The 514,473-nt window shown below is 43.4% G+C and overlaps 14 protein-coding genes, 3 long non-coding RNA genes, 3 other non-coding genes and 1 pseudogene across 98 annotated transcripts; 12 read left to right on the top strand and 9 right to left on the bottom strand.

The window, feature by feature from the left end:
• Positions 1-22,487: 22,487 nt before the first annotated feature.
• Positions 22,488-79,783, bottom strand: CNBD2 (cyclic nucleotide binding domain containing 2). 3 transcript variants are annotated; one of them, XM_072800820.1, is made up of 13 exons: positions 79,766-79,783; positions 73,033-73,112; positions 65,355-65,492; positions 62,711-62,764; positions 58,916-59,079; positions 55,616-55,772; positions 54,954-55,105; positions 52,668-52,806; positions 44,245-44,359; positions 39,923-40,097; positions 37,816-37,936; positions 30,477-30,640; positions 22,488-22,837 (listed from the first exon to the last, which is right to left on the bottom strand). In XM_072800820.1, exons 3-13 carry the CDS (start codon positions 65,472-65,474, stop codon positions 22,519-22,521), a joined length of 1,680 nt encoding a protein of 559 aa, XP_072656921.1. In that variant the 5' UTR covers positions 65,475-65,492; positions 73,033-73,112; positions 79,766-79,783; the 3' UTR covers positions 22,488-22,518. The 3 variants fall into 3 exon arrangements, with proteins under 3 accessions (XP_072656921.1, XP_072656919.1, XP_072656920.1); XM_072800818.1 differs by lacking the exons at positions 73,033-73,112; positions 79,766-79,783 and adding an exon at positions 69,197-69,414; XM_072800819.1 differs by lacking the exons at positions 73,033-73,112; positions 79,766-79,783 and adding an exon at positions 69,145-69,413.
• Positions 54,930-56,233, top strand: LOC140618401 (uncharacterized). The gene is made up of 3 exons (XR_012018535.1): positions 54,930-55,128; positions 55,404-55,480; positions 55,871-56,233. It is a non-coding gene; the product is annotated as an uncharacterized lncRNA (long non-coding RNA).
• A 3,068-nt stretch (positions 79,784-82,851) lies between the features above and the next one.
• On the top strand, positions 82,852-83,643 carry SCAND1 (SCAN domain containing 1). Its single transcript, XM_072800830.1, has one exon. The coding sequence runs from the start codon at positions 82,852-82,854 to the stop codon at positions 83,389-83,391; it is 540 nt and encodes a 179-aa protein (XP_072656931.1). The 3' UTR covers positions 83,392-83,643.
• A 993-nt stretch (positions 83,644-84,636) lies between these two features.
• Positions 84,637-231,772, bottom strand: PHF20 (PHD finger protein 20). 7 transcript variants are annotated; one of them, XM_072800811.1, is made up of 20 exons: positions 231,625-231,772; positions 209,683-209,797; positions 208,328-208,374; positions 172,390-172,459; positions 169,121-169,292; positions 167,436-167,520; positions 160,757-160,836; positions 156,718-157,105; positions 151,337-151,450; positions 150,516-150,704; positions 149,826-150,005; positions 125,056-125,334; positions 114,076-114,174; positions 112,826-112,990; positions 111,686-111,864; positions 104,218-104,317; positions 100,632-100,827; positions 94,728-95,133; positions 92,582-92,765; positions 84,637-87,183 (listed from the first exon to the last, which is right to left on the bottom strand). In XM_072800811.1, exons 2-20 carry the CDS (start codon positions 209,763-209,765, stop codon positions 87,041-87,043), a joined length of 3,159 nt encoding a protein of 1,052 aa, XP_072656912.1. In that variant the 5' UTR covers positions 209,766-209,797; positions 231,625-231,772; the 3' UTR covers positions 84,637-87,040. The 7 variants fall into 7 exon arrangements, with proteins under 7 accessions (XP_072656912.1, XP_072656913.1, XP_072656916.1 ...); XM_072800812.1 differs by lacking the exon at positions 231,625-231,772 and adding an exon at positions 217,289-217,409; XM_072800815.1 differs by lacking the exon at positions 149,826-150,005.
• Positions 96,109-96,215, bottom strand: LOC140618892 (U6 spliceosomal RNA). Its single transcript, XR_012018890.1, has one exon. It is a non-coding gene; the product is annotated as a U6 spliceosomal RNA (small nuclear RNA).
• Positions 121,759-122,255, top strand: LOC140618852 (U1 small nuclear ribonucleoprotein C-like; annotated as a pseudogene).
• On the top strand, positions 200,350-200,483 carry LOC140618924 (small Cajal body-specific RNA 20). Its single transcript, XR_012018916.1, has one exon.
• Positions 231,773-234,036: 2,264 nt separating the features above from the next.
• On the top strand, positions 234,037-234,139 carry LOC140618902 (U6 spliceosomal RNA). The gene has a single exon (XR_012018897.1). It is a non-coding gene; the product is annotated as a U6 spliceosomal RNA (small nuclear RNA).
• A 15,594-nt stretch (positions 234,140-249,733) lies between these two features.
• LOC140618400 (uncharacterized) lies at positions 249,734-259,199 on the bottom strand. Its single transcript, XR_012018534.1, has 2 exons — positions 256,830-259,199; positions 249,734-250,221 (listed from the first exon to the last, which is right to left on the bottom strand). It is a non-coding gene; the product is annotated as an uncharacterized lncRNA (long non-coding RNA).
• On the top strand, positions 258,098-287,336 carry RBM39 (RNA binding motif protein 39). 8 transcript variants are annotated; one of them, XM_072800823.1, is made up of 18 exons: positions 258,098-258,439; positions 259,051-259,114; positions 260,909-260,958; positions 264,206-264,281; positions 265,383-265,574; positions 268,156-268,221; positions 268,318-268,371; positions 270,131-270,248; positions 270,692-270,844; positions 273,300-273,437; positions 274,370-274,435; positions 277,092-277,296; positions 277,697-277,774; positions 281,494-281,544; positions 283,748-283,829; positions 285,587-285,692; positions 286,186-286,264; positions 286,354-287,336. In XM_072800823.1, exons 3-18 carry the CDS (start codon positions 260,940-260,942, stop codon positions 286,452-286,454), a joined length of 1,584 nt encoding a protein of 527 aa, XP_072656924.1. In that variant the 5' UTR covers positions 258,098-258,439; positions 259,051-259,114; positions 260,909-260,939; the 3' UTR covers positions 286,455-287,336. The 8 variants fall into 8 exon arrangements, with proteins under 8 accessions (XP_072656924.1, XP_072656927.1, XP_072656923.1 ...); XM_072800824.1 differs by lacking the exon at positions 258,098-258,439 and adding an exon at positions 259,340-259,412; XM_072800826.1 differs by lacking the exon at positions 264,206-264,281 and having other exon boundaries at positions 265,380-265,574; positions 281,512-281,544.
• Positions 287,337-289,702: 2,366 nt separating this feature from the next.
• ROMO1 (reactive oxygen species modulator 1) lies at positions 289,703-291,366 on the bottom strand. The gene is made up of 3 exons (XM_072800809.1): positions 291,224-291,366; positions 290,910-291,040; positions 289,703-289,892 (listed from the first exon to the last, which is right to left on the bottom strand). Exons 2-3 carry the CDS (start codon positions 291,038-291,040, stop codon positions 289,784-289,786), a joined length of 240 nt encoding a protein of 79 aa, XP_072656910.1. The 5' UTR covers positions 291,224-291,366; the 3' UTR covers positions 289,703-289,783.
• Positions 291,314-312,299, top strand: NFS1 (NFS1 cysteine desulfurase). Of its 2 annotated transcripts, XM_072800807.1 has the most exons (13): positions 291,314-291,483; positions 292,093-292,202; positions 292,913-293,029; positions 295,437-295,520; positions 299,061-299,213; positions 302,103-302,196; positions 302,897-303,031; positions 306,289-306,446; positions 307,308-307,413; positions 307,493-307,574; positions 308,242-308,325; positions 308,715-308,804; positions 311,617-312,299. In XM_072800807.1, exons 1-13 carry the CDS (start codon positions 291,387-291,389, stop codon positions 311,678-311,680), a joined length of 1,374 nt encoding a protein of 457 aa, XP_072656908.1. In that variant the 5' UTR covers positions 291,314-291,386; the 3' UTR covers positions 311,681-312,299. The 2 variants fall into 2 exon arrangements, with proteins under 2 accessions (XP_072656908.1, XP_072656909.1); XM_072800808.1 differs by lacking the exon at positions 299,061-299,213.
• Positions 312,300-315,855: 3,556 nt separating this feature from the next.
• Positions 315,856-351,576, top strand: LOC140618390 (RNA-binding protein 12). Of its 19 annotated transcripts, XM_072800784.1 has the most exons (18): positions 316,428-316,585; positions 322,309-322,393; positions 325,104-327,885; positions 346,140-346,268; positions 346,360-346,539; positions 346,688-346,762; positions 346,846-346,917; positions 347,047-347,127; positions 347,294-347,383; positions 347,519-347,605; positions 347,741-347,827; positions 347,921-347,980; positions 348,060-348,193; positions 348,291-348,345; positions 348,589-348,640; positions 350,517-350,650; positions 350,798-351,034; positions 351,238-351,576. In XM_072800784.1, the coding sequence occupies exons 3-18, from the start codon at positions 325,126-325,128 to the stop codon at positions 351,376-351,378; spliced, it is 4,374 nt and encodes a 1,457-aa protein (XP_072656885.1). In that variant the 5' UTR covers positions 316,428-316,585; positions 322,309-322,393; positions 325,104-325,125; the 3' UTR covers positions 351,379-351,576. The 19 variants fall into 19 exon arrangements, with proteins under 19 accessions (XP_072656878.1, XP_072656875.1, XP_072656867.1 ...); XM_072800773.1 differs by lacking the exon at positions 325,104-327,885 and having other exon boundaries at positions 316,430-316,585; XM_072800776.1 differs by lacking the exon at positions 325,104-327,885 and having other exon boundaries at positions 316,434-316,585; positions 322,341-322,393.
• On the bottom strand, positions 340,356-358,874 carry SPAG4 (sperm associated antigen 4). 22 transcript variants are annotated; one of them, XR_012018532.1, is made up of 13 exons: positions 358,399-358,857; positions 357,686-357,892; positions 357,482-357,548; positions 357,257-357,318; positions 356,975-357,018; positions 356,670-356,695; positions 356,438-356,546; positions 356,101-356,176; positions 355,840-355,955; positions 355,348-355,515; positions 354,758-354,847; positions 345,936-346,078; positions 342,180-344,312 (listed from the first exon to the last, which is right to left on the bottom strand). XR_012018532.1 is itself a non-coding variant. In XM_072800791.1 (12 exons), the coding sequence occupies exons 1-12, from the start codon at positions 358,706-358,708 to the stop codon at positions 340,792-340,794; spliced, it is 1,287 nt and encodes a 428-aa protein (XP_072656892.1). In that variant the 5' UTR covers positions 358,709-358,856; the 3' UTR covers positions 340,356-340,791. The 22 variants fall into 22 exon arrangements, 20 of the variants coding, with proteins under 20 accessions (XP_072656892.1, XP_072656890.1, XP_072656894.1 ...); XM_072800791.1 differs by lacking the exons at positions 342,180-344,312; positions 345,936-346,078 and adding an exon at positions 340,356-340,803 and having other exon boundaries at positions 358,399-358,856; XR_012018533.1 differs by lacking the exon at positions 355,348-355,515 and having other exon boundaries at positions 358,399-358,864.
• Positions 358,875-362,615: 3,741 nt separating this feature from the next.
• LOC140618386 (fer-1-like protein 4) lies at positions 362,616-396,439 on the top strand. Of its 2 annotated transcripts, XM_072800753.1 has the most exons (44): positions 362,616-362,730; positions 363,234-363,289; positions 363,661-363,749; positions 363,845-363,944; positions 365,260-365,351; positions 366,068-366,229; positions 366,752-366,812; positions 366,932-367,063; positions 367,296-367,358; positions 367,444-367,528; positions 367,739-367,898; positions 368,013-368,196; positions 368,290-368,476; positions 369,077-369,435; positions 369,749-369,857; positions 370,040-370,214; positions 370,310-370,430; positions 370,842-370,942; positions 375,740-375,827; positions 375,902-376,018; positions 376,367-376,519; positions 377,362-377,515; positions 377,650-377,774; positions 378,189-378,323; positions 378,445-378,618; positions 379,230-379,346; positions 379,447-379,608; positions 384,087-384,285; positions 384,429-384,487; positions 384,575-384,706; positions 385,694-385,736; positions 385,826-385,941; positions 386,017-386,154; positions 386,258-386,374; positions 391,001-391,128; positions 391,329-391,499; positions 391,884-392,038; positions 392,616-392,776; positions 393,273-393,358; positions 394,511-394,609; positions 394,838-395,079; positions 395,545-395,825; positions 395,915-396,015; positions 396,111-396,439. In XM_072800753.1, exons 1-44 carry the CDS (start codon positions 362,652-362,654, stop codon positions 396,301-396,303), a joined length of 5,961 nt encoding a protein of 1,986 aa, XP_072656854.1. In that variant the 5' UTR covers positions 362,616-362,651; the 3' UTR covers positions 396,304-396,439. The 2 variants fall into 2 exon arrangements, with proteins under 2 accessions (XP_072656854.1, XP_072656855.1); XM_072800754.1 differs by lacking the exons at positions 362,616-362,730; positions 363,234-363,289; positions 363,661-363,749; positions 363,845-363,944; positions 365,260-365,351 and having other exon boundaries at positions 366,103-366,229; positions 366,789-366,812.
• A 1,619-nt stretch (positions 396,440-398,058) lies between these two features.
• On the bottom strand, positions 398,059-411,680 carry ERGIC3 (ERGIC and golgi 3). 2 transcript variants are annotated; one of them, XM_072800755.1, is made up of 14 exons: positions 411,508-411,680; positions 411,300-411,370; positions 411,109-411,196; positions 410,776-410,895; positions 405,314-405,407; positions 404,317-404,482; positions 404,116-404,173; positions 401,154-401,168; positions 400,479-400,510; positions 399,567-399,663; positions 399,425-399,489; positions 398,626-398,762; positions 398,475-398,530; positions 398,059-398,272 (listed from the first exon to the last, which is right to left on the bottom strand). In XM_072800755.1, exons 1-14 carry the CDS (start codon positions 411,593-411,595, stop codon positions 398,193-398,195), a joined length of 1,167 nt encoding a protein of 388 aa, XP_072656856.1. In that variant the 5' UTR covers positions 411,596-411,680; the 3' UTR covers positions 398,059-398,192. The 2 variants fall into 2 exon arrangements, with proteins under 2 accessions (XP_072656856.1, XP_072656858.1); XM_072800757.1 differs by lacking the exon at positions 401,154-401,168 and having other exon boundaries at positions 411,508-411,679.
• Positions 411,681-411,709: 29 nt separating this feature from the next.
• Positions 411,710-425,390, top strand: C26H20orf173 (chromosome 26 C20orf173 homolog). 7 transcript variants are annotated; one of them, XM_072800762.1, is made up of 7 exons: positions 411,710-412,110; positions 412,719-412,881; positions 419,830-419,985; positions 421,548-421,892; positions 422,074-422,300; positions 422,380-422,545; positions 423,359-424,438. In XM_072800762.1, the coding sequence occupies exons 3-7, from the start codon at positions 419,974-419,976 to the stop codon at positions 423,545-423,547; spliced, it is 939 nt and encodes a 312-aa protein (XP_072656863.1). In that variant the 5' UTR covers positions 411,710-412,110; positions 412,719-412,881; positions 419,830-419,973; the 3' UTR covers positions 423,548-424,438. The 7 variants fall into 7 exon arrangements, 6 of the variants coding, with proteins under 6 accessions (XP_072656863.1, XP_072656864.1, XP_072656862.1 ...); XM_072800763.1 differs by lacking the exon at positions 412,719-412,881 and having other exon boundaries at positions 411,710-412,073; XM_072800761.1 differs by lacking the exon at positions 412,719-412,881.
• LOC140618389 (uncharacterized) lies at positions 419,398-431,517 on the bottom strand. The gene is made up of 4 exons (XR_012018530.1): positions 430,649-431,517; positions 422,835-422,992; positions 422,268-422,596; positions 419,398-420,338 (listed from the first exon to the last, which is right to left on the bottom strand). It is a non-coding gene; the product is annotated as an uncharacterized lncRNA (long non-coding RNA).
• A 2,729-nt stretch (positions 431,518-434,246) lies between these two features.
• On the top strand, positions 434,247-437,506 carry LOC140618385 (CMP-N-acetylneuraminate-beta-galactosamide-alpha-2,3-sialyltransferase 2-like). 2 transcript variants are annotated; one of them, XM_072800751.1, is made up of 7 exons: positions 434,292-434,400; positions 435,101-435,459; positions 435,849-436,021; positions 436,105-436,299; positions 436,443-436,491; positions 436,582-436,701; positions 437,199-437,506. In XM_072800751.1, the coding sequence occupies exons 2-7, from the start codon at positions 435,151-435,153 to the stop codon at positions 437,352-437,354; spliced, it is 1,002 nt and encodes a 333-aa protein (XP_072656852.1). In that variant the 5' UTR covers positions 434,292-434,400; positions 435,101-435,150; the 3' UTR covers positions 437,355-437,506. The 2 variants fall into 2 exon arrangements, with proteins under 2 accessions (XP_072656853.1, XP_072656852.1); XM_072800752.1 differs by lacking the exon at positions 435,101-435,459 and having other exon boundaries at positions 434,247-434,400.
• Positions 437,507-444,163: 6,657 nt separating this feature from the next.
• Positions 444,164-494,049, bottom strand: CEP250 (centrosomal protein 250). 14 transcript variants are annotated; one of them, XM_072800738.1, is made up of 33 exons: positions 493,378-494,049; positions 483,184-483,473; positions 482,689-482,745; positions 481,672-481,754; positions 481,278-481,443; positions 480,483-480,589; positions 479,987-480,238; positions 477,479-477,575; positions 475,566-475,673; positions 474,687-474,848; positions 473,948-474,126; positions 473,454-473,636; positions 471,426-471,570; positions 470,437-470,583; positions 469,510-469,740; positions 468,255-468,463; positions 467,905-468,032; positions 467,447-467,616; positions 462,971-463,138; positions 462,441-462,575; positions 460,835-460,978; positions 460,101-460,234; positions 458,569-458,707; positions 457,327-457,666; positions 456,502-456,623; positions 455,476-455,596; positions 454,353-454,474; positions 451,291-453,897; positions 448,495-448,587; positions 448,136-448,291; positions 447,565-447,666; positions 446,495-446,557; positions 444,164-444,703 (listed from the first exon to the last, which is right to left on the bottom strand). In XM_072800738.1, the coding sequence occupies exons 2-33, from the start codon at positions 483,367-483,369 to the stop codon at positions 444,440-444,442; spliced, it is 7,320 nt and encodes a 2,439-aa protein (XP_072656839.1). In that variant the 5' UTR covers positions 483,370-483,473; positions 493,378-494,049; the 3' UTR covers positions 444,164-444,439. The 14 variants fall into 14 exon arrangements, with proteins under 14 accessions (XP_072656839.1, XP_072656837.1, XP_072656841.1 ...); XM_072800736.1 differs by lacking the exon at positions 493,378-494,049 and adding an exon at positions 493,126-493,225; XM_072800740.1 differs by lacking the exon at positions 493,378-494,049 and adding an exon at positions 493,126-493,225 and having other exon boundaries at positions 468,255-468,448.
• A 6,135-nt stretch (positions 494,050-500,184) lies between these two features.
• Positions 500,185-509,556, top strand: GDF5 (growth differentiation factor 5). Of its 2 annotated transcripts, none has more exons than XR_012018528.1 (2): positions 500,185-500,305; positions 508,233-508,364. XR_012018528.1 is itself a non-coding variant. In XM_072800734.1 (2 exons), the coding sequence occupies exons 1-2, from the start codon at positions 505,442-505,444 to the stop codon at positions 509,105-509,107; spliced, it is 1,500 nt and encodes a 499-aa protein (XP_072656835.1). In that variant the 5' UTR covers positions 505,071-505,441; the 3' UTR covers positions 509,108-509,556. The 2 variants fall into 2 exon arrangements, 1 of the variants encoding a protein (XP_072656835.1); XM_072800734.1 differs by lacking the exon at positions 500,185-500,305 and adding an exon at positions 505,071-506,066 and having other exon boundaries at positions 508,233-509,556.
• The last annotated feature ends 4,917 nt before the right edge of the window (positions 509,557-514,473 follow it).

Raw genomic sequence — 514,473 nt, 5'->3', positions numbered from 1 at the left:
ATAACAGGAAGGAAAATTTGGCTTTATTTCACAGGATAAAATTTTATGGAGAAAACACATTTTTGTATGTAGGAAATATTTTGTAAGCTGTGACATTACTGTATATAGTGGAGGGAGAACAAACAGGAGGTTGACTAAACACTGATTCAGACTTTGTTAGACTGCTCCACAATCTACAAGTTCTGACTGCATTCCTCTAATGCAGGGCTTAGCATCCCTATTGTACAAAATATGAGAATGCAGGGCACCTGGGTAGCTCAGTCGGTTAAGCATCTGCCTTCAGCTCAGGATCCTTCAGGGTCCTTTATGATCTCAGGGTCCTGGGATCCAGCTCCTTGCTCAGTGGGGTATCTGCTTCTCCCTCTCCCTCTGCCCCTCCTGTTCATGCTCACTTGCACACACACTTTCTCTCTCTCGAATAAATAATCTAAAAAGAAAATGTAAATGCCCTTCAAGGAGTATGTTGACTTACCTAAGGCCACAAGTTTGTGCATGATGGAGCCAGATTTAGAATTTAGATCTGTCTGACTCCTAAGACCAGTCTCTTGCACCCATTATTTTGCAAGGTGTGGCTTGGGTCCCACTAGTCACACCAAGATGGTTTCAGGTGGGCCCCAGATTAACATTTTTTAAATAGTTATATAGCTTTTGTTATTTTTCACATTAGAGGAGGCTTATTGATACTACAGAAGTTCTAAAATTCACACAGGTGGCCTGTAGTAGGCTGAATAATGGCCATCAAAGAAATAAAGACCTAATCCCTGGAATCTACAGATGTTACCTTATTTGGGAAAAGGATCTTTGCAGATGTGATTAAGGATGTTGAGATGAGGTCATCCAGGATTATCCTAGTGGGCACTAGATGCCATCACAAATAACCTTATAAGAGAGAGGCAGAGGGAGATTAGACAGACACATGGAGAAGAGGACAGCCAATACAACTGTGGAGACAGAGACTGGAGTGATGCAGCCACCAGAAGGTGGAAGAGCCTACAGAGGGAGCACGGCCCTCTTAACATCTTGATGTTAGCCCAATAAGACTAATAAGGTTGAACTTCTGGCTTCCAGAACTATGAGAGAATGCATTTCTATTGTTTTAAGCTACCAGCTTAGTGATAATTTGTTATAGCAGCCACAGGAAACAAATACACAGCTCTAAAAATTAGCTAAATTGGCTTAAAATTCATGTCCCAGGGGTACCCGAGTGGCTCAGTTGGTTAAGTGCCCGACTCTTGATTTCTGCTCCGGTCATGATCTCAGGGTTATGAGATCAAGCCCCATGTCAGGCACTGCTGGGCACAGAACCTGCCTAAGATTCTCTTTCTCTCCCGCTGCCCTTCCCCTCACCTCTCTTTCTCCCTTTATAAAAAAATAAAAAATAAAATTCATGCTCCAAACTAGTATATATAACCCCCCTATCTTTTGTTATACTTATTTTAAAATAACTATACAGAAAATAAATGTAAATCTTTTATTTACAGAGTACAGAGATTTCCCAGAGCACAGAGTTCCCATAATACTCCTCCCTCAGTATCCCATATTGCTAACATCTTATATGACTATGTACATTTGTCACAACTAAGAAGCCAATCTTGGTACCTTCCTATTAACTAAACTCTACACTTTCCTTGGATTTCACTAGCTTTCCCGCTAATGTCCATTTTTTGTTCCAGGTCCCATCCAAGATATTAAATTATACTTAGTCAACATGTCTTCTTAGTCTTCTTTCTGGCCTAGGACAGTTTCTCAGACTTTCCTTCTTTTTCATGATCTTGTCAGTTTTGAGGAGTATTTGTTAGGTATTTTCTAGAGTGCCCCTCAATTTGGGCTCCTCTGGTCCAACTGGGGTTATGGGTTTCAGTGAAGAATGCCACAGAGGTAAGATACTTTTCATGACATCACGTTGGGGGCCATGCTATCAACATGAATTGATCACTTTTAGTACCTGGCTAAGGTAGTGCTTGCCAGGTTTCTCCCCTGTGAAGTTACTTGGGTTTCCTTTCTTTCTACTCTTTGGAAGCCAGTCATTAAGTATAGCCCATATTCCAGGGAGGGAATTAAGCTCCACAGCCTGGAAGGGATAAATTATTGGAATTCTTCTGTAAGGAAGGTTTGTCTAGTCTCCTCCATTTATTTATTTATCCAATCATTTCTTTAGGGGCACCTGGGTAGCTCAGTGGTTGAGCATCTGGCTTTGGCTCAGGGCATGATCCCAGGGTCCTGAAATTGAGTCCCACGTCGGGCTCCCTGAGGGGAGCCTGCTTCTCCCTCTGCCTGTGTCTCTGCCTTTCTGTGTCTGTCATGAATAAATAAAATCTTTTAAAATAATTTCTTTTTTTAAAATTTTATTTATTTATTCATGAGAGACACAGAGAGTGAGGCAGAGACACAGGCAGAGGGAGAAGCAGGCTCCATGCAGGGAGCCCAATGCGGGACTCGATCCCAGGTCTCGAGGTTCACGCCCTGGGCTGAAGGCGGCGCTAAACTGCTGAGCCACCGGGGATGCCCTAAAAAATCATTTCTTTACATCACTATGGATTTATGGATATTTAGTTTAGACTTGGGGCTATAATCCAGTACTACGTTATTTTTCTTCTGTTGCTCAAACTGTTCCAGCTTTGGCATTGGGGGCTCTATGAGTTTGTCTATTGAGTCTCTTTGAAATTAATTGTTTTGCATCTTGGCTGTACCAAGATGATTTCAAGTGGAACCCAGATGAACTTTTTTTTTAAGAGTTGTATATTTACATTATCAGACTTAGGAAAACATATAACCAACATATCAAACTGATGATTTCACAAATACCTTTGAGGACAAGACTAACGTAGTGGTGGTTGTGCTAAGTGAGTCAATTTGCAGAGAGGTATTAAGTCAAAACTGCTATTGATGGTGGATAGGTATGGAGGGAAGTTATCAAGCTGATTATGAAATGACTCAAGTTTGAGACACTCTGTACTGTGGCAGATGCAAGCCCCAAATACAAGTAAATGAAAATAACTATGAGGATTATGAGCGGCCTCTCTGGGACACACCCACACACAATCCATTTCCCGGGCCTTGCTGCCAACCCGACATCTCAGTGCAGATGTGTGCTGATGTTGATAATGATGGAACTGTGCATGCCCAGGCCCAGGCGGGATGGATGCTGCACTGTGTGTTTCCCAAGCGAGCTGTGTGGGTGGCTTGCAGTTCAGCATCATTCCTGCTAATGAGCTTGGAGCCTTTGGCCTAACAAACATGTTCTGTGTCACAGGCCTGATATGTGATGTTTCCTAAGGAGAAGTGCCAGAAAGTCTCATTATTTTTACTGTTTTCCTTGTCTTGTCCTTGATTTGAGATGGGCAGGAAGACATCGTGGAGTCAGTAGTCAGCCTGGGGTCTGGCTCAGAGTCTCGTCTAGGGTCTTTGGGCCAGTTCCCCAGCCCCACTAAGGATGCTCAGAATTGAACTGGAGCATTTAGCTTGCCCCACTCTGCACAATCCTGAGGCCTGACCCAGGCCCTGCATCTGCCACCTGGTTGAACAGTGAAAACCCAGGAACTTGGGCCTGATCTGAAATAGGAAGCCCTTCAAAAAAGAAGTCTTTTCATTTCCCAGCTTCCAGTCTAAACCTGGGTGGCTGTAGGCTAGTGTGTGCTTAGGCCTCTAAACCTTGTTAACTGCTTACGCAGGGAGCTCTAGAGTCAGAGGAACTGGGTTAGAATCCCAGTTCTTCCCAAGAACAGACAAAATGCATAGCCTCTCATCTATAAAAGGAAGATAGTAATAGTACCTACTTCACAGGATTGCTGTGCAAATTAAAATGTAAAATGCTTTAGCACAGTGCCTGGCCCATGGTAAGTACTCAATTAACTCATTCATCTGTTTAATAATTAGTAATGTCTCTGTATGCCACGCACTATACTGGGTTCCGGGGACATCAGAGAAAGCAAGAAGAAACTAGAAAATAAATAAGGTAAAGTATATAAAGTCAAGTCTTTTGTACAGTACTTGCACATAGGTAGTACACGGAAATATTCATTATTACTAAAATAATGATATATTGTGATCAGTGAATAAAGGGAGTACGTAGAGTAATGCAATGCTAATTGGAAGAAAGCCCTTGAGACTGGGAGATCAGGAAAGGCCCTCTAAAGAAATAATGTCAGAACTGAGACCTATGAGGTGGGAAGATGCTTAGCCTCTCCAAGAGCCAGGCAAAGACCCTTTCAGGTAGCAGTAACAGCTTGTGTGAAGACCCTGAGCTTCAGAAGAGCTTGGAGAGTAGAAGTAACAGCAAGGAGGCTAGTGTGGCTGGGGTGTAATGACAGGGCTGTAGGCAATGGGAAGAAGTTTGGATTTTGTTTAAAGTATGATGAAAAGCCACTGAAACCTTAAACAAAACAGTAGCAAGATCTGATCTCTGATGAAGAGTTACATTAACTCCATAGAGAGAATAGATGAAAGGGAAAAGGAGGAGAAACAGAACAACATTAAGAGGCTGTTAAGTCATCCAGACCAGAGATGCTTCTGTTTTGGACTAGGTTATAGATCAGCAGTGTCCTGTGACTTCCTGGGATAGTGGAAATGTTCCACATCTATACTTATATGGTATCCACTAGCCACATATGGCTCTTGAGCACTTGGAATGTGGCAGGTACAACTGAGGAATTAAACTTTTAATTTCATGTTATTTTTATTTTTTTAAAGATTTTATTCATTTATTCATGAGAGAGAGAGAGAGAGAGAGAGAGGCAGAGACACAGGCAGAGGGAGAAGCAGGCTCCATGCAAGGAGCCTGACATGGGGCTCGATTCCGGGACTCCAGGATCTCACCCTGAGCGGAAGGCAGGCGCCAAACTGCTGAGCCACCCAGAGATCCCCAATTTCACGTTATTTTAATTAAAGTTTACATAGCCTCATATAACTGGTGGCTACTAGATTGCATAGCACAGGAAATGGGCTGTATGTTAAATATATTTAGGAGGAAGATGGGCCTTGAGATGGTTGGGGGATGGGGAGTAAGAGAAAGAGTAGAATTAAGGAAGATACCTACGTTATCTTTTGGGAATTGGGTGGAAAAGCAGGCTCTGGGGAGACATCAAGAGTTTTGTTTTGCACAAGAGGAGTTTAAGCTACTGTTGGAACATTCAAAGTAGAGATATCAAGTAGAAGGCAGGATGTATACATGTTTGCCATCATCATCATCTTTTAGGTTCCAGGTACACTAGCCTGTGGGCTTCCCAGGAGGTAGGAAGCTAAAGCAATCCTGAAAGAGAAAAGGGAGGCATCATGATTCTGGACTTCAAGCTCTTTTATAAAGCTGTAGTCATCAAGACAGCATGGTACTGGCACAAAATTAGACACAATGCAGCAGACTAGAAAACTCAGAAATGGGCCTACAACTAACTGGTCAACTAATCTTCAACAAAGCAGGAAAGAATATCTAATGGAAAAAAGTCTCTTCAACAAATGGTGTTGGGGAAACTGGACAGCAACATGCAAAAGAATAAAACTGGACCACTTTCTTACACCATACACAAAAATATATTCAAAATGGATAAAAGACCGAAGTGTGAGATGGGAAACCATCAAAATCGTAGAGAACACAGATAGCAACCTCTGTGCCCTTGGCCATAGCAACTTCTTACTAGACACATTGCTACAGGCAAGGGAAACAAAAGCAAAAATGAACTATTGGGACTTCATCAAGATAAAAAGCTTCTGCACAGCAAAAGAAACAATCAACAAAACTAAAAAACAGCCTATGGAATGGAAGAAGATATTTGTAAATGACATATCTGATCAAGGGTTAATATGCAAAATCTGTAAGTTTGATAAGTATCAAACTCAACACCCAAAAAACAAATAATACAGTTTAAGAAATGGGCAGAAGACACGAATAGACATTTTTCCAAAGAAGACATCCAGATGGCTAGCAGACACACGATGAGATGCTCGACATTACTCACCATCAGGGAAATACAAATTAAAACCAGGATGAGATACCACCTCACACCTGTCAGAATGGCTAAAATTAACAAGATGGGAAGCAACAGATGTTGGCAAGGATGCAGAGAAAGGGGAACCCTCTTGCACTGTTGACGGGAATGCAAACTGGGAATTTGTTGGTATGAGTGCAGCCATTCTGGACAACAGTATGGAGGTTCCTTAAAAAATTAAAAATAGAATTACCCTATGATCCAGCAATTGCACTATAATTGCAATTGTATTTACTCAAATGATACAAAAATACAGATCTGCACCCTGATGGTTTATAGCATCATTAACAACAATAGCCAAACTATGGAAAGAGTCCAAGTGTCTATCAACTGATGAATGGATAGAAGACGTTTTATATATATAGTGGAATATTACTTGGCCATCAAAAAGAATGAAGTCTTCCCATTTGCAATGATGTGGATGGAGCTAGAGTGTATTATGCTAAGTGAAATAAGTCAGAGAAAGACAAATGCCATATGATTTCACTCATATGTGGAATTTAGCAAACAAAACAATGACCATTTGGGAAAGGAGAGAGGGGAAGGCAAACCATAAGAGACTCTCAGTGACAAAAAACAAACTGAGGGATAAATAGAGGAGGTGGGTGGGGGGTGAGGTAAATAGGTAATGAATGTTAAGGCAGGCACTTGTGATGAGCACTGGCTGTTATATGTAAGTGATAAATCACCAAGTTCTACTCCTGAAACCAATATTATACTATGTTAATTAATTGGAATTTAAATAAAAATTTGGAAGAAAAAAAAAAGGAGGTAGGGAGTTCAGAGAGAGGACCAGGAATTCCACACTGAGACTTTCTTTTACCTTGTCTTGGTCAGTATACCAACCACCCACCTAGCCAACCAGCCCTAGTGTTTAAAACCCTCATATGATCTGTGGCTCCTCCTTCTCCTCTTTCCTCTTCTCTCCAGGTATTGAGTCCAGTGGCTTTTTTCTTTGCAAAGGCAGAAGCCCACACCTCACCACTCCTGTGGCTTAAGACTTGTCATCTCATTGTAGACCAGAGCCCCAGAGCCCCTGGCCTTCTTACCATACCTCTTTGCTGCCTTCCAGCAGAGTCTTTCTGATTGTCAGACTTCCTCCTAGGAGTCTTAAGCCTGGACCAACACTTCAATCTTTCTTTATATTTCTAGAATTGTAACCAAAGGAAATCAGAAGCCACCATGAAACTTGAAAATTCACAAGAATGTTCATCACAGCATTGATTATAAAAGCCAGAAGTATAATTCAAACCTTATCTGATCTATCAGCAATGTTTGATACCGTTCAGCACTCTTCCTTGAAGCATTTTCTCTTTCACTTCCAGGATGTCACACTCTTACGGTTGTTCTCCTACCACTCTGGTCACTCCTCAGTGTCCTTTGCTGGTTCCTTCTCAGAATCCTGACCTCTACATGGTACGGTGCCCCAGGGCTCAGGGCTCAGTTCTCTCTACAGCCCCATAGCTTTAAAGATAGCTGTATATGAATGACTCTCAGATACATATGTCCAGCTCAGACTCTCCCCTAAATGCCAGGCTCATAAATCCACCTGCCTACTTGACATGGCCACTTGAGTATCAAACAGGCATCTCAAACCTACCATGTCTAAAGTGAATTCCTGATATTCTCCCCAAAACTTGCTCCTCCTATGGTCTCTCCCATCACGGTTATAACAATTCCCTCCATTTGCTCAGGCCAAAAGTTTTGGAGTCTTGATTCCTCTCTTGAACATTTCACATCTTGTCTATTAGCAAACCGTGCAGGTTCAATTTTATATTTATCTTGAATTCAACCTTTTTTCCCCCTTTGGCACCTCTACTGCTATCATCCTGGACAGAGCAACTACCCTATAACAACCTGGTTGATGGCAATAGTCTTCTGTCTCCCTGCTTCTACCTCTGGCTCCTCTTCAACTCTTCCCCATGTTGCAGTTCAAAGCTCTCCAAAGGCTCCCATTTTATTCAAAAAGAAAGCACCAAATTGCTTTTACCCTCCTTCACACCACATGATTTGGCCTAACCTCTATATTCCTGCCTGCTCACAACACTCCAACCTCTTTGCTGTTCCTGGGACAGAACAGGCCTTATGCTTCAGCTTTAGGGCCTGTATACCCCCACCCCGACTGCCACGAAGGATCTTCCATCCAACATCCCCTTGTATGGCTCATTCCTTCACCTCCTTCAGATTCCTGCTCCAAAGTCATCTGACCACCACTTAAAACATTCCACACTCACACTTCACTTTCCCCTTCTCGACTTTTTTCCACAGCACTTTCGCTATCTGTTTTTTTTTTTTTAATTTATTTATGATAGAGAGAGAGAGAGATAGGCAGAGACACAGGCAGAGGGAGAAGCAGGCTCCATGCACGGGGAGCCCAACGTGGGATTCGATCCCGAGTCTCCAGGATCGCGCCCTGGGCCAAAGGCAGGCGCCAAACCGCTGCGCCACCCAGGGATCCCCCGCTATCTGCTTTTTAAATGCATTTTAAGGAGAGTCCGTTTTCCCTACTAGAATATAAATTTCAAGAGGTCAGAAATTTTCGTGCGGGTTTTTTTTCCTTCACGGCTGCATTCCCAGTGTTTACGTGGCACATAGTAGGAGCTCGATAAATGGTGAATGCATGAAAAATGTAGAAGCTCCTTACCCAACAACGGGGGGAAAAGAGGGAACGGAGAAATGCGCCCATTCGCCTGTTCAGAGAATTCTGAGGCGGGTAGCAATTACAGTTGCAAAAGGTAAGCGGGGGAGGGTGGCCTGACCCCACGTGACGCCTTCCTTGCCCCCCCCCCCCCCCCCCGGCTGCCGGAACGTTTCAGTCTCGGAACCTCGGTTCGCGGTCCCGGCGCGAGGGCACTTCCGGTGCCGCACTCCTCTCGCCAGCAAAGAGAACTGCCAAGTCAGTTCCGGCAGAAAGCGAGGTGAGAAGCGTAGGGCGGCGGTCTGTCCCGGGCCCTCCAGGCCCTCCGGCCTGAGGCCGGGGGTGAACTGGGGGGCCCAAGGAGAGGTCAGGAGCTCGGACCTGCAGACACCCGGCGCCCTCGCCGCAGCTGCCCACCGGCCAGGCCCACACTTTGCAGCAGTTGTGAGCCTCTCCCCACCCCCACCCCCACGCCGGCGCCCATGGCTGCGGCCTCTCGGAGCCGGGCCTCGCCGGCTGCCCACTCTCCTGGCCCAGCTCTGCGGAGCCTACGCGAAGCCCCCGCCCAGCCAGCCGGGCCGCGGAGCCTTTGGATGTCGGGTGTGGCGGGGTGAGAAGAATGGCGGCCGCTCAAACGCCGGCCCGCCCTTGGGGCCTCCGAGGGCCTGAGAAGGCGGGTCTCCGCGGACGTAAGCTCGGCCGCCCTCGGGCTTTGGCGCCCCACAGACCCGGGCCCCGGGATGACCACTCCGCCCCAGGTGGACGAAACCTCACCTACGGCGAACAGTGGACAGAGGCCCTAACGGCCGGAAGGTGAGCGAAGCTCCCCCCCGCCCCGGTCGGCGACGGGTGGAACAGTTAATGGGCCAAAGGCGGTTGGTCTTCGTTCTACAGACATTGCTGTCGGAAGATCGAAATGGGAGAATTACGAACCGCGTTTGGCCAATAGGAAGACCACCCTTTGGGAAGATTTACTGGCCGTTTATAGAAGGCCTGTGTATATAATATGAAAAAGCTGCTCTCAACTTACCCCCCAACCTTTTCAAAAGAAAACTTTTGCCACATCTAGGCCTTCTAGATGTAAAGAGGTTGCCGACATATGATAAAGTAGAGTTAGAAAATCATACGTCTTGTAAATGCCTGTTTGGTTTTTTGTGGGTTTTTTTTGTTTGTTTTTGTTTTTAAATCATAGAAATGTCTTTTGGAAATGACTTTTTGAAATGGAATTGTTAGATCACTTCTAGAAGCGACATCAGGAGCGACACGTTCACGTTTGTGCAGTGGGTAAGAGGACATGAAGTAGACGACCTTGAGGAGGAAGAAAAGAAGGTTCTGTGCCAGACTGGTCATACTTAGAAGACATTTTCACATTATAACCATTGTTTTGTGTGTGCATTTTATTCCTCAACTACTGTGTATATAGTTGACAATGCTAAGTACCTTTGTCAAATATCTAGTCTTTCTAGATGTTCTGAAGTGCCTGATACATGTTAAAAATAGAGGTAGTAAAAATACATTTTGTAAATATCTTCGTTGACATTCATAGGAAATGCTGTTTAATTTGCGGGGAATGGCCAAACCACCACTTTGAATAGTATGCATTGTGTTTGTGCACTGGTTCAAAGGAAGAGGGAGGAGAAGGAAGTGCAAAGAGCTTTGCCGGTGTGTTTATGGAGAGGGAAGATTAACCATTGTCCTTTATGTTCCTGCATTTTGTTTTACTTAGCTGTGTATATAGTGTATATACTGGACAAATGAGTCCTAATTTTCAACATCTAATCTTTTCTAGATGTTAAAGAGGTTGCCAGTGTATGACAAAAATAGTAAACTAATATGTTTTGTACATTTTGTGTTAAAATTCTTAGGAAGATTGTCTTCTGAAAATTGGAGCATTATAGCCCACTGGGCTGGTGGAGAAAGAAGCGAAGAGTTAGTCTTAGGCTAGAATGTTCTTATTTTGAAGACACTTTCAGATTATAACTGTTACACGTGTGCAGTTTATTCAAGACTGCTATGTATATAGTGGACACATTAAGTCCTTATTTAAAACATCTAGTCTGTCTAGATGTTTAGAAGTGCCCAACGTATGTTAAATGTAGAGGTAGTAAAATATCACTCTGTAAATATCTTTTTGCTAAAATTCATAGGAAATAACTCTTGGGAGTGGAATTGTTAAACCACCTCTGAGCAATATAGGCTATCATGTATATTCAGTGGTTTGGAGGAGGTGGAAGGGAAAGAATTGGAAAAGGTAATATGCTTGTGTGTTCATACTTGGACATTTTCAGATAAAACCATTTTTTTGTATGGTCTGTGCATTTTATTTTGCTGTGTATATAGTGTATATAATGGACAAATGAGTCCTAGTTTTGCAACATCTAGTCTCTAGATGTTAAAGAGGTTGCCAATGTATGACAAAGTAGTTAAATTAGCACATTCTGTACACATTGTGTTGAAATTCAAAGGAAAGCTTTTTTTCTGTAAATAACTTTTGGATATGAATTTGTTCAACCACCTTTAAGCATTACACATGTCTGTACCTGTCTACTGGATTAGTGGGGGAGAGAAGGAAGTGAGGGAGGGAATAGTTTAGGCCAAAATGGTGGTCATATTTAGAAAATACCTCAGATTATACCTGTTGTTAGGTGTGTGCAATTCTATTTAACAGTGCTATGTACATAGTGGACAAGTTAGTTCTTATGTGAAATATCTAGTCTTTCTAGATACTTAGAAATGCTTGATGTATTTAGAAGTAGAGTAACGCTTCTTGTAAATAGCTTTTAAAGACTGATGGGAAATATTATCTATGGAAATAGAATTGCTAAAACCACCTCTCTGAACAGTATACTTGTTCAGTGGTTTGAGGGAGGTGGGAGGGAAGAAATTGCAAAAGATTTTTTGCTAGTGTGTGCTAGGAAATTTCAGCTTATCCATTGCGATATATGTTATGTGCATTCAACTCGACTGTATATATTGTATATATACTGGACAAATAGGTCCTAATTTTATAATATCTAGTCTCTAGATATTAAAGAGGTTGCCAATGTATGACAAAAGTAGAGTTAGTAAACTAACACATTTTGTACACTTTGTGTTAAAATTCATTGAAAGGCTGTCTTCTGAAAAGGACTTTGAGAGAGAACATTGTAGTCACATCTCAGTGACATGTGCCTGTCTACTCACCCTCTGGGTTGGCAGTGGAGAGAAGGGAGAAATGAAGGGTTCTAGACTAGAATGTTCCTATGCAGAAGACACTTTCAGATATAACCCATTGTTACATGTGTGTAGTTTATTCAACACTACTGTGTATATAGTGGACAAACTTAAGTCCTTATTTGAAACATCTAGCCTTTCTAGATGTTTAGAAGTGCACAAAGTATGTTAAAAGTAGAGGTAGTAAAATAACACATCTTGTAGATAATCCTTTTGTTAAAATTCATATGAAATACTATCTTTTGAAAATGGTATGATCAAAGTGATCAAACCACCTCTCAGAGCAGCACACATTATATATCTGTGCTGGTTCAGGGAGAAAGGAGAAGAAAGTGCAAAGGGCTTTACACCAGTATGTTTATAGTTAGGTGGGATTAACCATTGTCCTGTAGGTCTGCATTTTGTTGTACTTAGCTATGTATATAGTGTATATAAAGGACAAATGAGTCCTAATTTACAACATCTAGTCTTTCTAGATGTTAAAGAGGTTGCCAGTGTATGACAAAAGTAGTAAACAAATACATAGTGTACACTTTGTGTTTAAATTCATAGGAAAGACTATTCTGAAAACTAGAAGTGAAATTGTTAAATCCCCTCTAAGTATTACAGATGCTTATACTTTTCACTAGGTTGATATAGATAAGAAGAGGAAGGGTTAGGCCAGAATGTTCTTTCAGTGCTACTATGTATGTAGTGGGCAAATTTTAAATACTTAACTTGAAACATCTAGTATTCTGGATGTTTGAAAGTGAACAACATGTTAGGAGTAGAGAGTTAAAGTAACAACACCCTTTAAGTATTAATTTACAGGAATGGTTGTTACTTTGGGAATGGAATTGTTAAACCTGATGTCTTGGAGAATATGCTGACTGTTCACTGGGGGACAGGGGCAGGGAAGAAGTGAGAAGAGAAGGGTTCTGTGCCCTTGAGTCTTTAGACTAAAATTCTGTTTAAAAGTAGAGGTAGTAAAATAATCCCTTTATAAATGTCCTTTTGTTAGTTTTTAGGAAGGACTGTTCTGGGAGTGTCTGTTAATCCACTTCTTAGAGCTAGATGTAGTCCTATACTTAGTCGTTAATATGGTGGAGGGAGCAGAGGAGGGGTGAAGGGAAGGGCTTTTTGCTAGTATCTCCACATCTAGAAGACAGTTTTAGGTTATAACCATAGGTTTATATGTATGTTTTTATGAAGTACCTGTGTTTGTTGTGGAGAAGTTTCGTTATTTTGCAACATCTAAGCTTTTTGGATGTCCTGAGGTGACAATGTATGATAAAATGTACAGCTAGTGAATTAACCAATTTATAAGTTTCTCTTTGTTATCATTGATAGGAAAGAAGCATCTTGGACATGAGATTGTTAAGCTGTCTCTGAGAAATGTCAGAACTTACTAGGTTGGCAGCAGAGGGGCAGAAGGAAGTATAGAGGGAGAATTGTATGCGGATGTTTTCATATTTACATTTTAATGATAACGTGTATTAGTCTCTTTGGCTGTACTATAGGAATACATTAAGTGATTCAATGGAAACATACCTCTTTGCTAATTGAATATTATAGATTGGATGATGAATTCTTTTAGAAGCATTATATGTTGTGTACTCTGTTACTTTATGTCTCAGTTTTAATTGAACATTAAGGGAATGCAGTATTTTAATTGTAACTCTGTCAATATCTTTATCCAGAGTTCCTGTTGCCATTTTTGTCGCCAAGAAAGGCAGGATTACATTTTTTTTTTTTTTTTTCAGATGGAGTTGGTGTATTCTTGGTTATCAAAATACTCATAGTTTGGGGACTTTGACATGATAAATATTCATGGTGTGTAAAAGCATGATACATAACTGTACAATCTTACTTAAAATGCTTACTTGTGTAGATAGATACACACACGGGACCTAGAAGTCAAACTGCAAACTGCTTGTGATTATGGATGACTTTGTTCTTTGCTTCTTGTGTTTTTCAGTTTCCTTTTATGCACATATTAACTTTTAAAAAATAAATTTTTAAAAAACCTATATGGAGTCCCTCCACTGCTTGCAAAGCCAGCACTCTCCTGGCAGTACAGTGTCCGCACCCTTCAGGTTGAGGCTCTGAGGTATCTGCCACCTTCCATTGCTTAGACATTAGCCCACACCATGCCCAGTTGTCCTTCCAGGTAACCTCACACTTTGGTGATTCCGACTTAGCTCAAGCTATTCCTTCTGCCAACAGTGCCCTTTTCCATATTTTTCTCTTAGCAAAATCCTTCATTGCCCAATTCCACTTTTAACTTACATACAGTCTTGCTATGAGAACCTGACACCCTAGAATTAAGATACCAGAACCAGAAGTTAACTTCTGGTTAGCCCTTAACCTTGCAGCCCCCACTTGTGCCTCATATATGAAATTGTTAAATCCCCTCTAAGTATTACAGATGCTTATACTTTACCATCATCATTACCCAAAAGTACACTGGATTTAATTCATGATGTCTGACACATGGTGGGGGCTTAGGAAATGACTGTTGAATACAAAGGGGACAAAACCTCAGCTTTTCAGATTAGCATGCCATCACTGCTAATAAGCACTCGTTGAGTAGTAGGGGCTCTTCAGGCCATAGCTGACCAAACCAGAGGGTACAGGTCAGATGTAGCACCACCCAACCCAATCCCAAATCAGGCACAGGAAACATTCTCTACATGGAATACCTGAAGGATTCTTACAACTTTGAGGTGAGGTCTAAGAGGCCAGCCTCCTAATGTGGAAAGGAGCATTTCTAATGTTTCCCTGGGTGCTACTGGTATAAACCAAGTGGGCTTGGAACCAGGGAGGGCAGATAGAGGAGACCCTTCCCCTTGATTTCCCAACTCAGGATCAGGCCTGGATGCCACCTTCTGTTGATGTCCCTGCAAGATAGGTGTTAGATGCCTGAGATGGGCTTCTGGAAGACACCTGTGCACGTGGACTACTGTCCAAGTCTGCAGGCCCCAAATCACCAGAGCTGGAGCTGAAAATGGAAGCTCTCCTCTATGATTTAACGTGGATTCGCCTATAAAGGTTTCCAGAGGAGAAAGGTCCTAAAAACCAGTCTTTAGCCTCCAAGGCAAAGCTATCCCTCAGTGGACAGAAGAGGAAATTGGAATCCAGAGGGGACAGGCCCTACTGGGACCACAGCCCATTGCTGGCAATATGTATTGCCAGGGAAAGAGAACTGGATCGGAGTCAAAGGCCTTCATTCTTATCTAAACTCTCTTAACTGGGGAACACTGGCCAGCTGATCCCATTTGGGCTTCCACTTCTTCATCGGTAAATGAGGGGTTTGCTCTGGCTGGCTGATGAGGTCTGCTGCTCCAGATCACATGCTGGGCCTTTCAAAGCCATAGACTTAATCAGCACCAGAGTCAGGGCCATTCTCCATTAAAAGGAACCAGGGGTCTTGGAGAAATGGCTAATTCCAGGATTACATTAGAGGTAGTACAAGACCATTCTAGAATATCCTGTTACGGCAGAAAATAAGGAAGTGCTCTGAGAATGAGAAGAGCATGGCAAAAGGATTGCATCAAAATATAGAATGATAGTAACAGGTTCTAACACACTGAATAAAACAGGAAACCACAAGTCTAATACTAATATAAATAATTAATGAAAAGTATGATAAAGGGATATTTACATAGTTTCATATCTCTTCACAAAATCCCTCAATACAGAATATGACATAATCAACAGTGCAAAGGCAGTCTGTGGAATGGAGAACATATTTACAAATCATATATCCGAAAAGGAGTTAATATCTACAATATACCAAGAACACTGACAACAAAGAAAATCAGCCCAATTAAAAAATGAACAAAGAACTTGAATAGGCATTTTTCCAAAAATGATATACAGGGCAGCCCAGGTGGCTCAGTGGTTTAGTGCCGCCTTCGGCCCAGGGCCTGATCCTGGGGACCTGGAATCAAATCCCACGTCGGGCTCCCTGCATAGAGCCTGCTTCTCCCTCTGCCTGTGTCTCTGCCTCTCTCTCTGTGTTTCTGTGAATAAATGAATGAAATCTTAAAAAAAAGAAAAAAGTTCTAGTGAGTGGAATTTAAAAAAAGATATACAAATGTCCAAAAAGCACATGAAAACTGTTCAACCTCATTAATCATTAGGGAGATGCAAATCAAAACCGCAGTGAAATACCACCTCACGCCCATGAGGATGGCTAGTAAGAAAAACCAGGATAACAAATGTTGACAATGATGGCAGAAATCGGCACTCTCGTGCACTGTTGGTGGGACTGTGCAATGGTGGCACTGCTGGGTAATACAGGATGACAGTTTCTAAGAAAATCAAAATGAACTACCACGTGATTCCAGCAATCCCATTCTGGATATATGTCCAAGAAAAAACAGAGCAAGTTCTCAAAGAGCTATCTGCGTACCCGTGTTCATAGCAGGACTATTCACAAAAGCCAAGAGATGAAAGCAACCAAAATCTCCATCAACAGATGAATAAGCAGCAAAATGTGGTATATAGATGCATGCAATGAATAGTATTCAGCCTTAAAATGGAAGGAAATCTTATCACAACATGGATGAATCTTGACATGGTGCTAAGGGAAATAAGGCAGTCACAAAAAGACAAATACTGTAAGATTCCACTTATATGAAGTTATCTAAAGTAGTCAAATTCAGAGACAGAAAGTAGAATGGTGGTTACGGCGGGGTGGGGTGGCTGGTGGGAAGGAGAGTAGTTTAATGGGTACTCAAGGGGAAAGAAGCGTAGTTTAATGGGTACAGAGTTTCAAATTTGCAAGATGAAATAGCTCTAGGAGGAGCCTGGGTGGCTCAGTTGGTTAAGCATTTACCTTTGGCTTAGGTCATGATCTCAGGGTCCTGGGATTGAGCTCCACATCGGGCACGCCACTCAGCAGGGAGTCTGCTTCTCCCTCTTCCTCTGCCCCTCCCCCTACTTCTTCTCTCTCTCTCAAACAAAATCTTTAAAAAAATAGTTCTGAAGGTCTCTTTCACAACAATGTAAATATACTTAAGGTGGCTCAGTGGTTGAGCATCTACCCTTGACTCAGGTTGTAATCCTGGGGTCCTGGGATTGAGTCCCATGTTAGGTTCCCCACGGGGAGCCTGCTTCTCCCTGTACCTGTGTCTCTGCCTCTCTCTCTCTCTCTCTCTCTCTCTCTCTCACATGAATAAATAAAATCTGAAAATTAAAAAATAAAAATGGGTTAAGATGGTAAATCTTATTTTTTACCACGATATATATAATTTTTATTTATTTTTAATTTTTATTTATTTTTAAAGATTTTATTTATTTATTCATAGAGATACACAGAGAGAGAGAAAGAGAGAGGCAGAGACACAGGCAGAGGGAGAAGCAGGCTCCACGCAGGGAGCCTGATGTGGGACTCGATCCCAGGTCTCCAGGATCACACCCCGGGCTGCAGGCAGCGCCAAACCGCTGCGCCACCAGGGCTGCTCCATATATAATTTTTAAAATAAAAAGGCAGCAATATCAAGAATGACTTTAAGTGGAGACACCATTTCAATCCAATAATCAAAGTTATCACCAGTAATGGGACAAATCTTGCGCCACCTGATAACACACAATGAGAAGAACACAACATCAATTCTGTGATTCCTGCCACCAAAGATGCATAACTTAAATCTAATCATGAGAAAACATCAAACCAACCCAAAATGAAAGACATAGAGTAAAGTAACATCTATACAATCTTCAAAAGTGTCAAGCAACCCATTTTCCTCTTCTGATTTTTTCTTAGGGGTGGGGAGGCTTTAGAAGTTGATGAACAGGGACGCCTGGGTGGCTCAGTGGTTGAGCATCTGCCTTTGGCTCAGGGTGTGATCCGGGGGTCCTGGGATGGAGTCCTGCATCAGCCTCCCCCATGGGGAATCTGCTTCTGCCTGTATCTCTGATGAATAAATAAAACTTAAAAAAAAAAAGTTGATGAACAGGTTTGGGGGGGTAGGGCACAAAACCAAATACATGGAGGGTCAGGGCCTTCCCCCTACCTCCCATACACACAACCCTGGGTTAGGAGGAGGCTTGAAGAACACACACCAGACCCCTCAAATTTTACAAATGATAGCAGTGAAGCTCCAGAAAAGGAAGGGGCCTGGCTGGAAGCCACACAGCACATGTCTAGATGTGCCACTCTTCCACAGCTATGCCCATAGGGCTAAAGCCCACAGTCTCCAGCAGTCATGAAAAAACTGTTCTAGCATTGGTGCTGCTTCTCAGCCACCTAGAAACTACTCATCCCCATTGTCAATTCTGAACCAGAGGTTACAAATTCTGCAACTCAGCACCCTTGTGGTTAAGCCTCTAAAATCCCCAAATAGGGGATCCCTGGGTGGCTCAGCGGTTTCGCGCCTGCCTTTGGCCCAGGGCGCGATCCTGGAGTCCCGGGATCGAGTTCCACGTTGGGCTCCCGGCATGGAGCCTGCTTCTCCCTGTGTCTCTGCCTCTCTCTCTCTCTCTCTCTCTCTCTCTCTCTGTCTATCATAAATAAATAAAAATAAATTTAAAGAAATAAAATAAAATCCCCAAATAGCAGAAAGTCCTCATGGTAAACTGGCCTCTGGTGCTACTATGGGAGTTGTCAAGTGACCCATGTTATCCTTGAGACTGTCCATAACTGAAGGTAAGATTTTTTTCCCCATGAGTTATATAAAAGGAATGGAGGATTTAAAGAATGCTTTTGCTTCCAACCTCAAGATGTGATCTTACACACTTCCTATAACAAACTCTGGCAATATCTCCTGTGTTTATTTTTCAAATGGGTTTTTTCATTTTCCCCAAACAGTGGAAGCTGTTAGTGCTGGGGCTATATTTTTGGCTCAAGTGGCCTGGGTGTGCCTCTCCCAAGTATGACTATGCTTTATTTACATATGGAGAATCATTCCAGAGGGCGATTATATTCTCTCAAACACAGTTCCAGGGTTGTGTGTACTGAATTTTGAAAACAGGTGGCTCATTTGGAATAGATGAGTAACGGTGGTGTAACAGCACACACGCTGTGATGCTGCCTGCCTAGGAGGGCACCGGGTGTGAGGAAAGCACATGCATTTCCCAGCACAACCACCTGGTAGCCGAGTGAGTTTGGACAAGGCCTTTGCTACTCAGGCTCCTCATCTGTCAAATGAGGATAATGCCAGGAAATGTTTTCAGGACAGGGATAGCCTCTCTAGAGTGCCTCACACAATGCCTGGCACACACTGGCTGCTCCATACCTGAACCTGGGCCCTTCCCTGGGGTGGTGGATCACTACAGGCTTTCTGAGCCTTGGACCTGTGCCTAGATAGGCAATAAGGAGCACCAAAAGCAGTTTACTGCTAACACTATGCCAAGGGGTGTCATATTTGCTCCCTCTAAACGAGCATCTGCCCCAAGTCACTCATGGTGGCCTTTAGCACTGATTATGAAGACTCAGCCTTCCAAAGCCTCGGTTTCCTATTCCATTGAGGCGGAAAGAGGGTCTCTGGTTGGCCAAATTGATATCAAAAAGGTGTTAATAACATTGAACATGTACTGAGCACGTACTATATACCAGGGACTTCACAAGCATGACCCACGTAGAACTGGGGGCCCATTCTCTGCTTGGTTACTGAACTCAAAGAAACAGCAGTGCCGCATAAAACCATAATTAAGAGCTATTCAAATGTTTACTTGGTTTCTTCAAGAAAATACCAAAGGAAAACATATGTATAGAAAAGCTTTTTGAAAACCTCTTTATGTTTCTTGTTCTTAAATTCTTCTATCTGCTAAATGGTGGCTTCAGCAAAAGCTCTGTTCTTCCTCTGCAACCTTCAAGACTCCCAAAGCCCAGCCCCCACCATCTTCCCTCCCCACACGGTGCCCTTACTTCAGAGTTGTCCCGGTTTACTTCCTCACCTGCCAATCGCCTAGCAAACAAGTTCTACCTCCTGTTCTGGAAGTTTTTTCTCTCACTTCCCAGCAAGTGGGACCTAGAGGTCAGCATGAATAAACTCCTACATCTTGCCGTACATGTACCACCTCTTTTTTCTATCTTTCTTTCTTCTTTAACCTTTTTTCCAGTTCGTGTACTATCTCTTTTAATCCTCAACAGCCATTGGGTGGCAGAGCTGGGATCTTAACCCAAAGGTCATCAGACTCTGTCAGATGCTTAGCAAGATGTCTGTCATAGAATAAGCACTCAATAATTTTCTCACCTGTCCTCTGGTCATGTCATGTCTGCTCAAGAATCTTCAAGGGCTCCTCATTGCCCAGAGTAGGGGTCAGAAAACAATGGCCAACAGGCCAAATCTGGCCTGCCACCTGTTTCTCTAAATAAAGTTTTATTAGAACAGTAAAGCTGCTTTCACCCAACAGAGTTGAATACTTGCAACAGAAACTATATGGCCTGAAAACACCTAAAATAGGGGGATTCCTGGGTGGCTCAGCAGTTCAGCGCTTGCCTTTGGCCCAGGGCATGATCCTGGAGTCCCAGGATCAAGTCCTGCTTTGGGCTCCCTGCATGGAGCCTGCTTCTCCCTCTGCCTGTGTCTCTGTCTCTCTCTGTGGGTCTCTCATGAATAAATAAATAAAATCTTAAAAATATATATTTATTTATAAAATCTTTATTTTATTTTATTAAAAAAAATAAAGATTTTATTTATTTATTCATGAGAGAGAGAGAGAGAGAGGCAGAGACAGAGACAGAGGCAGAGGGAGAAGCAGGCTCCATGCAGGGAGCCCAATGTGGGACTCGATCCCTGGTCTCCAGGATCACGCCCTGGGCTGAAAGCGGTGCCAAACTGCTAAGCCACCAGGGCTGCCCAAATAAAATCTTAAAAAAAAAACCTAAAATATGTATTATTTGATCCTTTATAGAGTTTGCTGACCCCTGGCCTAGAGAATAAGAGGAAACAGAGGCTGCCTCTCGTCCTCTTTTGTATCTGCTATGAAGCAATTATAAACAAAAGTAAATAAATTTCAAATGAGTGAACAAGATGTCCATACCATCATCTTGGAGCCACAGCCCTACATGCAGAGATCCCTAAATATAGTCAGACGCCCCGATTTACCTGGTCCCCAAACAGTGCCACCTCATCCGTGTAGGTCACAGACATCCCGTTCAGATCTGCTGCAGACATCTCAGACTCCTTGGCCATCTGGAGCCATGAGAGAAGTCAGAGATGATTAAGCCCACTACTTTGCTACTCGTTTACGTTCACATCCTCTTTCTTTGCTGCACAACATAAAAAGTTTTCTTTTAAATTCAACAGACTTGGTGACTCAGTCAGTTAAGCGGCTGATCCTTGGTTTCAGCTCAGGTCATGGTCTCAGGGTCCCGGGATCGAGCCCTGAGTCGGACTCCAGGCTCAGCCAGGGAGTCTGCTTGTGTATTCTCCTTCTCCCACTGCTCCTCCCCCTGCTTGCACTCACTCTCTCAAATAAATATTAAAAAAAAATAAACTCAACAAACAAAATTATAATACTGAATATGCTTTCCACTATACTCACCTCTCCTGAAGACCATCGATCTTGTCCAATTTGCTCACTTTGCCACTGGGGAAACAGGTGCAGGAACAGGACTCCAGGGGCTCAAGGGGGTCCAACAGCATAGAAACAGAGCCAGACTCTCCAGAGCTCCTGATGCCCAGCTCAGGGCTCCAGTGTTCCTCCTAACCTGCTCCTTGTAGGGCAGGTGAATGTGTGGGTCAGGAGTGATGGGTAGAGGATGGCTCCTGTCTTTCCTGGCAGCCCCAGGCCAGGCTCATGTGGTGCTGTGGCCTCTACCAGGCCCCCCTGGTGCTCCCAAACCTAAACTATGAAATTTCCTAAAGGAGAGAGGTGATTTGGCCCAGTGCTACCAGAGTCGGCCCAGGACACTAACAGGCAGCCATAGATTTGGGAGAGCCCTCGGTAAGTCCAACCCACCATCTCCTTATCCCTGGCCTGCCTCCTCTCTCTCAGGATGCTGGCTCCCCATCCTTGCCACCAGGATACCTGCTGCTGTCACACTGCCCATCAGTCTCTCTAGTTCCTTATGCTTCCCCCAACCCCCTCCCACCCATCAGGCCTTCTCCAGTCTCTGGCAACGTCCTGCCAGAGGGGCTTGATGAGCCCTGGCAAACCAGCAGCCTGTAGGCCCAACACAGCCCACGTAGATGTTTTGTTTGCCTAACACAGTATTTCAAAAACAATTTGAATTAGTTGCTTACATTTAAAAATCAGTAGGAATCATCTAAAATATTGGGTTTCTTAGTTCCCTTGAAAAATCTAAGACTGGCAGTACCAGGCCTGCATTATTTCCTGGCATGGCATCAATTGAGGATACAGAGCAGCTGTTCCATCTGGATGGCGAATGTGTGTACCAGTCCTCACCGTTGCCTGTTGCCTGCCCAGTCCTCCTGATGCACTCTTTTAGATGACCAGCGTGGCCTCTGGGAGGCATTTGAGTTTGTAACCCCAGTCTTGCTCACTTTGATCAGAGCCCCTCCATATCTTCCACCCATCTCACCAGATAAGACCCTCCCACCCTGGGACACCCCCAGCCTCCTGACTGTCCACTCATTCAGCCCCACAAGTATCAAGGGAGAGAGTGTCCCAGCTGCTGCCCCCAAACATCTCTCCAAACTCACAGGCCCCAGGAGCCCTGACTCCAAGCCCCACAACTCCCATGGTGTTCACTCAGGAAATAGGTAACCAACCCAACATCTTTTATTGGGTCTAAACAAGGACCCCTGCATTCTTATACTGAGGCAGGAGTTCTTGAATTTTGTATCGGGGTGCTGTGATGGCTTGGACAATCCTTAATGGGGGGAGGTACTTCTGGGGTGCCATGAAAATGGGATAACAAGGTTTAGTCTCCTTGTTGAAGCTACACAAATCCAGCATCAGAGACTTGGAGCTGTAGATCTCTTTCTTCTTGGGCCTGACTGGGATGAATGGTGGACGCTGGCGAGGCTTCACCAGCAGCCGCACTAGGTCTTTCCGAAAGATATTCCAGGTATTCTCCTGAAGGAACTTCTGGCACATAGCTTCATCACTAAAGGTGAGGCACAGATGCTGAGTTTCCCACACCAGCTCCTCTTGTCCCCCTGCCCCTCCAGACTCTCCTCCTGCTACTCTTCTAATTCCTAAACACAGTGTGCTCCGTCCCAGCTGTGTGCCTCTTCCCAGACCCTTCTCTCTGCCTTTCCACACTTTCTTCCCCTAGAACTGTGCTGCTCCATGCAGTGGCCATGAACCACATGTGGCTACTGAGTCCCTGATGTGGGCCAGTCTGAATTAGAGATGTGCTGTGAGTCCAAAAATATGTACCTCAAAGACTTAGAGGTACAGAATATAGATCTCAAAGACTTAGAACAAAAACAAATGTAGAGATACTCATTAATAATGTAAAAACAAATGTAGAGATATTCATTAATAATGTTCATAAGTTGGTTACATGTTGAAATGACAGTATTTGAGATGCACCGAATTCAGTAAAATATATTTTAAAGATTAATTTCATCCATTTGTTTTTACTTCTTATAATGTAGCTACTAAAAAGTTAAATTATGTAGGTAACCATTTATCCATCAAGGAAACATAAGGCAAAGCCACAATGAGACACCACTTATGCCCACTAGAACGGCTATGATTAAAAAGACAGATAAAGATGTGTTATGAGGTGGATATTAAACAGGGGTTCTGGGGGATCCCTGGGTGGCTCAGTGGTTTAGCGCCTGCCTTTGGCCCAGGGCATGATCCTGGAGTCCTGGGATCAAATCCTACATTGGGCTCCCTGCATGGAGCCTGCTTCTCCCTCTGCCTGTGTCTCTGCCTCTCTCTCTGTGTGTCTCTCATGAATAAGTAAATAAAAATCTTTTAAAAATAAATAAATAAAAAATAAAACAGCAGTTCTGGTATATTGCTGATGGGAAAGTAAACTGGTGCAGTCACTTTGAATAAAAGTCTGGCAGTTCCTCAAAGGTTAAACAGAGTTAACCTGCAACCTAGCAATTTCACCCCTACAGTATATATATACCTGAAAGAAATGAAAACCTATGTCTATGCAAAGCCTTGCACAAGAATGTTCATAGCAGCACTATTTGTCATGGCCAAAAAGTGGAAACAACCCAAACATTCAACCACTGATGAATAGGTAAAGTGTGACATATACGTGCAATGGAATATTATTTGACAATAAAAGGGAGTGAAGTTGGGGGGCCTGGTGGCTCATTTGGTTAAGTGTCTGACTCTTGGTTTCAGCTCAGGTCATGATCTCAGGGTCGTGAGATCCAGTTCCGTGTTGGGATCTGTGCTCACCATGGAGTCTGCTTAAGATCCTCTCTCTCTCTCTCTCTCTCTCTCTCTCTCTCTCTCTCTCATAAACAAACAAACAAATAAACAAGATCTTAAAAAAAATACAAAACTTTTTACAATGGATAAAACTTGAAAGCATTATGCTAAGAAGCCAGTTGCAAAAACCACACGTAACATGATTCCATTTATATGAAATGTCCCGAACAGGCAAATCTATAGAGACAGAAAGTAGATTGGTGGCTGCCTTGGACTGGTCTTGATGCCCTGGCTCTACTGTGTTACCTTCTCTCATAGCATACATGAGGGTAGGGAGAGTGGGGGAGAGAGAGGAGGCTCAGCACTCATTGGCTTATTTCCTTCTAAGACCACAGCAAAGGAACAGCATGTTCCATTTCCACTCACTTGCCCATGTTCTCACCTAAGCAAGAAAGCCTAATAAGTCACTAACAAGTTAAAACATTCTTCCAGAAATACGATATTGACCAGGGCAGAGTCAACTTTGATCCATAGAAAACAACTTAATAAAAAACCCAGAGGTCAGCATAGGCCATTGGCCAGTCCTGTTGGTCTCAGTGGTGTGCCAAGGTGAGCTCCTCTCAACTCAGAGGGATGATTATATGCACCTCTCCTCAACCCCATGTTCAGCAACATCAGGTTGGTAGGTGGAAATTGGCCATGGTGGAAATATATACACCACAGAATCAGTAAACCCTTCAAATCAGACTTATCTCCTACTCACCTCCCAGAGACCTGATTGTTAAACCTTCACCAGCACACTACCAGATATTCTCCACTTCAAAAATTCAACCAACTCCCAATTTCATAAAAAACAGCAATTATCTATCTAACTTTGACTTAGCACTTCTTATGTGCCCAGCACTTTACCTGTTAACCCATTTAATCCTCACAATTCCCCATTTCACAAACTCAGAAACTCCAGTTCAAAGATGCTACAGGACTCACCAAAACCTATGAGGGGGAAGGCATGTGATTATAGATTCTTAGGAGGTCCTTTATTTTTTTAGGGGGTACTCAGAGTCCAAAACAGACAAGATTCCTCATGTCACCTCCTGATACTGATTGGTCATATTGATTTCTTGTTTTTCACAAAACAGGGTCACTCTTCTTCTAAAGGCCTCATCAGCTTGGGACAGGGCTTACAGTTCCAATCCCTGCCTTACTTGAACTGGAAGTTTCATCTGTCCCTGCAGGCTGTAAAAACTTCAGGCCATGATGGCCTTGGCCCCTAGCTCTGCCCACCCTCACTGCAATCCCATGCTAGATCACACTCTTTGCTTTGGCTCTTAGGCTGTACTTCCTTTTGGCCCTCAGAGATTTCCCTTCTCTTGGGAACTCAAATATTGGTTACATCCTACACAGTGTTCCCTGTGCTTTGTAGGGGGGGAGGGGTCAGGTTATCTAGCCTGTGGCATTCACAGGACAGGTGTCACGGCCACTGTGTGATCTTCAGGATGTCATGTCCTCTTTACCGAGCTTCACAGTCCTCAATTAAAACATGGAGGATTTGAGCTAGATAATGGATATGCTTTCTGCCTGCTTTAGCAGTCTAGAAATCATGAGTTCAACAGTGAATGAATAAGCCAGAAATCTCTCTGTCAGCATTGCAGATCATTGCAGTGAAGCGCTGACCGCGCGGCACAGATGCTGAGAGCTCAAGCATCTGCCACCCTCCCAAGTCTACAGAAATCTCTTCTGAATTTCAATTCAACAGGCATTAACTGATACCCATCACACGCCAGGCATCATTTGTGGATCTAATGCTCCTAAAATCCATTTTTTAAAAAGATTTTATTTATTTATTTGAGAGAGAGAAAGAGAGTGCATGAGCAGCAGGGAGGGGCAGAGGGAGAAGCAGGCACCTCACTGAGCCGGGAGCTCTGGCCAGGCCGTGGGACTCCATTCCAGAACCCTGAGATCATGATCTGAGCCCAAGGCAAACTCTTTAAAAAAAAAAAAAAAGATTTAATTTATTTATTCATGAAAGACACAGAGATAGAGAGAGAGAGAGGCAGAGACACAGGCAGAGGGAGAAGCAGGCTCCATGCAGGGAGCCCGACGTGGGACTCGATCTCAAGTCTTCAGGATCAGGCCCTGGGCTGAAGGCAGCGCTAAACCGCTGAGCCACCCGGGCTGCCCCCAAGGCAGACTTTTAACCAACTGAGTCACCCAGGCACCCCCTAAAATCCCTTTTTGAGTAGGTACCTCTAACTAGCAATTTTCTATATTGGTTATACACAGGAATCGGAGAATTGTGGCATCTTTGAACTGCAAGGAACTACTAGTGTTTCCCAACTTATTTTTCTCACAAAACAGCCGCAATTTGGGCCATATCTACACATGATCTATTCTTTAATTTAGCAATAATTTTTTTCTTAATTTTGCTTAGTTTCTTTTACGTAAATGTTTACAGTGGCTTTAATCTAAGCTACAAGATTTGTCAAATCATGAGTTTAGTGAGCTAGTCATTTGATTTTTCTAATTCACACTAGAACAAATACCTAGCTGTTAAAACTAAAAGTGTCAACCTGTAGACCACTTAAAATCATCTTATACATCTTCTGTGAATATGGTCCATACTTTGGGAGACACTGGTCTAATCTCATTTTCGTGTTTTGCAGAATGGAGTCTGAATTCTAGTAGAGGGGAAATGACTTATTCAAAATCATACAGACCCCACATCAAATTCTCTCACATACTTATTGGACATGGCTGCAGTAACTACAGATCTGCTTGCCTTCACAGCTCCTTTCCTTACCACTAGAATCACTTGCTTCCACACCTGTCAGCAAAACCATGTCTGATCACAATATCACCGTAAGAAAAGAAAGAAAGGGGGAAGGGATGCCAAATTGCATAATCGGTATGATCTCCACTATGCAACTTTGTGTGCCCGAATGGTAAATGCATGTTTGGCACATTTCCATTTGGCACATATCCACGTAGCAAAAACAAAATGCATGTGGTAAAAGGAAATACACAAAATGCTAACTTGGGATTGTTGCAAGAATGCAAATGGTTCTGGTTTTCCCCTTTTCAAATGTTCAGTATTTTCCAGTTTTCTGCAATGCAAATGCTCCATTCATTCATTTATTTATTCAACACCCATTGTGCACCGACTCTGTGCTGGGTACTACACAGGTAGGTGTCAGACATGAAAGGAAGATAAAGCCCAGTCCCTGCCTCTATGAAGCAATTAATCAAGTGATGGGCAAAAAAACAAAAAACAAAACAAAACAAAACAAAAAAAACTGTACGAACTACCAGCTCTAAAGAGCTATGATTCAGTACAATGGTCAATTACAGAGCTCTGTAGAGAGCATTATAAGTGTACAGAAAGAGGTAGTTAAAAAAAAAAAAGAAAAAAGAAAGAGGTAGTTATGCCAACCTAGGGTTAGCCAGGGAAGGTTTCCTGGAGGAGAGGAATCTTAAAGAATGAGCAGGAGTTTATCAGGGAAAAAAAGAGGAGAAAGACTGGGGGATGGCATTTCAGGCAGAAGAGCCAGCACTGGCAAAGTCAAGTATATGCAGTGTCAAGTACATGCAAAGCCCAGGAGGCAATTTGCTTGAGCTGTTAGAGCAGGTTACCGGTGACTGGAAGTGCTGCAGGGGAGTTGCGGGGTCATCCCATGAAAGGCCACACCTGGCAGTGAGTTTGCACTTTATCGTATAAACAATGAGATGCCCCTGAAAGGGTTGAAGCAGGAGTTTAACCTGGCCAGATATGGGTTCTAGCAAGAGCACAGTATGCAGAAAGGATCTAGCAGGGAGGAAATGGAGGCAGGGGGCCCAGTGGTAAGCCCAGAGGCCCCAAAGTGGGGGTGCAGGGTCATGTCACCTAGGGAGGTGAACAAGATCCACTGAGGTGTGTGAAAAAAATAGTGGGGCTTCATTTATATTTATCTTTGTGTTCTTAAAGATCTATTTTGGTATGTCCATAATGTATATATTAGTACAGTAATATATGTAAATAATAATAAATTAATACATGCTATTCATATTTACGTTTTCTAAGAGGTATACACTCAAACACTTTTTAGTAATAACTGTGTGAGATCAAATAGTTTTGCCACCGTTGGTCCAGTTAACTTTTACATAAAAAAAATTAAGAGGTTGTTTTTTTTTGTTTTTTTTTTTTTTTTGCATTACAGAAGTAGTCATTCTGGAAAATTTGAAAACTAGGGAAAAGTAAAAAAATCTTTTTATCAAATCTTTCAAGATAGATATTTATTTTTTAATTATCAAAGTAATATATCATCATTACAAAACATTTGGCAAATAAAGGAAAAAAAGCCCACTTGGAATGCCACTATCCTGATAAATTTTGGGGGGGGGGCAGAGAGAGAGAATTTTTTTAAAAAGGTTTTTATTTATTTATTCACAAGAGACAGAGAGAGGCAGAGACATAGGCAGAGAGAGGAGAAGCAGGCTCCATGCAGGGAGCCTGACACAGCACCCTGGGATCCTGCCTCAAGCCAAAGGCAGACTCTCAACCACTGAGCCACCCAGGCATCCCAGAGAGAGAGAGAGAATCTTAAGCAGGTTCCTCACCCAGAATGAAGCCCAATGAGGGGCTCGATCTCACAACCCTGAGATCATGACCTGAGTCAAAATCAAGAGTTGATGCTCAAGTGACTGAGCCATCTAGGTGCCCCCTGATAACTTTTAAAAAGTATTTCTTTTCACCAAACTATGGACAGAGCCCAAGTGTCCATAGACTGATGAATGGAAAGAAGATGTAGTATAAAAAAAAAAAAAAGAAGATGTAGTATGTGTATATGTATATATATATACACATACATATATATACATATATACACATACATATATATATATACACACACACATACATATATATATATACACATACATACACACACACAATGGAATATTCTCAGCCAGCAAAAAGAATGAAATCTTCCTGTTTGCAATGACATGGATGGAGGTAGCATGTATCATGCCAAGTGAAATAAGTTAGAGAAAGACAAATACCATATGATTTCACTCATATGTGGAATTTAAGAAAGGAAACAGATAAACAAGGGCACCTAGGTGGCTCAGTCAATTAGGTATCTGCCTTCAGTTTGGGTCATGATCCCAGGGTCCGGGGATTGAACTCTGTGTCAGGCTCCCTACTCAGCAGAGAGTCTGCTTCTGCCTCTCCCTCTGCTGTTTCCCCGGCTGTGCTCTCTCTCTCTCTCTCTCTCTGTGTCAAATAAATAAATAAAGTCTTAAAAAAAAAACAGATAAACACATGGGAAGAGGGGGAAAAGGAGAGAGGGAAGCAAACCATAAGAGACTCTCAAGAATAGAGAACAAACTAAAGGTTGATGGAGAGAGGTGGGCACGGGATGGGCTAGATGTGTGATGGGATTAAGGAGGGAACTTGTGAAGAATCACTCAATTCTACTCCAGAAACCAATATTGCACTGTATGTTAACTAAGTAAAATTTAAATTTTTTTGAAAAAGGGACACCTGGGTGGCTCAGTGGTTGAGTGTCTGCCTTCGGGTCAGGGAATGATCCTGGGGTCCTGGAATCAAGTCCTACCTTGGGCTCTCTGCGGGGAGCCTGCTTCTCACTCTGCCTGTGTCTCTGCCTCTCTCTCTCTCTCTGTCGCTTATAATAAACAAATAAATCTTTTAAAAAATAAATTAAAAATTTAAAAAGTATTTATCTTCCCTCATTATATAAGCAATGCATACACACTGCAAAAACAATTAAATATGAGAGGAATATATAACAACAACCAGGAAGTACTTTTTAGTCTCACCTTCCAGACAGAATGACTCTTACAAATTTGGTAACATCACAGATGTCATCATTTTTGCTTTTTCCTTCTAGGTTTTCCTCTTGTGTTTTATAAAGGCATAGTCAGAGTATATATGCAATTTTGCATCCTGGCCTTTTCATATATCATTATATCACCTATTTTACCCTCCTCCTACAGAGTCCTTAGACTTATAATTTTTTTTTTTAGTAAGACAGTTACAATCTATGAAAGAAATACGCCACAATTTCCAAATGATCCCCTTAGTGTGATACGTGTGGGTGGTGGTAGTGGTTTTTCTCCCTATCGTGAATATGGCTGCTATGAACATCTCAGCGCATGTAGCTTTTCCCATAAATTAATTATATAAATTCATAGTTAGACCTTTACTTCAAAAGATATAGCCCTTGCAACATAATAGTAAAATTATCATCAAAGGAACTGAGACAATTTAAGTACCAACAGCTACCAGTTTCATCCCCTCCCTTTTCAGCATTTCATATGAGCACCTTTTTCTTTCTTTTAATAAATAATAGGTGAACATTTATTTATTCAGTCTGGTGGAATGCATGCACATTTCCAGCACTGACCTGGGGTACTTGACCTTGAACCTGGACAACTTCTCCATTACTTCACTGTCAATCAGTTCACAAAATTTGTCTTTCCTCATCCGTATCACCTCAGCTCCCAGGCTCACGAGGATCAAGGGCCGCATGTCACACTGCTTCTCTGGGAGGAGGATCTGGTGAAGGCCCTGGGGGATGGAAAGTCTGACCTCAGAGACTGTCCACACCCACCAGCAGATCATCTAGATGGGGAAAATGAGGCCCCAAACAGAAGGGGATTCCATCTGGGGTCATTCTGCAAGTGATGAGGAGAATTCTGTCTAGGGCTCCTGCTGTTGCACGACACCAAAGGACTCCAGCTTCTGGGATTAGAAGAGCCTGTGAAGACGGCACTTTGTCCATGTTCCGTCTCCATGCAGGCTCCACAGGAACCACACTCGGGCAGTTCCTCTTCAGGGGACAGCAGTTCACAAGTTTTCCCTGATGTCCAATCTCAACTATTGTGCCAATTAAAGCCATTCCCTCTTCCTCAGGATGATAACGGAATTTGAACAGCGAGGCTTCCTCTTCTAAATCCCCCCTTACGGGCACCTGAGTGGCTCAGTGGTTGAACATCTGCCTTCAGCTCCGGGTGTGATCCCGGGGTCCTGGGATGGAGTCCCAAGTTGGCCTCCCCACAGGGAGTCTGCTTCTGCCTCTGCCTCTCTCTGTGTGTCTCTCATGAATAGATACATTTTAGAAAATCTTTAAAAAAATAAAACTAAATCTTGCCTTTCACAGGCACCACACCCTCCCCCATCCTTTTGGCAGCCCTTTGCTCATGTGTCCCCACTGAGCCTCCATTACCTTCTCTGTCTCTCATAGACTTTAGGGGGGTTACTGGCCTCCTCTCTGCCGCTCAGTTACTCCTCTGGCTTCCTGGCCATGATGATGACAATGATATGACAGCAGTATTTCCTGAGCATTCGCTATGTTCCAGGCCCTCTTGCTGCCACCTGCCATAGGTACTAACCCATTTGAAACTGTCACAAGCCCCAACGAGATGGGTCCAATTGTTATCCTCATTTTACAGAGGATGCTGCCAAGGTTGAAAACCTGTCCAACATCACACAGTAGGGAAGCAATAACACTAGGATCTGAGCCCAGGGGGTCCGTCTTCAGAACCCATGCTTCTAAGCACTATCCTCTGAGGCAACTGAGGCCCAAAGAGGTTAAGTAACTTTCTCAAGGATAGAAAGAGGTGGAGGCAGGATTTGAACCCAGTGAACTATTCAAAGCGCACTGAGGGCAGGTACTCTCATACACCTACAACCCATCCCTTCAAATACCTTCCCACGACATGCAGGATAGATGAAAACTCCTCCCTGTGACCCCAAGACCTGGGCTCTCTCACCCTTGCCGGACTCTCCAGCCTGGCCTCATGCGGCCCTGCCTTGTTTACTCTGTTGCAGCCATGCTGCCCTCCCTTCCAGCCCTCTTGACACACCAAGCTCCTTCTGGCCTTAGGCTTTGAGCTTACGGTTCCTCGGTCTTCTATACTCTTCCCACAGGTCATCCCCAGCTTGTTCTTTTCACCATTCAGATCTCAGCTTAAACATCATCTCCTCAGAGCCGGCTTTCTTGATTGCCCCTTTTAAGAAGCCTGTCCCCTGCCCCAACCCAGCTTTCTATTCCATTCCTAAAAGCAATTTGCAATACTTTATGTGTTTATTAATTTGTCTGTTTATTGTCTGTCCCCAGATTAGATCATAAACCCCATAAGGGCAGGAAGGATGTCAGTTTACTTGCCCACACTGGCATTTTGAGCCATGACTAGAGCATGGTAGATGACCTGCATGAGTGCTTAGACGGGGTCACAGAACATTCGGGTTAACACACCCAGGTGAATGTCTTCATCTTCTTTTTTTAAAGATTTATTTATTCATGATAGAGAGAGAGAGAGGCAGAGACACAGGAGGAGGGAGAAGCAGGTTCCATGCAGGGAGCTTGATGCAGGACTCGATCCTGGGACTCCAGAATTGCGCCTGGGCCAAAGGCAGGCGCTAAACCGCTGAGCCACTCAGGGATCCCCATGTCTTCATCTTCTAATAAGGACACAGACTCAGGTAAAGTATTTGCCCACACAGCTGACTAATTAGAAGCAACATGAAGGGGGCACCTGGGTGGCTCAGTGATTGAGAGTCTGCCTTTGGCTCAGGGCCTGATCCTGGGGTCCCGGGATCGAGTCCCACATCGGGTTCCCTGCATGGAGCCTGCTTCTCCCTCCTCCTGTGTCTCTGCCTCTCTCTCTGTGTCTCTCATGAATAATTAAATAAAATATTTAAAAATAGAAAGAAAGAAAGAAAGAGAGAGAGAGAGAGAGAGAGAGAGAGAAAGAAAGAAACAACATGAAGATAAGGACCCCTGCCCCCACCCCAATCTGCCATATCCCGTCTGCCCGGCCCACGGCTCTGGCCTGCCCAATCAGAGGCCTCAGCCTGCCTGTTCCCTGGATGAGTGGTTCCCCTACTCCTCCTCGCTCAGAACAGAGGCTCTCCTCCAGGTCCCAGCCTCTCCTGTTTCTAAGACCCACCCAGCTTCACATTCCCCAGTTAGCAAATGTGATCTCCTAGGTGAATACAGGCCCAGCTGTCCCATTCACTCTCCTACAAACGAAGCCACGGCCTTGAGAGCAGAGAGAACACATCCACAGGCATTTTCATCAAGAGTCATGTTAACACATATTTGTGGGGGGCCTTCTCTGTGCTGGGTCCTGTGTGACAAATGAGGCAGCCTGGTCTTTGCTCTGGCCCCCACCCAAAGCCTTCGAGGCCTTCCGAGAGAATCAGGGCCAAGGTCCCCACTCCAACACTGCAGGCCCTCCACGACACAGGCCTGGCTGTTCTAGTGGCACGTGACACAGCCTCTACTGCTGTCATCATCGACCCCACCAGGCAAGGCCTTTCTGCCCTCTGGTGCCCTCATTCGGCCCACCTGGCATCCCCAGCTACTGCCTGGCCCTGAGTGAGGCTGCATTCCTAGGCCAGGCCCTGGCCTCAGGAGCCCTGTGTTCGGCCTGAGCGCCTGCCTCGGAAGCGTTAACTGCCCTGAAGGAAATGGTGAGCGGCCTGGAAAGCACATCACCTGAGGACTGTCTGAAGGAACAGAGGATGTTTTAATTGAATGAGAAAATAACTACCTGGGCATTGACACCGTGCCTGGCTCCGAAACATTGCGTGAAAAACAAAACGGCATTCTTTAAATAATCTAAGGGGTCATCATTGGGCAAGGAAAGATTTCTTCTGTTTTGTTCTTGGGAGGGTGGGGTAGGGAAACGCTGTGGGAGGAGCTACTTAAAAGGTGCAGGAGGCAGAGTTTTGCTGAAGAAAAGGAAGAACTTCCTAAGAGCTTGGAAATATTCCATCAGCCTTGAGGGGGCACCGTGCCAGGGGCTGGGGCTCCCTTCTGGTCCTGTGCTGGCTTTCCTGCCTCTGAAGACACACAGTCCAGTGGGGCAGGAGCATGAAGAGACCACCACACTGGGGGGTGATAGGCATGTGAGGATGACCCTGGAGATACTGTAACTGAGGAAGAGCATTAAGGGCATATGGCGAGGGAGTAGCTCTCTGGACTATGATGACTGCACAGTGCATGATGACCGCACATGAGGCTTCAGAAGACAGCCCCTCCCCGGGGCTGGTGGAGGCCCACCCCCTGCCCGGCTTCCACAGTGATCAATTCATGGCCAAATGTTTCATCCATGCATTCCCCACCCTACCAACCTGCCAACCATTGGATAATTTTTTTTTTTAAGTAGGCTCCATGCCCAGCGTGGAGCCCAACATGGGGCTTGAACTCATGATCCTGAGATCATGACCTGAGCTGAGATCAAGAGTTGGACACTTAACCACCTGAACCACCAGATGCCCTGGATAATTATATTGTTAATAGACTTTATTTTTTAGAACAATTGTAGACTTAGAAAAATTGAGAAGATAGTACAGAGTTCCCATATACCCCATACAGTTTCCTCTGTTAATTAACATCTTACATTAATAGGATACCTTTGGTAAAATTAATGAACTGATATTGATTGATACACTATTATTATTATTAATTCAGATCAAGGAGTTATTTAGATTTCCCCTTTTTACCTAATGTCCTTTTCCTGTTCCACAATCCTATCCAAGACACATATTCCATTTATTCTCTTATCTCCTTAGGCTCCTCTTGGCTGGACAGTTTCTTAGACTGGCCCGGTTTATGATGCCCTTGATAGATATTAAGGAGTACTGGTCAGGAATTTTGTGTGACACCCAGCCATTAGAGTTTGTCTGATTTTGTCATGATTAGACGGGGGTTGTGGTTTATTCGGAAGAGGACTTCCGAATGGAGGCAAAGTATCATTCTCATTACATCACGTCCCATTTCATAATATTAAGGGACATACTATCAACACAATTTAGCTGTGTATGTTGGCCTTGATCACCTGTCTACACTGGTATTTCTCAGGTTCCTCTATTGCAAAGTTACTCTCTCCCCCCCACCACCCTCTTTCCATACTGTTCTTTTTAGAAGGAAATCACTATATGCAGCCCACACCTAAGGAGTGGGGAGTTATGCATCCTCTTCTTTAGGACCAAGTATCTATGTCAATTATTTGGAATTCTTCTGCATGGGAGATTTGTCTCTTCTCCCCTATTTATTAATTTGCTCATTATTTGTTCATTTTACATGTACGTACTCAGGAATGTTTACTGTTACTTTGAGGTATAATCTAATACTATTTTATTTTGTTGGTTAAATTGTTCAAATTGTTCTAGCTTTGGCTAATGGGAGCTCTTTCAGTTGGCACCTGTGTCCCTTTGATATGCCTGCCTCCGTATAGGGTTTTTCCCCCCAATACTTCCTAACTCCCGAGCACTACGAAATGCTCCAGGCTCATCTTGTCTATTTCCTGCCCTAGTCTTAGAATCAATCATTTTCCAAGGAGCCCTTGTTCCTCTTAGTGAAGAATAATATTAGAAACCAAAGTCTGGGTGTTAGGTTTGCTCATTGCTACTGGAGTGTCATTTCTTTCAGGCCCTGTCAACTGACAAAGCAAAAGATATATGTCGATATACATATCTATAAATATTTCCACGTGTAACCATCTGTATTTATATTAAGCTAAACAGGAGTTCATACTGATATCTTCAATGAATCTGTTACCACATGGATCATTCTAGCCTCCTCCTTGCTTCTCTGCAAATTTCTACTCCAATGATGAGAAACCTAGCTGGTGTCATCTGCTGAATTGATCCATTCCAGTACACATGTATTGCAGTATCAGAACTGTGAAGCATACGCCCATGGGAATGACATTATCAGCTAGAGTACAGTGCTCATGTGCAGTTCCTTTGGCTTTCAGTTGTGCAGACCACAGTCACTTCCAGTGTCACACCTCCAGCGATACATAGGTCAGCACCTTTTTCTCTCACCCTCTTCAGGGACTGTTTCATACATTTGTAATATCATTAGATGCTCTTGTGACAATCTGCATTTCCTTTTGCGATCCCCTGCCACCTAAATTACTTTTTTCTTTAACAAGTTGTATACATTAAGGTTCACTCTTTGTGCTGTGTAAAGTTCTATGGGTCTTATCAATGTTTAAGGTTTTGTATCTTCCATTATAATATCATACAGAATAATATTGCTGTCCTAAAAATCCTCTATGCTTTATCTATTTGTCTCTCCTCTTGAATTCCAAACCTCTGATGACCACTGATCACTATCTCTATAGTTTTTTTTTTTAATTTTTATTTATTTATGATAGTCACAGAGAGAGAGAGAGAGAGAGAGGCAGAGACACAGGCAGAGGGAGAAGCAGGCTCCATGCAGGGAGCCTGACGTGGGATTCCATCCCGGGTCTCCAGGATCACGCCCTGGGCCAAAGGCAGGTGCTAAACCGCTGCGCCACCCAGGGTTCCCTATCTCTATAGTTATACCTTTTCCAGAATGTCATATAATTGGAATATACAACACTTAATCTTTTCATATTGGCTTCTTTCACTTAAAATATTCATTTAAGTTTCCTCCATATCTTTTTCTTAGCTTGATAGTTCATTTCTTTTTATTTATGAATAATAGTTCATTGTACAGATTTACCAGTTGGTTTATATTCACTTTTCCATGTAAATTTTAGAATTGGTTGCCAATATCCACAAAATAATTTTCTGGGATTTTTATTGGGATTGTGTTGAATCTGTACATCAATTTAGGAAGAACTAACATGTTAACAATAGAATCTTTCAATCTGTGAACATAGTCTGTTTCTCCATTTATTTAAATCTTCTTTGAATTCTTTCATTATACTTTTTAAAAAAGATTTTATTTATTTGAGAGAGAGAGAGAGCACAGCAGGGGGGAGGAGCAGAGGGAGAGGGAGAAGCAGACTCCCCACTGAGCAGGGAGCCCAATGTGGAAATTGATCCTCGGACCCTGAGACCATGACCTGAGTGGAAGACAGATACTTAACCAACAGAACCATCCAGGCAACCCACAAATTCTTTCATTATAATTAATAGTTTTCTTCATGTGACTCCTGAACATTGTTAGATTTATACCTAACTATCTCATATTTGGTGCTATTATAAATGTAATTGTGTTTTTATTTTAAATTCCAATATTCATTGGCTTCTACCCTCTGATCTTACTGTAATAATTTATTCACATCAGGAGGGTTTTTTTATTTTTGTTTTTGATTCTTTGGATCTATCTAGATTTTTGATCTAGACAATCAAAAATCTGCAAACAATGACAGCTTTATGTCTTCCTTCCCAAATATTTTATTTCCTTTTCTTATCTTAATGCACTAGCTAGGTCTTTTAGTACAATGATGAACAAGAGTGGTAAGAGGGTGGGGCACCTGGGTGGCTCAGTAGGTCAAGCATTTGCCTTCAGCTCAGGTCATGGTCCCAGTGTCCTGGGATTGAGCCCCACATTGGGCTCCCTGCTTAGCAGGGAGTCTGCTTCTCCCTCTCTCACTCCTCCTGTTTGTGCTCACTCTGTCTCTCTCTCTCTCTGCCAAATAAATCAATAAAATCTTTAAAAAAGAAAAGAGTGATGCGAGGGTACATCCTTGCCTTTTTCCTAGATTATTTTAAAGCAAGTCCCAGATGTCATATCATTTTATCTGTGAGTCTTTTGATATGTAGCTCCTAAATATAAGGACTCTTTAAAAACAATAACCATGATACTGTTATCATATCTTTAAAAACCAACAATATTCCTTAATATCACCAAATATAGAGCGGAATGTTTTTAAACCTTTCCTGTTATTACTTAACACTCACAGCCCACCATGTTACACATATATCATGAGTGAGGCTATCTGCACACTTACCACAGGTTCTCCTTCCTCCACAGTGTGGATCTTGATGTAGGTGCCCACTGCAGCCTCTTCAGGGAGATCACCATACTTGGTTCTGATCATGGAACACTCAAGCGAACAAGGACGCCTGGATCTGAAATTTGACAGTTTGTTAAAGAAAACTCATTTGTCACACAGCCAGTTCATAAGGCCCTGGACAGTCAGCCCCTACTCTGCCTCACAGTGAAACTTCCCCTCCCTGGAGAACTCACACTGACCCCAGAAAGTGAGAAAATGCAAATCAGGCCCTGGAAGAGACTATGATGTCAGGAACTGGAGAAGTTTAATAGGGGGAAGACTAGGAGAGAAAGAGATACACCCCTTTTAAACACTTGAAGGCTGTTGTTATGTGGAAGAAGGGGCTGATGAGCTCATGCAGCTGAGCCAGACCAGATGGACGAGAAGTCTAGGCTGGCTGACGGATGCTCAACATGGGGAAGAAATCTCTAAATCAGAGCTGTCCAATAATTGAACAGACTGCTTTGACATTGAGTCAGCTCTGTGCCCCCTGGGGACACAGCAGAGGTTTGGGCTCTCCTTCTTGGCAGGAAAACAAAAAATAAATGGCTTTGTTTCTTTGTTTAAAAGACAGGTTTCCTTGGGCAGTCTGTAGATTCTGTACTTTGTTCATGTTGGAATTAATTTTATACAGCAATCCTGTTGTGTTTTCTTTGTCTAGGTGAGGTATAAGGAAGAGACAGGCTATGTTAGTTGGATTAGAGGCAGGAAAAAGTTGTCAGCTGAGAATATAGCTGATATATTCACCCAACTCATAAACTCACACAACACATAAACAAGGCAGCCTACAATTCTCACCCCCCCCGGGACATGCCCAGCATGGTTTTTATTCTTCTGGGTCCAATATGTCTCTTCTCCTATACTGATTTACAACAGAGAAATTGGGTCTGTTCCAACCCTACCTTCAGAAGAACTGGGACTGGGACTTGAAGCACTGGATCCCTTGGAAAGAATATCCACTAGAGGGAATAACAACTCAGAAGTCATGGGATGCTCCTTATGGAGGCCAGCAGGCTAGAAATGTTAATAGGCAAAGGACTTGAGTGTAATGGTACTTTGGGCAGCATGGAGATTGTGACACTGATGTTATTAGTATCATTGTGATATTTTAATTTTGCATTTAATGGTGGTGGTGGGGGAGGTGTTATGTTGCTCTGGGCCCAGCGTTGAGCTATATCTCTAGGCAGGTACCACTGAGTGTCCTTTCCTACTCCTCAGCCTCTCTGGGTTGAGGCAAAAGCTCAGCCCTCATTGTGTATTCTTATTTCAGCCATAACAGTCGTACCAAACAACAAAACTGAGCATTAATCAGCTGCTTAGGTTTGAATCCTGGTTCTGCCACTCCCTACCTGGATGACCTCAAACAAGTAAGTTAGTCTCTCTCTGTAGTTTGGTTCTCTCACCTGAAAAATGGGACTGATAACTATACTTACCCCATATAGTTACTGGGAAGATTAAATTAGATAATCCAGTACCAGGCACAGAATATTCCACAAGTGTTAGCTATAATTACTATTATCTTATTTAATTGCTGGCTTATGACGATACTAAGACTTAATACTATTATCTACAGAGAAGAGAACTATGGCTTAGAGATGTCAAGCCTCTTGTGCAAGGACACAGAGCTAAAATAAGTGGCCAAGCCAGGACTTGGACCTGGGTTGAAGTGACAACAAAGCCCAGGCTCTAATCTACTGCCTCCTTTAGATGGGTAGAATTTTCTGAAGAGGCTCAGAGTTAGAAAGGTCCACTGACACACAGACCAAGTATCAGAGCCAAAAGATCTGCCCTGCCTCTCCTTCTTCATATGGGTTCCCTAAGAAAGGAAGAAGCTAACCACCTAAAGTGATCCTGTGCATTACAGGCACAGAATGCAGCTCTTGGGTCTCAAATCTAGGATTCTCTAGGCTGCCTTTTATATATACTCCAACCTTTGGTGTTGAGCGGTGCCTGCTACCTCTGACCCCTCCCCAGTATCCCTGACATTCTGCCCTTTTAAGTCATATCTCCCTTTCAACCAGAATCTGGACCCTTCCTTCTGCAAGGAGCTAACTAAGCTTACTTGATCTTTGGGCCCAACATCTTTGGAAGAGTATTTCCGGTTTTAATCCTCCTACTGAAGCTGGTCCCCTGTTGCTCCCAGGAGTTCTGGAGATGCTTCAGTTTCAGAGAGCTAAAGTCCTGTACAGGATATGATTTGATCTGGAATTCCTTAAATCTCTCCACAGGAGAAGGTTCTGTTAGAGAAAGCACAGAAAAACACATTAATAGTTCTTTGCATATATGAGGCCTGTGCTGACAATGGTGAAAGGTATCCCCTACTCATCTGCCTGGCCAGGCTGGTGCATGAGCAAATAAGGAAAAGAAAAAAGGAAAACACTGTGGTTTCCATGTATTGTCTCTCTCTGCCAGGTCCTGAGCAGAGCCTTCACATACATTACATCCAGACAAATGTCACTGGCTCCATTTAAGAAATCAATGAGCATCCAAGAGTTTAAGTCACCCAGAAAAAGGCTGAAGCTTGGATTTAACTCAAGTCTACCTGATTTAAAGCTCATAACTTTCCACTAATAGATCATATTTATCTGGGACTGGGGACAGAGGCCGCAGTAAGAGCTAAAGGAATGATGAGCCATAAAACCTTGGATGAGGTAATTTTCTGGAGCCTTCATAGGATTATTATAAGAATTACAGATCAAGGGCTCCTGGGTGGCTCAGTCAGTTAAGCCTCTGACTCTTGATTTCAGCTCAAATCAGTCTCAAGGTCCTGGGATCAAGCCCCACATCAGGTTCTGTGCTCAGCATGGAGTCTGCTTAAGACTCTCTCTCCCTCTCCCTCTGCCCTCCATGCCCCCACCTCATGCACAGTCTCTCAAATAAATAGTCTTTTTAAAAAAATAGATCTTTAGTGTTAGAATAAACTATTAAAATCAATGTTAATAAAAACAAATCCAAAATGTACAAAAAATAGGCCTAAATTAACAGAACACATATAAAAAGCCCTGAATAAACATTTTTGGAAGGCTTTTTTGTCAATATCCATCAATATTTTAAGTGAGCATGGCCAGTATGCACTGGATTGATTACTTGATTCAATAATTCTAAGAATTTACCCAATATTTCCTTGTATAGGGATGCAAAGATAAACATACCATGAAAATCGCCCCAGCAAGGTAATAGTGAAAAATTGGAAATTACTCAAAATATCTATAAAAGGTCATTGTTTTAACTAATTGTGGTATATACATACAGTAGGATAAAACTCAGCTATTAAGATCTAAATACAGATCTAAAAAAAGAAAGAAAAAGAAACACAAATCTATACTTATGCTTCCAGCCAAATGGACTAACAGGGACTAGACTTACTCTCCCACCTAAAACTACTAAAAAAAACCTGGGATAAATGTATGAGAAAATGGCTTTCAAGACATTGGGCATAAGGTCATGAAGAAATCATCCCTGCAAGATAGAAACAAATGAGGTAAGCCCTACTATTGCCCAAGCTTACTGCCTGGAGGTTTTCCAAGCCATGTTGCAGGGAGGGGGAACCCAGGGGGAGCCCAGAAATTTTCCTGAATTGATGAGACAGAACTGAGAGTTTGGGGAGGACAAGGCAATGAGAATTCACAGAGCACAGTACCTGAGAGCAAAGAGCTGCGCAAAGAAAGAACTCTGAAGATCAAGGCATAATAAATGGAAACATATTCTATATTCATGGATTGGAAGACTCAGTATCATTAAGATATCAATTCCACTCAAAGTGAGCTATGGATTCAATGCAGTCCCTATCAAAATCTCAGTGACTTTTTGCAGAAATGGAAAAATCCATCCTAAAATTTTTATGAAATCTCAAGGGACCCCAGATAACCAAAACAATCTTGAAAAGGAACAAATGAAAGGACTCATACTTCCTGATTTCAAAACTTACTACAAAACTACAGTAATCAAAGTAATGTAGTATTGGCATAAAGATAGACATATAGACCAAAATAATAAAGAGCCCAGAGATAAACACTCAGATATATGGTCAAATTATTTTGGCCAAGGGTGCTAAAAATTCAATGGGCAAAAACAGTCTTTTCAACAAATGGTGCTGGGAAAACTGAATATCCATATGCACAAGAATGAAGTTAGATCCTTCCATCCCACCACATATAAAAATTAACTCAAGAGATCCCTGGGTGGCGCAGCGGTTTAGCGCCTGCCTTTGGCCCAGGGCGCGATCCTGGAGACCCGGGATCCAGTCCCACGTCGGGCTCCCGGTGCATGGAGCCTGCTTCTCCCTCTGCCTGTGTCTCTGCCTCTCTCTCTCTCTCTCTCTCTCTCTCTCTGTGTGTGACTATCATAAATAAATAAATAAAATAAAATAAAAATAAAAATAAAAATAAAAATTAACTCAAAATAGATAAAAGATCTAAATGTAAGGCCTAAAACTATTAAACCCTTAGAAGAAAACACAGTGCAAAAGCATCACAACATTGGATTTGGCAGTGATTTCCTGTACATATATCAAAGGCACAGGCAACAAAAGAAAAAATGGACAAATTGGACTTCATGAAAATATAAAAAGTTCATCTATCAAAAGACAGTAACAACAGAGTAAATAGGCATCCCACAGAATGAGATAAAATATTTGCAAATCATATATCTGGTAAGAGATTACCATCCAAAATATATAGAAAATTCCTAAAACTTAGAAAAACAAAAATAGATAACCAATTTTTAAAAGGCACAAAAGCTTGCATAGACATTTCTCCAAAGCAGATATGTGAATGGCCAATAAGCTCACAAAAAGATGCTCAACATCACCAATTATTGGAGAAATACAAATCAAAACTACAATAAGATACCACCTCATATCCATTAGGATGAATATCATTTTTAAAAACTGAACAAACAGAACATAACAAGCACTGGTGAGGATGTGGAAAGATTGGAACTCTTGTGCATTGTTGGTGGGAATGTGAAATGTTACAGACACTATGGAAAATAGCATGGCAATTCCCTAAAAATATTAAAAATAAAATTACAAATGACCCAGCAATTCCTCTTCTGAGTATATATTAAAAAGAAAACAGGGTCACAAAGAGATAACTATACACCCATGCTCATAGCAACATTATTCACTATAGCTAAAACATTTAAGTTCTCAAGTGTCCATCGATGGATGAATGGATAAGCAAAATGTGATATATACATACAGTGGAATATTATTCAGGCTTAGAAAGGAAGGAAACTCTGACATAGGCTACAATATGATGATCCTTGAGGGCAGCATGCAGAGCGAAATAAGCCAATCACACAAAGACAAATACTATATACTTCCACTTAATTGAGGAAATAGATGGTGTTGATGGCTGTCCAATATATTTAATATGAATGAATATATTTAATTACCACTGAACTGTATGTTTAAAAATAGTTGAGATAGGAAATTTTATGCTATGTGTATTTTGCCACAATGAAGAAAAAACTTGGGTAAAAACTTTTATGGGATGTAGCTTTCCTCTGGTGGATTGGCAGTGGAAAAGAAAGAAAAAGAACTGACATGAGAGGGCAGCCGGGGTGGCTCAGTGGTTTAGAGCTGCCTTCAGCCCAGGGCGTGATCCTGGGGACCCGGGATCGAGTCCCACGTCAGGCTCCCTGCATGGAGCCTGCTTCTCTCTCTGTGTCTCTCACGAATAAATAAATAAAATCTTAAAAAAAAAAAAAAAAAGAACTGACATGAGAAGTGACATTTCCTGTGCACCTGTGTATAGACCCTGTTCATACACAAGCTGATTCAGCCTCCCTTGTAACCTGTATGATAAAGACGACAGACTTCTACTATATATTAATACATCCAGGTAGCATTCTAAGAGCTTTATATATTTATTTGCTTAATTTCATTAACAAGTCTATGAGGTAGGGACTATCCGAGAGAACTGCTGGCACAGGGACACAGTATCACACAGCTAGGAAGAGAAGACCCTGGATTCAAACACAAGCAGTTAGGCTCCTGGGCCGGTGGGCCTAACCACAACACTACTGTGACGGATATGAAGAAACCAGGCCCAGAGGCTTGAGTACTCACCAGAGTCATCCAGCTAATCAGGGAGATTCAAACCCAGCTCTGTCAAGTTCCAGGCTCCTTCCACCCCTCTCCCCAGGAGCACCTGACACAAAGGGAAAGTCTAAAAAGGAGGAGCTGGGGGGGGGGTGGGGGGTGGGCAGGAGCCTCACCTGGAGGGGCCATGTGGGCCACGTCGCCACAGCTGGGAGTAGAGGGGATCAAACCAGACATCCTGCCGGGCCTTTCTAGCTCTAGAGGTCTAAGATTCTAGGGGCAGGGAACTGGGAGCAGCAGGGCCCGGGCGCCCCCTGCTGTGCGCAGCTGCCAGTTACCATTGAGGTGGGTCTTCAGAGATCCGCCATCTATGAGCTCCAGGTGCTGCCAAATCCACTTGTAGTAGAAAGGTGAGGTCCCAAGGTCTATCAGACGCAAGACTTCACAGCTGCCCTGGGAACATCAAGGGACATAAACAAAAGGGCTAGCCCCTGAGGCTCCAGGCAGGCCAGACTTTGAAGATGAGCTCTATTGCATCTTACCCCAGTTTACTTGGCTAAACGCAAGTGCTTTCAGGTTCCTTTAAAAAAATTTTTTTAATGAAAATGTTACTTATTTCTCATAAGTTCAAATAGTTAAATAGGCATGAGAACGGAAATAAATGTTGGCACTGGGGGGGGAAAAATCACCATAGAGAATGTTCTTGGGACACCAGGTGAAACTGACTATGGACTATAGATCATATGGTACATTAATGTTAAATTCCCTGATTTGGATAATTATTCTGCAGTTAATTTCTGGCTTTAGAAAATAATCACTGAAGTATTCAGGGGTGAGTATAATGAATAATATTTAACTCTCAATTCAGGCAGGGAATCATAAATATGTATATATTTACATGCAAATGTGGCAAAATGTCAACAGTTGGTGAATCTGGATCCAGGTTACTTAGGGGTTCTTTGTACTGTTCTCACAATTTTTCTATAAATTTAAAACCCTTCCAAAATTAAAAGTTTAAAAGACATTAAAATCAAACAGAAGAACATAAACTTAAAACTATTTTATCCTAACACCCAGAAATAACAAGTAGTAGCATTTTGGTGACAACTAGTTCAAACTTTTCTCTGTAAACGTATATACATATACAATTTTTCATAAGTGAGTCATTTCATATAAAACAGATTCTTATGACTTAAAAAAAAAAAAACTCAATAAATAGGGCAGCCCGGGTGGCTCAGCGGTTTAGTGCCTGCCTTCAGCCCAGAGTGTGATCCTGGAGATCTAGGATCGAGTCCCACATTGGGCTCCCTGCATGGAGCCTGCTTCTCCCTCTGCCTGTGTCTCTGCCCCCCTCTCTCTCTGTGTCTCCCATGAATAAATAAATAAAATATTAAAAAGAAAACTCAATCAATACATCAAGGACATAATTTCACACCAAGTAACATGGTTCTACATTATTGTTTTTAATGATTGCATATTATTCTATGTATGCCATAACTGACATATAATTTAAAATAAGATATAGTTTATCAAAAGAAGTCCGACATAAAGAACACACATTGTATGATTCTATTTATATTAATTGAAAGAACAGGCAAAAGTAATCTTCTGATAGAGTCAGAAGAGTGGTTATCTTTGGTGGGGGGATTCTGCCTGGGGAAGGGTACAAGGGAGCCTTCCAGGGTGCTAGAAATTATCTCTATCTTGGTTTGAGTAATGCTTACACAGGTATATACATAAGTCACAATTCACTAAGCTGTAAAGTTTAGATATGAGCTCTTTATTGCATGCATGTTATACCTCAAGAAAATATTTTTGAGGATTAATATTCAGTTGTTTCTAATTTGTCAGTATTATATATAATTCTGATTTTGCTCAGGGCAACAAAACCCCTTTTATAAAACTCACTATCTTAAACTCTCCTGCAGTGGGGGAATGGCAGTGACGCAGTTCTGGCTAATGACCTGTAAGTGGAAGACTGATGAATAAAACTCCCAGGAAACTTACGGTTGTCCTTCCCCTCTACCTCCGACTGAATCTCAGATGTGACAGCCAGAGGTAGAATAGTCATGTTGTGACCACTAGGATGAAAGTTATAAGTTGTGGATGATGAGGGGAGAAGCTAGAAGGGGACTGGGGTCTTGAGGACTTCCTCAAACAACTTTCTAGCCTTGGATTGCTTAATTCTAGACTCCTGCAAAACAAAATTACTATTCACTAAGCCATTGCAGTTGTGTTTCTAAGACAGCAACTTTAACTGATAATCTTGTACACACATCTTAATGCCCAGAATGGTCATTAAGGCAGTTCACAAATACTAAAGTTCTCCTCCCAAACACAAGGCAGGATTGTATTTTTTTCCTTTGAATCAGACATGGCCTTCTTACTTGCTTCGGCCACTTTCCTTAGCAAAGTGACTTCTGATAATCTGAATGGGAATTTTAAAAGCCAGTGCTTGATTCTTAACATTACCCCTCCCCTGTCCTATTGACTATGGAAGCATCCATGAAGATAGTTTCCAGTGGCCTGGGTCTCCAGGTGACTGTGAAAAGCAGGGCCTCCTGCTGATCTGCTGTGATCAAGTAGTGGGACGAAGGAATGTGTCTTTGTTAGTTAATCCACTGAGGTTTGAGGATTGCTTATAATTGCAATACAATCTAGTTCATCCTAATTTAATACTCGTGTTTGATTACCCCCATGGGATTGTTTCCTACAGGTTCATGTGTTTTAAAGTTCAATACGCATTGCCGAACTGCCTTTCAGAAATGTTAGTTTATACTCCTCCAGCAGTGCATAACTGTTATATCTTTGTGTTACATTGACAACTGAGTTTTCAGTCCTGAGTTTTCACAATCCTTTCAATCTTTCCTGATCAGATAGGAAAGAAAGGTATGCCATTTTTCTGATTTATTCCGTATCTTTATAAAATCTTACCTTTTTTTTAGTAGGAACTGTAAGAGACACATTATAGTTAAAGTTCAAGACAAATTACCATTGAAGAGAAAGGAGAAGGGATCAAACATTTAATAAGCCCTCATTATGTACCAGGTGTTGGGCTTGGAGGTTTAGTCAACATTCATACAACATTTATCAACAGGAAACTGCTGGTGCCAGAAAAACACAGGTGAACACTCCTCTCAGAAAGTCTCTTGTGGGTCTTTAATCCCATCTGTATCTGTGTAGGAAACAATTTCACCATGTTCCCCCAAGTGATAAATTGTCCAAAATGAGCTGATTGGGAGCACTAACTATGTTTTCTGTGGCACCAGAAAATTACCTTCCCTAACGTTCTGGGTTTGGCAGGACATCCAGGCCTCTCACTGCTGATATCGCCCTCTCGAGGCCATGTCCACAAATTACAGGAGCTGGGACGACCCAGCCTCCTTAGATGAATACTCCCAACAGCTGGCCTGGTGGGAAATTTAAAAAAATGGGAGAAAACAGCAGTCCCTTTAAATGGGGGCAGGTGCTCTTCAACTCCAGCCAGAGGGGGCTGCATCGCAGTACAGCTTGGTATTGCCTGATCTTCTGAATATTCAAAAGAAACCAGAAATCCGAAATTTTATCTACAATCTTCATAATGATTAAATCAGCTTTGAATAAAACACTGTAAAGGACAAGTCAAACTCACCTACTAGCCAGGATGTCCCATACACACCTGTTGTCACTTTGTGACATCTGTATAATTTTTCTCAGAATGAACTTCAAGAGTGCCTGCATTAGAATCACGGGCTATGCTTATTCAAATGCAGATTGCCAGAGTTAATGAATGAGACTCCCTGGGGTAAGGCAGAAATTTGCCTTTTTAAGAAACTCCTTAGGGACACCTGGGTGGTGCAATCTGTTAAGCGTCTGCCTTCTGCTCAGGTCATGATCCCAGGGTCCTGGGATTGAGCTCCACATTGGGCTCTCTGTTCAGTGGAGAGCCTGCTTCTCCCTCTCCCTCCTGCTCATGCTCTCTCTCACTCTCTCTCTTAAATAAATAAAATATTTTTTTAAAAAAAAAGAAGCTCCCTAAAGTGTTCTTTATGCTTAGTCAAATCTGAAAAACTCTTCCCTTAAATCCGAGTTCTCCAATTTTAGTGACATCAGAATCACCTGGAACGGTTGTCAAAACAGAGCTTTGGATTGAATGGCTCTTGGGTAGGCTTGAGAATCTGCATTTTTAGTGAGTTCCCAGGTGATAACTGATTAATGCCACTGATCTAGGGACAACAACTCAGAACCATTGAATTTGAGGATGAATGTGAACTAGTAAGTCTGTGCAAGACTCGCTCTTATCCTTAAAGACCTTATGAGGTAAGACAAAGAAATGGAGGCTAAAACAGAACTTTCTGCTGGTCAAGATGTAATCATCATGCTGAAAAGCAGGTCTTGAACTTTTATCCCTTACCACTCGTGCCCCCTATCTTTCCTGGCTATATATTATCAAAAGACCTCAGAGTTAAATTTGTGGACACATGGCAATCTTGGCTTTGGAGGTGATCACCCCCAAATTTTAGGAAAGAGGAAGCAGATGCCAGGGAGGAAAAGGAATTACAAAGAATTCAGATTGGCCTTCAGGGCTCCCTGCTACCATTCCCTCTTCTAGGCTCTCCCCACTCTCCTCACATGACCATCAGAATCCTCCAAACTTATCAAACTATTTCCTGTGGCTGGCAAGGGCCTCATCTCCACCATCCTCTCGGTCAGATCCTGTGCACCCAGTCCCTTAGCGTGTAGAGGCTGGAAACCAAATGCTCCCAAACATCTCCCAAGCCCCCTTGCAGCCAAGGAGGTGATTTGGGTCCCCCTGCGGGGATGCACTTGGGCACGTTTGGTTTTGGACTAGAGGACCTCCGTCATGTTCGTGGAGGCAGGGGCTATAGATGTGGATTCCTGAACTTGGCAGCCCCTGTGACTGTCCAGTCTGGACTCTGACTTGGAGTCATTTGGGGTCATCTTCAGTCTAAGGTCTGTTCCTTCAGGCCTCCCCATCACCAGTAAGTCTGTTAGCCCTTCACCATCCTGTGATAACTCCCTTTCGCGCTCATTTAGCCAGTCTCGACTCTCTTCTCTGGGACTAAACCCAGAATAAATAATAACGCAAACACTCCCCTGGTGATAAGTTTAATAATTGGCTCTCTGGGAAAATGTATGCATGTCTATAAATCTTATGCTTGTAAAGGGTGTGCTGCACACAATTTATAAATAATAATAAAACATACTACACTCTTACTGAAAGTTCCATATAGCCAAGCGATTCTCACTGAACGTTGTTGCAGACTCTGGCTGAGTTCTTGTAACAACCATGACCAATCTATAGTTACAATTCAACCGTGATTTGACGAATGAAATTGCATCTAATCCATTCTTTTCCCAATAAATTTAATATTATTAAGTCTGGTTTGTAATATACTGGCAAACTCCTTCTCACTCTTGTATAAATTACATTCATTAACTAAGACCGCCTCTAGCTTTAGCACTACGTATATTGGAACTTCGCTTATCATTGATTAACTCCCATGATGAATCTATGATAAATAATGTTTATTTTTTTTTAAAAATTTATTTATTTGAGAGAGAGTGAAAAAGAGCATGAGCAGTGGGGAGAGACAGAGGCAGACTCCCCATCAAGCAGGGAGCCCGATGCAGAACTCTATCCCAGGACCTTGGGACCATGACCTAAGCCAAAGACACTTCAGGCTTTGAAGTGAAGTGTCTGAACCACCCAGGAGCCATGAATAGTGTTTAAATAAGGAAAAACATTTTCATAATTTTCTTCTATTTACAATGTAATGGCTACAGACCCAGCCCACTCTTAAATGTAATCTGCATCATAAACATTTTCTCTATAGCTTTAAGACAAATCAGCAAAACCATAAATCAAAACCTGACTCAGGGTGTCTGCTGATTTCCATTGTATATATACTCCCGCTGGGGCCAATTTTCAGGTACCAACATGAAGTCACAGAATGTGGAGGTGGGAAGATACATGTATAATTGTGCAGTATTCCCACCAGATAGATAAAACAGACATAAACAAACTCTGGAGCACAGAGAGTAGTAAAATGCAGTAATGTCATTAGGAAATTATGAATTTTCAGTATCTATTACTCTTGTTTTCCATAAACTGTACTTAATTGTAGGTTTATATAATTTAATTTTTGATAATTATTGTGTTTGCCATCTTGCAAAACTCCTGAAAACTTAATCAGCCCTCACAGGCCAATGAGAGCCAGCGCTAGCACACAATCAATCTTGCCCCTCCTTTTGTCTAATGGTCCAAAACTTCAAGGCTCAACTCTTCCCTCACCTTGTCCAGGTAGCCTTCTTTAAGACCCCCAGCCTTTAGAGAGAGGCCTCTCTCCTAAATCCTTGTAACTCAAAGAATTTGCATTAATCACTTGGTAGTTAGCCTGGATAACTTTGTCTTGGATCAGTATCTAGTGGAAGGGAGGTATAAGGAAAGAGAAACAGTCTTTTCCATCTTCATATCCCTCCAGAGCATGAACCAACCTTGGCAAAAAAAAATCAACAAATGTTTGGTAGCTTAATGTGAGCAATAGCTATATGGGAAATACTGAAAGTTTGAGGGCATAGTTCTGGCTCTGCCATTTACTAAATGGGTGGCCTTTGTTAAGTGTCTTAACTTCAACTTCTTCATTGTAAATGTGGAATAATAATAACTTCCTGATAGAGCTATGGTGGAGATTTATGGTGAAATGGTACTACTTACACAGGTAGTCATCAAAGCACCGCTTAAAATAGCAAAAGACTGGGACAACCAGTCAGTCCATCAATCGAGAACTGGCTAGGGATGCCTGCATGACTTAGGGGTTGAGCATCTGCCTTCAGCTCAGAACGTGATCCTTGGATCCTGGGATTGAGTCCCACATCGGGCTCCCTTGCATGGAGCCTGCTTCTCCCTCTGCCTTTCTCTCTGCCTCTCTCTGTCTCTCATGAATAAATAAATACTCTTTAAATTAAAAAGAAACAGGGAACTGGATAGATAAATTCAAGTGCAATCATATAGTTAAACACTGCACAAATGGTAATATATATACGTTCTTTCTGGACTGATGTGGAACAATCTGCAGAAATACTCTTGAAACAGCCAACTGCAGAACAGCCTACATCATATGACACCATTTATGAAAACAAGGAAAGAACATACACATGCAGGGGTGCCTGGGTGGCTCACTTGGTCCTGGGATCAAGGCCTGCATTGGGCTCCTTACTCAGCACGGAGCCTACTTCTCCCTCTCCCTCTGCCTGCCACTCCCCTGCTTGTGCAGTCTCTCTGTCAAATAATAAAGTAATAAATAAAATCTTTAAAAAAAAAGAAAATACTGGGATCCCTGGGTGGCGCAGCGGTTTGGCGCCTGCCTTTGGCCCAGGGCGCGATCCTGGAGACCCGGGATCGAATCCCACGTCGGGCTCCCGGTGCATGGAGCCTGCTCCTCCCTCTGCCTGTGTCTCTGCCTCTCTCTCTCTCTCTCTGATGACTATCATGAATAAATAAATAAAATCTTTAAAAAAAAAAAAAAGAAAATACACATGCATTTGCCTTTATATTCAGGGAAGAGACTGTGGTACAGACACAGAGGAACATGGTGACAGTGACGATCCCCAGTGAGGAATACTGGGCAGCAGGGGAAAGAGGTGAGAGGGAGACATTACTCTTTTGAACTTTTTGAATTTCGAACCACGTGCGTGTATTATCTGTTCCAAAACAAACCAAAAAAATGAACAATGCTAGTAGAACCCCTGGCACAGAAGCAAAAGGTCTCAAAAACAGGGCAGTTCTCAAGATGATTGTGAAAAGTACATAGTAGTTGAGGAGAGTCAACAAGTGACAGAAAGGTCGACTCAGATCGCAAAGCTTTTGTTATCACCAACAGAGAAATTGGCACAGGACAGAAATCAATGCACAAAAGACAAAATGTAGATAGTAAACAAACACGATGAGTCTCACCAGTAATCAGGAAAAATGTAAATTAAATCCTCAATGAGGTAGCAATTGCCAACTATGAAATTAGGAAAGTTTTGAGAGGACAGGGAAGCCTGGCAGAGGTGTGTGACACCTGTAAAGATGCACACTGCTAGATAAAGTGGATTCTTTTGGACAGCAACTTGTTTCAAGGTCCATGAGCATGATGATACCAAGCAACTCCACTTCTGAAAATCTATTTTGAGGTGTTGAGGCTATGGGTGATTTCTTCTCTCTTTCCAGAACTATGTTTTATAATGTGGGTTGTACCATATCTGTAATTTAAATATTATAATTTTTATTTACTTTTAAAGATTTTATTTATTTATTCATGAGAGACACAGAGAGAGGCAGAGACATAGGCAGAGGGAGAGGGACTCGATCCCAGGACCCCAGGATCATGACCTGAGCCAAAGGCAGACGCTCACCCATTGAGCCACCCAGGCAACCCAAAGATTATAATTTTTAAAATGGTGATCTGGCATCATGAGGATTCAAGGGCCAAATGCATAATTTAAATATGTAACTGTATGTAAATAAGCATGTATATGGGCTCAAGGAGGGGGTACCCCCGAGGCCCTCTTTCTACTATAACATGGTATCTCAAAGTTCACAGCAGTCCTCTGAGGGAGGGAGGCCAAACTGTGTGGTATGCCTTTTACAGCTAGAACACGGACGCTCAGAAAAGGAGGTGCTGCAGAACAGGGCTCAGCCCTTGCCTGTGTGGCCACAGGACATTAGACCAGGTGCGCCTTCCCGGCTTCCATCCCTCCCTCCCAGGCCTCTCACCTTGCTGACAAACATGATAGACGATGATTCTACAAAGTCTTTTGAGATCAGCCGCCCATATGAGAACTTTTCCACCTTCCCCAGGTTTACGAGGTTCCAGAGCTTCTCATCAGACCACGACTCAAACAGATCCATTTTCCTGAGGGGAATATCCTGTTAGAATTCATTGCCCTCGGGGATCTCTGGGTGGCTCAGCGGTTTAGCGCCGCCTTCAGCCGGGGTGGGATCCTGTAGACCCGGGATCGAGTCCCGCATCGGGGTCCCTGCATGGGGCCTGCTTCTCCCTCTGCCTGTGTCTCTGCCTCTCTCTCTCTATGTCTATCATAAGTAAATGTAAAAATATTTTAAAAAAAGAATTCATCGCCCTCCATCACAGAAGGTGCCCAGCTCTCAGCAATTTCCAGAAAGGAAACATGTCATCCAGCCTCCTGCAGCCTGTTAACTTGAAATACTCGGGCCTGTGCCTGATGAATGGGGACATCTGGACTAATCACTTCTTGCCTTTCTTCCCTGTGACTGAAGGCCTACCCTGCAGTGCCCGCCACTCAGGGGCTCACCTTCCCTCACATGCAGCCCGCCCCACAGGGCTGCTGACAACCAGCTCATATTTTCTTAGTTCCAACAGATAACGAGCCCAGAACTCGGGTGACTCAGGGGATGGAGTTCCATGCAGGGCACCAAGGGGGAACAGGGTGGGTGCCATGTCCAGAGAACAGTCTGGAGACACAGGAAGGAAAGCAGGGTCACCACAGAAGGGACACCACCAGGCCACAGACTTCCCACCATCACCTCATTCAATCCTTACAATGATCTGGGAGAGATGACTTGTTATCCCCGTTGTACAGAGCCGGATCCCAAACTCAGAGAAGGGAGGTGACTCATCTATGGCCACATAGTTGATAAGCCAGAGAGCTGAGATGGCATCTCAGCCCTACTTTTCCACTGTGTGAAAACAGGCAGTGCTCCTCCCGGCAGGACTAAGTCCTCCCTTTGCAGCCAGCCCTCCCCTGACCCCCATCCCTCTCACACTCTCACAGCTCCTACTCTCTCCGCTCTCCTCCACCCTAAGGGCAGCCCTCTGCCACAGCACTGCCCTGGAGCCACATGGCCCTACAACCTGTATTTTCAGGGCCGGTGCAGATACTTTATCTGCTTTTCATTCTTTTCCAAAAGGCCAGTTACTAGAAATGAGAAGACGAGTACCTGCGTGTGCCTGGCATGATGACAACATGGGGGTGCCCATGGCAAAAGAGCCACTCTGCCCTCACTACCATAAGGGTTTCCTGACTGGGGGCAGCAAGTAAACTGTAAAGGAGGTATTGTGTGATCAAGAATTATAGTTTGGCTGGCTTTAAAGAAACACAGGATGTGGGGATCCTTGGGTGGCTCAGCGGTTTGGTGCCTGCCTTCGGCCCGGGATCGAGTCCCACGTCAGGCTCCCTGCATGGAGCCTGCTTTTCCCTCTGTCTGTGTCTCTGCCTCTTTGTCCCTCTCTCTGTGTTTCTCATGAATAAATAAATAAATAAATAAATAAATAAATAAATAAATAAATCTATCTATCTATCTTAAAAAAAAAAAAAGAAAAAAAGAAAAACACAGGGTGTGATAGAAGCATTGGGGGTTCTCTCCAACCTGGAGTGAGGGCAGATCAGGTTGCTTAGTGAGGTGGGGCAGTGAAGCCCAAAGACTTCTGAATTGAACATTTTAGGTACATCACCACCTGGAGGCTTGGTTCCCTTACCTATAAACTAGAGAGAACAGGGGCGCCTGGTGATTAAACGTCTGCTTCAGCTCAGGTCATGATCCCAGGATCCTGGAATGGAGCTCCACATCGGGCTCCCTGCTCAGCAGGGAACCGACTTCTCCCTCTCCCTCTGCCCCTTTCCCCTGCTCATGCTTGCTCATGGTCCCTCTCTCTCTAATAAATAAATAAAATCTTTTTAAAAATTAAAAATAAACTGGACAGAACAAGAGAAACAAGGTCATGGGATTAAATGAGATAAGGTAAAAGCCCTGGTACAAAGAGTTTAGCACCCCACCTGGCTCTGCCAGTACTCGGTACACATGAGCTCTTCTATTAGTACTATCCCACAAGAAAGGGATATTTGAGCTGAGACCTGAAGGTACAGTAGGAGTTTGCTAGACAGAGAAGCCAGGTGGGAGGTGTTTCCCATCTCCACAGCATTCTAGGCAGAGAGAAGAGCACCTACGGTTTCCCACGGGGCCTAGGACAGCCAGGCACCTAACAAACACACAGGGGAAGATGCTGGCTGATGGTGGAGGTACCTAAAAAATTCAAAGCGATGCTGAGCATCCTTTTGGAATTCCTGGTCCAGCTTATAAGCAAGGAAATCTTCTCTGTCGACAACGAGGAACTCTGTTTCTTCCATACAGACCATGGTGGCTCTCCATACCAAAGGATTCAGAAGGCCCAATTCCTGTTGGATGGACATGGAAATGGGTAAGTGAGAGGCTACCTCTGGTTTTCTGCTCACAGCCTTGCCCACCTCTTTCCTGCTTCCATATGCCCCCCAGAAATCTCCACTCCCCGGATTGCAGATTCCTTGGCTGGCCCTGAGCTTCTTCTCATTCACCACTTTGGGGGGCCTATCCCCTCCCTCTTAAATGTGCTGCTTGTGGAACAAGAGGTAACAAGCTCGACTAGATCAGAGAGAGGAAGCTGGAGCGGCCTCACTGAGGGATACCTCACTGAGGGATCTCTGTGGGGCTATACAGGGAACATGTTCCTTAAACATCCAGATGGAGGAGCCAGCCTCGGACATCACCTGGTCCAGTCAATTGGCCTGTGACAGGTAAGAGCGCTAAGTCCCACAACAGGGCAGTGACTTACACCTAGGAGAAGGCAGGACTGGGCCTGGTTGTTCTAGCCAGAGTCCTGTCGAGCCCCCAACCCTGCCCGAATAAGGCAGAGCCTTCCCTGTGCTTACCCCAAAACAATCGCCCCTGTGCAACAATTTGGGGTGGGGATCCAGGAAGGCGCTGCTGCCATCCTCATCCTCTGTCACTGCAACTGTGCCCATGTAGATGAAATAAAAGCTGTTGCCCCTCTTCCCCTTCTTGACGATCACTCGCCTGCGACCAAACCTGAGAAAAGACCATGGCCAGTAGAAAAGCCCAAGACCAAACCAAGACCACATGCAAACATGACTTCAAATACTGGGCTAACTTTGGATTTTACCCAGAAGGTAATGGGGAACACAAAAGTCTGGAAAGAGGAGACAGCCCAGATGACAATGCCTAGATGGAAGAAGACAGGCACAGTCAGCTGGGAAATGAGCCTGGTAGCAACAGGGAGCCTGGCCCCATGCTGGGAGGAGTCCTGCACTGCCTTGTGTGCTTCTGGAGCATGAAGGCACAGACTGGGACCAGAAGAGCCCGCACAGCAGCCCGGCTCCAGCTCAAGCTTGAGCTCTTCACTAACATCCACCCAGTTGCCTGCCTCCCTCAGACTGAAGCTTCCTGAGAGCAGAGCCTTTGTCAGTTGGCTAAGGCACAGTAAATGCTCCACACAGTAAATGCTCAGTGAATAGCCGCTGAATAAACGAATGACCAAATCCTGAAAGTAATGGATGAGTAGCTGAAGGATGGAGACCTAGGGTGCCCCAGGCTTGCTGAAGGCACACAGCGAGTCACACTTGAGTCACCACTGGACCCCAATCTCCTGTGGCAGACGTCCGTTGCTTTTGTGGCCAAGCAGCGGGTCACCTTTTCCACCAGCTGCACCCTGACTTTACTTTGGGGGAAATACCTTTTCTTGATTCACAGGCAATCAGTCATCTTGCTGCCACGAGAGAGAGTCTGATGCAGAAAGTGGCTCATGAGAATTGAGTGTGAGGAGGTGGAGAGAGACCTGGACACTGGGTCCTGGGGACACTGGGCCCCTGAGTCCGGCTGAGCCAGAAGCTGGAGGACTATCCCAGGACTTCTCAGATCCATGAGCCACCAATGCATTCCTTACAGCTAGGTTTTCTATCACTTGTGATTGAAAGAATCCTGTCTAATCTGCGCATTTCCAGTCCCAGAAATAATCAGCTAGCTGAAAAGGGCTTTAACAATCACCACCTCTTCATCTTCACACAAACCCATAAAATCTGTACCAGCGTCCTCATTCCTGAGGCTCAGCAAGGTTAACTGGCTTGTGTCTGAGGTCACACCTCAGATGTCTGGCTTGTCTGAGGTCACACATCTGCTGGCAGATGCAGCATTACATTCCAGAGCTCCTACCTCCATGATTCTTTTTCTTTGCTTGACACCATTCTGCCTGCAATGGAATCTCACTTTAAGACAACGGTGACTTGCTCTTCTTTACCAGGCTAGAACAAAGCAGATGGTCCCCCCTGCCTGGAATGTTCTTGTCTACACCTCTGCTTGTCAAAAATACCTACTCAACTGCCACCTCATCGGTAAATCTCCTTTGGCCAAGCTAACTAGAGTGTTCCCTCCTCTCCTGGGCTTATTGTCTGTAAAAAGATCCTGCACAGGTTATAACAGGCCTTTATCTAGAGCTAGTTTGTGATTATGTGACCTATGACCTCCATGAAGGAAAGTATCAGGGCCCAGACTACAGTGTCCTCACATCCTAGATCTTCAAGACAGGCCTAAGCTCAAATATTCTGCTAGGCTGCCCTTCTTAAGCCACTGAAATTTCCAAGAAATGGCAATATTTCCACACACACCTCTTAGACTTCTCTAGTACAAGGTATTTATATGGTGCATCTTGTGCCATGGACCCTTTGACAATCTGGTGAAGGCTTCACAGAATAATGTTTTAAATATATAAAATAGGAGTACCTGGGTGGCTCAGTTGGTTAAGCGTCTGTCTTCAGCTCAGGTCGTGATCCCAGGGTCCTGGGATCAAGCCCCAACTGCTTCTCCTTCTCCCTCTGCTCCTCCCCTCCACTTGTGTTCTCTTTTTCTCTCTCTCAGATAAATAAATACATAAATCTTTTAAAAATTCACTTTTTAAAAATATTTTATTTATTTATTCATGAGAGACACAGAAAGAAAGAGAGGCAGAGAGACAGGCAGAGGGAAAAGCAGGCTCCATGCAGGGAGCCCGATGTGGAACTCGATCCTGGGACTCCAGGATCATGCCCTAGGCTGAAGGCAGGCGCTAAACCGCTGAGTCACTCAGGGATCCCCTTAAAAATTCTTTTTAAATAAATATATAAAAAAAAATATAAAAAAAAAATATAAAAAAAAATATATAAAATAAATAAATAAATAAATAAATAAATAAATATATAAAATAAAATATAACGAACAGTTAATAATTGTCTTTCAAAACCCAAATTGTGGGGGTGCCTGGGTGGCTCAGTCAGTTAAACATCTGACTCTTGATATTGGCTGAGGTCACACTCTCAGGGTCATGAAATCAGGCCTGAGCTGGGCTCCGTGCTCAGCAGGGAGTCTGCTTCAGATTCTCTCCTTCTGTCCCTTCCCTCTCGTGCCCCCTCATGCTCACAGGAGTATACATTCATACTCTCTCACACTCTAAAATAAATAATTCTTTAAAAAAAAACCAGAATTGTGGTATAGCAATGTATGTGCATCTTTATTACGGCACTGAATAACACAATCTAGCAGCGTTCTAATTACTACTACAATTTCAAAGATGTGATGAATATAAATTCTTTTTTGAGAAACCTGCAACAACATGAATGTGTAATATTGGTGATTTCTTCTGTTGAAAAAGTCACAGGAATAGCTAATACTATAATGGTTCATTACCTACATCTGTGATTAAAGAAAATGATAAAGTTTAGTTACAGGTTAATGAAAACAGATATAAATTTTTTTCTTATCCAAGTTCACAGACCCTTGCCCCAGTTCCTATGTGGACCTCATACAATCACCTGTGACCCACTGTAGCTTTTAGGGCTTGGGTTTGAGTCTCAGCCCTACCCCTCATCACCTGGGTGACAGAGTATGAGTCACCCTCTGAACCTCTGCTTCCTCATCTGAAAAAGGAGGGACTGGACCAGATCCTTTCTGAGGTTCCTACCAGAGCCTCTCTAGATTCGATGGCTCCTTCATTCTGGGTAGACTGGTCAATAAATGAAGATCAACCATGCAACAAGCATAATAATGAACACTCGAGTAAGCAGACAGATAGATTTCCATGGCTGATGTACCATGGAGACACCAGCAGCCCTGCCATAGCCTTGCCAAGCAGGTGCTCCCTGCCCAGCCCAGCCCTGACACCAAGGGGTGTGTCCCTCACTGACCGTTCAAAGCGAATGACTTTGGCCAGGAGCAGCTGCAGGGGCTCTGAGTAGTTGCGGTAGCTGTCCAGAACCTGCAGGAGGTTACAGAGGGCCTGGATCTCCGACTCTGTCCTCCAGGAAGGCAGCTTCTGCGTGATCTGCATGGCTTTTGGAGGGAAGTGACCCTGGGGAGAGAGGACCAGAGTGACACACAAGACTCAGAAGTTTCCCCCAGGAGCTGGTGGGCAACTCCCCACACTCCTGCTTTTATACTTCACTCCCCAGACAATAGTGGTTTACACTCACTGAGTGCTCACTCTGTGTCTGGCATCAGGGTATGCATCTTACACACATCATCTCACGGCATCTTTGCTCAGCCCAAGAAGTGAGGCACAATTATTATTTCCATATAACAGACAAAGGCACTCGAACAGGCTGATAACCTAGACCAGCTACGTGCCAAGACACTTATCCCCACTTCCTAACCATACTGCCTTTGCCATTCACTGACCACCCACCGAGTCAATATAGGGCTCCCTGGGTTTCAGGGGCCCCTCAGCATATGTACATTGCAGCCAGGGGAGACTTCCCTTCCCTCAGCCTATACCTTAGCATACTACACGAGACTAAGAAATAAAGAGAACCTACAGAAACTAACCCTGGTGAACCAGAACTCATGGACTAGTGGATGGACAGATCCATCCATTCACCCACAGTCCCATGTCCCGGGAAAATGGTATTTGAGTTGTTAACACTCCTACTGGCTGCCCATCTCACTTAGGATAAAGTCTTAAGCCGGTACTCCAGCCTAATGGAGCCTTCCTCCCTACCCATCCCCCCAACTTTGCCTCCTGCCTCTCTCAGAGCTTCATTCTCCAGGCTTTAGCCTTCTCTTGAAGAGGCCAAGCTCACTTCTGTCCTACAGTCTTGCTTGGGCTGTTTCCTCTGTCTGGAATGTTCTTCCCTGGATTTTCACATGGATATGGCTGCTTCCTTCTCTTCATTCAGTTCTTAGCTCCTATGTTACCACATCCTCAGGAAGTCCTACTGGATCATTTGACCTAAAATAGTAGGCCCCCTTCTCAGCAAGTCTTGGAATCATTTTTCCCAAAGCAGTTCATACTTTCTGAAATTACCTTATTCTTTTTTTTCTTTTTTGTTAATGTGTATATTATCTGTCATTTCCCCATCCTATACACACACACACACACACACACTCACCTCACTCACTTTATTTATTTATTTATTTTTTTACCTCACTCACTTTAGAACCGCATTATCCAATATGGCAGCCATTAGCCACATGTGGCTATTTAAATTTAATTAGATAAAAAATAAGTTCCTGAGGGGCACCTGGGTGGCTCTGTGGTTAAGCATCTGTCTTAGGCTCAGGTCGTGATCCTGGGTTCCTGGGATCAAGTCCCACATCAGGCTACTCGCAGGGAGCCTGCTTCCCCCTCTGCCATGACTCTGCCCCTCTCTCCGTATCTCTCATGAATAAAGAAATAAAATCTTAAAAAAAAAAAAGTTCCTCAGTCACACTAGCCACAAGTTCTACATGTGTCTTGTCGGCTATTATACTGGACAACGCATACAATTGAACATTTCCATTATCTCAGAAAACTCTATTGGACAAAGATGTTCTAGAATATAAGCTCCATTAAAAACATGATAATGGCTTCATCTATCTTATTTACCCCATTTTAGAATAACATCTCACATGCAGTAGGCACTCAACAAAATAAAAATTTATGGAAAGAATGAATGAATGCCAGCTAATCTTACATAAAGTAATTGTCCTAGAAGCAAAAAAAAAAAAAGTGGAACATGATGAGGAGTTCTGGACAACAGATCTGAAGCCTTGCATGTTCACTCAGAAGGGCAGTGTTGCTCAATGATTAATAATGCACAGGCCTGGGGCACCTAGATGGCTCAGTTGGTTAAGCTTCTGTCTTCAGTTCATGTCATGATCCTGGGGTCCTGGGATTGAGTCCTACATTGGGCTCCCTGCACAGCAGGGAGTCTGCTTCTCCCTCTTCTCCTTCCCCTGCTGGTTCTCTCTTTCTAATAAGTAAATAAAAATTAAAAAAAATTTTTTTAAATGCACAGGCTCTGGTGCCAGGTGCCTGGGTTTGAACCTTGGCCTGCTCCTACCTGGTGGTGTGTCCTAGGACAAATCATTTCCCTTTGAGCCTCAGTTCCCTGAGAGCAGCAGAACCTGAATTTATTTTTTTTTTTAAAGATTTTATTTATTTATACTTGAGAGATAGAGAGAGGCAGAGACACAGGCAGAGGGAGAAGCAGGCTCCATGCAGGGAGCCCGACGTGGGACTTGATCCCGGGTCCCCAGGATTACACCCTGGGCCGAAGGCAGGCACCAAACCGCTGAGCCACTCGGGCTGCCCCAGAACCTGAATTTATAAATAGCAGAGCTAATATATGTAAGGGGCTTATAGTGGGCCTGGTTCCCAGTCAGGACTATAGAAGTGTTGGCCTTTTTTTTTTTTTTTTTAATTAAGTAGGCTCCATGCCTAGCATGGAGCCCAACATGGGGCTTGAACTCATGACCCTGAGATAAAGACTTGAGCTGAGATCAAGTCAGACATTAACTGACTGAGCCAAAGGTGCCCCATGTTGGCCATTTTTAAGGTCTGAATCCAATCTTCTTCCTTCCTAACCCTCTCTTGCTATCAATAACCCATTGGGATTTCTATCGCAGGGTTTTTATGACAAAACACAGATGCCTCTGGTTTCTATGAACAAAACTGATTCTCTGGGCCCACTTGGGGCTCCAATTCTTTTAGAAAATCTCTCTCAGGGCAGCCTGGGTGGCTCAGCAGTTTAGTGCCACCCTTGGCTCAGGGGCTGATCCTGGAGATCTGGGATCGAGTCCCATGTCAGGCTCCTGCATGGAGCCTGCTTCACCCTCCGCCTGTGTCTCTCTCTCTCTCTCTTTCTCTCTGTCTGTCTCTCATGAATAAATAAATAAAATCTTAAAAAAGAAAAAAAGAAATTCTCTCTCACCACCACTGATCCTTAGAGACTCCCTTCTCTGGATTCCTACGAAACTGATTCTGCTATTTAACTTCCCAGGTAAGTTTCCTCACCTTAACTCTTACTTAGCTCCTTAAGGGCAGGTGGGGATGTTATATTACCTAGAATCACCACAACCAGACACAGATCTAAGCCTAGAGCTGGTAAGAGCTCAAGTCTTTCCTATACAAGGTAGGCCCTTTTAAAAATATAAATTAAATTTTAATTTAGTATCCAAGATTTGGTGGAAAGAAGCCAGGAAGATAACAATTCTTAAAATTCAGAGAACAAGTCACACAGTCCAAAGCCTCACCCAGATATGAAGCATTTCTTTGCCAGAATGGCTGATACCCACAAAGGGGGTGCCTGCCCAGTGTCTGTCAGAGGGCTTGGGGCACAGCCAGAATTCACACACAGGCCAGGCCTTTCCCCCCCACCCTGATTGTTTCTTCTGTGTCTGGAACTCTCACCACCTCTACTTTGAGTTTTGCTGTTTTTCCACGGGTCCAAGTACAGGAGTTCTCCCTGCCGGTTCTGCTCAGCTATAAGGCGACAGTGGGTTCAACGGGGTTCACAGCCTTGGAATGTCAGGACTGGAATCTTGGGATCACTGAGGTCGGCTATTTCACACATGAGGAAATCAAGTGGCTAGCTCAGGGTGACACAGTGGGTTGGCACCAGAACCTGGACTGGACCCAGCTGTCCCGATACCCAGCCCCATGCCTCTTCCAGGCCATGGTGCAGAAAGAACATTCTCAGCAGCAAGGTCAGAGTTATGCATACCTCCTCTGCGACGAAGTCCATGGTATCAAATGTGATTCGGCCTCGCTTCCTTTTCTGGGGGAGAAAAAAAGAGAAATTGAGGAGAAGAAAGAGAATCAGCAAGACTGCTACTAGAATTTTGCACTGAAACCCTCCTGTGCCCCCAGTGCTCACCCGTGGTAGGCGGAAGCCATGGGAACCCTCCTACCCACTGGAACCTCTCATGTCCACCTCTGCTCGAAAGCCCCAGCTCAGCCCCAGACTCAGACCCAGTGTGGACAGCGTGTCATTGTGGAAACAGAAATGCGGTGGGGGGAGGGGAGTAATAAAGAGAGGAAGGATGGAGAGAGAAAAGGAAGAGGGGAAAGAGGCAAACAAATGAGGAAGTGGAGAGGGACAGAGAGGGAAAAAACAGAGACACCAACGAAGCCAGCCTTCCCTAAGCGCCTATCAGGAGCCAGGCACACGCCTCCTCTTCCTTTCTTACTCTATTTCACCCTGAGGACAAAGCAGGTATTGCTGAGCCCCCTTCTGGACTCCACAGGGGGTTAAGGAATCTGCCCGAGGATCACACACTGAGGAAACAGTCCTCTCCTAGAGCGTGTCCAGAAGAAAGCAGCGCAAAAGGTCTTAGGGATGAACTAATCCAACTCTATCTCCTAACGGTTGCAGGGGGGATGAAGAAATAGTCGAAGAGGCAGAGAAAAGGGGGAAGATCTGTAGGAGGAGGCAGGGGAAAGGAAAGAGACAAACAAGGCCCTGACCCCCATCTGGCCCAAACCTGGACCCACGCCCCATCTCTCTAGGTATACCTCAGGTCCTCCCCACCCCAGTGCCCCATTTATAGTTTATGTACCTGTGTCGTGCTTTTCAAGAAGGCCAGTGATAGAAAGCATGGTGCTCAGAAAGATGCGGATTCACAAGGTCTAATGAAAAGTGGCCCACGGTTCTCTCTACCTGACCCAACACTCCAGCCCCCTAGCTCTCTGCCCAGTAGCCACATGACTCCCCTTTGGCTGCTCTCAAGAGGCTTCTGCTCTGCTCAAGTCCACTCTGCCCAGGCACTGTCATTCAGTCTTAGCCTCACACATCCCTGATGACAAGTCTGATTTGGGTCTTCCAAGTACCCAGGCAGCCCAAGGCTTCTGGCAACCAAAGACTCCTGATAAATAGCACCCCTGGGCCCATGGCTTTACCACTGCATGACAACAACCTGAGTCAGAACATCCTTCCTGACAGCAAACCTCCATCTCTCAGGTTCCAATTCTTCCACTCCATCGCTTCCCAAGTCATGGTCCAACCATAGGGCAGAATCTGGCTGCAGAGTTCATTTGGTTTGGCCAGCATAGTGTCTTTAAATATATGAATTTGAGGGATGCCTGGGTGGCTCAGTGGTTGAGTGTCTGCCTTCAGCTCAGGTTGTGATCCTGGGGTCCTGGGATCGAGTCCCACATCAGGCTCCCTGCATGGAGCCTGCTTCTTCCTCTGCCTGTGTCTCTGCCTCTCTCATGAATAAATAAAATCTTTAAATATATATATATATATATATATATATATATATGAATATGAATGTCTTTGGATGGGCCATGCTCTTCTTTTCTGCTGACCCACAGGCCCCTACTCCCTGCTACATCTTTAACTCAGCCACATGCACACAGTTACACTTGCTGGCTCCTTAGTGACCCACCTAAGACAGCCTTTTTTTTCACCCATCAGCACCACCCATACTCTTTCCTCCTTCAGAAACCATTTGGGGCAATTTCTTGGAGTGAATTGCTAGGTGCAATTGGAAGGCAGGGCTGAATCTAGTCACTCCTGGCACAACAGAAAAATAAGCAGGGTTTGTCAGAGATTGGGAGAAACTTTGTGGGCCTGAATAGTAATGAAGATGCCTTTGGGAATCCAGAACAGGTTAACAGAATGGTGAGCAACTTTTCTGAGCTTAAAAAGGGTATATGATCTACTACTGAAATAAAATATTTGAAACAGAGACCTTCTAGAAAATCTAGAAAGCATGGTCTCCAGAGTAAGCAGGGCCTTGCACGTGTTCCTTTGTTTAAGCGGGGGGACAGGAAAGAAGGTTGAGAAGATGAACAGTGATGGGCATTCAGAAAACCCTGACTCTAAGGAGACTTCTGGATTTCTCTGGCTCTTTTGATCCCTGTTGGAATGACGATGGCTTCTTCTCTACTCCTGGTGTTTCTTTCTACTCAGAGGGAATTGTGCTGATAGAACACTACTAGCCCTTCTCCTTCCACATTGAGAAGGAGTGACATAAACTCCTTGGTGACTTTGGAAGGAAAAACTGGGTGAGATCATTCCTTCTCTGTCCCTGTGAGATCACATTCTGCTCTGTCCTCCTTTGCTGTGAATTTAGGGCAGGAGGGTCTGCTCCCACAGTGGAGGCCTGCCTTGGTCCAGCACTGTCCACGACACATGTAAGGCTATCTGATTCTGGGGTTTAGTCTTAGGTCATCCTTGCACTTGATGATACAAATAATCTTCTCCAATAAAAGTGTCATCATTAACAAAAGTGGCAGTTGGGTCTCCCATCTGCTTTACCCTTTGTCTTCTCTCTGTTGGTTCAGAATATGGATTGGGGAGTGAGGTGCTATTTATCAGACCCCCTTAAGCCCTCACAATCGTGCTAAGGCCAGCTGCTTACATCCCAGAAGGAAAAGATAGGGTGCTTTCTATGAGAGGTCTCGATGATCTGATATTCCCGGAATCCCCTGAGGCCCTGGCGGAACATTTTACACACTCGAATCATCACGATGATATCCATGGTGAGCTGGTACAGTCCCTGTGGAAACAAAACAAATAAGATCAGTAGAAACCATCTGTTTTCAGCAGCCACCAGCAGGCTAAATAGCACTGATAAAGTGAAATGGGATGGAATTAAATGCAGGGGTATGCTGGAGCCATGGTTCCACTTTTGAGGGAGTCTTCAAGCCTGCTGAAATTGTGTTGGTAGCCTGAAAATGGCCACAGCTGGGACTATTTATGCCACACAAACTGGCAACTGCTACAAACCTCCCTCCCCAGGAGCTGGTGGGTAAAACTTTGTCCAGCACCGCTCTAGTTAAATAGCAAGTCCTTTACTTTGGTCCAGAAAACAGCAAAAGTGACAGCAGGCAGCAAGGGGGAGATGCAAAAAGCCTGGATTTTGGAATCAGATGGATCTGAGGGAAGAACAGTCGAGCAGATGCAACATTGTGGCCTTGGAAGACAGAAGAAGGGGCCATAAGCCAAGGGATGTGAGTGGTCTCTAGAAGCTAGAGAAGTCCAGGAAATGAGATTCTTCCCTAGACCCTCAGGAAAGGATTGCAGCCCTGCTGACACCTGGATTTTAGCCCAGGGAGACCTGTTCCAGACTTTTAGCCTACATAAGATAATATGATTTGTCTTAAGCCACTAAATTATGTGATATGTTATAGCAGCAATAGGAAACTAATATAACCACTCACCCAAGCTAGGCCATCTGATCCCAGGCAACCTTTGAGCCTGGGAATTTGGAATTGAAACTGAGAACAAATCAGTCTCTATCCCAGTATGAATTTGGGAGCAAGGGTAGTCACCCTCTGCCTGCCAAGTAAATACAGGGGATAGGGAAACAAGCTCAACAACAAAGAGATAAATCCAGAATGCGAAACAATCTACAAGTCAACTAACCCAGTTTCTTAAAAGACAGGCAAATAAATGCAAAGCATGAACCTCTGGATCCTGATTCATAATTGCAAGCTGAAAAGGCCACTATTGGGCAGCCCCGGTGGCGCAGCGGTTTGGCGCCGCCTGTGGCCGGGCGTGTGATCCTGGAGACCTGGGATCGAGTCCTGCGTCGGGCTCCCTGCATGGAGCCTGCTTCTCCCTCTGCCTGTGTCTATGCATCTCTCTCTCTCTGTGTCTCTCATGAATAAATAAATAAAATCTTAAAAAAAAAAAAAAGAAAAAGGCCACTATTTAGGGACAAATAAGGAAATGAATATGCCTGGAGATTAGATGATATTAGGGATATTACGTTAATTTTCTCACTATTATAGTGATGTTGTAATTATGTCCTTATTTTTAAGAAACATCATAAGAGGGCAGCCCTGGTGGCTCAACGGTTTAGCGCTGCCTGCAGCCCAGGGCGTGATCCTGGAGACCCAGGATCGAGTCCCACGATGGGGCTCCCTGCATGGAGCCTGCTTCTCCCTCTGCCTGTGTCTCTGCCTCTCTCCCTCTCTGTGTCTCTCATGAATAAACAAATAAAATCTTAAAAAAAAAAAAAGAAGCATCATAAGAAACGTAACTTACTCTCAAATGATTCAACAAGCACACACACAAATATGTAAAGCCAACATGGCCAAATGCTAACTGTTAGACCTAAGGGGTGATCATTATATTTCAACTTCAATGTTTTAAAATTTCCATAACAAAACAAGCACAAAAGCTAAAAACATTTATTTTTTTTAACTTCTGTTAACAAGGACATCAAAGACAAAATGAAAAGGCAAACTGAAGACTGGAAGAATACATTTGCCATACACAAAATCAACAAAGGATTCCTATCCAAAATTACAAAACATAATTATTACGAAAAGCTACTATCGGGGCACCTGGGTGGCTCAGTTGGTTAAGTATCTCCCTTCGACTCAAGTCGTGATCCCAGGGTCCTGGGATTGAGCCCTGGGTCGGACTCCCTGCTCAGTGGGGAGCCTGCTTCTCCCTCTCCCTCTGACCCTCCTCCCTGCTTGTGCTCTCTCTCTGTCTCAAATAAATTTTTTTAAAAAACAAACCAAAAAAAACCCTACTTTCCAATTTTTTTATTTTAAAAATTCTGCAAATCAAAGCAAAAAATACAAATAACTCAAAAGAAAAAAATAAGCAAAGGATATAAACAGGTAACTCAAAGGGAAAATGCAAACCACCTATAAATAACAAAAAGATTCTGCACATCAGTAGAGATAATGGAAACGTAAATTCAAGTGGCAAGAGACCATTTTACATTTATTGGATTCAGGGGGGGGAAAAAAGAAGACATTTCCCAGAGGAAAAGCTAAAAATAATTGAAATGTCCATCAGTAGGGGAAAGTATCACCGCATTACAGTATAGTCCTGGACTGAACATAGCACTAGAGCCATGCATGTCAGTGTGGGTAAAGATCACACGATTTTGAGTGGAAAAAAGGTTGGAAAGGGATGCCACTTAGGACATCATTAAAAAAATGTGCTACATACTATGTTGCTTATAAATACTTATATATATAATAAACTTTTTAAATCTAGGGGGGTACCTCGGTGGCTCAGTGGTTGAGCATCCCCGCATCAGGCTCCCCGTGGGGAGCCTCTTCTCCCTCTGCCTATGTCTCTGCCTCTCTCTCTGTCTCTCATGAATAAATAAATAAAATCTCTAAAAAAATTTTTTTAATCTAAAGAGGTAGGGTACATATTAACCTCAGGAAAGTGGTTCCCAGTGAGGAGGAGGGGAATGGGATGATGAGGAGCTTCACCAGTAACTGTAATATTTTCTTTAAAAATATTTATATCTGGGGACACCTGGGTGGCTCAGTGGTTGAGTGTCTGCCTTTGGCTCAAGGTGTGATCCCAGAGTCCTGGGATTGAGTCCCACATCAGGCTCCCCTTGAGGAGCCTGCTTCTCCCTCTGCCTTTGTCTCTGCCTTTCTCTCTGTGTCTCTCATGAATAAATAAATAAAATCTTTAAAAAAAATTTGTATCTGAAGGAAGTACAGGGAAAGGCTTTTTAAAAAAAATTTTTTTTAAACTAAAAAAAAAAATTTTTTTTTATTTATTTATGATAGTCACACACAAGAGAGAGAGAGAGGCAGAGACACAGGCAGAGGGAGAAGCAGGATCCATGCACAGGGAGCCCAACGTGGGATTCGATCCCGGGTCTCCAGGATCGCGCCCTGGGCCAAAGGCAGGCGCCAAACCGCTGCGCCACCCAGGGATCCCCAGGGAAAGGCTTTATTAATAAAATTAATACTTACTAAATAACCACTTTTCCACCAGGAACTATTCTAAGCCCTTTATAGGTATTGACTCATTTAATCCTCAACAGTAAATCAGTGCAATAGATACTAATACTACAATCACTCTTTACAGAGGGGAAAATAGGCACAGCAAATCAAGTAAGTTGCCTAATACTAATATTAGCCATATGACTAATAGGTGATGGGGATTTGAATCCAGAGTCCATAAGTTCAGCCTGTCACTCTATCCTGCTGCCAGGCCTATTCTCTCTGGATCTCAAAACAGTAGGAAGGGTGAGTACAGAGCAGTTCTTAGGGGCTCAGAGTGTACCCTGTGACATGCCCAGTGTAAAGAGGATAGCAGTCTACACTGAAGTCTTTCTGAAGCCTAACCTGGAACTTTATCCTCTGCGTCATGCTGTGATTCCAAAAGAGACAGTGTAGGCCCCCCTATTACACCTGCCCGTCTTTTCCTCAAAATACCTGTCTGTGCAATCTTTCACTCTTTCCTCCCAGAACCCTTGACTCTCCTCACCAGTTCCTTCTTCAGGATCTGCCACGAATAAGACACCATATATCTCCTCATGGTTCTTGAGCTGGCAAATGGCACAATTAACCCCTTTGCCTTTCAAGTGTAGGATCACAAATCCTTCCCAAAGAATCCACTTGTATTAAGAAACAAATAACTTCCCTCAGTGGCAAGGTAGGAGTTCCTCTCCACTCCTCATACCCTACCAATAGCTTCTAGAAGCCTTGTTCTGAGAAAAATCTCATTCTCAGAATCTCCTTATATCACAATGGAAGATTCTGGAAGAGAAGGCAGCGGGAAGGAACTGGAATCCAGGAGTCTAACGTCTAAAATATATTGAGAACTCATAGAACTTATTATCTTAGTTAATCCTCACAACTACCACAAGGGGAGGGTCCTTACAACTACTCCATACAGACTGAGGCTTCAAGTAGCTAACTGAATGCCAGTCATAGGACCATTTAAGGAAAGTAAGAGGCTCTTGGGCTGGGGGCAGGAGCACCAAACACCTCAGCCGAGAGGGCTCTCTGAGGCTTAGAACTCGGAGGCTTAGAACCCTGTTGTATGACACAGTCCCGTAAATCTTGTTATATTAGTAGATCAGGAACTCTCAGAAAAATCAGAAGTCCTCAGCTAAATGGAGTGCCAAATGATGAAAGGAAATCTGGTGACTAGAACTCAATGACCCTGAGGCCCTTCCAAAGGAGAAAAGAAAATAGGATCTAAAGTATGGCTGTCTACTAGATTAAAGATGGCAGTTGATGGTCGCAGTTTGCTCTTGTATACGAGAATCCTCAATAAAAAACTACGACTTCAAGTATGCCTGATTTGCCATTCCTATCCAGCAAGGCCCATCTGCCAACGCTCTCCCAGCTGACAGCCAAATGGAAAGACGCTGAATGCAGTAAAGACAGCCTGACAGCGGGGAAGACCCAAGATCCAAATGACTAAATTCAAAGGCCAGCACTCATAGAGTGAGACACTAATCACTTACAGAGATGAGAAGAGATAGAATTGTTTTGTTTTGTTTTTTTTCCCTCCCCTGCCAAGAGAAAAGATACAAGGAACTCAGGGAGAAACAGAGTAAGAGAATGTTTCAGAGAAAAAGAGAGAGAAGCAGTGTGGAGTTTTTGCCTTCTCTACCACAACCCTGATCTTAAGGAAGGAAATACAAAAGTTTAGGGAGTTTCTGAAACAAACTCTTGGGGGTGAGGAAGACAAGATAGATGGTGGGAGGTGGTTACAGACAGGGAGGTATCCAACCAGTCCTCTGAGCTGCCTGAGATGCAAGTGACCTGGAGAGGATCCAGACTAATAAGGGGCATCGGAGGATGTCAGTAAGTAGGGCCAAGACCCTGACAAGACCCTGAAAGTAGACATTCCCAACTTTACCTCTTGCCAGCAGTAATTGTATAATTTCCTGGGGAATTGGATTGGTGTTGGGGAGAAAGGGGCAGGAGGTTTGGAAAACTCTGAACTGGCCTACGATGAGTCAATCAGCCTGAAATTATATCCTCTCAAAATTACTGGATTGGATCTCAAGTTACTTGAAGACACATCTAAATTAAGTTGTCTCTTAGGAGGCAGGGTGGAGACCCAGAGGCAGACAGATATTAAAGTCAGGTCTAGAAATTAAGAAAGAGTCATTTCTGGGGTGCCTGGGTGGCTCAGTCAGTTAAGTGTCTCTGCCTTTGGCTCAAGTCGTGATCCTGGAGTTCTGGGATCAAGTCCTGCGTCAGGCTTCCTACCCCACAGGGAGCCTGCTTCTCCCTCTGCCTCTGCCTCTTTATCTCTTATGAATAAATAAATAAAATCTTTAAAAAGAAAAAAAAAGAAAGTGTCATTTCTGTTGCAGTTTATAATCTTAAGATTGAACCGTTGTGGAGCAGAATGCCAGAAAGGGAATTTGTCCTATTCTTACGTGATAGTGGGTAAATCACTTAACCATACTGGGCCTCACTTTCCTCCTTTTAAAACTGAGTTAGACTCAATTCCACAAATAATTTATTTTCTTTTCCTTTTTTTAAGGATTTATTTATTTATTTAGAGAGAAACCATGAGCAGGGGGAGAGAAAGAAGGGGAGAGAGAGAGAATCTCAAGCAGACTCCCTGCTGAGCAACTGGGTGGGGGGGACTTGCTGAGATCATGACCTGAGCCAAATCAAGAGTCAGACACTTAACTGACTGAGCCACCCAGGTGCCCCAAACAATTTCTTTTCAAGATAAGATCCTTATTGTTTTGCTAATTATAATAGTTATGCAACTAATATTTATAGAACTCCAACTACATGCAAGGTATGAAAAGGTGAATAAGACATGGTTTCTGCTCACAAGGAGTTCATAATATGGTGGCGATGGAAACCACAGTCAACAGAAAAAGTTGCACTAAAATTAAGCTATAAACATAAATGAAGAAAAGGGAGAGACTGATTGGAGAGCACGAGATGTGGCTGGAATATGAGATACCCAGGAGGCAGGAAGTGAGGGTATGCAGGCAGAGGTCACAAACCAGCCACCCGTGGAGCAAATTGAGTTTTTAGACTGTTTTATTTGACCCACATGGTGTTCTGATTAAAATATTGTTAAAACTTAACTTGGTTATGTTTAGTTGGGGAGTGGGCTCACTAATTCACCAAAATCCTCACCTCACAGAACCATGTAACCTGCCAGGCATGCTATCTACTTGCAACTCTCAGTATAGGATCTATATGGCCTCTTTCAGACCTAAAATTCTTTGACTATATAATCAATGGTTGCAAAATTGTGGCCCACAGACCATATATAGCCTGTTGGCATGCTTCAACTTTTTTTTTTTAAAAGATTTTATTATTTATTCATGAGAGACACACAGAGAGAGAGGCAGAGAGAGAGAAGCAGGCCCCATGCAGGGAGCGCAACACGGGACTCAATCCCAGGTCTCCAGGATCACACCCTGGTCCCAAGGTGGCGCTAAACCACTGGGCCACCGGGGCTGCCCCATTCCAACAGTTTAAAAAAATATGTTTTTTAATTAGTTAGGGCAACTGGCTGGCTCAGTCAGTAGAGCATGCAACTCTTGATCTTGAGTCTGTGAGTTCACACTCCCTGTTGAGTGTAGAGATTAGTTAAAAATCAAAAAAATCTTTAAAACATTTTTTAATTAGCTGTCAACACTTAAATACTAGAATTTTATGGGCAGTTTTCTTTTTTTTTTTTTTAAGATTTTTATTTATTTATTTGTGAGAGAGATACACACACAGAGAGAGGCAGAGACACAGGTAGAGGGAGAAGCAGGCCTCCTGCAAGGAGCCGGATGCAGGACTTGATCCTGGATCTCGGGATCACGACCTGAGCTTAAGGCAGATGCTCAACTGCTGAGCCACCCAGGTGTCCCTATGGGCAGTTTTCTAGGAAAACATAATTCACCAAAGTGACCCTGATATAAGCCATCTAAATGGACTACTTTTTGTAGAAGAAATAAAGGAAATTGTAGAAGAGCTCTCTCACCACCTCTACCATCACTGAGAAAGAAAATAGTACCAGGTTCTGAAGAGAAAGCTAGAGATTCATGAGTATTGTCTTTAAAATCCTAAATATAAGCAGATAGAATTCAATAGTACATTTAAAAATAACATTACTGGAGAGCACCGGGGGAGGGGGGGGGCAGTCTGCTAAGTGGTTGACTCCTGGTTTTGGCTCAGGTTGTGATCTCTGGGTTGGGGATCGAACCCCACCTTGGCTCTGCACTCAATGTGGAGTCGGCTTGGGTTTCTCTCTCCCTCTCCCTCTGGTCCTCCTCCTTACCCCTGTTCTGTCTCTCAAATAAATAAATCCTAAAAAATATAATAACATCATTGTGGTACCTCTTTGGCTCAGTCAGTGGAGCATGTGACTCTTGATCTTGGGATTGCAGGTTTGAGCTCCACATTGGGTGTAGAGATTACTTTAAAATAAGAGAAAAAAATCTTTAAAAAAAGGAAAAAAAATAATCTTGAAGCTCCTGGCTGACTCAGTCAGAAAAGCATGCGACTACTGATCTTGGAGTGGTGAATTTGAGCCCCACACTGGGTGTACAGATTACTTAAACAAACAAACTTTTTTTTTTCTTAAATTAAAAACTTTTGAGACAGCCGGGTGGCTCAGTGGTTGAGCATCTGCCTTCGCTCCAGGCATGATCCCAGGATCCGGGGATCAAGTCCTGCACTGGGCTCCTTGCAGGAGGCCTGCTTCTCCCTCTGCCTGTGTCTCTGCATCTCTCTGTGTCTCTCATGAATAAATAAATAAATAAAATCTTTTTAAAAAAATTAAAAACTTTTTTTTGAGAGGGCACGTTAATGAACATGTCACTCTTGGAGACAACTGGGGCTCCAGACAACTGGGGGTCCAGTGCTGGGACCTTAGTAATACTGCGCTGAGCATGCCTCAAAGCTATCCCATTGGTTAAGGGCTACCCCTGGAGGCATTCACTTGCTTTTCTGGACTAAGCAACCCAGTGGCCAGAGAAAGCCCTCAGTGAAGGTACTTAGAGTAGGAAGCTGCCTGGTTAGCCTGTGCAGAAATGACAAGCCAGAGGATTAAAGCCCACAGTAAATGCCTGGGGCTGCATGTTGTGGGACAGCTGGCAGAGTTGCAAATTATCCCAAAAAGGTGGTACATTTGAAGGCAGAACCAATAGCACCTTCTGCGGAACATTGGGATTGTAAGGGCTGGGCTCGGAGAGCTTCCATGGTATCCTTGGCACCAAGGAGAAGCAGAGCACAAGAGCTGACCAGGGAAAACACACAGACTGCCATTCTTGCAGCCCTGCAGCTGCCAAGCTCCATCTGCCAGGACAGGAAAGAGCTAAACCAATTTGGTCACACAGAACCTTTGTCAGAAGGAGCTTTGCTGATGACCCTAAGAGGCTTCCTGTCAGTCTGGAATTCTACTCTAGTCCCTTCTCCATGCACACTTCCAACAAAGAGCTGGTCCAGAAAGAACTCACTTCATTTAAAGGGGATTCATAATAAAAAATAAACAGCACCAGACCCATATATTACAGAAAAGCGGGGGAAGGAGGCAGGGAACCAGAAAAACAAATGGCAGATGAAAGGCGTTCACCAGAAAAAAAAAAAAATTAACACGAAACAGATGATAATCATGAACCACAAAGAACTCAAAGGGCTTAATACATTTTAAAACTAGAGTTCAAAGCAAAGATGCAAAAGTTCAAAGAGATGATGAAGCAACTGTAGGAGATGGCATTGGCAAAGCTCAGGAAAGAAGTATTTTTGTTTTTGTTTAAAAAAAAAAACCTCAGAACTGAAGATTATTTCAGAAACATCAAAAAGGAAGTTATCCCTGCTGAATACAGAGGTCAGGACTGCAAAAAGCAAGTGAGGGAATTGTCAATGAGCACTTAAAAAGGAACCAAGAAATGAAACAACTAACAGGTATGGAAATACAGAGGGAGAGAGAGTGGGAGGGTTGAGTACATGGCTTTCTTCAACTCTTAAAGGTGTAAATCTTTTTTTAAAAAAAAGATTTTATAAAAAAAAAAAAGATTTTATTTTTAAGTAATCTCTACACCCAATGGGGGGCTTGAACCTACAACCTCAAGATCAAGAGTCACATGCTCTACCGACTGAACAAGCCAGGCACCCTTATAGCTGTAAGTCTTAAGACACATTTTAAATCTGGTAAACCAAAATGTATAAGCCTATTTAAAGATATAAAGGGAACTACAATAATAATTAAAACTAGATAGAAAAGAAGAAAAAAAGGAGAATTATAACAATTACTTTTCCGACTTTTGAATTTTGTACTAGGCATATTTACATATATAGCTTGCCTGTTAAAACGAATGCATCAATTTTTATTTATTTAATTTTTAAAGATTTTTATTTATTCATGAAAGACACAGAGAGAGAGAGGCAGAGATATAGGCAGAGGGAGAAGCAGGCTCCCTGCGGGGACCTCGATTTGGGACTTGATCCCAGGACCTGAGGATCACACCCTGAGCCAAAGGCAGAGGTTCAACCACTGAGCCACCCAGGTGCCTCTGAATGCATCAATTTTTAAGAAATTAAACAAAATCAATGCAGTGCAATAAGCGACACAGCTACTAGTAGAACACCACAATAAAAAGAGATTCATTGAAAACTAGAAGCTAGAAGGCTTGCAATTCAATAGAAATAAATGAAAGGAGAAAATGACAAAAGGATTTTAAAGTACCCAGGCTTCTGAACTTACATTGGTTTATCAAGAACAATAATTAGTAATAACTGAGTTAATAAACGTAATCCACTAAAGTACCCTAGACCAGTTATCTGCAGCTTATCAAGACATCAAAAGATAAAAGACCTTTACCCCATGATCAAACACACTTGATAAAATAGGTTAGCAAAAAGAAATTAAGAAAGTCAGTAGAGAGACCAGAGTAAGCTTCTTAGACTTTATAATAAAAGATTAGGGGTACCTGGGTGGCTTGGTAGTTGACCATCTGCCTTTGGCTCAGGTCATGATCCGGGGTCCTAGGATTGAGTCCCACATTAAGCTCCCTGTGGGGAGCCTGCTTCTCCTTCTGCCTATGTCTCTGCCTCTCTTTCTGTGTCTCTCATGAGTAAATAAATAAAATCTTTAAAAACCAGATTAAAATACACACACAACAGGAACATCCTGGGGCCCTTGTATCCAAACCACCTCATTAGGTGACACTGCTTTCTCTTCACCATGATCACAGCTGGCCTACTAGAATGATGCACATAGTGTCTGGTGAGTGTAATTGAAATTATAAGATTACTAAATCTGTTGAAAATATGAATGTCCTGTGTAAAATTTTCTATTTAACATCTCACATGGAGAAAATAATGCAAAATAACAACTGCTGGCAAGGATGGGGAGAAACTGGAACCCAAGTGCATTGCTGGTGGGAATATAAAATGGTGGAACCACTGTGGAAAACAGTATGGTAGTTGCTCAAAAAATTAAACATAGCATTACCATATGATCCAACAATTCTACTTCTGGGTATATACTCAGAGGAATTAACAGCAGAGACTCAATAACTGTATAACAATGTTCATAGCAGTATTATTTACAATAGTCAAAATGTAGGAAACCCAAATGTCCATTAACACATGAATAAGCAGAATGTGCTACATACATATAATGGAATACTAGCCTTAAGAAGGAAGGAAATTCTGATACATGCTATAATGTTGATGAAACTTGAAAACATTATGCTAAGAAGACAGACACAAAAGGACAAATATCGTAGGATTCCATTTATATGAGGTTCCTACAAGAGTCAAATTCACAGAGACAGAAAATACAACGGTGCTCACTAGGGGCTGGGAAGAGGGGTGAATAGGGAGTTTGGCTCAGGTCATGATCCTGGGGCCCTGAGATTGAGTCCCATTTCAGGCTCACCATAAGCAGCCTGCTTCTCCCTCTGCCTCTGCGTGTCTCTCGTGAATAAATAAAATCTTAAAAAAAAAAGTATTGGTGTGAATCATGCATTTCAATAGAGACAGATGTAGAAATAGATATATAAATAAATATACGATTAAAATAACAAAAATTCAACTGAGTAAACTTGAAGATCTAATTGGCTTTATCAAACAATTCATAAACCATGTAACACCTCATCTTGCAAACAGAGATACTCTGAAGTTATGCAAAATGGAAGGCTTTCATAGAGAGGAGTGTGGGACAAGGAGCTTCTAGCAAAGGAAACATGAAGGTTCATTCGAGGAAAGTAAGAGGATAATGGCTGGCTCACTGGCTGAACCACACCACTTTCCATTGGCTGGGCTTGCTGGGCCACAAGAATATCTTCCTTTGGTGGGGGTGGGGGTGGGGTGGGGAAGTAGTGATGTAATAACGCCTTCCTGTTGGAGATGCAAGGTATCTCTCCTCCTCTTTGGGGTAACTGGCTATGAGTGGTTGGGTGAGAGCTCCCCCTACAAGCCTTCCCAAGTCCCAACTTTAGTTGAGGTTTCCCTTGCTAACTTTCCCTCCCTCTGTTCAAGAGGGAGTCTAGGAGCTGGGATTATCCCAACAGCATGAACAAACCCAGTGCCCAAATCTTGGTTTCTAAACACCATTCTCCACTAAAAGAAATGATTTTTTTTTTTGTTTTTTGTTTTTCTGGAGAAATGGCCGATTCCAGAGCTGGGATAGGGAAGGTACAACATGTGCTGAAAAGTACAGAAAATTTCAAAAAATTATGGGGACATGTCAAAAGGACATAGAAGGCAGCCAAAAGGTGTTCCCATTGGTCCAATATAGGGTAATTTGGGCATTAGAATAAATAATGAATTCCAGTGGCAACCAAGAGGCAGTAACCCCGTTACAGCCTCTCTCTCCCATCTATTATAACTAAAAACTTTGGACAAAACACAATTTGAGACTCTTACAAATAAATAATGGCGGGAAATCCCTGGGTGGCTCAGCGGTTTAGCGCCTGCCTTCGGCGCTGGGCATGATCCTGGAGTCCCGGGATCAGGTCCCACATCGGGCTCCCTGCATGGAGCCTGCTTCTGCCTCTGCCTGTGTCTCTGCCTCTCTCCCTCTCTCTGTGTGTCTCTCATGAATAAATAAATAAAATCTTTAAAAAAACAAACAAACAAATAAATAAATAAGTAAAGGCAAGTGTACTGGGTTTTGGGGGTGGGTAGTAAAAACAAAAAAACCAGCCCAATGTGGGTGAATTTCCTGGTTTAATGAAGTCACAGGATACAAGTCATTAGACAAAAATCAATTTTATTTTTATATACTATTGAACAACTAGAAACTGAAAAATTTTAAATAATACCATTTATAGTAGCACTAAAAACATGAAATACTTAGGTATAAATATAATATGTGCAGATTCTGTATACTGAAAATGATAAAACATTGATGGAAGAAATTAAAGAACATCTAAATAATACCAGACCTGGTACCAGTTCCTTTACACATATTTCCTCTTTGACTCTTCAGAACCATTCTGTGTCATACTTACTACCCCCAGGCTCAGAGTCTGACTTATCCAAGGCCATATGATAAAAGAATTCATAGCAGCTTCATTTTGGAATAGCCCCAAATTGGAAATAACTCAAATGTCCTTCAACCAGTGACTGGATAAGCAAACCATGGTATAGCCACATCATGGATTATTACTCAGCAATAAAAATGAACGTTTTATTAGAATATGAAACAACCTAGATGAATCTCCAGGGCATTACTCTGCATGAAGAAAGCCAGTCCCAAATGGTTACACACTGTACAATTCCATTTATATAACATTTTTGAAATGACAACATTATAGAGATGGAGAACAGATTAGTGGTTGCCTGTGGCTAGAGATGGGGGGTAGGGGAGAGGGGTAGGTGTAATTATAAAACGGTAGCAGGAGAGACTGTGAGAACTAGACCCCAAGACCTGACCTTTACTGCCTACCTGCTTGTACTCACCAACTTTTGTCCCACATTTTTCCTTAAGCTCTTCTTTCCAGCTTATCTCTTTAATTCAGGCAAAAGACCCAATGGTCATAGCATCCTGTGATGGAAACTGCCTGGATAAAGAGCAGTAGCTGGCCTAGACCCCCCAGATCAGTTTCAATTCAACCCCTGACTCACATGTGTGCAGATGGGCCATGGAGTGACCAGCTGTTACCTTTCCCTCATTATAATACTAAAATCTCCACTCAAGGAGGAGCATGAACCTCATTTACATAATATACGATGCACATTATTGGCATGTTTCCTTAAGGTGCATGCACAACTTTATGCCCACCTCTACATATGATGACAAGGACCTCTTATCTAAATATTCATCCTAACCCTAAATAAAAGGAATTAATTCACCCTTGCTCAAAGAGTCACAGCTTTGGAAGTTATTACCCATGATCTCACTTGCTGCAAATGCAGTTTACCCGTGAGAGCATTCTATGTGGTGTAGTTTCTATCTGTGATTCACTAAGGATCAAAATCACTTTAGTTCAGTTACAGGATCATAGTGGTCATCAAACATTTCTAGATATTGATTGTGGTACAGTTGTATGAATCTACACATGTGATAAAATTGCATAGGCCTATACACATACATAAATAAGTGCTTATAAAACTGGTATAATGTGAACAAACTCTGTGGATTGTATCATTGTCAACTTCCCAGTGTTGACATTATACTGTGGTTGTATAAGATGTCACCACTGCAGAAAACTGGGTGAAGTATGCATGAGACCTCTCTGTATAATTTTTGTAACTTTCTATGAAGCCATAACTATTTCCAAATAAAAAGGCTTAAAAAAAATATCCAGGCTTCTATACCACAACCCCCAACAGTATGCCATCAAAAGACACCGAAGTCTCTCTGAAAGAGTATGGGAATCACATTAGAGCTCCCCTTCAGAGATGAAACCTCTACTTACCACTTTTTCTTGATTCAATATTTACTGAGAGTCCAACTGGGAATCAGGCCTTATATTGGAAGCTAAGTGATAGGAGATGCATGATTTATGACACCTTCTCAAGTGAGCTCCCAACCTAGTTGCTAATGAAAAGACCTAATATGATAAGAACATCGGACTACTACAAGTCCGAAGAATTCTGTCCTTGTGGAACCACTTACTAGGTTTTTTAGTTTGGACCAATCCATTTCCTCTTGGTGCGCTGACTTCTTAATCTGCAAAATTTGGGAGAATGAAATACATATAAATAAATGTATTTTAAACTAAACCTGGGTCCTGTGAGTAGGTTCAAGGATATCTGGAAATCACCTAAAATTATATGCATAAATATGTAGAATAATTCCAGATGAGGTATTGTTTTCAGATTCTGGGCATTTGCTCACCCATACAGTTTAGAATAACTGCATTTAACTTTTATATTTAATATATGGTCCCTTCCATTCTAACATTCCACAATTCTAATAGACCTCCAAGATCTATTTCTAATATTCCATGATTCTAATAGGGATGCAAGAAATGGGACTAGAGATCTAACATTCTGAGATTCCATGGACTGCAAGAGTTCATTCCCTTTCCCAAAAGAACAAGGGTTCAATTTTTCAACATGGGATTCTAGACAGTCTATGATTTAACTTCCAAATGACCTTCCAAACTCAGCTTTCATCCCTTTCCCATACCCTGGCCACGCCCCCAGGTGTAGACTGCAGTTTCCACAAAGTTTTGCTCCCATTCACTCTGTGCTTTGGCACAGGCAATGCCTTCTACCTGGAATGCCCTAAATCTCCCTTTTTCTTCTTGAGTCTCAGCTTAAAGTTCTCCTCCCCGCCCCCAGTAAAAATCTTCCATGACCCTTCATCCTTGCAGCAAGGTTTGATGTGCTCCCTTAAGCCCAGATTTCTGACTGCCTGTCACCATCCAGGGAATAGGACTGTTGGTTCACTCAGGGCAGTGAATCAAAATGCCAAGAGGCGAGGCAAAGGAAGTAAAGGTTTGAAGCTAGTAGGTATAACAAACTCTAGACTCCTGTTTTCCCATCTCTGGAAATAAAGAAAAATATCAGATCTAAGGAAAACAATCTGAGAGGAACAGTAAATGTAAACAGCATTCTGTTTAAGAGACAAAAGGGAGTGGTGGGGATTGAGGCCATTTGAAACAGAGCATCTTGTCCAAAAGAAGGAGACTCTACTCAGTTCCAGCTAATTGTTGATTGGCAGGAATGTGGGTGGGTCCATCCAATGTGGTCAGCTCATCTACTTTTTCAAGAGAAGCTGGAAATCCAGATTTGCACATGTGAAATCTCCCAATTTTAAGTGCCAATAACTAAAAAATATTCAAGACCCATTGCAATGACTTTCAGGGTTTTCAGGCTATGAAAAATGTTCTGTGAGAATCCATTTCTACCTATCCAAGAGAGCATATCCTATTAAGAAGGCAAGTTTTATATCAGGGCTGCTGGTGTATTGCAAGTTGTTAAACAGACCCACTCCTTCTGCACAAAGCTCAGACAAAACCTTTCATATGGGTCCCCTGTCTCTCTCTCTCTCTTTGGGTCTTAGCTTCCCTATCTACCAATGGCAGTATAAAGCATAATTGTGAGTCAGCTGTCAAGAGGTACGAGGTTTCATCTGTATCATCTCGCTGAACTCTCCTAACTTCTGAGGTAAATTGTATTATCTCCACATTTTACAGCTCTAAAAAAAAAACCTGCCACTCAGAGATAGCAGTTTATCGAATGAAGACAACAGCAAACATATTTTTAAAAAAAACCCTTTCCTTCAAAGGGCTTTACTGCTTTAATCCTCTCAACAAGTCTGGCCTAAGGCAAATAAACCCTGAAATGGGGAGTCCACCAAGGCAGCCTGACTCCAAAGCGGTAGCACCGTGTTGCTTAACAGGAACATAATGCAAACCATACATATAAATTTTTCTAGTAGCCACACTTGAAAAGTAAAATGACACAGGTTAGGGATCCCTGGATGGCTCAGCGGTTTAGCGCCTGCCTTTGGCCCAGGGCCCGATCCTGGAGTCTCAGGATCGAGTCCCACGTCAGGCTCCTGGCATGGAGCCTGCTTCTCCCTCCTCCTGTGTCTCTGCCCCTCTCTCTCTTTCTCTCTCTCTCTCTATCATAAATAAATAAATCTTTAAAAAAAAATGACACAGGTTAATTTTAATAATAGACTTTATTTGACCCGACACATGTAAAATATTACCAATCTAACATGTAATCAATATAAAAGACATTGAGATCTATTACCGGTTGTACCAAAGCTTGGGTATATTTTACATTACAGCACATCCCCATTCCGACTAGCCACATTTCAAAGGGCTCAGTAAGCCCACGGAGCTAGCGGCCGCCATACGGCACAGGGCATTTAGAGTCTAATTTTAATGTTAAAAGCAGAACCCAAAGAGGCACCTGTCCCTTGGTTTCAAAGGACGCGGCCCAAATAACAATGGCACACAGCTGTTGAGCATATACTTTGTGCCATGGGAGAGGCGAGTCTTACTGTGTCTGTTGAGGACCTTCACACGTTAGATTTTGTCATTCTCGAAACGAGGCGAGTGCCCCTGCTTATCTCCTTTGACAGAAAGAGGACTTCCCCGGAGCCCGACCTCGTCCCGCCGTCCCGCCCCAGCGAAGCCGTGGCTCGCCACCGTCCCAGTCAGGGGCCAGGAAGGAGGCGCGCACGCAGCGGGACGTGCAGATCACCTGCGGCCCGGAGCGGGCAAAGTGGGCGAAGACCCCTCGGCGCTCCTTCTCCTCCAGCTCTTCTTCCTGCTCCTCTTCCTCCTCTTCTTCTTCCTCACCCTCCTCGGACTCGGACTCGGACTCCGATTCCTCGAACCGGTCCTGGAAGGGAGCATACTGAAGAGGAGCCCAGGGCTCGCTTAGATAGGCCCGCCCCCGCCCCCGCCCCCGCCCCCGCGCCCCGGCCACAGCCGCCCCCTGACGCGGCTCGCTAACGCGAGGGGGCGCCGCTACCGGGAGCGGGCATTCGGCTTCCGGGCGCTCTGGCGCCGAGCTCATCATAGAAGCTAATGGAGACTTCCGCTTCCGGCGCGCTCAGGCCCTGTCCCGGTGCAGGTAAGCTTGGTCTGCTGTCGGCCCGCCCCCGTCCGCCGCCCGGGAGGCCCCGCGGGCTCTGCCCTAACGCGCTGAACGCCTCCCTCCTCAGCCGGCCCGTGCGCAGACGCAGTGCTGAGCCCACAGCTGCGGGACAAAGAGTGACGTCCAGAGCTTGGAGTCATGGCGGCGACGGAGCCGAGCTTGGCGGCTGCTGGGGGCCTCGCGCTACCGCCAGAGAAGGAGGAAGGAGCCGGCCTGGGTTCAGGCTCGGAGCGTAATTCTGCGGGCTCCTCGTCGACCGTTAAGGCCGCACCACCTGCCCCCGAATCCTCCAGTGCCAACGCCGCAGCCACCGAAGCAATTCGTACGCCCCCTGCGGCGGCCTCCGCGCCCTTGGAGCTGCCCGTGGGGCCCCCAGCCCTGAGCTCCCCGCCGCTTGCCGAAGCCGCTCCGCGCTCCCCCCCACACTCTGGCGGCTCCCGACCCGGCCCGGAGACATTCCGCCAGCGTTTCCGGCAGTTCCGCTACCAGGACGCCGCAGGTCCGCGGGAGGCGTTCCGGCAGCTGCGGGAGCTCTCCCGCCAGTGGCTGCGACCCGACATCCGCACGAAGGAGCAGATCGTGGAGATGCTGGTGCAGGAGCAGCTGCTGGCCATCCTGCCTGAGGCGGCGCGGGCCCGGCGGCTTCGCCGCCGCACCGATGTGCGCATCACGGGCTGAGCTGCGCAGCTGCGGGCGGCGGGGCCCCGGCGTTCTCTGAGCTGGGGCCACGATCGGGTCCAGGGGCCTGAGCCAGGCTCTCCGTTGTTGATGAAAAATGAGTTTTTGGCAGCTCCAGCGTCTGATGTGCCCCTTTTCGTTCGTCCCTTACTAGGTGTATTTTCCCGAGCCTTTTCCCTTCCAATCTCCTTTTTGGCTGGTGGCAAAACCCGCGTTGGGACCCATGAGAATAAAGCCTTTGTTTCCTGTTCACTTGGCATTTGTTGGCTTTTGTGGGATCATTTACGTGTTGGCTAGGCCTGGGCCTCCACGTCTGGAAAATTTTCTCCTGCTCCCTCCCACAGGACCCACTTGGGATTCCTTTGTTTAGTTGGGAGTCTACGTAAAGGACTTTAGCAGGCTGGGTTCCTACCTTTTTTTTTTGCCCCTACCTTTCACTAGAATGTGAATTTGTCCCCCCTCCGTAAAAGATAGTGGATATGGTTGTGGCAGGGAGAAAGCGGACTCCACTTAAAGTGCTTAACTGGCTACCTCTATACAGGTTGGGCCACCAACTTGTTACACGGGCCTGCCTTTGGGCACAGGCTTCCCAAAAGACCCATGCCATAGGGCTATTTTAGGAAGTCTTTTAGTGCAGGCCTTTACAGATAGCTCTTTCTGAGCTCTGGTTTAAACCCCAAACTCCCCTTTCTTGTCATATTTTAGGCCCCTAGGATTTAAGTAGAGCCAGTGTGAACTAACGGATTTTTACATTGCTAGAGCTACTCTTGTTTAGAAAGAGAAGGAATCTGGCAAGTAATAGGGTATCTCTGCTATTAAATTTTAAAGTCTACTTTTCCTTAATTCTTTTGCCTACCCAGGAAGGAACTAGTTGGGGTCCATAGGCAGTTTGGATTGGTCTCTAAAGGGTCCTAATTGCAAAGGGTGCCATCTCTTAATATGAAGGCCAGACCTATCTTCACCACACTGCTCTCAACAATTGAAATCTAATAAGCCTGCAGCTCACAGCACAAAGCATGAGCTAAACTGGTTTAGAGGACGGTGTGGGGCATTTTACTTTTGAATACTAATGAATTCAAAATTATTTTGCATACTTTCTTGGGATTTAGGATCTTGACCTTGCATCTGCTTCCCTGAAGAAGATAAATCTGTTGACAATGTAAAAATCTTCCTCTAAAAGAGAAGTTCATAGAAAATTATGTAATGCATGTTAAAAATAGGGCACAGAACTTTATAATAACATGGTTGAAACATTGCAACAAAAACCTGTTTTATTTTTTCCAAATACAGATACAGAAGTTTGCATGTTTTGCAAATATTGCTTCAAAGCAACATTTCTATACACAGCGCCTTCTGTTCTAATAGCGCGTAAACATAGATATGTATCCACAGTGCAATGTTGGCTCATCAAGGGTCCACCTTGCATAACACTAATTAAAGAAACAAAATGATTATAGTCACACCGGAACTGTTTTTGTCAAGGCAATTTTTTTTATAGGTGGATAGTTTTCCTCAAAAGAAAGGTTAGGTAGTGTACATATTTCTAAATGGTAACAAAAATCTTTGCAAATAACAGTTTCCAGTGCTCCAACTTCGGGTTAATTCGACTTGACCCAGGAATTGGGGATGGAGCCCCTCAACATGGCTTTAAATTAGAGAAGCACACTGAGGTTATCAGAACTTGGAGTCATCCCTGCTTCCTTAAGGACAAAAGTCACAATAGTGAAATGGGATTATTTCCTTTATAAACCATAAACCCAATACTTGGCAGAATTAGGGTAATTTAGTTTCTGCTTCCACCTCTGAGAAAGACATGACATTGACTCCCTTAAAGTTGTAGCTTCCCCAGATGTGATGCTCAAATGATTTGGGAAAAGAAAAATCAGTAATCTAATAATATAACAGTCATCATACCTCACAGTTGTGGCTACAGAAAATCATTCTGTTTCATCCCTTTTTGGACAAACACAATTCTTTTAATGTGGCTGTCTGATAAATGGCGCAACACATAGATGCCACGCACTCTCCTTAGACGTTTCTTCCCACACCAGAAATGCCAACGTTAGCAATGGGAAACAGCCTCTTGTAGAGGAATTGAGTCAGCTTTACTACAGATGCCACAGCCACGTTTTCCCTCTGATGGATAAGCTACAGCAGGTCAAAAGTCCTAAATTCGTTTTATATCAAATGGTGAAGAAATCACTGGACAGAGCATTCCCTGAAACAGATTTTGGAACAGAGGCCTTCAAGACCACAATGACCAGTGTGCCTTCAAGGCCTAATCATTCCAAAGGTTACTGGAGATACTGTCATTGCTATAGAGATATTGGCTACTTCACGTTTACATAGTAAATATTTGCAGCATATAACATTACAGATTCATAAACCCATAATTAACTTGTGAGTTAATGGACAACTGTGCTTTGATTTTTGCCTTTAGTGATAAGAAAACTAAATGGTGAAAGGGGTCACTCCTCCAAGTATGGAGCATTTTCTTTAACTTTGTCTAGTAAGGAAAAACAAAACAATATAGCAATTACACATGGAACCGTAACCTGCAAGAGTAACAAACGTTGTCTTAAAAGGTACAAATTGTACCTGGACCTTAAGCAGCATAATCACCTTGACCTCACAAAATAATACAAACAGGAAATCTAAAGCGTTAAAGTATATTAAAACAATTCTGAAAATGCCAACTACTGAACATATACCCTTCTGGGAAGGAGAAAAGCGGCACATGTAGAATCTTGTTTGTTTACAACAATATAAAATAAGGTAATTCTCCAAACCACATTCTTTGTAACAAATCTTTACAGTGAAAGAGTTCAAAATTTGGGGAAACATTTTCTGGACATTAAATAGAACCGGGAAGTTGTCAATATTAAGAAGTGGGTAGAAAACGCTGTCCTTTGGGTTCCAGACCCTGCCTGCTTCAGTTTGGAATTCCTAGATTCTTATTACAGTGAGATTCTAGTTCCTCCACAGGCTGTGTGGGCTCTGCTACAAAAGACATAACCCAGCCAACACTGGGGGTAAAAGCATACAAAACTTGTCCCCGGTACCATGAAGTCATGCAAGACAGGTGGTGAGAAAAGTGAAGAGTCCTAAGGAGAAGACAGGGCAGCCAAGGCCTCTGCTCCTTCCCAACCTCCACAGAATGTGAAGTCACGACATTCTCACGAAGCTGGAAAAATGAAAATGATGCCTGCTGCCTAAATCCATGCCAGGCAGAAACAAGAAGGCTTGGCATATGCCCCACCCTGACAAAAACGTCAATTAAATAAGCTGCAGGTTGAATTTACAACTGTTTCCGACTAAACTTTTTTGGCTCTCATTCCATTTATCGGTGGCACGATTTCAAGTGAAGTTTGTGCAAAAAGACTCACTCTCCATTCAGCGATGTGCACAGAAGAAGGGAATCCCAAGAGTCAATTTGCTACCTTCTTGGTAGGCTTCAAGATCAGAGTGCCCTGCCCACCAGCAGCCAAAATGGCCCCTCTGTCCAATGTCCATCATACCCCCTGCCCAGACCCCTGAAGTCAGTCGGTGTCACGTGCATTCGGCATGCTAGGTTTATGTATTTAAATATGCAAAGCTCCTCCTGTAGGTACCCCAGGATAGTGCCCCCACTAGTTCTGGGTGCCCAGTTTCATGTTGAGCAGCAGAGTGCAATCTGCTGCACCTTGCCCAGGTCCATCAGCAGCTGCTTGATGCAATGCTTGAGCTGCGGAAGCCTAGCCAGTGGCTCCGGGGGCTCCAATTCCCCAGTGTAGTCCAGCCAGCTCTCCAGCACTGTAGACAGAAGAGGGAGAACACCCAGTGAGCTCCTAACACTTCATCTGTGAGCACATCAGCAAGAATCTCAGCATCTTCTCATCTACCCCTAGACGGGGCGAGGAGGGAGGGCCCCTCAAGCAACACTGAAACATCATCATCTCTATAAAGTATTACCCCTAGGACAAAACTCAAATGCTTTATAGAGTAGCACAGTCCAACAGAACTTTCTGCAGTGGAAATGGTCTATGTCTGTGCTGTCTACAGAGTAGCCACTACTCACATGTAGCTAACTGAGCACTTAAAACATAGTTCGTGTGCCTGAGAAACTGAATTCAAATTTTATTCAATTTTGGGATCCCTGGGTGGCGCAGCGGTTTGGCGCCTGCCTTTGGCCCAGGGCGCGATCCTGGAGACCCGGGATCGAATCCCACATCAGGCTCCCGGTGCATGGAGCCTGCTTCTCCCTCTGCCTATGTCTCTGCCTCTCTCTCTCTCTCTCTCTCTGTGACTATCATAAATAAATAAAAATTAAAAAAAAAAAAAAACAAATTTTATTCAATTTTAATTCATTAAAGAGCCACATATAGCTAGTGATTACTGTATTAGTGCAGCTCTACAGTCTAGAAGGCTTTTTTTTTTTTTTGAAGTCTAGAAGGCTTTGAGGAACCCACCTTTCTCAACGTTACTCCCCAATTTTTATAAGGTTTTCCCTTGTTTGAAATCAGTGAGCCTGGTGTTTTAGACTCCTATTAAGAAAATCGAGGGATCCCTGGGTGGCGCAGCGGTTTGGCGCCTGCCTTTGGCCCAGGGCGCGATCCTGGAAACCCGGGATCGAATCCCACATCGGGCTCCCGGTGCATGGAGCCTGCTTCTCCCTCTGCCTATGTCTCTGCCTCTCTCTCTCTCTCTCTGTGACTATCATAAATAAATAAAAATTTAAAAAAAAAAAGAAAAAAAAAAAAGAAAATCGAGTATCTAAAGGAACTTGAAAAAGTCTGTGTTTATTACTATAAACTCAGATTTGCTTCATATTCCTACCATCAGTAGCACAGAATATTATGACTTTATTTTCTAAGTATTTAATGTAAGATGTCCAGGTACTAATATCCTTGATTATCTTGGTTCAGTATCTTAAAAAGCTGCCTTGCCTCTGAGAGCAGGGATTTCTCTACAGAAGATGTTTTTTCTTTCCCAAGCTACTCCCTAAAGCTCTGACATTTGGGGAGAGGCCATTTTGGAACCATACATCTTTGGTAAGAGCCGGCCCCTCCGGGGAGGCCTGTGCCCAACCTGGCCTGCCTGTAACCTTTCTAGTTCATAAACCAACCTGTACTGAGCACCTTCTGGACCCTTGAGCTGAAGGTACAGAAAGAGGACCCACCTACTGCCTGTTCCTCAGTTTACAGCCTCACACATAATCCTTTTCCCTTCTTAGATCTAGCCCTCCACCTTTTTTCTCACCTTTCAAAATCCTTTGTTCCCTTAAGTTACTTGTCAGAGAAGCCCTTCCCAACTCTACTAGTCACTGTGTTAAATCAAGGGTGCTATGTGATCACATGCTTTCCTCCTTTGGAGCACTTACCATAGTTTATAAGTACATATAATGGGATAAATTTATTTTATTTTATTTTATTTAAGATTTTATTTATTTATTCATGAGAGAGAGAGAGAAAGAGAGAGAGGGAGAGAGAGGCGCAGAGACACAGGCAGAGGCAGAAGCAGAGGGAGAGGGAGAGGCAGGCTCCATGCCTGGAGCCTGACGTGGGACTCCATCCCAGGACCTGAGGATCACGCCCTGGGCCAAAGGCAGGCACTAAACCACTGAGCCACCCAGGGATCCCCAGATAAATTTAATTAGTACCTATCTCTGCCACAAAATCAAGTTCCATGAGGGCAGAGGTTCACCTTGCTCCCCATTATATACCTAATTCTCAATTGCGCCCGAAACATAGCAGGCACTCAGCAAAGGCAGTGAGAAAGTGTAAGAATGGCCTAGCAAAGTGTCCCACTGACTGCTCAGGCTCCACAGAACTCACCTACCTCCCTCTGATTTCTTGCTGGTACTTAGGGGTTCCAAGGATGAGAAACAACCCCTACACCTCATCCCAACAACTACAAGGACCTGAAAATAAGAAAAATAAGACTGCCTCTCAGACCTGAACCTGAAAGTCATGAGTAAAGGATCAAAGTCATATGAGAGTGACTAGTGACCTGCTGAGCAAGAAAAACTCCACAGTGACCATTTTCAATACATCAGTTATTCTTTAAGGAAAAAAACCAGAAGGAGACAGGGGACTGCTCAGCAAAAGGGCACAAGAATAAATGGAGAAAAAGCCAAATCAATGCCAGAAGAGCCCATCTGGATGAGTGTAGAAAAGAGGCAGTCGGGGTGCCTGGGTGGCTCATTAGGTTAAGTGTCTGCCTTCAGCTCAGGTACTGATCTCAGGGTCCTGGGATCAAGCCCCGTGCATCAGGCTCCCTGCTCAGTGGGGAGTCTGCTTCTCTCTCTCCCTCTGCTACTCCCCATGCTGGTGCTCATTCTCTCTCTCAAATATATGAATGAATGAATGAATGAATGAATGAATGAATGAATGAATGAAAGAAAGAAAGAAAAAGAAAAAGAAAGAAAGAAAGAAAAGAAGGAAGGAAAGAAGGGAAGGGAAGAGAAGAGAAAAGGCAGCAGTGAGGACTGGCTGGGTGATTTTCAAAACACAGAATGTTAGTCTATCCTTGACAAGATGATCCTACAATTGCTGAGAGGCTGCATAGGCTCTACTTCATATCTGGTTTCAGGCTCACCAAAGACAGCCCCCAATACTGTGGTGATCCAGAAGGCATGCACAAGGAGAAAGCATCAGTGTGCAGACCAGAAGAGTCTAGGCCACTCGGTAGTCTCTGGGCTTGGTTAAAAGGAGTGTTATGAGCCCCTAAGGTGGAAGTGTTCTCTCTAGATCTACAGGACTGAAGATGACCTGGAACTGTGGAAACCAACAGCATCTCCTCTGGATTCCAGCATCCAGGAGGCCAGTCTTCTCTCTGTACCATGGGCTGAACCATCACCCCAAGTTTCTCTTTTAAGGAAGCTCACAGCTTCTCAGGAGTATAATGATTGTAAGCAAGGCAGAAGGTCACAAAGGTAAAGTTCTATTTCATATACACTCTCCCAGACCATCTAGATAGAGGCCAATGCTCACTAAAGTAACATTTTTTCTTAAGATAATGTTTCTAATGCTAAAAGATTCAATATTTTCATGGTCATTAAAAATCTTATCTTTTGCTTTTACAACTGTTTGTACAACTACATAAATTATTAAATTATGTTAATATAAAACAATAACTCTTTTAAAGTATAAATCAGTCAACAGAATAGTTTACTAGCTGTTTCTTAAAAGGAACACTATATCCAAATTCTTATAAAAGCTCAGTTTATCTTAATGGTATTTGGATGAACTAAAGAGTTCACACTTCCTATTATAGTTGGAATAAAATGGGATTCTGATAAATTTTAATTAAGTACAATGGAAAAGTCTGTTTATCTGAAGAAAATCTTTAAGATTTATAATTGATTTTCATATCTCAGAGCCTGGAGTATCAGAACACTAACAGAGTACATGACCTCAGATCAGTAGGACACCTAAAAGGCCCTCAGGAAAGCCAAAGAAGGGAGCTCAGATTTATCCTCCTCACCACACCAGCCATGAGACTGGATGGGAGTGGCAAGTCAGTGAGTAAGTAGGGAACTCTGATGTCTCCCCCAGAGGCATGGTCCTTTGGCAACAACAGAACACTCTCCCTGTTTCCACGGGGCTAAGCCTACTCTCAGGGACACAGAGCCACTCCTACTCCTACTGCCATTCTCTCAAAATCCATAATTTCCAGTCTGGGATTCAATCCTCTTTCAGCTAGAGAATAGCAGGGTTTTCAGATAGTGGCATCAGTTAGCATCCTAAGGAGCCCAAGGAAACCTTTTAGGAGTACAAGAGACAGAAACACCCCTCTTCCAGAAGTGCCCTCAGAATGGACTCTGAATTAGTCTCCCATTCCTTGTTCCTCAGATTTGCCTCAGCAGCAGGACAGAAGCATGGAGGTCCTTCTCTTACTTTCCTCCCACAGGACAACCCTTTCCCAGTCAGGCTAGTCCTCTTATCACCCACTGAGTCACCCCCTCTCCCACAGAAAACCTCAACTCTCCTCAAGGCTCGGCTTCAGACCCAGAAGTTTCAGGAAGCCTTCCTGTTACTGTTTCCCTTGCCATACTTCACCTTTGGCAGGGCCTTGGCCATGCATGTGCTATGGCCACACCTCATGACTCTAGCCTATATAACGTATGGCATCTTTCTGAGTTATTTCATGCAAGTAGTTTGTTGGTTTTTTAATTCATGAGACAGAGACATAGGCAGAGGGAGAAGTAGGCTCCCCGGGGAGCCCGATGTGAGACTCTATCCCTGGACTGGGATCATGCCCTGAGCTGAAGGCAGATGGTCAACCACTGAGTTACCCAGGCATCCTACAAGTAATTTTATATCCTCAATTAGAGTAGTGGTAGCCTGACTATACTCAGACTCCTCAAATGGAATATTTACTTTTCAATTTGGCTCCATTTTAAGAATGAAAACAACAAATAAGAAATAAGTGAACAATCAAGGAATTCTGTCTTCAAAAACCAAGCTGGAAAAAAAAAAAAAAAAAAAAAAAAAAAAAAACAAAAAAAAAACCAAGCTGGAGTCGGGATGCCTAGGTGGCTCAGTGGTTGAGCATCTGCCTTTTGCTCAGGGTGTGATCCTGGGGTCCTGGGATCAAGTCCCACATCGGGCTCTCCGCAGGGGGCCTGCTTCTCCCTCTGCCTATGTCTCTGCCTTTCTCTCATGAATAAATAAAATCTTTTAAAAACAAACAAACAAACAAACAAAAAAAACAAAGAAAAAAAAAAACAAGCTGGCAACTTCCTAGGGATCAAAAAAGACTAAACTTGAGCATGATCATCAGGCCCATCTACTACCTCTAACACCTGGGAGAAATACCCAGGGTTACCCAAATGATTCAGTCAAGTTCTTAAACCTCTACTGATAAAGAAGAGAAGGCTTCAGTTTAGATTTGATGAAAGGCCAAAATAAAAGGTTTCTTCAGATTAATCCTCAAAGACATCCAAAACAATATTAAGTCCAAGCTGAAATTCCCCATGGAACTCCACCGGCAAAGATTTGCTCAGGTTGCACACAGCCTGTAGGCAGAGTCTAGTTACACTTTTGCACTCTGTTTTGCAGAAGGCACTAGGTAAGTTAAGGACTCCTGACATTACACAGACCTTAGGTGCCTGAGGGGGCGGATGTGGGTGGAGGAGGCTGGAAAAAAAAAAAAAAAAAAAAGAGGCAAGAATGCAGCATCTGTGGGAGAGCCAGAGATGCAGCCCTACCATCCAGCTCCTTCTCAATGGAGTCCATCCGATGCGTGACTTCGTCCTGAAGGGATTCCACATGGGTCAGCAGGTTAAACTGCCACTGATGCTGGGAGCTCAGCAGCCCCTCTCCGCCTCTGTCCAGCAGCTTCCGAGTAGGGGCTTCCTCGGGTAGGACCTTTTTGGAGACATATTCTCTCACCTAGGAATGGAATGGTATTTAAATTACTGTGTGGAGACTGCTCCCAGCCCATTCTCCAACTAGCCAGTGTTTGCAATCATCTGAAAAACCAGCTGCAGTCTGAATATTCCAAACCTCTATCTATCTCCCTCTCCTGTCTTGGACACCAGGCAGAAGTATGCCTGGGGCAGCAATCACAAACACCTTAGGGCATCAAGAGGCCTCACAACTGCTTCCTAGTGACTGGCCCAATGCTCCAGACCCAAAATAGGCCTCACAGAATGGCTTCTAGAGCCCTGAGATCAGAGTAGAACAGGATGGGTGCAGACAGGAATTAGTATGTTACTTAGCAGGACTCAGACAAACTAGTTTTAAGTCCTAGCTTCTTGTCTTGCTGAATGTGTGAGCCTAGATTAGTTACTTTTCCTCTCTGAGCCTCTGTTCTCTTATGGGAAAGATGCAAGTAGTGAAACCCAATTTTTAGGTTCATGAGAATGAAATATATAAGGTTTATAAAACACCATGCTGGCCTATGGTCAGCTTGCCATGAATGAAAGATATTTTTAATCCTAGCTGCCTTGTTTAGGCCTCGTATTTTCTGACTTTTTATTACGTGGCAGATGTCTTTAGGAAATCTGCCTAGTTTTACGATCACAAATGGTTTCTACCGTTTGTGATCTCAACCTTTCATTCATTCATTCGAAATGAAAAAGTTGAGCTAATATTTATTAGAGCTGACTGTGCAAAGCTCTGTACTGACGGTTTTTCGCAGACACACTGCACAGTAACTAGAGGGATGGGCACTGGCCCCTCCCACAGATAGGTGAAGAGACACATCTAAGGATGCTGACCTGCTCAGCATCACACAGTAAATGGCTAAGCCCAGACATGACACTGGGTCTGTCTCCAAAGACCAACCTCACCAACCATGACCAGCACTGGCAAGGGGACAGGCTGAAAGAGGTACAGTGCCCACCCGTGAGTGGCTTATCATTTAGGATGTCCCACTTGGCAACATGCAGTAACATATCTAAATGCTGATGATGCCAGCCACAGGGTAAAATTTAAAAGAAAATTTAAAAGGAAGGATGATGATGGTGGAGAAGCTCTCCACTTACACAAAGCCTCACTGACCAACTGAGGACAGGACAGAAGGGCATAAGTGAACAGTTAAAGATGACAATATTGGCAGGAAAATGACACAAAGAGGCTCTAGAAGAGCATGGTTCGAGTAACAAAAAACTGAGTTTTTCTTGGGCAAGCTGATGAAACCATTAAATATTCTGACGAAATGGACTGTTTTTATGTCAGGGCTACAAAGTTAAAAGCCAAAGTAAAGCTATCATACAATTGTACTGAAAAACTTATGCCTAACAAAACATTTTACTCATTCTTTGCTCATGCTAAGACTTAGCAGCTAGGTGCAATTACAACATAAACGCCATTAAAGAAAAAAAACAATTTTCCTACCTAACTTCCATTTATCAAGTGTCAACACTATCCTTCTCAATTCTTCCCACCTCTCCACCTCCCACCCCTAGTGACTATGTCATTTTGTGGGCATTTCCTGGAACCTGTGATCTCTGGTTTAATTGGGCTCTCCTGACTTTACAACCATTTTAACTGACCAGAAAACACCTATGATAAGCAAATTTATTTTTTTTATTTTTTTTTTTTTGATAAGCAAATTTAAATACAATTTTACAAAAAGCATCTTTCAGGGCAGCCCGGATGGCTCAGCAGTTTAGCGCTGCCTTCGGCCCAGGGCATAATCCTGAAGACCTGGGATCGAGTCCTGCATCAGGCTCCCTGCATGGAGTCTGCTTCTCCCTCTGCCTATGTCTCTGCCTCTCTTTCTCTCTGTGTCTCTGATGAATAAATAAAATCTTAAAAAAAAAAAAAAAGCATCTTCCACAGAACCCTACAAGTGGAGCTCAAGCACTCAAATACTAAATTAAGAACAAGTACAAGTGAGCCACATACCTTTAGGGAGCTAGATTTGGAGTCACTGTCCCCCCTACTCCTGTCTTGGTCTAGAGGCCAGCCCAGACGTGGAGAGAGAGAATCATCACCATTCTCATGGAGGGGGTTGACTGCATCGTCGAGGGCAGAGCCCCGAGTCTCCACCACCAGCTTCTGCTCCACAGCAGGGTAATAGGCACGGGGCTTCTGATAACAATGCTCGCTAGTAATATAGGACTCCTCCATAGACCGGGGTATGGGGAGGGGCAAGGGCTTCTCCACTGCCCCATTCAAAGTTCTATAGCTCAGGACTTCCTCTTTGCTCTTGGCTTCAGTGACGTGGATGTGTTTCGAATGAGATCTCCCCTCCCCTGAGTGCTGTTTCCAAGGCTGACACCACAGCTGCAGATCAGGATGCTCCCTGCTTCTGTTGGGAGGACAAACACAGAAAGGGCTTTGGAGTAACTGCGACCACTGCAGTGGCTTCTCAATTCCCACTCTCCCAATAGGAAGAAGAACTCCCCACTTGGGCCATCTGGCCACAAGCCACCATTTGCTAAGCAAAAGGGAATATAAATTCATGGTCTCTGAGGAGATCACGGGCAGGCAAGCTCCTGCTGTGAACACTCATGGTAAGATTAGACTTGGGAGTCAGAAGACTTGACTGCATTTCAGTTCAGCCACTGATCAGCAGTGCAGCTGTATTAAGTCACTCAGCCAGACTCATTCCCATTCCCTCCTCTGCAAAACTAGGCTAAGTATTTGTCTGCCTTTAGCCAACGACTTTGGTAAAGATTAAGTGCATTAATCCAAATAAAAGTAGTTTGTTAGCAAAGTACTCTTCAAATGTGAGTTACTAAAACTAACCAAATAAGCAGGCATGATAATCCTGGCATGCAATAACTTTCAGTTACATTCAGTAACCTGGATGCCTCAGTTGGTTAAGTCTGACTTTGGCTCAGGTCATGATCTCAGGGTCCTGGGATCGAGTCCAGCACTGGCCTCCCTGCTCAGTGGGGAGTCTGCATATCCCTCTCTGTACCTGCCCCTCTCCCCTGCTCATTCTCATTCTCTCTCTCAAATGAATAAAATCTTTTTAAAAATGCAATGACAATGGGTCAAGGGGGCAGGAATCAAAGTCACCTACATATAAGCCATTAATAAAATATTTTTTAAATTGTTCTAAAATCTTTTACTCTCACCATTCCAAGGAGAAAACTTTGTTACTGAAGAACAAGGATTCTAATCCCTTTTTGAGCCATAGACTCCTTTGAGAATCTGTTGAAAGCTCTGCTTATAAATATGTGCACGTTAAACTGTGTTAACACCTTAGTTTCCCAGAATCGTTCACTGTTTGAGTTTTGACCCAATGGAGGATCATTACATTAATCTACTGGCTCGTGATCATTTGTAATGCTCCACGAATTTGTGCATCATCCTTGCACAGGGGCCATGCTGATCTTCTCTGTATTGTTCCAATTTTAGTATCTGTGCTGCTGAAGCGAACACCATAATCAATTGTAGAAAAAGGAAAAAGAGAATAGGAAATATCAGACTGTACCATTCTAAGTAACAGTGACTGAAATTTTAGTTTCAGTTTTATATATGTGAGGAATATAAAACATATTTCTCACTGTGGGATATACATTTTATTCAGTTTAAAAGCTACCCTAGATAAACTTCACCTTTTAACTCTTCTGTACTATCCAAAACTTCCACTATCACCTTTGATCATTAAATTTAAAGAAGGAAAAAAGGAAGGGAGGGAGGGAAGGAAAAAAAAGTGGGCTTCTGGAGTAAGGCCTATCGGTTACCAGAGTTCCTCGCTGGGAGCGCAGTGCCCTCTAGGGGGTGTTTGGAGAGAGACAGGTGCTACTCACATTGGGTTCAGAGACCCTCAGAAATGTGTAGGGACCTTTCTAATGGCCACAATGACTGACGGGTACTACTGGCATTTAGTTCACTGAATCCAAGGATGCCTAACATCCTATGACGCTTGGAACAATCCCATGTGATTGAGATAAAGAAGAATCATCCCATGATACAGTCGATAGCACCTTTCCAGCCTCCAGCTGAAATACACTGAAAGCACAAGCTTACTCACCAGTAACCCCAATATATGGGTACCCCTCCACATACACTTGATTGAAGCTGTCCTGCACAAATGGAATAGGCCATACGTGAAAGCATGGAGTGATCTTACAGAACCTAAAATTCTGCTCTCAAAGGGCTACAAGTGTCCTTTCTTAGCTCGCCCTCTCCACCGATCACCAACAACCCCTCCTATCCACTGGAGAAGGACAGGAAACAACAAAGTCAAGGCAGTAGGTCCCTGGACCACTGCTGGTAGGGTATCACAATCTGTACCAGGAATACAAGATGCCAGACATCCCTCTGAATCAGGGGAAGTGAGAGTCATTGTTAACTTTCAGGTTTACTATAGTCTGAAATCTGTTAACTGGAGCATATAGGCCCCAGTACGGACCTTCTCTTGCATGAAAATCACAAGTCTTTGCTTCCCCCTTCCTAGAATCTTTGCCCTCCTAGGTAATACCTGAAGCCCCAGCTACTTTTCCACACAAAGATAACTTCCTGGCCTTTATGAAGAAGGAATGTACAACCACATATGCTACTTTTTAAATGACAATAGATGCTCTGAGGTTACTACCAGTTATAGTTTGCCTTTGAAAATAAACCTGCCAAGCCACTTAGGAACAGCATTTCTGAGAATGAGGACCCAGAACTTGTGACAACAGAGACTACTCATGTGTACACAGACATAATGGGACCAACTCCCCCACCCCACCAGGATCTTTTCTCCACATATAATGATGAACAAGATCTCCCTATACCTTCATCTGAATTGCTAGGAAAAGTCAGATTTAATTCCACTACAAAGTCAATGCTATAAAGAGGAAGGACCTAAAGGAGAATTCAGAATAGAAAAGGTTCCAGAACATGGGATAGAGCCAGGAGCACTGGTATTTCAGTAAGAAAAAAGAAAACACCATCCGAATGCATCTTCAAATGAAAAGAAATAAAGCAGAGTTTACAATCATGAGCATCACCTGAGGTTTTTCCCGGCCCTTACACAGACCACCTTCTATCAGCTTCAATTTCTGGCATCTCATTAAGAAGAAATCAATTTGGGATAAAGTTTTCTGATTTTATAAAATGTGAGGAAAAGCTTGTCTCTGACATATTTTAAAGATTTATTTGACAGAGAGAGAGTGCTCACAAGTGAAGGGGGTAAGGGCAGAGGAAGAAAGAATCTCAAGGACACTCCCCACTGAGCACAGGGCCTGACATGGGGTTTAATCTCACGACCCCGAGATCATGACCTGAGCCAAAATCAAGAGTCAGACACTTAACGACTGAGCCACTCAGGTGCCCCAAGTTTACCTCTGATACCTTATCCAGGGCTGTCACTTGATTCAGTTCACTTCAACAGCTATTGTCACAGTGACAGCTAACTTCCCCAGCAATTATCTTCCCATTCTCTTATACCCACCTCCTTCCCTACTCCTGGGTTCAAACAGAGCACATGGACAGCCTTCTCTTCAGTTAGGTGTGTTCACGAAGGCTGCCTGCTTTCCCCTGTTTCTCTTTTTCCCCACCTGGGGGCTGGAACAGTTGAGGTACAGTGAGGCTGTTTCAACCACGCAGGTGAGAAGAACCCCAATGGAATGCCAGAGCCATAAGACAGAAGGAACCCAAGTCTCCAAGGCCACAGGTGGAATCCTGGAAAAAAGGCCATCTGCCTAGCCTGGATCCCTTACTACCCATGGACCATTCATTATGTGACAAAGAATATTTCTTTTTTTTTTTAGCCTCTATTTTTTGGGTCTTTGTTACAGTACCTTAGCTTATACCCAAACCAATATATATACCATGTCTGAATTGGTATATATATATACCAATATATATACCTTGCTCAAACACTCCTTGTCCTGCCAGTTCTTGAAGCCACCAGGCCTATATGCACAAGAATGCAAGAGAAAGCAAAACCCCCGTTCCACCATCCCAGGGCTCTGACACTGAGCCTGCTGCTGAGGGGCCTCCAGGACTAACTTACACAAAGGAAATCTTGCTGGAAAATGCATGGAACATTGAGAAGGAAGTTAGAAAGGTGAGGACAAATACTTGATAGGAGCCAAGCCTGGGGTTCTAGACCTGATTCTACCCCTGGTAATCATGGGAGAGCAACTGCCTCATATAAGGCTTCAGATCTCCTATTTGGTAAAATGGGAGTAGGTTACAAAAGCCAAGAGACCCCAGTAAGAGCTACATGTCTTTCTCAGAACTTACATGAACTTGGGTCATCTGACACATAGAATGCAACCATGGAAGGGGAATTTACACTCAATTTCACTCCTCAAACTTCTAGCCACTAAAAGTCAGAAGTCCAGTTCCAGAACACTTAAAATTCTTTGCATAAGCAAGCCATTAAGAGAAAGACTTTTGAGGAACTATTAGGCTGGAGAGCAGGCCTGCCAATATTATCTCTTCCAGCAGCTTTTAATCTTACTTTGTTTACTGTCAAGGGTGTTAAGGATGAACAGATAAACAAAATGCAGCATTACCTGTAACAGATGATTATTTAGCCTTTAAAAAGGGAAATTCAGACACAGGCCATACTACAGATGAATTTTTGAAGATACTATGCTAAGTGAGTTGAAATAATAACAAAGAAGACAGATGCTGTGGGATCCTATTTATATGAGGCATTTAGAGTAGTCAGTTTCATAGAAACACAAAGCAGAATGGTGGTCCCCAGAGGCAGGGAGGAGGCAAAATGGAAAGGAGTTGTTTAACCAATTCAGAGTTGCAGTTCTGCAAGATGAAGAGTTAAGGAGACTGGTTTCAACAAGATAAATGTATTTAACACTACTGAACTATATATTAAAAACATGTAAGACTCTTTATAAAATATAAATTTCATATTATGCATATTTTATTTACCACAATAAAAAAAATTCAGAACTGTACCCAGAACAATACATAAACTATAAATGCATACACCGTATTTTCATTATGGTGGTGGTTACTAGGGTGAATACATTTGTCCAAACTCAATGAACCCGTAAAATGAGTAAACTTAATTATATATAAATTCTACCTAAATAAGGTTCTTTTTTTTTTTTTTTTTTTAATGTTTATCATGTAACTGACATTTTCCCCCCAAGGGGGTGCAACGTTCCTGGAAATACTACAATTATCAGGTCAATGCATGGAGTGGCTGGAACAAGCTCCTATTACATCTAGTTCCAAAATCCATTTAATATATTGTCCTCAGGGCAGCCTGGGTGACTCAGAGGTTTAGCGCTTTGCTGTCAGCCCAGGGCATGATCCTGGAGACCAGGGATCGAGTCCCACGTTGGGCTCTCTGCATGGAGCCTGCTTCTCCCTCTGTCTGTGTCTCTGCTTCTCCCTCTCTCTGCGTCTCTCATGAATAAATGAATAAAATCTTTAAAAAAAAATAATAATAATATATTGTCCTCAGACAGAGGATGTATCAGATATAAAACTGCTAAGAACAGGGATGCCTGGGTGGCTCAGCGGTTAAGCACCTGCCTTCAGCTCAGGGCATGATCCTGGAGTCTCAGGATGGAGTCCCACATCAGGCTCCCTGCATGGAAACTGCTTCTCCCTCTGCCTATGTCTCTGCCTCTCTCTTTCTGTGTGTTTCTCATGAATAAATAAAATCTTTAAAAAATAAAAAAATAAACCGCTAAGAACAGACACTACACTTGATCTTCGCCAAAAGCGTGAGACATAGCTGAAAATTTTTTAGTAAAAGTCTCAAACTCATTGGTCTTATTACTGATTTTGTGGCTTTCCAATCTCAAATTTATCTTGCGCCCCCTCCCCCACCAGACCATGTCAAATCAGACTCATCCCCAAAGCTGGAGGTGCCACACTTACTGCAAGATGCTCATCTTGAGCTGGAGGCCATGCAGAACCTCGATCACTCTCTGCACATCTCCGAGAAGCTGGTGGGTGGCCACAATCTTCTTGGCATTCTGGTGGGAGTAATTCTCTTCCAAAAATGCCAGGCCATGCATATGTCCCCTGCTCAACCACTCCTTGTCATACCAGTACTTGAAGCCAGGTCTTTGACCTAAAGCAGTGACAATCAGAGAGTTAATACTTGGTCTGAAGGAAACACAGACCATTGCATCACTGCACAATTATCACATAAATTACTGGAAGGATGGACCAGTATGTTCATTTTATTTATTCATCCAATAAACATGTACTTGGCACCTACTATATTCTGGGCTCTCTACCAGGGGTTGGAATAAGGCAGTAAGACCTATATTTTCTGACATCTTAGAACGGGCCAGAGGTGAAGTGGGAACCTGGGTATCTCCTTAAATTTAAATCACATCGTCGTACCCTCCTATTTAAAACCTTCAATGACCTCCTACTGAATACAGAAAAAAAAAAAAAAAAAAAAGAAAGAAAAGAAAAGAAAAGAAAAAAAGCCAAGGCCCTAACACTAGCCTAATGAGGCTGACAAGACCCAGCTCCTTCCTGCCCTCCTTGCTTTATCCTTACAGTGGCCTCCTTTCAGTTTCTGGAAAACATCCAAGTTTTTGGTCTTATGATCTCTGCTCTAGATCCCCTCTGGAGCATTATTTTCGAAGGTCTCTGAAGGACTGGCATCTTTTCACTCCCCTCAGACAGGCCTTATGTTACCTTCCAAAGTAAGAAAGCCTCTTCAATGCTTTTAACTGGTTCCCAGATAAGTTCCCAGATACTGGTTGCTTACCGTATTTCCCCTTACCCCTACCCCCTGTCAAAGAGCAGTCATGCCCAGCTAACATCTTGCTTATTTGACTTATTTTGACATCTGTTTCTGGCCCAAACCCCACTTAGAGCAAAAATAATAGGAACCATCTTGTTCATGGTTGTATCCCCAGCATTTGGCAGAAGAATCTTGAATGGATTTATCAAGTGTAAAGAAGCTCCAAGTCCCCCTTCCAACTGTTACCTCCCACCTTACTAAATATAAAAAATAGGCGCCCTCCCTTCTCTGCACCTTCATTTCCCATCTATTGCAGTAACAGATGAATTGGATGGTTTCCGTGGTCTTGTTTATTACAAGGATCCTCAGGAAGAACTGTAACTACACAGGACTCAGCGATGTTACCTGCTCCAAAAGCCTAGGGAACAACTTTCAACCAGACAAGCGTTTACCTCTCCATATCTATAAAAACCCTGAAATAACCATACAATCCCTACTAAGGTCTTTGGGCTCTTTCTGGCTTTACTAAAACACATGGTAGGGATGTCATCAATTCTGTTAAAAACATCTTTAAGTAACCTTTTTTTTTTTTTTAAGATTTATTTATTTATTTATTTATGATTAGAGAGAAAGAGGCAGAGACACAGGAGGAGGGAGAAGCAGGCTCCATGCTGGGAGCCTGACGTGGGACTCGATCCTGGGACTCCAGGATTGTGCCCTGGGCCAAAGGCAGGTGCTAAACTGTTGAGCCACCCAGGGATCCCCTCTTTAAGTAACCTTTAAAGAATAATCTGGGGGTGCCTGGGTGGCTCAGATGGTTAAGCATCTGTCTTCAGCTCAGATCATGATCTTCAGGTCCTGAGATCAAGGCCTACATGGGGCTCCCTGCTCAGCAGGGAGTCTGCTTCTCCTCCCTCTCTCTCACCCCCTGCTTGGGCTCTGTCTCTCCCTCTCTCTCAAATGAGTAAATTTTAAAATCTTAAAAAAAAAAAAAAAAAAAGAAATCTGTTAGGTCAAAATTCTGGTCTAAGACACTGCAGAGTCAAACATAGACTATAAAATATAAACATAAATGTAAAAGACACAGAGTACTCAATTCAAGGAGGAGTCTATTTATAGCATTGGCAATTAGAGTTGTAAAAGTTCAGCAAGTGCAGAGGAGTTGATGAAGATGGTGTGTAGGGTTTGTAAAAAGGGAAAAGTAAAGGGAGGGAAGGAGTGAGAGATAATAAAGTAGGCAAAAGAGATTTTTAAACAGTGCTAAGGAGCCCTAGGGACTATGTGTGGCATTTCAGAGGCACCTGCTGCATGAGTGGCCTAAGCAACAGGATTTAGAACAGTACCACCTATTTGCTAAAACTAAAGTCAAAGACCATGGCTCTTGTCTCCTATCTGGCACTAAGTTGCTGACTGATCTTAGCCTCATGTCCCTTCTGGGCCTATACTTGCCCACCTATCAAATGTCAGGGCTGAACTAAGTGGTCTCTGAGATCCTGCCCATCAATAATATTCTATGATTCATAAACTAATCTTCTGGCCATATTCTTTCCTTAGAATAAAGGGACAAATGAGCAGATTCCTCTCCATCTGTGGACTAATCTAGCACAAGGAGATACAGTGTCACAACAGAAGTCATCAGGTCCCAAGGGGACACACTTGCTAGAACACAAACTACAGTGACTAGCCCCTCTCTTCACAACCAGCAAAATCAAGATTTGACACCACAAATCAGTTCTAATTCCAATTTGGTTAATGAGAATGGGAAAGTCATTCATGTCCTTGGGCATCAATTTTTTCCTCATAAGCAAAAAAGGGACTAGGAGTCCCTGCCAGGCCCACTTCATAAGACAAAAAGGATCAACAGAAGTAGAGGCACTTAAGCATTGTCTAGCCTTGCCTCACCTGAGATCACGGGACTGGAGCCAAAAGGAGAAATCTTACAGGTGGTGAAGGGAAAAGATGTCACCACCCCACTGACGGCAAGACAAGAACCACAGATATGTAAGACTTCTGGAAAGGGGAACCCAAAAGCCACAGGCCAGCCATGCAGCTATGGAACAATGAAACTAACTGATCTTGTTACAGAATTAATTAGCTGGTTTGGAGAGCAGTTAAGCCCTATCAACTACACCTTTCCCCTTCCCCTCAATGGTGTCTCTCCTCCATGTGGCAATGATGCAATGGAAGGCAGGTGCCACCAGAGGGAGCAGAGGCAGGTTCCTAACCCTCCAACAGCCCCAAAAAGCCAAAGACCACCCACATCTTCAAGAACCTTCAATAAAAGCAAAAGGTGCTTACTCCAGCAGTACATACTGTAAAACTAGCCCAATACAGAGAAGACTGGCATGGCCCCTAAACACGCAAACCTGTAAAGCATTCCACAGTTTATAGTTTCAGTCATGACATGCAAGATGAAAAAGTTCTAGAGATCTGCTGTATAACATTGTGCTAATAGTTTATAAACAATACTGTACTGTACACTTAAAAATTTGATAAGAGGGTAGATCATATATTATACAATTTTTACAATAAAAAAATAATTATAGCTCAAGGCTAGGCTTTCCACAAGCTTCACACATGCTCTCTCACTGCAAAGTTCAGGATAGCAGGCTACCAGGTAGGCTAGCAACAGGGGCAAGAAGGAGTCAGTCTAGCCATGTCAGAGAAGTAACTCTCAGACCAGAGACAGTGAGGCTGCTGGATGGTTGGCTGTGGAAAAGGTTACATATTGTTAAAATCCCTGACTCCAGAAATCTCTACCTGGAGGGTCTTGGCAAACATAACAGGTGTATTTCTCAGGCACATTTTCTTCCAGTAATCCCATGCAGACCCCATGCTGCCAGCACTGGCACTCTTCACACTGTTAGAATTAAAGAAGCAATAAAAATTAAACTCAAGAAGGTATCCTCCATCCAAAAACAACCCCCACTGTGGTGGGAGGGGCAGTGGGAGGGAGAAGGAAAGGGGAGGGAGAATGCTCCCAAATGACCTACTCAGGACCTGAGCTGCAACCCCTCATCTACAACTGTGCCAGCCTCAATGGCACCCACTAGCCACCTGTGGCTCTTTAAATTTAAATTAACTTAAAATTCAACTCCTTAGTCCTATTAGCCATGTCTTAAGTGCTTAAAAGCCACATGAGGCTACTGGCTACTGTACCGGACAGCACAGATGAAGACCATTTAGATCTATAAAACCATGCTAATCTAAGAAAAATGACTATTTTCACTCCTGTTTCTAGAGGCTTTCACTTTTCTAGTCACTTTATGAGAACAGAGGGAAAAAAATATTCAAGTCCTTAGAGGAAGACTAACTTGAAAAGACAAAAAACTGAGTCTGAATTCTAGCTCAGATATTCATTAGTTGTGTGACCTTTAACAGGTCACTTCCCCTCCCTGGGTTTCAGTTTTCCCACTTGCAAATGGGGTACTCTTCCTACTGACCGTGGGAACTGTTTGTGAGGAATCATGGGGTTATATAGAAAAACTGCCATCACAGAGCCCAGCACACAGTCTTCATGTATCAGGCACATATTACTACTACGACTGGGCAACCTAATTTACTTTGATACCTCCTGGAAAAAGCACATGCTAACACTTTGAGTTTATTCTCTCTAAATCTTACCAAAGGTCACACAGCTGAAGAGAGGCAACAGTGGATCAGAACACAGGCCTGGCTAGTGGCAAAGCTAGTTCTTTTACTCTGAGGCTCCACTGCCTTAAGTGAGTAAGGGGCTAGAGGGGAACAGGGGAGAAGGAGAAACAGGAGGGAAAGAGGGAAAGAAAGGAGCAGATAATGAAGGCAGCACTGGGAGTTGTGTGGATGGCCTGAGGATAGTAAACTTGAAGGGTAAGGAAGGGTCTGGAGGGAATGGAAAGGAAAAGCAATGCCAAATGAGATACCAGGACACTTCATGCAATCTTAAACCAGGACCCTAAGCCTTTAACTACCTAACCAAACAGAAAGCTCTGCAAGGTGGACAATGTGTATCCTTCCCAGCACAGCCTTGATGGTAGGCCACCACCCTGGCCACAGGGACTAAAGCTCAGATGGTCCTCAGCTATTGGAGTCAGGCCCCAGCATTAAGAGAGCTTTTGTAGGCAGCTGGGAATCTCTTAGGATGCTAACTGCATCAGAATCAACATAGGCAAAGCTGAAAGTCACACTTCAGCTAAGATTCGATCCAGATTCTTTAATTTACAGATGAAGAAACTAAGGCTCATGGGGAAAGTAAAGGGTGCACAACAATAAAGAGTAGCAAAAAGCAGAATTAAGAATGAAAGTCTGTTTCACTAATGACTTTTGAAATCTCTTGAGAACAGGCATTCACTAAAATTCAAATACATGGAAGTTGAAAACTTCAAATTAACTTTTTCATATGGGTTTGGCTGAAAAACGTTATTTGTTTTTAAAAGCTAAAATTTAGAAATGAACAAGAATAATAGCAGAAAATATAAAATATCCAAGAATAAACCTAAGACTATCTAAGAATAGAATAAGATATCCAAGAATATCTAAGAATAAAACATGCAAGATCTCTGCGAAGAAAATTTTAAAATACTATTTAAAGGACACAAAGACTAGTTGGTAAGGAATATCTTATTCCAGGATAGCAAGAGTCATTGTAAGGAAGTCATTCTAGGTAACAGGTAAATTTATAATAATAAGGTAGTACCAAATTAATAATAAATAAATAACTGCAGAACTGGATAGAAGCTGATCCTAAAATTAATAGCCAGGAAATTTATAAAAAAGAACAAAAGGGGTTATCGCCCTATCAGAGGTAAATAAAGATAAAATAATTAAAATAGAATTGTATAAGCAAATATATAGACAGATGGAGCAACAGAAAAGGAGAATCCAAAAAGTGATCCAAATACATATGGAAATAAAATAAACAAAGGCGACATTTCAGTAATGGGGCATGGTGTTGGGACAACTGGGGAGCCATGGCCCTCACACCTTATACCAGGATAAATTCCAGGTGGATCAAATATTTACATCGCTTTAAGAAGAAGTGAAACTTCAAAAGTACCAGAATCAACCATGGGAAAATTCTGTTACAAATTTTTCTGTAAACTTTTATGAACTTCCAATGAGGAAGCAATTTGTTATTCAAGTTGCAGAAGCCATTAAAGAAAAGTCTGATATAGGGACACCTGGGTGGCTCAGCGGTTGAGTGTCTGCCTTTGGCTCAGGGCATGACCCTAGGGTCCCAAGATCGAGTCCCATATGAGTCCCATCAGACTCCTTGCATGGAGCCTGCGTCTCCTGTCTCTGTCTCTCTCTGTGTCTCTGAGTAAGTAAATAAAATCTTAAAAAAAAAAAAAAGAAACATTTGATAGAGTTGACTCATAAAAACAAATTAAAAATCTGAAAGTCAAAAGACAGATGGCAAAGTGGGTACAAGTAGTTAGTTGTAACTATTCTCACAGCCAATACAAAGCAAGATCTACAAAAGCCTATACAAATGAGTAGGAAAACGACCAACCATCCAACGAAAAATGGATAAAGGACATGAACAGACAGGTCAAAGGAAAATATTTAATTCTTAAATAAAAAGATGCATTTTCAAATCAACCACTAAAAGAATAAATTAATGTAGTTACTTAAATTAATATAAATTAATGTGAAATCATTTAAACTAATAATATGCATACAGATTAATATTTCTAGGTTTGGGGATTAGATATAAACATCAAGTAATTCTTTATATGTTTATGTACTGCCTGAAATGTTTATAACACTTTTATCCTGAAAGTGTTATTCTCATGAAAAACTATTTATAGGGCATAATTTTCATTTATATAAACATGTGTATTCCAAAATATTAACGGTGCTTATCCCTGGGTAAAAATATTCTGGGTAACTGTTTCATTCTTTGTGATTTTCTGCATTTTCCAAATGCTACAAATATGAAATTTAAAAAATTTTTTATTTAAAAATAAATACAGGGATGCGTGGGTGGCTCAGTTAAGCATCTGCCTTCAGCTCAGGTCATGATACCTGGGCCCTGGAATCAAACCCCAAGTAGGGTTCCCTTCTCAGCGGGGCATCTGCTATTCCTTCTCCCTATGTCCTTCCCCTGGCTCATGTGCACTCACGCTCTCTCTCATAAATATCTTTTTAAAAAATTACAAAATGGCTATACCAATAGGCTATTTACTCACCTATTTTTTATTTTTTTAAAATTTATTTTAGAGAAAGAGCATGCACTAGCATGCCAGCAGGGGGAGGGGCAAAAGGAGAGGGAGAGGGAGAGAATCTCAAGCAGACTTCCTGCTGAGTGCAGAGCCTGATGAGGGCCTCGGTTTCAGGATCCTGAGACCATCACCTGAGCTAAAATCAAGAGTCAGACACTCAGGGGACTGAGCTACCCAGGCACTCCTTTTTATCACTTATCAGAAGAGCAAAAATAAAGTTTGATAATACCCTATACTGAAAAGGATGCTCATAAGACTGTTTGTTGGCACAGCCTCCAACAAGGATTTATGTAATAAATTATTACATAATAATAATTATGTCAAATAATACTTGTCAAAATTATACATGCACATAACCTGTGGCCCAGGAATTCTACTTTCAAAACTTGGTCCGACAGGTGTACATAAACAAAATTATTCATTACATTACTGTTAAGGTTAGAAACAATCTAAATGTCATCAACATAAATAAATGATGATCCTTCCATTATGCAACAGCCATAAAAAAGAATGAAGAAGCTTTTTTATGTTTCAAAATGGAATAGGCGGGATCCCTGGGTGGTGCAGCGGTTTGGCGCCTGCCTTTGGCCCAGGGCGCGATCCTGGAGACCCGGGATCGAATCCCATATCAGGCTCCCGGTGCATGGAGCCTGCTTCTCCCTCTGCCTGTGTCTCTGCCTCTCTCTCTCTCTCTGTGACTATCATAAGTAAATAAATAAATAAATAAATAAATAAATAAATAAATAAAACAAAATGGAATAGGCTTCAACTTCTATATTTTTAAATGAGAAAAGATACTAAAAATACTACATAAAAAGTAATATTTGTGTTTTTTTTTAAAAGATGGTTGCACAGCAATGTGAATGTACTCACATGAATGCCAATTCACCTAATGCTATATACACTTAAAAATGTAAATTTTGTTATCTTTCCACAAAAAAAAAAAGAAAGAAAGAAAGATAAAACAGAAGACAACATATTTGTTATTGCTTGCTTAGCCAGAGTGTTTCCAGAATGCTACACAAGAAGCTGATAAAGGCTGTTTCCAAGGAAGGGGAAGTGGGGGTCAAATTTTTCTCTGTATACCTATGTATAACTTTTAGACTTTAAACTATGTGAACGCATTAGCTAGCAACAAACAAATAATATGAATTTTAAAACAAACAAAGCTTTTAAAATGGACTTCTGGTTAAAACTGTCATACAAGGGACGCCTGGGTAGCTCAAAAGTTGAACATCTGCCTTCGGCTCAGTGCATGATCCCAGAGTACCGGGATCAAGCCTCACATCAGGCTCCCTGCTGGGAGCCTGCTACTCCCTCTGCCTATGTCTCTGCCTTGTCTCTGTCTCTCTCATGAATAAATAAATAAAATCTTTAAAAAAACAAAACAGAGCTGCTATACAACTTTTACTAGGTTTTACACCTAATATATTTTAGTCTAGAGCAAACTACAGCCCAAAGGCTAAATTCAGTTCAAGTCCTATTTTCATAAGCAAAGTATCATATGAGGACATCCATGTTCATTTATTATGCAATGCCTATGGGTGATTGAGGCAAAGCTGAGTAGCTGCAATAAATAACATATGGCCCTCAAAACCTACAATATTTATCACCTAGCCCTTTTAAGAAAAAGTTTGCCCAAACCTGCCCTAGAGCAGTTACGACAATTTAAATATCAAATGGATTTCCTGATGTTCATTTTTATGTAGTTACCCAGATTTTGCAAATATTCATAATTATTAAGTAGGATTTTAACCTCCCAACGATTTAAATTATTAGCACTGGTAAATAAAAATCAAATAATAATTTACTTGAGTATGTTAATACCAATCAGATAATGAAAATGATCAGAGAAAGTTACTCCTTAATGCATGCACCTTCTAGAAAACAAACTCTAAATGTATTCTAAGGTGGTACAAATTACCAACGTAAGTAAAAAATTTTATTTAAAAAATAATGATTGAATCTTCCTAGATGATGAATGCATTTAAAACTAGATAATGAATATATTTAGAAAGTTTAAATTATATATGTTCCAGTTAGCTCCCTCCAAATGTATGTCTTTTGATAAAGTTACTGAGTGGAAAAAGTACATTGCTCACAATGACAGGGAAAGTCAAAAACTGTCCCTCTATACCACAAAGCCAGCTGGACAGCAAGTGGACAGCAGAGAAAAGTCTTCTAAGGCAAAACTCGAGGCATTCTGAAGTGAGATCATCATCACCACATACAAGACAGGAAGCCACAAGCACTGATGTGAGGTGAACTAGGGGAAGCCACGGCCTGGGAAGCTGGAGATGATCCTGACTCTGCCCTACAACAGCTGGTATGGCCTCAACAGCTCCAACTTAAGTTTCTTCATAGAGCACATAATGACAACAAGTTCTACCTCCTTGAACATCCCATCATCTTTGCTACTTACAGAAAAGTCAAAGGAACAAGTACAGTAGATCAGAACTAGGTCTCTTACACTGATTAGCTGGAATAGCCCTGCGAGGAAGGGCTGTCATTACTCACCCACTAAACATTTCTATGGACAAATGAAGACCAAATCAGGCTTCCAAGGCCCAGAATTTATCAAATGTCCAGAGAGAGGATAAAAACCATCTGCAACATCCTTTTAAAAACCAAACTTAAAAAAAAAATTCTACTTAAACAATAGTTTCCATGTTGTGTAAGAGTTTATAAATTGTAATCTACTGAGCTTCAAGGGTTGTGTAAATGGGTATATTTTAAAAAATAAGATTTTTTAAAAACTAAAACAAAAAAATGTACATTTAGATGTGTCCCAAACTTAAAAGTTAAGACAACACATCCACCAGTACACATAACTCTGTACTACCAGGTTAGCTCAGTATTGTGCTATACTTGGAACAAAGCTTTCCCTCCCATCTCTGATTAAAAGTGATCACACAGCATGCACTTTAGGAAAAAGTCACCCATACAGCCCCATCTCACAAAAAGAGAAAAACTACAGTCACTGAAATGTTTCTTGGCAACTGTCATGCACAACCCTGAATGTATATCAGACTTCATGGGAAAAAGCATGCCATTCACATTTCAAGCTCAAAAGTGAAGACGATCTATTCTGAACCTTCAAAGCTACTGCTTTTAAACTTGTTATACATTTTGTGGTTCTATGAAAAATTTCATTAGGAAAAGGGTTCTGATGTTGAAAAGGTTTGAAAACCACTGACTTAAGGCTTACTAAAGGTCATAAATAATCAGGTACTATTTGAGACCATTTATGTACTCTGAATTCCCAGAGGTTAGCATGAAGGCTACTGAAAAACAAAGAAACGCCAAAGAATCCTATCCAACATAACCATGACTTACTTGAAAAACTCAGGTTCCCTGGATAGTCCAGGCAGCTGCCAAGACACGCAGGGTATTTATGACAGCCTTTGGAGTCAGCCAGCCAGCAACCACCTCCACCAGAACTGTCATTAAGAGCAAGAGAAGGGCCAGAGGCAAGCAGGTGCAGGCCAGTGATGCTGTCCCCAAGGAGACAGGGAGGCCTACACCACAGGCACATCCCAGAGATGAAGATGACAGATACAAATGTTAGGAAATTAAAGAACAAGAAACAAACAAGTTATAAAACTGGCCTCCATTTCTTAAGGCCATATAGAAATTTTACATCGGAGAGAATGTAAGGGACCATAAGAAGATTCAACTACTACTCCAGAGATTCAGATCCCTGCTGTTTAACTCCTCACTGTGTGACCACAGGCAAGGCCCTTCCCATTTGTGGGTCCCAGTTGCCCCAAGCAACTGGAGGTGCCTGGAGCAGGAGGTGTTCAGACTCAGTGATGTTTCAAGTCCTCTCTTAGGCTATTAATAGGCTATTTACGCCAGCCTGTGATTCAGTGGAAGCCAAACTAAAGAGTAAATCTCAATGTGCTGCTGATAATACTGTCTATCGGGCCGGGGATTCTAACATGACTCATTCAAACTGCAGTTCCTCAAAATTCCAAGGACCAGTTTGTGTTTTTCTATGCTTGTCTCCTAGAAGCTCTACCTACCTGAATCATGAAGTCATTTTCCTCCTGAACCTCACAGATGCAGCGGACCACTTCAAAATCATAGCGGTCATCCCCATCGAGCTCCTCGTCTGGGTTGGTGGTCACATCAACATCTTGACTATACTCTTCGTCGCTCCAAAGAAAGCTCTCAGAAGAAGACTCACTCAGATTATCCTCCTCTGAGAGGAAAGGAAAAACAACAGTCACAATTTTAAAGTATAGTTACAAAATTCTCAAAAACCTAGAATGTTAAGAGTGGAAGTGACCTTCTAGCCTCACTCCTCTATGAACTTTCACAGAGCTGGGAAACAGGACCTCCAATCTGTTCCTTGGGCCTGTCATCTAGCAATAACCCAAATGATATATGCTGCCTAGTGATGAACTGAACTTGATTTCCTCATTTTACGGAGAGTGAGGCCCATAGTAAATGGCAACTCAAGGTCACAGAGCTCATTGACAGAGAAGCTGCAACTTCTCATGGACTACACAGATCATCATCCTAATGACTTAAACATGTTCCTCAACCTCATCTCTTCCAGCCAGAATGGCTTACTGTCAAGTCTACATCCAGAGCCACCTTTAAAACTCTGTAGACAATGGGAAATGAAGAAGGGGCAGATTCCAGGGATAATCAGAACCAGAATCACTAGATCTCGGTGCCTGATTAGTTATAATGACAGCTAACCTTTACTGATCACTTATTTTGTACCAGACACTGTTCTAAGTACTTTCCATATATTTATTATATTAACTCATAAACTCACAATCACTCTCTAAATTGCTAGAGAAGATGATTCAAGGTTGACTCAGATTCCCCCAAGCAACCAGGTTAGATATAGAGTCCATCAATAAGAAATGCAGGAATGAAAGGGGCAGGTGTGAAAGAGAACGGGGTATGATGGCTTTGGTTATAGACATACTGGCTGGAGGTAAGAGACCAACTAAGACCAAAGTTGGAGAGAAGGGAAGTTCAGAAAAGGCACACCTAATAGCCTTTGCTTTAGTTGATGTACTTCTTTATTTTGAAAACAGACTGTACTTGCAGAGGGCCTGGGGAGTAAGTTACAGTATCAACATAATCCAGCCTTCTCTGCGTACAGTGCTATTACAAATGATCAAGTCAGCAGACAGCCTCCTTACCAGATACTTTCACTTTCCCTTTATGGTTTCCAGATTCTGAGCCATGGAGCTGTGGGCTCATATGGACCCCAGACTTATGTGAGGACCCACACCTGTTGACAGCAAATGCCTTGGGTGGAGAAGGTTCCTGGGAGGTATCACTGATCTCCTCACTGCAAGGGCATTCTGGAAGACAGGATCAAGAGGAATTAGCACCCCCACATATTATCAGGGCATTCCAGAATCAATCCTATCCAACCAATAGCTTCACTGTTCAAATAATTCCAAGACAAAGAGGCAATTAAACTATAAAGGGACAGATTTAGGGATTAATACTTCTAGCAACCCCCAAGAACCTCAAAACCAAAAGCTTCCTCCTCACCATCACCCTTCTCCCCTTTTTTCTGATAAGACTGTTTTTCTAAGCCAGAAGATACATTAAGAATAAAACATGGCATCCCTTTGGCTCCCAAAGTTGAAACACTGATTTTCTTAACCAACATCTTTGTAGGAGCTAGACACACTTTATAAGAAGTGAATCCTTTATTGAAAGGGTCCAGAGATATGTTTTTAAGAGTTGTGTGTAGAGGTCCGGGGAGGTTCAGCCAGTTTAGCATCTGCCTTCAGCTCAGGTTGGGATTTCAGGATCATGAGATCGAGCCCCACTTTGGGCTCTGTGCTCAGCACAGAGTCTGCTTAAGAATCTCTCTCCTTCTCACTCTGCCTCTGTCCCTCAACCTCAGCTCTATTCTCATAAATAAATAAATAAACAAATGAACAAACAAACCTTAAAAAAAAAAAAAGAACAAGAGTTGTGTGTACAAGGGGCACTTGGCTGGCTCAGCTTGTACAGCATGCAACTCTTGTGAGTTATGGCCCCACATTGTGAGTTATGGCCCCACGATGTGTGTAGAAATTACTTAAAAATAAAGTCTTAAAAAGAAAAGAAAGAGTTGTGTGTGCAAACAAATACAGTCATTCATCTATATATCTTCTACTATAATGCTTTCACACGCACTACCATATGACAGGTAATACTGGCCAGTGCAGCAAGAAAGAAGGCCTTCCTAAATGCCAATATGGCCTTGTAACACCTGGATGAATAGATTCCTCCCCTACCAAGGGGAGGCTGAGCCCACAAGCTCCTGTAAAGGCCTTCTGGACCCTCTTCTCCTCCATGCAAGCTCAGAGACCAGGACTGGGGACAAAGTAATCCCTCCACACCCATGGTAAGAAACCCAAGTGAAACACCCCAAAGGATAAAAAATTACCAGGTTTGGTTTTCTTTTTCTTTTTCTTTTTTTTCTTTGGCTTCACTCTCACAAATTCTTTGAATTTCTTCTCTTTATTCTTTTCCTTATCTTTTGCAGCTGGAATTAAAAATAAGTATTAGTCTTGGCTTTCTAACATTTTGTTTTCAACACTAAGATGTTTATTCTCAAGTAAGTATGTCCAATGTGAAGAACTAAAACAGGCAACAGAGATGCCTGGGTGGCTCAGTGGTTGAGTGCCTGCCTTTGGCCCAGGGCGTGATCCTGGAGTCCCAGGATCGAGTTCTGCATTGGGCTCTCTGCATGGAGCCTGCTTCTCTCTCTGCCTATGTCTCTGCCTCTCTCTCTCTGTGTCTCTCATGAATAAATAAATAAAATCCTTTTTAAAAAATTAAAAAAAAATAATGAAAAATAAAATGAGCAACAGAACAGAGCTCTAGATCTGGTTCTGCCTAGGAGGTTATTTTCTATCTCTCTCAAGGCTCTGGAACCGCCTTCTCCATCGTCTAGCCTTTAGATCAATGGTGAGCAAACTCTGGCCCACCACCTGTTATTTTAAGCTTTATTAAAATACAGTAGGCTTATTCATTACATATTGATGATGTGGCTGCTTTCATGCTTCAACAGCAGAGTTGAGGAGTGAAGATGAAGACTTTATAGCCCTCAAAGCTGAAAATATTTGTCTGGCCCTTTACAGGTTGAGTTTGCCAACCCTACATAGACCATGACTCCTCATTGGCTATATATTACAATCACTGGGTGAGATTTTTAAAAAGTGAATGCCCAGGTCCCACCCACAGAGATGCTGATTTACATGGCTTAAGGTGTGACCTGTATGTCAAACATTTTGTTTCTTTTTTTTATAATTGAGGTACAATTCACATAATGTAAAATTACTCCTTTAAAAATGACAGTTGACACCTTCGAAATACCACAACTTCCTTATCTGCTACTCTTCATAGCAAACTCAAGTCCATCAACACTCCCTGTCCAAACTTCTCACTTCATAGTTTTTCCTAATTCTATTCTAAAAAGTTTCTCACCTATCACTCTGAGACTATTATCAGTTTTCAAAGTTAACAATAGCTCTACCATTGCAAAAACCCAGTTGTTTTGCTTATAAAATATGTCCATAGCATTTCAAGTAATTGATCATACCTTACTCTGTGTAAAGAAGTGTTTAAGCACACATATCCTAGGACTTAACTACTCTACTCCTAGATATTTACTCAGGAGAAGAGATACTGTGTCTACACAAAGATGTGTACATGAATGCTCACTTAAGCTGTAGTTGGATCACACAAAGGAAAAACTGCCCAAATGTGAATCATTTGTGGTGTGTTCACACAAAGGAATATTTTTCAGCAATAAAAGCATGAATTATTAATATGTGCAGTAAAGTAAGTGAATCTCAAGGTAAGTATGTTAAGTGAAAGGAGCCAGATAAAATTCATGATCCCATTTGTATAAAATCCTAGAAATGAAAAGTAATCTATAAAAACAGAAGGCAGAGTAGTGGCTTCTTGATGAAAGGAAGGGATGGGTGGAAAGGAGGAATTAAAAAGGGGCATGGGGTAGGGGTGTGCCTGGGTGGCTCAGATCATGATCCTCAGGTCCTGGGACAGAACCCTGTGTCAGGCTCCCTGCTCAGTAGGGAGTCTGCTTCTCCCTTTCACTCTGCCCCTGAGTGTCTCTCTCTCTTTCTCTCTCTCGTATGTGCACATGCATGCTGTCTAATAAATTTAAAAAAAAAAAATCTTAAAAAAAGTTTTTTTAAATAGAAAAAAGGGGGCATGGGGAAAATCTGGAAGGCAATTAGATGTATTTACTATCTTGACTATGTTGCTCTTCAAATTATACAATTTAAATATGGGCAGGAAAAAATAAATAAATAAATAAATAAATAAATAAATAAATAAATAAAGGCAGTTCATTGCACAATTAAGCTTTGATAAGCTGTGGAAAACAAAAACAAAAACAAAAACAGTGATATGTAGTACATTCACAATGTTGTGCAATCAGCTCTTCCTAGCTCTAAAACATTCCCATCACTCCTAAGGAAAATTCTTTACCACTAAGCAGTTTCTACCCAGCCCCTCAACCCCTATCAGACCACCAATCCACACGTGTGGGTACAGATTTATTTATTCTGGACATTTCATAAAAATGCAATCACACAACGCGTGACCTTCTGTGTCTGGCTTCTTTTACTTAGTATAATGTTTCCAGGGGCATCAAAAACACTCTTCAAGTGATTCTGATATGGAATCAAGATGATCACAAAGCAATTATGGGGTAAGGTAAACAATCAGATTCAACTGATTTTAACTAAGTCAATACAAATAGGATTTCCTGTTACTTGTAACTAAAAGTATCCCAAGTCTTGCAGATGGTCTGAAATGTGGTCACCTTAAACTTTAAAGAGTCCCCTCCTGAGGCTTCAATTAGAGGAGTAAACAATGAGGATAAAAAGAAGAGCTATTCTAGAAAGTTGTTCTATCGAGGCCTATGTACTCTGAACACAGAGGGAAGAGAAAGTCTTCAGAGGCTCACCCTGGCTATCGGCTGAAAACTGTGAAGTCACTCATGGCCTGGGGGGGCAGAACTAACAAGAAGAACTGTCCATCATTGACTAAGCTAAAGTAGGTGATGCCCTGAGGTACAGAAGCAGACAAGGTGACAATAGGCAGAACTCATACACAAGAAATCTCCTGCAGGGACGCACTCCTACTCCCCACTCCAGGACCCAGGGGCAGGGCATCCTTCCCTGCAATCCTACAAGACCACACACACAGCCTAGAGTGAGGGTATAGCCTCTGCAATTAGATTCAAATCGTGGCTTTACCACCTGCTAGATGCACAGATATTGGTTCAAGCTAATCCATCTCATTTGCATTTCAGTTTCTAATTTATCAACTGGGCACAACTGTACCCACCTCACAGGGTCTATTTTGAGAATTATTTTTTTTAATTTATTTATTTATTCACGAGAGACACAGAGAGGGGCAGAGACGTGAGCAGAGGGAGAAGCAGACTCTTCACAGGAGCCTGATGTGGGATTTGATCTTGGATCCTGGGATCACGACCTGAGCCAAAGGCAGACACTCAACCACTGAGCCATCCAGGTGTCCCTGTTTTAAGAATTAAATAAAGACAGTACTAGTAAAGAGGTTGGAACAGTGCCTAGCACATGGTGAGTTCTCAAATGTTAGCTGTTGCTATCTTGTTTGTGATACTGTCTCCCAGGAAGATGATGCTCATCTGCTGTCAGCTCTCTACTTGGACAGCTTGACCAATTGTCCCGCGAGCCACACAATATGAGCCTGACTACAGGGCTTCTTCCAAATTGCCCAAGCTTGGCTGCACAAAGAGCAATTTCCTGCCAAAGCTCTGGATCAGAGAGTAACTTGACACCTGAGGCAGGTGAGGCTTTTCTAGGATGGCCACTTGTCATTTTCTCAGCCTATAGGTGCCCATTAGAAGTACTAGAGCCCTTCTTCCTCCCTCTGTACAGCCTGCTCCCTATTTCTCCACCAGACTATCACCAGCTTATGAGAGCAGGACATTTAGCTCCTCCTTCCAGGAGGAAAAGGCACAGAGTAACATCACCATCATCTATGCAGAAACTGCTATACACCACAGAGCACAGCCACGTATGTGGCTGAGACAAGCAGTAACCTGAACATGTTCTGACCTGTATGAAAGGACAGCAAGCAGCTCAAGGGCAGAGTGAAGTGGGCATGCTCTTGGAGGGATTTTCTCACTGTGTATCACAGGAGGTGGTACTTGTGGCTTCACACTACCATTTCATCACGCCTACCTTCAGTCTCATTTCCCAGCAGTCCTGCTGCCCCCACCATGGATCCCACCCAAACACTAGCCCCACAGGGCCCTCTAACAAATCCCTCTCTCAAACCCTGCATTTTTTCTGCCTTAGCTCACATGGCAGAGACTTCTATGTATTCTCCAATACTCATTTCTCCACTTCTTTCATAAGAAAAGAGTATGTCTTCCAGCTTCTCCTGAGCAAGGTGGGGCCAGAGACAGATGTTCTGGCCTATGCGCTAAAAACAGAAGTGATGTGTGTCACTTCTGGGTTGTACCCTTAAAAGAAAAGAGATATGCCCTACTCTTCCCTTCCCAGAAGCTAAAAGACAGGCAAGGTGGTAAGCAATTCTGGACCACCCAGAGAAAAGCAACACCTAAGAATAATGCAATGCTGAGCTGGCCTTGGACAACTTCAGAGATCTACAACAGAATCACCATGCGGAGTTTGTGATTTGACCTGAGAGGGGGATAAACCTCTTCCTCGTTCAAGCAGGCCACTTTGGTTCTCACTTTTAGGCACCATAATCTGTTAAGTTCATATTTGCTCTCTTTCCTTTAAGGGGAGAGAGAGCACATTCCTGTAAGAAAGCTAGTCTATTGCCACAAGGCATAGATGGTAACAAAGAATGATTGGGCCCACTCTAGTGCCCTAAAACTCATTTGGGCCTAAAGCTGAGGGTTACGCAGAGCAAGAATATGAACCAAGTGGATGTGACAATAGGTAATAAGCACAGGTGAGGTTTCCTCTGATTCTAGAATATTCTTTCTGGGACAAACCGCTACTCGGGACTGAACTCACCTATGCAGAAACAAATCCAAATGCCAAGGAAGCCTGAACTTGCCACTGGAAGATAGTTTATTAAACGGATTCTGGTATTCTGAGAAACCTCATTTGGAAAAGCAAATCTAAACTGACTTTCCAAATTCACTTATGTGACAAAAGGCTTGGCTGAGGGAGGGGGAAATATCTAAAGGCCAGAGTCAGAAGGGCACCTTAGGGATGGATAAACGATCATAGCCACTTATTTTCTTTGATGCCTCTGAACCTCCACTCTGCTGGGTCCCAACATGGCTATGACTTTCCTATTTTCTGGCCTTGGTTCAACTCCTTTACCCTTACATTTTAAGGTTTAACTCAAATGCCACCTATCCTCTCAACATCCCCAGCCCCTGCTCTACAGGCAAAATCTGAATCTTTTATCCACAGCCCTTTATATGTTCCTAATGTAGAACTTAGCCCTTTTTACTGTATCTGATTATGGGCTTTTTCTCCTCAAATGAAAGGGTCTGTCTTGTCTCATTCATACCTGATCCTACATTATCACTTTAAAAATAAGGAAATCAGATCCATGAAGAGCACAGATCACAAGTGAACAGCAGTAGGACTGCTATTAAGATTCAGTCTGTGGACTCTCAGACCAGAACTGCTTCTCTTGCTCAACCTAACCAGCAGGGAAATTGAAAGAATAAAAAAATAATCTCTGCAGAACATTTTCTGGTCCTCATGGAACAGAAGCACCAGGAATCTCCATCTAAGAACTCCATTAGATCTCAAGGTCCCATATGCTATAATCAGAGCACTCAGTATAAAGGGAGTACTTTTTTACATTAATTATCCCTAAGCACCGCAAGTCCTATAATAGCCTGTTTTACACTTAAGCATAATGTCAAGTTCACAATGTCTGTGAACGAGAACACAGTCTGCCTGGAGTCAGTCTCACCTTAGAACATCTCCCCATCTGAACCCACTCCCCATCTGAAATTTCAACCCGAAGGATAAAGGCTTTCTTAGAAATCTGAGCAAAACCTAGATATGTTGAGAACAGGTAAGCTATTAAGCTGGTTTTCTTTCAAATCTTGAGAAATTTAGTTATCAGATTAGTCAAGTATTCAGCAAAACCATGAGGAAACAGAGGGAAGCTTTGACAGAAGGAAGTGAGGGGAGATGCCTAGAACAGGGAGAGCTCTCTGGAGGCTTGGGGTCTGTGGAATCTTCTAAATACCCTGCTGTGTTTGCTCTCATTGACAGCATCATGATGAAGGCTGAACATATCTATTGACCCCAGCTCGGTGATGACGATGAGGACTGAGGCTCCTGCTGGTTAGCAGCACAAGCAGGACTAGTAGCCAGGGTTATCATTTCCCACCTAGAACACAGAAAGGTAAATGGTCTGGTTTCCTTTAGCCTGGTAACAACTGCTGGCCATCTCTGCACAGGAGAGTTGTGAAATCATCCATGAAATCTGTGTCCATTTGACATGAGGACAGGGGTGTGTTCCTTCCTGACTACACAAAACTACTCTCCATTTAAGAGCATATAGGAAAGGGATGACCAGGTTATACCCCAGACAGTGAGTGGCCAATGAGTGCCTCCAAATGAACCAGTTTTACAGAGGGCCAGCAGGGGAGTAACAAGTTAAAGAACAGGAATTTAAAAACTCCTTTTGTTCACCCTAAAACATCTTGTACTGTCCACCCCTGCCAGCCAGGTGAGTATACCCACAGCAGGTCTTATTATTAAAAAGGAAACCGACAGGCAAAAAATTCCCCAGTTCACCCAAGGGACTTCCAAATCACAGTGAAAGGGATCCCTCTGCATTAAGAGAGAGAATAAAATCTCAGATATATATGTTGGTATGAGACCCAAGGGGCAGTACACAAAAGTAGAAAATCAATCATTCAGGTTCTTAATTATGCCAAAATGACAACAACCTGTCTATTGATTTTATAGCTCATTAGTAGTTGGCTTAGAACTCATATCTCTGACTGCCTGAGTTAAATGACTTCACTGAGACAAAGAGCTACTATTTATTAAGAGTTACTATAAGCCAGATATTGTGCTAAGCATTTTACATTATATTGCATTTAATGTAACAAAGCTCTGAGGTAGGTAGTACTATTATCTCCATTTCACAGAGGGGAAAATTGAAGTTCAGCAAGTTCTTTGCTCAAAGTCACATAGCAAACGAGGTAAAAGCTGGATTCAAATTCAGGTGGGTTGACTCTGAGCCTGCACATATTACTAACACAAATCAAAACTCAAACATAGTTAATCGGGAATCCCTACACCAGACAAGCAGCCTGCATACGGCCAGACACCCACCCTGTACTCAGACGCATTGTACTGGGTAAGGTCCCTCCTAAGGCAATTACCATGATCAGGGTCAGGTAGAATCATGCCCCAGCACAGAGGGCACACATCATGGTGGTCAGGCAAGCATAACTTTTCCTCGGGCCCCTTATGGCTTACTGTTAAGCTTAGCCTTTGGAATAACCTGGTTCTAGCAACTCTGTCATCTGGGATAGACTCCACCCACTTCTAGAAGGTCCCTAGTCCTACCTGCTGAGATGTTACTCCATCACTATATCCAGTGCCTACTATTTTTACTGGATCCTGACAACCCAATATGGTCTCCACTTACAGGATTCTAATCTAATAATTCTGATTCTAATCTAAAAAATACAAAACATGTTTTTCTCAATAAGAAAAACAAGGAAATAACCATTTCAAATTCATAAGATTGGGGAAATTTATATAACACCAAAAGTTGGTGAGGATGTAGAGAAATCATAGAGCTAGCAGGAGTATAAATTAGAACCCCCATTCTAAATGGATTCTGGTACATTAACTAAAACCCTTCCATTTGGCATCCATTTAGCAACTCCTCTTTTAAAATACTATAAAGAATAGTTCATTCACAGTGACTATGTCCAAAGGCAATCCCTGAAGCATCATCTAGAACAGTAAAGAGTTGGAAACCTCAATGATCCTGAGTAAGAAAGGTTTAAAGAAACTAAAGTATATTTAACAATTGTTTAATATTAGTTACATCTATCATTTCCGGGCGGCGCAGGATGGAGTGGCCAACGGCCTGCAGAGCAACATGCCTGTTTTATTGGGACTACTGTGACACATAACTCACCCATGACTCTCCATCTGTGAGAAAGACACACTGCAGTGGCAGCAAACACAAAGAGACTACTATCAGAAATGGATGGAAGAGCAGGCTCAGAGCCTGATCGACAAAACAACCGCTGCATTTTAACAAGGAAAGATACCTCCGACTCTATTCTCTGCTCCTCCTCCTGCAGGGACAATGATCCCACCTCCTCCCAGGCTCCCGGGTCCTCCTCGTCCTGTTATGATACCAGGCCCCCATATGGGGGGCCCTCCCATGATGCCAATGATGGGCCCTCCTCCTCCTGGGATGATGTCAGTGGGACCTGCTCCTGGAATGAGGCCACCTATGGGAGGCCACATGCCAATGATGCCTGGGCCCCCAATAAAGAGACCTCCTGCCTGTCCCATGATGGTGCCCACTCAGCCAGGAATGACTCGACTAGACAGATAAGAAGAGATAGAAACCTCTTTATATTCATTTTATATTACTTTTTCTACTTCACCAGGAGATCATGGTGCTGTGACTCTGGGTGTTTACTTTTTTTTTTTTTTTTTTTAATATTTTATTTATTTATTCGAGAGAGAGAGAGAGAGGGAGGCAGAGACACAGGCAGAGGGAGAAGCAGGCTCCATGCACCGGGAGCCCGATGTGGGACTCGATCCCGGGTCTCCAGGATCGCACCCTGGGCCAAAGGCAGGTGCCAAACCGCTGCCTGCGCCACCCAGGGATCCCCCTCTGGGTGTTTTCTAACATCATGACAAGGAAGACTTGCTTCCCCTTCCTGTGAAAGAGAGAATAGTTTTTGCAGGGGAGTAGTGGGACAAAAAAAAAAAAAAAAAAAGGCAATTTTTATTTGTATTGTAAAATCTGAAAATAAAATTGTCAGCTATTTTATTTAAAAAAAAAAAATTAGTTACATCTGCAAGGGGCGATGGGCGTGCCTAAGAAAACACAATGCAATCCTACACACCAGCCAAAGAATCAATGAGATCTGCCAAAAGGTTTCAATCTGGATGAAGCTCGAACATAATGCTGAACACAAAAGCAGCAAGTTCCAAAAGAGTATTAGGATGTATTATTTATGCATATTTTAAAGCATAAAAACCATTATTTATCAATATAAATGATAAAGACGTGGTATTTAGGAAAAGTATAAAAGGAAAAAAAGAAAATGCAATTTAGAGGGTTTCTACTTCATCCTAACTTTTTGTTTCCCTTAAAAAAAATCCAGGGCAGCTGGATGTCAGTGGTTGAGCATTTGCCTTTGGCTCAGGCCGTGATCCCAGGATCTTGGGATCCAGTCTCACATCAGGCTCCCTACGGAGAGCCCATTTCTCCCTCTGCCTATGTCTCTGCCTCTATCTGTGTGTCCCTCACGAATAAATAAATAAAATCTTTTAAAAATAAAAGATAAATTTTAAAAAAATCTGAAGGAAATGCAGAAAAAAGTTGGGCAGGGGATTGGATACATACATGTTTGCTATAAAATCCTGTGTACTTTTCTGTATGTTTAAAATATTCTAGAATCTTGGGATCCCTGGGTGGCGCAGCGGTTTGGCGCCTGCCTTTGGCCCAGGGCGCGATCCTGGAGACCCGGGATCGAATCCCACGTCGGGCTCCCGGTGCATGGAGCCTGCTTCTCCCTCTGCCTGTGTCTCTGCCTCTCTCTCTCTGTGACTATCATAAATAAATAAAAATTAAAAAAAAAATATTCTAGAATCTTAAAAACAAAATACTAAAAAATCACTGAAATATTTTTACCTATCGGGTTCATAATAATATAATAATAATAATTTAAAATTTGATATTATGAATAAATGTAAAAAACTGATACATATAACTGGCAGGAGATTACAAACCAGGACTAGTTTTTCAAAAGGTGATTTGGGAAAAAAAAAAAAAAAAAAAGAATAAAAAAGAAAAAGGTGACTTGGCATCACTTATCAGAAGTTTATTTATTTTTTATTTTTTTAAAGATTTTATTTATTCATTCATGAGAGACACAGAGAGAGAGAGAGAGAGGCAGAGATACAGGCAGAGGGAGAAGCAGGCTCCATGCAGGGAGCCTGATGTGGGACTCGATCCCTACACTCCAGGATCACACCCTGGGCTGAAAGCAGGTACTAAACCACTAAGCCACCCAGGGATTCCTATCAGAAGTTTAAATGTGGGGGCAGCCCGGGTGGCTCAGCGGTTTAGCGCCGCCTTCAGCGCAGGGCGTGATCCTGGAGAGGCGGGATCAAGTCCCACATCAGGCTCCCTGCATGGAGTCTGCTTCTCCCTCTGCCTGTATATCTGCCTCTCTCTGTGTGTCTCTCATGAATAAATAAATAAAATATTTTTTAAAAATTTTTTTAAAATAAAAAATAAAAGAAATACCTATGTATTTTAATGGAGAAGCTATAAGCCAAAAATATATAATGAGGTTAGAATTTCAGGTAAAAAGAAACTGAAGAGCTTGTAGAATTTATTGAAAAGGCCTCTTCGGGTGCCTGACTGGCTTAGTCAATAGACCATGCAACTCCTGATTTGGGGTCATGAGTTGGAGCCTCACATTAGGCACAGAGATTACTTTAAAAAAAAAAAAAAAAAAAAAAAAGGCTTCTGAAATTCCCCGAGAAACATGTAATTTTTCAATCTTTAAGTTTTAGAAAAAAATCTCCAAAAGAGTTCCTTGTAATAACACATAAACATGAGATTTTTGTGGTAACCCTTACTACCATCCTTGTTTCTATGCAAAATAAACAGTGCTGTTAGAACATATCTTCAGTTGCAATTAAGAGGAAATTGAACTTATATTTGGAAACAGCAAGAGAATCCCACACAAGTTTTAGTTCTTTTGTTTTTTTTTTTGCCCTGCTAAGCAGGTATGGAGTAGATTTGGGGGACAGGATGACTGCACCCATGCTGTTCTGAGCTCAAGTTCACTGCTGGCTTCTGAATGAGCTCCCTTTCCTTGACTGTCCCCATTTATACTAGGATGACAAGGCCTTCAAAAGCTAAGTGACTTCACAAAATAACTTGAGCAGCAGGAGGTTGAGATAAGAATAACAGATAAGTATTTCTATTTCCTTTAGGAGGGCCACAGCCCCATGATGCAACTCCTAAGGATCACTTGTGATTTTCAGTCTTTGAGATTCAATTAGACCAGACCAACCTAATGCTGCGTTTGTGAGAGAAATGCAAGCACTGTGACCTGAGCAACAGAGTTCAATATAATATAGATACAACACAGAACCAAAATACTTACTTGGAGAACTGGCAGAGACCCGCTTCCTGGTCAAGCTCTCCTGGTTGGCCTTGTCTGAAGCTGAAGAGCCTCTCGTTTGGACATGCTTCTTTCCTGGACTCTCCTCTGGCTCTGGTGACTTCTCCATCCCATGGAAATACTTCATGTGATAGTGCAACAGTTTGGCCTTGCGGAAAAATTTTAAACAATCCACAACCTTGCACCTGAACTTGTGATCTAGGTCAACAGCTGGTGCTTTACATGTCACAAAATCATCTGTTTTCTTAAAAGTATTTGTTACTGAAAAACAAAACAGAAACAAAAACAAAAATCCCTTGTGTTTATCCTAGTTATTATAACATATGCATTAACACATGGCAATAGAAAGTGAAAGAGCAGAATGCTTATGTAGCTGGAGACATCAGACAGACATCCATTACCTCCCCATATTACTATTTGGAGAGAATGGTAAATAATACAGACTCAACCATGATTCATCTTCTGACAGAATAGATCAACATGTTTTTTCTTTGTTAAGCAGTCATACAAGTTCTCAAGGTTATAGACTGTAGGGAAAGAGTAGGGGAATATCCTTAAAAACAAACCAAAAATCAGGGACCCAACCCAGCACTTATAACTCATGAGTTGGATCAAATTCAAACTTACTACCATCCTGATACTTGTGAGTGTGGACAGAATTAGGGAATATTCTGGTGGGAATCTCTTTATGAGGGATCACACAATGGTTTTTGCACAGAAAGTGTTAACTGTTGCAAAGTTTTTTGAAATTTTGCTATGTGTACCTGAGCAAAGAGACTCAAAGACAGTCAGAAAAAAAAAGGCAACCAAATAAATGGATCTTGAAGACATGAGGACAACTCAAGTCAATGACCAAATTTAAAGAGGCAAAAAAAGTTTGAAATACTCCCCAAAAAAAAACAAATAAACAGAAGGCAATGGTCTGTTATGTATCAATGACAAAAAACAGAGCTGCATTCCATAACCAGAAGATATTTAAAAAAAAAATTTTTTTAAGATTTTATTTATTTATTCATAGAGACACAGAGAGAGAGAGAGAGAGGCAGAGACACAGGCAGAGGGAGAAGCGGGCTCCATGCAGAGAGCCCGACGTGGGACTCGATCCAGGGTCTCCAGGATCACGCCCCGGGCTGCAGGCGGCACTAAACCGCTGCGCCACCGGGGCTGCCCATATTTTAAAAATTTTAAACTCAATCTAAATCACTCTCTGTATTTCAAAATCAGCACTAGGGTATGATTACAAAGCTGCTATGCTTGGTGATCTGATGGATGCCATTTTATGGACAATTTAAACAAGTAAGAAATTATATATAAATACATATACATCCCAAAGCAGAAAAGCCTTAAAATCACTTTCTATCTATGACAAGAGATAAAAGAGGTTCGAATCAATAAGATGCAGTTAAGAGAAGAATAGTAACATGAAATGAATTGGAATACATAGACAAAAATGGTTGTGCTGGAAACCATGTCAGTGGAAAAATTCAAACCTCAAACCTCTAATATATCCTAAAATTATTTCTTAAAAGAAATTATAAGCAATTTTCCTGGAATTTACTCCTCTTGGACCTATTAAAAGTTGAACCATATGAATGTGCCATTTTTGTAATTAAGAAAGTTAAATATTGGCTATTTCATACGGTTCAACCTAATAATTCCTTTTCTATTACGACAGTCTTAAAAATCAATGCAGACAAGGGATGCTTGGGTGGCTCCATCGGTTGTGTGACTCTTGGTTTTGCCTCAGGTCATGATCTCAGGGTCATGAGACTGGGCCCCATGTGCAGTCTATTTGAGATTCTCTCTCTGGCTCCCTATCCTTTTGCCCCTCCCCCTGCTCATGCTCCCCCTTCTCCCTCTCTGAAATAAATAAATAAATCTTTAAAAAAACAAAAATCATTGCAGACAACTCCACCTACCATCATATGAACAAAGCTAAAGTCCAAGTAGGAGAGCATCAACACCTCCTGCCACCACCTGAGAACTACAGCAGTCAAGTTCAGCCACAGTAAATTCATGTATCCTTCGGCTTGTGTTCGTAGCCCTGGTTTATTGTGATATATTTATTTATAATGGCAAAGAAGACTGCCAAAATGCGAGCATCTTTGAATTAAAAAAAAATCTAAGAGCTGAAAATGAGAACTTTGAACCAATTCCATGAAGAATTACCATTCTCTCTATTCAAAAACTCTGCACCTTTGTGTATACACAACTGATCATCTGCATAAGGCAAAGACAGAACGATGGTTAAAAAGTGTGGGCTCTGCAGCTGGCTGGCCTGGTTCAAATCCTGACTCCTTTACTTACTCCTCCTGCCTCAGCTTCTTCATGTGCAGGGTGGAGAGATTAGTGGTAACTACTTCACAAAGTTGTGAGAATTAAATTAGTACATGCAAAGATCCTAGAAAAGTGTCTGGCACATACTAAGCACTCAATAAATACTGGTTCTTACTACTATATAGTATAATTTTGGACTTCTAAATAAATGGGACTTATGAACAGCTGTTAAGGAATTAACCTGCTCATAAGCAGAACAACAGAAGTCTCCACCACCTTCAGCCACTCTGTGCTCATGCTAGAGGCAATATGGTATAATGGAATCAGCTTGTTTTTAAATCCCAGCTTTACTTTTCATTAGCTGTATAAATAAGTTGTGCACATTTTCTAAACTATTCTCATTTGGTTTCTCATCTAAAAAAAAAAAAAAAAGAATAAATACCACCTATTTTAAAGAGTTGAGGGAAGGCTATAACATAGGTGCTTGGCATAAAGAAGGTCATTTAAAGTATTAAATACATCTTGATAAACAGGCTTACATCATTTATGGAATGTAGCTGGAGACAGCCATTATAATTATCAACCACAGTCAAATTCCTCCAACCAGCCCTCATAAGCTCTGGCTGGGAAACATATCACTCTGTAAGCATTCTGTTTTTCTACATCCTTCTAAAAATGTGAAATCCAAACCAACCAGAAGGTTCCTAATATGGCTACTCAATAGAATTATTACCCCCACCTTTCAGAACATGGTACTTTTACTAATGCAGCCAAAGAGTTTTATAGATTTGTTTTTATTTTTTTAATAATCACATTACATGGTGCTGGAAAGTACCAGCTTAGTGCACCAAAATCCGGAACTTTGTGTTGTTTGCCTTTTTAAAACATGAATTAAAGTGTGTTTCCATTATCCTCAAATAGTTTTGTAAAACTACATGTTGGAAGTTACACATTTATCCCTAACAAACTCCATCAGATTATTTTAGTCCAAGAAGTTTATAAACCTTGATTCTGTAATTCTATATATTTGAGTCTTTATCTAAGTTGTTGATAAAGATCTCGTGGGACAGACCTGAGGACAGCCTTTGGATAGCCTTCAGGCTGACACCAATTAATCTACACTCTCTGGATAGAACTGCCTGAGCCAATTCAATTCATCTATGCAGATTCCCAATATACTCATGCATCTATTTCCTTCTAGTTCAGACAGAGATTCCAAAAAAGATGTGCTCAAACTAACTGCTAAAATAAAGATTCACATGGTCTCATAGTGCTATAGATCCCAAAAATTATGATATTAAAACCTAACCCCCAATGTGACAGTATTTGGAGGTGGTGCCTTTGGGAGGTGAATAGGTCATGAAGGCAGAGCCCACATGAATGGGACTAGGGCCCTTATTAAAGAGACCCCAGAGAGTTCTCTTGCCCCTTCTGCTACACGACTACACAGTGAGAAGACTGCTTTTTACTAACTAGGAAGCAGGCTCTTCCTAGACAATGAATCTGCTGGTGCCTTGATCTTGGACTTCCCAGGCTCCAGAACTGTGAGAAACAAATGTCTTGTTCCTAAGCCATCCAGTCTATAGATACTGTTATAGTAGCCTGAACGGATGAAGACAGACAGTCTACCAATCCAGTAAGCTTCTCTAAAGGAAGTAAGTTTAGGGTGGCAGAACAGAAACTCTTCCCCTCAAAGGAAAACCCTTGGTTCCGCACAGCTAAGCAGAAGGTAGGAACAGCTGGACTTCCAAAGGTAAGCAAGCATGGCACTCAGGTGGGCCAAACTGCCTTTAAGAGGTAGTCCTAGAATCACAGCAGCTCAAGTAAAGAAACTCCCCAGGAGAGAACATACTGCCAGGTATCACTGTCACAAAGCCCCTGACCAAACCAAGAGCTCTTTTCAAAACGGCAACATCAATGAGACAAAATCAGTCGCTAGCTGTTGCCTAAAGGAGTAAATATTAAAAGAAAGATTTGAGAATTATATTCAACTACAGAAGTTTGATATGTAAAATTCCTTCATAAACTCAACTCAGTGAGTATAAATTATTGATATACAAACCATTCCAATTATAAGCCTGTCCATAATCTACCCTGCACTGTTGGGAAAAACAACACAAACATCGGGGTGAGACAAGCAGCAAATAGAGTATAAATCAGTTACAGATAATAGCCTTTGACAAAATCTGATAAATTACATAATTAACTCTAATTTTGGATCCACAAATCAAAAAATAGATAAAAATATTATATAGTAATTATATAATGTTTATGTTAACTTTTTAATGATAACAAAATATTTGGGACATGTTAAAATGAAACAACAGCAAAAAAGATAAACATCCCAAGATTTAAGTAATCATTTCCTTTTTCATGAAGACCTTGCAAACTGTACAATTTTTGAACCCAACTAATTTAAAGAGATATAAAAACGGTATTTTCCAGACTTGGTAATTTTAACTTAGTCTTTGCATATGACAGCCAAGACAAGCCTATCTGCACAATGAAAGCTGCCAGTTTGGCCAGTGTAGGTCACATTGTTCCCTCTGTTTAGCCTACCTTTTGCACTTGCAAACCAAGCCCTGCACATCCTTCAAATGCCACCTACTTGCATAACGTTTTTGCCTTGGCCTCTCAGCAGAAAATAATCTATCCTGCCTTCTCTGAATTCCCATTAAGTATTTCATGTAAAATAAATCTCATAGTATCTATCCCTTTCTATCTGTACTACAATTGGCTCTGCTCATTCTTTATTCTAAAATGTTGAAATGGGGAACATGCCCCATTCTTTATTTTTCCTATGATACTTATCTTGGTGAACAACATTAAACAAGAGAAGTGGGCTCTCCAAGATGGTTTCCTCACCAAATGGGAGGGAAAATACTTATTTCACAAGGCTCCTACATGTTTCCTTGAGGTAACAGAAGAGAAAAGCCATTATTAACTAGAGTTAGTTACTTGAACATTAGTTGTCATGATGGTTGTCACCAACCTCATAGTTGTTTGTTTAAAAAAATCAAAGGTATGCATAATCCCAGCCAGAGGTCAGTGTATCAGTGGCACAACCTGAAAAATTTTAACATCTAATTGCCCAACTTTATTAGTCACACACTCAAGTTTGGTAATAAAAGCACAACAGGAACAATAAAAAGATGCAACCAGCAAAATATTTTACATTTTCAAATAATTTTTAAAAAGAATATGCATAGGGCAGCCCTGGTGGCGCAGCGGTTTAGCGCCACCTGCAGCCCGGGGTGTGATCCTAGAGACCCAGGATCGAGTTCACATCGGGCTTCCTGCATGGAGCCTGCTTCTCCCTCTGCCTGTGTCTCTGCCTCTCTCTTTGCTCTCTCTGAATGAATAAATAAATAAATCTTTAAAAAGAAAAAAAAAGAATATGCATAGCATAACTATGCCAAAGAAAACCCACAAGAGAAATACTACGATCAAAACAAAATATTATAAGAAAAATATACACAATATAATAGTATAAATAACGGCAACCCTTTGGTTATGAGACTTCAAGTAAAAAGAAAAACAAGTGTTTTCTACTCTTTTGCGCTTTATTATCTAATTAGGTATAATAGTTATATTAACGTCACAACAGAAAGAACACAATGCTTTTATATTTCTGTATTATACTACTCCCCAGAACAGTGTTCCTGTGGTGAAAGAAACATGGTGCTAGAAGCACGGTAAAGGACTAGGAGAGCCATTGGCTGCCCATAAGGCCCACTGAGCCACACACAGTCTGTGTAGATCCCAGGTCTCACACAGGTGTGTATTTCCCAATGGGAGTTAACTGTATTATATGTCACTGATGGCACCACCCAGTTATATACATCTTCCACTATGGGACACTACCATCTTTTGTCAACGTAGGAGCAGTTACTAGGAGACAAAAGGACAAGTAACTGAAAGTGCCAGCAAGAACTGTGGCTCTGAGTCTGACAGCCTGCAAGAAACTGAATGTTGCCAATAACCATGTGAGCCTGGAAGCAAATCCTTCCCCAGCAGAGTTTTCAAATGAGAACACAACCCTGGTCAACTCTTTGACTACAGTCTTGCAGACTACTCTGCCTGGATTCCTTATCCACAGAAACTATAAAAAAATAAATGTGTTGTTTTAAGTCACCATGTTTGTGGTAAAATTGTTACATAGCAGTAGATAATATAGAGCAGGATCAGAACCCTCTCATTTTCTATTTGGATAATGTTTTATACTTTTCCTTTTATGATAAACATACATTAATTTTATACTAAAAGAAGTTTTTTAAAGGATGTTTTCCTGAAATGTGGCTTAGAAATAAAATCCTATTTAACCCTTTTTTAAAATACCCATTGCCAGAACCTCAAACCTCACAGAGGATTATGACGGTGATATTTATTCTCACTGACCATACCCTAGCATTCCAAGCTCATGTCAATTTAAGTACCACCTTGCTTTCCAAACTCACCTCCCATCAACCCACAATGAGGCCTCAGCAGCTGTCCAGCCAACTGCTTCACGGTCTCATAGTTCACACCTCCACTCAGGCTTTGCCCTCTCATTGCCATTCCACCATGGTTTGGCCAGTGTTCACTTCTATCCAGACTCAGCTTACTCAACATCTAGGAAGTTGTCAAAATGGCACTGGCTCTTAGGGACCATATGCCATCAACTCCTGGCATAAATGACTGATGCACCCCATCTTAAGCACTTCGGATCTGTTCCTGGAGCCTGTTATTTGCGACTTTTCCAGCCAGAAGATAAGGGCCACTTCTCACTGTCTTATGTATGTACCCTCAGCAGCACCACCTCCTAATACAGTTGGTATTCCCGTCAGCAAAGACATCATGTGATACCAGCAGTTTAATACTTTTTTGACATAATGGGTAGAACATTTTTCAGGTGTGTGAAGAAATAATTTTATCAGCTCTGAAGCAATAGAAGGCAATCAATCAAACATGAATAGATTTAAATATTCACAGCAAGTCCAGTCAAATGCATCAAATAAAAGCAAAATATCCTTAAATATGTCCTTAAGTAGAGGAACAGTTATATAAATTATGAGAAGTCTGCATTATATAATTCTAATCAGCTATTTAAAAGAATGAAGTAGCTCTATGCTTACTGATATGGATAATCTTAAGATATCCATACAGAAAGTTACCCAGTCCATACCATAGTATATGAACCCATGTATGGTAACAGGTGAGGAAAAAAAAGATATTATAAAAATGCATAGGAAAAGGGATGCCTGGCTGGCTTGGTCAGAGGAGCATGTAACTCTTGATCTGAGAGTAGTGAGTTCGAGCCCCACAATGGGTGCAGAGATTACTTAAATAAATATTTATCTTTTTAGATGCAAAGAGAAGAAACCAGGGGACAGAAATTAAGATGTTGGTAGTGGTTATTTCTGGAAATGGGCGTGGACTAGGAACGGAGGGAGTAAAGAGGAACTTCTACATTTTCTCTGTATACCTCAGAAGCAGCAGCATATCTCACATTCAGATTGTGGTTTCTAAATACAATTTTCCATTTAAAAGAAATGGGGGGGGCGGGGCGGGGGGAGACACACCTGGATGGCTCAGTGGTTGAGTGTCTGCCTTCCGATCAGGGCCAGATCCAGGCAAGATCAGGGCGAGATCCCAGGCTCCGGGAATCGAGTCCCGCATTGGGATCCCCAATGTCTCTGCCTCTCTGAGAAAAGAAAGAAGAAAAGAAAGAAAAAAAGAAAAGAAAAGAAAAGAGGAAAGAAGAAGAGAAGAGAAGAGAAAGAAAAGAGAAAAGAAAAGAAGGAAGGAAGGAAGAAAAGAAAGAAAAGAGAGAAAGAGAAAGAGAGAGAGAAAGAGAGAGAAAGTGAAAGAAAAGAAAGGAAGGAAGGAAGGAAGGAAGGAAGGAAGGAAGGAAGGAAGGAAGGAAGGAAGGAAGGAAAGAGAGAGAGAGAGAGAGAAATCAGGAGGCACCTGGGTGGCTAAGCCACTTAAGAATCTGCCTTCCCAGGATCCTGAGATCAAGCCCTAAATCCGGCTCCCTGCTCAGCTGAGAGCCTGCTTTTCTCTCTGCCCTTGCCCCTGCTCATGCTTTCTCTCTCTCAAAAAAAGAAATTAAAAAAATTTTAAATTAAAAAAAATGAAATTTAAAAAAGGACAATAAAATCCTTAGGGGCACCTGGGTGGCTCAGTTCATTAAGCATCTGCCTTCAGCTCAGGTCATGATCCCTATGTCCTTGGATACAGCCCTGAGTTGGGCTCTCTGCTCAATGGGGAGTCTGCTTCTCCTCTCCCTCTGCCCACCCCGAGTTCATGCATGTACTCCCTCTCTCAAATGAATAAGTAAAATCTTTTAAAAATAAATTTTAAAAATCTTTAAAAAAATAAGTAAATAAAATAAAATCTTTAAAAAATAATAAAGAAGTGCTTGCAGAATGAAAAAGATACAGGAACCAGTTTGAAAGGCTCCTGCTGACCAAATCTGGGACAATGTGGGTATTAAAATAAATAATGACAGACATATGGGGCACATGGGTAGCTCAGTCAATTAACATCCAACTCTTGATTTCGGCTGAGGTCATGATCTCAGGGTTGTGAGAGCCAGACCCAAAATGGGCTATATGCTCAACAGGGTATCTACTTGATATCCTCTCTCTCCCTCTGCCTCTCCAGCTGCTCATGCGCGCGCGCTCTCTCTCCCCCCCGCCCCAAATCTTTAAAAAAGAAAAAACATGACAGACACAGATTATAACCCATAGAACAAAGACAGAATCCATGAATCCATGTGGATACAAATAAAGAAAGAAGGGAGAGCTCTTCCTTATAACAGAATACAAACTAATAAAATGTTAAGAGAAATTATTAAAGTTAGAAAGCACTATTTGGCAGCCATCAGAGTAAAAACTGTTCTGTACAAGAAATACCAACGGATGCTGAAGTAGTAGGTAAATGTTTCATGGAAAAACAATATATCTACAGAGCCTCAAAGTATCCTCTCACAAGAAATTTATTAACTATAAAGGGAAAAATAATAGCTTTACAATAGAACAGATACTATCTTAGATAAGTAACCAAAGTTAACATCACCAATAAATGGGACAAACAGATATCACATGCCTCCTGATAGAATGCACTTAAAAAGAACATCCTGCTTACATGGTATTTCCACTAGAAGTTAATAACCTAAATCTAATCATGAGGATACATCAGAAGATACCAAACTGAGGGACACCATATCCTTCAGAAATGTCAAGGTCATAAAAAACAAAGACTAAAGAATTATTTCAGATGAAAGGAGACTAAAGAAACAAACAATGAAATCCAATATGTAATCCTGGATTGGATCCTGACCAGGAAAAAATGTTTTTCCAACTTTTGCTATAATGGATATTATTAGAACTACTGAGGAAATCTGAATAAGGTCCTGATTTTGATAATCATATTGTAGTAATGTAAGAGAATGTCCTTGTTTTTAGGAAATAAGCACTGAAATATCTCTGGGTAAAGTTCTACAACTGATACCAAACAATTCAGAAATAATACTTTTTTAAAAGGCTGGCTTAGTAGAGCATACGACTGAATCTCGGAGTTCTGAGTTCAAGTCCCACATTGGGTGTAGAGATTACCTAAAAAGCGGGGGGGGGGGGGGGGCACCTGGGTAGCTCAGCTGGTTAAACTACCATCTTTTAATCTCAGCTTAGGTCTTGATCTCATGGTTGTGAGTTCAAGCTTTGCCCAGTGTGGAGCCTACTTTAAAAAAAAAAATCTTTAAAAAAAAAAAAAAAAAAGAACAATGAACCAAACATGGCAGGGGCGCCTCGGTAGTTCAGAGGTTGGGCATCTACTTTTTGCTCATGTTGTGATCCCAGGGTCCTGGGATTGAGTTCCACATTAGGCTCCCCGTGGGGAGACTGCTTCTCCCTCTGCCTCTGCCTCTCTCTGTGTCTCTCAGATATAAACAGAAAATATTTTAAAAATATAATAAATAAAGCAAACATGGCAAAGTGCAAACTAGTGGAGGAATCTGGCTGAAGATATACAGGAATTCTTTGTACTACTTTTCCAACTTTTTAAAAGTCTGAAATTATTTCAGTCTTAAAACTTATTAAAAATACATGCAGAGGGATACCTTGGCTGCCTTAGAAAGTAGGGCATGCGACTCTTGATCTTGAGAATTGTGAGTTTGAGCCCTACCTTGGGGGTAGAGTTTATTTAATTAAAATAATTTTTTAATATATGCAGAAAAAATATGTGCAGGAAAATTACTCTGAGGTCACAAGACAGCTAAGAGGGAGGAAGATGCAAACCTCTGTACTGTCCTCACAAAAAAAATCACTGAGCATTTAACCCACAAGATGGCAGAGCTGCCCCAAATGTCAGAGCTGTGTTTGGATGGCTAACACTTCTCTTCTGCTCTAGACTAGGTATGTTCTGCCTTCCCTGGCTTCCCCTCCCCTGCCAATCAAAAGCTTCCTTCACACAGATTTCCTAGATTGTGACTCCATCCCAGGTTAGAAATTCCAAGACTGGCACCAGCTCAGCACAGCAATCACCAAATAATGACTAATGCAACAGCATCCTGGCCTCCAGGGATGTTTCTGATGATGATACCACCCTCCTTCCTGCTTACTTACATAATACATTCCTGGTGAATGAATCCTCAACAAAACAATCTCTCCCAGCCATCTTTCTAGATCATCCTGTACTCACCACTAAGCCCATGCTCCAACATCATTCTGTTTCTAGATCAACACATCTTCCTCCCTCAAATTAAATAATTCCAAAGGCACCACCCTGTCTGGAGTACTGACATCACTTGTACCACGCATTCCTCTTCAAACCTGGCCACTCTACTAAGCCTCTTACTCAGAGTATACACACTGCTTTAACAAGTACCCTTGAGGGTTGAGGGAATGTTGTATCACATGCTGTGCAATTTCTCTAAAGACAGGGACTGTGTTTATGCCTAAATTTATATAGCACCCGGCATCTCATCAGATGGCTTTAGGCACTAGGTTGGTAGACGGGAGTAACAGACCCAGTATCACCAGCCAGTAGGAAGTGTACAACTATGGCTAAGTCCTCCTTGCCAAATATTAGGCTCTTTGCCTATAAAACAGAATATTGAAAAATTAGAAATAAGTCTGAATTTCAGGATATAGTTAAAAAATTATAGAATACCCATACAATAAATTATATGTAATTGTGAAAGGAGATATGAACTAACACGGAAAAATACCATAAATGATCCCACTACTGTGTTTTTTAAAAGCTTTACCTGCATATGTATGTTTGTATATGCACCAGAACTATGCCTGGAAGGACGTAAGGCCATAAAACAAATTGTACCATGGCTCCCTTGAGAGTGAGAATATTATCTATATAAAGGAAGACGTTTCACTTTTTACTTACTTGGTTTTAATTTTTTTTTAAGATTTTATTTATTTATTCATGATAGACATACAGAGAGAGGCAGAAACACAGACAGAAAGAGAGAAGCAGGCTCCACGCAGGGAGTCTGACATGGGACTTGATCCCAGGACTCCAGGATCATGTACTGGGCCAAAGGCAGGTACTAAACTGCTGAGCCATCAAGGGATCCCCTGGTTTTAATTTTTCATGGCATGTAGTGGTTTTGAAATTTATGAGGGGGAAAAAGTCAGCAAAATGATTCTTTATAAAATAATTTTTTAAGACTTTTTAAGAAATCTCTATACCCAACATGGGGCTCAAACTTAGAACCCTGAGACCAAGAGTCACATGCTCTATCAACTGAGCCAGCCAGGTACCCCTATAAAATAATTCTTCAAATAAAGGTCCCAGGAATGCCTGGGACTCCTTGCTCAGCAGGGAGCCTGTTTCACCCTCTGCCACTCCCCCTCCTTGTGTGCCCTCTCTCTGACACACAAATAAGGAACTAAGTTGAGGTCCCAGGGCACCTGTGTAGTTCAGTCAGTTGAGCATGTCTTTGGCTCAGGTCATGATCCTGGGGTCATGGGACTGAGGCCCACAACAGGTTCCCTGCTCACCAGGGAGTCTGCTTTCTCTCTCTTCCTCTGTCCCTCCCCCACTCATGCTCTCTCTCTCGGTCTCAAATAAATAAGTAAAATCAGAAAGAGAGAGAGAGAAAGAGAGGGAGGGAGGGAGGAAGAAAGGAAGGTCCCAACTGACTTAATTCAGAGTTCAAAAATTCATCAAGAACTAATGCTCACTGGTGTGCCTGGCTGGCTCAGTCAGTTAAGTGGCCCACCCTTGATTTCAGCTCCGGTCATCATCTTAGGGTCCTGGGATAGAGCTCCAAAGTGGGCCCCACACTCAGCAGGGAGTCTGCTTCAGAGTTCTTTCTCTTCCTCTGTCCCTCGCCCTACCCACTCACTGAAATAAATAAATCTTAAAAAAAAAAAAGAACTAATACTCATAAAGAATTAGTATACCTTAGTGCTCAGATTGTAAGAAATCTTATTTCATTTTAAAAACCAAACATTAAGGAAAACCCCTTCACTGTTGTCTCCTTATTTATTTATTTATTTTTAAAGATTTTATTTATTTATTCATGATAGTCACACAGAGAGAGACAGAGAGGCAGAGACACAGGCAGAGGGAGAAGCAGGCTCCATGCGCCGGGAGCCCGATGTGGGATTCGATCCCGGGTCTCCAGGATCACGCCCCGGGCCAAAGGCAGGCGCCAAACCGCTGCGCCACCCAGGGATCCCTGTTGTCTCCTTATTATTCAAAAATGATGATCATACTAAATCATACAGTCTGGGACGACTTCCTGCTATGTTATGTTTTTCCATGAAAAAAATTTATGAGTAATTGAAGTGATTTAATTTAAAATTTTTTAGAAAACATAGTTAAAAATATCTTTTCACACTAATTTTCAAAGCAGATTCTTTATTTGATCATACATGTTGATAGTTTTCATTCCCATATCCAACAGGAATCTTAGAAAAAGAATCGCTGCATCAAAAAACAGGACTTACTTGAAATTTTGAAGAGCTGTTCAACATTATGGCAGCTCTAGAAATATTTATTTATTTTATTTTATTTTTTTTAATTTTTTTTTTTTTATTTATTTATGATAGTCACACAGAGAGAGAGAGAGGCAGAGACACAGGCAGAGGGAGAAGCAGGCTCCATGCACCGGGAGCCCGACGTGGGATTCGATCCCTGGTCTCCAGGATCGCGCCCTGGGCCAAAGGCAGGCGCCAAACCGCTGCGCCACCCAGGGATCCCAGCTCTAGAAATATTTAAGCTGAACAATCAATCCATAATGCAATTCACCATCTATCAACTGAAGTATCCAGGATAGTCCATTTTTTTAAAGATTTTATTTATTTATTCATGAGAGACACAAAAGAGAGGCAGATTCATAGGCAGAGGGAGAAGCAGGCTCCCCACAGAGAGCCCAATGTGGGACTCGATTCCAGGACCCTGGGATCACAACCTGAGCCAAAGGCAGATGCTCAACCACTGAGCCACCCAGGTGCTCCAAGGACAGTCCATTCTTACAAGTAAGTGTCTTCCTGAGGTGAAAGTGATCGGTTATTCAACTTTCTGTCTGTTCTTAACCTTTTCCAGCTTTCCTTTCTCCCCATCAAAATTTTGGTACAGGCACACCTGGGTGGCTCAGCGATTAAGCGTCTGCCTTAGGCTCAGAGCATGATCCCAGAATCCTGGGATCAAGTCCCACATAGGGCTTCCTGCGAGGAGCCTGCTTCTCCCTCTGCCTGTCTCTGCCACTTTCTCTGTGTCTCTCATGAATGAATAAATAGAATCTTTTAAAAAATAAAATTAAAAGTTTTGGTACATAAGAAATGGTCGAGTAATTGACTTGATTTACTTGAAGTAATTGAATGAAAGACCAAATTAATTCAATATTACCCACTACTGAACTGATGAAACAAGTCTTCCAATGGATCTATTTGCTCTGGTCAGGTGTAAAAGGTATTCAGTAAAAGTGTGACAAAGACAAGCCCACAGATAAGAGCACACCTGCTGTGTCTGCAGGATAGCAAGGAAGCCATGAGGCTGGAACAGAGTCAGCAGAAGGAGAGAGTGAGGAGAGATAACAGGTGGCCAGAAGAAGCAGGGTCACTGCAGGCTACTGTAAGGACCTGTTGCATGCATGAACAAATATCAACAGTTCTGGGCTTTTGGAGACATGAATGTTGGTTTTATTATTCTTGTACTTCTCTGGACTTCTTTTCAAATTCATGAACATAAAAAAGCAAGTTATCAAAAAAGAGTATACTGAAAAGACAAGATCACTTCCATAAATAAAGTAAAAGGTACCAACAAAATCTCTGCTCAAGCTTGAATAAGGTCCTGATTTTGATAATTATATTATGGTAATATAAGAAATAAATATACACCAAAATATTTTGAAGTAGAAGTCTGTAATTTATTTTCAAATAATTCAGAAAAAATACTTTAAAATACCTTAAGGCCTAAGAATAATAACTAAGTAGGAGGAAAGCAACCTTACCAACAGAGAGATCCAGATGAACACTTCAGGGCTATCCTTCCTATCTGAGAATGAGGCATTGTCACTAGTCTCATCAACTCTTTAAAGCAACTGACCTTAGTTTGGCAGTAACTTATCTGCTCAGCCTTAACCGTACAGAAAGCCTGCAATTAAGTCAGAAAGCACACCTAACAGTCTCAGAAAAGACTCTATGATTATGCAGTTGACGCTGCTCTGCTTCCATCTCTAAATGCCAAATTGCTACTCATCCTTCAAGGCCCTGTGAAAGTACCACCTTCCTCTACCCCTGCCTCCAAACCACCAACCTAAACATCACCTCTCTCCCAGAGTCAGATTCAAATAGCATTTAATGAACACTAAGAACAAGAGTGCCCCATTCATCTCTGTATACTCAACAGAGTACAGAGCTCCTGGGCATATAGTAAGGGCTCAAGAAGTGAGTCCTGAGTTCAACTTTCATGTGGCAAGCATATGCTATTATCACCAGTATTCTACCCCATAATTTTAAGTATTTATTACTCTTATATTACAGGCACCTGCAGTCTTATCACTTCCCCTAGACAGAAAGACCTAGAACACTGACCAGACATCTCATTTTTCTAGCCCTAGAACAATGAATTCTCAAGCAATTCTCTACCAGTACATAAATGCCTGATGGCAAACCATAGACACTTATAATTTCCCAGACTACAATGGCTATAACCCTAGGACTCTCCTACTCAAGATGACATGGAGAATACAAGTGCATGAAAGCTAAACTACTGTAGGCATTACATTAAAGAGGATCTGATTAATTTTAAAATAAATCATTTACAAAAACTATTATAGGCATTACTCTAAAACATGCCTGGTTAACTCACAAGCAAAGCATTCGTAAACATTCAATACTTTAGTGACAAATAACTTCCTGGTCATTTTATAACTGACAACATATCAAGACTGTGGGTTAGAATCTAAACCACAATTTGAATCTAAACCATGGTTAGAATAGTCTGGCACTTAAATGGCACTAAATATTTGTCGACTAAAACAAACGAATGGACTACAGCCCATTTTCATAAAGCTCTGGTAATCTGTGACTAGCCAAGGTTGGGCCCAGATTTAGAGAATAATCTGAAATCTCTGAACTTCTAAAGGCATCCACTCTAATAATTTTATTTTACAACAAATGCCTACCAAGTAGAAGAACTGCTCAACAAATGCCTACCCAAGTAGAAGAATTTCAACTATATTCTCCTCTGGTTTCTAAGTTTTCAAAGCAAATAGCTTAGAGCACTTACTCTTCCTAGCTCAAATTCAAGGTTATTTGACTTCTACCATTGCTATAAACTCGCTTAGAAAAATGGGTCAGTGCTTTAGTTAGTTGCAGTGGTTTCAAAATTATTCCTCACAAAATCCTGTGTGTAACCTGAAGAAGCAAAAGAAGACATGAAATCTTACCATCATCCCTTCCCAAAGCTCATGTCTCCTACCCTCCCTTTACCTTATTTCTGTCCTCTCCACAAACCAGAAAAACATCTAAATTAACTGACACGATAGAAACTGTATGTGTGTGTGTGTTTTGGAAAGAACTCATAACTCCACAAAATATGTAAAATTCAAAAGAAGCACTGGATTTAGCCTCTAGCCTAGTCTCCTCACTTCTCTCATGTGTATAGCCTATTTTACAGTGATGTAGGAACAACAGTTCATGATCAATTTCAAGGGATGTCTAACATAATACCACCCTTGTGACAATATAATTTAAGAGCTTATTCTGCTGAAATATAAGGACATGGCTGTCATCTAGAGCTCTCCACATCAAAACAGTCAAGTTCTGAGATTAAATTCCACCTCATTTGTACATCAAGTCCATTTCTCCATTACTTTTCTCTGACAGAAAAGTAAGTTGGGAGGAGAAGAGCCCTCCCCCTGACAGAAGGCTCAGCAAGAAAAGGTAGATCAGGGGTGCCTGGGTGGCTCAGTGGGTTAAGCATCTGTCTTTGGCTCAGGTCATGATCCCAAGGTCCTGGGATCAAGCCCCACATTGGGCTCCCTGCTTGGTGGGGAGCCTGCTTCTCCCTCTCCCTCTGCTACTCCCCCTGTTTGTGCTTGTGCTCTCTCTCTGTCAAGCAAATAAGTAAAATCATAAAAAAGGAAGGAAGGAAGGAAGGAAGGAAGGAAGGAAGGAAGGAAGGAAGGAAGGAAGGAAGGAAAAAGAAGAAAAGAAAAGAAAAGAAAAGAAGAAAAGAAAGAAAAGAAAAGAAAAAAGAAAAGAAAAGAGAGAGAAAAGAAAGAGAGAGAAAGAAAAGGGAGATCGTTTACACCCAAAAAGGGCCCGCAAGACTGAGGCATAACACTCTGGACCCAGTGGGACAAAAGACCAACCTAAGGCGCCATGGAGGAGCCAGGAGTGAAGATTTGCTGCTCTCCTATAGCATTAATGTTAACCACATGGGTGTGGTCAAGAATCCCCCTGGAGCATCTGGGTGACTCAGTCAGTTAGACGTCTGACTCTTGATCTCAGGGTCATAAGTCCAAGTCCCAAACTGGACTAAGGCAGGCTTAACAAGAGGCTTAAAATAATCCATCCCTCCCAAGTTGAAATTATCCAAATAGAAGTATGTAATTCTGATGACATACACTCATTATGTTGTCAGTCTTATAAATGGTCCTGTTAAAAACAAAACTATTTAAATGTCGTTCACTTTTTAACAAAGTAAAATTTTCTATTTATAATTTAAATTATTCCTAATATTTGGAATTTGCCCTTCTAGAAGTAAAGATTTTCAAATCTTATATTCATTGTTAAATATATAAATTAGACTTAGATTTAGTACAACACAAATGAGGATATAAATGTACAGATTACATGATAGCTAAAATTAAAGTTATAAGTATGCAGTGTCAAAATACAAATTCATCAAATATTCAATTGACTACCTTCTCTCCAATGAAATAACATAATAGGAAATGTGCTACACCTTTGCTTATATTGTTCCCTCTGCTGGAAATACATAACGCCCATCTATCACTCATGGGATAGTACTTATTCATTCATCAAGATTCAGCTTAAATGTCATGTCTCTTAAGATGGTCTTCCAGGCAGGCACAAAGTATTAATGATTTTGTATCAGTGACACTACTTATTTTAGCACAGTGCCTGGTACTCAGCAGGTTCTTAGGGTGTTCCAACTGAGCAAAAAAAGATGTGCAATCGAAGCTTTCATATCCACGTCAGCAAAATCTCTTCCCACCTTTCCTGCCCTAACTGCAGAAAAACAATTTCCATTCAACCTTTACTATTTCCCCAAGTCTCTCACTAAAGGAACTTCTCATCATATTCTTCTCCAGGGAACAATGCGCAACCCATAAATCTCAAGCTTCATTTTCCCTCTGGGCTCATACATACATACATAAGAAGCTCTACTTTGAGAATAACAGAGCCAATACTCTCCATCCACACATTGGAAAGGGAGTTTACAGACCACCTATATTTACCAAGGGAACACTTCCCACGTCCAAAACCATGTCATCAATAGAACCTCATGAGATTTGATTCCAGAGCTCATTTCTGGCTAAATTCTCCAAAAGGCGATGTCTTCCTCTTGTTAAGCCTGCCTTACTCCAGAAGGCAGCTACCCTGCAAGCCCTTAGGCCTCAGGCCTAGGAGATGCCAGAGTTTACCTACACTTAATTCCCTTCTCCCTAAGTCAAACTTTACAAAATAAGAAATTTTTAAAGATGAATGTTGATTAAGAACTTAGGAGTATGAGCTATCAGTGAGAAACATTTTGGATTTCATGAAAAATTTTAAAGGGTGGCTTATATAATAATTAATGTGATTTTTTTACTTTGGTAAAATATATATGTAATAATATTGATTGGATGTATATTATGATCATAACTATATTGCCTAAATACTGAAGGAAAATAAAGTAGATTTAAATTTTTTTAAATATTTATTTATTTATTCATGAGAGACAGAGAGAGAGAGAGGCAGAGACACAAGCAGAGAGAGAAGCGGGCTCTATGCAAGGAGCCTGATGTGGGACTCCATCCTGGGACTCCAGGATCACGCCCTGGGCCAAAGTCAGATGCTTAACTGCTGAGCCAACCAGACGTCCCGAGATTTAAAATTTTTAATTTCAGTATTGTAAATTACAATAAATAAAAGTAAAAGACAAGTGATAGACCAAGAGAAAATAAAGTACAATGTATATAAAAGACAAAGGATCAGTATCCATAGTATACAAAGAAAATCTGGCAAATCAATAGTAAAATCCACCCTACAGGAAGTGAGCAAAGAAAATTCAAAGAAAAATAGATGAAAAATATTCTATAAACACATGAAAAACTGCTCAATATCATTTAAAAACCCCACATAGGAAAAAAAAAAAAAAACCCACATAGGGACGCCTGGGTGACTTAGCAGTTGAGCATCTGCCTTTGGCTCAGGGCGTGATCCCAGAGTTCAGAGATTGAGTCCCATGCAGGGCTCTGCACGGAGCCTGCTTCTCCCTCTATGTCTCTGCTTTCTCTCTGTGTCTCTCATGAATAAATAAATATAATCTTTAAAAAAAATATATATATATATATAATCTTTAAAATAAATAAATAAGTAAAAATAAAAACCCCACATAACTTAAAAAATGAAGTCTTGTTTCCAATATTAACATTTTTTTCAAATTTATTTAAAAATTATTTAGCCCACCCGGGCTGCCCAAACGTTAACATTTTTTGAGATAACTTAAAATATGAATGCTAGCTGTAGATAGCAAGGATACAAGGAAAAATGTGCTCTACCATACTTTTGGTCACAATATTAAGTGGAATGGTCTTTTGGAGGGTAATTTGTTTAATGCCATTTAAAATGTGCATTCCGGGACACCTGGGTAGCTCAGTGGTTGAGCATCTGCCTTTCGCTCAGGGCCTGATCCCAGAATTCCGGGATCAACCCTCTGCCTATGTCTCTGCCTCTCTCTCTCTCTGTCTCTCATGAATAAATAAATAAAATCATTTAAAAAAATAAAATAATAATAATAAAAATAAAAAGTGCATTCCTTCAAATCCAGCAATTACACTAAAAGAAAATTATCTCAAAGGGCTATTCACCAAGTGGTCAAAAATATATGCTCAAGGAATACCACTGCATCATTGTTTGAAATACTGACTGCTCAGAAAACACTCTAAATGTCCATCAAAAGGGAAATGGTTAAATACATGATGGAACATTCTTATAAGACACTAACATTCAATCATTAAAAAGAATGAAACAGGTGTACTGACAAAGATAGATCTCAAGAAGACTCTTAAGTCAGAGAACAATAAGCCTAGAATTAATCCAACTGCATTTAAAAACAATAAAAATCTTAATTGTTTCCCTACCTATGTAAACATATAGAAAAGGATCGAGAAAAATAATCAGTAACAGAGGTTTACCCAAGGGGAAAGAGCAAGATAGAGGACACTTCTCACTTTAACTCCTAATACCTTTATATTGACATTCTTTATGATGAGTAGATCTATTACTTTCATACTGCTTTTTAAGAAGGAAAATAAAATAAATACACATACACACAAAAAAAGTGGATTAGATATTCTTCACTGTAAAAGGCAAAGATCAAGATTTATTCATATTCAGCGCCATCCTGGACTCTGAACATTTACCACAAATATAATATTATAGAAATGTTACATCCAAGTAGCTATTAATGCAATAAGCAATCACTATTTAAAGGAAAAAAAAAATCCCTCTGTGTAGTCATGAATGTGTACAAATTCCTAAGCTGTCTGGTACATAACATTTTCTCTTTTAGTCATGTTAGAAAAGTTCACATTGGAACATCCCTTTTGCATACAACCATTATAAGCTGGAAAAAAATTATAAACCAAATATGAAAAGGCACTAAAGAGCAACAAAAAGCAAGCAGAAACAAGAGTCGGATATTTGGAATAAGAGAAGGGTACTAAGTAAGTTTCCCATATTTTAAAGCTTTTCACCTAAAGGCAGGCTATATAGTCAGTGACACTGGTAGCTAAAACTCAAGAAACCTTTAATCTTACTGGTTGAAGAAATAAGAGAGTAGTTCAGTGCAACTACAACAGCTAGAAAATGAGGGAGAAAGTCCTAAAAAGAAGACAGCCACAAAAGGATGGCCTCAACTTCTTCATATAAACTCTGCCTAAATCTCTGGCTGATTTGAATGTACAGTTTCAAGCGGCCCAGCAAAAGCTAAAAGAACTGAGCAGAGGTTTCAGCTGCTGCCTACTGCAGAGGAGAATGAATCTGGAATCTGAGTTCAGCCAAATTAATTGCCTTTGCGAACAAAGAAATTAACATTCTTTGGAGGAACATATACAATCCAAGCTCTACAACATATCAGACATCATGTGCAGGAGGGATGCAATCCAAAATATTAGACATATGAAGAAAAAGGAAAATGTGATCTGTGGGCAAGAGAAAATTCCATCAGTGGAGATTAACTTCAAGATAATAGATGTCGAATTTCGTAGACACTGACTTAAAAGCAACTATTGAAACTATGCTCATAATGAATATACATACTCCAAGGTGTCACCAGAGAATCTAGAGGAAAAAAAGGGAATTAATTCTAGAACTAAAAAACATCAGAAATAAAAAATTCACTAGATGAGCTTAACAGCAGATTGGAATTGCGAAAAGAAAGAATTTGAAAATAGACATTATTCAATCTGAAATAGAGGGGGGAAAAAGTAAAAAAGAAAAGTCAACAAGTCCTAGTGACCTGTGGCCCAGTATTAAAAGGGCTAACCTAGGGACGCCTGGGGGCTCAGCGGTCTGGGACCGCTGGGCTTCTGCCTTCAGCTTGGGGTGTGATCCGGGAATCCTGAGATCAAATCCCATATAGGGATTCCTTTTTTTTTTTTTTTTTTTTTAAATTTATGATAGTCACAGAGAGAGAGAGAGAGAAAGAGGCAGAGACATAGGCAGAGGGAGAAGCAGGCTCCATGCACCGGGAGCCCGACGTGGGATTCGATCCTGGGTCTCCAGGATCACGCCCTGGGCCAAAGGCAGGCGCTAAACCGCTGCGCCACCCAGGGATCCCCCATATAGGGATTCCTATGGGGAGCCTGCTTCTCCCTCTGCCTGTGTTTCTCTGCCTCTCTCTCTGTCTCTCATGAATAAATAAATAAATAAATAAATAAATAAATAAATAAATAAAATCTTAAGCAATAAATAAATAAATAGGCTAACCTAATTCTAACGTGAAATCACCAAAAAAGGAAGACAAAAGAATAAGACACAAAAAATATTCACAGAAATAATGGTTGAAATTTGAAGAAAAACATTGATTTTCAAATTCAAGCTCAGTGACTCCCAAACAGGTTAACACACACACACACACACACACACACAACACACCATAGACAAACTGCCAAAAAGCAATGATAAAGAGAAAAATTCTAAAAGCAACCAAAAAGATAACACATTACAGAGAAACAATATGAATGATCAATAACTTGCCTTCAGAAACTGAGGCCAGAGGACCATGAACAACATCTTTATAGTACTTAAGCAGAAAAACAAAACAAAGCAAACCTGTGAACCCAACATTCTATACCCAGTGGAAATAATCCTTCAAGATTGAAAGTTAGGGACACCAGGGTGGCTCAGCATTTGAGTGCCTGCCTTTGGCCCAGGGCATGATCCTGGAGTCCCAGGATCGAGTCCCACATCAGACTCCCTGCACAGAGCCTGCTTCTCTCTCTGCCTATGTCTCTGCCTCTCTCTCTGTGTCTCTCATGAATAAATAAAATCTTTTAAAAAAAGATTGAAAGTTAAAAAAAAAAAAAAAAGATTGAAAGTTAAATAAAGTTGTTCAGATAAACAAAAACCAGAGAATTTGTCACCAGGAAACCTGCACTATAAGAAAAACTACAGGAAAATTTTTATGGTGAAAAGAAATCTTCAGGAAGGTATGTAGAACTGGAAATGGTAAATATGTACATACATAAGCCTCTTTAAAAAAAAAAAAAAAGCCTCTTTTGTCTTCCTCATCAATTATCAAGAGCAAAAATTATTAGGCTGTAATTAGGCTGTATTAGGCTGTATTGTGGGTTTATAGCATATATAAATATATCATGAGACAGGTAGAACATAAAAGAGGGAAGGATTAATGGGCTACACATTTTATATAAAGTGGTTCAATATTAAAAGTAAACTGTGGGGATCCCTGGGTGGCGCAGCGGTTTGGCGCCTGCCTTTGGCCCAGGGCGCGATCCTGGAGACCCGGGATCGAATCCCACGTCGGGCTCCCGGTGCATGGAGCCTGCTTCTCCCTCTGCCTGTGTCTCTGCCTCATTCTCTCTCTCTCTCTGTGACTATCATAAATAAATAAAAATTAAAAAAAAAAAAAGTAAACTGTGAAAAGGTAAGGATATATATCATAATCCGTACAGTAACCTCTAAAACAAATGCTAAGAAGTACAGCTAATAGATAAATTAAAATGAAATTTAAAAAAGAAATCAATTAACCTAAAAAAACAGGAAAGATGGAAAAGAACAAGACACAGGGTAAACAGAAAACAAAAAGTAAATTGGTAGATCTAAAAGCAGCAATATCAATAATTACATTTAATGTAAACAAACTACACATTGCAGATAAAACCAAAATCCGGGATCCCTGGGTGGCGCAGCGGTCTGGCGCCTGCCTTTGGCCCAGGGCGCGATCCTGGGGACCCGGGATCGAATCCCACGTAGGGCTCCCGGTGCATGGAACCTGCTTCTCCCTCTGCCTATGTCTCTGCCTCTCTCTCTCTCTCTGTGTGTGACTATCATAAATAAATAAAAATTTAAAAAAAAATCCAACTAGGTACATACTATCTACAAAGGACACACCTTGAATTTAAAGACACAGTTATGTTGAAAGAAAAGTGGCAGCAATAGGTACACCATGCATACAGAAAGCAAAAGATAGCAAAAGTACCCGTAGTAGTATCACATAAGGCAGACTTCAAGTCAAAGCCTATTACCAAAGATAGCATATTTCACATTACAAAGGGGACAATTCATCCAGAGGACACAACGATGATAAATGTCTATGCCCCTAATAACAAAACTTCAAAATACATGGAAGCAAAACTGACAGAATTCTTTGGAGAAATAGACAAATAAATCCACAATCATGGTTAGAGGATTTTAACATCCCTCTCTTGGTAACTGATAGAATTAGATTTAAAAAAAAAAAAACAAAAACAAAAACAAAATCAATGAAGATATACGTTAGAAAAATATCAATCACCTTGACCTAATTGACATATATAGAACAGATATATAATAGCAGAACACACATTTTTTTCTTTCAAGTGTATATGGAACATTCACCCAGACAGATCATATGCTGAGCCATAAAATAAGTCCCAACAAATTTTAAAAGCCTGAAATCCTACAAAGTAAGTTCTGTGGCCAAAATGGAATTACATTACAAATCAGTAATAAGGTATCTTTAAAAACTGCAATACTTAGAAATGAAACCACACACTTCAAAGTAACCCATTATCAACAAATAAATCACAATAGACCTTGAATTGAATGAAAATGAAAATACAACATATCAAAATTTGTAGGAGGTAGGTAAAGCAGTGCTTAATTAGAAATTTCTAACTTTAAATGCTAATACTGGAAAAGAAAATCTAAAACCAATGACCTAAGTTTCTAGGAAATGTAAAGGAAGAAAAATAAGATCAGAACAGAAATTTTTAAAAAACCAAAAAAATAAAAAATAAAAAAAAGAGAAATCAATAGTATTTTTAAAAGACTGAAATTAAGGTAAAACATTGGTTCTTTGAAACCATCAACAAATTCATAAATCTCTAGCTATACTTATCAAAAGAGAGGGAACACTAACAATATCAGAAATGAAAAGGATATAGCATTAAAATTATAAGGTAGAAAAAAACAGCATTAAAAAAGTCCATTTCTTTAAATTCACAATCAAAGCAGAAGCCAAAGTATATGTAGAAGAGGATTAAGTTAACACTAAATAGGAACCTGCCACAGTAGAAATCTCTTGTAACTCAGCAAGAGGAGAAGTCGGTTCTGTCTTCATACTGTTTTCTCCCATTGACTTGCAGTTCAACTCCAAGCCTGCAGCCCCCAATCCATCACCAAAGGAGTGGCAAGTCAATGCAGATGAGACCTGGCCAGCTTCCAAAGGAGATTTCAACTGACCTAGAAGAAAAAAAGAAAGCCTAGGGAACATATATATATAATCAACCAAAAGTTCTACAGCAGACTAAGATATCTAGAGACTTTTTAGAGGAAGCCATTTACCTCACAGCACAAAAGAATACATTCACAGGTTCCAGCACATATAGCCAGAGCTATGAGCATCTCAAAGAAAAAGTCCAATAGGAGATCAAAGCAAATAGAGGATTTTCTGGAAGTGTTGACAAAAAGGCAGAAGCACTGGAGAGAGATGGTACCAGAAACACAGAGGACTCTAAGTACTATACCTCCAACCCAACATTCAGACATATACAAGTAAAAGCAATCACAAACATGTACAGAAAGTTTGTCTATTGAATCACCAATGAAGAACAGTATAAGAAATACTGCAACCCATTCAAAAACTTAATTTCAACACCATCTAAAACTTGTGGAAGGTAGTATACAATGATTTAGATTGGTTCTCACTAGACAGACAAGCTAGCAAGACAATTCTAGGACAAACTGACTCACCTTCTTCAGATTCCTTGGTACTGGATGATGTGTTTTGCAAAGGGTCAGTATTAACTGTATCAACCAAATCTGATACAACCAAGTCAGGATCTAGGATCTCGTGCGTCCCATTAGTGGACAGCCTGGAGGACCGTCTCCTTGTTAAGTCTTTGTCAGTGTTTTCCGAATAGGTTTTTGACTTTTCCTGGGCTATAAACCATTAAGAGAGTTATAGTCAAAAACCCAAGAAGAAATAACTCTGCTATTCCAGATTTCTGGGCTGATTACCTCCATAAGAGCTTTATAGAAACTTCCAGAATATAAAGGCAGTCCCTCTGGCCAGGATAGAATCATCCTTATTCATGGTCTGAATATCTCTTTTAAGGTCATTGCTCCAATCTTGACAACTAAGTTTTATTTTGGGGCTTCCCAACTTAAAAAAGTTTATGTACTAATCTCCAAAGTCAACAAGGTTTATAAAGCCTTAGAACTATCACACACTGTTTTTTGGAGCCAAAGTATTTTTTTTATCAATAAATAGCATTTCTAAAGTTTCATTCCACATATGAAATCTGTCCCTTCCTAAGCCATTAAATTTCCAATGGAAATGTAGTTTATGAGTATGAGGAGACACCACTGAATGCAACATTAATATAGTTTGTGCTTTGGGATTTATTTTTCTTCAAGCAAAATTCCTTCTTATCCAACCCAAACCATATACATTAGCTCCTGTGATCAAAAACATTAGAGCCTATATATAGGGAATAGGAAACATGAATACAGGGGAGGCTGACTCAATCAACATCAAGTTCTAGCCACACATACATAAACTGGAAACTCACATGAATTTTTGTCAAGCCGGGGACGTTTTAATGGGACTTCACTTCCTTTTGATATTTTCCGCCTTCTCAACTCCAGTGTTATTGGTTGCAAAGTTTGAGAGTTTGAATCCACAGCTATAGTGTATATAAAACCACACAAAAGAAGTTATATAATTTCTTCATGTCTAAACCTCGTGATTATATATAAATAAAACACATACACACACACTTGCATGGTAAACAATCAAAGGGCTAATAAGAAAACAGAAGTATAATGGGTGAGAAACTACTTCTTTATGAGATGCTAACAACCTGTAGATTGACCTCCTTCATCTCTCTCCCTTTTTTAAGATTTATTTATATATTTAAGTAATCTCTATTGGGTAAAATGGGACTTGAAGTCATGACCCCAAGATCTCTTTAATACTAAGCCCCAGGGATGCCTGAGTGGCTCAGAGGTTGAGCATCTGCCTTTGCTCAGGGCGTGATCCTGGGATCCAGGATCGAATCCCACATCAGGCTCCCTGCATGGAGCTGCTTCTGCCTATGTCTCTTCCTCTCTCTGTCTCTTGTGAATAAAATCTTAAAAAAAAAAATTAAAAAAAAAATACTAAGCCCCAACATGACTACTTTTTTTTTTTTTTAAGATTTTATTTATTTAGGGGCGCCTGGCTGGCTCAGTTGGTTAAATGTCTGCCTTCAGCTCAGGTCATGGTCTTGGAGTGGAGTGCTGGGATCCAGCCCTGCTTCAGGCCCCCTGCTCGGCGGGAATCTGCTTCTCCTTCTCCCTCTGCTCCTCCTCCCACCTCTTACCCGCCCCCACCCCCACATGCCCCTTCCTTATGCTTGCTCTCTCAAATAAATAATCTTTAAAAAAAATATTTTAAAATTTATCTTAGAGAGAAAGCATGAGAGGTGGGGGTGGGGGTAGCAAGGGGACAGGAAGAAGTAGAATGCCCCTGAGCAGGGAGCCCTACAATATGGGGTTCCATCCAGGACCCTGGGATCATGACCTGAGCCAAAGGCAGACAGTTAACTGACTGAGCCACCCAGGCACCCCCAACATGACTACTTTAAAAATATGAAGATACAAGGCCAATAAAAAAGTAATTTTTATCACCATCAAAACTTGACTTATCCAGGGATGCCTGGGTGGCTCCGCGGTTGAGCATCTGCCTTTGGCTCAGGGCATGATCCCAGAATTCAGGGATTGAGTCCCACATCAGGCTCCCTGCATGGAGCCTGCTTCTCCCTCTGCCTATGTCTCTGCTTCTCTCTCTCTCTCTCTCTCTCTCATAAAAAAATAAATAAATAAATGAAATCTTTTCTTTAAAATCTTAATAGAAAAAAACTTGATTTATCCAATACTCAGGAAATCCAGTATTCAGGCTAATTCCTAAGATGTATACCTGGGACTACAGCTTGAGTATTGTTTTCAATCTCTACTTGCTAAATTAGTTAGCTTGGCATTGGTTTTAGTTATGAGGGACCAAACAGAATGTCAACATTTATAAGCTCTTAAAAACAATTCCAGAAAAATCTCAGGAGACTATGCTATTTGATAGTCAGCAAGGTTGCTGATCCCAACAAATCCAGCTCTGACATAATTTAGCAGTGCAGAAACTAAATCCTTGGCTAGTACTCACTATTTTTAAACCCAATATTTTTTCATCAATATTTTTTTAAAGATTTTATTTATTTATTCATGAGAGACAGAGAGAGAGAGAGAGAGAGAGGCAGAGACCCAGGCAGAGGGAGAAGCAGGCTCCATGCAGGGAGCCCAACACAGGACTCGATCCCAAGCCCCCAGGATCACGCCCTGCGTTGAAGGCAGTGCTAAAACGCTGAGCCACCTGGGCTGCCCTTTTCATCAGTTTTTTTAGGATTTTATTTATTTATTTATTTATTTATTTGAGAGACAGACCGACAGCATGAGAGGGGTGGAGGGGAGGGGCAGAGGGAGAGGGACAAGCAGGCTCCTGCTGAGCAGGGAGCCCAATATGGGGCTCGATTCCAGGACCTTGGGATCATGACCTGAGCTAAAGGCGTAGACGCTCAACCAACTGAGCCACTCAGGCACCCCTGAAACCCAACATTTAGGAAACTCTCCCAGTCATGAAAGATGAGAATGCAAAAAAACAGAAGAAAAAAACAAAAGAAATGAAAGTAGGAAGCTTTGGGGGGAAGGCAGGGCTAAGGGGTCTAATGAAGGCTGAAGGGAGAAAGAGGAAGAAAGGGGGAAGGGGTAGAGTGGGGCACAGAGGGCTGTGGGTTTGGGGAATGGGGAAGACGACTCACTGAAGCCCAGAAGCTTGAGATCGGCCATGTTGAAAGGCCCAAAAAGAGACAGGGCTGAGCTCTGAGGAGGCAAACCTAATGAGTATGCTGAACTCTTTGGCTCTTCCTGTATTCAATTATTCCCAATGTGCCAACATTATTTTGTTCCAAGTGGTGAGAACTTGGAAATCATACACATTCCAAATTAAACACAAATACAAACAACTCTCCCTAAAAAGCTCAGATTCTATTCCAATCAAATCCATAAAATTTAGAGAGCCCAATGCTCTACTGGGTCAACGAACTTATTCCAAACAATTTCAAAAGGAGATTTGAACTACATATAAGATATTTGGTTAGCATTCTTCACTTTGATACCACATACAAACCAGGGCTGACTACACAGAACAGTAGTGTTTCCCAAACTCTTCTTATGGTAAGAATCATCTAGGAAGGATGTTAACAATTCCAGAGATTCTGACTGGGGACAAATGCCTCAAGCAAACCTGGAAAACACCATTTCTCTATTATATCAATCCTATCTGGCATGAAATCTTACACTTATGAAATGAAAGCAATAAACTGAATGCCCCCCCCCCAACTTTTTCAGTCTGAGCAAAGTAATGTGGCTTCAAAGGAGCAGTTGGCAAAGTTGAGTACGACGACCCCAGCACATATTTTCCCAAGGGTACAAGCCACAGCATGAACAGCTAAAGGGGAATCCATTTCAGAGCATTCAATTCCCATATATATGTTTTCCAAAGCTGAGATGAGGACACATCATACTTCTACCAGTTTTCATTTTCTACCCCTCCTTACATAAATGCCCTTCTCCCACTTAATTAAAAACACCTGCCTAGGGGATCCCTGGGTGGCTCAGTGGTTTGGTGCCTGCCTTTGGCCCGGGGCACGATCCTGGAGTCCCGGGATCGAGTCCCACGTCGGGCTCCCGGTATGGAGCCTGCTTTTCCCTTTGCCTGTGTCTCTGCCTCTCTCTCTCTCTATGTCTATCATGAATGGATAGATTAAAAAAACAAAACAAAACAAAACAAAAGACCTGCCTAACATTCTTCCTACATATTACCCTGGTACACTGCCCGGGGGTTTAAAACCTCCAGACTTTGTCCACTGGAGTTCCTCATTTGAACACGGAACTCAGAGTAAGTTTCTCAATTCTCCCAAGTATGGTTTACAACTAGTACCATTCTCCAGGCACCTGGGTGGCTCAGTGGATGAGCGTATGCCTTCGGCTCAGGTCGTGATCCCAGGATCCTGGGATCAAGTCCCACATTGTGCTCCCCACAAGGAGCCTGCTTCTCCCTCTGCCTATGTCTCTACCTCTCTCTGTGTGTCTCTCATGAATAAATAAATAAAATCTTAAAAAAAAAAAAAAAACTAGTACCATTCTCAGTGCAAGGAAAAGAAGTCAATTCATTATGGATGCCTTGGGCAATTGGGGTTTAATTCTCTCCCAGAACCCCGTGGAGAAAGCCAGTGAATTGAGGCCAGTGCTGTCCAACAGAAATATAACAAGAGCTACAAATGCAAGTCACATGTGCAATTTTCAAATTTTTACTTTGAAAAGTGAATTTAAAGAATATATTCTATTTAACACAGTACAGCCAAAACCATTTTGACATGTAATCAACATAAAAAATTATTAATAAGACATTTTACGTTTTTTTGTACCTAGTATTTGAATTCCAGAGTATATTTTACACTCACAGCACATCTCAATTCAGACCACCCACATTTCAAGTGCTCAACAGCCCATGTGGCTAGTGACTACCATACTGGGTATTGCAGGTGTAGGCCATAATTAGGCCTAGAGACAATTCCAGCATGCTCAGCTTTTGAGAGCAAAACTCAGTTACAACAACTGAAGGATGGAGGTGGCTTAATTCATGTGGGAAGGAATCAATCTATATCTAATTTCCTACCTTAAAATTAGAACACAGACGTGAGGGTATCCCTCTTGGGTCCCCTCCCTCCTCAGGAGCTTTGTACTATCCCTTTGCTATCACTCAATAAAACTTAAAAATCAAACTCAGATGTGAGAAGGCTGTCTCCTGGGAATGAGTACTAATATCTATTTTAAGTAAATTAAGGCAGACTTTTTTCCCATAGAAATTAAGTCTGATGTAGCTGCCTGGATTGATAGGACTCACTTCGTATTTCACATCATGCAGGACCAATGAATGAGCTAACTCTGTAGTTCTGCAGTTTTAATGAAAATCTATGTCATATTTTATATTTTAAATATATCATTTGCAGCTATTTAAACTTGTGAGAAAAAATAGATATCACTCTAAAATGTACTAAAGGATTCAGTTTTTCAATATTCATGTAGGAGATATGCAAGCAAGAATGTGTGAAGCCCACTGCCAGATTATCATAGCCTGCATTCATTCAGTCTAGCAATCCTGAGGGTTCTTCATGCCACTGAACTGATCTAGAGAAGGAGTGTTTGACCTAGGAAGAAATTCAGGATGTGTTTTACTGTTGGTTGTTCTTGAAAAATTCCAAATTTCAACTTTTTAAAATAGCTATACATTCTTTCCTAAATCTGTACCTTTTAACTTTTACCGATTAGCCATCTCAATTTTTTATTTAGACTGTGAAAATGTCCAATTCATAATCACTCTCCAGAGAGTTCAACTTCACAACGCACCCATGTTTCCCCTAGGTCCAGTGTTCTTTAATCCAGCCTTTGTCAAGAACCCACATCTAATTACTTCTTCTCTTTCAGGTCTCTCAGGAAAACTATTATTTCCTAATCCCTGTTCTACTAAGCTTACTTAAACTGAGATCATTCAAATAGGCACAGGGAAAAGGCCTTAGCTTACTAGGTTTTACCATATAAGCTGAAGCATCTAGCGAACAGTTATGTACCACCCCAGAAGCTTAGTAGTCAAGGACATGTTTTCCAACTTACATTCATCTGGATACATGCCTCCCTTAAAATCCAACTCCACAGACACAACTTGTTTTCAGATCACAGGATGATTCAGTCAGTCACAAAAATGAAGAACTGAAGTATGGAAGTGATAAAGAACTACCAAGAGTCACAGAAGAAAACACTGGCATTGCCCAATACAGACACCCACCCCCCCTAGTAAACTCACCAGTAGGAGCTATGGAAGGGGGCCTGCCTCGTTTTCGTTTTGGCTCCCTCAAGTTTTCTTGTGGACTCTTCACAATGTCATTTTCAGGTTTTTTATCCACTTGAGCATCTCCAGAGTACTCTCTGTCATTTTCTGAAATATTCTCCTTATCTTCCTTCTCGTTCTTGGGAAGGCTTTTCTCAGACACCTTCCCCTTTTCAGAACAGATTAACTTTCCTTCTTTATCAGGCTGCTTGGGTCGCTTTTCTGTCTTTAAGGCTTTGTCCTCTTTGTCATTCTTCACATTGACAGTGGCTTTTCTTTGCTCTTTAAACTTCTCTCGTTTATCAGGAGATGATGGAAGACTTTTGTGATCTGTTTCTTTAGGCCTAGCATTACCCACAATATTCTAAAATGAGCAAAATAGCGATGAAACACACTTTGTGATTACTTGCAAATATTAAATCAGATGACTTTTTTTTGCAAACTTATGAAGACAAATTAAAACAAGACATATGCTATGTCACATAATGGGAAGAACCACTAAAAATATCCATCCATACTCTGAAGCTTGAGAACCGATCCTGAATTTAAAAAAAAAAAGGTCAGGTTCAATTCTTTCTGAGATAGAGTGATCTCCCATATTTTGATTAATAAGTCACTAGATAATTAAAGGGACAAATACCCCAGTGACCTCTTCTGCAAAGCAATCTTTCTGACAGAGGTATTCTAAGAAAATGCCTCCAAGCTACACCTTTCTAACCCCAAGCATGACTACACAGACCCAGGGCCTTTCAGAGGCCCGGCTCAGTTTGCCAGTGGATGCTAATGCCCTGCGTAGAGAAGAACACAAACTAGTAACTGGAGGCTGAACAGGAAAGCTATAAAGACTGTCCAACTCAGAAGCAGGGTCTTTGTTTCCTCAACCAGGTAGAGACTGTGCCCAATCCAACAAAGGTACCTACTGTGCTCCTGAACTACTAAGTTTTTGTCCACTGAACAGAAGTACTACTTGGTTACTTTCCTCCTAAATAACTTTTTAAAGAATTCATTCTAAAAACCTGTGTCCTAGTAGGACTGTCTCATAATAAATCCAGCTCTGAAAGCTCTGGACTTTCTAAAACTACAATTAAGTTTGTGTATGTATCTCTCTTCCAAGACCTCTAGAGAACCACCATATCATGTTCACGTGGAATTCCCAGCACCTAGCACACACAAGACACACAGATCTCTCCCTAAAGCTGGAAGCAGTGCCTAAATATTCAGGGAATAAATGTCTAATTTGTCTCATCAGGAAAAATAATAAGCAAGGAGAATCCTTGTGATTAGAGCCTAGAAGGAAATATTTTTTCAAGCCCCCAAATTTTCTGAAAGCAGGTTTGAGAACAAGCACTCCTCAGTAACTGCTGGCAGAACTACAAATTATAACCACCCTGGTGGAGAGAAAAAACATGTTACCAGTTTGTGTCAAAAGATTAAAAGTTTATACTTTTGAACTAGAATGAATTCCTAGAAATGGAATTTTCTAACAGAATAATTGGATTTGTACATCCAGATTTACAAATATCCTTATAAGTGACCATTAGGTAATTAGTTACACACAGTACAGTTATAGGCATATTACAGAAGCCATATTCTCATTCACTATTAAGAACTTAAGAAAATGTTATTTCGTTAAAAGAGCAAGATATACCCCCTTTAGAACAAAAAGAGAGCAAAATGTAAAACAGTAATACACTATATGACCCCAGTTTTGAAAATATATTTAACAAAAAACACAGGATATACACCAATATGCTAAAAGCAATTGTATTTAGACAACAGAATTATATCATTTTTATTTTCTTTGTGCTTTTCTATAGTTTACAAATTTTCTACAGCTAATGTATTATTTTTATAACTTCAAAAAAATGTTTCTAATATATAAATTATCAAAACATTTAGAGGAGTATGATGACACAGAAAAAAACCTCAATCTATTCTAATAATACATGAAGAAAGCTTTAAAAGTTGTCTGCAACAGATATTTTTAAGAAGTTAAAGCTTTGGAGATGCATGACCATCCACTGCCATGGCCAGACCAGGGGCTACTTTCCACCACTTGGGTAGCTTTCCACCACTTGGGTAGCTTGACTAGAGCCTTAGGCTTGGCCTCCTACAAGATGCAGGGCCCCCAGTTTCCAGATGCCTAGGGGAAGGAGCTCTTCGACAAGGCCAAAAAACACCACTTCTTACACAGCCTGGCCCTGTTAGGGGTGCCCTGTTGCAGAAAGGCCCTGGGGGCCGGGTTACTCCTGTCTGGAACGACTTTATTCTGCACCAGCTTTTACCATTAGGCAGAATAGAGACTCAGCATCCATACTTTGGCCCCTGTGGAAGGAAGACTGCTAATCTTGGGCTGGCTTATCTTGGCTCTCTGAGCTTCCTTGTATTTAATTTTTGAGTACTTTTTTAAGAGTTGAAGCAGGGAGGGGATTAAAAGAGAAAGGCATATTTAAAAAAATAATAATAAAAAGAACCCTAGATTCTTAGAGTTAAAGAGAACTGAGAAGTCATTTACCCAAATACAATGCTGTCTTGGAAGAAAAAAACAAACACAAGCAGGAACCATGGACCTATACCTGACCACCTTGCAGGTCGGAGGTGAGGTGAGACACTCACGGATAGCTGGGGATTGGGAACAGAAGCACCCACAAATCCACACTGGGTAAGGTGCTCATCTCAAACCCAAAGCCCCACAAGTGCTACCAATTTATTCAGTGTGGCAGAGTAAACAGCTGAATGTTATCTAGACTTCCATTTGGGGAGGTTCTAGATACAATCTGACAATTCTGAACAAGTTATTAATATAGTCCTCTATCTATATTAACTCATTCCACAAACTCAATAGAAAAATTGCCAAATTTAAAAATTGCCAAAATAACACTTTATTTATTTTAAAAATTTTAAGTAACCTCTACACTGCATGTGGGGCTCAAACTCACAACTCTGTGATCAAGAGTCACATATTCTGATTGAGCCAGGCACTCCATAAAATAACATTTTAGAGTATTATACAGTAGCTCCTTAGATGCCTGAGGGACAAATAATCACAGAGAAAACACCTTCAGGGCTAAAGCTTTATAACTGTTTCAATTTTCTGAGAAGGAAGGCTGGCAAAAGGCAAAAACATTAAGGCTACTTTTTAAAGATATCATTTATCAAAAAAATGAAAGATATTACGTATCATAATCCTTTGAAGTCATCAAGTATATGTACAGAAGAATTTACTAAAATTTGTGATAAGTAGAAGTATTTGATCATAAGAAAAGACCCAACAAGCTCAAGCATCACCAAATACTGTCACATCAACAACTACCCATAGAGGTAACAATTAGTAACAATCAGAAGTTTTAAGAAATCAATATTCAAATTTTGATCTTGCTTTCCCCTCACCTATTTCATTAAGGCATAAACATGAAAAAGACTAAAGGGGAAAAAAGTATGAAAAGAGTAGACAACATTTCCAGATAGCTCCTATTTCCAATATCAAAACTCCTGTCCCATGTTCAAGCAAACTATGTGTGGTGACTGGGACAACAGGAAGTATAATTTTTAAACCAGGCATATCTAGCACAAGTAATTGCCATACTCAAGCCAAACCATAGTTCTGAAACCACCAAGTCATGGTCCTGAGCTGAAGGACAAAGTTAGAGGAGGAGAAAATACACTTTAGGCTTCCTCAAACATTAGCAAGTTCCCTATGATAAGTAACAGCTCTAGGGATATGGCACAAGGAGAGTGAAAAAAAGAATAATAACCCAAAGAGGTTTGAGAAAAGATAAGGAATACATGTAACAGGAAATGGCAGAGAGACCCAAATATTAATAATTTCTGAAAACCTGTGTATGGCTTTCTAGTGAAATTGTGTCAGGTGAAGGAAATAAAGACTTTGCCATCATAAACAAATGTAAAAATGAATGTTTTGAGAAACAAATGTTTCTCAAATGTCTGTATTTGAGAAACAAAACTACAATGTTAGTATTATTCATACCACAAAGCACAAAACCACATTTCTCACCTGATCTTTGGAAAAAGCTTTGACATGAATATGTTTGACAGTCTGAACTACTCCATCATAAAATTTCACAGTGTAAGTACCTAAAATTCAAGAAGATATCATGATTTAACTTGGCAGTTTCATGAAAGCAACAAAACTTTTCAAAGCATAAACAAAAGGGAACTCCAACCACAATAATAAATGTATGAGAATTAAAATCTTAAGAAACACATGCAGTTATTTATGTCCAAGATAATAACAAGTATGCATGCCTGCATTTCTTAGTCAAGATTACATAGTAAGTTTTCTCTTTATCTATACAGATCAAAATGCATCTGCTTTCTGATGGAAAAACAGAATTGCATTGAATTTAGTCCAAGAACAAAGAGCAGTAAAACAATTAAGAATATGAGGAAAATGCACATTTATTTATTGCTTGGTGAATTAATTTTTTATCAATTTTTATTTTCTGGGCTTAAGAGTGGTAATATCCTTTAAATCTTAAAAGAAACACGAGGGCTTACTACAGATATTATATTTTTAGAGGTCACATTAATCTCATAATCCATATGAATAACCTCATGTTACAGTATCTAAACAGGGACTTGGCCAAAACACTAAACGATCCCTGCAACATTGTCAGTTTTATTCCATTAGAAAAGAAATCACTCTGCTATAAGACTGAAGCCAAAAATCCAAATAATCTTCTTCCCAAATAAGGCATCCAACTACAATACAAAAGTTCTCATTAGTTGCACTCGAACCAACTCTTTCAAACTTTTGCATCTTAGAACCCACCTTTCCCCCGCCCCCCACCAGAACTTTTATTTTATTTTTTAGGTCCCAGGAATTAAAAAAAAAAAAATCATTGTTAATCTTGTCAAGATTACCAGTGAGCTACTGGTAATCACCTAATGGTTTACTATTGGTAAACATCATCAGTCAGTTTTCAAGATCAATTTCCCACCAAACAGGGAAGGGAAAAAAAAAAGCCTAAGGGCTGACAGCAAAAGAATGCAACAAGGGCTAAGACCTTCCAGCTAATTACTTCTTTATAAATTCTCTCCCCTCCCCACCCCACTCCAGCTCGCCACCAGTCTGAAATAGGTAGGGCCTGTCATTGGCTAGCTACCTCTAATGAAAGCTTTACTCTGTATTATTCAAAGTCCAATTCAATCTTAGCTCAATTATTTTCCAAACCTTGTTTGTCATTACCAACATATAATACCGCCCAACTCAAAGGGATGAGCTACTTGGCACCTAATGAAGCTACCTTGTGACATTTCCACCTCCACATCATCATCAAAGTATTTTCCTCTCTAAAATGTGCTACTCATTGGTCCTTAAGCACTTACCTCAAATGACCACAAGAGTTCTGTAAAAGCTTCCTGACTTCTTAGCTAGAAAGATTTTTCCCTGCTCTGATATTCTCAAATACTCATTTTGGCACCTTGCCTGCCTGCCCTCACGGAGAAGGCAGATCCCAAACCAAAGGCAGGCTATCTAAGGCCAGGGACCACATCCCACACTGATTTCTCTCTCACACAGCATCTGGTCCACTGTAGACCAGGGTTTCTCGAAGTATGGTGCCCAGACCAGCAGCATCAGCAACTCCTGCCAACTTTTAGAAATGTAAATTACCAGCACCACCCCCAAAAACTCCATGTGTTTTAACAAATGTTTCTGGTGATTCTAGTATACTGCCACAGAAAATTAGTAATTACCTATTGAACTTTACATGTGGTAATTACAAAATAAAGTTGATTATCTGTCACAAGTGTCACCAACACAGAACAAAGTGGCTAGTAAACTAGACACAAGGATATATAGTGATGCTTGATTGGTTAAAACAAGCAATTAGACATCAGGCTATGATAAAGGATTCTACATAAAGCCGCTCAGCAATAACTGATGAGTTCTTACAACAAAGGCCTGGGATCCTATCTTTCTGTCTCTATTGTAAGGGCACTGGCAAGCAAAGAAACAATGATAAGCAATACTATGGAACTCTAAACATACCCTTTTCAAGCAACCATGACATGGTTCTGGCCAGCCTGAGGATGGGGGCATTAAGAACCAACTCTCATTAAATCTTAAATATCAAGTGTGCCAATGAAACACCCAAGCCTATACCCCTTCAACTATCTTACCAGAAAGAAAGCTCCAATTATATCAAAATGAAAACTGTCTATTTTTATATACATTTCAAACATCCACAAGGACATTTTCAGCTATTTGTGGTAAATTTTAAAGCTTACTCCTGATGGCAGGCTCAAAAAGGAGGCCTTAAATGAAGGGCTGTGCCCTGAGTTCCATAAAGAGCTAAGCAGAGTTGGGATTAGAAGCTAAGCCTCTCTGCTGACCTCTGACCAGTTCTTCTTCCACCACCCCAAACTGCCTATTCCCCAAGTCCCTCAGCCTAAAGTCCAAACCACAGACCAGAGCATCAAAGGCCACTCTGAAATGACTCACATTATGGCCAAAGGTACTAAGGGATCACTGTCCTTAAGACAGCAATATCCTGGCCCAGACCCTTTTTACTTCCAAGAGTCATAAGGGATCATCTCAAAACTTTCTCCCTTGATCATGTACACAGCCTAACTTGGGCTTCAATAAATCAGAAGGAAAAAAATAACACATCCCATGGACAATGGTGGCCCAGGCCTATTTCTGAGAGGCCTCACATCTACTTTAATGGTTCCTATATAACTGAAAGAATGTCTTCCTGGGGTGCTTGGATGGCTCAGTTGGTTAAGCATCTCCCCTTAGGCTCAGGTCATGAACCTGGAGTCCCAGGCTCCCTGCTCAGTGAGGAATCTGCTTTTCCCTCTCCCTCCCTTCCCCACATAGAAGGTAAGAGCAAAGCTAGCACCTGCATGTGTGGGCCTAAATCTTCCTTTTATTTCTGTGCAAAGCTGTTCACACAGTCCCCACATTTCAAATGTAGGATCAGTTACAGCATGAAGAAGACAAAAAATAGTAACTGCTTCAACAAGAGACTCTAGAAATAAGATCATTTCTATAGAATCTCCTGTTATGAATGCAGACTTTAGGCACTGGACTGAAGATTGAACTAAGGGAACAGGGGACACGTGACTTAAAGAATATGAATAATTTCAAGGAAGAGGGACCTGATTCGCCTGTTTACTTGAGTTAAAGAATCACAGATCAACAGGAAGGAACAATTCCTCATTTTGTTGAAAATGCAAACCTACTTTCTGTTTCCCCCAGAGAACGTCGTGGAGAGCAGTGAGGCCCATGACCGGGGACACAATGCCCTGACACAAAAGTGGCTCTGCCATCTCCAGTATAACAAAGGAATGCTGAGCAGCCAGCCCCAGCAAAGAGCTGAGGTCAACTCACCAGAGATGGCTTCTGAACAAAGATTTCCTGGAAGCAGAATCCCATCTTTTACACCAGCACAGATGGAGGGGCTAACAAGGCTAACCATGGGTGGCTGCCTTCACATGCAATGATGCTTGACTGTCACTGCCAAAGAACTACTGCAGGTGAAAAGGGCTAAATAACATTGCACTGTCCTCCCCAGTTTCCAAGTGCTTAATTACTCCTTTAAGAAACTCTGAAGTTGCCTTTTAGGTATGTTTCAACTATGCCAGACTCCCAGCCCCAGCAGCCTCAACACTCAGCCTCAGGAAAGCCAACAAGAAGGTTAGGAGTGGCAAGAAAGTGACCCCAAGTCTTCCAAAGATTAATCTATAGGGTGTGACTTCATTGTATGCCCAGCTTCTCCTAGCAGAACCAACAACACAGAATGACTTTTATAGGAAATAAAGGGGGTACCTTGCCAGCAGAGCTTTTCCTCACAGTGCCATTAGGCTGTGGTGGCCCCTGCTGCAGATGAAATGGAGGCAGAGTAGAAAATACCAGGCAAAGAGTGAAAAACAGAACCCAGCATTGTCTTTCTCCATCCTGCAATTACTAGAATCATACTAGAAACATACTAGAACTAGAAACTGTCCACCAGCTCCCATGAATAAAATCTAACCCAAAGGCAGCACCTAAAAGTCATTATTTCAAAATCAGGCACACATCTGAGATCTCATAAAGGTTAGCTTTCCTTCACAATCCAAAATGTGGCAATAATACTACCCAGCCAATTCCAATAACTTGCAGGATTTCCCCTCCCCTTTCCTCTCCTCTCCCTTCCAATTGGTCTCAAGACCAGTTAGGACTTCAGACCCAAGAACTCTAAGGAAAACTGGTTCTGGTAGAAATCTCCACTCATATTCAATGTCCTTCAGTTAACTAAAATTCACTGGACAGAATTCAGAGATTACAAAACCAATATTATTAGGGTGGCAAATGACTATTTTAGGGATAATCATTATATGAAGACTCCACCAGGGCTGCCCTGAAAATATGTTTTAAAACAACTTGCAAATCTCTGGTTGCCCCAGTTTAAAAGACATTTAAGGGCAGCCTGGGTGGCTCAGCGGTTTAGCGCCGCCTTCAACCCAGGGTGTGATCCTGGAGACCTGGGATCGAGTCCCATGTCAGGCTCCCTGCATGGAGCCTGCTTCTCCCTCTGCCTGTGTCTCTGCCTCACTTTCTCTCTGTGTCTCTCATGAATAAATACATAAAATCCTTTAAAAAAATAAAAGACATTTAAAAATCTTAACTATGGCTGATAAGGTGGCCAATGACTTTTAGTACTTAAATGATTATTTCAAAAAACTCCAGACCCATCCACATACACACACACACACACACACACACACACACACAGAGTAACTGCAGACAGGGGTCCCTCTCTCCTCCCATTATTATTTATCTGCACCCTTCTATTCCTGTACTGCCTCCTCCTGGCAACTCTATAGCAACACCTATTTCATACTGCCTTGAAATAGTTTTCTCTCTCTTTTTTTTTTTTTTCCCCTTTAAATCCATGATGCCCAGCTTTGGGCTCTGCAGATATTAGATGCAAACAGTAGATTCCTAAGCCTCTACTGCCTCCACCAAGACAGCACCCTATCCCTCTGTGAGACTGCTCCCAAGGTTCCTCAAACCTCTTCCACAATCTGCATTTTCTCCTTTGCCACTTCCTCGTCCAACCCCCATGGCCTCCTTTCTATCTTCCATATGACTCCAGGACATCACAGGATCAAAAGAGAAATACTGCTTCCTTTCTACAACCTCCTTTATCTACAGTTACTACCCATAACTTTTATCTGATCTAAGGGCCAGCCATTTCTCCAAGGGAGCACACCTCCAGCGGATATTATACAGGACGAAAATATGATTAATCAGCATAAATCAACCTAATAGACTTTCTATGAAGATATAAAACACCTACATTTCATATCCTATGATTTAAATCCAGTAAGAGCAGAAAAAATTATTAATCTTGAAAATAAGACCCTGAAAAAGTAAACTGATTTACTAAAAAAGGCAGTTTAATAACATGTAAGCTAAAATATGTTTTTAGGCTAAAGTGATACATATGAAAAGTAGTAACAGAGGATTATATTGTGAACACAAGCTTATAAAAGAAATTCATGGAAATAAGAGAGTATCCAAAAAGACTTAATTAACCAGGAACTGGAGTATCAGTAACTGCTTAGACATCTTAAAAAAGATACAACCTTGCTTTGGAAGCCTGAGGCAACAGGAATGTGCTTACAGGATAATCTACATTTTAGCAGGGTTAACCCACACTGGCCTAACAGCTAGGGGCTTTGGGGTGGGGTGAATGTAGCAAAAGAGGAACAGAAAGTTCTGCCATATGCAAACATACGTTCATTTTTGACCATTTCAATCCATTCTCAGACAGTTTGGTCAGCCCCAGGTCCAGCATTTAACAGAGTGCTGAATGAATACCAAAATAACCTCACCAAATAAAAAGTCAATGTGACCTTATAGTCACTACTAACAGCGGTACTAAAAGGTATGACTAGCCTAAACATTCACTGGAGAGATCATGGACATATCATAAATATCCTGATAGGAAATGCCCATAAAAAGGTATCACTCAGACCCAGAGTCTATTCTCTCAGTGTCAGGATGCTGACCATGCATATTATCTTAATCCTTCTTTTGCCCTTGTACTAGCAAAATGAGACTCTTTGGGTCATGTTCCCAGTCTTGACTCCTCACAGGTTCTAAACTCTGGCAAAGGCATCCAAACTCAGTGCTCTAAATCCCAGGGGTCCAATTTCAACTAGCAACTTTGATATTACAGATCATCCTCAATCACATTGCATCCACAAGGCATTTTTTAAATAGGCTCCATACCCAATGTAGGGCTTGAATTCATGACCTGGAGATCCAGAGTCACATGCTCGACCGACTCAGCCAGCCAGGCACCCCCCACAAATCATATTAAGAAATGTTTATTAATGTTCATTTCTAGGTACAAATCATCAATTATATTAATAATTCATCAATTATATTAGGAACTCCTGGACAAGAAACTGCACACTTACTAGCACAGTGACTATTATGGATGAACCATAACTATTTTATAGAAAACTATTATGAAAATTTAGAAGATAATCAAAATTCCTCTTTTTAATCCAGCTTTCTCTCCATTTATAATTTCTTCCTAATTCTTCACATAGAGATTAACCTGAGAGAGAATTCCTAGGCAATAATTACATGCTGAAAATATACTATCAGACTCTAATATTACAAACTTCCCCCTAAGTCATGAATAAAAACAATTACAACTCAAATGCCTTACCGTCCTTGTTTACAGCAGTGACTTTGGCTGGGTAAAAACGACAATCAGACCAGCAAGCAAGGACCTGTTCGTTTATTTGAAATTCCTAAAAGGCATTAAAAAAACAAAAAAAAAAGACCTGTTACTAATCCAATTTCATAGGACGCATATAGTACCAGATTCTGTGAGAGAGGCTGGGTTGACAATAGTGGGAGATGGAGATAGCTACTGGGATGGAGGAAGATGTTTTCTGCTGCTCAAAACTGTAGAAAAACCAAAAGGGCTGGAAAACAAGACTCTTCCTGTCCTAGGTCTGGCCAGGCATAGCACAGCACTGATGATACCTCCGACACTGACCCTGAGCCCAGGACCACTAGGAACACCCACTATATGAGTTGGAAGGAGGGAAGCTACCGCAGCTTAGGGGAAACCACATTCACGCCACCTAATGCCACCCCACATATTTAAAGGGTCTGTTGCCAAAGGAAGCACCCATTCACCTTTAATATTTCATACAATTTTCCCAGCACACAGTTTACACTGATACAGTTTATAGAATGAATATGAGCAAACAAATTGGACAACAGGAAACAATATTAAATGGGGGCAGGGGTGGGGAAGGAATGACACACACAGACAGCAAGAGTTCAAGTTTCCTGGCCAGGATTCAAATGAAAAACAGAATCCAGGACTGAGTCAGATCCAAAGGCAGCAGAATTTCTACAGATGTCTCAATGCCTGTTTAAAAAACTCAAAAATAATACTTAATTCTTCATTCTGAAATCAGTAAAAGCTCCAGGCACAGCAATGAAATTTAGAAAAAGGAATATAGTCCAATTCCAAGATTTTCAAGAGTTTTTTTTCTTTTTAAGGTAGACTCCACACCCAATGTGGGGCTCGAACTCATGACAAGATCAAGAGTCACACACTCTACCAACTAAGCCAGCCAGGTACCACTCCAGAGTTTATAAAAGGGAGTGCCTGAGTGGCTCAATTGGTTAAGCGTCTGCCTTTGGCTAGTCATAATCTCAGGATCCTGGAATCCAGCCCCACGCTGGATCAGCAGGGATTCTGCTTCACTTCTCCTTTTCCCTGTACCCCTCCCCATGCTTACACCTGTGCACGCGCTCTCTCTCTCTCTCTCTCTATAACTTTTTTAAAGTTTTTATTTATTTATTCGTGAGAGACAAAGAGAGAGAGGCAGAGACAGGTAGAGGGAAAAGCAGGCTCCATGCAGGGAGCCCGATGTGGGACTCGATCCCAAGACTCCAGGATCACGCCCTGAGAGGAAAGCAGGCACTCAACCGCTGAGCCACCCACGCGTCCCAAATAAAATTTTTTTTAAAGTTTATGTAAGACTTGATATGAGGCTCTATATGGAATGACTGCTTAATAAATGGCCAGACAACAAGTAAGTTTAATAAATGATCCAAAGGGATACAGTGGTTTGAAAGAAAGAGATAAGGTCCCCATTCATCTTCAAGGCTTTTCAGTCAAGTTAGTTTATGAGCTGTCATGTCAATCACATCATACAGATGACAAATGAGATCTTCAAGAGCCCAGGTGCCATGGAAATCTCAGGGTTGTAACTACAGGCCTAAATAAGGATTGGTCCCCAGCTGCTACTGACTTTCACACTGAACATCAAAGGCTGGAACATAAAGTACTCAACGGCTGACCCAGCTCATTACAGATTTGATACTCACAGAAGATCCTTCATCTTCATGTAAGCCCTCTTTCCTCAGCTGTATTTTCTCTAAAGGACGTAAATAAGGACTGTCCCAGCAAAACCACTCATCATAACGATGATTCCAACGCTTGAAATGGATGAGTACTTTTCCTTCTTCGTAGTCAATGTCTTCTATGTGAGCTGGATACCTGAGTCAGAAAAAAAAGTTAAACGCCTTTAATATCTACTCAAAATATCCAAAATAGTACCCTGCCAAACCTCTTCCCAAAGGACTACATTACCAAAGTACTAAATAAAGCCTACCATTTAGAGACTCTGTGTAATTGCATCAAATTGCAAGTTATGGAGGCTAACAGACTTGAGGTCCAAATCCCAACCTGGACATTCGTTAGTTTATGAATTATTAAACTGACTTTTCAGAGCCTGAGTTCTGTCATGTAGAAGAAGGATACCCAGAAACTCAGTTATAGTGCAAGTTAATTAAACCAGATGACATACACACAGACCAGAGCACAAAGGAAGCAGGAAGCAAACATTTAACAACTAGATTATATTTTATATGTGCCAATAAATTAGAATGACCATGCAACCCAGACTGTATTAGATAGCCTCAATTTAAGAATGTTACAATCCATATAGAATACCATACAGCTGTTAAAAAAACAAAATGGTTCTATGTCATGATATGGAAAGCTCTCTCAAGATAAACTATTAAATGAAAACAGCAAGGTACAGAACATTGTGTATGGTAAGTTATTGTTTATTTTTTAAAAGAAAAAGTAGGAAAAAGTAGGGGTGTCTGAGTGAAACACCCGACTTCGGCTCAGGTCATGATCTTGGGGTCCTGGGATCAAACCCCACACTGGGCTCCTTGCTCAGTGAGAGTCTGCTTCTCCCTCTGCGCCCCCCCCCCAACTCATGCTGTCTCTCTCTCTCAAACAAATAAATCTTTACCAAAAAAAAGATGAAAAGTATGTTTATATATGCTTAAATATGCATTAAAATATCTTACACAAGAATCTAACAATGGTTACTTATAGAAGTATGGTCAGGTCAACAGTTCAACAGTTTACCCTCCTTCCAGACCAAGAATTGGAAAAACCAACAACTACATTTCCCTGACTCCCTAATCAACTGGCAATCAAGGTCATGAAGACTCGACAGGTTTAGAGGCAACTGTAGTGGCCAAATCCAGAGCTCCTGTGCAGGGCCTCTCAAACTGTAACATAATGCAGATCATCAGAGGATCTTGTTAAAATGCAGATTCTGATTTACCAGGTGGAGCTAGAGCCTTAGAGCTTTAAACAAGCAAGCTCTCTGGTAATACTGATGTACTGGTCTGCAGAAGCAAGGATCTAACGTCTAATTACTGTCTTCCTTAGTATTAAGCAAGTGTTGAGGGTAGCAGTGGCACTGGCAGTAGTGACTTCCCAACCTCCGGAACACAGCTTCAGTGATGGGTCCTTCAAATCGATACTTAAGGATAGCAACCAGAGTCTCAGTCTTCCAACCCTTCCAACAATTTTGAAAATACTCAATTCCTTGTGTTAAATCCTTTTGTGGTTAAAGTACCCAGAGTGGTTTCTGTTTCCAGCTTTAAAACCTAACTGACACAAGAGGAGAACTGGGGAGGGGAGAGAAGGGGTGAAAGTGGAAGGGAGACTTTTTGTAGTATACATTTTAATGTTTTTTTTTTATTTTTTTTATTTTTTTTAATTTATGATAGTCACACACAGAGAGAGAGAGAGAGGCAGAGACACAGGCAGAGGGAGAAGCAGGCTCCATGCACCGGGAGCCCGACATGGGATTCAATCCCAGATCTCCAGGATCGTGCCCTGGGGCAAAGGCAGGCTCCAAACCGCTGCGCCACCCAGGGATCCCTAATGTTCTTTATTTTTTAACCATATTACTATATTGCTCATTCCAAAAATAAATAAATGGTAAAAATAAAGAAAAATAACTATTGTTTGCAATTGTTCTCTTAAATACACTTATATTAATCAGATTGCTATTCTAGATGGAGAAAGTTCAGATTCTACATATATTTTCTCCCTACAACCTGGATTTGTATCATTTCCAGCCTTTCTTATTACATCAAGCACCTAGTACCCCAATGTCCTAATAAACATGTGTTACCTAAATAAACAGGCCTGCTTCCTTGTATCTCTACATTCTATCCTCTCCAGTCCTACACTATTAACCTCTAAGGCAGTTCGTTTGCCGTTTAACCTATCACAACAGGTTGCAGATACTGAGCATTCAATAAATGTTGAGCAAATGAATTCTGCTCTCCCTTTTCTTCCCAAAGGTCACATATCTGGTCAATTCTTCAATCTCAACGCTCTTAGACTCCAGCTACCCCCTCTAGTTTCAGTCACTTTATAAGCTCAGGCCCTATCACTTTGTGTGGGTATTTCTCACACAAAACTGACAGGGTATGCTTTTCAAAATTCTGAATGGTACTATACATACGTGAAGTGCCCAAAAAACATAACGGAAGGAATAAACAGTCCTGAAACTAGTCCCTACTCCAATACAACTGACATACAGCTGCTACAATAAGCTATCCTGACAGCAGACCAGTTAACTGTACAATTTGATGAACCATGAAATACAATAGTAGGAGACAAAGGATTCCCTAAACCTAATTATCTCTATAAAACGGCGGGGGGTGGGGAGGGGGGGGGCACCTGGCTGGCTCAGTTGCTGGCACATGAGACTCTTGATCTTGGGGTTGTGAATTTGCTCCCTACATTGAGTGTAGAGATCACTTAAAAATAAAATCTTAAAAAAAATGGGGAGAAGAACATGGATATCTCAGTTATATTCCTCTTGCCCTCTCATTTGTTCAGTCTACCAGAGACTAGCGAGCCTCCCTAAAATAACAAACTCTGACCTAATACACTTCTATTCAAAAGCCCTTTCTTTAATGACTTACTATCTCTAGCAATAGTTTTCAAAACAAAGTCTTTGGACCAATGTATGGAATTAATTTTTCACAGAACTGAATTTATTCAATTTGCAGGACTTTTCTTTATATAAAATCATATTATTTCTAAATTTTTGGTGCATAAATACACTTTTTAAATTAAAACAGTGGTACCTGTTTTTAATCCTCTTACTAATATTATGGAGCCATTAAAAAAATTAAATCAGCTCTATATGTACCAATTTTAAAAGATCTCTAAGGAAAGCGGGAAAAAACCTCAACATCTAAAGATGCAAAATGGTACTGAATGCACTACCATTTACTTGGGGGAGGGGAGAGAGCCAATACATTCGTACCTGTTTTTAAATGCGTGGGCTATCTCTGGAAGGATGATCAAGCAACCCGGTTTGCCTCTTGGGAGGGGAACTGGATAGTTAAGGAACTGGAGAGGAAGTATGAGACTTATTTTATTCAATGTATATCTTTTTGTATGTTCTGAATGTTGTACCATGAGCATGTATTAACTATAAAAATATATGTAACTAGATATTTATTTTAAATATCCTTATTTGGCAAAATAAAAAGTCAGCAGTCTCAGGATAAACCCCAAATTATTTTGAATATGCACTGGTCAGTGCCATCTAAAAGTCTGGCAAGTCCAGAACCACAGAATCAACTCCAAATTCCTAGACTAGCAACTCTAATAATGCATACACTCAGGAGTCTGAAGAAGGACCTCTAGGCCCTTGGCTAACCTAAAGCCCTTCCTTGCTCAAATAATTTCACAGGACACAGGCACCCTACTATCTGCAGACTACACAAATCTCTCCAGAAGGATCAACTGTAACCAAGGAGTATGCAAGGTTTCCTAAGGAGAAGACCGTTTTCCCTACTTTCCTAAGGTATACAAGGATGCAAGGCACTCATGGAGCATGGGGAAACCCAACTGCATTTCAGAGAAGACAGAAAACTTGGTGGGATCAAAATCACTAGTTGCGCCTTGGAAAACAGCTCAGCTTTATTAGTCAATAGAACTTTAAGTGACTTTCATCTGCCCAATCAACTCCAGGTTCTACAAGGGATTTTAAGACTCCTGCCCTTGAGGAGAATCAGACACGTAAACAAATTAAGTTTTTAAACTATTAGGTGAGGGCAGCCCCGGTGGCTCAGAGGTTTGGCACCACATTCAGCCAGCGGCGTGATCCTGGAGACCCGGGATCGAGTCCCACATTAGGCTCCCTGCGTGGAGCCTACTTCTCTCTCTGCCTCTTTCTCTCTCTCTGTGTCTCTCATCAATCAATAAATAAAATCTTAAAAAAAAAAAAAAACTATTAGGTGAAACCACATAAAACCACCAATAACTACTTTTTACCTAGAAAAACAATAATTTTATCTGGTACAACCTAAATATTTGGACAATCATTAGGGGTGCTGGAGAAGATGCCACAGGTTAACAAAAGAGGAATTGTGAATGAAATCTATAAAGCCAGAAAAAGGGAGAAAAAGTTTTCAGGTTCAATATGTAACTAAGCCCGAATAATGAGATTCTAGTTTCCAACCTAACACTGTACCTGGGAGTCACATTTCTAAAGGAAATATTAGACAGAAAGGAACAAATATCAAATCCCAAACTGATAACAAAAGTAAGCTCTAGGGAGGGGAAGGGGTACTAGAAATGGCCAAGAGACCTTTGCCTGTAGTTTTAATTTTTTTTTTTTTTTTAAGATTTTACTTATTTTTTGAGAGTGCAAGCAGGAGGAGGAGCAGAGGGAGAAGGACAAGCAGAATCCACTCTGAGCGCAGAGACGGACACAGGGCTATATTCCACAACCCCAAGATTAGCACCTTAGCCAAAATCAAGAGTCAGACACGTAACCAACTGAGCCACCCAGGTGCCCCTGTAGTTTCGATTTTTACAAGGATTTAGTCACTTAATACTTTTTAAAAGTAAAGATAAATACATTTCTTTTTTTGGCAAGGCCTGAACTCATGACCCAGAGATGAAGAACAGAGCTGAGATTAAGAATCAGACATCTGGGGAATATCAGAAAGGGAGACAGAATGAGAGACTCCTAACTCTGGGAAATGAACAAGGGGTGGTGGAAAGGGAGGTGGGCGGGGGTGGGGGTGACTGGGTGACAGACACTGAGGGGGGCACCTGATGGGATGAGCACTGGGTGTTATCCTATATGTTGGCAAATTGAACTCCAATAAAAAAAAAAATTTTTAAAGAAACCCCCAAAATAAATAATTATATATATATTTAAAGATTTTATTTATTTATTTATTCATGAGAGACACAGAGAGAGGCAGAGACATAGGCAGAGGGAGAAGCAGGTTCCACGCAGGGAGCCCGATGTGGGACTCAATCCCGGGACTCCAGGATCACGCTCTGAGCTGAAGGCAGACACTTAACTGTTGAGCCACCCAGCCGTCCCAAAAACAAATACTTATAAATTAAAAGTTCTGAGAAGCATGTAATAAATTATCAACCAATAGCTTCATGGTTTCAGGATTTATATGCTGCTTAGCACGCCCACAAAATAAAATATTATAAAGCTAAGAAAGAGAGAGACAGAGAGAGAGAGAGATGCCTGAGTGGCTCAGTTGGTTGAGCAGCTGACTCTTGGTTTTGGCTCAAGCCATCATCTCAGGAATGTGAGATGGAGCTGCACATCGGGCTCCATGTTCAGCATAGTCTGCTCAAGACTTTTTCTGCCTCTTCACCCCTCTCTAAAATAAATAAATCTGTAAAAGAGAGAGAGAGAGAGCAGCATACTCTGTGAATTGATACAGAAGATTTCCAAGGCATGTTAAGTTTTAAAAAAGCATGCTATAGAGTAATACATATCTTATGATTCCTTTCTCATTACAAAAGAGAAAAATAAGAATATGTAATTTGTTTTTGTTTGTAGTTAAAAAAAGAAACACTAGTAGGATGGATAAAAAACTAATAAAAGTGGTTATCTACATAGGACAGAACAGGTAAAGGATAAAGAAGTGGAAGCAATTATTCTCATTATAAATCTTGTTACAGGACAGCCCAGGTGGCTCAGCGGTTTAGCGCTGCCTTCAGCCCAGGGCATGATCCTGGAGGCCCAGGATCGAGTCCCGCATCAGGCTCCCTATATTCAAGAGGAGCCTGCTTCTCTCTCTGCCTGTGTCTCTGCCCCTCTCTCTCTGTGTCTCTCATGAATAAATAAATAAAATCTTTAAAAATAAATAAATAAATCTTGTTACACTGGATTTTTGAACCTATTTAAACTCTAGCCAATGGATTATTAATTAATTCCCTTGCATTTCCCAGGTGGGCTATCATTATATTCAAATTATGACTATATTATCTCACCTTCAATACTGATACCTGCCCTTTCTTTTTCTTGTGTTACATTGACTAGTGCTTCTAAGATGATGTTGAAAATTAGCAGATAGTCAGCATCCTTCTTTTTTTTTTTTAAACATGAATCTAATTTTTTTTTAAATTTTATTTATTTATTTATGATAGTCACAGAGAGAGAGAGAGAGAGGCAGAGACACAGGCAGAGGGAGAAGCAGGCTCCATGCACCGGGAGCCCGATGTGGGATTCGATCCCAGGTCTCCAGGATCGCGCCCAGGGCCAAAGGCAGGCACCAAACCGCTGCGCCACCCAGGGATCCCAGCATCCTTCTCTTTAATGAAAATGTCTCCACTGTCTCATCATTAAGTGTGAAGTCTGTCAAATTTTCTAATTAATGCCTTTAATTAGAAGTTTGTCACCATACCTACTTACCAAGGATTGAGAATAAATTGTCTACAGCCATACCACCCTAAACACGCCCGATCTCATCTGATCGCGGAAGCTAAGCAGGGTCGGGCCTGGTTAATACTTGGATGGGAGAGAATAAATTGTGAGACCTTTCAGCCTTTGTCAAGAAGATTATACAGCTTTTCTCTTTTACTCTCTGAAAATAATGAAATAACAGATTTCCTAAGTTTAAGCTATCATTACTCTGCTAAAATATGTCATATTCGGTTGTGTGTGCCATTCATTTAATAAGTGCCTGTTTGGTGTCTTACTATTTAACTGACAAGTTCTGTGGCTCTTTTATAAGTAGGATTTGTCTAAATTTCCTCATATTATATCCTTCCTGCCAAGTTTCAGCATTAAGCTATGCTTACCTCATAGAAAGTACTAGAAAGCTTGACTTCATTTTCTATTAAACTGCCTACTCTAAGAACTTTTCAAGATAATTATCTACATTTTCCATTACTTCTATGTTACTAATCTGGTCATGTTTTCTACCTCTTCTTAAATTAACTTTGCCTAAATAAAAGAGTTTAAATGGATCATTAGATACAATTCAAATGTTCAATAGTTTTCCTTTGAAGAAAAGAGTCTGGGACGCCTGGGTGGTTCAGTGGTTGAGCGTCTGCCTTTGACTCAGGGCATGATCCTGGGGTCCAGGATTGAGTCCTACATTGGGCTCCTTGTGGGGAGCCTGCTTCTCCCTCTGCCTGTGTCCCTCCCTCCCTCCCTCTCTGTCTCTCATGAATAAATTAAATCTTCTTAAAAAATTGAAGAAGAGTTCAAGACAATACAAACATTTAAAACTCAACTCATAACAGGATTTTTGTATTTTAAGATATTTATTTATTTGAGAGAGAGAGAGAGAGAGAGAAAGAGGTAGTATCAGAGATAGCAAGAGAGAGCACAGGCAGAGAGAAGAGGGAGAAGCCAGCTCCCCACTGAGCAAGGTGCCCAATGTGGGGCTTGATCCCAGGACCATCATGACCAGAGCCGAAGGCAGATGTTTAATCAACACCTGAACTACCCAGGTGTCCCTACAAACAGGATTTTTAAATGGCAAATACAAACACAAGACGCTAAGCATCTTACGGTGCAGAAACTACTCCCTATTGATTCCATTAGACAACAAACATTCCTAATTTATACTTTTTCTTTTTTAAAGATTTATTTAATTATTTGAGAGAGAAAGAATGGGTTGGGGATGGGCAAAAAGAGATTCCGCACTTGATCTCACGACCCTGAGATCACAACTTGAGCCTAAACCAAGAGTCAGATGCTCAACAGACTGAGCCACCCAGGCACCCTATAAATTTATATTCTGAGACAAATGGCTAGGTCCTGGAGTTACAAAATAGATGACCAGGGGTGCCTGGGTAGCTCAGTCGGTTAAGCATTTGCCTTCAGCTCAGGTCATGATCCCAGGATCGGGCTTCCTGCTAAGCAGGGAGCCCACTTCTCCTTCTTCCTTTGCTGTTTCTCCTGCTTGCATGCTCTCTCTCTCTCTCAAATAAATAAATAAAACATTTTTAAAAAGATAAAAACAAAACAAATAAATCACCAAACATCAGGGCTTCTAGGGTGGCAAAGGCCCAAAGAGAAGTATGGTGGGTTCCTTGGAACTTGTCATCCCCCTCTACAAAAAGATCAAGAAAATTCTTGATCTCTAGAAGAAAAAGAGTAAATGAGTAACAGGCCTAGAATTATCTAGCCTACTACACTCCATAACTAGAACCAGACAGAAGGAAAAAACAGTATTTCCTATGGCATGCCTAGGGTAGAGCCTGAATTTCTGCATGCTCTCCCCTACCTACTTTCTAAAGCACCTGAGTGGAGTGGACACTTCTTTTTCTTTCTATCTTTGGAAAGATGTTTTATTTTTATGTAATCTCTATATCCAATGTGGGGCTCAAAGTCACAATTCTGAAATCAAGAGCTGCATACTCCACCAACTGAGTCAGCCAGGTGGACTGGACTCTTCTCTCTCTCTCTCTCTCTCTCTCTCTCTTTTTTTAAGATTTTAATTATTTATTTGAGAGAGAGAGAAAGAGAGAGTGTACATGGCCAACTGGTGGGGGAATAGAGGGGGAAGGAGAAGGAAAAGCAGACTCTGCACTGAGTGCAAAGCCTGCCGAGAAGCTAGGTCACAGAACCCTGAGATCATGACCTGAGCAAAAATCAAGAGTTGGCCATTTAACCGACTGAGCCACCCAGGCGTCCCTGAACCCTTCTCTTCTTAAAGTGCATTTCTTACCACTCAACTCCTAGTCTCTTCCTTAAATTAGCCAAAACTACTTCTGCTCACCTTCCTCAGAGGCAGCAAATGAATGGTAGTCCAAACTTTTTCATCAGGTACTGGAAGGTTAGGAAAGCAGCTTTAAAGAAGACTTAGCACTTGGGCTGAACCTTAAAAGATGAAGAGAGGTGTTTGCCAAATGTCTGAATTTCCTTCAGAGTGCTCTGCATATTGAATGTATAGGCATTCAATAATTGTTCACCAAAGGTACTATTTTTTTTTAAAGATTTTATCTATTTACTCATGAGACACAGAGAGAGAGGCAGAGACACAGGCGGAGGGAGAAGCAGAGGGAGAAGCAGGCTCCATGCAGGGAGCCCGACTCGGGACTCAATCCCGGATCCCTGGGGGGATCACGCCCTGGGCTGAAGGCAGCGCTAAACCGCTGAACCACCCTGGCTGCCCACCAAATATACTTGTTGAAAGATTTTATTTTTAAGCAATCTCCATACCCAATGCAGGGCTTGAACTCACAACCCTGAGATTGGAGTCACATGTTCCACCAATTGAGCCAGCCAAGTGCCTCCAAATGTATCTTAAAAAAAAGATTTTGCTTACTTATTTAAGAGAGAGAGACACACAGAGAGAGTATGTGCATGCAAATACACACACAAGTTAGGAGGGAGTAGAGGGGGAGAGAGAGAATCCCTAGCAAACTCTGCACCAATCGAGGAGCCCATCGTGGAACTCGATCCCGTGACTCTGAGACCATGACCTAAGCAGAAATAAAGAGTCAGATGTTCAATCAACTGAGCCACCCAGGCACCCTCACTGTACTTTTTAAAAAGATTGGATTATGAATACCTAGAGCCACAAAACAGCAATAGGAATAAACACACAAACCGAGGTCAATCATCAAAATAAACCAATGATATCCATGTTGCAAATGCCAAAAAGACAAAAAGATCCCCATACAACAATTGTCAAATTGGGTGTGCCTGAGTATCTCAGTCAGGTGAGTGTCCTACTATTGGTTTTGGCTCCGGTCATGATCTCAGGGTCATGAGGTCAAGCCCCATGTTGGGCTCTGCACTCAGCAGAGTCTGCTTGAGATTCTGTCTCTTTCTCTCTCTTTCTCTCTAACCTTTCTCCAACTTGTGCTCTCTTTTACTTTCTCTCTCTCTAATAAATAAATAGGTCCTTAAAAAAAGAAAAAGAATTGTCAAATTGGAGGGAACTGACCACAACACCATAACAAAATTAAATCAGTTACAGGGGTGCCTGGGTGGCTCAGACTGTTAAGTGTCCACCTTTGGCTCAGGTCATGACCCCATGGTCCTGGGATGGGGCTCCCCACTGTGCTACCTACTAGACATGGAATCTGCCTCTCCCTTTCCCTCTGACCCTCCCCCACTCATTTTCTCTCTCTCTCTCTGCCTCCCTCTCCTCCCTCTCTCTCTCTCTCCCCAATGCTCAAATAAATAAATACAAAAAAGTTTTCTTCCAAGGGTCAGAAAGTACTGAAAACTCATATTTTTCCAAAATTCAACTTACAAAGGGCAGATAACCTAAACTTCACAGTAAATTAGGTTACTATGGTGACATTATTTTAAGCAAGGGGTATAACTGTTCACTAAGCCAACCAAGAAGCCACAGAAGGTCAGTGCAGCCAATCAAACATAAAGGGACAAAGAGAATGGGAAGAAGAGAAGAGAAGAGAAGAGAAGAGAAGAGAAGAGAAGAGAAGAGAAGAGAAGAGAAGAGAAGAGACGAGAAAATAAATTAATTCATCAATTCAACAGACATTTTCTGATTCCTACTCTGGAATGTGCCAGAGTTTGGAAATACAGGGCCAAATCTATAAAGATATGTGATCAGAGCAGCTGGCAAAAGAAGACAGACTCTATGTTATAACACACACTGGGCCTTTCATTTCCTCAGACATACCACATACCTTTCCATACCCAGTCTGTTCCTTTTACTTGAATTTCTCCATGCCCATTCTTCCTAGGCAATAGCCTTACCCTACTACAGCCTGAGAATCCCTGCCTACAATATCTCAAATAGTCCCCATCTCCTTTCAGTCTATGTCAGCTTTCCGTTTGTTTCCTTCACAGCATTTAACCCAGTCCATAATTATTTCCTTTGTTTCTCCATTTACTTCTTTATGTTTATGGCCTGCTTCCCTAAGAAACTACAGAAACCTCTAATGGAATCTGTCCTGTAGTCACTGCAGAATCCTCAGGGGAATAAATGTGTGTCTATACACCCAAGTAGTGATAATAAAGTATCACAGGTGCAACAACAGAAGACAACTTAAGGTGAGGTAGGGTAGAGGAGCAAAAGATCAGTTCTAGGGCCAAGGGGAAATGAAGAGGCCGAAGAAGAAGCTGGGGGAGAGGGGGCTCAAGACAATGCTAGTGAAGAGGAGACACTTGATTTCAATTCTGAAAGATGAAGAGGCAGGTGATCAAGGAGGCAGTGAGGCTGGAGAGGATTTCTGAAAGAGTGCAACATGAGTAAATCAGCATAGGTACAGAGGAAGGGAGGCACAAAACAAGACAAAGTAGTACAAAAAACTGAAGGTGAGAAAGTAAACAGTAACTCCATGCAGACACCTGCACAAGAACCTTTGTGGATTCCATACCTATCATACAGATGGGCAGTTCAGTCTTAAATGACTATTTAGTATTAGCATTCCCAATAGCAGTTCAGGGACCACTGGGTGCTTGTGAACACATAGCTAGCAGTCCACAAGGTCTCCATGAAGAATGTCTTACTGTGCTTTTCCATAATCTGGACCACCTTTATCAGAGCTAACATATTAACATTTTGCTCTAATGCTACTAAAAGTGGGATTCATAGATAGTATACAGGTTAGAGGAGTCAATCCTCACATTTTTGAGTTCAAAAAACACTGCTCTAAGCTACCAGATAGGGGATCCCTGGGTGGCTTAGCGGTTTGGCACCTGCCTTTGGCCCAGGGTGCGATCCTGGAGTCCCGGGATCGAGTCCCACGTCGGGCTCCTGGCATGGAGCCTGTTTCTCCCTCTGCCTGTCTCTCTCTCTCTCTCTCTCTCTCTCTCTATGTCTGTCATAAATGAATAAGTAAAAAATCTTAAAAAAAAAAAAAAAAAAGAAAAAAAGAATAAGCTACCAGATACGCCAGCCTACCCAAGGGCTCCACCAAGGAAAAGAAAGGAGAATGAAGCTTACACCAAATAAGACAGAATAATGCCATGTATATGTCCAGAAAGGCAGAGAACAGTCCAGATCTAACACAGGGAGACAATATTGGCTTGCTCACAGTAAATGACTTCAAATCTGGGAAGGCTTGCTGCTCAGTCTTGGCTACATATGAGTAAAATTAAGCTGCCCAACCCCACACACTGTGCACATGCTTAAATTAGAGCAGCTAGACAGTGCTTGGCAGGAATCTGTTTGGTCCCCCACACACATACTAGAAATATGAACTGAAGAAACATTACAGGAGGGGAAAAAGAGGACCAGAAAGGATAAAATTTCCCTGATTTCCCACTTCAACAGGTCAGTGTTCACTCATATGGCTATTAATAACCAATGCATGCCAATGGCAGTGGGGGACAGAACTCTCATTACATAAGGATCTCACTGGATCTTTACCACAATCTCAGGAGCATTTAAGCAGTTGTCATTACCACAGCACCCATTTTACATCTGTGGAAATGAATGTTCAAACAAGTGACTAGGAAAAGGTGTAAATAAGATCAGTAACCAGATCTTTTAAACTAAACCCAGTAAGGAGCCTTCTGCTCTTAATTTGCCTTCATATGTAAATATCTTTGTAGTGACTCAGGTCCACAAAGATGTCTTTCCTCTTGGCCACCTAACAGTCCACCTGATGGCTAGCCCAAAAATCTACCTAAACTTTTCCCCAGGAGTTGGACATTCAGGCTGCTTCCACAATCTTACTATATATAAAAATAGTCTTTCTGCAAATCTACATGCATTTACTTCAAAAATCAGAGTGTGCCTTTGTTTCTGGTTCAGTGCTCATACCAGAAGAGTTCTATGCACGAAAGTAACATTCTAAGCCATCCCCAGCCTTTGTTGGAGAGAGGATAGAAATGGAAACTAGGGATCCCTGGGTGGCGCAGCGGTTTGGCGCCTGCCTTTGGCCCAGGGCGCGATCCTGGAGACCCGGGATCGAATCCCACATCGGGCTCCCGGTGCATGGAGCCTGCTTCTCCCTCTGCCTGTGTCTCTGCCTCTCTCTCTCTCACTGTGTGCCTATCATAAATAAATAAATAAAAAAATTAAAAAAAAAAAAAAGAAATGGAAACTATATATATTTTTTTAAAGATTTTATTCATTTATTCATGACAGAGAGAGAGAGAGAGAGGCAGAGACACAGGCAGAGGGAGAAGCAGGCTCCATGCAGGGAGCCTGATGTGGGACTCAATCCCGGGTCTCCAGGATCATACCCTGGGCTGAAGGCGGCACTAAACCACTGGGCCATTGGGGCTGCCCTGGAAACTGTATTTAACGAAACACAAAAGGCTATTAAGCTGTAGCAAAACTGTGCTGTTTTAGGGGTCTTAACTCTTTTCCTAACCCTTCACCACCTCCATTAGTCAACATGTGACAGAATCAGAATGTCTTGAATTCATCTCTCCTCTCCATCTAAATCATTTCTCACCAGTAACAACTCAACAGTCAGTACATCCAGACAACCTATGCCCCTCTATCAGTACTGGCAAAGGGCCTGATATAGAGACACTCAGTAAATTATTTGGTGACTGAATAAACACCACCATCCTTCTGTTCCTAAGAGGGATCTATGTCTCTCTCTCCTGTTTAACATCCCCTGGTTTAGCCGAACCTCCCAGTACTCCTGATGTGTTCCCTCTCCAGATTCTGAGAAGATGTGATATTCCTTGAGGCCTGAATACTTTTGCTCACACTGTTCCTTCTGCCTATTGTCACCTTCACTCTCATCCTGGAAATCTTGTTCTTTGATCTCATTTCCTTCGAACTCCCTGGCCCCTCTCTCCCTCCATCATACCTGCCTGGAAAAACCCCAACCCTAGGTAAATCGGATTCTCCACATTCTCCACCCAGGCAGCTGATTATTGGCTAGATATTGCCTTTGGCATGCTGATGGATCTCACTTGAAGTGCATGACCACAAATAATGCTTTCCTTGGGGATGGAGTGGGCTGTGTGACTGAGTGTGTGACTCTATCTTGATCTGGACAGTGGTTACACTATGGATCCATGTATAAAAGTTCATCAAGCTACACATTTAAGATCTAAGTGCACTCTAATATAAATTGTACATCAGTAAAAAGTTTTTTAGAGATTTAAAAAAAGAGAGGGGCACCTGGGTGGCTCAGTCAGTTAAGCATCTGCCTTTGGCCCTGTGTAGGGCTCGCTGCTCAAAGGGGAATTTGCTTCTCCGTCTGCCCCTCGCGCTACTCATGTTCTCTCTCTCTCTAATAAATAAATAAAAACCTAAAAACAATTTTTTTAAAGAGTAGCATCTTTGCTCTCTTAATTCAATGTCTTACAACTATAAACTACCATAAAAATTAGTATCAAAAAAGTTTCTTAAAAATTCAGAAGCAGAAAGGAATGTTGAAAAAGAAAACTAGAACTGGTGGCATCACAATTCCAGACTTCAAGCTCTATTACAAAGCTGTAATCATCAAGACAATAATATGGTACTGGCACAAAAACAGACACATAGATCAACGGGACAGAATAGAGAACCTAGAAATGGACCCTCAACTCTACGGTGAACTAATCTTCAGGAAAGAATACCAAATGGAAAAAAGTCTCTTCAATAAAGAATGTTGGGAAAATTGGACAGCCACTTGTAGAAGAATGAAACTGGACCATTTCCTCACACTACACACAAAAATAGAATCAAAATGGATGAAAGACCTAAATGTAAGACAGGAATCCATCCCAATCCTAGAGGAGAACACAGGCAGCAACCTGTATGACCTCAGCTACAGCAACTTCTTGCTAAACATGTCTCCAAAGGCAAGGGAAACAAATGCAAAAATGAATTATTGGGACTTCATCAAGTTAAAAAGCTTTTGCACAGCAGCAAAGAAACAGTCGACAAAACCAAAACACAACTGACAGCATGGGAGAAGATATTTTAAAATGTCTTATCAGATAAAGGACTAATATCCAAAATCTATAAGGAATTTATCAAACTCAACACCCAAAGAACAAATACTCCAAATCAAGAAATAAGCAGAAGATATGAACAGGCTTTTCTCCAAATAACACATACAAATGGCAAACAGATACATTAAAAAAATGCTCAGTATCACTTGGCATCAGGGAAATAAACATCAAAATCACAATGAGATATCACCTCACAGGGGTCAGGATAGCTAACATTAAGTAGGAAATGATGGGTGTTGGCAAGGATGCAGAGAAAGCGGAACCCTCCTACACTGTTGGTGGGAATGCAAACTTGGTGCAGCCACTCTAGAAGACAGTATGGAGGTTCCTCAAAAAGTTGAAAATAGGGACGCCTGAGTGGCTCAGTGGTTGAGCATCTGCCTTTGGCTCAGGGCGTGATCCTGGGAATCAAGTCCCACATCGGGCTCCTTGCAGGAAGCCTGCTTCTCTTTCTGCCTATGTCTCTGCCTCTCTCTCTCTCTCCCTCTCATGAATAAATAAATAAATCATTTTAAAAATTATTTTTAAAAAAGGTGAAGGAGATCCCTGGGTAGCTCAGTGGTTTAGTGTCGGCCTTCGACACAGGATGTGATCCTGGAGTCCCAGGATGGAGTCCCACATCGGGCTCCCTGCATGCAGCCTGATTCTCCCTCTGCCTGTGTGTCTGCCTCTCTCTCTGTTTCTCATGAATAAATAAAATCTTTAAAAAAAAAAAAAAAAGGTGAAAATAAAGCTACCCTATGAGCTAGGAATTGTACTAGTAAGGATTTTTTTTAAAGATTTTATTTATTTGAGACAGAGAGAGAGAAAGCACAAGCAGGGGAAGAGGCAGAGGGAGAGGGAGAAGCAAGCTCCCCAACGAGCAGAAAGTGCCACGTGAGGCTCAATTCCAGAACCCTGGGGTCATGACCCAATTCCAAGGCAGATGCTTAACCAACTGAGCCACCAAGGCACCCCCACTACTAGGGATTTACCCCAAAGATACAAATGTAGTGATCCAAAGGGGCACCTGCACCCCAATGTTTATAGCAGCAATGTCCAAAATAGCCAGATGAATGGATAAAGAAGATGTGGGGTGTGTGTGTGTGTGTGTGTGTGTGTGTGTGTATAGTGGAATACTACTCAACCATCAAAAAAAATCTTGCCATTTGCAACAATGTGGATGGAACTAGAGGGTAGTACGCTAAGCAAAATAAGTCAATCAGAGAAAGACAATTATCATATGATCTCACTGATATGTAGAATCTATAAGAAACAAAACAGAGGATCATAGGAAAAGAGAGGAAAAATAAAATAAGATGAAATCACGGAGAACAAAGCATAAGAGACTTTTAATCATAGGAAATACAAACTGGGGGTTGCTAGAGGGGAGTGAGTGGGGAGATGGGGTAACTGGGTAACTGGGTGATACACATTCAGGAGGGTACATGATATAATGAGCACTGGGTATTATACAGGACTGATGAATCACTGACCGCTACCTCTGAAACTAATAATACATTACATGTTAAATAATTTATTTTAAATAAAAAATAAAATAAAAGTAAATAAATAAATAAATAAATAAATAAATAAATAAATAAATAAATAATAAATCTAAAAAAAGGAGGGAGAGAGGAAGAAAAAACTTTAAAAATCCAGAGCCTACCACTGGCTATTGAGTGGAAAAGAGCCTGATGAGGAAAGGAAGTTCAGTCCAGAAGGATATATGAGTCCAGTTAGGTGACTAGTGCCAGGGTCCAGAAGATCCATGATAGAGGCTTGAGGCCAGAGTGGGAGGGTGGAGGTAACAGCCAGTGTGAGAGCCAGGATAGATTCTGCACATGAATATGACAGGATCGGCTAATGGAGTAAATAATGGGGTAGAAAAAGAGAAACTAAGAAGACTCCAAGGGGGCTCTAAAGGCTCTAACATATTGAGTTCTGTGGAACGTTACTGTTCAAAAAAAAAAAAAGTACATTCCACCAGTATAATAAAAAAAAATACAGATATTATCTAAGAATGATAATAATCCAGAGGCTAGAAGCAACATCTCCTCCATAGCAATGAGCACACCTAGCACCCTGATCTCTGTCTAATACCATTTTCCAATAAAAGGAACCGGGGCTCTTTGGAGAAATGGCTAATTCTAAGACTGGGGCAGTAAATATACAACCTAAAATATTCTTTAGTGCCAGAAATAAGGAAGTGTCTCACACATACACAAACACACACACATGAACACACATGCACAGTGATGATGAGAGTATATCAAAAGGGCACAAGTGCCAACTGAAAATGCTCCCAATGCAACAAGAGTAACAAAATAAAGCAGTATGGGATTATAACCCAAAGCCCAAAAGAAATATGAGTCCATACTGATATAAATAAAAGATCCATCGGGGTGCCTAGGTGGCTAAGTGGTTAAGCTTCTGCCTTTCGCTCAGGTGGTGATCCCAGGGTCCTGGGATCAAGTCCCACATCGGGCTCTGCATGGTGCCTGCTTCTCCTCCTTTTGCCTGTGTCTCTGCCTCTTTCTGTGTCTCTCATGAATGAATAAATAAAATCTTAAATAAATAAATAAATAATCTTTTTAAAAAGTAGAAAAATAATTTATTTTAAATGATGAATGAATGATGAATGAATGAATGTATCCTGAATGGGTTCTTGAAGCAGAAAAGGACATTAGGGGAAAACTAAGGAAATATGAATAAAGGAGCAGCCCCAGTGGCGCAGCAGTTTAGCGCCGCCTGCAGCCCAGGGCATGATCCTGGAGACCCTGGATCAAGTCCCACGTCAGGCTCTCTGCATGGAGCCTGCTTCTCCCTCTGACTGTGTCTCTGCCTCTCTCTGTGTGTGTCTCTATGAATAAATAAATAAAATCTTTAAAAAAGAAAGAAATATGAATAAAGTATAGACTTTAGCCAATAATAATATACCAATATTGGTTCATTAATTGTAACAAATGAATCTTACATTTCTGTACTATGTTAATAGCAAGGGATATTGGGTATAATACAGGAACACTATATTATCTTTGGAATTTTCTGTAAATCTAAAACTATTCTAAAATAAAAAGCTAGAAAAATAACATAACATAACATAACATAAAATAAAATAAAATAGCAGGGGCTATTGGCTGGTTCAGTTGGAGAAGTAACTCTTAAACTCAAGGTTGTGAGTTTCAGCCCCATGTTGGGTATGGAGATTTCTTAAAAATAAAATATTTTTTTAAAATATCTTATTTACATATCTGACAGAAAAAGTGAGAGAGCGAGCACAAGCGGGGGGAGTGGCAGGCAGAGGGAAAGGAAGAAGCAGACTCCCTGCTAAAGCAAGGAGCCCAATGTGGGCCTGGATCCAAGGGCCCCAAGATCATGATCTGAGCCAAAGGCAGATGCTTAACTGTCTGAGCCACCCAGGGGCCCTAAAAATAAAATCTTAATAAAATAAAATAGGGGCAAAAAATAAATAAAATAAAATAAAATAAAATAAAATAAAATAAAATAGGGGCACCTGGCTGGCTCCATCAGTAGAGTATGTGACTCTTGATCTCAGGGTTGTGAGTTCAAGCCCCACATTGGGCATGGAGTTTACTTAAAGTTAAAAAATTAAATTAAATTAAATTCTTAATTTAAAAGATTCCATCACCACTAACCTCCAGTGGGACTTTAGTGGAATTTGATGGAATCAGCAATCTTACCACATTTCTCACATCCAATCCCTCTTAATTCTTCTAAATAATATTTCATACCTTATCTTCTTTCCTCAAACCCAAACCATACTTCTCTAGATCCTCAGTGTTCGCTGAGGAGTTTCTTATCCCACTTAAAAAATAAAATCAATCAAAAAAGAATTCCCAACACTGGTAAAAACAGAAAATGGCACAACTGCTGTGGAAAAATAAGTTTGGCAGTTCCTCAAAAGATTAAACAGGTTAATTAGCATTTGATCCAGTAATTCTATCCTAGATATCCAAGAAATATGAAAACATATGTCCACACACAAATGCATACACAAATATTCATAGCAGCATTATTCATAATAGCCAAAAAGTGAAAATAATACTCATCTACTGATAAATGGATAAATAAAATATAGTATATCCCTATGATATACTATTTCATATATATATTATATGTGAATATTATTCACTCATCACAAAGAATGCTAATATATACTACGACACAAATGAATGTTGAAAATATTTTAAGTGGGGCACCTGGCTGGCTCATTTGGTAGAACATGCAACTCTTGACCTCGGGGTCATGACTTCAAGCCCATATTCGGCTTGGAGCCTACTCTAAAAAAGAGAGAGAGAGAGAGAGAAGGTAGTCCTAAATAGTTAACTTTGGGTCACCTGGCTGGTTCAGTTGGTAGAATATATGACTCTTCATCTCAGGGCCATGAGTTCAAGCCCCACAGCGGGCATAGAGCCTTTTTTAAAAAGAAAATATCATGTTAAAAAAAAAAAGAAAAAAGAAAATATCATGTTAAGTGAAAGAAGCTGGTCACAGGGATCCCTGGGTGGCGCAGCAGTTTGGCACCTGCCTTTGGCCCAGGGCGCGATCCTGGAGACCCGGGATCGAATCCCACGTCGGGCTCCCAGTGCATGGAGCCTGCTTCTCCCTCTGCCTATGTCTCTGCTTCTCTCTCTCTCTCTCTCTCTCTCTCTCTCTGTGTGACTATCATAAATAAAAAAAATAAAAAAAAAAAAGAAGCTGGTCACAAAGAAACACGTATTCTATGATTTGGTTTGTACGGAATGTCCAGAATAGGCAAATCTATACAGAAAGTTTAATAGTAGTTGCCCAGAGCTGAGGAGGGCTGAAGGGAAAAAGGAAGAGACTGCTAATGCAGTTCTTTTTCGGGATTATGAAAATATTCTGAAATTAGATAGTAGTGATAGTTGTACAACTTTGTGAATATACTACAAATCACTGATTTGTATGCTTTAGGAGAGTGAATTTACGGTATACACATTATAATACAATTTAGAAAATTTAGAAAAATAAAAAAAAAAAAAAAAGAATCCCACCAAATGCTGGCAAAGACAAGAGCAACTGGGACTCTCACACAATGCTGGTGGAAATGCAAACGTGAACAGCCACACTGGAAAACAGTACCAGTTAAACACACACTTAACCTATGACTCAGCAATCCCCACTCCTTGGTATTTACCCAAAACAAATGAGAACTTACATTCTTTCATATTTAGTAAAAACTGGAAGTTATTCATATTTTTTAACAATTGGATATACTATGGTACATCCATACATTGGAATTCTACTCAGCAATAAAAGCAACAAATGACGGATTCATGCTAAAGTGTGGATGGAAAAAAATAAAAATAAAGTGTGAATGAATCTCAAATGCATTATGATAAGTGAATATGATAAGCCAAATTTAAAAGGCTACACACCATACAATTTCACTTATATGACTTTCTGGAAAAAGTAAAACTACACGAACAAGGACAGGATCATGGGTAATAAAGGCTGGAAGTGGCAGGAGGAACTGACTACGAAGGGATACAAGGAAATTTTGACTGTGGTAGCACATGCACACCACCATTATGAATTTGGCAAGCCTCATAGAACTGTACTGTATATAAATTATAACTCAATTTTAAAATAGAAAATCACACACAAAGAAAAATCACATGCTCCCATCGCCAACTCTAGCAGTCGACCTTCATTTCTCTCTGTATACCCTGTCTCCCTTTTCCCCTTATAATAAATAACTATCTGCTCCTGTAAATGGCTAATTCCTCCCCTTGTGCAACATACCAGTCTCTCTCCCATTTTTCTTGAACTCATGCCAATCAGGATTTTGTCCCCACTGCTCCACTAAAACAACTATTGTCAAGATCATTTATAACCTTGATGTTACCAAATCAACAATCACTGAATCCTCATCTTACTTGACCCAGCTGTGTCACAAGACTGAGCTGATTACTCCCTGCTTCTTGAAATACTTTTTTGCACTAGACTTCTGGACATTCTCCTCTTGGGATTTTTGCACTATACTTCTGGACATTCTCCTCTTGGGATTACTCCTGCCTCAATGGTCACTCCTTCCTAGTCTCTTCATCTGTAAACATCTACAGGAAGGCTCCAGGACTCAGTCCTCCTTTTTATCTATACTGACTTCCTAGGTCACCACTGTCCAACAGAACCTTCTCAGTGGAAACTTTTTATATCTCTGCTCTCCAGTATAGCAGCCATTAGCCACATGTGGCTACTGAGCACTGGAATTGTGCCTAGTGTGCCTGAGAAGCTGAATTTTCACTTTTAGTTAAACAGCCACAGGTAGCTAATGGCTACTTTTTTGGACAGCACAGCCCTAGATGAGCTCATCCAGTCTCATGAAGGCACAACTGATAAAGAACTATTATCTAAAATGTACAAGGAACTCTAAAAACCCAGTAAGAAAACAAAGAAACAAACAAAACATGGGCTAAAGACCTTAAGAGATACCTCACCAAAGAAAATATAGAGATGACAAACAAGCATACGACAAGATATTCAACATCATATTTTGTTAGGGAATTGTAAATTTAAATAACGATGAGATTTACCTATTACCTATTACCTATTTACCTATTACCTATTATAGTAACAAAATCCAAAACACTGATGACAACCAAATACTGGTAGAGGATATGGAACAATAGTAATTCTCATTCACAAATAGTAGGAATGTAAAATGGTACAGCCACTGCCAAAGAGTTTAGCAGTTTCTTATAGAACTAAACATACTCTTACCATATAATCTGGCAATCATACACTTTTTTTTAAAGTAGTCTATACAGCCAATATGGAGCTTGAATTCACAATCCTGAGATCAAGAGTCGAATGCTCAAGGCATCTGGATGGCTCAGTCTGTTAAGTGTCTGACTCCTGATCTCAGCTCAGGTCCTGATCTCAGAGTTGTGAGTTCAAGCCCATGTTGGGCTCCATACTGTGTGTGGAGCCTACTTTAAAAAAAAAAAAAAGAGTTGCATTGTCTACCAATTGAGTCAGCCAGGCAACCCACAATCACACTCTTTAGTATTTACTCAAATGAGTTGAAAACTTATGGATAAGTAAACTGTAGTACATTCTGACAATGAAATATTATTTAGTGCTAAAAAGAAATGAGCTATCAAGCCATGAGAAGACATGAAGAAACATTAACTGCATATTACTAAATGAAATAAAAAAGCCAATCTAAAAAGGCTATCTACTGTATGTATGTTCAACTGATCACATTATGGAAAAAGATGAAACTTGGAGACAGTGAAAAGTCAGTGATGCACAGGGCTTAGGTGACAGGAACACCTGAAGAACCAAAGCACAGAGGATTTTTAGGGCAATGAAAATATTCTGTATAATACCGTAACAATGGGCATGTGTCATTATACATTTGTCCAAACCCACAGAATGTACATCAACAAATGTGAACCCGAATATAAACTACAGAATTTGGGTGATAATGATGGGTCAATGTAGGTCCAAGAATTATAACAAATGTATCATTCTCGTGCAGGAAGTTGATAGTGGGAAAAGCTATGAAAGTGTGGAGGCAAGGGATGGGTCTTCTCTGTACTTTTTGTTCAGTTTTACTGTAAACCTAAAGCTGCTCTAAAAAATAAAATCTATTTTTTTTTATATCCCGTGTACTCACTGCCAATTCCCAAATTTTTATCTCTAACCCATAGCTCACACCTAAATGCCTGACTCTGTTATTCAACCATCTGCTCAACATCTCCACTTGGTTGTCTAAAAGGAATGCTGTATTTAACATATCCAAAAACCAAACTGCTGATTTTCCTCATTTTAGCAAATAGTAATTCTACTGGTACTTAGACCAAATGCCCTTGGAGTCACCCTGGACTCTTCTCTGTCTCTCACAATATCATCTGCAAATCTATCAGCTATACCTTCAAAAAAATACTCAGACTCTGACCACTTTCCATCATCCCAAGTAACTATCACCTTTAATCCAAACTACTACAAAAGACTCCTTACTATTCTCCCTCTTTTTTTCCATGTCTTCCTATAGCATATTCTACACAAAATAACCACAGCCACTTTTAATAACTGAAATCAGATAATGTCACTTCCCTGTTTAAAATCTTTCAATGACTTCCTATTACATTCCAAATAAAGTCCAAATACCCACGTACAGCCAGATCTGGCTCCCGCTGACATTTGTGGACTCACCTCCTACCTCTGGCACCCTTAATCTTTACCCTCCTTTTCTGGCTTGGACATGCCCAGCATGCTGTGCCTTGGCTGCCTCTGCCTGAAATCCTCTTCCCCTGGATATCCACCTGGCTCACTCCCTCCCTCACTTTGGATCTCTATTCAAATGTCTCCTTAAGACCCGGGATTGAGTCCCATGGGATTGAGTCCCATGTCGGGCTCCCTGCAAGGAGCCTGCTTCTCCCTCTGCCTGTGTCTCAGTCTCTCTCTCTCTCTCTCTCTTTCTCTCTCTGAATAAAATAAATAAATCTTAAAAATAAAAATAAAAAAGTCTCCTTAATAGAAAGACCTTCCCTGAGTAGCTTTATATGAAAAAACACCCCTTATACACACACTGTGTCACACTCTTGTCTACTCATTAGTCCTTATTCCTCTTACTAGCTAGCATTTACCACCACCTAACCTTACAGGTGTGGGTCTGTTGGTCCGTCTACCTCCACCAAATGGCAGCTCTTAAAGACTGGGATTACGTCCATCCTAATCATCACTGTATCACCAGCATCTAGTACTAAATGAATGACTTAGCATTAGATACCTTTGTGAAGCCTTCTGAAATTCCCACAAACAAAATTAACTGTTCTCCCTCAGGGGTTTATACAAGAACTCTGTACAGAGTTAAGTAACATCTTATGATATAATTAATTTCAAGAACTTTACTTTCTATCCTAGGTATAGGATACAGCATAGGGATCAAAGTCACATCCTGTTGTGCCCACAAGCCAAACCACCTTGATTCAAGTTCCAAATTCATCATTTACTAGTTGTGCAACTTTGGGCAACTTAGTTAACTGCGTGTGCCTGTTTCCTCATGTATAAGATAGGAATACCCACACCATGTAGTATTATGAGAATGATATAGGGTGTAACAGGTAAAGCCTTTAGACTTGTCACTGGCAGAGTAAATCCCTCAATAAATGGAGACTATTAGCATAAGAACATATGATTAACATCATTGACTGGCAATGCTAAAAGCCAGAGCTAAATACTCTAGTGTCCTCTAAACTTCTTGAGAGGTCTGCGTGATTTTTCTTCATTCCACACGGTGTAGTTAGTGTCTGACTCCCAGCAGACACTCAATACATGTATGTGTAAAGCTCAGAAATGAAAAATTACTTTTATTTTTTGTAAGATTTTATTTTTAAGTAAGCTCTACATGCAACATGAGGCTCTAACACTGAACCAGTCAGGTACCCCAGTGAAAAATTACTTAAGAAAAAAGGATGGTAGGGGCACCTGAGTGGCTCAGTGGTTGAGCATCTAGCTTTGGCTCAGGTCGTGATCCTGGGGTCCTGGGATAGAGTCCCACATCGGGCTCCCCACAGGAAGCCTGCTTTTCCCTCTGCCTATGTCTCTGCCTCTCTCTGTGTCTCTCATGAATAAATAAATATTTTTTAAAAATAAAAATATTTTTTAAAAAGGATATGGTACAGTGCAGCCCGGGTGGCTCAGCGGTTTAGCGCTGCCTTCGGCCCAGGGCCTGATCTTGGAGACCCGGGATCGAGTCCCATGTCGGGCTCCCTGCATGGAGCCTGCTTCTCCCCCCTTTGCCTGTGTCTCTGCCTCTTTCTCTCTCTCTCTCTCTCTCTCATAAATAAATAAAATCTTTAAAAAAAAAAAAAAAAAGTGGAAGGAGACCATAATCAGCTTATATGGAAACAAAGCAGTGGAAATGTGCCAAAGAGTCAGGAAAGCAACAGACAGAAGGAGTTTGTCACCATGATCTGGGCAAGAAGAGAGAAGGCCAGGACTACTGATCCAGGCAGATGGTGTGCTCCTGACAGATGAAGGGAACAAGGCGGAGGGCGGCAGAACTAGCAGTTTCTGTTCTATCCACCAAATATCATTGCTAGGAGACTGAAGCCTCTCACATGTTAGTCAATTCATCTGCACAACCCTGGAAGTAAAGAGAGCAGGCAGGATTACACCATCCATAGAGTAGGAAATGGATATCTGGGAAGTGTGCCCCAAAGTGGTAGGTCCTAAATTAGAACACAAATTCTTATCAGTATTCCATAGCCTGTTTGGTAAGATACAATGTTCTGAGTACTAACAACCCCCAGGGAAAAATCTAAATCTTCCAGCTGTTCTCTCTTTACCTCTCAGGTCAAATTCATAGGTGTTGAGGATGTTTTGAAAGATATCTAGGTAAGTTTGTGGGATCAAAAAAAAAAACAAAAAAAAACGAGTTGAGGACCCCTACTCTTCCGCCATCTTGCCAGTCTCCAAAAAATCTAAATCTATATTTTACAAACTCCCCTCTCTAAATAATAAAAATCTTAATCCTGTGATTTCTTTGGGACCCTGGAATTTAAGAAAAGCTGGTTTGGATGATTTACAAATGAATTCTGGTAAGATACATAAAATAGTTGTTTAACAAAACTAGGTTAAGTCTCAGATTCAATGAGTGATTAATCTGTGATCTTGGTGGGGTGCCCATCTAGCTCAGCTGGAAGAGCATTCAACTCTTGATCTCAGAGTTGTGAGTTGGAGCCCTACCTTGGGTATAAAGATTACTTAAAAATAAAATATCTAAAAAGAAAAATAAAATCTGTGATCCTGGGCAAGTCTTTTTGCTTCAGAGATCAGTTTCAAATGGGCCTGCTTTTGGGGATTAAATGAGATACCTCATATAAAACAATTAAGGCAAATCTCTGATAAATGTTAGCTGCCACTGTTATTGTTGCTTAACATTACTAAGTATATGTGTAGTAGACAAGGTAGGAGAGAAACCAGGCTTCTGTGTAAGTATCACAAACAAAATAAATCAAAGATACAGGTCTATTAAAAATATCAAAGCATTAATCCAGAAAGACCCACTCACCCACTCTGGGTCACATTTATATCTCCATACATGTCTACTGTCACATGGGTTTTGAAAAATGTTTAATCCTTTTCATGCCAAAAAAAAAAAAAAAAAATCCTTTTCTTTTTTTTTTTTTTTTTCAACCTAGCAGCAAATCCAGAAAATATGGAAGAGAACTTAGAAAAATATCACTAGGGAAAGGAAATCACCTGGGAAGCATAGCCAACTTTTGGAATCAGATCAACAGTTTAATCCCAGCTACACCACACACTAGCTGTGAAATTTGGAACAAAAGAGGTAACTCTGTGAACCTTGGTTTTCTCCTCCACTTATAAAATTGAAACAATAAACAGCATAGCTTGCTGAGAAGATTTAATGGAGAAGCTGCATATAGTAAGCCTGGCACAGTCAATCCTATACATAATTGCTATCTAATTCTGCAGTATTAAAAAAAAATTTCTCGCAAGCTTAAGATGTAACCACTCAGAACAACCTAGAAAACTGCTTTCCTACAATCATTTGGAACTTGATCCACAAATACTTTATTACCCCTTATATTCCAAGTGCAATTTTCAGGCACTAGAGATATATCGGCAAACAAAATTGATAGCACACCCATGGCTGCCTTGAAAATGCACCCATCACATCCTTATCAAGGGGATAGTAACTGACACCAGGTGCAAAGGATCTAAAACCAATCCCCGACTTGACTTCTGTGCCATCTCCACACTTCCCTACAGCTGCTCTCAGTCAAGGATTAAGTGAGCAGGTATACTAAGACAAGACTCTTCAGGGAGACAAGACTCTTTTGACAGCAATGTTGGCTTGAGATATCCGCATCTCCTTTGCCAAAACTTTCTGAGAGCTCTACTGCGACTGGAAGGCAGCCTACCTTCCTTTTCTCTCCTCCCTAGGGATCAGACTTGCAAGACAGTCTGATAGCTCTCCCAGCCTCTTCACCTCACTCCCCATTTCCCTCTACAGAGGGTATCCAAATGGATCAACCCTACAGCTTCTCAGAGAACCAAATGTAATGCACCAGCCCTCACTGAGCTTGCATCCTAATAGGGAAGACAGACAAGTAAGAAAATGAATCAGGGGCACCTGTCTGGCTCAGTCAGGGCAGCATGTGAGTCTTGATCTCAGGGTTGTGAGTTTGAGCCCCACACTGGATGTAAAGATTACTTAATATCTTGGGGGGCCTGGGTAGCTCAGTCAGTTGGGCATCCAACTCTTGATTTCGGCTCAGTCATGATCTCAGGGTCCTGAGATCAAGCCCTGAGTCGTTTTCTCTCTCCCTCTCCCACTGCCTCTCCACCCTCCCACTTGAGTGTGTGAGCTCTCTCTCTAAAAGAATAAATAAAATAAATTAACAAGTAAAATCTTTCCAGTTTTTTTAAGATTATTTATTTATTTATCAGAGAGACAGACAGACAGACAGACAAAGGGAGAAGCAGGCTCCATGCAGGGAGCCCGACGTGGGACTCGATTCCGGGTCTCCAGGATCATGCCCTGGGCTGAAGGCAGCACTAAACTGCTGAGCCACCTGGGCTGCCCAAACAAATAAGTAAAATCCTAAAAAAATAATCAAATCAAATAATTATAGACTGGCAAAGGCATAGCATAAGCGAATTCTTTAGGTGCTCTTATCCTGTTGGTGGTGATGTTTGTAAGAATCTATACATGTGTTAAAACTCATAGGGCAGCCCGGGTGGCTCAGCGGTTAGCACCGCCTTCAGCCCAGGGCCTGATCCTGGAGACCCGGGATCGAGTCCCATGTTGGGCTCCCTGCATGGAGCCTGCTTCTCCCTCTGCCTGTGTCTCAGCCTCTCTCTGTGTGTCTGTCATGAATAAATAAATAAAACCTTATAAAAAAAAAAAAACCCTCATAGATATGTACACCAAAAAAGAGGGAATTTTGCTGTATGTATATTCAAAAGTAACTTAAAAAGTAGAAAATTATACTGTAAGATCATTAAAAAGGAACTCACAGGGGCACCTGGCTCAGTCAGTTGTGTCCAACTCCTGGCTTCAGCTCAGGTAATGATCTCAGGGTCATGGAGCCTGCTTAAGATTCTCTCCCTCTCCTTCTGCCGCTCCCCCACCAAAATTAATTAATTAATTAAAAGTCTAAAAATAAAATCTTAGAAATAAAAGAAACAAAGATTTTCAAATAAGAGAAAAGGCAAAAATAAAACTCAAAATATTTACTAAATATTAAATTTACATTGGAAATACCAAAATGAACCCACAACTTTTCAAAAATGTTGTTTCTTAGCTCTATCCACTGAAAAGGCCTAAAAGTAATAACATTCTAGCAGCAATAAACACACCCAGTGCCCAGAGCTTAACTTCTAAATACTACTTCCACCTAAAAGAAATTAGACCTCCTTGGAGAAATGGTTGGACTCCAGGGTTTATAACAGGACATGTGCAAGATAAATGTGGGCCTTCTAAGTAGTGCAAGAAAAAAAGAAAATACTTAAGGACTAATATGAAGTGTGTCAACAGAACAAAGAACTTGGTTTAAAGGTCCCCCCACTGGCTAAATTTGGGATAATTTTAGCACCAAAGAGAATAATGAATGTAACTGACTGTAAGACCACACATAACAATCTGAGTCTCTGTGATCCTTAAAAATGGGTGGGGGGGCCTCTTCTTGCAAAAGAATGTCAACTAATAAAACACAAAACATAAAGAGAATGACAAAGTTTGAAATTCACCATTCTGGGGATCCCTGGGTGGCTCAGCAGTTTAGAACCTGCCTTCAGCCCAGGGCGTGATCCTGGAGTCCCAGGATTGAGTGCCACGTCGGGCTCCCTGCATGGAGTCTGCTCCTCCCTCTGCCTGTGTCTCTGCCTCTCTCTTTCTCTGTCTCTCATGAATAAATAAATAAAATCTTTAAAAAAAAAATTTCACTATTCTTCAATTTCCAGTGTAACAACGGATTCACGCAAGTCTTTATCAATGGATGCTGAAATCATTAGGTAAATGGCGTAGGTTAAACAGGATAGGGCAGCCCCGGTGGCTCAGTGGTTTAGCGCTGCCTTCAGCCCAGAGCATGATCCTGGAGACCCGGGATCATGTCCCGTGTTGGGTTCCCTGCACGGAGCCTGATGCTTCTCCCTCTGCCTGTGTCTCTGTCTCTGTCTCTCTCTCTCTGTCTCTCATGAATAAATAAAATAAAACCTAAAAATAAATAAATAAACAGGATATTAACAAATCATTACAAATTATTTACTATTTTCACAGAGAAAATATTCCTTTAAAATGGTGAGAGATGACAGTCACTACCTTATTTAAGTGATACATGGAACAGTGGACAACCTAGCTTTGTGTGTCCCGATGTGATACAATATGAAACCTACAGCATTACCAATGAAACATTCTGCAAATAAATGTTAATTCTGATGTCTAGACCCAACTTCCAGCTAATAGAAAATATAAATGAATATAAGAAACAAATTAAATTCACCATAAGAAAACAATGTGACTGGGATCTCTGGGGTGGTGCAGTGGTTTGGCGCCTGCCTTTGGCCCAGGGCGCGATCCTGGAGACCCGGGATCGAATCCCACATCGGGCTCCCTGTGCATGGAGACTGCTTCTCCCTCTGCCTGTGTCTCTGCCTCTCTCTCTCTCTCTCTCTCTCTCTCTCTGTGACTATCATGAATAAATAAATTTTAAAAAAAATCTTAAAAAAAAAAAAAGAAAACAATGTGACTAACCCAGCATGTGGAATAGTTTTCAAAATGGTTCAGAACTCTTAAAAATAAATAAATTGGAGCTCCTGGTGGGCTCCGTTGGTAGAGCATGCAGCTCTTGATCTCAGGGTTGCAAGTTTGAACCCCACATGAGGTGTAGATTACCTAAAAATAAACTCTTTAAAAAGAAAGCAAGCCAGCCAGCCATGAGACGGGAAGGATTAGCAGGGGATAAAGGATTATTACAGAATAAAAGCAAATAAAATATATAAAAACAAAAATGTAGGGGCATCTGGGTGGCTCAGCCACTTAAGCATCTTCCTTCAGCTCAGGTCACGATCTCAGAGTCCTGGGATTGAGTTCTGCATTAGGCTCCCTGCTTAGCAGAAAGCTTGTTTCTTCATCTCCCTCTACCTGTTTCTCCCTTTCCCTCCCCCTGCTTGTGATGTCTCCCTGTGTCAAATAAATAAATAAAATATTTTTAAAAACATATTTTCTTTATTTATTCATGAAAGACACAGACAGAGAGAGAGAGAGAGGCAGAGACACAGGCAGAGGGAGAAGCAGACTCCCCGCAAGGAGCCTGACTTGGGACTCGATCCTGAGTTTCCAGGATCACACCCTGGGCAAAGGCAGCACTAAACCGATGAGCCACCTGGGCTTCCCCATAATCTTAAAAAAACAAAACAAAACAAACTATAATGTGCCAATCTTGATTGACCAATCTTGATTTTGAAAAATGACAGTTTGGGACAACAGGAAAATCTGAAAATGGTTTGGATACTAAATATTATAGAATTACTGCTAATTACAATTAATTACATTTTAAAAAGTATATAAATCAAATTGGGTAAATATGTTACCAATTTGTGAATGCAGATGGGAAAGTATAGTGTTTATTACACTGTTCTTTCAACTTTTCATAATGTTTGAAGGTATTCAAGGTAGCCAACTTATCTGAATGTGACTCCAGGACAATTGGATTTCTCTGTGTAGTCACCTGCAGCCAAAAGGACCTAGCCATCCAACCCTGTAAACTGATCCTATAGCACTCATACCCCACCCTCAAAAAACTCTGCTTTTGCCCAGATGTTTGCTGCAGCTTTACTCATGGTGCCAGTCTCACCTTTTCTGAGAAGCCTTTCCTACCTCCACAGGCAAAGCAAGGCTCATCCTTCCTTGGGCCTATACACATTCCTTCCCTTAGTCCCATTCACATTCCTCTAAAACCAGACCACTCTAGCCATAAGCAGGTCCCTCTGTCCCCCTAACAAGATCTGTTCTCCTGCCTACAACAAAAATGGGCAAGGCAGCATTCTATTCACTGCTTGACACAAAGCTTATTAAATTACCACAGGAGTAAATAAGTAAAACATTTGGAGGGCCTCTGTCCCATAAGGCTGTGGGGAAGGGTCCCTTTTCTCCTTAAGCAGGGTTAAAAATCAAAATCAGCCTTTGAGGATCAATGTTGGGGCTGCCACAAGCTGGCAGTCTTGTTTTCCTGCCTTAGACATCTGTAGTTGCTAGGAGTTCACACTTAATCTATACCAGGCATGCTGACCCCACAGTCAGACTAGAATCTGAAATGGCAGCACCAGGCACGAGGGTCCTGGCCCTCCTTGGATAGTGCCAGGCTCTCATGAGCTGATCCTGGCCTGTGTTGCCCCAAAAGTAGCTTGGCCCCCTGCCTGCTCCATAGGCAACACCTAACAAACACACCTAAACAAGGTCCAAACTGGACTACAAAGCACAGGGTGGTGGGGAAGAGCAGTGACTGAGTGGGTGCTGGAGAAGCACCACATGCAATCAGGACAAGGAGGTCAGACCTGACACTTGGTACACGAATCATAAGCACAAGCCCTGCTTCTAAGTAGTTAGCTGTACCTAATCGGACAGCTCAGGCTGCAAGTGGGAAGCTTTCTATCAGTGCCAAATAATATTTTATGAAGTTTCCAAGTTCTAACAGTTTTTCTTCACTGACAAAAGTTCTGAAAGCACCTTGTTTTGTTCTAAAGGCAATAAACCACTTTCTGTGGAACTGTGAAAGAAAAATTGGAAGCAGGGACATCTGGGTGGCACAGTCGGTTGAGTGTCCAACTCCTGATTTTGGCTCAGGTCATGATCTTAAGCTTGTGAGATGGAGCCCCAAGCTCCATGCTCAGCAGAGTCTTCTTGAGGTTCTGTCTCTTTCCCTCCCCCTCTAATCCGCCCACCAGAGCTATCTTTCTCTTTAAGAAATAAATAAGATAAATCTTTAAAAAAAAAACTGGAAACAAAAAGTTCTAAAAGTAGAGTAAGGGCAGCCCTGGTGGCGCAGCGGTTTAGCGCCGCCTGCAGCCCGGGGTGTGATCCTGGAGACCTGGGATCGAGTCCCACGTCGGGCTCCCTGCATGGAGCCTGCTTCTCCCTCTGCCTGTGTCTCTGCTTCTCTTTCTCTCTGTGTCTGTCATGAATAAATAAATAAAATCTTAAAAAAAAGGAGAATAATGATCTGAAACATAGTTTATCCACTTAAGAGAATAGGCATGTTTTACATTATGCTATCATAATAACTAAAAAAGTAAAAGAATATGTAAAAATCTTATGTACACTCAGATCATGCCAGTTTTATTTTTATTTATTTATTTGGGACAAAGAGTATACACACACACGCAGAGAAACAAAAGGGGAAGGAGATAAACAAGGAGACTCAGACCTGGACTCAATTCCACAATCATGAGATTATGACCTGAGCTAAAATCAAGAGTCTGACACTTAACCAACTGAGCAACCCACCCAGGCACTCTATGACTATTTTATTTTAACAGAATTTTTTTTAAGATTTTTTTTTTATTTATTTATTCATGAGAGACACAGAGAGAAACAGAGGCAGAGCAGAGCAGGCTCCATGCAGGGAGCTCGACATGTGACTCGATCCCGGGTCTCCAGGATCACACCTCAGGCTGCAGGCGACGCTAAGCCACTGTGCCACCGGGGCTGCCCTTTTAACAGAATTTTTTTAAAGCAATCTCTACACCCAACATAGAGCTCACCGGGATCCCTGGGTGGCTCAGCAGTTTGGCGCCTGCCTTTAGCCCAGGGCGCGATCCTGGCATGGAACCTGCTTCTCCCTCTGCCTGTGTCTCTGCCTCTCTCTCTCTGTCTATCATGAATAAATAAATCCTTTAAAAAATATATTTAAAAAAAAAACATAGGGCTCACACTCACAACCCAAGATCAAGAGTCATATGCTCCACCTACTGAGCCAGGCAGCTGCCCCGTGATCATGCCTTCTGTAAATATAAGCAATTACAAAAAGACTACCTTGTTAAGTTGGTAGAATTACAAGTAAGTTTTTCCTATATTACTTACTATTTACTATATAATGCTATATTACTAGCATACTTGAAAAAAATATAAGTAAGATAATTGACTCAAGAAAAATAAAATAGAACAATAACAAAGTATTTGAGGGGTGCCTGGGTGGCTCGGTCAGCTAAGGGTCTGACTCTTGGGATCCCTGGGTGGCGCAGCGCTTTAGCGCCTGCCTTTGGCCCAGGGCGGGATCCTGGAGACCCGGGATCGAATCCCATGTCGGGCTCCCGGTGCATGGAGCCTGCTTCTCCCTCTGCCTGTGTCTCTGCCTCTCTCTCTCTCTCTCACTGTGTGCCTATCATAAATAAAAAATAAAAAAAATTAAAAAAAAAAAAAAAAAAAAAAAGGGTCTGACTCTTGATTTTGACTCAGGTCATGATTTCAGGGTTGTGAAATGAAGCCCCACATCAAGCTCCACACCCAGTGTGGAGCAAGCTCAAGATTCTCTTTCTCTCTCTCTCCCTCTGCCCTCCCCCCCCCCCACAAAAATAATAAACTTTAAAGAAGTATTTGATTTGGGAGACTAAAATTTAATAAATAAATAAAATATTTTTTTAAAAAATATTTTTACAAAAAGGGATACTGGCAAGATTTAGGAAAGCTTCAAGAAACTTCCCAGACGGGGGGCCTGGGTGGCTCAGTCAGTTAAGCATATGACTCTTGGTTTCAGCTCAGGTCATTATCTCAGGGTTCTGGGACCAAGCCCCACATCGGGCTCTGCACTCAGCACAGAGACTGCTTTTCTCCCCAACTCTCTGCTCCTTCACCTCCCTACCCTGTTCACACATATTCTCTCTCTAATAAATAAAATCTTTTTTTTTAAGATTTTAAAATTTATTCATGAGAGACACAGAGAGAGGCAACCGCTGAGCCACCCAGGCATCCTTCAAATAAATAAAATCTTTAAAAGTAAAAAGAAGCTGTTTCAGAGAGAAAAAAAGAAGACTCTCACTTTCTAAGAATTCTAGAACAAGAGACTGAAACTAGACAAGGATAGTGCAAGAAAAGATCAAAACCAAAAATATTAATGAACATGGATACCAAAATCCCAAATAAAATAATAGCAAACTGAATCCCATAATTTAATATATATTTTATTATTATATTATACATATATTATATCATGTATTATATTTATGGCCTAATAGGGTCTATCCAGGAATACAGGCAAAAATTGTTCAACATTAGAAAATCTACTAATGGGGAAGCCTGGGTGGCTCAGTGCTTGAGCGTCTGCCTTGGGCTCAGGGCATGATCTTGGAGTCCCAGGATTGAGTCCCACATGAGGCTCCCTGCATGGAGCCTGCTTCTCCCTCTGCCTAGGTCTCTGCCTCTCTCTCTCTCTCTCTCTCTCTCTGTGTCTCTCATGAATAAATAAATAAAATCTTAAAAAAAAAAAAAAAAAAGAAAATCTACTAATGTCATATACCATACTAATACACTGAAGAGATAAAAATGTATACGGTCAAGTAATTAGTTGTCCAGAAAGCATTAGATAAAATTTAACAGTCATGAGCTATCTCTCAGGCTAGGGGAAAAAAAGAAAAAAAAAAAACAACTTCCAGCAGCAAAAAATAAACAGGAAGAAACTACCTTAATCTGATTAAAAAATCTACCATGATCTTAACATTAAACATGATACTTCAGTGAAGAACCTTCAAATGTGCTCCTATTAATCAAACAGTAAGACACTGGAGACTACTATCACCACGACCATTTAACACCGTGCTAGTGTGGTCCTGGTCAATGAAATAGGAGAGGGATGTCTGGGTGGCTCAGTGGTTGAGCATCTCCCTTGTCTCCCTTTGGCTCAGGTCGTGACCCCAGGGTCCTGGGATTGAGTCCTGTATCCGGCTCCCTGCAGGGAGCATGCTTCTCTCCCTCTGCGTAGGTCTCTGCCTCTCTGTGTCTCTCATAAATAAATAAATAAATAAATTCTTTTTAAAAAAATGGGAAAGAGGGGCGCCTGGGTAGCTCATGTGGTTAAGCATCTGCCTTCGGCTCAGGTCATGATCCCAGGGTCCTGGGATCAAGCCCCGCATCAGCTCCCTGCTCAGAGGGGAGTCTGCTTCTCCCTCTCCCTCTGCCCATCCCCCACCACCTTGTTCATGCTTGCTCTGTCACTCTCTCAAATAAATAAATAAGATCTTTAAAAAAAAAATGGGAGAGAGAGAGAAGGAAAGAAAAGGGAGCAAAGAAAGAAGGAAGGAAAAGAAATGAGAGGCATAAGGATTGGAAAGTAAGAGGCAATATATTTGCATATATGACAGTCTACGTAGAAAATCCAAAAAAGCTAGTAGCTCAAGTATAAAAATGCAGCACAAGTTTCTGGATACAAAATTAGCATACAAAACCCAACAGCAATAAACCCTCACATATCCACCAGTCATGATTACTTTTGCTTCCTCTATCCTCCCATCCTTTCCTCCGTTCATATTACCTTTGAAGCAAGTTCCAGACAATATATCATTTTATTCATAAATGTCAGTATACAATCTCTAAAAAATGAGGACTTGTTAAAAAACATAGCTGTATCACTTCCATTCCTGAAAAAGTTAACAATGCTCAGGACGTGTGGATGGCTCAGTCAAACATCTGCCTTCGGTTCAGGTCATGATCTCAGGGTCCTGGGATCAAATCCTGAGTTGAGCTCCCTGCTCAGTAGGGAGCCTGCTTCCCCCTCTCCCTCTCCCTCTGCCTCTCCCCGTTTTTTTTTTTTTAAGACTTATTTATTTATTTATGATAGACACAGAGAGAGAGAGAGAGAGGCAGAGACACAGGCAGAAGGAGAAGCAGGCTTCATGCCGGGAGCCCGATGCGGGACTCGATCCTGGGACTCCAGGATCACGCCCTGGGCCAAAGGAAGGCGCCAAACCGCTGAGCCACCCAGGGATCCCCTCTCCCCCTGCTTTTATGTGCTCTCTCTCTCTCTCATGCTCTTTCATATAAATAACAACTTTTTTAAAAAGTTAACAATGATGCTTTAATATCATTAATTGATATTCAAATTTCCAACAATTACATAAATGTCATAAATGGTTTTTTTAGCAGTTGCTTTTGAATTATGATCTCAGTAAAAGTTCACACGCCGAATTTGGTCAAAAACAACAAAACTCAATAGCACACACCACCAATAACCAAAGAGAAAATGTAATATAAAAAGATCCAGGGACAACTGGGTGGCTCAGTAGTTTGGGCATCTGACTCGATTTTAGCTCAGGTCATATCAGGGTCATGGTGTCAAGCCCCACGTGGGACCCTGTGCTCAGCAGAGTCTGCTTCAGATTCTCTGCTCTGCCCTCCCCCCACTCACAAATATTCTCTCTCCCTCCGTCCCTCCCTCTCTCTCTCCCTCTCAAATAAATATAAATAAATATAAATATAAATATATATACATCCATACACACACACACACACATACACAATCTTTATTTTTTTTTTTTTTTTTTTTTTTTTTTTTTTAAAGATTTTATTTATTTATTCATGATAGTCACACAGAGAGAGACAGAGAGGCAGAGACACAGGTAGAGGGAGAAGCAGGCTCCATGCAGGGAGCCTGACGTGGGATTCGATCCCGGGTCTCCAGGATCACGCCCCGGGCCAAAGGCAGGCGCCAAACCGCTGCGCCACCCAGGGATCCCCATACACAATCTTTAAAAAAAAAGACCTGGGCAGCCTGGTGGCCCAGTGGTTTAGCGCCACCTTGGGCCCAGGGTGTGATCCTGCAGACCCAGGATAGAGTCCCACATCAGGCTCCCTGCATGGAGCCTGCTTCTCCCTCTGCCTGTGTGTGCCTCTGCCTCTCTCTGTCTGTGTCTGTCATTCATAAATAAATAAACAAACAAACAAATATATAAATAAATAAATCTTTTTTAAAAATACAATAAAAATATTAAAATAAAATTCACATTTTTATTTTTAAGATTTTATTTATTTATTCATGAGAGACACAGAGAGGCAGAGACACAGGCAGAGGAAGAAGCAGTCTCCCCAAGGGGCACTAGATGTGGGACTCAATAGGGCACTCCAGGATCATGCCTGGAGCCGAAGGCAGATGCTCAACCCCTGAGCCACCCAGGCTCCCCAAAATAAAACACATTAAAAGTATGTAACTTTGAATGTCAATTATACTTCAATTACGATAACAGTAAAGATTGAAGAATACAACAAATAAAATAAAGCACAAAGATGCAAAATCAGTCTTAACAGCTATCAAGACTTTTTTTTTTTTTTTAAAGATTTTGTTTATTTATTCATAGAGACACAGGAAGAGAGAGAGAGAGGCAGAGACACAGAGGGAGAAGCAGGCTCCATGCAGGAAGCCTGACGTGGGACTCGATCCTGGGTCTCCAGGATCACACCCCAGGCTGCAGGCAGCGCTAAACCGCTGCACCACCAGGGCTGCCCAAGACTTACTTTAAAGCAATATGAATTAGACAATGTGTTGCTAATTGCACTAGAGTAAATATAAATTAATATAATAAAGAGCTAAGAATAGATTCACATTATGGGACTTGATACATAGAAATGGTACTACAGATCAGTGGGAAAAGAATGGACAGTCCTATAAACTATGTTGGGGCAACTGATTATTTTATATAGTGAATAAAAAAGATCAGACCAAGTTCATCCCATACATAAAATCAATTCTAGGTAGATAAAGATTAAAATGTGAAAAGCCAAACTTAATACTTTTAGATTAATTTAGGAGAGGATCATGTGCCATAAAAGATACCAGAAACAAGCTGAAAAGTCAAGCCACAGACTAGAAAATTTCTGCAACACAAACTGATGAAGAATTGGAATCCATAACATATTACTAAAACACTAATAAATCACTAAAAAAAGACAATCAAAATAGTCAAGAGCAAGTCACAGAACACATATATTAAAAAATGCTCGATTTCACTAGACAGTATGCCTAGTGAAAGTTTCATAACCAACAGATTGGCAAAACCAGAAAGTCTATAAAAAGCAAGGATTGATAAGGATATGGAAAAACAGGAAGTTTTACGCACTACTGCACAAGTATAATTTAGAAGAAGCATTTTGGAGATAAACTTGGCAACTTCCAGTAAAACTGAAAATGTATATATCATATTACTCAACAAATCCACTAGAATAGGGCTTATCAAACAACAGTTCCATGACCCATTAGATTATAAAATAATGATTCTAAACCAGCATTTGTGGATATGTTCAGGAAACATACATACAACATAGAGGGAAAACATCAGAATGTAATGCATGTACTAAAGGTTAAGAACGGTTTCTAAAAAAAAAAAAAAAGAACGGTTTCTAAAAATTTTTGCTTCCATTAAATTTATATGTATACATGGATGAGTACTATACTGGATTTAAAATATATTTACTATAAATTGCCATAAAAAAGTTTGAAAGCCACTGTCTAAGAAGTATTGCAAATGGACACACACACAAAAATCATTTACAAAGATGTTCACAGTAGCACGGTTTTGGATTTTAAAATTTTATTTATTTATTCTTTTTAGTTATCTGTACACCTAACATGGGGCTCAAACTCACAACCCCGAAACCAAGAGTGGCACACTCTTCTGTCTGAGCCAGCCAGGCACCCCAGCAACACTGTATTTAAAGTGAAAAACTAGAGGAGTGCCTGGCTGGCTCAGTACGTAGAGCATATGACTCTTGATCTCAGGGTTATTAGTTCAAACCTCACACTGGACCTATTGCTTACTTTAAAATAAATAAAGTGAAAAACTGGAATCTAAATGTGTATCAGTAGGATAAACAAAATATTGTATATTCTTTTTTTTTAACATGGTATATTCATACAATGCAATTCTATATAAAAGTTAGGATGAATATCCTTCATATCAGTATGGATAAGTTACAAAAACATAAGCTAAAGAAAAGAAACAAACAATATAATACCACTTCTATTAATTTTTTTAATACCTAAAGTGATTCTATTATTTATGAATACATATATCAATAAAAATGTAAAATCATGGACAGAAAGGATACAACCAACTTCGGGATGCTGGTTGCCTCTATAGAACTCAGAAGGGGAACTGAATTGGAAAGGTATAAAAGATACTTCCATTAAATCAGAAATGTTTTATAACCTCAATTTTTTCAACATAAATATAATAAAACAAAAATGTTTCATTTACTGAGTGACATTTATTAAGTTATTTATAAATCTTATTAAATTTTTACAGACTAATTCATTTTATTAATATTTATTTGAGTGATAAGTACACAGATTATTAAACGGCTAGCCATACTTTTTTACTTTTTTATAGTCTAATGTTTTTCCATATTTAAAAAGAATTCTTTTGATTAAACTGTCTTAAAAAAGGGCTGAGGGAAAACAAAAAGGGGAAATAATCACAGAGAACATAAACAGCCTAAAACAACTAGATGAAAAATAAATAAATAAATAAATAAATAAAACAACTATGTGTTCAAAACATCCATAATTCATATATCAAATCTAGCCCCAAAAGGCAGCAGAGACATTTTGGGCTCCAGTCATTTCCCTGCTTCTTTTTCCCCTCTTTCCTCTTCCTATACCCCAAGAACTGGTCGGCCTATTTTGAGAAAACTCCCCAAAAGGACTACACTCTTCCTTATGAAAACTCAGGTTTGAGTTCTGAAACCCCCACCTTTCCCTTAAGCATCAACAAATGACCAAATTCTAGGATGCCCTCAACAACAACCATCATTTTATAGTTGGTAAGGAAGTCCTTTCTCCACATATTCTATTCTTTGATTTTCAGAAAAACTCTGAGGTTGATATTACTACTACCTACACATTTATAGATGAAGCTGATGCTCAAAGTAGCTAATTACCTGCCAGAGGTCACAAGTCAATGACAAGTCAGGACTACAACCCCTCAGCCTCTAAATTTAATCACCCCTACAAAGTGATGACTAAATTTCAACCATAGCACACACCCAGAAAACAGGAGAGATTGTTCACAATACACAAACAAATCCAATCTAATCCCTTTCATTCATCTATCCTTGATCTTTCCTTTCTTCTTCCAGATAGGCAGCCAAGAGCAAGAAAGATGCTACTTTTAACTCTTCCTTGCCTTGTAGCCATCCATGCTTCTTTTTCCCAACACTTCCTCACCCAAACAGGCAGAAAGGGGAAACAAGTATTAACAAGTAGTCACTGGATGGTCTCCAGGACAGAGGGAAGCACCAAAAAGAACCGGCATTTCCACAGCTCTAGGCTTAAGTATCCTTCTACCTTCCAAGAGTCAGGGAGCAAGAAAACACTAGAGAAAGGCCCAGGCTACCCCTCTTTACCAGTGCTAGCAAAAATCCTTTACTGAAGCAACTTAATTAGCAGAAAAATATAAAAGTACCAGTTTTTTAATCGGTCCCGGGCTTCCAACTGGGCTCCCACTTCAAAGCTGATTCCTCGTCTGTTAGGTGGATGCTTTGTCATTTTCAGTCATCAGCAGGGCTGCCTTTATTCTCCTGAAAAAGCCAATTAAATATTTATGAAACTTAGGCAAAGTCTGCCCAGAGTGTAGCATCATTCACTACACATAAAAGACAAACAGGCATTATTCAAAACAAAAAGTTCCAGGAAACCCTGCCAGTGGCTTTCTTCATGCCTGCTCTCATCCTAACACAGGCGTGCCCTCCCTTGGCTCCTCCTCTTCTATTATTCAGCATCCTGTAGTTCCACAAACTGAGGAGACCCCCACTCAACACTGCTGACAAGGACTCACCTCTAAGGGGCATTCCTCAGAACTCTAAAAACACAATTGCTCTCCAGGTTAAATATAATCATTTGCTAATGCATTCAATATCTGAGACACTAGAAAAATGGTCAAGACCAAAAGAGACACACATTTCCTGTCCTCATGAAGCCTCTAGCCCACTGGGGGACGACAAAAATGTAGCCAGTAAACAGAAGAATAACCACAAGCTGCAACTCCTACGAATTTTATGTACACAAAAGCTGACACTTGATTTCTGGCCCTATTTGGAAGGTTGGACAAGAAAGAACTATTTATACTTTCTCTGTTCTATTTATATTTCTGCCTCCTCTTTTTTTTTTTTCCTGCCTCTTCTTGACTTCATTCTGACAATTTATATTTTCCTAAGTAATTCTTCATCAAATCTTTGGATACTGGGATTGGTGATCATTTTCTATGTGAATAAAATTTATCTCTAGGGGCCAGTGGTGGTTCTGATGGTGATGTAGCCACTCTGAGTTCTCGAGGCACTTAAACAGGCCACCTTCACATAGTAGGCCACCTCAAATCGCATTTTCCCCAATTAAACTTTGGGTCTCAAAAAAAGCTTATACTGCCCAACCAACACCAGAGTAATGCTAGGGCAACATCTGTGTCATATCAGAAACACAATCTTAGCAATGGACTAACTAAATGTGGAAAAATCACTGAAGTGGATCCTCATATCTGATGTGTAATGCTATCATATCTTAGGAAGAATCTGTATGCAGTACATTATATGAGAAGTCAGGATCCCAAATTACACCACTTTGAGCTCACATTAAAACTCATGTATGGGGACGCCTGAGTGGTTGAGCATCTATCTGCCTTTGGCTCAGGGCATGACCCTGGTCCTGGGATCGAGTCCCGCATCAGTCTCCCTTCGAGGAATGCCTGCTTCTCCCACTGCCTGTATCTCTGCCTCTCTCTGTGTATCTCTCATGAAGAAATAAATAAAATCTTAAAAAAAAAAAAAAAAACTCATATATGTTTGGAGCGCCTGGATGGCTCAGTCGATTAAGTGTCCAACTCCTGATTTCAGCTCAGGTCATGATCACAGGGTCCCTGGATCAAGCCCCACGTTGGGCTCCTCCTCTCTTTGCCCCTCTCCATATCTCTAAAATAAATTTAAAAATAAATCTTTAAAACACATGTGTATTTAGGGACACCAGGGTAGCTCAATCAGGTAAGCTCCAGACTCTTCATTTCAGCTGAGGTCATGATCTCAGGATCATGATCAAGCCCCACAACAGACTCCATACTAGGTGTGGAGCCTGCTTAAGATTTTCTCTCTCCCTTGCCCTCTGCTTCTCCCCCAACTCGTGCATGCACATGCACACATTCTCTCTCAATAAAAATCTAAAAAAAAAAAAAAAAAAAAAGTAGAAAAAAACAGGTTGTAGGTGATTGCTCTTTATTTCGTTTTCTTTTTAAGATCCTATTTATTTATTCATAAGAGACAGAGAGAGAGAGGCAGAGACATAGGCAGAGGGAGAAGCAGGTTCCCTTCATCGGGGAGCCCAATGCAGGACTCGTTCCCAGGACCCCGGGATCACGACCTGAGCCAAAGGCAGACGCTCAACCACTGAGCCTGAGAGACTCAGGCATCCTGGAAGTGACTGTTCTTTTCCTTTTATTTATTTTTTAAAGTAATCTCTACATCAAACATGGGATTTGAACTCACAACCCTGAGATCAAGAGTCACATGCTCTACTGACTGAGCCAGATAGGTACACTTGTTCTTTTCCTTTTAAACAATTTCATAAATTTAAAGATTTTCACAATGGAATTTTTCCATAAGAAAAAAAACCCTGTAATTTGAAGGATGAGCTATCCATTAAACCAATTCTGAAGGGCTGATACTGGGGAACACACAAAACAACTCAAATGAAGACAGGAATGGTTGACAGTTGTATTAAGGAAGCTAAAACATTCTGAAAAACTGAAAAGTTATTATGTTAAGAAGGAGTGTTTCTGGGGATCCCTGGGTCGCTCAGCGGTTTAGCGCCTGCCTTTGGCCCAGGGCGTGATCCTGGAGTCCTGGGATCGAGTCCCACGTTAGGCTCCCTACATGGAGCCTGCTTCTCCTTTTGTCTGCATCTCCGCTTCTCTCTGTGTGTGTGTCTCTCATGAATAAATAAATAAAATCTAAAAAAAAAAAAAAATAAGGAGTGTTTCTACTATAATGACCCTAGGAAAGGGAGAGCCAGAGGTCTGACTGACTTTACCTAACACTCCCAAGAAAAATGAAATATCAAATCTGATGTAAGTAAATCCAATCAGTATAAGTTTTCATTTTGGCTTGACTAACAAATACCAACTCAAATTATCTATCTTTTTATCTCTGATGTCATATATAATAAGTAATATACAGCTTAATAGTTTGGCTTTCCAGATTATATGAAAAAGTAATGCCAGGGGTGCCTGGCTGATGCAGTCAGTAGAGCATGCAATTCTTGATCTCAGGATTGTAAATTCAAGCCCCACATTGGGTGTAGAGATTACTTAAATATAAAAAATAAAAAATTTTAAGTGATGCCAAACAAGAAGAAAGGCAGAGTGGCACTGAACACTCACTAAGCTATAAATATTTGTCAGACTTTATGCATGGGGGACAGCTCCCTTTTACAGAGGCTATGCATATAATGTAATGGGTTTAGGGGCACCTTGGTGGCTCAGTCAGTTAAGCATCTGCCTTCAACTCAGGTCATTACCTCAAGGTCCTGGGAAGAAGCCCAATTAGATCTTCCTGCTCAGTGGGGAGTCTGCTTCACCCTCTGCTTCTCCCCCCTGCTCATGCTATTTCTCAAATAAATAAAATCATTTAAAAAATAATAATAATGTAATGGGATTAAACGCTTGACCTTAAACCCCCAGATCCACCTCATACTACCTGAATGAATCTGAGTAATTACTTAATCCCACTGAATTTGTTTCCTCTCCTTAAAAGGGGTTAGTGGTGACAACGGTACCTATCTCTAGGCAGTGGGTGTGAGGATTGAGATAATCCATTTAAGGGGCACAAGACTGATACAGAGTAAGGACTACAAAGGAATTATTAGCTATTAATAATTCTATTGTCACAAATGAGGAAATTAGGCTTAAAGTAATTTGGCTAACAGTGCTAAATGACAAACCCCAGAACAAAAGCTCAGGTCTGCTTCATTTCTGAATTAATTCTTTCATCACACAAATTCTCCCCAGGTACCCTAGGAGGCCTTCCATTAAAATACAGGAGCATGGGAGGAAGGCAGTAAATGAATGAAGATGAGCAAATTATTCCCAGTGGCGCAAAGGAAAAAAAGGAAAAGAAAAGAAAGAAAGAAACAATTCCTCTTGAGGCTAAATTGTCTTCCTAACCATGAACTAAAACCTGTTTCATTCAAACTCTAACCCACTTACTTGAAGTTTTACTCTCTGGGATCACAAAGAATAAGACAAAGGATTAATATGACTTTTGTGTCCCATCCCCAATCTTCCCCCACACTCTTCTAGAGTGGCAGCACTTGTCTTTTGATTTCACATTAAATCATTCGACAATTGATTAGTGAGTACTATTCCTCAGGCATTGTGCTGGAAATGAGGAGTAAGAAATCCAACTCAGACCCTGCTCTAGTCCACCCAGAAAGATAAACACAAACACTAGAAGGAGATGAACAAGCTCTAACAAGGGGCAAGGGGAATGACATCAAGAAATCATCTAAAAGTCTCAATTTAATTTTGTTGTTTTTAAGTAAACTCTACGCCCACCATGGGACTCGAATTTACAACCCTAAGATCCTAAGTCCCATGGTCTACAGTCTTAGGCAGCCAGGCACCCCAAAGTCTCAATTCAATTTGACAACACTAACAAAAGGAGTTCAAAGCAGAAGCAGGAATTTTTTATTTAAAAAGTTACCTAAGTACTTTTTTTTTTTTTTTTAAACTTCTCACATTAAGTTTAACACAAGTTGTTCTCAAGATGCAAAAGGATGGGGCACCTAGCTGACTCTTTTGATTAAAGGTCTGCCTTCAGTTCAGGTCATGATCCTGGGGTCCTGGGATCCAGCCCCAGGTCAAGCTCTCTGCTGGGCAGGGAGTCTGCTTCTGCCTCTCCCTCTGCCTGCTGCTCTGCCTACTTGTGCTCTGTCAAATAAATAAATAAAATCTTTAAAAATAAATAAAGAAGGATGCAAAAGGGCTAAGATTCTATCTATAGCTTTCAACTTATCCATTCTTCAGGGCCTTGGCTTTTTCTTCAAAAAATCTCCAGCTTCCAGAATTAAGAATTAAAGGTAATATATTCAATAAGGACACAGAGGAAAAATAAGAGAAAAAAAACTTATGCTATCTGTATTTATATAGGATTCCATTTTAAAGACCTTGATAGGGCTTTAAATTATCCCTTTACATTTAAATTTCCCTATAATGGGAACCCACTGCCACAAAGGAGATATAAAGGCTTATTTCTTTAAATACAGTATTCAAAGTCAATGCTCCTATATCAATAATAATGAAAGCTTTCAGTGTATGCTGTGTAATACTGTTTAAGAGGCACTTTCACAAAGGTGGGGGGAGGTATAGCTACAAAGCAAATGACAAAGAGCTAACTTCCTATATTAAGAGGGACGCCTGAGTGGCTCAGTGGCTGAGCATCTGCCTTTGGCTCAGGGCGTCATCCTGGAGTCCCTGGATGAGTCCTACATTGGGCTTCCTGCAAGGAGCCTGCTTCTCCCTCTGCCCATGTCTCTGCCTCTCTTTCTCTATGTCTCTCATGAATAAATAAATAAAATCCTTAAAAAAAAAAAAATAAGAGTGCATACAAACCAAGAACAAAAAAGTCAACTTACTCAAAAGTGGGCAAAATATAAGAACTGGAAGATTGCTCGGGAAGGGGGAGAAAATACAAAGCTCTAATTAGCATGTTATATTCTATCCATATAATATCACCCTAAATTAAAAGAAATGCAAATCAAAATAATTTTTCAGTTCTAAGGCAAAAAATTTAAAGGTAGGATAATCAATGTTTTCAGGATGAGAAGAAAAAAAAGCATCCTTATGCACTGTTGGTAGAAGCATAAATTGGAAAAGCTTTTCTAGAGGCAACTTGGCACTATCTACAAAAATACACATGGAGTGCCTGGTGGGCTCAGTCAGCAGAGCATGTGATTCTTGATCTCCGGGTGATGAGTTCAATCCCCACGTTGGGAGTAGAGATTACATAAATAAAAAATATACACATATCTGCAACCCAATGGTCCCACAGCCAGTAACTTACCCTAGAGATACATCCCCAAAGTCTGCCAAATTACCTGTACTGATGATCAATATAGCTCTGCAATTTCTGCAGCTAATATGTTCTTTAAAAGAGGCCTCGCTAAACAAATTATGTACATAGAATGTTGTACAGCCATTAAAAGGAATAATGGCTATCAGTAGATGTCAATATGGAGCCATCTGTAAGACATATTGTCAAGTAAAAAGGGCATGGTATAGAGGCATGTGTATGGTATTATCTTTTCAATGTAAACAAACATAAATATAGGCACATCTATTATAGCATATGCATAAAATTATTTCTTAAAAGGAACTAAGAAACTGTTTAAGTAGTTCTGTTAATGAGAGGAATGCAGCATGGAAAAGTAAGTTTTCATTTTTTATCTTACTATATTGTTAGAATTTTCTAACCTCAAAAATGTACTTTTTTTGTCAGCAGGGGATTATCTAGTTGGTAAGATTTTAATCTTGGATTACTTATTACTCTTTGTATTTTTTAAAAATATTACTTAAATATACAAAAGTTCTGGGGTACCTGGGTGGCTCAATCAGTTAAGCATCTGCCTTCGGCTCAGGATATGACCTTAGGGTCCTGGGATCGAGCCCCAAATTGCCTTCTCCCTCTGCCCCTCCCCTGTTCATGCTCTTTCATGCACGCAGTCTCTCTCAAATAAAATCTTCAAAATAAATAAATAAACAAAAGTCCTTTCATTCATTTTTTTTAAGATTTATTTGACACAGAGAGAACAGGCACAGCACGGGGAGTAGCAAGCAGAGTGAGGGAGAAGTAGGCTCCCTGCCAAGAAAGGAGCGTGACTCTGGGATCATGACCTGAGCTGAAAGCAATTGGTCAGCCCACTGAGCCACCAAGGTGCCCATCAGTAAGTATTTATTGAATGCCTATGTGCCAGGTACTGCAAATAGATACTAGAAGGACAAGACTACCCCAACCCTGTTCTCTAGTGGGGAAGACAGGTAATAAACAAGATTCACACAAAGAAGATAATCTCTGGCAGGATAAGCACTGTGGGGAAACCCAACAGAAAGACCACTTTAGATAAGGCTGTTACAAAAGACTCTGAGGAGTTGAGATCTGACAGAGATCTAAATGACAAGAAGACAACCAGGTAAAGATCTAGGAGAAAAATTCTAGGCAAAGGGAGAGTCCTAGAGGCAAGGTGTCTCAGGCGGGAGTGTGCCCCCATCTCCCTCACCAGCCCTGTGCCTAGGAGGTAGAGACTACCCTGCAAACCCATAATGCTGTCCCAGAAAAGCTTAACAGTATCAGCAGGTCCAGTGACACCTTCATCTCAAAGGAAGAAGTTTCCAAGGGGACTCTGCCAAAGTTGTCTTGGAGGAAGGTCAGAAATGCTTAGGGATGGAGCATAGACAGGTTTTAGACTCAGATTCTGACAAATCCTGGCTCTACTCATTGGCTGAATTAAGATGAGATAAATCACTGAGCCTCTGTTTGCCCATCTATAAAATAAGATTAATAACCCTACCTCCTAGGGTTGTTGTGAGGAATAAGTGAGCTAATGGATGTCCAATACTTAGCACAGTTAACACTAACTATTCAGCACTGAAAATAAAATGGTTGTATAATAGTAGTAGTAGTAGCAAAACGTACATCAGACACAAAGGATTACAGCCTAATCAATATTATCATGAAGTATTAACAACAAATAGTATCTAATACACTAAAGAACATAGGAAGCATGTATTTAGTCCTGGGAAGGTGAAAAGTTGATTCAAGTAGGGGTAGGGGCCCATCCATGACTACCCTGGTTTCCTCAAGGACACAGAAGGAAGACTGGATCTAAAGCAAAGACCAGTACCATTCTTCAGGCCCCTCCCCAGGTCATACTGTAAAAGCTGAATTAACCTCTTTTATTTTATTTCCTAACCCCCTCAAAGGAGAGGAGGGAAATCAGGAAAGGAGGAAGGAAAGAAATAGGCCAAAAATTACCTTACTCTCTTTATAGACATTTCAAATGCTTTCTCCAAGAGCCAAGTTTTTCCTTCCACAATTAAAATTCAGGCAGAGAGCAAACACAGGTTGAGTTTACTTATTCCAAATTACTGAGAATGAGCTGGTCAAATCAGTGATCTTCCCAGAAGCAGTGGGAAGGGCCTATTGTTCAGGCAGGGCTCCAGAATATATTTGCTCAATGACCTTTGGGACCTTACTCAACTTCACTGAGCTAATCATCCTACCCTCACAAGTTCCTTTTCTCCTCAACAGAGTTTAAGGCCCAAAACTGGCGAATGTGCCAAGCTAGAAACAAGCACATCACCCTTGCCTCCCACTCACCACTTTGTAATACCTACTTGTACGTCTCTCCCACTGCAGGCCCCCATCAGTTCTGATCCAATTACTACAACAGCTTTCAGGAGCTCAAAGCCCTAGCCACAGTTTTCCAGATCTGAATCAATACTGTCTTAGAAACTGACATCTTCTGACTGCCTGTTTTACTACAGACACTATTCTAAGTGCTTTATATAACCATCATCTCATTTAGTGTCTACCTTTTATAGGTTTGTAGTGATGATGATGATTCGCATTTTACAAATGAGAAAACAAAGGTTCAGAAAGTAGGCTGCCCAAATGACAAAGCTAGCAAGTACTGGGACAAGGAATTGAACCCAAGTAGTATGACTCTAATCAACTACCACACAGTTGCTAATATTCCTCACTGCTAGCTACCAAGTGATCATTAGACTCTTCTGTTTAAAACAGTTTGGGTAAATAAATAAAACAGTTCAGGTTGGGGACGCCTGGGTAGCTCAGCGGTTGAGCACCTGCCTTCGGCCCAGGGCGTAATCCTAGAGTCCCAGGATCGAATCCCAGGATGGAGTCCCAGGATCGAGTCCCAAATTAGACTCTCTGCATGGAGCCTGCTTCTCTCTCTGCCTATGTCTCTGTGTGTGTGTGTGTGTGTGTGTGTGTGTGTGTGTGTGTGTGCCTCATGAATAAATAAGTAAAATCTTAAAAAAAAAAAAGTCCAGGTTATATGTCAATTATATCTCATTTTAAAAAAGGGGTGGGGGTGCCTAGGTGGCTCCGTCGGTTAAGCATCTGCTTTTGGCTCAGGTCCTGATCCCAGCGTCCTGGGATTGAATCCTGCATCAGGCTCCCTGATCAGCAGGGAGCCTGCTTCTCCCTCTCCCTCTACTTGCAGCTTCCTCTGGTTGTGCTGTCAAATAAATAAATAAAATCTTTAAAAAAAAAAAAGAAAGAAAAGAAAAGAAAAAGCTCAGTAGTTCCCCCATAGGACCAAGTTTAAGCTACTCAGTGTAACATTAAGGCTGTCAGCGAGATAGTCATTGTGACCAAATCAACCTACGAGCCTCTAAAGATGGGCGCTTAAAAATAAGCCACTAGGGGGATCCCTGGGTGGCTCAGCGGTTTAGAGTCTGCCTTCGGCCCAGGGCCTGATCCTGGAGACCGGGGATCGAGTCCCACATCGGGCCCCCTGCCTGGGGCCTACTTCTCCCTCTGTCTGTGTCTCTGCCTCTCTCTCTTTCTCTCTCTGTGTCTCTTGTGACTAAATAAATAAAATATTTAAAAAAAAAAAAAAAAGACACTAGGCAAACTGAGCAGAAGGGCAGTGGCACACAGTGGTTAGGTGCCAGAACTCTGGATTAAGACAGACTGGATTTGGGGATCCCTGGGTGGCACAGCGGTTTGGCGCCTGCCTTTGGCCCAGGGCGCGATCCTGGAGACCCGGGATCGAGTCCCACATCGGGCTCCCGGTGCATGGAGCCTGCTTCTCCCTCTGCCTGTGTCTCTGCGCCTCTCTCTCTCTCTGTGACTATCATAAATAAATAAAAATTAAAAAAAAAAAAATTTATAAGACAGACTGGATTTGGATTCCAGCTCTAACATTTTCCAGATAACTCTGTGCAAGTCATTTTCTCTCCGAGCCTCAGGCATCTCACCTATAAAATAGGAATAGTACCAGTACCAACTTTATACATTCATACAGGTGTTGTGAAGAAAGAAATTAGTTAGGCTCTCAGAGTATTACTGCTCTTGCAGCCACACACGTAGCCAGACTCCTTATAGTTCCAACGCCCAGGAACTTTGCTCAAACGAGCTGCTTCCTCTGCCCAGTCCTTCTGCACCTCCCTGAAGGACTTGCTGGGCCAGCAGCCCACTACAATATTCTCCCATGGCAGTCTGGCCTGTTCTCTGGACCACAGCACTCAGCACTCTAGACTGAAACTGCCTGTCTCCAAGTGATCTCTCACAAGGCCCTGCCCTCCCCCATAGGCAGCCCCAGCATTTAACTAACAAGCAGTGCCCTTACATGGTGGTCAGGTGCTTGTTAAATGTCAACTTCCTCACTGGGAGAATAAAAACAAGAAAGAAGGACAAGTATCACTCCCCTAAAGGGAAGTCAGGATTCACAGAGACAATCACGAGGAGGCTCTTTGAAAGTGCTACCCAAGGGTCAATGAAGGAAGAAGCCTTCAGAGCAGGGGAGGAAGGCAAGATATAGGGAACGAAGGACCTGAAGACAGACCACAATTTTGCTCCTGGACCTAAGCAAAGCTGTATTCATTTTTCAGGCAAGGGGAGGCTCCAGTCTATAAATGTTGGTAGCTTTGGAGTGGGTTTGTGTGGCTTCCTTTCAGAGCAGGGAACCTTTTTTTTTTAAGATTTATTTATTTATATGAGAGAGAAAAAGAGCACATGTGCACACATGCAGGCACTCACGAGTAGGGGGAGAGACAGAAGGAGAAGAAACTTTTTTTTTTTTAAGATTTTATTTGATAGAGAGTGTGAGAGGGAGCTGAAGCAGAGGCAGGGGTAGAGGGAGAAGGGGAAGCAGACTCCCCGCTGAGCAGAGAGCCTCGACGCAGGGCTGGATCCCAGGGCCCTGAGATCATGACCTGAACTGCAGACGCTTAACTGACAGAGCCATCCAGACACTCCGATAAAATACAAACTTATGACATGAAGGAATTTTAAAAACAATTTGTGAGGAATAAAACAGAATAGCAGAATAGTAACATATACTCAACTACTATTCATAGTTTACCAAGTTTTGATAACCTTATCAAATACCTAAACTGAAAAAAAAAAAAATACCTAAACTGTTCTTACAGGACTCCTTAATTGAGGTATCACTATATTACAAAAGAAAACAATGTGATGTGATGAGCACTGGGTGTTCTATTCAACCAATAAATTGTTGAACACTACATCTGAGGGGAAAAAAAAAAGGAAACAATTTGGATATGGAGTCATCACTCCATGAGGCCTCCAAAGACATTTTCCTGAATTACAACTGTTTCACTGCACAGGAGATTTTAATGACAAATAGATTATTTAATAGTTAACTAACTCATCACCTTATTCTTTAAATATTAACTTTTACTCCTGGCCTTTATTATTAATACCAGGAAATGGCCAACATTTACTTCACCACAGGCTAACTCCTTTACAAATACCTTATCCCCAAATACTGCAACGCAGAGAAGTTGGCAGTATTATCCCATTTTAGAGGAAAGGAGACTTAGAGCAAATAACTTGCCCACGGTCATCTGGCTAGGTGGGGGAGCTGGGATCTGAGAAGCAGGACCTCCTCTAAGATCCACTCTACTTATACTACTTTTTAAAATGGGACCTTTGGGGATGCCTGGGTAGCTCAGCGGTTGAGTGTCTGCCTTTGGCTCAGGACATGATCCCGGAGTTCTGGAATCAAGTCCCACTCGGGCTCCCTGCATGGAGTCTGCTTCTCCCTCTGCCTATGTTCTCTGCCGCTTTCTGTGTCTCTCATGAATAAAAAAAAAGAAATACATATATATATATATATATATCTTAAAATAGGGCCTTTGAAAATATAAATGAATAATAAATGAAGCCTTTGGGATATCTGCACACTAAAGATTATTAAGGGATTACTGTTTAAGTTGTTCTGTTTTAAAAAGGAAAAAAAATTAAATCTTTTCCCTCTCGACTGAGAGAGTTTTGGATAAAATACAAACAACATGAAGGAATTCTAAATTTTTTTTTTTAAAGTCTGACTTTTGGGATCCCTGGGTGGCGCAGCGGTTTGGCGCCTGCCTTTGGCCCAGGGCGCGATCCTGGAGACCCGGGATCGAATCCCACGTCGGGCTCCTGGTGCATGGAGCCTGCTTCTCCCTCTGCCTATGTCTCTGCCTCTCTCTCTCTCTCTCTCTCTCTCTCTCTGTGACTACCATAAATAAATAAAAAATATTAAAAAAAAAATAATAAAGTCTGACTTTTTTTTTTTTTTTAAGATTTTGTTTGTTTATTCATAGAGACACAGAGAGAGACAGGTAGAGACACAGGCAGAGGGAGAAGCAGGCTCCATGCAAGGAGCCGGACATGGGACTCGATCCTGGGTCTCCAGGATCACACCCCAGGCTGCAGGCGGCGCTAAATCGCTGTGCCACTGGGGCTGCCCATGAAGGAATTTTAAAAACAATTTGTGATGAATAAAACAGAATAGTAACATATACTCAACTATTCACAGTTTACCAAGTTTTGATAGCCTTATACACTGGTTTTCTCATTCCCATTTTAAAGATCAGGAAATGGAAGGAGGGGATCCATGGGTGGCTCAGCGGTTTGGCACCTCAGCTCAGGGCATGGTCCTGGGGTCCCGGGATCGAGTCCCACATCAGGCTCCCTGCATGGAGCCTGCTTCTCCCTCTGCCTAGGTCTCTGCCTCTCTCTCTCTCTCTCTCTCTCTCTCTCTCTCTGTCTCTCATGAATAAATAAATAAACATTTTTCTAAAAAAAAGGTAATGGAAGGAAAATAACATTTACTGATATTTCCAATGATCAATGTGAGGCAGTTAGGACGATATTTAAGGGAGGAAACAGGTCCCAGAGGTTAAGTAACTACCTACACTGGAAGTCACCCTCCAATGCCCATGTCAAGAGTTTTAAGTCACATGCCCAGGTTATGTGTATTCCCAAGAGAGTGGCAGATGATGAAACTCAAACTCAGGCATATTGCCTCCATGTCTTGGTCCTTGCCATGACCTATCACACAGCCTGGATATAAAAGGAGGCCTCTTTCACTACCTTGCCCTTCTAAACTGCAGATACTTAAGTCTTATATAGGTTGCATCATGACCAATTTCCTACTCATCAAATCACATTGGACAGCATTTGCCACTCCATGGGACCAAGGGACAGTCAAACAGCACCAGCCATGGCCAGGAGCCTCAAGAAAGGGAAAAAGGCAGCCTGAGCTGGACAAGTTTGGCTTCTACAACTGAGGGATGTTTGCATTATCAGGAACATCCTCTGGGATGAAGTGGCAAGGCCACCCCTTCTCTCAGTAGTGCTTCAAATCTGGGTTCCAGACTGCCACGTGTTTGACATTGTGATTAACATGATTTATTCAAACCTCTGAGGAGAACAGTATGGCATTTAAGTAAGGATGCAAGAGCACTGGGAAAATGGGTAAAGAAACTTGGTACTCCATTGAACAAGTTATTCAATCTCAGCTTCCATGTCTGTTAGATGAGGATAATAGATAAACTGAAAACATTCCATAATCTCCGGGACGCCTGGGTGGCTCAGCAGTTGGGTGTCTGCCTTTGGCTCAGGGAGTGATATTGGAGTCCCTGCATGGAGCCTGCTTCTCCCTCTGCCTATGTCTCTGCCTCTCTCTATCTCTTGTAAATAAATAAAATCTTAAAAAAAAAAAAAAAAAAGATTACATAAGCTCCAACAGAGTGCTCCAAAAAATGCTAACTATAGTTATTATTGTAAATGCCCACATTTCCAGGCCAGGTTTCCACAACCTAGGAATCCAAACACTTGTGTGCCTGCAACAAAGGTATGTCAATCCATCTAGCTGTGTACCTTTTCTTTTTTTTTTTTTTTTAATTTTTATTTATTTATGATAGTCACAGAGAGAGAGAGAGAGAGAGAGAGAGAGGCAGAGACACAGGCAGAGGGAGAAGCAGGTTCCATGCACCGGGAGCCCGACGTGGGATTCGATCCAGGGTCTCCAGGATCACGCCCTGGGCCAAAGGCAGGCGCCAAACCGCTGCGCCACCCAGGGATCCCTGTGTACCTTTTCCATGTAGGAAAGAACCCTCTTAAAAATCAGGTCTCGGGGGATCCCTGGGTGGCGCAGCGGTTTGGCGCCTGCCTTTGGCCCAGGGCGTGATCCTGGAGACCCTGGATCGAATCCCACGTCGGGCTCCTGGTGCATGGAGCCTGCTTCTCCCTCTGCCTGTGTCTCTGCCTCTCTCTCCCTCTCTCTGTGTGACTATCATAAATAAATAAAAATTAAAAAAAAAAAATCAGGTCTCTAGGGGTGCCTAGGTGGCTCATCGGTTAAGCGTCTGACTCTTGATTTCAGCTCAGGTCATGACTTCAAGATCTTGAGACTGTGTCCAACATCGGACTCCATACTCAGCACAGAGCCTGCTTGGGATTCTCTCTGTCTCTCCCTCCCTCTCCACCTCTCCCACTCCCTAAAAAAATTAAGTCTCTACTAAAACAATGAAAGCCTGAAATACTATCTAAGATGCCTGGGAATCAGCCTTTAAAATCCTAGCATTAAAAAAAATTAAAAAAGAAAAAAATAATAAAATCCTAACATTATGTTCCTGACATGAGATAAGCACTCATTAGATTAAACCATCATTTTTTTTAATATAAAAAAAAATGTCCCCAATGTGGGACTTGAACTCACAACCCTGCGATCAAGAGTCACATGCTCTATAGACTGAGCCAGCCAGGCACACCCAAACCATTTTATTTTTTTAAGATTTTTTTTTTTAGAGATTTTATTTATTTATTCCTGAGAGACACAGAGAGGCAGAGACACAGGCAGAGGGAGAAGCAGGCTCCTCGCAGGGAGCCCGATGTGGGACTCGATCCCAGATCCCGTGATTACGCCCTAAGCCAAAGGCAGGTGCTCAACTACTGAGCCACCTAGGCGTCCTTATTTTTTTAAGATTTTATTTATTTATTCATGAGAGACAAAGAGAGAGACAGACAAAGGCAGAGGAAGAAGCAGACCCCCTGAGGGAAGCCTGATGCAGGACTCAATCCCAGGACCACAGGATCAGGACCAGAGCCAAAAGCAGATGCTCAACCACTGAGCCACCCAGATGCCCCTCAAACCATCATTTTAAATCCTTCCCCACTCCTCCTCTCCCTCCTTCCCCAAAGTCCATGGATCCAGACACCACCTCCCTTTCATACAAACTGCCCTATTTATGCTGGATGACTCACACCAGGCTCCTAAAATTTTATGGGATTTCTGCAAGCTCATTACTTCCATTATTTGGTCAAAGAAAGCAAAGAACAGCTGGATACCTAGTCCAAGACCTAGCAAAGTTGTCACAGCGTTACAAATCAGGGTTTCAATTTTCAATAGGTTACTCTAAGTTAAGGTTAGTCAGTCAACAACCTGTAATGGGCAATTGCTAAGAGAAATGAATAAGACAGGAACATTCTCCCTTTCTCTGAGCTTACAATCTAGCCAAGGAGGCTCTAAGTAACCATCCATTTTGGCTTAAAGAATATTTATCATGAAAAATGTCAACTTCCCCACAGTAGCTCCTAGAGAGATGAGGAAGGAAGGTTACGGAGTTGTATATATAACATTGAGCCCTGATTTCCAGGCAGTGTCAGCAACTGCCTTTGAAAATAATCAGGTGTCCTCAAAGAACTGTTTCATTCAGTGAGGAAGTTATTCGAAATCTAGATTTATCATCGTCCTTAGCAATTTCTTGTCTGGGGTTTTATGGTTGAGTATATCGTTTGGGAAAAAAGCACTTGGAAGTCATTTTTAAATAGTGCTTGCACTCAGGATACACTTTCAAATTTCAGATAGGGAGTTTGAGCACCTTTAAAATCCTGAAAGAAGTACCAGGTAGCTGATTATCCAAGGATATGGAAGGCCTCTAGGAAAAGAGGATTAAAAACATTACATCTCACTTTCCCCAAACTCCAGCCAAAAGCAAATTACCTGCTTCACTTTTAAATTTCATTCTGCCTGCCCTACTAATTCAAAGGCAAAAAGAAAGCTAGCGTGGGAGGGTACCTGGGTGGCTCAGTCAATTAAGTGTCAGCCTTTGGCTCAAGTCATAATACCAGGGTCTTGGGTTCGAGCCCTGTGCCTTAGGCTCCCTGCTGAGCAGGGAGTCTGCTTCTCCCTCTGCACCTTTCCAGCTTGTGCTTTCTCTCTAGTTCTTTCATAAATAAAATCTGGGGGAAAAAAACAAAAGAAAGAAAGAAAAGAAAAGAAAAAAAGAAAGAAAAGAAAAGAAAAGAAAGGAAGAAAGAAAAAGCAGGCAGGCAGGCAGACTGGGGTAGGGAGGAGAAAACACTTTTTAAATTTAAATCAGTAAGAAATTACCAACATAGTTGTATGGAAACTACAAGACTCTCTGTTAGAGATTCAGGGAAGAACCTAGCACTGAAGGAACACTGAATAACAGTGAAAAGTTTAGGCAATTTTGAATGAAATAAAGCATGGAACTGGCAGAGGACATGGAGGTAGAAGTATGCTGAAGTTGGGTGTGAAGACAAGCCGGCTGCCTAGGCTAGAAAAGAGGCAGTGACAGAAGTGACTAGGAGGAGGGAAGGATTGGCAGCCTGCCCAACAGAGCACGTGAAGGAAATCAGATCTGCTAACAACAAGCTCCCACAGACACTGGGTTTCTAAGCAAGGTACTGACAAAGACACAGGGCAGGGTAGACTTTGGAGATAATCAGCCCCTCATTTTACAAATGGGGAGAATGAGGCCCAGCAGCATTAAGTGACTTGCCTGAGGTCTCACAGTGAGTGGAGGAGCTGGGACTAGGGCCAAATTCAGATCAAATCCGTTACTGAAGAGGAACTGACATTCATGTGAGGGATAAGGGGGAGGGGGAGGCACGGGACACAAAACAGTCTAGTCATTCAGGTTTGTCCTGATTAGGGCCAAGAACAGTATCAAGCTGGAAAAAGGCCATGACAGGTGACAGCCAGGGAAATAGGTGCAGATGACTTAAGACATTTAGGAAGGAAAAAACCACTAAGATTCAGTTGGTACAAAAAGAGAGAGAGTATTGTAAGCACTGATCACCATCAAAGAATATCATCTTCCCACCAGCATTTGCCTTTGTGAAGCTCTGGTACAGAGATAAACCAGTAGCTTCTATTGAAGGTCCAGGCACCTGCCTTTCCCAAGTCCATTTCCAGAACCTAGAAAACCAAGAAGGACTCCTTGGAAATACCAACATGTATGACCCTACTAACTTGGGAGTATCTCAGACTCTCTACGCATGGTAGGATAACAAGTGAGTAAGTAAAAAAGATGAGATGGCTAACTGCAGTATTCACTAGAAGACTATGTCAAGGGGCACCTGACTGGCTCAGTCAGTTGAGCGTCCAACTCTGGATTTCAGCTCAGGTCATGATCTCAGAGTCCTGGGATTGAGTCTCACATCTGACTCCCCAGTCAGCAGGGAGTCTGCTTGTTTTCCTCTCCCTCTGCTTCCCACTCCACTTGTGTGTGCTTACTCCTGCATCTTCCCCCTTTGAAATAAATAAATATTAAAAAAAAATAAAAAGACTATATGCCAAGAATTATGTTCAGGGGCACCTGGGTTAGCTCAGTCTGTTAAGCATCTGCCTTTGGCTCAGATCATGATCTCAAGATCCTGGGGTTGAGCCCTGTGTCACCTCCCTGCTCAGCAGTGAGTTGGCTTCTGCCTCTCCCTCTGCCCTCCCGCACCCCAATCTTTTTTCTCTCTAAAGCAAATAAAGTCTTTTTTTTTTATTCTTTTATTCACAAGAGACACAGAGAGAGAGGCACAGGCAGAGGGAAGAGAAGCAGGCTCCACTGCAGGGAGCCTGATGTGGGACTCCATCCAGGGACTCAGGGATCACGCCCTGAGTCCAAGGCAGATGCTCAACCACTGAGCCACCCAGGGGTCCCATCAAGTAAATAAATTCTTTAAAAAAAAATTTATATTCACAACTGCAGCACCTGGCTAGCCCAGTTAGTAGAGCATGCAACTCTTGATCTCGGGATCATGAGTTTGAGCCCCATGTTGAGTATAAAGTTTACTTTTTTTTTTTTTTAAGATTTATTTATTTATTCATGAGAGACTCAGACTGAGAGAGAGAGATGCAGAAACACAGGCAGAGGGAGAAGCAGACTCCTCGCAGAAGCCCGATGTGGGACTCGATCCCAGGACTCCAGGATCATGACCTGAGCCATAGGCAGGCACCCAACCACTGAGTCACCCAGGCATCCCTAAAGTTTACTATAAAAAAAAAAATAAAAAAAAAAAAACTAATTATGTTCACAATTAAGCAATTATTTAGGTTTTTTTTTTTAAAGATTTTATTTATTCATGAGAGACACAGAGAGAGAGGCAGAGACACAGGCAGAGGGAGAAGCAGGCTCCATGAAGGGAGCCCAACGTGGGACTCCATCCCGGGACTCCAAGATCACGCCCTGGGCCGAAGGCAGGTGCTAAACCACTAAGCTACCCGGGGATCCCATCATTTAAGCATTTAAATTTGACAAAATAGGTGCCTGGGTGACTCAGTTGGTTAAGCATCTGCCTTGGGCTCAGGTCTTGATCTCAGGGTCCTAGGATCCAGCCCCAAAGGAGCTTCCTGCTCAGTGGGGAGCCTGTTTTCCCTCTCCCTTTGCCATTCCCATTGCTAGTGCCTGCGCACACTCTCTCCCAAATAAATCTTTAAAAATATATAAATTTGACAAAATACATAGAAATTCAAATTCCTTAAGAAATTTTAGCTGGGGGGGGGGGGGTGCGCCTGGGTGGCTCAGTTGATTAAGCATCTGCCTTCGGCTCAGGTCATAATACCAGGATCCTGGGATGGAGCCCCATGTGGGGTTCCCTGCTCAGTGGGTGAGTCTGTTTCTCCCTCTGCCCTTTTATGCTCTCTCGCTGTCTTGCTCTCAAATAAAATCTTTATTAGAAAAAGGAATTTTCACCATGGTTTCAAAAACAAAATGCTGGACTAGCATATAGTTATAATTAAGTATAACTAATAGTCCTTGGAAGGTGACTTTAGGGGACGGGGGCACTTAAGTGGCTCAGTGGTTGAGCATCTGCCTTTGGCTCAGGTCAAGATCTGGAGGTTCTGGGATGGAGTCCCACATCGGGCTCCCTGCAGGGACCCTCTTCTCCCTCTGCCTGTGTTTCTGCCTCTCTCTCTCTCTCTCTCTGTCTCTCATGAATAAATAAAATCTTAAAAAAAAAATTGGGGGGAAGTGTCTGGATAAAGAGAAAGTGGAAAATAATACCTCAGCATAAGGCTAACCACACCACCTATTTCCACAAAGATATCCTTGGCTTTGTGTATAGAACCTCACTACTCAGTGTAGTTCAGTAATATGGCCATCACCTGGGAATTAGAAATGCAGATCCAGAGGCTCCAACCTAAACCTACTGGATCAGAATTAGCATGTTAGCACGACCCTTCTCCCACAAGCAATTTATATGCACATTCAAGTTTGAGAAGCATGGACACAGAATACTTTAAAGGTGCACTGTATATAGCAGTACCAAGCAGATAAAATACCAGACAGGCGTATAAAGAGATGAAATATCTGTTCACTTTCTGTGTATCATATTTTATTAGGTACTGCTCAGACAGACCTCCAGTGTTTTTTATCAATTTGGTACTTATTAACCACCACATGATCTAAATGTGGGATCCATTTCACTTCCTGAAATAACACACCTTAGCTCTAGGGCTTTCATGACCATGAAAAATAAAACACTTAGTTGTTCTGAAAATATAGTAACAGTTAATTGTATTCAAGCTCCAACACTGAGTTCAGAGCACTTTTTCACAAGCTCCATTAATTCCTACAGGTTCCTGCGAGTATCATTAAATCCTCCAGCATCCCTAAGAAGCAGGTGCTTGGCAAACATCCAATCTCCAAATGAGATTCAGAAGGAAGTGGTCCTGAAAATGCAGTACCTTCCTGCCTCATCCTGCCAGTGTAGCTTCTCAGGCCCAAACTCTCTCCCCCACTGAGGCCTCATACAGCTGCACACTCAAGTACTTCCCAAAAGGGAGAAAGGTCAGAAGTATCATTATCCCATAAGCACTTGGGATTCCAGCTGTGGAGAAATTAAGCCGGTTAGGGGCTCAGAGAAGCCCTGAGTAAGATCTGGAAAGACAGAGGGAAATACAAAAGAAAGAACCTACTGAGAGGCTTTTAAGAGACAAGAGGTCCCAGATATTTGGTGATTTTAAGATGGGGATTGGGAGCAAGGCTTGGCAGACATGTGAGAAAATGATAAGAGGTAAGTATCCATCCCCCACCTGCAACTCAGGGAAAATAACAAAAAGAGTGACAAAGAGATTCCTCCAAATGACCTATTTTCTTGATAAAAGGAAGGAAGAAAGCTAATGTAGGGAGGAAGTTTATGAGCTGGAAGACTGGAAGACTCTCTTCAGAATTTTTTCCCAATGGGGGTGGGGGAGGAGAGAAGCAAAGGAGAAAACAGTACACATCTAACCAGAATCTTATAGGAAGCAAACCACTGGAAGATTAAAAGTCCTGTGAATAACCAAAGAAATGTAAAGGGATTTCCTTTCCAGTTTAAATTCAGCGCTGGAGGGTCAAGCAGTCCTGGATCTGAGGCCAGCTCAAAGGGTAGAAAAGAGAAAAACTCTACAGACTCCAGTAAGCAGAGCACTGTCCAAAGGGAGTTAGAAACCAGAAAAAGGCAGAAAATGGGATAGGGCAAGCCAAGATAGAAGAGTTCCTGTTAGTAGAAAGCAAAAACATAAAAGGTAAAATAGATGTATGAAAGACAGCATGCAGGTACCCTTTAAGGGAGGGATCTTTCACTTGGGGGAGGGAAATTCAAGGTGTGACTATAGGAAGTGTGCTCAGAAAAAAGGCCACTGAAGCAGAGAAAATGCTGTGCTAAAGAAAGATAAGCATTCACCAGAGGAAGGAAGAGGAAATGGGTGCCCTGACCAAAGCAGGGAGAGCACCTAAAAGGGAAATGGGGTTCCAAAGAGGAAAGTAAACTGAGTAACGAAAATGTCTTGGATAAAAGAAAAGCTAAAAAGGATAGGAGGCATCATGCTCAAGAACCAGATATCATGGCGCAGGCCTGAGAGAACTTAGAAAAAATGTGTGCCCTCCCAGATTTAAGAATCATCAGGAAGGTGGCTGCAACCCAAGGACTGGGCAACCAAAAGGAGTGGATCCTGTACATTTTGGAAACACAGGAAACAAATACACTCTCAGATATGAACCTGAGTCTCCCCCAGGAAATAAAGTAGTTTAATTTGAGGAACTCATGAAAATGGGTGCAACCCCAAGAATACAGTGACTAGAAAAAGCAGTGAATTCCTTTATTTGTGCAACCGCAAATATCTACCTTTAAACTTCAGAATTTGGATCGCATTTTCAGTAGACTCTGGAAATAAGGAGCACCCCCAAGGGCTGGGGAAACGAAGCAGCCCCTAAATTTAAAAAATTTTGGAAAGCATTTGCAAGATCTGGGGCCAGGATAAGGAGATTCTTTCTTGGATATGTGGGAATAGAAGTATCCCCGAAACTTTGGCTACCGGACCCCAGATCTGAGAGTCAATTATGGAGCAAACCCCAAAATTTGAAAGGGAGTGCGTGTTCAGATTAGTGGCTCGGAAAAGGGAGTGTCCTCCCAGTTTGGGGGGGGGTTGCCTGGGAAATGGGATACATCCTCAGTTTGAGGGGCTTTGGAAATTAAGATAAAACCCCAGGGCTGGAGTTTAAGAAAGGGAGTGCACCACATTCTCTAAACTATAGAGAAAGGGGACACTCCCATAGCCAGGGGCTTGAGAAAGGGGTGTGCTCCCCAGAATAGGATAAAAGAGTCAATAAAAGAAAACGCATTCCCAAAGCACAAGGCAACAGCAGCGGCTGGAGGTGGAGCTCTCGGGGACCACGCAGCTCAGCCTCTCTCTAGCCCCAGCGCTTACCCCCCACCCCCAACGCGGCCCGCTCCGCGCCCCGAGCCCGCACCCCGCGGCCCAGCCCCCTCGGGCGGCGCTGATTGGCCGCGACCGCCGTCATTCCCTCGGGCAGCCCTGGGGATTGGGCGCCGCTCGCACGCCCGCCACGCTCTCAGCAGCGGTCCCCGGGCCTCCCTCCCGGCTGGGCGAGCGGGGCCGGGCGGAGAGCGAGGCCAGGCAGGGGACCGGGCAGCGGCGGCGGCCGTCTCCTCTGCCGCTGGCACGGCGCGCGCACGGCGCGGGCCCGGCCCAACCCGGCTCCGGCCCTCCGGCTTCTCCTCGCCGCGCCTCGTCGCGAGCTCACCTCACAGCCCCGCTCCGGCTGCGCCGCTCCAGGACCAACCGACAGAAGGACTCTGCGTGCTGCGCACCACGTGACCCCCGGGACGCGCCCAGCGTATCCCCCGCCCCCCCACACACACGCACCATCGCCACCACCGAGTGACGCAGCGCCCCAGCTGCCCCGCCCTCGGCCCCGCCCTGCTCGCTCCCCGTAGAGACGGCCCCGCGGCCACGCCCACTGCCCTGACGCGCGGGAACCAGGCCGGCGCCCTGATCCAGAGCACGAAGTCGCCACTCGTCAGGTAACACGAAGCCTGGGACTGGACACCCACGATCCATCACCTGTTAATTTTGCCTCCCAAGTGCATCTGGAAGCCCTTACTTCTTTCCGTCCCACTGCTGACACTCCAGTCTAGGCCCCCTCTCTCTTAGATGATGGTCGTGCCCTCCATCCCATTACCCTTTCCCCTTCCAAACCATTCTTCACACACAGTGGAAGCTTTTCAAAATTCAAATATAATCACAAACCCGGTTCTTCGGGTTGAAATCTTAATATCCCCCTGTAGCCTATCAACCAGGCTCTTCAAAGTCTCATAAATCCTAACCTGCCTCTCTCACAATCTCACACATCCTGCTTTCCCACGTTTTCCACCCCTTTCAAGTGCGCAAGCCAGGTTCCTTGACCCCTCAGGGTCTTTGCACTAATACCTCCTCCACTTTGTCTCATTAACTCCTTGGAAAGGATTCCAATTGCTGGTGTGGAGAGGAGCTGTATTTCGCCTCTGGGGACCAAGGTCGGAGTTGCAGCCACATCAAAAGAGTATGAAATGTTTTCCCAATAGGACTTGGGAAGTCCCAAGGAGATTGGCTAAACATTTGTTATTTGTGAGGGCAATGAGGACTTTAACTTACATTGAAAAGACAAAGCAGCCAGATTGTATTTTTTTTAATATTTTATTTATTCATGAGAGACTGAGAGAGAAAGAGAGAGAGGCAGAGACACAGGCAGAGGGAGAAGCAGGCTCCCTGCAGGGAGCCCGATGTGGGACTTGATTCTTGATTTCAGCTCAGGTCATGATCTAAGTCGGGGGATTCGAGCCCCCTGTCAGGCTCTGTGTTCAGCATAGAGTCTTCATGTCCCTCTCCCTCTGCTCCGCCTCTCTCTCAAAGAAATAAAATATTTTTAAAAATGTAAATCTAATCATGTCACCACCCTACTTAAAACAGCCAATCTGTTCACCTGAATCCTTCACCCTTGCTTGTCCTCTAGGTATATTGACTTTCTCTCAGTTTCTAGGATTCTTCCTACATTCTTTCCAGCTGCTGGCTCATCGCATAGGCAAAAAAGCTTTGCTTTTTTGCAAAGCTGACTCTTCATCATGCAAGGTCTATTTGTCATCTCCTTGGTGAGACTCTCTGTAGCTACATAATGTAGAAGTGCTTCAGTTGATCAAATGCCTGCGCCATGACAATTACTCTCTACCTTTTCACTATTCATTTTCAACAGAGCATTAACACAGTTTTGTTTCATTTATTCTCTTGATTGTATTTGTTTCCTGAATTAGAGTGAGGAACTATTTTATTTATATCAACTGAATTGTCAAATCTGGCAAATAATAGATGGTCAATGTGTATCTGTCGAAGAACTGAAAGGAAAGAAAATGATATTGAAAAGAAAAACTAGGGATCCCTGGGTGGCGCAGCGGTTTGGCGCCTGCCTTTGGCCCAGGGCGTGATCCTGGAGACCCGGGATCGAATCCCATGTTGGGCTCCCGGTGCATGGAGCCTGCTTCTCCCACTGCCTATGTCTCTGCCTCTCTCTCTCTCTCTCTCTCTCTCTCTGTGACTATCATAAATAAATAAAAAATTAAAAAAAAAAAAAAAAAAGAAAGAAAAACTAGGGCAGGCCCAGTGGCGCAGCAGGTTAGGGCCTGCCTTCAGCCCCGGGGTGTGATCCTGGAGACCCGGGATCGAGTCCCACGTCAGGCTCCCTGCATGGAGCCTGCTTCTCCCTCTGCCTGTGTCTCTGCTTCTCTCTCTCTCTCTCTCTCTCTCTCTCTCTCTGTGTCTCATGAATAAATAAAGTCTTTAAAAAAAAGAAAAGAAAAACTATTAGATTCTTCTTTATGACCCAAGTCCATAGGAGGTGTTCTTTAAATCAGGCTTGAAGAAGGCATTACTTCAGGGCAGAGGGAAGTGTTTAGGAAGAGGTTCTGGGAAACCAAGGACAAAAGCTTCAGCAGCACTTATAACAGTACAGAGTTTAGGGCATCTCTGGTGGCTCAGAGGTTTAGCGCCGCCTTCAGCCCAGGGCATGATCCTGGAGTTCCGGGATGGAGTCCCACGTGGGGCTCCCTGCATGGAGCCTGCTTCTCCCTCTGCCTGTGTCTCTGCCTCTCTCTCTCTGTGTCTCTCATGAATAAATAAATAAAATCTTTAAAAAAGAAAAAAGAAGTGCTAAAAAAAAAACAGTACAGAGTTTAGTGTGGCCCCTGTCCAAGGATAACATGCAAATTAGTGAAATATTCCATGTTTGTAAAAAACAAAACAAAACAAAAAAAACTTCAGTAATTTAAGGACTAGAACCACCTGCATAAACTCATCTAAATGTTCTAAATACACTAAGAAAGGATCTTCCCAGGATCCTCTTGGTTTATATTTATTAACATGAAATTGTTCAAATGTTAGTGGCTGCTGTAGCATATAGAGGATTTGTTGTCCCACTACCATAAAATGCCAAGAATCCCATATTCAATAGTCCCACATAAATACAACATGTTTCTTCACTTATTTAGCGTGCATGTATTGAAAGCCAGGTTTGGGACGCCTGGGTGGCTCAGCAGTATACCGCCTGCCTTGGGCCCAGGGCATGATCCTGGAGTCCCGAGGTCGAGTCCTGCATCGGGCTCCCTGCATGGAGCCTGCTTCTCCCTCTGCCTGTGTCTCTGCCTCTCTCTCTATGTATCTCATGAATAAATAAATAAAATCTTAAAAAAAAAAAAAAAAAAAAAAGGGACACAGGGCAGAATGAAGTGTAGGCCCTGCTCTCAAGGATCTCAGAGCCCAGTAAAGAGATCATTGCAATTTGTAAGTTAAGGTTCTTTTTGTCTGTTGCAAATACAAGCACTGACAGTGTTGCCAATACAAGCAAAAGAGAAATATATTACAAGGATATTAGGGGCCTAGAGCATAGACAGGAGGGTAAGCTTGGAAAACAAGCAGACAGAAAAGCAGCTTCACCAAGAAGCAGCTGCTGCTGCCAACAGCACCACACACCACAGCTGGGATTCAATCCTAACATCTTTTTGTCTTTGAGTCACTCGTTTCAGAGGCAAAAAATCTTGGCCCAGAGCCACTGTTGATTGGTCAATCTCAGGTCACATGGATTAGTCCAAGCTGCCAGGGAAAGAAGAGAGGAGCAATCTGCCCCTATGGATATTCCCCCATTGGGAAAATTGGGAAAGAGGGGAGAGCTGATGCTGGCCAACCAAAATAATTTGATGCAGATATGAATAAAGTACCTTGGGAGTTAAGCTCTTTCTGATTCCTGCAGAAACCTGGCTTGCCAGCTTCTAAACTGGATCTTCACTGGCTGCTAGTCACAGAACTCCAGTTTGCAAAATTCTCATCTAAAGCCCTAGTTTTACCACTGCCTCCTTAGCAGCATCCATCTTTGGGCCTTAAGATCCTCTCCAGTGTCTCACTAGTAGTGGGTCTCAACCTCCCAATTATATCATAGGTAGAGCCTTTCTTCATACAAGATGGGCATTCAACTAATAGTTGCAATTAGTAGAATAAATGAAACAATGAATGTAAAGCAGCCTCAGTTCCACAGAGTAGAATCTCTCCTGCTAAGTATCCAACCAATTCAGAACTCTGGTCCCAGCCTGTAAAATGACAGCTCCACAAAGAAACCCCGCATACACACGAAAGGCATTCAGTAGCTGCATGGAAAGTCTTTTAACTCCCTACGCATCACTTTTCTTCTTAAATTGTCATATTTAAGTTAAATAGTGTATGAGGAAATCTATTATTAACTGCAAAGTTCTATAAAATTATTTTCTGATTACTTTCTTACTAGATTCATCATCATCTAGAGTATTCAAAATGTCCCTGCCTAAAGAGAAGCAGAACTAATGCCCTAACATGAGATAGGATATTCAATTAGAAAACTGATCTTTCTCAGCCTCTAGCCAACAAACCTTTACACTCTGTCCTTATGCAACCCCAAGGTATTTACAATGAGTCTGTCTAGGGAAAAGGGGAAAACTAAAACAGAAAAGCAACCCTGGGTGCCTGGGTGGCTCAGTCAGTTAAGCATCTGCTGCCTTTGGCTCCGGTCATGATCCCAGGGTCCTAGGATCAAGCCCCACATTGGGCTCTTTGTTCAGCAAGGGGACTCCTCTCTCTCCCTCTGCCTGCCACCCCCCCTGCTTGTGCTCGCTTTCCCTCTTTATTTCCCTCAAATAAATACAATCTTTAAAAAAAAAAAAAAAAAAAAAAAAGCTGTGACTCACACTCACAGACCCCATATATTCAGAATATTACCAAGCTTGAGCATGTCAGTCTCCAAAGTAGGAACTAGGGTATGATATCTGCAGCACTCAGCTGAGTATGAGAACTCAGGAAGCCGGAAACCACAGTCACAGCAGCATATGAAAGGTCCAAGAACCTTCACAAGGCGCCAGGGGCCCAAGGGAAGCAAGTTGAGTCTTGGCCCTGGCCTGACGTCTTCCAGTCTGGACCTGATGGAAAGTTCTTGAGTTCCCCAAGCCTTAGTGCTCTCCAAGTGAGGGGGAGGAGAATTAAGTACGAATTCTGATATATTTCCAGCATTTTGCAAGATTATAGGAAAGGAGGAAGAAGAGGAAAAAGAGGAGAACATTTTTTTATTTTTGTCCTAGATACTAAGAAGAATAATAAGGGGCATCTGGTGGCTCAGTTTGTTAAGTGTCCAACTCTTGATTTCAGCTCAGGTCTTGATCTCAGGGTTGTGAGTTCAAGCCCTGTGTTGGGCTCCACACTGGGCATGAAGTCTACTTAAGGAAAAAAAAAAAAAAATAAAAAAAAAAGAGTGATAAAATCCACCTGGACTACGTCAAGGGACTAAGTCCTGTTGTACTTTGTCCTTTGGGAGCTCTAGTATCTAGCACTGTTTTCTGTAATTTATGCATACTTAATACGTATTTCTTGTGGGTTGAAACCCATGCCAATCCAGAGATAAAAGAGAAAGGGGGAGGAGTTTAGCCCTAGGGGTCTAAAGGAATGGAGGTTAAAGATGTCAATTAAATGAACAGTCTCTAAATCTGCTGGTACTCCACTCCCCAAATGTTTCTTATAATTTAATTTTAAATAGTTAATGCTATGCTAGGTGGTTCAAATGCCAAAAACTATATAAGGCATACAATGCAAAGTCTACCTCAAATTCTTGTCCTTCTCTGGTCTTGTTTCTACTGATTAACTACTGCTCTTACTTTCTTATGAATCATTTCAGGATTTCTTTACACATAAATAAGCAAACTCAAATATAAGTTAAAAAAAGAAATCTAAGTTCAAATATGTTCTGACTCTTTTAAACAAAAAGAAACATTTTTCTTAAGCTTTTTTTTTTTTTTTTTTTTTAAGCTTTTTTTTTTTTTAAGTAATCTGTACACCCAACATGGGGCTCAAACTCTGAAACCTGAGATCAAGTGTTCCATGCTCTACTGACTGAGCCAGCCAGGTGCCCCCAAAAGGAACATTTATATATGTTGTTTTCCACCTTACCTTTTTCATATATTTGGACACTGTGGAATACATTTTGGACACCGTGGAATACATTTTGTCCAATGGCATAAAAATAACTTCTTTGTTATCTTGTTTTATATTACTGCTCTGTAGAGTTTCTTGTATGGATATACTATGATTTGCTTAATCAGTCACTTATTGAAGGACATTTAGGTTGTTCCCAATCTTTTGCAATTTAAAAACAATGTTCCATTTACAAATAGTAAACCACATGTGGGCAGGTAGAAAACTCCCATCTAAGTTCTCAGAAGTGAGATGCCTGGGTGCCTCAGCGGTTGAGCATCTGCCTTTGGCTCAGGGCGTGATCCCGGAGTCCTTGGATCGAGTCCCACATCGGGCTCCCTGCCTGGAGCCTGCTTCTCCCTCTGCCTATGTCTCTGCTTCTCTCTCTGTCTCTCATGAGTAAATAATAAAATCTTAAAATTCTCAGAAATGAGAGCTCTGAGCCACAGGAATATATATACATTTGTAACTTTGGTAGAGATTGCAACTTGCCCTTTATAGATTCCCCAAAGATATAACTCCACAGTTGCAAAATATGTCACAAGTAATCTATTACTTGTAATAATTAAAATCCAGCAATTTATTTATAATTTAAGTAGAAGCAATTTCAAAATTATTCCCATTATGTTATTTTCATTTACTTTCATTCCTGATAAAGAAATGACTAATGTGGGGCAGCCCGGGTGGCTCAGCGGTTTAGCGCTGCCTGCAGCCCAGGGCATGACCCTGGGGTCCCGGGATCGAGTCCCGCATCGGGCTCCCTGCAGGGAGCCTTCTTCTCCCTCTGCCTGTGTCTCTGCCTCTCTTTCTCTCTCTGTGTCTCTCATGAATAAATAAATCTTAAAAAAAAAAAAGTTAAAAAAAAAGAAATTACTAATGTTCCAGTTTCTAGCTAGAAACATATATAACCCGCTGTACAACTGTGTATATCACACATATCAATGTTACCCCTGTGTCTTTAGAAGAGATATACTGAAAATTATCTTGACGGTCTTAATGTAGAGAAAAATATTCTTAAGCATGAAAGGATGAGTTATTAAGGAAAATATTATAGATTCAACAGCATTGAAAAATTCTATTCTGGGGATCCCTGGGTGGCTCAGTGGTTTAGCGCAGGCCTTTGGCCCAGGGCGCAATCCTGGAGTCCCAGGATCGAGTCCCACGTCGGGCTCCCGGCATGGAGCCTGCTTCTCCCTCCTCCTGTGTCTCTGCCTCTCTGTCTCTCTCTCTCTCTCTCTCTATGTCTATCATAAATAAATAAATAAATCTTTAAAAAAAAAGAAAGAAAAATTCTATTCTATGGGCAAGGCTAAAAAAATTCTATTGTTTCTACAAACATATATATATTTTTATATATATACATACACACACACACACACAAACACACCCATACTGACAGTTTGCTGCATGTAGGGAAATGAGAGTGGGAGTGAAGGCTAAGGAAGCATAACTCAAAGAAAGAGTGGCCATTCACTTTGTTTCCAATGTTCATAAACAATGTTGCAATAAGAGAAAAGAAAAAGGGGGAGAAAAAGAAAATCTTCTTAAAATAGAACATGGTTTTGGCTAAAATGAAGCCCAATCTGAGGAGAATTAAAAAACTGATGATGATGGTTTAGGGAAAGATTTTATTTTAAAGTTTTGGGTTTTTTTTTATTTATTTATTTATTTATTTATTTATTTATTTATTTATTTATTTATGATAGTTACACAGTGAGAGAGAGAGAGAGGCAGAGACACAGGCAGAGGGAGAAGCAGGCTCCATGCACCGGGAGCCCAACGTGGGATTCGATCCCGGGTCTCCAGGATCGCGCCCTGGGCCCAAAGGTAGGCGCCAAACCGCTGAGGCGCCCAGGGATCCCCAAAAGATTTTATTTTAAAAAAGAAAAAAACAGGGATCCCTGGGTGGCGCAGCGGTTTGGCGCCTGCCTTTGGCCCAGGGCGCGATCCTGGAGACCCAGGATCGAATCCCACATCAGGCTCCCGGTGCATGGAGCCTGCTTCTCCCTCTGCCTATGTCTCTGCCTCTCTCTCTCTTTCTCTCTCTCTCTCTCTCTGTAACTATCATAAATAAATAAAAATTAAAAAAAAAAAAGAAAAAAACAATGTTGCAATAAGTAATTCTCTTACTAATCATCATTCACAACGTTTCCAATTGTTATAAACAATGCTCAATAAACAGCCTTGTATGTTCAAAACAGGAAAAAAAGAGAAAAAGTGGGGTTGTGTCTGGCTTAATGGAAATTATGCACCAAGAAACAAACCTATGAGTGTATCTGTAATTATGCATTTGAGATTTTTAAAAAAGTGGTGATGGTGGTGGTGGTGGTGGTGGTGAAGAAGAACATTAGTAATTGACATTCTGCTGCTCAAACACCCTGGAGTCCCTCTTGCCTGCTGCTTATTGACTCACTAAGACCCAAAAGCTCTCTCCTCCTTCTTTCTTGCCCCATACTTTTGCATCTGAAATCTCACCTCCTTAACTTCACCCTCCCCAGTACAACCCACAGTTCCCTTAAGTCTAAAACTATATCTAACATCCAATCTGGTTTCTAAATTCCAGGCTCTAAATAGCACACTAAAGAAAGTCATTGGATGATAATTATGGAGAAACAGATAGTCAGTCACAGGTACTCTCATACCTTATTCCACTTTCCATGCCCTCCTTGTCTATATTATTGTCTTTTTTTTCTTTCCTTGCTACTTCATAAACCCTTTTCAGTTCTTACACTTTTCCTTTTTTTTAAGTTTATTTATTTAAGTAATCTTTACACTCAAAGTGGGGTTCAAGCTTATAAACCCAAGATCAAAAGTCATATGCTCCTCCCACTGAGCCAGCCAGGCGCCCTTGGGTCTAAGTTTTTTATTTAACCTACTTCCTAAATTATTATCCCTCCTCCTCCTTTTATTTTCAGGGGAGCCTTTTTATTGCAGGTGGTAAGATAAAGGCAGAAACCTCTGCATCCTAGGCTAAAGTAGAAATGAAAGGTGCCATAGGGACGCCTGGGTGGCTCAGCGGTTGAGCGCCTGCCTCTGGCCCAGGGCATGATCCTGGAGTCCTGGAATCGAGTCCTGCATCGGGCTCCCTGCATGGAGCCTGTTTCTCTCTCTGCCTATGTCTCTGCCTCTGTGTGTGTGTGTGTGTGTCTCGTGAATAAATAAATAAAAATCTTAAAAAAAAAAAAGAGAGAAAAAAGAAAGTTGCCATAAAAACCCAAATGACAAAACCTGACAACTGCAAGAGAGCTAAATCCCACCCACATTTAACTCTCCCTGCCCCAGAGGGCTTCTGTCCTCCTACCACATGCCTTGGGGTAGGACCTCTGATTTTTCAAAGGCCAGATGACAAATGTTATATTTATATTCCCTATAGATTTTTCAAATTTTCACCCCTACACACTCACCTTTGCCTGTCTCCCTTTCTTGATCTACACCAAATCTTTAACCCTTTTGGAAAAAATAATGTTGATGATAATATTCAGTGAACATTTACTGTTTGCTAAGTACTTTACATAGCAAAGCAGGTATCGGAGAGAGGTCCTATTTACTATCATCATTTTGCAGTTGAAGGAATGGAGGCCCAGAGAAGTTATGTTGCTTGTCTAAGGTCACATTGCTAAGAATAATATAAGAGCAGAAGTGCCAAGCTGGCTCAGTCAAAAGAGCATGTGGCTCTTGATCTTGAGGTCATGAGTTGGAGCCCCATGTTGGGTATAGAGATTACTTAAATAAATAAAACAAAAAATTTTTTAAATTCTATTTCATATACTTAGAATTTAAAATTCATGGGATCCCTGGGTGGCGCAGCGGTTTGGCACCTGCCTTTGGCCCAGGGCGCGATCCTGGAGACCCGGGATCGAATCCTGCGTCGGGCTCCCGGTGCATGGAGCCTGCTTCTCCCTCTGCCTGTGTCTCTGCCTCTCTCTCTCTCTGTGACTATCATAAATAAAAAATAAAAATAAAAATAAATAAATAAATAAAATTCATAAAGGTAGGGACATTGTTTTGTTTGCTGCTATATCCCCAGTGCATGGAATAATGTCTAACATGAAATAGGTACTTAAAATTTTTCATGATAATATCAAACAATATTTTTTGAGTACTTCCATTATGCCAGGTATTCTAAGCTTCTTTCCATATTTATTTTCACATCTAATCTTTATAACAACTTTGTTTTTAAATTAAAATATTTTTAATTTATTTATTCATGAGAGACACAAAGAGAGAGACAGAAACATAGGCAGAAGGAGAAGTGGGCTCCTTGCAGAGAGCCTGCTGCAGAACTCGATCCCCAGACCCAGGATCACGACCTGAGACTAAGACAAGCTCTCAACCACTGAGCCACCCAGGCATCCCCAATTTTTTTAAAAAGATATTATCTATTCATTTGAGAGAGAGAGAGAGGACAAGCAGGGGGTGAGGTATGGGGAGAGGGAGAAGCAGACTCCCCACTGAGCTGGGAGCCCAATGTGGGGCTTGATTCCTGGACCTTGAGATCACGACCTGAGCTGAAGGCAGACCCTCAACCATCTGAGCCACGCAGGTACCCCTGTAACAACCTTAGAAGATTTACCAACCTTTTAAATGTGATGTCCAAAACTTGCTGGTGGCCTATGAACAACTGGGTCTCTAAGAAAAAAAGAAAAGGTTGATTTTCAGCATTTGCAGATCTATCTGTGGTATAAATACCCACACTGTAGCTGATTTCAAACTACCAATGTGAAATCAACTGGCTCACAAAATTCCTGGACATTTAATAATTGGTTCATGAACTGGTACAAGTCCACTCCAGCATACCACTGGCTACTGTTCTTAGCAGAGCACAAAAGACCTTTCATAAAGTAGCCCTTATATACCTTTCCAACAAAATCTCTTGACTTTTCAACTCACCCACGCAGCTGACTTTGAAATCATACAGAATTCCTGTCTGTGTGAGAACATGCCCTGCTTGTCTATACTTAATTGTCACTGGGCAACATGCTAGATTTCTGAGAAATTCTTTCATCCTCTTCTTTACATCCTGGCTTTATACTGATACATCTCCAAAGCAACCCCAACCAATTCAACAAATAGTTGTAAAACAACCAGCACATTCCAGGCAGGATGCTAGGAGCTGAGAATGGGGATGTGGGTAGATAAAGGAGAAGCAGTTAATGTTCTCAGAGCAGCTCACAATCTGGTAGTGAAGTCAGATGTGTAAACTGAATTACAATCCAATAAGAACAATAATGAGAGATTGATTGAATCTATAAGGGTAGGCAGGATTAAGGTCAGCTTCCTAGAGGAAGTAAAATACAAACATCTTTAAGGACAGATATTTTCTAGGCAGGCAGATACAGGCCATCTGAGACTTTGTTAACAGATTAATAAGGTGGGGTAAGACAGATGATATGGCTTCCTGCATTCTTCTGTGCTCCACAAACCTTCAGTGGGAAACTATTGCACCCCATTATACCAGAATCTCCAACGGCAAAATGATCAAAGTTAATGAATAGATCATGAAGACAGGACTTAGAAAAATAAAATCTTTAAAAAAATAAATGGGGCGCCTGGTTGGCTTACTTAGTAGGGCATGCGACTCTTGATTTCAGGGTTGTGAGTTCAAGCCTCTTGTTGGATGTAGAGATTAATTAAAAATAAAATCTTAGGGGTACCTGGGTAGCTCAGTTGATTAAGCTCAGTCAGGTCATGATCCCAGGGTCCTGGGATGGAGCCCCACATCAGGCTTCCTGCTCAGTGGGGAGTCTGCTTCTCCCAAACTCCTTCTGTCTCTACCCCTGCTCTTGCTCTCCCTCTCTCAAATAAATAAAGCATTTAAAAATAATGATAATAATAGGGACGCCTGGGTGGCTCACGGTTGGGCGTCTGCCTTTGGCTCAGGTAGTCATCCCGGAGCCCCAGGATCGAGTCCCACATTGGGCTCCCTGCATGGAACCTGCTTCTCCCTCTGCCTGTGTCTCTGCCTCTCTGTCTCTCACGAATAAATAAATAATATCTTTAAAAAATAATAATGATAATAAAATAAAATCTTAAAAACAAATCATGAACACAGAGAGAAATATAATAATAAGTTAACATCTTGAGAAATGTTTATCAAGATTTTATGTCTGTTGGTTATCATCAAATCCATAGTCAGCAAACTAGGTATTCTGTTGCTAGATCCAAGAATGCCACGGAACTTGACAGACCTGTTTGAATCAACAAAAACATTGGAAAACATAGCAAAAAACATTGGAAATGACAAACCAATGGTCAGATATAGAGAAAAGTACATATAATATATAAATAATAAAAACAATAAAATTAACAGTATTTGTCAGCTACTGATTTATGTGCCTTCCCTGTATTAACTCATTTAACTTTTGCCTCAATTTTATTATGTGGATTCTATTATCCCACAGATACTTCACAGATAAGAAAACTGAGACTTAAAACAGGTTGAATAGTTCACTCTCTGTTACAAACATACAGTAGAGTGCTGGAGCCAGTTTCTATTGGCTTGCAAGAGCTGATAAATATTCAGTTGGTAGCTTAAAATAGGCCATAGTGGAAATATTTACACCATGGCAAACAGTACACATCAAGCTTTTGGGGGTTTTTTTTTGGTTGTTGTTGTATGTGTATGTGAGAGAGAGAAAGTTTGTCAGCACACCAGTGGTAGTCTTAGGCATTATTCTAGACCCTGGGGATATAATAATGAATAAACAAAAACCCCTGCCTTCATGGAATCTATAGTCTAATGGTAGGAGATGGGCAATGAACAAATAAGTAAAATATGTGATACTTCAGATGATGACAAATGCTATGGAGAAAAATAAAGCAGGAAAGAGGACTTAGTAGTTAGGGAGAGCCACCATTTTAAATAGGATGGTAAGAGAAGGCCTCACAGAGAAGGTAATATCTGATTGGTGACCTTAAGGAGATAGGAAGGAGGCAGAGCTGTATCTCTCTTGAGGAACAATGCCCTAGGCAAAACTTTCCAGCAAATGCTAAGGCTCTTAGAGGTATAAATGTAGATTGGGTATTCAAAGAACATCAAGGAGGGCAGTGGATTGGAACAGAAAGAGTAATGGGGAATCTGCAAGTGAATTTAGGCTTTTTTTTTTTTTTTTAAGATTTTAATTATTTGACAGATAATGAGAGAGCAGAAGCAAGGGAGAGGCAGAGGGAGAGGGAGAAGCAGATTCCCTGCTTAGCAGGGAGCCCTATGTGGGGCTCGACCCCAGGACCCTGGGATCATGACCTGAGCTGAAGGCAGATGCTTAACCAACTGAGCCACCCAGGCGCTCCAGGCTTTTTTCTTTTTTTTAAGATTTTATTTATTTATTTATTTATTTATTTATTTATTTATTTATTTGAGAGAGAGAGAGAGACAGACAGAGAGAACACAAGTAGAGAGAGAGGAACAAGCAGACTCTTCAGGGAGCAGGGAGCCTGAAATAGGGCTCAACCCCAGGACCCTGATCTCATGATCTGAGCTGAAGGCAAATACTTAACAAACTGAGTCATCCAAGTGCCCCTGGCATTTTATTTTTTTTTAAGATTTTATTTTATTATTTATTCATGAGAGACACAGAAAAAGGCAGAGACACAGGCAGAGGGAGAAGCAGGTTCCATGCAGGGAGCTTGATGCGGAACTCGATCCCGGGACTCCAGGGTCACACCCTGGGCTGAAGGCAGGTGCTAAACTGCTAAGCCACCCAAGGATCCCCATTTTTTTTAACCTAAATAAAAATTAAATCTTGGTATTCATAGCTGGATAAATCATAAACTAATAGCAAAAATGATAGCTCATGGTTTTGAGTGGTGCTAAGGTCTTCACATATATTATCTTACTTAATTGTCTTCATATTATTTTACTTAATCCTCAGAGCAGTGTGTCAGGCTGGGAAAAGTGAAACTTAAAGAGATTAAGTAAATTGCACAGAATTACAATATGTAGGAGAATGGATGAGAACCCATGTTTGTTCCTGCCTGTTCTATACCTACCCATTTCTATTAGAATTGGTAGGTGAATTTGTTAGATCCACAGAGTTAATTTGAGTGACAGGGTTTCAATGTAATTGTAGGGTTTCAATGTAATTGTAGGGCAATAGAAGGATGTTATTAGGCATGTGGGTGTGATTTGGCAAATGATTAGCAAAACAAAAACCTATAGACCTTAAGAAAGACATTAAAAATTAACTGAAGAAGGGGCACCTGGGTGGGTCATTAAATGTCTAACTCTTGATTTCAGCTCAGGTCAAGCTCTCAGGGTCCTGTGATCAACCCTCACATCAGGCTCAATGCTCAGTAGGGAGTTGGCTTGAGGATTCTCTCTCTCCCTCTGCCCTTCCTCCTACTCACGAGCTCATTCTAGCTCTCTCTCTCTCTTTTAAGATTGTATTTATTTATTTATTTATTTATTTATTTATTTATTTATTTAAGACACAGAGAGAGAGGCAGAGACACAGGCAAAGACAGAAGCAGGCTCCATGCAGGGAGCCCAACGCGGGACTCAATCCTGGGACTCCAGGACCACACCCTGGGCTGAAGGCGGTGCTAAACCGCTGAGCCAACCAGGCATCTCTCACTCTCTCTCAAATAAATAAATGAATCTTTCCAAAAAAAGAGAATTAATGAATCACTGAGGGTAATGGGGATATATACGTAGAAGGTAGCATTTGAACTGGATCTATAAGAGTAAATATCGGATCCTTACATATTAGTCAGGTTCATGTTAAAAGCTAGAAAACATGTTACTAAAGAGAGAGGATTTGGGGGTGCCTGGGTGGCTCAGCGGTTGAGCGTCTGCCTTAGGCTCGGGGTGTGATCCCGGAGGTCCAGGATCAAGTCCCACATCGGGCTCCCTGCATGGAGCCCGCTTCTCCTTTTGCCTATGTCTCTGCCTCTCTCTCTCTCTCTGTGTGTGTCTCTCATGAATAAATAAATAAAATCTTAGAAAAAAAAAAAAGAAAGAGGATTTAATATAATGGATTGTTAACTACATAACTGAAGAAAAGGAAAAATCTAACATCATGGTGGTAGTAACTATAGGAACAGCTACCACCACTAGGGCTGAGGAAACAAAGGGAAGAAGTTGGAATTATTAAAACACAAAACTTAGAAAAAGGGGGGGGGTGGAGGCAAACAGCTGAAATTTAGATGTCTGAAGAAGAGGTGCTACTTGGCAGGTGCCAGTGTCTCTCAGTTCAGAGGAAGAGCCCCGTGGGGTTGAAACTCAGACCTGTGAATAGGAAACAATGGACGATCAGTGTTGGTGTCTCTGAAGAAGGAACAATGAGACTGGTTCTGTATGTTTTGGGAAAACTGCATTCTGATTCAGCTGCTTGTAGTAGGAAGGCACTGCCACTGCTGGAATGGAGAAGCTTTGCTGGATGCCACAGATAGGAACAGGAAGCAAATGGGAAGGAGGCTTCCATCCTTCCTCCTGAGTCTTGCAGTGTTCTTCTAGTAGTCTCTCTCTCTCTCTCTCTCTCTCTCTCTCTCTTTTTTTAAGATTTATTCATGAGAGACACACAGAGGGAGGCAGAGACACGGGCAGGAGGAGAAGTAGGCTCCCTGCAGGGAGCCCAACATGGGACTCCATCTCAGGTCTCCAGGATCACGCCCTGGGCTGAAGGCAGCGCTAAAATGCTGAGCCACCCGGGCTGCCCTTTCTAGCAGTCTCTATTTGGAGACCTTAATAGAGAGCCAGTACTCAAAGGAGAAATATAAGATCCCAACCCCAAAATTGTAAAGCAGAGGGTGGATTTGGAGGTGCGAAAATACCTAGTAACTGACCCACTTCACCTGTCAGAAGGCTCTGCATGGTCTAGCTTTTCATAAGCTTCTTTGCTGTAGCCACATGACATTCTGGCAGATCCTTAAAGACAGCATACTTCCTCCTGTTACAAGGCCTTTTACATACTCTGTTCTTTGACTGGAAGGTTCTTCACCTATTAAACGCTCTTCTCACGCTAAATCTAGCTTTAAGATGTTTTCATAACCCCATAAACCTCTCTTAGCATTTATCACAGTTGCACATCTTTTTACAGATATGTCTTTTTTTTATTTTTTTTTTAATTTTTATTTATTTATGATAGTCACAGAGAGAGAGAGAGAGAGGCAGAGACACAGGCAGAGGGAGAAGCAGGCTCCATGCACCGGGAGCCTGATGTGGGATTCGATCCCGGGTCCCCAGGATCGCGCCCTGGGCCAAAGGCAGGCGCCAAACCGCTGCGCCACCCAGGGATCCCCCAGATATGGTCTTTTGATCAATGCCTGCCTCCTCCAAATAGATTCTAAGTTCCAGGAAGGCAAGGGCCATGACTGGTTTTGTACTCCATTGTTTGTTTTCCTAGTGCCTAGTTTAGTGACTAACACACTGTAAAATTTCAGTATATAGGGATCCCTGGGTGGCTCAATGGTTTGGCGCCTGCCTTCGGCCCAGGGCATGATCCTGGAGACCTGGGATCGAGTCCTATATCAGGCTCCCTGCATGGAGCCTGCTTCTGCCTCTGCCTGTGTCTGTGTCTCTGCCTCTCTCTCTCTCTCTCTGTGTGTCTCTCATGCATAGATAAAAGTTAAAAAAATTTTTTTTTCAGTATATATTTGTTTAAGGAATTATTTCAATATCCTGAAACTGGAGAATGAAGCCATAATGTGCTAAGAGATGTATACAAGAAAGCAGAGATTTGGGGTCTTTTTATTTCCATTATCTCCCTCTAGCATCTTGTTCTAGATTCTAGAGGTCCATAGAAGATCCCTTCTTTTTTTTTTTCCCTTTTTACTGAGGTAAAATTCACATAACATAATATTAACCACTAACCATGCAATTGTGTCTAATACTTGGCATTTACTATATTCACAATGTTGTGCAACCATCATCACTAGCTAGTTCCCAGAATATTTTCATCATACCCAAAGGAAATCTCATACCCATTAAATAGTCATTCCCCGGGGCAGCCCTGGTGGCTCAGTGGTTTAGCGCCGCCTTCAGCCCAGGGCATGGTCTTGGAGACCCAGGATCAAGTCCCACCTCAGGCTCCCTACATGGAGCCTCCTTCTCCCTCTGCCTGTGTCTCTGGCTGTCTCTCTCTCTGTGTCTCTCATGAATAAATAAATAAAATCTTAAAAAAAAAAACTCATTCCCCATACTTCCTTCACCACACTCCCTGGTAACCACTGTCTGTTTTCCATCTCTATGGAATTACCCATTCTGAATGTTTCATATTACATATGTGAGTGACCCTTTGTGTCTGGTTTTTTTTTTTTTTTTTTTTTTGGTATTTAGCACAGTGTTTTTGAGGTTCATTTACTTTGTAGCACCTATTAGTATTTCACTTCTTTTTATGGCTGAATAATATTCCATTGTATAGGTATACAACCTATACATACATTCATTAGTTGATAAACATTTGAATTCTGCTCATTTTTTGACTATTATGAATAGTACTGCTATGAAAATTTGAGTACAACTATTTGTTTGAAAACATATATAGAGAAAACATATTTGTTTGAAAACGCCTGGGTGGCTCAGCAGTTGAGTGTCTACCTTTGGCTCAGGGTGTGATCCTGGAGTCATGGGATTGAGTCCCGCATCGGGCTTCCTGCATGGAGTCTGCTTCTCCCTCTGCCTCTTTCTCTGCCCACCTCTCTCCCGTGTCTCTTGTGAATAAATAAAATCTTTAAAAAATATATTTTTTCTTTTTTTTAGTCAGATCATGAATCACATGCTCTACCGACTGAGCCAGCCAGGTGCCCCTGAAAAAAAATATTTTAAAATATTTTATTTATTTATTCATGACAGACACAGAGAGAAAGGCAGAGACATAGGCAGAGGGAGAAGCAGGCTCCCTGCAGGGAGCCCGATGTGGGATTTGATCCCAGGTTCCTGGGATCACCCCCCAAGCCCAGGGCTCAACCACTGAGCTACCCAGGTGTCCCTGAAAACATATTTTCAATTCTCATAACTACACCTAGGAGTGGAATTACTGGATCATATGGTAATTCCATATTTAACTTTTTTTAGAAACTGCCAAACTGGGACACCTGGGTGTCTCAGTGGTTGAGTGTCTGCCTTGGGCTCAGGACATGATCCCAGGGTCCTGGGATCTAGTCCCACATCCAGCTCCCTGTGGGAAGCCTGCTTCTCGCTCTGCCTATGTCTCTGCCTTTCTCTCTGTGTCTCTCATGAATAAATAAAATCTTAAAAAGAAAAAACAAAAACAAAAACCCTACCAAACTGTTTTCCACGGGCCTTGTACCATTTTACATTCACACCAGCAAGGTCTGAGGGTTCTACTTTTTCCATGTTCTTCCTGACATCTCTTATCTCTTTTACAACCACTGCATACAAGTCATGTTCATGCTGCATATATTCCAACTCAGATGCTTCACTTATATAAGGAGATAGGACCTAGTTATTTAGAGATATTTAGACAAATAATGTTTCTTTGGGCCTCCTCCAGAAAATAATTGTTAAGAACCTATTTTTTCCAGCTCCAGAAAAGAATGAGCCTACTAAATACATCCTTTTTTTCTGGGCTATTCATTGTATAAGCCCATTCACTCATATCATGTAATCACATGCTCTCATTCAAAATCATTGTGGATTGTTGCTTTTGTTTTTCATCCAACATTTTCAAGGTGTATATCCATCTTGTGATGCCTTGTCAGCAGGATCTTCCTATTGCTAGATTTGCTTAAATCCCAAATCTTTTGCAATGTTAAGGTTTGACTGCATTTCTTTTTGCTTCCATTAACAGATTTTTTTTCCACTCGACCACCATTTATTGGACTTCAATCATGAGCCAGTTTCAGCCCTACAGCATTCTGCCTCTGGGCCCTGCAAAAGAGACATGGAAGGAGAGTAGGCAGTGACTGTAACATGAGACCCTGTTCTGCTCCAGGACCAATGTTAAATGTCCATAAATGTCTGCCAGTCAAATGAAAGGGTTATCCTTTTTTTTTTTTTTTTTTTAATTTATTTATGATAGTCACACAGAGAGAGAGAGGCTGAGACACAGGCAGAGGGAGAAGCAGGCTCCATGCACCGGGAGCCTGACATGGGACTCGATCCCAGGTCTCCAGGATCGCACCCTGGGCCAAAGGCAGGCGCCAAACCGCTGCGCCACCCAGGGATCCCTGAAAGGGTTATCCTAATATTGAAACCATTTCCCAGAAAATAGTGAGGCTCATAGGGAAGTGACCTGGGCCCAAGGGCTGCTCTGGGGGAGGTGCTGGCCTGATGTAAGACCTTTTTTTTCCTCCCCGCCGGGTGACCTGCTCGCAGATTTTTTTTTTTAAAGGATTTTTATTATTTTGAAGTAATCTCTACACAAGCATGGGACTTGAACTTACAACCTTGAGATCAAGAGTCAAATGCTCCACCAACTAAGCCAGCCAGATGCCTCTGTTAGCAGATACTTTTTTTTTAAGATTTTATTTATTCAAAAAAACATTTTATTTATTCATTTTAGAGAGAGAAAAAAGAATGTGAGCAAGGGAAGGAGCAGAGGGAGGTGAGGGACGTGATCTCCAATAGACTTCACGCTGAGTGCAGAGCCTGATGTGGAGCTAAATCTCAGGACCCTGAAATCCATGACCTGAGCTGAAATCAAGAGTCAGCCGCTTAACCCACTGAGCCACTCTGGCGCCCCTGTTTTGTTTTAAAGATTTTATTTATTTATTTATGAGAGACACAGAGAGAGAGAGAGAGGAAGAGACACAGGTAGAGGGAGAAGCAGGCTCCATGCAGGGAGCCTGACTTGAGACTCGACCCCAGATCCCCAGGATCACACCCTGGGCCAAAGGCGGCGCTAAACCACCGAGCCACCTGTACTGCCCTATGTATTACTTTATTTGTATGCATTTGTCAAACTCATTTATTGGTACAGTTAGGATTTGTGAATTTTGCTATAAAATTTATCTCATTAAAAAAAACTATTAACCTCTAGTTAGGAATATGAAATGCTGAAGTGTTTGATAAATGTATTGATATCTGTAATTTATTTTGAAAAGCATTAAAGGGGCGCCAGTCTGGTTCAGTTGGTGGAGCAAGCAACACTTTATCTTGGGGTTGTGAGTTCAAGCCCCACATTCATATAGAGATTACTTTAAAATAATAAAGAATCTTTAAAAAAAAATCTGCTAGGGCGTCTGAGTGGCTCACTTGGTTAAGCATCTGCCTTTGGCTCAATTCATAATCTCAGGGTCCTGGGATTTAGCTCTACATTGGACTCCCTGCTCGGCAGGGAGTCTGCTTCTCCCTCTGCCCCTCCCCCTGGTTGTGCTCTCTCTTCTTTCTCAAATAAATAAAATATTTTTTAAAAAAAGGGGATCCCTGGGTGGCGCGGTGGTTTGGCGCCTGCCTTTGGCCCAGGTCCCCATCCTGGAGACTCGGGATCGAATCCCACATCGGGCTCCGGTGCATGGAGCCTGTTTCTCCTTCTGCCTGTGTCTCTGCCTCTCTCTCTCTCTCTGTGACTATCATAAATAAATAAAGAAAAAAAATATTAGAAAAGGAAAAAGAAAAAAGATCTGCTAACAGATCACACTAAGATGAGGGGAAGAAAATTTTTACATCAGGCCAGTAGCTCCCCCACAGTAACCCTTGGGCCCAGGTCATTTTGAGTTTTGTTTTTTTTTTTCTAAGGTTAATTTTATTTTTTGTAAAGATTTTATTTATTCATGACAAACACACACAGAGAGGCAGAGACATAGAGGGAGAAGCAGGCCCCTTGCAGGGAAATGAGGGACTCAATTCCCAGACCCAGGATCACACCCTGAGCCCAAGGCAGATGCTCAACCACTGAGCCACCCAGGCATCCCAGATTCATTTTATTATAAAGAGAGAGAGAGAGAGAACGAGCACAGGGTGGGCGGTACAGAGGGAGAGGGAGGGTTTTAAGCAGACTCTGCGCTGTGCAGGCTCGATCTCATGACCCTGAGATCAGAACCTGCACTAAAACCAATAGTCGGATGCTTAACCGACAGCGCCACCCAGACTCCCCCAATGAACAGTATCTTGAACATGATTTTTGTTTCTTCAGGTGTTTTCTAACTAAACTGGAAACTTTTCTTTTTTTTAAAGATTTTATTTATTTATTCACGAGAGAGACACACACACACACACACACACACACAGAGAGAGAGAGAGAGAGAGAAGCAAGAGACACAGGCAGAGGGAGAAGCAGGCTCCATGCAGGGAGCCTGACGTGGGACTCCATCCCAGGTCTCCAGGATCACGCCCTGAGCCAAAAGCTCAACTGCTGAGCCACTCCAGGCATCCCCCAAGCAAAATTATTATGAGACTTGCAGCTCATGGTATCAGCCTGAAATAAATGGCTAGTGATGTATCCCTGAAAAATCTCCTCTTCTTTTAAGAAATAATCATTCTCAGATTGATGAAAATTCCTTTGGGATATGTCACTACAATGCTCCTGACATTATGGCCAGTAGACAGACAAGTATTTGAAACAAATGCCAAATTCAATCAGTAAATTGATTAGACAATCAAGTATTAAGGAGGAAAATGATAATTTCATACACCCAAATGTGGGTGGCAAAATTAATTCCATCTGTATGGAGAGGCTTGCATTTCTTGCTGTAATAATGACTTAGGGGAAAAAAAGGTTCATTGTGCCTGTCAGTGGCTCGAGAATATTGCTGGAAACTATCAGGCATACTATGCAACTGCAGTCTTTGGTCCAGGTCAAAAACTCTGGCCAAAAAGGAACCTTAGTCTTCTGAGTTAGTGTCTGCATGACTGCATTCTTTTTATTTTTATTTATTTTTTATTTTTTATTTTTCATGACTGCATTCTTTTGGAATGTCAATCACGAATTTTTGAGATAATAAATTCTTTCTCTTATGGGTGGCTTTTTATACAGAGATGTTTAAATTTAAATATAGATATATTGTCTTAAAACTTTTATATTCATTTTTTAAAAGATTTTATTTATTTTTAGAAAGAGAGAGAGAGCACACGTGCAAGTGGGGTGGGAGGGACAGAGGGAGAGGGAAAGAATTTCAAACTCCCTGCTGAGCATGGAGCTGGATGTGGGGCTGGATCTCATTACCCCAAGATCATGAGCAGAGCAGAAATTGGACACTCAACTGACTGAGCCACCCAGGCACCCCTTAAAAACTTTAATATTAAGTTTAAGAGTCCTTTGTATATATTTATAACTAAACTGTAATGTTTAAGAGATTTTTGCATACTAACAATTCTAGTTAAATATTACTGAGTAATTGAGATTTGTGATGTTAGTTGGATTACAATCAGAAAATTTTAAGAAATTTTGGGACACCTGGGTGGCTCAGAGGTTGAACATCTACCTTGGGCTCAGGGCATGATGCCAGGGTCCCGAGATCGAGTCCCACATCGGGCTCCCTGCATGGAGACTGCTTCTCCCTTTGCTTATGTCTCTGGCTCTTTATCTCTGTGTCTCTCATGAATGAATAAATAAACTCTAAAAAAGAAAAAAATTTAAGGCTGACAGTATTTTTTTTTTTTAAGATTTTAAAAGGAGAAGCATGCTCCCTGCAAGGAGCCCAATGTGGGACTCAATCCTGGATTCCAGGATCACGCCCTGAGCCGAAGGCAGACGCCCAACCACTTGAGCTACTTAGGCATCCCGGCAGACTATATTTGTAATTTTCTTTTTTTTTTTAATATTTCATTTTTAGGGCATCTAGGTGACTCAGTCAGTTGAGCATCTGACTCTTTTTATTTTTAAAGATTTTATTTAATAAAATAAATATTACATCTCTGCATCCAATGTGGGGCTAAACTTACAACTCTAAGAATCACATGCTGAGGGGCATCTGGGTGGCCCAGTTGGTTAAGCGTCTGTGTTCACCTCGGGTCATGATCCTAGAGTCCCGAGATCAAGTTCCATGACCAGCTCCCTGCTCAGCGGTGAGCCTGCTTTTCCCTCTCTTCCTGCTTGTGCACTCTGTCTCTGTCCCTCTCTCTCTCGAATAAATCAAATCTTTAAAAACAAAAGAATTGGGCAGCCCAGGTGGCTTACCGGTTTAGAGCCGCCTTCTGCCCAGGGCGTGATCCTGGAGACCCTGAATCGAGTCCCACATCAGCCTCCCTGCATGGAGCCTGCTTCTCCCTCTGCCTGTGTCTCTGCCTCTCTCTCTCTCTCTCTCTCTCTCTGTGTCTCTCATGAATAAATAAATAAATTCTTTATTAAAAAATAAAAACAAAAAGAATTGCATGCTCTACTAACTGAGCCAGCCAGATACTCCTATATTTATAATTTTAATTTCTTGGATTTAGATGAATTATTTACCTATTTGGGATAGTTTTAAAGTGCTCAAAAATAACAGAACATGTTAAAATGACAAAAGGGGGTGCCTGGCTTTCTCAGTCAGTAGAGTGTGCAACTCTTGATCTTGGGGTCCTGAGTTGAAGTCCCACATTGGGTATAGAACTTATACCAAAAAAAAAAAAGAAAAGAAAAAAGATCCAGGGGTGCCTGGGTGGCTCAGTTGCTTAAGCATCTGCCTTTGACTTGGGGCGAGTCCCTCATTAGGCTCCCTGCTCTGGGGGGAGCCTGCTTCTCTCTCCCTCTGCCTACCTCTGCCCACCTCTGCCCCTACTTGCTTGCTCACTCTCTGTCAAATAAATAAAATATTTAAAAAAAAGATCCAAGCATACTAAATTTAAGGAAATTTGTCTAACATAAATAGGACTAATTTTTTTGAGAGTGTAGTCTGTTCAACTTGAATTTAACTCAATGGATAAAATGAAGGTGATTTTAGAATTTTAGCTTCATAAATGAAATTTTAAAATTGAGTCTTTTTTTTTTTTTTTTTTTTTTTTTATTCCTGAGAGACACGGAGAGACAGGGACATAGGCAGAGGGAGAAGCAGGCTCCATCCAGAGAGACGGATGTGGGACTCCAGGATAATGCTCTGGGCTGAAGGCAGACATTCTACCGCTGAGCCACCCAGGTGTCCTTCAATATTTGCTTTTAAACATAAAAATACTTTTTAAATAAAGATTTTATTTGAGGGCGGTCCCGGTGGCGCGGTGGTTTAACGCCACCTGCAGCCTGGGGTGTGATCCTGGAGACCCGGAATCGAGTCCCACATCGGGCTTCCTGCGTGGAGCCTGCTTCTCCTTCTGCCTGTGTCTCTGCCTCTCTCTGTGTGTCTCTATGAATAAATAAACAAAATCTTAAAAATAAGATTTTATTTGATATTCATAAAAGATTTTATATATTTATTCATGAGAGACACACAGAGAGAGGCAGAGACATAGACAGAGGGAGAAGCAGGCTCCCCCGGAGCCCGATGAGGGATTCAATCCTGGGGCTAGGATCAAGCCCTGAGCCAAAGGCAGATGCCCAACTGGTGAGACACCCAGGAATCCCAAAAATACTTTGTTTTAGAGTCAAAGTTTTCCAGCTGGTATTTCTTGGTTGTGCTCTAAATTTCCAGGTTCGGGGAACCTGGGTGGCTCAGTTGGTTATGCATCTGACTTTGGCTCAGGTCATGATTCCTGGGTCCTAGGATTGAGCCCCCCCATCTGGCTCCCCACTCAGTGAGGAGCCTGCTTCTCCCTCTCTCTGTCTCTCCTCTCGTGCTCTCTCTTGTTCTGCTCTCTCAAATAAACAAATAAGATCTTTTTAAAAAAAAATAAACTTCCAAGTTCACTCTGATCATCCTTGAGCAGAAAATAATTTAGGAAATACTCAATAATTGGGACACCCTGGCTTGACTCAGGGCATGATCCTGGAGTTCTGGGATTGAGTCTTGCATTGGGCTCCCTGCATGGGGCCTGCTTCTCCCTCTGCCTGTGTCTCTGCCTCTCTGTGTCTCTCATGAATAAATAAAATCTTAAAAAAAGAGAGAAATATTCAATAATCAAGTGATTGAAAGCTTAAAACTTTCCTATTCCCAAATAAGTCTAGAAGTTAAAGTCAAATTTTGTGTTGTCATATTCCCAAACTAAAAAATTAGTAAGGGGCCATCTTTATGCTTTGACATTTGCACAATTAACAAGTCACAATAATAGAACTAAAGGGGCAAAAAGAAGGCAAAAGTTAGCTTTGTTTTTTTGTTAGCTTGAGCAGTTCTGTGATTTTCAACACAAAAAAAATTTTTTTTGGAAGATTAATTTATTCATGAGAGACACTGAGAGAGAGAGAGGCAGAGACACAGGCAGAGGGAGAAGCAGGCTCCTCGCACGGAGCCCAATGTGGGACTGGATCCCGGGACTCCAGGATCACAACCCAATCGCTGAGCCACCCAGGCGTCCCTTATTACTTAAAAAATTTGAAAGAGGATCTGAATTTTCAGAGGAAGCAGTAAGGTAATATCACTATGCAACATCTATTAATCCTTTCAGAGGAACACCTGTGTGGAAAATTAACCAGAAATGTAAAGGCCCTTGATACATTTCCACTAAATAATTATTCAGCAATAACAAGTTACCTTTTCTGAGAATTAAATATTTGCCAGGTACTTTATGGACATTATCTCATTTAATCGTCACTATGCTTCTAGGAGGTCTTCATTCACTTATTGAGTGTCCACCTGGCTGGGCACCAAGCTAACTAAACACTGAGAATTCAACAGTGAGCATTATCAGCTTAGGTCAGTTTCACGAAGCTTAGCCTAGTAATTATGCTACCGCCTCCCTTCTTCATAAAAGGAAATGGAGGATAGGCTTTGAGAGATTAATTTACTTGTCCAAGGTCACAAGGTGTTGGAGCAGCTACAAGAGCCAAATTATCTCTCATGTCTATCTTTACCCTCAATCATTAAGCTCTTAATAGACTTAACTGTAAGATTTTTCCCCCCTTAAGTCCTCTTAACTTTTTCAAAAAAATTTTTTTTCAAATATTTTTATCATGGAGGAGAAAGCCTATAGTCAACAACCTCTCGGCTGCCTCTTCTTTTTCAGTGTTGACCAGAGAAATGTGATGTTTTTATACTGTCAGGTATCTGGGAAACTTGAAGGGCTAGAAGTCAAGTACCCGGGGAATGGGGGACATTTTTGAAGAAAACAATAGGAACCCTGACACAAGGCCGGAGTATCAAATCCGAGGCACAAAGCTGATCCATTGCCAAGGGAAGCACTTTGTTTCTTCACCTTCTCTTTGCCTTTCTCCACTATTTCCAAGGGTGTTTAGTCAGCCGAGCGTAGCCCACTGGCTCCAAAAGGCCGGAGAATCTAATTTTTATTCTACACCCATAGCCCCCTACAGTCTCCTCTTGGCTTCTTTCTTACACGCTTTTCACTTTTTCACCCTTGGAGGTTAATCTATAGAGGGCAGTTTTCGTTATATTCTGTCGCCATATGGACAAATTGCTTTATGGCGACCTTGACAGACACCAGGGTGGGAGGCCCGGGGGAGGGGAGCGGCGGTCAGCTCTGGGAGAGAAACCTTCAGATAGCTGCGAGGAGGCGCCACAAGGAGGAGGAAACCACCGAGCTCCACTCAGCGTTCAGTTTTTAGAAAGATTGACGGGAAGTGTACCAACTGTCTTTGCTCTAGCTTCTTGCGCGGTCTCGCGAGATACGGACGTCTATGTGGAGAGGGTGTCAAAGGCGCCGCTCTAAGTGGGGGATGGGAATATCTGTGGCGCAATCATTGCGCGAGATTGGGCCATGGTCGCTGGGGCCGTGCTTACGTCTCGCGATATTTTGGCTGCTCCGGTCTGGAACTAGGGACAGCTTCTCGCGAGAGCCCGTGCTGGGAGCTCTGTGAGGCCCCGTGTGTTTGTGTGTGTGTATGTGTGTTGGTGGATGTGAGTACGAGGAAGCAGCGGCCGCCATTTCACAGAGCTTGCCGAAGCTGTCGCAGGGGTGGATCCTGAGCTGCCGAAGCCGCCGTCCTGAACTTCCGCGCGGGCTCCTCTAATCCCATTGTTTCTTTTAGATTCGCTCGGGCCTATCCGCCCTCGGAGCCCGAAATTCGGGCTGGGCGGTACCGTGGCCTGGGCCTAGCGGCTTAACAGTAGCAACAGCGGCGGCAGCAGCAGCAGCAGCCCCCCTCTTCCCGAATACAAGCACCCCAGGGGCCCGAAAGCCCGCACAGGTAAGGAGATGTCGCGGGCCTGTGTATTGCCAGAGGTTTTCGGAGGCTTGGTTTTCGGCTGTTTTGAGGGACACTCAGGCGATCTATAACGATGGCGGTGGGGGGGGGGATCGGTTCCATTTAGGCGACCGCGCCCTTATATTCTTTTCGTGTGTATTTCAGGGTTCTTGGGTGGCAGGGACCCCAGAGAGGCGTCGGGCGGATGGCGACCGGTCCCTTCGAGGCCTGGCCGGCCGCGACCTCCCAACATGGCGCCAGCCGAACGCTACCATGGCACACAACCCCTCCCAACCGAGGGAGTTTCCCTTTGCCCCTAAAATGGCAGCGCGGGTTTTGCGCGGAAAGAGGCGCTCTCACTCGAGGCGCGCGGGTTCTGTTTTTGGAGTTAATTGTGGGCGCTTTTTTTTCTTTATCGTATATTTAATGCCTTGTATTCGGTTTTGGAGATAATTCAGATTTAGTTACCGAGCCTGGTAAAGTGCATCGTGCCACCTCAGTCATTCCAGGTCTTTTTGTAGGCTTTTCTTAAGTTTTGGAGTTTGTCGGATAAGAAGGAAATTGAGCAGAATTGGAAAACGTTTACTCACTGAATTATCTTTCTTATTTTCTAGGCGTTTAGAGAAAATGGCAGACGATATTGATATTGAAGCAATGCTTGAGGCTCCTTACAAGAAGGTGAGAAAAAACATGTCGGTGAGGTTTATATATTTCTTAATTTAGCATTATCACGAAACTACTGCTGAAATGTAAACTAACCTCCCCGGAGCCCTCTTGATTTATCTTGTCAGAGATGCATTACGTGTAACTTACAAAAGTAAATATATGCTATTGATGTAATAATATTGTGCAGTAGTTTCACTTCAGCGTGATGAATAAATGCCCATCTATCTCTCTTTGTAGACTTGCCTAACGATATCTCACCTCTACTCCCATGAATTCACCTTTGATTCCAGTGTGAACTGTCAATCATAAGGTAGTAATTGAGTGACTTATCGCTGTACCGTGGTCCCCTAGGTAAAATGACTCAACTAAGAATTACCAGCTCCAGTTTGGTATAGCAAAAAGGTGAATGTAGTGGTTTGGGAAACTAGCAGGGGTCCAAGAATAACCAAGCATAACCAGTCTGTGGCAAGCAAATCTTTTAAATAAGTTTTACAAGAAGAAATGGGTGAGATTTAAATTTTTTCTATATATGTATGTATATATATATATTGACTGGTGATAGTAAATATTGAAACAGGCAGGTATTGAACTGCTGCTCTGTTAAAAATTACTAAAATTCTTGGATCCCTGAATAGAAATTTTTTTAAAGGCAAAGGAGACAGTATCACAATTTAGAGTCACTTGATGATGGTTTTACTGTCCTCCGTATTGTTTTTTTTTTTTTTTTTTTTAATTAGTCCCTGCCATAATATTTCACACTAAAAGCTACAAAGGAATTATTTTGGCTAATAGTATAGTCTGACCCATTTCAGTATCACAGTATAAAAAGTAAAGTGTCTTTTCATTCTTTCACCAGTTGGTGGTGAAAATAGCAGTATGCATGCATTATCACTGGTGTCGCAAACTGTAAGCTTTGTAAGTTAGCACTTATACTTCTATAACTGATGTAATCAAACTTTAAAAATAAACATTGCGCTAAACCTTTTAAAATAATACATTTGTTTTGTTGGAGTGTATAGCACGACCATGTGGTACCAATTTGGATGAATTCTTTTTAGCTTTAAATAGTGTATGTAGTTTTGTAATGCTTAGACTCTTGAAGAACTACTTTCTGTTTTAATGTTAAGATTCTTGTGTCTTAGTTTAACATGGATGTAATTCCATGTAAACAGGTATGGAAGTAGGAAATGTTTAGGTTGGACTGGTGGATTATTAATTGACTTTCTTGGGTTCTTGGGAGTCAACATTACTAAAGCAGTGTGAATCCCTGTTTGCTTCAGGGCGAGATGTGTGACAGAGGTGGCATCAAGCTCTTACAGTCCCAACCCTCCAACGGAAATGGGCGAAGATCTCAGGAATGGCATCGGTCACAGGAAATCGATAGTGGCTGGCTGCTAGCATGGCCACTTGGGGCTTAGGCAGAAATAGAGCCATGGTACTGACCAAAGGGACCATAGCACATGGAATAAAACTCAAAACAGGACTTAATTCATGTTTTATAGAAGTTCTATTTAACCACTTCAACACTGTAAATCTGGATAACTTAATATCTAACTATATAAAAAAGTAAAATTTAACATGTTAATATGCATTTTTATTTTTGTATCTTGATGTCTTAATTGTAAGCAACAAAGTGGTTAAACACATACCCATCTAAATTTTTTTATAGCCTTCCGTGTTAAACTATAAATAAGTAATTAGTTTTAAAATTGTTTTGTATTTTCTTATTCCTGTTCCCTTTACCCTTTGACAACTTGAAATGTTACCACTTCGTCCTCATGATGTTCTTCTATCAACCCTGCTTAGGATGAGAACAAGTTGAGCAGTGCAAACGGCCATGAAGAACGTAGCAAAAAGTAAGTTATAAGAAGGGACCTGGGGTGGGGGGACCTTTATGTGATTGAGATCTTAAATTGTGTTCCTGTGGCGATAGCATCAAACTGAAAGTTCTCTTCAGAAGCTTTTCCTTGTCTCTCCTAGAAAAGTCGTTCTTTACCTTCTGAAGGGATGAGAAACTATTTGAGGATATGAAACTGGATTCTTTCTTAGATTTCAGGATATAGTTTCAGGGATTTTTTTGGACACCTTACCCTCCAAGCCTACTCACAACAATCTGGATAAGAGTTCCTGTATTAGAGTTTGTCTTTTGTCTTAAGTTTTTAAAGTTTGGCTTAATATTTTGGTGGTGTGTTATCAATAAAACTATCATACCCACTAAAGATCAGTTAGGAAGGGAAAAAAAGGTAACAAATGACTAACTCGTGGAAAGTATTGTTTGCTCTAAATAACTGAAGGGGTCAGAATTGTGAATTATGCTCATTGCTGTTTAAAGGCCCTTTTTGTAGTAATAGAGCACACTTAAGTACTTTTTAGGTGCCTCTTAAATGGTTTTTGATGTCTTCAGTTTTTTAAACTCTAATAGACTTAAACAGTGAAAATGGAGTTTTAAATTCTGCATATTTATGCAGTTTACTAGGTTAAATGAGTAACTCGTAACAGGAACTCAGTGTTAAATTTTAGTATAGAATACAGTATATAAGTCTCAATGACTGTATAAACCAGAACCACATTATAAGGTTGAATCCTATTTTTGGAGTATTCTTTCTGCTCTAAAAATTAATGATTCTTAACATCATATGGTCATGTTAAAAGCATTAAATTGTTTTAGTAGCCTATTTTTGTGATGTCATTAAAATAATTTGTCACATACATGACCCTGTAGTACCTAACAAAGAATGGTAACATAGGCCCCTTATTTGATTTTTTTTTTTTTTTGGCTCTTTTCCTAATGAGAAGAGCTCAATAAGTGCTTCGTAATACACTACCTCAACATCCTCACAGCAACTTTGTTAGGTTGATTGAATTTCACAAAATAGATGAGAAATTCTTAGATTGAATTATCTAGGCATTGTTATGCTGATTTTTAAAATTCTTATATTTAAAATGATCCAATTTGTAGAAAATGTCATACTTTTGGGGGGTACAAACTGGGGTAGAGGATCTGTTACAGTCCTCACTAATCACAAAAGATTGCAGGAATTAATCACATTGGGTTTAGTCTTGAATTATTACGGTTTGAGGCAGTCAACCAATTGCATGGTTTAACATCACCCGGTTTTAGACCTTTTACCAAAGTAAGTTTTCTGATTAATGGTTCTAATTGCCATTTCATAATGAAAACCTAGGAAGGAGTATCCAAATAAATTAAAATTATCCAATCTAGGTATTAGGCCTTTTGTGTGGGTAAAGACCTCACCCTAAGTGCCAAAAGGATGAGGACATGCACTTTGGGCACAGTTTTCTTTGTTCCACCATTCTCAGATGTCACTCCTTGCTACTAACTCAATCTCCAGTTTATACTTGTTTTCATCCTGCATCTAAGCTCATTAAGGCTGCCAAGCTTTTATAGGAAATTTAGCACTAAGCTCCCATGACTGATGCTTTGTGGTCTTTATCTAATGTAAAGAGTCTTAGGATACTGAATAGAAGAATGGATTAATTTTCTTTAATTAGCTATAGAATAGCCAATTTAAGGGAACATCCCAAATACCATTTAGTATCTTTTCAAATGTACAAGTTATTTCTGTCCTGCTTCTCATTCTCTGTTAAAGTTGCTTAAATAAATGGCTTTTTTGTTCAATCAGGAAATTGTTACCCATTTTTCTAAAGGGAATTAATCTTTCAAATTAATTTTACGGTTATCTAGAAAGTTTTCATATTTAAGGTTAGATAAAATGTAAAACAAATACAGTGTTCTGCATGAATTCTCTTAAAGGAAAGTGCCATGTTGCATTTTTCATCCTTAAACTTCATTGTCTGAAAAGCAATCGAGTGTTGGGATATAGTTTTAAGGTAGTAAGAAAATGGATATTCTGAGAAATTGAGAGTTGACTAATTAATAAATGTTTTCTTTAAAAAATAGTTCGTATTCTCAATACATACACTCAGTTGTATTTTGGTAGTAATAAAAAGAACTACGTTTAATAATAACACAAATTGTTTATCAATTAGCCTACTTTCTGAAGAGCTATACCCCTAAGTATGGCAAGATCTCAAAGTATACCTTTTAAGTATTTGAGCTTGCCTTCATGGGAATATTATTTGTTAGTATAACCATTTTTGGAAAGTCTAAACCAGTGTCCATTCATTCAGTTAAGCTCTTTAGGAATTTCTCAAAAAAGGATAACAATAAAATGACACAGTTGAAATATATTGGCTACTGTGTGTGGATTATCTATAAATTTTGGAATAAATGACTTTTCTATTTTTTTTCTTATTTTCCAGAGTACTTTGCATTTAAATTTTAGATCTTCTTACATGGAAGAGGTCAAATCCAGTTATAGCAAAACACCTTTACAGCAGAGGCCATATAACCAAAAAGTCCAAAGGCCCAGCCCAGTGGACCATTTACTTCAATGATGTTCAGTACAAAATTCCACTGCCACTAAAGACTTTGGAAAGTCCCTTTTAAGTTGTAACGGGATTTGACTATTAGTGTGGATTTTGATAACCCTTCTTTAGTTAACTTAATGTTCTTTCAAGCTGCAATTTGTTATAGAGAAGTATATTGCTTTCTTAAATTTTTGTCTGGGCTTTTATGAAGAGGATCGTGCTTCTGAATGTCTTAGTATGTTGCTGTCTTTTTACCTGTCTGGGGTTGCCTTCAGATGTGGGTGGGGACTCATTTGAAAAAAGTTCTAGGAAGACCTTTAGTTGAAGTTAGCTCTCCAATTTTCCAGTCCTTTCCTTTGGCAGAATAAGTTTTGGGCCTAAAAAGAGGTAGATTGGGAGGTTGGCTGCCTCTCTGCTGTGGGCCAAAAATAAAGCAATACTTTGTCCTTTTTGTGGGGGATGGAGTTACTTTTTACTTTGTCCTCTGATTGATTATATGTAGGACTTTTGATTATAGCTATCTCACAGAATTCTTTAGGCTAAGACATAGTGTAAGGTGTTCCAGGCAACAAAGTTGGAATGTAATCTGTTGCCCTTCTGGGCATTGCTTTGATGACTTCTATATAAATAATGAGTGTAGCCTAATTTTCTGTCATGTGCTACCTAGCATATACATTTCTGACAGTCAGGTGGATTATCTTGAAATTTTAGACAAAGTTTCTGCCTCCTTGGAAAGCTCTACATCTCCTTGTGATTGGAGTGTGGGTTTCAAGATTCCAGAAGGTGGGTGTCTTCATTTTCTATTTTCAATGCACTCTAAGATGACCTGCTTACAGGTTCTCTGAGGCAGACTTCAATTGCTCTTGTGCTAACTTTGCTTTTGATAAGGACTAAACAGTTTAATTAAATTTTCCAAATGATGTAGAGTTGTCAAAATGTTTAAGTATCTTTTTAGCCACTACAAATTGACATTTTAGTGGAATAAGTTTATTTTGAAATGTCTTTCAATTTATATTGAAATATCTGAAGGCACCTCTAAAATTTGGGTGATGACACAGAGGTACAGATGGTAAGATTTAATTACAAAATGGATGGGTGGTATACTGTGAAAAAAACAAATGAACAGAAAGATATGACTGACTGGCTTTTTTACCTTTCAGAGTTTGAGATTTTATAAAGATTAATAAAGGTGGTGATCCTTGTTTTTGATTGCACCCCACAGGCTTGTATAAACTGGCATGCTCCATTTTCTGGTGTACTCCTTGTAACTTTAAATAGAAAGTATGTGAAAAGGTCACAAAAATCTAGGTGTGTCGGAATGCATTTTATTGCATTAGTTTTATTGTGTGCCCATGAAAACCAAAATATTGATGCTGGTATGACCCTTTGAGGTATAAAATACTCATTCTTTATATGTATAAATTGGGTCAAAATGGCTCACGAAGGGAAATTAGTGTTTTTAATAAAAATATTTATATATGGCCCACTTACTTAAATGTTAACATAGTCTATTGTAACTTTTATTACTGTGGCCAGTTATATATTGGTCAAAGATTTAAAAGTTCAGGTTTTGATCATCTACCTCCCAACAAATGATTTCCTTGTTAAAGCTGTAACTGACTCTCAGGAGAGATCATTATAGTTCCCGCTTTCAACTGATTGTCAACTGACTGCTGGCTGATTTTCAGTAGTAGAAGGCAAAGGTGGGGTGCTATTTACCTTACCTAGGAATTATTTTTCCATAGGTATGATTATGTATCATTGTATAATAGTAAAAATAGCAAAATAAATTTACAAAAAGATTAAAAGATTTCTGACCATAAAAGGAAGTATATTTTGGCAGTTTTTTAAACTGGCAAGATAATGGTAATTTTTTTCTTCTCAGGAGGAAAAAAAGCAAGAGCAGAAGTCGTAGTCATGAACGAAAAAGAAGCAAAAGTAAGGAACGGAAACGAAGTAGAGATAGAGAAAGGAAAAAGAGCAAAAGTCGCGAAAGGAAGCGAAGTAGGAGCAAAGAAAGGAGACGGAGCCGCTCAAGAAGTCGAGATCGCAGATTCAGAGGCCGCTACAGAAGTCCTTAGTATGTAACTATAATTATGATGATTTTGGTTTAAGAATCATTCTGAGTATCCAGAAAACAATTTAACCTGAGTAATTTGCCTTGTAAAATTTTGTTTTTCAATATTCCTAATTAAAAAGCATTAAATGAGGATATTGGCATTGAAAACACTAGCAAATTAGGAATACAGTGTGTGGACCAATACATAACTTTTGTTTTACTAGGCATACAGATTATTTTCTGTTATTCCATCTAAAATATTTTAACTGTATGCTGGTCCAAATTAAACCAAAGCATTAGAGTGCTTAAAAGATTTGATATGGGTGGTAGTGACAAATATTTGAAAGCTTAAAAGTATATGAGCTATTTCAAATATTTTTTACTGAACATAAATTTAAAATTCTAAAGCTCAAATAGATATGTTATAAATATGTATATTTAGTCAAATATTTAATTAATCTTGTCTGGCTGTTTTCAGCTGAAATGACAGACCCTTTGTGAATTTGATGTATGCTCCTTTATGATGATGAATTTTGGAGCTCATCACATTTATATTTAAGATTTTTAAAAATCATAAAACACTAAAATGAAACTATGGAAGTTTGAATGTAATTAACAAGTTGGAAACATATTTTACTTTAGTCATTTAAAAAACCATGTTTGGAAGGAATCTACCTACATCTCTTACAAAACAAGGATTGAATGTAGCAGTCCTTAGAGCTTTATGATATTCCCTCTTAATATGTTACTGTAAATAAACTGGGGGAGAGGTATTAAAATTAGCCTTGATAACTTGAATGGTTGAAGGTAAAATTCAAAAAGACATCTGGGTTAAGAGTTTTGACTCTTTCACGGGGACAAGTTAACACTCTAAGTTTTGATTTGTCACCTTTTAAAAAAAAGGTAACAACTGACAAGTGAACTTAATGAGTATTGAATTAACAAGAGAATGAAAATAAAGGACCTACAATACTATTCATGAAATGTTTGGGTATTATTTGAAGCCATTAAAGTTAGTAACACTTTGGGATTCTGATCCTGGCTCTTTAACCTTTGGGGGTGGGGATTGAACTTGTTTACTGAGTTCCTCGTAGCTCCTTATTTCACAAAGCTTTTAAGAGCTGAAAGAGGACCACAATATTTTAATTCTTACTGATTAATTCTGTTTTTTGTCTAATATGTTAAGATTTACCATACTTGTTCTTATGGAATTTAAATAGGAAAAGGATCACCTTAATAAATTCTGTATATTATTTTGTCTCTTGAGTGATGAATACTTGAAGGCATCCTATAATCCTGGTCTGACTTAAAAATGATTTAGTTCTTATGTGTGGTTTCATGTGATCTTTAATTTATTAATTGTGACTGTTAGTCTGAATTATGAAGGACCCATTTACCGTAAAATTTTATTTGGAGCTGCTTGGGTGTTGCAGGTATGAGTCCATGAAAAACGAGTCCAAACATTGATCACATACCACTTACTTTGATTTTGCTATCCTTATTAAAAAGGAGAGTAGGATGAGCACTAAGGGACATATGACCTGTCCCTTTAAGTTAATTTGGTCTTTAAAAATAAAGTCCCAAAACTATTGGGCCTTTTTCTTTTCTTTCCTTTTTTTCTTTTTCTTTTTCTTTCTTTTTCTTTTCCTCTTTCTTTTCCTCCCTCCCTCTCTCTCTCTCTCTTTCTTTCTTTCTTTTTTTTTCTTTTAAGATGTTACTTCTATATTCATGAGAGACACAGAGAGAGAGGCAGAGACATAAAGCAGAGGGAGAGCAGGCTCCATGCAGGGAGCCCAACACGGGACTCAATCCCTTGTCTCCAGGATCACACCTTGGGCCAAAGGCGCCCCTAAACCGCTGAGCCACCCGGGCTGCCCTGGGCCTTTTTTCAACTAAGAATAAAACTGGATCTTAGAATAATTTTATCATTTCTTTTGAAAACATTGATTTATTACATCAAGTTCACAAAACCTTTTGAAATATTAACTTTACATCTTTACTATGGAACGTTTTGGCAGAAAGAAGTGAAGTATGACATGAAAACTGCTTTCATGCAGTCTCTGAGATTTACTGTTAAATTGAAAAGTTCGAGTTTTAAGATAATAATTATAGTCCCCTTTTAAAAACTCAAACAAAAAAAAACCTCAAACAAAACGTATGTATGAATGTTGTGTATGTACGTACATATAAATACATATATTCTTGGGAACAAATCTGCAAAGATACACACCAAATTGTTAATTGTAGTTACTTCTGGTGTGAGGGAAGTTGAGGGTGATTTATTTTCACTTTTTTAAATCTCAGGAATGTATTCAAAAACGTGTAATTAAGAAAATATAGACTAAACATGAAAGAATTTTCAGAATCTTAATATTGAGGCTGTAACCTTTGGTCTCGGCACCTCTCAGTGGTCCAGGATGGATAACTATAAGAGCAGTTTGCCTGGGATAGAGTTAAGAAAAAAAAGTCTTTTATTTCCTCTTCATAATTGAGGTGGAAAAAAATCAGCCTAAACAATGTTAAACTTGCTGGAGAGCGCATGAACGCGATCTTAGCAAGACCCTAACCCTGTAACTAGTGTAATTTTGTGTTTCCTTTTTAGCTCCGGACCAAAATTTAACAGTGCCATCCGAGGAAAGATTGGGTTGCCTCATAGCATCAAATTAAGGTTTTTAAACATACTTCTGAATTGTTTAAATTGTTTTTCAAGGAACTAATGTGATGTACTTGTTTGGGTAATTTCTGAAACTTTTTAACTTTGCAGCAGACGACGCTCCCGAAGCAAAAGTCCATTCAGAAAAGACAAGAGCCCCGTGAGGTAGCTGTTGTCCCTATTTTTTTTTCTTTAGCACTTTGAGCTTTTGTAAAGCTTTTGCAACTTATGCTAATGTCAAATTTATTAACATTTGGTAATTTGAACTATGTTAAATTAATGTGGATATGTAAGTTTTCATTTTAGTATCCCATAACTAAGAATGGAGCAGTAATTATATTAATGTGTAGATATATTTGCTCTTAAATCCCTTTAAAATTTAATGATTATAGAAAACTTTAAATAGACTTGACTCCACCTACTTTAGAATTAATAAATTGTGAGTTACTAAAATAGCCTCATGAGGAATTGATTGTAACAAATCATGGATTATCATCTGGTTCTCTCTGCTGAGATAAATTTCCAAAGTCTTAACCAAATTGACTTGTTTCTAAGTAGCAATCTTATATTTTTGAGTGTTTGGGTTATTTTCCTCTTAAATAACCTTAAGACTTAACCTATCAAACCTACCATATATTTTGGTTCAGGGAAAACTAATATGTGGTAGCCTTGTTCATTACTGGTGTTCCTTTTGGCTTCCCTTAAAGGGTACCTTTTAATTTTAATTTAGAGTTTGTTATTTGATGTATTCTAATTCTAGGATTTGATGAAAACTAATGATTTTAAAGGCTCCTTTTTGTAACATTGAGCTTTTTTACTCTTAATATTTAATTTAACACTTAAAAGAAAATGCTCCATTCTCATTTTCTGGTTGTGGTCTTTGCTTTGTAACTGTTTTATAGTTTAAAATTACCTGCTTAAAATAACCTGATTCATGAAGGAAATGTCATAATTTTGTAGGTGGAATATTCTAAAAGTAACTTCTGAAAATGTCCAGAATGTATTATGCTTTTATGTTAAGGATTTACTTACAAACTTAACCTTAATGATGCTCTATAATAAATAATGTTAATAGAAACTAATATTTTTTCCTTGAAATTCATGAAATTAAGTTATATCTCATGTGCTCTTTACTTGGGCACTTGAGTTACCTATATACAATCAGAAGTGCCCTCAATCTTCAAGATTCTTTGTAAAAATGAATAAATTGAATCCCACTACTGGTATTTGTGTAGATAATACTTTTAATTTTTGTTTTGCGTATGGGTATTTTTGTGTTTTATAACCATCAAGAAACATTGCTTTTTGGAAAAAAAAAAAAAAAAAAGAAACATTGCTTTTTGGATACTAAATTTGTAGTCTTATAAGACTGAGTAAATGACCAGGTCACTATTCCATATATCTAAAATTGTTAAATAAAAGTTCAGAGGGAAAAATCAAAATAGTTCTCTCATCTCAGGTTTGTCATTTGTGATTGTCAAATTAAAATCACATCATGATTTTAGATTTTGCTTCAGAAAATCATCCTTTCTACTAATTTTGGAACATTTTGACATTGTAGCTAGTCAGTGGTTCTTTTTAGTGATTATTTTTTAAACTCTCAGGCTTCTGATTGGTCTTTTATTATTCTGCAGAAATTACCATTTACAAGATTGAAATGCCAATGGACTTTTGTCCTGACACCATGTAAGATATTAGTAGAAGAAACATTTGCAACTATGATCTTGTTGAGGGAATTGAGTCACCAAATAATTTTATGAACATTTTATATAAATCTTAAGTGAAAAAAAAAAATCTTAAGTGAAGTAGTGGGAATAGTGACAAACTACTTCTGGTAAAGTTTATTCTGTTTATTGAAAATGAATATTATGAAGTTATTTTAAGAAAACAATTTATAAAATATTTTAATATTTATTCCTGTTAGGGAACCTATTGATAATCTAACTCCTGAGGAAAGAGATGCAAGGACAGTTTTTTGCATGCAGCTGGCAGCAAGAATTCGGCCAAGGGATTTGGAAGAGTTTTTCTCTACAGTAGGCAAGGTAAGGTTTTAGTCTGTTCAGGGAGATAGAGCAAATGAGAATTGGTGAACATTTATGACACTCAACTGCTTAGCCAGCTTCCCAAATTAGAGAACATTTAAACACTAAGTCTTTTGATACAGTAAAATTCAGTTAGGGAAGCTTTTGGGTGACATTTCTATTTTGACTCAGAAGTTATAATAATGTTGGAATTAATAACTTATTATCACACATTCATCAAAAGTAGAAGGGGACTGACAGGTTACTTAAAACATGGGCACCTGGCTGCTTCAGTCCAAAGAACATGAGACTCTTAATCTCAGGGTTGTGAGTTCCCGGCCCATGTTGGGCATAGGCATAACTTAAATAAAACCACGGTGTCAGTTAAAAAAAATTTTTTTTAATTGGTTTTACAGTAGATGTTGCATAAGGAGAATCTTGTTAAGTGTGTGTTTTCTTTTTAGGTTCGAGATGTGAGAATGATTTCTGATCGAAATTCAAGACGTTCCAAAGGAATTGCATATGTGGAGTTTGTGGATGTTAGCTCAGTGCCTCTAGCAATAGGATTAACTGGCCAACGTGTTTTAGGTGTGCCAATCATAGTACAAGCATCACAGGTAATTTTTTTCCTTTTTTAGGAATTTGATTAGTGTGATAGTCTAAGAAGCCTGCTGTTGCTTAGTATTACACCGTAGTACTTTAGTATGTAATCATTACTACCTTCATTTAGATCTTCTTAGAACAGCTTTTTTTTATTATTAATTTTATCTTTATTTCGATACCATATATTCTTAACAGCATCTTATATATATATATATATATTTTTTTTTTTTTTTAAGATTTTATTTATTCACTCATGAAAGACACACACACAGAGGCGCAGAGACACAGGCAGAGGGAGAAGCAGGCTCCATGCAGGGAGCCTGATGCGGGACTGGATCCCAGGACTCCAGGATCATGCCCTGGGCTGAAGGCAGGTGCTAAACTGCTGAGCCACCCAGGGATCCCCCTGTTCTAATACAAGTTGTAAATCTGTTTCATGAAAAATACCTAAAAACTTGGTCTAGAATTTTAATGATTTGTGATGATTTATTGGATGGGGATAGAAGCATTTAAGAATTTGTTTACCCTTTAAAATAGAGTTATTTTTGACGTTTTAATCAATGTTTAATTACAAATGTCTTCACTATTTTATAATACACAGTAGTATAAGATTTTATAAATTTTTTTTAAGATTTTATTTATTTATTCTTGAGAGAGAGTGTCAGAGACACAGGCAGAGGGAGAAGCAGGCTCCATGCAGGGAGCCTGACATGGGACTCGATCCTGGGTCTCCAGGATCATGCCCTGGGCCTAAGGCGGCGCTAAACCGCTGAGCCACCCGGGCTGCCCTATAAAATGTTATAATTAGTTCGAATAGCTATCCTGTTTAGCATTTCTTGAAGGTAAGATGTTTTGAACTGATTTTGAGAATGTTTTGTTTAGTTCCTCTTTGCTGGTACTTCATAGTAATCCAGTATTGCCTTTGAAATGAAATTAGTGTTACTAATGTTTATTTAAATGTGGAAAAATTGGAATGTATCTTTCTATGATATGAAAGTATTTTTAGGATTCTTTGTCAATACCTATTTTTATTAAGACAGTTATTGATACCTGTCATGCTTGATAGCTCAGGGTCTTTTTTTTAATGGAGAATATAAGATTTATTTATGTATGTATTAAAAGATTTTATTTATTCATGAGAGAAACAGAGAGAGAGGCAGAGACCTAGGCAGAGGGAGAAGCAGGCTCCATGCAGGGAGCCTGATGTGGGTGGGACTCCACAATCACATTCTGGGCTGAAGGCGGCGCTAAACCGCTGAGCCACCCTGGCTGCCCAAGAATATAGGATTTAAATATTCTTGCAATCCAAGATGAAATAGTCTGTTGATTGATACTGTGTAACTTCTAAACTGGTTATTTATCAAACTTAAATGATTTTATAAAGTTAAGTTCTAAATATTGGGTGTTTTTCACTTGAATGTGTATACACAGTAGGAAAGTAATTGTTAGGAAATGGGAAAGATTAGTTCCTTGATTCACTTCCTGTAATGGAGGACAAACTTAATGGTGTGTAGATTAGCCTGAAAAAGGCTGAGGATCCTCAAATTAAATGAATTTATGATTAATTTAATTTTAACACTTTTTTAAAAAAAGATTTTATTTTTTCATGGGGGGCACAAACACAGGTGGAAGGGAGAAGCAGGCTCCATGCAGGGAGCCTGACATGGGATTCCATCCCAGGCCTCCAGGATCACACTGTGGGTGGAAGGCGGAGCTAAACCTCTGAGCCACCTGGGCTGCCCACCACCTTTGGATATATACTGCTCAAAATGTTTCAGTTTGTTAACAAGAAGAGGAGCTTGTAGTAAAATATGAATTGATAAATACTATCTTTGAGAAAGACTTCCAATGGAAAAGATGACAGCTAAACTGAAAGCTTTGATTTGATTTTATATTGACATAAAAAAAGCCTTATGGCAGCAGCAATTGGTGTATTGTACTTTGAGTAACAGTGATTTTGAGGTGTTAATTTTAATGAATATCGAATAATTTATGAATTCCAAAAAAAACAGTATTACTTTCCACATTTACCATGATCTGATATCAGGATGCATCTCATTTAGACGGCATAGTGTACTTTTAGTATTGATTTCATTTTAAGACGGCATAGTGTACTTTTAGTATTGATTTCATTTTATGTAAGAAATGAGGTAATATGATTGTTTAATATATGACTTGTATATGCTCCTAAAACTTAAAAGTTGCTGCAAAATATGTATCTTATATTAAGTAAAATATTGAGGTTTATGGTTAGAAAATGGCATTTGAACCATATTCTTAATTCGGTGCCATTAATCACGGTCACATATAAGTGGAACCATACAAAAGCTTTTTTGTGTATGACTTACTAAAGAGTGTGGTTTCATCACTTTTCGCATCGCTTGTCATTAAGCAAACGGGAATGAGATTTACTATGATTAAAATGTTTTGGATTAGTGTGTGATGTCCATTTTGTCATCCAACTTATAGGCAGAAAAAAACAGAGCTGCAGCAATGGCAAACAATCTACAAAAGGGAAGTGCTGGACCTATGAGGCTTTATGTGGGCTCATTACACTTTAACATAACTGAAGATATGCTTCGGGGGATCTTTGAGCCTTTTGGGAGAGTAAGTCCCAGTATCTCCAATTATCCTTAATCGGTTCTTGATCCAAGTATAATTGCATAGTAAATAATAGTCACAAAATTAATGTATTCCTGAAATTAATACAACATGAAGAACTGTAGTATATGACTACTGTATTTTTTCATGCTATGAATGAACAGCTTTATTGAGGTACTGTGATGTACCCAAGTCATATAGTTCACAGTTGATTGCCTTTTAATGTGTTGACAGTTGTGCAGCGATCAACTACATTCAGTGTTGATTTTATTAAGATTTTTTAAAGATTTATTCATATATTTGAAAGAGAAGGGTGGGCGGGGTAGTGGGGAAAGGCAGAGGAGAGACTGTCTCAAGACTGAGCGTGGAGCCTGAGGCAGGGCTTGATACATCAACCCTGAGATAATGAGCTAAGCTAAAACTAAGAGTTAGACATAACTGACTGCCACCCAGGCACCCCTATTTTTTAAGACTTTTAAAAGTCATCTGTACACCCACTATGGAGCTTGAATCCACAACCCTGAGACCAAAAGTCGCCATGCTTTCCTGACATAGCCACCCAGACACCCCTGCTTAATTAATCCAACATCTTGGATAATTTAATGTGTCTAGTATTAATTAGAATTAATGTTTCGTATTTTTAATATAATGGAAAGGAAACAATTTTATTTCTTACACCTGATTTTAGTTTACAAAGGACATCTGGAATTTTAGTGGTTTGTTTTTGAGGCAAAAGACTAAGATTGTACTTTTTTTTTCCATGCTCCACAGTGCATAGCTTCTTGTTTGGGTAGTGTCTAGGCTTTCAGAGGTTTTTTGGAAATGAGGGTTTTTGATGGTCTGTTTTTGTTTTTTGGGGGAAGATACTTTAAACCATGTTTCAAAGAATAAAATGCTTTTGTTTCCATCTTTGCACTTACAATTGTTTTTATTTTTAGATTGAAAGTATCCAACTCATGATGGATAGTGAAACAGGTCGATCTAAGGGATATGGATTTATTACGGTAAGCAATTATCATTAATACTATGACGTAAATGATTGTCTTTAAGGTTTTGTTTATTTAATTTTAACTATTTATTTATTCATGAGAGACATAGGCAGAGGGAGAGGGAGAAGTGGGCTCCATGCAGGAAGTCCAATGCTGGGACTCAATCCTGGGACTCCGGGATCATGCCCTCAACCAAAGGCAGACAGACGCTCAACTGATAAGCCACCCAGGCGTCCCTAACTTTAAGGTTTTAAATTTTTTTTTTTAATTTTTATTTATTTATGATAGTCACACACACAGAGAGAGAGAGAGGCAGAGACATAGGCAGAGGGAGAAGCAGGCTCCATGCACCGGGAGCCCGATGTGGGATTCGATCCCGGGTCTCTAGGATCGCGCCCTGGGCCAAAGGCAGGCGCCAAACCGCTGCGCCACCCAGGGATCCCAACTTTAAGGTTTTAGATCAAAGTACCACAGTAAAACTTTATTCGTTGTTCATAATGGGGAAGGGTGCATGGTTAATATTTTTAAATGGTTTAGAATAATTGTAGCCGTGTTTACCAAATGTTGCCGTTTCGCCAGTTTTCTGTTATCTTGTTTATAGTCCATTTGCATAGCTAAGTCTTCATGTAATTGAAGTTTATGACCCCATTATGAGTTCTTTAGTTTGTAATATTTTTATATGTTATTAAAAGTGTGTGTTGGTGTGGTGCACCTGGATGGCTCAGTTGGGTAAACATCTGACTATTAATTTCACCTCAGATCATGATTTCTGGGTCCTGAGATCCAGCCCTGCCTTGGGCTCTACACTGGGCATGGAGTCCGCTTAAGATTCTCCCTCTCCTGTTGCCCCTCTCCGTACTCATCATGCATGTTTTCTCATTTAGATAAATAAAATCTAAAAAAAAAAGTTTGTGATTGGCCATTGCAGCCCATTGATTGAAGAGAGTATTAGGTGGCAGCGGGAATAATTGCAAATTTAAGTGCCCCTTTTAAAGTAAACTCTCTTATGTTTTATTTACAGATGGAATTCAATTACATAATAGCAATTTTTCAAATGTTCGGTGTTAGAACTTTGGAAGGTTCTGAAAATTGTTATTGATGCTGTAAATGCGGATTGTCATTTTAGCTGCTGTCATAGAAAAAAGTTATATAGGTCCCAGTTTTTTGTTTGTTTTTTTTTAGGTCCTAGTTCTAATCAAGGACTTATAATTGTGTTATATTTAAATTGTGTGTGTGTGTGTTCTATCTAAATTTTAATAAAATTTGGGGCGCCTGGGTGACTCAGTAGGTTAGGCATCTGACTCAGTTTCAGCTCAGGTCATGATTTCAGGGTTGTTAAGATCGAGACTTGCATCTGGATCTACACAGTGTCGAGCCTACTTCAGATTCTCTCTCTCCCCCCCATTCAAAAAAAAAAATCTTCTTTAGTGATAGAGGAAGTTTTATTTGTTTTCATTTATTTATTCATGAGAGACACAGGCAGAGGGATAAGCGGGCTCCTTGCAGAGAGCCCTATGTGAGACTTGATCCCCAGACATGGGATCATGTCCTGAGCTCAAGGCAGATGCTCAACCGCTGAGCCACGCAGGCATCCCATTAAAAATGTTTTTAACATCAACTATGCAAACTATTTACTACTATTTAGTAATCTGTGTAATGCTAGATTATGCACATTTACATTGTGCTGTTTGTTGGTTAATTTTTTTGTAAGGATCTGTTATTTTTCCTTCCCAAATAAAATGTTTTTAAACACATTGATGAAAAATACTAAGCTATGGAATTGCTAGGGATATATTTTTGTTTTCGTTAAATGAAAATAAGAGTGTGCAACTAAATTTCTGTTTGCATCCTGAATATTAAGAATTTTCACGGTTTGGGCACCTGAGTTACTCAGGGATCACCTTCTGAGCTGAAGGTAGATGTTCAACCACTGACCCACCCTGGCATCGTAGGAAAAAACATTTTTATGATTTTATTGGTAGTAAGATGACCCGGAATGTTGTATGAAAAGTAGTACCTGAGTGAACTTTTAATTTTTCTAAATAGTTCGTTTGTTCTTTCTCCTTCCTTCTGTCAGCACAGGCAGGGGACTGCCAGGGAAAGGAAGAAGCAGGCTACTTGCTGAGCTGAGAGCCTGACTTGGGGCTCCCTCCAGGACTGAGGTCATGACCAGGAGAGTGCCAGGGAAAGGGAGAAGCAGGCTCCTTGCTGAACTGAGAGCCTGACTTGGGGTTCCCTCCCAGGACCCTGAGGTCCTGACGTGAGTGAAGGCAGATGCTTAACTGAGCCACCCACATGCTCCCAAATAGTTGTTTGTTTATGGAAGGAAAACACCATTTTAGTTTATCCCAGGACATTTAAGAAGATGCATTTTTATTTTTGGAAAATTACACATTCTGTTACTAAGATTATTTCTGAAGATAGGCATTACTTGGTCATATCTTGCTTTTTAAATCCTCACATAGCTAAGCTGATTTGAATCAGCTTTTGTGATCTGATAATATAGCTTATATTACTTAAAAGCTAGAATAATGTCTACTTTACTTTGCATCCAATTGTGTAATTATTGATGAATATACTAGACCAAATAAGTAAGAATTGCTTTACCTTACATATATATGTGATTTAATATATGGGACTTTTTACTTTTACCCCTCATTCAATTATACAGTTTTCCGATTCAGAATGTGCCAAGAAGGCTTTGGAACAACTTAATGGATTTGAGTTAGCAGGAAGACCAATGAAAGTTGGTCATGTTACTGAACGTACAGATGCTTCCAGTGCTAGCTCATTTTTGGACAGTGATGAACTGGAAAGGACTGGAATTGATTTGGGAACAACTGGTCGTCTCCAATTAATGGCAAGGCTTGCAGAAGGTAAGTTTTTCTTAGTGTTGTGAATGATTTATTGTGGATATGGTAATGAGAAAGGTAGCCCATTTACATAAACTAATAAATGAAAAGGGTGTTTTTCTATTTTTGGAGTTGACCGCCTTATGTGGTTTATGCACCTTTATATGGAATTACTTGCTTTAAAGTTCTAATGGAATCTAATTTATGCCTTTTGAGTGCCACAGCATACATTATAAGATTCCTTTTGCTTTATCATAATAATTCCATTCTTAAACTTGAGAAACTTAGTTGCCACTATTATACTATGTTCTGCTTGTAAATACTTTTAGTGAAGTGACTTTGGTGTGGTAGTAAGGACCCAGAAAACTTAGTTTTTCTGCCCTTGACATAATACAAGTTACAAGATCTGTTTTTTTTTACACAGGTACAGGTTTGCAGATTCCACCAGCAGCACAGCAGGCTCTACAAATGAGTGGCTCTTTGGCATTTGGTGCTGTGGCAGGTAGGAATTGAATCTTTTCTAATTTGAAATCATTGTTTTTTCACTAATTCGAAAATTTGCCAAATTTTTGCATTTAAAAGGACTTACTGAGAATTCAATTCATCAAGTACTTCTTAGCTCGTAAATAGAATTATTCACTCATAATAGGCTGTCAGGGCATTTTTTTTGAACCCTACATACCAATTTTTAGTTTGAATTGCCTAAATTAGACCTTTTTAAGTACATCACTTTTAAAACCCCAACAAGTTTATATTAATTTCAAAAAATGTTTTGTTGTGATGTTTGAGTTCAGAAAACTATCAGGGGCCTTTAAGTCCAGTTTTATGTAAAATACTTAACACTATCGAGAATGTAGAGAAAACTGCTTTCCTCTAAATAGTACATGCTATTTTGAGTTTTTTAGTTAGGGTAATGGGCCCTCCTAAAGAGGGCAGGAAAATAGAGTACAGTTGTGTAACAAGGGGGGCTCAGTTTATGAACCTTTTTTTTTTTTTCATTATGACTTAAGTACCTCAGATTTGCTTTTATAAACCTTGACACTAACCCAAATCTATGAGCCTAGGATAGCATTAATTTTAAAATATTGAAGACCTTGCTTTTATAACATCTAAGAAGAACCATTTGCATTTGGACTTTGGAAGACAGGAAATATAAATCTGAAGAAGTATGGCACTTTGTATTTTTAATCAGTCCATTGATTTTATCAACAAAATGAGACTTAAACTAAAAATATGTAAGTTTTAAGACCATAGTGCTACACTGAAACATATATAAATGTTCATGTGGTTGAGTCGTGATTTCCTTTTAAATCAAAAACTCATTAATGAAAGGGAGAGGATCCTTTTTTACTTTCACGTCATATTTCATTAGAGATAAGGGACTTTTCAGTGTTTTCCTTTTAGTGGACATCCACAAGTTTGTGACTAACTTTAGAAAATCTGCCTTTTGTGTTTCTTCTGTCAGATTCTATTATTTATTTTGAAATCTGATAGGTATTTATAAAGTTTCTGAGAAAACTGGGGTACCTGGGTAGCTCAGTAGGTTAAGCCTCCATCTCTTGATTTCAGCTCAGGTTATGATCTCAGGGTCATGAGATCCAGCCCCAGGTGGTCTGGCTCCACACTGGGCATGGAGTCTCTTTGATAATCCCTCTGCCCACCCCCCCCCCCACTCATATGCATGTGCGTGTGCTCTTTCGCTCGCTCTCTCTAAATAAATATATCTTTAAATTTTTTTTCTGATAAAACCATGCCCGTTTATCTTTATGGGGAAAAAGTCCTAACCATTAATGGATTTCTGTGTCTTGAGTCACGGGATAACTCCCCCCAGTATCCCTAAATTTTGACTGTGTAAATAATATTATACACCTACTTTCTTGAGTGAGCAAATAGCCATAGAATGCTGCTTACTATCATCAAAGCCATTAAAGGAACCCATCCCTTCCAGAAATGTAACCCAGTCTGTGGTTTTAAAATTACAATTTAATCTGAAAACTAAATCTTCCTATTGCTTCCCATTGTTCAGATCATTTTTTCAGTAATTTAGAAAATACTTGTTTACCATATTCTAGGTATTTCACTTAGAGGCTCTGAGTTATTTGCTGTTTTTAGAGATTTGATGTAGTAACATAGGATTCATTTCTAAACAGTCTTAGTTATATCCTGGGTGTGGTATCCTATATGTTGATTTGATGTTCTTCATAAACAATATCCTCACCTAATTGAAGATTTTTGAAAGTTAGTATTCTCAACTAATATTTCTGGATTCATGATGTATGGCTCACCTTCTTGGGCACACTTATTGTGCGGTTTATATTTAAGGTGGGCTGACCGTGATCAAATAAAACTCAAATTGGTTATAAATAGCTAGTTACCGATATTGTTATATTCACCCTTATTTATGTTTCTTGAGATGATTATAAAGTTTGATTCTGTCTTCTAACCCTTCCCGTAGATTGCTTTTGCAACCAAATTAATAATGGCTCGATTTTTAGGTAAATATTTCTAAATAACTCAGTATTTTTTTCCAGATAGTTAACATTAAATCCTCACACAATTTTTTTTTGAAATGCTATAAAGAATGTTAATGTGTCCAAAACCCTTACTCCTAAGTTCTTTAAGGCTGTTTTTTTTAAAACCAAGGGTAAGTCATCACTCTATCCACTAATTTATTTTAGAAGGTTAACAAGTGGTTTCTAAGATAGAATCCTTATCTTTATGAAACCCATGCTTTCTTTCCTAACTTCTCACAAATGACCTGTAAAGTCACTTTTTAAGTCTTGATAGGGGATTTACATATACTTGAAATAGCATGGATTATGGGTTTTTTTTAGCTTTTATTTATTTAACTAATCTCTACATCCAACGTGGGGCTTGAACTCCAGACCCTGAGATCAAGAGTGTCATGTTCTTCCGATTGAGGCAGCCAGGCATCCCATAGGATGGATTTTTGGTATCTTATACCTTTTTCCTTATTGTAGGGAAAGAATAGACAAATTGTGTTATCATTTAGTTTATTGACAGTGTCTCTATGGATATATCTTCACATTCCTTTAGTATATACTAATTATGTCTCTTCAACTCCCAGATAGCAGTTTTGAGCCCCTAGGACACAGGTATTTTTGTACCCCAGCATAATTTGGGGTACTGATCCCTTTTCCTTTTTGCCACCCTCCCCCCATTTTTTAAGTAATCTCTACAATCCAACGAGGAGCTTGAACTCACAACCCACATTGACTGTCTCAGTCCACTCACTGAGCATGCCAGGTGCCATTTTTGCCTAATTAAGAAACCTTGACGATGATAAACTGTTGCACTGGAAACACGTGTTAATGAAAATTAGGTTACTGGATCTAAACAATTTTTTTTTTTTTTCATTTATTTATGATAGTCACACAGAGAGAGAGAGAGGCAGAGACATAGGCAGAGGGAGAAGCAGGCTCCATGCACCGGGAGCCTGACGTGGGACTCGATCCCGGGTCTCCAGGATCGCGCCCTGGGCCAAAGGCAGGCGCTAAACCGCTGCGCCACCCAGGGATCCCGATCTAAACAATTTTTAATTGTATTTTTATAGCTTGTAAACTTAAAGATAGCACAGTGGTATTTATTTAGCCTTGCTGCTTTCACTGCCAAGCAGCTTTCTGTTAACTTACCTTCTAGTGGAGAATTTAATGATTATATGGGGAAATATACTGGGAAAAATCCCCATTTTATTTATTTTTAATAGTTGTGTTAAATTTTTCTAGTATTATATAGATAATAGTAAACTTGGTTAAAATTTACTCCTACTTCATTAAATTTCCAAACTATGCCAAGAAACCATACCTTATTAAACTATTATCTTCTCGGCCAGAGTTGAATAGCCCAAGTACTTGGAATTGAATTCTCAAGATCAGGGTTTTCATGGATTTTCTGACCGGTGTGCTTCCCTTTCCCCATTTCCCATTATTCCCATGTGAAGAGTAGTATAGAGGAATCCATTGGAGATGTGGAAGAGTAACTAGGAGTAGGAAGACAGGCATAAGTTAAGTTTCCTAGGATAGGAGGAAAGAAAAAGGCCCCAAAGCCTTGTCAATGAGGAATGGGGAAGGAGGTTTGGCTGCCAGGTTTTACTATAAGTTTATTTTGATGAACCCTGCTATGTAGTCCTCTTTTATTAATGCTTTCCTGACATTTACCCTGTTAGTTGAGGCTCTTCATTGTTCCTGCACTGAGCTGTAGAATTCTCTTTTGTTATAGATTTGCAAACAAGACTTTCTCAACAGACTGAAGGTGAGTTGAGCTTTTTATTTGTCTTTGAAGTAGATGTCAATTTAGCAACACATAGTTGTTTTTTAATTATATCACTTAGTACATTCTGTATTTTTGGTTTTTGGAGAATGGCATAATATGGTAAATACATAGTTAACCTAATGTGTAATTTCAGTCAGCCTAATCCAAATCATTACAATTCCATGGATTAAAGAAAATGAAAATGTGCATGTGCATCTTTTTAAATTTGGCTTTAGTATGCTTAGAATTATTTTTAGCCTTGTATTAAGTCAAAATGGAATTTGTTGTTTTAGTATACAAATCTTTCAGGAGTCTGAACTTACAAGGTTAAGGACTCTAAATTCATGATTTGTATCAATAGTACCAAGCATGTGGCAATTATACAGAACTAAATTGCATGCATATTTCAAAGAGACTGAAAATGTATCTAAAGTAGGCTATTTTCTCTTGTTTTTTTATTGCCAAATCTCTGCCATTTGTTCTGATCACTTTGCTATTAATTCAGTATCCATCTTTCATGCGTTGTCCTTAAAGGTTATTTAGGAGAATGATTCTATATGAAAAGGTCTACCATGTTCCTTCATAGGAATTAAATGTAGGGGCACTGGGTCGCTCAGTGGTTGACCATCTGCCTTTGGCTCAGGTTGTGATCCCAGAATCTTGGGATCAAGTCCCACATCAGGCTCTCTACGGTGAACCTGTTTTTCCCTCTACCAGTGTGTCTACTTCTGTGTCTTTCATGAATAAATAAAATCTCTTTTTTAAAAAAGGGATTAAATATATATTTTATTTTTTTCCAGCAAGTGAGACAAGTACTCATCCTGCTTTTCCTCAACAGATTTATAAAAGTTGAACTAATAGATTTTTTTCTATTAGTTGTTTTTATGCTGAATTCATTGTGCTTTGCATTCATTTAGTTTGAGCTGGAACCTTCCTATCACATACTTTCTAAAACTTTTATCTTTTTTTTAGTCCTAATATAGTTCATTTGTGAAAATAAAGTACTCTCCAATTGTTTTGTAATGACCTAGGATTTATTTCCAAAAAAATGTCCATCGTTTATGATAGTGTACACAGTGGGGCCTCATTTTTACATTTATTGTAAGATAAACATGGTTACATCTTTCGCTTTTCTGAATAAAATATGATGTTACCCTTTTTTGGCATTTTTATTTTAATATAAGCTTCATGAAAAAATGTTTATTTGAAGTAATAAAGGAGCAGCCAAAAGCACTAGTAATTCTAACAAATCATCATTTTTATGACATATTTCATGCATAGCCCTAATTTTTACTCAGTAAAATAATTTCTGATATTTCCTCAGGTGATTGTTCATTTTAATTACCATAATTTCTAATGCGCTGTTTTATCCTTAGCTTTGTTTGTTATATATTGGAATGAAATTTGGTCAAATATAGTGATTACGGTGAGTTCTGTAACAGCTACTGGTAATGTTTTGTGAATCACATAAAAAGCAATGGTGCAGCTGTCTTGGACAGTGCTCTCACTTCAAATTGAAAACCAGTATGGGTTTTAAATATTCCTTCTGGATATTAGTGTCCAGTAGTTTTTAATTTTCATAGTGAATATTATAGATTTATGCTATTTTTGTTTTGTGCCAAGACAGACTTAGTCATTTAAAAAATTCATTTGATTTTGTAAGAGGGTTTATATTCCTGGCATATTAAATTTTAAATGGTTTGATGATTATCTGCATCTTGTTTGTTAAACAACCCTTTTATAATGTTTATTTTAAAGAAAATGTTTAACTGTATTCATGGGAAGAAACCTAAAAGGATTATATTTTGATCATCCCCTGCTTCTTGTGTATAAACTTGAGCAGTTAAATCAATCTTTTATTTTATCCTTTGCCTTTCTGGATTGATTTGTATTGATATTTGTCTAATTGAATGAGTTTTGATTACACCTGAAGTTTAATTTCCCGTCTAAAACTACAGATTCCAACTCATTCAAGAAAAGCTGTTTCAAATGTTAGGTTGCTTCAGTTTACTGGAAACTCAAGTTGGTTACACACTTTGATAGCATTAGTAAATAAGGTAAATTAGGGAAGTGACCGATCATCCTAGTTTCACAGATAGGGTTTAGTGGGGGTTTTTTATTTTGTTTTACTCAACAGGGCTAGTCTGATGCATTTTCCATGAAACTAATTTCTCTCTCTCTCTTTTTTTTTTTTTTTTTTTAGCTTCAGCTTTAGCTGCAGCTGCCTCTGTTCAGCCTCTTGCAACACAGTGTTTCCAACTTTCTAACATGTTTAACCCTCAAACGTAAGTAATAGACTTTGGTCAAGTTGAAAATGGTATATACCATTGGCACTTAAACAATGTGGAGATTAGGGGGGCAGACCCATGCCTGCACAGTCAAAACTCCGTATTGTAAATTTTGACTCCCCTGAAATCTTAACTGTTAAGAGCCTATTGTTGATCGAAAGCCTCATAAATAGCATAAACAGTCGATAAACACAATCTTGTAAGTTTTACATGTCTTACGTAGCATATTCATACAATAATGTAAAGTACAGGGCAGCCCGGGTGGCTCAGTGGTTTAGCACCCCCTTCAGCCCAGGGCGTGATCCTGGAGACCCAGGATCGAATCCCATGTTGGGCTCCCTGCATGGAGCCTGCTTCTCCCTCTGCTGTCTCTCTCTCTTTCTCTCATGAATAAATAAATAAAATCTTTAAAAAAAAATAATGTAAAGTACATTTATAGTACTATAGTGTTTTTTTATTTGAGAAAAATATAAGTATAAATGGACTTGTCCATTGAAACCCATGTGATTTAATGGTTTCAACTACTATGAAAATATTAATATTCAGCTTTTCTAAGTTAACATTTAGTATACTTCAATATATTTCACACTTCAAATAAGTTTTGATCATTTTAGGGTATTTAATGATAACTTTATTATTGCTAATTCCTTTTGGTATGTTGTGAGATTTGAAGTAAAGGGTAGACAGATTTTGTTTTCCAACGATATCTAAGAAGTTTTGTATCAGTATTACTTGTAGTTTACACACATTGTGTTATATTAATTTCTGGCTCTTAACAGTTCTTCCAACTATACCTTATTCTATGCTCACTATAGTTGTAGTTCCTATCTATCACCATACAAGGCTATTATGAACCATTGACTATATTCCCTATCCTGTACTTTTCATCCTGTTGATTTACTATTTCTGTACTAGTAGCCTGTGTTACTTCCCACTCCCCTTCGCCCATTTATCCATCCCTACACCCTCCTCTCTGGCAGTCACCATATTGTTCTCTATGGGTCTATTTCTTTTTGTTTTGTTTGTTCATATGTGTATTTGTGTTTATTTCTATTGTCAGTTTTATCGTCTACCACTTGTTGGCTTTGAAATTTTAATGTTATTTTAATCTTCTGTAGGAATAGAGCATCTTCTAAAATTTACTTCTTAGATTAATGGAAGTCAGGAATCAGGAATTTCTTTCCTGATACCTAGGCACAATGATTAGAATGCCATTTATCTTTCCGAACTCTTCTGGTTGGTTTAATCAATTATATTTATAATACATTCCAAGGAAAATGTAGATAACCTGTTCAGTTGATTTGATGAATTATATATGATCTGAAACATTGTCTTATACAGTGATGTTTTCTACAGTGGTTTGTAACATGCTGTTTGCATTGTTTATATTAATACATGGTTTACCATAGGGAGCCTTGGATTCTTGTGCACTTTTTATTTTAGCTTCGGCTGTGAAATGATGAACTGTTGGTATACATATGATTTGATATATATGAATAAATACTTTAAATATTAAAGAAATTAATAAGCTGGGGTGCCTGGATGGCTCAATTGGTCAATTAAAAATTCATAAACTTTCTTGGAAATAGTGCCTTATATCTTGCTTTTGATTTCCTTCAGTGTCCTACCCTGCTAATGTCAATGATTTTTTAATTAAGTAAAATAATTCATATTTAAAATATTTATATAGTGAGAATATATATAACATTTTATAAGTTTCAATGGTATCTAATAAAGCTTAATACTTTTTACAGAGAAGAAGAAGTTGGATGGGATACAGAGATTAAGGATGATGTGATTGAAGAATGTAATAAACATGGAGGAGTTATTCATATTTATGTTGACAAAAATTCTGCTCAGGTATTTTATTTTTTTTCCCTGGAGCAAAAGAAGTTTAATCTGCCCTTTACCCACCTCACCTCAGGTGTTGTGACAGTATGTTACTAATCTTTTATGACTTAGCCCTCGTGCATACTTGGGGCATATTACTACTATCCTAGGAAGTTTTTGTTTTTTAATTCTGAAAGAAATTTTAACATACTAAATATACATCCTCCAAAATAAGGACACTCCTTTAATAAGTGAAGATAAAATCATGCCATGCTGTAGCAGTGTTGCTGGTTAGTGTTAAAAGCTTTCCATGAAAACCTGGCATCTTGATTGATGTTTTAGTTGCTTTGAAACCATAGACAAAAAAGGAATAGAAAAAGTTTTGGAAGGAGAAAATGATTTGATTGAAATTGAGGTATACATAATAGTTAATGAAACAAGTATTTGGTATAGAGCTCTTGAGTTTTTGTAGACAGTTTGTAAAAATTGTATATTTCCCTTAACTTTTGTTGTTGTATTTCAGGGCAACGTGTATGTGAAGTGCCCATCAATTGCAGCAGCCATTGCTGCTGTCAATGCATTGCATGGCAGGTGGTTTGCTGGTGAGTTTCATCTGTTTTTCTAAGTCGTTTTATGGAGGATGTAATTTTAGTGAACATAACTAAACCTTCCTATCTGTTTCTTTCAACAGGTAAAATGATAACAGCAGCATATGTACCTCTTCCAACTTACCACAACCTCTTCCCTGATTCTATGACAGCAACACAACTACTGGTTCCAAGTAGACGATGAAGGAAGATATAGTCCCTTATGTACATAGCTTTTTTTCTTTCTTGAGAATTCATCTTGAGTTATCTTTTATTTAGATAAAAATAAAGAGGCAAGGGTCTACTGTCATTTGTATACAATTCCTGTTACCTTGAAAAAATAAAAATGTTAACAGGAATGCAGTGTGCTCATTATCCCTAACTAGCAAATCCCACTGTATACAAAGCTGTTCTCTTGTTCTGCCTTTTAAATGTACATGTAGAAAATTACATTAAGGATCTATAGGAATAGTTCTAGGGGGGAACAAATGTGCTTAATGTAAAAAGGCAGACAGGGATGTAATTATGTTTTTAATGTTTCAGAAGCCTAACTTTTTACACAGCAGTTAGACATTTCACGTTTCACTAATGTTGATACTTGGCTAATGGTTTAGCAGAGGTTTCTGGAGTACACATTTAGTGTATGGAAATTCAAGACAGCTAAAGGGCTGTTGATTAAAATCTCATCTTCGTGATCAATTGGCAAGAAAAAGATTTCAAGATTACATTTCTGGATGGTATCTTTTCAATTAATGTATCTGTAAAAGTTTCTTTGTAAATATTATGTGTTCTGGTGTGTCTAAGATTCCAAACAAAATGATCCCTGCATTTCCTCAAGATGTTTAGTGGCAGTCTGGTAAGCAAAGCAGTCTGAGCAAGAAATAGGAAATGCAGAAATAGGTTTTGTCTGGTTGCATATAATCTTTGCTCTTTTTAAGCTCTGTGAGCTCTGAAATATATTTTTGGGTTACTTCAGTGTGTTTGACAAGACAGCTTGATATTTCTATCAAACAAAAATGACTTTCATATTGCAACAACCTTTGTAAGAACCACTCAAATAAAATTCTCTTAAAAAGGCCACAAGAAATCTTCATTTTTGAAATGTTTTAAAGTCATAGAAACTTGAAAATAGAATATTAGTTTCTTTGACTTTTAGTAGTTATTCAAGACTTGCTTCTTGGGGAAAATTCTTACTGTGCAGAGTCTGGGGAACCTTGCCCTCAAATTGTCTCTGTACATTCCTCCATTTCACCATACCTTAGCCCTGTACTTATTAGGGTAAGCTATCAAAAGCAAAGCTGCCTAGGCCTTAAACCTGGGTATTCTTAAGTCTATTCAGGGATCTCTGTGAAGAAATGTTTCACCTTTTAAATACCAAACAAAGCCTTTTAAGTTTGAACATTTAACTGATTTCCGAAATTTACTTAGCTGCATTTGTTGCTCAAATTAAGGAATTTGAGTCTTAATTGTATTTGGGCAATGAGCTATCACCATTCATATCCTGAACTCTACTTCAAGATTTTGCATCTACCTTGAACCTTTTGAGTAGGCAGTGTTGCTCCTAATGGAATGATTACCTTCTAGTATTCATTTCTTTACATGCTTTTTTTTTTTCCTTTTTAAAGATTTTATTCAAGAGAGACACAGAGGTGGGCAGAGGGAGAAGCAGGCTCCATGCAGGGAGCCCGATGTAGGACTCAATCTTGGGACTCCAGGATCATGCCCTGAGCCAAAGACAGATGTTCAACCGCTGAGCCACCCAGGCATCCTCTTACCTGTTCCTTTCTTTCTACTGTTGATTTTTTAAGGCTCAAGTTTTTAAAATTTGACAGTACAAGCCAGGGACAGTGAGAAGCAGGCTCCAGCCAGGACTCCAGAATCATGTCCTGACCTGATGGTAGACACCTAACGTACTGAGCCACCCAGGTGCCCCCAAGACACAAGTTTTCTAGTTTTATTCAGATATTTGGTCAATTTGAAATTGGAGGCGTCACAATTATATACCAACACTTTTGAATGGATACTTAAAACTTCCCTTAATTGTTTCACTTACCAAATGTAAAGAAAAATTTCAAGATTCAAGTTAATTATTTTTCAAAACCAGGCAGCAGTATTCTTTGGAGCTGACTACATCTGTGTTTTTCCAAAATACCTCCTAGTACCTTCATGATTTTTTAAAAATTTTATTTGTTCATGAAAGTCACAGGCAAAGGGAGAAGCAGGCTCCATGCAGGGAGCCTGATGCAGGACTTGATACCAGGTCACCAGGATCACACCCTAGGCTGAAGGCAGACACCAAACTGCTTAGCCATCCAGGCATCCCCTAAATTTTATTCTTGATTCATGTCTTACCCATGTTTTATCATTACTTTCCAGGGAGATGAACTAACAAAGGTAGACTTCCTTAATCTCCAATGTTAAAAAGTGGTGGCAAGAGAAAAGTAATTTCCCCACTGCCACAGAATGAGTTGTAAATGATTTTAAAGCAAGGATAGAAGTAATTTGAATAGTGTGACAAAATAGTTCAAATGAATTCTTAATCTTACAGATAATGCATTCTTGAGGCCACATGTCACATTGGGAAGTATTGCTGTAGTTCTTCTGTAGTGTCTTTAACACCTCCCCACCCCCCAAATAGACTCGTGTAGTTTATGTGCATTATAACATTACCATTTTCCTTGAGGGGCAATGCAGTTTAAAGTGCAATCTGTCGCAGGATGTATGGCTATAGTAGGGGCGTGCCACTTGGCCTTATTATAAGGAAACTACCTTATGAAGCCAATTAACAGAATTGTGCGTGTGTGTGTGTGGGGGGGGGGGCGTGTTCATTATACAAATGACATCCTCATGGATGGTGGGTTAGAAAATTATGAGGTTTACGCAGTTAAGGCTACATTGTGTTGGATGGTTTGGATTTTTTTGCCAGTGGATGATATTTCTGCACAAAATCTGAACAAGTTTTGGATGAACAGAGTTTTGGAATTGAGACTTAACGTGGGTTAACACTAACTTTTGCAGTGCAACCTTGAAATGTAGGCTTAGTTTTTTTTTTTTTTTTTTTTTTTTTTTTAAGATTTTATTTATTCATTCATGACAGACACACACGGGGAGAGAGGCAGAGACTGGCGGAGGGAGAAGCAGGTTCCATGCAGGGAGCCCAATGTGGGACTTGATCCCATATATCGATCACGCCCTGGGCTGAAGGCAGCCCTAAACCGCTGAGCCACCGGAGCTGCCCCTTAGTTAACCTTTAAAATGGTGAGAACATCAACCTTAAGGGGTTGAATAACGATAGTTTACTAGAATCTATGAAAAGTTCCAGGTATGGAAAATTTTCCTAATTTTGGATTAACAGAGGATTTGGAAACTGATACCAAATCTCATTGGCTTATTCAATGCTGTAAGCTGGGTATATATAGGTGCAAAGTGAGAAGAAATTCCTTTAACACAGACTACTCAAAGAATTTTGTTTTATTATAGTACATGAGCTGGACTGATGGGAAAGGGTAGGTGTATGGGCAACCACTGCCCAGATTAGCATCGGATGCCCATCCCGATGGCCATGAATGTGCCAAATGTGCCGCCACTCTGCATCATGGTTTTCCCGATGCCGCCCATCAGCTCCCGACCCCGCATTCCGATCCTAAGAGAGGAGGAAAGCAAGATGGGCCAACTGGGAACAAAAATATAAGAAATGGCATAACTGCCCTTTCCCAATTTTTCATGGTAAATCAAACACTTGAAGTCTGGCAAGACATTATCTCTTCCCAGATAAGGGGGGTAATGACTAGGAAATCAATGCATCAAGATTTCTAGGGGTATCAGAATATCCTATGACCTGCCTTCAGTTTGTGGGAGGCAACATAGAGGAGCTAGTTTTTCCCCTTTTACCTCCAGGATATATGGAACACACATGCGCCAATAAAGACATTTATCTTTCTGATGGTTTCCTGGTGTTAAAGCAACGATTCGTGGAGTCAGAGCTGTGTTCATGCACCAGCTCTGCAATTAATGGGCTAAGTATAAAATGGGGACCATCACATTCACAGGATTGTTGTGAGAACACATGCAGCACTTAGAATAGTGATTCACACTTGGTCAGTGCTCAGTAAATGATAATTTACAATGTGGAAAAACGGGAATTAACTCTACTACATGTGAAAATGACATTAGGGTGTTGAGTTTATCTGCTGCGTATCTACATCCTGTTTCCAGTAAGTAAAATTGCTCAACAACTGTTTCACTATGTGCAAGTGGAAATAAAAACAGCAGCGACAGTAGTAACCATTTATTGAGCACTTAATATGTGCCACATTCTGTGGTATGTGGGCTCTGATTTAATCCTCACAACTCTATGAGGCAGATGTTACCTTACTGACCTCATTCTCCACTTAAGGAAACCCAGACTCCAACGTGCTTTAAGGTTACAGAATGAGTGAAGAGTCAGATTTTCTGACTTTCAGTTTGAATCAGAACTCATATTCTCAAGCGCCGAGGCTTCCAACCTTCCTTCCAGACTGAAGGTGGGTAGGGAATCAGTCTCGTTAAAGGATAGCGAGGAAATTGAAACGAAGTAGGCTCTATCCAGGCTGCCCGCCAAGTGGCGCCGGGCAGGAAGGGCCGGTAGTCCCGCCCAGAGATCACCGCCCACCCCCCTCACCTGAGACAGGAAAAGGTGCCGAAGAGCGCCCCGGCCGCCATGCCCACTGCACAACCCATCACAAAGCCCATCTTCACGCGGTCAAAGCAGCTCGGTTGGGACTGTCCGTAGGGCCCCACGGCCACCGGCATCTGCGGGGTTCGAAGGTTAGGGGAGTATGGGCCTAGCCGCCAGCCCGGGCGGGGGCCGGAGGAGGCGGGGTGGGGAGCGAATCTAAGGGTTCGGGGAAGTCCAGGGAGGAAAATAAGCGCGTAGCCCAACTCCATCACCCTCTTAGCGTTCGGGTCCCCGCGCCGCGGTGCCCCCCACCTCACCTCGTTCGCGGCTTCGGTCGCTCAGTTCTACGTCTCACCCGGAACGCGAGGCGGAGCGCGCCCGCGGCCCGAGCAATTGCTTCCGGGACGCGGAGCACAACTTCCGGGAGCACGTAGCTGAGGACTGCGGCCGCTTCGGGCGGGGGGCTCTGCCTGCGGGACCATGCTGCTGCGAACCGCTTGGAGGCGGGCGGCCGCGGCTGTGCCGGTAGCTCCGGGGTCCAGGTCCGAGGCGCCCACTCGGGGGCTGCGCCTGCGCGGTACGCTCCGGGTCCTGCTCGCCGCCGCCTCCCGGCAGGCGCGGACCTTCTCCCTTCGCGTGGCGGTGCACCTCAATATTACAGAGCCTCCCTCTTCCGCGCGCGCAACCCAGACCCTCTGACCCTGCCTTCCTGCTGCACCCCTCAAACTTCCTCACGCCCACCCTCAGAACGGTTGACTTTGCCTTCAGATCCTGCCCCACAGGCCTTCGGAGCCTTGCAAGTTCCGTCGGCCTTCAGACCTCTCGGCCAACTTTAAGAGATGCTAGTCGTCCAGCCAGTAATCTTGGAGGGAGATCTTACCTACCCTGTTTCCACAGTCCTGAATGGCTGCCCTTTCCTATCCCTCCCTGCTCCCAACGAAGCAATTCGAATATTGTCCCTACATCCCCCTCCAAGAACATGGTCTCTCTCCCTAACCTCCTTTTACAGTTTGCTTAAGTTCTCTGATCTGATGTTTTGTTTGCTTTTCCGTTGAGATTCAACCCCTGCGTCCTTTCAGCTCATCTCACTCCCATCCAGCTTTCACCTCCTGCTGTCTTGGATACCCTGTGTCCATAGGTTCTCTCACGCTTGGCCCTTCCATACCTTTTTTTTTTTTTTTGTCAGTTGTAGACCATGCTCCCCAGTCTGCTGTTCCCTCAGATACAGCCACTGCTCCACCGGCAGAGTCAGTGCTGCGACCTCTGTATATGGATGTGCAAGCGACAACTCCTCTGGTAAGGATGGAGGGGCAGATTTCCCCAAAGCTGTTTATAACAATTACAATGCAGAAGTGATAATGCACCAAAATGACTGGATCCTGCAGAAGTGAGAGTCATCGTGAAGTGTGTGTTGGGAAAAGCAATGGGCCAGGAGTCAGGAGGTTTAAATTATAATAAACTAGAAGCAGTTCTACTTACTAGCTATTGACCTTGATCAAATCACTTCGGTGTAGGCACTATAGTAGGAATAAAAGCATAGGCTCTGGAATTAGCTGGATTGCTATTTACTAACTATGTGAATTTGGGCAAGTATTAAAAGGGTTAAAAAGGTGTAAAGGAGCCCTTTATACAGAACCTGGCACATGATAAGCACTTCAGTATTAATGGAAGATTTCATCAACATGTGGACTCTTGTCACTCCTGGCCCTTGTAGATCGCATCACCTGGCAGGATGTAGAAACGGCTGTCGGGACCAGGCAATGTTTGTAGATTACCTGAGGAGATGGTAGGATGATAATCTGGTAGAACGATGGGTCGAGAGTGGGAGTATATTGGGCTGCTATTTGTTTAGTACCTGAGGGAATGGAAGAATGTTTAAGGCACAATCTAGGCGGTGTCTGAAGGGTTGGGAGTGTGTGGAGGCAGTTTGGGCAGGTCTGAGGGGATGGAGTGGGGCCTGAGTGATCTGTGGACTCAAGGAGACTGATTTATTCTTTTGTGCTCAGGACCCTCGGGTACTTGATGCCATGCTCCCTTACCTAGTCAACTACTATGGAAACCCACACTCCCGGACACATGCTTATGGCTGGGAGAGTGAGGCAGCCATGGAACATGCTCGCCAGGTTAGTACAGAAGGATAGGAGGTTCTGATGACAGGTTCGGTGGACTATGGGAGGCATTTCATTCATAGCTCTGGGTGGAGGTGGACATGATTTGAGGCTCTTTCAGGAAGAGATTAGAGATCAGGCCTTGGAGTCCCTCTGAAGGCATTTTATTGGTTGTTACATTTCCTAACTAAATGACCTTTGGAATGTTACCTAGTTTTTATGAATATCAATTTCCACACATTGAAAATGGAGATTGTAATAGTTCCTACTCCTTAAGATCATTTTGTGGATTCAATGAGATATTGCTGATGATGTGTTTTATTAACACAATGCTTATACATACCACGAGCTCAATTAGGGCTTTTTATTTTAAGTTGCTCCCCCCCCACACACAAGTAGATTCCACACCCAGCATGGAGCCCAATGCAGAGCTTGAACTTATGACCCTGAGATCAAGACCTGAGCTGAAATCAGGACTCAGATGCTTAACCCACTGAGCCACCAGGCACCCCTCAATAAGTGCTTTTTTTTTTTTTAATTTATTTATTCATGATAGTCACACACAGAGAGAGAGAGAGAGAGAGGCAGAGACACAGGCAGAGGGAGAAGCAGGCTCCATGCACCGGGAGCCCGATGTGGGATTCGATCCCAGGTCTCCAGGATCACGCCCTGGGCCAAAGGCAGGCGCTAAACCGCTGCGCCACCCAGGGATCCCCAATAAGTGCTTTTTAAAAAGCCAATATTGTGGGGTGCCTGGGTGGCTCAGTCAGTTGATCATCTGATTCTTTTTTTTTTTTAAGATTTTATTTATTTATTCATGAGAGACACAGAGAAAAAGAGAGAGGCAGAGACACAGGCAGAGGGAAAAGCATGCTCCATGCAGGGAGCTAATGTGGGACTCGATCCCAGGTCTCTAGGATCAGGCCCTGGGCTGAAGGCAGCACTAAACCGCTGAGCCACCCAGGCTGGCCCTGAGCATCTGATTCTTTTTTTTTTTTTTTTTAAGATTTTATTTATTTATTTGAGAGAGAGAGAGCACAAGCATAGGGAGAGGTGGAGGGAGAGGGAGAAGCAGACTCTGCTGAGCAGGGAGCCAGACATGGGGCTCGATCCCAGAACCCCGGGATCACGACCTGAGCCAAAGGCAGCCGCTTAACCAACTGAGCTACTCAGACGCCCCCTGAGCATCTGATTCTTGATTTTGGCTTGTCATGATCTCAGGGTCATAAGATGGAGCTCCATGTTGGGCTCCACACTTAGCCGCACTCACCAAGATGTCTGCTTAAGAGTCTCTCTCCCTCTTCCTCCTCCCCCCTGCTCGTGTCCATGCATTCACACATGATCACTCTCTCTCAAATAAATAAATAGATCATAAATAATAAATAAATAAATAGCCAATATTGGGGCACCTGACTGGCTCAGTCAGTGGAGCATTTGACTCTTGTTCTCAGGAGTGTTTGAGCCCTGTGCTGCGTATGGATATTAAAAATAAAATCTTAAAATAAAAATAAAGATAATAAAATAAAAATAAAATCTTTGAGGAGCCTTCGTGGTTCAGTCAGTTAAGCTCCTGCCTTCTGCTCAGGTCATGATCCCAGGGTCCTGCTCAGTGGGGAGTCTGCTTCTCCCTTTCCCTCTGCCCTTCCCCACCTTTTTAAAAAAAAGATTTTATTTATTTATTCATGAGAGACACAGAGAGAGAGGCAGAGACACAGGCAAAGGGAGAGGCAGTCTCTATGCAAGGAGCCCGATGTGGGACTTGATCCTGGGACTCCAGTATCACGCCCTGAGCCAAAGGCAGAGGCTCAACTGCTGAGCTACCCAGGCATCCCTTTTTTTTTTTTTTTAAGATCCTCCCCTCTCCTTGCTTGTGCTCTCACTTTCTCTCAAATAAATAAATAAAATCTTTAAGAAAGAAAAAAAAATCTTTAAATAAATAACCATTATTATTATTATTATTATTATTATTATTATTATTTTGTATCAGGCAGGAAAAGAGCCTCGGATCTGGAATGGAACTGAATCTAAATATTGTCTGACCCTAGTGGGCACAGAACTTTTTGGGCTGTTGATAGGATGCAGTGGAGCTTTTATTTTATTTTATTTTATTTTATTTTATTTTATTTTATTTTATTATTTATTTTATTTTTTATTTTACTTTACCTTATTATTTTATTTATTTTATTTTGAGAGACACAGAGAGAGAGAGAGAGAGAGAGAGGCAGAGACACAGGCAGAGGGAGAAGCAGGCTCCATGCAGGGAGCCGGGATCACGCCCTGAGCCAGAGGTGGCGCTAAACCGCTGAGCCACCCAGGGATCACCTGGAGCTTTTCTTGAACCAGAGCTCTGTCCTAGCTATGTCTGCAGTTGCATTGCTGTCTGCAGAACTGATATTATTTATCTCTGTTTCTTGGTTTGCAGCAAGTAGCATCTCTGATTGGGGCTGATCCTCGTGAGATCATTTTCACTAGTGGCGCTACTGAATCTAACAACATAGCAATTAAGGTAAGAAAATGAGAAGGCATATCTGGGCTTTCCTTTTTTTTTTTTTATATATCTGGGCTTTCCTGACTTGAGAGTTGGCCTTCCATCATTTGGGTTCCTGTATATATTTCCCCGCTACCCACTCTGACCCTATTGTGAAAAAAGACATAAGCAAACATAGGCTCTTTCTGATTTATTGCTTCCTTCAACCCTCTGAGATCTACTCCATCTTAAGTCTTTGTTCCTGTTGAACTAAGTTCAGTGAGGTAGTTGGACATGAAGAAGGTGGCTCTTTGACCATTAACTACTGGTATTTTGGACAGCAGCTACTTTAGGGAGTGGATAATGGTGACTTAGCCCTTTTCCCCATACTTTTTAAATAATTTCTACACCCAGTGTGGGGCTCCAGCTCACAACCCTGAGATCAAGAGTCACACATTACCAGCTGAGCGAGCCAGGTGTCCCTTCCGCATCCTTTTGATCTAGTCATAGTGAAGTCCAGAATCCACTTGCAATTAGACATGCTTCTCTTCTAGTTACCACCTTCACCCTTCTATATGTGATTTCAGGGCTGCCTTCCTCTCAGCCTTCTCTTTTCTTTCTGATGAGATCTATTTGCTACAAGTTTCTCCTGTTTCTTTCTTTTTTTAAGATTTATTTATTTTAAAAAATCAGTTATTTATTTTAGGGGTGGCTCCTATCTTTAGGTGCATAGAGCCCAGCATGGAGCTCGATCCCATGACTCTGAGATCATGATTGGAGCTGAAACCAAGAGTCTATAAAGTTAGCCAATTGTGCCGCCCAGGCATCCCTTTAAAAATTTTTTTTTAATTTGTTAAAGATTTTGTATATATATATATATATATATATATATGCACATTTATTTATTTGAGAGAGAGAGAGAGAGAACATGCATGTGTGAGGGACAGTGAAGAGGGGCAGAAGGAAAGGGAGGAAAAAAAAAAAAAGAAGGAGAGGGAGAGTGACTGAAGCACGCTCCATGCCCAGCGTGAAACCCAATGTGGAGCTCAATCTCCCAACCCTAAAATCATGACCTGAGCCGAAATCAGGAGTTGGATGTTTGTTTGTTTTTATTTTTAAAGATTTTATTTATTTATTCATGATAGTCACAGAGAGAGAGAGAGAGAGAGAGAGGCAGAGACACAGGCAGAGGGAGAAGCAGGCTCCATGCAGGGAGCCCGATGTGGGATCTGATCCCAGGTCTCCAGGATCACACCCCGGGCCAAAGGCAGGCGCTAAACCGCTGCGCCACCCAGGGATCCCTGGATGCTTTTTTTTTTTTTAAAAAAGAGAGATTTTATTTATTCATTCATGAGAGACACACACACACACACAGAGAGGCAGAGACAAAGGCAGAGGGAAAAGCAGACTCCACACAGGGAGCCCTATGCGGGACTCAATCCCGGGACCCCAGGATCATGCCCTGGGCCAAAGGCAGGCACTAAACTGTTGAGCCACCCAGGGATCCCTAGAGTTGGATGCTTAACTGAGGGGCACCCGGTCCTCAGTCACTTAAGTGACTGTTTCTTGATTTCCGTTCAGGACATGATCTCACAATCCTGGGATCAAACCCTGTATTGGCTCCCCACTCAGCAGGGAGTCAACTTGAGGATTCTCTCTTCTATCTGCCTCTGCCTCCCCCCCTACTCACTTATGTACTCTCACTCTCTCTCAAATAAATTAATAAATCTTAAAAAAAAGAGTTGGATGCTTAATCAACTAAGCCACCCAGGAGCCCCAGGATTTTATATTTTCAAGTATGTCTACACCCAACATGATGCTTGAATTTATAATCCCAAGACCAAGAGTTGCGTGCTCTATGACTGAGCCAACCAGGTGCCCCTCCTGTTTGTTTAGATGTTCCTATTTTGAAGTACTGATTGCTGTGCTTCTGCATGCATTCACTGCATTGTGGTGTCTCTCCCTATCAGATGGAAGCCTCCAGGGCAGCCAAACTGCTGAGCCACCCAGGGATCCCAAGACATCTTTCTTTTTTTTTTTTTTTTTTTTAAATTTTTATTTATTTATGATAGTCACAGAGAGAGAAGGAGAGAGAGGCAGAGACAGGCAGAGGGAGAAGCAGGCTCCATGCACCGGGAGCCCGACGTGGGATTCGATCCCGGGTCTCCAGGATCACGCCCTGGGCCAAAGGCAGGCACCAAACCGCTGCGCCACCCAGGGATCCCCCAAGACATCTTTCTAAATGATTTTCTTTCTTTCTTTTCTTTTTTCTAAATGACTTTCTGAAGAGATTGTAGCATAATTACTGCTATCAGCAGGGAATGAGTGTTTGAGTTTCACTTATATACTGACAGCTTTGGGTATTGTTGTCACCGTATTTGCATGTTTTATTCTTAAGTGGAAATAAAGAGAAAAGCTTTTTCCTGGGATGCAAGGATAGGCATGTTCCCTATTTTCTACCTGTAGCATCATAAAATATGTTTTTTTATATTAAAATCTCTTGGCACAGAGCCTCAAAAATCTTTGGGGTTTCCTGAATGATAGAAATGTCTTTTGTTACATAATAATCCTGTTTATACAACATAACAATTGTTTGTTTCATAACAATCCTTTCTGGACCATACCTGAGTTATGGTAGTGAAGTGACTCATGTGGGCTCTTAGTTGCAAGGGACTGGCTGGCCTTTCCAGAAGAACAAAGCATGTGATTAGGGGGTTGGAACTTTCAGCCATACTTCCCTCAGGGCGGGAGAGGGGAACTAGAGATTGAGTTCAGTCCTGTGGCCAGTGATTTAATCAGTCATGCCTTGATAATGAAACCCCCATAAAAACTCTGGACAATAAGGCTCAGAGGATCTTCCAAGTTGACGAACTCATGGATGTACTGGGTGGGTGGCATGCCTGGATTCACAAAGACAGGGCATGGAAACTTTGTGCCCATCCCCTCCTCAGGCCTTGCCGTATGCACCTCTTCCATTTGGCTATTCCTGAATTATATCCTTTATAATAAAACTGTAAGAGTGTGGTGCTTTCAGCAAGTTCTGAGAGTCATTCTGGTGAATTACTGAACCTTAGGGTGCTGTGGGAAGTCCTAAATTTGTAGCCAGTGGGGCAAAAGTACTGAAGTCTGGCTTGTCCCACCTGGGCCTTGTGGCTGACATCTGAAGTAGGTTTAGGCTTTTGGGACTGAGCCCCTTAATCTGCAGGATTTCTACTAATTCAGGGTAGTTAGTGTCAGAATTAAGTTGAATTGTAGGACACATACTTGGTGTCACAGAATTTTTTTTTTTTTAACATTTTTATTTTTTCATGAGAGACACAGAGAGAGAGAGAAGCAGAGACACAGGCAGAGGGAGAAACAGGCTCCATGCAGGGAGCCTGACATGGTACTCGATCCCAGGTCTCCAGGCTCACGCCCTGGGCTGAAGGCGGCGCTAAACCGCTGAGCCACCTGCGCTGCCCGGTGTTACAGAATTGATGTTGGAGCATACAACTCTTTCCCACTTTTTCTTTCAAGGATTGCAGTCCTTGCTGTCTCTCTGAGTATCCCTTCCTTCCTTCCACCACCACCAATTTCTAGGGGGTGGCCAGGTTCTATAGGTCACGGAAAAAGCACTTGATCACCACTCAGACAGAGCACAAATGTGTCTTGGACTCCTGCCGTTCGCTGGAAGCTGAGGGCTTTCAGGTCACATACCTCCCGGTGAAGAAAAGTGGCATCATCGACCTGAAGGTAGGAGTGGCTACTGACAGGAGGGGGCAAAATAGGAGGAGCTTGGCTTCAGCCAGTAAATCTGTTATCAGCCTCAGCCGGAGCTTGAAGGACTAGATCTAATGATGAGGGGAAGGTTGGGGAAATAGGCCTGGGAGAGAAACTGAGCATATGTTCCCCTTCAGTGTGTGGACTATTTTCTTTTTCTCTGGAGGAGTTGTTTCTCAGCTTTGTCAGTGCTTCCTGGTTTGTCTGAGGGCCATTGGCTGTGTGTGTGTAGGATGCCAGGGACTCAACACTCACCATGGCAAAGCTCTAGCCTCTTCTTCCCTTGTACTGATGTTTCTCCTCTCTCTAAAAAGGAGGCGTAGTTTTTGTGAAGAATATTTCCCTTTATAGCCCATATCCTTATATGTACATTTTCGGTAGTGATTTCATGCATCTTGTCCATCAGATTTTGGATACCAACATCCCTAGTCAAATCCTAAGATGCAGTTTGTGGGAAGAGCCCTGTCATATACCAATAGGGAGAGTTTTACTTCATTTCCAAGTTGGATGCCTTTTATTTTTTTCTTGCCCAATTGCCTGGCAAGGACTTCTAGTACAAAGTTGAATAGAAGTGATGAGAGCAGACATCCTCATTTTGTTCCTGATACTGGAAGAAAGCTTTCCTCCTTAAGTGTGATGTTAACTGTGGATTTTTCATAGTTGTTCTTGCATAAATGTCCTTTATTAGATTGAGAAAGTTCTCCAAGTCTGATTTCTTTTGGGGGGGGGGGTATTATGAAAGCATTTTGGTTTAGTAGTTGGTTTTTTGTGTTTATTGAAGTAGTCATGTGGTTTTGTCCTCTTTATATGGTGTATACATTCACTGATAGGTTACTGGATTTGGTTTGCTAGTATTTTGTTAAGGATTTTTGTATCTCTAGTCATTAGAGATCCTGATCTGCAGTTTCCTTGTGATATCTTTTTTTGGTTTTGATATCAGGGTAATACTGATCTCAGAACAGACATGGTGGTTGTCACCTAGTGTTTTAGTTCTGTTGACCACTGTGGCCCTTCGTAAAACTCTCCACTTCAGCCACAGAGCCTTGATATCTCCCTGATTGGGCCTGACCAATCCTGCTGTGGGTCTCTTCTCACATAGCCCCTCACCTCTGATTTCTTCTCCTCTTTGCACTTTCCTTAATTCTCTCCCTCTTTTACCCACTTAGCTCAAGTTCAGCTCTGTGCTGAAATCTTCTTAGCTGCCCCAACCCCTATTTTTTTTTAAGATTTTATTTATTTATTCATGAGATACAGAATGAGAGGCAGAAACATAGGCAGAGGGAGAAGCAGGCTCCATGCAGGGAGCCCAATATGGGACCTTATCCCAGCACTCCAGGATCACGCCTTGAGCTGAAGGCAGGTGCCCAACTGCTGAACCACCCAGGCATCCCTGCCCCAACCCCTATTAATATCTTTTTTTCTCTAAATTCCTTAAATTCCTTAATGGCTTTTTACTACTATCCTCTGTCGTATGTTTGTCTATCTCTCCACCAGGTTAAGTCTCCTGAATACTAGGAGCATGTATTTTTCTGGCTTTTATTTCTCATAATGCTTAACGTGTGCTATTCTTTCACCTCATAGTATGTATTATGCCATAGTGTGTGGCACCACGGATAGCAGGATGAACAAGACAAGTTTAGTTCCTGCCTCCTGAGAGGTTACATTCTAGTAAAGGGGACAGTTAACATATAGGCAAACATGTAAATGAAGTAGTTACAAATTAGGATAAATGCTGTGAAAGAAGCAAACAAGAAGCAAGGGAAACATGGCAGTGAGCACCTTTATAAACCAGTGTCCAGGAAAGCAAGATGTTGGGAGGCTGATTAATAATTCCTTTAAGAGAAATATTTTAGTCAGACGAGATCCCTGCCTCAGTATTGTCACCAATAACCTTGATTTTTGCTACTTTGTTGTTTGCAGCTTACTCTGACAACCTTACATAGGAAAGATTCTCCTCTTTTTTTAATTAAACTTTTAAATAATTGTCAATTCACATGTGATTGTGAGAAATCATACAGAGAGATCTCACGTATCTTTTATCCAGGTTTTCCCATGATAACATCTTGCAGAAGTATATCACAGCCAGGGTATTGATGTTGACACAGTCTGCCGGTCTTGTTTTCGTTGCCCCAGTTTTACTTGAACTCACTTGTCACATAGAGGTTTGTGTAATTACCACCACCATCACATTACTTTCATCACCACAGTGATGCTTCCTGTTGTTCTTTTAAAACCACTAATTTGATCTCCATTTCTTTAATTTTTTATTTCAATAATGTTATATAAATGGAATGATAAAGTGTGTAACGTTTTGGGACTGGTTTTTCTCCTTAGCATAAGTCTTTGGCAACTCATTTAGGTTGTTACATGTCTCAGTAGTTTGTTCTTTCTGTTGCTGAGTCATAGTCCATGTGTGGGAAGTACCAGAGTTTAACCATTCACCTGATGAGCGACCTCTGGGTTGTTTCTAGGTTTTGGCTGTTGTGGTGAAAGCTGCTATGAAAATTTATGTGTATGTTTTTTGTGTGAATCTGTTTTCATTTCCCTGAGATAAATGCACAACAGTACAATTACTGGATCGCAAGGTAATTTTATGTTTAGTTTGGTAAGAAACAAAAAGTGGCAAACTGTTTTCCAGCATAGCTATGCCATTTTACGTTATGACCAATGGTAATAACCAAGTGAGTAAGTGATGCAATTTCTCCGAATCCTTGCCAGCATTTTATGTTGGCGCTATTTTTGTTTTAACCATTCTGATAAGTGGGTAGTGAAAGGCCCCTTTCCAAGACTAAGCTTGCCTATATTCTGAGTTAGGGAGGACTTTGTTGGTACTTTATGTCTCCTTGCTCCTGATACTCTTAGGAACTAGAGTCTGCCATCCAGCCAGATACCAGCCTGGTGTCAGTCATGACTGTGAACAACGAAATTGGAGTGAAGCAGCCCATTGCAGAAATAGGTGAGTATCATGGGTGGACCCTGATGTATGCCTACCACTGGGATCCATCTGAGGAACAAGAATGGTCTGGGAGGGAGGTCAAGGGAAAGGGAATTTCAGAGCATGAGTCCTTCCTTGTTCAAAGACCTATTGTGTATGGTATAGCAGTATTTGAATCCTGGTCTAGTATTCTTTCTGTTCCTTTCTATTTAACTGCAGTTGCTGCCAAAAACAAAACACCATTCTTTTTTCTCTTCCCCTTTAACTTTTGTCACTTTAGTATATCTCTTTATTATGCTCACTTAGAGCCAGAGACTCACCCTGTAACTCCTAAGGCACATTAGCAAATAGATCTGCTAATCTTTGCTTCCTTTACAAAGGATATAAAAGTTAATCTGATACATTGAAAGGCCTGTGTCAAGGAGGTAAGACGAGTCTTAGCCATCAGGATATCAGGGATGTTTTGATTTGGTGATTTGTACTTGCCCTTATTTTCTCTAGCTGAGAATGACAGAGAGAGTGGGAGAGAGATGGAAAGAGAGACTAAGAGAAAGAGAGTGAGAAGTTATTTACTATATGGCTAGAGGGTAATGACAGATGCAGTTTTGCCTTAGAACTCATGGTATGAAAAAAAAAAAAGAACTCATGGTATGTTGTGGGATCACTGCCAGGTGACTTCCCAACATTGTGATATGATTCTTCCCCTCTGTTGTTTCCTCAGGGCAGATTTGCAGTTCCAGAAAGGTATATTTCCATACCGATGCAGCCCAGGCTGTTGGAAAAATCCCACTTGACGTCAATGACATGAAAATTGATCTCATGAGCATCAGTGGTCATAAAATCTATGGTCCCAAAGGTACCAGCCCCTCCTAGAGTTCTTTCTCCCAGACCTCCCAGTAAACTCCTTGACATATGTTCCTTGTAGTTATTTGGGACTGCCGTTGCTCTCAGATGAAGTTGTACATTCATAGTGTCTTGCAGAATGCAGGTGTCCTTTAGCAATAACCAAGAATACACTTGCCTATTTGTAGACTCTTTCAGTTAACTGTATATATCAGTCCATTGTTCCATTGCCTCTTTAGAAAATCCTTAGAAAGCAAGTAGAGGTTTATTTGGTTGAGGACCAAAGGGTTTTGTCATATCAAATTTAGCGAGATAAGTCCATCTATCCTGTCTGCCCCACTATAATATTCAGAGCAATGTTCTTTGAGTCCTTCATTCCCTGTGTCTTTCTGTAACACAGGGGAAGATTGGACTTTTATATCTTTTGGCGTTTATTCCTAGATTTAATGTGTTCCTATTAGTCTCTCAAGGATATTTGTTTGTTCCCTATGGTCCTGTTGGCCCAAGAATGTTTCTAGCCAGAATTCTGTCTTTTCTCTCCAGTCTTTTATCTTTTATGGAAGTAGCTATAAAATTTCTCTGTCTCTGAGGTGAGGAGGGCCTGTGGGGGTTGGTAATGTTGGTACACTTTCTGTGTTTGTAGTGTATGTCATCGGGCTATACATTCTGAGAAAAAAACTGATAGCTCTTGGAAATATGTAAAATGTCTTCTTCTCAAGGTTCCCAGAGGTTATAGAGTGTTTCTATGAGTTATTATTATAAAAACCACAGTAGGCCTCCTATCTTTAATGTTGCCTTTATTGGCTTTTATTGTGGGTAAATGTATTTTGATAAAACCAATTGAGCAGAAGCTCTGATCAACACTTATTTTTTTTATTTTTATTTTTTTTTAAAGATTTTATTTATTTACTCATGAGAGACACACACAGAGAGAGAGACAGAGATGGGCAGAGGGAGAGGCAGGCTCCATGCAGGGAGCCTGACATGGGACTCGATCCCAGGTCTCCAGGATCAGGAGGCCCTGAGCTGAAGGCAGCGCTAAACCACTGAGCCACCTGGGCTGCCCTCTGATCAACATTTATTTATTTATTTATTTATTTTAACATTTAAATGTATATAGGTATCTCACTATCCAGACTCCTACTTTCTGAAATCAAGATCCCAGTGGATTTAGATAACATGGTGTCCTTCACTGTCCAGACATGGGGTCAGAGCATGTGCTCTCTAAACTTGGGAACTGCAGAGATTCACATAGTGAGGATACTTGAATTTGATAAGGAAATAAAATATTTCTTAATTAAGTGTAGTTTGTTACATAAATTATTTCAAAACTGAGATCCTTTGTAATAAATCTCTGTCTAAGCAGTTGTTCTATGTGAAAAAAGATGAACTTCACCAAGTGGCCACTCTATTTAAAATCTTTGACAGCTTTGTGAATATCTTTGCAGATTCATGCTCATATTTTGGCATGAAATTCCTGTAAGTGGGTTTGCCAAGCCTTAAGTTATATACATTTATTGAAAATATTTTATTTATTTATTTGAAAGAAAGAGAGAGAGCGTGCATATAAGCAGAGGAAGGAGCAGGGGGAGAGGGAGATAATCTCCAACAGACTCCTTGCTGAGTACAGAGCCTCACACAGGGCTTGATCCCACAACTGCTAGACCATGACCCAAGCTGAAACCAGACACTCATTTGACTTAGCCACCCAGGTAGGTGCCCCTTAAGTTATATATGTATTTTTTTAAATATTTTATTTATTTGAGAGAGAGAGAGCGAAAGACGAAGAGAGCACAAGCAGGGAGAGGGGCAAACGGAGAGGGAGACACAGACTCTCCGCTGAGTAGGGAGCCTGATTCGGGACTTGATCTTAGGACCCTGGGATCATGACCTGAACCAAAGGCAGACATGTAACCATCTGAGCCACCCAGGCGCCCAGGTTATATACATTTTTAAGCTTTGATATACTGTGGGAGATTATGCTGATTTTTAATTACAATCTGATCTTTCTTTGCTTTTTCCCCAAAGGTTTTTTGTTTTTGTTTTTTTTTAAGATTTTATTTTTATGTAATCTCTACACTCAACATATGGCTCAAACTTACAACCCTGAGGTCAACGGCCTGTGTTCCACTGACTGAACACATCCACTTTTGTATTTAAAATTTTTTTTTCCCCCAAATTTAAAAGCTACAAAAAAGTACAAGGCCAGAAAGTCTCTCACCTCTATCTACCATTCATGTAGTTCTCTGGGAAGGCTATTTTTTGAATATTTTTCTAGAATTATTCTATGCATTTGCAAGTGCATATCCCCTCTTTCCCCCTCTGTTTTTACTCAAAAAATAGCATAGTATACTCGTTGTTCTGCATCTTCCTTTTTATATCTAATAATGTATTTTTTAAAGATTTTTTTATGTATTTATTCATAAGAGAAACAGAGAAGCAGAGACATAGGCAAAGGGAGAAACAGACTCCATGCAGGGAGCTTGATGTAGGAATCAATCCCAGGACTCTGGGATCATTCCCTGAGCCAAAGGCAGATGCTTAACTGCTGAGCCACCCAGGTGTCCTGTGTATTTTTTTTAAGTAAAGTACAAACTTTATTCAGATTTCATCAGTTTTCTAAAAATGTATCTTGGAGATTTTACAGTCGCAGTACAGAAGGAGCTTCCTCTCTTTTTTTTTTTTTTTTAAATTTTTATTTATTTATGATAGTCACACAGAGAGAGAGAGAGAGAGAGAGAGGCAGAGACACAGGCAGAGGGAGAAGCAGGCTCTAGGCATCGGGAGCCCGATGTGGGATTCGATCCCAGGTCTCCAGGATCGCGCCCTGGGCCAAAGGCAGGCGCCATACCGCTGCGCCACCCAGGGATCCCCTTCCTCTCTCTTTTATACACCACCTTTGTATTTCATTGTGTGGACTGTATCATAATTTATTTGCCCAGTCCCCTGATGATGAATATCTGACTTCTTTCTGGTATTTTGCTCTTATGAATAATGATACATTGCATGATGCCATTTCAGACATCCATAGGGAGCTACTTTAAACCATTTGGTCATTACTCCTTCTAGTACTTACCTTCCTAATGTTAAATAATTTTTATAAATATTATGATTTTACTGCTGTTTCTCCTTTTCCTCCATTTCTTTTTATTTTGAAATTTTCAAGCTTACCAAAAAGTTGAAAGATTATTTTGACCCCATCCAAAAGTGATAATTTGTTCCATCTGCATTTTTCATCTTTTCTCTATTGTAACAAATTTTGTTTCCCAGGGGTTGGTGCCATCTACATTCGCCGCCGGCCCCGTGTACGTGTGGAGGCCCTGCAGAGTGGAGGGGGGCAGGAGCGGGGTATGCGGTCTGGGACAGTGCCCACGCCCTTGGTGGTTGGGCTGGGGGCCGCATGTGAGGTGGCACAGCAAGAGATGGAGGTATGGGGAGAGCAGTTTCCTTCCTCAACTTCTTCCCCAGTGCTAGGTCTACTATTAGAGGTTTCTTTTTTTTTTTTTTTAATATTTTATTTATTTATTCATGAGAGACACAGAGAGAGAGAGAGGCAGAGACACAGGCAGAGGGAGAAGCAGTTCCCATGTGGGGAGCCTAATGTGGGACTCGATCCCAGGACTCCAGGATCACGACCTGATCCAAAGGCAGATGCTCAACCACTGAGCCATCCGGGCATCCCCTATTAGAGGTTTCTTTTTTTTTTTTTTTTAAGATTTTATTTATTTATTCATGAGAGACGCAGAGAGAGAGGGAGGGAGGGAGGGAGGGAGGGAGAGAGAGGCAGAGAAACAGGCAGAGGGAGAAGCAGTCTCCATGCAGGGAGCCTGACATGGGACTCGATCCTGGGTCTCCAGGATCAGGCCCTGTACCAAAGGCAACGCTAAACCACTGAGCCACCGGGGCTGCCCTATTAGAAGTTTCTTAGCACAAATGAATGAATCAGACCTTTGCTGGAAGAGGAGGTTTAGGAAACCCATCCTTGTCCCAGTGCTTCTGGCATCTTATTCTGAGGGAGATATAATGGGCTTCAAAATCTAGGTCCATTCAGTAGGTATTGGTTCATTTATTTCCAGCGTATTGGAACCATGTGTCCAGTTATTGAGCACCTTTGCATGCCAGGTGCTGTGCTTAGTGCTGGGGATACAGTGGTCTCCCCACTGTAATACAGGATGATAAGTGGGTCTGATGCACAGTCACTTCTGGACACAGGAATAGGGATCCTCATCTTGTATGTTTCTGAGCTGTTAATGGTCACTATGCTTAGTCCTCCCTTACCTGCTCCTCAGTACGACCATAAGCGGATCTCAAAGTTAGCAGATCAGCTGACACAAAAGATAATGAAGAGCCTTCCAGATGTGGTGATGAATGGGGACCCTGAGCACCATTACCCAGGTATGGACATGCCTTTTCTATCCCCATTCTGGAGGAGTCTGAGACTTTGAAACTTCTTTCATAATGATTCTCTTTGCAGGCTGTATCAACCTCTCTTTTGCATATGTGGAAGGGGAGAGTCTGCTGATGGCTCTCAAGGATGTCGCCTTATCCTCAGGGAGGTGAGTTGAACTGCATAGACAGGAACTGTGGCAGGACTCATTAGCCTGGCCTCTTAAGTGGCATAACATTATTAAGCTTCCTAAGTGTGGAAGTGACAGAAGAGCTCTTGGCTAAGTATAAAGGTCATTTTGTAAGTATTGAGTTTTTAGCTGGCTTGGCTCTGGCTGAAGTTTGCCACCTTAAGAGGGCTTCCTGGGTAGAATTTTGTGCCTTTTATGGCCTTAAGAGATGCATGCATGCATCTGTTCTAGTGTTATACTAGCAGTTCTGTTGCAGACCCCCAGAATTAAAGGATGCTCCAAAGGCCACCAAGGGTTTAGCTGCCATCTAGGCTGGTACTGATGGTGTATTCAATCGTAGGGGAGTGAGCACTTGGTTCTCCACTGCTTCTGGTTGTCAGACTCAGCTCATGTGGTATAGTGTTCCGTCATGCTTTGGTAGTATCCTTGCTCAAGGACGATATCCTCCATAAGGACCAGAGGAGCTAGGTTCATATTCCAGAAAATGTAGACAGCTCTGGACTCTTTAGCTCTACCAAATTAGAATATCTCTTTTATTTCCATGTAATGACTTCAGGGACCTGAGGATGGGAGGAAGACCAGGGGTTTGTGGCTAAAAGCAGATGTTGATGATGAACTGAGCAAGGATCCTTGTGTTTCTCTTCAGTGCCTGCACCTCTGCATCCCTGGAGCCCTCTTATGTCCTTCGAGCAATTGGCACTGATGAGGATTTAGCTCATTCTTCTATCAGGTCAGTCAGTTGAACTACAACGTTTATGAAAAGCATCCTCTTTGGTATTATTCATCTCCTCTTCAGACTTGTTTTCCTTATCCCTTTTTGATTTTTCTTGGAAGTTTCTAGAGCAGCAGTTCTCAGACTTCATTGAATATCACTTGGGAAGTTTGTGAAGATTTCTGAGTCCCACACTCAGAAATTCTGATTGACTAGGACTGGAGGAGGAATAAGAAACTTCTCTGGTGATTCTAATGTGGCTGATCCACAGACCCGTGTCCTGAGAAACTCTAGCCATGTTCTTTCTGTGACTTTTGTAGAGTAGATCCTTGTTGAGTATTTGCTGAATGAATTTACCTTGGTGCTAGAGTTCAAATGCAGAGCTCTTCTCTTGTGCCTTTTTTCAGGTTTGGCATTGGCCGTTTCACTACAGAGGAGGAAGTGGACTACACAGTGGAGAAGTGCATTCACCATGTGAAGCGTCTTCGAGAAATGAGGTATGCACTATGCACCAGACACCCTTTGGAAGAAATTGTAGTGCTGGCTCCTCTCTTGTCCTCAGGCTTTATGTTTATACTGCCTAAAACCAGCTTTTGAGAATACTGGATTTTAGGATTTAGAAATTCCACAAAGTTGGGGCCCCTGGTTGTCTCAGTCAGTAGAGCATGTGATTCTTGATCTTGAGATTGTGAGTTCAAGCCCCACATAGGGCATAGAACTTACTTTAAAAAAAAAAAAAAAAAGTTCCACAAAGCAAGATAGTGGATCTTCTTGGCTACTTGTTTTCAGAATATGACAAAGTATTATTTTATTCTTTTTTTTTAATTTTTATTTATTTATTATAGTCACAGAGAGAGAGAGAGAGGCAGAGACACAGGCAGAGGGAGAAGCAGGCTCCATGTACCGGGAGCCCGACGTGGGACTTGATCCCGGGTCTCCAGGATCATGCCCTGGGCCAAAGGCAGGCGCTAAACCGCTGCGCCACCCAGGGATCCCTTATTTTATTTTTTAATTTTATTTATTTATTCATGAGAAACAGAGAGAGAGAGAGAGAGAGAGAGGCAGAGGGAGAAGCAGGCTCCATGCAGGGAGCCCGACGTGGGACTCGATCCCAGGACTCCAGGATCATGCCCTGGGCTGAAGGCAGGTGCTAAACTGTTGAGCCACCTGGGCTGCCCGACAAAGTGTTTTTAAAAACTAAATAACTATATAAAATCAGACGTTTTTCATTATGATAGTATTAATATCAATACAAAGTTAGTGATTTGTAGACTACATAGAAAAAAACTCCCTTTAAGATAGGAATTCTTTTTTTTTTTCCAACTTATTTATTTATTTATTTATTTATTCATTCATGAGAGAGAGAGAGAGAGAGGCAGAGACACAGGCAGAGGGAGAAGCAGGCTCCATGCAGGGAGCCCAATGTGGGACTCGATCCCGGGTCTCCAGGATCACGCCCGGGGCTAAAGGCGGCACTAAACCGCTGAGCCACCCAGGCTGCCCTTAGATAGGAATTCTTGAGATGCCTGGGTAGCTCAGTGGTTGAGCAGCTGCCTTTGGCTCAGGCCATGATCCTCGGGTCCTGGGATTGAGTCTCATAGCGGGCTCCCTATGAGGAGCATGCTCCTCCCTCTGCCTGTGTCTCTGCCTCTCTCTGTGTGTGTCTCTCATGAATAAATAAATAAAATCTTTAAAAAATTTTAAAAAATAGAAATTTCTTCTTAAAAAAAAGTTTCATAGTTTTCTTTAAATTCTCAAAAGTTTGGGGTGCCTCGGTGGCTAAGTCAGTTAAACATCTGCTTCAGCTCAGGACATGATCCCAGGGTTCTGGGATCAAGCCTCGAACTGGGTTCCCTGCTCAATGAAGAGTGTGCTTCTCCCTCTTGCTCTTTTGTTCCCCTTGCTTGTGCTCTCTCGTGCCCTCTCTGTCAGATAAATAAAATCTTAAAACCTAAAATAAAAACACAAATTCTCAAAATGTTAAGAACTACTACTCAGAGTATTCTTTGTAAAGATGCTTTATAAGCAAGGTCAAGAGATGCTTTGTCAGCCAGCTGCCACCAGGGCTTCCCTTAGTAGCCATAGAGCTCCACTTCTTCCTAGGGACATTGAAGCCTCTGAATTTTTTCAGAGTCTGGCTCCATTCTGGTTAAATTCAACTTTCAGGATTCTCTTGGTCTAGTTATTGAGAGTGAGGAAATTTAAGTATATACCCTTATTCCCTTTATGAACTTTCTTAGGTCTCTCTGGGCTCTGGACTTTCCCTCCCAGAGTCTAGTTGTATTGCTGAAATATCCACAGCTTGCTTAGTTTTCTAAGGCTCAAGATTCCTCTGGCTTCAGCATCTTCAACCTGTTTCTTCTGACCTTTACAAACTGAATTCAGCATGGTCTTACTAGCCCCTGGCTAAAGCTTTAGTTTGTGAGTCTATGACAGTAAGTGACTTCTAAAGAGAAAGGATAAGAAGGAGATCGCTAACTTTAAGGAGCCACGTTAAAGGTCATACATAGAAAGGCATGCTGGGAATGCATGGCATAAAGGAGAGGGATAAGCCAAGAAAAGAGTGAAATTGGGTAGAAGAAAATTAACTGGGAACTCCAAACCGGAATCCTACAGTCATAACACCTTGAAGTAATATCTGGTCTGGGAATATTATGCAAGGCATTCAAGCTGAAGGGAATTAGAGCTTAGCCGAGATTTATCAGCAGCAGTTCTGTGTAAGATGAAATGCTCAGATCTAAGATGCAAGAGATACTTTTGAATTGGAACCAGGGATGTTGGAAGCACAGTCCAACTCTGGGGTGATGAAGCTGGTAGGAATTGGTTAAGCATGCTACATATCTTGGTAATTTAGGGCTAAGCTCTAGCCCTGAGAAGTAGAGAAAAACCTAGAAAGAAGTGTTGAAAAGTTGTCTGTTTGGGTGGGGATGAGTAGAGAGGCAGAAACTTGATGCTTACATAGGTTCCAGGGGTCTTGGTTCCACTAAGGAAACTGTTTCCATAGTATCTCATGAATGGGATGAGAGCTTCTTGAACATGACCGCAACCTGATGCCACTGACTTGGCCCCACTGGAGCTGAACCTGTGGTACTCAGTTATTGTTTTTTGGCAGCTATGGAGAGGCTGGAGCTGACAAGAATTTAAAGAGAGCTGGGAAGGACTTGTTAACCACTATGTTGGGGTTTGTCAGGGCAAGAAAGTGGAGAGACAAGAACGGATAGAGTTAAGTCAGGGCTCAGGGGTCAGAGACCAATGTCAGCTGTTTCCTATCTAAGCCCTTACTCACCCAATGTCTCTTTTCTTTGGCAGCCCTCTCTGGGAGATGGTGCAGGATGGCATTGACCTCAAAAGCATCAAGTGGACCCAACACTAGAGGAGTGGGCCTCTGACTTTGTGCTGTCCTGGCTTCTCCTACTTCACCAGCTCATGCACATCTGGGTATCTTATTATACCCAGTGGATGCTTCATATCAGACCAGAATTGGTGTAGTCCAGTTGACTTCAGCATCAACTACTATCAGCCCAAGACAGAAATATAAGAAAACTATCTTTCCTCTAGCCTCAGCTCCTTTGGTGGGGGAACACTCATGTTTCTCTCCAGGAGTACTTCTTTGGTCTTATGGTGAATGGATGTTCTTGGTGGGGAGAGCCAGAGGAACTGGAAGATGGTTCTTTGTTCAGAGACCTCAGTTCTCTATGTGGATATTTGAATTGTTGCTTACTACTGCACAGCAAGAATGACTCCTTCAGGAGCAAGCATAATCAACTGCTATTTAATTTCTTTTTTGGCTCCAAAGCCCACCTCTTCGTGTTCATTGTAGACTGACAGCAAGTTTCTTAGAAGCCTTGTCTCCTGTTCTTGTCCCTTTATATTTTTTTTGACCTAATGGAGCTAGAAATATCTATATAACCCCACCCATTATTCTAATAATTTATGTTTCTTTTTAAAAAATATTAATTTGCAGATAAGAGAAATAAAATCACCTTCCTTTATTTAATTTGTGACTTTATGAAAGTCTCAGGGAGAATTCCAACCTGTACTTGGAAATCAGGAGCAAACTACCACCCCACTTGATTCCAGTAGATGACTCAGTCTGCTTGCATATCCCTTCATTTGACAACTATTTGAGTACCTTTCAGGAACCTAATATTATTCTGGGTATTATGAATATATTGACTAATGGGACCAAAAGGACTCTGTCCTCAATGAGCTTTCATTCTAGTAGAGAGATGGAAAATAAGAAGTAAACAAAGCTATTATAGATTGTGATGAGTGCTACAGAAGAAATACAATGATAAGAGGAAATATTAGAAACTACTATGCTAGATATACTAGGAAAGCTTTTTAAAGCAGGTGTTATGTAAGCAAGAACACGATTTCCAGTCAGGGAAAGAGCTAGAGATGAATGAGGAATGAAAAGGAGCTGGAAGAGTAAAAGGCCTGATATGTTTGAGAAACCAACAGGATAATGTAGCTAGAGTAGTTTCTCCATTTGTGAGTCTGACACTGTAAGTGGATAGTTACCAGAAATTTTAAAAAGCAAGAGAAAAAATAAATTGGAGTACATCACACATTTTTGAGTATTTTATTTTGTTTTTTTGTTTGTTTTTTTGTTTTGTTAAATTTTTTAAAAAGATTTTATCTGAGAGAGAGATCATGAGCACGGGGGAAGGGCAGAGGGAAAAGCAGACTCCTGGCTGAGCAGGGAGCCCGATGCTGGATTCAATCCTAGGACCCTGGGATCATGACCTGAGTTGAAGGCAGACACTTAACCGACTGAGTCACCCAGGTGCCTCTTATTTATTTATTTTTAAGTAATCTACACCCATGTGGGGCTCCAGCCTACAACCCTGAGATCAAGGGGCACATGTTCCACCAACTTAAGGGCCATGTACCCCTTAAGTATTTTATTTTGATTATATATTTGAATGTGTATACTTGGTTGCAAATGATGGTCAAAAAAGTATGAGAGCTACTAGCTCAAAGTATGGTAAATGTATATGGATAGGAGGTAAATGTATATATATGGGGAGGAGGTTTTTAAACAAATTTTTTATTTTGAATTACTATATATTTTTAAAAACTTTATTTGAAAGAGACTGAGAACAAGAGACATCACAGAAGGAGAGAGAAAGGGAGAAACAGACTCGCTGCTGAGTGTAATGTCTCATGCAGGGCTCAATCCCAGGACCCTGAGATCATGACTTGAGCCGAAGGCAGATGCTTAACCTACTGAGCCACCCAGGTGCCCCTTGAGTAATATTAGATTTATTTATTTATTTTTAAAAGATTGTATTTATTTATTCATGAGAGACAGAGGGAGAGAGAGAGAGAGGCAGAGACACAGGCAGAGGGAAAAGCAGGCTCCATGCAGGGAGCCCGACGTGGGACTCGATCCCGGGTCTTCAGGATCAGGCCCTAGGCTGAAGGCGGCGCTAAACCACTGAGCCGCCCGGGCTGCCCTAATATTAGAGTTAGAGACAGTTTCAAAGACAGTACAGAATTAGATGCCCATCACCCAGTTTCCTCTAATTCTAACATCTAATATAAAACTTTTGTGTCAAAACTAAGAGATTAACATCTATATGTTACTATTAACTCCAGATTTTATTCAAATTTCACCAGTTTTCTCATTAATGCCCTTTTTTTTTTTTAAGATTTTATTTATTTATTCATGAGACAGAGAGAGAGAGAGAAGGCACAGACACAGGCAGAGGGAGAAGCAGGCTCTGTGCAGGGAGCCTGACGTGGGACTCGATCCCGGGTCTCCAGGATCAGGCCCTGGACCCAAGGTGGTGCTAAACCGCTGAGCCACCCGGGCTGCCCTAATGACCATTTTCTATTCCAGGAGTGAATCCAGGAAACAACCTGGATTGTTGTTGTTTCCAGTTGCATTTAGTAGGTTTTGTTTCAAAACACTATAGTATACCGACAAAGAGTATATGTAACAAAGTGTAGGTTTGGTTTAAAAGTGTGGCCTGGTTTTCCAATTTTCTGTTTTTGGCATACTGCACTAGTACTAGGCAAGTCTGCCCCTCGAATCTTCCCAAAAACTTGTTGGAGTTGTGGGAGCTTAGTCCCTGATTTTCTTGCGCAATTGACCCCTCACTTCCTGATTTGAAAGATTAGTTCAGAGACGCCTGCGTAGCTCAGTGGTTGAGCGTCTGCCTTCCACTCAGGCAGTGATCTAGAGTCCCAAGATGAGTCCCACATTGGGCTCCCTGCAGGGAGCCTGCTTCTCCCTCTGCCTATATCTCTGTCTCTTTCTCTGTGTCTCCTCTGAATAAATAAACAAAATCTTTAAAACAAAATTAGCTCAATTTTCATGACAGTCATTATGTTGTTGAAAACCAGGCTCTGTGCTCCAGAGCTGAAATATAGCACAAGGATAGAGTTTGGGGGTAAAGAGGAAAGATAGTTTTATGATTTCCAGGCAAAGGAGGCTGCAGCAGGCTAATGCCTTCAAAACTGCCTACCCATAATTGGTAAAAGGCTGAGGGGTTTTATAGAAAAAAATACAGGGTCTGGGCAGTTGGTTGGGAATCTGGAAGTACTGCCAGCCCTATTGGTTATGTCTTCAAGGGAGTCTCATGATTAGCACTGGCAATGGCTATCGGAGTCTCATTCTTTTTTTTTTTTTTTTTTTTTAAGATTTATTTATTTATTTATGAGAGATACAGAGAGAGAGAAAAAGGCAGAGACACAGGCTGAGAGAAAAGCAGGCTCCATGCAGGGAGCCTGATGTGGGACTCCATCCTGGATCTCCCAAGATCACGCCCTGGGCCGAATGCAGGCACCAACCTGGTGAGCCACCCAGGTATCCCCAGAGTCTCATTCTTAGGTATACTTTGAGGTAAGCAAGATGTCAACATTGATGCAGAGCTCCTGAAACAAAGGTTTCTATAGAAAAACAAGGGAAGGAAAAGGAGAAGCTTTTTTTTTTTTTAATATTTTTTTAAATTTTATTTATTTATGATAGTCACACAGAGAGAGAGAGAGGCAGAGACATAAGCAGGCTCCATGCACCGGGAGCCCGACGTGGGACTCGATCCCGGGTCTCCAGGATCACGCCCTGGGCCAAAGGCAGGCGCCAAACCACTGCGCCACCCAGGGATCCGAGGAGAAGCTTTAAGAATAAGGAAGAGGGGTAATTTGTTAAGTCTTGCTGAAACATTAGTGTGTCTATCTTAATCTCTATCCATCTTCATGTGTGTTTTTTTTTTTTTTTTTTTTTTTTTTTTTTAAGGATTTTATTTATTTATTCCTAAGAGAGACAGAGGCACAGGGAGAAGCAGTCTCCATACTGGGACTCCAGGATCACACCCAGAGCCAAAGGCAGACACTCAACCAACTGAGCTACCCAGGCCTCCCTCTATGGCGGTTTCAATCACAATAATAGGGTTGAGGCAGCAGGAGTAGAGTCTGGGAGGCTGGGACCAGAGCAAGCACAAGAATTATTTTTTCTGTAATAAAATAAAACTAAGTGCAGCCGTGGAGGGGTTAATGAGAACTGGGTAAGGCTCCTTGGACTGAAATTTTTGTATTTATTTATTTTGTTTAAGATTTTATTTATTCATGAGACACAGAGAGAGAGAGGCAGAGACACAGGTAGAGAAGCAGGCTCCCTTTGGGGAGCCTGATGCGAGACTCCATCCCAGGACCCGGGGATCATGACCTGAGCCAAAGGCAGATGTTCAACTACTGAGCCACCCAGGTGCCCCTGGACTGAAATTTTTTTTTTTTTTTTTTGGACTGAAATTTTTAAATTCTGTCAGGGCATCATCAACAGAACCAGGCACTACTTTGTGGTCCATTTCATCCTCGAAACAATTATGCGAAGGAGGCACTATTTCTTGCGTTTCGCTGAGGATCGAGAAAGAAGTAATTTGCACAAAGGCCCGCACTGAGGGGCAAAGCGAGACTCTTACCCAAACCACCGCTCATCAATCACTCCCCTTAGGCGGAGTTAGTGCGCAAACGCCACACGCAAAAGACTGAAAAGTTCCTCTCGCCACAAATACCTGCAACTTCCGGGAAATTGCCCAAGAACCTCAGCGCGCTTGCGCCGCTCCGCCCCGCACGTCACCGTTCCGTCCCTCCCCTTCTGGAACGCGGAGCTGCTGAGCGGGCTGTCGGCCATTTTGTGAAGCGGCGAAAGAGGTGGTGGCTGCTGTGGGCTCCGGGAAGCCGTTCGGGCTGGGGCTGTCGGCCGCGGGGCGGAGGCACTCGCGCGGGGGGTAACTCGGGTCTGGGTTCGGGTGCCGCGCAGCTCTCCCCGGTAAGACTCCCGCAGCCCGGAACGGGCGGGGCTGTGCGGGGCTCGAGCCGCCCCTTGGTGGCCCGGGGCGGGGCCTTCGGAGGCCTCCGAGCCCGCCGCTGCGAGCGCCCCACACAAAAGGGTCGCGGCATGGCTGCGGGGGGCCTGGGAAGCCGCTTGCGCCTTTGAATCCTGAGAGGATGCAGGAAGGACGCAAGAGAGGATGAGGATGAGCCTGCATACCGAAGTGGGGACGGGGCCCTAGGGAGGACGCCCCGTGGTCTGAGAGGGAGGAGGCCACACACAGCTGGGTGGCCCAGCGGCCTGCGAACTAACGGGGGTTGCAGTGAAAACACATGTTTATCCCGAATGAGCAAGATTCTCTGTGCCTCCCTAAAGGGACAGAGATTGTAACTACATCTCTGTGCCCCGTAGTGAGGAGATAAACGTAGTGAGGACACTCCCTCCATCCCAAGTGGAAAGGAGGCTCCTGTGGCCTAACAGGAAAAGGGGACTGGAGTCTGGATACACCTGTGGGGAGGAAGCTGCAGTCGGTACACTCCTGTGAGCCTAGGAAGGAAGGAAGTCAGAACCGGCCGCCCTCTCGGCCGAAGGTGGTGAGGGTTGTAGGGAAACGCTTCCAAGGCTCAGCGCGGGGCGGGGCTTACCCTCTAGAGTGTCGGCGACTTGAGAAGCCGGCCTCTGTAGCGAGAAAGTGGGGGGTGAGTACGCCTCCCAGGCTTCTGAGAATTTCGGAAGCCAGGCCCTTGATCCCCAAGCAGGGAAGAAGCTGCAAAGAGCACCACCTTTGCCTATCCCTTAGGAGAGAGCCTCCAGCACTGAGAGAGGAGCGGACCCAACGAGGTGGAGGGTGGGTGCTTTTTGATGTGTGAGTGAGTTTCTCTAGTGGAGGCTGGAGGTGTTAGTTGGCAGCCACGTGAAATAAGTGGGTGGGGCTTTGAGAATCTACAGGTTTGCGTAGGGGATGGACACCAGTGCAGGCTTAGCTGCCAGATTGTAAATGCATGCACGGACTTCTTGTGTGCCTGTAATGTGAACTTTACAGTGAAAAATCTGAGCGGCTCTGGTGAAGGTAACTGGGTTATTTATTTAGCGTAAGAGTGCTGGGAGCTCTGTATCCTGAGTTGCAGGCTCTAACGTGGGAGCGGTTTCTGGACCCTGAAACCTCCCTTGACTCCAGGATTTCCAGAGATGACCTAATATAATTTGTGGTAGTTGTCAGGAACCATTGAGGATTTCTCAAGAATAGTGTAATTCCAGTCAGTATAATCTGAGGAAAAATGTAATTGCAACTGAAGGATCGTTGAAGGAGGGACTTGTGACTGGAGTATTCTTAGGGCTGCTTGCTTGAATGGTTTAAAATCTTGTTTTTGTGAAATGCAGTATTAGTGAGGTGAGATGAATTACATTGGAGTTTGTTCTTTAGTTTATATTGTTAATGTATTTCAGATCATTTGCAGTTGAAAAATGTCCTAAGAGTCTGGTCATAATGGGCTGATCTTGTTTGTTTTGTTTTATAGAAATGTAATACAAGACTGGTTGTACTCGTTTTTGAAATTTGGTGATTTTGACTGAATGGACTTTTGGATTTAGTGGGAAGTAATTATGTTCAGGCATTTTCCAGGAATATTAAAAAGTTGGGAAGAACTGTTACAGGTGGTTAAAATAATTTTATGGCAATTTTTTAAGAAAATGAAATGTTTGGCCTGTTGATATAAAGGTTGAGGATGTACTCAGTATTGCTGGAAAACTTTGTAATGAAACAGGGAATGCATTTTATATCATCTTTATATGCTTGATTAAATATTTATTTTGTTTAAGGATTGTAATGCATAACTTGTATTTTTCTTACGTTCGTATCTGTTAGGTGGAAAATGAAGCTTTAGAAACCACTTTGGTAGTTACTTGGAACTTACTGTTATGTGCTCATGTCAGCATACTTCTGGCTTCTTTCACTTTCTTGTGATATGCCAAATGTTTTGATGATTGCATATTGAGAGTTTGGGGGTTGTTGGTACAATTTTTAGATGTGAAACGATTTGTGGACCTGTGTATTCCAGGTGCTGGAATCCAGTGACAATGTACATACTGTTTTTATTCCATTTGGTAGAGAGCCACGCTTTTTTTTCAGTTTAGATGAATATTTTCTTCTGTAGAGGTTGTAGAAAGAACTTCTAAGTGTCAGTAATTGCACAAAATATGCTCTTAGATATCTCTCCCTAAAATCTAAGGACTGTCGACTATTTCTATATCTCCTGTCCCCGCCACAAGTACTTAATAAATGTTCGTGGTATAAATGAATGTTGTTGAATATTTTAGGTCAACTAAGCAGAAAAATAACTTCACCTACTTTATAGTTTATCAGATTTTACTACCACCACTCAGATACCTTTTGGTTTGCAATGAGTTTTATTTCATTAAGTTTCAAGCCACTTTTTAAGTCTTAAGACCAAAAGTGAGGGCGAATGTGGTTGGCTAGGTTAGAAGTAATATTGTTGCTTTTAAGTTTAAATCAAGATAATGAACATATTTGTTGGCATTTGGGGGGAGAGCTGAAAAATAATATTATAGTCTTTTTGGCAGGGGGAGTCTATATCTTATTTGGAAATGTCTTGATTTGCCACTTTTGAGGACTGGAGGTTAATGGGAAAGTTAAGTAACGAGCTATCTAAAAGATTCATGTCCCTCAGTGTCAGAAGAATTGTTTCATTAAGAATGATCCCAGGGGGAAAAAAAAAAGAATGATCCCAGGGGGGGAAAATGATCCCAGAATCTGAAATGTGATCCATTTGGGGATGGGAACAAAATCAAGTGGATGAAGCTGTGTTTTTTTTCCATAATGCCTGCCATAATGTGATTATGCGGCTTTATAGCATTGTGCCCATTATGATTGGTTCTCTGTTGCTCATCTCTGAGGTGAACATTTGAGGGGTGCTGCTTTTCTTATTTTTTGAATCTAAAGAATTTAGCTCTGCTGTACTCTGGTTTTTGTTGATTAAAGACTGATAACTGAACAAAGTTAAAATTCACTTTTTGATGTTTATCACCAGATGAAGAGAGTGGAAACGGTTAAGTTCAACTGGTTTGTGCTTTGGCTTTCTGACTATACGAGGATTCTTGTCAGACATTTTACTCTGAAATTCCAAGTGATTGAAATGATTAGTAAATAAAATGTGTTGTGTCATAATAATATGCTAAATTTTCATCGCAGATATTTGTAATTTGTGCATGTATCTTGTATTTCTAAAGCTGACGCAAAGCCACTATGTTAGGACTAATTCCTAACAAAGTGGAAAAGTATACTAGAGCAATCTTCTTGTTTTAGATCTGGTATGTATCAGTGAATTTAATGGCAAATCAGGCACATTTTCTCCTTCATACCTTTATGCTTTACATATAAGTAAAGCCTGTATTTTTTTTTAAGATTTTATTTATTTATTCATGAAAGACACACACACAAAGAGGCAGAGACACAGGCAGAGGGAGAAGCAGGCTCCACGCAGGGAGCCTGATGCGAGACTCTATCCCCCCTCTCCAGGATCACACCCTGGGCCGAAGGCAGGGGCCAAACCGCTGAGTCACCCAGGGATTCCCTAAAACCTGTATTTTAGATGTTTTGTTGCATAAAATTGTTTCAGTCTTATCCTTCTAAAATTCACCAAGTCTTAAGGTGGTTGTAGTGGATTTTTCATTTTGGGATCCTACGTTCCATTGCTCGCTGACATTTAGAACACAGGAATAAGTCGGTTCCTGGAAAACATTGGTGCTTCTATAAAATTATTGTGCTCTTTACAAGTGAAGTGTTGAGAACAAAAGTACTTCAGTTCTTGGTTTCTATTTACTTTGTCTGTTTGAAGGAAGAAGTGTAACGCCAAGAGTTGTAAAGTTCTAGCTTCTAGCCTGAACTTTCTGGGTAGTTTTCTTTGGTATGGGTTGATGTGGGCTTTCCCCTTTGCTTAAATAGAAAAGTTTCACAAATTTATTTCCAGATTGATTTCGTACTTTAGATTGAACAGCATAAAATTTGAATGAGGCATTTGCTGAAATCAGCTGGGCCTTTCAACTTGTGGAATGAGACTTTTCCTTCTTGTTATAGTAATTTCTGGCAACCCTTTAGAAATTTTTGATAGTAGGTCTAGTGTGTTCCCTTTGGGCATAACTGGCTGACTCTGAACTTGTTCCTATCCAAATGGACATATGGAACCTTCTTGGGTCTGGAAGGGAGGAGGCTGAGGAACTTGTTTCCCTTACCTTCAGGGCACATGTTTGGGCCCCATACCAGACGTTTTGAATTGGAATCTCCAGTGGAGGATCATCTATTAATCATAAATGCTTAATTAGAAAATTACTCTGGTTCTGTTAGAGTCAAACTTGCACATTTAGAAATTAATATTGCAAAAATTCATGGTCTTCCTCATTGAGCATAGCCTTTACCTAAAGCAGGCTTTATTGTGTTTTATGTTTCCCTTTGTGACCTGTTAGACAAACTTCTAAAATTACCTAGAAGTTTTTAAGAGTTTTAAAACTCTTTAGACCTAATTAGAACTGATTTGTACATTGTATAAAAGTTTTAATACAGTGCTCTGGGCTTTTTAAAGCATTGTTTGTGACATATGTGCATAGCTTTTGTGGCAAAACAATCTCACTCTGCAGTAATTTTAGTAGTTGTCTAGAAGATGTTTAGCTTGTCCTTTAGAAAAAGTTGAGATTAACACTAAAATTTTTTTGATATGTTAGTGATGAATATTAAGCTCACAGGTGGTATCTCGAACTTGAAAGATAGTTAAAAATGAGCATTTTTAAAATAGTGTTCTGTTGGTAATCTTCATACTTACCAGTGACGATTTTCTTCTCTTTCTCTGAATTAAAAAAATTATCTTTTTAATGTAGTTGTCTAATCATTTGATCTTCTATATTGCTTGTGAATTGTTCACAACCTCACCGGTTTGGAAAAAATTTCAGTAAGAGATAGTGATTCGTTTTTACTTTGGGAACTATTCTTAATATGCCAGACATTTTTAGTTTTTTTTTTTTTTTTTTAACAAGTTTCTTGGAACAGTTTTGGTGTTAGAAGAAAAAGCACTTTTCCTTAAGATTTTGAACCCCAGTGGTTTTAAATAGGAATTAATTGCTGTAGCCTGAAATTTCGCTTCATTTATGTTTCTTGGTGCTTGATGCTATTTGGTACAAAGGGAGATATTTTGGAAGAGCAATTGCAAGAATTTCCATAAGTACTCTTGAATTGATGATTTTATCATGTCTTGGAACTGTTTATGTGTGAACTTGTGCTTTTTCATCAAACGTTTGGTGGGACCTGAGGAAATAGGTTGTAGTTGGACTTGTATAATGGAATTTTCTGGACTGGTTTAATCATCAAATGATAAAAGTAATTACCAGTGTGAATCTGAGCTTTATGACTGTTTTAGTGTTTAATTGATTCATTCTTGGACTAATTTATGGCACATTCTTGATGTATGTAAATATATAATGTTTTGAGAGATACTCACATTTGAAAGCAATACCAAGTAACATGAGTGGGATTTTGCTTGGTACATGTGTATCTTTCTTTCTTTCTTTCTTTCTTTTTTTTTTTTAATAAGCATTCTAATGAAGTATTCTGGTGGTTTCAGACTCGCCTTCATAATGTACAGTTCAGTGTGGCCTGTGCGTGTTGTTTTGTGTTTCCTGCATTGATTTTTGCCTCCGTTTATTCTCTATTGCAGTCTAAAAGTTGGTTTTAATTGGTTGCCCACAGGATTGCCTTGGCCTCTACTTCTTGTTAAGAAAATACATCTCTTGTTTTATCAGGTAAGAGATTTTGAATAGAGGGTTTGTTTTTATACAAAATAAAATGAGATAGCTTATTTAGTAACATGAAAATATGTGTAGTAACTGAATTGTGGGGTATTTTCTTTTTTCTTTTTTTTTTTTAAGTCTTATCTGAGGGATGGGGGTGGGGTGGACTGGGTACCTTGAACAGTTGTCGCTTTCTTCAGGGTTCAGTTTTATATAGATCCATTTCTCCTGCTGATTCCTTATTATTAGGCAATATGCTGTTTTTTTTTTTTCCCCCTCAGTGTAGCATTCCAGACTAATTGCAAATATAGGTGCTTGTTATTGGTATGGTTTTTAAATATTCCTTAGAGGTATAGCTGTAGACAACGGGTCATATGTTTTAGAGTACCTATTTTGACTTGAGATGAAACTTTAGTGATTGGAATCTAACCTTCTTGTTAAGTAACAAAGGTAGGCTGAAGATAGTTGAAATGATTTACCTGTCAAACAGGCACTTAGTAGCAGAATAGCAGATCTTATTTCATATTTTTTCAGAACCTAAAACCATTTTCTCTTTAGATGGCTTTATGAATAACTCTTGTGCTCTTTGGTTTAATCCTCAACCCTTTTCTAGCTGGTAATCTGGGCAGATTTTTCAGTATCATGTTTTCGAACGTACCTTGTGCAGACTTTCACTAAATCTCTTCTCTTAGCAGCAGATTGTTTTTGAAGAGTTACTGTGTTTGTCACTTTAGCCCTGTGTTTAATTTTTGTGTTCTTGGGACTGTATCAAATTCCCATTTTGCTGTCCAAGTGCAAACTAACATCTCTCAAGTCATTTAGGGTGCTTGGATTAGTTACCCATGATGTTTCCCCCATGTAGTGATTAAATAAGCATTTTTTGAAGTTGAACAGGAATGCTATCTTAATTTTGCATGAAGCCAATATGCTACAGATAGTAAGGAATGAGAATTGATTTAATGACTTGAAATCTGGATAAGCTTCTGTATAGACTGCTAAATAGTAATAAAAATAAGGAGAAAAGAGTTTGTTGGTGTGATTTATTTGTTTAGTAATTAATTTTTCTTGTTGACTTGCAAACCAAAAATGAAAGGCTTCTCTCCTCCCCCAAATTTCTGGTGTTTTATAATGGTCTCACAAAAAGCATTTTCTGTTTGCCAGTCTATCTTTCTGGCTTAGATTTGAAAGTGGCTTTTATTTTTGTGTATGTGTGTGAGAGAATTGTCAAAGCCAAACAATATATCTCTGCTTTGTGTACAGCGGTCATAATAGTTGAGATAAATTACAGATTTTGTTGTATCAAATTAGTATTCACACAATATTTGACACTGAAAAACTGCTTTCATGGAGTTAATGGGATTCTTAGAGCTCGCAGCAGGAAGCTTTGCTCTTTTAATGTTCCTGTTTGAGAAGTGATAAAACCAAAATTCAACTCATTTATAATTTTCCTGAGGTCACAGAGCTAGTTTATATTTAAAAGTTGATTTTTAAGATGGCTTGGAAAACACTGTGTTGAACATATTAATTTCAAATTAATATTTTTTTCCAGTGCCAATAATTTGTTCTGTATAACTTTACAAAGCACTGCCCTTGCATTTACTCTTGGAAGCCATAAGAACTGAAATACTGGAATTTTATTTAAATCTTGGAGAAACTTTTCTCCAAAAGAAAAACTCAGAATAGATTGTTTTTTAAGGAGATCAGTGAGCTCCCAGAAATTCCACAGGAATTCTGTTGAGTAGAAACTATATAGCAGTCACTGAACAAAGTTCATACCCTAGTTCTTTTTAAAACAAAAGCAAAACCAAAAAATATTCTTTTTTTGTTAACAGCTTTCTGTGGGGGAAGAATGAGACATTTTTGGGGGGGGTGTGTGTGTGTGTGTTTTAATGGTGAGTTTGGAAATGAGTCATTGGATCTGAGTTTTCATTAAAACAGCTATGATGAATGGCACTGTAACTGATTCTACTTTTTGGAGTGATGAATATAGATAACTAAGGTTTTGGCTATTCAGTATTTCTTTTGGATTCTTAGTATGTATTAACCTTGTTTGTAATAAGTAATTGCATATATAGTTTAAATTAATAGAGCTGTAATGCAGATTGAAGAGTTTTAGGTTGAAATAATGGAATCCATTCTCATTTGAGACTTGAATCTACTTTAGTGTTAAGTATTTGTAATTCATTAGTATTCCAGTTTTCTGTTTCTGTTTTGCATTTTGAGATTGAGTCATATAAAATGACACTGATAATTCTTCAAAGTTGTCAAATTTATAAGGAAAATGCTAAGCCACTTTTAAATATTAACTTTGATAGATTCTTTGCATGTTTTTCCCCTGCAGATTATTCAACTTTGTGGCCTGATTTGACTTGCACATTTCTTTTAAATCTTACTGAATAATTAGTGGTCTGAATGATGTAATTGGTGACTCTACTTTCTTACGGTGGTTTTTTTCCCTGAAACTTTTGAGTCATGGGACTGAACTTCTAATTGTTTACAGAATTAATGCCTTTTGGAAGTTGAAATTGTCTAGGTTTTACATTGTAAATGGCACATAATGTTCAGTTTTTAGAATATTCAAATTAAAAAAAAACCCTGCATTGCTTGGGATAGTTTGAGGGAATATTTGAGGGCCTAATTAGGTAGCTGGTCATTCTTGTAGTTAAAAACTTGGTATGATAAACAGGAGTCTGACCTGGCCGTTGCCTTTTCTCATCTGCAGGTGTGTGTGGTTTCAGCGCAGCATGGCTGTGGTCATCCGTTTGCAAGGTCTCCCAATTGTGGCGGGGACCATGGACATTCGCCACTTCTTCTCTGGATTGACCATTCCTGATGGGGGCGTGCATATTGTAGGGGGTGAACTGGGTGAGGCTTTCATCGTTTTTGCCACTGATGAAGATGCAAGGCTTGGTATGATGCGCACAGGTGGTACAATTAAAGGGTCAAAAGTAACACTTTTGCTGAGTAGTAAAACGGAAATGCAGAATATGATTGAACTGAGTCGTAGGCGCTTTGAAACTGCCAACTTAGATATACCACCAGCAAATGCTAGTAGATCAGGACCGCCACCTAGCTCAGGAATGAGTGGCAGAGTAAATTTGCCTACAACAGTACCTAACTTTAATAATCCTTCACCCAGTGTAGTTACTGCTGCCACATCTGTTCATGAAAGCAACAAAAACATTCAGACATTTTCCACAGCCAGCATAGGAACGGCTCCTCCAAATATGGGGGCTTCTTTTGGGAGCCCAACGTTTAGCTCAACCATTCCGAGCACAGCGTCTCCAATGAACACAGTCCCGCCACCACCAATTCCTCCGATCCCAGCGATGCCATCTTTGCCACCAATGCCGTCCATTCCCCCAATACCAGTTCCTCCTCCAGTACCTACATTGCCTCCTGTGCCTCCTGTGCCCCCAATTCCCCCAGTCCCTTCTGTGCCACCCATGACCCCACTGCCACCCATGTCTGGCATGCCACCCTTGAACCCGCCACCTGTGGCACCTCTGCCTGCTGGAATGAATGGTTCTGGAGCACCTATGAATCTGAACAATAACCTGAACCCTGTGTTTCTGGGTCCGTTGAATCCTGTTAACCCTATCCAGATGAATTCTCAAAGCAGTGTGAAACCACTTCCCATCAACCCTGATGATCTGTATGTCAGTGTGCATGGAATGCCCTTTTCTGCAATGGAAAATGATGTCAGAGATTTTTTCCATGGGCTCCGTGTTGATGCAGTGCATTTGTTGAAAGATCATGTAGGTCGAAATAATGGGAACGGATTGGTTAAGTTTCTCTCCCCTCAAGATACATTTGAAGCTTTGAAACGAAACAGAATGCTGATGATTCAACGCTATGTGGAAGTTAGTCCTGCCACAGAAAGACAGTGGGTAGCTGCTGGAGGCCATATCACTTTTAAGCAAAGTATAGGACCTTCTGGACAAACCCATCCCCCTCCTCAGACACTTCCCAGGTCAAAATCGCCCAGTGGGCAGAAAAGGTCAAGGTCAAGATCACCACACGAGGCTGGTTTTTGTGTTTACTTGAAAGGGCTACCATTTGAAGCAGAAAACAAACATGTCATTGATTTTTTTAAAAAGTTGGATATTGTGGAAGATAGTATTTATATTGCTTATGGACCCAATGGGAAAGCAACTGGTGAAGGCTTTGTAGAGTTCAGGAATGAGGCTGACTATAAGGCTGCTCTGTGTCGTCATAAACAATACATGGGCAATCGCTTTATTCAAGTGCATCCAATTACTAAGAAAGGTATGCTAGAAAAGATAGATATGATTCGTAAAAGACTGCAGAACTTCAGCTATGACCAGAGAGAAATGATGTTAAATCCGGAGGGGGATGTCAGCTCTGCCAAAGTCTGTGCTCACATAACAAATATTCCATTCAGCATTACCAAGATGGATGTTCTTCAGTTCCTAGAAGGAATCCCAGTGGATGAAAATGCTGTACATGTTCTTGTTGATAACAATGGGCAAGGTCTAGGACAGGCATTGGTTCAGTTTAAAAATGAAGATGATGCACGTAAGTCTGAACGCTTACACCGTAAAAAACTTAATGGGAGAGAAGCTTTTGTTCATGTAGTTACTCTAGAAGATATGAGAGAGATTGAGAAAAATCCCCCTGCCCAAGGAAAAAAAGGGTTAAAGATACCTGTGCCAGGTAATCCTGCAGTTCCAGGAATGCCCAGTGTGGGAATGCCCAGTGCGGGAATGCCCGGTGCCGGAATGCCCGGTGCCGGAATGCCCGGTGCCGGAATGCCCGGTCCCGGAATGCCTGGTGCCGGAATGCCCGGTGCCGGAATGCCTGGTGCAGGAGGTGAAGAGCATGCCTTCCTGACTGTAGGATCTAAGGAGGCCAACAATGGGCCTCCATTTAACTTTCCTGGTAATTTTGGTGGGTCAAATGCCTTTGGGCCACCACTCCCTCCTCCAGGATTAGGAGGCGCCTTTGGTGATGCTAGGCCTGGTATGCCTTCAGTTGGAAATAGTGGTTTGCCTGGTCTAGGACTGGATGTTCCAGGTTTTGGAAGTGGACCAAATAATTTAAGTGGGCCAGGATTTGGAGGAGGCCCTCAGAATTTTGGAAATGGCCCTGGTAGTTTAGGTGGCCCCCCGGGCTTTGGAAGTGGCCCTCCTGGTCTTGGAAGTGCCCCTGGGCATTTGAGTGGGCCACCAGCCTTTGGGCCTGGCCCTGGTCCTGGCCCTGGCCCAATTCACATTGGTGGACCCCCTGGCTTTGGATCTAGTTCTGGAAAACCAGGACCTACAGTAATTAAAGTGCAGAATATGCCCTTTACTGTGTCTATTGATGAGATTTTAGATTTCTTTTATGGCTATCAAGTGATCCCCGGCTCAGTGTGTTTAAAATACAATGAAAAAGGTATGCCCACAGGCGAAGCCATGGTGGCCTTCGAATCTCGGGATGAAGCCACAGCTGCTGTCATTGACTTAAATGACAGACCTATAGGCTCAAGGAAAGTAAAACTTGTCTTAGGGTAGCTGTTCACATCAATTCTTTAGAGGGTAGATCTTCATAGTGCTGTGATTAATGCATCCAGATTGTTTTCCTAGTATTTCCAGGTTAGAACCTGTGGATTGTTTCAATTGCATATAGATTGGTTTCTATAACATAGAGTATTGGTTGACTGTTTACAGAAGACTCACTACCAGGATAAATATTGCTGTATGTTACAGTAAAGCTGTCTGGAGAGAACACAAAAATGATTTTGGCATACCATTAGAGAAACCATTTGTAAAACACAAATGACCGCATAAAGCTTATCAAGGAGTCTAGATTGGTTTCGTTTTATACCATATGGGATGAAGAAAATAGAAATGTCAATAGAGCTCATTAAGGGTGCTCTTGCCAGCTGCTGAAAAATAGAAGTTGGCTACTCTTGGAATTTGGTTTAAAGCTGGACAGATTTGCTTTGTTATAGGGTCAAAGCTTTGTCTAAAAGTCCTCATTTTCTTTTAAAATTGAATAAAATCTCTGTATACAGATCACTGTATGTACCTTTATTGCTTCTTGAGGGTTCTTGCTGTATAGACAGTCCTGCTTCTGAAGTTGCTGCTTTTTTGTTTGCCTAATTGACTCATTTGTAAATGAGCAGAATTGTTTTGTTGTTGTTGTTTTAATATAAAACTCCACACTTGGTTTGTGCTATAACCTTGAACTTTGATTTCTAATGTCACACTTCAAACTGTGTGAAATAAGAACTTTTGCCACAAAAATAAAATACGGAGTCCTCTACCTACCAGAGCCTTTTTGGTTTAACCGCCATGTTTTAGTTTAGTCAGTTTAAAAATTGTTCATGTTGTTTGGATGGCATCAAAAACCAGAAACCACTTTTAATAATCATTGTTTAAGATGCTAGATTTGAAGTCCTGTACAATGATGGACTGATGTTCTGGCAATTTCCTTCTGTCCCAAATTTACGTGAAATTTTGGCCTGTAACTAAACAAAAGGTCCATTTATAAGAAAGAGCATTATTATATCTAGGTTTTTTTAAAAACTGAAGTTGAAATTGTTAGCTCTGTTAGCAGTAGTGTTAGAGAATAAAAGATTCATAAGCCGTTCCATAGATGTGCATTTAATCCTGTTACTTGGAGGCTTTTTGGTCTAGTTGTTTGATCAGGAGCCTGTTCATAAAAATTCTTCATATAGAGTACAAGTGCAGCTGCCAGAGGGGAGAGAATTGAGACTCCTTGCCCTTTCATACTCTTCTTTGGCATTCAGGACACTAAGGCAGGAGGACCACATGGGTTCTGGTTGGTAAGTGTCCTTGTCATGAAAACATTTGCCTTACAACATCCTGCTCACTGCTACAAAAGGCTCTACTTATGGTTACTTTCCTTCTTCGTTAAAATGCTCTAAAGATATGTCACATTATATTATAAACATATGGAATGGGAGATTGATGAGATATCATGAAAAACAATTTTTGTCTTTTACACGGGCCTCTGTCTTGGTTTGAAACATCCCCAACATTTCCTGCAAATCCATGTACTTACAAAGGGGTCAGCCTTTTAAAAGAAATATTTCCTATTAAAAAAAAATAGTGCCTTTTTGGTGTTGCAAGTCAGTGGAACACTGAAATACAGCGTCTCGCGTATTAGAGTTAAGAGTGGCAGCAGTTTCATTTGCGTGATAAGATTTAGAAAGACTTTTCATCACTACAATCTTAGAGGATTGACAGTACAGGATTTTTTGTTTAGGGAAAGGATTGTTTAGACTTTCAAAGAAGACATGGCTGTGTTGTGGGTCTTTTGACAATTCATGAATACAAATTTGCTTTGACAGATCACTAAGATACTGCCTCTTCAACTAAAAAAGCAATATGATGTTTATATATGCTATTCAATTTAAGTTTTCTGTTAAGTAATCATTTCTCATTCCAAAGATCAAGTGCAGAAAACTTCAGCGCTGCTTGGGAGTCTTATTTCAACTGCAGATTATTTTCCCCATTGGAGAGCTGACTATTTTCATTTTAGAAAAATGGGTTGTTTGAAGATGGAAAGCCTTTTATCTTTTTTCACAGTTTATTTTGGTTATATGTTCGTACAATCTTATTAAATATTTCATATACTTTATTGCAACTACTTTGTTATTTCTACATCTTAGATAAATGCTGAAAAGGAAAACTTGATTTCATTGTTCATCAAATTAAATAAAGTAAGAAAATAGTGGTTTGTGTAGAAATTGGAGAGAACTATGTTTATATTTGGTTGAGTCACAACAGTGCTTCTCGTTGTGAAATGTAATTAAATGCTTTGCCCTCTGGAACTTGATTTTTGTGTATCTGAGACTTATTAATATAGTGCTAACTTCTAAGCATACTGTTCATCTTGTTCTGGGCATTGGAGTTTGAGTTTTAAAAAAATTACTTGAAAATATATTCTGTGAAATCACTCATACCTCTCTTCCTGCGAATTTTCTCAGAAGAACTAGGTTTGGGGTGAAAATGAATTTATTTTCTCATTTGCTTTGTATGGTATGAAGGATTTGTAAAGCTTCGCTCAAAGTTGTGTGCATTTGTAAACACAATCATGATATTTTCAATTTTATGTGTAAATTTTGTCTTTTGGTGACTGACATGAATGGAGGAGAATCTTTTCCATTAGGTTTAATTCCTCCCACCCTCTTGCTGGGGTGTTTCTGGTATTTTTTTTTTTTTTTTTTTAAGTTTAAAGGATTAGAGAAATCTACGAAATGTATTTTATAAATAAGCAAATTTGTAAACTTTTTCTGAACTTCAGTGAAACATTTAGTTTACAAGCAAAATTTGGAGGTGTATTCTGTGTTTAATACTGTAGTTTGGATGTACAATTATTAGTGGCTTTTAAAAAAATGCAACATTGTTAAGTGAAATGTAGTTCTAGCTTTGTGCTCCGAGTTGTCAAAGCATCAACCGAGTTGTCAAAGCATCAACCGTGAAGATTTCTTTAGGGAACTTTTTATTCAGAATTTCAGAGAGTGTAATTAGGTCAGTTTTAACCCACCGGATGAAAATCTAGGGCTGTGTATGGACATAAGCAAACATACCTTGGATAAAATAAGGATCCATGAAAGCCTTAATCAAACTCAAAGTCCTTTTTATTGGATTCTGTCATTGTGTACAGGTGTGGGTCAAGTCTTTAAAAATAATTCCACTCATCAATTTCAAGAACACTTAAAAATAAGTAAAGAAACTGTAAAATTGCTGCTAGTTAAATCTGTAAGGAGTTTCTGGCAGTGATCACTTTTAAAACTTCCCACTCTTTGAAAATTACCACGTTTAAATAGTTTTACTGGCAATTCTACTGTAGTCCCAAGTTTTAAAACCAAACACAATAAGATAATTCATTGCCAGTATGGCCATACAACATTGCCAGCAAATACTGCCTTGGCATCATTCAGCAGAGGTTTTGTCTATAAAGATGAAGTCTTGAATACTGTTCAATAAACTTGTCACAAAATAAAAGGCTGATGCTTTTAATGCTTTACACAAGAGTACTCTATTCAGCTATACCATCAGGTTTTTTGTTGGTTTTGTTTTTTAAACTCCTTATAAATGTTTTGTGCCTTTGGAAAGGTGAATTTGGCGATCTTGGAGGTAACCATTGTTGCTTATGTCTGCTAATGCTGAAGTGTGGAAAGAAGATACCTGGAACGGCAGGGAGGAAACTTGATTCTAGGTCAAATCTGTGGTATCCACCTTTTCAGACTTTTATCTTGTGTGCTTCGCTAGCAATCCACTTCGTTATGTGGACTCAGAAAGAACCAGAAACCAGGTGCTCCTTTTTACAGAAGGTGTCTTGAAGGGGGCCGTGAGTTGTCTTTTTTTAAAAACTGACTAAGAAACGGGAAAAGAAATCTTCAGAATACATTGTCAATTGCACATACTTCTAAAGCTTTCCTTATTTGTTTACTGATTCTTGCATTAGTATGTGAGGTATTTTGAGGTGGGGAAGAGGGGACAGGAATCAAAAATATTGCTGCTTTCTGACACTGATGCTCTGGTTTTGTCCCTTCCACATTTGTTCAACTGCTAAAAAAAAAAAAAAAAAAAACGAATGGAAAGTTTCCATGAACTCTGGAGTCCTTTAAAAAAAAAAATCTCGATTGGAGTTGCAGAGAAATTAGTGGGCTATTCTTTTTAACCAAAGCTCGTGAAAAACACAACTTTTACCTTTATTATGAAAGAGTTTTTAGCCTGTATTTGAGTTCAATACCCAGGTTGTTTTAGAGGGGGTTAGACTTAACATACTTAATTCCAGGTGGTTGCTGAACTCTTCTGAAATGAAGGTTTTAACTAAGTAAGCATTTGAAAAATCACAGAGTGAAATCAGCTGCCTACAGATATCCAGAATGGCCTTTACCATTTTAAAAGGATAGACTGTATGCTAATAATATGTTTCATTTTCTTGCTCAGGAGAAAACTCTTACTTTAATTGATTGTTGTCTGCTTTCCAGTGTTTTACAACAAGAAATGGTTTATCAGTTCTGTGCATTGCCACCATTCTCCTTGCCCCCCAAAAGTAGAGCTTTTATGCAATATGGTAGAGGCCAAACTTATGATTATCCTTTTTTTTTTTTTTTAAATTTATTTATGATAGTCACAGAGAGAGAGAGAGAGAGAGAGAGAGGCAGAGACATAGGCAGAGGAAGAAGCAGGCTCCATGCACCGGGAGCCGGATGTGGGATTCGATCCCGGGTCTCCAGGATCACGCCCCGGGCCAAAGGCAGGCGCTAAACCGCTGCGCCATCCAGGGATCCCTGATTATCCTTTTTAATTAAAAATTTTGCTTGATTTCAGTTTCATCTTTTTAGTATAAAATCTGATAGATTACATTGACTTAATCTAAATGTTCTGGAAAGAGTGTGTTCTGGTGGTGGCACAGTTCTCTGATGCTGTAGTGACTTTTCTGGAAAAACCCTTCTGTTCAACAGTATGAGCAAGTTTATCTCTTAATGGTGCCTGTTCATGTCAATGTTACTCTTTATTGCGCTGTTCTTGGATTTTTTCTTGTTGCCTCATGCTACTTTGTGCCAGAGGATCTCACAAGCATCTTAGAATATGACTACTTTTCTGGATCAACATAACTAACAACAAGCAACTAAGGTGGCACTACTTTTCTACGTATTGCTCTACTACTGAAGAATCCAGAAGGGGCAAAAAAGCTACTTGATGAAAGCATTTTAGCCCAAAGGCAGAGGGGCAGCACTCTAAAAATCTGGGGGCAGGAAATAGTGCTGGGAAAATCTCATTAACCATTATCTTTTAATTCTGAGAGGCCCATTTACCTTCCTCTAGTGAAAATGTTGATAGTTAAGTCCTAGAGACTAAGGAAACACCAGTTGAGGGTTAAATGAATTGGCATCCCAACTATACCAGACATCTGGATTCTGATTTTGGTAGCTAATATTTCAAATCCTTTTTCCTGGTCAGTCAGTGGCTTGCTATTTCATATTGAGAAAAGGAGGAGGTGACGATTGGGGGAAAATAGAGCCATGACCAGCAAGAGAACATAATTCAATATGAACAGAATCAGATGTTGAAGAAGCATAACACACTCTAAGGAGTGAGCTGTGCTATATATATTCAAACAGGCTGCCCCTTACTTAGTGTTTCATTCCCTCTCCATTCTGATGCTGCCAGTTTACCTGTTTATAGTAGTAAGTCTGGTGGTAACCAGGGCTTGTGAGTTTCTCACTGCTATCTATGTGGCCTAGCCTCCAAACTTGGAGTGGGGAATGTGAATTCACTCACAGTTTTTATTAGTGAATAAGATTTGTCACTTAAGCTTTTGTGTAACATGCCGGATATAACCACCACATTGTGCTACCATAAGTCACCTGTTAGTCCTTGCAGAGTGGGGAAGGCTTAAGGGTAAAGAAATTCAGCTACTTACAGAATCTTAAATCATATTAACTGGTGCTCTTGCTGATTTCATTTTTCTTTTGTTCCACTTGGATGTGAGTTAATACCGTCCTCCACTATACTCCCCCACATATTGTGTTGCTGTACAGAGATGGCCACATCCTTTATATATAACTTCCTTCTGTGGCGTGGGCCTATGGGACCAGCAGAGCTCTTCTGCTATTAATCTGGCTAAAGTGGAAAGACTAATGGAGCTCTTACTTTCTGAAGTAGATAACTGCCAATTATCTTTGCTTCTATGACCACTGAATTGACAGGTTGGAATTGGAAATGTCTGTTGCCTCCAAGCTTTTAAAACAGTTTCACGTAGATAATCAGCTTAGCCATAGCAGTAATGGCTAACTAAATTTTTTGAACAATATTCATAAACCCAGCACTTCCATGCTGTGGTAGAAAAGGAATCAAAATAAGATGCCTCTTCTTAAAGACCTAAGGTTTTAAATTGTACAAGTAAGTGCTTGGTTGTACTTGTGGATGTACAAGGTACACTCATGTCCTACAGGAACTGAATGGATAAGGGTTTCCCGGCCAGTTGCTAAATTGTCAGACTGAAACAAGTATAATGGAAGCCTTGTGTGTAAGCTGAGGGAAGGAATGATCTCTAACAGGTTTTTGGTAACACAATATGTTAACTTAGTAAAATGAAATGTTTAATAGTGTGAGGGAACAAAGTGGCACTACCTAAAATGGTGTTTGTCCTGGAAGCTCTTAAAGTTGTACCATAATAGTGTAGCCTGAGTGGCGTGACTGAGCTGATGAATGGTCAGTAAGGCAGGCAAGTGAGGGTTGTACTAGGGGTGTCCTGACCTACCAGAGGAATAGAACCTTTTTATTTTTTTTAATGACCTTTTGACTAGCTACCGTATACTACTACTAATAAACGGCCTAATAAGACATTGATAAATACTCCAGAATTAAGTGAACTTCCCCATCAATTTCACCACTTACACAGTCCACTATCTGAAATTCATTATTTTCTAGTCTTGCTTTGATTTGATAGAGTTTTAGTTTTTCTGTATAAAACATCCACCTCTTTTCTCATTCTTCTAGGACAGCACTATTCCAGTAGAATTTTTTCCAGTGGAAGTATTCTCCTCTGTATTCACATTAATTAGCCACTGTAGCTGCTGTTTTTTAAAATATTTATTTTGAGAGAGAGCACATGAGCTGGGGCAGCAGCAGAGAGAATCTCAAGCAGACTCCACACTGAGTGAGACTAGGACTTGGAGCTAAATCTCATGACCCTGAGTTCATGACCTGAGCCAAAGGCAAGAGTCAGATCCTTAACTGATAGCCACCCAGGCACCCCGCCACTGTAGCTGCTATTAAATTTAAAAAGCCACATGTGGCTAGTGGCTCCTGTATTGAACTGCACAATTCTAGATTCACAGAGCAACGGAAAATTTCCTCTTCCCCATCGGATCTTTGGAGATCCCCATGTTAGGCAACACTGACCAGTAGAAATAAGAGTCACTTTATCTAGTAGCTATGAGAAAAGTAAAAAGAAATAAGTGAAATTAGCAATATATTTTAGCCCAGTATGTCTGAAATATTAACTATTTCAGTATACACTGTATAAAATTATTGAGAGATTTTTTGGTACTGTTTTAAATGTATATTTTACATCACATTGTGATTTGAAGTAAGCATATTTCAAGTGCTCAATATCCACTTGTGGTACAGATTTAGAATATAAGGAAAGTTACCCTCTATCATTTGTTTTTTCACTGTACTGCCTCTTTCAGCTGTTTCTAATGAGTATTTGAATTTTGTTGCATTCCTCCTAACCTTTCCCCTTCTTGTTATGTTAGCAGCTTTTTTTTAAAGCAGTTAACTTGCTATAGTTACCTCTTTCACTGGCTAACTGGGTGTTAGATATTGTAAAATTACTAATCCACCAGAATCCAGCAGAACTAGAATCTTCCCCACCCCCTGCCAACCCCTGCCCTTCACCCCATCTACAGTCACAAGTGGACAGGTCAGCGTGTGTCTGTAATGCAATTTCCTTATGTTCAAACCCTCTTTTATTTCTCAACTTCCCTAACAAACAAGTTCTGAAGAACGACCCATCTTAAGACCTTCCTTATATCCCAAGTGCATCTATTCCAGTAAGAGGGACTCCGACTATGAACAGTAGGTAGATTTCTTGTCCCAAGGCTCTGGTCTGCTGCTTTTCACTTGGCTCCTTTATGCCATAGATCACATTTCACACTGGAATGTGTGATATGCTCTTGTTGATATCCTTGCCCTGGAGATGCTCAGGAAGGTGATCAGTACTGTTGTCTTCTACACTCTGCAGGTAATAGGCAGGGTCTTGTTAAAATAAGTTAGATTAAAGGAATATAGATTCCAGCAGGGCAGACTGTGGGCAGAATAGACTGTCTAGTAGTTATTCTCTGAAAATTTTGATGTAAATCACAATTTCCTGAGCTAAGTTCTACTTTGTTTGCAGTGTGTTTATTCTTTTGAATAAACTTAAATTCTAGTCCTATACATGTGAAGTCCATCAGTTCCTCTATTTCTGCCCTGACAGACAAATAGGGGCAACATGTGGTAGATGCAGAATTATTTCCATCTAGTATAAAGCTAGTTGGTGTAGGCCATGGAAAGAGGCCACATGAGCCTCACTGCTCATGTGGAGTGGCCAGGTGCATTTCAGATTGGACTGGATTACAAAATCTGAGCTGCTGCTAAAGTGGATGGAACAAATCATATTCTCAGAGTTGTAGTTCATTAGTTAGTATATGACCCAGGACTAGTCATTTCCTTTCTCTGGTCTCAGTGTTTTACACAATGAGATTAAAATAGATCTCATTATGCCCGATTTTAAGCTTCTATGATTCTGTAAACCCAGACAATTGATTCTTTATGGAAGTTTATAGGTAATTGGAACCTTAAACTACAGAAAAGCCAGTGGAACTCAAAATTTTGGTCTAGTTACTGCTCTGATGCTTTTTCTGAGTGTGATGACAGTCTCACACTGAAGTTTGAGAATTTCATTAGGAGAGAAAAGTAGGGTCTTCATTTCTGCCAGTTGGGTCCTCTAGAGCAGATAGACCTGACATTTTTCTTGGTTGTCTCATAAACCAACAAGTAGAAAATGGTACCACAAAAAGATCCATTTATGATTACTGAGAAGAGCATTTAACACATTATTGAGCAATTACTCTGTTAGTGTCAGGCAGGGGGTACTTTGCATGGTTGGCCTTATTTCATCCTCATGATAACTCTGTAAAGTTGACACTATTATCTTCCCCATCTTAGAAGTGGGGAAGTCCAGGGGAAGAGAAGCAAAGACTTGCTTAAAGTCTCATTAATAGTAAGAGTAAGCAGAGATTATTCAATCATAGGCTGCCTGCATGATTCTAGAGGCAGAGCACCTTCAACCATTGCCTCTCTCGGACTTTTGGGAGAAAATGGGGGAGGCCACTGGCAGCACTCTTCTTTTGGGTCTGGGGCCTGCTGGGGAAGGGATTCTGGTATTGTTCCAATATGCCAGTGTTTATTTCGAAGTAGGCAGGTGGAGGCTTCGTGTAAACACATTCAGAGTCCTAGGGTAGAGAAAAACTCCCACTCCAGTATGGTCCTACCATGCTTGAAGGCCATGTGTTCTTCCTCAGTTTGCTGCTTTCCCCAAATCCAATTGGTTCCTAAGCTAGATTTCTCTTTGAAGACTTGGACACAGGTTGTATTTGTTCAACTTTGAGTAAGTCTTTTGAGGATGTTGTAGTTTGACTTCCAGACATTTTTTACCTTCATTGAATACAGCAGGATGGGAAACTGACCATTTATGTACCGTACTTTCCTACTTCGCACTTTTTGTGTGACATTCACATTTTAAGCTTTAGAGTATTCCCAAATACAGTGGTAGCCAGACTCTTAGATGGATCTAAACCAAATTATTCTTTAAAATTATAGTTTTAAACAATTTTTGTAGCCTGTAGTCATGTGTATGAATAAATAAGTAAGTACAGCTTTATAGTAAGGATTTATATATTTGGTTCAGTTCGTGACCTATGAGGACTGTGTTGTTTGGGACTGCTAACTTAAATTTGGGGAGTCTCTGAGTTATAGAGGGAGAAACAGGGGTAAAGAAAGACTGACAACCTTATCCATGTCCTTGAGGAGGCAGAGAAGGAAAGAAATAGTGGTGATTGGCATAGTTCATCTTTTCAATCTGAAGGGAAAACGAGTATTTCGTGGGTGGTGTTCTGCCCATTGGAAGCCTGTGGAAAATTTCCTAATTGGTTTTCAAGACTTGATCGAGCATCTGAGCTGCTCCAGCGTGTCAAGGTAGGCAACAGGAGTGTGAGCATGGCTTTGGTTCGTTGAAGGAGTGATCCTGCCACCCAGACATTTTGGTGCTCTATTCTTCAAGGCCTGGAAATGGGATTGAAGGCTGGTTCCGGTTCCTTTCTTTGTTACGCTTTTGGGAAGGGAAGAGGGTAGTGTAATACCTAAGCATGAAAGACCACTGAGTTTCAGCTCCAGTGGCACTGAATTGGATCCAGGAGAAGAGATCTTTTCTTGGATTTATGAAGAGCAGAGTTCGACTCTAAGACAGGGGAGGGGATGCCATAGAAAATGGACAGGTTACTCTCTTGGCAAAGTGGGGTTCCCTGTCAACAAAGGTAAACCGGGTAGTTGTGGAAGGGGAACTATAATTTTTAGAATTTGCCCAATTTGTGGTTTAAAACTTTACCAAATTCATTTACAAAATTACTTAATATTTAACAGTTGTCTCTTGCAAACCATACAAGCCTGCTCCAGCACACTGTTGCAAGGCTCCCTCAAGGTGCTTTGCATTGCTATCATGTGGTTTAGGTCTATGCTGTGTGAAATATAAGAGATGCTGAAGCAGTGTTTGTTCGAAAGATGTTATTTTACAGACAGACGAGCTGGAAACTGACAATACAGTTTGGTTTGGATTGAGTACAGTAGTCCAGAGAGAGAAATTGTTGAGTGGTGGAGATACTGGGAAAAAGAGAGCATATGAGATTTAGGCTTGAAGGATAATAATAGGTAACACTTATTGGTAATAATAGTTCCAGACTGTGAAGCACCTTGCATACATTATATAAATCTTCCCAAAAAGGTAATATCCTCCACTTTACTCTGAGGCTTAGTAATCTGCCTGTTACATAGGTAGGACATCATTCTGGTGGGAGTGTATAGTAGTATCTCATTGTGGTTAGGGAGAGAAGTAAGGCCAGTATTTGGAGCCTGGTCACTTTACTGCAAAACCCATACTCTTGCTCACTACATCACGTTGCTGTTGGAGATAAGAAGGAGAGTTCTTCAGGGAAGAAGGTTATGACTATAGTACAAAGTTCTAGTCAAAGTAGGAGTCAGAATATTTGAGTTTTGGTCTTCATTTTGTTTAGCCATGTATGTGGCCTTAGCTAAATCACATTTTACCTCTCCACTTTGAATTGAAGGACTTGGATTTAGATGAACACCTAGTTCCTTTTTATTTCTGACAATGGAAAAAAAAAAAGAGTTTACAAGGGAGAGCAGAAGGGAACAAGACTTCAGGTGGTAGAAATCAAAGGCAGAAAACATTGGTGCTATATACTTAGTTGTTTCTGTTTGCAATTCCTCACTAGCACCAGATGGAAAGGTTGGGGTGTTGGAGTACATAGAAATAACAAGCTAGTCTTGTGGTGAGTGTTCCTAAAAAGTTCATTTCTCCCTTGATGGCTTCAGCAGCAGGCTAGGACTAGATCTGGGTCATTTCTGAGGATCCTTGGATTATCAGTCCTTTCCTAGCATTAATTCAACAAACACTTAACAAAGCACCTGCTATGTGTGAGTCACTAGGATAGGAGCAAGACAGATCTGATCCCTTCTCTTGTTGGATTTATAGTTACTAGAAGTAATAGATAAGTAAGTAAACAGGTTACATATTTTGATAGGTTTATGAGAAGCTGGGTTTAATGTTAGGTTGGAGTTAGGGAAGGTCTCTGACTTTGTTGAACTGAGAATGGAAATGAGATCAGTTAGGAGACTGTTGTAGACATCAGGCAAGATATGCTGGTTCAGAAGAGAGTGCACAAAGACCTGGCAAATATTAGCTGGACCTCTCTTAAAAATATAAATGAGCAAATTTCTGAGACTTTTATTTACTCACTTAAATGTGTTATTTAATATGCTTTTGTAAAATTCAAATCCTATAGAGGAAACTGAAAGTTCCAGGAGATTAATTATACTGGCACTAGATGAAAAGTAAATGAGTCTGGCATAAGGTTGTAGCTGTTCAAAGGATATAGTATAGGAAAGTGGCACAAACTAGAAATTTTAATTATTATTATTTTTTTTAAGATTTTATTTATTCATTAGAGACACACAGAGGGAGAGGCAGAGACACAGGCAGAAGGAGAAGTAGGCTCCATACAGGAAGGGACTCGACGTGGGACTCGATCCTGCATCTCTAGGATCACGCCCCGGGCTGAAGGCGGCGCTAAACCACTGAGCCACTGGGGCTGCCCTATGTTAAGATTTCTAAACAGAGGTAGGCTTAGAGAGAGTTTATTTTTATTTTTCTAAGATTTTATTTATTCATGAGAGACACAGAGAGGCAGAGACATAGGCAGAGGGAGAAGCAGGCTTCATGCATGGAGCCTGATGTGGGACTCGATCCTGGGACTTCAGGATCACGCCCTGAGCTAAAGGCAGACGCTCAACCACTGAGCCACCCAGGCGTCCCTAGAGATAGATTTTAAAGGAGATCCACGGGATTTGGGAGTGAGTAATAATCCCAGGGATTAGATAATTTAAAGGGTATATGACTCAAAGGATAGAAAAGTGTACATTTTAAAGCTTTGTACAGAATGCTCATTCCAATGAGAACCAAGAGATTGGGAAAAGACAACTGGTAGCACAAGAAGCTCTGGTCTCTTAGAAATGGAATCCAGTCCCATGTGCACATGTAGGCAGGCCCCCAACATTCTGGTTGAGGTTTTAGTCTGGTCAGAGAAGAACCTGAAAAAGGATAGAATGGGATCAGTCCTGGGGAAAGGGTGGACATGGTAATAGATTAGGAAGGAATATTCTAATCTACAGAAATCGAGGCCTAGCACTAGAAGAAGCACCTGGCCTACTGCCAATGTGTCTGCCCCAGATCAAAAACCTATCTGGGATCTTTGAGAAGTCATGGAGTGAGCAAAAAGGCAGCAGTTCCAGTTGTTGCCTGTAACCTCACCACCACAGATAATTACTGGTAATACTTTTGTAATTCTCAATGAAGTATCGGGGATAAACCTGGAGTTCTCCACTGTGAGTCCACATAGTTTTCCCCCAGCATTTTATTGTGAAAACTTTGAGCATACAGAAAAGTTGAATAATTATATAAGAAATATCCATATATCTACCATTTAGATTCTACAATTTAAATGTTCCTGTATTTGTTTTACCACATATCTGTTAAACATAACATTTTATTCTTTTGGTGCATTTCAAAGAAATTGCAAACATCACACTTCACCATAAATATTTCAATATGTCTTGCATTCATTATTTCTTATAAAGTTTTGAGGAGGGTGTGGTAATGTTTACATACAATAAGATTGTTTACACCTTAAGTGTACCATTAGATGAAAAATACATTTGTGACTTACATTCCTATCGAGATAAGGAACTTTTCTATTCCGCTTTGAGTCTGCTGCTTCTCAGTTGATACCTGCCTCTCCCCTGGGGGACATGGGAGTATTCTGAATTTTTTTCATTACAGATTAGTTTTGCCTGTCTTAAAACTTTATAAGTGGAATCTATGTATTTTATGTTTCAGATTCATCCATGTTGTAGATACTAATAGTTTGTTTCTTTTTGTTACCAAGTAGTTTTCTATTACATGTATAACTATGGTTTATTCATTCTCATAATGATGGACACTTGAGCTGTTACAAATTTTTGGCTATTATGAATAAAGCTGCTATGAACATTCTTATATAAATCTTTTTGTGGACATAATGTTTTCTTTTGGATGAAAATCTAGGAGTAGAATTGCTCTTGGACTAGATGTGTGTTTGGTTTTCTATTTGTGTGTGTGTGTGTGTGTGTGTGTGTATGTGTGTGTGTGTTTGGTTTTCTAATAAGCTGCTAGGCCATCTCCAAAGTGGTATATTTAATGCTTTCACTAACAATGTATGAGATTTCCATTTCCTTGCCAACATTTGACGTCCATTTTTCTACTTCTGACGATTGTGGTGGATCTGGAATAGTGTGGTTTTAATTTGCATTTCCATGATGTCTACTCTTCCTTTGCATATTTCCAATTCATATATTTTCTTTTATATCTGATCAAATTTTTTGCCCAATTTTAAATTGTCACTTAATATTGAGTCCAGGAGTCTTGCATTTCAATTTTTTTTAAAGATTTTATTTATTTATTCATAGAGACACACAGAGAGAGAGAGAGATGCAGAGACACAGGCAGAGGGAGAAGCAGGCTCCATGCAGGGAGCCCGATGTGGAACTCGATCCAGGGTCTCCAGGATCACCCCATGGGTTGCAGGCGGCGCTAAACCGCTGCGCCACCGGGGCTGCCCTTGCATTTCAATTTTAAAGCTCAGTTGTACAAAATCAGGATAGAGAAGATTTACTTCTGGACATATTTTAAATGGAAAGGCCTGGAAGTTTGAGTTGAGCAAAAAAGCACATGTTCCATTTATTCAGCAATAGTTGTAGGTACTGACTATATATTAAGCACTGGTATTAGGGATACAGAAATAATACCCAGCCCTAGTTCCGAAGAGCCCATAGATCATGAAGGTAGACAAAAGCCAAAATTTTGATATGGTAGTTTCAGTGTTAAATCACTAATATTTAATTTACTGAGTACCTACTATAGGGTACGTACCATTGTAGGTACTGGAGATAGATTAGGCAAACCAGACATGGTTCCTACTCTAATACAGCTATTTTCTTCGGTATCTATGGATGAAGATAGCACAAAAGCTCTGATACAGGGAATGAGATTGATGTGTGTATGTGGGTCAGAAATGAAACCTGGCTGCAACATACTTGTGTGGCTAGATTGATTAGTTAGATAACTATCAGGTCTTGCTGAGAAGTCTTGTAGACTGTGGTAAAGAACTTTGGACTTTGAGTCTTTTGGGATGCCATTCCAGAGTTTTAAGCAGAGAAATGGTATGGTCTAGTTTCTGTTTTGCTAATAAACACAGAAGTATCTTGTGTGTATTTGCAGGAAAATGATTGGGAAACCATGTAATCTTTCAGAGGAGAGAGAATAAATTTTACTTGAAGAATGTGGGTCAGGCTTCATAAAGGAATAATGTCATAGCAGAACTTTGGATGACAAGGCATTTGTTAGGAAAGTCTGAAGTATCAGCATGTGTGTGGGTGTAACCAGAAATAGCTTTGGATGACTAGTTGGTTGGGTGGTGGGATAGCAGGAGGAAGAGCAAACTGGGAAGGGCTTTGAAGGTTGAATTAGGGTTGCGGGGTTACCATATTACACAACTACCGAATTCTGTGTAGATGTGCTCTCTGGGGTTGTGCCATGAGGTAGTCTTGCTAGGGGAGTTTGGCTCTGAACCTAAGAGCCATGGGCAGCTTTGCAGGGCTTCTAGTTAAGGTAGAGACTCTGGAAGCTGACACAAGAAAGACTAGCTGAGGCAGTGCTAATGAGAAGCCAGAGAAGAAGCAAGAAACTGTGACCCTGAAGTTGGGTAGGGGTTGTTGAACTGGAGATAGGCTTTGGGCTTTGCATAGTCAAGAGGACTTGAGTTGTGGATTGGGGAAAAAAGCTAACAAAGTCCTTTAAAAAATACAAAATAAACTATAAAATATTTAAACAATGCAGAAGTATATTGAGATTATAAAATCCTCACCTTCATTCTGCTTCCATTAGGTGTACCTTTGCATTTTTTGGTGTACCTTCTGTTTTCCGTGTATTTATTTTGTGTATGTATTCAAATCCAGTGTATATATACATACAGTTGAAGTTTCAGGTGGAGTCATACTTTTCTTACCATTCTTTGCAACTTTATTTTTTCCATATAATACCAATGTAATATAGTTCTCCCTTGAATTTTACCTACTGCTCAGCATTCCATTGTTTTAATGTAACATAGTTTACATAGTACACAATAGATCTTCAAGCAGCCTCAGGGGTTTTACTATTCTCAGCAGTAGTGATATGAGCATTCTTTATTCTGTGGAAACACTGCCTCAGAGAACATATGAAGTGAGAAGCATGGAGTCAAAATGTGACTTGTAGAAGTTGTGGTCCCACTCCTTTGGGAGTATGTGTTCTTCTCTGATCTGTTCTTAGGGAACTTCCAAAGAGGGATGATCAGACTGGTCAGAGTCTACAAGACACATTCTAGGAGCAACATTAAAATAAAAAAAAAAAAAAAAAAAACACTGGAGCTGTTTTTCTGGATTTTGGCTGGGGATTTCACCGTTTCCAGCTGTCAGATGGGTTCTCAGAGGGAGCTGGAATAGGGCTTTCCTTGTAGAAGTTTAAACTGGGGAGAAATAGGACAAATATGTAGAAATGAGAATTCAACAGACGTGAGTTAGTTTCAGTGGGACTTTATGGAGCAAGATTGTCTAAATGGATTAGAGTGGTGGGTTTTCCATCATCGGATGCTTTCAAGCAGAGACTGAGGTACTATGAACAGGCAGTATGTATGTCAAAGTGTAAGAGTCATTCCAGCATTGGTTGATAATAGCACTCCAGGTGGAGACCATGAGGCACCAAGACCATGAGGAACAGCGCTAACTGTGGGCTAGGTTGGGGGAAGGATTGAGGGTCGGTTTAGGGGAAGCTAAGGCTGGGGTATAGTGCTGGGAAACCTGGAGTGGCTGAGTTAAGCTGGGTGAGAGATCTGATGTCATCTGTACATTTGCTACAGACGTTCTGCAGGTGTATGGGTCATCAGAGACACGGATAATAAGGAGTCAGGATAATTGTTATGGGGACTGTAGGAAGAGGGGTTACAAGAGAATCATGGTGATCCATGCAAGAAGATAGTATTTCAGCCAAGGAAATGGGTGCATTGAAATTGGTGTTCCTTGATTGCCAATCACTTTGGAGATGGTGGGCTGGGAGCTAAGGCTGGAGATGGCCTTTTGGATTTCATTCAGCAAATATTTATTATCTAGGTGCTTGGGATAGAGCGATGAACAGAGCAGACAAATATCCCTTCCCTCCCGTTTACATTCCCTATATAGTGGGGAACAGAGATTATATATTAGAGAATGATAAGTGCTAACGAGAAAAGGCAAGAAAGGAGTATGTGATGTTAGTAGAGTTGAAATATTAAGTACTTAGAAAAGGAGAGCCTTTTTCTTAATAATAGAGAAGATGATTTTTGAATAAAGACCTAGAAGGGAGTGAGGACACAGCAAGCCATGTGAATAATACGAGGGAAGAAACAAGTTTATTTGAGCAATGGCAGGCAAGCAGACCGGTGTGTTCAGAATGGAGTGAGCAAGAGAGGTGTTATTAGGAAATCAAGTTAGAGAGATCTAGATCTTTCAAGACTTTGGAGACCATGGTAGAGTTTGGATTTTTTCTAATTGGAAATCATTAGAGGGTTTGGCAGAGATGTAACATAACCTGACTTAACATTTTAACAGGATCGCCCTGTTTGTTGTATTGGAAATAGTCTGTTGGTGTGAGGATGGGATGGAGGTAGGGATGGTATAGGATAAGGGAGACCAGTTAAAGAGGCTAATGTGATAAACCCAGTGAGAAATGATGATGGCTTGGACTGGGTAGTAACAGTGAGGCTAGTGAGGAGCTGGCAATGAGGAACTGATTACCTGCTAGGAGAATTATTAGGGGGTATCCTAATACCACCTCAGGATGCAATGCCTGAGAGTTAGTGAGAAATCATTGGAGGAAGAAACTTTTTGGGGAGTTGTATCTGGATCATGGTTGTGTTGGTATTGAAACTTTGATTAGGATCTGATTTGGAGCCAGTAAAGGGTTAGAGTGGGATTCATTGGAGATGAGGGTTGGATTCTGGATCTAGAGAACATAGGGAATTTAGGGTGAGGTCCAATTTGGGCTCAGAGTTGTTGATGAAGGCCAGTATACTTTTTCTGCATCTTCCCATCATACCAGGGTTGGTTGTACTCACCGTGTCCTGTCCCATTGAGCTCACCCTAAGGGAATTAGAGGAGTATGGAGACTCTAAGGGCCTTCTCTTCCTTAGGTGTCCTAGAGCTGGATACAGGTTCAGCCCTGCCTGGGTGAAGCCTGCTGGCCTTCCCAAGCTGGGACCTATAGTCAGGGAAGGGTGGAGAAGGTTCCTCAGTGCTTGACTCAGGTCCTTTTTTCCCAGATGGCCCACTGCGTGACCTTGGTTCAGCTATCCATTTCCTGTGACCACCTCATTGACAAGGACATCGCCTCCAAGTCTGACCCACTCTGCGTCCTTTTACAGGATGTGGGAGGGGGCAGCTGGGCTGAGGTGAGAATGGAGATAAAGTTGTGGAGGAAGGCTAGGACTCTTTTGGGGGTGGAGAGTGTGTGACTGTGATGCTGTTGGCCTCTGCCCACAGCTTGGCCGAACTGAGCGAGTACGGAACTGCTCAAGCCCTGAATTCTCTAAGACTCTGCAGCTTGAGTACCACTTTGAAACAGTCCAGAAGCTCCGATTTGGCATCTATGACATAGACAACAAGACACCTGAGCTGGGGGATGATGACTTCCTAGGAGGGGCTGAGTGTTCCCTAGGACAGGTATGTAGGGTTTGGGATAAAAATCCTTTAGACACATGTTCAGTAAGAGTCCTAACAGCCCAGACTGTCTGGAATGTGGAGGTGGGGGGTCAAGCAAGACAACCCTGCCTGAGATTTTGCTCCCCCACCCACCCCTGCTCTGCCCCAGATTGTGTCCAGCCACATAATAACTCTACCCTTGATGCTGAAGCCTGGAAAACCTGCTGGGCGGGGGACCATCACGGTAAGGAACAACCTGTGGGGGAGCGGGGTTTACATCAATGAGGAATTCATGAGGTGATACAGTCTCATGACTCCCCTTCTTAGGTATCTGCTCAAGAGATGAAGGATAGTCATGTAGTGACCATGGAGGTGGAGGCCAGAAATCTAGATAAGAAGGTGTGTCTGGAAGGAAGCCCTGGAGGTTTAAGAATTGGGACAAGGATGGTGTGTTGGGGGGTAAGGGTGGGGACTAGCAAAATGGTTGTCCCTCCTTGAGTCATACTGTGGTCTCTGTGGCATTGACAGGACTTCCTGGGGAAATCGGATCCATTCTTGGAGTTCTTCCGTCAGGGTGATGGGAAATGGCACCTGGCCTACAGATCTGAGGTGTGAGACCCTTGGGACTGGGTGGAGTGGGGTAGGAGAGACTTTCCTGGGGCTTGTGATTACCAAGGTTTGGAACAGGGAGAAAGACTGCATATGGATAAAGAAGGATGACAGCTCCCCATATGTCAGCCCAGAGCTCACTAGAAGCCTTGCGCTCCACCTTTAGGTAATCAAGAACAACTTGAACCCTACATGGAAGCGCTTCTCTGTTCCCCTTCAGCATTTCTGTGGGGGAGACCCCAGCACACCCATCCAGGTGAGGAGTTTGCTTTCTCAATGGACAGAGCAGGGGCAGAGAGCCTGGGGAGGGATTTATTCTCACCTGCCCCCCCACCTCACCTCTGGTCTCTGTATACACATACACACACCCTCCCCCTCCACCCACCCACAGGTGCGATGCTCCGATTATGACAGTGATGGTTCACACGATCTCATTGGTACCTTCTACACCAGCTTGGCCCAACTGCAAGCAGTTCCGGTGAGTGCCAGCCCTGCTCAGGGGTGTTGAGGTGGGCCTAAAGGACTGCAGCCCCAGGGAGAGAGGGAGGGAAGGCAGGCCAGTCCTGGCTGATAGCCTGGGAGTTTCCTACTCTAGTTTTTCTTTTCTCACCAGGTTGAGTTTGAATGCATCCACCCTGAGAAACAGCAGAAAAAGAAAAGCTACAAGAACTCTGGGACTGTTCGTGTCAAGATTTGCCAGGTGAGGCAATAATCCATGTGACCCAGGCTCTGACCCCTGTGTTCCATGGCCCCAACCCCTTCATCTCAGCCATGATCCTGGTTTCATCTGCAGGTAGAAACACAATATTCATTCCTGGACTATGTGATGGGAGGCTGTCAAATCAACTTCACTGTAAGTTGCTTTATCGGGGGCAAGAGAACAGATCTGGGTCACAAAGTGGCCTTCAGCTCCGCTCCTCCTCTCCTCCTAGGTAGGCATGGACTTCACGGGCTCCAATGGAGACCCTTCCTCCCCGGACTCCCTGCACTACCTGAGCCCATCAGGGGTCAATGAATACCTGACAGCACTGTGGAGTGTGGGCAGCGTGATCCAGGACTATGACTCGTGAGTAACTTGTTCTCTTGCCCATCACCCTCCCCACAGTTGCTTCAGCCTCTGGGCTCACAGTCCCCCTGTCTCCCAACTCCCTGTCTTCCCATAGGGACAAGCTGTTCCCAGCATTTGGATTTGGGGCCCAGGTACCTCCTGATTGGCAGGTGAGCACTCTTTTTACCTCTCTAACTCCTTTCACTGTCAGGGTCCTGATTTGGGGGCTTGTGGTTGACTTGCTGTCACCCAGCTTTATGTGGAGATGCAGGGATGTATCCCTACAGGCATGCATACAAAAAGTGTTCAGAACTACATAGCTCCTCTATAATGCTTGGTATATACTGTACTGTCCTTTTTCTTTGCACATAGATGGTCATGGGGAAGAACTTCATTTTCATTCTTGCCCTTAGGTCTCCCATGAATTTGCCTTGAACTTCAACCCCAGTAACCCCTACTGCACAGGTGAGTTCCTCCAGCCTCCACCACAAGGCAGATGTCTGTACCTGGAAGGCCAAATCTATGCAGACAAGGGAGTGTGGGGTGGGGGTAATGACTAATGGAGCAGATATCTGATTCTGTTGTCCAGAGGAGTGGATTTTAGAGCTGGATCTCTGGACTCAAATCTAGATCTCAAATCTTTATCTTGCATCTTTCTAAAACCACATGACTTGGGACCCATGTACTTTGGCTTCATAAAAACAATAAATATTGTAGGATATTGAATATATAAGGAGAGGATACATATAAACGTTGAAGCATGAGCCTGGCATATACTAAGCACCCTCTAAGAAATGGTAGCTGTTGCCTGGAAGCTCACTGGTACCTGTCTAGGCATTAGTGGAAGCCTTGGTGCAGCTCTTTTCAGCGTGATTTTTGCCCAAGCTCTTTTGTCTAGAGTAGGCCAAACCTCTTGACTTCCTAGTACCCCCATGTAGGCAACAAACCAAAGGGGAAAATTTGACCTGACCTGGGTTTTTGACACGAGTTCAGATTTAGAGAAAAGTTACAAGAGTAGTTATAGGGGGTTTAGATCAGTAGAGCTCAGCAATCAGGGCCTGGGTCACAACGGCTATTCACCTTCACCCAGATTCCCCAAACAAACATTTTACCACATTTGCTTTGTTATTCTCTCTTTGTCACTCAGATTTTCTGTGTCTTCCTCTCCTTCCCTGCCCCCCCCATGCATATAGATATGGTTGTATATCTGTATCTGTGTACATGTATATGTGTGTGTGTATACAGATTTTTTTTCCTGAAATGTTTGAGAATTATGAGTAAGCCGTGCCCCAAGTTTGCCTCTGTGGCCTCATCAACTTTGCACCCTTCATCCCTTAAATACTTCAGTGTATGTTTCCTAAAATCAAAGACATTTTCTTATGTAACTACAGTACAATTTTCAAAATCAGGAAATTAACATCAATACTATTATCCAATCTAGAATTTATTCAAGTTTTGCCAGTTGTCTTTTACAGTAAAAGAAAATCTCAGATCACACAGTGCATTCATTTATTTTGTCTCCCAGAGTTCTTCATGTCTTTCATGATACTGTTTTTTTTTTTGTTTTTTGTTTTTTTTTTAAGATTACAGGCTAGATAATTTGTAGAATGTCCTTCAGTTTGGATTTACCTGATTTTTCTTTATAATTAGATTCAGATAATGCACTTTTGGTGGGCATATTACAGAAGCGATGCTATGTGTTCCCTCAGTACACTATGTCAGGAGGCCCTGATGTTGATTTATCCTATTACCAGTGATGTTAACTTTGATCACTTGGCTAAAGTAGAGTCATAGAGTCTACCAGGTTTTTCCATTATTTGTAATTAACGAGTACCTTTTGGGAATGTACTTTGAGGCTATGTAAATATCCAGTTACTCATCAACTAGTACTCTATAGTTTTAGCACCCGTTGATGATCTTTGTCTGAATCATTTATCTCTGATTGTCAAATGAATTTGTAATTCCTCCTCCTTACATTAAGGAAGAGCTTCCTCTTCTTTCCCATTAATTATTTAATATCTAGGGACTCTTATTAAATGGATTAAAATTCATTATTTTATTAAGTGGGTTATATAATCTGATGCTCAACTGTCTTAGATTTGTTTAGGGAGCCCCCTTAATCAGTTTTAACTCAAGTTGTGATTTAGGCCAAATGCTCTTCTTCTCTTTGGTCTTAATTCTCCCATTTATAGGATAAGGTTAAGTACCTTGGGTTATAGGAGTGATTGGATGAAATACACCCACATTTCCAAATTTCCTCAGCCATGATGGGATTATGTCAGGCCTGGCTCAACCCTGAGAGGCCCAGTATTTTACATTGTTTTTTGCCTGCCTTTTCTAGGCATCCAGGGCATTGTAGATGCTTACCGCCAAGCCCTGCCCCAAGTTCGCCTCTATGGCCCCACCAACTTCGCACCCATTATCAACCACGTGGCCAGGTTGGCAACCCAGGCTGCATATCAGAGGACGGCCTCGGTGAGGATCATGGGAGGTAGTGGTGGTAGTGGTCTTGGTCAAGGGCTCCCTTCAGGAATATATAACAAGAGGCTTCTTGTCAGTATGGGAACGTGTGGCTAGGGTGTTTAGAGGTCTGCCTTAGTTTATGATTGGACTTATCCTCAGCAATACTTCGTGCTGTTGCTGCTGACTGATGGTGCTGTGACAGATGTGGAGGCTACACGTGAGGCTGTGGTGCGTGCCTCCCACCTGCCCATGTCAGTGATCATCGTGGGTGTGGGTGGTGCTGACTTCGAGGCCATGGAGCAACTAGATGCTGACGGTGGACCCCTGCGGACACGCTCTGGGGAGGCAGCTGCCCGTGACATAGTGCAGTTTGTGCCCTACCGCCGCTTCCAAAATGTGAGTGGGGGTAAGCTTGGGAACAGATCAGATCTGGGAGTTTATCCCTCCACCTCTTTCTGAGTGAGGATACTCTCAACCATTCATCTAAGCCAGGGCAGCAGGGTTGGGTGTTGGTATTTGTATCCTTTCTTGGGTATGAAATGTAGACTTTGGGAAGCTGTTATGGGTCGCCACTGACCTTGCCCTTCTTCTCCTGGCAGGCCCCTCGGGAGACACTGGCACAAACTGTGCTTGCAGAAGTACCCACACAGCTGGTCTCCTACTTCAAGGCCCAAGGTTGGGCCCCATTCAAGCCACTTCCACCCCCAGCAAAGAGTCCTGCACAGGCCCCTCAGGTCTAGGTTCCATTAGAGGATAGGCTATGGCTAGTCCTCAGCCTTGTGTCCCCAAGGTTTCCGTAAGCGTGAGCCCCTTAAGCACACATTCCCCAGTGCTGCACTTTACATTTTATACTTTTATATTTGCTCCTGCTGTTGTTGCTCTTGATTCCCTCCTGCTTGCCCTGGAGTCATTCATTTAATAAAGATCAATGAAGACCATTGTTTTGCCACCACTCTCTGCTTTTGAGTAGGAATTTGCAATTTGCCATGTTTATTTTTTCTGAGCCTCGGTTTATCCCCCTTAGAGGTTGTAGAGTGAAGGATACCTCTGACATCATAGCCCCAGTCAAATAGGATATTCCTGGCCAGAAGTCTAGAGATACTTTTATTTTTTTAAATAAAAAGATTGAATGTGAGCCAAATACTCAGCCTGCCCTGCCATAGGGCAGAGCTGAGCTGGAAATACAGACAAGGTGGAACATGCTGGGGAGGGATGAGTTTTAAGGGCTATGCTAGACTTCCTGGAGGAGGGAGCAGTGATGGTTCTAATCGTAAAGATAGGCTACAAGCCTGAATCCTTTTAGCAGCTAATTTTTTTCTTACTAGAAAATTAATATGTATATTCATTATAAAAGAAAAAATACAAAAGAAATATCATCATCCAAACTCCTACACCTGGGTGGCTCAGCGGTTGAGCATCTATTTGCCTTTGACTTAGGATGTGATCCCAGGGTTCCAGGATCGAGTCCCGCATCGGGCTTCCTGCATGGAACCTGCTTCTCCCTCTGCCTATGTCTCTGCCTCTCTCTCTGTGTCTCTCATGAATAAATAAGATCTTAAAAAAAAAAAAAAAAAAAAAACATGTACCAAAAAAATATTTGGTGCATAGTTTTTAGTCCATCATGCAAATTTATAATCTTTACATATTTATTTTATAAAAATGGGATCATATTGTATAAAATAGATAACAGAGCAGGTGAGGGTTCTTGTCTTTCCTAGGTCTGACTTTTATTCTAAGTAGGATATTATATTATATATACTCATTATACCTTGTTTTTATTATATTTTGGGTGTCTTACCCATTAGAACTTATTGGTGACCTTATTCTTTTTAATGCATATATAGTTCGTGTATGAATGTCCTATAGCTTATTAGCCAGTCTCTTACTGAGATTTGAGTCCCTTTCAGTTTTCAGTTTTGTTCTATCACAAAGTGCTGTAATGAATATCCTTGTACCTTTATCTGTGCATTTACCACGATATTTTTAAAGGATTTGTTTCTAGAAGTAGAAATGCTAGACCAAAGGATATAAATATTTAGCATTTTAATAGATACTGTAAATTGCCCTCCATAACAACAGGGTTTTTTTAATCCTTTTTCTATTAATTTGACAGGCAAAAACTTTTCACTTTTAGTTTGAATATATTTAATTTTGAAGGCTAGGTATCATAGTCTATGTGCTTATTTGTGAGAAATATTTCTTCTGAATAGCTCTTGATAGGTTTTTGTTGGTGTTTTAACCTTTGTTCTTGTACATGTTAAAAATATTTCTCCAGAGTTGGTGCCTTTTCATTTATAGTATCTTACCAATCTAGCTTGCTTTTTAAGAAATTATCCATATATCATTTATTACTTCCCATGACATTAAACATTCCCTTAAATAGTACCATTTCTTTTGGTCACATTATTTTTGTATCATAATTTATCTTTTTTTCATAATTTATCTTTTTAGATACTATTTCTGCTTTTCTCTTTATAAGCAACAGTGTAATGAATATCCTTAAAAGTATTATCTTTGATTACATTGATGTATCCTTTGAGTTAATTCTTAGAAATGGAATTACTGTGATTAAAGAATATAAAAAGTCTTAAGTCTTTTGGTTCATATTGTGAAATTGCCCTCCAGAAAAGCTATATTAGTTCATATTTTTGACCTTAGGCTTTGAGAGCACTCAGTAATTTAAATCATAAAAGTAATATCCTGAAATTTTAAATAAATGGGTATGTATTTCACCCTCACACATACTCCTGCATTTCACTTCTAGAGGTGTAACCACTGTTCATAATCATTTATATATATATATTCTTCCAATGCAAGAACACACTGGGAAGGATTCCTAATAGCCAAGATGGCACATGTTCCTTTGCTCAGGCTGGTCCCCATTTTCTATTCTCTGCTTGGGTAGAACTTCTTAATCTTTTGATATACCTGTCTCCATCTTTTATTCTTTCAGTTCTACTTTGACTCTTACAAGTAAAGAATTATTATTAGATCAATAAAGGAACTCTTCCCTGGAGCATCCTCCCTCCCCTGTCAGGCTCCCTGAAGGCAGGGACTAATGAACACCAGACCACATATGCTGGGCCTAGAAGTAAAGACAGCCTGAGATGGGGTTACCAGACCTGGATCAACTTGGACTCTGATGCTCCCTAGAGGTTCTCAAGTCTCCTCAGTTTTTGAGTATTTCCCTAAAGAAAAAGGGTAGTTAACCTCTCCACTTTCACCTAGCAGAAGTTGTAGAGACTGTCCCAGAGGTTGTGGGTAGGAATTGAACTGCACAAATAACAGCTTCAGGCTGACTGGCAGCTCTGAGTTAAAGAGGGTGGCCTTGGGCAGCCTGAATGGCTCAGCGGTTTAGCACCACCTTCAGCCCAGGGCCTGATCCTGGAGACCCAGGATTGAGTCCCATGTCGGGCTCCCTGCGTGGGGCCTGCTTCTCCCTCTGCCTGTGTCTCTGCCTCTCTCTCTCTCGAATAAATAAATCTTTGAGAAAAAAAAAAAAAGAGGGTGGCCTCTACAGGAAGATAGGTTTGGGTTCCTCTGTGGCACTGTTTTTCATTAGCTCTGTGACCTTGAGCGTTTCCTGACCTGAGCGGTTTTCCCCTCTGTGATTATAAGGATCAGATAATGTGTAGAATGTCCAGAGCACCATTTTTTGTACATGGTAAACACTCCATTAACGTGAGCTGCTATCATATTGATCTGAACTTCTCAAAATTAAGAGGGTGCACTGGAAAGTAGACCCCCACACACACCATACTTATATGCCAAAGGCAGACAGAGGCCTCCCCCCGCCCCCAGCACGGATCCAGCTTCTTTCAGCACAGACCTGCACTCTACTCCAACAATCAGCATGTTTAATGGGGTTCCCCTGTGGCATTGTCCCCTGCCCCCTCCGAAGTTCGCATGCCATGGGCTCGGACCCGATACAAGCATGTGAAACGAGGGTGGCCCCAGTTGCTTAGAATCTGGATCTTCACCTTGGGAAAGGCAGCTGGGGGATCATTCTAGGGAGACAAATGGATCATGCCAAGGCCTGCTGTCCCAAGGGCTGCCTTTCTCCCCAGTCTTCCTTTGCTGTCCCATTCTTTTGGCACCCTCACCCCCAGAGACACACACCTGTAGATGGAAAGTCTGAATCTCCGATTTCTCCACATTGAAGGTGAATTTCCCCAAGAAAACTTCAGTCTCGTCATCAACCTGGAGGCCCTGGTGGGTGAAGAGTGAGTGGAGGAACAGTGAGGCAGAGGTGGAAGAGGGAGAAAGCAACTTTAATGAGGACCTACTATGGTGTGGAGTCATTATATGCACACTCTCATTTATTTTTTGGTGTTAGGATAGTGTAGTGTGGAATGTAGGCTCCAAGAAACCAGGTTGCAAAGTTTCGTCTGGCCAGTTGTTAGCTGTGTGACCTTGACAAATAATGCTTTTCTGAGCATTACTTTCCTCATCAGTGAGGGGGGAAATGATAGCGCTTCATAGGTTGTTGACCCATTGCAAGGAGATGATCCGTTTAAAGTACTTAGCACAGAATAAGTGTTCAATAAAGCCATACCTACTGTTTGAATATGGTTGTAATTATAACTTGTAGGCCTGAGAAGCAATTGGTAGTATCTCCACTTCATAGATGAGCAAGCAAAGACTGACCCCAATTTTCATGACTGCCTGGTACTTAAATCCCCCACCTCCTTAGCCTCAGCCCCACTCACGTAGACTGCGAAGTCGCGGGGGGCGCTTTTGGCTCCTCCGGTGTGTGCCACACTGGGTGGTGGGTGCTGCAGGGTGATGTCGCTTAGTTGCACACGACCCGGTAGCCGGATCACCACCTGGCCCTGGTCGCCCTCAAAAGCCCAGCAATTCCCCGGGAATACATCTGGCTGCAGGTGAGCAGGTAGATCTTAGGAACCCACAGACAGCCACTATGGCCCTTCCCCAGTGTGGGCATTGGTTCAGGTAAGCCCTGACCTCAACTCAACCCCTTCATCGGCCCCACCCAGTCCAAACCCAGGTCTGTCCCACCAGATTCTGTTGACTGCCCCAGTCCCTAGCACCCCCAGGCCCCGCCTCCAGCCGGGCCCATCCCCTGCCAAGGAGGGCCCCACCTAGTGCCACGCCCTCAGTTCCTCCTTTAGGGATCTGTTGGGTCCTTTCCCCAGCATTCCGCCCCTGGTCTGGTTCTGGGATCCAGGTTCCAGGCCCACCTCCAGGATAACGGTTGGCGGCCGTGCGTAATTCCAGAAGCTGAAGCGATTCCAGAAATAGGCAGTGTTCGCATCCTCATAATCGTGTGATGTCTTCTCAAGGTCGATGGAGGCCCCTGGAGCAGGGAGAAGCAATCATTCAGGGGCTCTCAGGCCTGACCAACAGCTGGGGCTGGGTCTCTGAAGTCGGTCTTTTTGGGCTGGTCATGTGCATAGGTCTGTGTCAACGTCTCCATCTCTTCCCATTTATCTGGGTCTTACCCACAGAACTCAGCGCATAGTCGGGTTTCCTCACAAAGTCTTCATTCAACCTTTGGAATACAAGCTTGGCCACTCTCTGAAAAGAGGGAGGGTGGGTCCTGGAAGGACGAGCTTGCAGGCAGGTTTATAGGGGGGGCAGAATTCTGGGACTAGGTTCTCTAGGTTGGACTTAGTGGGCCCTGGGAGACATTCCGAAGTTGGGGCTCTGGGGCGAGGTTTACCGCTCTGGACCCAAGGAACCAGCCTCCACCAGGGGCTTCCAAGGCGGACCTTGGACTGAGCAGTGGGCGGGCCCACGGGGTGGCACTTTGAAAAGACAGGAGGCTGCAGGGCTCACCTCGCTGTTGGCTGCGCGAACGCTGGACACTTCCTTGTGCAGTTTATCCAACTCGGCCTGGAGCTGCTGCAGTTGCTGCCCCTGGGAGCGTACGCGCTCATGGTACTCGCTGCAGGCGGGAGGTTGGCACTGTGTGGCTAGCTCCCTGTCCCCCCTGGGCACTTCTTGTAAGCCCCCCCCACAGAAGCGCCTTTGAGCTCCCTAATTCCCCACCCCAGGTGCCCTCTTTCACCTTAGAGTCAGCATCTCTTTAGGTTCCTGTTGGAAGAAGGGAGGGACCAAATACAACTGCTCAGCTCCCACTCACTTCCTTCTCCCCCATCAGCCTGGGAGCAGCCTGACTTTTGAGGGCCTTCTTTTTGAGGACTGCTGCCCCTTCCCTGACCTGCCAGGACCTCTCAGAGACCCCCAACCACCTCTGGGCACAATCCCTGAGATCTGTTTATATCCCTTCCTTAGGATTAGAGCCTCCAGTCTGTCCCCCTCCCACCCAGGGGACCCCCACAACCTCCAGTTCATACAGTCGCCCTGACTCACATTCTCCAAAGGAGGGATCAGGTACAGCAGCCCCCACCAGAGTGCTGGGGAAAGAGGGGTGGTGTCAGGGGAAGCCAAGGGAGAGGGTTTCCCTGGCATAAAAGGGCAGTGAGGAGAGAAAAGGCTGGAGGGGGCTGCTATGCCTGAGAGGGGCTAGTGGGCTCTGAAGGGGACTGAGCAGCTGAAGGCGCTGAGTGGGCTGAGGGATATAGGAGAAAATGTGCCAGGTTCGGCTCCAGAGCATCCAGGGCTGGGGCCCCAGGGGATTCGCCACCCTCTCACCTGCCAGAAAGAGGCTCAGCAGTGACACAGCCGTGAGCAGGAAGCGGATGGAACAAACCTCCCTGAAGAACGGAGGGAGACTGAGGCCGCGGACCTTAATGAACCCCACAGCCCCACGCCGGGGTCCTAGACCCAACTCCCGCGAACATGACTCAGCCAGGTGTGAGTCGGGCTCGAGCCTCTGCGGGTCCGGCCCTGCTCCCCGCCCCATTCCCTCCCTCTGACCTGTACACGACGATCAGCACGTCTCCAACCAGGGACAGCAACACGCTCAGCACCTGCAACAGCAGGCCTGGGGAGAGGAGAGGACGTTTAGAGGTGGCAGAGACGAAGAAGAGAGCGTGGGGTTCGAGGTGCAGGAGGGGCTTGGGAAAAGAGGAGTGGGCTAAGAGAATGAGTTGGGGCTCAGGGAAGGGGCTGGAGACTGACATGGGCCCGGCTCAGAACGAAAACGGTCTCTCAGAAATGAGAACTGGAATTCAGAGAGGGGCGCCAGAGGGTCAGAGGGGTTCCGGCTGGCCTGGCCCATACTCAAGAAGCTCTTGGACACGCGCGGTGGAGGCATCTCCTGCCTCAGATCCAGGGTCGAGAGAAGGTCGAGCTGCTCCTCAGAGACTACGGGAGGGCCAGCCGGTTCTGCGGGAGCCCAAGGGCGCCATTGGGGCCTTGCGCAGTGCAGGTCCACTCTTTCCCCGGGACCCGGCCGCAGGTTCCCCAGCCCAGAAGCGGAGCAGCCGCCGCAGGCACTGGTCCCACCGCATCCCCACCCTAGCTCTCTCTCAGCACTCTGAGGCCCACCCCTCAGGGATGCTCGGTCAAGGCGTTAGTCCCCTCGCCAAACCGAGACCCCGCCTTCAGGCAAATGTTGGTGCGGCCATAGTTCTCTGGAAGCCACTTAGGCTAAGAGCAAGGCCGCGCCTCCTCAGGGGCGCCCAATCACAGGATTTCCCCGCCCCTTCCCAGGACCGTCCATCACACCGAGGTCCCGCCCCTTAGGGAATCGTATTTGGTGCCTCCCCTCTTTGCCCTGCAGGCCCCGCCCCCCGGGAGGAGCCCAGGTTCTGTCCCGATTCCGGGCCAAGCACCGCCCCCTTGGGCCCCGCCCCCTCCCTCAGCTCTCCCGGGTTGGACCCCGCCCGCACCCGAGGCCCCGCCCCTCACGGTTGCCGCGCCACAGGCGGTCGGCCCATTGTGGCTCCGAGGCGCAGGCTTCTGCCGAGAGCTTCCAGCCCATGTGGTTCCTCCGGACACTCCTGCGCTCAAGGCGGGCTCACCGCAGCTCGAGCCCCGGGCTCTTCTGCCCTCGGGCTCCCCGGGCCCCGGTCCAGCTGACCGGGGCCCGCTGCTGTCCCCCGAGGTGACGCTCACTGAGCTGTTGCTGTTGTCGCTGTAGAAGTTGGGCGTGTGCTTGTGAGGGGACGTGGCCGAGCCCGGGCGGGGGCTCCGCCGCATCCCGACCCCGGGGCGCCCTCTCTCGGACGCCAAAGTCGCCGCCGCAGCCGCCAAGGCCCTCGGCTCTCGCTCAGCGGGTGTGCGCCGCCGGGACCCCACGGACCCTGCGTGCAGCCGGCGGGGCCCCAGTCCGGATTCAACCCTCTCCCCTGTGGCTGAGCCCGGCTGCTGACGTCATAAAGGAGCCTTTGGTCTCTACGGAACGCCCTGAGGGTGCGTCACAGAGCTAGTGGTGACGTCCCTGGGAGCCATGGCAGTCTCTCATTCTTTCCCATGTTAAAGCAAGCGATGACATCGCACCGCTTCCCAGAAGGCCCCGTCTACGCGCTCGTCGTAAAAGAATATCTATCCCCCTTCCTGCTTAGCTTTTCTCCTCAGCTCATATCACCAACGTGCTGTATATTTGACTTACATATTTCTTCATTACCTGTCACACCCGCCAGAACTTTATGAAGGCAGAGATTTTTGTCTTGCTCACTAGGGTATCCTCCAGGACCTAGATAGGCCTAATGAATGAATGTTAAGAAGGGGCAGGGGGTCGGTCACCTGGGGCAGTTCTAAATAGTTTCTTTTCCTCGCAAACCCTTCAGGACCCTCCTCTTGTCCTAGTCCTCAGGCCAGAGAATTCAGACCTTGGGATCTGTGGTTCCCTCCCCAAGACCCATATTCACCAAGGGTCTGTGGGGTGAGAATTCAGTACCCATCAACAACCATACCCACACTCCCACCAACCATCTGAGGTACTGAAAATGGAATGAGGAATTGCAGAGGGTCACAGCCAAGTCTGGGAACCTCTGGTCTCCCAGACTCCTGCTGTGTAACAGAACAGAAATTCAGGTTCCCAGGCACATTTTGAGATTCTACTTCAGCATTTCCTGAGTGGGTGCAGGAATGTGCATTTTTAACAACCAGGTGTGTGATCCTGATTAAGGACCACACTTTGAAAGGCAGTGCAGTGGGCTTTTGGGTGGCTCAGTGGTTGAGCGTCTGCCTTTGGCTTAGGGTGTGATCCCAGGGTCCTGGGATCAAGTCCTGCATCTAGCTTCCTGCAGGGAGCCTGCTTCTCCCTCTGCCTATGTTTCTCATGAATACATAAATAAATCTTAAAAAACAAAAAAGAATATTAGGTAGAACTGACAGTTTTCAGAGGGGTTAAGGGGAAGTGAGAACTTGCCAGGCTGTGTTCCTGCCCAGAAAGGGGAAGTGCCCACATTAGTTTCTGGAGGGGTGGCATCAATACTCTTGCTTGACTAGATGCCACAGAATTCAGAGGTGAAGGGAAGGAAAGACTAAGACACTGCAAGCTAAGAATTCTGGTCCCCCACTCTGCCTTTTTTTTTTTTTTTTTGAGATTTTATTTATTTATATGAGATAGACAGTATGAGTGGGATGGGGAGGAGTAGAGGGAGAAGCAGACTCCCCACTGAGCAGGGAGACTGATGTAGGGCCCAATCCCAGGCCCCCAGGATCATGACCTGAGCTGAAGGCAGAGACTCAACAGACTGAGAGATCCAGGCATTCCCTGCCCTTCTTTGGATCTCATTGCCCCTATCTGTCAACTGGAAGATGAAGCCCTCCCCCAACATCTGGGGCCTTGAGGTCTAACCTCGACCTTACTTAAAAATAGAACAACCCGGGATCCCTGGGTGGCGCAGCGGTTTGGCGCCTGCCTTTGGCCCGGGGCACGATCCTGGAGACCCGGGATCGAGTCCCACGTCGGGCTCCCGGTGCATGGAGCCTGCTTCTCCCTCTGCCTGTGTCTCTGCCTCTCTCTCTCTGTGACTATCATAAATAAAAAAAAAAAAATAGAACAACCCATGGGCAGGCCTGGTGGCCCAGCAGTTTAGCTCTGCCTTCAGCCCAGGGCGTGATCCTGGAGACCTGGGACCAAGTCCCACATCGGGCTCCCTGCATGGAGCCTGCTTCTCCCTCTGCCTGTGTCTCTGCCTCTCTCTCTCTCTCTCTCTCTCTCTCTCTCTCTCTCTCTGCCTCTCAGGAATAAATACATAAAATATTTTTAAAAAAATACAACAACCCGAGTCGCCTGGGTGGCTCAGCGGTTGAGCATCTGCCTTCAGCTCAGGGTGTGATCCTGGTCTGAGGATCGAGTCCCACATTGGGCTCCCTGCATGGAACCTGCTTCTCCCTCTGCCTATGTCTCGTCTCTACCTCTAAGTCTCTGTCTCTCATTAATAAATAAATAAAATCTTAAAAAAAAAAAGAACAACCCATGCCTGATAATCTGATGTTTTGTAGACCTCAAAGCTTGTTTGAACAGCTAACAGGAAACAGGTAGAACAGGGCTTTCCAACCCCTCTGTTGAATCAGAGAAGCTGAAGCACAAGGAGAGACTATGTCTGGCTCGAGGCCACACAGCAAGACCCAGATCCTCTGAAGGTCTAATCTTATCTCTGCTGCTGCCTGATACATTCCTTGTACACAGCCCAAAATGACACATCATAGGTTCTGGAACACACCCTGCATTCCTTCTCACTGCCTTGATGTCTTCTCTGTTTAACTCCTGTCCTCAAAACCCATTTTATTTAATTAATTTATTTTTTAAGTAAACTCCATACCCAATGTGGGCCTTGAACTCATGACCCTGAGATCAAGAGTCACATGCTCTACTGATGGAGCCAGGCAGGCATCCCCTCAAATCCCATCTTAAACACTCCCTCCTCAGGGGAAGTACCTCTGGCCTCCCTCCTCTTGAGTTCCTGAGTCCTGACCCTTTCCTGCTCTGATGGGAATTGCAGTCTTTCTACACTTTGGTGTTGGAGTCCATGAAGCTACTGGAAGACAGAGAACATGTCTGATTTACCTCTGTGGCTGCATCTCATCCCCTACATGGTGGCATAGCACAAGTCTTACATATAAGAAGTGTCATTAAACAGAGTGATTAAAAAAAACAAAAAAAACAGAGTGATTAAATGGATGGCCAGGATATGCACTCAACACATAGTTACAATCACACAGGGGTTTAAACTATGGTGTACATTCCTTCATTCAGTAAAAGTACTGCACATCTGTTTAAGGGTTACTAACCTAAGCGAGGAGCTCTATGTCCAGAAAAAATGCACAATTGCTCAATATTTTATAGATGATTTCAAGAATTTTCAGACTACCTGGATCTTATCTATGGTCCCACTAGTAGGACCCCATGTCCCCAGGTTAAGGCCCTCTGGCTCCTGGTTAAGTAAGAAGTGTTCTGAAGGGCAGCCGGGTGGCTCAGCGGTTTAGCGCCACCTTCAGCCCAGGGCCTAATCCTGGAGACGGGGGATTGAGTCCCACATCGGGTTTCCTGCATGGAGCCTGCTACTCCCTCTGCTTCTCTCTCTCTCTCTCTCTCTCATGAATAAATAAATAAAATCTTTTAAAAAAAGTGTTCTGAACACTTGCTACATTCCAGTTAGGGACATACATTCAACCACTCATTAATTCAAAGGTGTTGAGTATCTACAGCATTAATGCCAGGGACTAGGGTATTCATTTATTAATCCATCAATTTATTTAGTCATATTTTGGAGGGTCTACCATGTGCCAGACCCTCAGCTGGGCATCGAGGACAGAGAGATGAATAAGGAGCACCATGAGACTTGTACCTCAAGGCCTCACTGGCTATTGGGGACAGACTAGGGTTCTGACTCTCCCCTTGACTCCACTCCACCTTAACCCAGCTCCCACTTCACAAGGATGCATGCAAGATGGAGGCTAAAGCTGGTGCAGGCAGGGAGGATTGAGCTGACCACAGGGACCTTACCCCTCTTTCTCAGTCCTTTGGCTCCCTCTCCACCCATGACCCCCAGGCTGGTCTGTGTTTGACTAAAGGGCAGGAATTGCTCAACCTGTTGGGTGAGTCCAGTTGAGTCAGAGGTGATTCCCGTGAGCGGGCAGGTGGGCAGGCGGGCAGCCGGGCAGAGGGAGAGCCAGTGGCCCTGGGACAATGGCTCTGACCGTGTGTGTGAGGCGACTGACAGGGCTGCCAGGCACCCATGACCGACAAGTGATGCTCAACTTTCGTGGTGAGGCTTGAAAGGGTGCTCTAAACATTTTTGGAGTTGGGGGGTTGCTCTCATTTCTCCATTCTCTAGGCCCCCAGTCCAGAGCCTAGGCATCTCTCCAGCCCGTCTCCTTCCTCCCCCAGATGAATTCTCTGCCTCTTTCCCTATTCATCTTCTACCTCTCTTTAACAGTGAACCCAGGGGGACTGGACCCTGGGCCATGTATGCGTGTGTGTGTGTGTGTGTGTGTGTGTTTTGTGGGGAGGGCCTGATAAATGAGTAGTTTCAATTCCTTTTTTTTTTTTCCTAAAGATTTTATTTATTTATTTATTTGACAAAGAGAGTCAGAAAGCACAAGTGGGGGAAGGATGGCAGAGGGAGAGGGAGAAGCATGCTTCCCTCTGAGAAGGGAGCACAATGTGGGGCTCGATCCCAGGACCTTGGGATTATGACCTGAGCTGAAGGCAGATGCTTAACCCACTGAGCCACCCAGACACCCCTTGACTAGTTTCCATTCTGAGCAGGCTTCACCCAGAAAACAAGGAGAATTCACTGTGGTCGAGAAGCAGATATTGATGAGGTGAGTGGGGTTGGGTCCTGGATGGGGAGAAGCTGATCTGTGCCGCATCTAAGTCCCTCTTTAGATGAGTTGGGGGACATATTTCTGGGTTGGGAAACTGTATTCTCAGGAAGGAAGGTCAATCTCAGGCTTGAGAAGCTGGACCCAGTCAGAATCAAGACTGGGGGGGATTAGTTCTTGACTGGTAGTTACCCTCAGATCAGAGTCAACTCTATGTTGGAGGAGAAGCTGGTTCCAGGTTTGGGACAATATTCATAGAGTTAGCTCCACGTTTGGAGGATTGGATCCTGTCTCAGGGCTAGGATGGACTCTGGACTGGGGGGTCAGGGTCAACCCAGCATTGTGTATCACAAGATTCTTCCTACCCCCAGCTGTTCCGTTGGCCACACTATGGGGCTCCACTAGTTGGGGAGTGTCTGTCTGTGCAGGTGGTTAACTGCAGCCGTGTTTTCAGCTCCAGGTAAGTAGCCTGGGGAGCCAAGGATGCAGATGGGACTGGGTGTGGCAGGGAGCCATTCCCCTGGGTCATTCTTCTGCTCCCTGCCACGCCTGCAGGTCTCTGGGGACCCTGGTGATCTCCCTGCAGCAGCTACAGAGTACTGGGCATTTGGTGCTACGGGAGGCCCTAGTGGATGAAAATCTGCGACTGTCCCCAGTGAGTCTCACCAGTTCTCAGCCTGCCACTCCCAAGCCTGAAAGTCCCTCTAGATAGAGAGTTCCATTTTTCAGAAGGAAAAACCCAGATCCAGACAGGAGTGATAACAAGGCCCCCCACCTAGGGCTCCTTTCATTGTAGCCCCTGCTGAAGTTTTACATGGGCCAAGAGCCAGGCTCAGCCCTGAGGACCAGGGGTGTGGCAGTGGGGGAAGATAAAGAGTTCTGTTCTGCTCCCTGGTCCGGTAGGAGACTCAGTTCTCATGAGAGGCAAAGATGAACCTGGCTGGATTTTCCTGGTATTTCATGAAGGGTCATATAACCTGGTGGGAATGGACCTGGGTTCAAATCTCAGATCTACCATTTCCCAGCTGAGAACTTGGACAAGTGATTTAGCTTCACTAAGCTACTTCCTCATTTACATTATGTGGAGTCATAGGAAATATTGAACTTTTCAGTCTGTTGTTTGTTAGCTCTAATTATAAACTGTGCCAGGTGACGAGTGGTGAGCACAACCAGATAAGGATTTGCCCACTTAGAGTTCCATATCTAAAGAAAGAGGCAAACATTAAACAAATTTTCTCATGAATAAATGCAAAATTGTCACTGATGGGTGTTACAAAAGGGGGCTGGAGGGGATCCCTGGATGGCTCAGCGGTTTGGTGCCTGCCTTCGGTCCAGGGCGTGGTCCTGGAGTCCCAGGATCAAGTCCCATGTTGGGCTCCCTGCATGGAACCTCTCCCTCTGCCTGTGTCTCTGTCTCTCTCTGTGTGTCTCTCATGCATAAATAAAATCTTTAAAAAGGGGGAGGGGGCTGGAAAAGTGTATAACAAAAGGATGCAACCTATTTGGTGGTCCTTGAGGAAGTAGTGGTTGAACTTGGAATGGAAGAATGATGGGAGTTAACTAAGTGGGAAGGGAGAATGTTCCAGGCAGAAGAACTGGCATATGCAAAATCCCAGCACTCTGAGAGAGCATAACTGAGATACAGAGCAGGAGTAGACCCCATATAAAACAGGACTAGAAAGGTCAGCAGGGGCCAGACCATGCATAGCTGTGAAGGCCACAGTAATGAATTTCCAAGAGCAATGAGAAAATCCTGGAGTCGTGTTTGGCCCCTTCAGGTGGTAACTTGCACATGCTAAGTTCTTAATGGGTTGTAATTAGTCAATATTATTAATGACCAGAGAGGTATCACCAAGTCCTCACAGATGCAGGCCAGGAGGGTCTCTGTGTATAGATGGAGTAAAAGGCTTTGTCTTTGGATTTCTCTTAGCCCCAGGCAGTTTGAGGGCACACTGTGTGTCTGGTTTCAGATCCAGGTGGAGCTTGACCTGAAGTATCAGCCCCCAGAGGGTGCAACTGGAGCCTGGGCAGAGGAGGATTTTGGAACATCCATCCAGGACAGGTAACCCCCACTCCCACCTCCTGCAATCTAAGCAAAGCCTGATTGTCCCAACCTCAGCAGAAGAGAGAAGTGGAACCTAATTCTTCTCTGGATATCTGCTGGATATGGGGACCCTTGGACCCATGCTGCCCAGTATGGGCAGCTCTGTAGTCATGCATGGCCCCTCATTCCTTTCATTTATCCTCCTTCCTGCTCAGAACTGATCATTCCCAATGTGGGCTTCCAGGAGCTGGAGTAAGTATGTGGGGATGATCTGGGGTTACCAAGTCAGTCTTAGATTAAGAGTCAGTGAAATAGGGTCTGTTCCAGGGCCCGGGGTCAGTATTCAATCAATTCTAGGGTGAGAAGTCAGTCTTAGAATCAGGAGTCAGTTCTGGAATTTTGGATTAGTCTTGGCAATAGTGGGATCAGCCTGAAGGTCAGAGGTCTGTCCTAGGACCAGGAAAGTCAAGGGTGTCCAGGATGGGTGATAGGTCCCTTGAAAGCCTTTCCTGGGATCCCTGGGTGGCGCAGTGGTTTAGCGCCTGCCTTTGGCCCAGGGCGTGATCCTGGAGACCCGGGATCGAATCCCACGTCAGGCTCCCGGTGCATGGAGCCTGCTTCTCCCTCTGCCTGTGTCTCTGCCTCTCTCTCTCTCTGTGTGTGACTATCATAAATAAATTAAAAAAAATTAAAAAAAAGAAAAGAAAAAAAGAAAAGAAAGCCTTTCCTATCAGGCCCGGGGAGGCCCGGCTGGAGCGGCGGGCAGTAGCATTGGGCCACAGGCTAGCTCGAGGCCTAGCTCAGCAGGATGACGAAGACGAGCTGGAGCTGGAGCTGGAGCTGGAGGACGAGCCTGATGTGGAGCTCTCCGGTGTCGTATTCAGCCACCTCAAGAGGTAATTTGTACCCACTGCACTCCTGCTCCCACACCCACCAGAGTGTCAGCCTCACACTCTTATACATGTAGGCCCATGCTCATCCACACTCAAAAGCACACAATCCTAAAGTATGGGTGAGGAGTGGCTATCCTGGGGTGAAGGGTCACTTACTCCTAGACATACACACTGCCACAGTCACACTGGTCCACCTAGAGCTTCTGGAGCCCCCTTAGGGGGTGAAAGCTTGATGAGGGTAAGGAATTTTGTCCCTTTCATTCCCTGCGGTGTCCCAGGACCTAAAATAGGTCTGGCACATAGTAGGAGTTCAACAGATCTCTGTTGAATAAATGAATGGTTTCACGACTCCAAGAATGAGTCAGATTCGGGTGGTATAGTTGAGATGGATGCAAGACAGACTGAAAGGACTCAGAATCCAGAAGTTCACAGAGAGAGGAGATCTAATCCCTAGCACCCAGAAAGAGTGTGTAGGTGGTCGGGGAGAGGAAGTGAAGTAGGAGCTGACCATGTCTTTCCCAGCAGCCGTGCTGGGGGCCTGACTCAAGGGGATACATTCCAGATGTCCAGAGCTCAGGACTTCCAGGTACCGCTCTCCCTCTAGGCCCTAACCCTTGATGAATACCACCTACTCTCCACACACGTGGGTTTCCCCCCCAACTTTGGCAGAGAAGGCTTCCTTTTTTCTTGCTTCTGTGCCCTTAGGTGGGGGTAACAGTGCTGGAGGCCCAGAAGCTGGTAGGAGTCAATATTAACCCGTACGTGGCAGTGCGCATTGGGGAACAGCGTCGAGTGACTGCCACACAGCGTGGGACTAATTGCCCTTTCTACAACGAGGTGTGTGCGACCAGGGAAGAGTGGGACCCGGGATTTACCTCGTCTGCAGAGGGGGCGTGGCCAACGTGCAAGTGAGCCAGTGGCTGAGGCCTGGAGGGGCTGGGGAGGGCAAGGGTGTAAAGAAGCTTCAGGAGGGGAAGGAGGGCGTTCCCTTTGCAAGAGGCAGGGGCCAGCTGGCGTGAACTCTTCACATATACTTTATTTCACCTCTGGTTATCCTACCTCAACCTAGTACTTCTTGTTCGAATTTCACGAGACCCGGCTTCACCTCCAAGACTTGCTCCTGGAGATTACGGTGAGGCGAGGCGGGTAGGGATGAGAGGTGTCTGCCGGAGAAAGGAGGATGCCGAAGCTCCAGAACTAACCCCACCTTCCCCCAGGCTTTCCATTCGCAGACCCTCCCCTTTATGGCCTCCCGGATAGGCACCTTCAGGATGGACTTGGGCATTATCTTCGACCAGCCAGGTACAGAACCCTCCTCTCCTTTAGACTCCTCTGCACTGACAGGGGAAACTGACCCTCTAGGCCCTGATCCCTAGATACTAACTCTGGAGACCAGCCTCTTCCGAAGCCTCCCTACCGAGTTGGGCCTGAGGCCTGGTCAGCGCAGTCCCCCCACCGCCCCGGACGGCTCGCGGGTCTCCCCTGACCTGTGGCTCGCCCCTCCCTCCCCAGATGGCCACTTCTACCAGAAATGGGCTCCGCTGCACGATCCCCGGGACACCCGCGCCGGGACCAAAGGCTTCGTCAAGGTCACTTTGTCTGTGCGGGCACGCGGGGACCTGCCCCCTCCGCTGCCAGCCCCGGGCCCGGGGCACAGTTTGGACATGGAGAGGTGAGCTGGGGTCGGGCGGGGCGCAGAGAGCAGGACCCGGGGAAGCCTCCCGGACGCGACAGGGGGAGCGGCCGAGACAGCCGCGTCCCCGGCCTCAGTGCGCGGCTCCCCTAGGAACCTGCTCCTGCCGCGCGGGGTGCCGGCTCACAGACCGTGGGCGCGGCTGCGCGTGCGCGTGTTCCGCGCGGAGGGGCTGCAGGCGCTGCGCCCCGGGCTGCTGGGGAGTCTGGCCCGCGCCCTGCAGAACCAGCGCGTCCTCATGGACCCCTACGTGCGCGTGTCTTTCCTGGGGCAGCAGGTAAGTCCCTCCCGTCCCCGCTTTGCCGAGGCTCAGGCCCTGGGCCCGCGCTGACCCCGACCCCTCTCCGCCGGCCTCGGCTGCGGCTCTCAGGGCGAGACGTCCGTGCGCGGCCAGACCGCGGCGCCCGAGTGGAACGAGCAGCTGAGTTTCGTGGAGCTCTTCCCGCCGCTGACGCGCGGCCTCCGTCTGCAGCTGAGGGACGACGCACCGCTCGTCGATGTGGCCGTCGCCACGCACGTGCTGGACCTGAGGCAGATCTCACACCCGGGCCGCGCGGGTGAGCCCACCTGGCCAGGGCTTGATACCTCCGCGCTCCCCGCCCGCCCTGGGCCCCGCCCTCGGCGACCGCGACTCCGTCCTGCCCTCCCCGCTCGGTTCAGACCGTTCAGGCCGCCCTACCCTGCGCTCCAGCCGGCCCCTCCCTTCGGAGCCTAGACTACGCACCCCGCTCTCGGGTTGCCTCTGTCCACGAAATCCCCAGGACAGCCGCAAGTCAGTAACCACGCCAGCTGTGCCCTCCCTGCGCAATCACGACCCGAAACAAGCCCAGTCACATCGACGGTTCACCCCGACCCTCCAGGGATCACTGTAGCTCCGCCCCAGGCGTGACTCCACCCCCAGGGCTCTGGCTCCGGCCCTCTATAGAGCCTAAGCGCCGTGGGTCCCCAGCGCCTTGGGGAGCAGGACCGGTTTAGAAGTGGCTCTCGCGTCTTGGTCCGTGACCGTGGTCCGCAGCTGTCCCTCTCAGAGCTGCCAAGGCCCAAGCCGATTCCCCGCCCCCTTGGATTTGCAGGAGATAAGGGTGTGCTGCCTAGACTGACCTGGTACCCATCTGCCCCCACGCTCCCCTCTAAAACGCTGTTCTTGACCCCCACAGCGGGGTTTAACCCCACCTTCGGCCCGGCATGGTTGCCTCTCTATGGATCTCCCCCCAGTGGGGGGCTTCGGGATGGTCTTCAAAGTCTCAATGAAGGCTTTGGCCAAGGCAATTGGTTCCGTGGCCGCCTCCTGGTGGCTGTGTCTATGGAAGTGTCGGACGGGAGAGCAGAACCGGAGCCTCCTCAGGCCCCACAGGGGCCGAGATTGTCCCGGCTCATGAGAAAGAAGAAGAAAGCCAGGCGGGACCAGACCCCAATGGGGATCCCACAGCACCTGGATGCCAGCTCCAGTGGTGATGGTCCTGAGATTCCTAGTGCCATGGAGGTGGAGGTGGAGGAGTTGCTGCCTCTGCCAGAGGTGGGGGCTGGGGTTTAGCAAAGCAATAGGGTCACTCTCAGCTCTGGGGTGTTAACTGGCTCATAGGCATTTAACACAGGAGGTGGAGTCTGAATTTTGGGGTGTGGATAAAGAATGCAGTGTGTGTGTATACATGTGCTTTTGTGAATATACATATGTGTAGGGAGGGGGCTGACCAATCAGAATTGGGATACTTGTAGTGACATATATAGGCCTTGGTTGCCGCCTCTTTCAGTGGGCCTTGTGGCCAAGCAAAGTAGGGTTGCAATCTGGGTCGGTGGGGGCTGACTGCAGCCTGACCCTCCTTCCTCAGAATGCCCTGGCACCCTTGCAAGATTTCCTGCTTTTCGGTGTGCTTTTTGAGGCCACCATGATTGACCCTGCCTTGGCCTCCCAGCCTATCAGCTTCGAGATCTCCATTGGTATGTGGCCCAGCTGAATCCCTGAGGGTCATGGGTTTGAGGGTGGTGACTCTTATTCCAGACTCAGGCCCCTGAAAGGGACAGTTGACCCTCAGTAAGGGGTGGGTTCTGAATTTTATTGAGGCTTGAAGGAAGGGTCAGACCCTCAGCCTGGTGGCCCCTGACCCTTGCTGCTCTTGTAGGTTGTGCTGGCCGCCGGGAGGAGCAATTGGGCAGAGGGGCCAGGGCCAGGGAGGGTGCGGAGGGCGTGGCAGGGGAAGAACAGCCTCTGCTGGAGACAGACACAGGAGATGGACCAGGGGATGAGGAGGAGCTAGGGACCCCTGCTCAGCGGCCTGAGCCCATGGATGGCAATGGGTGAGTGCTCCTGGTGGCTGGAAGGAGGGCATTGGGAGATCCCCAGCACCCCAAGACTGCCCCTCGCAACCTCTGTTTTTCTCTGACCGGCACAGGCCATATTTCTGCTTGCCCCTGCGTCACCGCAAGCCATGTGTGCATGTGTGGAGCCGCTGGGAGGATCACACCTGGCGCCTGCAGAGCACTAACTGTGTGCGAAAAGTGGCTGAGAGGCTGGTGAGAGCGAGGCGGGTGCCCACAGGGAGAGGCCAGGACGTAGGGGTGTTGGGAAGACTGTAGCCTTTGAAGAGAGCTCTGGAGCAAGGCTAATAAGTAGAGCTCCTGGGAGCCAGAGAGCACAGCTCTGGGTGAACTGAGGCCAGAAATTGTGGGAAGACAGGGCTTTAGAAGTGTTATACCCAGGAAGGGGTCAGATGAAAGACATGAATAGAGCTACTGGGGGTCCAGCGCCACAGGTGTGGAGCCAGTAGAGAGCTAGGAAAAAGGAACCACGAAATGGGTGAAACTAAAGATGCCCTGGGCCCAGAGGTGTGGCCCTGAATGGATGAGGCTCTGGGTGAGGGTGTCATCTAAAAGAGGTGGGAGTCTGGGACCCTTGTGACCTGACCCTCAGGCCCTGTTGCACAGGACCAGGGGCTGCAGGAGGTTGAGACTCTGCAGCGCAGGCCCGGGCCTGGCGCCTGCACACGGCTCAAGCAGGCACTGGAAGAGCTGGTGGCAGGGAGCAGGTGAGCTGGGAGCCTTTGCCTCACTGCTACAGGTCATCACGGGAAACTCCAGGGTGAGGGAGGCTCACAGTGGCTGTTTGGAGCCAAGGGTGACTGAAGCTTGTTTGCTCAGCACTTTTACAGAAGAATGAGGAGGAGATGATTGTATCAAGGGAGCTTGATGGAAATTATTGGAGGTTAGGCCACTCCCCTCCAGTAAGCTGCCTTTCTTGCTCTCCTAGAGACTGAAACTCCCTTACCCACCCTCCCCTCAAATCTCCCTTGCTCCTTTCTGCCAGATTTGTTCCAGATACTGACTTTCCCTCCTACTTCATGGAGAAAATAGAAACCTTGCCTTCCTCCATCCAATCTATCACCCTACCAGGTTCTGTATCCATCTGCTCAACTTCCCTCCTGCTACAGTGGAGGGAGGGTTCTGGTCCCATAGCCATGGCTGTGATCTTGATTTCATCTCTCACCAACTGGAGGAATTAGCTCTGCAGTTGTCTACTTTCTGTCCTGCAGCATCAACTGGTCCCTAGTTACCAGGTCATTATTGTAACCATATATACTTGTTCTAGTGACTCCCATCTTCAACCTTCACTGCCTTGAATTCTATAACCTGCTCCAAGTACTTCAGTGTTTTCCTGATCCTATTCTCAAAAGATTTATCAATCCATTTATTCAATAAATATTTATGGCACATACCATGCCAGATACTGCTTTAAGTGCAGAAATAACAGTGAAAAAATCATTCTTGCCCACAAAAAAGTCCTGAAATTTATATTCTGGTGAGAGATAGAGTGGGAGTTGGATGGAAACAGATAAGAAACATGTAAACATCAAGGAAGAAATATAAGAATTATAAGGATAATATTAGGGAGAAAATAATCTAGGAAATATTAGAGAGAGGTGTTGTAATTTTAGAAAGGGTGGCAAGGAGAGGCCACTATGAAGTTGACATGAAGAAGCTCAAGGAGCAAGCTGCATCTGTAAGGGCATTCCAGGCAAAAGGGACAGCATGTGCAAAGGCACTGTGGTGAAACATGCCTGGTGTGTTTGAGGAGGGGAAGGGAACCAGTGTAACTGCAGCAGAATGAGCAAAGTAGATGAGTCTGCAGGGTATGGGGGAGGGGGGAAGATGATGGTGGGGAAAGGCATGTGGAAGCCTCATTGGCCATTGTAATGACCTTGGCTTCTTCTCTGATTTAGATGAAGAGCCTCTGAAGGTTTTGAAAAGAGAAGGAATATGCTCTAACTTATCCTTTTTTTTTTTTTTTTTAACTTATCCTTAAAAAGGGATCGGTGGTGGAAGGATGATATAAGAGAAGAAACAAAGAGATTACTAAAGAGGGCTTGTAATAATCCAGGGGACCAATTATGATTAATTGAATCTAGGGTGGTCACAGTGGACATAGACATGAATGGATTCAAGAGCAATTTGGACTTTGGAGGTGACACCTTAGGACTTGTGAATGGAAAGAACAGGGGATGAGGAAAATGTTTGAAGAAGAGTCATGAATGACTCTCAAGATTTGGCTTGCACAACTGTGTAGATGATGTTATTTACTGAGCAATGGAAAACAAGAAAGGGAGAAGGTCTGATGGGAGCTAAGGGAATATAAGAAACTCATTTTGGGGTATGTTAACTGAGGTTTCTGTTAGACTTACAAGTGGACATGTCTGCAAGGTAGTTAGCTATAGGAGTTGAGTTCTGGGGAGACTTCTAGACTGGAAATGAAAAATTTTGAACTGTCAATACGTAGATGAAACTGGATAACATTATCTAGGAAGCAGAGAAAAGAGAAATCTGAGGACCTGGAGATGTCCAGCATGCAGAGGTAGGGTGAGAGGAGGACTCAGACAAGAGCCTGCTTGTAAGTGGTCACTTTTCTGCTCTCATCTTTCAACCTCTCAATGTCAGTAGATACAGTTGATCCCACTGTCCTCTTCAAAGGCTCTGCTCTTGGCTTCCATGCCCCTGGTTTTCCTTCAGCTTCCCTTGACATTCCTCCTCTTTTGCTGGCTCCCTCTCTCTTCTTGACTTGTACATATTGCAGATGTTCTTATGATTATGTCCTAGGGCTTCACTGTAAAGCTCTTTTCTCTGCCTATGTTCTCTACGTCTCCGAAAGAGTAACCACCTTTTTTTTTTTTTTTAGAGTAACCACCTTTAATCCAATTTCATTCCTTACTTGATTTTCTATACAATGCAATTAAATTGTTTCTATTTTCACTTTACTAAAATTATTTTATTATTGAAATTATTCTTTGGCAGGGAAATTTTTTTTTAATTTTTATTTATTTATGATAGTCACAGAGAGAGAGAGAGAGAGAGAGAGAGAGGCAGAGACATAGGCAGAGGGAGAAGCAGGCTCCATGCACCGGGAGCCTGATGTGGGATTCGATCCTGGGTCTCCAGGATCGCGCCCTGGGCCAAAGGCAGGCGCCAAACCGCTGCGCCACCCAGGGATCCCTTGGCAGGGAAATTTCAATGAAAGATTTATCTGTGTCACATTTCACTATTTTTTAGCTTTGGCCAGTGTGTTTTTCTTTGTGTGGCTATTATTTCTATCAGATCCAATTTCCCCGAATCAAATCCTGTGGATCTAAACTTCATCAAGAAGATTTTTTTTTAAGGTTTTATTTAAAAAAAATAAATAAATAAAGGTTTTATTTATTTATCCATGAGAGACAGAGAGAGAGGCAGAGACATAGGCAGAGGGAGAATCAGGCTCCCTGTAGGGAGCCCAATGTGGGACTCGATCCCAGGACCCTGGGATCATGACCTGAGCCAAAGGCAGACACTCAACCACTGAGCCACCCAGATGCCCCTATCAAGGTTTGATTCAGTTTTAATTTATGTTAATAAATTAAATAAATAAATTTGCCTGCTGGGGCAAAAATAATATTTTGACCAATAGAAGTCTTGGAGCAAAGAGTATTAGTAAGCTAAAAGCGTAAGCCCTGGGAGCAGTGTTGGGTGAAAAATCATTGGAGTCATTTATTTTACATATTTTTGAAAATTTCCATAATAAAGACTTAAGAAATCATTGCAGGTCATAAAGGGCCCAAATATTATGTCTCAAAAATCATTTGGGGCACCTGGGTGGCTCAGTTTGTTAAGTGTCTACCTTTGGCTCAGGTCATGATCTCGGGGTCCTGGGATCGAGCTGCAAGTCAGTCTCCCTGCTCAGTGGGAAGTCTGCTTCTCCCTCTCCCTCTGACCCTCCCCTCTATTGTGTTTTCTCTTCCTTTTTGTGTGTGTGTGTGTGTGTGTGTGTGTGTTTTCTCTTCCTCTCTCAAATAAATAAAGGAAATCTTTTTAAAAAATCATTTTACATTACCTAGCAAATATTTTTTCAGCATCCATTGGGTGCCAGGGCCTGAGAGTACAGTGGTAATCAGAATGATGTCCCTGCCCTAGGGACTTTCTACTACTTTTTATTTGGAGAGACTGATAAAGCAGAATATGAGGATAGAGAAAGTGGCAAGGGCTCATTAGAAGGGATGACTAGAGTAGGTCTGAGAGGAGGTAACATTTGAGGAGAGGCCTGAATGAAGAAGGTAAGTGAACCATGCAAAGATGGAGCAGCCAAACATTGTAGCAAAGGGAGCAGCTAATGCAAAGGCCTTTAGGTGGTGATGGGTTGAGTGTATTCATGGAGGAGCAGAATGGCCAGTGTAACTTATTGGGTTGTACATTAGGGGAGAGTAATATTTGATGAGGACATGGAGATTAAGGGAGCCTGATTATGCAGGGCCTTTAAAAATTTTTTATCTATCTATCTATCTATCTATCTATCTATCTATCTATCTATCTTCATCATCATCATCATCATCTATTTATTCATTGAGAGAGAGAGCAAGAGGGGGAGCAACAGAGGGAGAGGGAGAAGCAGGCTCCCTGCTGAGCAGAGAGCCTGACAAAGTGGGATGACCCAAGCTGAAGGCAGATGCACAGCTGACTGAGCCACCCAGGTGCCCCTGTTTAGGGCCTTTTTAAGAATTCTGTTGTTTACTCTGAGATGAGAAACCTCTGGAAAGGAGTAAAATAGTCTGGAAAAGTGTTGAAAGCACCACTCTGGTTGCTGTATTAAGAATATTTGGAGCAGGAGGGGGAAAAGAGTAACATAGCGAGAGCAGCTGGGAGGTTGTTGCAGGAGTCCTAGGTGAGAAATGATGGTGACTTGGACTGGGCCGGTGCTGGGAGACAAGAAACGTGGCCTGATGCTGAACATATTTTGAAGGTAGAGCCTAAATTATATGCCAATGGATTGATGTGGAATGCGAGTGAAAGAGAAAGCAGTGAAGGGTTTCACTGAGGTTTTGAAGTAAAGCAGGTTTTTGGAGGGATGGGGTGAGGGTGAGGTTAATTGGAAATTGTACACTTTGAGCTACCGCTAGTCAATTTTGGGACTGTCAGACACAGCCCTTCTGAGCCTTTAGTGTGCACTGGAATCCCCCAGGGTATAAGCACACAGGTTCTAGGGCAGGTCTAGGGTGGGGCTGATGCTGTATTTCTAACTTGGTGGTACTAATGCTATTAGTCCTGGGCCACCTTTGAGTAGCCAGGCAGTAGATAGTTACATGTTAGTGCATCCTGGGACTTCAAGGTGAGGCTGGCCTCTGAATTTGGGAGTGGTCCACATACAGAAGTCATAGTTGGCTTAGGAAAGGTGCCTCTTTGAGAACATGACAGAGAAGGGCTGTGAGGAAGTCTGAGTGTGGGAGGTCTGCTCTGAGGGAGGTGGCCCCTAAGGGTCAGTGTTCCTTCCTTTGACTCCCACCTGACATACCTGCCCTTGCTCTCCGTAGACAGTTTTGCCACATTGCCGAGCGCAGGACAATGACCCGGCCCAATGCCCTGGATCGATGTCGAGGGAAACTGCTGGTGCATAGCCTGGTATGGTCCAGGGAAGGGGGACCAGGGACACTTAGCTGGGGCCCTCCACTCATGTTTTCTTCCTGCCCTTCTAGAACCTGTTGGCAAAGCAAGGACTGCGGCTTCTACGGGGTATTAGACAGGGCAATGTGCAAAAGAAGGTGGCACTGGCCAAGAAGCTCTTGGCAAAACTGTGCTTTCTGGCCCAGGAGGTAACACCTGCCCACCCATTTCCCTACCCTGAATGTCCTGATAGTGATGGCTGCATAACAATGATTGATGTAGAATAATGTACAACTGAAGAATTGTTGCAATGGTAAATTTTATGCTATCTATATTTTACCACAATTTTAAAAAACAGGAAAAAAAAAGTCAGATTGGACTTTGAGGTTGCCTGTGAGGTATCCAGGGGAGAAATGTCTAGGAGGCAGGTGGCCACATGGATCTGGGGTTTACGGGTATGTGTCAGGGCTAAGATCGGGATTTTGTCCATCTGTCCAGGGGGAGTTGTGGAAGCAGGTGGTCTCAGCTCTATCCGTGACCCAGTTCTCTGTCCGCAGCCCCAGCCACCCCTCCCGGATGTGCTAGTCTGGATGCTCAGTGGGCGGCGCCGTGTGGCCTGGGCCCGGATCCCTGCCCAGGATGTGCTGTTCTCTGTGGTTGAAGAGGAACGGGGCCGGGACTGTGGGAAGATCCAGAGTCTGCTGCTCACGGTGAGGGGGTGTGGGTTGCTGGAGACTGGAGTGGAATGAGGCTCTGAGGGCGGGGGTGAGGGGCACACGGTGGAGGCCTGTGGTTTCCAACAGGGGGCTCCCAAACTCTTTTTTTAATGAAAAAAACTTTAAATATTTTTATTTAAAATTTTTTTTCAACTAGAATTTTTTTAAGTTAAAAACAGGTTTTAATTTTTACATTTTAAAATTATTTTTAAAGTATCATTTTAAAAAGTACACCTGGACTCTTTTCAGCTATCTCAAAAGCCAAAAGACATCATGCCTTTACCTAGACCCACTTTGATGTGAGATAAACACCAAGTTTTGTCACCTCTGGGCCTTCACTGGCCCCTTTGCTGACTAGGCTCTGACAGACCAGCAGGTGGTAAAGATAGGGAGTGACTAGTCAGTTCCTTATAAGTACAGCTGATTTGGGGGCAAAATGTTTCTGATTGAAGTGTCCCTGAAATAGACACCAAAGGGGTCCCTAGTGCTGAGAAGCTGTGACTGATGGGGTAAGGGACTGGGAATCTAAATGTGTTGGGGCTGAGGGGGCAGAGGAGGTAAGTGTGGGGTGTGGGACACAGCTTGGGGGTGTGGGAATTTGTATAGGAAATGACAGTGTTGGGGCAGGAGGGCTAAGGAATGGGAGTGTTCAGGGTAATGTGGTACTAGATGGAGGGCATGAAGTGAGTATAAGGGTAGGATACAGGGAGTGTTCTTTGGATTTGGCACCAGGGAATGGTCTATTAATACAGAGTTTGGGCATGCCTGGGGGAGCAGGGGCTGGTCTAGCTGGGGTAATAAGAGGCAGACCCTCACAGGCCACCTCCCTGCAACAGGCACCCGGGGCAGCTCCTGGTGAGGTCTGTGCCAAGCTGGAGCTCTTCCTGTGGCTAGGGCTGGGTAAACAAGCCAAGGCCTGCACCTCAGAGCTCCCGCTGGACCTGCTGCCCGAGCCCTCAGTGGGACTGCCCCACCACCTGTACCGGGATGGTGAGTATAGGGCCCAGCTCAATATTTGCCAAAGGTGTGGGGCTAGATGCTCAGCTGGGGCTGGGGGGAGGGGTCTGGAGTCAGGAAGTCCAGTGGTCCCCTGAGCAAACATCTTTTTCATCTCCCCACCCCAGACTTTAGCTACTTCCAGCTTCGAGCTCACCTGTACCAGGCCCGAGGGGTGTTGGCAGCTGATGACAGTGGGCTTTCGGACCCCTTTGCTCGAGTCCTTATCGCTACCCAGTGCCAGACCACACAGGTGAGGGCTGAACTGGAATGTGGGTCAAGGTGGGGGGCTCCAGGAGACAAGAACGGGGTGAAGGCTGAGCTTTTTTCTCTCAGGCCCTAAGTCTCTCTTCCTGCCCTGGGTTTTCAGGATAGGATACTGGTTTGGACTGCCCCAGTTTATTAGAGAGTGGTAACTGGAGGGCCCTTCAGGATAAGAAATTGTTTTCTGGGGTTGACTGTAGGGCTAGCCCCAAGGGTGGCCGATTACAGTTAAGGGAACCAGGCTAGGAGGGCAGGCTCCAACCCCACTCTGAAGGGCACTCTCATCTTTTGTGATAAACAGCTATTTAAATTATTACTTTAGGGCAAGAATGCTCACCAGGGATGTATGTTTGGAGATTCTTTTGATGCCTGCCTTTGACTCCATCTCTGCATGGCCCTCTAGGTCCTGGAGCAGACGCTGAGCCCTCTGTGGGATGAGCTCTTGGTGTTTGATCAGTTGATCATAGACGGGAGAAGGGAGCATCTGCAGGAGGAGCCTCCACTAGTGATTGTCAATGTCTTTGACCACAATAAGTTTGTGAGTGTGGCCTGGGAAACCTGTTTCCACCTCTCAGCGTCCCCGCTCCTCATCTTGATACACCCCTCCCCTGGCTCTTGGGCATCTTCCACTTTTGTCTTCACTGCCTTGTTCTCCACAGGGCCCCCCTGTGTTCTTGGGCAGGGCGCTGGCCACCCCAAGGGTAAAGCTGATGGAGGACCCTTACCAATGCCCTGAGCTACAGTTCTTCCCCCTGAGGAAGGGGCCCCGGGCAGCTGGAGAGCTCATTGCCACCTTTGAACTCATTGAACTGGACTACAGTGGTCGGCTCGAGGTCAGAGTACCCTAGTTTAGCTGGCACGGCTGTGGACTCCTTGTTCTGTCCTGTCCCCTCCCCTTCCTTCCTTCCTTCCTTCCTTCCTTCCTTCCTTCCTTCCTTCCTTCCTTCCTTTTAGAGAGATAGTGAGAAAGAGAGCACAAGCAGTGGAGAGAGGGAAAAGCAGGCTCTCCACTGAGCAGAGATCATGATCAAAGGCAGCAACTTAACTGACATTGCCACCCAGGTAAGAGAATATGGAATATAGGCATGTCCTAGGATTACCCCTCCAAGTACTTTGCCTTCAGAGAATGCAGGCTACAATTCTGTCCTGGGGTCCTCATTGGACTTCCTGATTCAGGGAACATTAGAAGTAGACACACTGTAGGTTTATCTTGCCAAGCTTCCAACCCAGAGACCCGAGGCTGCAGGGGATCTTCATGCCTCAGACACCCACCCTCCCTTCCTGTACTTAACTGTTTTCTGGGATGCTCCCTTTCTGCCCCTCCAGCCTTGCCAGTTCCTCTGGATTGATATTTCACTGGCAGCTGTCAATGTCCCCTCCCTGAGACCAAATTTCCTTCCTTTGGCCTGATTCCCCTTGACCTCTGATCTCTTGCCTCCTGCAGCCCTCTGTGCCCAGTGATGTAGAGCCCCAGGACCTGACACCACTGGATAAGCACCTTTCTGGACGCCTGTCCCTGCCACCTAATGTGCGTCCGGTGCTCAGGGAGTTCCGTGTTGAGGTAGGTAGGGCACACTCCCATCCTCCCATCCCTGCCACACACATGTCTGGGTGCCCTCTGTCGGGTGCAGGCCCCTGAATTTCTCACTTCCTGACTCCAGGTGCTGTTCTGGGGTCTGAGGGGCCTTGGCCGTGTGCATCTGTTCGAGGTAGAGCAGCCCCAGGTTGTGCTGGAGGTGGCTGGACAGCGTGTGGAGTCAGAAGTCCTGGCCAGTTACCGTGAGAACCCCAATTTCACTGAGCTCTTCAGGCATCTGACAGTGGTGAGGACACAGGCTGGGAGCAAGAAAGGCTAGACTAAGAAATGAAAGGGCAGTGGGATGGTGAATTCCCACCCAGTTATCTTAGATTAGTCAAGGGATCAGCAAACTTTCTATAAAAAGCCAGTTAGTAAATATTTTAGGTTTTGTGGGCCATGCAGTCTTAGTAAGCAATTACTCACCTCTGCCAAAGTAGCATGAAAACAGACATAGACAGCAAGTAAATGAATAAATATGACTCTGTTCCAGTAAAACTTTATTTACAAAAACAGGCAGTGGGCCAGATTTAGTTTGGCCAAATCAGTTTGCTGATTTCTGAATTAATCCATGAACTGGTGGTGTGCTCTTGGTTCTGTTGAATGAGTGGGTTAGGTAAGTGTCATGAAGTGTAGGTCAGAAGGAATCTGTCTAGTCTCTGAGACCCCAGGGGCTAAGAAGAAAATGCATTCTTTGTGTATTTTATAATTCCTGTAGTATGGACTTTGGACTCAAATTCTAGCAATGCCACTTAGGAGCTTATCAGTTCACTTGTTTTAGTTGAACTTTAGTGTTTTTTTTGTTTGTTTGTTTGTTTGTTTCTTTGTTTAAAAGGAGTAGCAGGTACAAAAGAAAAAAGATTGAAGGCAATACACTAAATGCCTCCTTGCAGGAATGCTATGAGAAACCAGTGAGGGAAAGGATCTTGTTGAAAGGGATTGTAAACTGAAGAGTGCTGTGCCTGTGTGAGGGGTACTGGGACAAAGTGTAGTGGTTCCAGACTAAAAGGGGGTAAAACCCTGTAAGAACAAACAAACAAAAAACGAAAACAACCAAAACCTTCACACTTTCTTGACTGTTCCACATGCAGGAGTATTCAGTTTGAAAACTTCATTGTGCTGGGACACCTGGGTGGCTCAGCGGTTGGGCACCTGGGTTCACAACTTGGGCTGCTAAATAGAATCACCTGGGAGACATTGAAGGCAAAGTCTGGGCCTTACCCTTAATTAAATTTTGATTTTTTATTTATTTGGGGTGGGTCTCCAGCATTTATGTTTTTAATACGTCCCCAGGGGGATCCCTGGGTGGCTCAGCGGTTTGGTGCCTGCCTTTGGCCCAGGGCGCGATCCTGGAGTCCTGGGATCGAGTCCTGCATCAGGCTCCCAGCATGGAGCCTGCTTCTCCCTCCTCCTGTGTCTCTGTCTCTCTCTCTCTCTGTCTATGTCAATCATAAATAAATAAACAAATCTTAAAAAAAAATACCTCCCCAGATAATTCTAAGGTATGGCTAGCATTGAGAAATACTGCCTAAAGACTCCAGTATATTTCTTGGAGGAAAATAGTTCCCCAACACCGCCATTCTAAGTAGCTGTGTCATAGAGGAGGTTAAGAATGTCAAATCTGGGCACCCGGGATGGCTCAGCAGTTTAGCACCACCTTCAGCACAGGGCGTGATCCTGGAGTTCCAGGATGGAGTCCCACTGAGGACTCCCTGCATGGAGACTGCTTCTCCCTCTGCCTATGTCTCTGCCTCTGTGTGTGTGTGTGTGTGTATCTCTTATGAATAAATAAAATCTTAAAAAAAGGAAAAGAAAAGACTTCATTGTGCTATAAGATGGTGAAGCTGAAAGCAGTTTGCTCACTGAACTTCTAGGGAGTGTTTCCTTTCACTTCCCATTTCATAGTGCAAAGTGAGGAAAACATGTCCCTCTCTCCATTGTGCATTGTTTTTGAGTAGAGTGCTCTATGGATGTAGAGATTAGATTAGATAAAGCTAGGTTAATAATGTTATGTTAACCTTCTTAAAAAAAGCCTTGTTGGTGATTTTCTGATGAGTTGTTCCACCATTGTTGTCCACCAATAGCATTGGTGTTGTCCACCAATAGTATTCATATGCTACTGAAATCTCCAACTATTATTGTTTAATTGTTTTTTCCCCTTTAATTGTGTCAGAGTTTACTTCTTATATTTTGAGGTTCTGTTATTAGGTGCATATATGTTCACAATTGTTATAGCTTCCTATGAATTGATCTGTTCATCATTATAAAATGTCCTTCTTTGCTTCTAGTAAAATTTTGTCTTAAAGTCTTTTAAGACTTTTTGCCTGATAGGATAGCCACTCCAGCTCTCTATAGTTACCGTTTGCATGACATATCTTTCCCCATTCTTTTCCTTTCAACCTATGTTATGAGTCTTCTAAAGAATGTTTCTTAGATATCACTTAGATATCATGTAGTTGCATCTTTTCATTTTTTATTAAGATTCATTTATATGAGAGATGGAGAGAAAGTGTGAGGGGTAAGAGGCAGAGGGAGAGGGGAGAGAGAGAGAATCTCAAGCAGACTCAGTGCTGAGCATGGAGCCTGACATGGGGCTTGATCCTGTGTTCCTGAGATCATGACCTGAGCCAAAATCAAGAGTCAGACCCTTAGCTGGCTGAGCCACCCAGGTGCCCCAGCAGATGTTTCTTTAAAAAAAAAAAATAATAATCCAAGGTCCCTGGGTGGCTCAGTCAGTTAAATGTCTACCTTCAACTCAGATCATGATCCTGGGGTCCTGGGATTGAGCCCTGTGATGGGCGCCCTGCTCAGCAGGAAGTCTGCTTCTCTCCCTTTCCCTCTGCCCCTCCCCCCTAACTCGTGCTCTCTCTCAAATAAATAAAATCTTTTTAAAAACCCAGTTGACAATCTCTGCCTTTTTTTTTTAAAGATCTTATTTATTTATTTATTTATTTATTTATTTATTTATTTATTTATTTGAGATAGTGTGTGTGCAGGCACACCCAAGGGGAGGGTAGAAGGAGGGAATCTCAAGCAGACTCCATACTGAGCACAGAGCCCCTCGTGGGGCTCCACACAGGGCTGGATCTCAAAACCCTGAGATCATGATCTGAGCCAAAACCAAGAGTCAAACACTTAACTGACTGAGTCACCAGGCGCCCCAATAATCTCTTCTCTACCTTTTGATTGAAGTGTTTAATAAAGTTGATGTGAAATGCTGGGGTCTGGGAGCAGACCCCAGTCAAGAGAGAATTCTTGAGCTGTCTTTGGTACAAAAAGGGTAGTTTTATTATTATTGTTGTTATTATTTTTAAGGTTTTATTTATTTATTCACGAGAGACACAGAGAGAGAGGCAAGACATAGGCAGAGGGAAAAGCAAGCTCCACACAGGGAGCCCAATGTGGGACTCGATCCTGGGACTCCAGGATCACGCCCTGAGCTGAAGGCAGACACCCAACCGCTGAGCCACTCAGGCATCCCAAGGTTTTATTAAAGCACAGGTATAGGACCCGTGGACAGAAAGAGCTGCACTGGGGTCATGAGGAGTGGCCCATTATATACTTTCAAATTGGAAGGGGGTTAGGGATAGTGTAAGTCTCTAAAAAATTTAGAAGCAAAGTTTCCAGCATCTTGAGGGGCTACCTATTGTTAGGAAAGGGTCATTTATTACCATCTAACAAAGCCTTAGTCATCAGGCCCTTCAGGTGTACTACCAGTGGGCCATATGCTTGGGGGATGATGATTGCTAACATATATCTTGGGAGGTAGAGATAAAGGAAGTTTCCAAAGCGATTTTTATATGTTAAAGAAGACTTACAGGATCCTGGAGGTCAAGTTAATATTAAGGTAAGGTTGCTTTTTGCCTTTAGCAAAGTATTAACATTTAGGCAGTTGAGTTCCTGGAGGAAAGTCATCCTGCCTGTGTTAAGTACTTGTTAATGGGCTGCAAAGGAAATTTACTTTTTCCCTATATTTCTACATTCTTTAGCCTTTGTTTTCACATCAAAGTCACATTTATTATTTTATTGATGTGGTTGGATTTACATCTGCCATTTTGCTGTTTGTTTTCTATGTAGCTCATATATTTTTTGTTCCTCCTTTACCACCTTCTTTTGTATTACATAGCTATTTATTAGCATACTACTTTAATTCCTTTGTTGATTTTCACTTAGTAGTTGCCCTAGAGATTGCAGTATGCATACTGATTTTTCACAATCTACTTCAGATGAACACTACTCCATGACAGTGCCATTCTTTCCTTCCTCCTCTGTGCAATAATTGTCACATACATATAAAATAAACCCAACAATTCAATATTTTAGTTATTTCTCCTCCCCCTTAGGATCCACTGATAGATCTAGAATTTCTGTATTAAAAGAACTACACATTTTTATGGCTGAGTCTATATTAACAAACTGAACATCCATCCTTTATATAAGAACAACAATCACCACCACGTATTTCTGATAGTGCTTTGTAGGCTCCAAAGTTGTTTTGTATCTGTTATGTCATTTGATATTTACAGCAGTCTTTTGAGTCCAGGAGTGTGTCCCCTTTTGCCAGGAAAACAGGCTTGGTGACTTCCCAGACATGACAAAATGAGACTCTGGCAGAGCTGAACTGAGAAAGCAGATTTAACTGCACTGTTTTCTCTCTGGCTCTGTGGCTGCCTCTCCTTCCTCCCCAGGCCTGCAGAGACTGAGTTCCTCTCTCCCCACCCCCAGGACCTGCCAGAGCAGCCTTACCTGCAGCCCCCACTCAGCATCCTGGTAATTGAGCGCCGGGCCTTTGGCCGTACAGTGTTTGTCGGGTCCCACATTGTCTCCCACATGCTGCGATTCATACTCCGGGGTCATGAGGATCCCCCCGAGAAAGAAGGGGAAGAGGAGGAAACAGGGAACCTAGTGCTTAAGGGACCACAAGGTAAGGGGCCTTCCCTTTAGGGACCACCCGACAGAAGCCCCTCTGGTTCCTGGTGGAGATGGCTACAGGGGACCCTTCTGTGGGGCATGGAATCTGACTCATACTCACCTGATCTCCTCCTGGTGTCATTTCCCCTCTTCCAGGACAGAAGACCCCGGATCCCTTCTTGGCTGAAGTGGGGATGCCCAGACGGCTCCTGAAGGTGATGGGATATCAAAGATGGATGGAGAAGGGCAGGCGAGGCTTAGGGTGGTGCTGGGTTAGGGGCACTGAGTTCTCTCTCCCTCAGGCTCCTCTGAAGAAGCTCCCCCTGGGAAGCCTCCTAAACCAAGGCCCTGAACTGGAGGAGGATATCCCAGATCCTGAAGAGCTTGACTGGTGGTCCAAGTACTATGCATCGCTGCAGGAGCTCCAGGGGCAGGTGGGGGCAGAGGCGGGTTCCAGGCTGCAGCTGGAACTAGAGGAGGATAAATGGGAAGAAAAAGGATCTCATGAAATGTGGAGCCCTAAAGTTTTTCAGAGCTCTTCATTAGACATTTTTTCTCATCTTCATAACAGTTTTGGAAGCTGAAAATTACTAATCTACTATCTACAGCTGTGCTGTCAGAAATATGTGAGCCACCCACTTTTGAGGTAGCCCAAAGTCAAAGGAGAGAGGTGAAATTGATCTTAGTAATACATTTTGTTTAATCTAATATATCTAAAATATCATACCAACAAGGAACCATTATAAAAAATAATAATGAGATATTTGACATTCTTATTTTATACTGAGTCTTTATTTTATTTTTTTTAAGATTTTATTTATTTATTCATGAGAGACAGAGAGAGAGAGAGGCAGAGACACAGGCAGAGGGAGAGGCAGGCTCCCTGCAGGGAGCCTGATGTGGGACTCGATCATAGGTCTCCAGGATCACACCCTGGGCTGAAGGCAGCAATAAACCACTGAGCCACTGGGGCTGCCCTATACTGAGTCTTTAAAATCTGGTGTGTAGGGATCCCTGGGTGGCGCAGCGGTTTGGCGTCTGCCTTTGGCCCAGGGCGCGATCCTGGAGACCCAGGATTGAATCCCACGTCTGGCTCCCGGTGCATGGAGCCTGCTTCTCCCTCTGCCTGTGTCTCTGCCTCTCTCTCTCTCTCTCTGTGACTATCATGAATAAACAAAAATTAAAATCTGGTGTGTATTTTACACTTACAGCACATCTCAATTCAAGTGCTCACTAGACACATGTAGCTGGGGGTTACTGTCTTGGGCAGCAGAGGACTAGACAAACTGAAACTTTGAAAATGCAAGTGGTTCACACAGTTGGACCTTGAACTAAGGTTTCTCAACTCCCTATCCTGGAAAAGGGGCAGATTAAAGAGGTGAAGGGAGTGGATGAATCTCTCACTTGCACTTTGATTTCAGACCAACTTGGAGGAGGATGAAATGGATGATTCTGGAGAGTCAGGTAGGAGATTTCGCTTTCTTGCTCCTGCTCTTTCTCCCTCCTTCCTCTGACACCAGTATTTCTAAGTGTGGCATTTCTGCTATTCCCAGATGGAGTCAACCTCATTTCTGGGGATGGGGAGGCCCAAGACCAGGGTCAGGGTGAGGCTGAAGTCAAAGGAGTCAAAGGCTCCGTGTCCCAGAAGAAAGCACTCGCCACTTTGAAGGTGAGTGGGTGGTTGTGAGAGGCCACTGTGCTAGGATTTGAACATTGGCCTGTCACCGAGGCCCTTGCCTTTCAGATCTACAACGGCACCCTGGAGGAAGAGTTTAACTACTTTGAAGACTGGTTGAATGTGTTTCCCCTGTACCGAGGGCAAGGCGGCCAGGATGGAGATGGAGAGAAAGAAGGGTCTGGGCACCTTGTAGGCAAGTTCAAGGTATGTTTGGAGAAAGAAGGGTGGCCAAGGAGTACAGGTAGGGATGCAGAAGGAAGACTGTCTTTCCAGGGACTTTTTTTTTTTTGTCTTCCCACCAATCCAGGGCTCCTTCCTTATTTACCCTGAATCAGAGGCAGTGTCATTCTCTGAGCCCAAGATCTCCCGGGGTGTCCCACAGAACCGGCCCATCAAGCTCCTGGTCAGAGTATATGTGGTAAAAGTAAGTACCCATCACCCCAGCATGCCCCCAGCTCCAGCAAAGGTAATGTAAATAAAAGATACTAACTGAAGGATTTGGAAGGGACCTCCGGGAACAGAGTTCACCTTCTTCATTTTTCAGTTGGGGAATCTTAGGCACAAGTTAAGAGACTCCCCAGGGTTGCAGAGCTTGTTTGTGGCACCACCTGGATGTAGAACTTATGTCTTCTGGCTCCTTTGCATGGTTCCACACCATTAGTTTGTAGAATGGGGAGCATAACTCCAAGGAGAGCGCAGCTCTGAATCTCAAGGTTCACAATGGCTTGTTATCAGATACCTTCATACAGATCCTTGTCTTGCAGTAGTTTTCAGACAGCACTCAGCAGGGCCCTGAAGTTTCCTGAAAGGCATCTCAGGGAATGAGAGGAGTGAGTGGGTAGCTCTGCCCCCTTCGATCCCAGCACCAGAATAGATCCCGTGCTTTTATCTGGTTTAAATATAAGGATTCTAAGACAGAATTTAAAGAAATGTTCCATGGCACATCCTAGTGCATAATTCGATAGTAGGAGTCATCTTGATCTTCTGCTTCTAGCAGTGTCGCAGACTAGATGGTCTGAAATAACCTCCTGAGGTAATATATTAGAACTGCTTGATAAACAATCTTAAATGGATGCTAAACTTATGAGAATGGGAATTCCCAATGGGCATAGGATGAAGAGGCAGCAGGAATCCCAGTCTCTGAAGTGCAGGTTGTCTTGAGAGGTTTGTCCATACCTATCAATACATACCTCCATGTAAGAAAGAAGAAAATACAAGAAAATACATGTTTGCTCCTTTGTGTACAAGAAATACAGGAAAGAGGAACTGAACTAAGGATACTGGTTACCTAAAGAGCGTGAATGGCAAAAGGTTGGAAACAAAGGGAGAACAGGATTGGACTGGCATTCCCATAGTATAGTGTCTACCAGAAGCCAAGCCTGGACACTGAGCCCTGGGATCTAATAACCTATCTAAGATGGGAGCCACAACCAAGACCCCTGCATGAAGCAGCACCCAGGAAGGGCTTTGCTTTTAGTGACAGGTGGGCTGGAGAAGTTGACACACTAGGAGAAGAGCCTGTTAGGTAAACGATCTGTTTCAGCTTCTGCTCCAACTGGGGGAAATAGAAAACAATGTCTTCCCCAAGAATTTATAATTAGAGTTTTGCTCTCACATTGGTTTAAGACTTAAATTTATATTATCTGCGCAGTCCAGAAAACTCAAAGATGAGGAACTGGCTCAAAATGGTCCCAAGATTTCCCCAGCTTCATAGATTTAGATGACCAGGTTTGGGCTCACAACCCCAAATTAAAAAAATAATAATAAGAAGAAAACTATCAGGAAACATTGTCAGAAAAATAAAAAAAAGGAAACATTGTCAGAAAAACAACACAAAGGAGAATGAAACTTGTAAGGGCTTGCTTGGGATGTTAGAATTTTCAAGTATTAGCAATGGAAACCAACTACCTAACATATTTTACAAGCAGAAAACAAAAGGCTTTCAAAAGTGACTGGGAAGTTTTGAAATAGTAAAATTGAATTCTGAAGATGGAAGGCCATTAAACATAAAATTTGATTAAATGTCCATATGGGGCAGCCCCGGTGGCGCAGCGGTTTGGCGCCGCCTGCAGCCTGGGGTATGATCCTGGAGACCTGGGATGGAGTCCCACGTCGGGCTCCCTGCATGGAGCCTGCTTCTCCCTCTGCCTGTGTCTCTGCCTCTCTCTCTCTGTGTCTATGAATAAATAAATAAAATCTTTAAAAAAAATAAATGTCCATATGTAGCAGAACAGTTGAATAAACTGTGGCATGTCCACACAAGAGAGTACTATGCAGCTGGAACAAAGAATGAGGATGACTACAAATGGAGTGATTTCCAGGACAGTATAAAGCGGAGAAAGCAAAGTACAAGAGTCCCTATAGTGTGCTACTCTCCATGTAAGAAAGAAGAAAATACATGTTTGCTCCTTTGTGTACCAGAAATACAGGAAAGAGGAACTGAACTAAGGATACTGGTTACCTAAAGAGTGTGAATGGCAAAGGGGTGGAAACAAAGGGAGAATGGGATCGGGCTAGCATTCCCATAGTGTAGTATCTACCAGAAGCCATGCACGAGGCTAAGAGCTGCTACCCTGGAATTAACAAGCCAATTCTAAAATATCTATGGAATGGGATGCCTGGCTAGCTCATCCAGTAGAGCATATGACTCGATCTCGGGATCATGAGTTGGAGCCCCACTTTGAGCAGAGAGATTACTAAAAAATATTGTTAATAAAATAACTATAAAAGGACAAATGCCCAAAATTGCCAACACAATTTTGAAGAACAATGTAGGAAGACAATTATTATAAAGCTCTAGTAATTAAGACAGTGTGGTTTTGGCATAGGGATTGATAAATAGGCTAATGGGTCAGGGTAGAGATTTAACAAAACATACCCAGACATGGATGGAAGCTTATACCAGAGTTGGCAGTGCTGATCAGTGGGAGGAAAATGGGACTACTCTATGACTGCTCCCATGAAAGCTGATTATCCATGTGGAAAAAAAGAAAACTAGACTCCTAATATACAGCATCCACAAAAAAATCCAGTTAAATATTTGATTATGGAAAGCAAAACTGTAAGGAAATGTCAAAATATTTTTGTGATCTTGGGTGGCAGGAGATTTTCGTAATACATAAATGAATACGAAATGTAAATTAGGAAGCACATGATATATGTGACTACATTCGGATTCACTTCTGAGCATCCATAAACACTTTCAAATAAGTGATGGGACCAGCTACAGGCTGGGGGCAAGGTGTCTACTTGATGGATAATCAATAAAGGGTTAGTGTCTACAATACATAAATAACTTCCACAAACCCATAAGATGCAGAAAAACAATTTGGGAAAGAACATGAAAAGGCAATTGATTGAAGAAGAAACCCCAAGGCCAATATGCATTAAAAAAAAAAAAAATCCTAGGGCAGCCCCGGTGGCACAGCAGTTTAGTGCCGCCTGCAGCCTGGGGTGTGATCCTGGAGACTCGTCGGGCTTCCTGCATGGAGCCTGCTTCTCTCTCTGCCTGTGTCTCTGCCAGGGCCACACAGGGAAGTCTGAAGGAGAACGCAAGGGCCAAAGCCTCTATTGTGGTTTCTGCAGAAAAAGTAAGACAAGACAGGGTAAGCAGGCTTAGGATTGGTTTGTGTGAATAATTCCAGCATGCTTTTTGGTACAGGGACTGTCTCTCTGTCTCTAGTCTGGCACCTGGCTCTGAGATGATTAGGGCAGAGGAACGTTCCTAGAATGAAGGGCCAAATGAGGAGATGGTTCAGAGCATGGGCTCTGGATTGGTTGGTTTCCTTATGAAAGGTGTCCTGGGCAGTGAGTTGTCATACACAAGGTGAATAAACACATGCAATGATGCTCAATATGCCTAGTCATCAGGGAAATGCAAATTAAAACCACATTGAGCTACAACTTTGCACACACTAGAATGGCTAAAATTAAAAAGATTGACAGTACCAAGTGTTGACAAAGATGTGGAGCAACTGGAATGCTCATACACTGCAGATAGGAGTGTGAAAAACACTAAAAATATATTACTGTATATAAATAATACTTCAAACATTTATGTATGTTATACATTTACTAAATTGTGTAGTTATCAAAACAGAAAAGTTTAATACATAAAGTTAAAAAACATGGAAAATGGTGCTATGCATTGCTTAGGGATATGTGTACATGTAGTAAAAGTATATTTACTTTTTCTGTGTGTGTGAATCCTAAACCTCAAGTAAAGAGTTCTGGCTACTTCAGGGATAAAAAAAGAATTAAATCAGGTAAGGGGATTCCATTTGTTGGTAGTGTTTTATTTCTTAAGCTGGGCACATGCTCATTGTATTACTTTTTTATATTAAAATATCTTTATCATTGTAAAATGTAAAAAATACAGAAAGTTATGATTTGAATATTAAAGTCCTATACATCTTTCTTTAAAAAAAGAAAGATCTTATGGGGCACCAGGATGGGTCAGTCAGTTAAGCATCTGACTTAAGCTCAGGTCATGATCTCAGGGTCCTGGGATCGAGCCCCAAATCAGGCTCCCTGCTCAGTGGGGAGCCTGCTTATCCCTGTGCCTGCTGCTCTGCCTGCTTGTGCTCTCTCTCTCTAAAATAAATAATTAAAATTTTTAAAAAATTATTTATTTGACAGAGAGAGGGAGAGAGAGAACACAAGTGTAGGGAGGAATGGAGGGAGAGGGAGAAGCAGACTCTTCGTTGAGCAGGGATCTTGACTCAGGACTCGATTCCAGGACCCGGGGATCATGACCTGAGCCGAAGGCAGATGCCTGACTGAGCCACCCAGATGCCTCCCTATGCATCTTTTTACATATTATCTGTTTCATTATATTTTTCATTATAGCATTTGTATGTCTTAAACATTTCATAATATACTTAAAAGAAAATAAAAGTCATCTTGTCCAACCCCTCAGTTAATTCCTCATGGTGGGAGATCTCTGTGGTAACTCACTGCTTTCACTTAATCCGTGATTTGGTCCCGCGAGGGTAACCCTGGGTTAGGACAGTGACACTTCTCTCAGCCCCACCCCATACTGTCCCCCTAGGCTACCAACCTGGCTCCTGCGGACCCCAACGGCAAGGCAGACCCTTACGTGGTGGTGAGTGCTGGCCGGGAGCGGCAGGACACCAAGGAGCGCTACATCCCCAAGCAACTGAACCCCATCTTTGGAGAGTGAGGCTGGGCCCTGGGCTTGGGAATGGGAGCACCTTTACCATCTGACCCTGTGGCCCCAGGGCTCCCACTCAGGCATCTGGTGTGGTGATGGTGAGGGAGTGGACAGAGGCTGCTCCAGGCTGCCCTGGAGCCCCTGTCCCCACAAGACCATCTCCTAGGGCATGGAGATGACCTCTGCCATTCTCTCTCCTGGCCAGGGTCCTGGAGCTCAGCATCTCTCTCCCTGCTGAGCCAGAGCTGACCGTGGCTGTGTTTGATCATGACCTTGTGGGTTCTGACGACCTCATCGGAGAGACCCACATTGACCTGGAAAACCGATTCTATAGCCACCACAGGGCGAACTGTGGGCTGGCCTCCCAGTATGACGTGTGAGTCCTACAGGCCCTCAGGAGCCATTCTGAGTCTGACCAAAGACATTCAAGTTTACCTTCCCATTGGTATGTGCAGATCCTTTGGTTTCATAGAAGGGGACCTCCCCATGACCAAGACCTTATAGCATAGTAGTCAAGACCTGGGCTTGGGATTTGGCATCTTATAAGTCACTTGATCTCTCTAAGCCTCAGTTTCCTCAGCTGCAAAATGGAGGTAATATCACTGCCTCCCCCATTGGAACATGTGGCACACATCTTTGATTTTCATGGTTACCATAAGCGAGGATTAATCTGCCTTGCATCGGAGTTAAACCTGGATCACGTGTCCTCAAGGGTCCCATCCCTGCCCCACCTGAGGCATTTTTCCCTTTCTGTGCACAGGGATGGGTACAATGCCTGGCGTGATGCATTCCGGCCTTCACAGATTCTGGCAGGGCTGTGCCAACGCTGTGGCCTCCCCGGCCCTGAATACAGAGCCGGGGCTGTCAAGGTGGGCAGCAAAGTCTTTCTGACACCGCCTGAGACTCTACCCCCAGGTACCAGCCCCCCTCTGCAGGACAACCCACAGGGAGCAAACTGGCTAAGCAAGGTACAGGGGGCTCCTGGTGCCCGCTCTAGTGTGTCCCCAAAAGAGCCTGCCTCCTTCCACCAGCAGAGGAGGTGAGTTTGGCTAAGGATGAGGTCCTTGGATGGTGGGGAGAAAATGGTCTTTGTTGGTGAGCACGATCCTCAAAGAGTTGAAGTAGATCCCTCAGAGGCTAATCAAGCTTCTAGGACATAGGGTGGCCCATGAGGGTGGGTCCCATATGACAAAATGTGGCTGTAGAACTGAGCTCCTGCCTCACAAATGGCTGGTGGTATGTCTCTAAACAGTCTGTGCAAAGCCATGGCCCCTTCAATCCCACTGTCCCTCGACTGCTGGCTTTTCACCGGCAAAGGTTGTCAGAGAAACATCTCCCCACGTTCTGTGCCTTGTGGACTTGCCCTTCCAGCCCATGGGCTTTGTCCAAAACAGTAGCTGCCTCGGCTTTGCACTTCTGTTGTGGGGTGAGGGAGGAAGGCAGGAGAGTTGGGAAATGTGCAGAACCCAAGCTCGTACCCCTCTTGTTTCAGGTAGGGGGGCCCCCAAGGTGACAAGTGACGTCCCCGAGGAGGCACAGGCATTGCTGGTGCTGCGGCACTGGCAAGAGATGCCAGAGCTTGGGATCCAGCTGGTGCCTGAGCACGTGGAAACTCGGCCCCTCTACCATCCCCGCAGCCCAGGGCTGCTGCAGGTGAGGGAGGGCTCAGCACCCAACCCCAGAACCCCAGGACTCCCACCTGCTCCTGGACCCTGGGCCCTCAGGGTGCCCCTCCCCCAAGACCTCTACCTACCTGGTTACTACCCTGCCACTTCTGATTCTGGATTCCATACCTCCACCTGTGATTTTGTTCCTGCTGGATCCCCACCCCTGGGCCACCAAGGCTCAGACCTGGAGACCCAATCTGACCTCAACCCCAGGTCCCTAGGATCTGGACCTTGGGAACACCAGATCTTACTTTTGATCTCAACCTCCCACTCAGGGCCTTATCCTTAACCTAACCTCAGCACTGGAACCCCCGCTTCAGACTCTACCTTCACCCTCATCCCCCAGGACCTGCCTGACTATGCTATTCTGGCCCCAGCTCTGCCCCCTAGACCCCCCGCCACCGCCAAGTCACCGCCTCTGGCCACAGGGCTATCACAGGTGTGTCCCAGTAGGACCCTTCAGCCTGGTCCTATATTCCCAGGGATCCCTCCACATGTGGATTGACATCTTCCCCCGCGATGTGCCTACCCCACCCCCAGTTGACATCAAGCCTCGGCAGCCAATCAGGTGAGTTCTGACCCTCCTCCCCAGACGGGGGGCGGGGTGGGGGGGTGGCTCCAGTGAAGCAGGCAGAGGCTGCTGCCTCAGGCTTTTCAGTTAGGTGAGCCATTAAATTCGCTTTCTTCTCATAAACCCTTGTGAGTAGAGTGTCTGGCACTTACAACCAAAAGAGTTTAAATACCAGCAAATGCCCTTCGGACTTGAGCTAGTCTGAGTGGAGTTCCGTGGAGGGTTATGCACCTCAGATGTCAGCAGTCTGTCACTTTCTATCTCTGGGCTCTGCTTTCCTTGGTGTTACTCTCAGGGACGTTTGCAGTCTGGGGACCAGGGGGCTGCTAACAGTGGCAGGCTTCCACCTTACCAACTCGACTACTTGAGCAGAAAAATAAACACTTCTTCACCAGTAAGAGCAAAAGTCTCGGGACCCTCATTGGATCAGCTTGCATCAAACGCTGAGCCTTAACCAATCCTTGTGGCCAGGGCGCTGTAATACGCTGATGGGTAGTCCTGGGTGATGTCCTAGGTGATATACCCGCCTCTACCTGGCTCCAGAGGAATCTCCCAGATTGACAGCGTGGGGGTGAGGGTGGAGGGCTCAGCAACAGAGAATCGTGGTGCTGTCAACAAATGGAGGGAAATGGATGCTGGGCAAGAGAAAACAACAGCTAGCCAGGAAAACCTGTGACAGCCAAGGACAGGGCTACTGGGGTAGGATCAGGAAAGCTGGAGCCCGTCCTGCCCCTCAGGGACTGCACACTCTTATTTCCACTTTGTCTCTCTCCCTCTCCCATTTGTTGCTGCAGACTGGCTTCCTCTGTTCTGTACCCTACAACTTCAGTCTGCATGGCATCCTGGCTTGTGGTGGCTCCAACCAACTTTGTATCTGATGTTACCCAACCTTTCAGGATCCTGATTCCAAATTTATGGGAGAAACTTGTTGGCCCACTTTTGGTCAGTAGACCATTCCTGGTGCCTTCTGGTTGGTGGGGGTGATCAGTGATGCCAGAGCTGTCCCTTTACATACCCAGCCGCCCTGATCACCCAGCTGGGCACATAGAGGCACTTGGTGAATTTCAAGGCCGTGGCCTAGGTCCTTCCTGCAGCCCCTCTCAGGACCCTCTCAAGAGTCTGAATACTCTCTTCCAATACATTCCCCAGCTATGAGCTCAGAGTCATCATCTGGAACACAGAGGATGTCGTTTTGGATGATGTGAACCCACTCACTGGAGAGATGTCCAGCGACATCTATGTGAGGAGGTGAGCCTGTTGGCCGGGCCAGCAAACGGCTGTGTCTTAAGGTGCAATTGCAGTCAGGGGCTCGGGCTTTGGGCCAAGCCAGAGCCTTGTCCTCTAGGCCCACGCTGGTGCCAGGTGGGAAAGGGCCCAGCCCAGTGGTCGGGGGGCTAGATGGGTGAGAGCTGGGTTCTGGGTTTGGCTCCCGTGCCGAGGCCCACCCCTCCGCCTGCACCTCTCCCCTGGCTGCAGCTGGGTGAAGGGGCTGGAGCATGATAAGCAGGAGACAGACGTTCACTTCAACTCTCTGACTGGGGAGGGAAATTTCAACTGGCGCTTTGTGTTCCGCTTCGACTACCTGCCCACGGAGCGGGAGGTGAGCGTTCAGCGCCGGCCTGGACCCTTCGCCCTGGAGGAGGCCGAGTTCCGGCAGCCAGCTGTGCTGGTCCTGCAGGTCTGGGACTATGACCGCATCTCTGCCAACGACTTCCTTGGTACTGCCTCACCTCCCTCCTACCCCGCCCGGCCCGTTTCTGCCCTCATTGCCCCTCTCCCCCTGGCCTTTGGTTTCCTGCTCTGGCCCAGCCCTGAATCCTGGGTTTCAGACCCTGCATCACTAATCTTTGCTCTCTGGCCTCATTCCTGAACTTATCCCTGAGTACAATGACGCCCATTCCCATCCAGAGTCCCCAACTCAAGCTTCTGATGTGATCCAAGCTCAGGTCACTTTGGATGATGATACACGGTCCCATCCTTGGCCCTGCTCCGCCAGGGTGTGATAACCTGCCCACGTGCGGGCTGTGCCGTGTGTGGCCCGCAGCTATGGCCTGACCGCCATAGGCTGGCTTCTCATGCCCCAGCACAGTCCTGATGTGCTGCCATCCCGCGAACCCCCCACCCTCCCAGGGCCCAGACACACACTGATCTCTTGCCTAACCGGGAGAGCTCTGGACTTGCAGGATCCCTGGAGCTGCAGCTGCCAGACATGGTGCGGGGTGCGCGGGGCCCTGAGCTCTGCTCTGTGCGGCTGGCCTGTGATGGGGCCAGGCCCAGGTGCAACCTCTTTCGCTGCCGCCGCCTGCGGGGCTGGTGGCCTGTAGTGAAGCTGCGGGAGCCCGAGCAGCACGAGGAGCGGGAGCAGCGGGAGGCTCAGGCTGGCAAGAGGAGGCAGAGGAAGAGGAGGGGCCGGCCAGAAGACTTGGCGTTCACAGACCCTGGAGGCAACGTCCACATCCTCACGGTGGGGGCAGGGCAGGTGCAGGGCAAGCGGTGCTGGGGGCTGGGCCTGAGCCCACCTGAGAGCTGGGCCTCTGTTCCCCCTTTCTCTAGGGGAAGGTGGAGGCAGAGTTTGAGCTGCTGACCGTGGAGGAAGCTGAGAAGCGGCCAGTGGGGAAGGGGCGGAAGGAGCCCGAGCCCTTGGAGAAGCCCAAGTGAGGGGGCAGCGCGGAGGCCGGTAGAGCCTGAGAGGGAGGTGGGGCAGATGGGGGGCTTCCTCGTCATTCTGACACCACCTCTTCCCCCACAGCCGCCCTAAAACCTCCTTCAACTGGTTTGTGAACCCCCTGAAGACCTTCATCTTCTTCATCTGGCGCCGGTACTGGCGCATCCTGGTGCTGCTGCTGCTCCTGGCCCTGGTCGCGGTCTTCCTCCTCCTCGTCCTCTACACCATGCCTGGCCAGATCAGCCAGGTCATCTTCCGCCCTCTCCACCAGCCCTGACCCTAACTGATCCTGGACGCTCTTCCTGTGACTGCAGCCCCTCAAATCCCGCTTCCGGGGGCAGGGGGTCCTTCTCGCCAATACGAGCAGAGTTAAGTGCTTTCTTTGAATAAATTTGACCGTGCCTCCCCTCTGATGCCTGAACTCAGCTCTACGTGGTAATACAGGGGGCAGAAAACAGAGCTGTCCCTGGATGACCCGGGCTGAGGAGTCATCTAGAGATGGGAGGCTGCCACTTGGAAGAATGGGACCTGGCAGGGAGTTTAGGGCCGCGGAGTCCTGGCCACCAAGCTGTCATGCCCTCTGAGCAGCCCACCTGTTGCTCCCACTCCTGACAACGGCTGGGTCCCTTTCACTTAACTTGCTTATGGCTTCTACCATCCTGTGACAGCTAAGCACTTTCCATACTTCATTAGCTTGTTTATTCATCAACTCTGACAGCAGCCCTGTCAGCACACTTCTGGGTGCAAGTGATAGAAATCCCAACCCAAAATGGCTTAAGCAGAAAGGGATTTGGGGGGCTTGCAATTCCCAGGGTTTAACTGGCGACTTGTCATGGGATTCAAGCAATGTCCCTAGGACTGGTTCTCTGCCTCTGGGCTCAGCTCTGCTGTCCTCTGGGGGCCAGCTCATTTGTAGACAATCCGCCCCCTCAGGACTGTAGTATAGCGGCACCAACCTCATGTCTTCCCACATTCATATCCAGAAGCAAACTTTCCCAGTCCTGACACAGTCTGGCGTGCCCTGGCTCACTGTGGCCAGGGGGATGCGCTATGCTGACTGGGGGCCTCCCTGGAGCTTAGGGTGGGAAATCAAACCTCCTTCCCAATACAGAAGGTGAGAAGATAGGGAGGTGCCCAGGGGAAATTCGGGATACTGTTCACAAGTAGGAATGGTTTCCAGCTGACCAAAAAAACAAGACTCACTACAGCGGCAATACGATTTGCAATTTCTAGATGAGACCTGGCCAAGGCCACACAGCTCGTGAGTGATCACATCAGAGCCGGATCTCAGGCCGGTCTGCCTCTAGAGATGTTGCTCTCATCATCCCACTTTGCTTCCTGTCTTTTCTATTCCTGCTTCCAGTATCTTACCCAGACACTCCCTGAGAAAGGACTGAATGAACTGACCAGCTGGCAACATCCTTGCTTCCCTGGGCTGCAGCATGGTCGGGGTCTTGGGCCTGGTTCTGCACACGTATTCGGGGCTGTAAAGGGAAACCCTGAGGAGACCCAGAGCTGGGGGTCTGATGCCAGCCCGGCTCCACAGTGGCCATTGCTCCCATCTCTCCAAGTTTTTAGTTCTGCCTCCACCTAGGAGACTCAACCCAACCTGGCTGGACCCCTCTCAGTAGACTGAGCCCAGGGTAGCAGGGAGAAGCCCCGGCTTTAGCCCTCACTGAAGAGGTGACAAGCCCCAGCCTGCACCCAGGGCCCTAGTACCACTGGGGTCAGCCACTCATGATCCTGAGGGCCATAGTGGCTCCAGGAAGCTCATACGGGAAAGGTCCATCTCAGCCCTGGAGCTGGACCCAAAAGGCCCAAAGACCAGTGCAGAGGAGGGACTGAGGACAGGGCTGTGGGGTAGACATCCGTCAGGTTTGAATAAAGCCCTATTAGCCAGGGGATGTCTATGTGGGGCTCCCAGAGAGCATCTGGCCTGATCTGTCAGTCCTGACTGCTTTCAGTAAGTGGCTGAATGAGGGGTTGTTTCTAGGCTCTGGTCAGATACAAGAAGCACACGGAGACCAGTGAGTACTATCACAATTAATAGATTTATCAACCTGGGCTCAGAACGACGGAGTGGGGGTGCGTGGGGACGAGGCTGGGAAATGACCAAAGGGCCAAAGAGAAACAGGAGAAGGCAACAACAGAGGGGGAAGGAGACAACTACGTTGTCTTCCCGAGATCAATTTTCTTCTGGATGGCTCGAGCTGAGTGGTAGATGAGCGAATCGATGAGTCCAGCCACTGGGGAGAGAGATAGAGGCTGGCACTCACCCAACACGTGGCTGGACCCCAGAGCCTCCTCACCTAACCAGCTAGGCCAGCATCTCCCCTTGGCTGCTGAGGTGCCCCTCCTTCCCCTCTGCCACAACTCCAGCAGGAAGCCCAGGCTTTATCTTCTCTGCCACACCCCAGCCCCAGCCCCAGCCAGCCTAGAGCTTCTGACCTGTGAACATGCCCCCGACGATGGCGCACACGCCCGTCAGGAAGTGTGTGAAGGACCTGGTGGAGGGACAGGGTGGGTGCCAGGGGCGGGTGTTAACAGGTACCCCTCCTCCCTGAAGCCCCAGGCCCCTCTCCGTCACCCCTGCCCTCACCTGTGCTTCTCTGTCAGCTTCACCATCATGGGTGACAGCTCATAGAGCACAAAGACTCCAGGAAGCCCCTGGTCACCCATCAGCCCATTGGCGACCTTCTCATGTCTGGTCACAGAGAACTGATTTGTCCTCAGCACCTGGGACAGGAAGGGAGTCAGGGCCAGGGCTGAGTCTGTGACCTGGCTCCCAAGTCCCCCAGCCCTATGCCTGTTCCTGCCCCTCATGTGTGGTGCCTGCACTGTGTGGGAGGGAAAACAAGGCCCCGGTTGCTAGTGAACACCTCAAGGCTTAGGGACCCCCCAGACACTCTCTCAGCCAGCCTCACCATCTCAGCTTCTCCTTGGTCACCAGCTCTTTACAGTTTACCAATCCCAGCTACATGCAGAGGGTTCTCTCAGCAGGGGTTCAGGGATGGGAAGCAACTCTCCAAGACCGCACACCACGAACTCCTGGCAAGGCCAGGCTTGACTTCCCGTCTGCCAAGATGCTGCTCCACCGGCCACAGTAGAAAGGGAAGGAGGGGACCCAGGAAGGGTGAGCTCCCAGCCCAGGCAGACCATGTGGACAGTGAGCACCAGAGGCATGGATGGAGGCAATCTGGGCAAGTAGAAAGCACAAGTGCTCTCAAGCCTCCCGGGGCCTGCACTCTGGCTGTGGGGGTCCCATCACCTACTGCCCCTGCACGTCAGCTTGTCATCCATCAGCTGGGGAGAAGAGCAGCACCCCACTTCCCAGGTTGACAGGACTCAAGTGTTTGGCACCAGGAGGGATTTGGATACCCAAGCTCCTGCAGACTCACCTCTCCATCTACCTTCATGTACACCGTGGGCACCACCTTCACAAAGTACTGGAACATCATGGAGGCTGCAGGGAGAAGAGAGCACTGGGCATGAGTGCTGGACAGGGCTTTGGCAGCTGGGGGCCACCTTCCAGGCTGGTACCTTGGGGTGCGGTGACGTTGGTACGGTCCAGGGGGTTCACAATGCCTGGGTAGTCCTCCCCAAATGACAGGTGCCGGATATAGTGGGTCATGTTGATCTGCAAGCAACACCGACACGTGAGCCTCAAGCGCTCAAGGCCCCAACAGCCCTCACCCCATCGGAAGTTCTGTAGTGCAGCACCAGACAGGGGTACCTGGCTCTGGGGAGGGGGTGTGGGGAGATGGGGGAAGGAAGAAGAGGTCCTGCCTGGGAGATGTGACCAACACAGGCACCCCCACGCCCCACCGGGAACTCCTTTCTCCCAGAGTTCACAGCCTCTGGGCCTCCACAGTTTGAGGCTCCGGCTGCATCCAAACACAAGGCACATAAAGACTGGGCACGGACTCCGTATGGCAGGGGCCCACTTTGCCTGGGAGTCTCAGGCCAGGGAAGCCCCGCCTAGAAGCGCCCCAGATTTCCCAGCTCCGACTCCTGTCCTGCTCCAAACTTTATCAACCTCAGTCCTTAGAGGGATCTTTAAAAACCTGCAAATCTGATTATATCATGATCCTGGTTAAAGGGCCAACATCTGGAAGCCAACAGCTTCCATCGCTCTCAGGAGGAAGACCGACTACTGCTTGACCAGAGTCCCCGCCAACCTCTCCAGCCTCACCCCCCACACCAGCCTGGGTGGGGTCTGAGAGGTGCTCCACTCTCTCCTGACTTTGCCAGGGGGTCTCTGCCCAGGACGCTCCTGTCCCCCATCCCCCACCTCTGGCCTGTGCAGATCTCAGTTCCTGACCCTCAGACCGATCCTCTTATAGAATACGGGATCTTTTTATCTGTGCCCCCTTCCCCAGTCATCCCCGTGGACACATGAAGCAGCAACCACTCCCACCCCATCCGCCTGCACGGCTTCTGGCTGGTACGTACGTTGTCGAGGCCGAAGCTCTGCAAATCATGGACTAGGAGAGAAGGGAGAATGTGTCACCGGGTGGAGCAGGACTGGCTTCCTGCCTCCCTCAGTGTCCTCGCTCGGGCCTCCTCACCCCTCCCTGAGTATGACTGCCCAGCTCCTCTTCGGCCCTTCATCCCCCCAGCCTGGCCCTGCTGAAGGGCAGCCCGTCAGGCCTGTCTTGGGCCTGTGTGCGAGTCCATGCCCTCCTCGGGCCTTAAGAACACAGACCCCATTTCCTTCCCAACATATACAGGGAGCCCTCTACGGGCATCTCCCAGGTTTCCACTCTCGCCCAGTCCCTGCTTGTACCTCAGGAGCCAAACCCTGCTGACTCTGGTCTCTCACTAAACACAGCTGATGGCCAATCACTGACAAGGCGAAGTGGGCCCTCAGAATGCTGTCCAAGCACTTTCCCTGGCCCCTTGGCCCCTACCCTCAGAGCCCTCAAAGGAAATGCCATGGGTACCCTGTACCGTCTATTCTAGAACAAGTGCTTCCTGTCCTCTGGTCCTGATCATTTCTGCTTCAAGGAACCCTACCTGAAAAGTAAGACCCCAATCCCAGGCCCGTCCAAACCTCCCCCCATCCTGGGAGGGTAGGGTGCCCCAGAAGCCGGGGCTTGGCCTCCCTGGCGGGGCAGGGCCACTTACTCTCCACAGCATGTACTGCAGCATGAGGTAGGGAAGGAGAGAGAGGGGAGGAAGAGAAAAAAGATTGAGAGCTTCACAATGAGAACTATGGAGTAAGAGACATGGTAGAAAGGAAGCCTGGAGTATTCCTGCCTCGGCAGCAGGGTGTGGAACCAGCCAACAAGCCTCCTCCTGGTCCCATCCCCAGGAGAACTCTTCCCTAGCCAGTGAATGCAGGGGCTCTTGAGGGCAGAAGTATGGTGGCCTGAGAAGAATAAAAGACTTAGAGCCAATAAGCCACTTTCCTAGCTGTGTTACCTTGGGCAAGCCACTTGCCCTCTCTGGGCTTCAGCGATCTCTACAAAGGGCTGTCCTGAGGACCAGGTAGGATCTAAGACGGAAAAGTACTTGGTGAACTTTATAATTCCTGCCTCCTCCTCCAAGCAACAAGGATGTCAGGATCTAGCTTCCAAACCTTCAATCTAGCCAGATTATCTGGCCTCAGGCAATCAGAGCTTTGTCTTTTAAACATCCTCCCAGGACACAGACCACCCCTTGCCCTGGGCTCCCTGACTCTGTCAGCAGCCCAGGTGGGGGAGCGGAGAGGCTGCTGGGGCCTGCCAGCCCACTGCCTCCTCCCGAGTGCCTCCAGGCCCCATGCCAACAGCTCCACAGTGACCATCTTCCCACAGTCCCTGTGAGACCACCCTTCTCGACCCCCTCCAGGCCCACCTCCCATCCCTGACCCACACTCTGCCTCACCCCACACACTGCCTTCCACACCAGCAGGGCTCTCCTATTACTCCTGCTCACTACAGCCCCTGGGCAGCTCAGGACTGCCGCTCATCTCTCACCCCTAGACTGCTGTCACACTGGCTCTGCAGGTCCCCTAACACCATCCCGACTCTCAGCCCTCCCATGGGCCCCACATCTCACATGAAAACCCCTATATTTTCAACCTCTACTCCTTACACTCACCTTGTCACCCCAACTGCAGCCTGGCCCTCTTCTCAGGGAAAGATCCTTTTCCCGGCAGCCTCCTCAGGGGTGACAAATTCTTCCCCACACTTACCCTCCTCCATGGCCTGAAGCGAGGCCTTGCTCCTTAATATCACTTCCAGATCACTGTCCCTCGAGCTGCCCCCCAAATCTCCAGCTTTGCAGCTCGTGGCAAACTATACCAACTCTCCTTTCTCATTTTCATCACTTAAAGAGATCCACACAGAAGCACTTCTCCTTGGTGGCTCTACCCTCTGGCCACAACTTTCTCCTCACAACCCCATCACCCTTCCCCACAATCTCCTCATCACCAGGCATCCTGCCTGTCCCAACTTCATTTGCCTTTCCTCCTGTCACCAGGTTTGGGCTTTCTACGCTTTTACAGCACTCCATTTTGTCTTCTTTTTCCTTCTCAAGGGTTTCACTCCAGCGACTGTCCCTCCCACTTGGAGCATGACTCTGGCTTTCTACGTAGTAGACTACTTCCATAGCATTTAATCTACGGTGACCTCACACATCTCCCTCAAGCCCAACATTTCCATCCAGCTCCAGCCCACTCTCCTCCTTTTGGAGCGAACTCCACAGAAGAAAGGTGCTTACTCACCCACTCCAACTCCACAACCTGTCCCTCCTGAGCCACATAGCAGGTGCTCCCTATCACTCCATGAAAACTGCTGCCAAGGTCACAATGACCACTGTCCTGTCACACACCGAGTGGGCAACTCTTACTTGTCGTCCAGAAGCATCTGATCTGGGTTTGGAAACACCTCCATCTGAGGGCTTTCAGGACACCACCTCTTGGCTGGCATTCTCATCTGACCAGCGCTCCTACGGGTCTCAGCGGCTGCTCCCTCCCCATGCCCGCCTGCATCCTCTGACCTGGAGGCACACTGCTCAGTCCTTGGAGCTCTTCCTCTCCACCTACCCTCACCTCCAGGGCAACCTCATCCAGACAAGAGAGCAGCCTACCTCTGCAGTCAGGTCCCCTCATGTAGCACATCCTCAGAGCCCTAGGATGGCTCCGCGTCTCATGGAGGCTAAAAGTTCTTGGCCCTGGGGTGCCCTTCAGAGCACAGGGATGTGGCCCTGTTAGCTGGCTCACCTCATCACTGAGCACCAGCACCAGCTTGCTGTGCACCACCGCCCCCCCTTCTTTCTGTGCCTCCAACTTGCCAAGCCAGTTCCCAGCTCAGAGATTTGGATACATGACAGCACACTCCTACCATCCCCTAGAGCCCCTCGCCTCCGTCCTCTTTACCCTGCCTTCCTTTGGTTCATAGTACTTAATAGCACCTGAGAGTCCATATATTTCACACACTTGTTTTCAGTCTGTTTCTTTACTAGAATGTTGAGGACCAGGACTGTTTTGTTCAGAGCTGTATTGTTAGCACCCAGGCTACAAGGGGGCACACAGTGACTGCTAAATATCTAGCGAATATACAAATGAATGAAAATAAATTCCATTAGCTCATCCCTGTGGACAACCGTGTGAGGGAGGTACTAGTATCTTCAGCCCCATTTTATAGGAGAAGAAACCGAGTAGGGCTCAATGGCCCCCAAATCTGATATAACTCTCAGGAAGTGGGTGAACCTGCACTCCAATCCAGCTCTGCTGACCCCAAGGCCTTCCACACAGCTCACCTGATATTGGGGGCTACCTTTGGAACAAACGCCCTCCACAGCTGGGCTTATGCTGCCCTTCAGCTCGTGCTGTCCTTCATTGACACCAGCACCCCAGGACAGAAGGACTTGCCTGTCCATTTTATAAAGTAGGAAACAAGCTCAAAAAGGTTAAGAAACTTGCTCAAAGTTTCACACAGCCGGTATGGTCTGAAACTGAACCCAGGCAGTCTGGTTCCTCAGCCTGTGCTCTTATAACTGCTGCCCCGAGCTGAGGGTCTCCTTCAGGCCAAAGACACACAACCTGGGCAGGTGAAGCAGCGCTCAAACTTGCCTGGGCTCCCAGGGTTTGAGGCTTACTCACCGTGCACGTGAGACTGCTGGAAGCTCTTCCCGGGAGCAAAGTGGAAGTTTCCAGCCACCTGTAGGGGACATTCCTGCTCATTCTCCAGCCGTCTCCTCCCTTCCCTCTCTCTCCTGAGGGCCTGAGTGGGCCCTGGGCTCACAGTGGAACAGGCCGATCCATAGTTCGGCTGGCCCTCTTCCGCCATAGTCCCTCCTGTACCTTGTTGACTTCTAAGAAGCCATATACTTGGCAGCCTTCATTCTTCTGCTCCTGCATCTTCTGGCTGAAGCCTTCTCGCCGGCACTGCTCAATAGTGTCAGGGTTCTTGAAGGCCCAGCCCCGACGGCGATAGGCCTCCCGCACATCCTCACAGGTGTTACAGCACCTGTGGAAGGGTGGGGGGCAGTGGGGGGTGGGGAGTGAGAGCGTCACAGAAGCACAGACACAGAGTTGGTACCTTGGGACATAGAGTGGTTCTGTCCGCTAGTGAAGAAGCCTCTACCAACTGCGTCCCTGACCACCAAATGTTCTCAAACTCTGTGCCCTTGGAGGGAGCAGGACTCTTAAAAATACACATTCCCGTTCCGTTTGTCATGATGAAAAGTTTTAGGACATAGCACGTGATGGTTCCACAACAGTTAAATGTAGTTAATGCCACTGAATTGTACAAGTGAAAATAGTCAAAATGGTAAGTCTTAGAAGTCACATATACTTTACCACAATGCAAAAAAATATTAAATACATATTCCCAGGCCCTACCCTAGACCTGCCTCTCAGGGACCAGGGCCCGAGGAACATAACAGCAGTGGCCATATATCAAGGGCTGAATTACCTGGGCTGGGCCTTCAAGCTCAGGGCTTTACATACACTACACGGCTCATCCTGATGTGACTGTCATGGGTGTTATCATCATCCCCCTTCACGAGAGAGGTTAATTATGTGGCTTTGCCCAAGGACACAAGGGTGGAACCCAGGCATCTGGACTCTAGAGACCACCTGTGAACCAGAGTGGGGACTTCAGCCTCATTCCCTGCTGTGGCCTCATGCAGGGCCTGGCCACAGAGCCCCAGCTATTTGCACGAGGATCAGTGACTGAGGTGCGCACCCCATCCCTGTTAAGCACTTGGTCCAACTTCTTCCCCAGCTGTAGTCTGACACAGGCTGAGGATGGTTGACACACAGCACCCCCAACCCGGCCCCCCAGGGTCTGGCTCACTTGATGTCTTCTGTCTCAGCACCGTAGCAGCTCTCACAGCGATCAGGGTTCAAGGAGTCAGGGTCAAACACCTTTACCTCGACTTTCCCGAGCTCTAAGGGGAGGGCAGAGGTAGGGGCATCAGCTCGGAGCAGAAAGAGTGAAATCCGCACCCCTGATCCCTGCACAGGCCCTTTGGCCTGTGGCTTGGGAATAATAAAAGCCATAGTAATAGCTAATATTGGGGCATCTAGGTGGCTCAGTTGGTTAAGCAACTGCTTTTGGCTCCTGGGATTAAGCCCTGTGTCAGGCTTCCTGCTCAGAGGGGAGTCTGTTTCTCCCTCTCCCTTGCTCCTCCCCCTCACTTCGCTTTCAAAAAAATAAAATCTTAAAAAAAAATAGCTAATATTTATATGGTGCACACTATGTGTCATTCACTAAGCACTTCCACACATATATTATTTCCTTAAATAAGTACTAGTCATGAAACAGTAACAGCAAATGCTAAATGTTAGCTGACTATAGGTTGCTGTGCACAGAATGTCTCCTTTCACCCAGACGCAGACCCTATGAAGCTGGGGATTATCATCTGCATTATACTTGCAAAGGTACAGAGGCTCAGAGACAAGAAGTGGCTTTGTGACACAATAAGTGGCAGATTTCAGACCCAGTTCCGAAGCGTATGCCTTTAGCTACCTCTTGGTGGTGCTCCTCAGACCTCTCCACACCAACCCCCTGCCAGTAACTACATCCTCACTGCAGATTTCAATATTCAATACCCTGACCTCCTGACTTCCAACCGTCATTGTATCTTGTCATCTCATTATCATCCCCCTTCATTTCCACACACACACAGCTAGACCTTGTTATTTCCAATGACTGCAAACCTTCTACAATTCAATTTCAAGGATCCCAATCTCCAACTACTTACCCTTATTTTCCCAGCTCACTATCTCCAGTACCCAGAAACCAATTCTTTGACAACAGTGACACTATCACACCCGCATGCCCTCAATTCCCTCCTTATTTAAATTCCATGGTCCAAATGGGGAATGGACTATCTCTCTTCAATAGATGCTGCTAGGAAAACTGGATATTCATATGCAAAAAATGAAAACGGACCCCTATCTTACACAACTCACAAAAATTAACTTGAAATGATTAAAGACTTAAATGTAAGACTTGATACTGTAAAACTCCTAAAAGAAAATAAGGAAAAGAGCTCCTTGACATTGGTCTTGGCAATAATTTTTTGGTTATGACACCAAAAGTACAGATAACAAAAGCAAAAATAAACAAATGGAACTACATCAAAATGAAAAGGTTCTGCACATCAAAAGAAACAGTTAACAAAATGACAAGGCAACCAATGGAATACAAGAAAATATTCACAAATGATATATCTGATAAGGGGTTAACATCCAAAATATATAAGGAACTCCTACAGCTCAATAGCAAAACAAACAAACATGCAAGCAACCTAATTTAAAACGGGCAAAGGACCTGAATAGTCATTTTTCAAAAGAACATATACAAATGGCCAACAGATGAATGGAAAGGAGCTCTACATCATTAATCATCAGAGAAATGCAAATCAAAACCATAAGATACCACCCCGTTAGAATGGCTATTATAATAAATAAATAGGGCAGCCCCGGTGGCGCAGCGGTTTAGCGCCGCCTGCAGCCCAGGGTGTGATCCTGGAGACCCTGGATCGAGTCCCACGTCAGGCTCTCTGCATGGAGCCTGCTTCTCCCTCTGCCTGTGTCTTTGCCTCTCTCTCTCTCTGTGTCTCTATGAATACATAAATAAAATATTTTAAAAAATATATTAAAAATAATAATAATAATTAATTAATTAATTAATTAATTTATAAAAAAAAAACAAGAAGTAAGGGACGCCTGGGTGGCTCAGTATTGAACGTCTGCCTTCGGCTCAGGGCGTGATCCCAGGATCCAGGATCCAGTCCCACACTGGGCTCCCTGCAGGGAGCCTGCTTCTCCCTCTGCGTGTCTCTCATGAATAAATAAATAAATCTTCAAAAATAAATTTTTTTAACTTAAAAAAAAAAAAGAAATAATTAGTATTAGGGTGCCTGGCTGGCTCATTCAGTAGAAAATGTGATTCTTGATCTTGGGATTGTAAATTTGAGCCCCACATTAGGTATGGAGCCTACTTAAAAAAAAAACAAAAAACAAAAGATATAACTAGTATTGACAAAGATGTGGAGAAATGGGAACCCTTGTGCACTGTTGGTAGGAATGTAAATTGGTGCAGCCACTATGGAAAACAGTACAGAAGTTCCTTGAAAAATTAAAAAGAGAACTACCATATGTTCTAGCAATCTCACTTCTGGGTATGTATCTCCCACCCCCCCCCCCCCAAAAAAAATCCTATCTCACATAGGTATCTGCAGTCCCATGTTCTTTGCAGCATTATTTACAACACCCAAGACATGGAAACAATCTAAGTGTCCATCAGCAGATGAACAGATAAAGAAAATGTGTATACACACATAATGGAGTATCATTCAGCCATTAAAAAGAAGGAAATCCTGTTATTTGCAACAACATGGATAAACCTTGAGGACATACGCTAAGTGAAATAAAACAGAAAAAGACAACTTTATGCTGTCACTTATACGTGGATTCTAAAAAAGCCTAATTCATAGAAACCGAGAATAGAATGGTAGTTGCCAGGGGCTGGGAGGTAGGGGCTGGGATATGTTGGTCAAAGTGTACAAACTTCCAGTTATAAGATGAAATAAATTCTAGGATGCAATGTACAGGATGGTGACTATAGTTAACGATACTTTATTGTATACTTGAAAGTTGCTAAGAGAATAAATCTTAAATGTTCTCACCACACACAAAAAAAAGGTTAACTATGTGAAGTGATGGATGCGTCGGCTAACCATATTGTGGTAATCATTTCATAATATATATGTAATCGGATCATCACATGGTACACTTTAAATTTACAGTGTTACGTTTTTTTCTTTTTTTAAGTAGGCTCCAATGGGGCCTGAACCCATGACCCTGAGATCAAGACCTGAGCTGAGATCAAGAGTAGGACACTTAACCAACTGAGCCAGCCAGGTGCCCTCACAATGTTATATTTCAATTATATCTTGACAAAGCTGGATAATAAATTCCATGGTCCACTACTCTAATTCTTCTCTTGCACATAACCAGAACCCATCTGTTCCTCTCTCTGTGTTGTACAACCCTAGCAAAACCCAAGCCCTAGTTAAATTCAATTCTGTGCCTACTTGCCTGTGCCTCCCTTAAGACTGCCTGGCAATCTTACTTGATTTCGCTAATCAGCTCACTTGCCCATTCTCTGGGATGACTAATTTGTATCTTTTCCTCTCATCTTAGGCTTCCAAAATCCCTTTCCCTTTCTTCATTCTTAGCTAATGATCTTGCTCTCAATTTCCATGAAGAACAGAGAAGCAAGAGAACCCATTTCATCTCCCCACCAAATCCACTATGCCACCTGCATTCTCTGCCACCCCCCACACTTTCTCTGCTCTCTCTTATGGCAAAACTCCTGAAAGCGTTGTTTTTCCTCAATGTCTCTATTTCCTTTTCTGTTCTTTGATCAGATTTTCATCCTTAACAGTATCAAAACTATTCTTTTTAAAGTCTCCACTGGCCTCCATGTTGCCAATCACAATGGTCAACTCTTACTCCTTTTACTGGACTATCAGTGGTTTTTGACAGTTGCTTACCCTCTCTTCTCGAAACTCTTCCTCCACTTGGCTTTTGCAACATCTCTTGGTTCTCTTCTACCTTAATGGCTCTTAATCTTCCTTCCTGGATCCTCATTTCCTGACTTCTAAATATTGGAGGAGCTCAGGGTACAGTCTCTAGACCTCTCCTCTACTTACATTTACTCCCTATGTTTTCTCTTTTAGTCCAATGGCTTTAAATACCATCTGCATGCTGATAACTCCTATATTTATTTCTCCAGCCTTTCTCTAACGTCTAGACTGGTATATCTAACTGCCTCCTTAACATCATAAGGGTATAAAATGGGCATCCCTAACTTAATATGCCTCAAACATGAAATCTACCCCCAAATTCTCGTCCTTCCCTGTGGGACCAGTTCCCAAGAAGTCCCCAGTGACCACCACCTCCTGGTATTCACATCCTTATGTAGCCCTACCTCCCATAATGAATAGGGCTGATCTGTGTAACCATTTGTGTATTGCAGAAATGATGGTGTCCAAAGGTGTTCTAAGGTCACAAAAGAAGCTGTGATTTCTACTTTGTGCTCTCCCAGATCACATACAAAAGTAGAAGCCAGATGCCATGTTGTGAGGACATGCAAGTAGCTCTTCCTAGAGGTGCATGCGGTGAAGGCACTGAGGCATCTTGCCAATAGCCTTATGCATGAGCTCCCTTAGAAGCAGATCCTCCAGCCTTAGTCAAGCCTGCAAGATGACTGTAGCTCCAACAGCTTGATTGCAATCTCATGAGAGACCCTAAGCCAGAACCATCCAACCATATCACTTTTGAATTCCTAATCCACAGAAACTGAAAAAACAAATGTTTGTCCTATTAAGCCACTAATTTTGAGGGTAATTTGTTACACAGTAGCAGATATATAATACAACAAATTGTCTTTTTCTTCTCTGGTCATGCAAGTCAATCATTTGTTCAGGCCAAAAACCTTGGAATCAACCTTGACTCTGCTCTCTTATGCACAATATCCAATCCTACAGCAAATTTTCTGGTTTTACTGGTGTTCAAAATATATCTGTGAATAAACAACTGATAAAGCTCACAAAACAGCAATCCCTAAGGTATGAGATATCATAGCTTTGAAGAGGGTTTTGCTATGGTGGGAAGCTGAGTTAATATAGGTGTTGTGCGGCCACCTAGAAGCAGGAAAGGAACCTAGGGTAAAGAGCCACTCTATACCAGGCATCATACATATATGACTTCATTTGATCTGGTAATTCAATGTGGTGGGTAGTATGGTTTATCACCACTTTACAGCTGAGGCCATAGACTGTAAGAGACAAAATTACATCTGAATTCAGGCAATCTAACTCAAGAATGTAAATTTAACCTGAAGGCATCCTGCATTCCAAAGGGGAAGAGCATTGAGGACTGAATTCAGCTAACGGATGGGGAAGCAAACACCCAGAGAAATGTGGGTCCATCTAGATGAGTTCTGCCAAGGCAAGAGCACATAAGACCCAACCTCAACCTTCTGTTACTCAACTGTGATGGGTAGGGACTGGAGACTGCTGAAGATGATAGCCAACTAGAGTACTCTACTCAATATACAGAGGCCAGAAGCTTGGATTTCAGGCCACTCTGATTCTTAATAACTGGGGTACCCTAAGCAAGCCACTTGACTTTCTGGGTCTTAGCCGCTTCATTTGTCAGTTGGTCGGCCACATCCCAGAAGGAAGGGCTTGGACATGACCAGCTCCGAGATCTAAGATCTGGCCTCCTCCCCACAGTTACCATGACGCTCGGCCTCTGAGCTCACGGGGATGCCATCCTTATCTAGCCGTTGCTTAAACAGGTTGTGTTCCACATCCAGCTGCTGTTCCCCAGCCACATCCATGGCATCGATGCTCAGATCTGGAAGCAGGAAGTCAGGGTAAGGTACTGGGAACCTTGGGGCAAGGGGGGAATCTGGGTTTTGGAGGGTAAGGGGATGCTGGGACTGTCTTGGGGCACCAATGGATTAGGGGAAGGAGGTTGTCCAGGGGTCGGGTCCAGAACCCAAGCTGGAGCTGTGCAGCTGGAAGCCCACCTGAGGACTTGCAACTCCCACCCCTGGTGGGTACTCACAGGCACAGGGCATGTGCGGAAAAAACACGTCGATGTTGATTTTCAGTTTATCTCCCCGTGACTTGTCCACGTAGAGTTCAGGATGCACCTGGAGCAGCACTACTTCAGTACAACTTGGCCCCATGCTTCTCCTTCCCTACTCTCCTCCCTAAAATGCCAAGCCCCGCCCACGCACTAGCCCCGCCCCTTACCTCAGTGGTGAGGTAATACTGCAGCTCGGACAGAAACAGTAGCAGCATGAGAAGGCCACTGACAATGGTCACTGCAGGGAAGGGAGCGAGGGTCAGAAGGGCCTCTGCTCACTCTCTCGAGCCCCCCATAGGCCGAACTGGGGCCGGGAGTCCCGGCCAGCCTCTCGGACACCTCTGTCCCCGCGACCCCGGCCCCGCCGCGGCCTACCCGTGGCGCCCCCGCAGGTCTTGACCCGGAAGTCCTCCAGAGTCTTGGGGTAGGCATCGAACTGCTTGAGCTTCCCCAGCGCCTCCATGGGGACCAGCCGGAAAGGGGACGCCAGCCGGCCCGCCCCTGCAGCCTCCTGCTTCCGGCCCGGAGCTGGAGCCACGCCCCCCGCCCGCACGCAGGCGCAGCAACGCGCACGCTTGGCCCCACCCCTCGCTCGCCGTCGGCCCGGAGCCGCCCCGCCCACCAGTGTTGGGGGCTGCGGCGTCTAAACCCCGCGGTGGGTTCTGGTCCTGTGGTCGCGGCAGCCCTGTCCAGTGGACCCGGTGCCCGGAGGCGAGTCTGCGGGGCAGAAATAGTAGTAGCAGCATTCGCTTGCCTTGACCTGGGAGCTGCGCCAAGAGTTTCACATCAGACTCTTGGAACAACTTGGAACCTCCCAGAACAGCGCCTTTCAAAGTGTCCCCAGCCAGAAACCTCATCATCACCTGGGCACCTGCTTATAATGCGTTATTATTGGGCCGCACCACAGACCTGCTGAATCACACTCTAGGAGTGGCTCCCAGGTGATTCCCTGCAGTTTGGGAATCAGTGCTGTAGAAAGTAGGTGTGACTTTTATCTCCATTTTCTGAAAGAGAAACTGCCCTGTAGAAGCAAGAAGTAAGTTTCCCTAGATCACAGCCAGTTAATGGCAGGCCCTGATTCCGGCCATTTCTTCTGGACCTCAAAATACCCCGGGTGCCAGGGCCTGTTGGGTTGATTGTACTCGAACAGCCTCTCAGTGGTTCTGGCTCATGAAGCTGCTTGGCTCAGATCATTTCAGTGATGTAAGACCAGAACTTTGATAAAAGGTGGCACAGGGGACTGTGATAGTCTGTAGGAGAAAGGGACTTGCTGGGTTAGGGAAGGCTTCCAGGAAGAGGAGGAGGGACCCCTGTGGGTGCCCTGTGGCTCTGACTCAGGAGAAGCTGAGCAATGTCTAGAGTCCTCCTTCTGCCCTCAGGCTGCAGTTTGCTAGGGAAGTGCAGAAAGAAAACAAGCTCCTGTTAGCTGGAAACTGACAATATGCCTAGGGCTGTAATCCTTTCTACCCTCAGAACAACCCTGGAGGGTAGGTGCTATTTCAAACCTCACTCTTAGATGAGGAAGCCATGGAGTGAACTGACTTTGCTTGCCTAAGATTAATAGGTTCCAAGCCTGGTTTTTCTAGCTCCAGAGCCTGGGTCTTTCTGCGCATTAGCTACCGCCACCAAGTGTGAGTGACGTGCATTCTCGGGTGAAGTCCCAGAGACGTGAGCAGAAATCGTCCCCTGCTCTCTGGCCTGTGCCTATTTTGTGCTCTTCCTAACCCTCTCTACTCAGTGGGGCTCCAGGTAAATGATGCTCATTCACTCCTTCAACACATATTTATTGAGCTCTTCCTGTTTCCCAGCTCTTCCCTGGGTTATGGGAATACAATGGTGAATAAGACAGACTGGGCTCATGCCTACTCTCAAGGAACTTTCAGTGTGGGTTAGAAAGAGGTATACAAGAAGTATATACATTCGACTTAAAAATGGTTAAGATGGTAAAATTTATGTTATGTGTATTTTACAACATAAACAATTGGAAAAAATAAAAAGCAAGGGCACCTGAGTGGCTCAGTTGGTTAAGCATCTAACTCTTGATCTCAGCTCAGGTCTTGATCTCAGGGTTGTGTGTTCAAGCCCTGTGTTGGGCTCCCCACAGGGCATGTAATTTACTAGAAAGAAAAAACTGAAAAGCAGAATGTGCCTTGTACTGTTAAGCAAATAATCAGGGAACTGTAACAATGACAACTGGGACAAGGGACTTTCTGTTTTAGGAATTCCAGAATTAAAAAAAAAAAAAAAAGGAATTCCAGAATTAGATGGTCCTTCCCTTTCCAGACTTCTTTTAGGTGGCCATGACAGGAGACCAAGACGCTGAATAGTTAGAGATTGCACTCTTCATAATGTCAGGCTTTATACTCCCGCTTCAACCTTCTCCATCAAGGTGGGATCCATCAACCTTTGGAGCAGGTGGGGCCTGCACAAGACGGCTTCACTGTGCACGTGGGCAGCCAGCAGAGGGGGTCACTGGCCCCGGTTGCTGCAGCCTACAAAGCCCAACGGGAGAAGAGGAAGATTTCAGTCTCTTTCGTTGGTTTCTTCTGCCCTGTCATAGTCTTCTTTCACCTTATTTTCACACTGATGAATGAACTTTTCCTAATTGTTAAAGAAATAAATGCATTTGGGGCACCTGGGTGGCTCAGTGGTTAAGTGTCTGCCTTCTACTCACATTGTGATCCTGGGGTTCTGGGATGGAGTCCTGCATCCAGCTCCCCGTGGGGAGGCTGCATCTCCCTCTGCCTGTGTCTCTGCCTCTCTGTGTGTCTCTCATGAATAAATAAGTAAGTAAGTAAGTAAATAAATAAATAAATAAATAAAATCTTAAGAAAAAAAAAGGAAAGAAATGCATTTGCAGATGTTACATATTCTCCTTTCCCAGTGCAGATGGACCATTTTTCTCTTGGGAGAAATATGGAGACCTCAGTGTATCTGGATTAAACACAATAGTCACAGTGTAGAAATCCCACTGCTTCCCCTGAGAAGGAAGACTCAGAACACAGCTGTGTCAGTGGGGCTCAGAGTCCAATTAGGAGAGCTTACAGACTTTAATAATATTGAGGTCAGAGAGTGGACCTCAAGATGAGTGACATTTAAAATGAGACTTGAGGGCAGCCGGGGTGGCTCAGTGAGTTAGCACCGACTTCAGTCCAGGTGTGATCCTGGAGACCCGGGATCGAGTCCCACGTCAGGCTCCCTGCGTGGAGCCTGCTTCTCCCTCTGCCTGTGTCTCTGCTCTCATGAATAAATAAATAAGATCTTTAAAAAAATAAATAAAATGAGACTTGAAGAAAAGGAAGGAACAGAGAGATGAAGTACTAAGCGGGAGGGAGTAATGTGTTCTAGGAAGAGGAATTACAAGTGCAAAGTTCCTGGGACAAGATAGAACTTAAAGTTCTAGAAACAAAGAAAAAGCAGAATGCCTGGAAGATGTGAGAAGTGAGGATTTTGGATTTTATTCTGCATGCAATGGGATGCCATTTTAAGCGTTTAAGCAGGAAATCAACTTAAGGTCATGCCAGTTGCTAGGTGAAGAATGGATGAGGGATGGATAGAACAGAAGTAGATATACCAGTTAGGATGCTACTGCAGGCTGTGGAAGGAAATATAAGTTTCCTCTTTAGAAAATATAAGCAGGGATCCCTGGGTGGCGCAGCGGTTTGGCGCCTGCCTTTGGCCCGGGGCGCGATCCTGGAGACCTGGGATCGAATCCCACATCGGGCTCCCTGCGGGGAGCCTGCTTCTCCCTCTCCCTCTGCCTGTGTCTCTGCCTCTCTGTCTCTCTCTGTGTGACTATCATGAATAAATTAAAAAAAATAAAAATAAAATAAATAAATAAAAAGAAAATATAAGCAAAAATATAATTAGAATATGAGCTTCCATTTTAATAAAGGAATCTTTTATTTCTGTAAAATACTTTTCTGGCTAGCTCTGTTGAGCTAAGACAGTGGTTCTTTGGGATGCTTGGGTGGCTCAGTGGTTGAGCATCTGCCTTTGGCTCAGGGCATGATCCCAGATTCCCAGGATGGAGTCTCACGTTGGGCTCCTTGCATGGAGCCTGCTTCTCCTCCCTCGTCCTGTGTCTCTGCTGCTCTTTCTGTGTCTCTCATAAATAAATTAAAAAATCTTAAAAAAGAAATTAAGGCAGTGGTTCTTAAAGTCTGGTCCTCTGAACCAAAAGCATTGCTACCACCTGAAAACTTGTTAGAAATGCAAATTCTCAGGCATACCCCAGAAAAACTAATTCAGAACCTCTGGGGATGAGGCTCAGCAGTTTGTGTTTTTATTAAGCTTTCCAGGTGATTCTGAGGCATGCTCTTGTTTAAAAAGCACTGGGCTAAGAAAATATGAAGCAAATACTTTTAATGTGTACTGTGGTGCAACCCGCATAAGGAAGGATCTTCTTTCAGTATTTGTAAAACATTATTTAATTACATGAATCATGAAATAATGACTAGTAAGCAAGCTAATTATAAAGGTTGTAGTTCTAATAAAATAATATGTAGACTTAATCCTGGAAACCTTCCGGCTGAGAAACATCTTGAAATGCTAAAAAACAATTATCTCTTGGAACAGATAGCTGACTCATGAAAAAGTAAGAGAAATCCCCAGGGGCTAGAAGTGAAAGAGTTGAAAAAAGCAGTAAGCTTGTGAGCTGACTTTGTGACTCTGGGATAGGATGAGGAGAGGTGGCTAATGGACCTGGGGTGTCAGTAATCTACAAGTTTGGGGTTTCTTTCTTCCTTCTCTCATTCTTAGCATATAATAATTCATAGTAACATAGATATTTACAGCTCACAAATCACTTTCATATAAAAGATCTTATAGCCTGGAAAGTAATGTGTTGGTAGCTATAATGTGGTAAGTGCTACATTAATTTAGCAAGGCTTTGGAAGGCAGTGACTTTTTTTATTGGAATCAAATAGATGGGAGGAGAATGGTTTCATAAAGTATTTTTTAGTCAGTGTGGCCTGAACTCCCCATGACCATATTGTATTGTCTTATAATCATTGTCAAAAAATAATGGGCGATGTCTTTTTTTGGGTATTGGCTATTAATGCCTATATAGGTAAAGGAGATGATACCTCCAGGCCTCAATAAAAAGGTGGCTTCTTGGAACGCCTGGGTGGCTCAGCGGTTGAGCATCTGCCTTCCACTCAGGGCATGATCTCGGGTCCGGGGATTGAGTCCCACATTGGGCTCCCTTCAAGGAGTCTGCTTCTCCCTCTATCTGTGTCTCTGCCTTGCTCTCTGTATCTCTCGTGAATAAATAAATAAAATCTTTTTAAAAAATGGCTTCTTAACAGAGCTAGGCCCATAGAAAAAGGGTAGGCCAGAAAAAAACAAAACGAAGTATCCACTTGTGCAGGAAGAGAAAGAGAATGCTTGAGAGTATCTCAACTTGTGTCTTTGATAAAAACAAATCATTGCTGGGACATAGTAATCACAGGCCTGTCTTCATAAAAGTTTGGAGTTTGGATTTATATTCTTTGCTTAGTCTAGAAGCTCCAAAGTGGAGAAATTAAGTAACAATCGAGGGTGCCTGGCAGAAGCACACATGAAACTTCTCTGAGGAAACACAACTCAACCTAAGGCACATAGCATTCTCAAGGAGAAAACTCTGCTCCGGATGAGTACCTGATCTAATCTCCCAAAATGCATGAGGACAATTCCTCATGAACAAGAGTCAATAGACACCATCATCAGCATCATACTTCTGTGAACTTGAGATAATGGATTTTTCAGATAAAAACTATGTTTTTCTTTAAGATTTTATTTATTTGGGAGATAAAGAGAATGAGCATGTGAGCCTGAGCAGGAAAAGGGGCAGAGGGAAAGGGGGAAGCCAACCTTGCATTGAGCGTGGAGCCCAATGCAGGGCCCATCCCAGGACCCTGAAATCATGATCCCAGCCCAAGTTAGATGCTTAATGAACTGAGCCACTCGGGTGCCCTGATAAAAACTATGTTTGTAATGATTAACAACATTTAAGAAACAATGAAGATGTAAAAATGATACCACACCAAGAAGAGTTGAAAATAAATTGAAATTTGGGTGCTTCAGTAGCTCTGTTGTTTGAGTGTCTGACTCGTGATTTCAGCTCAGGTCATGATCTCAGGATTGTGAGATTGAGCCCCACATCAGGTTCCATGTTGGATGTGGATCCTACTTAAGATTCTCTTTCTCCCTCTGTTCCTCTCTCACTTCTCTAAAAAAAGAAGGAGGAAGGAAGGAAGAAAGGAAGGAAGGAAGGAAGGAAGGAAGGAAGGAAGGAAGGAAGGAAGGAAGAAAGAAAGAAAGAAAAAGGAAGAAAGAAAGAAAGAAAGAAAGAAAGAAAGAAAGAAAGAAAGAGAAAGATTAAAAATTTTAAAAATTTCTAGAAATGAAAAATATAGTAATTTAATTTAAAAAATCAGGGGGAGGGTTAAACAGCCAATTAGACACAGTCAAAGAGAGGAATATTGAACTTGAAAGAGCTAAATATAATATAGAGAAATAAAATCATAACTATAAAAGAGAGATTCAGAATGAAGAAATTAATATCTCACTAATAAGAGTTCCAGTAGGAGAAAGTAGCAAGAAGGAAGGAGAGGCAATATTTGAAAGGTATGGATAAGAATTAGCCAGAATTAATGATAGGCATGAGTTCTAATATTTGGCAAGCTTGAATCTATTCAAATAGAGTAAATAAGCATATGTCTACATCTAAACATCAGAATACCAAAAACAGAGGAAGTGTTAAGATCTGGGGAAAAAAATGGATACTGACTTCACGAAAGTATCATATTATTCACTCTAGTGTGGTTAATTTTATTATTCAATCTAGTATCCTTGACACATTTTTTTAAAGATTTTATTTATTTATTTGAGAAACAGAGAGAGGCAGAGACACAGGCAGAGGGAGAAGCAGGCTCCATGCCAGGAACCCGACCCTGGGTCCCCAGGATCACACCCCGGGCCGAAGGCAGCGCTAAACCGCTGAGCCATCTGGGGGGCCCTCCTTGACATATTTTATAATAATAGAAGAGAAAAATTAACAAGGACTCAAGAACATATTGGTTAAGGGATGGGGCCTCCAGAATAACTGAGGAGCTCAGTAAATCCTCTCCTTAAAAAGGAATGATAAGACTATGTAAAATTGTCATAGACAGTCACTTCAGGACTCTAGAAATTGACCAAAAGGCATACATCATATTGAGAAGCATTCATTCAAGAAAAACTACCAAACCTTCATGTCATTTTACCCAGGGGCTTGTCCAATCTTCCTCACTCAGTTCTGTGGTGAGTCCTAATGGGGCAGGGAACTTTGTGAGGAGTAGGAACTTTGTCCTTAGAAGGAGCCGATTGGATTTGGAGCAGAGCTTAGAAAACACTTGCCCATGGACATTGTTGAAAACAATAGCAATCTAGTGGCAAACAATCAAGGCAAGCCAACACTGCAGCTAGGCTGAAGTTATGATACTAGTGGGGACAAGCAATAAAATGGCACGCCTGCCAGACATTTAGCAGAGAGATCTGGGAACAAGATAGCCACAGTGAGCCTTGATAAGCTTTCACACAGCCCTGGTGGTCTGAAAGGCTGCACACTTGCACGAGACTTTACACATGCTCACGAGAGCTTAGAGAGCATCCTAGCTATCTAGTCATCCCTGACTGAATGTGAGGCCCAAGCAGGCAGAAAGTAAAAGGCGGGTAAATCTGTAAACTGCTTGAATTTTCAGCATGTTTCCAAAACCACAGAGAGCTCCATTGGTATAGACTAGAAGTGTTATTGGCTCAAGATGCTTAATTAAGTGTAACCTAGATAAATAAAATGTGGCATATCCACACAATGGAATATTAGTTGTCCAAACAAAACAAAACAAAAGAAACTAACTCCTGGTACCTGCTATAATATAAACCTCAAAAACATTATGCTAGAAAAAGAAGTCAGATACAAGAAACTACAAAATGTATGATCCCATTTATATGAGATGATCAAACAAGGCAAATCTTTTTCTCTTTTTATTTTTTTTATTTTTATTTTTTTTTTTAAAAGATTTATTTATTTATTCATGATAGACATAGAGAGAGAAAGAGGCAGAGACACAGGAGGAGGGAGAAGCAGGCTCCATGCACCGGGAGCCTGACGTGGGATTCGATCCCGGGTCTCCAGGATCGCGCCCTGGGCCAAAGGCAGGCGCCAAACCGCTGCGCCACCCAGGGATCCCTCTTTTTCTCTTTTTAAAAAAACATTTAATTTATTCATGAGAGACACACACACACACAGAGAGAGAGAGAGAGAGAGAGAGAGAGAGAGGCAGAGACACAGGCAGAAGCAGGCTCCATGCAGGGAGCCCAAGGTGGGACTCAATCCTGGGTCTCCAGGATCACATCCTGGGCCAAAGGCAGCACTAAACCACTGAGCCACCGGGGCTGCCCAAACAAGGCAAATCTATAGAGGAAGTAGGTTTGAGTTGCTTGGAATGAGGAGAGAGATTGATGGTAAATGTGAATGAGGGGTCTCTGATGGGAACATTCGAAACTGGTTTGTGGTGATGCTTACATAACTACAAATTTACTAAAAAAAATCATTGAATTTAAAATGTGTGATTTTTTTTGACATGCAAATTGTGCCTCAACAAAGTTGTCAAAAAGAAAAGCAAGGCTAATATTTTAAGATGTTTTAATTTTTAAAAACTCCTACCTTACCAGAGGCTGGAGAAGATGAAAATAGGACTTGATTGCTTACCGGGAATGGAGCTGCCTCTTGTGGGGATGAATATGTTCCGGAACTAGATGGAGATGGTAGCTGCATAGTACTGCACAATGTACTGTCACTGAATTCTACACTTTAAAATGGTTGGAAAGGTAATTTCTGAGTGTTTTACAATAATAAAAAACAATAATACAATAATACAATAATAAATAAAATAATAAAATATATCACTTGATATGAAGGAAACTGCAATAAAGCTTACTATACATTTTTTTCTAGAGGATTTTTAAAACCTTTTTATTTTGAGGGGTGCCTGGGTGGCACAGTCTGTTGAGCATCCCACGCTTGGTTCTGACTCAGATCATGGCCTCAGGATTGTGAGGTTGAGCCCGAGTCAAGCTTTGGGCTCTGCACTCAGTGAAGAGTCTGCTTGAGATTCTTTTCTCTCTCTCCTTGTACTTCTCCCCGTTCTCTGTCTCTGTCTCTCCAAAATACGTAAATAAATCTTTAAAAAACAAAACACAACACAACTTTTTGTTTTTAAATAACTATAGGCACATAAGAAATTGCAAAAATAGTAAGGAGAGGTCCTATGTACCCGGTTTCCCCTAATGGTAGCATCTTATATAGTAGCAACAGGACATTGTCCAAACCAGGAAATTGGCATTGGCACAGCACAATTAATTAAAGTATAGACCTTACTCAGTTTTTTTTTGTGAATTGTTTTAAAAGCTATAAAATACCCAGCTGGGGTGCCTGGGTGGCTCAGTAGTTGAGTGTCTGCCTTTGGCTCAGGTCATGATCCTGGGGTCCAGGGATCAAGTCCTGCATCAGGTCCCTGCATGGAGCCTGCTTCTCCCTCTGCCCATGTCTCTGCCTCTCTCTGCGTGTCTCTCATGAATAAATAATAAAATCTTAACAAAAAAGGGGGGGTGGTGGTAGTGGAAATGAAGAAGGTGGTATGGAGACAGAAACAAATGGATGGAAAATGGTTTTGGAAATCACAAGAGAAGGAGAAATCCAGGAGAGCCCATAGGTTTCTGGCTCGAGCCACTTGGTGACAGGTGGGACATTTACCGAGATGGAGAAGTCTTGGGAAGGAATTGGCTTACAGGGAAAATCCTGAGTTAGGAGAGGTCTCTGAGACATCTAAGGGTAAGTCCATAAGGCTGTTGGGTATGAGGTCTGGAGAATAGAAGAGAGATCTGAGCCTAGTTACACGTTTGGAGAGAGGGGCATCACACAGACACTAATTAGTCTCTCAGTTCCCTCTCATCTCTGCTCATGTATCCCACAAATATTTATTAAATGATTCTCAGTCTTAGGGATGCAGAGCTAAAAAAGACAGTCAAGTTCCATCTCTGCCCTCATGCAGACTGCTGGTATATCGCAGACAGGACTGGGTAGCGGCTCTGCCCAGGCAGGCTACAGAAGGGAGGTCACAATGTATACTTTATGATGAGATCTGTGGTATGATTGGTGGCATGGGGGACCACACTGAGAGCTAATCCTTCCTCCTGATGGAGGATACGGGACCCACCATATGTTATCTCTCTGCACTTGCACTTTCCATCCCAGGGCCAGCTAGGTCCTCTCTGGAGGTGAGCAAATGGGCAGGGAGGCAGGAGGTATGATGTGGTGGGTTGGGGGGCCATAGGGGCCAAAGGGACAGAGAGAGCCTAGGGCCTCAGTTTCTCCTCCTTCTCAATCCCAGGTAGAGAAGTCAGTCTGCTGTCTGCCCCAGGACATGAAGCACTTGTGGCAGATTTTTGTCCTGTGGGTCTTCTGGGTACTCATCATGTGGCTGATGGCACCCTGCCTGGATCCCAAACCTGAATCGCCACCCCAGGGAAAACTGATGGCCTTGGTACCACGGCATTGCAACTGCCCTTGGCTCAAATTCAGGAGAAGTGGCTGCCCATCCGAGACACTAAACGCCTCCCTCTGCTACCACAGAGTTGGAGAACGGAACCGATTTGCTACCTGCTATGAGAAGGCCCTGGAGCACCTGATGGGGGCAACAGAATCCATGACCCCTGATACTGTACTCTGTTGGTTGGTCAGTGGCCAACCCTGGCCCCAGTCCCACCCCTGGTCCTTCCAAGGCCCAGCCCATGTCCCACTTTCTCACCCAGCCCCTGCCCTCGGCCCTGGTTTAGCGCACCTCTCCTCCTCATGGCCTCAAACCCTGACCACCAGTATAAGGGTCTCACCCTACAGGTCTGCTTTCTTTCCACTAGAGCCGATACCCAGCTCCCAGCCCCCAGTCTTCTTTCTGCTGTTTCCAGGGCATGAACTCAGCAAGTGGCCTTGGCAAAATGTGGGAAAAGCTGTTCAAGGTGATTCCCAGGCCCTCAGCGAGCCATTTCCATATCTACTGTGGGACTTGTGCTTTGATGGGGCACTCACAGACCCTGTGGGGCCCTGGCCTTACCAGCAACGTCCACCAACCCACTGCAGCCTTCGGGTGGGTGCCAGGAGAGGGCAGGGCCTGGGAAGGGCGTGGCTGCCCTCAGAGCTCTGCCAGTTTCTGCCCTCCTTCCCAGGATGAACGAGGGCTGTGTCCAGGGCTTCGAGACAGTGGGGAACCAAGCCACGGGACACTTCATCCATCCCGGGAACGCCAGCAACCAGGGCTCCTGGAGAAAGCTGCTGCTGCTGCTGCTGCAATTTCCTGGTCTGGTGTGGACTTCAGATGCTCCGCTTGAGGAGGTGATGGTCCGGGAACCCAGATATTCTTAGCACCGGAGTGAGGGGCGGTCACTGCAGGGAGGACAGAGAGGCTCCTGGCAGAACCTTCCCAGGTTCTCAGTCTGCCAAGACTCCCCCACCTCCCAATTCTCTTAGATTTTGGAGGGTGGTCCAGTGCCCTCGTGAAATGGAAGACCACAAAGACCAAGTAAGGGGACGGGAGGGAGGAAGATGCGGCTGTGGACTGCCGTGCGAAGGGGCCCAGGTCAGCCCCCTCCTGTCTTCCCCACCTCCTGGTGATCAGCCTTACCTTCCTCAGGTATAACCAGGGCAACTGGCTGAATGATCAGGGTCAGTATGCTTCTGTGGGGCTCGTGGCTCTCTTCTGTACACCTGTGACCAGGTTAGGAAAGGTTCTTGTCCATTTCTCACACAAGATTTCTCTCCTTCAGGCCTTCAACACAGAGTCTAAAAATTTCAAGACCCTGCATCATCTCCCAGGCTCACACACTGGGCTTCTTGGTGTCCCCCAAAACATACCAGCTACCTTCTGCTTTCTCACACACTGCTGCTTCTGCCTGGAATGCCTTTCCCTTGTTTCCCTGGGGAGTCCTCTTTTCCTCCAATATGATGAGGAGCAGCTAGTTGATGCTCTCCTTGCCGGGCTCTGGGATCACACTGTGTGTTCAGTGTGTGTCTTCCCTGGGGAAGGTGAGCTCTGTTCTCCTCCCAGCTCCAGGAGGCAGGCTGTCACACTTGATGCTGAGTGAGGGCAGTGGGGACAAAGGCACGAATCAGCCTGCTGACACATTATATTCCTCTCTCATTCACCAGGATGCCTGCTTCAGATTTGGATCAGAAAAGCAAGAAGAGGGATGCCAAGACTGGGAGGGTGTTAATTGGACTAAGAGCACCAAGGAGATTCTATGTGCAGCACGGAAGCAGGAATGGAAGTCAGCTACGGTGTGGCGGGTGAACTCACTGTCCACACCCGACACCGACCAGAGTCCCCACAAGTCCTAGTCCTTTGAGCGTCAAGGCAGGTTCTTGGGACAGTGGTGTTGGCGGCAGCAGCAGGACCATGAGGACTTTCAGGGGTCAAAAGCAAGAGGAAATTTTATGGAGACCAGTCAGTCTAGTGCTGAATAAAATTTTCGTCGGATCTGTTGCCTACAAGGACAGGGTAAGGAGACGAAGAGCCAAACTTGATTTCCAGATCTCAGGGGCAGTATTTATGTTACTTTCTCTGCTTGACCCTGGATCATGCAGGTGGTGTAGATTTAGACCCAATCTCACACAAAATGCAAGGCCAGACAGAGTTCTTGGGGGAAGCTCTTTTCCCATCTGAGGAAAGAGTTGTATAAGCCTTTGTATTTCATCCTGTACTGGGGGTGGATTTTTTTCTAGCTTAGCTTTTCACCAAAGGTTCAGCTCCTTGAGGTTCCTAGTGTTTTACAGTGACCTCTGTTCCTCCTCTGCCTCCCCTGGGCTCAAAGTCCTCAGCCCCCATAGGCATTAAACTCCTAAGTTCCTGGACAAGCACTCAGGCAGCTAGAGCACTCCTTGTGCTGTTTTTCAGGGGACTTCCTGTTTTATTTGGGCCTCTGCTCTGTGTTTAAAATAATTCTTGCTAAAAAAAAAAAAAAAAAAAAAAAATTCTTGCTAAAATAATATATGCACTTGTAAATTTTTCAATTAACTCAGGAAGGATACACAAGACATTAGGGATGGTAGTTGCTGCTGGTAGTTGCCAGATATAAACTGTCTCTGGAAAATAAGTGGGGGAAAAGATGGGGATGGATTTTCTTTTCTTTCTTTACTTTTCTAATGATTTTGGATTTTCTTTTAATTCACTTTTTGTACCTTTTGGACTATGTGTCATGGACCCATAATACACATTAAAAAATAAATACAACTAAAAAAATTTACTATTTTTAAAAATATTTATTTATTTATTCATGAAAGAGAGAGAGAGAGGCAGAGACACAGGCAGAGGGAGAAGCAGGCTCCATGCAGGGAGCCCGACATGGGACTTGGTCCCGGGTCTCCAGAATCATGCCCTGGGCTGAAGGCAGCGCTAAACCACTGGGCCACGGGGGCTGCCCAACTGAAACAAAAATTAACACTAAAAGGGCAACAGGGTAGCTCAGCTGGTTGAGCATCCAACTCTTGATTTCAGCTCAGGTCATGATCTCAGGGTCGTGAGATTGAGCCCCATGTTGTGTGTATGGGGGGGGGGTCCCCACTCAGCAGGGAGTCTGCTTCTCTCCTTCTCACCCTGCCCCTACTCTCTAAAAATAAATAAGTAAGTAAGTAAATAAATAATAAAATCTTTTTGAAAATTTAGTTACTATATTTTGACCAGGGGTTCTGGATTTTTGTAGCAGGAGAGTTTTCAGGTTATCTTTTCATTTACTATTTTGCTAGAACTGGAGCCCAAACTAAGTCTTCATAGCTCTCCTGCAGTGAGTATGAGTGAGCTGGGTGAGTATGTGGTAAGTTTGATGATTCCTCAGAAAGTTAAACAAATAATTACCATAGGAGCCAGCAGTTCTACTTTTAGGAAAATACCCAAGAGAAATGAAAACATATGTCCACACAGAAACTGGTACACAAATATTTAGCAGCATTATTCACAATAGCAAAAAGGCGGAAACAACCCAAATGTCTAGTGGTGAATGAATGGGTAAACAAATTGTGGTACGTCCATACACTGTGATATTATTCAGCTATCAAAAGGAGCAAAGTATTAATACATGCTACAGGAGCACCTGGGTGTCTCAGTCAGTTAGGCATATGCCTCAGCTCAGGTCATGATCTCAGGGTCCTGGGATCAAGCCCCCAGTCGGGTTCCCTGTTCAGCAAGGAGTCTGCTTGTCCCTCTCCCTCTGCCTCCCCGACTGGTACTCTCTTTCAAATAAATAAATAAATAAATAAATAAATAAATATTTTTTTTTAGAGTGGTTATTTTTTTAATAAGATTTATTTATTCATTCAGAGAGAGCGAAGAGAGAGGCAGAGACACAGGCAGAGGGAGAAGCAGGCTCCCCGCAGGAAGCCCGACGTGGGACTCGATCCCGCGTCTCCAGGATCACACCCCGGGCTGCAGGCGGCGCTAAACCGCTGTGCCACCTGGGCTGCCCTTTAAAAAAAATAATACACGCTACATCTTAGAAGAACTACAAAAACATTATGCTAAGTGAAAGAAGCCAGACACAAAAGATCACATATTGTATGATTCCTTTTATATGATATATATGGGATAGGAAAAGCCACAGAAAAAGAAAGCAGATTAATGGTTACCAGGGGTTGGGGACAGGAGGCAACAGCGAGTGATGATTTAATGGGAACATGGTGTTTTTAAGGGAAGTTGAAAAAAATCTTTTTTTAAATTTAATTTATTAATGAGAGAGAGAGAGAGAGCACGCAGCAGAGACATAGGCAGAGGGAGAAGCAGGCTCCACGCTGGGAGCCTGACACGGGACTCGATCTCGGGTCTCCAGGATCCCGCCCTGGGCTGAAGGCAGCGCTGAACCTCTGAGCCACCCGGGCTGCCCTGAGCCACCTGGGCTGCCCAAAAAAAAGTCTTGAAAATAGAGCTGGTGGCTGGCTACAGAACATTGTGAGTACATTAAATGCCACTGAATTGCATACCTGAATAGTTCATTGTGTTATGTGTGTTCTGTGAATTTCACTTCGATAAAAAAAGCAGTTGCATAAAAATGCATATCACGTGATTACATCTAATGTTAAAAAATATACACAATTAAATAATATACTGCTTAGATACACAATGATGTAGTAAAAATAAAATGCCAAGGGAATGATAAATACAAATTTCTCCGTACTGTTAACATCTGGCAGGGAAGAAGGAGCATCAAGGTCTTCAGTGATTAAGATAGGTGCATGGGGGACACCTGGAGAACCTGGGTGGCTCAGTCAGTTAAGCAGAAAGCTCTTGATTTTGGCTCAAGTCATGATCTCAGTCATGAGATGGAGCTCCACGTCAGGGCTCTGCACTCGGTGGGGTGCAGAGATTCTCCTCTCCCTCTCTCCCTGCCCCTCCCCACCTCAAATAGATAAATCAGTCTTAAAAACAACAACAACAACAACAAAAAAAAAAACAACAGGTACATGGATATTTGTTTTCTTTTATATTCTTTTATATGTATTTAATATTTTAATACAATTTAAAGACATAATAAGGAAGGAAAACCTGTCACATGCTGTAACATGGACGAGCCTTGAGGACATTAGGCTAAGTGAAAGAAACCAGACACAAAAGACAATTAATACATGATTCCTCTCTCATAGGAACAGAAAGTATAATGGTAGTTTCCAGAGGCTGAGATGGAGGGGAAGGGGAAGTTATTGTTCAATAAGAGTTTCAATTTGGCAAGGTGAAAAGTTCTGGAGATCTCTTTCAAAATGTAAATATACTTAACTGCCCACTTAAAAATGGTTTATTTTTTTTTAATTTTTTAAAATTTATTTATGATAGTCACACACAGAGAGAGAGAGAGAGAGAGAGAGGCAGAGACACAGGCAGAGGGAGAAGCAGGCTCCGTGCACTGAGAGCCCGACTTGGGATTCCATCCCGGGTCTCCAGGATCATGCCCTGGGCCAAAGGCAGGCGCCAAACCGCTGCGCCACCCAGGGATCCCTTAAAAATGGTTTAGATGGTAAATTTTATGTTGTTTACTTTTTACCACAACCAAAAAATTATAGTAATTAGAATTTAATTTTAGACACGTGGAAGAACTGTTGACAAGTTCAGGTATGCATGAACTCACTAAAAAAGTCGCAAAAATTTTTTAAAAAGTTGCATGCTAGGGTAATAGTGTTCTAGCTATAATTGTAATCATTTGTCAAAGGCAACAAGTAAATATAAAACAAGTGGAACTATATCAAACTAAAAATCTTCTTCTGCCCGGCAAAGGAAACCATCAACAAAATGAAAAGGTATACTACAGCAGACAATATTTGCAAATCCTATATCTGATAAGGGATTAATTAACATCCAAAATATATAAAGAACTCCTACAACTCAATAGCAAAAAAAAAAAAGAAAGAAAGAACAATCTAATTGAAAAATGGGCAGAGGGCAGCCTGGGTGGCTCAGCGGTTTAGCACTGCCTTCAGCCCAGGGCGTGATCCTGGAGACCCGGGATCGAGTCCCACATGGGGCTCCCTGCATGGAGTCTGCTTCTCCCTCTGCCTGTGTCTCTGCCCCTCTCTCTGTGTGTGTGTCTCTCATGAATAAATAAATAAAATTATAAAAAGAAAAGAAAAATGGGCAGAGAAACTGAATAGATGAGTTTTTAAAATTATTTAGGTATTTATTTATTAAATATTTTATTTATTTGAGAGAGAGAAAGAGCACAGGCAGAGAGCCCCACATGAGGCTTGATCCCAGGACCCTGGGATCATGACCTAAGGCAAAGGCAGATGCCTAACCAACTGAGCCACCCAGGTGCCCCAAGATTTTATTTATTTGAGAGTGAGAGAAAGCAGGTGTACAGGAGGGGGGGGAGAGAAGAGGGACAAGCAGACTCCCCACTGAGTGAGGAGCCTGATACGGGCCTTTATCCCAGGACCCAAGATCATGACCTGAGCCAAAGTCAGACACTTAACTGACTGAGCCACCCAGGCACCCTGAATAGACAGTTTTCCAAAGAAGACCTGCAAAAAAAATGGTCAACAGGGGCACCTTGGTGGCTCAGTCAGTTAAGCTTTTGCTTTTGGCTCCAGTTATAATCCCAGGGTCCCAGGATTGAGCCCTGCATCAGGATCCTTGCTCAACGTGGAGTCTGCTTCTTCCTCCCTCTCTCTGTCCCACCCCCCCACCCCCACAGCTTGTGCTTTCTCTCTAGCTTTGCTCTCTGTCAAATAAATAAATAAAATCTGTAAACAAAACGAAAACAAAAAATGGTCAACACGTACATAAAAATGCTCAACATCACTCAACATCAGGAAAATGCAAATCAGAACCACAGTGAGATATTCCCTCACACCTGTCAGAATGGCCATCACCGACATGGTACTATAATACCAAATATTGTATAGTTGAAAAGTGCTAAGAGAATAGATTTTAAAAGTCTTCATCACAAGGGACGCCTGGGTGGCTCAAGCATCTGCTCCTGATTCCAGGGTCCTAGGGTCTAGTCCCCCCCCCATCAGGCTCCTCACAGGGAGCCTGCTTCTCCCTCTGCCTATGTCTCTGCCTCTCTCTCTGTGTCTCTCATGAATAAATAAATATATTTTTAAAAATCTTCATCATGAGAAAAAAATTGTAACCATTTGAGATGATAGATGTTAATAAAATTTATTGTGGTAATTATTTCACAATATAGACATATATTACATCATTTTGCTGTGTACCTTAAGCCGACACAACATTATATGACAATTTTATCAATGAAACTGGGAAAAAGATGAAATAGAAAAAATTTCACCAAGACAAAAACAGAATATCTTCATATACAAAGTAATTTAAATCTTACAGACAAGCACAGCAATTTTAAAAAGCAGCCTAATATTTTTGAAGAAAAATCAGACTATTTTAGAATAATATTAGAATATAATATAATATAATTATTCTAATTATATTAAGAGACTGAAAAAACAACCATTAGAATGGTTAATTTGGGGGCAGCCCCGGTGGCCCAGCAGTTTAGCTCCACCTTCAGCCCAGGGCATGATCCTGGAGACCCGGGGTCGAGACCCGCATCAGGCTCCCTGCATGGAGACTGCTTCTCCCTCTGCCTGTGTCTCTGCCTCTCTCTCTCTCTCTCTCTCTCTCTCTGTGTCTATCATGAATAAATAAATAAAATCTTTTTTTAATAAATAAAATCTTTAAAAAATGGTTAATTTTGCAGAAAAATGTAACAATATCCTCTGTGTCAAAAGCTTAAAGTTGATGAAATTCAGTTGGAAGTTAAACTTCCAATTTTAAATACTGAGAAATACTGAGAAATCACGAGCTAGCAAGTTTGATCTGGTATTTTGAACAAGAAATGATGCTGAGAATAGACTTACAACAAGGTGAGTGTGAAAGCAGAGATAGACGGCAGAAGTGGACTTGATGTTAAGCAAACCCATCTGTTATTCCTGAGAAACCACAAGACCACATTTTCCGGTTGTCTTGTACTTAGTTATGGCAATGTAATTTATTTCTGTTGGGTGTGTGTGTACATGTATCTCATGTGCTACTTCTATGCCTGGTCTAAATAATCTCCCATTTGCCACTTTCTTTTCCTTTTTAAATTTTTAAATATTTTATTTATTTATTCATGAGAGACACAGAGAGGCAAAGACATAGGCAGAGGGAGAAGCAGGCTCCCTATGGGGAGCCTGATGCTGGACTCAATCCTAGGACCCCAGGATCACAACCGGAGCCAAAGGCAGATGATCAACCACTGAGCCACGCAGACGTCCCTCTCTTTCTTTTTTCCTAACACCCAGCTGTGTGTGGCGACCCATGAAAATCTTGGAATCCTTTGTTGAAGATGATAGAGACTTGATGTGTATCTTACTGAGTGCCTGAGTACTTGTGGGGCAGAGGTATTACCCTATTCCTATCTATTTTGAATTTATATGAACAAGAAATAAATTTCCATTTAGTTAAAAAAATAGTAGCCATTTGTAACTAGCCCTATATGACAGAAAAGTACTCTTGTCATAATACTTACTATTAATAAAAAGAGGAGAGAAAAAATTAGAAGCAGAAGGAATGCCATTAAGGACACTTTATGATGAGAGGGGAAAAATGCCTCTTTCTACTGGGGACAAACCCAAGATAGGTGGAATCAGGGTTCTGCCTCCCATTTATGAACCCCAAATGGATCCACCAGTTCCCCTTCCTGCCCATGGAAGCTAGTACACGGGCATGTGCCCTTTGTGGGCTCAATCAGATGGTTCTCTCATGAATTTGAAACTTGATGTCATGATGCAAAAGTGCAGAATCAGAGATTACTTTCTCCGTAGTCTGAACTGGGCAGAGTGTCGGTATCCATTACACATTGTTTCATAGGAAACTTCCCTTAAAATGTACTGACTCAAGACAGCAATTAGTATTTATTGCAATTCTACGGATCGGTAGGATAGTTTTTCTAATGATCTTACCTGAGGTCGCTTATGCAGCTGCTGATAGCTTGTGGCTTGAGGCTGCATTGTCTCTGATGACTTCACTTTGGTGTCTGCGTCTCACCTGGGGTGGCTGGGGTCACTAGGCAGCTGGGCGTCTCTCTCCACACAATCTTTGATCCTGGGCTTCTTGGTGGAACTCTTACTGGAGAGTGGAAGCTGCAAGGTGTGTTAAGGTGGAAGCTATGAAGTCACACGGTGTCTGTGCAGCATTGTATTGGTCAGATGAAGTTGTAACATGACCTCAGATTCAAGAAGTAGGGAAATGGACTCCTCATCCTGCTGGAAGGAGCTAAAAATAATTTGTAGTCATATTGAAACTACTGTCGTCCCACAGGGTCAAGGATCTGGTTGCAGTGGCAACAGTGGTGACATTCCAGGTCGGCCATTCCTGGGGTAGTCTTTGGCTACATCTTACCTCCCTTGGTGATAGCCTCAGACTGGCTCTGCAGTTTTCACATCTATTCTGTAAACTGCTAGATATTTAACCAGTGAGTTATTTTTGTGCTTACATTTAGCAATTTGTTTCTGTTTCTGAGACCAAGGATTCCAATTACCTCAGTCCACAAGGATCAAGCATCATACTTTTGTCAACAGCACCAAAGGCTGGAAGATGATAGAAAAATGTCAAAAAAAATGTCATCAAGGTTTGGTTCTATTTTTGCAACCTAGATCCTCTACCCCCAGCCAAACTATCAATCAAGCCCAAGGACAGTGTGGTCGTTCTCTTCTCTGGGGCTGTCATAACAAATGACTAGGTAGTTTAAAACAATGGAAACTTACTCTCTCATAGCTCTGGAGGCTAAAGTCCAAAATTCATGTTGGTTCCTCTGGGGACTCTTTCTTTCTTTCTTTCTTTCTTTCTTTCTTTCTTTCTTTCTTTCTTTCTTTCTTTCTTTCTTTCTTTCTTTTTCTCTTTCTTCTTTCTTCTTTCTTATTTATTTATTTATTTGACAGAGAGAGGGAAAGAGAGAGAGAGAGAGAGAAGGAGCGCACAAGCAGGGGAAATGGCAGGCAGAGTGAGAGGGAGAAGCTGGGTCCCTGCTGATATGGGGCTTGATCCCAGAACCGTGGATCCCAGAACCCTGGGATCATGACCGGAGCAGAAGGCAGATGCTTAACTGACTTAGCCACCCAGGTGCCCCACCTTCTGGAGGTTCTGAGGGAGAATCAGTTCCATGCCTCTCTCTGAGCTTCTGTTAGTTGCTAGTACATTCTGTCTCTTTATATTTTTTGGCTTGCAGACACACAATTCTAATCTCTGCCTTCATCTTCATATAGACTGCTCCCCTGTGTCTTCTGTTCCTAAATTTCCTTCATTTTAGGATACCAGTCATTAGATTAAGGGCCATCTTAATCCAGTACAAACTTTTAAAAACTTGGTTACTTTTGCAAAAACCAAAATAAGGTCACTTTGATAGGTACCAGGGCCCAGGACTTGAACATATTTTTTCTGAGGTCACAATTCTATCCACCATAAGCAGAAAAATAGCTTTTCTAGACTTGCGAAGATTCAGAATGTTTATCTCCTGTATGTCCTTTCTTAGGAAATTACAATAAACAATAAAAGGAAAGTAGTCCTACTTCACTACCAGATTCTATAGGAAACAATATCTGTCTACTCACTGTAATGTGAACATGATCATAGATCTTTGACTTTTTGAATCAGTCTCTAGTTCTCCACCATCAAATGTGATCGATGAGCATGTGACATTAGCTAGTGCAAGTAAGGAATCAAAATTCATCAATCTAAATTTAAAAATGAACACAATTCAGTTATTGGAAAGTCTTTAAGTATACTTGTTATAACTTGGATATGTAAATCTACTTTATAGATAATAACATTTTATTAAATGTATAGATCATGTCTTTCTGATGAAAACTGAGTGTCCAAATTGAGATAGACTGTGAGTGTAAAATACAATTCGGATTTAGAAGACTTCATTCCAAGCACGAAGAATGCAAAATAAATCAATAATATTTTTATATTCACATATTTCTTGTGGTTAGTGCCGCTAGAGGCAAAGCACATGAAACTTAATGACATCACAGCTTACACAACAGAATGTAAATTTTTTTTTTATTTTAAGGGTATTTTTTTGTATATTTTTTTATTGGAGTTCGATTTGCCAACATATAGTATAACACCCAGTGCTCATACCGTCAAGTGCCCCCCTCAGTGCCCATCACCCAGTCACCCCAACCCCTTGCCCACCTCCCCTTTGACTACCCCTTGTTCATTTCCCAGAGTTAGGTGTCTCTCATGGTCTGTCACCCTCTCGGATATTTCCCACTCATTTTCTCTCCTTTCCCCTTTAATCCTTCTCACTATTCTTTATATTCCCTGAATGAATGAAACCATATAATGTTTGTCCTTCTCCGATTGACTTCACTCAGCATAATACCCTCCAGTTCCATCCACGTTGAAGCAAATGGTGGGTATTCGTCGTTTCTAATGGCTGAGTAATATTCCATTGTATATATAGACCACATCTTCTTTATCCACAGAATATAAATGTTATCCTTGATGGTATAAAAGTTCAAAATACCAAGGTCGGGAAGTGTAAAAGGAAAATGATTGACAAGTAGAAGTGTATGGCCCAATATTCTCATCTCAGAAGGGCTTCAAGAAATCTTGTCTTGCAGTGACAGAATGAAGAATAGATGTTAGGGCCCATTCTATAAAGTTACAATGTGACCCAAGAGGTTATTACTAAGCATGATGATATGATCATATGTAGCAAGTAGTCTACATGTAGTATCATGATCTAGTGGTATGAGCACATTATTTAGAGCTATGGAAGCAAGTGCTGAAGAACAGAAGGGGAGATATGAGGGCAGGGACAGTTGCTTTATGTTAAAAGCCTTCTTGGAGGCACCTGCATGGCTCAGTAGGTTAGGCGTTGGATTCTTATCAGCTCAGGTCTTGATCTCAGGGTCGTGAGTTTAAGCCCTATGCTGGGCTCCAGGCTGGTGGAGGTCACTTAAAAAAAATTTTTTTTAAAGATTTTATTTATTTATACATGAGCCACACAGTGAGAGGGGAGGGGTGCAGAGACACAAGCAGGCTCCCTGCAGGGAGCCTGATGTGGGACTCAAACCCAGGACTGCAGGATCAGGCCCTGGGCCGAAGGTGGCGCCAAACTGCTGAGCCACCCAGGCTGCCCCTAAAAATTTTTTTTAAATTAAAAAAAAAAAAAAAAGTCTTTCTGTACAATGTGATTTTTTTTGAAAAAATAATTTGTGTGTATTTACCAATTCTCAAAAAGAAAATAAATTCAATGTTTGAGAGGTCTTAAGAGTTGAAGAGACCTGATATTCACTTTCATGAATTCGTCAAGATGAGAAATTTTCTCTGACCTAGGAGGTTGAGTGGCCCTTCCTCTTGCTTCTCTCTCTCCTGCTCATCTACATCAGACCTAGCACACACCTGCTCCCTCCTCACCTTCTTGTTTCCTTGGCACTTCAGCTTCCCCCCCATCAGCTGGGCTCTGGGCTAAATGCTAAAGTGAAGAAGGGGGACCTGCTGACATGCCTACACAGTGGAGGTCACAATGTGGTGGCTGTGATGAGGTCCTTGTTATAACTAGACTGGCATGAAAGACTTCACTGGGTATCAGTCCCTTTGGGAGACCACAGGACACGTGTCACCTCTCCCATCCTCTCAGCCTCCAGCCCAGACCTTGGCAGAGTTCCTTTTAGGAGTTAGCAAGTGGCTGAGGAGGCAAGAGGTGAGGTGTTGGGGGCATCTGGCTCAGTCAGTGGAGCATGTGACTCTTCATCTTGGGGCTGAAAGTTTAAGCTCCATATTGGGTGAAGAGATTACTTATAATATAAAATCCTAAGGGGTCCTTGGGTGGCTCAGTTGGTTAACTGTCTGCCTCTGCCCCAGGTCATGATCTCAGGGTCCTGGGATGGAGTGGGGAGTCGGGAGTCTGCTTCTTCCTTTCCCTCTGCCAATCCCTTGGCTCATGCTCTCTCTCTTTTTTACTATTTTATTTATTCATTCATCACACACACACACACACACACACACACACACACGCAGAGAGAATGAGAGAGAGGCAGAGACATAGGCAGAGGGAGAAGCAGACTCCATGCAGGGAGCCCGACGTGGGACTCGATCCTGGGATCCAGGATCACACCCTAGGCCGAAGGCAGGCGCTAAACTGCTGAGTCAGCCAGGGATCCCCGCTCTCTTTCAATCTCTCTCTCTCTCTCAAATAAATAAACAAAAATCTTAAAGAAAATAATATCTCTTAAAAAAAAACCTTTAAAAATAAATTGATCAATCAAACTAAAAAAAAAAAAAAAGAGGTGAGGTATTGGGAAGAGGTGTGGTGTGAAGGGTTAGGGAGGGATAAGAGCCTCCAGGACAGGGGATACTGAGGATGTCTGTTGGCCCCAGCCTCTTCTCCTTCCTATTACCAGGTGCCAGAGCCAATCTACTATCTGCTGGGGGATGATTGCCAGGGCCAGAGATGAGGGCTCAATACTTGAAGTGGGGTCTGGTAGCTGCCTGTATAGTTACGTTATGGCTGATGATGATGAACTTCCTGGACCAGGAGTTCAAACAGAATGACTTCCCTAAAAAGACAAGAATACAATTATGCCACTGCCCCAGGAACTCTTTCAGAAAGTGTAGGTGTTCGTTTGAGATCCGCAAGTGCTCTGCCTGCCTCCGCGTACGTGGAACGTCTGTCTGGTTTGATGAACGCTTCGAAACGGCTATTGAGCCTGTGCAGAGACCAGAAGATCCCATATCCTCTGATGCTCTGATATTGTGGTTGGTCGGTGCACAGTCTTGGTCTCTGTCCAGTCCCTACTCCCAACCCCATGCCCTGCCCATCTCTCCGTTCATGGCCCCACACTCTAACCTTCTTCCAAAGGTAGTGAGAGTAGGATGAGTCCCTAAGTTCCTCCCTCCCTCCTATGCTTTTTTTTTTTTTTTAAAGAGATTGAGAGAGAGAGAGAGAGAGAAAGCTTGAGGATGAGGGTGAGTGGGAGCAGGGAGGGTGAGTGGGGAGGGTGAGATCAGCAGACTTCATACCAATCCCAGAGCCCGACGTGGCACTCGATCTCATGACCCTGAACCATGACCCTAGCCAAAATCAAGAGTTGTTTGCCTAACCGACTGAGCACACAGGTACCCTACAACCTGTGCTTTTTGAAACTTCAGGGTGTCCAATCAAAGAGGGAGTTTGAGACTCAGAAGCCAATAGAAGAGCCTCCTGGGCAACCACTGGGCTACGTGGAGTCCAGTTGTCGGACCTGTGCAGTGGTTGGAAACTCAAGGTGCCTACGGGGCTCTGGCCATGGATTCAGGATTAACCAAAATGACATGGTCCTCAGGTGGGTGCAGAGTAGGAGGTGGAGACCAAGATGGTCAGGCCAGATCCTCCTCCCCCAAATGTCTACCCTGCTCTCCTTTCCAGGATGAACCAGGCCCCCGTCCAAGGATTTGAGATGGATGTGGGGAACACAACCACCATGCGCATAATGTACCCCGATATGGCTAGCACGCAGAATCCTGGCACCAAATTGCTGCTGCTTCCTCTGAATTCATCTGGTCTAAAGTGGTTTATGGAAGTACTACAGGAACAGAGCTTCAGAAAGCCCATAAACCCTGGGTATGACAGTGAGGGAAGCCATTGTTGGGGGTGATAGTGGGGACTCCAGAGAGATCCTTGCTGAATATTGGGGAATCCCCAAGGCTTACCTAAGCTGCTGTGTTAAATGACTCTGAAACTCCCCCATCCCAAACCCTTTTTAGATTTCAGATAGTCCAGTTTCCTGGTGGAAGTAACACGAGCAAAGACGAGGTAAGGGACCCAGGAGGGAAAAGGGGAAGGAGTCAGGTGATGTGGCTGTGGGCAGCCCCAGGATGGACTACTTTCTTTCATATTTCCTAGGTCTTGGTGATCAGCCTCACCTTTCTTCAGTACATCCAGGATCATTGGCTGCGAAAACGTCATCGTTTTCCATCCTTGGGGTTTGTGGGTCTGTTATATGCCCTGCACACTTGTGACCAGGTAAGACATCTTCTGCAACTCAGATTTTCATCCCCCTGCCAACAATGTTCATTTTCTCAGGGACTTCAGATTGAGTCTAAAGTTTTTTGCCTGGCTTACAAGATCCTCCTTGATACCACTCCCTTCCTCTTCTCTCTCTAAACTCACACACTGGGCTTCTTAGGGTTCTCCAAACATACCAGCTACCTCCTGCTTTCTCATACACTGCTGCTTCTGACTGGAATGCCCTTCTCTTATCTCCCTGGGGAGTCCTCTCTCTACCCCTAATATGATGATGAGCAGCTAGTTGATGCTCTCCTTGCCAGGCTCTGGGATCACACTGTGTGTTCAGAGTGTGTCCTCCCTGGAGGTGAGCTCTGTTCTCCTCCCAGCTCTAAGAGGAAACCTGTCACACTAGATGTTAAATGAGTGCTGAAGGGGGCTTTGGCAGACATGGAGGCAGGACAGGATCCAACCTGCGACCCTGTGGCTCTCTCCTGTCTTATCCTATTTCCCAGGTATCCTTATTTGGTTTTGGGACAGATCAGCTCATGAGGTGGTCCCATTACTGGGATGATAAATATCGGTTCGAGAGTAACATGCACAGTTTCAAAGAAGAGCAGAAGCTCATCCTCCAGCTGCAATGTGAGGGGAAGATTGTTATCTACAGCTGACATGTTTCTGTCCTGTTCAGCCCACTGGAGGCCCCAGGAGGCTGACAGGTAGTCAAGGGGACCACAGAGTGTCAGAGAGGGACTGGGGCTTCAAGTGGACCCTGGATATAGATCAGTCTGCTGCTAAATAAAACTACAGCTTATTTCTCCCATGGGATTCCTGGTGGTATTAAAGGGTTGCATTCTATTCCACTTTCTTACCAGCACACATATCACCATATAACATATATATACATCACCAAAAAATAATCAAATGAAAAAGGGGAACAAACTGTAAAGTTGAGAATAAATCAAATGGATCTAACCATATATCAAATTAATAACATAAGCACCAGGGATCCCTGGGTGGCGCAGCGGTTTGGCGCCTGCCTTTGGCCAGGGGCGCGATCCTGGAGACCCGGGATCGAATCCCACATCAGGCTCCCTGCATGGAGCCTGCTTCTCCCTCTGCCTGTGTCTCTGCCTCTCTGTCTCTCTCTGTGACTATCATGAATAAATAAATAAAATCTTAAAAAAAAATAAAAATAACATAAGCACCAGAGAAAAGAATTATTTCAAGTTCCTTTGGAACTCAGTACACTCTGTATCCTTTGCAGGATATATTCTGTAGGCAAAAAGAACTACAAAGAAATTTTAAACTTCACTCAGTAGATTTATTATAATATCGGTATTATTTTTGAACCTAGACAATCATTATCATGGAATAAAGTAAAATAAGTAATTATATTAACATTATTAGGAACCAAATACAAAGTCAGACATGCATAGTCAAAACTCTGTGACATTTGGACGCCTGGTGGCTCAATGATTGAGCATCTGCCTTCGGCTCAGGGTGTGATCTTGGGATCCAGAATCGAGTCCCACATCGGGCTCCCTGCATGGAGCCTGCTTCTCCCTCTGCCTGTGTCTCTGCCTCTCTCTCACTCTCTCTGTCTCTCATTAATAAATAAATTAAAAATCTTTAAAAAAAAAACTCTGTGACATTAAGTTCAAACTGGAAATATCATTATAAACTCCATTTTTATTTTTTTGTTGTCCCAAAATATACATCACATTTACCATTTTAACCACTTTAAGTGTGCAGTTCAGTGGCATTAAGTACACACACTGTTGTGCAAGCAACACCACCGTGAACTCACAATTTTCCAAATACATTTTCTGCTCTGTCATCTGAACAATCTAAAAAAACCCTAACATACTGGTAGCAATGATCAGTCCTGGAACTCAGATTTGGTTTTCAATACCTCTTTCCCATGAAAAGATTCCAGGTCTGACAGGAAAAGTACACAGGAAATCTAGGCCTCAAAGTTGGGAAGATTTGAACATCAAAAAAAGCAATTGTCATGATGGAATCACAGGGAATATATAAAAAGTCCTGAGTCCATCATGATATTCAGAAATAAAAACAATTCATTGGAGAAGACTATTACATCAACTGGGGAGGGGGAGGCTTTTTTTTTTTTTTTTATAAACAATTTCAAGGTATCCAAATAGCCTCAGTTAATGAGGGTGCTTGGTTGCTGGGTGCACAAAACAAATATCCACTACATTCTACCTCCCTGGCTGCCCAAAAAGTACACACAAACTAACAAAATGCAAATATCCCTCATATGGCCAAGAGCACATGTACCTGCCTCCCCAAGAGCAATGGGGTCTACAGAGTGTCTAGCTTGGAGCCAGAGTCCAAAAACCCCAAAGGTGTGAACAGTACAGCTGCCTACCGTCATGTTTTCCAAATCCTGGACCCACTAGGACATCCTATCAACATATTATTTAGAGAAATAAAAGTTACCTGCTACAAAAATAGAGTCTTAAAAAATTGGTTGCTCCTGGAGAGAGGTTAGAAAAGAACTGGAGGGCAAACTGCTCCTTCTTTTTTACTTAATTTTGTAATCATGTGCAGGCACTAGTTTCATTTTATATAAATGAAACAAAAATCTACAAAACAAAACAAAAAGTTTGGTTGGGTAGAAATTTACTTTTAACCACATCCCAAAGTTTTCCTGTAGACTCTTTTCTCAAGAGGGGCCAGAAGGCTCTTTCTTTCCCCTTTCTGCCTCATGCCTACCAACCCTGTGCTGGCAATAGATGGCTCCCATCTCAGAGAGATGCTCCACACCAGCCTTGGCACATATTCTTCCCATTTTATTCCTATCCCCATTATACTTGATTTCCAAGCCCTTCCTTGTCTGTTGGACCCTGGGCTGAATGCCAAGGCGAAGGCAGTTATCCACAAAGCCTCCATGCAGGAACTCACAATGTGACTTGTGGTGGGGTCCCTGATTCTGGGCTGGCATGAAGAAACCCACTGGGTATCAACCACTTCTCCTCCAGGGAGGCCACAGGATACACCAAGTATTGCCTCTCCCCTCCCTCCTCTCAGCTTCCAGCGGTGCACCCTGTAGAGCTTAGCAGGCGACTATGGAGTCGTGAAGGAGGCTGCCAGGCTGGCGTGGTGCTGGTGAAGTCTGTGACCACAACTTCCTACTTTTCCCAGTGTTTGGTGTCTGAGTCAGCCTGCCATTTGCCCTCTGCATGGGACAGTGAAGCCTTATGGTGGATTTTAGGCTTGTGGGCCGCCTTGATGCTCACCTGTGGCTGATGCTTGTTCTCTTGTCAGGAAGGTCTAACTTGAACGGGCTAGCTCCAAGGACCTGCAATTGTTCTTGGGACCACAGGCACACCCCCTGGAGCCTAGAAATCTGTGCATACACCCAATCAGCTTGAAAACACTTTGAAAGGGCTCTCCAGCCCTCTCTTCTACCAAGATGTTCTGTGACACTTTCTCATCCAGTGGCCAGTGAGCCTCTTCTGGACATTGCAAGTGTTTGTCTATGTCCAGGCTCTATCTTCCCTGGAGAAGAGGTCTTCTTTTCAGTGTTCGTTGTAAAGCTTCATGACACACAGGTTTAGTATTTGCCAAGTGAATGAAAAGCTGGATTAGGGGCAGGGACAGCAATCAACTCATTTTCTCCACAAGGTTACTATATTTGGAGTTGGGCAGACAAGAGGTGGGCCCCATATAGGGAAAGGAGTTACATCCACCCCAGCACGATTTGTTGAGCCACAACGCTATGGCAGAAGGCAAGGTAATCATATAGCTAGAATGTGGGACTAATTTTGGACAGCAACAAGCCTTAGACTTTTGGATCTGCCAGGTGGGGCTGGAATACTCAGATCTAGGAGAGATTATGACAGGATACCAAGATATGAGGTACAAGAGTGATGTATGGATTATCAGGCACTGGATAAAAGCCTTCCCCGATTCCATCACCTCAACAACTGGCAATAATTAAGGAAGAATCAAAATCGAATATGAATTCTCATCCCCTCCCTGCCTCCACACAGAAGCCCCTGTGCTGAGAACAGAGCAGCCACTCTGTTGGGGACACAATGCACAGCCTCTAGTGGAGAACTGTAACTCTCCTCTGACCCCTGACCCATTCCTCTTTTTACCTGCAAGCCCTCCCACCAGTGTCATGCTTCAGGCCTCAAGAAGGCATATAAAGAGCCAGTGGGATTGGTTAACAAAGGACCAAGAAAGAGGTCACAATGTCCACACTGTGACAGGCTACTGATATAAACCAATTAGTTGGGACCCATGGCACCAGGGAGCACAGCCCTACCTTGTCTGGAAGAGTCTCCCTTCTCAGCCTCACCTCCACTGGGGTCTAGGCAAACCCTGGTCCCAGCAGGTGTAGGCGGAAGAAATTCCAGGGCCCCAAGTTGAGACCCCATGTTCTTCTTGCTCCCTTGGCTACTTCCTAAGTGTAGCAAGCAGAGCTGAGCTTGTACTCCTTCCCCATGGTGCTGGAGGATCACACAGGGGATGTTACTGCTTGTAGCATGCTGATAGACCCTCCTTCTTCATGCTCCCTGACTTTGCCTCCTGCCCCTGCTTCTTCCTGTCCCCCACCTCTGCACCCTGACTCCACTTTTCAGGATCTAGTGTTAGCACAGGGCTCAGCTGCTCCCTTCCCCTGCCCTGAGGAGCGAACAGGTGGTTAGCAGGTCAGGAGATAGGAGGTGAGGTATTGCGGGGTGGGGGTGGGGGTACATAACACAGGAATGTGTCATGTGTCCTAAGACCAAACAATTAAACAACCAGCTGGCTGAAAAGGGACCTGTTTTATGTGCTGAGAGGAGGCCTGCATGCAGTCTTTGGCTGGGGGTTGCCTTGTTGCTTTTGTGGGTGACGTATCCCCACTTCCACAGGAACATCTGGAAGTTCTGCTGCTGGCCCAGAGCCCCAGAGGCTCTGAGGTTGCTCACCATGGTGCCACATCTGCATAGCCTGCTTTCACCAGCAGGCTGTCTGCCTGATTTGACCAGTGCTTCCAGATGGGCCCCGAAGCTCCTTATGAAGTTGGAGACCATCTCCAGAGTTCCTGGGCTCTGAGCTACACCACCTCCCTGACTCCTTTCTCTGCTCCAATAGCCTCCTTTGTGTTAGAACATGGGGGTCAAGCAGTAAGTGGTCTGTGCTCTTCTCTGTAGGCCCTGATGCTAGGAGACCAAATCCAGTGCCAGCCAGCCAAGGAGGAACTATTTCAGCTGACCCCAGGCCACAGCAAAACCCTGAGACCATGCCGGTCCTGTGCTATATACAGTGAGGAACTTAGGTAATGTGAAATCGTGTTGTGGCATGGGACATCCACTGAGGAGCACCACACCGTGCTCTGGTGGGGGCAGGAGGGTGAGGGTGGTGAACAGTGCCAGCCTGTGAGCCCCAGTGCCTTCCTGACTTCCTTTCCTATCTCTGCAGAATAAACCAGGTCTCATTTTTAGGTTCAGGGAACAAGGGCAACAAACAGAACTTACTTGTACATAGTGCACCTGAGAATACCCATGACCTGGTAAGAATATCCACGTGCTGCTGGCGTTGCTGAAGCCTCCATATGCAGTATGGACTGTGGTGGTCTTGAGCCAAGGTGGAAAAGGGCATCTTTTATCAGGTGGTGTGGCTGGTGGAGGCCCCAGGCCTGGAGCAGACAGCCCTTAGCTTTTTGGTGTTGTTACCTTGCTGTCACTCTGCTGCGATTGCACGCTCCCCAAACCCCTCACTAATGTACAACCAGTTTTTCCTTCTCGACCTCATGCTAGGCAGCTTTTCTGCCTTCAAGCTGCTGCTAATTCCAAGCAGGGAAGCAGATGAATCAAGGTGATTCGGTTGTGCTCTGATGATTGTTGCTCTAACACACAAAGTAGGGAGACTGGTTGAGAGAATGGGGTGCCGCACCCACCAGACCCAGGCACTCCCTAGGAACAAGAACATTGCCCAGACCCTGGCTAAGCTCTACTACTCTCACGACTTTCTGGCCTGTACCAGCCTCTAGCAAACAGACAAGGAGAAGGTTGAAGAGAAGGGAAAGATTTTGTGAAAGGAACCCTCTGCGCTCAGCTCTAACCTTTCCCCTCAGGGTTCTGGTGATTAACTTTACTGTCCTCAAGTACATCCACGAGACCTAGCTGGTCAGGGACATTTCCTAACCACTGATTTGCTGTGGCATGAGATGAGGAAAAGGAAAGGAAACTCTGGCCTGATGCTCTTAGGCAAGGTTCAGTCCTGCCTGGAAGATCCACACTCTCCTCTAAGCTAGAGAATCAGAGGATGGGACAGAATATAATGAGCCAAGTCCTGTTTGTCTTTGAGAACTCCCAGCACAGAAAAGGCCAGGTGAGGCTTCTGAGTCACAGGGAACCTCGCTAGGGTCTAGCATCTCTCGGGCCCCAGGCCTAGTTCTGGGGGCTTCTAAACTGTGATGTTTTACTAAGCATCTGTTGCTGAGTCCCAAGCCATGAGTTTTTAGAATAAAGCTTCCGCAGTGGTGAACAGCCCCCTGTCTGCTCTGTGTGATGTGATGAAATACAAGGGGCCTGGGCCCTGAGTAAGTAGGTTTGCGGGAGTCGGGTGCTATTCTTAAACCCCTACATTCTTAACTAGGCCTTAGCTCCATCCTCAGGCTTAGGAAAAGGAATTCCAGGTTACACCTGAAGGGCCAGAGGAAGGCCAAGCCCAGCTTCTTTAAAGAAAATTGTTCTTCTAGGCTTCGAGAAAGTTGCCAACAATAAGTTTTAAGGTGGCGAATGGGGTTCAGTCCAGGGTGCCTCCACCAGGGTCAGTCCCTAAGTGACAAATTCTGCCATTGGCCATCCTCTCTACTGGCTTGACACACAGTTGGACTACAGGGGACCAGAGCTGGTCGCAGCTGGTATGCCCAGGAAGGGACGCCAAGGGCATTCACCCAGAGCAGAAGGGGACTGAGGCCAGATGGAGTGTTTGAACTCCAGAAACTGACTAGCCTAAGGTCAACTCAATGTTTTCGAAGCCCCAGAAGTTATTTTAAGTCAAGAACATATGATGGTTCCTCATTATCCATGAGTTCAAATCTATATTCCAGGGCCCTCTATAATTTCCCTCCCTACGCATCCAACCTGAGCCCCAGCATGCTTTGCCACAGGCTGACTGATCTTCCCAGCATGCTTAGCAACCCCGCCCAACTCCTCCATCCTTCAAGGGCCAGCTCATGCCTTCCTTCCTCAGTCTCCAGAATTTCTACACACTTCTAGTCAGCACACAGAGCTGTCTGTGTGACTCATTGATAAGTGTTCTTGTCAACTGGACTCCAGCTCCCCGTGGATAGCGGCTTTGTCTTGTTGCATCGGTCATAAGCCTTCTCTGTCAGAATGCAGGCAGATGACAAATTCATGCTACCTGACAGGAATCTTTAGCAAATTCTTCCTTCACAGATGCCCTGATGTGCTACTGTTGCCCAGTGACACGAGTGAAGCCAGCAGCAGAGAACAAATGTGGAGACATGGGGTTTATTGTTGGAGGGGAGGAGAAAGATTAGGTGAGGTGCTGGGGTAATACATTCTAGACAAGAGGCAGTAGATGCCCCTGGGCCAGAGCAAAACTCCTGCCAGTGACTCTCGGTAACAGGTGGGTGTGGCTTGCCTCATTCCTACGTGAGTCAGGGCCTTCCCCAGCCTTGTGGGTTTCCTTTCCTCTCTCTGGGCCATGACAGCCATTCATCTGTTCATGTATCCCCAGGTTGGCCCGGATCCTGCCCCGGCTGTGGCTGCTACCTGGAGATGGCCTGGATAGTGCTGGGGCTGGGGCACAGCAAAGCTGGCCCTGGGGATGTCAGACTTTGAGTCAGGGACTCGTCCAGCTTGCGGGTCTCGGCCTCCAGGACAGTGGCTTCAGGGGCCTGGGCCACGGCCAGCAGTGAGTGGGAGAGGCTGTGGTGCAGGCCCGCTAGCTCACGGCTAGTCTGCACCGAGCGAGCAATGTAGTCCTGCCTCTGCTTCCGCTCCAAGGCCAGCTGGCCCCGCAGCATGGCCACCTGGGGGGCAGAAAACCAAGAGGGAAAGGGTAAGTGCCCCAAAGCTGCCCCATGCCCTCCTGCTCTGCTCCCCGGGCTCTTGTGAGGGAGTACCTGAATCAACTACCACACACAAATCTCATGATCAGCACTATGGTATTTGGGGCAAGGGTCCTTGGGAATCATGGGAATTCCAGTGATTCTCAACCTTGGCTGCATAGGAGACTCGAATAGGGACCTTAAGAACAAGAGCAACGGGATCTCTGGGTGGCGCAGCGGTTTGGCGCCTGCCTTTGGCCCAGGGCGCGATCCTGGAGACCTGGGATCGAGTCCCACATCGGGCTCCCGGTGCATGGAGCCTGCTTCTCCCTCTGCCTGTGTCTCTGCCTGTCTCTCTCTCTCTATGTGACTATCATAAATAAATAAATTTAAAAATTTTTTTTTAAAAAAAGAACAAGAGCAACAACAAAATACTCATGTACTTCATTGATGGATCATTTATGTAATAAAATGCGAGGATTTTAACTGTATATTTTGGTGAGTTTGATAATGTTCATACCCATGTATAACCACTATCCCAATCAAGATACAGAATATTTTAAGCCCTGCAGAAAGCTCTACAGTGCCCCTTTGGAAGCTTTTGATAAATACTCTGACTTAATTAGATTGTGGTGAGGCCTGGGCATCAGTATTTTTTCAAAGCTCCTCAGGTGATTCTAATGTGTAGCCGAGGTTGAGAATCACTGATTAATTCTTGTTTCTCTGGGCAGCCTGGGTGGGTCAACAGCTTGGTGCCGCCTACGGCCCAGGGCGTGGTACCGGAGACCTGGGATCAAGTCCCGCGTCAGGCTCCCTGCGTGGAGCCTGCTTCTCCTGCCTGTGTCTCTGCCTCTCCTTCTCTGTGTCTCTCATGAATAAATAAATAAAATCTTTAAAAATAATAACAATCCTTCTCTGATGAGTACATGGAGACTACCAGGAGGTGGTTACTGGGAGCTCAGGGGAGATCTAGGACTAGGGTGAGGCAAGAGACTCCTGGAGTGTACAATTTAGGGAGGGACTCCAGGTCGATAATGAGCATCCCCTTAAATTCTCCACCCTACATGCTTCCCTTGCCTCCCCCTAGTCTGGGCCCCAACTTGGGACTGCTTCCTATGAATTCAAATTAATGGCTAAGTGTAGCTGTACAGTCAGGCTCTGCCAGTAGTGCTATTAATTTCTGAAACAGACTCAGAAATAAAAATTCCATAGTTCTTATTACTCCTGGGCTTTGGAAGACAGGGCAAACCTTATAATAAAATGCCAGGATTTTAAGTGAGGCCTAAGGGGCAAGAAGGCACTTGATCCTAGCTTCCTTGTATGCGGTGGCTTCAACTGAGCTATGAGGTATGGATCTTGGTGCTGGTGCCAGGCTACTGTGCCTGGTATGCTGGTGACAGCCCTGCTTGCATGGGTGTATTTGAGGGCGGAGGAGACCAGGATGCTCATGTTTGCTTTTGTTTGTCCTCCTAGAATCTTCTGTCTGCCCCCCAGCCCTCTTCCTTCTCCTTTCCCTTCCTAAGTAGGAAGCTGGTGGTCTGGGGTCTGGAGCACGCTTTCTTCCCCACTCCTACCCTAAACAGCTGGGATGCTGAGTTGGGACTGGGTTCTTCTTGCCTCCCATACAGACTGAAGTTCTCTGAGGAACTATCTCCCATCTCTCTGCTGGAAGGGCCACAAGGGGTCAAGCACACAGCAATTAACCAAAGCCTTGTCCCCGGATTTCAAGGGAGGGGAAAGGGGGCTTAGAAAGCTGATCCTTCCAGAACATACCTCTTTCTGCAGTTCAGCCATCTGCTTGTCATCTGAGGAGCCCTTCTGTCCTCCCCTTCCATCCTATGGAGGACAAATGTCATTCCCTATCGGAATAGGCCCTCCCGCCCTGGGGGTTCTGTAGGCATTTTCAGGCAGCTCATCCCAATCTCGGGGGCCAAGGCAGGTGCTGTGGGCCAGATGTGCCTGGATCCACACTGGACTCCATGGGGCACCATGGCCCTTGGGCAAGGAAGTCCACAAGGGGCCAAGCCAGTCTAATGGATGATGCCCATGGAGACATGATGCTGAATATCCAACAGGCTCAGATGGCATTGGCTTGAGTCACCTTTTCATTTACAGAAGTATACCTCGCCTCTGCTTTGTGCCAGCCCTGGGTTGTGAGCTAGGGATGCAGAAATGAAGTAAGGCGAGGTGCCTGCCCTTGGGAAGCTTTCATAAAGGAATGGGAACAAACAGCTGGGAGATGCTCAGCCACCAGAAGAAGTCTCTCCCAATCAGGCTGCAGCACTGTTTATTGATGGGCATAACTCTGCTAAAAGAGTGCTGGTCTGGGGAGTCTTCCCCCAATTCCTTACCCCAAAAAGCGAGTCTAGTCCCAGGAAATACCATGGACTCTAATCATAAATTCAGTACTACCAGGGAGGAGAGCCAAGAGGCCCACAAAGCTGCTATCAAGCTCCTGGGCACATCAGGGTCTGGCAAGCACCACTTGAAACCCATATACAGGGATTCTGACCAGAAGCCCGAGGAGCCCCACTCCTGGGTGAGCCTGAGGCCCTGGTCTGGCAGCAGGTAGGTTACACGCCAGGGAAGCCTTCCTGAGTTCCTGAGAAGGTAGGGCTGCAAGCTGTGACTCCATCCCTACTGAGGATAGACTGCTTTCCTGGGTCAGGAACAGACTGAGCTGCCTTGGGTGGGTAGAAGTCAGCCAGGAGGGGCTCTCCAGGTCAGCTAGCATCATGGCTGTCTCCCCCCAGAGGGTAGCCTGGGCTATGTACTGCAGGGGACTGTTTCTGGGGGCCAGGTTTGGGCTTTCTGGAGGCCGCAGTCAATAAGAAGAGGCACACCTGCTGTGTGGGGGACGAAGCCGCAGCTTCCTTAACCTCCAGGCCGCCTGTCCGTGACACGCGCATGGACTCCCTCTTCAGCTTCCTGCGCTCTCGCTCCACCTGCAAGATTCAGCTGAGAAGTCAGGGCTTGGCTTGGCTCTGGGGCTGGAGCAGGACTGCCTGTTTGAGAGGAGGCTGGTGTGGCTGTGGGTGTAGGTGTGAGCAGGCGACAGCAATCATGAGAAGCTAAACTCCCAGCATGAGGAGAACATGGGCCAGGGCAGCCTGAGAGCAGAGATGTGCTGCTGGGCCAGAAGAGGTAGGGCCAGCCACTCAGGCCTTCAGAGCAGGCTTAGTGAAGGCTTTCTGTAGTATTCTAGACTCTGCAGGCCATTAAATCTCTGTCACAACTATTCAATTCCTCTATTGTAGTGTTCCCATGAAAATTTCTTTTCAGTAACAGGCAGCAGGGCTGAATGTGGCCCTGGGGCTACAGCTTACAGCTCTGCTCTGCGGGCTACACAGGAGGTAGAGACGCCTGCCCACTGGACTCCAGTTGAGGGAGCTGAGGACAAGAGAAATGGATTACCTGCTCCAAGGTGGCCCGCAGCTGGACATTGTGGTGCTGCAGCCTGCTCCGGTCAATCTCCAGCTGTGCCACTGCTTGCTGGAGGTACTCCAGCCTTTGTCCCCAGAGCTGCCTCTCCTCCAGCCCAAGACTAGGCTCAGCCTCGACTTCTGACACCTGCAGGACAGACCTGTTACTCTCACCTGGGCAGCCCCTTAGGCAGATGGGGATCAGATAGAGGGCAAAGGGATCAATCTGGCAGAGCTGAGCTTCAGGGACCCAATTCCCAAAGGAGGGGAAGAAGCCCCTGGAAAGGAGCTTCCCCCTGGCCATCTGTTCCCACCAGGCCCCCAGCTCACCTCTTCCAGCTGTCCACCTACCTCTTCTCTGGGCCTCTGTTCTGCTCTGCTGGTTGAACTAGAGCTCAGGAGCTGCTCCTTCTCCAGAGCCTGTCTGGTGAGCTCCAACTCATCCTGGGACATCAAGGTGTGGAGCAAATCACCCCCTGACAACGTCATATCGAGACCTTCTCTGCCTTCCATCCTCATAAAAACCGATTACTTTTCTCATAGATTATAGTCTTATTGTTCCTGGAGCCTCTTCTGAACTATTCTAGTGAAGAATCTTTATTTTACAGGTGGATAAAGCAAAGAAGCAGAGAGGGGTCTATTCAAAGATGCACAGTTGGCTAGGGCTAAAACCTGGCTCGTCTGAGATCTCCCATAAGCTAAGCAACAGCTTGGAGCACTGAGACATGGACTCTGGGATCACACACAGTTGGGCATTATGGCACCACTTATGGGCTCTGTGACTTGGTATGAGTGCTCTCCAAAACCCAACTTGCTCATTTGTGTGAAAAAAAAAAGAAAGAGAAAAAGAAAAAGAAAAAGAAAAAGAAAAAGAAAAAGAAAAAGAAAAGCTCTATGAAGCGTAGATCAAGACCCTGAGGTTAAATCCCTATTGATAAGTGGGGACCCCAGCACTAGATATTTTCTAGGTGCCGTATGTCTCCTAAGTATTAATGGTCAAGAAGACAGATAGGAAGTGCGTGTGCACAGGTGGAAGTTGTCTGAGAGACGGGAAGATCTCAGCAATAAACGGGCTGCATTCTAGAGTCAGACTCCCTAGATCTAATTCTGTCATCAACTGGCCATATGACCTTGGACAAGTTACCTGGCCTCTCTGAACTACAAACTGAAGATAATAATTCCTACTTCTCAGGGCTGTTGTGGAAGGAAGCAAGAATAAAAACGCATGGCATGGAAAATGCTTAAGATAAAAAATGACAGCATTGCGATGGAGGGCTGCATCTGAAAGATGTTCTTGAGTGTTTGAGGGGTGAGGAGTGCAGGGGGACTCTGACCCGGCCTACAGTACTGCTCAGTAATCCTCCTGCCCAGTGATATACCTTACTTTCTCTGTGCCTTTAAGAATGAGCCTAGAAATAGGAAAGGAATTTACTTATTGAATGCTTCCTTCCTATGCATTTTATATGTATTATCTCATTTTATACTCAAGATGACCCTTGGGGCTAGTACTGTCATTCCCTATTTTATTGAAGAGAAAAACAAGAGTCAGAGAAGTAAAGGCACTTATCTAGGGTCACACAGCCCATAAGCTGTAGGACTGTGTTACAAACTCAGGAACTTGACTCCAAAGTTCACAATGGATCCCCTTCTCTGCATATCGCTCCCAGAAGGTAAGTCCCTGCATGACTGTGTCTGAGATGACGAAGGGGGGACACCTGGGTTGAGCGTTTGCCTGAGGCTCAGGGCATGATCCCGGAGTCCCAGGATCGAGTCCCACATCGGGCTTCCTGCATGGAGCCTGCTTCTCCCTCTGCCTCTGTCTCTGTGGCTTCATGAATAAATAAAATCTTAAAAAAAAAAAAATGAGATAACAAAGGGGGTTCTCTGGGGCTCAGCCCTGGTCAAGGCCCCACAATGTAGAGTCAATTTCCTGGGAAAACTGGACTGGGTTCCTCTTGGCAAAAGAGACAATGGCTCTCTATGACCAATAGCCAACTTCACTTTCCTGACTGCCTACTCCGTGCAGGCCTTATGCTCAGTGCTGGGGTGCCCAGGGGACTAAGACATGGCCCCTGACCTTGAGGTTGAATGCTACACCTTAAGGCCCACTTCCCTTCTCACTCAATATTCCACCTAGAGGAGTACACTTATCCCTAACTGGTGTGGACCCCAAGTCTCTATCCCTAGCATCATCCTTCAACTTCAGGTCACTTTACAGTCCTGCCCACTGGACGTCATCCCCTGTACATCCCACAGGCACCTCACCTTGCTGCCTTCCATAGCATTTCTGAAACCTGCCTTTGAGCAGAAACCTAAGGGTTTGGTTTTCTTCTGCCCTTTTTTTACTTCCCCATCTCTTAGCCAGTCAACTGCCAGAAGTCCTGTGAGCTTCTATACCCACCCTGTGTCACCATCCACCCCTACTGTCTTAGGTGACCATCTGTCCCGGGACTTCAATGACTGCCTCCTTGTTGTTCTCCAGATCTACTGTTGCTTCACACAGTAGCCTGAGTGACTTTCTGGACTAAACATTGGATTGTGTCACCCTCCTCCACTGTCCCAAATGCTTCATCCAGGTCCCACTGGTCAGCCAGGTCCTTGACACAACTTAGAAGCCCTCAACGATGATGGCACCCTGCTGCCTTGTCTTCTGTTGCTAACTGCCCCTCTGTGTCCCAGGCAGCCCGAAGTCCCTATGCAGACATTACACATTCTCCTTCCTTTTTCCTCTTCCCCAGTAAGCTCCTCCCCCACCTGTGCTTGGCTAATTCCTTACTGTTCCCTTCTCATCTAATTTTAAAGCCTGCTTTTATTGGGAAGCCTTTCAGGATTTTCCACTAGGAACGGCTGGCTGAGTGCCCTCTGCATGCTCAAGAGCACACTGATCTTCCCTAATGAGGATCTAATTAGAACCTGACAGTGCATTCTAATTGTTTATCTGCTTGATTAGAAGCTCTACGAGGGCAGGAACCGTGGTTGTCTTACTTTCTCCATATCCCCCCAGACTAGCACACTACCCTGGATTCCACTTATCTCCGCTCTCTCACACCCTGAGGTGCCATAAGCCCAGGGTGGTGGGCAGCGCCTGAGCTCAGCCAAACTGGGCTCTGCACCCTCCCTGCTGTTATGATTCACGGGGTGACTCACCTGCAGCCTCTGCTGTTCCAAGTCCCGCTCCAGAACAGAGGCCTGTAGGAACATGGCTGCCTCCTGCAAACTGCTGACGCTAGCCTTGCTCTGGGCCAGGGACAGCGCCAAGTCCTGGGCCTTCTCCCTCCACTCAATCTCCCTGGCCTCAGTTAGCCTCAGTGCTGTCTGCAGTCGCTCCAGCTCCTGCTGCAGCCTGGGCCCTAAGGTGGCAAAGTCTGTAGAGGGCTCTGGGGGCGCTGTGTGGCTGTGCAGTGAGTCCTCCAGATTCTTCCTTTGCTGGGCCTCCCTCAGCCCCAGGATCTCCTCTTCCTTTTGGGCTAGAGTCAGCTGCAACTCCCTTAGGCTTTCTCGAAGGCCTCTCATCTCTTCCTCTTTCTCCTGCTCCGGACCTGGCTTCCCTTGGATGGCATCTTCTCGGGCCCTCCGGGCCAGAGACTGCTCTAGCAGCTGCCCCTGTCTCTTCTGATGGCTCAATTCTTCATCTCTCTGGGCAAGTGCCCGCTGGAGCTGCTGCACGGCCTCCTGGTGCCGGAGGTCCCGGTCCTGGATCTCGTCCTCTCGCCTCCTCAGAGCCTCCTCCAGCTGCCGGGCTTGTGCCTGGCAAGAGTCCAGGGCAGCCTGCAAAGTGGCGGTGCTGGTCTCCAGGCTGCGGCTCAACTCTGCTTGACCCAGCAGCCGCTGCTCTTTCTCCTGCACGGCAGCCTGGGCCTTGCTCAGGGCCTCCTGCAGAGCTTGGGCCCAGTCCCGGGCTGTCTCCTCCCGAAGCTGGGAGGCCCGGCCATCGGCTCGCAGGGCCTCCAGCGCCAGGTCCCGTTCCTTGAGTGCAGTCTCTGCCTGCAGGAGGCTGGCCCGCAGGCCCCCGACCTCCGCCTCATGCTCCTGTGCCCGCTCGGCACCCTGTTGCTGGAGGGCCAGCAAAGCCTCCTCCTGCTCCCGAGACTCAGCCCTTAGGTCACCCACCACCTCCTCCAGGGCCTGCACACGCCGTCCCTCCACGGCCAGCTCCTCCTGGAGCCTTCGCACATGCTCCTTGTGGTCCTCAAGCTCTCCCTGGCGCTCTTTCAGCGCCGTGTGGGCCTGCTCCAGAGCCCTCTGCAGGGTGCTTGCCTCTTCCTTCCTAGTCTCCTCCTGCCCCAGGGCCTGCTGCTGTTGGTGCTGCAGGGCCTCGAGCTCCTGGTCCCTCTGGGCCAGGGCTCTCTGGGCCTCTTCCAGGTGACCCTGAAGTGACCGCTCTTTCAGCTCCCCCTGTTCTGCGGCTTCCTGCAGATGCCGCTGCAGGACCACTATCTCCTGCTCTCGCTGAGTCAGGAGGAGGCCAGTCTCCCCTGCCTTCCTGTGTAGGCCCTGGAGCTGCTGCTCCAGCTGATCCTTATACTCCTTCAGTTCCTGGATGCGTTCCTGCTGGCATTCTACCTCCCTCTCCTTGTCACGCAGGATCAGCTTCAGGTGCTCCAGGCTCCCGCGCTGGGCTTTACTCTGGCCCTTCCCTTCCTCTGCCCGCTCCTGCATCGGTGGCCTCTGGGAAGCCAGCTCCCGGCCTCGCTCTCTCAAGGACAGCTTGATCTGTCCCAGGTCCTCCTGCAGGATCTTGGTCTGCAGCGTCCTCTGGTCTTCTAGGACCCGAATCCTTTCCCTCTGGAGCACCACGTCCTGGTCCCTCCTCTCTAGGTCCTGAGCCAGACGCTCCTTCTGCCTCTGCAGCTCCTCGATCTGTTCTTGCTGGGACTTCAGCTCCTGGTCCTTGTCCTGGAGCTCTTTCACCAGAAGGGTGCTATGGCTCTCCAGCTTGTCGATCTGACTGCTCTGGGCCTGCAGCTCCTGGCTCTTTTCTTCCAGGTCCAGTGTGAGGTGGGTCAGAGCTACTCTCTGCATTTCCCTCTGGCCCTCCAGCTCCTCGATTGCCTTCTGTTGGCACTCCATCTTGTGATGGTTTTCCTCTCGTTCCAGAGCCAGGCATTCCAGAGTAACCAGCTGCTTCTTCAGGTCCTGAATCTCTCCTTTCTGGGACTCTATCATTTGGGCCTTCTTCTCAAGTTCGAGAAGCTGATGCTCCAAGATGTTCCTCTGGGTCTCTCGATCCTTCTCGAGCTCTTGGATTTGCTCCCTCTGTGCAACCAGCCTCTGCTCTTGTTCCTGCATGGCCAGAGGCAGATCTTCTAAAAGGGACCTGCACTTCTCCAGCTCCTGGATCTGTTCTTGTTGCACATCTACCTCTTCGCTCTTCTTCTTCAGGTCCAGAGACAGAGCTTCCAAAGTAGACTTTTGCATCTCCCGTTGTTTCTCCAGTTCCTGAATACTTCCCCGCAAAGCCTCCACCTCCCCTTCTCTTTCGGATAGAGTCTGAGCCAGGATAGCTAAATTCTCCTGCAGAGCCTTCCCTTGGGCCACCTTCAGCTCGCCCTGCTCCTGCAGAGCCTGGGCCCGCTCACGCTCGGTCTCTGCTTCCTCACTCTTGAGTTTCAGGGCTGAGCGAGCAGTTCTCAAGTCCTCCTCCAGAGCCCTGGTGGCACCAGCCTGAGCCCTGGCTTCTGCCACAGATGCCTGCAAACGTTCCACCTGGGCTGTCAGGCTCTCCTTGGCTGCCTGCAGTAGCTTTCGCTCATTCTGGGAAACAAGATGCAAAAATCGCCTTAGGCTACGCTTCCTTGATACTGTCACCCCAGCTCAGGCCCTCCGTTTCCTTACTCTGTGGCACAGCCCCGTCAAGGAGTAACAAAAAGAACTGGTGCATTCCAGGTAAGCTGATACCATAAGAAATCATCCCCACAACATTCCAGGGCTCTGTTAGGCCCAGAGAAGAAAGCCTGATACAAACGAGCCATCCCAGATTCTGGTCTTTCGGGACAAGGGACAAAAATTTCTACCTCAGTTCAGAAAAACTCACCGGGGCCTTCCTAACGGGCCTCAGGGACAGGGAGACAGCCAGGGAAATAGACCTTTGCTGAAGGACGTTGGACATGACATATGGATGGGTTATGACCATAAGCCGAGGTGGTCTGGAGCCTGGCCCGAGGGTTCCTCCTGAAGAAATCCCCTCCCCCAGATCAGGGCCACCTCACCTGGGCCTCTAGTCCCTGCAGCTCTGCTTGCTGTAGACGACTCTGTAATGATGCCACAGTTCCATGCAGTTCAGTCAGCTCAGATTCCAGGGAGATCTGTTTTCCTTCCCACTTGGATTTCTCTTTGGGAAGAGAGAAGGTGGTAGAGCAGGGCCCAGAGTTAAGAGTAGAGGAAAAGAGGGATATAGAGGCAGAAGGATGGTGAGGAACAGAATCAAAGGGGAAGAAGGCTAAGAAGGAGAGAATTACATCATTTCGCAGACCTGTCACCCATCTGCCAGCTGTTCCTAGTTGTCTAGGCTCCTTGCAGCATCCGCGCTCGCATCTGTGTCTGCTGCCCAGTGCCAGCACTTGCCTGACTATCCTCCCAACACTGCCTCACCCTGATCACGTAGAGATCGCCAACCCTGAGTTCCAGGCAGGGGTGAACTAGAGGACATTGGAGGTCCTTTCTAGTTTCCAGTTCTATGATTTGCAGAGGTTCCTAGGGACTGGTGTTACTCTATTGGCTGCCCCCTCATTTCTGAAAAATGCACCAGAACCCAGCTCTCAGGGAGCCCTCTGGGATATTTTCAAGGCCCAGACTCCCTCCCCAAGCTGTCCTCTTCTCTTCTACAATGGAGCCTTGGCCCCCAAGACCCTCCCTCTCTTTTTTTTTCCAAGTAGTCACCACCCATACACTTGGCTGCGGTAGGGGGACATTCTCCTTAGATCCTCACACTTTGCTATCTCCCAAACAAGCCCATAATCCTTGGGCTGTCAAAGGTTAATAATTTTGACGACATAGTTGGAAATGACAAAAGTTACCGTGGATAAATGACAAAAGACAGAATTTTATAACCTTCTCACATTCCTGGCCCTAGGTAGCTAGTTTTTAAATCTGTGGACAGAGAAAGTAGGAGCCTAGCCAGGAACTTCCCTCACTTCAGCTACTCTGTCCCCCTCTGTCTCCCTCCTTCCAGAATGGCCCTCGAAACAGAAAAATAGTCATCACCCCTTTGGAAAGGTCTCTAAGTAGCTTCTCACAGTTGTGAGCGAGCAGTAAAGAGCAGCTGCCCCTTCTGGACTTCGGCATCTCCTCTGTCTTCCCTCCAAACCTCCCTGCCTGCCTTGAGCTTCTCACCTTCCTGGTTCTGGGAGAGTTGTCTCTGCAAATCCTGCAATTCTGTGCAGACCTGACTCTTCTCGGCCTCTGTATCAGTGAGACGCTGTTCCAGCTTCAGGGCCTGTTCCCGCAGATCATCCTGGGAAAGGTAGGGTGAGGTTAAGCTCCTCATCTTCCACAAAACTACCCCAGCTCCGGACCCAAGCACCCCCCTCCTCCCCTTCAGCCTCTGTGGGGTCTGCCCTGTGGATCTATTCCTAGATGGCTCTCTGGAGTGATGACAGGCTCTGCTCCAACTGACTGGAGCCTAGAATCCCTGTCTGACCCTGCTGAGCTCAGGGTCAGTTCTCCCCCCAAATTCCAACTTCAAAGCTCAGCTCAAAGGTCACTTCTTCCTTCCCTGTGACCCTCCCCAAGTAAGAATGAATTGTCCCTTCCTCCTATTATCACTATTTACATCTGTTATTGATCCGATTAATTCTATCAGTTCTGCTTATTTTAGAATTCAGTTTCCTTCCTCAGCCTTCTCGAGGGTGGAAACCTGGTCTTTCTCCTTCCCATACCATCAGCTCATAAGGCTGGCATATAGGTGGCATTCAATTTTTATTGAATGATTGGTTCACTGAGAGGTGGAATTTACGGGACATTTAGTTCAACCTATAAATGGCAACCTCAAATCTTAGTGGTCCCCAGTTTTGTCGGGTTTTTCTTGGAGGTACTGGCACCAAGCATAAATAAATCAGAGCTAAAGGGAAAATGATACATAACAATATCCCTCATTTCTCCAGGCTTTTCTAGTTCAGAGCCCACTCAGATCCCTCCCTCCCTACCCTCCTCACAACCCCAAGGCAGGCATGGTTTGCCTCAGTTGGCTAGTGAAACCCAGGCCCAGGAAACCAAATGCCATGCTCATCCTTGCCCAGGTAGAGAGTGTTGGGGTGGAACTCATCCCAACTTCATTTTGGGAATAAAACAGCTCAAACTGCTTCATGAGTCCTCTGCCAGGGAGTGAAGAGTTCAAGGAAGGAGAGCATAGCATCATACCCGGGCCTGCTGAGTCTTCCATAGGTCTTGGTGAAGTTTCTGGAGGGCAGATGCCACTGCCTCAGCTGACAGAGCTGTCAGGAGGGGCCCTCTCTTAAGGAGGATCCCAGTTCCATTCTGGTCTGAAAAAAATGAGAAAACACATCCTCACTTGGCTTCACTATGAAAGAAACAGCCAAACCTCCCCAGATCTGGCCATGGCCTTCCTACGGATCCCTCCTGTCCCCAAAGAACGCCTTCGAGCAGTTCATTCGTCGTGAACTTTCTGTGTTCCTATGTGCCAGGAGCTATGGTGGGCACTAGATAATGCTAGTTATCATTTGTTAGGCATTTAGTAAATGCCAGGAACTGTGTGACCTATTTTACTTATGTAATCGTATTAACCCCTTAGAAAAATCCTGAGATGGGGGTGCCTGGGTGGTGTAGTTGGTTAAGCTCAGGTCATGGTCTCAGGGTTGTGAGATCGAGCCCCATGTCAGGCTCTGAGCTCTGTGGGGAGTCTGTTTAAGACTCTCTCTCCCTCTTCCTCTGCCCCTCCCCTGCTTGCACACGAGTGAGCTCACATTTGTGTGCACAAGCTCTCTTTCTCTCTCTCTCAAAAAAAAAAAAAAAAAAAAAATCAAGCTTAGAGAGGATAGGTGACTTGCCCAAGTACACATCTAGCAAATGGCAGAGCAGGGGTTTAGACTCTGATTGAATTCCAGAGTCTGTGGCCTTAGCCTTGATGCAATACTGCCTAAGGAACCAGAGGCCCCTTCTTTCTCCCCCCAAGGGAAACAGGCCTGGCTTTGGCCAAAGGACTGAGTCCTTGGGTTGCCGGCTTACCTGGCTCGGGGCCCCAGAGGGAAGCAGAGTCTCCCCCGCCACGCAGCTCAGGCCTGCTCTCACAAGCAAACCCCAAGGCCTGCTGCAGGACAGAACAGAGGCTGGCCAGCTGGGCCTGGGCCTGGTGCCCCGGCTGCTGCTCTGCCACCAGAGCTGCCAACTGGTTCTCTGTGCTGCGCAGTCGCAGCTGGACTTGGGCTGCCTTGGCTTCCAGGGCCCGCAAAGAAGCTCGCAGCCGCTGCTCTGTTACTTGAGATGTCTCCAGCTCCTCCAGCAGTTGTGCTTCCTGAGCCAGAAAGTCAGCCTCCTTTTCCTTCACCTCCTGCTTCAGTAATTCCACCTGCCAGGAAGGAAGTGTCATCACTCTAAGCAGGAGTGGACACCTTCTCATCAGACCCTCCCCAGCCTATGCTCGCCTTGATCAGGGCCTTGATCAGCTCTCCAGCAGAAAGGAAGGCTCTGGAATGAGTGTTACTCTCAATCTGACCTGTTTGTCCACCAACTGACTCCTGACACATGGGCCTAGGTGATGCAAATGGGCTGTGGCCCTAGTTCCCCTGGTAGCAATGCCAACTCCCTGCTACAATCAGAACTCTGCCTGAAACCCTGACACTCAGCCCAAAGAAGACTAGTCACAATAATGATGGCTACTATTTATAAAATGCCTACTGTGTTCTGACACCACACATTCCTATAGTGGCTAAGAGTTATTCTTGTCTGATGGATGAAGAAACGAATGTCCATGTAACCTAGAAGCAGGATTGCTGGGAGCAAATCCAGCACTGTCTAATGACTGGACCTGGTCTTTCATTGCTCTGGTCTACTTTCTATCTCTGACCGGCTTAGTTTTTCCCTCTGTGTCCAAGGTCTGGGGTTATGAGCAGACTGAATCCTGAAATTTTCTTGCTGCTGCCTCCCAGATCTGTTTAATGACCTGTTCCACTGCTGTGTCTTGCCAAGCTGACCAAGCACACTTAGATGTACCCATGCTTGGACTAGGCCTATGTGAGCTCCACCTCTTTGGGCACCAGGTTCTGTTCTCAACTCTGGATCAGGTTCTCAAGCCCCCAGCCTGCCCAGTTCTGACTTGCACCTCCTGCCAGGGCTGCTGAGGTCCCAGCACACCTTGTACAATGGAACAAGAGAACCGTCCTCTTATGAGATGATCCTGAACAACAGCCTTCCGCACTCTAGGAGGAGGCCTCCACCAAGGAATGGCGCCCCGGGCAGCATGGGAAGTACCTGGGTGCTGAGCTCTTTCTGCCCTTCCTGGGACTCCTGCATGTCCTGGCGCAGGGAGCTCAGCTCCTGTTGTCGAACAGAGTCAGCTTCTTGTAAAACAAGGAGTCTCTGCTCCTTTTCCATCAGCGACTGAATCAGGCTACAGAGAGGCCAGAGGGTTAAGGTCATTTTCTTAGGGAATGAATAACTCCTTTCACATCTGACTATGCTAAATGCAGCATTAATACTTAAAAGAGTAATCGTGAGAGAACAATTACAGCATAACAATAAAAGCTTGAATCTGTTGAGCACTGAGTGCTCCTAGGTACTTCATGGACCTGATATCACCTTTTAGCTTCAGTTTCTTCTTCTCTGGCAAATTCCAGAAATACCTGTGTAATACCACAAATTCAACATATCCATTTCTTCCCATCCCCTCTGCACCCCCCTCTCCCCAGCCACCCTCTACCCTGCTCCCTAGCTCAGCGAATGGCACCTTTATCCACCTAATGCTCTAATTTGGTGGCCCTGACCACATCAGAGAGTTCTCCCTTCATCCCACTTATGTCCAATCGGTGATGACATATAATGAACTCCAACACCCTCAATGTCCCTTGAGCTCCTTCCCTCCTCCCCTTCCCCACTACCCCTACCCTTGTGCATCCTTAGTATTTCTCCAGCAAACAACCGCATCCACCTCCTAACCCTGTCTAGCTCCCTGTGATTGTTTCAACAAGAGGATCTGTCCCTCTTCAAACTTCTACGTCACTGAGGAGACACGCCGCACTTCACCTGGATGGCCGTATCTCACTCCTGAGGTTTCCTGCCATCACTCTCTTCTGATACATCATAAACGGGACCATGTCAATTTCTCTGCTTAAAACCCTCCTTTGGTTTCCTACTAAACCCAAAATAAATGACACACTCCTGGTCGTGGCCCACAAATCCCAAACGATGCAGACTTGCCCAGGTCATGTACCCTGTCCTCGTTCACCAGGCTCTGGTCATATAGTGCTTCTGGTATCCCCAAAGATCTTCAGTATAGATCTGCCTCCAGGCCGCTGAGATTTCTAACCTACCACAGAACTTTCCCTCACCCCTTTGCATGGCTGTTTTCAGCTTATCTTCAGTGATCGGTTTAAAGGCAACCTCCCCTCCCCTTTAAGGGGAGGAAGGCTTTCCCTAAAACCTTAATCTAAAGTACATCCTCACCTTTACCTCTACTTCAGCATCCTGTTTCTTCCCTTCACACCATGTAAGTAACCAGCAATGACTTATCTGGGTGATTACTTAATCACGTCTTCCCCACAAAACCATATATTCTATTGAGGCAGGAGCCATGCTGTCTTGTTTATCACTAATGTGTCTTCTCAAAGTATACTACCTGAAGTAAAAGCTTTGAAGACAGGGACCATATCCTCTCTACATGGCTACCTGTACAGTCCAGGGCTAGAGACATGAGATGCCAGGTTGCCTGAGCAAAGGCCTGTCCATCTCACAGTGACCATAGTGGCTGGACAGGCAAAAGCTACTCCGTGGACTATCAAGCCTACCTGGCTTTCTCTCTCTCCAGCTCCTTCTGAATTCGGCTATACTCCTGGGCCTCCCTCAGCTTCTCCTGAACCTCCTGCTCCACCAGCCTCCGGGAGTCATCTCTGGAAACCAGCTGAGACTTCAACTCTTCTACCTGGAAAGATAATGGCATGAGGATCAAGGGCACGGGGCCAGCAAGAAGACGCTTCTCACATAGGGCTCCAGGGTCCTTCGAGGCCACAGTCACTGGCCCATTTCCAATGCTCGGGGGGCTTCTGCCAATGCTTACATACTATTCTGACCACCCCTCCCCCAGTACCATTCAGCCTCACCGCTGTCTCCCAGCCTCACATCTGCTGTGTAAAGGCAGGCACAAATCAAAATCTTGGCTGAATAGAATCACCCAAAGGCCAAGTGATAAGTGGTAGGCAAGTGTGTAGTGATTATATTTTTTTAAAATAAACAATGAGAACACCAACTGATAAACGATTCTGAAAAGGAAAAGCAATCAGAGTAGGAAAAGCAACATGATATTTTAAAATATGTGATCTCTGGGGGAGGGTGGGAAGAACAACCGCCTGAGAAAATCTAAGTTCTGTGGTTGCCACAGGGAGAGAGGACTATCTCAGGGCTCCAAGGGCACAGGTTCAGTTGTAAGCACCCTTCTGTTTTCCATTCCTTCCCAAGCAGAAGGAGGGGAAGAGCCAGGCTATGCTGGGGAAGGGCTACAGGACCGGGAGAGAGAAGGAGGCACCCGCTTCTGCAGGTCCATCTTCGCCTGCAGCAGGGCCCCGCACTCTTCTTGGACAGCAACAAGGTCATCTCTGTTCTGCTGGGCTGCCTGCTCCAGCTCCCCCCGAGCCTCCCGGAGCTGGGTCTGCAGGATCTGAGTGGTCTCCTGCAAAAGGAGAAGACCACAATGAACAGAAGAAAGCTCCCACTGGGGCCCATGTCTTACAATCTATGTCATATAGATACTGGTTTTTCAATTGGGTTGGCAAAAGCGGAGGCAGGACCCAGCAATCCACGCTCTTTTTACCATGCCACCTCAACCCTTACCTCCTGCTCCCTTTCCTCCCTCACAAAGCGTGCTGGCTCACCCTGGCTTTCTCTGTCAGCACCCCTGAGTTGGTAGCAGTCCCTCACCCGGACCGCTGCTGCAGGCTCCTATTGCGTATCCCTACAACCACTTCATGTCACCACCACTTGTGCACATGCATGTGCACGAGCGCGCGCACACACACACATACCCCTCCACAAAGCAGCTAAAGTATTTTTTAAAGTACCATCCAACAGTTTCCCACTGCCCTTAGAACAAATTCCAAGCTCCTAGCATGGCTGACCAAGAGCTCCTGGGCTCCTGTCTATCTCTCCACTTGCCCCTGACCCTATCATGCTGGAGTCACATGGCTTCCTTTCTGTCCTGGCACTCCTCAAGCCCCTGTCTCTCACTGCCTTTATGATGGCTATTTCCCTTGCTGAAACTATTCTTCAAATAGCTGGCTTTTTTTTTAAAAGGCTTTACCGAGGGGTGCCTGGACAGCTCAGGTCATGATCTCAGGGTCCTGGGATCTAGCAGGGTCCCAGCTGAGCAGGGAGCCTGCTTCTCCCTCTCTCTCTGCACCCCCTGCTCGAGCTCTCTCCCTAAAATACATAAATTCTTAAAAAAATAAATAAATAAAACGGCTTTATTGAGATATAGTTCACATATATAATTCACCCATTTAGGCATAATGGTTGAACCATATCGATGGTTTTTAGAATATTCAGAGTTGGACAAAGGGCACCACATTTTAGAATACTGTTATCACCCAAGAAAACAAGCCTGTACCCTCCCTATTCCCATCTTCTCTCCCAACTACTCATCTGCTGCCTCTGTAGATTTGCCTATTTGGGACATTTCCTACATATGGAACCATGTGCTATGTGGCCTCTTGTGACTGGCTTCTTACACTCAGCATAATGCTTTCAGGGTCTGTCCCTACTGTTGCCTAGGGCTGGCCTCTTTTCAACCTTCATGCTTCAGCTCAAATGCCACTTTCTCGGTGAGCCCTACCCCTTTTGAACCACCTTTTTCAAAGTGGCTTCTGGTGAATCCCTCTCAATTACTTCACCCTAACCATTTCCCTTACAGCATTTATTAGGACCCACGATTATCTCATTTATCTCTATCTGCTCATTTTCCTCTGCTCTGCCACTAGAACTCGAGCTCTTTGAGGACAGGGACTATGTATGTCATGCCACCTGCTGTGACAGCACCATGCCCAGGACCTGGTACAAAGAAGCACCACAGAACTGGTCCATGCCAAAGGAGCATGTCGATGCCACCTTTCTTCCCCACCCAGATCCACTCTCCATACCTGCTCCTTTAACTTCTGGACCTTCATGTCCTGCCTCAGCCGCTCTAGTTGTTGGCTGGCATCTGCCAGCTCCTTCTGGGTCTGCAGCAGGGTCTCCAGGAGGGACACTCTCTCCTTCTCTGTTTCGAGCTGCATCTGCAGAGGGGCAGGAGGCCAAGGGCTTGCTACATCAGGGGTCACCATGCTCATCTGCTGGGCCAGAAACACATCCCGGCTGCTCTGGGTCTCATCCAGCAAATGGGGTGGGGGCTGAGGGCCAAAGAAGGTCTGGACCTGCTTGTCAGGAACCAGGAAGTACAAAGATTGTCACTGGTTTGCAAGCTGACAGGATGTGGTGAACATCGGCCCTCCCTCAGGAAGTGTGATACACTGTTGGTCCTGCAGCTAACAGCACTGGTCACCCTACTCACGAGCAGCAAAGTGAACAGGTACTTCTCGTCTGGAAGCCCCCTGCGGCAGCACTCTTGGGAGTGGAAAAGGAAGTAGTCAGAAGGAGGGGGATCACAGCTCCAATCTCCCCAGCTTCCCACCTGGCAGAGGGCACTCTCTGCCTCCGCCCGTTCTTCCTCCCTCTGTGTCCGGATGGCCTCGGCTTCTGCCTGCTGTTCCCTCAGCCTCGTTTCCAGCTCCATTTTCTCCTTCTCTAGGCTCTCCAGGGCCTTATCCAGTTCCTGCTGGTGCCAAGAGCGCTCCTTCTCCTGGTCATGTGAGGGAAGCAGGGTTAGAACCCAGTGGGTGAGGAGAAGAGGCAAGGGGAGGGCTGGAGTGGAGGTCCGCCCTCCCCAGCTGAGCGTCTTTGGTATCTCTCCCTCTGCTGGTTTCCCCCTCGATAAAGTGAGGTTGCTAACTCCTGCCTTATCTATCTTATTAAATTTTAGGAGAATCAAATGAGATTTAAAAAACCCAAGTGATACAATACATGAAAACGTGTTTTCTAAAGTGCAACTGTCCCTAATATAACTTATAAATATCTGTTATTTTAAACCAACCACACCATAGTTGATGGTTATAACCATGAACTGAGGAGACAGATTAGTTCTCTGTTGCCCACTCTCCCCTGTTCAGGGTGGTGGATAAGCCTCCTGAAAAGTCAGGTTGAGCCTTGTTAGGATGTCTCCTGCTATACAAGAGCTTTAGAACAGGGCATCCTGGTCCTTCCAGAGGTCCACCAGTGACCAAAGTCTTACCTGATCCCCTAGACTAACCCAGGATCCTCTCCTAGTTCCCAAGATAGTAGTGAAGGGCTCTCGAACCCAGCTGCCTGGGTTATGGTTTACGTATTTTAAGATTTTATGTATTTATTTGATAGACAGAGAACACAAGTAGGCAGAGAGATAGGAAGAGGGAGAGGGAGAAGCAGACTCCCCAGTGAGCAGGAAGCCTTGATGTGGGGCTTGATCCCAGGACTCAGGGATCATGACTTGAGCCTAGGGTAGATGCTCAACTGTGTGAGACCTCCAGGTGCCTCCGGATTATGGTCACTACTGTTGAGTGACTTTAGTTAATGTCAATCACATTTCTGTGCTTCAGTTTCCTCATCTATAAATACAGGGAGAGCAATTCAGGTTGCTCTGAGGATTGAGATAAGTCAGTAGAGCACCTTAAGTACATGGAAAGCACTCCATATTTAACACCTGTTGACATGATTCATCACGTTAGCAGTTCCTGGAACCTTTCCTTTAAAATGTGTCCAAGCTCAAGTTATACATTCATTTCATGGGAATGCTCCTTGGGTTTCACCCCTTCCCAACATCATCTCGTGCAGTACCCCCCCCCCCCCCCCCCCCCGGCCACACTGGCCTCCTTTCAGGACCTCGGGCACACTACACACCCTCATACCTTAAGGCCTTTGCTCCTGCTCTCCATCTCCCTGGAATGCCCTTGCCTGCCCCCGACACCACTGTTTATCACAGCCTAAATAATGTTTGCTCAGAGAGGCCTTCCCAGACCACACACTCGCAACAGGTCTCCTTGTTGTTCCTCTTGTAACACCCAGTTCTTTGTCTACTTAGATCTTACGTCATCACTTACTTATTTGCATATTAACTTGTTTAATACTTGTCTTCCCTTTGAGGCCTTAAGCTCCATAAGGAGAACCACATCTACTTTGCTTCCACTGTATCCTCAGGTCCCACCACTGTGCCAGCACATAACGAATACTCCACAATGCATGAATGAATCACGTTTCAGCTACTGCACTGTTAAGATGCCTAAGAACAGCAATTTACAATGCCACAATTATAGAACAACTATGAATATCAAATCTTACCCTCTGATTCAAAAAGCCAGCTGTAAAAATATGGGAAAGATGGATTTTAATAGTAGTAAGTGTTAAAAAAAACAAACACAAAACTGACCTATTTGCTCAATTTGAGTTAGAAGTGTGTATGGCTACTGGAAGAGCCAATTCTGTGATGTCCAGGAAGTAATAGTCTAGGGTTGCCAGCTAGGCTGTGGATCAGAATATTCTGCACACTGGGTCATGAGTAATGGGTAACATGTCTAGAGGAGAGCAACCGTGTTGGTAAGGGATTTCAAGCAAACCTAACACTGATTTGTTTCACATGAATAGATTTTGGCTCAACATAAGGAATAATTTTCCAATAACTAGATCTATAAAAATAAATGAGCAGCCACTGGCAGAATACAACTGAAGCTAAGCAACCATTGACCACAACACGAATGGTTAAAAGATGCTTAATCCCTGCTCTACTGTTTATTAGCAATGTGACCCTGAGTGATTTCTTGAAGTTTCAATTTCCTTACCAGTCATAGGTAGGCTATTTGAAATAATATAAGTAGCATTTAGCATGGCACTTGGCATGGGCAAGTGGTTAATAAGTGCCCACTATCACTAGAATTAAAGTGGGTCCAGCACCAGGTGGAAGAATGTGAAGACTATAGCCTCTAAAAGTTTTTCCAACTGCTAGGATTCCAGGAGAAGCAAGTCACAGTTAAAATTAACAGATTCCTGGGATGGCCTGGCTGGCTCAGTCAATATAGCGTTTGACTCTTGACTTCAGGGTCGTGAGTTCAAGCTCGACATTGGGCATAGAGCTTACTTAAAAAACAATAAATAAATAAAACAAATAGACTCTCAAAAGTCAAGAGAGTAGTCAACCTTTTTTAATTAGTAGGGAGATCATAAGTCAGACAATCAGAATTCAGGGGGATTATCTGAATGAGGAAAAGAAAAGATGGAAGAGGCCCTCCCGTGACTCAGGTATGGCCATGAGATAGTCAATCCTTTCAGAGAAGCCTAGGTTTTGTCAAGTGGTAACTCATCATTCAGAAATTTTATTGCATCTTTCACTTGTAGGGTTTTCCTTAGGGGGTACACCTGATTCTTGCTGGGCAAAGTGCCTTCTGGACACAATTCGACAAATAATTCAGTTACCTACTTTAGGCACATAATTCCCAAAACCAGCAAACGTCTGTCATCTTGCCAGCAAGTCTGCCTTGTAATAAGAGTCAAATCACAAATACACACAAAGCACAAGTCAACTTCCATTTCCAGAAACCTGACAAATACGATCTCTAACCCCCTCCACCCACGATATGGCAAAACATCTTGGATAAAATATTAAATCTATGGGTTTTTTTTCCTAGATTTTATTTATTTATTCATGAGAGACACAGAGAGGGAGAGAGGCAGAGGGAGAAGCAGGCTCCATGCAGGGAGCCCAATGTGGGACTCAATCCCAAGATCATGGGATCACAACCCCAGCCAAAGGCAGATGCTCAACCGCTGAGCCACCCAGGCATCCCTTAAATCTAATGTTTTAATGTGTAAGTGAGCCAGCTGTAATTTCATAGGAGTCAAAAATCAAAGCAAGACTTGGGATCCAAAGAGGTAAATGAGCACAGAACTGGCTTTCCACTGGAGGCATTTGCTATACCTAATAACCTTGAAATTCATTTTAATGTTATGCGGAGAAAAGAAAACAGAAGACAAGGGTAGGGAGTCAATAGAAGATTCCCATATAAAGCTGGACCTCCAAAGTGCTAACCGGGAGTCAACAAAATATGGCATGTGGGCCAAATCTGTCCATCCTCCTGCTGCTATATGGCCTGTGACCTAATAATGGTTTTTACATTTTTATTATTTATTTATTTATTTATAAAGATTTTATTTATTTATTCATGAGAGACACACAGAGAGAGAGGCAGAGACATAGGCAGAGGGAGAAGCAGGCCCTATGCAGGGAACCTGATGCAGGCCTCGATCCCAGGACCCCAGGATCATGCCCTGGGCCGAAGGCAGGTGCTAAACCACTGAGCTACCCAGGCATCCTGGTTTTTACATTTTTAATGGTTGAAAAGAAATTAAAAAAAAAATTTGTAACATGTGAAAATTAGATGAAGTTCAAATTTCAGTGCTACACTTATGAACACAGAATGTTCATTTGTTTACATATTATCTATGGCCGCTTTTGTACTACAACAACAGAGGTGAGTAATTATGACAGAAACCATAAGGTCCACAAAGCTTAGTATGTGGTGGCCCTTTACCAAAAGCCCTGGGCTAGAGTGCCCTCAATAGAAAGATAAACCTGGGGCGGGGGGAGAAAAGAGGAGAGAAATGGGGAAGAAAAAAGGAGAGAAAGGAAGAGAGAAAACAAAACAAAAAAATCCCACAGAAGGAAACAGCAAGAATATCTAGCCAAGAAGGGGTCCAAGGCATTCCTCTGCTCCCTTTACAGCCTGGGGCCAGTTTAACAACCCTATGTCCCAGAACCCATGCTTAATTCTCTGTACATACCAAAACAACACTAACAGCTAACACAAATAGAGTTTACTATATGTCCGGAATTGTTCTCGGTGTTCTCCATATATTACTCACTTAACAGCTAGAAACTGGATTTTGCACCTTGGTGGCCAGGTTAGTTCTGTTCAGATTTCACCTTTATAAGCAGCAATATTTGGCCCAAGAGCCAGCAGGTGGAAAACTCACTGAAGGGAGGCCATGTGTGCCTCTCCTGTCCCCAGCCACATCCATGACGTACCCATTTCTCTTGGAGCCGGTTCACCTCCTCCTCGTGGGCTGACTTCTGCTGCTGCAGGGCAGTCTGCCCCTCTTGCTCGGCCTGGGCCAGCCGTCTGGCTGCTGTCTCCCGCTCTTGTTCTGCCCGGTTCCGCTCACTGTCCAGTTCCAGCTTCAGGCACCTCACTTCCCCTAAGGTGCCAGTGACAGGTGATCTCTCACCAAGCATCTGCCCTCTTTCTTTCACCCCTCTCCCCAGACCTCATGAGCAACTTCCATCACGGAGGCCCTGGGCCTGGCTGGAGAAGGACGTCTGATAACTTCCCACTGCCTTCCTAGTTTTCAAAATCTCCAAGGAATGAAGTGACCCCCACCCCAGTTGGGGGTCTCACCTTGAAATGCTTCCTTGGCTCGAATGACAGTTTGAATCTGGACCATCCCCAAAGAATGAAGTGCCCCCCACCCCAGTTGGGGTCTCACCTTGAATTACTTCCTTGGCTCGAATGACAGTTTGAATCTGGACCTCTAGCTGTCCCTTCGTGACCTCTACCAGAGAATTTTGTTGTTGGGCCTCAAACAGAGTGCTCTCCAGTTGCTCCTTGGCTGAGCTGTCAGGTTCAGGAATCAGGAAGAGTTCTTATCCATCAAGTCCCTTAACCTTCCTTAAGAGGACTTGGGTTTGACATACTGACTACCCGGAGAAATTAGGGGGCAATTATAAATTCCTAATTCATTTGGGACCCATATACTTTGGGCAGGGAACTTAGTTTGGCTACCCCTTGCTTTGCAAAGCTCTCTCTGCCCTTGGCTGAACTGGGTCTGAGCCCTACCTGAGGCCCAGTAGTTGTTCAGCGAGGTCCTGCCGGTCTCGCTCCACGGCCTGCAGCCGCACCTCTAGGGCTGCTCTCTCCCGTACTAGGGCCTCCTTCTCCTGGACTTCTCGAGCAAGCACTTCTTCCTGTCGCTTTGTCTCCTGACGCAGCTGATCCAGCTGAGCTAAGGCTGCCTCCTGCTGATGACGTGCCTGAGAGGAAGAAATCTATAACAGACAGAGGCTGCTATCGCCAGGTTGGGGCCACAGGCCCTTCAGAGATTCTGGGCCCAGCTCTGTGAGTCCTGAGCGTTGCCCACTCATACAAATACTACTTCCTGCATCAACCCATAGAACTCCCAACCCAGGAAGGATGGCTCTCCTTTGTGCAAGACCCTGTGTTAGGGCTGCAAGAAACTATCTCTAAGGAGCTTTTAGTTTTAAGCAGTAAGATAGACATAACATCAGGAAGAAAGCGATCAGCCTCTGAGAAAGGGACTCTGGGAAGGAAGATTATGTATCATTTTTAGGGCAGTGGGAAGTTTGGTAGAGGAGAAAGAGGCCCGTTGAGCTGAGTCTTTGGTTCAGAAAAATTTACTAAGTCGCTCTATGTGTTAAACATTGTACTAACAGATAAAGGAATAGGGGGCCCAGGGGGCGCACAGTTGGTTAAGCATCTGACTCTTGGTTTCGCCTCAGGTCCTGATCTCAGGGTTGTAAGATCAAGCCTTACGTTGGCTCCATATTCAGCGTGGAGTCTGTTTAAGTGTCTCTCTCCCTCTCCCTATCCCCCTTCTCAACGCGCTTGTGTGTTCTCTCTCTCTCTCAAATAAATACATAAATCTAAAAAAAAAAGAAAGAAAGAAAGAAAGAAAGAAAGAAAGAAAGAAAGAAAGAAAGAAAGAAGATAAAAACAAGTAAGACACAGCCCTGCCTTCAAGACCTTTTGGTCTAGTGGTGGAGACTATAAATGGATAATCACAATACAGTGTGAGTTGTGTGTGGTGTGGCAGTTGGAATATGCAGGAGGTGCTGTCAGAGCAACCAGAAGAGGCATCTAATTCAAAGTGGAGGGTGTGAAGTAGTAGGGAACCTGAAGGATTCTTACAGAAATTCTCTTGAAAAACTGGAAGATGTACCCCAAACTAGTAACACTGGTCATTTTTAGGAAGTTAAGACCTCTTCACCTTCTGAATCATTTCTGTAGAATTTTCATTTTTTATGATGAATACACATGATACCTTAATGTGATGGTATTAGTTTTATCTTCTTACCTCGCTTAGTTTCTCTTGAATTTCTTCCTTCTCATCTTGGATGGCCCTGAGATCTGCCTGCAGCTCAGCCCCCCTCTCCTCTGCCTTCTGCAGCTGTGCCTCCAGGTGAGTGTTCTTTTCCTGTAGGGCTTCCCTGCTCCTCTCGGCCTCTGCCAGGCCCAACTGCAAAGCGTTTCTTGCCTGCTCTGTTGCTTCCATTCTGTGGCACACAGATTGGTTCTCTTGTTCTAACTACTGGACAAAATGGGAAAGGCATCAAAGGCAAATGGTTACAGTTTTTAGATCAAGTGCTAAGACAGAAATCCCAGTGAGATGTGAATCTATTCTCCAATGAGGAACACAGGAGGGCTATTATGAGAGGGGGCTACACATTCATTTGCTCTGGTGCTGTATTTCAGGTACTAGATGGGTTGATGCTGGGGATGGCAATTAAAAAGGCAAAACTCTACTCTCACAGAATTCAGAATAAAGGAAATCCAGGACATTTCTAGGGCTTAAGGTAATGGGTGGTGAAGAAACATGTTAAATTTGCAACCTATAGAGAAGATTCTTTGAGATGTAGGCTCTTTGGCAGATTCTTTTCTGGTGATTACTGCTATCCCATGCAATGGAATTAAACACCTAGTCTTCCTTCCAGAGGACATGGGTCTCCTTCCTGGCCCTGGTGATTTTACCCTACAGCCCAAAGGTGGTTCTGCTATAGGAGTGAAAGGGGACTATTTTCAATGGCTAAACCCAGGCCTTATAGTCTTAGCTGTCCTCTGCACCACCAATGTTCCTTTGGCTCATTTCAGGACAGGAGCTGATCCGTCTTGCACTGATCCATTACAAACTCTCCCCTGTCAAGGGCATCAGCTTTATCAGTCACTGGCTTGCCTTCTATCAGGGCCCAGAACTACCCTGTGGGTCAGAGAAATCTTTGCTCACCTGGAGAAGCTGCTGGTTCAGTCCAACCTTATCCAAGGCCAAAGCCTCATTTAAGGCGCTGAGCTTGATGGTTGCAGCCCGAAGATCAGCAACCTCGGCCTTCAGGCTGTTTTCAGAACTTGACAGCTCTGCAACTGACTGTTCTGCCTAAAAACAAAGAGAGTTAAAGGGCTTCCTTGTACCAGCTTTCCTGCCACAGTGAGAAGCTCACATCCCTGCCACCTGCTGCTGTCTTGGTACAGAGATCAGGTAACGCTCCGTTCCTTCCCTTATATTCTAAACAAGTTTTCCCTTCATTCATTCATTCAATCAATCATTCAAACATCAAGAAGAAAGGAGCTCGCAGTATAGAGGGCCAGACAGACACCGAGATGTACAAACAACCATAATTACGATAGCTTCATAAACAATGTAGGCACAAAGTGCTCTGGAAACTCATTCAGTTTTGGGGAGTCAGAAGTGCTTGGGAGAAGAACTGGTAATGAAGGTAGGTATTGAGAGGTGAAGAATAGTACGTGGTTAGAGGGAGAGGAAAGAAGCAATCTAGGCAAAGGGAAGAGTACACGAAAAGCAGTGGAGTCATGAAAAAGCAGGTGAAGATGAGGCTATAATTAGTGCTGTGTGGCAGGAGTCAAGGTGGATAGGGAGTTAGGACAGGATATGGAGACAGGAGGAGCTAGAAATAGTTTGGGGCACATGCAGAGGGGCTTTGAATGTGTCACCAAGCAGTTGCAAAGTAACTGAATGGGTTACAGGAGGGAGACCAACGTAACTGGATTTATACCTTTGAAAACCATTCTAAGGTCAACATAGAGAATACATTGGAAGGGACAGAACCCAAAAGCAGAGGCTAGTAAGGGACGCAGGGAATATGGAAGGTCATGGCTTAAAGGATGAAGAACGAGGCAGGCTGCATGTCCTTTGCCTACAAACACAACTTTCTAAGCCATACACCCCACTTAGCAAACAAGGAATGGAGGCCCACGCACCCTGGCCAGCGCCGCAGTCACTTCTGTTTGCTCTTGCCTCAGCAGCTCCCCTTCCAGGTGACAAGACTCCAGGGCTTCCCGAAGAATGATCAATTCACTGAGTGATTCTGACTGTTTGGCTTCCAGACTTGCTAGTGTCTCCTGACTAAGATGGAAAGGAGAGGAGGCTGGGGTCAATCTCAGGGAGTGGCCACACCCCAAAAGGTAATAGGAGTCAAATTACCTTTGCTATGCAAAAGAAGGAAGAAGGTCTCTAAATTGTTAAGACCTCCATGACATGTAAAGCGAAAAAAGCAAAATATTTGGGAGAAATAAGAATATGCATAGGGGTGCCTGGCCAGCTCAGGCAGTAGAGCATGCAACTCTTAATCTCAGGGTCATGAGTTCAAACCCAATGTTGGGTGTGGAGCGTACTTAAAAAAATAAAATAAAACTTAGTTAAAAAAAGATTACATGTATATATTTGCATAAAGCAGCTGGAAAGATAAACAAGAAAGCAATTTAAGTGGTTGGCTACAGAAGGAAGGGAAATAAGGTGGATGAAGCAGAGAGGAGGATCTCTGTTTGTCTATTTTTTTTTTTAAGAGAAAAAGGGAGAAGAAGGGCAGAGGGGGAGGAAGAGAGAGTCTTAAGCAGGCTCCACGCCCAGCAAGGAGCTTAACACAGGGGTCGATCTCACGACCTTGAGATCATGACCTGAGCCAAAATCAAGAATCAGGAGCTTTAACCAAATGAGCCACCCAGGTGCCCCTGTGTTTGTCTTTTTAAATAGTTTTGACTTTCAGATCATAATAAATATTGATAAATGTATTACTGAATCACACTAATTAAATTTAAAAACATAACTATCGGGATGCCTGGGTGGCTCAGTGGTTGAACGCCTGCCTTTGGTCCAGGGTGTGATCCTGGAGTCCTGGGATCGAGTCCCACTTCGGGCTCCCTGCATGGAGCCTGCTTCTCCCTCTGTCTAAGTCTCTGTCTCTCTCTCTGCCTCTCTGTGCCTCTCATGAATAAATAAATAAAATCTTTACAAAAAAAAAAAACACAACGTTACAATCTTTGTGGATTGTTTATTCTTCTAAAGGTATAGGAGAGACCATTCTTTGTAGGAGTCATGATTCTTATAGCAGTCCTTCAAGATTCTATTATTTGTGCCTACTGGCTGCAAGGAACTAGAGCACAGGAGAGGAGGGGGATATATGGAGGTGAAGAATACAGTCCCTGATACCAGTTACTGAAGACCCACCATCTGCCAGGCTCTGTGCACAAAATGGTGCTCTATTCTTCCCAGTGATCCTTCAAGGTAAATACTATCATCCCTATTTTACAAATAAAGTAATCTGCTCAAATGGTGGAGCCATAATTTTAACCAAACTTTTGCCAGCTTGAAAGTCCTTGCTTTTTCTATGATATTACATAGAAGAATTTACAAATTTGCTACGTCTCTTGATTCTAGAATTCCCTTTCTTAGCCAGTTCATTTCCCATTATTACCTGGGGTAAATCCTACCCTTCAGCCAGCCTGGCCTACTCCGAACATGCCATGAACCTGCATCCTTTTCTTTGCTAATCTGTCCCTTTTGCCCCTCTCCCACTCTCTACCAATCAAAATATGTCAAGGCCCAGCTCAAAGGCCTCTCCTCTGTGAGGCTTTCAATTATTAACTGTCACTCCCAGGCTTCCAAAGGACCCAGCCTGAAGCTCTGTTTCATTCATACTTCATTTGGCCTCATGCCACAGTTCATTGTTTACTTGAACATTAGACTGCAAACTGCTGGCGATCAGGGCCTGTGTCTTATTTGTTTCTGTGCCCCTGCAGTGTCTCAGCCCCTAGGGGTACTCAGAAAAGCCTGGGTGAACTTTCTGTATTTATCCTTCTGCAAAAGAAGGAGCAGTAAGCTAATGTGAACCCACCACAGGCCAAGCTTCAATTTTGACTCTACTTTCTAAGAGATGGGAGTGGATGAAAGAGGGTGTAGAAATGATGGGAAAATCAAGCCCCAGGCAGGAGGGGACCAGTCACACTTACAGGCGCTCCCTTTCACGGACAGCCAGGTGCAGCTCCTCCTGCTGCTCCTCCTTCTCACCCTGAACAGAATCCCCCTGCAACTGAAGCTCCATGTTTGTCCTTCGCAGCCGCCATGCCTCCTGCTCCAGCACCTCCAACTGCTGCTGCAGCTCCTCCCTGGTCTTCTGCAGGAGCTCTCGCTCCCTGAAACGAGACGAGAGATGAGCAAAAACCTTGGAACCTCAAATCCTTCCTGGTAGCAGATATAGGATCAAAGGAAAGAGATGTCCGTTTCTTTTTAAAGATCTCATCTCCCCTTTTGAGCGGGAACCTGTTTGTTTGTTTTATCATCACAAAGATCCAAAACTGAGTAAGCAGGAATAAGCAGAACACAAGACGGCCCTGAACAGCCCTGGGTGGCAGGGAGGGCAGGGTTAGGCAACCAGAAATGTCCAGGAGTGAGTAAATGGCTGGATGAGGACTGAGCCGGGAGGGATGAACAGCCCCCTGCTCACTTGCTGAGAGACTCCACCTCTCCCTGTAGGTCCGAGGTCTGCCCTGCCAGAGTGTCGCGTTCCCCGGTGAGCTTCTGCAGACGCTGTCTTAAGGCCTCACCCTCCTCCTCCCACTGATTATGCTGCTGCCGCAAAGAGCTCATAGCTTCCTGACAGGCCGAAAGCTGCTGCCTTAGGTCCTGGGGAGGGAGGGTGACAAAAGGGAGATGGTGAGCAAGAGGGCAGAGCAAAGGCAGGGTGGCAGAAGCCTGAGAGTGAGGTTAGGCCAGGGGCCGAGGCCTGGTACAAGGGTAAGCTGAGAATAGAGATGCGGCCAGTCGAGGAGACAGAGGATCAGAGATTACTGGGCTTCTGTGGTTCCTGGAGTCTCAGAGTCCATCATCTTTAGACGTGCATTGGGGGGCCGTCACGGAAATGGCTAAGTCTGGCTGGGACCCTTAGAGTCAGGCAACGCTTACTCACGGTCTCCCAGGGCTCCAGTTGCCTATCTTTGCATAGTGCTATATGAAGATAGCATGCAAAGTGAGGTGTACTATTGGGCACAGAGAATGTACCCATTAGCCACAAGTATGACTTGGCAGACACCGAGAGATTCTAATGGGCACCTTGGGAGTACTGACCAAACACCTCATGACTGGTTGACATAGTGGAAGGGACAGTCCAGGCAAGGAGGTTACCTGGGGCACACATCAGTTCAGACACCCACACCCGTGTCTGAGGAGGAATGGTGGTTTCTCACCTGCACAGCCTGGCGTCTTTGAGTCACCACTGAACGCACCAGAGTAAGGGCCTTGTCTGGGTCCTGGGAATCAAACTGGGATGAGAGGCCACTAGGGTCCAATTCTAAGGAGCTGTCTCGACCACAGCCTTGGGTCATACTGTCCCCTTCTTCCACCATGACCTGAAACCCAACACAGCAGAGTCACCACCCTATTGACGAAGGCCTAGAATCCACATAGAAGACTGACACTACATCCTGGACAAACCTGACGTCTTCTTTCTCAGGTCCTCTCCCTTGCACATAAGAGGAGGGTATCTAAGAGCAAAAAGGATTGGTTCCTGGGGCACCAGGGTGGCTCAATGGTTGAGTGTCTGCCTTCGGCTCAGATCATGATCCTAGAGTCCTGGGATGGAGTCCTGCATCAGTCTCCCCATGGGGGAGCCTGCTTCTCCCCCTGCCTATGTCTCTGCCTCTCTCTGTGTGTCTCTCATGAGTAAATAAAATCTTAAAAAAAAAAAAAAAGTATTGGTTCCTCCAACTCCTCACCTTCTGTCACCCAAACCTAGGACTAGCAACAAGGCTAGAGCATTCTGAGGTAATAATAAACGAAGAAATGAAGAAAGAAGAAGATATTGATGTAACAAAGACCAGAGCCCCTGTCCTGAGAAGTACAGCTGGCGATAAGAAGGAGGGCCTGCCTGTTCCAGCAGGCAGTGCTAGCATGTGAATGCTTAGCTACCCCTTAAGGTACCAGTCTTCAGATACACTCAGAGAACTCATTCCTCAAAGACCCTAAGCCCAAACATCTCAGAGAGTGGAAATCTAGGCATGACTAAGAAACACGGAGGCCTAGGGAGGAGTGAGCCATAACCCGGTTCCCACAAACAGAAGGCTTACCAGTACCTGGGTTATATCCCTGATCACCTGCTGTAAAGACAGCTTCTCCTCTTGGGCATTCTTACTGAGAGATGCCTCATGTTCCATTAATTCTGCATGATTTGTCTCCTGAACAGGGAACAAGACAGAGCTGTGAGCAAAACTCTCAGAAGTATCTACCATTTAAGCCCCCAAATCAACCAGAACCTCATTCTGGCTCTGTGGTCAACCCTACTTTTTTCCTTGACCACATATGACTGCTACTGTTGTCCCAGGACTCTGAGAACAGTGTGATGTGGTGATTAAGAGTTCAGAATAAGTGAATCAGAGCTCTAAATTAGACTGCCTCAATTAGAGTTCTCACTCAATCACTTCCTAGTTTGGTAGCCATAGGCAACTGTTTCTTTGAGCTTCTTTTCTCTTTAAAATAGGAATAATTGGGATCCCTGGGTGGCGCAGCGGTTTAGTGCCTGTCTTTAGCCCAGGGCACGATCCTGGAGACCCGGGATCGAGTCCCACGTTGGGCTCCCCGTGCATGGAGCCTGCTTCTTCCTCTGCCTGTGTCTCTGCCTCTCTCTCTCTCTCTATCATAAATTTAAAAACAAAACAAAACAAAAAAAAACACTGTTTAAAAAAATAAATAAATAAAATAAAATAGGAATAATTAACAGCAACTACTTCACAGGTTTGTGTTGAGGCTTAAGTGAAAAGGATGCATGTAAATCACTCAACATAGTGCCTGGCACAAAGAAAATGCTCAATACATGTCAGCTATCACAAAAGAAAGAATGGGAGCTGTCTCTGAACAGCAAATTAATGCTTGAGACCTAAGGCTAGTCCAGAGAAACCCCTAGCCCCAGAGCTAGCAATGAATCTGAAGAAGACTCAAGATTTCCTCAGTTCCTTCTGATCCTATTGTTAGTGAAGGCCTGAAGACACAGACCTGCAACTATGTTTTCTTGGGCCTCTACAAAACTTGAGCCAACATTTATAAATTAATTGAGAGATTCTGAGAGGTTTTATGAATTGAGAAATTCTGACCTTCTGGCTTTTCTCAAAAAGTTAACAGATGGGCCATATCAGGCCCCATTGCTACATGGCAGTAATATCCTGAAGCTGAACACCTCCTCCATGTGAGACACATACTCTTCACCCTCCTGCAGTCCCTACTATACCTCATCGTTTCCTTAATATTGAGATCAAGTGTCCCCTTCTGTCCTCAAAACTAACTATGATAATGCTGGACAACCAGAATCCTTACAACTGAACCCACTTCACTCTTTGGCATTATCTGGGCACTGCGGACATCTGAATTTGCACATTTCTGACCAAAAGGAACCAAAAAAGGCATAAATGACTCTGAATCCCTGCCGATCCCAGCTCAGATAAGACTAGAGGTTTGTACACAGATCATCATTCAGGATCTGCCTAAAAACAGAGATTCTTAGCAATGAAAAGAAATGTAGAATCAAGCCAGAGGTTCTATCTAGTATAACCTTAGAGAGTCCCTTTGATAGTATCTCTGGCAGATGAGAAGCCGAGAAGCCCGTGACACAAACCTCAATCTTCCATAGAACAGACTGGTCAACTACTGAGCAGCTCTTGGTTTTTAATCTCTCACATGTCCCCATCTTTTGCCACTGTGCCTTGTAGTGTATGTTCCACTCTCTCTGATGAGGACCCACTGCATGCATACATCATTGTAATTTCCCCAGGAATATAGTAGGCATGGTACACAGTACTACCAATGAGTGAATAAATTGAATGAGTTAATTACTTTTTCAGATTCAGCCAAAATTTATTTATTTTTTGTTTGTTTGTTTGTTTGTTATTATTAAGGAATATTTAACTGGTCTCCTGCATCATCTGTCTATAGAGGACAAGGAACATATAGGCCCACTCCTAAGTCCTTTCCAGAACAAAAGGTCATGTACCAGGATCTCCACTGTCTCTCTCAGGGCCCCTAACATCTTCTCATACTCTTCATTTTGCTTCCGAGCCTGGATCAGCAGAGCAGAGAGCTCCGTCACCCTGAAGAGAAGAAGAGCACAGCACTGTTACCCAGGAGACTCACCATGGTGGACAGAGCTAATACGCAGCATACCCCAGCCCCAATGGACACTCCCTCTAAAGCCCCCCGAAGCCACCTGGGCACCCCCAGCCCCTGCATTCCCTGGATGCCACACGATGCTATAGCCTTGAACGGGGGGAGGGGGAGGGGAGAGTCAAAAACCACTCAGACACATGCAGGGATTTACCACATCTCAAGACTGGAACACGTGTTTGGGGGCGCGAGAGCTGAGGGAAAGCCCTGGCCCAGGCCCTTCCAGGCCTCGCTTGATCTTGAAGTCAAGCACCCTGAAGCCAATAAGAACATCAGAATTGCCACATGGGACAGTCCCAAGGTCCCTCCAGCCCAAGGGTCTTTCATAAGGAAATCGGAGGGGCAGTTTGGGGGAGATTTTAGTCAACCTCTGTGATACTAACCTCAAGGTTGAGGGAAATCATACAACTCTGTCACTTAATGCTATATCTTGGAGTTTATTACCTGGGATTATATGTGTAGTTAAACAAATATTTCTTTTTCTAAGATTTTCTTTTTTTAGGTAATCTCTACCCCTGGCACGGGGCTCAAACACATGGACCCCGAGATCCAGAGCTGCATGCTCTACCAACTGAGCCAGCCAAGTGCCCCTAAATAAATATTTCTTAAGGGATCCCTGGGTGGCGCAGCGGTTTAGCGCCTGCCTTTGGCCCAGGGCGCGATCCTGGAGACCCGGGATCGAATCCCACGAAGGGCTCCCGGTGCATGGAGCCTGCTTCTCCCTCTGCCTGTGTCTCTGCCTCTCTCTCTCTCTCTGTGACTATCATAAATAAATAAAAATTTAAAAAAAAATTTCTTAAATGAATGTTATCCAGGAGTAAATATTCTTTTTTTTCAAAGTCTTTTTTTTTAATTTTTTCTTAATTTTTATTTATTTATGATAGTCACACAGAGAGAGAGAGAGAGAGAGAGGCAGAGACACAGGCAGAGGGAGAAGCAGGCTCCATGCACCGGGAGCCCGATGTGGGATTCGATCCCGGGTCTCCAGGATCGCGCCCTGGGCCAAAGACAGGCGCTAAACCGCTGCGCCACCCAGGGATCCCTTTTTTTTCAAAGTCTTAATAATTTTATTCTGTACCACCTCTAGGAGCCTTCATTAATTGGATGGCCATTCACTTAATGATTGTGTCTTTTGGGATCCCTGGGTGGCGCAGCGGTTTAGCGCCTGTCTTTGGCCCAGGGCACGATCCTGGAGACCCGGAATCGAATCCCACGTCGGGCTCCCGGTGCATGGAGCCTGCTTCTTCCTCTGCCTGTGTCTCTGCCTCTCTCTCTCTCTCTCTCTGTGACTATCATAAATAAATAAAAATTTTAAAAAAATGATTGTGTCTTTCAACAAACATTCACTGAATGTTACTCTACTGCAAATGAAGTACAAAGCACTGGAGACATAGACTCACTAAGACATAGTCTCTGTCCTTGCCTTTCCAGGACCCAGGCAACCAAAACCAAAACAAACTGCTATTTACATACACCGTCAATAGGTGGTGACACAAACCTAGCCATGGGGTATAAGCCCAAACCTGTCCAGAAATTCAATGGGGCTCTTAGCTTCTGTCCCTGCCCTTTTTACTATTATTTTTTTTTAAATTAATTTAAAAAATAAATAAATAAATAAATTTTAGGGACGCCTGGGTGGCTCAGCGGTTTGGCGCCTGCCTTTGGCCCAGGGCGTGATCCTGGAGTCCCAGGATCCAGTCCCATGTCGGGTTCCCTGAGTGGGGCCTGTTTCTCCCTCTGCCTGTGTCTCTGCTTCTCTCTCTCTCTCTGTCTCTCAAGAATAAATAAATAAAATATTTAAAAAATAAAAATAAAAAATAAATTTTATCATAATCTAAAAAAATAGGAGAACCTAACAACAACAACAAAAGCTAAATAATCAGAAACAGTGAGAGCAATGCTGTAACAAGCAGGTCAAAAGACTACACCTGGGCATAGAAATTTAACAGGCTATTGAGGTCAGAGAAGGCTTCTCAGAACCATGCCTTAATGGATAAGGTGGAGGCAGAAGGGAGGCAAGCATTCCAGGCTAAGGTCAGTATGTACCAAGGCAGAGAGGCATAGAATAGCTTGGCTGTTCTGGGAATGGGAGTAGTTTGGTGTTGAGAGACAACAGTCACAGCTAGCTCTATAAATCAACAGGAGAGAAACTGAACTGCAGAGGGCGGTGACACAGCCCCCCCTGTGGCACTGGGTTCCAGACTGGACTCCCTCTGGCACCTCTCCTTCCTCTCTGGTGGGAGAACGCTCTTCATGCCCCCTACCCCCTGCCAGCTCTATTTCCCTAAGGGAGTCAACACCCTCAGCAACCCCTTCCCAGGACCCCAACCCATCTCACTGATCCTGCAGCTCAGCCTTCTCCAGATCGCCCCGACTCTTCAGCTGTATTAGCTCCTGGCTCCTTTCATGCGCTTCCTTCTCCAGCTCCTGGGTCTTGGTCAGTAGTAGCAGCAGCTGGGTTGGCTCACTCCCATCCCGTCTCCCAGATCCATCCGACTCTCGAGACTGGGTGCCCACAGTCAAGCGCAGACAACATGTCAACAGGGACCCTGAAAGCTTCACATGTTCAGCCTTGAGCTCCGTCAGATCTCTGAGTACAAGCAAGGAAAGAGCAGACTCCAGTAGGGATGGGTGAAGGGAGCTTGGAGATCAGGCCCAGTGAACTCTGAGGAGCAGGTCTGGGGAAAATCCTTTGAATCCAATAATATCATCGCTCCCCACTCACTCTTCCATCCTCTCTACTCCCCACCCCCATTCCCAGCTTCTACAGCAGCCCATGGTCATTAAATCTAGAATCGGTAGGGGCAAACCTCCCTTCCTATCCCCACACTTACCTGTCAGTAGCTGACTTCATCTCCAGGAAGTGGCGTCGGAAGGTCACCACCTCCCGCCACAGACCAAGAAGGCGACCGTGCTCCCCTTTCAGGTAGCCCTTGAAGAACTGTGTATTCAGAAACCCTGGTCATATCAAAGGGCAGAGGACCACCTTTTGCCAGCATAGGAGTCTTGGATTCCTCCTGACAACCCGGGGGAGGGAAGAAGGGGCTTATGATGGCATATGACCTTCCTCTGAGCTGATCAGAAAAAGATAAACAGTAGCTGCCACTGCCATTATCACCAAAGACTCACAATGAGGACTAAGTGACATACCATGTAAATCACCAAGCATGGCACCTGGCACACAGCAAAGGCTCAGGAAATATTAGTTTCCTTTAGCTGGGATCTGAAAATCCACCCAGGTCTGTGTCTGGTCTTTCTTCCCCATTTGGTTTCAACAGCTATCTCCTTAGCATCTAGACATGCAGACCTCCAGAAGAGGGAAGTCAGTGAGCTTTCAGATCCTCCTAAAACCGAAGCTAGCCACACATGCAGGGACAGAGCTGCTCTGAGTGTCATACCACTTGCCAGCAAAACCTCAACTAGGCAGGTAAGGACAGAAGTCAGGCGAGAGCTGAAGCAGGGCAAAGCTGCCCAAAGCTGCCTGCCTGCGTGGGGAGGAGGGTCTTTAGCAACAGCTCAGCCTCTGTGCAGGTCCTGAAGTTAACCCTTCCCAGCACCGACGAGGGCAGTGCCCAGCATGCAAGCCTCCTGTCCAGGAGTAAATATTCTTTTTTTACTGTTCCTCCCACCTCCTGCTCCATCTGCCACTGGCTCTCCTTCCTCCTGAGCTCATCCCGGGCTCGGCTCCAGTCCACTGTCAGGTTTTCCACATCTTCCCGAAGTGCTTTATTCACCATGTCAGCTTTTTCCATGTGCAGCCGAAGCTGGGTGTTCACCTCTGCTAGACTCTCACACCTGCACTGGGGAGGGGCGGGAGCAAGTGCAAAATAAAGGCTTGATCCAACCTTGGACCTCGTGGAGTAAGATGACACACACTGGAATTTTCCATCACCAGGAACTGGAGGGCTAAGGCTGAGGTCTGTGGTTTTAGCCACGTTAGCACTCAGGGCAGGGGTTTGCCCTCAGCCTTCTCAACCCACAGGCCACCACCATCACCCTGGCAGATAACTTGGGGTTCATCACCTCTGTTGTTCCTCCTCCAAACGGACCAGCAACTGTTCCAGGTCTGGCTCCTCCATGCTTTCCCATCTCTGAGGAGTCGGTCCCTTAGTCAGACAGAAACAGGCTTATTGACCTCCAAAGGGAACACCATTCAGACCAATTCCCTGATGCCCCCTTCTGCAGCCACCTGCTTTCTTTTCACGCCTCCTCTCTTGTGTCAGCAAATATGCTCTTTTCTCAATCACTACAGCCTGAAGGTAAATCCATGGCATCCCCTCCTCCCAGAGTGAACCTGTGACATCTGCTCAAACATGGCATTTGGTAGTGAAAAGAGCTTTCAGCCCAAGAAGCATGAGATACAGCTTTCACTAATGGCCTTGACTTCTACTACACTACATTTTTTACCTCAGGAAGTTTTTCAGCTTCTCTGAGCCACAAAGTCTTCACTACAAAATGAAGGAAACACCATTCCTCTAGAAAAGTTGCCTTGTGGATTGAGTGACATCATTATCTGACAATGTCTAATGGTGCCTGGCCTACATAGAATGGTGCTCACTAAGTTTTGGTTCTTTCCTTCCTGAGAGAACTTTTCTGAGGGTAATGTGAGAAGGTGGCGAGAGGGAGCTGGAACAAAGGCAATGGTTTTTTCAAAGTCAGCTCTACCCAGCCAATGGCACAAGTAAATCCCTCTGCCACAAACAAGTTTAGGCCTGCAAAGGTCGGCATCTAAGACAGATAAACACTGACACCTTCTGGAGGAAAAATGCATTTCTTCCCTCTGATACCATATCCTTTCCAGTCTGATTAAATCTCCTGAAGCTGCATTTTGTCTTTAGAGAGCCAAGGGTTGGCGTCTGACAGGCCTGGAATAGCCAGTCCAACGAAAGTATCTGTGTGATAAAGCTCTCAGGGGCTGAAGACAGACTTCCACCGAACACCGCCTTATCAGACCACAACCTCCCTCAGTCAGCAAACAGGGCTGTCCTTACAGGTATATTCAATGAGGGCACAGGGGGAACACAGAACAGCCTCACTCACCCCAGTGGCTTCCAGCTGCTTCTCCAGCTCTTGGCACCAGGTCCGGTACTGCAACACCTGAGGCAAACAGAGCAGGATGTGGTGATGGTCATGGCTGGTATAAAAAGCCCAAACGAAAGGTCCTGGAGGATTTGGGGCAAATCTGCTGTGAACAGGGTCTAGGTGGTAACAGTGGGGTAAGTCCATACATCTTATCATTTCTACTTGGTCAGTTAAACATACTCTCTGTGCCTATTGGCTTTGGAACCAGAAAACACAGGGCCAGGTCCTAGCTCTAGCCTAGGAGAACACAGACAACTAATTTAGCCCTTGTGACCATCATCTTTAAAAACGACAGGATATACATCTCATGGAGTAGTTGTGAGCATCACAGGAGAGGCTGTTTAGGGACATTCCCACCACATGGTTCTGTCTCCTAGAACCCTTATCCCACATTACACTCAGCATTCATTTGGCAGTGTTCTCTTTGCCTTCCTGCAAGGGTAGCTGCCTCACCTTGGCCTGCAGCTTCCTCACGAGGGTTGCTTGCCTCTGCTGGGCCTCCTGGGAGTTCTTCAGCTTCCGCCAGGAGGCTGCTTGGTTCTCTGCCATCTGCTGCTGTAGTGCTAGTACTTGCTCCTCCAGCACCAACTGCAGTGACTGGGGCTTCATATTGTTCAACCCAGGGCCTCGCGTCTCCATGGGAGCACCAAACAGGTAAGCTCACAATCCCTTATCTGGCCAGAGGCTGTTCACTCCTAGTAAAGTCTCTAATCATTGCTGTGCCACGTGGAGTGCCTCTTGAGCTGGGGACGAAAGCACACAGAGGAGTTGAAAAGAATGTCTAGGTGATTCAAATTTACTCACCAAATATGGGATCCCTGGGTGGCGCAGCGGTTTGGCGCCTGCCTTTGGCCCAGGGCGCGATCCTGGAGACCCGGGATCGAATCCCACATCGGGCTCCCGGTGCATGGAGCCTGCTTCTCCCTCTGCCTGTGTCTCTGCCTCTCTCTCTTTCTCTCTGTGTGACTATCATAAATAAATAAAAATTAAAAACAAAAAAAAAAACAAAAAAAAAACAAATTTACTCACCAAATAGTAGGTCTGGCAAAGCTGGGTTGGACAAAGTAAGTGGGTTCCTTTATTACAGGACCCATCAGAGCCTTTAAAATACTAACATGGGGGCAGCCCTGGTGGCTCAGCGGTTTAGTGCCGCCTTCAGCCCAGGGTGTGATCCTGGAGACCCGGGATCGAGTCCCGCGTCGGGCTCCCTGCATGGAGCCCGCTTCTCCCTCTGCCTGTGTCTCTGCCTCTCTCTCTCCTCTCCGTGCTTCTCATGAATGAATAAATAAAATATTTTTAAATAAATACATAAATACATAAATACATAAATACATAAATACATAAATAAATAAATAAATAAATAAAATACTAACATGGACCCTAACCTCTAAGTGGCGTGAGAGCTAAGTATCACTTCCAAATCTATTGGGAACCATTAGACAAGCTCACAGGACCAATGTTTCCTTCTGGGACTCTGCACTAGATCAAGAGCTCCTGGTTTACCACTGCATCCCTAGTGCCTGGCAGAGAGCCTAATAAACATCTATGGGATAAATCCCTGAAGGTATTTCTAGTCTAGCAGAGGAGAAGGACACAATCACAACACAATGTGGTATATGTAATCGTAACAGAAGCAGTATAGAACAGTAAGAGAAAATAGTGGAAGGGCATTAAACCTAACCTGCTGGTCTGTGAACTGTGCAAATCATCATCATCATAATTAATCCTTGTCATAATTAATCCTGTCATAATTAATCCTTGACCTGTCTACATGTCAGTCACAGTTAACTGCTTTACCTGTACTATGTTATTTTGTCATCACAAGAATCTTGAAACCTTCCAATGCCTTTCTATCACATTTCAGTGTAGGTAATACTACAACTGTTTGTACGTGGATGAAGAAGCGGAGGCTTACAAAGGTTACACCTCAGTTAAGAAATTAGAAAGGTTAAACAAAAGTTGTCCAAATTCATACAATTGGCATTTGGTTGATTAGGGATTTGAATACAAGCAAGTTTGACTCTCTGAAAAAGAAATGGAGTAGCAGGCATTTCAGGCAGGAGATCCATTAAGAGAGAGGGGGTGGGGGATGAGCAATCAGCTTCAGCAGGATAGTAAACATCCTCACCCAGCAGAAGCTGGGCCAAATCAGGGCAACCTGTCACCCACAGGGGCGGAGGGGAGATGGGGAGAGCAGGGACGCCAGCTTAACCAGAGACCTTGAGAGATCCCCAGGAGAGGGGAAAGCACAGTGGTCAGGAAGAGTTTGGAATGCCAGTTCAAGCTCTGCCTCTAATGGGTTCTGTGATCTCAGACATACCACTTCTCTTTCAGCCCCTTATCTAAATATGAGGGCTACCAGCCATGTGACCTCTGAGTTTCTGAGGCCTCTAAAACACACAATAACCTGGGAGGAGGTGGGTAGGTTAGAGTTCTCATTTAATTAACCCTGAGGCATAACCCCAAAAGGGTTAAGGAATATTTGTTTTTCCAATTACCTATCAAGAAAATAGAATATTAGATTATTAGATTATTATTAGATATTATTAGATTATTAGAATATTAGAGATGCCCTCTTGGTCCAGCCAGCAGCCCATCTGAAGAAAGCGGTATATAGAGCAAATGCAAATCTAACATTTCCATATACAGTGGGAGTTTCAAGGCCCCAAATCCCTTTAATGCACTAAACTGTTGATTTCCTACATCCTGGCTCAAATGCCACCCCCTATCATGTCATCCCAGATATACCCAGGAAGAGTTAATCACTTTTCTAGCTATGTATATGACATTATTACACATAAGAAATTTATACATATTTAACTGTATATATAACATATAGAGTCTAAATTACATTTGACTAAATTACATTTTATCATTATTATTTATCTATCTTCTCTACTAATCTGTAAATTCCTCAAAAGCAAAAGCTATCTAATTCATTTTGGTCATTAGTAGGTTGAAGAAATCCATGTAGGCCTCTACTCCAGGCAAGTCTAAATCCTTGGCAGAGGTTACAAGTGTGGCCTGCTGGTTCTTTTCAACCATTATGTGGCCTATATCAAGCTTTTAAGAATTCAAAGTAGGTACAAACATTTACCAGTGGGAGAATGCATGTAAAAATAAAATCTTATTTCTGAGGGTGCCTGGGTTGATGGAGCGTTCGTCTGACTCAGGTTTCAGCAGAGGTCATGATCTAGGAGTCATGGGATTGAGCCCTGTGTCTGTCTCTGCACTCAGCAAGGACTCTGCTTCAGATTCTCTCCTTCTACCCTCCCACTCATGCTCAAGTGCTCTCTCTCTCTCAAATAAATAAATATATAAATCTTTAAAAAACAATTCTTATTTCTGGCTCTTTTGGAGAATCCGAGTATCTAGCAAACTGTGACCTGTATTCCTACAAGGCAACAACCAGCTGCAGTTACATGTGTCTTCCCCCTTAGACAGGACATATTCTCGTTAGTTTACCAGTCTCTACCCCCAACACACCATCCCCCAGCCCCAGCCTATTCTCTCCCTCACGCTGATAGCAGATTTTAGTTGTCATTGATCGTTGAACTTGTGCTATTGCTTTTCTTATAGGAGTTACAGAAGAAAACTCAGTTTACTAATTTACATTACCTCCTGGACAACAGAAGACAGCTGAGTTTGTAGAGCTTGAAGTAGACCATAAGGAAAATGCATCAAGTAAGAAGAGTAGAATGGCACCAACACCGCAGGCTGCCTCTTCCTAGCCTCTAACCTGAATGAGCAGTCTTCCCTCACACTCCAAAGATCTTCTTTTTCTGCTCTTCCTTTCCACCAGGGCTGTGTCAACCAGCTCACTGTGTCTCTGTTAAATGATGGCTCAGTCTCTCTCTGCTAGTAGGAGGCACAAACTTGCTGGGAAACCACTCTTGCTGCCAACACTGCCAGCAACAAGAGCAGCTCTGAGTTGCTTCAAGGTTCAAGGGACTTGATGGGCCTTTTCTCTAATCCTATTAGGGCTGCTCTGGGCTGGGCTGGGCTTTTGCATGTGCTGGGCGTCTGAGAGGCCTCTCCTCCTCCTTTGAATTCCTCCTCCCTCCTCCCCTCACCCCCTTGATATTTGGTTGAACCATAGAAAGTTGTCAATATTTGCCCATTTTTTAACCTACAAAAATGATAATGTCATATAGTTCAGCCTATATCTCTACAGGTAGCTCTGCCACAGTCCCCAGAATTCTCTTACTAAACCATCTCTTAGGATGAGGCTAAGGCTGCTCTTAACACATAGGGGTACTTCGGTGGCTCAATCAGTTAACTGTCCGACTCTTGGTTTTAGCTCAGGTCATGATCTCATGGGTCGTGAGATCAAACCCCAAGTCCTACTCCAGACTCCAAGGGGAGTCTGCTTCCTTTCTCTCTCTCCCTCTCCCTCTCCCCCTACTCACATGTGCTTTCTCTCTAAAATAAATAAATCTTTTTTTAAAAAAAGAAGGCTGCTGTTAACATGTATACATTATTTGGGAAGGTGATAGTAATACTTCAGTAAATAAGTGGAATTATATCAGAATTACATAATTATTTTACTTCAACTGATAACTCAAAAATTTTAGAGCTATTTAAAAATTTAGTTGAGGGATGCCTGGGTGGCTCAGCGGTTGAGCATCTGCCTTCGGTTCAGGGCATGATCCTGGGGTCCCAGGATCGAGTTCTGCATCGGGCTCCCCGTATGGAGTCTGCTTCTCCCTCTGCATATGTCTCTGCCTATCTCTCTCTGTGTGTCTTTCATGAATAAATAAAAAATTTTAAATGTACTTTAAAAAATAATAATAAATCAAAATTTAAAAAAATAAAAATTTAGTCCAATCCTTCCATTTTACAGATAAGGAAACTGAGGACTCCAGAAATGCAGTAACTTTATTTTTTTTATGTTTTGTTTATATGCCCCATTTACCTCAAAAAATGATTTGGAACTGTAGCAAATGTACCATATGAACATAAGATGTTACTAATAGGGGAAATGGGGTACAGGGCATATGGGAACTCTTTGTATTACGCAATTTTTCTATAAACCTAAAATTGTTCTAAAAAAATTTATCTTAAAAATGATTTGAGGGGCACCTGGGTGGCTCACCAGTTGAGCATCTGCCTTCAGTTCAGGGTGTGATCCTGTGGTCCTGGGATGGAGTCCCACATCAGGTTCCCCACAGGGAGCCTACTTCTTGCTCTGCCTAGGTCTCTGTCTCTCTCTGTGTCTCTCAAGAATAAATAAATAAAATATATTTTTTAATGATTTGGGGGATCCCTGGGTGGCTCAGCAGTTTAGCGCCTGCCTTTGGCCCAGGGTGTCATCCTGGAGTCCCGGGATCGAATCCCACGTCGGGCTCCTGGCATGGAGCCTGCTTCTCCCTCTGCCTGTGTCTCTGTTTCTCTCTCTCTCTGTATCTCTCATGAATAAATAAATAAAATCTTTTTTTAAAAAATTTGAAGTGTTTTAGGATTAAAACAAAAAAAATCCCCATAAAACTTAAATTCATTAGGGAGTGGAGGCACCTGGGTGGCTCAGCAATTGAGCGTCTGCCTTTGGCTCAGATGGTGATCTCAGGATCCTGGGATCAAGTCCCATATCAGGCTCCTCTCAAGGAGCTTGCTTCTCCTGCCTATGTCTCTGCCTCTCTGTGTCTGTAATAAATAAATAAATAAATAAATAAATAAATAAATAAATAAATAAATAAATAAATAAAATTTTTTTTTTCTAGAGAGGGAATGAACAGAGAAAAATTACATCAGGGATCTTTCTGAAATTGAGATTTAGTTCTGAGCTTTCTCAAGATGCAGTTCAGCACTGTTTTATTAACACTGTCAGATCTACCAGAGAACAAACTAGCAGAGTACCAAAAGACAGGCAGGTTTCAGTATCCCCCCAGACAAAGAAAAGGTCAGTAGTTGGCAAATGGTAACAGACTGGATCTCATTCACGTGAGATAATGGATGTCAGTGTGCTTTGCAAACTGCAAAGCACTGAATAGACAGGAAAAGGAAAAAGAGTCACTTCTTTTATGCATTCATCTTTTATGAATTAAATTATCCCATAAACACTCATGAATTGGAACTCCGTTCCTGGCAGTCGGTCACAGACAGGAACAAGACTGACCTCCTTTTGCTAGGAACCAGACCAGAAGGGTAGTAACCTCTGAACTGAGGGAAAGTAACAGAGAGTGATATACATTATGTTTAGTCCCCCTCACCCCAAATTCCAAAAGGGGTATTTAAATAAAGTTTAATATAGAAATGACACCACCTAGACTCGGAGGTATATATACTGCAAGGACTAGGATGGGGACTAGTATCATTAAATAGAATTTGTCACTTAAAGCAAAAAAGAAAAAATGCTTGAAAGGCACAACATTTTACTTCCTGAGCAAAGAAACTACATATATTTGTCTGCAGAAACAATTTCTGTTTCTTATTCCACACACAAAAATGTTGCATGTTTTCTGCCTCCAGTATGCCATGGCACCCGTGAAAAACCTTGTGGCAAGGGGGTGGTTAAGAAAAAAGAGGTGAGTTCTGAGGTTTACCCTTTACTTGCACCCACCCTGTAAAAGATGGAATCAGGCAGGCTCCAATTTTGAGCACTTTCTTCAAGAGAGAATCAAAGTGAATGGAAAAGCTGGGAATCTCAGTGGAGGTGTGGTAACCAAGAGCAAGATTACTGTAATTTCTAAGGGGACTTTTTCCAAAAGGTATTTGAAATATCCCACCAAAAAATATTTGAAGGAGAATAATCTACATGATTGGTTGCGTTACTTCCAGATTAACCAGGATTGGGAGAGGAGGAAGATGAGGATTAAAACTCGTTTATCTGGAATATTTTGTATGAGTTCCTGAATAAAACTTGGGAACAACAACAAAAAAATTAGTATGCAGCCCCTTCCGTAAATTTGCCAAGCGAGGTCTTTCTCTTTTCTCCTCCCACCTCTCCAGCCTCTCCTTTTAGTCTCCTTTTCTGGTTTTTCATCTTCTCCATAAGGTTGGAGGCCCTAGGGCTCAGGCTTCAGACCTCGCCTCCATCTACATTCATTTCCTGGGCAACCTCATCCAGTTTCATGACTTACAATGGCACCATGACTCCCCATGGTGCCTCCCCAGCCCACACTTCCCTCTGGAAAGTCACACTCCTAGAGTAAACCAGACACCTATTTATCTTATCCACATGGGTGTCTAACAGGCAGCTCAAAGTTAACCTGTCCAAAAGTGAACTTCTGCTCCTCCAATCTTCCCCATTTCAGTAAATGGCAATTCCATCCTTCTGGCTGCTCAAGCCCAAAGCCTGGGGTCTTATGTACTCCATTCTCTCACACGCTGTAACCAATCTACTGGCAAATCCTGTTGGCTCTTCCAGATTGTATCACTTTTCAATCCCTCACCACCACCATCCTGAGGCAAGCCACTCTCTCTTGCCTGGAGTGGTGGCTTTAAGGTATGCCCACGAATTCTTTGTTATTCCTTCAAGAGGCGGAGCCTAATTCTCTCTCCCGGAGTAGGAACTGGAATAAAGTTAATGAAGCTGAATAAAGTAGAAATGACTTCCAAGAAAAGGTCATAAAAGACACCACAGCCTCTCTCTCTCTTTTCACTCCCTCTACCACGTCCTAAGGACATTCAGGCAGCCCTGTGAAAAGGCCTAGCAGTAAGGAAACATCTTGGGAGCAAAGCAGCCATCAACTTGACTGCCATCTCCTGAGAGATCCTAAGCCAGAAACACTTGGCTAAGTTCCTCCTGGCCTTCTTTTTTTAAGGTTGACTTATTTATGTTGAAAAACAAAGAGTGAGCATAAGCGGGAAGGGAAGAGGGGGTAGGAGAGAGAATCCCAAACGTGGAGCCCGACATGGGACTAGATCCCACAACCTTGAGGTCACAACCTGAGCTGAAATCAAGAATCAGATGTTTAACCTGACTGTGCCTCACTCCTAGATTTTTTTTTTTTAAGATTTTATTTTTTATTTATTCAGAGAGGGAAAGACAGAGACACAGACAGAGGGAGACGCAGGCTCCATGCAGGGAGCCGGATGTGGGACTCCATCCCGGGTATCCAGGATCACACCCCAGGCTGCAGGTGGCGCTAAACCGCGCGCCACCGGGGCTGCCCTAGATTTTTTTTTGAAGATTTTATTTTTGAAGATTTATTTGAGAGAGAGAGCACAAGCAGCAGGGACAGGCAGAAGGAGAGGGAGAAGCAGACTCCCCACTGAGCAGTGAGCCTGATGCAGGACTCCATCCCAGGACCCTGGGATTGTGACCTGAGGCGAAAGCAGACGCTTAAGGGACTGAGCCACCCAGGTGCCACTCACCCTGCTCCTAGATTTCTAATCCACAACTGTATGAGATAATAATTGCTATTTCAAGCTGCTAAATTTGGGGATGATTTTTTTCCCCAGCAATAGAGAATACATTTAGATTACTGCAAAAGCTCCCTAGACAGCTGAGATGCTTCCACCCTTGCTTCTAAAATTTGTTCCTTCTCAACAGAGTAATCAGAGTGATCCTTTTAAAACAGTGACAGATTATGCAACTCAGAACCCTCCAATGGCTACTCAGAGTAAAAACCAAAATCATCCTCATGGCCTACAGGCTCCTAATTATTTGATCCTAGCCTCCAATCATTTTAATTCCATTTCCTACTCCTCTCCAGTCACACAGCCTTCCTTGCTGCTTGTGCTTGGGAACGCACCAAACTACCCACTCTTTTCTGGGCCTCTTCTTCCAGTTAGTTATCTTGATTCGCTTGCTCCCTTACCACCTTCAGGTCTCTGTTCAACCATCACCTTCTCAGTTAAAGTTGCTCCCTAACCACTCAATATAAAGTACCACTGGTGTTATCTGTCCCTATCTGATTATTATGTGTAATATACTTATAAGAACACTTGCAAGAATAGTTTTATTGACTGCTATATCCCCAGCTCCTAAAACAGTGCCTGGCATATAGCAGCTACTCATTAAATATTTGACTGAATGAAAGAATATAAGGCATTAGGTAATATGATCCACATCACCAATGGTCTTACAAAATGCTGAAAGCTCTATAACCTCCTAAAAGGTAAAAAACAGATCATGTAGCTTATATAGCACTTTACTCCCAAAACAATTATTTGCAATCTTCACAAAAAAACCTTTGAGATCATTGTCTTAATTTTGCAGACAAGAAAACAGACTCAAAAAATGGAAGAGACATAAATGATTTATAGCTGAGCAAACATGTAACCCTAATCTGCTTCCAAACTCTAGGGTTAATCTATTACATTAAAGTGCCTCCTAAATCATGAAGTACAAAAAAATCACATCTCTGTGAGAGGTACTTCCTAAAGGCTGTGAAGTGATGAGGTCTAGGTCTGCAGCTCTGGCAGCAAAGGAGCAAAGAAAGGTAGAGTGTGCCTGAACAAACAGGGCTGGCAGTAGGTTCTAGCGCCGGTTTTGTCAGGAACTCTATATGTAATTTGGGAACAACAATTCTCCTTTCCAAGCCTTCTCAATCAAATGCACATCATAAGCGTGTGGTTAAAGTAAAAAACAATCCAATAGACATTTATCAAACCCAAAGGCAGTTTGTGAAATTATCACATGCTCTGGGAACAGACATCCTAGAATTCACTGCCCAGCTCCACTCATTAGTTGTGGAACTCTAGGCAAAATGATCTTGTAATGCCTGTTTCTTCATGCATAAAATGTGAAGACGTAACAACCCGCTTCATGAAATTACTGTGAGGATTAAGCGGGCCTTCCCATGTAATGCATTTAGTAGCACTTGACGCTTCGTGACTGTTTAGGATATATTATTATTTATCATCATGTGCCGGACCCCGGAATAATATAGAGACGAAAAAGGCATCACGGCCCAACTGCACGGCTGTACAAGAGCCACAGGAAAAATCACTCGGTGCAACGGGTTAAAGAACCGAGCAGTGGGAGGAACGGCGCTTGCAGAAAGCGGTCGGGAAAGATTTCCAAGGAAGCGACATTTGAAGAACCAGAGTTCCCGAGCTCCCGAGCGGGGCGGCGGGTGGGACTGCGCTTTAGGACAGATCACGTGCCAAGCCCCAAGGGCAGAGGGAGCCGCAAAATTCTGGGAGCGAGACGCGCAGCAGAGCACAGCGCCTTTTCCTGATACTCCCGGACTCGGCAGCCCTGGGGTACGAGGGTCGGGAGGCTCCCTTTCTCCGCGGATTGGAGCCCAGCGTGGTGGCCGCGGCTGGACGCGGGGGCAAGCGGCGGGAATCCGAGGATGGGTCCCAGACCGCCTCTGGGCCTCGGGTTCCTCCCGGGAAACGGGAGGCCGCTGCTCCAACGGGATTCCCTAAGGCGCCCTGGGCGGGCGGGCCTCTGGGCCTTGGACCGTTAACCCGGGCACCTCCCGCCTGCCCCTGAGGCCCCACCTCACCACGCTCGACTCCCGCGATTTCCAGCGTGATCCTCGGCGCGGGAGTGGGAGACGCAGCCACTAAGGCCCGGCCGGGGGCGGGGGGCAGGGGGCGGAGGGCGGGGGCCCAGCGCCCGCCCGCGGCCCAGGCCCCGCCCCCAGGCTCCCGCCCCGGCGGCGGCCCCGCCCCCCGAGCAGGGAGCCCTGCGGCGGATAGCGCCGCTTGAGGGGGGCCTGCCGCCATGTTGAGTACTGGCAGCCGACTTACTGGAGTGGCCCGGAAGGAACAGTGGGATTACACTAAGACACGTAAGATTCCCTGGCCAGAAACGAGGACAGCCAGGGTTGCTGGATTCGAGCAAGGGAAGTCTTGGTAACAGAAAGATCTTGCCCTCAACCATCATCCTCTGGGCTTCGAGACTACACTGCGCATGTGTGTGGGGCCTTGTTCTTCGTGCGCCTGCTCGCTGCTCCACCCACAAATCCGAATACAATTAGCAACTGCGTGAGCGGTGGGGGAATCTGCTTCTGGGTCTGGAGAAAATCTACCCGTCGACCAGTTCTAGGGTTTTCCAGCGTTCAGACCTCCAACCTCCGAGCAGCCTCAGGCCACACAACACTCCTAGCATACTTAGTGTCGTTTGGACACACGGCACTGTTTCTCACTTACGTCTTGCACCGAGTGGTCCCTGCCCGAGTGTCTTACATCCTTCCAGAGAACTGCAGTTTGTCTAATTTTCTATGTAAGCCTGACTTCCAGACGACTCTGGGACACCTGGGTGGCTCAGCGGTTTAGTGCCCGCCTTCGGCCCAGGGCGTGATCCTGGAGTCCCAGGATCGAGTCCCGCAGCTCCCTGCACGGAGCCTGCTTCTCCCTCTGCCTGTGTCTGCTTCTCTGTATATCTCATGAATAAATAAATAAAATCTTAAAAAAAAAAAAAAAAAGGACTCTCTCTTACCTCTATGACCCAGGTGTTATTTCATAGCCTTTTGATAATCTTAAACTATCAATCAAAACATTTTCTTGGAGTTGTAAATTTCATTTATCTGTCTCTTTACCACTCAGTGGTTCTAAATTTTTAGTTGGGATTAAAAAAAAAAAAAAAAAAAAACCCTGGGAATTTCTTAGAAGTGTAAAGTCTTGGATTCTACTCCTAGAGAGTGGGTAAAACCAAGGGTGGAGTCCTGGAATTGGCATTTTAGCAAGTACCTTACGTGCATTGGAACATACTTGAAAAGCTTTGCATAAGACTGTGTATGTCTACGACCTAGAACAATGCCTGGTACAAGATAGGTGCTCAGTAAGTACTGAGTGAATAGAGGAGTGGTTGGATGGACAGTAGGAGTGAAACAATCTGCAGCCAAAGAACATGAGAAGCAAATACTTTGATAAGAGCTATACTGTATCTTTTCTCCTATAAGAACAAAAAAGTTCTTTTTAAAAAAAAAATTATTCACTTATTCACGAGACACACACAACACAGAGAGAGGCAGAGACATGTGCAGAGGGAGAAGCAGGCTCCATGCAGGAAGCCCGACATGGGACCCGAACCGGGGTCTCCAGGATCGCATCCTGGGCTGAAGGTGGCGCTAAACTGCTGAGCCAGCAGGGCTGCCCAAACAAAAAAGTTCTTAACAGTTACTTTGAGAAAAAGAAAAAGTGGGGGGAACGGGAGAAGGGAGAAGACCCCAATTCAGAAAAGCAAACTAGGGAGAGAAAAAGAAACATCACAGACATGGAACAGAGAAAAAGATGCAAACCTGGAATCCAACCCAGAGAAATACTCCTGCAACAGGTACTGTCACTGTGCAAGAATGTTCACTACAACAGGATTTGGAATGGAGAGAAAAGAAACAACCTCTTTGCCTCCGGGCCTTTGCATATACTATGCCTTCCATCTAGACTGGTTTTCCCCCCATCTCTAAGCTTAACTGATATCTTCCCCTCCTTCAGGCCTCAGCTTAAATGATACTTCCTCAGCTAGGTCTTCCCTGACTATGCTATTTAAAATAATACCCTATTATTTTCTATCACAATACTCTTGTTTCTTTCACAGCATTTTCCACTTATTATAATTTTTTGTTTACTTATTTCTTCCCATATAAAGTTTAAGCTTCCTAAGGACAGGAGAAAAAAAAACAACAACATAAGGACAGGAGACTATATCTAACTTATTCCCAGCATTTAGCACAAAGCCTGATAGGTGGTGGGTGTTAAGCATCCATTGAATGTATAAATCAAGTCAGCCTCAGTGTTACAAAGGTTAATAGTATAAAATCCATCACCAAACTACATACTATGTCTTAAGACCGTGAGGCGTGAACATAGGTTTCAGACTACCAATAAAGGGTAAATGGAGTAGAAGGGGATTAAAACCAAACTAAACTTTGATCTTTGCAAAGAGGAATTTGTTTATTCATTCCCTTGTTTGTTTATTCATTCACATTTTGTTTATTATTCACATTTGTTTATTTAGCATTTGCTGAGCATCTAATATGTATTAGTGTTGAATAATAATACAACATATGAACAGAAAGTTGGCAATTGTATTAAAACACAAAGTAGTACAACTGAGTATTTTGTCTGGGCCAGAGCAGAAAGTAGAGTTAACTGATGTGTGGTTGGTAACATCCCCCCTAGAGGTTTTCCAGGCTTTAAGAATACTTCAGCCTTTGAATGTTCCTCAAAGTGCCAGGAATTTTGAGACAAGCAAACAAGGAATCATACACATCACTTGAATTGCTTGAGGCCCTAGTGCTCTCTGAGAAAAGACTTAATCGATCTGGCCATATTCAGTCTGTCTAATGAACCAGAGTGGAGAGAGGTCCTCAAAGGAGGCTGCATTGGTGGGAAAGATGATGGATCAGTGGAAAGAAAACCAACGTCGGTCCCCTCTAGGTGAACTAGGCTTCTTTCTTTATACTCCAGATTCTATCTCTGGAACATGCTTTATATTCTAACCCTCTTCCAGCACCAAAATATGGATCCTGCACCCCAGCCTTGCTCATTGTTTATAGATACTCTCCCTACTCCATGCCAAGAGACTGCCTGGACTGACTGACTTTCTTTCTTTTTAAATTTACATATGTGAAATTTCAAAGTGAGGTGTAAAAACCGTATGTATTTTTTTCTAATGGCCTAAAATCTATTTTAAAGTTCTTAAATCCCTTATCTATGGGGTCAAGAGAGTGGAGGATAGAGAATTTGTGTGGAACTATTTCTGGCTATGAGTCTGCACCCTTCTTGGAGAATATTTAGCTGCTCAGGCCAGGTGATTTGGGAGAGGGAACTTCCAGGGGCATTCGAGGTACCAAATTCGTCCCCATTGCTGTTGGAGAACACAGTGACTGGATCTACCTCCTACCCGGGAAATCTAGCAACGAGACAAGCCTGATAACTGCTTTGGTGGCAGACCCAGGAGAGTGCTGCTATATTGCTGCTCTCCCAGAATTTGTCAGGGAATGTTTTGTTTGTTTATTTTAGGGGAGGCAGCAGGAGAGAAAGAGAGGATCTTAAGCAGACTCCACTCCCAGCATGAAGCCGACTCCAGGCTCCATCTCACAACCCTGAGATCATGACCTGAGCTGAAATCAAGAGTTGGACACTTAACCATCCAAGCCACCCAGGCACCCCATGAAATGTTTTCTGAAGGCCAGATGTGGGCTAAGTGAGAGAAAGCTTGCATAGGCCCATCCTGGGTCCTGTTCAGTAGGGCCTCCTGGAGGGGAAAAGAGACCCCAGAAATAAGAAGACAAATGACTACTGGCAACAGAGATACCTTTGTTAAGGGAAATTCAGGACAGAGGCCCAGCAGGGAACCCCTGAAGAGCCTGTAAAAGCACCCCATGAAGCTTTGATGATGGATAGGAACAGCTATAAACATTGGCCAGACCCAAAAAGCATAAAGGCAGATGCATTATTAGTTCAAAGAAGACTTTTCCCACTCCTTTCCCCGTCTTCCTCTCCATGTCAACACCTCACCTCAAGTGGCTGAAGTAAGATGAGGATGACAGAGAGGAAGAAATTGAGGCAATGTCCCAACTATTCCACTCTTTCTCATTACTAGTTACCCACCTGGGGCAGAGCTAGAGGCGTAAAAAGAATATAGTATTTTGCAGTAGATTATGAACAACTTGCTGCTGTCCATCTGAGTCCATTCGTTCCTCATTAATAAATATTGATTGAGCACCTAACTTTGTGCCAAATTCTGAGCTAGACACTGGAAGGGACCCAAAGAACAATCAAACATGGACCCTGCCTAGAGCTTCAGTTCACAGATCCACATGGGAAGGAGGAGAATACACACATGTTTCTTACATACAGTGTAGTAAATTTTATAAAGGAGTGGTTGGCTCTATAGTGATGTTATAACCTGATTGTAAAAGGTAAATCTGCTGAGCAGAGAAAGGCAGGAAGGACATTCCAAACAGTGCACACAGCATAGTGGTTACAAGAGCATAGGATGTTTGCAGAATGTGGAGGATGCCACATTCTGGGCATTCCTCTTGCTGATTCTGCCACTTGGTTGGATTGTATAAATTTTCTTAGATTGGATAATTAGATAATAATACAGAGCCTTTCACCTGCTGGATATTTTCTCCCTGGTCTTGACCCTGCCTCATGAGGCAGGTCTCATTCTAGTCCTAGCCCCTTCTTACTGACAAAGTCTAGCTCTAAGTAACTAACTCACCCAAGCTTGACATTTCTTTCTTTACAAAAAAAAATTTTTTATTCATTTCATGAGAGACAGAGACACAGAGAGAAGCACACTCCATGCAGGGAGCCCAATATGGGACTCAATCCTGGGTCTCCAGGTTCAGGCCCTGGACTGAAGGCAGCACTAAACCACTGAGCCACCCGGGCTGCCCAAGCTTGACATTTCTTAAAGTAGGTGGCATCTTTTCACTACCCTTCAGGAATTGGGCAATAAAGGATGTTTGGTGACAGCTCCCACAGAGGTCCTCTCTTTCTTTCTTTTGTTTTAATATTTTATTTATTTATTCACAAGAGACACAGAGAGAGAGATAGAGGCAGAGACACAGGCAGAGGGAGAAGCAGGCTCCATGCAGGGAGCCCAACATGGGACTCGATCCCGGGTCTCCAGGATCATGCCCTGGACCGAAGGCAGCACTAAACCTCTGAGCCACCAGGGCTGCCCAGGTCCTCTCTTTCTTAAAAAAAAAAAAAAGAGTCCTTAATTATATTTTAACCTGAGACTTTATCTGCTGCTTCATGTGTCACAGCAACTAAGCTCTAAGATTCCAGACAGGAATCAAGTGGAAGAACATAGTGCAAAATGCATTGAAATTGAAGGCAGATGCACTCACCTGAGTTTGAACTTCTGGCTCTGCCTCGTGTCCTGGAGCAACCAATCTCCACTCCCTGAGCCTCAAATATCTCAGCTACAAAATGGGGATAATATTACTTACCTATTAGAATTTTATGTGCAAAGTAGGAGATGAAATTAGATGGAGGGAGGAGTAGAAGTCTAGCAAGAATCTGAGCTTTCTGAGTTCAAGAGTGACAATAAGGTTCCTAGGTCCCAAATATTAACAATGGTTACCGCCAGGGAGAGACACTGGGGAGAAGTGCAAGGGGACTTTCTCTTTTAGTTAAAAAGCTTTGCTAATGTTTTTGTTTCGTTTCGTTTTGTTTTTACGATGAGCATGACTTAATTTGTAATTGGAATATATTCAGTATGGGTATCATACTTCAGTAAAACGTTTTTAAAAATACCTCATATTGCATAGAAAATTATCCATGAGACTGATAAGAGTGGTTGCTTTCCAGGAAAGACTAGAAGAAATGGGTCTTTCTGTGTATTCTTTTGTGCTGTTTGAATTTTTTTCATCATAAATTTGTATTATTTATTTAATATGTATAGTTTTTAAAAGGGTTTTTTTTTTTTTAGATTTTATTTATTTATTTGAGAGAGAGAGCATGAGTGGGGAGAGAGACAGAGGAACAGAGGCAGAAAGGCAGAGAGAAGAAAACTCCCCACTGGGCAGGGAGCCGGACCCCAGGGCTCTATTCCAGGACCCTGGGATCATGACCTGAGCTGAAGGCAGACACTTAACCAACTGAGCCACCCATGTGCCCCTAAATTACTTTTAAAACAAAAACATTAAAAAATTTTTAAATAAAGAATAAAAGTGAAAAACATATGGTTACTCTGTTCATACCTCATGCCTGCAACAGACAGAAACACACGGACACCTGCACAGTTTCCAGATTATAGCCACTGGGATGGATTGACCTAGGACAGAAAGCCCTCTCCCTGACAAGGTGCAGTTCCCGAGGAGCTCAGCTGGGGGAGCCATGGAGAGCTCACTAGGAGAGAGCCTTTAGGATTGACCGTTCCTGGGAAATTTAAACAACACAAGCCAGAAGAATGTTTGGGGGGAAGGATTAGGTGGCTCTGATCTTGCGGAGTTGTCTGGGCTCCCTTGATGGGAAAGGCCCAGGACCCACAGATAAGAAGAAACAGAAGGAGAATCAGGGACTCTGGGCCTTCCTCCCTGCCAACTCCTAACATGTAGGGTGATAGCAGGAAAGATCAACCTTCCTTCTTGTAGGAAGAGCACTAGATTCTGAGTCATGTGTCTGGATTGAGTCTTGCCTCTGTCATTTCTAACTATGTGATGTTGTGTCAGTTGTTTCATTTTTCTGAAACTCAATTTCCTCGTTTGTGAACAAGGGTAGCATATTAACAACTGAACCCTTTTCTTTTTTAACTATAATTTATGGAGCACCTATTGTATGCTGGTCATACAATGAAACATATGTAAATACAATTTACAGATGTAAATACAATTTAGTTCTTAAAAGAAGATATTTTTATCCTAATTTTATAGGTAAAGAAATAGGTTCAGCAGTGACTTTTTAAGGGTAATCTCTGTGCCCAGTTTGGGGCTCAAACTCACAACCCTGAGATCAAGAGTTGTATACTCTACCTACTGAGCCACCCAAGTGCCCTTGGAAGTGACTTTTAAAAAAAATATAGATAGGTAACATTATGTACTGCTTACTATGCATGAGACAGTGTTCTAAGAACTTACAACAACAATTGATAACAATTCCATGAGGTAGGCATATTCTTTTTCTTCTCACTTTATATAGGAGGAAACTGAGGCACAGAGAGATTAAATTAGCCTAAGATTACACAGCTGGTGAATTTGGGAATCAGGAATTAAAGGTAGGTAGCCCAGCTCTTAATCATGTTACAAATCAGACTTTCTTTCTTAGAACTCTCCGTTGGGTTTCCCACCACATCAACCATAAAATCCAACTTCCTTTCTCTGCCTTGCAAGGCCATAGTCAAAGCGGTCCTGGCATGATCTGACCTCATCTCCTCTGACTCCCCCGCCCCCCTTGCTCACTCTGCTTCAGTCATACCAACTTCTCTTGGTTCATAGATATGCAGAGCACTTTCCTGACTCAAGGCTTTTGCATCTGCTATTCCTTCGGCCTGGAATGATCATCCTCCAGACCTTTGGGTGGCTCATTCCCTCACTACCTCCAGATCTCTGCTCAAATTTCACTCCCTCAAAGAGACATTCCTATCTAAAACAAACATTCCTTTGACCCTTCTGAAGTGACCTTTCTGAACTTCTACTTAATTTTTCTTCACCGCATTTAGAATTCTCTGAAGTTATGCATTGGTTTGCTTGTTTTTCCATCTCTTCCACCAGAATTTTGGTTTCAGCAGAATTGGTTGTCTTGTCCACTGCTAGATATTGAGTGCTTAGGTGCAGAGCCTGTCAACACGGTAGGCACCCAATATATAGTTGCTGAATAATTAAGTACATAAATGAATGAATATCCACAGTCACCCAATTGGTTAGAGGCACAGGCAGGACACAAGCTGAGTTGTCTGATCCTGGAGGCTAGACTCTCAGCCACTGTCCTGTGTGCTGGACTGGCTCTGAGAGATCCCAGGAGGCTCAGATAGCATCATGAATGTGAAACCACTTTGAAAATTGCTAAGTGCCTGAAAAAAAGCAAAGGATGATTATTATTATTACTCAATTCACTATTTGCTCATCTGTGAAATGGGGATAATAATACTCTGGCCCACCAACTTTAAGAGGATGTTTTGTGGAGTACCAAAGAGATAATGGATGGGGAAACATATAAAACTTAAAGGTTCTTCATGGCAAAAGGTACTATAAGGATTATTTCCATGCCGGTGGCTTCCAAGGCTTCTATCCTCTACCTCAAGTTTGACATTAATATTGCTGACAGGAGTGGGGGAAGTTGGGGGACCTGGGAGGCCTAGGGACTGTGCGTCCCAGTAATTAAATAGGTTGGGACTGAAGCGTTGCCAGCGGCAGCATCTGGTTGCAATTATCAGAAGGGACTGAAGTGATTAGTCACCTTTATAGTGAAAGCCAGGTCCGTCCCCTGGGCTCTTCCCTGGAGAGGGCCTTCTCAGCTAGCTCAGAGTCCCCTTTCCCTGCTCCCATGCCATTTCTGGAGTTCCCTGATCCCCCAAAAATAGCCTCTGTGCCCCTACTCTGAGACTCTTCTGTGTCCCCGAAGTCCCAGTCCTTTGGATGAGACCTTGACTGAAAGCCAAGAATACCAGAATCAGGGACGCCTGGGTGGCTCAGCGGTTGAGCACATCTGCCTTCAGCTCAGGGCATGATCCTGGAATTTGGGATCAAGTCCCATATTGGGCTCCCTGCATGGAGCCTGCTTCTCCCTCTGCTGATGTCTCTGCCTCTCTCTGTGTCTCTCATGAATAGATAAATAAAATAAAAATCTTTTTTAAAATAATAAAATAAAATATCTAAATTCTCTCTCTCTAAAAAAAAAAAAAAAAAAAAAAGGAATACCAGCATCACCTCCACCACCCTTTTACTTCTTGTATTTCTAAAGGCCAAGTTAGAATTCTTAGGCATAAAATGTGTCAAAGCAGGAATTAAGCTTAAAAAGTGACCTTTCTGAACTTCTGTTTCTTCATCTGCAAAATGGGGATATCAGGAGCACTTTCATCATATGATTATTGTGAAGATCAATAGGGTAAAAATACAGTGGACTGCGAAAACTGGAGTTTAGTTTATTTGACTACCTGCTCAATAAATAGTAGCTATTATGAATATTTGTCAGGTGAGAGGTTACTCACCTTTTATGATTCAGTTAATTGAATCCCTACAAACACCCTATGATGTAAGTATTTCTTGTGATCCTTGTTCCAAGTTTCAGAGAGGTGTAGAGGCTTCCAAAAATCACACAATGCACTAAAGCATCTAGCAGAACCAGGATTCCAAACCAGTCTGCTCGTCTCCAGGGGTCTTCACTCTTTATCAAACCACGTGCAGGGACATCTTCGTTGTTTGATTCATTCATCCCTTCATTTGCTCACTAAATCAAGCTTACAAAGTGCCAGATAAGTGCCGAGACAGAATCCTTCCCTGTAGGGAACTCAGAGTCCAGCAGGGAAGTCATGTTACGTCTATAAGTAACTATATCTTGAAGTTGAAAATTATGGCTTTTGTATATAAGTGTCTCTTAGAGGTTTACTCATCCATATCTCTACACACACTGAGAATCTGCTAGATGCTGGACTCTGTGCCCAGTGCTGGGAATAAGTGAAAGATGAATATGTACCGATTAGTCATAATCTGATGGAGGATATAGAAATCTAAATCAATTATCACAGTCATAGCGATTAAATTATGATTTTAAAAAATGGGAAAAAGTACATACACAGAGTAGAAGAAATGAACTGTATTTGAGAAAGGGGACAGAGGCAGAACTTGGTAAACTCTAAGCTGCCCAAGTGGGAAGGAGCACAGAAAATGTGTGATGTCAATTTAGGAGTGTATATTTTGGGCAGCCCGGGTGGCTCAGCGGTTTAGCGCCGCCTTCAGCTTGGGGGGAGGGGGGTGATCCTGGAGTCCCTGGATCAAGTCCCACATCAGGCTCCCTGCATGGAGCCTGCTTCTCCCTTTGCCTCTCTCTCTGTCTCTGTCTCTGTCTCTCATGAATAAATAAATAAAATCTTAAAAAAAAAGTGCATGTTTTCTAGTGGATGAGAGAAGGCTTCGTGGAGGAGAGGGCACATGAGCTGGTGCTTTTTCTTTTCTTTTAAGATTTTATTTATTTATTTGACACAGAGAGAGAAAGAGTACAAACAGAGGAGCAGCAAGGAGAGGGAGTGGGAGAAGCAGATCCCCTGCTGAGCACGGAGGCCTATGTGGGGCTCCATCCCAGGACCCCGGGATCATGACCTGAGCCAAAGGCAGAAACTTAACCAACTGAGCCACCCGGGGCCCCTTGAGCTGGCACTTTTCAATAAGTAGGTTTTAGAGAGGGAGAGCTTTAGAACAGAGAGATCTTGGAGGCTTAGAAGCCAATTATGGTAGTAAGTGGTGAGGAAGATCGAGATAGTGAGGGACTGAGAGGAAGGAAGAGTGTCAGAGACAACTGCTTCAGTGTGGACAAGTCAAAGGGAGGCCAAGTGTTGTGAATCTGGGCAACTGGGAGGGATAGTAATGAATTCAGCTCTTCCTTAAAGCTGCCCCAAAGAGTGCCTGATGGTGCCTTGGTCCTTTGAGATGGAGAGATGGAACTCTACGGGGTATTCTGACCCAGGAGCACCACATGAAGTTTGAAATGGCCAAGTTATGCTGCTGTGTTCTGAAGATCAGCAAGGATTTGGGAGCATCACCATGAAAGGGTTGGCCAGTTACCTCGACACCCCAACCTGGTTTCATCTTTCATTCATCAAACCCTTACTGAGCTTCTACTCTGTGCCAAGTAATGCGGGAAACCCATCTGGTGACCTTAAAATGAGAACAGATCTCCATTAGGCAGGCCCAAAGAATCTCAGACTAAGAAGGAAGCTTTCCTGATTGCTATCCCTACACTGCCTCTTACAGCGTGACAAGTGTTATAGCGACAGATACAAGAAGGGGTAGTTGGCTCTGTCTGGGATCAGGGAAGGCTTCCCAGAGGAGGTGAATTTTCAGCTGAAGCTCTCAGGATGAGGGCTCCTCCAGCTGTGAGAGTTGATATTTCAGGTGAAGGGGATAGCTTTCCCTCATGAGTCCGGCTGAAATTCAGACTTCCAGAGCTACCAGAAAAACATCATGTGGGAAATCATTTTCCCAGCCTCCTGCAGGGGCCGCTGCTGCCCCAGGCTGAAGCTGCCACCTCTGGACTCAGCCAGTCCTTTCCCACAAAACTCAGGAGTCTGTCTCTGCTGGGGTGGTAGGGAGGTACACCCTGGACCTGCTTCCATTGAAAGAGTGGGCTTAGGGGTGGCAGTGCCCCCTGAAGCCTGAACAAATCATCTGAGCTCGGTCAATGGGACTTAGGGGGAGGGATGTAGTGGGTACAGATATTTTTCTGTCTCTGGGTCACCACAAGTTTATTAAAATAAAAGCCACCGTGGGTAAATGCTGCCATCTGTGCCGCCACCCCCCAACAACAAATCAGGCCCCAGACTAGACGCAGGGGTTGAAACTGCTTTAAAACACCCCAAGGACTTAACTGAAAACCCACACTCCCCAGGCTTCTGGGGCTTAAGATCTTGAGCTCATTCCTCAGTATCTCTCCTCAGGAAGGTGGGGTGGGCTGGCCCTTGAGGTGGAGGTGAAGACTCCTGAGTCTGCTCCACGGACTGAGAGGGCCCCCTAAGCCTAGAGCCCTGCTGCGAGGCTCTGTGCCAAGAGCCCCCGTGAGCCGTGGCCTCGAAAGGGCAGCGGTGATTTTTTTCACATAAATATATCGCACTTAAATGAGTTTAGACAGCATGACATCAGAGAGTAATTAAATTGGTTTGGGTTGGAATTCCGTTTCCAATTCCTGAGTTCAGGTTTGTAAAAGATTTTTCTGAGCACCTGCAGGCGTGTGTGTGTGTATGTGTGTGTGCGCGTGTGTGAAGTATTTTCACTGGAAAGGATTCAAAACTTAAAAAAAAAAAAAAAAAAAAAAAAACTGGAGCACACAGGCAGCATTACGCCATTCTTCCTTCTTGGAAAAATCCCTCAGCCTTATACAAGCCTCCTTGAAGCCCTCAGTCAGTTGTGCAGGAGAAAGGGGGCGGTCGGCTTTCTCCTTTCAAGAACGAGTTATTTTCAGCTGCTGACTGGAGACGGTGCACGTCTGGATACGAGAGCATTTCCACTATGGGACTGGATACAAACACACACCCGGCAGACTTAAAGAGTCTCAGACTGAGGAGAAAGCCTTTCCTTCTGCCGCTCCCGCTGCTGCCGCTGCTTTTGGGGGTCCACTCCGTTCATGGTTTTTCCTGCCAAACCAGAGGCACCTTCGCTGCTGCCGCCCTTCTCTTTGGTGTCATTCAGCGGCTGGCCAGAGGATGAGACTCCCCAAACTCCTCACTTTTTTGCTTTGGCACCTGGCTTGGCTGGACCTGGAATTCATCTGCACTGTGTTGGGTGCCCCTGACTTGGGCCAGAGACCCCAGGGGGCCAGGCCGGGATTGGCCAAAGCGGAAGCCAAGGAGAGGCCCCCTCTGGCCCGGAGCGTCTTTAGACCAGGGGGTCACAGCTATGGTGGGGGGGCCGCCAATGCCAGGGCCAAGGGGGGCACCGGGCAGACGGGAGGCCTGACACAGCCCAAGAAGGATGAACCTAAAAAGCTGCCCCCCAGACCGGGCAGCCCTGAACCCAAGCCAGGACACCCTACCCAGACCAGGCAGGCGGCACCGCGGACGGTGACCCCCAAAGGACAGCTTCCTGGGGGTAAGGCACCTCCAAAGGCAGGATCTGTCCCCGGCCCCTTCCTGCTGAAGAAGGCCAGGGAGACTGGGCCCCCTCCAGAGCCCAAGGAGCCGTTCCGCCAGCCCCCCATCACGCCCCACGAGTACATGCTCTCGCTGTACAGGACGCTGTCCGATGCTGACAGAAAGGGAGGCAACAGCAGCGTGAAGTTGGAGGCTGGCCTGGCCAACACCATCACCAGCTTTATTGACAAAGGGCAAGGTGAGGGGGTGGGGCGGCAGGGGCGCGGCTCCGAGGGAGGGGCACCTGCATGTGTGGAGGGGCCTTCCAGAGCCCTGATGCCGCTGCACGGCTGCACCAGCGGGAGACAGTGTGTGCATCGGCCCAGGGTGGTATCAGGGACGTACCTCCCACATCCCGGCTCCCAGGCTCCCAGGCTGCCGGCCATTGCAGAGCCAACTCCTGCAAGGTGCAGAAGGGGTAGCCGAAGCCCAGACAGGAGACGGGGCCTGCCAGTTGGCGGCAGATTTGGGGACCACACTTTTAAGTCTCTTACCAGGCCATGCTGTGTTCCTAGGTGGGTTGGCAAGACTTTCCAGGCTCTGGAGGTTTGGAGGTTTTCTAAGATGTCAGAGAAATTAATCTCTAGAGAGCTGTGGTTCTGCAAATTTGCCTTCAGGCTACAGGGGGCAGAGGAGGCAGGATAGGTGAAGACACTAAATGGGGCATCTTGGAATCACGGTGGAGTGCGGGGTGGGTTGCGGGGTGGGGGTGTGGCAGACTTAGGGTCTAATTCACAGTGTGACCTTGAGAGAGTCCCTTTCCCTTTGGGGTCTTGGTTTCCCTATTTGCACAACTATAGGGGGGTTGGATTGGGTAATTTCTGAGAGTCCTTCAAATATGAATGCTTTATGTTCTATCCTAAATGCAGATCATTTTTTTCATCAACCTGGGAGGATATCTGTTCCCCTCTCTTCTCCCTATGCTCACCTAGTGTTACTGTTCTGGCTTTCCCCTCTCTGCTTTGCTGTGTGATCTCAGTAAGTCCCTTGCCCTCTCAGGGCCTCAGTTTCTCTGTAAGTGTGAAGAGGGAGATGGATACTTATTGCTAGGATTGCTTGTAGGTCTTATGCTCTGGTTCTGGGAGTCTTGGGATTTTGGCTGGCAGGGTGGGGGAGGGGTCAGAGATGGGGAGAGGCTCCTCATTAGAGCTAGCCTGTGGGGGAATGACAGGGTGGGAGGAAGCAGAAGGCAGCAGGTCTGGCTGGGTTGGGGGAGGTGGCCTGGCTGCCTGCCCAGCCAGGGAAAGCTGTGACCCCTTGGGGGCTCATAAAATAAGTCCTTGTGCCCCCCAGCTCTAAGGGAGCTTGCAGAGGGGGAGATGGGGAGTTTAAAGGCCTAATTAGTCACCTTCTAGAGCAATGTATGAATGCTTCCCAATGGCAAATTGGTATTTAGGAAGGAGGGCATGCTGATTCGGACACACTACAGAGTTTCTCACACACATACAGCCTTATATTTATGCATACATGCTGAATCACACACACATGTACACACGTGAACACACACCTTCTTACATGTATACACAGAATCATCTTACATATACACACATATACGTACATATCCTTCAAATATTCACACAAGTGCAATCATACACACGTCACTCACTATACTTAACCTTTCATATTCACATGTAAGCCCAATCATACATACACACATGCACACACACGCACAAACTGTCATTCACACACACACTTATACACCCAGCAGGGTAAGCCCTGTACACAACAAACTCATTAGACGAGGAAGCCAGGGAAATTGAATTATAGCTTTACCTTGAACTATCTGTGTTAACTTACACAAGTCACTTCCCCTCTCCATGCCTCACTTGTAAAACAAGAACACCAAGATCTTCCTTGAGGTATAGTGGGAGCAGCTCAGGACTGGGTATAAAAAGCTCTAGACTAGAGTTTCAACTCTGCTTTTTTTCCTAGCTGGGTGATCTTGGGCAAGTCACCAAACTTCTCTGAGCCTCAGGTTGCTCCTCCGGAAAAATAGAGCTAATTATAATACCCACCCCACCTATCTCTCCAAGGAGATATCATATAAGATAACAGATGGGGAGGGATAGCTAGAGGCAGTTTTAAGGCTGATGCATCTCTGACATGCATTGTCATTGACAAAACACCTGGAATTGTTCAAATCACCACACCACATCTACGGATAAACAACTCTACTTGGTCTGCTGTTTAGGAAGGCTCCCCTATGTTGAAAAAGGCTCTCAGTGGTTTGGGTCTTGGCCTCTGTCAGAGTAGGGGAGAGGTTAAAGAAAGCTGTCTCCAGAGGGGAGAGAGCTATGGCCCTCCCCTGAGGGGACTGGCTGTCTTGGTGAGGTTGCAGGGAATGACTTCTGGGTGTTTTCTCTAGATGACCGAGGTCCTGTGGTCAGAAAGCAGAGGTACGTGTTTGACATTAGTGCCCTGGAGAAGGATGGGCTGCTAGGGGCCGAGCTGCGGATCTTGCGGAAGAAGCCCTCGGACACGGCCAAGCCAGTGGCCCCCAGCATCGGGCGGGCTGCCCAGCTGAAGCTGTCCAGCTGCCCCAGCGGCCGGCAGCCGGCAGCCCTGCTGGATGTGCGCTCCGTGCCAGGCCTGGACGGATCTGGCTGGGAGGTGTTCGACATCTGGAAGCTCTTCCGAAACTTTAAGAACTCGGCCCAGCTGTGCCTGGAGCTGGAGGCCTGGGAACGGGGCCGGGCCGTGGACCTCCGTGGCCTGGGTTTTGACCGGGCTGCCAGGCAGGTCCACGAGAAGGCCCTGTTCCTGGTATTTGGCCGCACCAAGAAACGGGACCTGTTCTTTAATGAGATTAAGGCCCGATCAGGTCAAGATGATAAGACTGTGTATGAGTACCTGTTCAGCCAGCGGCGAAAAAGGCGGGCCCCACTGGCCACGCGCCAGGGCAAACGGCCCAGCAAGAACCCCAAGGCCCGCTGCAGTCGGAAGGCACTGCATGTCAACTTCAAAGACATGGGTTGGGATGACTGGATCATTGCACCCCTTGAATACGAGGCCTTCCACTGTGAGGGGCTATGTGAGTTCCCCTTGCGCTCCCACCTGGAGCCCACAAACCACGCAGTCATCCAGACCCTGATGAACTCCATGGACCCTGAGTCCACACCACCAACCTGCTGTGTGCCCACACGACTGAGTCCCATCAGCATCCTCTTCATTGACTCCGCCAACAACGTGGTCTATAAGCAATATGAGGACATGGTTGTGGAGTCTTGTGGCTGCAGGTAGCAGCACTGGCCCTCCATCTTCCTGGGGGGCACATCCCAGGATGCCGGTCACAAGAGCCCTACCCTACACTCCCAGGAGCAAAGAGGTTGGGAAGCAGCAGCCAAAAGCACCTACACAGCCTGTGTGGAAGGAGGGGTTCCAACAGCCTTGCTCTTAATTTCTGAGTGGGACTGGGTTTGAGGTTCCTTTCTATCCACAAGTCCCCTTGTCTGAGGATTTCTGCCCTTCTGCTGCCCTGATCCAGGAAGACAGACTTGAATGGGACTAAGACCCAGGAGACCTTGCTTTCCAAAGAGACTCAGCCCTCAACCTCTCCTTACCTGGGGCTTTCTTGGCTTCTGGACTCTCCGGGGAGGGCTCCTCTTGGAAGAGCCACAGGTGCCACCCTCTCCTTGAATCACCGTTGTGCCTGGCAATTTCCTGCCCCTGGGCAGATGTGATGCTGATTGGGCGGGGGTGGGCAAGAGGGGGTGAGGGCTTGGGCTGGGGTAAGGAGTATGAGGCTGTTAGACTGTTAGATTAAAATGTACATTGATGAGATAAAAAGCAAAACTGTTACTAAAACTGTGGCAAATTTCTTGTTTACTCCAGGAGACCCAGTGACCCCTCAAAGAATGAGGGACCCAGGGAAGGGAGGTGGGTTGCCTGCAGGAAAACGGGACAGAGAGTACAGGCTGAGCAGGGCCAACGTTACCTCTAACCCCATTCCCTTCCTTCCAAAGGCCTGTTGGTCTGGAGCTACATCTGCTCTTCTGGGGCCTGGCAACAGACTTAGGTTTTCTTCTTGACATTCCTGAGTCAAACTGTTGCCTCCAAAATGGATCCCTACATGGGAGGGAAATTGGGGATTTCATTTCCTCTAAAATCATTCCCACTTCATCTACCTATCTGTGCCCCACCTCCCTGCCTACTCACAGAGTCAAATGGCCACCATTTAGAGGGCTCTCTACCTTTTAGTGGGGAACCTGGGCTGGCAGGGATCTGCTCCTCTCCTGTTGGGGCATCTTCCTTTTGCCACTGATCAGTGTTCCTTGTGTGATCTTGTCTGTGGCCCTGTTACCCTTCAGTTTGGCACCTTTACCACTCCTCTCCCAGCTCATCCATCACCTCCTAACCATCACCCCGGCTCCAGAAACAGAGTATAAGTCCCTCCTCTTTACATTATATATTATACAAATACGTAACTATATATTAGATAAGTAACTTCCCCACTAACCTTAGACAGACAAATGCCAGACATATCCTGACAATGTTTCCTGCTTGGGGTTTGGCCCAGAGTAAATGCCCACTTCCCTTTATCCACTAGACTCCTTAGCGGGGGCATGAGGCATGAATGCTCGGGAGGGGAACGAAGCCCTCTGGTAGAGAAATGTGGGCACCTAAGTTTTTGTTCTAAGGACTCAGGATGAAGAGAGGGAGGACCAGGAGAAGGCAGTCTAGGCCTCTGCTTCCCACCCAGGGGGCCTCAACATTTTCCCCACCTCTCTCCAGCTGGGTCTCTGATTCCCAGGGCTCCTAGCCAAAGCTGTTTCAACAGTAGGGATTCCTGCCCAGCTATGGGCAGATCTTGTGTCCCTTCCCTCTCGGCCTGAAACCTGGGTTGTCAGAATCTGAAACAAGAACCCAGTGCAGGGGGCAGCCTACCTTTGAGCTGCCTCCCTGGCTTGGAGGCCATTACCTGTCCCTAGGGGCCAGTCTGCACCTGGAGCCTAGCCCTCCCTGGCCAGGCTTCGTTGTGTTTGGCTGGTGGCAGCCCTGCGAGCTCTGGCAGTAAACAAAGGAGCTGCCACAGCAGACAGAGTTCTGGTGTGAGTGAGGAGAGTGAGCCTGGAGGCAGTGCTGGGGAAGCCAACCAGTGGCCTGCGGACACAGGGAGAGCAGTGTAGAAGCAGGGTGGCTGGAAACTCAAAGGTAGAGAGGCAGAGGATGAAGGGGTTACAGGTGGGGCTGGCTTCTACACCCACTGATTTTCTGGGCTATGTGTCCTTACTTTCTTGGAAAGTCTGACAGACTGGAGTGGCACCCTGCCTGAGCCCTGTCAGAGGGCTTCCTGTCATCTCAGCCCCTGTGCTCTTCCTGCTGAAGGCCTGGGCACCAAATTGACTGTTGTGGTCTGGCTTGGTACCTAGGAGCTTTGTCTCCTACCTCAACCTGCCCTAGAACTTGCTTTCACAAAAGAGCCACTCAGACTGTGTGCCCTCCCCCTTTCCTCCCCAGACTATAGGGATCCAATCAGGTCCCTGTGGGAAACAGCTCTTCTATCCTAACCATTCAGATCAGCTGCCTCCTTGGACAACGATCTCTACCAGGCATCCATCTCCAGTCTCAATCAGAATAAGCTGTAGACTTGTACAGGATACTTGAATGCAACAGGGCAGGAAACTTGTATCATTCTTTGAGATTCACAAACAGGCTCCCAGCTGAGGTTCACAAACACGCTCACCACTCTAAAGTACTCAAAAGGCAGCCCAGTTTCGAATTTCAGATCTGTCATTTAGAGTTACTTGGGCAAGTAACTTAATTCCATGAACCTTGGTTTCCTCATTTGTAGGGGCGGGGCTGGAGGAGGGGGAAGGAGGGGGGAGGTGTAGACTATATGCCTATTTCATAGGGCTAACTGTGAGGATATGAAAGACACTCAACACAATGGCCAGCATAGTGGTGGCACTCAATAAATATTAGTGGTTATCATTATTGTGTCTCCAACAGCCCTGTGAGGCAGGTAGGGTAAGGACTTCTACTCCTAATTTTATAGATGAGGAAGCTGACACCCAAAGAGGTAATGCAGGCCGCCTGCAAGTCATAGTATACTTTTTTTTTTTTAAGATTTTTAAAAATTTATTCATGAGAGACATAGAGAGAGGCAGAGACAAGGCAGGGGGAGAAGCAGGCTCCATGTAGGGAGCCGGACATGGGACTTGATGCCGAGTCTCTGGGATCACACCCTGGGCTGAAAGCAGATGCTAAACCACTGAGCCACCCAGGCTGCCCAAGTCTTAGTATTCTTTGTACCATTCTTGCTACTCCTCTGGACCTCCAATTCCACTGACTCTGGTCCTGGCAAGTAGTTAAATTACCTTCCTAGGGCTTCCCTTCCTGTTCCTAAGTTTCTCCCTAGGGACACACAATATGTTAGTTTCTGGGGAGAAATAGCTAAGCATACAGGTTAGGCCAGGGAAGATGAGAGGCCCATAGGGGTGGAAAGAGGTGAGATTCCTAGTGCTGTGACATCATCTTTTAGCCCCTTCCACATCCCTATGTCCCAGGACCATATGTAGGAGAATCTGCTTTTCTAAAGTCTGGACACACAACTTGGGGAAACCTCTCAGACTTCACTCTGACTTCACAACTAGTTCTTTTGATCTGTGTCACATGTAAGGAAGCAGAGTAAGGAAGGATTAGTCATACATGCTTGGGAGTCAGGCAGATCTGGATTCCAGTTCTGGTTTTACCACTTTCCAACTGAAACTCTCTAAGCTTTGGTTTCCTTGTCTATGAAAGAGGGATAAGAGTATCAAACTTAATGGACCTGGGATTTTGGAGAGGGGATATTTATTCATTCCATCAACCTTTGATCCATCCATTCATTCATTAATCAATAAATATTTATTGAGGCTTTGGTATGGTCCAGATGCTATGCTGAGTGTTGAGATAATAATAACAATCACAACTGTAAATGTTTATCAAGGGTTTATTATGTGTCAGGTACTGTGCTTAGCACTTTACCTGACTTCTCTTATCTTGCAATGACCGACCACATCCTCAAGTTCCATGCATGAATGAAGGAGAAGATAAAGATCCCAAAGGAAAAAAAAAAAAAAAAAAGATCCCAAAGGATGCTAGGATGATAATATAATAGGCTGAATCAAAAGAGATGAAATAGGATCCCTGGGTGGCGCAGCGGTTTGGCGCCTGACTTTGGCCCAGGGCGCGATCCTGGAGACCCGAGATTGAATCCCACGTCCGGCTCCCGGTGCATGGAGCCTGCTTCTCCCTCTGCCTGTGTCTCTGCCCCTCCCTTTCTCAATCTGTGTGACTATCATAAATAAAAATTAAAAATTAAAAAAAAGAGAGATGAAATAAAATGGAGGGGAGTCCAATTATCCATTAGAATGCATGAAACCCACCATATAAATATGATTTCAGGAATCCCTGGGTGGCTCAGCGGTTCAGCACCTGCCTTCAGCCCAGGGCACGATCCTGGAGTCCCGGGATCGAGTCCCATGTCGGGCTCCCTGCACAGAGCCTGTTTCTCCCTCTGCCTGTGTCTCTGCCTCTCTCCCTCTCTGTGTCTCTCATGAATAAATAAATAAAATATTTTTTAAAATATGATTTCACAACTTCAGATGAGAGAGAGTATTACAGGTAGCTGTGAACTGAATTGAATCAATTGAATATAATGTGGGTGCTTAAATGCAAATATGAAGTATGGACTTCATTAATAGACATGTAGTGTACAAACCCAAGGAAGTTGTGGTTCTGGTCTGTTAGGCAGAACTTGGGAAATGTTGGGATGGACAGAGTAAGGGAGAAGCAAAGTCAAGGGTGATGATTCTGGACTTTTTTGCTCAGGCAACTGGGTGGACCATGTGCCATTCAAGAACAATGAAGGAGAACACAGGAGGAACAGATTTTGAGAGGAAGATGATAAGGTCAGATTTGGACACGTCAGGTTTGAAGAACCCTTAAGAGATTAGCTTTAAATAGGAAAAGCAGCAATTCTTTCATGAAATGAAGAGAAGAAAGGACATACACGGAGCACCTGGATGGCTCAGTGGTTGAGCGTTTGTCTTTAGCTCAGGTCATGATCCCAGGGTCCTGGGATCGAGTCCCGCATCAGGCTCTCCACAGGGTACCTGCTTCTCCCTCTGCCTCTGCCTCTCTCTCTGTATCTCTAATGCATAAATAAGACAAAATATTTAATAAAAAATTAAAAAAAAGAAAGGACACACACATACAATAAAAGTAGGTTTGAATGGTGGGAAGTCAAGTCTCATTCTGATGGCTTCTAATTTCTATTTTCTCTGTGAGGTAGGAGATGAGGCCATCTGTCCAGAGACAGTAGGAAGGGGTCAGAGTCAAAATTTGAGGAATGTAGAAAAAGTTCCTGTTATGGGTTTAATTGTGTCCCTCAGAAAGACGTTTAAGCCCTAACCCTCATACTTGTGAATATGACCGTATTTAGCAAAAGTGTCTTCATAGATATAATCAAGTTAAGATGAGGTCATTAGGCTGGGCCCTAATGCAATATGATTGGAGTCCTTACAAAAGATGAGATAGAGAGACAGGCAGACAGGGAGAAGATCATGTAGTGACAGAAGAAGAGATTGGAGTTATGCCATTGTAAACCAAGAAACACTAAGGAT

The sequence above is a fragment of the Canis lupus genome, chromosome 26, assembly GCF_048164855.1.
Source record: "Canis lupus baileyi chromosome 26, mCanLup2.hap1, whole genome shotgun sequence".
NCBI lineage: Eukaryota > Metazoa > Chordata > Mammalia > Carnivora > Canidae > Canis > Canis lupus.
The sequence above is the reverse complement of the archived record's forward strand: the minus strand, read 5'-3'. Positions and strand labels throughout refer to the sequence as shown.

Coding starts and splice junctions, on each gene's coding strand:
- CNBD2 (XM_072800818.1), bottom strand. CDS start 69,247: ATGAGGAGATATATGGTGTCTTATTCGTGGCAGATCCTGAAGAAGGAA. Junction 55,106..55,615: donor ACAGGGGCGATTGTTTTGGG/GTAAGCACAGGG, acceptor TCCATCCAACAG/GAATTGGGCCTTCTGAATCC. Junction 40,098..44,244: donor TCTGAAGACCCACCTCAATG/GTAACTGGCAGC, acceptor TTTCTCTAACAG/AACCTTCTCCTGTGGAGAGA.
- SCAND1 (XM_072800830.1), top strand. CDS start 82,852: ATGGCGGCGACGGAGCCGAGCTTGGCGGCTGCTGGGGGCCTCGCGCTA.
- PHF20 (XM_072800811.1), bottom strand. CDS start 209,765: ATGACAAAGCATCCACCTAACAGACGAGGAATCAGCTTTGAAGTGGGA. Junction 112,991..114,075: donor GAAAAAGAAAACCAAACCTG/GTAATTTTTTAT, acceptor CCTGTCTTCCAG/AATGCCCTTGCAGTGAGGAG. Junction 104,318..111,685: donor AAAATGACTTCATGATTCAG/GTAGGTAGAGCT, acceptor TAATTCTAACAG/TGTGAAGAGTGCCAGTGCTG.
- RBM39 (XM_072800822.1), top strand. CDS start 259,064: ATGGCAGACGATATTGATATTGAAGCAATGCTTGAGGCTCCTTACAAG. Junction 259,115..260,908: donor TTGAGGCTCCTTACAAGAAG/GTGAGAAAAAAC, acceptor AACCCTGCTTAG/GATGAGAACAAGTTGAGCAG. Junction 270,249..270,691: donor TTTTCTCTACAGTAGGCAAG/GTAAGGTTTTAG, acceptor TTTTCTTTTTAG/GTTCGAGATGTGAGAATGAT.
- ROMO1 (XM_072800809.1), bottom strand. CDS start 291,040: ATGCCGGTGGCCGTGGGGCCCTACGGACAGTCCCAACCGAGCTGCTTT. Junction 289,893..290,909: donor GGCACCTTTTCCTGTCTCAG/GTGAGGGGGGTG, acceptor CTCCTCTCTTAG/GATCGGAATGCGGGGTCGGG.
- NFS1 (XM_072800807.1), top strand. CDS start 291,387: ATGCTGCTGCGAACCGCTTGGAGGCGGGCGGCCGCGGCTGTGCCGGTA. Junction 299,214..302,102: donor GTGGCATCATCGACCTGAAG/GTAGGAGTGGCT, acceptor TGATACTCTTAG/GAACTAGAGTCTGCCATCCA. Junction 306,447..307,307: donor TGGCACAGCAAGAGATGGAG/GTATGGGGAGAG, acceptor CCTGCTCCTCAG/TACGACCATAAGCGGATCTC.
- LOC140618390 (XM_072800784.1), top strand. CDS start 325,126: ATGGCTGTGGTCATCCGTTTGCAAGGTCTCCCAATTGTGGCGGGGACC. Junction 327,886..346,139: donor GCTCAAGGAAAGTAAAACTT/GTCTTAGGGTAG, acceptor CTTTTTTCCCAG/ATGGCCCACTGCGTGACCTT. Junction 347,606..347,740: donor CCCAACTGCAAGCAGTTCCG/GTGAGTGCCAGC, acceptor TTTTCTCACCAG/GTTGAGTTTGAATGCATCCA.
- SPAG4 (XM_072800806.1), bottom strand. CDS start 358,708: ATGCGGCGGAGCCCCCGCCCGGGCTCGGCCACGTCCCCTCACAAGCAC. Junction 357,893..358,398: donor CGTGAGGGGCGGGGCCTCGG/GTGCGGGCGGGG, acceptor GGGCTCCCGCAG/AACCGGCTGGCCCTCCCGTA. Junction 357,319..357,481: donor GTGCTGATCGTCGTGTACAG/GTCAGAGGGAGG, acceptor TCCGTTCTTCAG/GGAGGTTTGTTCCATCCGCT.
- LOC140618386 (XM_072800753.1), top strand. CDS start 362,652: ATGGCTCTGACCGTGTGTGTGAGGCGACTGACAGGGCTGCCAGGCACC. Junction 377,775..378,188: donor CCCAGTGCCAGACCACACAG/GTGAGGGCTGAA, acceptor ATGGCCCTCTAG/GTCCTGGAGCAGACGCTGAG. Junction 394,610..394,837: donor AGCGACATCTATGTGAGGAG/GTGAGCCTGTTG, acceptor CCCTGGCTGCAG/CTGGGTGAAGGGGCTGGAGC.
- ERGIC3 (XM_072800755.1), bottom strand. CDS start 411,595: ATGGAGGCGCTGGGGAAGCTCAAGCAGTTCGATGCCTACCCCAAGACT. Junction 398,763..399,424: donor ACATGAAGGTAGATGGAGAG/GTGAGTCTGCAG, acceptor TTCCTGTCCCAG/GTGCTGAGGACAAATCAGTT. Junction 398,273..398,474: donor CGTCGGGGGCATGTTCACAG/GTCAGAAGCTCT, acceptor CTCTCTCCCCAG/TGGCTGGACTCATCGATTCG.
- C26H20orf173 (XM_072800758.1), top strand. CDS start 421,354: ATGGAGGATACGGGACCCACCATATGTTATCTCTCTGCACTTGCACTT. Junction 421,435..421,547: donor CAGCTAGGTCCTCTCTGGAG/GTGAGCAAATGG, acceptor TCTCAATCCCAG/GTAGAGAAGTCAGTCTGCTG. Junction 422,546..423,358: donor CAGATGCTCCGCTTGAGGAG/GTGATGGTCCGG, acceptor CTCATTCACCAG/GATGCCTGCTTCAGATTTGG.
- LOC140618385 (XM_072800751.1), top strand. CDS start 435,151: ATGAGGGCTCAATACTTGAAGTGGGGTCTGGTAGCTGCCTGTATAGTT. Junction 436,022..436,104: donor CAAAATGACATGGTCCTCAG/GTGGGTGCAGAG, acceptor TCTCCTTTCCAG/GATGAACCAGGCCCCCGTCC. Junction 436,300..436,442: donor AGAAAGCCCATAAACCCTGG/GTATGACAGTGA, acceptor AACCCTTTTTAG/ATTTCAGATAGTCCAGTTTC.
- CEP250 (XM_072800738.1), bottom strand. CDS start 483,369: ATGGAGACGCGAGGCCCTGGGTTGAACAATATGAAGCCCCAGTCACTG. Junction 482,746..483,183: donor TGAGGAAGCTGCAGGCCAAG/GTGAGGCAGCTA, acceptor TGTTTGCCTCAG/GTGTTGCAGTACCGGACCTG. Junction 446,558..447,564: donor CTTCGTCCCCCACACAGCAG/GTGTGCCTCTTC, acceptor TGTCCTCCATAG/GATGGAAGGGGAGGACAGAA.
- GDF5 (XM_072800734.1), top strand. CDS start 505,442: ATGAGACTCCCCAAACTCCTCACTTTTTTGCTTTGGCACCTGGCTTGG. Junction 506,067..508,232: donor CTTTATTGACAAAGGGCAAG/GTGAGGGGGTGG, acceptor TGTTTTCTCTAG/ATGACCGAGGTCCTGTGGTC.